The 475,207-nt window shown below is 35.6% G+C and overlaps 3 protein-coding genes, 1 long non-coding RNA gene and 1 pseudogene across 4 annotated transcripts; 4 read left to right on the forward strand and 1 right to left on the reverse strand.

Moving 5' to 3' along the window:
- Nucleotides 1-16,613: 16,613 nt before the first annotated feature.
- Nucleotides 16,614-24,769, forward strand: SNX12 (sorting nexin 12). Its single transcript, XM_074358887.1, has 4 exons — nucleotides 16,614-16,898; nucleotides 21,710-21,805; nucleotides 22,367-22,491; nucleotides 22,903-24,769. Exons 1-4 carry the CDS (start codon nucleotides 16,734-16,736, stop codon nucleotides 23,003-23,005), a joined length of 489 nt encoding a protein of 162 aa, XP_074214988.1. The 5' UTR covers nucleotides 16,614-16,733; the 3' UTR covers nucleotides 23,006-24,769.
- Nucleotides 16,997-21,696, forward strand: LOC141576223 (uncharacterized). The gene is made up of 3 exons (XR_012504535.1): nucleotides 16,997-17,034; nucleotides 17,998-18,065; nucleotides 19,061-21,696. It is a non-coding gene; the product is annotated as an uncharacterized LOC141576223 (long non-coding RNA).
- An 88,050-nt stretch (nucleotides 24,770-112,819) lies between the features above and the next one.
- LOC105083730 (sprouty-related, EVH1 domain-containing protein 2-like) lies at nucleotides 112,820-114,438 on the reverse strand (annotated as a pseudogene).
- A 46,188-nt stretch (nucleotides 114,439-160,626) lies between these two features.
- SLC7A3 (solute carrier family 7 member 3) lies at nucleotides 160,627-165,929 on the forward strand. Its single transcript, XM_010973620.3, has 12 exons — nucleotides 160,627-160,779; nucleotides 161,782-162,185; nucleotides 162,517-162,675; nucleotides 162,866-163,043; nucleotides 163,237-163,349; nucleotides 163,474-163,696; nucleotides 163,871-164,010; nucleotides 164,103-164,205; nucleotides 164,455-164,621; nucleotides 164,792-164,958; nucleotides 165,302-165,410; nucleotides 165,547-165,929. The coding sequence occupies exons 2-12, from the start codon at nucleotides 161,816-161,818 to the stop codon at nucleotides 165,675-165,677; spliced, it is 1,860 nt and encodes a 619-aa protein (XP_010971922.1). The 5' UTR covers nucleotides 160,627-160,779; nucleotides 161,782-161,815; the 3' UTR covers nucleotides 165,678-165,929.
- An 8,030-nt stretch (nucleotides 165,930-173,959) lies between these two features.
- TEX11 (testis expressed 11) lies at nucleotides 173,960-473,417 on the forward strand. The gene is made up of 31 exons (XM_045509206.2): nucleotides 173,960-174,055; nucleotides 174,437-174,568; nucleotides 175,270-175,327; nucleotides 187,099-187,247; nucleotides 201,759-201,843; nucleotides 206,664-206,743; nucleotides 213,345-213,425; nucleotides 213,753-213,872; nucleotides 224,398-224,478; nucleotides 254,780-254,865; nucleotides 276,538-276,592; nucleotides 279,835-279,930; nucleotides 300,692-300,773; nucleotides 303,426-303,504; nucleotides 341,214-341,365; nucleotides 343,535-343,620; nucleotides 347,689-347,826; nucleotides 367,537-367,639; nucleotides 373,656-373,780; nucleotides 379,029-379,114; nucleotides 381,758-381,814; nucleotides 384,443-384,483; nucleotides 385,773-385,859; nucleotides 387,281-387,351; nucleotides 390,742-390,863; nucleotides 402,465-402,532; nucleotides 424,393-424,542; nucleotides 425,662-425,770; nucleotides 426,717-426,837; nucleotides 472,054-472,218; nucleotides 472,888-473,417. Exons 1-31 carry the CDS (start codon nucleotides 173,960-173,962, stop codon nucleotides 472,957-472,959), a joined length of 3,033 nt encoding a protein of 1,010 aa, XP_045365162.2. The 3' UTR covers nucleotides 472,960-473,417.
- The last annotated feature ends 1,790 nt before the right edge of the window (nucleotides 473,418-475,207 follow it).

Raw genomic sequence — 475,207 nt, forward strand, 5'->3', positions numbered from 1 at the left:
GTGGCTTTATTCATTTGAATTGAGATAGACATTTCCCCACTTCTTTCTTACCCTGCCCAGCTCTGAAAAAACACCCCCTTCCACCTAGGGTTTGAATAGGATTTTTGCTAGTAACCACAGAGAAAGACGCAGGGGTTAACAAAAACAACGATGAGCAAGTTCAAGGAATCTCAGAAAACACCACCTCTGCTTGTCCTTGGTCTTCACAGATGTGTATGGAACATACATATTTGTGTAGCCTTCTTCCCTAAGTCCTTCTTTATGTGTTTCCGTGAAAGATTTCTTGTTCTTCTCTTAGAAGCCAGCAGCACCTCCCAACCCTGTCGTTGTTTTTGAAAATATTTTCAGTTAATAAACATTTCGTAAGAGTCTACTTTTCCAGACACCAGGCTACGTGCTTTTACATAAAGTACACCCCAGACTAAAGTCCTCAGATTTAGCCCCAAGTAGATCTGATTTGGCACCACTACTAAGTTCAAGGCAGCTAGTCAGTCCTCTCTGGACCCTGGAAGTCAGCCCGATATAGTGAAAAGAGCACTAGATTGAGTCAGGAGAGCTGAGTCCTTGTCATAGCTCTGTCACTAACTAGATGAACAGTGATAATAATTACCCTACTATTAATAAGTAACACCAATTGACTTTTCATTGTGTCTTAGGCACTGTGCTAAGTGCTTTACACGGATTAGCTGATTTAATGCACATAATAAGCATGTAAATTAAATGCTATTACTATTTTCATTTCACGGAGGAAAATGAGACTTAGAGAGAGGGTAAAGGGACCTACTTAAGGTCCAGAGTTACTAAGTGGTAGAACAGAGTTACAGATCCAGGCAGTCTGACTCCAGAACCTACACAAATCAATTTGCCTCTTTGGCTTTGGTTTCTTCAGTTGTAAAATGGGAATGCGGTTTTAGATGACCTCTACAGTCTCTCCTAGGTCTAAAATCCTACTTTCTGTGATCTTCAATATGGGTACGAGACCCAGATTGCCCTTTTGGCTTGAGACTGCCCTGAGCTCACACTTCACACTCACACAAATTCGGCCCTGGCCCCCGGCAGGAATAAGGTCCACAAAGCCTCATCTCTCAGGTTTCAGGCTCTCTGAACTGACCTTTGAGCTTTCTCATTAACCATTCTTGAAGGCCTCTATGGTTCCAACCTTCGAAAGTCCTACCAGCATGCTATTTACTAGACTTATTACCAGAAGAGTTTCCAATACACAGAAAGATGCTTGTATTTTAAAGTTCCATGAAAAGATGGAACTTTACACACTCTGCTCGTAATTTTGTTCAAAATACATTGAGAAAAAATAGGAAAACATGCCAAAAAGTGTTAACAGTGGTTCTTTTTTCATTTTACTTTCTTATATTTTTCCAATTTACTATGACTGCGTGTAACTTTTAAACTGGGTTGGGGCGGGGAGTGCTTTCTGTTTTGCCTTGTTCTATAAGGGATTTGAGGCACTTTACCAGAAAAAAACAGTACAAATGTCATAAGATTATAGAAGTAGAACATCAGAGGCGTGTAGAGGAAGAAGAAGCTAATGTGCAATGACTGAACATTAAATTAATCTTCTGGGCCGCCCAGGGGAAAGGGGAAAACACAGTAAGTTACACAATTCTTCTTATCAGGAAGAAAGGCACGTGGCAATTCCTCAACGAAAGATAGAGATTTTCGTCACTAAATTCTTTTTTCCCTAACTTGAAAAGACAGGCTACAGCAAACAAATTTTTTTGGAAAAAGCAAAACATTTATTACCCTCATAGAATTTTCATCTTCACGTATAGCTTTCAGTCCTTGTCCACAGATACAAATAATTTTACATGACTGTAATTAGAGTCTCTATACCGTTTTGTCTTTTTTTTAAATGAAGATATCATAAACACATTTTCATATTTAGTCTTCCAGAATTATAATTTTTAACAGCTACATAATGGTTCATTGCTGGCGCTAAATTCCATAAGAAATTTCTCACATGGAATTACCATGAGGGACAATGTCCTTAGTAACAGTTTTAGAATGCCCACAGAAGAGATTTTCATATTACGTTCTTGTAACTGCCCTGGCTAAAAGCCAAGGGTATAACATTAAAGCTGTGCTGCAGGGGCTGAGCTAATATGGTTCAGGCATGTAACCTTCTGGTGCTTGAACTTGACCCAAGGACACAAGTTAAAATGCCACCTAAAGGAATGGATGGATAGAATGTCCCTTACAATATATTCTATAAATATCTCTTCTCGCAGCCTGGTTTTTGACAGGACCCCAGAGGCTGACTACACTTACTCTCTGATGGAGGCCAGAAGTGTGGGTATCTTGCTCTGTTGTCGACTGAGGCAGGCTCCATAGGTTTTGGAAGCCAGATGGACAGGTGGTTGGGTGACAGAGTTAACATTCTGGCTTGAAAGTTGAGAAGCCTGAGCAGTGTTATTGCCTGCATGGAAGTTTACCTCACATCCCCATGGAGGGAGGTGCAGGTGAAGCTAGATTTTTCTTAGGAAGCAGCTTTTAGAAATGAGTTCCACATCACAGGGTCGGTATTTTGGATCTGAACAATTTTCAAAGCCTGTAACCAGTCAGGTGGCCTGGACATAAGAAGGGAAGTCTCGTGAATATGCAAACGGAACCTCTGCTTTTAGGAAATGCACGGTCCGGGTGTGCCTGCCAGTATGAATTAGCTGCAGAATGGGGTTTTAGAGACCAACTGAATCTTGGAGACTGTCACCAAGGACGGTTGAAATTTTTTACATAAATGATGTTGAGCTGTTATTTCTTACTAATTATATACCAGGGCCCATTGCCTCTTAAGAACTATGCCTCATGTGTGATAATACTATGTCAACAGCATAAAGGAGGATTCATCTTTCTATTCAAAAATTTTTTATTGTATTAGCATGACAGCCACAAGACAAAACTTTTTAAAAATAGAGAGGGGAGAAGGTATAGCTCAGTGGTAAAGCACGTGCTTAGCATGCATGAGGTCTTGGGTTCAATCCCCAGTACCTCCATTTAAAAAATGGAAATATATACATAAATAAACCTAATTACCCCCCAAAATAAATAAAAATAGAGAAATAGAAGAAAATAATTATCCACAAACCCACTATCTTAATACAACTGTCATCAGGATTTTGTGTCCTTCCCTTGTTCTCATCAGCACCATATTTTCACATATTTGTATTCATGTTGTGTATATAAACTTGTGTCTTGTTTTAGTAATATTTTCACAATTCACAAGTAATGCATGAATATATTTTTCTTTAAAATTTTAGAACATTACATAAAAATCTAAAAAATCCCTTTGGTCCCTTATCCCATTCACTTTTCCTCCCTCCTTGAAGTTAACACTTATGAGTTTGATGTATATTCTTCCAGACCTTTTAAAAAATACTCTAGACGAGGGGGGAGGGTATAGCTCAGTGGTAGAGTGTGTGCTTAGCATGCACGAGGTCCTGGGTTCAATCCCCAGTACTTCCATTAAATAAGTAAATAACTAACTAATTAACTAAATAAATAAACCTAATTACCTCCTTCCCACACCAAAAAAAAATACTCTTACATAGGAAAAATGTAGCATTGTCTTGTGTGCAATAAATGATTACATTCAGCAACTTGCTTTTTTCACACAAAAATGTTTTTGAGATCTACCCTTATTGATACTTCTAATTCATTCTCTTTAACTTCTCTATTATATTCCATTGAATGAATATGCCACATTTTACTTAGCCATTCGCTAAGAGAATTCTTATCTTTGTGTGTGCGTGTGTGTGGGGGGGGGCAAGAGGGCTAATCAGTCTGCCAAACTGCCTCAGTTTCCCTGGTGTCATTCTGAGCACATCTATGCAAAGAGACAATCTGAAGTAAGAAAAAAAAGTCACTTTACATGCAGATGTAGAGATGCCTGGTCTCCAGATGAGCATCCTGTGAGTCTAGATTCACAGTTCTGTCCAACAGAACTTTCTGTGATGGTGGAAATGTTCTATATCTGCACTGTCCAGTACAGTAGTCATTAGCCACATGTGCCTACGGAGCATTTGAAATGGCCCAGGCAACTGAGGAGCTGAAGGTTTAATTTAATTTAATTTTAATTTGGTCACATATGGCTAGTGGCTACTGTACTGGATGGTGCAAGACTCTAGCATAGGGTAATGGAAGCCACAATCTTTTATTTGTTTTTTTATTTTTTAATTTGCTTATTATTATTTTTGGAAGCCACAATCTTTTATACTACAAATTACATCAGGAGCCCTGAGACAATTATGTCCACTCTCTAAAGGTCAATGGATGATTTTAAGATCACGTATTGATCCCTCTACACATTCTACTTTTAAGGTTAAGTCTCCTTGTTCCTGGTATCCAGATGGGTTAAAAGATGAATTATCACACGGAAAAGACAAGGTTGTTAGAGAGCCTGTTTTTCTGGGAAATGACTATACTCAAACCAAACCAGGTAGAAATTAATTTCTAATCCCAACTCCCTCACTTGACATTTAATAAACTAACCCCCCCCCCCGTCAGTCATCCCATTAACCCAGTAAAACCTTCAAGGATGACAGAAGTAGTATACAAAGTCAACAGAATAATATGAACACCTTACAAAATCAGTCTTGGCTATGAGCAAACGTTGTCCGGTTAGTCGGGTTGTTTGTCATAAATCGGGTTTAGGCGCAGAGAGAACTAATCTACTTTCTTGTTTTCCACAAATGCCTCTGGGACTTCCCGAATCCCCAACCAGATCTCCTTTATCACCCAGAATGTTCCCGACTGTCCCACATAGTCTGCTAAATCTATAGCTCACGTAGATAGGCACGTGGTTATGCAATTTGCTTCCAGTGTAGGCTCCAGAATGTCCAGACCTTGTGTCCAGTTGATCTTCCCTGGCAACATCAGGCAGATATGACGGCACATGTGGGTTGAAGAAATACACAGCCTGCCTCCGGGGAACAGTGAGGCACGAGGCACAAACACACATACTCTTAATACAGATAATAATAAAATAACATGAAAAATATGCTAGCTATGCCTGTGATAAAAATCCATGACCAGCTCTTCTTTTCCATATGGGTGCTGATGTATGAAAGTATGTCTATATGTGTATACCTATCCTCTTGTTTTTCCCTCTCCCCTCCCCCTTCCTGTTCTTTTATGTTTACTTTCTGTGATCTCTTTGCTTAGTCTTTCTCCTTCTGCCTCTGGCAGTTTCCACTGCTGATCCCCTTTCTTCTTTTCCTGAGGCCAGTCCTATAGCATCCTTCAACAAGGTCATGACTTGCACGCACTCAGTTAATCTGTAAGTGGTATTAGGCCATTAAGGTACAAGTTAAAGAGAAAGGAGGCTTAAACACAGTCCTGTTTTACTTGCGATCGTGGTCTGGTGTACCAGGGGACTTCTACCTACCCTGACACTTTGTTTTAAAGTTTTTAAAAAGAAAGTTCCCCCACACTCATTATATAAGAATAATGTGTGTTTATTAAAGACAAATTGTGAAATACAGAAAACAGTTTTTTACAGTAACTGTAATTCCATTACCCAATGAAAACCACAGTTAATAATTTTGCTGTATTTCTTTCCACTGTTATTTTTCCCTTCTACATAGATTAAAAAAAATTGTTTGGGGAGGGGCGGGACTCCCTGTGTGAAGAGGGTGGGGGCTCCATGTGTGAGGAGGGTTGGGGAATCCCTGTGTGAAGAGGGTCTGGGTTCTCCTGTGAGGAAGGTCAGAGGCTCCATGTGTCTGAAGAGGGTCAGTGCTCCATATGTGAGGAAGGTTGGGGTTCTGTGTGCAACCAGGGTCAGAACTCCCTGTGTGAGGAAGGTCGGGGCTCCCTGTGTGAGGAGGGTCGGGGGCTCCCTGTGTGAGGAGGGTCGGGGGCTCCATGTGTGAAGGTCAGTGCTCCGAATGTGAGGAAGATTGGTGTTCTGTATGTGACCAGGGTAAGAGCTAAAAGTGTGAAGAGGGTTGGATTCTGTGTGAAAAGGTTTGGGGTTCAGTGTGTGATCAGGGTCATGATTTCCTGTGTGAGGAGGGTCAGGACCCTATTTGTGGGGAGGGTGGGAGCTCAGTGTGTGACTAGAGTCAGTACCCTCTGCTGTGTGGAGAGGGTCGGGTTCCGTGTGAGAAGGGTCAGCGCTCCCTGTGTGAAGAGGGAAGGGACTCTGTGAAGAAGGTCAGAACTTCCTGTGTGAACAGGGTCAGGAAAAAGAAAATGTTGTTGTAATCACACTGCGCACAGTTTTGTATTTTCCGTTTTGTCTTTCTCCCACTTAACATATAAGGATGTTTTCAAATGATTACACAGGTTCATAAAAATAATGTTAGTGCCTACATAATACTCTTGCATTTGGATGTACCATAGTTTAGTCATTTTCATATCGTTAGTTATTTATCTTGAAGTAGTATTAAATGAGGATTTTCACAAGCATTGATTACCAAGGATCTATGTAAAGCACATATGGATAGTCCCCAAACAGTAATTGCCCATGAAATCACAGGAAAATGACAGTTCAATGAAAGCTGCAGTTTTTCAGAGCACAGTAGATTTCTCCATAAAGTTTAAGAAAGTATAATTGTAGTCAATCTAATAGTAGTGTCAGGACCTCCCCCTCTATGATGACACCTGGCATAATAGAAAAAAAATACTTTGGAATCAGACATTCTTTTCTTTATTCAATAAATATTAATAGAGTGCCTTTTACATGCCAGGGACTGTAAATACACCAATAAGGAAAACACAGTGCTTGCCCTCATGTAACATATAGTCTAGTGGAGTTCACAGGCTATCAAACACATAATTACATCCAGTATGATAAATACTAATATTGGAGAAATATGAGGGGCTATATAGGTGTATCAATGAGGGACACATAACTTGGACTTGGGGGATCAGGAAGGCTTCCTGGAGGAAGTGGCATCTAAGTTTAGTTGTGAGGGATGAGTAGGAGTTAGCAGGCTGAAGATAGGGAGGGGACTAGGGAAGAGACTGTGTGTTCAGACAGAGGGAACAGCAGAATAAAGGCTTACAAGTATGAGAGAGACTCTTATTTTACCTAAAGATGTCTTTATTTTGCCTTCATTATTAAAGAATATTTTTACTGAACATAGAATTCTGGGTTGACAGTGATATTTTCCCAGCAATTTAAAGATGTTTTTCTACTGTCTTCCAGCATCCATAGTTTCTGGGGAGAAGTCCATTGTTATTTGAATCATTATATGTAATGTGCTGTTTTTCTCTGGCTGCTTTAAAGATTTTCTCTTGATCTTTGATTCTCAGCAGTTTGACCATGAAACACGTAGGTGCAGTTTTCTCATATTTATTTTGTTTGAGCTTTGCTGAACTTAAATCTGTAAATGTATGTCCTTCACCAAATTTGTGAAATGTTCAACCATTATTTCTTCCAATAATGTTTCTGATCCCATTCTCTCTTTCCTCTCCTTATGGGATGCTAATCACACATATTTTAGATCTCTGATGTTCTCCTACAGGTCTATAAGGCTTTCTTCATTTTTTTCCCACCACCCCTACTTCTTCAAATTGGATTCTTTTAATTGCCATATCTTCAAGTTCACTCACTCTTTCCTTTGTTGTTTTATTCTGCTATTAAGTCCATCTAGTTATCTTTTTTTTTAATGTCAGTCCATCTAGTTATTTCTTTTAATGTCAGATATTGTGTTTTTCAGTTCTAGAATTACCGTTTAGTTCTTTTTCATGTTTTCTATTTCTCTGCTGAGGCTTTCATTCATTACAAGGGTATTTTTCCCTTTTCATTGAGCATCATCATCTCAGGGTTGGCCTCCATTAATTGTCTTTCCCTTGAGAATGGGTCACATTTTCCTGATTCTTCATATATTGAGTAATTTTAGAGGGTTTCCTGGACATTGTAAAGTCTATGTTGTGGCATCTCTGGATTCTGTTGTATTTCTCTGAAGAGTGAGGATGAATTTGTTTTAGCACTTGATTAGATTCAGACTGGAAACTCTGCCTTGTCTGTGATGGGTGGCAGCTCAAATCTCAGTTCCATTCTTTTAGTCTTAGATAGAAGTTGCTTTCAGCCTGCCCTGTGCATGCATGGTTCAGGATATGTTTTGGGAGGAATTTATACAGATAATTTAGGGGTCCTTTTCTCAGGATCTCTTTCTGATATATTTCCTCATTTTCTGGAGACTGTAGTTTCCCCAGACCCTCTTCTCTGTTCTTCAGGCTATAAAGATGAGGGTTTCTTAATGTAGTTTTAGCAGTGTGGTAGGTGACTGCAGCCTGCCCTCAGGCTAAATCCATAAAAATGGGAAACCTGGTCCATGCTGTTCCCTTATTCCAAGTTCCAATCTCCATCCAATATCTGTCTGCTTTTGTTTACTCTCTGGAGCTTTCAGAGAGTAGCTCCTGCTGTGTGTGTGTCTGTGTGCGTGCACGTGCGTGCGTATTTTGTGTTTGTAGTTGTTACCTGTTGATAGTTTATTCCATCAAACTGAGAATGGAAACTTTAAGAGATTCTCAAATGAGCTTACTTCACATCTTTTGGGGGAAATTATAGCCCTCAACTTCTCTTTTTCACCTTAACATTTCTCTGCATTATTACCCATATTCTCCTCTTGCTTCAGAGAAAAAAAAGGCTAGCTTGTTTACTTTTCCCCAACACCTCCTGTTTTTTAACAGGAACTACAATTCTTCCATCCATTTATTCAGCAAATATGTATTGAGCTAGGCATTATAGGCAAAAAGAGAAAGTAAAATTAACCCTACTTGGGGGGAGGGTATAGCTCAGTGGTAGAGCACATGCCTACCATGCACAAGGTCATGGGTTTGATCTCCAGTAACTCCATCGAAAAAATAAATAAATAATTACTCCCCACAAAAAGAATTTTAAAAAGACATTTCTAAGTTGTCTGCTTTAAGATGGCACCATTAAAAATAAAAAATAAAATAAAATGATACTATTTTTAAAAAGTAGACCTTACTTCACTGAGACCACTCTCTTCAAAGGTCTGGTTTTTTAATCACCAGATCAAATAACCTTATCTCAGTCTTATCCTTTCTAACTTCATTGATCCATCCTCCTTTGACTCTGGTGACCAGCCTCTCCTTAAAACTCTCTTCTTTGTCTTCCAGTTCTCTCACCTCAATGATTCCTCCTCTCATTTCCCAAATAGAAGAATTGTCAGAGACTTTGTCCTTGGCTCCTTTCTTCTCTTGTCCTTGGCAGTTTTACTCAGTTTTAGTGTTTCAACTATCACTTCCATGGCCAAGATTCCCAGGTCTCTATCTTCAGTCCTGACATCTCTCCTGAGATTGAGACTTGAATTGCAGTTGTTTGTCTTCACCTGGTTGTCTACCAATCACATTAAACTGCATGTAGTCAGAATCCAACTTATTATCCAGACCCTGAACCTACTCTTCCTCCTGTGCTTATTTTGGTTAATTCTTGATACTGGAAGCAAATAATTAAATAATAGGTGCATCCAGGGCTGTTGCAAAAGGGATTCTTACATTGGGTGGGAGGTTTGACAATAGGGAAAGCTTTAAAGTCCCTTCCAATTCTGCAATTCCATTATGTTCCCAGCACAGTGCTATCCATTTCCTTTAAGGTACTCAAAATTGAATTGGGGGAGACAACAATTGAGTGATAACTGCTCCTGACTTCAAATGCAATTCAGAGAGAGGAGCTAGTGTGCATTGAAGTAGTAAAAGAAGACTAAGCCAAGTTCTCCAAAAGCAGAAGTTGTGTCCTCTATTTCATTTCTATCCCCACAGAGCCATTCTCTACATACTGTAGGAACTCTATAAAGACTTTCTGAATGATTTTGTAATCATCATTAATGTTTATTGAGTACACATTGAGTGCATAGTTCTTCACTAAATGATGCGGGCGTTAAACAAGATTTGAAGTAGCCTTTTTCAGTCAATCAGTCAACCAACAAATATTTACTGAATGCCTATTATTTACAATACGCCATGCTAGGCATTATGAGGGATGCAAAATGCAAGAGGAATAAGAGTTGCAGTGTCTTCTCTTTGGGAGTTCACAGCATGGTTGGTAAGATGAGACATAAATGCACACAGGCTAATTAAGAATGCGAGTCAGAGCCAATGAACATTACAGACAAGAAGTCTGTAAGAAATCTTGAAAGTACAGATTACTGTAGCCTGGATGGATATGGAGGCTTTATGGAGGAAGTGGGACCTGCACTGAGCTTTGAAGGATGGGCAGAAATTAAATAGGCTTGAAGTTCTCATAGGTATTAAAAAGATAAAAATTCAACACAAAACATTTCTAGTTAAAGGCCAAGCAGATGAAGAAAAACATCCAGGCAGGAGGAGGCAACTTATACCAGAATGTTACTGAGCAGTTGTTAGTGGCATTCTATCCCTTCCCACCATTTTGGTCTTTCTTTCTCTCTTTTTCCTTTCCTAATTTTTCCCCCATCTTACTCCCTTTATGTGACATACGGGGCTAAAAGAATCTTCTCTGGAAGGCAAGTTGAAAACTTGGGCTCCAAAATCAGACTATCTGGGTTCAAATCCTGGCTTTACCACTTATCAGCTGTGTGATTTGGGGCAAGTTGCCTAACTGGCCTGTGTCTCATCAATAAAATGCAGATATAAAAATAGCACTTATGTCATAATGTAATAGAAAAAGACAAATTTGAATCCATATTAGATCTGGTCCTTTGGCTTTAACCCTGTGCCCTGTTTTCTAGGCTTAGTCTTGCTAGCGCTGCATCTTTTGTAAAAGGACATTGCCTATAGCCTGAAATATACCGGAGAGCCTATTCTCAAGGCTCTGACCTTTAAGGATATTAACACTTTTGCACTTATACGAAGATAACAAGTTGCAGAATAGAAAATAACATTTGTTTTGTTGGAGGTTTCACAGGGGTACCATGATCTGACCCACAAAGACAGCTGTAAGAACAAAGAATTCCTACACCAAGAAGTTTGCAACAACCAACTACACACCCCCCACACCTTTTTAGTATAGAAGGAGCCTGTATTCTGACTTGGAGAAGAAGTCTGCCATCGTCTCAGTTTGCCTGCTTTCCTACAAAAGTCCCTATTCTTTGCTCCAACACCTCATCTCCTGATTTATTGGCCTGTCGTGCAGCGAGCAGGAGTTTGGACTCGGTAACAATAAGACTGTTTTGAGGATTAACTGAGTTAAAATATATAAAGTACTTTAGAGAGTGCCTGGCAGATAGTAAGTGTTCCATAAATGTTAGCTTTTATGAAGGGAAGAAGGCTGGCTAATTGCAACATTATTATCTTTCCCAGTCTTATTGTTGCTCGATAATTCATTATATAATTAACAAACACCTGTATGGAAGTTGCAGGTCAGACTCTTGTCAGCTAAAGGGTTCGGTCTTTAGCAACACCTGATAAACATGCATAGACAGACTCTTAGGCCACACCATTTCCCCCTAGATTGCCCTAACCCCTACGCCATCCAGAGATACTTTAGTAAAATAAATACAATTACCAATTTAAGTAGACAAGTTGAGTATTTAAAGAACATTTCATCAACATATGGAGGGAACTGACAACTTTCAGGAGGGATTTAGTTTAAACTAGAGACGATCCCTAGGGAGGTGCCAGGTGAAATTAGCATTAAATGAACTTCAAGGGGAGAAGTCACTAATGGTAGTTGGCAGCTGGATAGGTGTGTGCAGAAAGAGCGGGGCTCCACAGAAAGGCAGGTAAACACTGGATCAGTATTCCCTGGAGAGACTGTATATCATGAGCCCTGCTCTCTGGTTTTCCTCACTGCACTACCTCTTGTACACTCAGACCCTCCCCCTACTCTCTCCCTACAGTTCCAGACCCCCTGTTCTCAAACATCCCAAATTATAGGAGGTCTTGATTTGCCAATTCCTCAAGACAGTCTGAATAGAGACCAGAAAGAAGTTCTTGTCAGTATGGTTGCATATGACTGAACTGGAGATTGTGCAATCTTCTTTGGGAAAAATTTAAGGGCAGGAAGATGGATAGATGTCTGTTTAATTAAGGTACAGTATTGCCTGTGGGCAGGAAGATGAACTAATGAGATTCCTTCCAATTTGAGGATCCTAAATCTCTCTCCCTCATTCCCCTGCCCCCCACTCTGGACTCCTTTTGGCAAAGAATTAACATAGTCAAGGAAACCCAATAGAGAGGAAAATGAACATGGCTCTCACATCAACTTCTGATGTCACCTGTTTGCCAAGAGATTTGACTTGGCTATTTTATTCTTTGTGTGTGTGTGATAATTGAAGTACAGAGGATAACTGTGACTTGCCCAACATCAACTTGGTAACTGTGAAGCTCTGTGCCTCTTATGAAAAGTAAAAAGGTGTGTGTGTGCATGTGTGCGTGTGTGCATGTGCATGTGTGTGTATATGAGCCAGCTGATAATAGCTGTTAATCCCGTTATTATTGCAAAGGATTTAACTAGCTCAGTACTCCTCGCCTCTCCACCCTATCAAATCTTTCTCTTAAAAAAGACTGTACTTACACCTCATTGTGAATTTAACTTTCACAATGCTCCTAGGGCTGTTTGATTTTAAGCCTTTTCCTTTTACTTACCTGTATATTCAACTTCTCACTTTCTATAAAATCATTTCCCCCCAGCTGTTAAATACATTCAAGTCTCTTTTCTCTTTAAACAAACAAACAAATCCTTCTTTGACAATGCATTGCCCTCTAACTACCGCATTCCTTGAATCTTGGGAAAGCTTCTCAAAAGAATAGTCTCTATAAAATGTTTCCACTTCACGTCTGATTCAATTCTTAATCCACTGCAATCAGGGTTCTATTTCCTGCACTCTACCGAAAACTCTCACATTTAGGTAATTGACTAATTGAGTCGACATCTCTCAGACCTTATTTGACCGTTCTCTTGTATTAAACACTGTTAACCACCTACTTGCTCCTTTTGGAAACATTTTTATCCCCCCCCTTCAGATCACGATTGTCTCCTGGTTCTCTTTCTGCCTCTCTGACAACTCCTTCCAGGATTTCCTTCACAAGCTTCTCTTCTTGTGCCTGTCCTTTAATTTTTTTCCCAAATGGAAATAGTTTTATTTTTTCTGATTTAAAAAGGGTATATGTTTATTGTTAAAAATCAGGTCCTGGGGGAGGGCATAGCTCAGTGGTAGAGCGCGTGCTTAGCATGCACAGGGTCCTGGGTTCATTCCCCAGTACCTACACTAAAAAAACAAAAAAACAAGTCCTTCAGAAAATGACAAATTAAAACATAAAACTGAAACCCCACCTCCACACATTTTGATTTATATCCTTCTAATCTTAAAAAATTACATATACTATAATACAAATGGTATCATATTACAATATTTTACCAGCTCCCCCCCCGAATTTTTCATGGGCATTATTCCTTCTCAATGAGTATAGAACATTATTTTAAGTGGATACAGAGGAGAACCCTGGATTTGGCCATTTACGCAAGATACTGAGTTTTATGATCAAAGTGAAATTTTTGACCTACATGATAAGCAATATTTTTAATTAAAAAAAATACGAAAGTACTTGAACAGAAATGAAATGAAAGTAAAAAACAACTCTCCCTGCGGTCCCTGACTCCTGTTCTCCAGTTCTGCTCTCCAGAGAAAACCAGTATTACAAGTTTCTTGAGGTCGAAGATTTTTATTTTTAATACGTACTGCCAATTTGCCTCCCAGAAAGTTTGTATGGACTTATACTCTCATCAACACTGCACGCCTTCACCAATTTTAAAATATTTTGTCCTTGCCTCTTCACGGTTTTCTTTCTACACTGTATGCTGATGATTCCCAAGTCTCTGTTGTATCTCTAGCCCTGATCACACTCTCGAGCTCCAGGCCAGTATTTCCAGCTGCCTCCTGGACATGTGGATGTCCTACCAACACCTCTGATTTACCTAAACTGAACTCATTGTCTTCCCTCCTAAACTTACTTTTCTTTCTGTAATTCCAATTTTGATTGGTGGTACCAGCATCCACCTAGTTACCCAAATTAGAAACCTAGGAGTCATTTTATCTATTTCCTCTCTCTCCCCTAAAATAGTAATAATAGCTAATAGTTAACTGAGCACTTACTATTTGCACAAATTTTATTTGATTTAATTCTCATGAAAACCCCAGAGGTAGCTTTTAGGCTTATTTCCATTTTACAGAGGAGGAAAACTTGTTGGATAACATGCTCAAGATTTTACAACTAGGAAGCAAGGATTTAAACCCAGGCAGCCTAAGTCCATAGCTCACACATTTAAGCCCTATACTATTCTACTGTTAGTGAGCCCAAACTCGCTCTGCTTGCCACACAACAGGCCAATAAATTAAGAGACGAGGTGTTGGGGCGAGGAGTAATGACTTTATTCAGAAAGCCGGCAGACTGAGAAGACGGTAGACTACTGTCCTGGAGAACCATCTTTCCCAAGTTAGAATTCAGGCTCCTTTAATATAAAAAGGGGACGGGGGTTTGCTTGGTTGTTGCAAACTTTTTGGTGTGAGAATTCTTTGTTTTTGGAATCCTTTGTTCTTGCAGCTGTCCACATGGGTCAGATCATGGTGTCCCTGTAAACCTCCAACAAAACAAATGTTATTTTCTATTCTGCAACTTATTATCTTTATATGAATGAAAAAGTATTAATATCCTTAAAGGTCAGAGACTTGAGAAAAGGCTCTCCTGTATATTTCAGGCTATAGGCAACATTCTTTTACAAAAGGTGCAGAATCAGCAAGCCGAAGCCTAGGAAACAGAGCATAGGGTTAAAGTTAAAGGAACAGATCTAACATGGAGTCAGATTTGTTCTTTTCTATTATAGGGCCACCATATCTAATAAGATACAAGTCCTATCTATTTTATTTCCTCAATCTCAGTCTTCTCTATTTTCTTTTCTCCATTCCCACCACCCCCGCCTGATTCCAAGTATTATTGTAGATACTCTTTATCATTACTCACATTCAACTCAAATACATCTTCTATGTTGACTGCAAAATAATCCTCCTAAAACATAAGTCAGATCATCTTTTTTTTCTGTTGAAGATCATTCAGTGGCTCCCTATTGCCTACACCATAAAGCCAAATATCCTTTGCTTAGTATAGAAGGATCATTCTCATCTGCCCATCCCCAGCCAGACTACCTTTCTAAGCACTTCCATTATAAATCTGAATTGAGGATAATTACCTAAAAGTAGCATGCTGCTTCTAATCAGGATGACTTTGCATATGCTATTCCCTCTACAAGAAACTACCTTTCCCAATTTCCACTCCTGTTTGTCCCTTTACATCTTTTCATGTCTGTCAAACGCAGATGTTTCCTCCTCCAGGAAGCCTTCCCTGATTCCTCCAATTATTCATGTCCTATGTGCTGCTTTGAACTTTCACTTATTTTATATTTGTCACATTATGTTAGTTTTATTTACTTGTCTCCCTTTTCAGAATGTTAACTCTTTGAGGGCAGGGACTCTCTTATTGAACTTTAGGTCTCTAGTGTTTAGCATGGTGCCTGACACATAAGTAGTTGTTTAGTAGCTATCAGTTAAATTGAATTGAATAACTTAATTGTGAAATTATAGGGCCTGTACTTGGTTGAAAGAATTTCGGGCATCAATGATATGGGAATTTTTTTTTTTTTTTTGAGCAAAAGGCCAGTGCAAGAATAAAGGATGACCTAAAGGCACCACCTTTTAAAAAATTTAATTTAATTTTTTTATATTTTGGGGGGAGGTAATTAGGTTTACATATTTATTTTTAGAGTAGGTACTGGGTTCAATCCCCAGTGTGTATGCTAAGCATGCACTAAATCGCTGAGCTACATCCCCCGCCCCGCCCCACCTTTAACATGGGCACTACCCCTTTATGTGGGCCATGTGTAAATTAGTCATATAAATATTAGTATTTCTATAGATAGTCTCATGTAGACATACATTCTATCTCCATTGTGAGCTGCAAGCAACCCCAGAGCAGCGCCAAGTAGGGAGTTTTGCAGAGTAGGGTAGAGATACAAGGTATGAAAGAAATGCCCTCAATTTGCTGAGAAATGAAATTAACTGAGTACACCTGAAATTAGCTTTTATGTGGTAACAAGTGGAGGATGAAGATATGCCCGAAGTTTCCTGAAAAGTAAGAATGAGAAATCATCTTTATCCCATCCTCGCTGCTTTCCTGGAACCATAAGTTGTGCTGAGTGCTCAATTGCGTGTGAAATGAATTGAAACTATCAGTGGCACCGGTGGCGGGGCTGCGTTCTACGTTCTTAGTACTATTGTTGGAACCCCACCCTCCGGAGACCACCCTTCTATTTTCGCGCACAACCCAGATTATTCAGGTCACGGGGCTTCGGCCTATCACTGCAGGATCCTAGCTTGCGGGGCAGTGCCCACTGCTGATTGATGCAAGGTGTAAGACAATTTCTTGGTTTGAGGAGCAGCGATTGGCGGATCTCGACTGTAGTGCTTCCCAGGCTACTGAGGAGGTGCGTATTGTTGATGCAGGTTCCCGGGCCGCCACAAACACCGCCCGGAAGTCTGAATGAGGCCTCTTCCGCGCAGGACTTACAGTCGTCAGCGTGGCCGCTACTCAGATTGCCGGGCCCGGGCCGGGGCGGCGTGCGCGTGCGCGTGCGTGCGTGCGTGGGCGCGCGTGCGCGGCGCCGCCGTCTGTGGGTTGGCTGGTGATTTTGCAAGCGGGAGGGGCCGTGCGCGCTCCTGCCTCCGGCTTCTGTCCCCCACCCCCCCTTCCCTGGTCCCGGTCTCTCCTTCGGAAAGATGTCGGACACAGCAGTAGCTGATACTCGGCGCCTTAACTCGAAGCCGCAGGACCTGACCGACGCTTACGGGCCGCCAAGTAACTTCCTGGAGATCGACATCTTTAATCCACAGACGGTGGGCGTGGGCCGCGCGCGCTTCACCACCTATGAGGTTCGCATGCGGGTGAGTCACGGGGTGAGGGAGACAGCTGAGCCAGGACCCGGCGACTGGGCGGGGAGGGAGGGGGCGGGGGGGGCGGGGGGAGGCTGCCCTAGGGAGGACTGCCGGTGCAGAAGACGCTTGAGGGGTCATCTGCGGGGTAGGGGCTTACTAGGTTTGCGGAGAGGTCTGTACACTCGGTTGTGGCCCCAGGCTACAGAAAACTCCTGAGGGGGACATCTGACGGGCGTGAGGGAAAACAAGAACCCATGAGCAAGAAGTGAAGCATGGCTGGATCTGGTGGGGACGATGGAGAGGATTAGAGTGAGGAATTCAAGAAAATAGGAATCAGGACTGTAGCGACAGAAGGAGGAAAGGAAGAGTGGAAGAGGGCTGGGGGATGGAAAGCCCAGGCGATATGTCGCAGGGTCCCATAACTAAACTAGATTGTGTGAAGTCAGTCTGAAGACGGGGGACAGAAAGGCCCGGCTTCTTCCTAATGAGGTCTCCCTGAATGATGGAGTTAAGCAAAGCCTGGATAAAGGGAAGATAGATTCCAGGAAAGGGAGATTGTGGGCTTGGTGGAGCAGAAATAAGGGGAGTCTCCTTGAGACTGAGTGCTTCCCAGACTTGTGCAGAATTGACATCTGAAGGAGAGAAGTGTTTTATGCTTAAGTTTTCACATGTACCACATGCCAAGTCTCACTGGGAAACCTGGCCTTGCATGGGGATTGGTGGATTGTCAAGTTTGCCCTCATCCTTTGCTGAGCCTTTAGATCTGAAGTATCCAGAATGTTTATTTCAATATTTATTGGCTTTCATTTGGGTTTTCTCTATATGAATGGCCATTTGCCCTTTTGGTCGTAGACTAACCTTTTGGATTCATTCTTTTAGCCCCTTGTCCGTAGTTAACTTTAATATATTACATTTCAGGACTGCCCTAGGAGTGGCTTCTAACAGTGTGCACTACAGAGGACTTTATTCTCTAGTTCTTAGTCCACAATGCAAAGAGGGAATGTGGAGATAGAGTACATGGTTTGCAAGTTCTTTTGCCGAGTTGAAGTGGTTACAGGCAAGAAAGTTTGAAGACCATTTTCTAATTTTCCTTATGTTTTCTTCTCAGACTAGAGGGCCAGAATGTTCTCTATGGACAGCATGCTGCTCAAACAGCATTTGAAGACCTAAAAGAGTGTATGTGCTTTCATTTTGGAATGAATGAATTGAATGAGAGTGTGCTCCTCTCTGGGCTTTGAAATCTGATTGAGAAATGATGATCTCCAAATTCCAGATTTGGCAAAGTCCAAACTGAAGAAAGAAAAGTGAATAGCAAAAAAAAAAAAAAGAGAGAGAGAGAGAAAGAGAAACTCATCCACATAAGAACTGTTTGAAATCATCTCTTTGAGGAAGAATGCAAGTTAGAGCCTTTAACATATGACAAAAGCTAGGAACTGTTAGTGGTAGAGAACTTAATTACCTGAGGAAGCCCGGGCGTAAGAACTCTCTGCTGTGGAGTTTTGGAGACATTGTCTTGACAAATTACCCAAGAGCCCCGTAGGGATTATGAATGGAATTGTTCTCTAGTTCAGGCATACTAATAGCAGCGGGCAGTGTTCATCTAGTGCCTACTATGTGCCAGGCATTGAACTAGGTTTTAGTTTCTAAATCCTTACAAAACACCACTTTACAGATAAGAAACTGAGGAGGAATGCAGTTTAAGTAACTTGCCCAAGTACACATAGCTAAGTGATAGGCCTGGGATTTGAACCCAGGTCTGTCAGACTCCAAAGCCCATCACACGCTTTCCACTACACTTTAGTCTCTTTGGCAATGCTTAGTTGCAAAACTTTAGCATGCAGAATTTTTCTACCCACTGAGCTTTTCATCCTTTCCACAATCACTAATTATATGGTGATGATAGGGTTGATGGCAGTTCCTAGTTCTGTGGGTTTGAGTTAATTTGTATTGTTTATGTTAATTTGTATGGCAATATAGGCTTTTGATATTTTTACTTAACTCTGTTTTGGGGAAAACTGGTAAAATAAGTTGGTTTTAAATTGCTATTTTAAGTGCCTAATCATGTTAGGCATTATAGATAGGGAGCATGAGACTCAGAGAATGGGCTTTGGGAGGTAGGTATTGTGTATGGTAGAAGCAGATGGCACTGACTTCTTTTCTTTGTGTAATAGCTCAGGAAAGGATCCCCCTGCTCTGGAAGAAATAAGGATTCTGGAGAGGTGTCCTGGTGACTTCACATGATATGTATGGAACTTTTCAAATGTCAGTTGTCTTGTGGACTTAAATTTTGCTTCTTACGCTCCTTTTCCTTGATTTTTTGTTGATCAGAGCTGAAGGACTCTATGCTGTAGTGCACAATCTTGTCTTCCTCATACAATTTGTAGGTTGGAGCTGGGAGAGTATCCTGGTACATAGTAGCCCCTTCCTTAGATAGCTAGGTGCTGAGATGAAAGGCCATTATTGTCACCATCCTGTGGGGGTAGGGAAAGAATAGTATTTTTGTAAGTCAAAGAAGGAAGTCCACAAAATGGCAGTAGTGGTTTTCACTGTGTCTTGGAAGAATCTACTCAGCATTTTTTTTCTTTTCTTAGGCCCTTCTGTTGGCTTCTGTAAAAGCCTGCTAGTTAAGGTTCTACTGTTTGGGGATCACAGTGTAATGAATTCTGGTGGAAACCTAGAATCACATGATACCGAAGGGCATTTTTTCTTGCATGATTATTTTTATCCCTAGCTTTATTGAGATATAATTGACAGATAATATTATGTAAGTTTAAGGTATACAATGTGATGATTTGATACACATGTATTTCATGCAGGGATCTGAGAATGTTCTCTATAATGGTTTATTTTGAGTAGTTAATACATGCACATGGAACAAAATCAAAAGGTAGAAAAAAGACTATATTTATTGAAAAAAAATCCATGTATAAGTGGACCTGCACGGTTCAAACCTGTATTGTTCAACAGTCACTGTACTGTAAAAACAAAGTCTCCCTCTCTCCCTCTGCCCTCTTTCTGAATAAACAACTGTTTCTACTTTTTAATTTAGTCTCCTAAAGAATAGTTTAGGTAATAAAATACTACTTTACATGTATCTCACTCCACTTCAACATTGACATTCCTTGGACCTTGATCCTCAGTAGAGTTGTATCTAATGTAAGATGACCAGTTATGTGGCTTTTGATGCCCTATACCTAGAACTGGATCCTGAAAAGACATCTTGCAGACTTGAGGACTGACTACGAGGCATGACATAGTGAGGAATGTGAGAAGCTCTAGCATAGCATCCTGGCAGGATGCCCTTTTCCTGCTCTGAGTCAGTTGTAGAGAAAGGAGAGGAACTAACTCCTTTTATTTCCATCTGCTGATTTGAATTTGCTGGAGGGAAATATAGTTAGTATTAATACTTCTGGTTGGCCATTTCCATTTAGAACTTGTAGATCGGAGTGAGGATCAGGGTTTTTTGCTTGTTGGGGTTCATGTTGCCCTTGGAACCTTGGGAAAATTCTCAATGATTAAGATGTGAGAATAAGCTGATTTACATCAGGGAGCACACCAACTTAAACATTGCTATTTCTGCTGCGCTTGCTAGATAAGGAGAGGGTGAACATACATAGGGCCTCTGTTAATCGATTGAGTATTGAGTAACTTGCATAGTCTGCATTTAGGGAAATGGCAGGAGTAGTCATGACTCCTGATTTCAATGAAATTATAGTTTAGTTAGGTAGCAAGACTAACACAATGCATAAAACAATAGTGTGTCAGGCAGTACAAAAGTATAAGTGTCATAAGAGTTCAGAGGAGTGGGAGATCAATAAATTAAGCTGGTGTCAGGAAAGACTTCCTGGATGAAGTGGGACTTGAGCTGGGACTCGTAGAGTGGAGAGGATTTGGACAGGAAAAGCAGAGGAAGCCATGCTTTGGGGGTGCTTATCTCTTGTTCTTTACAGAGAACTTAAATTCACATTTCAGTTGAAAATGTAATACATACAGATGGTAAATTCAAATTTTACAGTGAAAAATGACCCACCCATTCTAGTTGTCTAGTCTTATTCTCCAAAGTCAATCACTATTACCAGTATCTTTTCATAAATATTTTATTCATAAATATACATGTATACACATGTACATATCCCTTTTAAAACTACAAATAGAGACAGGTGATATATACTGTTCTGTACCTTGATTTTTTTTCATTTGTATATATATATTTTTTATTGAAGTATAGGCAGTTTGCAATGTGTCAGTCTGGCATACAGCATTATGCTTCAGTCATCATAAACATACATATATTCATTTTCATATTCTTTTTCACCATAAATTACTACAAGATATTTACATAGTTCCCTATGTACCTTGATTTTAATGCCTAATATCTTTCTATACTGGGTCATATGTATCTTTCACATTCTTTTCATAGTTGTATTCCACTGTATAGGCATACCATAATTTATTTAACCAATGTAAACCAAAATGTAAGGGTTTTCACTGAATTTGATTTGCAGTAATAATAAATGTCCATCAATAGATAATTGGTTAAGTAAATTATGGTATGCCTATACAGTGTATATACATTTTTATGTACAGCTTCAAGTCTCCTTGTAGGATAAATTCTAAGCAGCAAGGGACTTCTGGTCACCACCCGTGACAAGGCTGGATGTGGTAAGGATTGGTATTCACTCGCTGGTGTTTTGAAAGGTTGTAGGACCATGGTCCATAGGAGCTGTTTCTTAAGACCTTTCCAAGTGGTTCTGACAGGCGGCCATCACAGGCTGAACATTACTAACCATCTCTCTTCTCTCATTCTTTATTCCCTGTAGACAAACCTACCTATCTTCAAGCTGAAGGAGTCCTGTGTTCGGCGGCGCTACAGTGACTTTGAGTGGCTGAAAAATGAGCTGGAACGAGATAGTAAGGTATGGCCTTGTGCCCTGTGTGGCAGCCTTGGGAGAGGAGATCTGCATAGGCTGAGAGGGCGTAAGATGGCATAGTCTATAAAACCGCGAAGGCAGTAGAGAGGGTGGACGTACTCTATCTACCAAATCCCAATATATTGGATCGGATATTGAGTATCCAATATATTGAATCCAATATATTGAAACTTGAAAGTGGTAAGTTCAGGAGAAATTTTAAAGAAAAATCATTACTTGACTTAGTGGCTAGTAAAGTCATATAACTTAATTCCTGTAGGTACTACAAATGGGAAGTATGGCTGAATTCTTGGATGGTAGTGAAGAATATTTGGAGTTTATTTCCTTTCTTTTGAGATGGTAAACCTGTCCTCCCACAAAAACTGAGCTGGATTAATTTTTGACCTGAGGCATCCTGACTGTTCTTATGGTCTCAGTTTTTGCAAGTTGCTGGCTATGGCATAGGATGGACCCTATGCCTAATAGGAAATGAAGTATACAGTGCTTTATCATCTCGTCCCCTCTCTGTCCTCTCCCGTGTGACTGATATTTTGTGTCTGCCTGCAGATTGTAGTACCACCACTGCCTGGGAAAGCCTTGAAGCGGCAGCTCCCTTTCCGAGGAGACGAAGGCATCTTTGAGGAATCCTTTATTGAAGAAAGGAGGCAGGGCCTCGAACAGTTTATTAACAAGTAAGCCACGATCCTGGGGATTCCTCTTGCTACTTTTGCCATCTTGATCTTTCTGTATGTTTCATCTCTCTCCTCTTTTGTAATGGGTAATATGACGTGGTGCCGATTGTGTGGTGGGCTAAGTGGACAGTAAAACTCCTTTCCACTGAGCAGAATGCTGATCCTGTCCCTCAGAGCCCGAGAAAGCAGTGCATGTTGGATGTGTGTAGGGATTTCCCTGTGCCTTACCCCTCGGTCCCCTTCCCCTCTACAATGTTAGGGTTGAAGCGGTGCCCTGCTGCTGTCCTCTACTTGCTTGAACCTCAGAGCTGACTTTGTCCTTCTTCCCCTGTTCCATATCCTCACTACCATCCTTCTGCGAATTCTCTCTGATCCCAAATACTGCTGATAACCATCTTGGTCTCTTTATAGAATTGCTGGGCACCCACTGGCTCAGAATGAACGCTGCCTACACATGTTCCTGCAGGAGGAGGCAATTGACAGGAACTACGTCCCTGGGAAGGTGCGCCAGTAGGAGACCCTCTACCACCTGCCCTCTACTTTCCTGCTGAAATGACATTGGTTTTTACACTAAGCCTCTCTCTCTCTTTGATCTGAAGTTGGCTGTGCCCATCCCCTGGCCTGATAGACTGTCTGGCATTGTGTTCCTTGGTACCTGACTATACTGTGGGCACTCTGCTGGGATCCTCTTCTCTGAGGAGAGGTGGGAGACCACAGGCAGATGCCCTTTGCTTGGGGTTGGGGAGTGGGTGGGGGGATTGGACTGGAAGGCAATTTCTTGGGCATTTACCCATGCCAGAAGGCTAACCTTGAGGGGGGCGGGTCTTGTGCTGGGGTGGGGCACTTGGATACATACTGATGCTGCAAGTTCAGGGGATTTTTCTTACTCTTAGGTTTAACCAGGAACGCTGAGCAGGGAAAGACCCTGCCTTTCCTACCTGCATGAACTTTTTTCCTTTTTGGGAAGGTGGCAGAGACCCAAAAGTTCTCCTTGTTTTCTCTAGGCCTGTTCCCAGTTTTCTCAACAGTTTCTTTTGTTACTTTCTCTCTCCCTTGTTGCTTTTCATGGCAGTAATCCTCTTACAGTCTAAGCAGTCTGTTTAGTGGCACAAGGTGTGTGGGTTTTCTGGGCCCATCATCATGGCTGCTTCAGATCAGAAGAAAGCCATAGGGCAGTAAGGGAGCTCCTGTTGCCTACCCCCTCTCCGTTGTGGCTCCCCGCTCTGGCTGTCTTTTCTTGCTCACCAGCGGTGAGTCAGTATGGGCTGAGCAAGCAGTTCTTCCTCCCCCAAGCCCTCACTACTTATGGGTTAACTTTGCAGGTTTGGTGGTGTGAGGGCTGGGGGAAACTCACCACTGCCAGGTAACTCCCTGAAGGGTGGGAGTGGATCATTTTCTAGGTACCTCCCAGTGGTAGGGAAGGACATCACCATTCTCTTCCTTCCATTCTCCCTTCTCCTCATCCCATTTAGTGCTGCCATGGGGCAGAAACACATGAGCAAACCACACAGTTCTGACTTCTCCTAAGCACTTTGAGCTGTTGAATGGGGCTTAGGGGCAAGAGTTGTCACTGCCCTCCCCAGCTTGGTCACAGGGTTAATGAACTGCCTGCACTTGTTTCCCACGGGACTCCAGCATTCTCCCTGGAAGTTGAGCTAGGGACAGCAGCTGGGTATAGATTTCCAAAATCTTAGAGTCTGAAGCAGCTTCTTGAGGCTGGCGACTTTCCTGAGCTTCTGTCTAAGAGGTAGTGGTTTGTTTGCTGGGGCCCGATATCTATCCCAAGTGGTGGGTTGGGAGCAGGTTAACTCTGGTGTTAGGTCAAAAGTGAGGGCTCTTTGCTTAGACTCCCTGTCGTGGGAGGATTGGAGTTCTTTTATATAGGGTCTTGGGGAAAAGGGACAAGACCATGATTGGAGAGATTAGGATTGGAGTTTGACATGAGATTTGGAGTCCATCTAAATGTTAAAGTTCCCTGAGACAGATCAGCTCTCCAGCTGCCGAGCCTGTGCCAGGGGCTGAGCAGCGCCTAGAGAGAGGCTCTGCTCCCTTTCCCATCTCCCCAGTGTTGGTGGTGTTGCTGCCTTTTTCATTTGTATCCTCTGTTACTGATTTTTTTTAAGATTCCTTCTTTCATTGTGCACAAGTTCTGAGAGCCTGAGGCCCCATTTCTGCTGTGTATATATCCTGACTCGGGGCTTTTATTCAGCAAAATATTCATTCTTCTGTCAGACAATGTCATATTCAACTCTGTTCATATTAAACCACTGTGAAGCAAGCCTCTGTTTTCCTGCTTAAGTCGTAAATTTAGTAGTTTTTAGTTTCTCAGATATTCTGGGTATTGTGCAGAAATCATACAACATGGTCAGTGTCCTGAAGTGATAAGTAAGTTTTACATTTAAATTCATTTAAGTTGAAAAAAAGCTGAATCCTAGCTGCCTGTAGCAATATTTACCTATCCTTCTTGCAACATGCAATTGACTTTGTCACAGAAGAAATGTATCTGCTTGCAGGAAGTAGCCATAGGGCTCAGTAACTGTGGTTTGGGTCAGATTTAGCAGATTTGGTTTTTAAGCTTGTGGGTTTGTGCTAATTTGGGCAGAATATATTTATAGTATGTGTGTGTGTGTATGTATATGCATATGCTGTCTGTGTACATAAACACATGTGTGCATGCGCTCATCCTCAAACATACCCACTCACCTACAAACACTGTTTCTTGCAGAGGCTTTTTACCTTAATGGAGACATTTTTCTTTCAGATAGATTTGATGCAGGCAGAAAGGTGAGTGAACTCTGAGAACTTCTGACGATGGATATTTTCACATGACCAACGGGTTCTGAAATGGCTTCATACACAAATGGGGTTTTGGGAAAGGTTTGGAATGAGAGGTCAGTAGGAATCTTGGCATTTGGGAAGTCAGAACTAATTTTAATTGTGTAACTGAGCAGGGAAAGAAGGTATAGAAAGTGATGTGGCCAAAATGTTATGAATTAAGGTGACTTAACAATGATCTTTGAATCTTAAGTAGAAGAGTGGGGGCTGAATTGAAGTTAAGAGGTTTTGGTAGTTCAGGAATTAGATGACTAAAGATATCTGGGGGGATAGAGAAAAATAGCTGTTTCTGTGAGATTAGAGAAAGGAAGAGTAATAAGAGAAATGCAACCTTCATAGGCAGCAGTGTTGAAGAATGAATTAGAGACTAACTCGAAAAAGCAGCTATAAAGTAAAATATTAACAAAATTTTGGACATGTAACATTATTTAACAAATACTAATTAATAGCTACCTGTGTGCCCAGGCTTATGCTAAAAGCTGGGCTGTGGTAGGGTGGGGTGCTCATGGTACAAATAAAATGATTACATTCTCTTTCTTCGTAGACCTTATACTTCTTACACTTTGTTTAGGAGATGTCTATACAAGGCAAAAAAATGCTAGAGACAAAATAGTTCAGAAACATCTAGTTAGTTGTCAGTCTTTTTTACTATTAGGTCTGGTAAATTCCCTCTTTTTGGAGTCAAATGTAACTGTCCTGAAAGAACCCTAGATCCAAGCCCATCAACACTGAGGAGAAGAAGCATACTTTTATAAGGAATTCAAGTTTATGCATGCATCTAGGTCTTTACTACTAATTAATCTCCTTTATCCATATCACAGAAGCAGCTCAACCTTACACTGGGACCCAGGGGACAGAAGCTAACAAAAAATTTTGAACATAGTACCTAGAGCCAAAAGAAGTCTAAATCTTCACATTCTATGATTACACATTCCAAAGATGTCTTATCTACCCTTTGAACCATTCTTTGAGATGAGTTGAGCTAGTGAAGGGTGGGAAAGTTGGACAGCATTCAGGTGTTTCTGGAGTTTTTGTTTGATGAGATATCCTACGTAGGACACTTCTGTCTTCAAATATGTGCTGTAATAATTTAAGTAAAATTACTTTTTTGCTGTAGAAATGCAGACCAGCTGCTCACTGAAATGGGTATTTCTCCCTGTCCTTGAGGACTGTTGTCACTCTTGGTCTTCTCTTCTTAGACACAATAACAGTTCTAATTTTTCTTCACTTGGCTCGTTTTTAACCCTTTTATCTTTGTTATTCTGAAATCTCTCCAAGGTCCTTACATGTCCCTAAGTCACAGAGTCTAAAACTGGACATTAATTATAGCCTGAAGTTTGGGTGGTTGTTAGTCCATTTATACATTGCAGTATTCAAGCTTACTTTTAAAATATAAACACTTTGTGACTAATTTAGCTTATGGTTCTCTGCCACTCCCTTCCCGACCACCCACCGCCCCTTATTCTTCCTTTTTTTGCCCTGCACACATAGAAAATTATTCCCTATTTTACTTTTATTTTCTCACTCCCTCCTGCTTGCCTATCTACCTACCTACCTACCTATCTATCTGTCTATCTATCTTTGCTTTTGAGAACAGAAAACTCATTCCTTACCAAAGAGACAAACTTGGGTAATTATTAACATTATACAGAATAAAAGGTTCTTTAAATCACGGCAGGCTTCCTTTAAATAGGTGCTTCCTATGGTTGTTATAAGTGTTTATATATAGATTGTCAACTACTTGATATAGAAAAACTGAACGTAAAGAATTAAGAGGCACTGCCAATTGAAGATCAATCAGAAATTGGATAAAACAGTAGTTCTCAAGTGAATAATAAAATGCAGTTAGATTCACAGAAGTGTATGCAGTACTTTTCAAGAAAATGTTACTATACCAATTTTTTTTAGTCCAAGTACAGTCAACTTTTGATCCTCTATGCTAGGGGAGGGATATACGTTTTAATTTTGTTATGCATTTTTGTTCTAAAATTTGAATATAGGGATGTCTAATATTCATAAGACTTAAAAACTATTTCCTAGTATGTCATCAGAACGAAGGCTCAGGAAGATCCGAAAAGTGGTAGAAAGAGTCCTAGGCCTGGAATAGAAACCTGGGTTTTGGAGCTGTGCTGTTAGCTGGCTATAGCACCTTAGGCAGATTGCTTCACCGCTCTGGGCCTGTTTTCTCAGCTATAAAACGAGGGGATTTGACTAAATGATATCTGAGGTATCTTAATCTCTACTGTTTATGATTTCCAACCCTTGCCAAGGTTGAGTAAACCCTGGAGATGATGCCACCAAAAAGGTTAAAAGCACAATTTCCCCTGTGTGATGCAGTTAGTTTCCTCTCCCGGAACTGAATGGCTCTTCACTTATCCTGATTAGATTTTGTTTGCTCACATCCTGTTGTGTCAAGTCATTAGTATCCCATTGAAAGTCAGTGTTGGTTTGATTTACAGTTGCCCTAATTTTATTGTAGGTCTTCTAGCTGAAACTTTTAAATGAAATAGTCACCTCATAACTATATGGAGTTATTCCTGTTTAAAATATATAAATTATAACCTTGTTGATCTGATTACAAAAGTGCCTATTTTGTTAAAATGTTTTATTGTGGTGATAAAAGTTCAAAAGTAATTAATGCTAGTTGACAAAATTCAGACAAAACATAAATGTGTAAAAAGTGAGATTTCTCCTTATTCCCTATCTCTACTCCCATTCCTCAAGAACTACTTAATTTGGTATGTGTCTTCCTAGACATTTTTCAATGCACAAAAATATGTATATGAATATATATATTCACAATATACATCTCTGAATACCCACACACTTGTATAGTTTTTAAAAAACAAAGTGGGATATTATGTGTACTATTTTGTGACTTTATCACTTTGTAATATAGTGTGGACTTCCTCTCACATTAGTACATGGAAATTTACCTCATTTTTTAAAATGGCCCCATAACATTTCAAGTGTGGTTGTATCATCATTTAATGATTCACTTATTGATGGAAATTTGTCTCCAGTCATCCACTGTTGTAAGTAATGCTGCATAAAACCTGCTCATATGTTTTATGTATTTCTGTAGGATAGATTTTGAGAGAAGGAACTCCTGAGTCAAAGGATGTGTGCATTTACATTTTGATAGGTACCACTTCTTAAAGAGTACAGTTTAGACTCCCACTTACAGCAAATGAGAATTTGTTTCTTCACAAAAACAATTTGTTTCTCCACAGAAAAACTGCCAAAAGTGGGAAAATATTAAATAGTTCGTAGTTATCCAGAGTATTTGGTGAAAATAGTATTTCTTAGTTTTATTTTGCATTTTCTGGTATATTTAGTTGTAATGATACAACTATCAGGTTAAAAATGTCCCCATACATTTTGGGGGCGGGTATAGCTCCATTGGTAGAGCGCATGCTTAGTATGCACAGGGTCCTGAGTTCAATCCTCAGTACCTGCATTAAGTAAATAAAGCTAATTACCTCCCCCTTCAAAAAAAATTTCCCCACATTTAAATTTAGTTGTTCTAGAAGCAGTATTTAATGCTAATTGAGCATCCATATGCTCATCACTATAAAAAACCCAGCACTCTCAATTAAAGGTCCAGGGTGTTCCTGGTCTTCCCAGACCTGACTTTGGGGGAAAATGGAGCAATTAGCCTATTGGCAATGCAACATTATCGGAGGTGCTCTCAGGACCAGTACTTTTCTCAGGTTGGCACTACTTGAGGCCAACCCCATAGCAGCACTGACAGCTAAGCTACAGACTTATCTGACCTCAGGGCCAACGTCCTTGGAAACTCAGGGAAATATTACTTTGCCTCTTGGGCCACCATCCCTCCAGCTTGGATCTCCTTTTTGGTTCTTTCTCCCAGATACAAACCTTAGATCATAAGCAGGGATGGAACAAGGGCAGTGACGGAGATCGAAATGGCGAATGAAGGACGGAGGAGGCCGATTCACCAGGCTTCGGCTCTTCTGGTTGGCTATCCACACGTCAGTCAGGAATGAACAAGCTTTTACTTGGTCCTCTGTACTAGGAAGCACATACTCTGTTCTGATTGGCTCCTTAGTTGAGGGGTGGGCCATAGGTAGACCTGCTGGTTGGCCGGAATGGAAGACCAATGGGGGCCCAGTGGCGCTGGTTTTGAAAGCAAAGCCTGCCTCAGGGTAGCTGGACGAATCGGCGGCGTTGCCTCGGAGCTCCTTCGGCTTATTTGATAAGTGCCTGCACCCCACAGCCTAGCTACCCTCTTACCCCACCACCGCCCCAGGCCCCGTCACACTTCGGCGTCTCAGTGTCTCTCCGGGTGTGCCGCGCGACTCAGGCTGTAGTCCTCTTGTCTGGCGCTTAGGGAGGCCATGCCTTAGCCTGCAGGTCTCCTTCCACCACCACCACCAGCCCGCAGCTCTTCCTCTGATGTGGGAGTCGGGGACCGGGAATGGGACAAGAGTTCGCGGGCATCAGGGAGAGATTCATGACCGTGGAAGCGGGAGAGGCTGGGCTCTGCGGCCGTGAAGGCCTTCTTTATATTAAGTCCTAGGAAGGGAGCAGGAGGTCCCTGACCCAGAAATTTCCGCCATCTAGGTGGCCACCATCGTTGCAGCCATCCATCCTCTCCGTCTCCTGACTTCACCCCTCGTCGCTCCTTTCTAAACTCAGCTCCATAACCACTGCGGCAAATACATTGGCCCTCAGTCTGGATTCAGAGCCAGTCCCCTTTCTTCCTCAGTATCAGTAGCCTTGACCTCGTTGCTTTATTCCTTTTTCCTAATTATTTTTAATTACACTAGCACATTCTCCTTTAAAAAAAAAAAACCCCAAACTCTGAACATTAAAGTACACGTTGGCCATTACCCACAATCCTAGTCTTCCTCTTCCCAAAAGGTAGCCACTGTCAACAGTTTGGTGTATATCCTGGTAGCCTTCCAGCTCTTTTTTTTTCAAAGGACAATATGTTGTTTTTATTTCTACAGAGAGTATACCAGATTGTACATATCTTGAAAAGTTTTTTCATTCAATGTTTTGGGAACATTTTTATTTCACTACATCCAGATTAACTTCATTTAAAAAAATATGGCATAAAATCCCATAGAATGGCTATTAAATGGTTTATTTAACCATTCCTTATTGATAGACTACTAGATTTTTGCAGTTTTTTGCTTTTACAGACTATGAACATTCCTGAACATGACTTTTTGTCAGTTTCTCTAGGGAAATGGTTCTCAAACTTTTTGATAACAGGACCCCTTTACAAACTCCTAAGAAAATTTGTTTATGTGGGTTTATATCTATCACTATTGAATATATTAGAACTTAAAAGTCAGAATTTAAAAAATTCATTGAAATAACAGTAATAAGCAATAAGCCCATTACATACATGTTAAATACTATTTTTATTTTTTAAATTTTATTTTATTTTATTATTTTTAAAATAAATACTATTTTTAGATGAAAAAAATTTTCCAAAGCAAAAACAAAAAAATTAGCGAGAACAGTGAAATTGTGCTACATGGTTTGCAAGTCTCTTTAATGGGGTAATAGGAAACAACTGGATTCTCATATCTGCTTTTGCATTTGATCTATTATGATATGATATTTTGGTTGAAGTATATCACATAGATATGAAGTATATCACATGAGGATTATTTTAATAGCCTTTTCAGATAATTGTGGATATTTAATACTACATCAATCCCAACAAGTGGTAGTTTCTTAAAGATTACTTTTTTTAAAGACTACTTTTAATGTGTATTTTGAAATGAGATCAGTCAAATTTTCACATTTTGTTACACTAAAATCCATTAGTCTACCTTGTACTTTAATAGATCTTTTACCTGTGCATGATCTTATAACATCATGCATTGACAGTTTGAAAAATACTTGTTTCACTGAATTATGCAGCTCTTTCAAATGTTAACACAGTTCATTATACAGTGTCAAAAATGACATTCATTAATGTCACCACTACTCTCGTCAGAAAAGTCTATAGGTATTGAAAAGCTGCCAAACCTACGGTGGAGGTACAAGTTTTCCAAAATTTTAATTTTTGCTGAAATTTTATCAGCACCAGATACTGTCAGTTGTTTTTCTTGAAGTGACAGGCTCACTTTGTCCACTTTGAGAAAATACTGGCCAAGTACCCAAGTCTGAATAGCCATGGTTTGTCAGTTGCTATTTCAAGAAAAATGGTGTTCCATGAAAAAAGTGATTAGTTCAGTTCACAACTCAGTCTCACAAGTGCTTTTCCTTGGCACAACCCAACTTGAGTATGCAACAGAAGTGCTTTATCTGTATTTCCTGTTTTGTTACACAAAATATTAGAAAGCCCTGGACTCAGCAATGGAGATTTAACAATTTTGGAGGGGAGGTAATTAGACTTATTTATTTAATTTATTTTTTAATGGAGGTACTGGGATTGAACCCAGGGCCTCGTGCATGCTAAGCATGCTCTCTACCACTGAGCTATACCCTCCCCCCTGAGATTTAATAATTTTCACTGCTTCATCAAAGATATTCTTAAGTGTGTGGTGACAAAAAGATAACAGTGACTGCTAGTACAGTTTGGTGCCACTGCATTGATGAGCACTAGGGCACCAGTAGTTTTACCCACCTTTGCTTTTGCACCATCAGTGCAAATGTCAACACAGTGAAAAAAGGCAAATATATCTTAATGCTATTTTGAAAATAGTTTTGAATTTCATAGACCCCCTGAAAGGGTCTGGGGTAACCCCAGGGATCTGTGGACCACCTTTTGAGAACATCTGAACATCTGCTCTATGGCATGTATCTAGAAGTGATATCAAACTATATGCTTAGTAGATATTGCCAGATGCCCCTCCAGTGTGGCCGTACTGGTTTATGCTCCCCCCAGCACGGTGTAAGAGGTCTCATTTCTGCTTACTCTTCCCAACACTGAATATTATCAAACTTTATTTTATTTTTTATGCTTATTTTGTTTATTAAGCCTGATAAGCAGCAGTAATACAAACTTACGAGGAACTATATTTAAAAACCCTGTATGACATCTCTCTAAGCTCACATTCAGAGGTGCCTATTTAGTAACATTTTAAAAAATTTTATTGAGTGATAGTCAGCTTACAATGTTGTGTCAATTTCTGGTGTGCAGCACAATTTTTCAGTCATACATGAATAGACATGTATTCATTTGCATATTCTTTTTCACCATGAGCTACTATAAGATCCTGTATATTTCCCCTGTGCTATACAATATAAACTTGTTTATCTATTCTATATATACCTATCAGTATCTACAAATCTCAAACTGAATATTATCAAACTTTAAATTTGGCCAATATGTCTCAAAAATTTTCTCCTAGAAGAAATAAAAGCAAGAATAAACAAATGGGACCTAATGAAACTTACAAGCTTCTGCACAGCAAAGGAAACCAGAAGTAAAACAAGAAGAAAACCTACGGAATGGGAGAAAATTTTTGCAAGTGAAACCGACAAAGGCTTGATCTCCAGAATATATAAGCAGCTCATACGACTCAATAAGAAAAAAATAAACAACCCAATCCAAAAATGGGCAGAAGACCTAAACAAGCAATTCTCCAAGGAAGATATACAAATGATCAAAAAGCACATGAAAAAATGCTCAATATCACTAATTATCAGAGAAATGCAAATCAAAACTACAATGAGGTATCACCTCACACCAGTCAGAATGGCCGTCATTCAAAAATCCACAAATGACAAATGCTGGAGAGGCTGTGGAGAAAGGGGAACCCTCCTACACTGCTGGTGGGAATGCAGTTTGGTGCAGCCACTATGGAAAACAGTGTGGAGATTCCTCAAAAGACTAGGAATAGACTTACCATATGACCCAGGAATCCCACTCCTGGGCTTGTATCCAGAAGGAAATCTACTTCAGGATGACACCTGCACCCCAATGTTCATAGCAGCACTATTTACAATAGCCAAAACATGGAAACAGCCTAAATGTCCATCAACAGGTGACTGGATAAAGAAGGTGTGGTATATTTATACAATGGAATACTACTCAGCCATAAAAACCGACAACATAATGCCATTTGCAGCAACATGGATACTCCTGGAGAATGTCATTCTAAGTGAAGTAAGCCAGAAAGAGAAAGAAAAATACCATATGAGATCGCTCATATGTGGAATCTAAAAAACAAAAACAAAAACAAAAACAAAAACAAAAACAAAAACAAAAACAAAATCAGAAACAAACAAACAAAAACAAAGCGTAAATACAGGACAGAAATAGACTCACGGACAGAGAATACAGACTTGTGGTTACCAGGGGGGTGGAGGGTGGGAAGGGATAGCCTGGGATTTCAAAATTGTAGAATAGATAAACAAGATTATACTGTATAGCACAGGGAAATATACACAAAATGTTATGGTAACTCACAGAGAAAAAAATGTGACAATGAGTGTGTATATGTCCATGAATGACTGAAAAATTGTGCTGAACACTGGAATTTGACACATTGTAAAATGATTATAAATCAATAAAAAATGTTAAAAAAAAAACTCAGGAAAAAAAGATTTGGCCAATATGTTGGATGGAAAATAGAATCCCATCATTTATTTTTTAACTCTGATAAATAGGCAAGTTGAACATCCATTCATATGTTTATTGGCCATGTGTACTTTTTTCTGTGATATGCCTGGTCATGTCCTTTACCTGGTTTTCTATATTGTCTTTTTCATATCCATAATAAATAAAGAAAATGTTAGTCCTTTGTTTTATATATATCGCAAATGTTCTTTTCCCAGTTGCCTTTTAACTTTATATCTTTTTTGAGTAGAAGTTTAAAATTTTGAGGTCAGATTCATATTTTCTTTTTTAGCTTTTGATTTTTGTGTTTTGTTTAATGAGGTCTTACACATGCCAAGGTCAAACATTCTTCTGTGTTTTCTAACACTTGTGTAGGGGTTTCCGTGTGTTTGATTACATCTTTAATACAGCTAGGATTTATTTTTGTGGATGGTGTGAGTGATCTTTATTTTTTGTTCTTTGTTTTCAAAGGACTGTCTGTCTTGGAACACAGCAGAGAGTAAAGGGACCTTAGGACTGTGAATCTCCAGGGCTCCTCAATTGATGTCTTGTCCATGGTGTTTTCTGACCTCAGTATTTGGCTGCATTCAGTGAGACACCTGATGAACGGGCCACTTCCTGTAAAGAAGGATCCCATTCAGAGTCCAGCATCCCCACACCCTGCTCTCATCTGCTAATCAGTGGGAACTTTCTATATGGTGCTGGCTCGTTCCTGGCCCCCACCCTCATGCTGGGAAGAGGTGTCCTATAGGTGAGCTTAACATGTTCCTAGAGAAGTCCTCATCTGGGTTGACCAAGGAGAAGAGAAGAAACAGACCTAATTCCAGGTATCTTCTGGAGGGTGAGAATGGGAGAGTCACCCAGTCCGTCCAGATAAACAGCCCTTAAGGCAAGATAGAAGAAAAATCTCCAGGTGGTCTCTCTAGACTTACTCTGGAGAAGCGATTCCTTGGATATTTCTTGTCATGATAGGAAGTCCTAAGAGGTTTCTTTGGGCCAACCATCTTTTCCTTAGGATTCAGGCATCCTGGAAGCTCTGTTCCTCCACTTTTTCCTTTTAAAGTGGATGTATTAGTTTCCTATTGCTACTGTAACAAAGTACCACAAACTTAGTGGCTTAAAATGACACAGATTTATTATCTTACAGCTCTAGAAGTCAGAAGTCCAAATAGGTTTTACGGGGCTAAAATAGATGTGTTGGCAGGGCTATGTTCCTTCTGGAGGCTTTAGGGGAGAATCTGTTCCTTGTCTTTTCCAGCTTCTAGAGGATATCAGCATTCCTTGGCTCATGGTCCCCTTCCATCTTCAAAGCCAGCAAGCTCCACTTCAGCTGCTGCTTCTGTCTTTACATCTTCTCTGACTCTCCTGCCTCCCTCGTTCACTTATAAGGACCCTTGTGATTGTGTTGAGGCTACCAGGATAATCTCCCCAGCTTTAACGTAAATCACTTTAACTTAATCACGTCGTCAAAGTCTTTTTTTCCCCTAGTGCCAAGTCTCTTTTGCCACGTAAGGTAAAATATGCACAGGTTCTGGGGATTAGGGCATGGATATCTTTGGGTATGTAGCCTACCACAGTGGGTTATTTCAGCAGAAGGCTATGCTTTTCATTTGATATTGATTCATAGTGGGGAGAGAAGTATCTTTGTCTTAGGCTTAGAGGATTGTCTGCAAAAAAATTTGTAACCCTTCCATAATAATTTTCCAATCATATTCTATGTGCTTTTGGCTGGATTATAGAAGAAGGAGAAGGGAGAAGCTCACAAAGGAGGCTAAGGAATGCGAAGAGTGTAGGAGGAAAGCCAGGAGGATGAGGTGTCATGAAAGCCTTACTGTAAGGAAGGAAGGGAGAGATGGAGGGACGGAGGGAGGGAGGGAGGGAGGAAGGAAGAAAGGGAGAGAGGGAGAGAGGGAGGGAGGGAAGGAGTACTGTATTGAATGCTGCTGAGAACCAAAGTAAGATGAGGAGTGAAAGACATCTGTTAGATTTAGTTACCTTTGCAGTAGCTATTTCCGTGGAGTGATAACAAGTGGGAAGGACATTGAGTACACAGCTCATTTAGGAATTTTCCCCTTTGTCAACTCCCACCCTCTTTTATCATTTCTCTTCTGGATTACTAAAGTAGCTTTCAGAGTGGCCTTTTTGTGTCTACAGCTACTGTCCAATCTGTTTTCTGCACAGCAGCTAGAGTGGTCTTTCTAAAACTGATAGATGACTCCAGTAAGCTTTAAAAATTCCCTAGTGGTGGGGAGGGTATCGATCAGTGGTAGAGCACATGCTTACTATGCAGGAGGTCCTGAGTTCAATCCCCAATACTTCCATTAAACAAACAAACAAACCAACCTAATTACCTCCCCCTCCAAAAAAATTAAAAAATTAAAAAAAATTCCTTATTGTTTTCAGTGTAAAAGCCAAATCCTCTACTCATCTACATAAATTCCATGCTTCAAACCTGGTGAACTACTTCCAGTTCCCAGAGAAAGCTGTGTTCTTTCCTACCTCCATGCCTTCACACATACAATTCCTTCTCCATCTTTTTGTTTCCATTCACATTTTTCTTGGCTAATTTCTGCTCATCTTTCAAGGCTCATTTCAGGCTTTCCTTTCACTTCCTTTTGGAGGTCTTCCTTGGTTTTCCCGGGCTGGAATTAGGTATCCGTGTGTGTTCATAGCACCTGTGCTTTCAGGTGTGCCTCTGTATCCCGACAGCACCTTGTGCCTTTTTTACTACCATACTATATATTTTCTGTAGTTGACCCTTTCTTTTAATTTTTAATAAAAAGCATTTTGATTCTTCAAGTAATACAGGAATATATATTTATTGTTTAAGTCAAACATTTTAGATAGTTCTTCTTTCTGGCTCCCCACTGCAGGTCCCTGTCCCAGAGGAAATCAGTGTTATCGGGTTGGTATTTGTTTTTCCAGATCATCTTCTGTGTATTTAAAAATAGAAATATGTTTGTGCTTTTTTACTCCTATAAGTGATACTCTACATTGTTCCTCAGCTTGCTCAGCAATATACCTGAGAATGAGGTGAATCAATGGTTCTGACATGGGACATGTTGCACGCTGTTCTAGAGAATGCATGTACCCTTTCCCACTCCTCCTTTTTTAGTTATGGTAAAATAAACATAACATAAAATTTACCATTTAACAATTTTTTTCCATTTTTAATTGAAGTTTAATTGATGTACATTATGTTACAGGTGTACAACATACTGATTCACGATTTTTAGAGGTCACATTACATTTATAGTTATTATAAAATGTTGGCTATATACCCGTGTTGTACAATGTATCCTTGCAGCTTATTTATTTTATACATAGTAATTTGTACCTCTTAATCCTCTACCCCTATCTTGCCCCTCCCCGATCCCTCTCCCCAGTGGTCACCACTAGTTTGTTCTCTATATCTGTGAGTCTCTTTCTTTTTTGTTACATTTAATAATTTTTAAGTTCAGTGTCATTAAGTATATTCACGTTGTGTATAACCATCACCACCTCCCATGTGCAGAACTTTTTTCATCTTCCCAAACTAAAATTCCATACCCACTATGCAATAATTCCCCATATCCCCCTCTTCCAAGGCCCTGGCAACCACTGTTCTACTTTATGTCTCTGTAAATTTGACTGTCTAGGCATCTCATATTAGTGTAGTCACAGAGAATTTTTTTGTGACTGATTTATTTCACGTAGCATAATGTCTTCAAGTTTCACCTATGTTGTAGCATGTGTCAGAATTTCCTTCCTTTTTAAGGTTGAATACTATTCCATTGTATGTATATATCACATTTTGTCTATCCATCTGTCTGTTGATAAGCACTTGCATTGCCTCCACATTTTGACTATTGTGAACAATGCTGCTGTGAAAATGGATGTACAAATATCTATTCAAGTCCTTGCTTCTAATTCTTTTGAGTATATACCTAGAAACGGAATTGCTGGATCACATGGCAATTCCCATTTCCCTTTTGATGGACATTTAGATCAATGCTGCTCAAACTCTGTTCCACAGACTGGTGCCAGTCATGAACTATCACTCGTCTACAATGAGGTAAATACAGAAGTTGAGAGTAAGCATTAAAACTTTTGTAGCAATTTGATGTTGCCATGACATCCAAGTGCATGGTCACTTTTCTAGCAATTCTTTTTTTTCTCTACAAAGGTATGAGTTCATAACAGATGGGAAATTTATTTTAAAAACCTGATCCTTTACCACATATAATTTGAGAATCACTGAGAGGTAATTTCTAGTTTTCTGTTTTTTTCCCCCATTAACTCTTTTTGTGGACATATGCAAGTGTTTCTCTAGGGTAGGTAATGAAGAATGGAATTACTGGGTAGACAGGTGTGCACCTTTTACATTTTAATAGTACAAAATTGCTCATCAAAAAGCTGAATATTTCCAACAACAGTATATGAGAGTACCTATTTCCCTATACCTCTGCCAAGACTTGATATGAGTCTTTTAAAACTTTTTAAACTCTGTAAGGCAAAAAGTGATATTTTGGTTTCATAGTCTCTGATTGTTAGTCAATTTATGTATCTTCCTTTCAAGTGTTTATTCATATTTGCACTTCCTCTTCTATTATTTGCTTGTTATATCTTTTGCTTATGTTTCTATTGGGTTGATTTGTGGGAGTTAGAGATATTTTTTGGATATTAATTATCTGTTGTCTATATGTGTTGCAAACATTTCCCCCAATCTAGACTTCTTTTGTATTTATCTATATCTTTAGAATAGAAACTTTAAATTTTTATGTATATATCACCAAATACATCATTCTTTTCCTTTATGGCATTTTGCTTGTTTTGTCTTGCTTAAGAAGGCTGCCCCTACTCCAAGGTTTTAAAGATATTCACTTATATTTTCTTCTCATGTTTCTTCCTCCTTTTTTTAACAGCTGTGTTGAGGTATGATTGATGTACAATAAACTGTGAATACTTAAAGGATATAATCTGGTGGATTTTGACATATGTACACGCCCATTAAACCAGCACCACAATCAAGCTAATGAACATGTCCATCACCCCGCAAAGTCTGCTTATTCCTTTGTTCTCATGCATTTCTGAATGTGTATGTGTTTGTATATAAGTGTGTGCTAAGATTATATATTTTTTCATTTTTTTATTAAGGAATAATTTACATATAGTAAAATTCACCCTTTTTAGTGTACATTTCTGCACGTTTTGACAGATGCATACAAGTGTGTAACAACTACCACAATCAAGATATAGAATAGATCCATCACTTCAAAAAATTCCCCAGTTCCCTTTTATGGTCAGCTCCTCCCTACTTCCTAGTACTCACTCCCTGTTTTCTGTCATAGTTTTGCCTTTTCAAAACTGTCATATAAATGAAATCATACAGTATATGACCTTTAGAGACTGGCTTATTCCAATTCGCACACTACCTTTAAAATATATTCATATTGTTGATGGTATCAGTAGTTTGTTCCTTTTTATTGCTGAGTAGATTCTGATGTATGGATGTACCACAGTTTGTTTTTCCATTCCCCAGTTGAGGGACGTTTGGGTTGTTTCCAGCATTTGATGATTACAAATGCAGTCACTGTAAACATTAGCATCAGGCTTCTGTGAGAACGTTAAGTTTTTATTTCACTTGGGTGAACGCCTAGGAGTGGGATTGCTAGGTTGTATAGTCAGTGTATATTTACCTTTATAAGAAACTGCCAAACTGTTTTCCAAAGTGGTTATACAATTTTGCACTCCTTTCAGTGATATATGAGAGTTCCAGTTACTTCTAGTTCGCCGGCACTTGGTAGTGTCAGTTTTATTTTGTTGTTGTTTTAAAGATGCTCTAACAGGTATGTAATGGTTTTCATTGTGGTTTTAATTTGTATTTTCCTGATGACTTAATGGTGTTGAGCATCTTTGGTATAGTGTGTTCAAATCTTTTGCCCACTTAAAAAATTGGATTATTTGTTTTCTAGTTATTGAGTTTTGAAAGTTCTTATATATTCTGGGTACAGGTCCTTTATCACATACGTGATTTGCAAACATTTCCTCTCAATCTGTAGCTTGTCTTTTCATTCTCTTACCAGTATCTTTTGAAGAGCAGAAGTTCATAATTTTGATGATGTTCAATATATCAATTTTTTCTTTTATGACTCATGCTTTTGATTTCACATCTAAGGAATCTTTGTCTGACATAGGTTGTTTTTGAGTTTGTTTTTTAAGTTTTATTCTTTAAACTGTCTAGAATTTATTTATGTGAATGATGTGAGATATTGCTATAACTTAATTTTTTTCCAAACAGATAGCTAATTGTCCCAATACTATTTATTGACTTTCTCCAATGATTTGAAATGCCAACTTTCTCAAATACCAAATTCCCTTAGACACATGAATCTGTTTCTGGACCTTTTTTTTTGTTGTTGTTGTTGTTGTTCCACTGATGTACTTGTTTGTTCTTATGCCAATGTTAATGTCAATATCAGTATGAAAATTACTACTGTGGCTTTATCGTAAATTTTTATACCTGACAAGGTAAGTTTTCCTTTGTTATTTAAAACATTTCTTGGCTAATCTAGCTCATTTTTCCTTCCACAGGAATTTCTAGAATTGTTCCACAAACGATCTTGTTGAGATTTTAGTCGAGATTAAATTGAATTTTCAGCTTAATCTGGGGAGAGTTTATGTCTTTACATGATTGAGTTTTCCCAGCCAGGGACAAGGTATATCTGTCCATTTATTTAGGTTTTCATTAATGATATGTCTCTTATTTAGGCCTTTTTATGTTTTATACTTTTTGTAATCCTTTGTTTACTTCTCTCTTTTTCTCCTTCATAAACTTTTCAAGTGTGGGAACCTTTTTGTTTTGTCTCTGTATTTATAGTGCCTGGCAGATAGTAGGTTGCTCAATAAATGTTCGATGAACAAGTTACATTACAGTAATTGTTCGAGAATTTGATTACAAACTATAGGCTTTTTCCTGAGGAAAAAAAGCACAAATGTACACAGAATTTTGCATGAAGTTCCAAGGGATACATGGACACTTTCCCTGATGCCCATCCATAAACCTCATGTTAAGTACCCCTCGTCAAAGTGATAGATAAATCCTATAACAGTGGTTGAGGGAAGGATTTTATCTCTACCACAGGGTATCAGGGAAAGCCTCATCAAAAAAAAAAAAAAATCTTTGATCTGAGACTTAAAGAAGGAGTAGGAGTTTCCTGGACTTTCAAAAGTGAGGTAAGGGCATTTAACGCTGAAGGGTCCATTTAACCTGAAAGCCAGTTTGTCCTACAAGTCTCCTTGATCATTTGCCATTTTGTTCTCTCTTCCTTGGGTTTCCTGCTACCCTTCCACACCTTGCCTCACCCCCATTCATCTACTGTTGCCTCTCTTGTCAGTTCTTTGCACTGTGTTTTCTGGAAAACTGATTTCATTGTAAACAAACTCTACTGTAAATTTCCTCCCCCAGTTCTCGTCACTTGCTTTAACTGAAACCTTGCTTATCCCCAAGGGCATGCCTCCCTTATTGCTATGGCTCTTGAGTGAAAGCCTCACATAATTTGTTTAACCAGTGTTCTTACTGATGAACATTTAGGTTGTTTCTAGTTTTTTGGTCTGTTTTTGTTTTGGTTTGGTTTGGTATTTTTTGCTATTATAGGTAATGTCACAATGAACATCCTTACATCTCTGAGTATGTGTGAATGTATTTGTAGGATAGATGTGTGGAATTGGAGCTGCTGAATCAGATGGCATAAGAATTTTAAAATTCGATAAATACTGCCAAATTTTTATCCAGAAAGTTCGTTCTAATGTACATTCTTACCAACCATACCTGACAGTGCCAAATTTTAGACCTCACCAGTATTGGAGAGTTATTTATCTTTTTAAGTCATTTTAGTCATTGGTCATTTTTATTTGTTTCACAGGAGAAGTTATCATCGTTCTCCTTCCCTGCTTTCAGACCATTGCTTTCACCCTTCAGATTAAAAGTTTCTCCTCTGAGGCTCATGCCTTCTGGCAGTGTTACTTTTTATTCCTTCTTGATGTAGTCACTTATTGACTTCTTTTATATCTCCTTTTATATACTCTGAGGATTGGGGCATCTGGCTCTTACTCTCCCCTATACCCAAACTCCTGGTCTTCACCTGCTAGCTGGTCACAGTGCTCTGTGGATGGACTGGCCAAGCAACACTGTAGCTGCAGAGTTGCCTGGCCATCATTTGTGCCCTTCTCCACTCTACTTCTGCAACAGAACCCCTCCACCCGCTTCTGGTCATTTCCCAGAATTACTCTACTGAAAATGTAAAATTCCATCATCTCATTTTCTGTCCTTGACTTTGGACTGTTCCAGCTTTCTCATTACCTTAATCCTTTCAGAATTGCCCTTCAGATCCATAACCCCTCCATTTTCTTTTTCAAAACATGTGTTCTCATTATTTTAAAAGTAATATGTATTATAAAAGATTAGCTTCATAACATATACCTTCAACCTAAAGAATGTAAGTCTCTGGTAATCCTATCACTGAGATAACCACTGATAGGAATTGAGTGTAAGTCTCCCAGAATTTCATCCATACATACACTTTTATATAATTTTTATAATAATGGGCACAAGCTATATTTTATACACCACTCTGCAACTTCCTTTTTGCATACTGTCTTTTGGACATTTTTGTCACTTTATACATATAGCATCAATGCATTCATGTTTTTTAAATTTACCTTTTTTATTGAGGTATAAGTGGACATATAAAATAATAATTTCAGGTATACAGCATAATGATTTGGTATTTGTATATATTGCAAAATGATCACTACAGTAAGTCTAGTTAACATCAATCACTGTACATAGTTACATTTTTTTCTTGTGGTGAGAACTTTTCAGATTTACTCTCTTAGCAATTTTGAGATATGCAATACAGAATTATTAATTATAGTTACCATGCTATACATTACATCCCCATGATTTATTTATTTTTTAACTGGATAGTTGTATCTTTTGACTCCTTTCATCCATTTCACCCCCCATCTCTGGCAACCACCAGTTTGTTCTCTCATATCTGTGAGCTTGGTTTGTTTTGTTTTAGTTTTTGTTTGTTTGTTTGCTACTTTTTAGATTCCACAGGCAAGTGAAGTCATACAGTATTTGTATTTTTCTGTCTGGCTTATTTCCCTTAGCATAATGCCTGCAAGGGCCATCCATGTTGTCACAGATGGCAAGATTTCCTTCTTTTTTGTGGCTGAGCAATATTCTGTTGTATATATTTCCCATATCATCTTTATCCATTTATCCACTGATGGATATTTAAGTTGTTCCCATATCTTGACTATTGTAAATAATGCTGCACTGAACGTGGGAGTGCATATACCTTTTTGAGTTGGTGTTTTCACTTTCTTCATCCTCTCCAGCACTTGGTATGGTCAGCCTTAAATTTTAGCCATTCTGGTGTGTAGTAGTATCTTTTTGTAGTTTTACTATGCATTTCCTTGATAACTAATGATGTCAAGCACTTCTGCATGTGCTTATTGACTATTCATACATATTTCTTTGTGAAGTGTCTATTCAAATATTTTCCCCATTTTCAAATTGGATTGCCTGCCTTTTTAAGAATTTAATGATAAGACTTCTTTTTTGTGGTACTTTTTAATTAAGACTTTATTTTTTTTCAGGAAATGTTTAGGTTCAAAACAAAATTGATGGGAAGGGGCAGAGATTTCCCATATACTCCTTGCGCCCATGCAGACAAATGAAGTTTTTACACCTGTTGCTGGCAGGGAGGTTGGGAAACTAGTACACTCAGGCAGTGCTGGTAGAGGTGGTTCCTTTAGCTCCTATTAAGACTGTGGGGAAGGAGCCTCCTCTTGTACCTACAGGTCTGGTTGCTATGACCACAGACCATCCAGTAAACAAAGATGCCATTTATCTTTCTCCTATATTGTGACTTTCAACACATTCCATATATTTTGACAACATCTCCTAAGATAGGAGTTCTTTATATACTCTGGTTACAAGTTCTTTGTCAGATACATGTTTTGCAAATATTTTCTCCTAGTCTGTCACTTGCTATTCATTTTCTTCATGGTGATTTTTCATGAACAGGTTTTTTTAATTTGGTGAAATCTAATTTATAATTTTTCTTTTATTGCTTTTCTATATTCTTTCTAAGAAAGCTTTGTCTGTCCTCAGGTCTCAAAGATCCTTTCCTGAGTTTTCTTCTAGAAGCTTCATAGTTTTAATAGTTACCTTTTATAATTAGTTCCTGATCCATCTTCCATTTGTTTTCTAAAACTTTCAGCTTTGTTGAGGTATAATTGACATTTAATTAGTTTGTTGTGAATGGTGTGAGTTTAGGGTCGAGCTTTATTTTTCCTATATTGATATCCAGTTATTCCAGCACCATTTGTTGAAAGACTTTTCCTTTCCCCAATTCAATACTGCTTTGTCAAAAATCAAATTACTTTATATGTATAGGGCTTTCTATTCTGTTCCACTGACCTATTTGTCTATTAAATATTATAGCTTTGTAGTAAATCTTAAAATCAAGAATATAGGTCCTCCAATTTTTTTATTCTTTTTTGAGACTGCTTTTGATATTTTAGGTCCTTTGCTTTTCTATGTACATTTAAATTTTTAAATTATTTTTTTGGGGGGAAGAGGTAATTGGGTTTATTTATTTGAGGAGGTACTGGGGATTGAACCCAGGACCTCGTGCATGCTAAGCATGCACTCTACCACTTGAGCTATACCCTCCCCTGTTGCATGTACATTTTAATATCAGCTTGTCTTGCATGCTTTGTCTAAGATGGCGACCTTCCCTGATAGGGGAGGACTGTTCTTGGGTCAAGGGTGTACGACTAGCTGCATTCCCCTGCTAGGACCTCCAGACAAGCTTTCGAGGTCCCTTTGTAGAAGAATGTAGGGTAGTCAAGCTTCCAAAAGTCCAGGCACATTCAAATGAGGTGCTGCATGTGGCAATCTGTCTTTCTTAAGGAAAAAATAAAAATAAAATCGGCTTGTCAATTTCTATTTAAAAACCTGGTAGGATTGTGAATACAATTTTATTAAATCTATAGATGAATTTGGGGAGGTTTTACACCTTAACAATATTGAGTCTTCTAATCTAGGAACATGGTATATCCACTTATTTGGGCCTTTAAAAATTTCTCTTAGGAATGTTTTGTAACTTTCAGTGTAGAAGTTTCTGGATCAGTTTTAATAGATATTATCAAATGCCTTCTGGAAATGTACTAGTTTGTATTATCAACAGTAATATATTTTCTCATACTTTCATCAACACTGCGTTTTATCAACGTTTTTATTCTTTGCCAGTCTCATAGGTTAAATTTATATCTCATGTTTATTGGCATGTCTTTGACTAGTGGTGAGGTTAAACATATTTTCACAAACTGTATTTATTATCTGTATATAATTTTTCATGAATTCCCTGTTCTTGTCCTTTGCCCATTTTTCTGTTGGGGGGGTTCATCATTTTCATGTTGATTTATAATGATTTATAAAAGCTTTTTTTATGTTAGGGAGGTAGGGGTGTGTGTGTGTGTGTGATAAGTAGAGAAGTAAGTAGTGTTGTCTTTACAACATGAAGAAATTGAGGCTGAGAAAAGGTAAGTGACTTTCCCAAGGTCATACAAATAATACATGATAGAGCAAGAATTTGAATCTTGGTCTTTGTGACACAAAATACCATATTCTTTCTGTTACATAAAGGCTATTTTTAGTCTCTTAATAGCTTTTTCAAGTCCTATAAAAAATCATTAAGATTGCTGTCTCCTTGAGGAGGAGATCAAAATGGTGGAGTATGAGGATGCTGAGCTCACCTACCCCCACAAACACATCAGAAATACACCTGCATGTGGAGCAATTCTCACTGAAAACAAACTGGAGAAAGGCAGAAAGACTTTTCTACAACCAAGGCCGTAAAGAAAAATCTACACAAAGTCGGGTAGAAAGGGAGGAGAAGCAGTCTGGTCCGGTTGGGAACTGCGCACTTAGGAGGGGACCCAGGAGATCCTCCCTGGGGAGCGAGCGGTTCCTCTTAGCTGGTTTGAAAACTAGTGGGACTAATAGTGCTGTAAGAAGCCTAGACTCCGCTCCTCAGGAGCATGCACACACTTGCTTACTCCCAAAACAAAGCAGAGGAAGCAGATTGAAACTGCCCGGGACTCAGGCTAGTTTCCCGTGACCACCCCCACATGTGCCGTGGGCACGCCAAATGCCCACCATGGCCCCTCTGGCTCAAGTGCAGCTCTTCGCTAGGGTGAGGGCTGCTGTTGCTGAGGAGAGTGTGCAGTTGTGGGGGACAGAGTTGGCTTGTACCTGGCGCTACATCTGAATGGAGATACAAAAAAAAAAAAATCGTAAGAGAATACTATGAAGAGTTATATGCCAACAAATTGGACAATCTAGAAGAAATGGGTAAATTTCTAAAAACATAATCTTCCAAGACTGAATGGATTAAAGACCTAAATGTAAGACCAGAAACCATAAAACTACAAGAAACAGGTAGAACACTCTTTGACATAAATAGTAGCAATACATCTTTTTTGGATCTGTCTCCTATGGCAGAGGAAACAGAATCAAAATAAACAAATGGGGCCTGATTAAACTTAAGCTTTTGCACAGCAAAGGAAACTGTAGACAAAACAAAAAGACAGCCTACTGAATATGAGAAAGTATTTACAAATGATATGACCCATAAAAGGTTAATAATCCAAAATATATAAACAGCTCATACAACTCAGTACCAAAACAAACAAACAAACAAACAAACCAAATTAAAAAATGGGCAGAAGACTTGAATAGACATTTTTCCAAAGAAGACATTCAGAGAGACAGCAGGCATGTGAAAAGATGCTCAACATCACTAATCAGAGAAATGCAAATCCAAGCTACAATGAGATATCACCTCACACCTGTCAGAATGGCTTTTACCAAAAAGTCTACAAATAACAAATGTTGGCGAGGATGTGGAGAAAAGGGAACCCTTGTACACTGTTGGTGGGAATGTAAATTGGTGCAGCCATCGTGGAAAACAGTATGGAGGTTCCTCAAAAAACTAAAACTAGCACTGTCATGATATCCAAATACAATGAAAACACTAATTTGAAAAGATATATGCACCCCCTGTTCACACCAGCATTATTTACAATAGCCAAGATATGGAAGCAACCTAAGTGTCCATCGACAGATGAATGGATAAAGATGATGTGATATATACACATTCTATATATAATGGAATATTACTTAGCCATAAAAGAATGAAAATTTGCCACTTGCAACAACATGGATGGACTTGGAAGTTAGTGAATTATGCTTAGTGAATTAAGTCAGAGATAGAAAGACAAATACTGTATGGTACCACTTTTATGTGGAATCTTAAAAATAAAAGAAGCAAATGAATATAACAAAACGGAAACAGAACTATAGAGAGCAAACTAGTGGGAGAGGGAAGGGCAGGGGGCAAGAGCAGAGTATGGAATTAAGAGGTACAAACTATTATGTATGAAATAAATAAGCAAGGATATATTATACAGCACAGGGAACATAGCCAATTTCTTAATAACTATAAATGGAGTATAATCTATAGAAATTTTGAATCACTATGTTACATACCTGAAACAAATATAATATTGTAAATCACCTATACTTTAATTTAAAAAAAAGGTTATTGCCTCTTGCTAAAAGCTTTGGTTTTAGAATTTGGCTCCTACTGTTAGTCTTATCAGTACTTTAGAGAACATTTAGTATGTGTCCCTTTTTTAAAAAAAATCATTCAAAGCTTTTAAAAACTTATTACTTTGAAATAATGTCAAACATAAAAGTTGGAAGAATAGTGCAAAGAACTTCCATACACTCTTTACCCAGATTCATAAATTTTTAATGTGTTCCACATTTGCTTATTCTGTCTCCATCTCTCTGTGTATTTTTGAATCACTTTGAGTAATTTGCAGACATAAATTTCTTATACTCCTAAATCCTTAAGCATGTCTTTTCCTAAGAACAGGGACATTCTCTTACAAAACCACAGTGTAATGATCAAAATCAGGAAAATTAACATTGACACAATACTATTACTGTCTGTATTCAGATTTTACCTCTTGTCTCAATAATGTCCTTTATAGCAATTTTTCCCCAGTCCAGATTACAACCCAGTAGTATTTATTGAATTCATTCATCATGTTGCTTTAGTCTCCTTTAATCTGGAATGGTTCCTCAGTCTTTTTTTATTTCATGAAGTAGGCATTTTTGAAGAGTTCAAGCCTGTTATTTTGTAGCATGTCCCTTAGTTTGAGTTTGTCTGATGCTTCCTAATGACTGGCTTCAGGTTATGTATTTTTTAGTAGGAATATTACAGAAGTGATATAGTCTCAGTGCATTACAACAGTAGGTATACAATATCAATTTGCCCTGTGAATGCCCATGTTAAGTTTGATTATTTGGTTAAAGTGGAGTCTGCCAGTTTTCTCCATTGTAAATTTACTAAATTTCCCTTTGTAATTAATATACAGTTTGTAGGGGGATAATTTGAGACTGTATAAATGTCTTGCTCCTCAATAAACTTTCACCCAATAGTTTATAACATTTATTGATGATTCTTACCTGAATCAGTTATTACTATAATGTTTGAAAAATGGTGGCTAGAAGTAAAGAAACAATCCCCTTTAAAATAGCACCCAAAGTAATAAAATACCTAGGAATAAATCTAACCAAGGAGGTGAAAGAATTATACACAGAAAACTATAAACCATTGATGAAGAAAATTAAAGAAGACTTAAAAAAATGGAAAGATATTCCATGCTCTTGGATTGGAAGAATCAATATTGTTAAAATGGTCACACTGCCCAAGGCAATCTACAGATTTAATGCAATCCCTATCCAATTACCCAGGACAGATTTCACAGAACTAGAACAAATCATAATAAAATTTATATGGAAACATCAAAGAACTGGAATTGCCAAAACACTACTGAAGAGAAAGAAAGAGGCTGGAGGAATAACTCTCCCAGACTTCAGACAATACTATAGAGCTACAGTCATCAAGACAGCATGGTATTGGTACAAAAACAGACATATGGACAAATGAAACAGAATAGAGAGCCCAGAAATGAACCCACAAACTTTTGGTCAACTCATCTTCGACAAAGGAGGCAAGAATATACAATGGAATAAAGACAGTCTCTAAATACATCTTTATTTCTGCATTTATTAGTTGGCATTCTACTGCAAAGAAGCACTTTCCCTTTATCCCATGTATTGATTGATTGATTATCAGTATGATACATGGATTCTTATTTTTTGCATGAGTTGTAATGTTTTTATTCTGTAATTATTCTGTTTGATGTTTAAATTGGCCTGGATTTGGCCAGTGGGAGCCCTCTCAAGCTGATTTCTGTGTCCATTTATGTGTCCCCACCGTTCTTTAGCACATCCTTACTTTCTGGGAGAACAAGAATATTTCAGACTTATATTTCCCCTGACATAGCCCTAGCATCAGCTATTTTACCAAGGAGCTTTGGCTCCCTTAAATGAGGAATGATATTTAGAAACCAAGATCTGGGTGCTAGGTATACTTACTGCTACTGGAGTGTCATGACTTTTGGCTTTTTTTTTTTAAGCAGAGAGACCTAGGAATTATCCCAGGCTTTTGAATCTCTCTCAATATCCCCACCAAGTGACTGTCTAGGCCTGTGCTTGAACACTTTATTATTTGAGGAAATCGCTCCAGAGACAGTCTCTTCCATTGTTGGGCAGCTCTAATACTTGACAACCCTTTATATTTGAAAACAGTGGTCATTGGTTTCCTCTACTAAGTCTTGTCTTCTCTATGCTGCCATTATTCTCATGGCAGAATTTTAAGATCTCATCATTCTGGTTATTTTGTTCTGTTCAAACTTCAATTTCTCTCTTTAAATATTGTTATCTAGCATGAAATGTACTATTTCAGGTAATGTTCTGATCACTACAGAGGAGTGGGTCAATGACTTTCTTTGTTCTAGACCCTATGCTGTCACTTGTGCAAGCCAATATTAATTTAGCTTTTTTCTTTTTTTGGCAGTCATGTCAAACACTCTGTTGACTTATGTTGAGCCTATAGTTGACTGAAATCTCTAAGAGTAACTCTTCTGCTGTGTTCATCCATTTGATATTGGCACAGTTGTGTTTTAGGACCCAGTACCAGTCTTTAAGTTGACCTCTTTCTTTTCAGCTTGTTAAATTTAGCCTGTTTCCCCCACTTGTCAAGCTTATTTTGAATCCCGAATGTCATCCAGTTATACTAACTTTCTTTCTAGCTTATCATCTGCAAATTTGATTAGTATGCCATTAGTGTCTCAATAAAGTAATTATTTTAAAATATCAAGAATGGCAGGGTAGAGCTCAAATCTTTTCAGCCTGTCTAGAGACTTTTTCCCACGTTAAAGTCAATCCATCAAATAAGGGTTGCTGCTGTTTGTCTACCTTTAGCTACTGTTGTATATAGGATCTGAGCCATCAGACTTGTCACAGTACACAATATAGATCCGATTTCTAAATTTTTTCATAGGAAGGCTTATTTCTTGTCAAATGAGGGCCTTTCACGTAGTCCAAACATATTCTTGAGTGGAAATTGACCTGATCTTGCTCAATCTGTGTCGTCCTTGGTGCTAGATGCAAAGAGAAGTGTTTCAGGGAGCCAAGACTATTCTACCTTAATCATAGAATCTTCATCGAATCCAAGAAACTTTTAGGGATCATCTAGTTCAAATTTCAAAAATTTGACTGACAAAACCTCCTAATAATGTACCTTTCTCTTTTAATCTGCTAAATCAGTCAACAAGTACTTATACACCTTGTTTAAAAGGGGGAAAGATGCCTTATAGAAAGGTGCTCTCAGAATTGTAGATAAGGATGGGAAAAGGTCATTGTCTTAAAATGATATATAATGGATAAAAGTTGCTATACATTTACAGAATTAACCTACCTTAAGAGAGCTTCTAAGTTTTCTTTTAATGAGACTAGAGTATTTTTCAAGCTTCCATCAAAGACTAGAGTGTAGTCTTTGGAAGAAGAGAATGAAGTGTAATAATGCAAAGAAATCCTAAGTTACTTAACTGCCTTATAACTTTGCCATCCAAGCTAGTGATCTGGAGAATGGTGGTTATCAGCAAGGAGCCTGGAAAGGGGAAGAATGATATTTTGTTTCTTTAGCCTTTCCTGAGGGTTCTTTCTGTTGTTTGTTTTTAACTACATAGACAATATGTGAATACTTCTTGTAAATATTAAAACATTACAGGTAAGAATGAGTTTCTTTTCACCAATTCTCTTGCCCCCAGTTCTGGTTAGGTAGGCTTTTTATAGAAATATCTTGAGTAGAGAAAGGTAGTTTATCAGGCTCTTATAATTTGATGGGTATATATCCTTTGTGGATAAAAACTCCTTTTGTTTTAAAATTGTGCTCACAGATCAACCTTTTAATATATAGTCTGGACTGCTGAATATGCCTGCCGCGCTAGAGGGACTGCCCTGTACAGATGAGTTCTTGAGGTAAATCTGCTTCCCTTTGTAAATTAATACTTTGGCACATAATCCAGCTAATTGTGGGACTGGCTAGTTTGTCTTGCTGACCACTGTACCTTGGACCACTGAGATGTCACAAACATATTGTTTATCTAGGAGACCTTTCTTCTGTAGTCGGCAAGCCTCCTGATCTTAAACAGCTCTTTGACTTATGTATATAGAGTGGGGGATACAAAGAAAGTAAAAAATAAAAAGCTCCATGAGGAGCTTATAGTTTTACTGGGAAGACTAGAGATGCATGTAAGGCCTTTCTTGAAGAAGATAAAACTATGTATTTAATATAACACAGGACAATAGATAGCAAAGTGTTAATTGGACAGCATGGATGAGGACTATACAAATTTATATTCTCCTTCAGTTCCTGTCATCTCTCCTCATTCGTTCACCTTTTATTTCCTTACCTATTTCTTCACCTCCTGCTCTTCAATTCACAGATTTGGCTTTTCTTCTGCCTTTTCTTCTTTCTTTTTTCTTTGGCCTGGAATTGCTGGAAATTAAATATCTGGGGCTATAGGGAATGTGTTATGCTTTGCTTTTTTTAAAATTAGGGTTATCTTATCCATTCCCATGGCTTCAACTGTTTACTATACACTCACTTTACACAAATGTATGTCCAACCGAGACCTCTTTCCTGGGTTTCAGACCCTGTGTATCCATCTGCTTATGTGGATAGGCATCTCAAACTCACCATTTCCCATACTGAGCTTGTTCTTCCCCTCCCTGTCTAAACCTGTTCCTCTTCTTGTGTTCCTTATTGCAGTGAATGGCACCACTATCAACTCAGTTGCCTAAGCCTGAAACCTTCATACCATCCTCCCTCTAGTTACTCTACTATCAAATCCTTTCAGGTCTATTTGCTAAATATCTGTTGAATCCAAATACTTCTCTCTATTCCTACTGCTACTACCCTGGTCCAGCCACCATCACCTCTCACCTGAACTACTGCAACTGTCTCCTAATTCATCTACCTGCTCCTACTCTTTCCTACCCCCAAATCATTCTCCACACTATAGCCAGAGAACACTTTCTAAAACACAACCTTTTAGTGGCTTCCTAGTCCCCTTAAGAGAAAGTCAACAATTCTTTGAGTAGCTTACAAGGCCCTTCATCTTGATCCTGCATCAGCTTCATTTATCAAAACTCCCCATCTCAAGCCCTGTATCTCAGTCATTCTAAACTCCATTTTCCATCTTTGGAGAATGCCATGCTCTCTTCCTCTTGAATCCAAACCTTCACACATTCTAGTCCAATGTATGGTTGTTCCAATTTTAGTGATTCTGCGATTGAGCAGTGAGTGCAGATTGGTGACAGCTTGATCCTTCCATCGTAATGTTCCCTTATTTGTCTTTCTTCTGTTGGTTTTAGCATCCATTGATGATTATTATCTGAATTGGTTATTTCATAAGGGGCTTCAAACTGGTTATTTTTCTAGTTCTATCATTCCTTCTGCATCTATTAGCTGGAATTCTTTTTTTAATTGAAGTACAGTTGATTCACAATGTGGTATTAGTTTCTGGTGTGCAGCATAGTGATTCAGTCATTTATGTGTATGTGTGTATGTGTGTGTATACATTGTTTTTCATTGTAGGTTATTACAAGGTATTAAATATAGTTTCCTGTGCTATACTGTAAGACCTTATTGTTTATCTATTTTACATATAGTATTTTGTATCTGTTAATCCCAAACTCTAATTTATCCCTCCCCTCCTTTCCCCTTTGGTAACTATAAGTTTGTTTTCTATGTGTGTGAGTTTGTTTCTATTTTTTAAATAAATTCATTTGTCTCATTTTTTATATTCCACATATAAATGATATCATGTGATATTTGTCTTTCTCTGTCTCACTTACTTCACTTGGTATGATAATCTCCAGGTCCATCCATGTTGCTGCAAATGGCATTATTTCATTCTTTTTTGTGGCTGAGTTGGAATTCTTTTTTAAAGAATTTTCACTTACCAACTAGGTCTATTTGGTATACTAAAATACAGTTTGTACAAGGTTGGTGAGGTAAATGTCTAATTCTTTAGTGATTATATTTTTTAAAGTTTATTTAAATTAGTGATTTGGAGTTTTGGACAATTTTATCAGAGAAACCATTTATAAGTAGTGGTTATGTTTCCAGAATAGCAGATAAAAGCCTACTTAATACACAGAGTAAATGAAACATTACACATAAGCAATGAAAAATAGAAAATATTTTATAATATTAATTATTAAACAAAAATATATTTTTAAAGTTTAAGTTGAGTGGTAGTACTTGAGAGAAAGGCAGTTTTACTTAGAGGAGGAAGACATAGATGGCTACTTATGGTGATTTGAAGGGATCTTCTGAATACTTTCAAGAGCTCTTAGAGTTTGATGGCACTGATTCTTTTTTTTTTTTAACATTTTTTATTGATTTATAATCATTTTACAATGTTGTGTCAAATTTCAGTGTAGAGCACAATTTTTCAGTTATACATGAACATATATATATTCATTGTCACATTTTCTTCTCTGTGAGTTACCGTAAGATCTTGTGTATATTTCCCTGTGCTATACAGTATAATCTTGTTTATCTATTCTACAATTTTGAAATCCCGTCTATCCCTTCCCACCCTCTGCCCCCTTGGCAACCACAAGTTTGTATTCTATGTCTATGAGTCTGTTTCTGTTTTGTATTTATGCTTTGTTTGTTTGTTTTAGATTCCACATATGAGCGATCTCATATGGTATTTTTCTTTCTCTTTCTGGCTTACTTCACTTAGAATGACATTCTCCAGGAGCATCCATGTTGCTGCAAATGGCGTTATGTTGTTGGTTTTTATGGCTGAGTATTATTCCATTGTATAAAGATACCACATCTTCTTTATCCAGTCATCTGTTGATGGACATTTAGGCTGTTTCCATGTCTTCGATATTGTAAATAATGCTGCTATGAACATTGGGGTGCAGGTGTCATCCTGTAGTAGGGTTGATGGCACTGATTCTTATGTCTAATTTCACTAAGGATTTAAGCTATTTCCATTTCTGTGACTGATATAATACCAACACTTCTCTTACAGTTAGCAACCAGGGCCCAGAATTAGGGCACATTTTGAGCTTACAAATGGAGAGAGGCACATTTTGCCATATTGCCAAGTATTAGAAGGGAGTTTAAAGAGGTGGATGCAAGTGACTGCAACTGAGACCAGAGTGGTAAAAGATAAGAGGAAGGACTTTAATGCTAGAACTTTAAGGTCTAAGGAGGGACCAGGGCCAGGACTAAGGTGAGGCAAATGAGGTGCCTGTAGTACCGATCCTACACTCACTTGACCCTGAGAGTGAGTGCCTCCTTAAATATTGTGCTGTAAGACAGTGACTCTGAGCTCTGTCAGTGGGAAATGGAGCAATGAGAGCCATGGAAGGACTAGGTACAGGAGTTTGAACCTAAGCAAAGACTCTAAGGCTACAGATAAGAATCCAGATGTTATGTGATAGGAGAATGAGGTTCAAAACCAAACTAGACTGAATACTGGAGGTCAAAAGAGGCTTCACAGAGACCTGTGTTGGAATCAGAAAGCTCTTCTCAAGCCAGAAAGGTTTGGGAAGAAGTATGATAACAAAGAAGAAACAGTAGATGTAAAGACATGGAGGTGTGACAGAAGTTTACTGGCTGGAATTTAGGCAGCAGTAAGAGATGAGGTTGGGGACCACATTATGGAGGGCTTTATAGACCATGCTGTAGATTTGAACATTATCTCTGTGGACCTTTGGAAGCTATTAAAAGTTTTATATGCTTGGAAGTTACTGGTCAGATTTGTGCATTTAAAAAATTATTAAATATTTTCAAATATACTCATAAGTAAAGAGAATGTATAATGAACCTTCATATACCCACTAACTACATTCAATAATTATCAAGATTTTGCCAATCTTGGTTCAGCTCTCTCATTTTTTTCTTTCTCTTTCTTTTCAAAAATTTGTTGAAGTATTTGAAAGGCAGTCCCAGACAGCATGTTATTTCACCCCTGTATATTCAATAGGCATGTCTAAAAAGCACAGACATTTCTTATATAACCATGCTGTCATAATACTGTCTTATAAACTTAATAATTTCTTAATAAAATTTAATACCTGGTCTATTATAAAATTTCTCAGATTATCAAAAGATTGTCTAACAGTTGGTTTGTTCATGTAAGGATCCAAACAATGTTCTTATTTTACATTTGATTATTATCTCTTTTTTTACCAGCTTACTGAGGTTTTTATAGACTAAATATGTAACCTCCAAATTCATATATTGAAACCTAAACCCCAGTGTGATGGTATCAGGAGGTGGGGCCTTTGGGAGGTGATTGATCATGAGAACAGAGCCCTCATGAATGGGATTAGTGCCTTTATAAAGGAGACTCCAGAGATATCTCTCGCCCATATGAAGACACAGCGAAAATAGGGTTGTCTATGAAGCAGGAAGCAAGCTCTCACCAGACACTTAATCCACCAGCGCTTTGATCTTGGACTTCCCTACCTCTAGAACTGTGGTAGGGAAAATAAATTTATGTTGTTTATAAGCCACCTAATATATGTTATTTTATTATAGCAGCCTGGATGAACAGACTAAGACAAGGTGTAATTGACAATTAAAACTTGCATCTATTTTCATCAAGTGGTGTTGGGAAAGCTGGACAGCCACATGTAAATCAAAGAAGTTAGACCTTCACACCATACACAAAAATAAACTCAAAATGGCTTAAAAACTTAAACATGACACTATAAAACCCCTAGAAGAGAACACAAGGAAAACATTCTGTGACATTAATCATATCAATGTTTTCTTAGGTCAGTCTCCCAAGGCAAAAGGAATAAAAGCAAAAATAAACGAGTGGGACCTAATCAAACTTAAAAGCTTTTGCAAAGCAAAAGAAACCATCAACAAAATGAAAAGATAACCTATGGAATGGGAGAAAATATTTGCGAGCCATTGCAATCAACAAGAGCTTAATTTCTAAAATACACAATCAGCTCAATATCAAAAAAACCCCATACAACCCAATCAAAAAATGGGCAGAGACCTAAATAGACATTTCTCTAAAGAAAACACACAGATGGTCAACAGGCACATGAAAATATGCTCAACATTGGTAATTATTAGAGAAATAAAAATCAAAAATAGAATGAGGTATCATCTCACACCAGTCAGAATGGCCATCATCAAAAAGTCTACAAATAATAAATGCTGGAGAGGGTGTGGAGAAAAAAGAACCCTTTCAACACTGTTTGTGGGAATGCAAATTAGTACAGCCATTATGGAGAACAGTATGGAGGTTCCTTAAAAAACTAAAAGTAGACTTATCATATGATCCAGCAATCTCACTCCTGGACATATACCCGGAAAAGATGAAAACTTTAACTTGAAAACAAACAAGTACCCCAATGTTCATAGCAGCATTATTTACAATAGTGAAGACATGGAAACAATCTAAATGTCCATCAACAGATAACTGGATAAAGAAGTTGTGGTACACACACACCCACACACACACACACACATATACACACTGGAATATTACTCAGCCATAAAAAAGAATGGAATAATGCCATTTACAGCAACATGGATGGACCTAGAGGTTTTCATACTAAGTAAGTAAGTCAGACAGAGAAAGATAGATATCACATGATATCACTTATATGTGGAATCTAAAAATAATGAGACAAATGAACTTATTCACAAAACAAAAATAGACTCACAGACATAGAAAACAAACTTAGGGTACCAAAGAGGAAGGATGAAGGGAGGGATAAATTAGGAGTTTGGGATTAAGAGATACACACTATTATATATAAAATAGATGAACAACAAGGATTTACTGTATAACACAGGGAACTATATTCAATATCTTATAATAACCTATAATGGAAAAGAATCTGAAAAAGAAAGATATATATAATCTCACTTTGGTGTACACCTGAAACTAACCTGTCATTGTAAATCAACTATACTTCAATTTTAAAAAGTTTTTTTTTTTTTAATGGAGCACCAGCTCTCTTTTAATCTGTTTCCAACTGAAATTTCAATAACTGCATATATTTAAGGTGTAAAACTTGTTAATTTGATACAGGTATACATTGTTAAATTTTTACCACAACCGTGATGGTGAGTAAGGGATAATGGAGGAAATGTTGGTCAAGGGGTACAAAGTTTCAGTTATGCAAGATGGTTGTTATTTCTTAAGTCTCTTGATCTAGAGCAGGCCGCACCTCACTTTTTCTTTTTCAAACCACCGACTTGTTGCAGAAAGTGTGTCAGTTGTCCTATAGAAAATGCCACATTTTGGATTTGTCTGTTTTCTTTCTTATGCTGTCATTTATTCTCTATCTGAAATTTTTCTATAATGGAAGCTAGCTTTAGAGGCTTGATGATACTCAGTTTCAACTACTTTTTTTTTTGTCAAGAATACTTCACAGAGGTTGCTGTGTAATGCACTTTGAATCACATCTGGAGGCACATGTCTTCTACTTTTAATTAACAGGTGACAGCCTGATTCCTTCTTTATGATGTTTTCCATCAACCCTTCATCTAATGATTTAATCTGCTGATGATCATTGGCAGAATTAATTATGTCACTAGAAATTTCAAAATGGTGACTTCCTAATTTTTATCTTCTACATTAATTAGCTGGAATTCTTCTGAAAGTGAACTTTATCGACTCGGGCTATTGGGTTACCTGTACAGAGAGGACAGGACAGTTGCTTAATTCTTTTTTTTTCTTAATTCTTGATCTTGGGCTTGATTGCCAGTTTTTAGAATAAAGAATTGTTGCCCTCTTGCTTTCAATGATATCCAGTGAGTTGTGTGTCTGTTCTCTATCATTATGAACTCGTGTTTTGAAAAACATATTTAATGGGTTTCAATTGATTGCATTCCTTATTGTTGTTAATGAGCAAATTGTCCCACCTTTTGCCAAAATGTTGCTTCCTGTTTCCTTCTCAAACTACTCATTAGATTTCTTTATTTTACTTGATTTCTGGCACAAAGCTTATTTTGTGTATTTCCTGCCACAGACCTGCCATTTATCTAAGGAGCCTTAGTTTATATATATTTGGTGGAGGGGGAGGTAATTAGGTTTACTTATTTATTTTTTAGAGGAGGTACTGGGGATTGAACCCAGTGCCTCATGCATGCTAAGCATGCGTTCTATCACTTGAGCTATACCCTCCCCCACCCTTATATTTTCTTTTTTAACAACAGATTTTATTGAGGTATAATTTACATACCATAAAATTCACATATTTAAAGTGTACATTTCAATGATTTTTAGTAAATTATATAGTTGTGCAACTATGACCACAATCTGACTTTAGAACATTTCTATCAGACTACAAGATCTTTTGTACCCTTTTTCCATCAATCCACTTTCCCACCCCTAGCCCAAGGCAACCACTAATCTACTTTCTGTCTCTGTAGATTTGCCTTTTCTAGCAATTTCATATAAATGGAATCATACACTGTATAACCTTTTGTATCTGGCTGCTTTCACTTAGCATTAGGTTTTTTTTTTAATTGAGATATATTTCACATACCATAAAATTTACCATTTTCAAGTATATAGCTCAGTGGTTTTTAGTATATTCACAAGGTTCTGCAACCATCACTACTGTCTAATTCCAGAACATTTTCATCACTCCAAAAAGAAACTCTGTACCATTTAGCAGTCACTTCCATTCTTCCCTACCTGCCAGCCCCTGGCAACCAACAATATACTTTCTGTCCACTCTTATTTCATGTAAATGGAATCATACAATCATGTCACCTTTTGGTCTGGCTTCTTTCAGTTTAGCATAGTGTTTTCAAGGTTCATCCATGTTATAACATATATCAGTACTTCATTCCTTTTTATGTCTGAATAGTATTCCATTGTATGACTATAACATATATGTTTATCCATTCATCAGCTGATGGATATTTTGGCTTGTTTGGGTCATATGGTAGATAACTCTACATTTAACCTTTTGAGGAACTGTCACACTGTTTTCCAGAGCAGGGTATGAGAGTTCCAGTTTTTCCACATCCTTGCCAACACTTATTGTCCTCTTTTTGATCATAGCCATCCTAGTGAGTGTAGCCACTTTGGAAAACAGTTGGCAGTTCCTCAAAAGGTTAATTTCAGGTTCTTATCCCTACCTACCTCACCTCTGAGGTTGTTGTTGTGACTTGCATAGACTAATTCTGTAGATTCTGTCTCCTCTTCGGTGTGTAGCCCATTGATGTTTCTGCTCTTTTTATTTATAAGTCTGTCATACCTGGGTCAGGATAGCTTAGTGGTCAGTGGATGATTTGTTAGAAATTGTCTCTAAACACCTTGGATGAGTATTGTCTTCCACCTTTTGTTGATGGAATTGTAGGTAGGTTGGGAAGAACAAAGTTAAGGGAGTTTACAAGTCTTCCCTGATTTTTGCTTTCTGCTAGGCCTTCTCATGTCTCCTCTAGGCCTGTGTAAGTCTTCACATTCAGAGAGGGAAACGTAGATAATTAGAACCCTCTCCAGTTCCCTGAGCTTGAGTGCAGCCTTGTACATATGCATAGCCTTGTAGACTACCAGGGATATGAGTGAGCTTATCAAGTCCTACTAGGGCTGTGTCTTGTTTTCTGGATCTCTCTGCTGAACTTTTGGCAGGCCTGCTGTTCTGTTGTGTGCCCCAGCCAATGTCGTAATCTCAGGTAACTGTGATGTTCATTTTCTCTGATCTATTTTTTTTTTTTTTGCTTTATTTTCAACACCCCTGGGCATAGAAATTTTTTTGTGCTCATTCCTAAACAAGTAATTCCCCTCCAGGAGCCAAGTTGTTGGTTTTTATGGCTTGACTTGTTCTGCCCTTGTAAAATCAGCTCCAGTAGAGCTGGGGAGGGGGTGGGAACGTGAACAGCCTCAGGCTAAAACACCATAGATTCCCACCGTTCTTACCCAGGTTCAGTAGGTTTTCTTAAATACTTCTTAATTTATTATTTAATTTTTGACTATTTCCAGAATCCTGCAATGGTTGTTTTTGACAAATTTGTACAGTTATTATCATTGTTTTTTGAGGGGAGACAATTAGCTAAGCCCCTCATTCTGCCATTCTTGAAGTCTTGCTTAATTTATGTTTTAAAAGATCATTCTGATAGCAACTGGAAGATCAACTGGGTGGAGGGTAAACCCAGTGATCAGGAGTATGGGATTTTACTCGTCGTATTTTATGGTTTGTAAACAAGAGTGGAAAATACAAATAGTTGGGTTGATTTGTGGGTGGCGATTGGCAGGATGGGTAATGGTGGAAAATCAAGGGGAGAGGAGAAATTTAGAGTGCTGCTTACTATCATTGAAGTCCCACTGTCCATGGAATCTTTCCCAGGTAGAGAAGGAATGAAGCCCAAAGGGAGATTGAGGCCCTAGAAAATAGGGAAAAGGGTTGATGAATCAACGGCTTTGAAGAAGTTGAAAGGTAAATTCAAGGAGTGTAAGTGTAGGAGAGGTAGCAAAACAAGTAGTTCTGAGTGTGGACTCTGCTTGGTTTTGGAGGTAAAGCCATGCCAGGTGTCACTCCAGAAATGGATGATTGAAATGGGGTTGAGCTGAAGAAACTGGAATATATGTCAAGAAGCTGTGAAGTTTTGATGTTAGATCATCAAGGGGAATAGTGAAGGCTTTCAGGATGAAAAGGGGAAAGGAAAACAGTTGGTACCTTAGTCCTCAGTGAATGTCAGTGAGAGACTAGGAAGCTGACATTTAACATTGAGAGGATGATAAAATTGAGTAGCATAAACTTTGAAGAAAGAAGGGCTGTTGAGGGAAGGTGGCAAAATAATACTTTGGGGATCCAGGGAAGAAGACATGAGAAGATGCTAACCTGATCTTGACTTATGGGGAGGGATGAAAATAGGAAAATTAGCAGCCTCCAATTAGGAACTTTTCAAGAAAAAAGAACTTTGCAAGGCAAACAGAATTTGGGAAACTTGAGTTAAGGAGAGGAGACAGAGGCTGAATGGATGAGCAAGACCAAAAGCAAGAAGATTTTTAAAAATGGTGGATAGTTCATGTTTTTGGTTAAGCATAGGTGTAATTAGGAGTGTGTTAGAAGATAGCATTGGAATCTGTGCAGTCAGTTTGAATCTAGAATATAACTAGAGTTTTTGTTAAAATATTATTAGATGGTACACTAAGGAAATTTTTGAAATTATTTTGTTTAGATCTTAGGGAAATTTTGGAACTGGTCTTGGTAGCTGGGAAGCAATTTGACAGTTTTGGAATACTTTAACTATGACAAATGTGAAATTGCTGTATGTTTGATAACTTATTAATGCCACATTGAAATTGAAGGTGACTATAAATCATGAGTTTGATAGGGATGCATCCAGTAGACTAATGAATTTTGGTCTTTTTATGATTAGAAAATTGGAGCTTTAAAAATGTAATGACCCACAGGGAACTATATTCAATACCTTGTAATAGCCTATAATGAAAAAGAATATGAAAAGGAATATCTCTATCTATATACAACTGAATCACTATTTTATACACCATAAATTACCACAACATTGTAAATCGACTATACTTCAGTTAAAAAAATGTAATGAGTTTTTGGAATAATCTTCTATTCTTCTCCAGAATCATCTGCAATCCACTATATATTGAGTACTGTGTAGGATCTGCTTTTGTGTGAGGGTTTTGATCTCAATTACCCTGACTGACTCTATTTGATATGATTGTGTCTATGTATAAGTAAGAAACATAGAATTGTATGAGAATAGAAAATGTAAGGCAAAAATGAAACTGAATTGAAGATGTAGAGCTCCAGTTATGAAAACCTTAAGAAGATTAACTGCTATGACGGTAATCTGGCACATTTTCAATTCTAGCTACCATTTGTTAAGAACTGAAAGAACATTGAAATAATTGGATACTGAGGTGCATAATTGCTGGCAATGAGATGGAGGAGAGGAGTTGGTTAGCTGGCAAGAAGCCTTATAGCTGTTTTTATATTAATACAGTATATTTGGTATTGGTTGATAATAGCAGAAAATTTATTTATGATTATGCTGGGGACTTATTACATTGACTTCTACAGTATAATAATATGAAAAAGTTTAATGGTTACTCTTATAGATGTAATATTTCTCTTTTTTGTCATTCTAGCAGCCATCAGAAAAGAGATCACAAAAAAGCGATTGCCTGTACAGTCCTCTTCATCATTTGTGACCTGGGATGTTGAGCTCTTGGGCTGTCAAAATTCCAGTTCATGAGGCAATCTGTGTTATTCTGGTTGAGCCAGGTGAGTAGTCCCTATGGACTAATTTCTTGTTCTCTAGAAAAGAACAAGAAAAAAAAAGTAAAGAGGGGAGTATGGAAAAATATAGATATGAATCTTAGGCCCTAGAGGAGAAGTTAAGGCTTGGGCCATAAGCAGCCAAACAGGTGGAGATGACCGTGGGGGTTATGTACAAGTTCACTAGAGTGGTATTCATGGAAAAAACACTGGGAGAACTGAGTCTGTTTTGAGACCTGGCTTGACTTCAAGAATGAAGAAACTTAGATTGAACTGCAATAAAAATACCTATGAAGGCAAGGTTAGATAGGAAGGAAGTATGCTTTGAAGTTAAAATGGATAGAAGTTTAATTGCAATGAAGTGTCTTTTTCTAAAGAAATAGGAGCTGTATAGAGATGATAATCATATTTTAAAGATTTCTTTAATATTTAATAGTTAAGAGAATGAATCCCAGCTCTTTCACTTACTAGCTGTGTAATCATGGGAAAATTAGTTACCTTCTCCAAAGTTCAGTTTCTTTACCTATCAAATAAACTAATGATACTTATACGGTTATTGTAAGAATTAAATGAAAAAAATGAAGTGTATAACATGGCGCCAAACACATACCTAGAGCTGAATATACAGTCACTAATATTAGGCATTGGAAGGGAGAGCTAATGAGATGGAAGTTCAATAATGTGATGAATTATTCTTCACAGATAGGTATGCAATTAGTTATTTCTTGTCAGAACAGTTTGCAGCAAGAAGTTTCAGGGTCAGAACCTCTTGGAGATCAGGCTACAATGGGTGCTAATTAGGCCATTTTGAAGGATGGTAGCTTCCTTTGTTTCCTGAGTTTGTAACAAATTAGGTCTTCTATACACTTTCTTTCCAGAATAGTACTTTTAAAATTAGCATTTTTAGTTAGATTTATCATTACTGTTTTTAATATTTTTGTTTGTTTTACTTGGCTGTTGAATTTTGGGGAAGATGGCAAAATGATGGACAGATCAGGTAGAAAGACCATGCTAGTTGAAAACAGAGATAGTAAGAGTATAAAAGGTAAAGATTTCTTCATAGTTAGTGCAGATCACCTTTTGGATTTAATTCATTAGGTCACTTGTCGGGGTAGATTCTGAAGCAGAATACCTGGAGTTGAAGTGTCACAGGGACTGTAAAACAGAGGTCCTAATGAGGCTCTCTGTCCAGCCTATTCAAGTTAAGGAGAAGGTAGGCTTTTCAGTCTGGATAGGAAAGGACGACGTTAACTGTGCTGTTTTTGGACCTAGTTTTGCTAGGTTTAAAAAGAAGCCATGGAAGAGAAAATATAAAGGTACAGGGTTTTTAAAAATTGAAGTATAGTTGATTTACAGTGTTGTGTTAGTTTTGGGTGTACAGCAAAGTGATTCAGATATAGACACATACACACACACACACACACATGCACTCACACACAATTTTTCAGATTCTTTTCCATCATAGATTATTACAAGGTACTGAATATAATTTCCTGTGCTATAGAGTAGGTCCTTGTTTGTCTGTTTTACATATACTAATGTGTATATGTTAATCCCAAACTCCTAATTTATCCTTCTCCCAACCCCTTTCTCCTTTGGTAACCATGGTTTGTTTTCTATGTCAGGGTACAGGATTTTTTGTTGTTATTTCACATTCTATTTGAAGAGTCCCTGATTTAAAATTTTTTCTCTTTTTAAATAGACTATTTTTTAGAGCAGTTTTATGTTCACAACAAAATTGAGCTCAAAGTACAGAGAGTTGCTATATATGCCCTGACGCCACACATGCACAGCCTCCCCCACAGTCAACATCCTGCACTAGGATGGTGCATTTCTTATAATCAATGAATCTACATTGGTACATCATTATCATCCAAAGTCTGTAGTTTATATTAGGGTTCATTCTTGGTGTTGTATATTCAATAGCTTTTGACAAATACATGATGACATATAGCCACCATTATAGTGTCATACAGAATTTTTCAGCACCCTAAAAATCTTGTGTGTTCTGTCTATTTATCCCTTTCTCCTCCCTAAGCCCTGGCAACCACTAATCTTTTTACTGGTTCTATAGTTTTGACCTGATTTTTAAAAATAGCTTTATTGAAGTAATTCACACACTACATAATTTACCCATTTAAAGTGTACAGTCCAATCGTATAACTCAATATATTGATCTTTTCAAAGAACCAGCTTTTGGTTTCATTGATTTTTCTCTATTGATTCCTATTTTCAGCTTCATTGATTTCTGCTCTAATTCATACTACTTCTTTTCTTCTGCTTACATAAAATTTAATTTGCTCTTCTTTTTCTAGTTTCCTAAGGTGGAAACTTAGATTATTGATTTTTAGATCTTTCTTCCTTTCTAATACATGCATTCAATGCTATGAATTTCCCTCTAAATACTGCTTTTTGAGGTATCCCACACATTTTGATAAGTTATGTTTTCATTTTCATCTAGTCAAATATTTTAAAATTTCTCTTGAGATTTCTCCTTTGACCTATGTGTTGTTTAATCTTCATATATTTTGGGATTTTCCAATTATCTTTCTGTTATTGATTTCTGATTTAATTCCATTGTGCCTTGACAGTAGAAATTGTATGATATCTATTCTTTTAAATTCTGTTCTTTAAATTGTCATGGTATGTTTTATGGCCTAGAATGTGATCTATTCTGATTAGTGTCCCATGTGAGCTTGAGAAGAATGTGTATTCTGCTGTTGTTGAATGAAGTCGTCTATAGAAGTCAATTATATGTAGTTGATCAATGGTATTGTTAAGTTCAACTATATCCTTACTGACTTTGTGACTGTCAGATATGTCCATTTCTGATAGAAGGATCTTGAAGTCTCCAGCCAAGATACTGGATTCATCTATTTCTCTTTGCAATGCTATTAGTTTTTGCCTCACGTAATTTGATGCTCTGTTGCTAGGCGTATACACACTAAGGATTGTTACGTCTTCCTGGAGAAGTGACCCTTTTATCTTTTATCACTATGTAATACTCTTCTTTAAAACTTTTTTGGGGGAGGAGGTCATTATGCCTATTTATTTATTATTGGGATTTTAACTTTTTTTTTGGCAGAAGTACTGGGGATCCAACCCAGGACCTCATGCATGCTAAGCACGTGCTCTACCATTTTACCTATACCCTCCCCGCCTATAATGCTCTTCTTTATCCCTGAAAGCATTCCTTGCTTCAAAGTCTGCTCTGTATGAAATTAATATAGCTAATCCTGCTTTTTTGGGGTGGTGGTTAGTGTTAGCATATAGAATATTTTCTTCCATTCATTTTCTTTTAATCTGTATGTGTCTTTATATTTAAAGTGGGCTTATTGCAGACAACATATAGCTGAGTCTTGACTTTTGATCCACTATGACAATGTCTATCTTTTAATTGGTACATTTAGACCACCAACATTCAAGTGATAATATTTGTTATATTCATTAATGTTTTGTATTTGTTGCTTTGTTCTTTGTTCCTAGTTTTGTCTTCCATTCTTTTTCTGTCTTTTATGTTTTTTCCCACCCTTTTGTGCTTTTAAATGAACATTTATATCATTCTATTTTATCTCCCTTCTTAGTGTATCAATCATATTTTTAATTTTTTTCTTTTTTTAGTGGTTGCCCTAGAGTTTTCAAGACACATTTATAGCTAATCCAAGTCCACTTTTCAAATAACACTACAGTTGACCTTTGAACAACATGGTTTGAGCTGCATGGGTCTACTTATACATGGATTTTTAAACAATAAATATACAGTTGACCCTCCATTTTGTGGGTTTCACATCTATGAATTCAACCAACTGCATATTGAAATTTCCATCTATGGTTGATTGAATCCATGCATGTGAATCCCACAGATGTGGAGAGGCAACTGTACTATGCCATTTTATATAAGGTGCTGGAGCATCCGCAGACTGGGGGCTCCTGGAACCAATCCCCTGTGGTTACCTAGGGACAACTGTATACTACTTCACAGATAGCGTGAGTGCCTTATAATAACAAAATAATCATAATTCCTCCCTCCCATACTCTGTATCATTGCTGTCATTCATTTCACTTGTTAAAAACACACACACACAAGCATATATAATTGAATACACTGTTGGTATTTGAGAAAAATGATGTCTGTTAGATCAGTTTAGATAAGAAAAATTTCTTCTGTTCCTTTTTCTATTTCTTCTCTTTCCAGTATTCCCATTATGCATATATTACACTTTTTTTATTTATTCGCAGTTCTTAAATATTCTATTCTCTCTTTTTTAAAAGTCTTTTTCACTTTGTTTATTTCTGGAAGGTTCTATTGATATATCAAGGTCAGAAATTCCTACCTCAGCTATGTCCAATCTACTAATGAGCCTGTCAAAGGCATCTTAATGTCTGTTACAGTGTTTTTGATCTCTAGCAGTCCTTTTTGATTCTGTCTTAGAATTTCTATCTCTCTGCTTAAATTACTCATCTGTTCTTGCATGTTATCTCCTTTTCCCATTAGAGCCCGTAGCATATTTATCATAGTTGTTTTAAATTCATGGTCTGATAATTCTAGCATCTGGCATGTCTGCGTCTGGTTCTGATGTTTGCTCTGTCACTTCAAACTGTATTTTGCCTTTTGGTATGCCGTGTACTTTTTCGCTGGAATCCAGACATAGTGTATGAGGTAAAAGGAACTCTGGTAAATAGGACTGTAGTAATGTACTGGTGAGATGTGACGGGAAGGGAAATGTTTTATAATCCTGTGATTAAGTGTCATCTTTTAGTGAGACTTACCCCTGAGCTGTGAACTTTATGTGCCTCTCGGTTTTTTCCTGCCCCTCTTAAGTGGTACAGTGTATCTAGATGGGGCAAGAGTTGGGTTTTTCCCTTCCCCCAGGTTGGTTAGGTTCTGATAAGACCCCAATAGATTAGGCTCTGGTAAAATAGTTTCTCTTATGGGTAGACAGAATGGCCTAGCATATTTCAAAATGATTATTTTCCCCTCTTCCTCCTAGAATCCTGAGATTTTTCATCAGTCTTCCCTGTGAAAACCTGGAGGTAAAACTCACAAAAGAGTAGGGGCTCTCTATGACAGGGTCTCCCTGGATTTTTTAATCTCTCAGGCTGTCCACTCTGAGACCCCAGCATTTTATCAATTACAGTTCAGGATTTTCAACCCCAGTACTGTTTCCCACAGAGGTTTCTGCTCATGGGTTTCTGCTCTGGCAAGTTGTGATTCTCTGTATCTGCCTGTTTGTCCCTCTAATTTTGGGGGCAATGTTCTCCTTGTTACCTCACTGACAGATCTAGAAGAGTTGTTGATTTTTCAGTTTGTTCAGCTTTTTACTTGTTAGGATGGAGTAGTGACTTCTCCTTATATGCCAGACTAGAAACTGGAAGTCTCCTTTACCAATTATTAATTGGATTATTTGTTTCGGTATTAAGTTGAAAGAATTTCTATATTTTAGATACAAGTCCCTTAACATATATATGATTTGCAAATATTTTCTTCCATTCTATGAATTGTCTTTCCTCTTTCTTTCTTTCTTTCTTTCTTTTGTTTCTTTCTTTCTCTCTCTCTTTCTTTCTTTTTCTTTCTCTTTCTCTCTCTCTTTCTTTTTCTTCCTCTCTTTCTTTCTGTCTTCCTCTCTTTCTTTCTTTCTTTCTCTCTTTCTTTCTTTCTTCCTCTCTCTCTTTCTTTCTTTCTCTCTCTTTCTTTTTCTTTCTTTCTCTCTCTTTCTCTCTCGCTCTTTCTCTTTCTTCCTCTTTCTTTCTGTCTTCCTCTCTCTTTCTTTCTCTCCTTCTTTCTTTCTCTCTCTTTCTTTCTCTCTCTCTTTCTTTCTTTCTTTCTTTCCCTCTTTCTCTCTCTTTCTTCCTCTCTCTCTTTCTTTCTTTCTTCCTCTCTTTCTTTCTCTCTCTTTCTTTCTTTCCCTCTTTCTCTCTCTTTCTCTCTCTTTCTTCCTCTCTCTCTTTCTTTCTTTCTTCCTCTCTCTCTTTCTTTCTCTCTCTCTCTCTTTCTTTCTTTCTCTCTTTCTTTCTCTCTCTCTTTCTTTCTTTCTCTCTCTCTTTCTTTCTTTCTCTTTCTCTCTTTCTTTCTTTCTTTCCCTCTTTCTCTCTCTTTCTTCCTCTCTCTCTTTCTTTCTTCCTCTCTTTCTTTCTCTTTCTTCCTCTCTCTCTTTCTTTCTCTCTCTCTTTCTTTCTCTCTCTCTCTTTCTTTCTTTCTCTCTTCCTCTCTTTCTTTCTTTTTCTTTTCTTTTCTTTTCTTTTCTTTTCTTTTCTTTTCTTTTCTTTTCTTTTCTTTTCTTTTCTTTTCTTTTCTTTTCTTTTCTTTTCTTTTCTTTTCTTTTCTTTTCTTTTCCCATTACTCCCTGGAAATCTTGTATCTTCTTTCCTCATTGTCCTGGAGAACCTCAATCCTCTCCTTCAAATCTGAGTCATTTCCCTCCCAGATATTTTAACCACTTTCTATTCCAATACATTTTTATGAGCCACTATCTCTTAAACAAGATCTGAGGGCAGGAACTGGGGATTTTTGTCTCTCATGTGTTTGTAAACTTCTTATTTCAGGTTCTGTCACATAACGAGTCATTAAGGTCCTTGGCTTAGGGAGCCTAGATTCTGGACACAGTTGTGTGGCCACTGATTTAGAATGGGTAGGTCTAATACCTCTCATTTTTAATGTTTTACATCATGAAGAATAAAATGCAAATTATTGTCTAAATAAATCATCCTCTGAATTCTCTTCCCCAAGTAAATTTTTGTACTTTAAAAATAGTTTCCCCCCAGTGTTGTCTCTTTATAAGTGTACTTCTGCATCTCAGGTATCTGTGCATCTGCTTTCTCTAAGCAGTTATTCTCATAAGTGTATCTCAGATATGTTTTATATTATCTCTGAGCATTCTAAAATTTGGGTATGTGAGATTACCTTCAAGAATGAAGTTAAATAAGTTGATAGCGTTTGGAGAGATCTTCATAATCCTGGATGTCTTATACTTTAAAACTATAAGAAAATTAATTTAGATGCAGTTTATAGCTATGACCTCTTTATTTCCCTTGTCCAAGCTCTTCAGCCCCTGGTTATATTTGGGCATCTCATTTCTTATCCTTCTGGGATCTGACATGGACTATCATGGATCCTTTTATTGATGGAGAGTCTTTTTACTTTTTTGATATGCCCTTTGAAATACCAAAGTTTAAAATTTGGTTAGTCTGGTATATGTATTTTTTTCTTTGATTACTTGTGTCTTTGGTGTCATACCTAAGAATCCATTGCCCAATTCAAAGTAACAAAGATTTACATTTGTGTTACATTTAGGTCTTTTTTTTTTTTTTTACATTTAGGTCTGATCAATTTGAGTTCATTTAGTATATAATGTGAGATAAGGGTCTAACTTCATCTTTTAAATGTAGCTATCCAGTGTTCCCAGCACCATTCATTGAAAAGACAGTTTTTTTCCCTATTGAATGTACTTGGCACCCTTTTCAGAAGTCAATTGACCACAGATACATGGGTTATTTCTGGACTCTAAATTCTATTCCAGTGATCTACATGTCTGTCTTTATTCCAGACCACACTGTCTTGATTACTGTAGCTATGTTTAGTAAGTTTTGAAATTAGGAAATTTGATTCCTCTAGCTTTGTTTTTGTTTTTTCAACACTGTTTTGACTATTCTGGGTACCTTGAATGTCCATATGAATTTTAGATTCAACTTATAAATTTCTGTGAAGAAAAAAGCTGGAGATTTGATGGGGATTGAATTGAATCTATAGATCAATTTAGGAGTATTGACATTTTAACAATATTATTATGTCTAATATTGTTAAAATATCTAACAATATTATGTCTAATATTGTTAAAATGTCATCCATGAAATGGGATGTCTTTCTACTTATTTAGGTCTTATTCAAGTTCTTTTAATAATGTTTTATAGTTTTCAGAGTATACATTTTACACTTCTTTTGATAAATTTATTCATAATTCTTTTATTCTTTTTAATGCTGTTGTAAATGATATTGTTTCATTAATTTCAGCTTTAGATTGTTCTTTGCAAGTGTATAAAACACCACCAATTTTTGTGTATTTATCACATATTTGGAACCCTGCTGAATTCATTTATTAATTCTAATTATTTTCTAGTGGGTTTCTTAGGATTTTCTATATACAAGACTATGTCATCTACAAATAGAGATGGTTTTACTTCATTTTTTTATAGTCTGGAAGCTTTGTATTTCATTTTTTGCTTAATTGCCCTGGCTATATTCTCCAATACAGTGTTGATTACAAGTGGCAAGAGTAGACACACTTGTCTTGCTGCTGAACTTAGGGAAAAACATTCAGTCTTTCACCATTAACTATTATGTTAACTGTGGGTTTTTCATACACGCCCTTTACCAGGTTGAAGAAGTTCCCTATTTTCCTACTTTATTGAATGTTTTTTTTTTTTATCATGAAGTGTTTTTGAAGTTTGTTGGTTTTCTGTGTCTACTGAGATGATAATGTGGTTTTTGTCCCTTGTTCTATTAATATGGTGTTTTACACTAATTGATTTTTGAGTATTAAACCAACCTTACATTCTTGGGATAAATCCTACTTGGGCATGGTTAATAATCATTTTTATGTATTGCTGGATTCATGTTGCTTTTGTGTGTGTGTTTGTGTGTGTGTGTGTGTGTGTGTGTGTGTGTCTATAGTCGTAAGAGATACTGTAATTTTCTTTTGTTTCTGGTTTTGGTATCAGGGTAATACTGACCTTATAGAATGAGTTGGGAAGTGGTCACCTCTCTTTTATTTTGGGGGGGAGGAGTTTGTAAAGAATTGGTATTAACTCTTCCTTAAATGTTTGGTAGAATTCACTAGTGGAGCCATCTGTTGTCTGGGCTTTACCTTGTGGGAATTGTTTTGATTACCATTTCAACCTTTTTACTTATTTAGATCTATTCAGATTTTCTATTTCTTCTTGAGTAATTTTAGTTATTTTGTGTCTTTCAAGGAATTTGTCTATTTCATCTAGGTTATCTAATTAGTTACCATAGAAGTTTTCATAGTATTCCCTAATAATCTTTTTTATATTTCTAATGTGAGTAATAAAGTCTTCACTTTCATTTCTTTTTTTTAAATTGAAGTACAGTCAGTTTACAATGTTGTGTCAATTTCTAGTGTACAGTATGTTTCAGTCATAAATGTACATACATATATTCCTTTTTATATTTTTTTCATTATAGGTTACTGCAAGATATTGAATGTGGTTCCCTATGCTATACAGTATAAACTTGGTAGAGCACATGCTTAGCCAGTATGAGGTTCTGGGTTCAATCCCCAGTACTTCCATTAAAAAAAAGAAAGAAAGAAAGAAAAAAGATTCACTTTCATTTCTGATTTTAGTAATTTGAGTCTTTTTTCCTCATCAGTCTAGCTAAATATTTGGCAGTTTTGTTGATCTTTTCAAAGAATCAATCTTTTAATTTCATTGATTTTTTCTGTTATTTTTCTAGTCTCTATTTAATTAGTTTATATTCTAATACATATTATTTCCTTTCTTCTGTTTCCTTTAGGATTAGTTTGCTATTTTTTCAGTATATCTACATGTGGGGCAGTTCTCACTGAAGACAAACTGGAGACTGGCAGAAAGGTTCTTCTACAACCAAGGCTGTAAAGAAAGATCTACAGAGAGCCAGTTAGGAAGGGAGGACCTGTGCCCCTAGGAGAGGACGCAGAAAAGGAGGGGGATATCACATCTCGGAGGTCCTCCCTGGGGAGTGAGAGGGTCGAACCACATATTGGGCACCCCAACCTTGGGGTTCGACACTAGGAAGGCAAGTCCCCTTAGCTGGTTTGAAAACCAGTGGGACTTACAGGAGGGCTATAAGAAACCCAGATTCCACTTGTGAAGAGTGGGGACATGATCTCTTACTCCTGGGAACAAGGTAGAGGAAGCAGATTGAAACTGCCTGGGGCTTTGGCAGGTTTCCTGTGACCGTCCCAGGGCACTCCCTAACCCCTCTAGCTCAGGTGCAGCTCCCCGCTAGGATGAAGGCTGCTGCTGCTGAGGAGAGTGCACACTTAGTAGGGAGAGAGCCAGCTCAGAATCAGCATTGCTTCTAAATGGGGCAAGGGCAGCTATTACTGGTTATTCGTGGAGTTGACAGATCAGAAGTGGTCTGGAGCTCTGACTGATGTGCCAGGACTATCCCGCTGTGCACTGGCTCCTGCCGAGTACTCACTCTGGCTTCACCAGCTCCTCCGGCACTACATCTGAATGGGGCAAGGGCAGCCTGACTGGCGCTCACAGAGGCAGCAGTCGGGAGCAGTCTGTAACTCTGACTGATGTGCGAGGACAATCACAGTGTATGCCATGGCCCTCACTGCGGGGAGCCTGGTTTGGCACCTCTTTCTCCAGCACTATTCCTCCCTGGGGTGAAGGTACTCTTGCCAGGAGAAGGGAAAGCACACACTTAGAGGGAAGAGAACCAGCTTGGACCCGGCCCTCAGGACTTCTACTCCAGTTCCTGGGACCCAACCCTGCCCCTGATAGAGCAATGATGGCCACTGAGCATAGGAGAAGCCCTGGCTCTGGCTCTAGCCTCTCCATCTCTAGTCCCACCTCCTACCAAGGTGATAACTGCCAGTACACCCTGGGGGAAGACATGACCCGAGCTCACTTCAGATCTAGCTCTGTAGGAGGGTTCACCCTCTCTAGCATTTATCATTTGTGGACTTTTTAGTGATGGCCATTCTGATTGGTGTGTCTTCTACTTCAAAGAACATACTGGTTATCAAGTGAGGACTTTTCTCTCTGTACTTCCAAGCTGACTAGTGGTGACACCCATCTTTACCTTCTTCAGACTCAGGCTTTCTCATGTAATGCTAACTCTTTCACCTATTTTTTTTTCTTTTTTAAAGTAATGAATTTGCTGGTTTCCCCCAAATGATACATGTTTATTTTAAAAAGTTAAACAGTGAGAGAAGTAGAGAAAAGCATTCTCTATTTTTGTTCTTTTTAAAAAAATTGAAGTAAAGTCGATTAACAATTGTGTTAATTTCTGGGGTACAGCATAGTGATTCATTTATACACACACACATATATATGTTCCTTTTCATATTCTTTTTCATTATAGGTTACTATAAGATATTGAATATAGTTCCCTGTGCTATACAGTAGGACTTTGTTTTTATCTATTTTATATATAGTAGAGAATATCTACAAATCCCAAACTCCCAATTTATCCCTCTCTACCCCCTTCCCTCCCTTGTAACCATAAGTTTGTTTTCTATGTCTGTGATCCAGTCTCTGTTTTGTAAATAAGTTCATTTTTGTCCTTTTTTATTTTTATTTTTAAATAATCCACATATAAGTGATAGCATATAGTATTTTTCTTTCTCTTTCTGGCTTGCTTCACTTAGTATGACTTCATTTAGTATTTTTTACTCTTGATGATCCCCTCCCTGCTTCTCCATGACCTTGCTCAATCAGCTAGCCTCCTCTCTCTTGCATCTTCATTCTCTTCCTCTCCATTCTTCTTCTGCTTCCTTCCTCCTTATCTACAAATATACTCAAAACCCTCAATCCAGGAAGAAATAGCCTGCCTCTTCTCAATGGATTATTTCCTTCTTTCTTTTCACTTTCATTTTTGGGATAAATTTGTCAAGGCACTGGCACGAGGTATCTGAGTTTGTCCTTCCTCATTTCCCATTTTCAGTCTCTTCTCAACAACTGCAAGGTATCGTCTACCTCTCTTACTCTAACAAGGGAGACTTAAAGTAGGTTAATATTGCTGGTTAATTCTCTACTTTGATGAACTTTGGACAACACTGAGAAGTAGCAAGTGGTCAGTGGCTGAAGATGAGGATAAACAGAGGCTAGGACTGCTGGGGACTGCTAACCCTATCGGTGCTGTAGTTTTTTTTTTTAAATTTCTGTTGAAGTGCACTTGATTCACAATGTTAGTTTCAGATGTACAGTAAAGTGATTCAGTTATAAATATACATACATATTTTTTTTCTTTTCATATTCTTTTCCATTATGTTATTATAAAAAATTAAATATATGTAGTTCTCTATGCTATACAGTAGGTCTTTGTTGTTTATCTATTTTATATATAATAATGTGTGTCTGTTAATCCCCAACCCCTAATTTATCTCTCCCTGCCCTCTCCCCTTTAGTCACCATAGTTTGTTTTCTATGTCTGTGAGTCTGTTTTTGGTTTGTAAATAGAATTTGTAACATTTTTAAAGAGTCCATATGTAAATGATATCATATGATATTTGTCTTTCGCTGTTTGACTTACTTCACTCAATATGATAATCTCTAGATCCATCCATGTTGCTGAAATGGCATTATTTCATTTTTATAGCTGAGTAATATTCCATTGTGTGTGTGTGTGTGTGTACCACAACTTCTTTATCCAGTCATCTGTTGATGGACATTTAGGTTGTTTCCATGTCTTGGCTATTGTAAATAGTGCTGCTATGAACATTGGGGTGCATGTATCTTTTTGAATTATCATTTCCTCCAGGTACATGCCTGGCAGTGGGATTGCAGGATCATATGGTAAGTCTAGTTTTAGTTTTTTTTTCTTTTTAAACGTTTTTTTTAATTGAGTTATAGTCATTTTACAATGTTGTGTCAAATTCCAGTGTAGAGCACAATTTTTCATTTATACATGAACATACATGTATTCATTGTCACATTCTTTCTCACTGTGAGCTACCACAAGATCTTGTATATATTTCCCTGGGCTATACAGTATAATCTTGTTTATCTATTCTACATATGCCTGTCATTATCTACAAATTTTGAAATCCCAGTCTATCCCTTCCCACCCCTCTCCCCCTTGGCAACCACAAGTTTGTATTCTATGTCTATGAGTCTGTTTCTGTTCTGTATTTATGTTCTTTTTTTTTTTTTTTTTTTAGATTCCACATATGAGCGATCTCATATGGTATTTTTCTTTCTCTTTCTGGCTTACTTCACTTAGAATGACATTCTCCAGGAACATCCATGTTGCTGCAAATGGCATTGTGTTGTCGGTTTTTATGACTGAATAGTATTCCATTGTATAAATATACCACCACTTCTTTATCCAGTGATGTTGATGGACATTTAGGCTATTTCCATGTCTTGGCTATTGTAAATAGTGCTGCTATGATTATTGGGGTGCATGTGTCTTTTTGAATTATGATTTCCTCCAGGTACATGCCTGGGAGTGGGATTGCAGGATCATACGGTAAGTCTAGTTTTAGTTTTTAAAGGAACCTCCATAGTGTCCTCCATAGTGATTGCAGTACTGTCGATTTTGGGAAAGAGCTCTGTAGGGCTTCAAGTAGTTTTTAAGAAAATATAACAGAGTTGAATTTTAAATGGATAATTATGATGGCTGTGTGGTGGATGGGAATGAAATAGTTAATGATCAAGATCCAAAGCTTGGAGAACAGTGAGGATACAATTGTTATACCATGTACAAGATGTTGAGGGCCTGAACTAGGGCAATTGCAGAGTTGGAGAGGATGGATACTAGAGATCTTTAGAAGAACAGAGTACAACCTTAGTGAGAACTAAGATGTGCATATGTTGGTGGTGGCACTGTTGAATAAGAGAATGACTTCTAGGTTTCTGGCTTGACTTAAGGAGGAAAATGGTACAACCAATTGAGACAAGGAATATAGGAGGAACAAGTTTGGTTGTCAGGGTGACAATATGTTCAGTTTTAAACATATTTAGGGCATTCAAGAAGAAGCAATAATCAGGCAATGGGATAAAAGAATTTGAAGTTCAGGGGAGAGATGAAGACAGGAAGCAGAGATTTAAGAACTATCCACACTTAGCTAATGGGTAAAAGCATAGGAATATATGAAATTGCTTAGGGAGATTATAACAAAAGGAGTAGGCTGAGGTTAGTACCCAAGGGCATGTTTAGAGAATAGATTAAGGAGTAGCCCAGAAAGAAGATTTCTCCCTTTCTTTCTTCCTTCTTTTCTTTTCCTTTCTTTTCTTTTCTATTCTTTTCTTTTCTTCTTTTCTTCCTTTCTTCCTGCCTTCCTTTCTTCCTTTCTTCCTTCCTTTCTTCCTTCCTTCCTTTCTTTCTTCGTTTCTTCCTTTTCTTTTCTTTTCTTTTCTTTTTTCTTCCTTCCTTCCTTCCTTCCTTCCTTCCTTCCTTCCTTCCTTCCTTCCTTCCTTCCTTCCTTCCTTCCTTCCTTCCTGTCTGTCTATCTTTCTTTGTCTTTCTTACACATTCTCTGTGAGAAATCTTATCTGCACCAATGGCTTTAAATACTTTTTTTCAAAATTCAGTTTAGTATTTCTAACTGTGTACGGGACTCTTCTTCCCTGAATATTTCAGACTTAGCATCTAAGACTTAGATTTTTCTCCTCAAATAACATCATCATCATCAACAATAACAGGCCATCCTTTCTGGAGGGGTAGGCATAACTGGAGATGTCATCTCACTATGTATTCTCACTGAGCATCTCTGCACACTTACCCTGTTACATTCTGGGTACTCCTGAGTGGAATACATAGAAATCAAGAGATGGAGATGAACAAAAGGCTGCAAGCTACTCAAAAACCCTCCCACAGAAGGATGGATAAAAGACTAAGGGGTGACTGAACTACATTGTCAGGGCAGTGGAACAGGGACCACAGCCCTGACATCACCATGGAATCTTCTCAAACAGTGTGGCATAAATACAAGGTTTGGAAGTTCATGCAATATGATGCCATTTTTATAAAGCTCTACCCTGACTATATATTCGGTGGGATTCATACATATGTACTATAATTATGAAGGAAAGCAAGGGAATCAACACAATGGCCACAATGCTTCCCTGTGGGGATGGCAAAGGAGTGTGTTTTGGGGAGAGTGGAAAGTGTTGGTGACATTCTCATCCTCAAGGGGAATGGTGGCTTCATGGGTTTTCACCTTATGCTTTATATGTTATATATTCTTATGTATGTACCAAATACTATGCAATTTAAGAAACAAAAAGCCAGCTAGACTTAACAGCCATGTACAGAACACTCCACCCAACAACAGTAGAGTACACATTCTTTTCCAGTGTGTGTGGGGCATTCTCCAGGAGAGATCACATGTTTGGTCACAAAATAAGTCTTAATAAATTAAAAAGATCGAAATCATTAAAAAATAACAAATAATAGTAGGTGATATTTATTGAACACTTACCTCATACCCAGTACTATTCTAAGTGCTTTATGTATTTTAACTTATTTTATTTCTCACCACACCTTGATGAAGTGACATATTATCTCCATTTTTCAGATGAGGAAATTGACACGTGGAAAGGTAAGTAAACTGTCCAAGGTCATGTAGCTAGTAAGTGGCTATGCCTGAATTTAAACCTAAGCTGTCTGGTTCCAGAGCCAATAATTTTTAAAAATTTTTATTGAAGTATAATTGATTTATAATGTTATGTTAGTTTCTGGTGTACAGCATCATGATTTGGTTATACATATATGTGTATATATATATTCTTCAGATTCTTTTCCATTATAAATTATTATAAGAAATTGAATATAGTTTCCTGTGCTATATAGTAGGTCTTTGTTGTTTATCTATTTTAAATATATTAGTGTGTATCTGTTAATCCCAAACTCCCAATTTATCTCTCCCCTCTCCCTTTCCCCTTTGGTAACCGTAAGATTGTTTTCTATGTCTATGAGTCTGTTTCTGTTTCGTAAATAGGTTCATTTGTATAATTTTTTTTCATTCCACAAATAAGTGATATCATATGGTATTTGTTTTTCTGTGTCTGACTTACTTCACTTAGTATGATGATCACTAGTTCCATCCATGTTGCTGCAAGTGGCATTATTTTATCATTTTTTTTATTATTGAGTAGTGTTCCATTGTATAAATATACCACACCTTCTTTATCTAGTCATCTGTCAATGGACATTTAGGTTACTTGCATGTCTTGGCTATTGTAAATAGTGCTGCTATGAACACTGACGTACCAGAGACAATAATCTTAGCTACTGTGCTCTACTACCTTTCTTAAATTTCTTCCTCATCCTGTGTTCTCAGTTTTAGTTAATATCATCATCCTGGTTTTTTAAGCTAGCAAATTCATTGTCATCCTCTTGACTTATCCCTGTTCCTTATCCTGAACATTATACACACTGTTATTTTGCCTTTTCTCTAGCTTCTTTTAAATTTAAACCCTTACCTACTCTTATCAGACTATTACAGTAGTCACACCTTTGGTCTTCCTGCTTCCCATCTTTTTCCCATTCCAGCTTTCTTCTACACTTTGTGATAGTTAGTATCCTCCTGATCATTTCTTTGCTTAAAAGTCTCTGTTAGGACTCCTCAAAAAGTTAAACATAGAATTACCGTATGACTTGGCAGTTCTATCCCTAGGTATATACCAAAGAGAATTGAAAACAGGTTTTTAAATGCAAATTTGTACATGAATGTTCATAACAGCAATATTCATCATAGACAAAAAGTGAAAACAACTCAAATGTACATCAGCTGGTGAATAGATAACCAAAATGTGGTATATCCATACAATGCAATACTATTGAGCAAAAAAAAAAAAAAAAAAAAAAAAGGAAAAAATGAATGAAGTATTGATACATGCTACAACTTGGATGAACTGACTATAATCCTAAGTGAAAGAAGCCAAACTGGAAAAACCTCATATTGTATGATTCCATTTATATGAAATATCTAAAATAGGCAAATTCTTAGGGACAGAAAGCAGATTAGTGATTGCCAGGGGCTTGGTGGGTAAGGGGACAATGGGGAGTGATTGCTGAATAGGCACATGGTTTTTTTTTTTTGAGTGATGATGGGTTCTGGAATTAGATAGTGGTGATGGTTGCACAACAATGTGAATGTGTTGGAAGCCACTGAATTGTACACCTTAATGGTCAAACTGGTGACTTCTATGTTAGGAGAATTTTACCTCGATTAAAAAAAATTGTTATTTCTCTACTTACAGGATAAAGTTCAAATTCTTTAACTTGGCACACAACATCTCTGGTTTAATAATACATATGCACTTCCCTCACAAATTTTCTAAACATACTGAATGTAAAACTTCCCTTTTGTGCCTGTGTCTTTACATATTCTGTTCCCTCTGTTAGAATATTAATATTTTTCTATTCCACCTGGCAAACTTATACTCATTTTAGAAGATCCTGCTAAAATGTTACCTTCATGTGAAGCTTTTCCTAGCTACCGTAGGCACACTTAGTTGCTCTCTGGTCTATATTCCCACAGCACTTTATTTGTATTTCTCCTAGCACTTAGCTTAATTGTTTTGTAACTTGTCAGTTAACATGTGTTTCACATTTAATCAGTGAGTTTTAAACTTTTGGGGAGGTCATAGATGATATAAACTATGAATTCTTTCTAGAAAAATGCACACACATGTATATATTTACACAATTTTCATATAATTTCATGGACTTCATGAACCTCCCAAAGGGCATGTACAGACCCATTCATCTGCATTAGAATCACTGAGAATGCTTGTTTAAAAAGCCAATTCCCAGGTCCCACTCCCAGTTACTGAATCAGGATCTTTGGAGGTGGGCCCCAAAGATTTTGAACAATCCCCCTAGGTGATACTTTTATTCACTAGACTTTGAGAACCACTGTCCTAGGTTAAGGACCCTCACAGTAGACACAGAGTTCTTAAGGGCAAAGAGTAGATCTCATTGATCTTTGAATCTTCTTGATTCTAAAATCTCACAATATAACAGAGAACAGGACAAGGAAGGGATAATTTCCAGCCATGGTGATCAGAAAAGGTAACATTAGGTGATGAGAGGATGATCTGGCCCTTGGCAAATAGGTAGATTTTCAGTAGGCTGAGATGAGGTGGTGGAAAACATTGCAGGCACAGAGATTGGTGGAAGCATGGGAGAGAGGCTAGAAAGTGCAATGTGTATTCATAGAATTGGTAGGATAGTAGGAAATATGGCTGAAGAAGAGGTTTATTTAGTCATTAAATAGGTTTTGCCCTCTTACTATGCACTAGACACTATGTGACACATTGAGAATAAAAATACACATAAGATGTGGCTTTTGCTCTTAAGGAATGAAGACACACTAGTCGTAGGGAGAACATAAATAGAAAGTTAACAACGTAACAGTGGAAAGTGAGATTAGATAATCTTCACAGAGAAGATGATTAAATAGAGATAGAATGAATTACCATTTACTAAGTGCGCAAAGTAAGGAAGGGCATTTCAGGAAGAAATTAAATTGCCCAGGCATGATATGATAAAACAGCATGGCCCATTCTTGTAACATATAATAAACTGGTATAGCAGAGCTATAGGTATAGAATAAGGAATTGACAGAAGATAAAGTTGGATAGGTGAACAAGGGTCAGAGCACAAAAGGGCCTGTATACCAAACTGTGTTGTATAATTGGTAGCCATTGGAGAATTGTGAAGGGGAAAATGAACTGTATTTTAGACAGCTGGTTACAGTGTGAAGAATAGACTGGGAAAGGCCAGAGGGAGAGAGATTAGTTTAGAAGGCTATTGGAATTGTCTCCAGGGAGAAATAAGGTCCTGAACGAAAGAGAGGAAGTGATTGATTTAAAGAGGTATTTCTGAAAAAGAACCAATAGGCCTTTGCTGACTAAGTGAATATGGGGAGAAAGAGAGGAGTTAAGAAGGGCTTAACACCTTTAAATGGCATTAAAATGGCTTAAAGCCTTAACGGGCCCTGGTTTAGGAGCCTAGGTCATTGGTGAGACCTTTAACTAAGAATGGAACTGTTTGCCAAAGCAATGCTGAAGAAAAAGGAAGAGGCTGGAGGAAATAACTCTCCCAGACTTCAGACAATACTATAGAGCTACAGTCATCAAGACAGCATGGTATTGGTTCAAAAACAGACATATAGACCAATGGAACAGAATAGAGAGCCCAGAAATGAACCCACAAACTTTTGGTCAGCTCATCTTCGACAAAGAGAGGCAAGAATATACAATGGAATAAAGACAGTCTCTTCAGCAAATGGTGTTGGGAAAACTGGACAGCAGCATGTCAATCAATGAAGCTAGAACACTCCCTTACACCATACACAAAAATAAACTCAAAATGGATCAAAGACTTAAACATAGGACAAGATACAATAAACCTCCTAGAAGAAAATATAGGCAAAACATTATTTATCTCACATACATCTCAAAAATGTTCTCTTAAGGCAGTCTACCTAAGCAATAGAAATAGAAGCAAGAATAAACAAATGGGACCTAATTAAACTTACAAGCTTCTGCACTGCAAAGGAAACCATAAGTAAAACAAAATGACAACCTACGGAACGGGAGAAAATTTTTGCAAAAGATGAAACCGACAAAGGCTTGATCTCCAGAATATATAAGCAGCTCATACAACTTAATAAGAAAAAAACAAACAACTCAATCCGAAAATGGGCAGAAGACATAAACAAGCAATTTTCCAAGGAAGAAATACAAATGATCAATAGGCACATGAAAAAATGCTCAATATCACTAATTACCAGAGAAATGCAAATCAAAACTACTATGAGGTATAACCTCACACCAGTCAGAATGTCCATCATTCAAAAGTCCACAAATGACAAATGCTGGAGAGGCTGTGGAGAAAAGGGAACCCTTCTACACTGCTGGTGGGAATGCAGTTTGGTGCAGCCACTGTGGAAAACAGTATGGAGATTCCTCAAAAGACTAGGAATAGACTTACCATTTGACCCAGGAATCCCGCTCCTGGGCATATATCCAGAAGGAACCCTACTTCAAAAAGACACCTGCACCTCAATGTTCATAGCAGCACTATTTACAATAGCCAAGACATGGAAATAGCCTAAATGTCCATCGACAGATGACTGGATAAAGAAGAAGTGGTATATTTATACAATGGAATACTATTCAGTCATAAAAAAACAACATAATGCCATTTGCAGCAACATGGATGTCCCTGGAGAATGTCATTCTAAGTGAAGTAAGCCAGAAAGAGAAAGAAAAATACCATATGAGATTGCTCATATGTGGAATCTAAAAAAAGAAAGAAAGAAAGAAAAAAGAACATAAATACAAAACAGAAACAGACTCATAGACATAGAATACAAACTTGTGGTTGCCAAGGGGGAGGTGGGTGGAAAGGGGCAGACTGAGAGTTCGAAATTTGTAGATATTGACAGGTATATGTAGAATAGATAAGCAAGATTATACTGTATAGCCCAGGGAAATATATACAAGATCTTGTGGTAGCTCACAGTGAGAAAGAATGTGACAATGAATATATGTATGTTCATGTATAAATGAAAAATTGTGCTCTACACTGGAAATTGACACAACATTGTAAACTGATTATCACTCAATAAAAAATGTTAAAAAAAGTGCATTTCAATAAAGAGACACAAACATAAAAGATTTCTATAGACACACACACACAAAAGAATGGAACTGTTGTCAGTAAAACAAGTTTGGAGAGTTGGGACTGTGATATAATAATTGCTAGCACTTACTGAGAGCCCTTTATGTGGTAGACACTGTACTAAGTGCTTTATATGTACTTATTCATTTATTTCTCACAACCTTAAATGAGGTATTACTGTAATCCCCATTATTTAATGGAAATTTTTCTATTATCTATTAAAAAAGAATTTTAATTATTTTTTGCTGTTGTTTTCTTTTTTTTAATTGAAGTATAGCTGATTTACAATGTTGTGTTCATTTCTGGTGTACAGCATAATTATTCAGTTATATATGTATACATATATTCCTTTTCAGATTCTTTTCCACTATAGGTTATGACAAGATATTGAATATAGTTCCCTGTGCTATACAGTAAGACCTTGTTGTTTATCTATTTTGTATACAGTAGTTTGTATCTGCTAATCCCAAACTCCTAATTTATCCCTCCCCACTTTCCCCTTTGGTAACCATAAGTTGGTTTTCTATGTCTGTGAGTCTGTTTCTATAAATAAGTTCATTTGTGTCTATTTTAGATTCCATATATAAATGATATCATATGATATTTGTCTTTCTCTGTCTGACTTAACTTAGTATGATAACCTCTAGGTCCACTCTAATCCCCACTTTTATAATATTATTTAAGAAGTGCAAAGAGAATGAGGAGCCAGTAAAGGAGTTTGAGATTATGTTCATTCAATATTATGAATTTAGTTCTTGTTAATTTATATGCTCATCAGTTTGGGAAGGTGTTTATTTGGGTTCCTTATGCCCAGTGCTTTGCTAAGTGCTTTGGAAGCTATCTGTAGTCTGAGATACCTTGTGTTCTCAAGGTTATAGTAATTGAAAAAATTATCACTGAAAAGATGGGACTAGGGTTGTTCATTAAACAAGAGGAGAATTTAGACACAGACAGAGGTAATGGGAAGACGTTCTAAGAAGAGGCAACAGTATGAAGAAAAGGTATGGAGATGGGAATGTACCTGGTGTGATCTAGGAAGAGTGAGGAAGAAATCGGCATAACTGTAGTGGCAGTTACGAATATGAGAGTAACAGGAAATAAGATAATGTATTGGTAGAAGGAGAGCAAATAATGGAAGACTGAAAACCAAGCTGAAGAGTTTTTGACTTGATGCAGCTTAGAGAGCTGTTGAGGTCCCTGAGCAAGAGAGTGGCATGATAAAATCTGTGCTTTAGGAAGATTTTCCCAAGACCTATGTGTAAGATATACTGCGACACAGTACAGGGAGACCAGCTAGGAATCTGTCATCATAATCTGGGTGTGAAGCAATGACATCCTGAATGGTAGTGGTCCCAAAAGCATTCAAAAAGGATGTGTAAATGAGACACATTGTAATGGAATAAATGAGAGATCTGTTTTTGAACTCTATATCGAAAGATGAGGCTGAGACTTTTACCTAAAAAACTGGAAGAATTGTGATACCACTAACAGAAATTGGATATTTGAGAAGGGGAGCCAAGTGTTTGGGTAAATAATCTATTCTAGATTATTAAAAATTCAAAATAGCTGTGGCTTGATATAAGATGCTTATTTTCTGAACTTATTATCTTCCTGAGCTACAATCAGGAACTAGAAAATGTTAGAACTGTATATATATTTTTGTATAACATTTTTTGTATAAATAACATCATTTATTTGTTTACCCAACACCTATTTATTTGTAGTCTGGTGAGATTAGAGTGTGAGAGTTTGTCAGGGTAGAGGTCCAGTTGTAGACAGGCTAGAAATAAAGAAATTCATTAAAGAGGACCTTGCATGATGTACTAAGGAGTTTTGGCTTTATATTGTAAGTAACAGGGAGCCATCAAAAAGCTTTTGAGCCAATAGGGTAACATAATCAGATGTTTTTTCAGCACTAGATTATTAGTTTCTTATCGACAGTGACTCTGTACTATTTATCTTTGAGATAGTCACTGGAGGTTAACATATTGCCTTTTGTTTATTAAACATCTACAGTGGGCCAGGTACTATGTTAAAGGTTTAGGGGTAAGCAATAAACCAACTTACTACTCTCAAACAACAAACAGAAATGCACACAGGATCTATTTTTCTCCATCTCCACCACTACCCACCTAGATGATCATAGTATCACCTGGATTATTGTGATAGCTTAGTCTTCCTGCTTCCACTTTTGCCCTCTATAATTCACTTTTTCAGAGTAGATACAGTGATCTTTTCAAAAGGGTAAAGACTTATGCTTCTGGTCATGATGCAGTAACAAGAACTGGATTTACCCTTTGGCCATAAATAACTAGACAACTAGACAAAATATATGAAACAACAGTTTGGAGAGAGGGAGCCTGGCTGGAGTCTAGCTGTCTCTCTGAGTTTAGAGGCAGAGTTGAGAATTCAGGGAGGCTGAAGTGGCTACAATTTGTAGAGCACACTACCAAAGAGGAGAGACCTGTGCAGAGAGAGAGATAAAGAGAAAGATACAAAGACACAAAGGGAGAAAGAGAAAGAAAGGGAAGAGTATTGCCTCAGTAGTGAGGACCAATTAGCTCTAGACCAAATGTTGCTCTGCTTCTGCCTAACAAAATTTAACAGTAAGCCTTGAAGGGGATTAAACTGTTTCTGAGTAACAAAATATTTAAAGGAGAAGTAAAGAAAAAAATCCAGCACCCAAGAACATAAAATCCACAATGCCTTGTACCCAGTAACAAATAATGAGGTATACAAAGCAGAAAAATATGAGCAAAATCAATCAACAGGGACATTAAAATGGTTAATATGAATATACTCTCTTTGTTCAGTAAGATAAAGGGAAACATCATGTGATCATGTTGAGGAGAGATATGGAGGATATAAAAAGACTAAACTTCTAGAGATGATAAATAAAATGTCTGAGAAAAAGATACTTAATTGGATTAGCAGGTTAGACACTACCAAAGAAAAATTAGTGAACTTGAAGACATAGCAATAGAAACTATCCAAAATGAAACGCACAGAGGAAAAAAATGACTAGAAGAAAAGATTAACAGAGCGTCAGTGTGTTGTGGGACAACTTCCAGTGGTCTGAACTTGGGAGAGATATTAAAAGCAGAGACAGAGATATGCTAGTCTCAATTATAATAGGTGGTATTTGAAGCCATAAGACTGGATGCCATTGCAGAGGGAAAAAATAGAGGGAAAATAGAAGAGGACCAATGACAGAATGTTGGGAGAATGGCTTGTGTCAGTAAGGGATCCCTTTCTAGCAGTGCTTGTTAGAAAGCAGACTCCAGAATCTCTGATTTCAAAATTTGTAGCTGACAAAATTGATGCAATCATTTGGCGAGATTTTGGATAATGAGACAAGAAGAGAATTGAGGATAAGACCTAGAAGAACACAGACATTTAAGAGGGGCAGGGGTGAGGCAGAGAAAATAGAGAAGGAAAACTAAAAGAAGGGTTGGCCAGAGAATTAAGAGAAAGGCTAGGGCTAGCACAAGATGACCACCCAGTCCTTCAGGACAGTACTTCTCAGAGTCTTTTGTCCCACACATCACCATAAAAGAACCTCTGTATATTAGAAGCAGAGACTTCTTTTCTCTTTGAAAGACAAGTATATGTTTACAGCATTCTGTTACATTTCATTTTTCCATTAAAGATATTTATTTATTTATTCATTTTTACTTTTCAAATTGTGAAATATAGAGAATGTTCATATAACATGTATTTACAATTTAACAAATAATTATAAATAAAATAAATTACTGTATAACCACTACTGAGATCAAGAAATAAAATATTAGTGACACTCATATGATATCACTTATATGTGGAATCTTAAAAAAAGGACACAAATGTACTTATCTACAAAACAGAAACAGACTCACAGACATAGAACAAACTTATGGTTACCAGGAGTTAAAGGGGGTGGGAAGGGGTAAATTGGGAATTTGAAAATTGTACCTCTTGGGGAATGATGGAAATGTTAGTTATCTTGATTGTAGTAGTGGTTTCATTTGTGTATACATCTATCAAAATTCGTCAAATTTTGCATCTGAATATGTGTAGTTTACTGTACAGGAACCATACCACAATGAAGGTGTTAAAAATAAAAGTAAAAAAATTTTACTGGCGCTTCAGAAGCTCACTCTATGCTCTCCCCCTCCCCCATCTAATAACTTACAGTAAGTTTTTTTTTAAGTTTTATTTTTTCCCCTAACTTTATTGAGATAGAATTGACATAAAGCACTGTATAGGTTTAAGGTATACAGCATAATGATTTGAATTACATATATTGTGAAATGATTACTACAGTAAGTTCAGTTAATACCTATGCTCTCATATAGATACAAAAAAAAAAAAAGGAAAAAAACATTTTTTTACTTGTGATGAGAACTCTTAGGGTTTACTCTCTTAACTTTCAGATATAACATACAGCAGTGTTAACTACAGTCATCATATGGTACATTTATAACTGGAGGTCTGTATCTTTTGACCACTTTCATCCAATTCCCCCGTCCCCCACCCCCTGCTTCTGGTAACCACAAATCTGGTCTCTTTCTATGAATTTAGTTTTTTGTTTTCTTTAGTTAGATTCCACATATAAGTGATATCATCTGTGTTGCCACGTATAGCAGGATTTTCTTCTTTTTATGGCTGAATGATACTCATATATGGCTGAATTTTATGTGTATATATATATATGTATATGTATATATATACATATACATATATATAAGTTTCATATATATATGTCTCTCACAATTTTTTTATCCATTAATTCGTCGGTAAACACTTAGGTTGTTTCCATATCTTGGCTATTGTAAATAATGGTGCAATGAATATGGGGATGCACATATCTTTTGTTTTTTCAGATATCTTTTTGCGTTAGAATTTTTGTTTTCTTTGGGTATATTCCCAGAAGTGGAATTGCTGGATGATATGGTAGTTCTATTTTTAATTTTTTGAGGAAACTCCATATTGTTTTTCATAGTGGCTGTACCAATTTACATTGACACCAACAGTGCACAAGTGTTCCCTTTTCTCTACATCCTCATCAATACTTGTTATCTCTTGTCTTTTTTGATGATGGCCATTCTAACAGGTGTGAGGTGATATTTCATTGTGGTTTTTTTAATTTGCATTTCCTTAATGCAAAGATGTTGAGCATCTTTTCATGTACCTGTTATCCAGTTGTAGATGTTCTTTGGAAAAATATCTATTTGCCATTTTGAAATTGGATTATTTGGGGTTTTGCTATTGAGTTGTAGGAGTTCTTTATACATTTTTGGCATTAACCCTTTATCGGAAATGAGATTTCAAATATTTTTGCCCATTCCACAGGTTGTCTTTTCACTTTGTTGATGGTTTCTTTTGCTGTACAGAAGCACTTTTTAGTTTGATGAGGTCCCAGTTTATTTTTTATTTTGTTGCTTATACTTTAGGTGTAATTTCCAAAAATTCATTACCAAGACCCATGTCAGGGAGCTTTTTTCCTTGTTTTCGTCTAGGAATTTTATTGTTTCAGGTCTTATATTTAAGTCTTTAATCCATTTCGAGTTAATTTTTGTGAGTGATGTAAGATAGGGATCCAGTGCTGTTTGAACATGCAGGTGTAGATATCTCTTTGACATAGTGAACACTTTTTTATTTTGAAATATTTCAGACTTACAGAAAAGTTGTAAAGGTAGTATATGTAATTACTTTATATTTTCACCTGATTCCCTAATGTAAGTATTTTACCACATATTTTTTTTGCGAGTGTAGATAATTAGGTTTACTTACTTACTTATTTATTTTCGATGGAGGTACTGGGGATTAAACCCAGGACCTTGTGCAGGCAAGGCATTTGCTCTACCACTAAGCTATACCCTCCCCCAATACCATGTTTTCTTTGTCATTTCCCCTTGCTCCCTTCTCCTTCTCCACTTTCTCCTCTTCTCTCCTCCCCTTCTCTCTATTTGTTTCTGAATCACACAAATTGTAGACATAGTGCCCCTCAACCCCTAAATATTTCAAAGTGTTTTCCCTAAAAGTAAGAACATTGTCTTATATAATGATCAAAATAAGTAAATTAACATCAGGGCAATACTACTATCTAATCTACAGACTTTATTCAGATTTTACCAATTATCCCACTAATGTCCTTTATTGCAAAAGAAAAAAAAAGGTTAATTCAAGATATAATCCAGGATAACTGGTGGCATTGAGTTATCATGTCTCTTTTAGTTTCTGTTCTTTAAACTGAGGTGAAATTCACATAACACTGTTTTAAAGTGAACAATCTAGTGGCATTCAGTAAATCCACAGTGCCGTGTAACCACCTCCTCTATCAAATTCCAAAACACTTTCATTACTCCTCAGTAAAACCCTATGTATGTAAAGCAGTGTTTTCCCATTTGTCTTTCTTCCCCCAACCAACACCCAGCCCCTGGCAACCAACAGTCTGCTTTCTGTCTCTGTGGATTTACTTATTCTGGACATTTCATACAAATGGAATCATACAATATGTGACCTTTTGTGTCTAGCTTATTTCACTCAGCATGATGTTTTTCAGTTCATCCACATTGTAGCATGTTTCAGTACTTTGTTCCTTTTTATGGCTGAATAATAATCCATTGTTTGGATATACCACATTTTGTTTCTCCGTTCATCTGTTGATGGACATTTGGATTATTTTCACCTTCTAGCAATTGTGAATAGTGCTGCTATGAACATGTATGTTCAAGGCTTTATTTGAGCACCTGTTTTTAGTTCTTTTGAATATGTACTTGGGAGTGGAGTTGCTGGATCAGGTGGTAATTCTATGTTAAACTTTTTGAGGATCCACTAAATTGAGTTTCTTTTAATCTGGCACAGCTATTAGACTTTGTTTTTCATTCATGACATTGGTATTTTTTTTAGTACAGAATGATTTTGTAGAGTGCCCCTCATTTTGGATTTTTCTGAAATTTCCAATAATTAGATTCAACTATGCATTTTGGATGGGAATACCACAGAATTTGTATTCTTCTCAGTGCATAATATCAGAAGATACATGATACCTCCTTGTTCCATTACTGGTGAATTGAGGTGAAATAAAGTCTGCCAGTTTTCTCCATTGTAAAGTTACTGTTCTTCCCTTTGTAACTAATAAGTGATTTATAGAGGGGTATTTTAAAATGTTTTGTTTCTCATCAGGCTTTTACCCATAGTTTTAGCATTCATTGATGATTTTTGTCTAAAATAATTATTACTATGGTGTCTGCAAAATATTGCACAATAAGGGTTTTGTCCCTTCAGTCTCTGACTTTTATTTCATGCATTATGAATACTATGACTGAGTTTACCTTCTTAAGGAGATACACCTCAATCAGTAGCTAACTATATGCTATCCTAAGGGACACATAGGGATGTAGAGAGGAAAAAAAAGTAACAATTAGCATAGGGGGAAACAGATACATAATATATCTACTAAATGCTTTGGCATTAATGTCACATCACTGTTGTATAGAATCCATTTGGAAATTGCTCAACATTTTTGTACAGTAAGTTTTTAATGATATATCGCACTTACTACACATAAGACGATTACACAGTTGGACATAAGGGAGCATGGTTCTTGGTAATTTTTACTAAAACTCTGAATCCCACTGCATACTGCCGTATGCCACTAATGGTGTATAGCCTACTAGTTGAGAGGGAGATTCAGAGTGATAAGAAGGAGATAATGGTGTCAAAGAAGCTAAGGGACATGAAATTTCTAAGGCAGGAAAGATCAATAATATCAAATGCTGCAGAGGTCAACTACTTAGATTTGGCTTTTCAGAGATAGTTGGTGATCTTATTGAGCATTTTTTTAGAGTGGTATGGTTCAGAAGCCAATTTACAGTGGGTTGAATAGTAAGGTAAAGCACAAGCATAAATGAAATGATGTATATCCTTGTCTACATTAAAATAATAAAAAACTTAAATAATGGAAAAATACCAAAATACAACAAACAAAGTGAAAAATGCCAAACATGAAAAATACTTCTGGTTTTCAGAGATTTCTAGATTTCAAAATTGTAGATAGGGGATTAAGGACCTGTACAACCTCTTTGGAAAGTAATTTGGCACTATATGGTAAAGCTGAAGATGTCTTCAACTTTCAATCAAGTAATTTTACTCCTAGTGCAAAAAGGCTCATATAAGAAAGCTCATTGCAATATTGCTTATAGTAGTGAGAAACTGGAAACACAAATGTCCATTAGTAAGTGAATGGATAAATAAATTGTAGTCTACTTACATGAAGGAATTCTTTACTAAATTAGTTAAAATGAATAAACTACAACTATATATATAAACATGGAAAAATTTTGATATGAAGAAGCAAAAAGGCAATTGTGATATGTGCTTGTGATATGCCATGTATAATATGATACCACTAATATAAAGCTAAACCACCTCAAAACTTAGTCACTTAAAACAACATTTATTTTATTTGCTCAAAATTCTGTGGACAGTTTGGACTGGACTTAGCTGGGCATTTCGTCTGCAGGTCTTGCCTGGGCTCACTCGTGCTGTGGCAGTCAGCTGACCACTAGGTAGGTAGTAGGTACAGCAAACCTACTCCTGGGTATATATCCAAAGGAAATGAAATCAGGATCTGAAAGAGATATCTATACTCTTATGTTACTTGTAGGATTATTCACAGTAGCCAATATATGGAAATAACGTAAGTGTCCATCAACAGATGAATGGATAATGGAGATGGGGTATGTGTATACACACACACACACACACACACACACACACACACACACTGAAATATTATTCAGTCATGATAAAGGTGATCCTGACACCATTTGTAACATTAGGCTAACTGAAATAATCCAGACAAGGAATGACCAATACTGCATGATCTCACTTATATGTGGAATCAAAACAAACAAACAAACAAACAAACAAACAAACAAAAAGGTTGAACTCATAGAAACAGAGAGTAGAATGGTAGTTACTGGGGATTGGGAGGTGAGGAAGATGGAGAGATGTTGGTCAAAGAGTACAAGCCTTCATTTATAAGATGGATAATGCCTGAGAATCCAACATATGGCATGGTGACTATATTAATAATAACATAGTGTATACTTGAAATTTGGTAGGAGAGTAGATCTTAAACATTCTCACCACATAGAAAAAATATAATTATATGAAGTAATGGATGTGTTAATTAACCTGATTGTGGTAATTATTTCACAAAGTATACATTTATCAAATCATCACGTTGTATACTTCAACTATATACAATTTTCTTTGTCAGTCATGTTTCAATAAAGCTAGATAAAAAAGAATAATTTAGTAAGAATATAAAAATGAATATATGTATATTCATGTATGACTGAAGAATTGTGCTGTACACCAGAAATTCACACATTGTAAACTAACTATAACTCAATAAAAAAAGTTTTTTTAAAGAATAATTTAGTAAGATTTCACCTTAAAATAAAAAATCTAAACTGTTCAAACATTTCAAATTAGTTACAAAGCTGTCATTCTACCAAAACAAATCCACCCTCTGGTGACAAATATATAAAACATCAAAGATGCAAAGCCATCTTTTTTAACACAAAAATATTCATATAATGGGTCTCTGAAATATTTCTGTGCTTTATTCTGAAGCTTCCCAAGTTAAAAGACATTTACTCATCTAAGAAGGCAGTTACCATGCCAGTTAAGTGGAGCTATTTACTAGCAGATACTGTTTCTGGAAGGCCGAGAATCTTGTTTGAGATCCTAATAGGGAACACTGAACTCTATATATGATTATGTTAATGATTCCGTAACTTCAAGATGGGAGGATAACTGGGTGAAGTGATATGATGTCTGAGATTTGCTTTAAAATTCTCCAGACAAAAAAGTTTATGCCTAAATACTATAGTTTGAATACATAAATAGGATGTGATCACCTAGATGACTTCCCTGAGTTCACTTTTTGTGTTACCTTTTTTTCCCTCCCTAAAGTCTGCAGTTCCTACCTAAGTTGATCAATTTATTGAGTTTTGAAAATTTAAGATTATATAAATGTATACATGTTGAGATATGTAAATATCTTTGAATAAAATAAATATATGTAGAGTGCTCTGGAGACAAACTTGATGTTCCATAGTAATGTCTTTTGCATTTAAGTTTAAGACATAATACCTGATGGAATTAAGCATTTTTTATATTCATAGGACTAAATAGCTCTTAAGGACCCTTAAAATTAGATCCAATTGGATTTTGGATATTTCATATGGCTTCTTCTGACTCAAGGTCAGAACTTAAAAGGTTCATTCTACTAATATTCCCCTTGAGTCAGAAAATGTCTCCTAACTGCTATCTTGAACACTTTCTATATTCTTCATGATACCAATAAGAGAGTTAATATCAACATGATTAACAAGCTCAACAGTAATGATTAACAGTGCCTAAATTCTTAATTCTGTGATTGTATTTCCTTTTCTTTTATACTGAAAAACTTGATTCTTGAAATAGAACACATCATCGCTACTACATTTATTTGCATCAAATACAAGAAGGTGTTTTAAAAACACACTGTTACCATGATCAATAATGCTACAGAATCAAGTCCAAAAATAAATGAAGAAACATTCCTGATCCTTTCCTCTGTTGATCATTTCAGACAAATTCACTTGGTATATGAAAGGTGATCTTTATTAAACACTACCAAGTTGTTGGCATCCAATGCTTGTAGTTGAATGAATATTGAAGGATACAGCAAGAAGGAAAGCAAGGCAGCAACCAGAAGGCTGCTGCCAGGGAGAGGTTTTGGAATTCATTTATACAGTGCACATTTATTGAGCACTTATAATGTGCTAAACACACTGGGGACACAAAGATTAGTGGGACTTTGTTGCTATCACTATGTCTCTTACAGTCTAATGGAGATGATACTGTGTAAACAGAAATATTACATTCTAGTGTAGTAACCGCCATTACAGAGAGGTGAGCAGAGTGCTATGGGAACATAGAGGGCAGTGCAATCTTTTGTGTGTAATACACATTGTCTGAAACACACTGGTTAAAGATTCAGCTTTTGAAGACCTGTATTTAAATCCCACAATTTACAAGATGAAAACTTATTTAACTCCTCTAAATCTCAGGGGTTTTTTTCTGTAAAATGATGATAATAATACTTACCTCACAGTATTGACTGAGGATTAAAATAAGCTAATGAACATAAATTTCTTAGCAAAACTGCTCAATAAATGATAGCTAGTTTGTATTTCCTGAGAAGACACATACACATTTTTTCCCCTGAGAGTTAGAAGGTTACAGCATGTATAAATACATAGAGGTAAGAGCAGGTATGCGGAGACTGAAATTCTACGTGGCTGAAGATGAAGTGTTAGGTTGAGGCATCAAATCTGTCATTCAGTCATGCTATCAGTATTTATTGTGGACCATCTACATGTCAGACCTATGGAGGATGCTGTAGGGAAGAAAGCAAATTCCCCTTCTCAGACATTCAGGATTTTGTCAGGTGAGAAAGAAACAGAAGGACATTCTAAGAGAGAATACAATTTGTAAAGACATGGAAACATAAAATGGCCTGGTGTGTTTGTGGGATGGTGAGACGCTTCATAGCAGGAGTTGGTAGTGGGGTAGAAAGTGAGGCTTGTAAGGTAGACTGGATCCTAATGTACTAGACCAAGGCATTTGGATTTTATCCTGTAGGCACAGGGAAGTCGAAAGAGTGGGTTTGGTTTGGTTTTGTAAAGATCATTTTGAAAGCAGTGTGGAAGCTGAACTGGTCTGGAGTGGGGAGGGAAAAGGTGAGAGGACTAGTTAGCAGGTATTGTACTAAGTAGTCCAATCTGATATTATAAGGGCGTGAACCCAGATTGTGGCAGTGCAGGCCAGGTTTGACAGAATGATGTTTATGAGGTAGAATCAATAGAGTTGTGTGCTGACTGGTTAAATATGCACAGTTAGAGAGAAGAGGTGGTTAGGGCAAAAGCAAAAGTTTGTAGCTTGGGAACCTGGTTTGTGACTGAGAATGAGACTGTAATTAAGGAATCCAATATATTGTGGCAAATTGGGGCAGCAGAGAACAGAAGTCTAATTTTAGACCAGTGGAGCTTAAGGTACCCTTATAGTCTATAGGTAGAGATGTTTGAAAGTAATTTGGAAAGCTCAAGCAGAAATTTGGGGCTAGTATTAACAATTTGGGGATCTATCGCTGTATATAGATGATAGTTTAAGCTGTGTAAGTAGATGAACTTTTTCCCATGTGGTATGAGAATATAAGAGAGGCAGTATGAATACAAGCCAGTGAATTCAGCAACCAGGAAGCCTTCCTTTATAGTTTCATGGAATCATAGCAGAAGCCAGACTGTAGTGAATTGAGTGAATGGAGAAGAGGAAAGTGGATATAGACTAATCCTTCCAGAAATCTGGCTGTGAATGGAGGGAGGGAGAAAGGATGGGGTTTTGTTATGAGATAAGGTGGATATAGGTGTTTTTAGTTTGTTAAGAGTGGAGAAAGTTAAATATGTCTGTAGGTAGACAAGAGAATAGAGGTGAAAGGGAATAATTGGTAGAGCTGGAGTCTAGAGAGACAGTCTTCCTTATAGAATCTCCTGGTGACCACCACATATAAGTTGGCTTAGATGCTCAGAGTGTGGAACAAAACCAGAGAAGAGGAGGGTGGAGGGTATAGCTCAGTGGTAGAGCCCATGCTTAGCATGCACAAGGACCTGGGTTCAATCCCCAGTACCTCCATTAAATAAATGGATAAATAAACCTAATTACCCCTCAAAACAAAACAAAGCAAAAAACCAGAGAAGAGGAGAGGGGGAGAAAGATGAGAACAAAAACTTGGACTCCTGTTCACAACTTCCTTTTATATTCTAGAGAATACTTATCATAGAGTACAATCAGTCTCTCTCTAAGTCTGATCTATCCTGTTACGTTGTCCTAGAAGATTTTGTTCACTTCCGTGGTTGAAAAGACTACTAGAAAATGCAACTCAGCTCAATTACTATTAAATGAACCATCTCTCTGATAACTTTTTTCTCCAGCTTTATTGAGATATAATTGACATATAACATTATGTAAGTTTAATGTGTAAAATGCATTGATTATATACACATATATTGCAAAACAATTACCAGCCACATAATTACCATTTTTTCTTGTGGTGAGAATATTTAAGATCTACTCTTAGCAACTCTCAAGTATATAATACAGTATTATTAATTATAATCAAAGTGTTGTTCATTAAATACCCAGAAGTTATTGATTTTATAACTGGAAGTATGTACCCTTTGGACACCTCTCCATTTCCTCCACTCCCCAACTGGAAACCACCACTCTGTCCTTTGTTTCTATGAGCTCAGCTTTTTTTTTTTTTTTTGTATATCTATATATTTATTGAAGTATAGTCAGTTTACAGTGTTGTGTCATTTTCTGGTGTACAGCATAAGGCTTCAGTCATACATGAACATACATATATTTGTTTTCATATTCTTTTTCACCATAAATTACTACAAGATATTGACTAGAGTTCCCTGTGCTATACAGTATAAACTTATTGTTTATCTATTATATATATATATAAGTTAGTATCTGCAAATCTCAAACTCCCAATTTATCTCTTCCCATCTCCTTTCCCCACTGGTAAGCATAAATTTGTTTTCTATGACTGTGAGTCTGCTTCTGTTTTGTAAATAAGTTCATTTGTCTTTTTTTAGATTCCACATATAAGTGATATTATATGGTATTTTTCTTCCTCTTTCTGGCTTACTTCACCTAGAATGACATTATCCAGGAACATCCATGTTGCTGCAAATGGCATTATTTTATTCTTTTTATGGCTGAGTAGTATTCCATTGTATAATTATACCACTTCTTCATCCAGTCATCTGTCGATGGACTTTAAGTTGCTTCCATGTCTTGGCTATTGTATATAGTGCTGCTGTGAACATTGGAGTGCCTGTATCTTTTTGAATTAGAGTTCCCTCCAGATATATACCCAGAAGTGGTTTTGCTCGATTATACAGTAAGTTAATTTTTAGTTCTTTGAGGAATCTCCATACTGTGTTCCATAATGGCTGCACCAAACTACCTTCCCACCAGCAGTGTAGAACAGTTCCCTTTTCTCCACACCCTCTCCAGCATTTATTGTTCATGGATTTTGAATGATGGCCATTCTGACTGGTGTGAGGTGATACCTCATTTTAGCTTTGGTTTGCAATTCTCTGATAATTAGCAATATGGAGCATTTTTTCTTTTCTTTTCATTTTACATTTTTATTGAGTAATAGTCATTTTACAATGTTGTGTCAAATTCCAGTGTAGAGCACAATTTTTCAGTTATACATGAACATATATATATTCATTGTCACATTTTTTTTTCGCTATGAGCTACCACAAGATCTTGTATATATTTCCCTGTGCTATACAGTATAATCTTGTTTATCTATTTTGCATTTTAAAATCCCAGTCTGTCCCTTCCCACCCCCTACTCCCTTGGCAACCACAAGTTTGTATTCTATGTCTATGAGTCTGTTTCTGTTTTGTATTTCTGTTTTTTTTTTTTTTTTAGATTCCTCATATGAGCAATCTCATATGGTATTTTTCTTTCTCTTTCTGACTCACTTCACTTAGAATATGGAGCATTTTTTCATGTGCCTATTGGGCATTTGTATGGAGAATTGCTTGTTTAGGTCTTCTGCCCATTTTTGGATTGGGTTGTTTATTTATTTTTTTGTTATTAAGTTATTGAGGTATTTATATATTCTGGAAATTAAGCCCTTGTCAGTCTCATTTCTTGCAAGTATTTTCTCCCATTCCATAGGTTGTCTATTTGTTTTCCTTATGGTTTTCTTTGCTGTGCAAAAGCTTATGAGTTTAATTAGGTCCCATTTGTTTATTTTTGCTCTCATTTCTATTGCCTGGGTAGACTGCCTGGGAGAACATTGCTAAGATTTATGTCAGAGAATGTTTTGCTTAAGTTTTCTTCTAGGAGGTTTATAGTGTCTTATCTTATGTTTAAGTCTTTAAGCCGTTTTGAGTTGATTTTTGTATATGGTGTAAGGGAGTGTTCTAGCTTCATTGTTTTACATGCTGCTGTCCAGTTTTCCCAACACCATTTGCTGAAGAGACTGTCTTTACTCCACTGTATATTCTTGCCTCCTTTGTCGAGTATTAATTGACCATATGTCTGTGGGTTTATTTCTGGGTTCTCTATTCTGTTCCATGGATCCATATGTCTGTTTTTGTACTAATACCATGCTGTTTTGATTACTTTAGCTCTGTAGTATTGCCTGAAGTCTGGGAGGGTTACTCCTCCAGCTTCATTCTTTTTCTTCAGTATTGCTTTGGAAATTCTGGGTCTTTTGTAATTCTGTATAAATTTTAGGATTATTTGTTCTAGTTTGCTGAAAAATGTCCTGGGTAATTTGATAAGAATCACATTAAATCTGTAGATTCCTTTGGTAGTATGGCCATTTTAACAATATTAATTCTTCTAATCCAAGGGCATGGAATATTTTTCCATTTGTTTAATTCATCTTTAATTTCCTTAGTCAATGTTTTGTAGTTCTTCACGTATAAGTCTTTCACTTCTTTGGTCAGATTTATTCCTAAGTATTTTTTAATGCAATTTAAAAAAGGGATTGTTTCTTTACTTTCCTTTTCTGATATTTCATTGTTAGTGTAAAGAAATATAACTGATTTCTGCATGTTAATCTTGTATCCTGCTACCTTGCCTAATCCCTTTATCAGCTCTAATAGTTTTTGTGTGGTGCTTTTCGGATTTTCTATATATGGTATCATGTCATCCGCATATAGTGACAATTTTACCTCTTCTCTTCCAATGTGGATCCCTTTTATTTCTTTTTCTTGTTTGATTGCTATGGCTAGGACTTCTAAGACTATATTGAATAGAAGTGGTGAGAGTGGGCATCCTTGTCTTGTTCTGGATTTTAGTGGGAAGGCTTTCAACTTTTCACCATTGAGAATTATGATGGCTGTAGGTTTGTCATAAATAGGTTTTATAATGTTGAGATATGTTCCCTCTATACCCACTTTGGCGAGAGTTTTTATCATAAATGGGTGTTGAATTTTATCAAATGCTTTTTCTGCATCTATTGAGATGATCATGTGGTTTTTGTCCTTTCTCTTGTTAATGTGGTGTATCACGTTGATTGATTTGCATATGTTGAACCAGCCTTTTGTCCTTGGAATAAACCCAACATGATCATGGTATATAATCTTTTTAATGTGTTGTTGGATTCTGTTTGCTAATATTTTGTTGAGGATTTTTTCATCTATGTTCAGCAATGATACTGGCCTATAGTTTTCTTTTTTGGTAGTGTCTTTGTCTGGCTTTGGTATCACAGTGATGGTGGCTTCACAGAATGAGTTTGGGAGTAGTCCCTAGAACAATTATTTTTAATTCTTTATCAGAATTTATTTTTAATTCTTGGATCTCCATTTCTTTGGGGCTAGTTACTGGAGGCTTACTGTATTCCTTTGGTAGAATTGTGGTTCCTTGATTCTTTGTGATCCCTGTAGACTTTGTATAGGTGCCTGGGCATTTGAAGAAGCAGTTACCTCTTCCAGACTTTATGTACTGTCTTTGGTAAGGGAAGCCTTTCAGCTGGTGGTGGGGACTCTTTGGTCATGCTGTCACCCCAAGTCTAGTGGCATAGGATGCCATGTGTGGGGAATGTAATAGCACTGGGTCCATGAGGGGTGTGAGGTCTCTTTAGCTCAGGCTTCTAGGTTCCACAGCATTGACAATTCTGTGGTCCTTGGTTATCACTGCAGGGGTTCCACTGTGGCTGCAAGGGCTGTTAAGGTCCTCAGCACACCTTCTGGTACTGTAGCTAGGGACCCAGGGCAGGTTGTGGTGGTGACCGGAGCTAGTGGTATGCACACTTTTAGCTACAGGGGTCAGCTGCAGGTGCCTTTGTAGTTACAGGGGCCAGATACAGACACATATGTAATGGTGGGGGCCAGGGCATGCAACAAAGGCTGGGGCCAACTATGGACTCACTGGCAACTGCAGGGGCCCTGGCTATTGGCATGCTCTCCCATGGCTGAATGGTTCCCCCTCCCCCATCTCCAGGTGTGTGCACTGTAGTGGAAGCCAGTGGTGGACATCAGGCCAGCAGCAGTCATGTACACAGGTGGAGGGGCTAGCCCCAAGTGCACACGTAGTAGCTGAGGTCAGCTATGGAGGTCTAAGCTGACCTCTTGCATTGGTGTAGCCACAGAGGCCTGGGCTGGCTCCCAGTGAGTTTTCCAGGCTCTGGTGTTTATGGAGAGAGACTCAGGTGGCTAGCATCAGCAAATGCGAATACCTGCAAGACAAAGATGGTGAAATCTTTATGGGGTCTGCAGTGGCTGGGTTGGCCATTAGTTTCTTCAGTGGTGCAACCTGAGTTTGTCTACAGAGAAGGTCACAGTTCACAGTGCAGTGCAATGCAATGACTGCATTGGTAGCCCTTGTTTTTCTTCCTTATTCCTAGCCATCTCTGTATGTCTTAGTTTTGCTGGTCTGGGTGGAGTAAAACTGAAGTGGGACCTTCATGTGATGCCCCAAAGGCTGAAAGCTAGTCACTCATTCCACTTTTCCTTTCCTGTTGAGGAGACCTCTCTAGATGGGAGGTTCCCTCTTGGTGCTGAGCAATGCTTGCCTGGGGGATGTGATGATGTAGGCAAAATGAAGCTGTCTTTTTTTTTTCTCTCTCTCTTTTTGTGCAGATATGCTCAGGTTTTGTTCTTCTACCGTGTTGCCAAAGTTTCTTAAGTGGACTCCAGAGCTGTTTCTGTTCATGGATAGCTGTTTGATTGTTAATCTTTGTTAGGGGATGGAGGCCAAGGTCTCCTATATTACCGTTTTAATGACGTCCTTGATAAACTTTATTGTTTGGATTTTTCCTATTATAGTAGTTAACATATTTAGTTTAGCAACTTCAAGAAATACAGATAAACAAAAAAGAAAAGAGAACTGGTAACCCTATTCCCCAGAGATAATCAATATTAAGATTTTGGTATATGCTCTTCTGGTCTTTTTTTTTTTTCCTGTGTGTAGTAGCTGTGCATATAGCCAACCTCCATCTAATCACTTCCACAAGTCTTTCATCTGTCAGATTCCAAATGGTCCCAGTACAGTTTCTAAGTACTTATTTGATAAGCCACACGATGCATTATGTTAATGTTATTTCCTCTGGGAATCACCAAGGAGTCCCATTTTCATTTTCCATACATCCTAGATTTGAAAACATATCACTAACCATCTGTTTCAGGGATTCTTTTTTTTTCTTTCTTTCTTGCTCCTGGACATGAATGTCTTATAATTCTCACTGTGAATTGATTAGCATATGGATATTTTCAGGTAAAATGATTAGTGTTATAATGAGTATGGTGGAAGCTAAAAGCTTAGAAAAAGAATTACTCACTGAAATTTTAATAAGAATTGTCATCTAAGAGGTGAGATTAACCATCTGTGGAAGTGATTTACAAGTGTGTTAGTGATAGAAACATAGGAAACAATCTAATTAGTCAAGATGTAACTTTAGAACTGGGAGGTAACTAAAGAAAGCATCTCTGAATGTCACCAGGGAAAATTAATGTGGCCTCATAACAACAGTTTGACATTTTTCTTCTTTTGCTATTTTTTGGTTCAATTTGTATAAACTAGGGATTAGCACTGTTCCTTGAAGATTTGGTAGGAATTACCTATGTACTTTTCCTTGCTAAGACTTTTAAGAGAGAAAATTTTCAATTAATAATATGGTATATTTAGTGGCTATACAAGCTGCTTTTTAAAAACAACCTGTCACTACATTTTTACACTGTCCATTTAATTCAGCTTTCTAATGTACTGTTAAATTATTATTTACAAGATAATTTGTTAAATTATTATTTACAACATAATTATGATTTACAACATATTATTTTCAAAAAACGAAAGCATTTCTGCATTTTTATAGGCTTTTAAGATTACTACAGTATTTCTACGTCTTTTAGGTTTTTTTTTTACAATAGAAAGTGTGTAGAGATATTTCCATGTCCATATGACAGATACGTCTCATTTTTTCTTTTTTTATTATGGTAAAATGTACATAGCCTAAAATTTACCCTTTTAATCATTTTTTCAGTGTATAGTTCAGTGGCATTAAGTACATTCACATTTTTGTATAGCCGTCATCTCTATTCATCTCCAAAACTTTTTTATCATCCCAAACTGAAACTCTGTACCCATTAAACCATAACTCCCTATTCCTCCCTCGACCCCTGGAAACCACCACTAGTCTACTTTCTGTCTCTATCAATTTAACAACCTCACGTAAGTGGAATCATACAACATTCGTCCTTTTGCATCTGGCTTATTTTACTTAGCATAATGTCTTCAAGGTTCACCCATGTTGTAGCATGTATCAGAATTTCCTTCCTTTTTAAGTCTAAATGATAGTCCATTGTATGTATGTACTACATTTTGTCTATCCATTCACCTGTTGATGGTTATTTGTGTTGTTTTCACCTTTTGGCTATTGTAAATAGTGCTGCTATGAACATTGGTATACAAATGTGTGTTCAAACTCCTGTTTTCAGTTCTTTGGGGTATATATCTTGATGTGGGATTGGTGGATCATATGGTAATTCTATGTTTAATTTTTTGTGAAATCTCCATACTGCATCATTTTACATTTCCACCAGCAATATACAAGTGTTCCAGTTTCTCCACATCCTCACTAACACTTGTTATTATCTTTTGATTTTTTAAAATAATAGCCATACTAATATCCTAACGGGTGTGAAGTGGTATCTCACTGTGGTTTTGATTTGCATTTCCCTGATGATTAGTGACATTGAGCATTCTTTTCATGTGCTTGTTGGCCATTTGTATGTCTTCTTTGGAGAAATGTCTATTCAAGTCTTTTGCCCATCTTTAAATTATTTTGTTTTTGTTGTTGATCTCCTTCATTTTTGAAGGATACTTTTACTGAACACATAATTGTAGGCTGGGTTTTTTTTCTTTCAACACTAAATATTTCACTGCACTCTCTTCTTGCTTGCATGGTTTTTGAAGAGAAGTCTAACGTAATTCTTATCCTTGTACCTCTCTAGGTAAGGTGTTTTTAAACATTGACTTCTTTAAAGATCTTGTCGTTGTCTTTGATTTTCTGTAATTTGAATATCATATGCCTATGTGTAGATTTTTTTTTAAAATCCTGCTTGATGTTCTCTGAGGTTCCTGGATCTGTGGTTTGTTATCTGTCACTAATTTTGGAAAATTCTTGGCCATTATTAGTTCAAATATATCCTCTGTTCCTTTCTTTCTTTCTTCTCTTTCTGGTATTCCCATTATGCATTTTTACACTGTTTGCAATTGTCTCACAATTATTGGATATTATGTTCTATCTTTTCCATTTTTTTGTATTCCATTTTTAGAAGTTTTTATTTATATATCTTCAGACTCACTGATTCTTTCCTCTTTTATGGGCTTATCTACTGATATTCTCCATTTCTGTTGTAGTGTTTTTTATTTCTATCATTTTCTTTTGGTTCGTTCTTAGTGTTTCCATCTCTGCTTACATATCCATCTATTCTTGTAGGTTGTCCAGTTTTTCCCATAGAGCCCTTAGCATATAGTTATTTTACATTCCTCTTCTGGTAATTCTAAAGTCTCTGCCATATCTTAGTCTGGTTCTGATGCTTGCTTGCTCTGCCTCTTTATACTGTGTTTTTTGCCTTTTAGTATGCATAGTAATATGTTGTTGAAAGCTAGACATATGATGTGCTGAGTAGAAGGAATGCATAAAAATTGACATTTAGTGTGAGATTGTATGTTTATTTGGCTAGGAGTTTAAGCTGGGTTTACTACCTACTATAGCTGTGTCAGAGGTAAAATTTCCTCTGGTGTCTGGTTTTGTTTTTTTTGTTTGTTTGTTTTTTTGTTTTTTTTTTGGTTTTTTTTTTGGTCTCTCCTGTTATCTTTGAGTTTCCCTGGAGAGTTCTTATTCAATAAGGTCTGAGATGTGCAGTTCTTTCCATTGTAATTCCCTGTTTTTATACCAGAGTCTCACTGATGTGGTGCTATGGTGTCAGAAAATGGAAAGGATTCTATATTCATATTTCCTGGGCTGTGATCTTTGTAAGTGCTTTTAATTCCACAACCCTCCTCCCCTTCTTAGGTGAAACAGAAAGGCTAGAGGGGGCTGGAGTTAAATATTTCTCTTCCTCTAGATCAGCTAGGCTCTGGTAAAACCCAAGGTTGAATCTGATCATCTGCAGTGATGGACTCCAACTTTAGGAATAATGAATACTCAATTTAGAAATGAGATTCCCTATCTTTTTTCACTTTGTTACCTTCCTGAATGAATTTCAGAGTTGGAAGAAGCATTAGAAGTCAATAAGTATAATCCTTGGAGTTTAATCTCTGGAACATAAGCAGCATTTAGTAAATGTTAGCTGTTGTTACTTGTATCTACTAACCAGGTTCCCCTCTCCATGGCTAGCATTAGACACACCCTGACATAGTCTTTTCCTGCTCCATTTCTGCCTAGATGTCATACAGAACTTCCTTTCTATTAATATATCATTTTCCTGCAGGTAGATTACAATATACTTCATTAGGTCATAGCATTCTTTAGTTACATCATACTAACTCATTGTAAATTTAGTACAAATTGATGTAAAAATATTAAGTTCCCAATAGCTAAATGGTCAAAGGACATATTTTGTGAATATATCATCTACTCATTTCTCTAGCAGTCGGGGAATTCAGGGAAGTGTTTTCTACAATATCTTCCCTTAGTGTAGACCCCCTACCACCATATCCTTACCTCCTGGGCAGAGCGCTGACATATGTATCCCTATAGTACTGTATACATACTTCTAGTAAGCATGTATTCTATTTTATTACAGTGTATAGCCTGTGAGTTTCTCAAAAACAAAGACTATATTTTAATTCATCTTTCTATCCCAGATCTTTAGCATGGTTTCAGTTCACAGTAAGAAGGCATTGTTTCCTGAATTACTAACAACTTAAGTTTTGAACATGTTGAGTTTGAGGTGCTGGCAAGGCACACAGTATCTTGCCAAGTAGTTATAAACTTGGCTCTGAAACACAGAGAGGTTCAGGGTAGAAATAAATATTCAGGAGTTATTCATATGAAACTGTGATATTAGTGGGTAAGATTGCTAAAGGAAGAAAAGGCAGAATAAGAAGAAATTCAGAATCACTAGTCCATATACTAAGAAAGACGTCTTACCCTTAGACCCAAGTTCTCAAAGTGTGGACCCTTTGCATAACCTGGTATGCTTATTTAAAATACAGATTCCCAGACCTACGTAATCCATTTCTTGGGTTGGAATCTAGGAATATGCATGATTACAATTCTGTTTTTGTTCATTAAAACTTCCCATGAGTTTATGTGCATTAATGTTTGAGGGAGCCTGCTGTAGAGACTGAATGTAAACAGAATCACCTGGAGGACTCCATTTTCCATATTTTCTATAATAAATGTGTATCTTTTAAAATGATAAACATCTATTAAAATATTAGCTATTAATACGTAGTGAGCTCTTAGGTTCATAGTTTGTATGATGCCAAATACCTTCATTTTTGCCTTTTCTATAGTGAGCCATTCTCTACACTCCAAGCCTTGTCCACACATCTGCCTTATTCTGTCTGGCATTCAGAATCAAGTGGCTAAAGGAAGAAAAGCTTAGTAAGGGGACTTAGGGTCCCTTTTTATCTACTGCTTCTTTATTGGCACCATTTTCCACTCCCCAAACAATAACTAAAACAACAAAAACTAATTGTTAATATAAACCCTTTTATATTAACAGTTTCATGGTAGGTCAATGCTATATTGCCTATTCTTGATTGTAGGGACAGTATCTATGGGGTTTCCCAAGACAAAGAGCCCCTAGAAAGCTGGAAACATCAACCCTTATGCACTTATTCCTTTGTCAAGGTGCTATAACCAAAGACCACACAGAAGTAGTAAAAATAAAGGTTGTATTTAAGAAGAAGGGAAGAACGGGCATATAGCTCCAAGTCTGTTACTTCAGGAACCTGCAACCTTTTTCCAATTCTCTCTGCCTGCTCAGTCAGTATTCCTGTAGGAAGTGGAGCTATAGTCAGGGCTGACCTTAAGTGAGATTGCTTAAGTGTTTTCTGTGTGAGGTTTGTATGATGATAGTCAATCTTAGTTCTCTCTCTCTTTTCTCACGTATATCTCTGTTACCCACCACCACTAACAAATTTTAGAACTACTGCGCTTTATCTAGAAATGAAATACCAATCCAGAGAGCTCCAAATGCCAATATGGAAATGAAACCTCAGCAGAGCAAAGTCCATTCTGTTACTTCCTGCCCAGGGCACTTTTTGCCGATCCCCAAGTTGACTGAGGCCGTAATTCTTGGTGGGTTTAACTCACTGAAGATAGTCAGAAACCAGGTAACAGGGAGGATGTGAAGGAAGGCTTGGTCCACAGAGACTGAAATGACGTGACAGAACACTCAACTTAGTGCCAATTGAGGGCAGGTTGGCCTCACCTTTAACCCTTGTAAACTCTTCTGTTCCCATCCCTGAAACTTTTATGACTCTGGTCTTTGTGTCTTTTTCCAGGTGACCGCAGTGATGTCTAAAAGAAGACAGGAAGCTGTAGTAACATGCAGAGCAGATTTGCTTTTAGGGGATGTTCTCCTTGGCTCCAGATTCCAGACTTCAATCTTTTCATTCAACTTACATTTTATGAGTACTTATTTATGCCAGGTATTTGTTGAGACTTTGAGATAAAAAGTTGGGGAAGATTTAGTCTTTGCCCAGGAAGAGTTCATAGTTTGATTGGGAACACAAAAGCAGGAACAAATAGTTAGCATATTATAAAGCGCAAGAACTAGAATAGATGTGCTATGGGGAACGCTGTCAGAAAAAAGGCCTCAGCCCAACTGGCTTCTGGGCCGGTCCCGGTTGACTCCTACCAGTTTCTGGACCCAATCAGGAAAAAGAAACAGGTGGAGTCTGACAGTTCATACTGCAAAGGCGGCGGAGCTGGAATGAGATAGTGACTTGCCCACCGCCTCCGCAGGCAGCAAGGAAGGCGGAGGCTCGAGGGGCTCAGCGGATGCCTTCACTGCTCCCAGGAGCCATCAGGGGTCTCCTTCATTTCCCTCTCCTGACACCAGAGCTGTTGGAAGATAAGCCAAAGCATATTAAAATTTGGGGAAAATTGAGTAAAAATCAGGTTGAGTTGGGCAGCAGCAAAGTGGAGGTACTTGGGGGCGCTCCACCTACAGGAGCTCTGAGGAGAGACTTTGGTGGAGAAAAGGCAGAGGCAAGGTAAGGAAAATACTGCGTGGCTATCACTGAGAGCCCAGTTGGCTGTTTGTGATTGGTTGTTCCTATTGTTGTGATTTTTGAGCCCTCAAGGCATTTGCAGGCTTAGATTGCTTCTACAGGCCACCATGGCATTAGAGCCACCTCAGTCTATGGGCCCCCTTGTTTAATTAATTTACCAACATATATATAAATATTTATAAATGTATCTTTATTAAGCTAAACATGAGTTCATACTAGTGTCTGCAGTTCATATCCATTACTCTGTGGATTATTTTAGCTTCTTGCCATTGCTGATCTGCACCGTTTCTACACCAACAGTGGGGAAAGTGACTCCCACAGGCCACCACGCAGTTCCTTAATTGTTCAGCTGCAGTACACGCGTATAGTGGTTTCAGAGTTACTAGCCCATACCCTCAGGAGAAACAACTTTATCAACTAGAAAGGCGTGCTTATGTATGGCCCTTTATGCCTCTAATCTTAGACATCACTCAATTACAAAGTTACTTAAGTTTGCGCATTTGCCCCCACCCACTTCAGTAAGGTTCTTTCACATATTTGTAATACAGTTAGATTCTTAGTTCACATTTGGCATTCTGACCTTGTAGCTCTTGACCTCCTAAATGATTTTTTGTTTTGGTCGCACACATTAGGTTTCACTCTTTGTGCTATAAAGTTCTATGGGTTTTGAAAGCCGTGTAAATGTCCACCATTATGGTATCATAGAGAATAATTTCACTGTCCTGAAATATTCCCTCGTGCTTCACCTGTTCAATCCTCCTCCTCTTCCCCCAATTCCTGGAAACCTGTGATATTTTTACTGTCACTATAGTTTGGCCTCTTCTAGAATGTCACATAAATGAAAATATACAGTATGTAATCTTTTCAGACTGATGCCTTTCACATGGAAATACATGTTTATGACTCATCCATGTTTTTGCATAGGTTAGTAACCCATTCCCTTTCATCACTCAATAGTATCCCATTGTTTGGATGTAACGTGGTCTTTTTATCTATTCAATTACTGGAGGACATCTTCGTTGCCTCCGGTTTTTAGTAATTATGAATAAAGCTTCTGTAAACATTCACATCCAAAAAAAAAAAAAAAGGATCCTCACAGAATAAATATTTGAGCTGAATATTGAAGGAAAAGGAGGAGTTTACTAGGTCGAATGAGTGAGCACAGCATGAAGAAGGGCAGAGAGGGATGAAAGAACATGGCATGTTTGAGGGCCATCAGAAAGTTTTCTCTAATTGCAATGGTACACTTATGATGACAAGGATGGAAAGAAAGGATGGGACTAGATCATAAAGACTCATGGAGTTTGGCTTTATCCTTGTAGATCAATGTTTTCCGACTTCACTTACTCATATTCTACCATCTTCATTTTAATTTCTTAAATTTAGGCAATAATATCTTTGAAATCATGAGTTTAATAGATTTTTCTTATGAATAGTAAAATAAAAGTATGCTTAATAAAATAAAAATATATTCAGTTGTTTCCCAAAAGTGGTACACTATAAATGTTTAAAAAGATAATTCTGTGAGTGTTGTATGAGAGAGATTGGGTGGGGGAGTAGAACAGGGGATTATTTTAAGAGCTATTGAAATACTGAGAAATGATGAAGTCCTGACTAAAAAAAGCCTTATTGGCAGGGATGGTAAAGAGGGGAAGGGATTTAAAAGAGATTTAGGAACTAGAATAGACAGGACTAATTAATTAGAGGAAGGTAGGGATATTTACGAACTAAAACCTGGATTTGGTGACTAATTAAGTGGAAGGGTGGAAGATTACAGAAAAGGAAGAGTCTAAGTTAGTTGCAGGTCTCTTGTCTTTCCCTCAAAAATATAATTTGATGAAATTTTCTTTTAAATTATAAATACAATATGTTCTTACTGTAACAAGTGAAATAATTTAAAAAGTACAAGATAATTAAAAATCTCTCCCCTTTCATATCCCCCTCCCCTCCCCTTATAACATTGAGGGTAGCAATTTGTGTAGCTTTTCACATGTTCTTCATGTGTATGTGTTTATGCACACACATGCATAATTTTGATGAGTATTTTTTATACAATGAGGTCATACTGCATATATATATGCATAAATATATATATATATTTATATTTACATTTCCCTGCAACTTGGTTTGCTCAATAATATTTCAGCAGATATGCAGATATACACCTAGGTCAATATATATCAATCTAACTCATGCTTTTAAAATTTATGTTTTGTGGTTTATCTTCTTATATCCTTTTACTTAATCTACCTCTGTCCTTGTGTTTCAAGTGACTTTCTTGTAGACAGCATATACTCAGATTATATTTTTTTAACCCACTCTACCAATCCCTGTCTTTCAATTTGGTATTTTTAGACGATTTTCATTGGAGGTAATCATGCTGTAACAAACTAACATAAGGTGGGTAGCTTAAAGCAATAGAAAATTAATCCCTCACAGTTCTGAAGGCTAGAAGTCTGAAATCAAGATGTTAGCAGGGCTCTGATCCCTCTGAAGCCTCTAGAGGAGGATCCTTCTTTACCTCTTCCAATCTCATTGCCTCACGCATTCCTTGGCTTGTAGCAACGCCACTTCAGTCTCTTCCTTTGTCTTCAAATGGCCCTCTTCCTCTGTGTCTGTGTATATGTGTCATGTGATGACATGTGTTCTCCTTTCTCTGTGTGTCTGTGTCCATATTTCCCTTTTCTTTTTCTTTTTCTTTTTTTTGAGAGAATATGTTTATATTTACATGGTACATTTTAAAGCAATAGCTACATTGGTCATACCTACTAGAAACCATAAAAAAGTTAAGAACTAAAATGTACATCATACACTTGTGTCTGTCTGTCTGTCTGTCTATCTATCTATCTATCTATCTATCCACACATGGATAGATAGATATTTTACACAGAGATTTTAAAAAGGCTTATTATTAAAGAATCAGTACAACAGGGTTTTCAGTGTACAGGTAAAGAATGAATTATGCTTCAAGTACTTTAATTTGTTAATGTGAGCAGTTTGGAGAGAGGGTCAAGGGACACTTCCAAACAGAAAATCCTTTGATTAATGTTTTGTTAACACAGATACAAAAATAAAATCTAAATAATTTCCCTCAGATGGTTGACTTCAGTATGGCAAAGGTGACTGGAAATATACTTACACACTGTTGAGCTGCAGTGTGGCAAGTAGAGAGAGACATATCTACATCAATGTCCCCATGGCTGTCCTTGTGCCCTCAACCTTCACAAATCAAAAAGTACGTGCAGAGTAAAATTCACTAGCATAACTCTTCAAAGGGGTAGAAAAGAAGAAGAGGTAAAGGAAGATAGAAACAGATAATGACCAAGTAGAGAAGACAAACAAAAAGTGGCCAGGGGCCAGGGGAGGGTATAGCTCAAGTGGTAGAATGTATGCTTAGCATACATGAGGTTCTGGATTCAATCGCCAGTATGTCCTCTAGAAACAAATAAACCTAATTACCTCCCTCCCCCCTGCCAAAAAACCCCAAAAAACAAAGACAAAACATAAGCAGCCAGGATATATGTATTCTGACTAAGATAAATAGGAGCACTTGAACTGCGGGTTGTGCTTTATAGAGACTGAAGGCTGGCTGAAAGTTTTCTAGATGTTCTTCAGGCAGGGAAGTGACTCTGTTTTCTTGTATCACTGGATTGACAGCTCTCTGCTCCTTCCCCAAACTAGAAAGCCCGATCCAGTCACTCTATCAAATGAGAATGTCTTCCAAGGAACACATAGGCACACTGGGTATTTATAGTGATGAGCTGATAGAGGAATGCAATGGGCTCTCAGAGGAGCTGAAAACATTCCCATGAAGGTAAGTGTGCTAGCACTTTCGCAGTGGCAGACTGGAGAAAAGTCCCTTTCCTCAAAGACTGATGTCCTGTGTGCAGTAGAGAAGGGATGGGGGAAGTGGGAAGAGAGGGATCAGGCCATGCCCTCAGCTGGCAATTACCACAAGAAGATCCTGATGGGAAGAACAGCCAATGTTGACAAGCCTGTCCCCTGTGGTATCCACAACATTCTGATTGTACTATGCCAGGTACAGGTAATCACTCTTCACTTTTCTTTCTGTGTTAAGATTTGGCTGTTCCTTACAATATATTAGAAAAATACTCTTTTCCAGCTAATTAGGAGCCTCCTACAATATAGCAATGCAACAAGTGGACCCAGCCTATTGGGTCCCATCTCTGCACCCGAAGCGGCAAGTCTGAGTTTGGAGTTGCAGGAGAAAGATGCTTAGGCGTTGGAAGGGTTTTACATATGGCCTTGTTTCTTCCCAAGCACAAATGAAGAATTTGATGACATGAAATTGAGTCCAAAATGAACACAAAAACACAAACCCATGAACAAAATGCAACCCACCACTCTTCAAATTGATGACATTTAAAATTTCCCACAATTAATAGAAAATAGCCAATGAGGGGGAAAAAGTTCCTATAGTTTTATTTACCACAACTTTAGTGTTTCTCAACTGGAACACTGCTTTGTGGTTAAATGCACTATTTGGTTTGCAGAACAATGAGCAAAATTTCTTACTTCATTAGCATTTTCTTCTCATATTGCTACGTTTTTAAAAGTGGTGGTGACACAACTTTAAAAAGTTCTACTTGAGGGGTAACTGAGGAGGCTCAAAGAAACCTGAAATCCCCTTTCTAGCCCTGGTCCCAGAAGTGGCGATGCAGTTTAAAGAATTGTCCTGATTCTCACAAATTAACCTGAAGTAAAGGCTCAATTCTTAGTCATTTTACAAGTGAATGTTTTGCATCAGTGAATAACTGATAGATTTTTTTTTTTTTTGGTAGAGGTGACGGAAGATAATGATGGATTCAAGAGACAAACTGCAGCTTACACGGGATTTGGCTTTATAAAAATTAAAGCGATGTTATTTTATGGTAGAAGCTTGTTTGTTAACTAGCTCACCTCCTATACATAATAACTGACTTTGAAATAATAGGTTAAAATACTTCCGGTCGAGTTTCATCATTCTGACATCCCATTTCCACAGGAATCCGAGGAAGCAATCCGTTGTCAACAGGCAAGCCAAACCAAGAGAAAGGTAGTCTTTGGTGTTCTTGGAAAAACCAGCGACAAAAACCACCAAAAATCAGCAGTTCCAACTGCAGGCAGCTTTGAACTGGAAGAGGTGGGCAGGAAGGGCATGCAATCAACACATGTGTAAGATAGCTTGATTACAGAGTATTCATAGTACATGAGCATTCATGCAGAGGTTCCTTTCCTTAGAAAACTGCATGCGTGCGTGTTTCCAGTGGGGGTGGCACGGGGTGCAGAGTCCACCAGGCAGCTTCCTCAGGCCGGAATGGCACCTCAGGTACCCAGGAGCAGGGGAGAAGATGAGAGCATGTAGGAAACACGTTCCCTTGGGGCTGTGGATGGAGGAGGGGGAGGGAGGGAAACTGAGTCACACAGCTGCTTTGTGCTTCCTTTAGCAGCACCTGCATATCACTCTGCAGTGGTATCAGGCCCAAAGGGGCAGGTAATAGCAAATACAGGGGACCAAGAAAGACAAGTCAATAAGCCATCTACTGGAGGCAAAACTTCTCATCGCTAGTACGGCATGAGCACAGGTCTGTGCAGTCTCCCTCCGGGTCTGACATACAGTGATGGAGTATGCTGTCCGCACCACAAACAGCTCACAAGTTGGATCCAAGTTCTCACGGAGTCAGGCGCATCCTGAAGGTGGCCCCTCTGGTTTTCCTCGTGGTTGAACATGTCCTAGCAATACACACACTGGGAATGCTCTCTGTCCTCCTTCCACTACCAAGATTTGCCCTGGAAGGGCTATGTCCTGATCACACTGCCCTCCCTGCCCCCACCCCCTGCACAGATGCCAAAGTCTGGGTCCACAAAGGGGTAATTGTAGTCATGCTTAGGGATCTCGCCCTTGGCGAAGGGCATGTAGTAGTCTGCGTCCTCCAAGGAATCCAGGTATTTGCTCCTTGCCCGTGCTGGTGGGTAATCCTCGTAGCGTGCCATCCAGATCTTCTCCCTGGGATTGATACACACAGTCTCCTCCTTGTCATCCTCCCAGGAGCTTACCTGGCAGTATGGCCTTGGCATTAGGCTGTTCAAGGTGATACTGGCCTGCGGGGTGTGGGTCATGGAGGTGGCCCAGGGTGTAAATCCTCTGGTACTCAGAGGATAGGGGGAAGGAGATTGTCCAAAGAGTTTGTTCCCTCTTCTGAGACAAAGTAGAAGAACTGACTGCAGCTGTTGTAAAAACATCGTCATCACCATCACTTCATTATGGATGGTGGGAGATGCTGCTGCTGAGCTTTCTGTAAGGTCTTTGATTGCTTTCCTCACTCAAGGCTTTGGACATTAAATCCAAACTTCCTGTTGCCGACCTTCCAATGATGCAAGGTTGGGTTGGCTTTGGTGTAGACCAAGTTCTTTCTTCAATAGCATTCCAATACTACCAGTTTGTCTTTCTGTCATTCACTGTGGATGAGAAAGCCGCTTTGTCCATTGCCATCAGGGTTCATGACCTTACAGATTCCGCTCTCCTTCCTGTGGGAACGATCCCCTACTGGAGTCATATCAGGTCATAACCGCAGCCTTAACATGCACAATATAGCTGTCCTCCTCCTGGTGTTTCTTCAGTCATTTTCCTTTTCAGCTACATGCCTGTCCCGCAGCAGTGGACAGCTTTGCTCCCTTGTCTTCCTGTCTGCTCACCCCCTCCTTCTTCATATCTTTGGAGACCACTTGATTTGGTTGGGGGGAGGAGGGTGGCTAGAGACAAAGGGGCTGCCCCATAAGGCAGAAGGGGAAGAGGGCTACCAGAGTGTGGAGTGCGGGGGCAGGGGCATAGACAAGCTCGGGGTAGAGGTTGGGGGCAATATAATCGCCTGCCCAGGGGTGAAGCACACTGGGGCTGGGGAGTGGGCAGAAGGGAGAAGGGAGAGATTTGGACAGAACAAGTGTGGTGCTGAGCAGCAGGGACTGTGAGAGCAGGAGAGGAGGCCTGGCTGCTGGAAGGGTCTCAGTCTCCAGTTGCCCCAGGGCCAGGCCAGTCATGGTTTTGAGGAAGCAAAGGGAGTCTTACCTATCTAGACTCCACCGATTTACTCCATTTTGGATTCTTACTGCCAACAAGAGGAGCTGCCCTCTTCTTATAAGGACACCAGTCATATTATATTAGGGTCCACCCTAATGACCTCAACTTAACTTGAGTACAACTGCAAAGACACTTGCTGTAGATTGAATGTTCCTGTTCCCCCCAATTTCATATTTGAAACCTAATTTCTAATATGATGGTATTTGGAGGTGAGAGCTTTGGGAGGTGATTAAATCATGCGGGTGGAGCCTTCATGAATGAGGATTAGTGCCCTTTCAAAAGAGGCCCCAGAGAACTCCCTTTGCCCTTTCTGCCATGTGAGAATGCAAGAAAGCAACAGCCTGCAGACTGAAAGAGGGCTCTCACCAGAATTCAACCATGCTGGCACCCTGATCCAAAACTCCCAGCAGCTAGAACTGTAAGAAATAAATTTCTGTTGTTTATAAGCCACCCACTCTGTAGTGCTTTGTTACAGTAGCCTGAACTTAAGACCGCTCTATTTCCAAGTGTCACATTCACAAGTAAGTTGTGTTAGGACTCCAATATATCTTTAGTTTTGTTTTTTGTCTTTTTTTGGGGGGGGAGATAATTAGGTTTTATTGGTTTACTAATTATTTAATGGAGTTACCGCAGATTGAACCCAGGACATCCAGCATGCTAATAAGCATGGGCTCTACCATTGAGCTATACCCTCCCCCCAATATATCTTTTTATGGGATACCTTTCAACCTATGATAGTAATTATTGATGTGTTAAGGCCTGAGTCTGCCATTTTATTATTTCTTCTATGTTTGTTTCCTCTGTGTCCTGCTTTTCTGTTTCTCTTTTCTTGCTTTCCTGTGCTTGCTGGAACATTTTTTTTTTATGTATGTATGTATTTATGTATTTATTTATGTATTTATTATTGAAGTACAGTCAATTACAGTGTGTCTTTCTCTGGTGTACAGCACAATGTCCCAGTCATGCATATACATACATATATTTATTTTCATTTTTTTCCATTAAAGGTTATTACAAGATGCTGAATATAGTTCCCTGTGTTATACAAAAGAAACTTTTTAAAAATCTATTTGTAGACATTCTAGAGAACGTGATGAAAGAGGAACTCTGTGTGAACACATTTTGATTTTGCTGTTTTTTCAAACATCATAAAATCATTCATTTATTTTCTTATATATTGGCTATCTTCTTTATCTAGAATGTAAGCTATATAAGTGCAGAGAACATGGTGTCCAGTTTATTGTAATATTGAACAGTGTCTAGCATATAGTTATCACTCAGCAAAATTCGTTGAATAAACTAAAGTCATATATTTAAAAAATCTATTTTTATATATAGTAGCTAACATTTGTAAATCTCAAACTTCCAAGGTTATCCCCTTCCACCCCCTTTCCCTGGTATCCATAAGATTGTTTACTAAATCTGTGAGTCTGTTTTTGTTTTGTAGATGAGTTCATAGTGTCCCCCTTTTTTTTTCATAGATACCACATAGGGGTGATATCATATGATGTTTTTCTTTCTCTTTTTGGCTTACTTCGCTTAGAATGACAATCTCCAGGTCCATCTATGTTGCTGCAAATGGCATTATTTTATTCTTTTTTATGGTAGAGTAGTATGCCATTGTATAAATATATCACAACTTCTTTATCCAGTTATCTGTCGATGGACATTTAGGTTGCTTCCATGTCTTGGCTATTGTATATAGTGCTGCTATGAACACTGGGGTGCATGTATCCTTTTGCTTTAGAGTTCCCTCAGGATATATACCCAGAAGTGGGATTGTTGGATAATTTGGTAAGTCAATTTTTAGTTTTTTGAGAGATCTCCATGTTTTCCATAATGGCTGCACCAATCTACACTCTTACCAACAGTATAGGAGGGTTCCCTTTTCTCTACACCCTCTCCAGAATTTATCGTTCTTGAACTTTTGGATGATGTCCATTCTGACTGGTGTGAGGTGATACCTCACTGTAGTTTTGATTTGCATTTCTCTGATAATTAGTGATATTGAGCATTTTTTCATATGTCTAGTGACCTTTTGTATGTCTTCATTAGAGAAATACTTTTTTAGGTCTTCTGCCCATTTTTGGATTGGGTTGTTTGTTTTTTTATTATTAAGTTGTGTGAGCTGTTTATATATTCTGGAATTAAGTCTTTGTCAGTCACATCATTTGCAAATATTTTCTCCCATTCTGTTGGTTGTCATTTTGTTTTTCTTATGTTTTCCTTTGCTATGAAAAAGCTTATGAGTTTAATTAAGTCCCATTTGTTTACTTTTACTCTCATTTCATTGCCTGGGTAGACTGCTCTAGGAGAACATTGCTAAGGTTTCTGTCAGAAAATGTTTTGCGTATGTTTTCTTCTATGAGATTTATTGTGTCTTGTCTTATATCTAAGTCTTTAAGCCATTTTGAGTTTATTTTTGTGTATGGTGTGAGGGAGTGTTCTAACTTCATTGATTTACATGCTGCTATCCAGTTTACCCAACACCACTTGCTGAAGAGACTGTCCGTTGTATATTCTTGCCTCCTTTGTTGAAGATTAATTTACCATAGGTCTGTGGATTTATTTCTGGGTTCTTTATGCTGTTCCATTGATCTGTATGTCTGTTTTTATGCCAATACCATGCTGTTTTGATTACTGTAGATCTGTAGTATTGTCTGAAGCCTGGGAGGGTTATTCCTCCAGCTTCGTTCTTTTTCTTCAATATTGCTTTGGCAATTTGGGGTCTTTTGTGATTCCATATAAATCTTAGGATCATTTGTTCAGTTCTGTAAAAAATGTTCTGAGTAATTTGATAGGGATCCCATTAAATCTGTAGATTGCCTTGGGCAGTATAGCCATTTTAACGATATTGATTCTTCCAATCCAAGAGCATGGGATATCTTTCCATTGAACATTTTATTTTATTTATTTATTTTAACATTTTTTATTGAGTAATAGTCATTTTACAATGTTGTGTCAAATTCCAGTGTAGAGCACAATTTTTCAGTTATACACGAATGTACATATATTCATTGTCACATTTTTTTTTTCACTGTGAGGTACCACGAGATCTTGTATATATTTCCCTGGGCTATACAGTATAATCTTGTTTATCTATTCTACATTTTGAAATCCCAGTCTGTCCCTTCCCACCCCCCACCCCCCTGGCAACTGCAAGTTTGTATTCTATGTCTATGAATCTGTTTCTGTTTTGTATTTATGTTTTGTTTCTTTTTTTTTTTTTTAGATTCCACATATGAGTGATCTCATATGGTATTTTTGTTTCTCTTTCTGGCTTACTTTACTTAGAATGACATTCTCCAGGAACATCCATGTTGCTGCAAATGGCGTTATGTTGTCGGTTTTTATGGATGAATAGTATTCCATTGTATAAATATACCATCACTTCTTTATCCAGACGTCTGTCGATGGACATTTAGGCTATTTCCATGTCTTGGCTATTGTAAATAATGCTGCTATGAACATTGGGGTGCAGGTGTCTTTTTGAAGTAGGCTTCCTTCTGGATATATGCCCAGGAGCGGGATTCCTGGGTCACATGGTAAGTCTATTCCTAGTCTTTTGAGAAATCTCCATACTGTTCTCCACAGTGGCTGCACCAAACTGCATTCCCACCAGCAGTGTAGGAGGATTCCCTTTTCTCCACAGTCTCTCCAGCATCTGTCCATTGAACATTTTAAATGATTCTATCTTGATTTATTTATAGTGTTTTTGAGCACACTGGTTTATATAGTTTTCTTAGTTGTTGCTCTAGATATTACAAGGTAAATATGTAACTTATTGCAGTTCACTGATATCGGTGTGTGACTATGTCAAGTGAAGTACAGAGACCTAACTTTCATGTAGATCCCTTTACCATCCCCACTTTAAAAGTATATAATTGTCTTAAGTATTTCCTCTACGTATATTGAGCCACCACATCAAAGCTGTTATAATTTTAGTTATATAATTTAATCTATAATTTAACCATCAAACATGATTTAAGAAACTCATGAGGAGGATAGCATACCACTATTTTTGCCCATTCTGATGTTCTTTTCTAAAGTTTCAGGCCTTCTTTTATCATTTCCTTTCTGTTTAGAGACTTTCCTCTAGCCGTTCTTTAAGGGCAGCTTTGCTAGAAACAAATTCTCTCTGTTTTCCTTTCTGTGAAGGATAGTTTTCCCAGATATGCAATTTGTTGTTGACAGTTTTTTTAAGCTAATCTTTATTTTTTAGAACAGTTTTAGGTTTACAGAAAAATTGAGAAGGTAGTACAAAGAGTTCCCATATACCCCACGTTCAGTTTTCCCTATTGTTAACATCTTACATTAGTACATTAGTATGGTACATTTGTTATAATTAATGAAGCAATATTGATACCTTATTATTGAAGTCCATACTTTATTCAAATTTCCTTAGTTTTTACCTAATGTCCTTTGTCTGTTCCAGAACCAGCCAGGATACCACATTACGTTTAGTCATCATGTCTTCTTAGGCTTCTCTTGGCTGTGATAGTTTCTCAGATTTGTGTTCCTTTGATGACCTTGATCATTTGGGGGAGCACTGGACAGCTATTTTATAGCATATCCTCTACTTGAATTTGTCTGATGCATGATAAAACTGGGGTTATGGCTTTGGGAGAGAAAGACCACAGAGGTAAAGTACCATTTTCATTGCATCATATCGAGGGTACAGACTATCAAAATGACATCACATTTGATGTTCACCTTGAACACCTGGCCGAGGTAGTGTTTGCCATGTTTCTCCACAGTAAATTTCCTCTTCTATCCCCCTTCCCATATTGTACTCTTGGAAGTCACTGCTTTGACCATTGGGAGCTCTTTTAGTTGACTCCTGGGTCCCTTTGACATACCCCTATCATTGGGGTTTTTTTTCTTCCTTTTGAGCACTTTCTTACCTTCTGGCATTACAAGATGTTTTAGGCTCATCTTATGTATTTCCTGCCTTAATCTGACAGTTCTTTTCTTTCTACACTTGAAAAATGTTGTGCCACTATCTTCTGGCCTGCATGGTTTCAGATGAGGAATCTGTTATCATTCAAATTGATGTTCTCTTATAAGTAAAGCATCTTTTCTTTTCAGCTGACTTCAAGATTTTCAGAAGTTTATGATGTGTCTTGGCATGGATTTCTCTGAAACTCATCCTTTCCAATAACTGCATACTATTCTATATGTGGAGATATAATTAAAATATGTGATACAGACGTAGAATTACTAATACAAAAACATACATAAAAAGAATATTTATTGCAGCATTATTGTTGATGGCAAAAAAATTGGGACTAGACTGTAGGGTCAAAGAGAATGTGTCATTAATTGGGGGGAAGTCCTCAGTGCTATGGGTTGAGTGAATCATATTCCTCACTTTATAGCATATTATTATCACTGGCCCATGCAAGATTCCTCCCTTGTTTGTTTGTATATTTTCTTTTAGCCCCATTCCCCAATCCCATGCCCTCTTCACCCTACAGGCAGCCATTCCTTAATGTATATCCTTTTCTTTGAATGTATTCTTATAAAATGCAGTTTGTTATTTTATGTGTGTATTATTTTAATTTACATAAAGCATATTGTGTTAGATAATCCAATGTGTTTTTCTAAATTGAAGTGCAGTCAGTTTACACTGTTGTGTCACTTTCTGGTGTACAGCTTAATCTCTCAGTCATACAGATACATACATATATTCGTTTCAATGGTTTTTTTTTCCACTCAGCATTCTGTTATAAGAGCCACTTCTGTTGCTACCTACATACATCTAAGGTATTCCTTCTAACTTCTGTGTAGTGCTCCAAGGCACTGTCTACCAAATTTTCCCGATCGCTTCTCCAGTGATGGGCAAGCAGATTACATCCAACTTTCTGTTAACACAAACAACAATGTGATAAGTACACTCGTACCTGCACCCTGTGTACCTGTGTGGCAATTTCTTTGGCATATAAGGGGCATCTACATGTTTGATACTTTAATAGATATTGCCAGATTACTTTCCTGAAAGGTTATAGTAAGCCACACTTCTAAGAGCAGTGTATGAGAGTCCCTCCCTGTCTTTCCTAATCTTTACCAAGACTGCGTGTTATCATGCTCATTAATTTTTGCCAGCCTTTGTGAGAAATATTGCACTTATTGCTTTAATTTGCATTTTCCTGGTTACTAGGTAAGATTGGAGATCTTCTCATATGTTTTTGGCAACTTGAATTTCTTCTGTAAACTGCCTTGTTTAGAATTGAATCCTAAATGTGTTGAATTTGAGACATCTAGGAACATCTAGATGACCTGTCTAGAAGGCAATGCAAAATGTGAGCCTGTAGTTCCAAAGAGAACTAAGAGTTGGGAGACAGCAAATTGGGAGCTGACAGTATTATAGCCCAAATCATCTCAATGGGATCTGAATGATTGGGTCATCCTTGAACACAGTATACAGTGAGAAAAGAGCTGAACAGAGCCCCTGCACAGTCAACATTTAAGCAGCTGATAGAGGAGGAGTCAGGAAGAATGCAAGAAGGAAAAGTCACAGAGGAGGAAGAGAAGCAGGAGAGAATGATGCCAGGGAAGCGAAGGGAAGAGAGATTTTTCAAAGAGGAGGCTGTGATCAGCCATATCAAAGGCGACAGAGAGGTCCAGTGAAGTTAGGACTGAAAAGTATCTGTTAAATTTGGCAATTAAGGCACCATTTGTCACCTTAGTGAGTGTAGGTCCAATAATTACACTGAGGGCAGAAACCAGATTAGAGGGGGTCAAGAAGAGACTCACAGCAGTAGGATATAGCTCAAGTGGTAGAGCGCATGCTTAGCATGCATCAGGTCCTGGGTTCAATCCCCAGTACTTCCTGTAAAAAACAAATAAACTTAAATACACACCACTCCCCCACCCCCAAAAAAGAAGAGACTCGCAGGTAAGGAAGCAGATATAGTGAGAAATAGAAGATCCTTTAGAGCAGTTTGGACCCAAAGGGAAGGAGAGAGGGCAACAGTTAGAAGGGTTATAAGGTTTGGGAAGGATTTCATTTGTTTTGAGAAAAGAGACTTGATCATTTGTACAAGCTGAGAGAAGTAAACGTTAGAGAGAAGAGGAAGAGAGTTTATTTTTTTAAATCTCCAAAGTGGAATTTCTGATTTCCGTTCCAAACTTGCTTCCCAAAACTTTCCAATCTCACTCAGTGGCACGAATGTCACTTAGTTGCTCAACCTCCAAACATGGATATGACCCTTGGGTCCTCCCTTTCATCCCTTTCTCTCATTCCACTTCATGAACAAGTGGGAATGCTGGGAGAGCACCTAAATTTTCTAATATTCCAGTCACCTTACCTTGCTCAGTGAAGCCCTTCCAGAGCAGGATGTAGGAGCCGTGCAGGTCAGGGTCAGGAAGAGGGTGAGCTTGCTTTTTCTTTCCTGACCATGTTCAAGGATAGCAGTCAATTTTCAGAACAGAGCAGATGCTAGCCTTAAATAGTTAACTGAGCCTCTTTTTGATTATTAAGAACAAAACATTCGTTTCAATGCTGTGTTTAGAATTAATGATGAGAATATCAGCAAAATAGCACAAGCCGGTGATGTACCTCCTCTTCATAACAGGCATTAATTCTGCTCTTCCTTCCAGTTCTCTGGTAAGGAAGAGAGGATTAGGCCCCTGTCTAATAATGAAAAGGAAGGACATGGATCAGGGCTGAGTGTGAAGGAAATTAGCCTTTTTGAAAATCTACTCTGGGCATTAAAACTCACTAGAGTTAAATCCTTAACAGCAAGGACTGTGTCTGTACCCTCCACACCTGGCACATAGTGCAGGTGCGCAATAAATGTTTTAAGTCAAACTTTTAAGTGACCTCATTTAATCCCCGCAATAACCCTGTGAGGGCAATAATTTTACCCACATTGTATAGATTAGGATACCAAAGCTTAGAGAATTTGATAACTTGCTGATATTCAGACTCACCGTAATGTGCATGTATAAAATGTCTGTGGTGCAGTGCAAATGCAGGTTGATGGTTTGGGGTATGGGGTGAGGCTGTGGCAAAGAGGGTAGCTCTTCTTCTGCACTGACCTGCTTTGGAGCAGGATTTCTCAACCTTGAAATTTGATACCCACAGCTGAGTAAGTACATCTGGAGCAGGGTAAGTACAGCTGGGTAAGATACAGCTGGTGCAGTTGTGGGGGCTGTCCTGTGCACGTAAGATGTTTACCAGTATTTCTGGCCTCTACCCACTAGATGTCAGTAACAGCCTCCCACCCCACCACACAGTGACCATCACAAAGGTTCTCCAGATATTGCCCAGGGTTCCAGTCACCCCTGTGTGAGAACCACTGCTTTAAAGGCCCACAGAATAGGGCTGGTGCAGCCCAGGAGCCTCTTTATACTCAAAGAGAGGGACTCTTCCCAAGTCTTTTCTCCTTCCAAAGTCAGTGGTAGAGAACCTAATATGAACACAAATTGACCGTAGCCAATTCTAAGTCATAGCCCTTTTCTGTGCCCTTTATTCCCCTTCTTCTATGTTGTAGATTTCTGTTTTTCCCTTCCTTGGATCCCCACCCCCACCCCAGCCCTTTCTCCCATTTAGGCTAAAGTTATACTTTGTATGAGAACCGTACCCCATGGGCACTAGACTAGCAGTCGCTCAGAGCATTTTTGATATTTCTGGTAAAATCCGGGCCCTTTCTGCTACCAAACTTTACTCTAGGCTGATTGGCTGTCTCCTCCGTGGTCTCCTTTGTCACATCAAGATGCCAGTCATATTTGTGAGATTCCATCCATTATTAACAAAATGATAGAGGCAGATCCATCTGAATCCAAGGCCCATGCTCTTCCCTTTACCCCAGTGGTTTTCAAACTTTGCCATGGATCAGAATCACTTGGTAGTGAAAATTCCAGATTTTGAAAAAATAAAAACCAACCAAGAGAACAAAAACAAGCTGCCCAGTTACATTTCAACTTGAATATAAGTATGTACTTTTAAAATTTTTTTAATTTATTTTTTTATTTTTTGAACAGTGACAGTTATTTATTTAGGTTTCTTTGTGGAGGGAAGTAATTAGGTTAATTTCTTTATTCTTGAGGTACTGGGGATTGAACCTAGGACCTTGTGCATGCTAAGCATGTGCTCTACCACTGAGCTATACCCTCTCCCCTTAAGTATGTACATTTTAATTTGAATATTGCTAATATTTATAGTAAAAAATTATGTGTTGTTTATCTGAAATTCAAAATTAACTGGACCATTTTGTATTTTATCTGGCAACTTTGCCTAGAGGGCTTATTAAGACACAAATTGCTGGGTCCCACTTCCCAGAGATTCTGATTCTGTAGGTCTGGATGGGGCCTGAGAATTTGCTCATGCTGGTTTGGAGATCACCTTTGGCATATAGGTTAAATGTTGAAGGATAAGAATGTTTCTGTGAAGTTTTCCCTTCTGATCCTCACATCCCACTGAAGAAGGGAGGAAAATGACTAAAACTTAAAGCAGGAATCTACTTCTTTTTAAAGTACTGAACCACTTCGTCAGAAATCCATTTGTGAGATTATATGAATTTTTATTGATATAATAGCCTGCTATGCATTTAAAACTATGAATTTTGAACAGTAATATAAAAAAGCATTGAAAAGTAAGTTTCGGGAATTTTATTCATACCATTTACCAAAGCCTGGTGTTAGTCATTGCTCAATTTTGATGACGTCAATGAGAATGTTTCGTTTTATAAACTGATTCTTGAGAACTATGTGATTATCACAGTTTAAATTTTTCCTTTAATCACTGTTTTCACTAATCGCAAAAGTAATACATGCTCATTAAACTTTAAACAAACAACCTGGAAACTTGTGACTTGGCAAGAAAAATTCTCTATAATCCTAATCCTAAGAGATAAACTGTTAACTATTTGCTGTACATTTATAGAGGTTCTTTGCATAGTGCTGATATGCATAGTTTTATTTTTTAACAAAAATTAAATAATTATGAACACATGGATTTGAATATTTTTGATATCTCAGACTCACCTTGTTCATTTCCTGCCCCAAACCTGGAATCAGCCACTTCTGCAAAAAGCCCTGGTTTCTTTTTTGCGGGAAATGGTATTTCAAGGCCACAGTCTAGATTGTTTCTAAGCCTTTTAAGAGAAAAATGCCTCATGAGTCCACACTGATACTTTATTTCAAAGTCAGGCCTACAGGGTTTTACTGAACTCTTACGTTATATCTGAATCTCCTTTCTTTCAAACTTGAAAATCTCGATTCCCAAAAGTGGAGGGAATAATAGATTATCACATAATTATTCATTTGCTTTATCCCACTAGCATGCACAATTGTCTCAGAACAGCGATAGCAATACCACCACCACCAATATGATTACAATTAAACATGTTTTTTTCTGCATATCACCTTTCCATTTTCCCCCCTTTTGTAGCAATTATATACTATACTCTCTTACTTAGAACCTTCACTGAACCTTAGTTCTACAAGTATGTGTGTGTTTATTATATTTAACGCTTTCTACCAGTCCCTATGCCAATGCCTTTCTAGTTACTTTGGTTAAAGTTGATTCTCTAGTAGCTTCCTCAGGTAGGGGTCACGAGACCAATCTTTTCTGAATGATTGCATGTTGATAATAGTTTGCAGCCTCTGATCTAGAAAGTCAGTGTATTTGTTTGTTAGGGCTGCCATTAATAAAATATCAGAGACTGGGTGACTTAAACAACAGAAATTTATTTTCTCACAGTTCTGGAGGCCAGAAGTCCCAAATCAAGGTGTTGGCAGGTTTGGTTCCTTCTCAGGCCTCTCTCTTTGGCTTGCAGATGGCCAACTTCTCACTATGTCCTTGCACAGTCTTTTCATCGTGTGTGCACATCCCTGGTATCTCTCTGTGTGTCCAAATTTCCTTTTATAAGAACAGTTAGATTGGATTAGGGCCCACCCTTATGGTCCCATTTTACCTTAATCACCTTTGAAAGTCCTGTCTTCAAATATGGGTCACATTCTGAGGTACTGGGCTTCAACATAAGAATACTGGGGGGACACAGATCAGCCTACATCAGTCAGTTTGGCTGGATATAAAATCTTTGGCTCACATTTTCTTTCCATGTATGTCTTGAATATGTAAATTTCTTTTCTTCTGGCATAAGCCATTGCTGTCATTACATCTGATGACTAGTTGATTTCCTTTCCCTTGTTCTCTTTACCTGGATACATGATTTTTTTCCTTTAAAGTCCAGTAACTTTACTATGATATGATCATTTTGGGTTAATTTTCCGTTACACAAATTCCCTTCTTAAATGTTGTTTCAAATCTGTTAAAAGTTACTTCAGGAAAACTTTCTTATAGTTTTCATTATTCATTCTGTTCCATTGCTTTGGTTTTCTTCTATGTATGTTGGATTTTCTTTAACTGTCTTCTAAATATTTTACTTTTTCTCAAATCTTCTTATCTCTTTCTTTTTTCTTTTTGGTTTCAAAAAATTGCCTTCTCTTCATTTTCGTTTTCTCTTATGGTGTTAAGTGTTGAGTTGATTCATTCTTGTGGGCCTTCTAGTTTAGAATTTATTTCTGATCTTTTATTTCCAATTCTCTCCTTAGTTCTATTACCTAACTTTTGAGTTTTTCTAATGCTGATTTATGTTGGTCTTTTGTATCTTGTGTCATTTTCTTAATGTCTTTTTACTCGTTTTAAAATAGTAAGTTACAGTTTTCATGTTTTGTAGTGTTATATATCTGCCATGTTTTGTTGTCAAGGGATGTCATTAGCCTTTATTATTTTTTATTATAATAAATGTAACCTTGATCCTTTTCTGTTGCTCATTTTTACATGAAATGTCTTTTTAAAAAAATTTTACAGGAAGGCTTGATTTAGAGTACATCTTCTAATTTCATGGCTTTTGAGCTCCCTCTTCTGTTACTTTTGTGTAATATTAAAGAGTGCTATCCTGGTGCTGCTCCCCTCACCTCTTTTCATCTGGACCTTCTCTTGCTGCACTGCCTAGTCTTTTTTTTTTAATTGAAGTAGAGCTGATTTACAATGTTGGGTTAATTTCTGGTGTACAGCATAGTGATTCAGTTATATATATATGTATCTATTCCTTTTCAGATTCTTTTTTATTATAGGTTATTACAAGCTATTGAATACAGTTCCCTGTGCTATACAGTAGGACCCTGTTGTTTATCTATTTTATATATATATATATATATGTGAACTGCCTAGTTTTGATTCCCTTCCCAGAAGTTTCTCCTCAGTGTGGGCTTTGTCCTAGAATGGAGCTTTAGCTGGTTAGTTTTGAGAGTTCAAGGGGCTCACACTACTCCAGGCCCAGACTGTTTCAGCCTCCTTAGGTCTTATAACTGCCCTGATATCCGCTTGAGCAAACCCTCTCCCAGTTTTAGCTGCTGTCCTTAAATTGGCCCTCTGAGCTTTTTAATGCGTAACTTTGGGTATTTGGGGATTCCCTGGTCTGTTATATGCCCCAACGCTTCCCTCTGCTTTCTTTTGCGGAAACCCATACATGTCTTAAAGCTGCTGATAATTTGTTCCCTTTCCTCATATTTTGGGGGTCATGGGGTATCTTGTTATCTAGTATTGTTGCAGCTATTGTCCATGGGTTTTGATCTCCTGGGTTCTCTGTTTTTATACAGGAACTTGGGGCAACTGAAAAACTATGCAACCTCACCCCCTTCCAAGAATCATCCTGTCCATTAAGTTTTAATTGCAATTATTACATTTCTCATTTTTATAAGTTTTTAAAAGTTTTAAATAAACTTGAACTATTATTTTCATATAATAAAATACAATAAGATGTACCTATTTTATATGTACAATTTAATGAGTTTTGGCAAATGACTACACCTGTGCAGCCACCACCACCATCAAAAGAGAACATTTTTATCAACCCAGAAGTTTCCCTTGTACTCCTTTCCAGTCAGTCCTCCCCAGGTATGACACCAGGCATAATTTCTTTGCTTCCTGTTATAGTTTTGTCTTTTCCAGAATGGCATATAAATGGAATCAACAGTATGTACTTTTTTTGTGTCTGGCTTCTTTTGCTCAATGTAATGTTTTTGAGATTAGTTCATGTTGTTATCTGTATCAGTAGTTTATTCCTTGTTTTTTTCTGGGGGGGGGGGTAATTAGGTATTTATTCTTAATGGAAGTACTGGGGATTGAGCCAGGACCTTGGCACATCCTAAGCATGCTCTCTACCACTGAGCTATACCTGCCCCCCAAGTTCCTTGTTAATGCTAAGTGTATTCCTTTGTATGGGTATGCTACCATTTATTCATTTATTCTCCTGTCGATGGATTTTTTACTGTTTGACTATTATAGATAAACCTGCTACAAATATTCCTATACTTGTCTTCTGTTGGATATATGCATGAATTTCTGTTGAATGTTCACCTAGGAAGTAGAATTGCTGAGTCACAGAGGAAATGTATGTTTAGCTTTATTAGACACTGCCAAATACTTTTCCAAAGTGGTTATACCAATTTATGCTGCCATTTGTAGTTATCAGTGTTCAGATGGCTCCACACTCTTGTCAAAATTGTTGTTTTCAATATTAAAAAAACAATCTTTCTGGTTAGAGAGAAGTATGCTTTACTAATTTTTGACAGTGAGCTGCTCATTTTCCTTAGGAAGTTATTGGTGGGAATTTTTTGAGGCGTAAGGTAAAAGAACATTCTTTCAGAAAGTTTTTGTGTTTGCTTCTGGTAAGCCCTTAGGGGCAATGATCTGGGACTGTGTAAACTAAATCAAGTTTTCTGACCACCAGGTGGTGTGAATTTGAACTATAAAGTTGAGCAAGGACCAGCTTATTGTTCAGTTTCTCGAGGACATGATTCTCCCCTCTATTAAGTTCAGAGCCAAGGCAACCTTTTTTTCAGTCCCCTGGAGCTGGGGAAGGAGAGCTTGGTGAAGTTACTTTCTAGTTTGTCCTTCCTTAAGGTTGTAGCCCCTTCAGGACCCAGCTAAAAACCCAGGGGTATTGGAGGAGGTTCTTTAGACTCCCCACCTTGGAGTCTAAGAGTTCACAAATATTTTAGCTGACATTCACCAGGTTTTGCAAATGCTCCCAGGGCAAAAGCAACTTCAGTGCATCACATATCTAAACGGGTTCCCTTTTATTTTATCTTATTAATTTCTTTTTATTTTACCAGTTCTTTGATGCTTATTAAAAGGTGCTTTCTGTTTATCCAGTCTCTTAAGTAGTTTTCTGTGGCAGGGTTAGTTCATATACCTAGTCCACCATATAAACAGGAATGGAAATTTTGCTTCATATTTCTGTCATTATTTTCTTGTATAGTTTTTGTTTGTTTTCCCTGGAGTTTCTAATTGCCTTTTATATTTTCTTTTTGAGGAAAGAGGTATCACTTTTTCAAAATATTTTACAGCTTATTAACCTATCCATCACTTGGAATAGATTTCATTCTTAAAAGATATTCTTTCGGTAGTACCCTGGTTTTTTATTCTAAATTGGACTGATTGCTTTCTAGGCCTACTTCACAGTTGTCATGGAGGGGTTTTGTCACTGGATTCATGAGTTAAGTCTACTATTTTTATTTCCCATGTCTTTTTCTTTCTGGGATTTACCCTGGTTTTGTTGAAGTGTATCTTTAAGTAACACGCTAAGAAAGGCTGTGCAGGAGGTATTCTTTTTTTTTTTTTTAACATTTTTTATTGAGTTATAGTCAATTTACAATGTTGTGTCAGTTTCCAGCGTAGAGCACAATTTTTCAGTTATACATGAACATACCTATATTCATTGTCACATTTTTTTTTTTTGCTGTGAGCTACCACAAGATCTTGTATATATTTCCCTGTGCTATACAGTATAATCTCGTTTATCTATTCTGCATATGCCTGTCAGTATCTAACAAATTTTGAACTCCCAGTCTATCCCTTCCCGCCCACCTCCCCCTTAGCAACCACAAGTTTGTATTCTATGTCTGAGCCTGTTTCTGTTTTGTATTTATGTTATTTTTTCTTTCTTTCTTTCTTTTTTTAGATTCCACATATGGGTGATCTTGTATGGTATTTTTCTTTCTCTCTCTGGCTTACTTCACTTAGAATGACATTCTCCAGGGACATCCATGTTGCTGCAAATGGTATTATGTTGTTTTTTATGACTGAATAGTATTCCATTGTATAAATATACCACTTCTTCTTTATCCAGTCTTCTGTTGCTGGACATTTAGGCTGTTTCCATGTCTTGGCTATTGTAAATAGTGCTGCTATGAACATTGGTATGCAGATGTGTTTTTGAAGTAGGGGTCCTTCTGGATATATGCCCAGGAGTGGGATTCCTGGGTCCTATGGTAAGTCTATTCCTAGTCTTTTGAGGAATCTCCATACTGTTTTCCACAGTGGCTGCACCAAACTGCATTCCCACCAGCACTATAGGAGGGTTCCCTTTCTCCACAGCCTCTCCAGCATTTGTCATTTGTGGACTTTTGAATAAAGGCCATTCTGACTGGTATGAGGTGATACCTCATTGTAGTTTTGATTTGCATTTCTCTGGGAATTAGTAACATTGAGCATTTTTTCATGTGCCTATTGATCATTTGTATTTCTTCCTTGGAAAATTGCTTGTTTATGTCTTCTGCCCATTTTCGGATTGAGTTGTTTGTTTTTTTCTTACTAAGTTGTGTGAGCTGCTTATATATTCTGGAGATAAAGCCTTTGTCGGTTTCATCTTTTGTAAAAATTTTCTCCCATTCCGTAGGTTGTCATTTTGTTTTACTTATAGCAGGAGGTATTCTTTTGAGTGTTTACATTTCTGAAAATATCTTTGTACTCATACTTTACTGATGATTTGGCTAGGTTTTAAATTTTAGGTTCAGAATAATTTACCCTCAGAATTTTAGAGTGTTATTCTAGCATCCAGTGTTGTTGATGAGAAACCTGATTTTTGTTTCTTTATGGGTAACCTGCTTTTTCTTTCTGGAAGCATTTACAATTTTTCTGTTTCTTATAGTGTAAAATTATATAGTATCTAAGTATGGCTTTTTTTCCCTTTCGTCTTAGTAGGCCCTTAAAATAACTCTCTTCTCTGAATTATCTGTTTCCTATGGGGTTTATTTTGCTTGCTCGGCTTGGCCTTTATTTTCATAATGCTGTTTTTCTTCATATTTCTGATGATCTTTGATTGCCTCTTCATATTTAAAAAGAAAAGAATAGGTAGTTGATATACTTTACTTCTACTTTATGTATATAGAACCATTTTCTCACTAGCTCTCTCCTCTGAAAATGGATTGAACTAGACGTCTCTATAACTGGTCAGGGCTTGTGCCTAGCAGCCTTCTCTTTAGACTTGGGCCTTAGAGTGGCCTTTAGGCTGGAGGACCCCAAATGCTAGATTAAGAAGAGTTTTCATCTGCTCTGGGGCATCAGCACCTATCCTACTCTTTAGTTTTCTCCAGGTGTTCATTCTATTTCTATTGAGTCCGCATCTTCTTTTCTTTTTTTTTAAATTAATGTATAGTCAGTTACAATGTGTCAATTTCTGGTGCACAGCATAATGTTTCAGTCATACATACACATCCATGTATTCATTTTCATATTCTTTTTCATTATAGGTTACTACAAGATAATGAATGTAGTTCCCTGTGTCTTTTTTTCTTTACATTTCTTTTTTTCTTTCTTTTTTTGCTGGGAGGCAAAGATTGGGTTAACTATGCTGAGTGGAAGGATGATGGGTGGGGAGATCATGGGGAGCCAATGGGGACATTTGTTTCATAGACAGGCTTTCAATTCACCCCCTAGTTTTCAGACTCCCTTCTTATTTTGACCTTGAATACTTGCCAGCTCTGAAATGGGAGCCTTTCTGGGATTCTGCCAGGTACATTGGCTTGTTCTATTCTGTTTCATCAGTTGACACATTTCCAATCTTCCAGAAATTTGTTAAGCCTGTTGGGTTTTTTTTGTTTTTTTTTTACTGTCAGGGACTTATTCTTTTATTACCGTTTTAATGGATGTCAAAAGGGAAGAGATAAGCACATATCTTTAGTCAGACATCTTCAATTAGAACTCTCTTATCTTTATAATGGCTTCATGGTAGACCTTTGTGTGGATGTTAATATAGTTTATTAAATGTCCAATTGATGGACATTTGGGTTCTTTCCAGTTTTTCACTATTCAGACAATGCTGCAGTAGACATCCTTTGTATGTATATCTTTGGGCACCTGTGCAAGTATTTCTGTACAATAAATTCATAGAAGTAAATTTGGTAGATAGTGCCAAATTGTGCTCTTAAAATATTGACATCATGCTCCAACTAGCATTGAATGAAAGTGTCTCCTCCTCACATTCTCAAAACATTATTTAAACACTATTTGTCATTAATCTTTTTCCATCTTTGCCACTCAAATGGGCAGAGGTCTGCTCTCTCATTGCTTTAATTTGTATTTCTTAAATATGAGTGAGGTTGAACTTTTTTTCAGATGCATTAGTCATTAACCAATTTCTTCTGTGAATTGCCTGTTGATGTCCTTTGCTCATGTTATTTGTCTTGTTCAAAATTTTCAAGTTGATTTGTAGGAGTTCTTTTTATATTATGCATCACAATTCTGAGTCTAGGTTTACAAAATTAGTAAGTTTGGGATGTGCAGGGTGAAACAAAATTAATGAAGTTTCTTTTTCTCAGGATTTTAAAAAGACTTTAGTGTGATAATGTACATTGTAAAGAAGTGAATTTACTATGCAACATTTCTTAAACTAATCTGATAACAGAACTATTTTTTTTTCTTAGAGTACCTTGAGGAACTAATTTTGAGGGACCAGTTTGGGAAGTGCTGTCTTATATAGTAACTAAGCTCACTGTCTGTCTTATTCACCATTGTATATCCAACATCTGGTGCCTGGCATGCGCTAAGCTCTAAGTAAATATTTCTTGACTAAATGAATGAATTCATTTGTTAATGCCCTATAAATGAGCATTTTGAACGGGGAGGTAATTCGGTTATTTATTTATTTATTTTTAATGAAGTTATGGAAATTGAACCCAAGATCTCGTGCATGCTAAGCATGCACTTTACTACTGAGCTATACCCTACCCCTGAAAATGAGCATTTTTTTGCGCCTACTAGTATGGTACTCTGATAGGTACTGTTCTTTTTGGGGGGGAGGTTATTTAGGTTTATTTTAATGGAGGTACCAGGGATTGAACCCAGGACCTTGTACATGCTAAGCATGCACTCTACCACTGAACTATACCCTCCCCGCTGATAGGTTCTGTTCAAGATATAGAATTACTGTATTACATCTAATCTGAAACATCATTCACTATAAAATATACCTTTGTTTTATGTACCACTAAGAAAGAAAAAAAATACTGCCAATTAAAATGCAATACTATTTTAGCTTTTATAATTTATATTTTATAATTAATGAGAATGTTCTTTTAAGACTTATTTAGAAATGGAATTTCATTAGATATAACTCGTGTATGTATGTTACAAAGAACACTGAAATGAAATAAATTGGCTAAGGTATTTCTGAAACATCTTCACACTTGGAATCTGACTCTTCTGAACTACTTTTTGCCTCAGTCAACATGTTCTGAATGTTCCACACAATATTGTTCTCTTTGTCATTAAGAACACTGGTGATGCAATATTTCTGGGGGGTGAAAAAAGTGTTCTGCTTTTGTCCCAAGTTTTCTTCCAAGTTGCTGACAACTATTCTGCAAGTTTTGATGCTGGTGCTTTCCTGGTCTTACCAGAAGGTGTCAGGCAATGACAGTTACATCACAACTGCTGCCTGGCCAGCAGCAGTTGTAAGATTCCATTCATTATAAACTGCATCCTAATTTTAGAAATGTTAAAAACATGAAGAAATGTGTGGTTTTGAATCAATGAAATGCTATTAGAGATTATCACTGTGCCCTTCCTGAATTATGCCTTTCTCTTTAGCTAAATTCATTCTTCTCTTTTCCTTCATATCCCGCCTTTTAAAAGAGCAGCCTGTATTTACTGTCTCCATTTCCTCTCCCTTTCATTCAGTCCTTAATCCGCTGCATTCTAGCCCCCATCACTCCAGTAGTGGTCTGTTTTCAGTCTTTGTACAGATTCGTCCACCAGCCAGACAATAGCTTATTTCCTATTTGGAAGGATAACAATAAGAAGGAGTAAATCACAGAATCTTAGAGCTAGAATCTCTTAATTCTGCCCTTTTTTATGTGGCAAACCATCACATATTTGACTATTGTCTGTGGCTCCTTTCCCATCCGCCCATTTTAGGTTCAGTTTATATAAATTCAGTAGTTCTAGCTTCTTCAGCCAGTCCTCATGTGACAAGATTTCCAGAAAACTTCCTATCTGGGTTGCATTGACCCAAACTTACACTGTAGTTGGCAGTGGCCCTCTCCCAATGTGGAGCCCCAGGTGAAATGTACAATGTCCCCAGTGGACCCACAATGACCCAACGGTCCTTTTACTAGCTAGCTTTTGCTCCCATCCCTGGAGATGCTGTTTCAATCCCTCCCTCACCTTTCTTCTCAGGTTGCCTGCTGCATCCCTGTTCCCTCCCATTCTGAAGATGTTCTTGCCTCCCCTTTTTAAAGAAAATTGATACCAGTTCCTCTACTTCAAAATTTAGTGCTCAGCCTTTCCTGTTTACCTCCTTTTGTGAAAACTAATCTTCTGCCTGTGCTCAGAGTCCTCTATCTTCCCAGCTCTACATGGTCCTGGCTTGGCCAATGTTATTCCTTCTCTTTCTTTAAAACCTTTTTATCTTCACAGATTCTTGCCCTCAGCTAGTAAACATGCTTTAGAATCTACTGTATTGTGAGAAATACGCACACTTCATTAATTCTAGACCCAGCTTTAGTTAAATTTATTTTCTTCCTTTTTTCATAGATAAACTTTATTGAACATTTTTATTAATATTTCTTCTTTGGTTCAAAATTCAAAAGTTATAAAAGGCCATACCAGAGGGGGAAGGGTATAGCTCAGTGGTAGAGTGCATGCCTAGCATGCACGAGGTCTTGGGTTCAAATCCCAGTACCACCATTAAAAAAAAAAAACCTAATTACAACCCCCCAAAAACATAAAAATAAAAAATAAAAGGAAAAAATTTCCCTCCCATTCCTAACCCTGTGGGAACCAGGGTTTTCAGTTTCTGTGTATCCATTTGCAGCCAAGCCCTAATGCCTTAAGACATCCATTGTGTGTAAGGAATAAACTTATCACCGGTGCATATAGAATGGCATTAATTAAGTACAGTTTTTGGACAAATTAACAAAATAGTCATACAAGTAATTTTCTATCCGGCTTTAATCTTTGAACCCTGGTTAAGAAAAGCTGTAGAGATGAACTATGTATATACAAGCATTTATGCGCATATATATATTATTTGTCTTCTTTTTTGGAGATGTGGCGCAATCTTGCATATTGTATTGCATCTTTATCCACTTAATCATATGTAATGGAGATCTATATATGTATCTATATCTATTCTTTCAATCTATCACATATATATAGATATAGATGTTTGCATACATTCACAAACCTAAAGTACTCCCTCATTTAAAAAAATTCACCTGTATCTTTAAAAATTAAAAAAAGCTTACACAATGTTGTAACCTGACTATTCTTCAATAAAAAAGCACAAAAAAGCACCAAAACCCAGCTTTATTGAGGTATAATTCACATACTATACAATTCACCTATTTAAATGGGTTTTAGTTTATTCAGAGTTGTACAACCATCACAAGCATCAGTTTTAGAACATTTTTGTCACCTCAGAAAGAAAGCCTCTACCCGTTAGCAGTCATTCCGGATTTCCTCTCAACCTGCCCAGCCCCTGGCAGCCACTAGTCTACTTTCTGTAGCTATAGGTGTGTCTGTTCTAGGTATTTCATATAAATGGAATCATACAGTGTGGTCTTTTGCAACTGGCTTTTTTCACTTAGCATAGCTTTCAAGGTTCATGTTATGGCATGTATCCGTACTTCATTTCTTTATATTGATGAATAATATTCGATTGTATGGACATACTACATTTTATTTTTCCACTCACCAATTGATGGATATTTGTCGGGGTTTTTTTGGCTATTATAAATAATGCTGCTATCAATATTTGTGTACAAATTTTTTTGTGAACATATGTTTTCATTTCTCTTGGGTATATATCTAGGTGTAGATTTGCTGCATCATATAGGAATTCAATGTTTAACCTTTGGAGGAATTGCCAGACTGTTTTCCACAAAGGCTGCACCATTTTACATTCCCACCAGCAGTGCGTGAGGGTCCCAATTAATCTACATCTTCACCAATACTTGTTATTATCTGTCTGTTTGATCATAGCCTAGTGGGTATGAAGTAGTATCTTACTATGGTTTTGACTTGCATTTTCCTAATGGCTAGTGATGTTGAACATCCTTTCATGTTCTTTTTGACTGTTTGCTTATCTTCATTGGAGAAACGTCTACTCAGATCCTTTGCCCATTTTAAAATTGAGTTATTTATCTTATTTTTTACTGTGGGAAATATACATAACATAAAATTTACCATTTTTGCCATTTTAAAGTGTACAGTTTTGAGGCAGTAAGTACATTCATGTTGTTGTGCAACCATCACCACCATCCGTTTCCAGAACTTTTTCATCTTCCCCAGGTGAAACTCTGTACCTAATAATACTAACTCTCCATTCCCACCTCTCCCCGGCCCCTAGAAACCACCATGACTTTCTGTCTCTATGCATTTTACAACTTTAAGAACCTCATATAAATGGAATCACATAATATTTGTTCTTTAGAGATTGACATTTCCTCCAGCATAATGTCTTCAAGGTTCATCTATGTTGTAGCATATGTCAATATTTCCTTCTTTTTTAATTTTTTGTGTGTGCATAATTCAGATTTTATTGCTTATTAATTATGTCATTCCATATAACTTGAAGTAAATAGGCTTTGAGAAAATATACTGGGAGTATTAAACAGATGATGAAATATTGACGAAAACATTCAAATGTTTGACAGAAAGTAGTAAGAGGCACCACTGCCACCCTCACTCCCCAAAATTCATACATTTCCTATAAAAGGGTAAAAATAGTTTATTTGCCTTCTTTTTAAAGGCTGAATAATATTCCATTATATGTATATACCACATTCTATTTATCCATTCATCTGTTAATGGGCACTTGAATTGTTTCACCTTTTGGCTATTGTGAATAATACTGCTATGAACATACATTGTAAGAATAACTGTTCAAGTCCCTATTTTCAGTTCTTTTGGGTATATACTCAGAAGTGGAATTGCTGGATCATATAATAATTCTATGTTTAATTTTTTTTAGGAATCACCAGTTTTCCACAGCAGTTGCACCATTTTACATTCCCACCAGCAATACACAAGGTTTCCAATTTCTCCATATTCTTACTAACACTTGTTATTTTCTGGGTTTTTTAAAATAATAGTTGCCCTAGTGGATGTGAAGTGGTTATCTTTTTATTATTGAATTGTAAGACTTCCTTATGTATTAGATACAAGTCTTCTATCGAATAAATGATTTGCAAATATTTCCCCCTATTTTATGGGTTGTTTTTTCACTTTCTTAATGGTGTCATTTGAAGAGTAAAAGTTTGTTTTTGTTGATGGGTGGGGGGAGGTAATTGTTTCTTTGTTTATTTATTTATTTATTAATGGCAGTACTAAGGATTGAACCCAGGACCTCATACATGCTAAGCACACACTCTACCATAGAACTATACCCTCCCCTCAAAAGTTTTTAATTTTAATGAAATCCAATTTATCTATTATTAATTCTGTTGTTTGTGCTTTTGGTGCCATATCTAAAATCCATTGCTAACTCCAAGATCATAAAGATTTACACCTATGTTTTCTTTTTTTAAACAGTTTTATTAAGATATAATTCACATATGTATCATATAACTCACCCTCTTTAACTGTACAATTCAGTAGTCTCTTTATTCACTGAGACGTACATCTATGTTTTCTTATGAGAGTTTTATATTTTTGGCTTCAACATTTGGGTCTTTGATCCATTCCAAGTTAATTTCTGTATAAGGTGTGAGATAGGAGTCCAAAGTCATTCTTTTGCATGTGGCTACTTAGTTGTCCCAGCACAATTTATTGGAAAGATTATTCTGTCTCCCATTGATTTATCTGTGCAAATCAATTGACCATAAATGTGAAGGTATATTTCTGGACTCTCAATTCTATTCCATTGTGCTGTCTGTCCTTGTGCCGATATCACACTGTCTAGATTACTGTGGCTTTATAGTAAGTTTTGAAATGGGGAAGTGTGAATCTACTAACTTTGTTCTTTTTTCAAGATTACTTTTACTGTTCTGGGCCTCTTGAGTTTCCATATGAGTTTTAGAATCAGCTTGTCAATTTCTGCAAAGAAGCCCACTGGAATTTTGATGAGTATTGCCTTATATCCATAGATCGAGTTGGAGAATATTGCCATCTTAATGTTAAATTTTCTGATCCACGAGCATAGGATGCCTTTCCATTTTTAAAGGTCTACTTCGATGTCTGTAGTATTTTGTAGATTTCTGAGTGTAAGTTTTGTGCTTCCTATGATTTTTTTTTTTTGCAAAGGTAGATTTATTTAGAGAGATACATACTACATAGAGTGTAGGCTGTTCCAAAAGGCAAGAGAAAGGCCACAAGCTGTGGGGGTTGTGTACTCAGGTTAGAGTAGAAGTAGGTACACACTCCATAGACGGAGTGCAGGCCGTCTCCAAAGACGAGAGAGTGAGAAAGGCAACCACGAGGTATGGTGTTGCCGGTTTTTATGGGCTCGGTAGCTTCACATGCCAACAACTGGGAGGACCATTCCAACTACCCTGGGGAAGGGGCTAGGAGTCCCAGGAATTGGGCCACTGCCCACTCTTTGACCTTTTATGGTCAGCTCGAAGCTGTCATGGCATCTGTGACAGTATCATTTACCATGTTAATACTACAGTGAGTGTATAATGAAGCTCAAGATCTACTAGAAGTCAAATCTCCCCAGATCTTGATCCTCAAGGCCTACTGGGAATTGAATCTTCCACCATTTTTGTGTTAAATTGCTGTCATTCCTTGAATGGCTGTGCCCTGCTCCCTTCCCTCCTGTCTCATTCCCCTCTCAGAGATTTTACTCCCATAATTTTATGGGGGTGCAGAGGGGTGATGGCCTGTCTTCCAAAACTACTTCCAGGCTGAGTAGGGGAATTGACCCTGCCTATCAGGGAGTAAAAATCTGTGAATGACTAATCTAGGGGCCCCAGGGGCAGGACAGCCCTTTGTTTTTGTGTCAGAGAGCTGTATGGGCTGGAATCCTCGCATAGCCATCGTCTGATGTGGGACTGTTGTAACTCACTGTTTTCATAACAATAAATCGTTTTAAAGATGAAGCACCTTTGTAACAGCATTCAATTGTCTATGATGACAAAAGACTTAAAAGGCATGGTTAAATACCTATAATTGATAAAGAGAGACTTGTTTACAATTACTAGAATTATGACTGATTATATTTAACTTAACATACTAAAAAATCCTAGTTAATTTAATACCTAAATGCCTCAGTGTTCCTTTAAAGCATCTCAAAGTTACCTGGAGCTACAAAGAACTTTTAGAATTTGTTAAATACTTAAAATCCTGATTATGCATGAAACTCTTTTCTCAGTATTCCTTCTTCACAAACCTTTTACTGAAAACACACATCTTATTTTCCCACTGTATACGGAGATGTTTCCCTTATTATTTTAGTAGCTTTATTTACATATATTATAATTTTAGCCCTTAAAAACCTTAAATCTCTGGCAAAAAAAGAAAAAAACAAAACAAGAAGCAAGGAATTGTGAATTGGTTGTCATATCAGCATTTCCTGATTGGAAATGTATGCTGTAGTTTTTTTCCTAAGAAGGCAAAGGTAGGTAAACTTAGACCTGCCCAGCAATTAATGTGTTAACATTTTATAAATGAAATAATAAGTGAGTTTTCTTTATTTAACTTAATTTCAAGTTTTAAGTTTCAAGCACCAAAATTTGAAGAGACAATTTGGATAGACATTCCCAAAACATGATTATTCTTACAGAGTTTATCCAAAAGCTCTTATTTTGTTTACATTTACTTTTCTTGAAAGTGTTCCTACATGAGTTAGTTTTCTTGTTGACAAATTTGTAACAGATATAATAAAGTCTTATTTGCCCTCTAGTAAGCCTAGATACAACAGAAGTATTATACTTAACATTGATGACTCTAAAGACATGTTTATATTAATTAAACCAAAAAGCTTAAGCTAACTTCAATACCAATACCAGGACTGAATACTTTTTAGATAACATGAACCTGAAATTAATTTTGGCTAGTTTTCCTTGTATTTTTGATTATTTATATAAGCACTTAATTTCCTCTAAGCCAATTAAATAGAGCTCTTTCACCGTTTAATTTTGCCAATATCATACATCTATGACATACATACATACAAAACAGAGACCTTATAGTTTTCATTTCAAAATTTTAGCCGTAAGTCAGATATAACAATGTAAAACCCATTTGTTACAAAAGAGGTTGGATTTAAATTGGGTTTCTGGCAGATAGAACAAATCAAAATTGCCCATCTTGATGGCTAAACCATTTTACTAATATTTATGAAAAAGATACAAAATTTCTATTTGTCCTTAAGAAGTTAAGTTCCAAATTATTTATTCTCCCCTTTTTTGAAATTTGCATTTTAAAAAGATGGTGAGATCAGAGTTCCTGGAGAAGACAAGGTAGAATATTTGTATCTCAAATGCATAGGAAAGCAAGTTTCTCCTAGAAAGACTTTGTTCCCTTAAGGCTAGCACCAAAAATCTTTCCTCAATACTTGTAAGTTTCTTAAGATAAGTAGGAGAGGTTTTGGGAGTGATAAAACGATTGATGGCCTTTGTATAATTTCTGGAGCCACACCTCTGGTCCTGTAAAGACTACATTTGTAAAACAAAGACAGTTTTGTTTTTCCTCACTTAGCTTAGGGGAGAAGGCTTCCCCCCAAAATTTCTATCAGGTTCTGAATATCAGCTATGGTCAGTTTAGTCTGACCACTGGCCTCCCATTTGGCAATCTATTTACAAACACTTTTGAGAATCCTTTTTGGGTTTGAGAAGTTTTTAAATTATGGCTCTTGGTTCGGCTTTTGATCTGAAGAGGCTTTCCTATAGCCTCACGTGTTCCCATTTCTAATGATAGCCTGACAATAGCAGCTCTATCAGGGACCTCAATTTCCCAGACAGAAGGGTTCAGTTGAGAAACAATATGGAGTGGAAGGGAGCCCTCCTCTGGCCTGGGACTGAGGCAGGCTCCTATAGCCAAGAGTATTCATCTTTCTTCGTGAGTGTCTTTCATGTAAGGGTCTCTGAATTGGATTATTGCCTGGAATTTAGTGAGCAAGTCCCTTCCCAACCAAGGGGATGGGGCATTCAGGCACCAGCAGGAACTGATGTGCAAAAGTAAATTTCCTAATAAGTACTTGGTTTGGGGCCTTCTATTGATCCCCATTATTATACAGAATTAGGAGGACAAGGATCCAAGGAAATCGGGCAACACAGAGTAAGTGGCCCCTGTATTTACTAAGAAAATAACTTTTTTGTCTGCCATGTCAAGGGTCGCCCCAGGCTCCTTTGGAAAAGTGACTGGGTGTCTTTGGGAGTACAATTGATTTTTATATATTGATTTTGTACCCTGCAACCCAGGTGAACTCACTTATTAGTTCTATTGGTTTTTAGTAGATTTCCTGGGATTTTTTTATACACAAGATCATGTCATCTGCAAATACAGATTGTTTACTTCTTCCTTTCCAATCTGGATGTATCTTATTTATTTTCTTTGCCCAATTGCTCTGGCTCGAGCTTCCAATGTTGAATATAAGTGGTGAAAATAGACAGTCTTGTCTTGTTCCTGATTATAGGGAGAAAACATTCAGTTTTTCACCATTAAGTATGATGTTACCTGTGGATTTTTTTTTTTTATAGCTCTTGAGAACTGCCTCTCCTATGCTAAATCTCTTAGCGTCTACTCTGGAGATCAGGTCAGGGACAGTGGCCTCTTGGAGTGACACTCCTGTTTTATGAACAGGGCACTGGAAAGGGCTGGTGGGCTCTGGTCTTCTTGGCTTGCCAGTGTGGAACCTCTGCCCACAAGCTAGCTGGGCAAGGGATGCAGTAATTTTGTCCTGCTCCACCTGCGTAAAGCCTCTGTTCTGTGACTGGAGGCTGGATGGAGGAAGGGAGCCCTTGAACTCTTGGCCTCAATCACCAGGAATTTTGCCTCTGCCACTGTAGCTAGAGGTGGTTGAGAAATCCTGGAGGGCTGCTCCTCCTGGGGAGATTCTATAATCCTTAACTGGGACCTGGGAGGAGAGGACATCCTGTTTTCTTGGCCACATCTGCTGGAAGTGGAGCTTCAGGCATGCTGAACTGGGAGGTTGTGGATGATTGCTCAAGTGTCACAGACTCTTATTCTTTTCATTGAGATTTAGATTTTCTTGAATAAATTTTTTTTATTTGCTCTATGCCCTTAGGAAAATTTCCAGAGAGTTGAAATCATTGTGAGTGTGTTTTAAAAAATAATTTTCACTGGATATGGGTGTTTCATTTGGGAGTAGATCTGCAGAGCTCCTCACATTGCCATTGGGAAGTAGAACCTCCTTCATCTTTAAAATAACTACATTGTATTCCATTGAAGAGACCATACTTTATTTAACCAGTCCCATACTGATTGACATTTAGATTATTTAAAATAAAACCAATAAAAATAATGCTGCAATTAATAACCCCTTATATATGCTAATAATGTTCATAAGATAAATTTCAATTGCTGAGTCAAATAGTATGAATATAAACAGCTTTGATAGATGTTGCCAAGTTGTCCTCTGTTAAGGGCTTATACCAGTAATACGAGGGACTATCTATTTCTTCATAGTACTCTGGTCATCATAGTATATTAACAAATTTTTAGTCTTTGCTAGCCTTATTATGTAAAAAATGATTTTAGATATAGTTTTAATTAATATTTTTCCTGTTATGCATGGAGTTAAGAATCTTTTCAAATGCTTATGAGCCATGCATTTCCATTTCTGTGCTCTATATCTTTTGTTCATTTTAGAATTGGAATGATGGTCTTTTTCTTATTGATTTGTAGGAGTTTTTTATATAGTAGGAAAATTAGCCCTTTGCCATATGAATTGCAAATTGTTTCCTTCTGTATGTCCTGTGTTTAAATTTGGTTCTTTTGGGTTTTGTTATTTAGAGTTTCTTTTATTTTGATGTGGTCAAATTTATCAATCTTTTCTTTTTTTATTTTTTGGGGGGGTAATTAGGTTTGTTTGTTTGTTTATTTAAATAGAGGTACCGGGGATTGAACCCAGTACCTTGTCCATGCTAAGCAGGCACTCTACCACCCTTCCTCCTCCCTAGTCAATCTTTTCTTATGTAATTTCTAAGTTTGAGTCATACTTAGAAGGGCATCTCCCCTCCCTGCTCCGAGGAAAAAACTTTTTTTTCTATGGTTCTTCCTAGAACTGTTATGGTTAGTTATGGTTTCATTTTTATATTTAAGGTTTTTTTTTTAACCTATATGGAATTTATTTTGGTGTATTTTGGTGTAAGATGTATCTATGAATCCAACTTATTTATTTCTAGATAGCTACCTATTTGTCTTCAAGGATAAGAATGATGTTTTCTTCATCTCTGATCCTCTAGTGCATAACATAGTTCCCTGCCCATTGTAGGTTGTCTGTAAATGTTGTTTGAACAAACAATATGGATACCCTGCTTCTCTTATAATATTTAGTACCTGCTTTACTGCAGTGGGCATACACTTAAAATAACCTCCAATTTGTCACACCCTGTTTAATCCTGTCCCCTTGAGTGCAGGTAGAACCTGTGACTTGCTTCTAATCCATAGATTATGGCAAAGGTGATGGTAGATGGCTCTCGTGATTACATTAGGTTACTATCATAAGACTCTATCTCAGTAAACTAGAATGAAAGAAAGTCTCCTGCTAGCTTTGAAGAAACAAAGTGCTAGGAAATAAACTGCTCATGGAGAGGGCCATGTAGCAGGGACCTGCCTGTGGCCTCTAGGAGCCGAGAGACTCACTCCCATAACCACAAGCAACTGAATTCTGCCAACAACTACGTGAATTTGGAAGAGCATCTTAAGCTCCAAATGAGAGCCCTACCTTGGCTTATACCTTGATTTTAGTATGCTGGGATCCTAAGCGGAGACCTAGCCAATCTGTGCTAGGACTCTTGACCCACAGAAACTATGAGATAGTAAATGGGATTATTTTAAGCTGTTCAATTTGTGGTAATTTGTTACACAGCAGTAGAAAATGAATATACTCAAATTGTTGACCCATTTAGAGCTTCCAAGTTTTCTTCGTATCATTTGAAGTCAGTTCACTCCACCTTATTCCTTTGAAGTCAAGATTTAAAATTGAATATATGACTTTTAAGTATTTATTACCACTAAATCCCACCTTCTTGGTTTGGAATCAGTGTTCTAGCATGTAGATTATTTGATAGGTTTTATCTCTTCCACAAGTTCTTCCTGGATGGCTTTTCCCTGCCCTCTCCTCTAATACTGTGGCTTGATCTTTCTTTTGAAATTTAACAGCATTATCACACTGCATTGTAATTATCTGCTCACATGCTCATCTTCCCCACTAGACTGTGAACCCCTCAAAGACAGGGACCTTGACTTTTCACATCTTCGTGCAGTGCCTGACATGCAATCAAAGCTCAGTAATTCTTTTTGTTGTATGAATAAAATGAAAGAAGAGGCGATCAATAACAGGAAATGCTTCATAGGACTTAAACAAAAGAGGTCAAAGGAAAATATAATTTGAGGTCTCCATGGAAAATTCAAGCCCCCTCTAAGGTGAATTCTCCCCTTGTTCTCTCACTTAGTGATAGTTGTGATCAAAGGCCTCCCTGTGTCATTGCAGCTTGCGGTGGCCCCTTTCCTGGCCTAGCTGTGCTTGGCAGGTACATTTAGTTCAAGACTAAATTCTGGAAGGCGCCAAGATGGCAAAGTAGAGAGACTCATAGCTTGCCCTCTCTGACAAATACACTAAGAATTACATCTACACACCCACTGAATCACACAGAACACCTACTGAGCTCTGGCAGAGTGTCTATCACTTTGAAATACAGGAGGATTCTCACAAAATCCAATAAACAAGTTCATACTGTATAGCACAGGGAACTATACTCAATATCTTGTAGTAACCCATGGTGAAAAAGAATATGAAAATGAATACATGTATGTTCATGTATGACTGAAGCTGTATTATTATGCTGTACACCAGAAATTGATACAACATTGTAAACTGATTATACTTCAATTATATATGTATGTATATAATATATATACACCAAAAAAAAAAAAAACTATAATTCTGTACCCAATTACAACATGTGTGAGATTTTTCCCCGCAACACCAAGCAGTTCTCAGACACCTGATGGGTTATCATTTAACACAATTTTTTTTTTCTGAGAGTTTTTTTTTAATTAATAGACTTAATTTTTTTAGAGCAGTTTCAGGTTCACAGCAGAATTGAGCAGAAAATACACAGAGTTCACACATAGCCCTCCCCACCCGCACACATATACTCCCCTACTCTCAGCATCCCTCACCAGTGTGGCATATTTGGTACAACTGATGAACCAACATGGACACATTATTATCAACCAAAATCCATAGTTTACATTAGGGTTTACTCTTGATGTACCTTCTAGGGGTTTTGACAAATGCATAATGACATGTAGCCACCACTATAGTATCATACAGAGTAATTTCACTGCCCTAAAAATCCCTTGTGCTCCATCTATTCATTCCTCTCTCCCTCCTTCTCCCCAAACCCCTGGAAACCATGATCTTTTTATTGTTTCTGTAGCTGTGCCTTTTCCAGAATGTCATTTGGTTGGAATCGTACAGTTTGTAGCCTTTTCAGACTGGCTTCTTTCATTTAGTAATATGTCTTTTAAGTTTCTTCCATGTCTTTCATGGCTTGATAGCTCATTTCTTTTTTTTTTTTACTGCACCTATATTTTTAAATTTACATATATGTACTGTTCATTGTTTCTAAGAACATTTAGAGCTTTAGCTTTTTAAACTTACATAGTTATCAAAGGAGTAAAGCCAACCACAAAATAAGAATTAATTCAAAAAGATACATACACCCTGCTATTAACAGCAACGTTATTTATAATTGCCAAGATATGGAAGCATCCTAAGTGCACATCAACAGTTGTCATTCAACACAATTCTGACACTGCATACCTCGAGACAGCATCAGATCCCACAGGTTCAGTCCTGCAAGACTGCCCCTGCTCCAACTTCAGACATCAATTCCTAGTCTCGGTTGTCACCTGTGCTTCTGACCTGCCAGCTATAGAGTGGAAGTTCCAAGAAACCCCTCCTTGGGTTTAATTACTTGCTAGAGTAGTTCACAGAACTCAGAGAAATATTTTACTTACTAGATTACCAGTTTGTTATAAAAGGCTATAACTCAGGAACAGCCAGATGAGATGCATAAGGTAGGAGAAAAAGGCATAGAGATTCCATGACCTCTCTGAGTGAACCACTTTCTCCAAATCTCCCTGTGTTCATCAACACAGAAGCTCTCAGAACCCTGTCTTTTCTGGTTTTTATGGCAGGTTCAGTACATAGACATGGTCGATTCAATCACTGACCACGGGTGATTGATTCACCCTCCAGACCCTTCTCCCCCCAACCCCAGGTCAGAAGGTGGGGGTGGGACTGAAAGTTCCAACCCTCTAATCACATGGTTGGTTCTCCTGGCAACCAGCCCCCATTCTTAGGCGCAGTCTAAAAGTCACTCATTAACGTAACAAAAGACGTTATGTTGATTACTCTCCTCTTTTAGGAAATTCCAAGGATTTTAGGATCTCTGTGCCAGAAAGGAGGTGAAGACCAAATCACAGTATCACAAAGACTCTCCCATGGCAGAAACTAATGGAGCCTGAGTACCTGAGTCACAGGTATAATAGGCTAAATACACTTCGTGGGGTAGGGAATTGTTGCCAGCTCCTCCTCTTTCTCATATGTATACCAGTACTTATTTCCTGCTTTGTGATAGTGAACCCCGAAGATTTGGTTGGGTACAGAATCAAGAAATGACACCCTCTGAGCCTAGTGTATTATTTATGAGACAAGGACATTCTGTGTGTGTGTGTGTGTGTGTGTGTTTTATTAAAGTGTAGTTGGTTTACAATGTCAGTTTCAGGTGTACAGCAAAGCGATTCAGTTATACATATACATACATTTTTTTTTCAGATTCTTTTCCATTATATGTTATTACAGGAAATTGCATATAGTTTACTGTGCTATACAGTAGGTCCTTGTTATTTATGTATTTTATAAATAGCAATGTGTATCTGTTAATCCCAAACTCCTAATTTATCTCTCCGCTGCCTTTTGCCTTTTCCCAGGTTCTTATCAAGGAAACCCGAATATCTTCTCTAATCCAAGGAAGAGCTCAGAGTAATTCTCAGATTTAACAGAGGGGACCAGGGCTAATCCTTACATGTGAAATGTTACTGATGTAAAGAAAACAAATTCACTTAATCGTATTATAATCTGTTTGAAGTTACCAGAAAGTTAGTGTTCTATGAGAAAAATAAAAATAATGGAATCTAAAGTGAGAATTTGTAAGTATATCGCCAGTCTTGATGTTGAGAGCAGACATAAATTTCTTCAGCATATAGTAGAGGAGTTAATCCAACTATTCTTATTTGATGAAAAATATATATAAGAATATCCAATTTCCTATTCATTGAAGCATTATTTATAACTGAAAATTTGAGAACAACATAAATTTACTGTAATAGTTATTTTAGAATACTTCAGAGGGATATTACAGTAGATTTTGAAGAATGTTCTATGGTAAGTGTAATGGTTTACTAGAGCTGCCATAACAAAATATCACAGATTGGGCAGCTTAAGCAATAAAAATTTATTTTCTCATAGTTCTGGAGCCTAGAAGTCCAAAATCAAGATGTTGGCAGGTTTGGTTTCTTCTGAGGCCTCTCTCCTTGGCTTGCAGATGACTACCTTCTCTCTGTGTCCTCTATTGATTTTTTTTTTCAGTGTGCGTCCATCCCTGGTGTCTCTCTGGTCATCCAAATTTCGGTTTTTTTTTCTCTTTGTTTGTGGGGTTGAGGGGTAGGTAATTAAATTTATTTATTTAATGGAAGTACTGAGGATTGAACCCAGGACTTCGTGCATGCTAAGCACCCACTCTACCACTGAGCTATACCCTCCCCTCCCCAAATTTCCTTTTATAAAGCCACCAGTGAGATTGGATTAGGACCCACCTTGATGCCTCATTTTAACTTCATCTCCCCTTTGAAGGCCCTATCTCTAAATAAAGTCACATTCTGAGGTCCTGGGAGTTAGGGCTTCAACATATGAATTTTGAAGGAACTCAGTTCCATACAAGAAGGGGAGTATTTTACAGCATGAATAAGAAAATCAGGATATAGTGTTTAGTGTGACTCTAATTGTATAAATATATGCAGAAAAAGACTGGAAGGAAATACTCAAAAATATTAATAATGGTTTTCTTAAGGCTTGGGAGTTACGAATAATTAAAAATTATTTTCCCTACACATTTCTTTATTTTCCATTTTTTTTTCACAATGAACTTGTATTCTATAATGAAAAAAATGCAAAAAAAATTACATTGAAAATTCAATTTTTCCCTTAATTCTGTGACTAAATCAGCTTACCTTCAAGAACGGAAGATAAGAAGAGATAAGTGTGGCAGAATAATTGGTATCAATTGTTAAATTGTAAGTGGCGTTCTGTTATAAGTCAAGTACTACTGAGGCTGATTATGTTGATTAAATCTCCTTTGAGTAGAATGATTAAAAATAAGTTATTTTGAGGGGAGGGCATAGCTCAGTGGTACAGTGCATGCTTAGCATGCCTGAGGTACTGGGTTCAATCCCAGTAACTCCATTAAAACAAACAAACAAACAAATAAACCTAATTACCAACCCCAGCCAAAAAAAAAAAAAAAAGTTAATGTGAGATTGAGACTGGTAAAAGGTACTTAATAAAAAAAATTTTTAAATGACTTATTTTAGCACAACATTGCAGATCAGCTACACTTCAATTAAAAATTTTTTTTTAAAAAACTGAGTTTGTTTTTATGTGTGAAAGGGGTCAAAAGGTACAAACTTCCAGTTATAAAATGAGTAAGTCATGAGGATGTAATATACAGCATGGTGACTATAGTTAATAATAATGTATTGCATATTTGAAAGTAGGAGAGTGGATTTTGAAAGTTCTCATCACAAGAAAAAAAAATTTGTAACTATTACAGTTACAGATGTTACCTGGACTTATTGGGGTGATCATTTTGTAATACATACAAATATTGTATCATTACATTGTATACCTGAAACTAATGTAATGTCAATTATATACCTCAATTAAAAATTTTTTTAAACTTGTTTTTTTTTAACCCAAAAACCTAGGGATTCATTTCTGGACTGCAATAACACCACCATCCACTACCCTACAGTGAAGCCCTTCTAGAACCTTTCATCTGGTCCCTCCTTTGTCATCTAACTATAAATTTCCATCCTGAGAAGACGTTTAAATTAAAGCATCCATATCATGTACTTTAGACTACATTTTTGTCTTTCTATGGGACCAGGCTATAAGGGATGATAAAGTAGGAACCTTGAATTGCTGTGATCCTCCCTGTTTGCCCAACTATGACATTGTATCTTAACATTTGAGCACACAGCTACCAAGCAACTGTTTCCAGATACCTTTATGACTTCCAGTTTTATGTTTTAGTATATTTATGCCTCCTTATTGCTTCCTTTCTGGGCTCTTCCCACACAGATCACAGCTCAGAAACTTGCATACTTTTTCCCCTTCTCCTGAAGAGCTGGTTCATCCAACTCTAGTATCCACCCTTGGGTGCATTTTCTCTTATCTAGTTCAAAGTTCCTTAGATCATACTGGTCCGTTCCATGAGGCAAACTTGCAGAACCTGTAATTAGGGAGACATAATCTAGATGAAGGGCAACACAGTTCTCATTAGAGAGTTAGCATTCCTAATATTAAGAGTTTATTAAAAAGCTAATAAGTAGGCATATAGATGAGCTACTAGTGGATGGAATCTAATTAAACTTTGAAAAACTTTTTGAGGAGCATTTATTTCAAAGGTAATTAAAAATGAAATATCCTTGTTTTCCTTATAAAGGCCAGCAACTTAGCAAGATACTAGATGCTGGGATTAGAAGAGGAATAAAATGATCTCTGCGTTTGAGAAGGTCTACCTGGTGGTAGGGTAAAAAAATATGAACACATTTTTTTTTTTATGTCAGAAGTGTTATGTGAGCTATATAAACTGAAGAACAAGAGATGAGCATTACCTGAGGAGTAGGAGGAATGACTTCAAAGTGATGTTTGAGATGGGACTTTGTAGTGGATGTTAAGGTTTTAAGGCATCAACACATAATGCTTCCTTTTCCCCCTTCGTAATTTCTAACCAACTGAGAAATAAAAGCACAAGAGATAAGTAAACGGAGATCAAAATGTCAGCATTCTTACCGATGAAACTGTTGAGCGGACATAGCTTTAGATCTGTAGCCAAGTGGGCCTTTTAATTCTCTTTAATTCTCTGCCCTGAATTAGAGAGACTTACTCACCTGGTTGGGCAACCTAGGCCACCCTCACAGAGAGCAAATCAGAATACGCCCTCTCTGCAGGCAGGATGGCTTCAAAAGTAGGGACTCAGGAAGAGCTGAGCCGTACATACCCAGTATCTTCTCTCAAAGTCATTAGTCCCTTCATCAGTTTTCTTCCTAGAGAGGAGTAGTGAGGAAGTGGAAAGAGAAAAGAGGTTCGCTCTCTGCAACAGCAGACATCTGCCTCCCCTGACCTGTGGAGACCCGCCCCTCTGTCACATATAGTTAGTTCTCTTGGGACTGTGTAGAAGAGTTTCACTCGGCTCCTGAGTGCAGAGGTGGCCACATGACCCAGGCTTGACCGTTCATGGTAGCCCATAAGCCTGGGGTGGGCCCAGGTCTCAAGTAGGGTCAGCCGGAGTCCTCAGAGGAGACTGGTATGTGGACAAAGACACTGGGTCTTGAGACTCTTCCTTGGATCAGAAGTTGTAAAGATATACTCTACCTCCAACTCCACCTCCACCTCTAGCTCTAGCTCTCTGTATATCTCACAAGCTGCCACACGTGGGAACCTGCGGCGAGAGACAAACAGAACAACAGGGCCTAGGGAGAGGAAACCTGATGGCATTCTTTGAACCCTGTTCCTAAAAGTGAGACCCGTTCTTGCACTTCCCAGTTGTGTGAGTCAATATATTCCCTTTTTTGTTTAAACTAGTTTAAGTTGAATTTCTGTGTTAAAAAAAAGGCCTGTGTAATACAGCCTTGAAACATGAGTAGGCATTTTTAAGTTAAGGAGGGGAGGCATTTCAGATAAGAGACACAGCAAAGGCAAAAGCCTAGAGGTTTGAAATGCTCAGTTGTGGCTAACATAATGCAAAACTTTTGAAATAATTGAAAATGAAAGGAAACGTCTTATGTAGAACAATGTTGGAAATATCTCTTCCTTATAAAAAAAGTTTAAAGATAAAATACCATATGAGATCGCTCATATGTGGAATCTAAAAAAAAAAAAAAAAGCATAAATACAAAACAGAAACAGACTCATAGACATAGAATATAAACTTGTGGTTGCCAAGGGGGCAGGGGGTGGGAAGGGACAGACTGGGATTTCAAAATTGTAGGCTAGATAAACAAGATTATACTGTATAGCACAGGGAAATATATACAAGATCTTATGGTAGCTCACAGAGAAAAAAATGTGAAAATGAATGTATATATGTTCATGTATAACTGAAAAATTGTGCTCTACACTGGAATTTGACACAACATTGTAAAATGATTATAAATCAATAAAAAATGTGAAAAAAAAGAAATAGAAGAACATTTTGGGTGGGGGAGGTAATTAGGTTTTTATTTATTTATTTTAATTAACGTACTGGGGATTGAACCCAGGACCTCATGCATGCTAGGCACGCAGCTCTACCACCGAGCTATACCCTCTCCCTAGAACATTTTCTTAATGTGGTAAAGGAAATTCCAAACCAACAGTCACCATACTTACTCCCTTGTAAATTGAAAATAAAACAAGGATGCCTGTTATTGCCATAATTATTTAATATTGTCTTGAGTGTTCTGGCTAGTGCAATAAGATCTGAAACAGAAATAAGAGGAATCAATATTTGAAAAGAAGAGACAAAAATATTACTTGCAGATGATGTGGTTACATGCCTAAGTATTCCCCAGATAAGAGAAATATACAAAAATCAGTAGCAATCTTGTACATCATAAATAACCAGTTAGAAAATACAATGAAAGAGATCTCATGCATGATAGTAAGAAGTATACATATAATATTTTAAAATAAACTCAATGAAAGATATGTATGACCCAAGAAAAACTACAAAACTTAATTGAGAAATATAAAATGACTTGAATATAAAGAGACATCTTTTGTTTCTGGATGCAAAAATTAAATATATAAGAATATTCCCTTAAAATGGATTTATGAATTTACTATGATTCCATTCAGAACCTCAATAAATTTTTTTTTGAAACTCAATGCAGTCAGTTCCGCTATAGGCAACCTACACTTTTCTAAAAATCATCCAACTATGAGAAATTGTGCAATAAAAGCCACATGGCTTATGAGTAAGATGGGGTTAGAAGCACAACACTACAGATCTTTGCCAGTGACATAAAAAAGATAGGAAATCAATAAATGTGGTGTCACAGTTTTACACGTGTTAAATGATAAGAAATAAGTGAATACTACAATAAATAATGGCACTTTACCTCGAAAAAGACCTACAGTTTGCTTGTGGAAGTGGGCATTGAATGGCTTTACCCTGTGAATTACTGTGAAGTGGTGGAACGAGAGTTACCTGCAATTTGAAAGTTGTTAACACCCGATGAGGGTGGGTGGGACTCACACACGTGGTGAACTGAGGTAGCTGACTGCAGAGTATGCACGTGAGGTAGCTGTCTGCAGAGTATGCATGTGTCCTTTATGTGTATTCCTGCCTGGCTTGGTTTATCTGGGTGCAGTTTTCTGCATTCATTTACTGTTTCCCACGACAAAATTGCACATAAGTAAAGGTGAAATTCACATTCTGCTCAAATTGTTGCCTGATCTATCAATCGCTTTGGAACAAATTCTCATTTTCCAAACAAGCAAGATAGCAGAAATGACTGTGAAATGACTGTTTCGCTTTGAAAAATAAACTGCTTGGAGTACTTTGTAAAAGGAGCAAGTCTTGCCTTAACAAATGTTAAAATATGGTAAAGCACCCATTATTTAAAATGTGCTGGGAAAAGAAACTAGAAACCACATAAATGTGCATAAATAGGGGGCTGGTTAAATAAATTATGGACCACCCATACTGTGGAACACTAGACAGCCATTTTAAAAAGTGAGGGGGGGCCATGAATACTGATCTGGAAAGCAGTCTGAAATATATTTTTAATAAAAACAAATAAAGAGCAGAAGAACATGTATACTATTTGTGTTTTAAAAGGCTGTATGTGTTTAAATTAAGCATATATTTTCTTGTATAGGCATGGAGTCTAGAAGAAAGCGAAAGAAACTTAACAGTGGGGATATTGCAGTGGGAGGAAATGGATTTTTACTTTCTCTCTCTCTCTCTAACATGTTTTGCTTTTGCAATTTTTTTTAAGCTTTTTTTTTTTATTGAGCTATAGTCAGTTTACAATGTTGTGTCAATTTCCAGTGTAGAGCACAATTTTTCAGTTACACATGAACATACATATATTCATTGTTGCATTCTTTTTTGTTGTGAGCTACCACAGGATCTTGTATATATTTCCCTGGGCTATACAGTATAATTTTGTTTATCTATTCTACATATGCCTGTCAGTATCTACAAACTTCGAACTCCCAGTCTGTCCCTTCCCACCCCGCTCCCCGCTGGCATCTCAGAAAAAAACAAAAACAAAAACACAGATGCTTTTGCAACTTTTAAATTAAAAACTAAATTTAATATACTGGCATAAAAGTAGACATAGACCAATGAAAATAGAAAATCCAAACTATGTGATAATATAATACTACATGATAAAGTAGGCATAATCAGTTAAGAAAAAAATGACTAATGAATTATATTAGGCTGACTGACTTGTATTTGGAGAAAAATTCAAATTATTTATATACATAATATATAACTAGTATTATATCTAATATATATCACATTTCATACACCAAAGTAAATTCCCAATGGATTATAGGGTTAAGTAGAAAAAGTGAGATTTCATGTATAAGAGGATCATTTTAAACTTAAAAAAATTATTATTTTATTTATTTATCTTTTTAAATAAAACCAATTTTATGGCTGGAAGTGACAAATGGGTTAGGAAACTTAGAGACAGTGTTTTTTTTTGATGGAGGAACTGGGGACTGAATCCAGGACCTCCTGTATGCTAAGCACGTGCTCTACCACTGAGCCATTACCCTCCTCCTTAAAGTTTTAATTAAAAAAAATTCAAACCTATGCATAATTTTAGTAGTATAATGAATACCTATCTACTGTTCACCCGGATTCACCAGTTGTCAATATGTGCCAGATTTGTTTTCTCTTTCTCCCTCTACACACACTACTCTCATGTGCATGCACGTGCATACACACATATGCACATAATCTTTGCTGAACTGTTTCTAACACTTCACCTCTAAATACTCAGTGTACATCTCCTAAGAACAAGGACATTCACCTACATAACCTCAATACCATTATCATGCACAAGAAATTAGTATTGATATGCTATCATCATCTAACACATACTCCACATTCAATTTCCCCAATAGCTCCAATAATGTCCTTAATAGCTATTTTTTAAAAAAATATCAAAGTTCCAATTGAGAAATACGTACTTATAATGCCATGTCTTCCCCCCTACCCAGGCACTACACTCCTTGTCCCAATTCTTTTTTAAAATTGAAGTAGTGTTGATTTACAATGTTGTGTTAGTTTCTGGTATACAGTGCAGCGATTCAGTTATACATATATATATTCTTTTCATTTTCTTTTTCATTATAGAGTATTACAACCTATTGAATTTAGTTTCCAGTGCCATACAGTAGAACCTTGTTGTTTGTCTATAATGTCATGTCTCTTTAATCTAAAAGTATCCCCCTGCTTTTTTTTTTTTTTTTCTTTTGTAGACGATCTCACAATCTGGATTGTCTGATTATTTCCTCATGACTAGATTCAGGTGCAAAATTTTTGGCAAAAATATGTCACAGATGATATGTACTTCTCATTACATCACATCTAGAGGATCATAATGTCAATTTGTCCCATTATTTGTGATGCTAAGTTTGATTATTTGGTTATGGTAGTTCCCCCAGATCTCTCCACTGTAAAGGTTCTGTTGTAGGCAGAATTTTAGCCCCCATGACCTTCTCTCCCTGTGAATGCATTACATTACAAGGCAGAATGACTTTGTAAATATAATTAAGGTTACTAATCCTTAATCCAAATTAAAGTTATCAATCCAAAAGGAGGGAGATTGTTTTGGATTACCTCAGTGAGCCCAGTGTAATGACAGGAGCCCTTAAAAGTAGAAGAGGGGAAGTCAGAGAGATTCAAAGCAGAAGGATTTGATGCATTGGGCTTGGAAATGGAGAAGATCACATATTAAGGAAATGGGGACCTCAGTCCTACAACTGTATGGAATGAAATTCTGCCAACGGCTTGAATGAGCTTGGAAGTGAATTATTCCCCGGAGTATCTAAAAAGAAATGCAGATCATTTGATTTTATCCCTGTGAGACCCTCAGCAAAGACTCTAGCCATGCAGTGCTGGACTTCTGACCTATATAAAGTGTGGAATAATAAATTTGTGTTGTTGTAAGCCAATAAATTTGCAGTAATTTGTTATAGCAGAAATAGAAAACGAATATAGTTACCTTTCCCTTTGTCTGAGTCAGTTATTACTTTGGTGTGTACAAAATGGTGAGTTTTGAATTCTAGCATTTCTTATAGATTTATTAGCTGGTACTCTTCTATAAAGAAGAGCTCCCCATTTTAACATATCACTATGAACTTCCGAATTCTCTTAAAATTCAGTGTATTATCTAATACTATTAATGTTCTTTTGAAATCAAGTTTGATAACTTCGAACATAAAATTTCAAAAATTGAACATTCTATGAGTCAGCAAATCCACTGCTAGGTTTATACCCAGTAGGAACATGCATGTGTGTTCAACAAATGATATGTATTAGAATGTTCATAGCAGCACTACTTGTAGTAGCTAAAACCTGGAAACTAACCAAAAGTTGATTAAAAAGGTAGAAGGAATAAATTGTGATATATTCCCACAAAGGAAAACTATACAGCCGAGAATGAATGATCTACACTGATGCACAACAGTATGGATGAATCTCAAAAAGTTAATGTTGAATGAACTTCCCTCAGTCTGGTAAAGGGCATATACAAAACCCCCACAGCTAATATCATAATAAATGGTAAAAACCTTAATGCTTTCATGCTATGATTAGGAATAAGGCAAGGATGTCTATTCTTATCACTTCTACTCAACATCGTACTCGAAGTCTGAACTAGAGCAATTAGGCAAGGAAAAGAAATAAAGGGCAGCCAGGTGGGAAATGAAGAAGTGAAATTATCTCTGTTTGCAGATGACATGATCTTGTATATAGAAAGTCCTAAGGAATCCATTAAAACACTATTAGAACTTCAAAGTTCAACCAGATTGCAAGGTACAAGACCAATATGCAGATATGAATTATATTTATTTATTTTCTTTTTTAAAAATTGAAGTATAGTCATTTTTTATTGAAGTATAGTCACTTTTTAGATTGAAGTATAGTGAACAATTACATTTCTATAGGAGCAATGAACAAACTGAAAACAAAATTAAGGAAAAAATTTCATTTACAATAACATCAAAAAGAATAATATATTTTAGAATATATTTATCAAAAGAAGTACAAAACGTACACTCTAAAAACTACAAAATATTGTTGACAGAAATTAAAGAAGACCTTAAAAAATAGAAAGCATCCCATATTCACAGTTCAGGAGACTTGATATTGTTAAGATGGCAATAATTTCCAAATTGATCTATGGATATAAGGCAATATCCATCAAAATTCCAGCTGTCCTCTTCACAGAAATTGGCAAGCAGGTCCTAAATTTCATATGGAAATTCAGGGTAACAAGAATGGTCAAAAGAATCTTGAAAAAGAAGAACAAAATTAAAGGACTCACATTTCCAATTTCAAAACTTATTACAAAGCTACACTAATCAAGACAGAGTGGGACTGGCATAAGGACATACATACAGATCAATGTAATAGAATTGAGAGTCCAGAAACAAACCTTTACCTTTGTGGTCAATTGATTTCTGACAAGGGTGCCAAAACAATTCAGAGGGGGAAAGAATAGTCTTTGCAACAAATGATATTGAGATACTTGATATCCACAAGCAAAAGAATGAATTTGGACCTCTATCTCACCTTGTACAAAAATTAACTCAAAAATGGGTCAAAGACCTAAATATGAAGTTAAACCGTGAAACTCTTAGAAAAAAACATAGGTCTAAATCTTTGTGACCATGAATTAGGCAGTACTTTCTGACATACAGCATTTAAAGCAGAAGCAATTGAAGAAAAAATAGATAAATCGGACTTTGTCAAAGCTGAAAACTTTTGTGTATCAAAAGACACTATGAAGAAAGTGAAAAGACACCCCATAGATGGGCAAAAGTATTAGCAAATCTCATATCTGATAAGGTCTATTGTCTAGACTGTAGAAAGAATTCTTAAAACTCAACAATAAAAAGACAACCCAATTAAAAATGGACAAAGGATTTGAATAGATTTTTTCCCCCAAAGGAGACAGCCAAATGGCCAATAAGCACATGAGAAGATGCTCAGTATCATTAGTCATTAGGGAAATGCAAATCAAATCCACAATAAAATACCTCTTCACACTTACTAGGATAGCTATGATAAAAAAAGATGGATTACAACAAGTGTTGATAAGAATGTGAAGTAAATGGAACCCTTACACGCTGCTGGTGGGAATATAAAGTGGTGCAGCCTTTGTGGAAAACAGTCTGGCAGTTCCTCAAGGGGTTAAACATAGAGTTACCATGTGACCCAGCAATTCCACTCCTAGTTAAGTACTCAAAAGAATATAGCACATATATCCACAGAAAAACTTGTATACAAATGTCCATAGCAGCATTGTTCATAATAGCAAAAAAAAAAAAGAAAGAAAGAAAAAAGAGAGTACTCAAATGTCCATTGGCTGATTAATGGATAAATAAAATGTGGTATTTCCATATAATAGAACATTACTTGGCAATAAAAAGGAATGAGGTCCATACTTATACATGGTATAAGATGGAAGAACCTTAAAAAATAATATGCTAAATGAAAGAAGCTGAGTCACCAAAGACTGTGTACTATCTTCTTCCATTTTTGTGAAATGTCCAGAATAGGCAAATGGATCGTGGTAAAGTTGGTTTACTATAACATGCCTGATAGCACTATAAATTGATAAAAATCCTTTGGGAAAGCACTGTAACAAGTATCAAAGTTTATAAATATGTTCATTATCTTTGATTCAATAATCCCACTCCTGGGAATGAAGCCTAAGAAAGTAACTCAACTAAATAGAGACGCTGAATTAATGAAGGTGTTTCTTAGAATAAAGGAAAACTGGAAACAACCTGAATAGATATTTAAATGGTTAAATAATGATACATCAGTGCTATGGAATATTATGCAACCACTAACAATGATTATTTTGAATATTAGTAGTAATTTGAAAAATATTTGATCATGGAAAAAAAGAGAATGCAAAATTATATGACAATATAATTTATATATGGACAAAGACCATCACAGAGCTTGCACAGACACAAATAGATGGTTTGTTACAGATTATGGGTCATTGTTTTTGCAGTTTTCCTCAAACTGTTTTCTAATAAAGGCAAACAAAAATTCAATGTTTTGCACCTGGCCATTATACAACAAAGAAGAGATAATGAGGTTGGAGAAAGTTCATAATGTTGGAGGACACCATGCAACTTCTGGAAAAATAAAAGCTGAGGAAAATGTGATTGAATTCAACAAATTCATGAAAGGGATAGATAGGTATATATGAATAGTTGCACAAAATCTTGGAATGCTAGAATTGGAGCAACTCCTGATGCTTCTAATTAATTAGCTGACCAAGTTTTTATTGAATAAGTGAGTGCCTTTTAAGTCCACTGTTAGTGTTAAGTCCATTATTAGCCTGCATGTACTAGGCTGGTCTCTACATGGGCACCTGACTTACTTCATGTCCCAACCCCTTACAAACTAAGAGGCCTTCTTCATATATTCTAGTCTGTACCAATAACTTCTTTCCCTGAATATTTACAACCCCAACTTGTCAGTTGAGCTCATAGTTGAATCAATTACCTAATCTAAGTAACCAAATAAGTATCATACACACTAAAATATTATTCTGAATATGTATCAAGTTTTTATTGAATACTTCCCATGTGCCAGGCAGAAAGAGTTGACTTCATAATCTCATCTAAGCAGCACAATAACCCTGTGAAATGTGTGTATTATATCTAGAAACTGAGGCTCAGATATTACATAATTTGCTCAAGGCCACAGTGTCTGAGATGAGAATTTAACCTAGGTCTAACTTCAAAGACTGCACTCCTAACCCCTATGTAATACTGTTTCAGTTGTATTGTGGGTGTTTTCTTCCCTAACTAGATTTTTAAGAATAGGAGGGCAAGGATTTCTTTTTTTTTTTTTTTCTGTTTCCTTTGTAGTCTCTTCATTTCTATGCTAGTTGCTATATGCATAGTCAGTGCTCGATGAATACTTAAGGAAAGCCAAAACAGAGCTGTAGTAGCTGAAAATACCAGTTACTTCAGAAAAGATTTATATTTTGGACAGATTAATGGGTGACCTATTCATAATGGATTCTTTAAAGGAAACACGGATATTTAGGCCCATCCTTAATCCCCAAGACGTCTTGACGGAAGAAAGCCACACCTTCACAACCCTTGTTGCTCCGTTCTCATTAAGAACTAATCAGGCTGGATGGGGTTATGGGTCTGACACTCACTGTGGTCTTTCTTTGATTGTCCTGCTCCTTTTATGTTTCCCAGAAACTCCTAGCTTAAAAGGGCCTGTCTCCCTGTTTGGCTTTGCTTGCTGCCACACCTCCTTTTCTTGTGCATTTAAATGAGGGATGGTACCTATGGAGGCAGGCATTGAAGTTCAATATGCCAGGTTTATTAGTAAGGTGGTCAACCAGTAATTATGGTGTGATCTCAGGCAAGTTATGCCTCTGTGCCTCAGCTTACCCATCAGTAAAATGGAGTTCAATAATCTCCCTCCTTTAATATTTCAATATTGTCAAAATTTCATATTTACTATTTAGTTTAACATTTATAGGCAGCTGGAGATACCCTATGGAGAAACAGGGGCCTAGAAACCTAGACGGGATTAACTATCTGTGTACAGGTGGTAGTTGAGATCATCTGATTCTCTTGCAGACTGCCTTAGGAAAACGCCCAGTTGAGGGTGAAGGCTGTCCGTAACCGGTATGGTCCTTGGGAAAGATTTCAGGGATGAGGTAACCTCATGTATTAAAGAAAGCTAAGGAAGGATGAGGGTTGAGTTGGAGACTGCCTTGTGCTGTTTTCTCCTCCACCTCTCACTCCTCCCCCACCCCTGCCAATCACTGATTCTGACTATCAAGGCACAAAGGTAGAAAATCCCCTGGGGTCTCAGGACAGGAAGCTTCTTATTGTCCTGCTCTGACGCTAAACGACAAGAATGGGAGAAGGATGCCCTCCCCCTTTCTCGCTCCCTGCCACGCTGGTCTTGCTATTGCAAGTGGGACGCAACCTCAGGCCCCACGCAATCCCTTTTGCAAAGCTGGGGAGAGAGAGAGAAAGAGAAGCAGGGAGGGAGGGAGAGAGAGAAAGGGGTGTGTGTGTGTGTGTGTGTTGTGTAGGGAGGAGGATTGGGGGTGGGATTCCATGACGTTACCGGCTCCGCCTCCCGGTGTATATAAGGGGCGCTTGGCGCGCAACGACCCCAAGCAGCAGCTTTGAAGCCTGAGCCACCGAACTCGGCAGCCCCAACCCAACTCGGCTTAACTCAGCCTCACCGAACCCTATCCGAGACTCTTCGTGCCCTGGGCTTGCAAGAGCTCCCCGGTAAGCCTCGGGGGCCGACACGTGTGTCGGAGGGGGCCAGCGAGGGTCTGGGCATACCTAGGATTCTCTGGCAACCATGGCATGCAGTTGCATCAATGCAGCCGTGACCTGTTGCTGGCGAGACCCCAGCCCTGGGAGCCAAGACTCCCATCTCCACCTCAGCCCTAGACCGTTTCTAGATGGGGGCATAAGAAACTGGGTGCTGAGTCGGGGGGCATAAAGCGAAACCCTTCCTCTTGGGTGCGAGCAATTTCGGGCTGCTCAGGGGCCCCTCTCGGGGCGCGTCTCCAAATCTTTAGATGTCGAAGCCCCGCCTCACTGTTGATGCTAGCAGGTCAGCCTAGCGGGGCGGGAGGAAGTGGGGGAACATTTGCTTACTCCCCAGGGCGACAGCAGCGCCAGTTACACTGTGTGGGCTTGGTGGGGAGGGATGGAATTGAGTCGGTGCTCACTTTTGATCTGTAGCCGAGATCGGTTCCCCCTCCCTCCGGGCGATCTAGGAACCTTGCTTATTCGAAGCCCTGGGGGCGAGCGCCGAAAAGGAATGTGGATGTGGAGTGTGAGAAGGGGGTTCTCCCTGGAGTTGCTGGCCCCTCCTGGGTTGAGTTCCGTTTAATTCCCAAAGAGCCACAAGCCAGGGAACGGACTCAAATGAGCTTCCCTGGCTCCTGGGCTGGGGGTCTAGGATAAACCCCACAGTATCCCCGGCAAAGAAAAGACTAATATTGATTGAGCACCTACTAGGTTCCAGGCCCTGAACTATAGGGAGCTTTCACATGTGTTTCTGAAATTAATCATTTCACAAACCTGTGAGGTATGGTTATTCTTACTTGCATAGGAAGAAACTGAGGTTAGAGAAAAAGTGACTTGCCTTTGTCCCTTCAACATCCTCCTCCCATCCCCCCACAGCTCCTTTACTTGGTGGAGTGGGTATTGTAATTCACTTTTCGAGCTTAGGGATAATGAGCCCTATTGAAGGTCTTTTGTCTTGTTTTTCACCAGATCCTTCCTAGCATCCTCTTCAATTCCAGCTAGAATGCTGTGGCAGGCGCTTTGCAGATTTGGTCAAAAGCTGGTACGCAGACGTACACTGGAGCCAGGCATGGCTGAGACCCGCTTTGCCAGATGCCTGAGCACTCTGGATTTAGTGGCCCTAGGTGTGGGCAGCACATTGGGTGCAGGCGTGTATGTCCTGGCTGGCGAGGTGGCCAAAGATAAAGCAGGACCATCCATTGTGATCTGCTTTTTGGTGGCCGCCCTATCTTCTATGTTGGCTGGGCTGTGCTATGCGGAGTTTGGTGCCCGGGTTCCCCGTTCTGGTTCTGCATATCTCTACAGCTATGTCACTGTGGGTGAACTCTGGGCCTTCACCACTGGCTGGAACCTCATCCTCTCCTATGTCATCGGTGAGATGGTGGGGCATGGGGGAACGACACTGCCCAATGAAGGGGCTTTGAGTCAGGAAATCTGGGTGGAATGGTGAAATGAGGTATTCATCATTCGCAGGACTTAAATATCCGGAAATGCGTGTGTTTGTTGGGGGGGTTGGGAGGGTTGAAGGCGTGGAGAAATTGTTCATTCTACTTACCTCGGTCCTGGTTTCCTTAAATGACTGGTTTTGTTGCTTAAAAGGTAAGAATAGGTGAAAATCCACAGGGGTTCTTGTGAGAGCGGTATGGGGGAGGGAGGAGAGGAGAGAGGAAGTTTGACCCCATGTTTCTCCCTCTACTCCACCAGGTACAGCCAGTGTGGCCCGGGCCTGGAGCTCAGCTTTTGACAACCTGATTGGGAACCACATCTCTCAGACCCTGCAGGGGAGCATCTCGCTGCATGTTCCCCACGTCCTTGCAGAATATCCAGACTTTTTTGCTATGGGCCTTGTGTTGTTGCTCACTGGTGAGGCAAGGGACAGGGACAGTCATGGGGGTGGGGCGAGGAGGCACTAGGCCTGAGAGAGCTTGGTAGAGGTGATAGCGGTGAGAAAGAAAAGAAGGGAAGGAAAGGTCTGCACCTAGAGGAGGGAAACAAAGCTTGGACTGAGGCCTTTTGTTCTTTCTCAAGAGTCCTGATTGCCTCTTTCCCACAGGATTGCTGGCCCTGGGGGCTAGTGAGTCAGCCCTGGTTACCAAAGTGTTCACGGTGGTGAACCTTTTGGTTCTTGGTTTTGTCATCATCTCTGGCTTCATTAAGGGAGATCTGCACAACTGGAAGCTCACAGAAGAGGACTACAAACTGGCCGTGGCCGGACTCAATGACACCTATAGGTTAGGAGATTCAGGAGATGCCGAGTTGGGCACATGATGGGGGGAGCCGCGCTGAGGGATTCTGGACTGGGAGTGGGGAAGAACGGGAGCCTTGGCCTTGAAGACCCAGCTAAGTAGTTAAGCATTAGAGAAAAGGAACAGAGTTGGCTGCACACACCCTTACCTACCTTTTCTATCCCTTCTTTCACTCTAGCTTGGGCCCTCTGGGCTCTGGAGGATTTGTGCCTTTTGGCTTCGAGGGGATTCTTCGAGGAGCTGCTACCTGTTTCTATGCATTTGTCGGTTTCGATTGTATTGCTACCACTGGTAACACAGTCATTTCCTTCACTCCGGGGCTTGGGCACGTGTGTGCCCAGGGTGCGTGTAGGCTGGGGGTGGTAGAGGAGCAAGGTGGCTTCTCTGACTCAGAACCTTGTGCCTCTTCCTGCAGGGGAAGAAGCCCAGAATCCCCAGCGTTCCATCCCCACGGGCATTGTGATTTCACTGTTCGTCTGCTTTTTGGCCTATTTTGGCGTCTCTTCGGCACTCACGCTCATGATGCCTTACTACCAGCTTCAGCCTGAGAGCCCCTTGCCTGAGGCCTTTCTCTATACAGGATGGGCCCCTGCCCGCTACGTTGTAGCTGTTGGATCCCTCTGTGCTCTTTCTACCAGGTCAGTGTCAAATGCCTGTTCTCCTCCGCTGTCAGAGTCTCATGTTATAGCATTCCACACCAGGGAATATCCCTTCGAAGGGTGGTGAAGAGAAGGTGAAGACTCCTTAACCTCAGAGCCTTGAGGAGAGAGATCACGGTCAACTCATGCCAGTCTGGGCACTCTTCTCTCCAGCCTCTTGGGCTCTATGTTCCCCATGCCTCGGGTAATCTACGCAATGGCAGAGGATGGTCTCCTGTTTCGTGTCCTTGCCCGGATCCACACTGGCACACACACCCCCATCGTGGCCACTGTGTTCTCTGGCATCATCGCAGGTGAAAAATCATCTTTGCCCTTCCCCTGTTTTCACCAAACTCCCTTAACTTTATTCTTGCCTTTGCTCACGTTTTCTGCCCATCCATTTCAGCATTCATGGCATTCCTCTTTGAACTCACTGATCTTGTGGACCTCATGTCAATTGGGACCCTGCTTGCTTACTCCCTGGTGGCTATTTGTGTTCTCATCCTCAGGTGAGATTCCCTTCTTCCACAGATTGTGGTTTGGGTTTTTATTCTTAGATGAGGAACAGTGGGGCTCTGCTTCACCTTCCCCCTTTGCCTTCATCATCCCTACTCTCCTGGAGGAATGTGGATCTCCCTCTCTGCCAAAGAGAGCTAGCTGTTCCCCTTAATAGTGACAAGGAAGATGGCGCTGCCTGGGCGAAGATGGTACAGTGGTTCAGGGTTGTTCTTAATACTACCTTCTTACTCTTGCCTCAGGTATCAGCCTGACCAGGAGATGAGGAATGTGGAAGGTGAAGTGGAGTTGCAGGAGGAGAAGATCCCTGAAGCAGAGAAGCTGACCCTTCAGGGACTCTTTTGTCCACTCAACTCCATCCCCACTCCACTCTCTGGCCAAGTTGTCTATGTTTGTTCCTCACTGCTTGGTGAGCAGTGGAATTTTTCTCTTGGGTCAGCATGATGGGGGCAGGGGCAGTGTGTGGCATTTGGAGGAGGAACTAGAGAGGGGCTGACGTTCCTTGGCATGGGATGCCTCGTGTCTTAACGGGTCGGTCTCAAGAGTTGGTTTTGGTGTTTGTCCACTTGACTCTTGAAGCTCTGCTGCTGAGTGTCCTTTGCCTGGTGCTGGCCCAGTGGTCCACTCCACTGCTTTCTGGAGACCCAGTGTGGCTCACAGTGGTCGTGCTGCTCCTGATGCTCATTACTGGGATCACTGGTGTCATCTGGAGACAGCCACAGAGTTCCACTCCCCTTCACTTTAAGGTAATTGACCTCTCTCTTTCCTCCCCCGACCAACCCATCTTGGAAGAATAGGCTCCAGATACCATGCAATCTCGTCCAGATTCTTTAATTGTACAAGAAGGGAAGGATACAGGAGACACTCAGGCCAAAGACATCTTCTCTGACCCTTCTTAGTTCCTTTCCTGTTCCATTTCCCCAAACTGCATATTCCAGGAGTGCCATGTGAGGTGCACGAAATGAGTGGGCAGTGAAATACACAGCCCGAGTAGGAGTCAGACTCTCCCTTTCCTGGCCTGAGTTGGTTCAGTATCTCCTTCTATGTCACCTTGTGGTCTATACAAAGGAGATTTTGCTTTGTTCCCAGGTACCTGCTTTGCCTCTCCTCCCACTAATGAGCATCTTTGTGAATGTTTACCTTATGATGCAGATGACAGCTGGCACCTGGGCCCGATTTGGGGTCTGGATGCTCATTGGTAGGTATCCACTTGGGAAGAGTAGCCCTCTTGTGTGTCCTATCCCAACTGTTTTCCCTCTGGGTCTCGAGTAGGAGACCTGTTAAGCCTTTACAGGTCACTGTCTCCCCACCTGACGACTACCTTTCCCCACCAGGATTTGCCATCTACTTCGGCTATGGGATGCAGCACAGCCTGGAAGAGGTTAAGAGTGACCAACCCTCACTCAAGTCTAGGGCCAAAACTGTAGACTTTGATCTCAGCAGTGCCTGTACACATTCAATTTGACACCATCACACCTGAATGCTGTCTGGTCTCACTGCACAATAGTGGAGAGTACTCCTGACCACACGGAGAGCTAGGCTTCCCATGGGATGATGGTAGCTGAACACTAACAGAGCTCTGTATTTATTGTGGAATTAAGGGTGTGTCTTTGCTGTTTCTTACCTTTTTTTTTTTCACTTGTCTACTTTTTAATTGTATCTCTAGCTGCTTACTGGCTTTTAAAAAATTATTATTAAAAGAAACTAGAAAAAGAAACTATGTCTTGTTCCTTGCTTGCTAGAGATGATATGGTACCTGACTTTTAGTGTGGAGAGCTTCAGAGAATTGTCCTTTGTTTGCTCTGGACACCACAGAAGTATCTGTTATGCCTGTGTGTGCTTCTTGTTGGCAGGGTGTTTGAGTAGGGTGGGGTAAGTAGCCATCAAATCTAGTCACACTTCAGGGAATGATCTTGAGATATGCTTTCCCCTTGCTACACTGAAAGTTATGTTCTGAATAAGTAGACAGCAACACTCGTCTCTGGGATTTGGGGATGGACTCTGATCTCAACACTGGCATTGGTCAGGGCCTACACTGAGACCATTGTCTTCTGTCCCACCCCTACTAATTGGACCAGTCTGAGACTCCTGTGACTGCCTGGACAAAAGAAGTTTTGGCTGGGGTATTTGGTACTGCTAGGAGGAGGGGTGGACAATAGGCGAGGTTTGGTAAAGGACTGTCTAGGTACTGATTGCTACAGAAGTAGTGAGGGAACAGTGGTTAGGGCTCTGCTCAGACCAAAACTTCATTCATCCATTTATTTGACAAAACAGATGGGCTCCTATAAAATGTTAGGCCCTGTGCTGGGTGCTGGGGGTTTAAGCATAAAACATAGTCCCTAAAGGGGGGAGGGATAAATCAGACATTTGGGATTAGCAGATACAAACTACTATATATAACATAGATAAACAACAAGGTCCTACTGTATAGCACAGGGAACTATGTTCAATCTTGTAATTGGCTATAATGAAAAAGAATATGAAAAAAAATGTGTGTACATATATATATGACTAAATCACTATGCTATACACCAGAAACTAACAATACTGTAAATTTACTATGCTTCAAAAAAAAAATAGTCCCTGCCCTCAAGGAACTCACAATCTAGTTGGGGGACAGGCAGTTAAACATGAAACAATGTGATTTGTACCAGGGCAGGGGTAAGTGCTGAGTGCTACAAAAGGACAAAGAACATGCTTGACCTGAGTCTTGGGTAGGTGTTTTTTGAAGTGGACTGAGGGGAGGGCTTGCCTGTCAGTGAACAGTGTGCACAAAGCCATAGAAGTGTGAATAAGCATATTGTATTTGGGGGTATGACATAGTTTTATGTGGCTGGAGGGTAGCATATATGGGGTTGTGGTAAAAGATAACAGACCACACAAATGGTCTTGTATGCCCTACCACGGAATTCAGATATGCTGTCTTCAAATGCTCTGTGTATGTGGAGGGGACGGTGGGGAGGCAGGTTTGTCTCTGAGTAATTCCAAGCAAAACGGATGCTTGGATATGTTGGTCTAGCAGCAAGGAGGAAGGCTTGGAAGAGGGTAGGGGAAGTTAGAACGTGAGATACTAGCTGCCATTTATTGAGTATTATATGCCAGACACTGCATACAATCTTTTAGTTGTTGCAGTAACCCAATGAAGTGGATGTTATGATAATTAGTTTTTACAGATGAGGGAACAGGTTTTGGGTAAGAAATATGCTCTAGGTCACATAACTTGGTTCTGTTTTTATGTTTTTTTTTTCTTTTCTCTTTTTCCCTTCTTAAAGTTTTTTTTTTTGGAGGGAGTGTAATTTGTTTTATTTATTTAATTTTTTTGGTAGGGGGAGGTAATTAGGTCTATTCACTCTTAGAGAAGGTACTGGGGATTTAACCCAGAACCTCATGCATGCTAAGCATGCACTCTACCATTTGAGCTATATACCCTCCCACCTCTAAATTTTTTTTAATGGAGTACTGGTGATTGAATCCAGGATCTTGTGCATGCTAAGCACACACTGTACCACTGAGCTATACCTTCCCCGCAAGGTCACATAACTTAGAATGGTCAGGGCTGGGCTACAAATACAGTTCTGTTTGACACTGCAGCTTGTGCTTTTTAACCACTGTGCAACATTGCTAGTAGTAATTAGTTAGGAGAGCACTGTAGTCATTTGGGCAAAATATTTCAGGGTTTTTGGTCATTTGGATGTAGGAGGTAAGAAAGAAGTGGACGACTTAGATTTCTGAGTGAAAGATCAAATTATTGGCCAAGATGGAGAGCACAAGAAGAGCATATTGGGGAAAAGATGAATTCAGTTCCAGATATACTGAGTATATAAACATATGTGAGATTAGCTTCATATATGTGAAGCTATATGATCATCAATTGGAACTTGGAGCTAGGTTAGAGGTCTAGGCTAGAGTTATAGATTTAGGAATGATCAACTCAGAGGGCAAATGAGTATGTAATAGAAGCTGTGTGTGGGGCTAAAGATTGCAAAATACAAGAAAAAAATTTTGCAGCACAAATTATATAATTTTCTTTATATATAAAGAGCTCTTGCAAATCAAGAGATAAGAGAAAAATGAGTAAAGGATATAGTTTTCACAAAATACAAATACCAGTAAATATAGAAAGAGATACTCAAAGTCATTTATCAAAGAAATGCAAATTAAAACCATGAGCATTCAGTTCTTACTTACAGACTGCTGAAACAAATCTCAATGATGAGGCATTGGCAAAAGTGAGGGTATGAGGGGAGGGTATAGCTCAATGATAGAGTGCGTGCCTAGCATGCACAATGTCCCAGGTTCAATCGCTGGTACCTCCACTAAAAGTAATAAACATAAACCTAATCACCTCCATCCCCCCCAAAATTAAAAAAAAATAGTGAAGGTAAGCAGTCAGTCTTATGTATAATGGGGATATACATTCCTGTAAATTTTGTGGAGGGTAATTTGATAATACAAGAATTAAAAATATATTCCTTTTGATCTGACAATTCCACTTATATGAATTAATTTTCCATATATAAGGATATTTACTGTGACATAATTCATAATAGCATAAAACTTGTAAGCTACTGAATGTGCATCAGCCGGGAACTAAAGTTACAATACATTAATTCAGTGGAATACTTACACAGCCATTAAAAAAATGAGATAGAATTATATGTGCCAAGAGGCATTAAGGAAGGATCTCCAAGATACACTTTAAGTAGAGACAAAATAAAATGGAACAAAAGCCCTACAGAGACTATTTATGTGAAAGTACAAAAGAGGATGCATTTACACATACTTTTTTTTTTCTGGAAAAATTAACCAGAAACCCCTGGTTTCTCTTCTGTGCTTTTTCAGTTTTTTTTTTTTAACCAGGTACAGACACTACTTTGAAAATTCCTTTTATAATCATCATAATGGTAGAAGATTAGGGGAACGCTAACATTTAAGGGATAGCAGAGGAGGACACAGTGCAGGAGACGGAGAATGGATGGCTGAAGAGACAGGAGATTGATGTGGAAGTCTAGGGAGGAAGGAACTTTTTAGGAGCAGTCAACAATGCCAAATGCTACCTAGAGAGCAGAGTTAAATAAGATAAAGACAGAAAGGGTTCATTGGTTTTGTCAGTTAGTAGGTAATTGATCATTTCAAGAGCAGTTTCTGTCAAATGGTTGGGTGGATTGCAGTGGACTGAGTGGAGGGTGAGGAAGTGGACATGGGCTATTGGCAAGCATTTCAGGGCAACAGCTGAAAGGAGTTGAGGAAGATTTTTTTTTTTTAAGACAAGCGATTCTTGTATTTATATGCTTAAAGGAGATTGTCAATGGAGAGAGCAATAAATCCTGGTACTGTTTAAATAAACTGTGAAGGAGGGAGTAGCTCTGTGATTTGATTCCCTAGTCTTTTTTTCATCCAGGGCAATGTTTCTCAGACCTCGGTCAGGTAAATATGACCTTCATGAAGGTTCTCTATTTGTGTAATTCCTGTACTATTGTTCTAAAAATCCTTTTATTAAGCTTAAACATATTTATTTAAAAAAGGAAACATTTTACCACTATCATAAGTGCAAAAGTATTTTCCTAATACACATTAAAACATCCAACTCATTCACTAATTCAAACATCAAGTTCTCTGTCTACATCTTCCCAAAGTTCTCCAGCTCATTTGCTTAAGTAACCACACTGCAACAATTCTTTGACCTCATGAATCCTCCAATTCACTACCCTCCCTCCACCCCCTGCTCCCAGATACACTTTCTTTTTATCTGTTTCCTCCAATCTTTACTTGCCCCTTTCCACTTAAATTTCTGAATTTATTAGCATTGTCACTCTTGCAAATATCTTCACCTCATTAGGCAATACTCCAGCAGACTCCCCACTGCCCCCAGAGGAATCCAAACATCTTCGCCATACTTTCACCGGTGTAGTTCAGGATTGTTGGCAATCACAGAACTGGGCAGGTTAACAGATCATCAACTTCAGCTAGGCCCTCAAACCTGCTGGAAATCCTCCTTCTCTCTCTGATTCCCCTGCTCTCTGAAACAACCGTTTCTTACCTTATTCACACTCTTCAGATCTCTTCCGCCTACTCTCTGCTGTTGACTTTGCCGCATACTTGATTGCAAAAACACATGCCCATCAGATAAAAGCTCCCTCATCTTCCTGTGGATTTTTTTTTTTTTATGAAAATAGCTTCTCTTTTTTCCCCTAATGATAAAAATGTGTTCATTGTAGGACATTGAAAAACTGAAAAGTATAAAGAAGAAAGTACATGTTTTCCCAAATCCCACTACTCAAAGACAAAACATTGTTAACATTTTGGTAAATACTCTTCCAGACATTTTTGTTCAAATATACATACATAATTGTATACCTTTTCTGTAAACTCTTTTCCTTTTCTCCCCCCCCCTTTCTTTTCTTTTCGATTTATATATTAGTGGGATTGGTTGGTCCTGTAGCCACTGATGTCTCTTTCCATTCATACCCAGGTGGAAACCATCCCAATATTTTTTTTAATTGAAATATAGTTGATTTACAATATTTAGTTGTATTAGTTTCAGGTGTACAGCATAGTGATTCAGTTTTGTTGCAGATTATATTCCATTAAAGATAGGGTACAGGTTAGATGGATGGTTTCTAACTAGCAAGATGTGGCCATTGAGTCAACACCTTGTACCGTGGCCCTGAGGCAGTGATTTTGAACTGTGGAGCTGAGTCTCTGGTGAAGGAAAATGGGCAAAGGCACGGTTTTAGGACTTGGATGAAATAGGGGGAGTGGTGTGAGGCCACTGAAAGCAGGAAGTAGTAGTTACTGTAGTTGGGATGTGAAGGACCTAAATTCTGTTGAAACCAGATGGTTGGTGACCATTGAGGTGGAGTGGGGGGGAGCTGAGGTGCTAGCTGGGGCTGCATGAGCATACCAAATGCTGTGAGAGCACTTCCAGATAGGATATAATATACATAGATTACATTCCATATAAGATATTGGGTGTAATTCCCTCTGCTGTATGGTAAATCCTTGTAGCTTATCTATTTCATGTATAGTAGTTTTTAAGTCACTCAAATCTGTATAATTACACCTTTTTGAGCAGTTGGTAACTTTATTGTTTTTTTTAAACTCAACGATAATATGTAGGGATTTCCCTACTTTTATACCTTTAGGTTGTTTTCACGGCAATGTTTTTAAAGGCTGTGTAAGTATTCCACAATATGGTACTAATGTACACTAGGTTGTATAACTAGTCCACATTTAACTATTTAAGAAGTTTACAATGCATCAGTGAACATTTCTGTTAATCTATCTTAACAAAATTTCCCATTTCTTCTTTAGGAATATTCCTAGAAGAGGAATTGTTGGGGAACAGGGTACACACATTTAAGATTTTGATACACATTGCCAAACTGCCCTCCAGATTATTTGCAATAATTTGTACTCCTACCAACAGTGCACAAGAGTGCCTGTTTTGTACATCTTGCCAGTTTGAGGTTCTTGTTATTCTTTTTAACCTTTGCCAATCTGATAAATGAAAAAAAATTTACCTTGCTTTATTTGCATCTCTTTGATTACTGGTGAGGTTGAATATCTTTTCATGTGTTTATTGGCTATTTATATTTCTTCCTGTGTAAATTGTCTGATCATGTCCTTTGCTGATTTGTTTGCTAGAGTATTTGTCTTTAATTTTAATGTTAGATATGCCTTTTATGTTAGATATGCTAACTCTTTATCTGTTACATATGTTGAAAAAATCTTTTTCTAATCTGTGGTTTGTCTTTCAACCTTGCTTATAGTGCCATTCAGAAGGTTTTAATTTTTATGTGGTAAAACTTATCATTATTTTTCCTTTTTGATTCTGGTTTTCAGACCATGTTTAGATCTTGTCTTTGTGTTTACAAAATACTCACCCAAATTTCCTTTAGAAATTTTATGATTCAATTTAATCTCTGATTAATCCAGAATTTATTCTGGTATGTGAATTAAGGCAGGGATCCGGTTTTCTTTTTTAAAATGGCTATCCAGTTGTTTCAATACATTTTCCTGATTAACTCTTTCCCCTACTGATTTGAAACATTTCTATATGTATTTGCATCTGTTTCTGGACTCAATTTTGTTTCATTTTTCTGTCTGCATCAGTACCATACAATTTTATTTACGGTAGTTTTAATATCTGGTAGAACAAGACCCTCTTCCTTACTTCGTTATTACTTTTGTTTTTAGAATTTTCCTGACTATAATTGCATATTTATTCTGAAAGTGTTTTTCTTCTTTTAATAAGGTGCAATGCTACTTTATTAACTGATCTGCATTCTCAGTTGCTTACTCTCTTTTAATCCACTCTATTAATGAGAGTCTTAATAAGCTCTCATTAGAGTCCAAGCTGTTCACCTGCCTATGTACTGCCTATTTCACCATTTCTGCACCAGTTTGTTAAAGGGTAGGAGTGGAAAATCTGGAGTCTATGCTAAGGTAAGGGAAAATAATTTATAGCATGTTGAGTGCCACTTAATGGTATTTTACTACTCACTCTGGCATGTCCTCAATATGCACCTGCTTCTTTTATTATCTCCTTTCCTCTTCTTTCTTTAACTTTTTTTCCGTCTCTTAATTCACACTTGTAACATCTAGGGATGCCATCTAGATCAAACACAAAAACATGGGAGACACCTATACAGCATCCTTTCTGCATATTTTCCTTTATTCACTGGCCCTTTCAATGCAGTGGTGTCAGCTCAGTATGTAGTCCTGACTTTGGAGTCATATTTACAGTCAGTTTTAATCAACAGAGTCATTTGATTCCTGTATGCCTTATACAATCGTGAATAATATAATATCCATTCTACTGAAGACATTATTAATCACTAAGAGTTCTAAGATGCTTGTGAAAAGACCGCTAGAGGCTTGAAAGCTGAGGTCTAATTATCGCCCTGTCTGTTCATCTGTTCATCCACGAACAAAGAAGATATGGTAGAGCCAAGAGCCTGGGTGGGATGATGGAAGTTGGGAGCCCTTAATTGCCAACCACGAAATAGGTAGTGATAATGGGAGCTAACATTTGTTGTGTCTATTATATGCCAACCACTGTTCTAGATGCTTTATGTACATGATTCCAATGAACCAGAAGCCTAGAATTACTTGTATTCCCATCTTACAGATGAGGAAATTGAGGTGCTGAGATTCTAAGAAGCTAGCACCATGTCACACGGTATATAGTGCATGGGGATTCGGTCAGTTAAGGGATATTCTACTGCCCTTTTCCACCAGAATTCTTCCTCTAATTTAGCAATCTTGTGCTGTGAAATGAATACCAAATTGCAGTATTTGAGGAGGAGCCAAAAGAAAAGGATTTAATAGCAATACTTTGTTTCCCCTTTTCTTCTTCACTGTCCTATATGGTCTAGATGCAGAAAATTTTGAAGAGGGAAAGAAATTATTTTTAGAAATCTCATCTTTTCCATGATAAATGACAACTGACTCTGAGACTTTCAGGTCAGCAAGGAACTCTGCTAGTGTTCCCAGATCTGAAGGCACAATCTCTTCTTTTCATTCTGTTAGCCAGCTCCCTCCACATCTGGCTTGAGTGAGGTGCACAAGGCTTGAAAGAGGGGTATGTGAGGGAGGAAGTGGGAGGCTTGTTCATGTTTTGATTTGAGGCATCTCCAAATTTTGAGGCATTATGCCTTAACACTGCTGTCTCTGAGTGGAGATTTCAGTAGAGGCCAGCTCCTTGGTTGCAAGCATCACCCATAGATTTAGCTGGATTCAAACATGTCCACTTATACATTCCACACCATCCCTAAAACCGTTTGTTTAGAGTTGAGTGGGACCCCTGTCCTTGCTGCGAGCCTGCAGGGGAGTCACTGGGTAAGTTTTCTTCTGATTTGACAAAGGCATGGCAGCAGAAATATGTCTTGTAACTACAGGGTCTTTCAGTCTCCTCAACTTCTGATATTTCTGACCTTTGCCACTCTTGAATAATCAGTGGGCAACAATGTTGACTTTCTTTTCCTTCCTTCCTTCCGTCCTCCCTTCCTCCCTCACTTTTCTTTCCTTCAAAGCCCTGCTCTCCTCTTTCCTGTAACCCTCTCCATCTAAACTCTTCCCGCAATAATTGTAGTGTGTTCCAGTATTGCACCGTACTCCCTCACACTCAGTGAGTGATTCTCACCCCAGCCCTCGAACCGCATACCCAGCATTACCCGCCTAGACAGATAGTCAGCACCCCCAGCAAAGGCTCGGCGATAGAGAGTAAAAGCCAGTTGGGCGGGGCTTCTGATCGACGTCATTGTGGGGGAGGAACTTTCCAAGCGTCGTCGACTGGCATTGCGGGCGCGCTTCGCGGAGAGGGCACTGTGCAAGTCGGCGGTGCTGGCTGAGGTGAGTGATTTTCTAAGTAGCAAGGGCTAGAGGAGGTCAGGTACAGGCTAGTTGGGTGGTTTCTAATTAGCAAGAAGATGCGGCCATTAGGTTAACACCTTGTAGAGTGGCCCTGAGGCAATGATTTTGAACTACGGTGCTGACTCTCAGGTGAAGGAAAATGGGCATAAGCAGGCTTTTGGGACTTGGATGAAGTATGGGGAGCGGTGTGGGGCCTCTGAAAGTGGGGAATAGTAGTTATTGTAGTTTTGATGCTAAGGACCTAAATTTGATTGAAGCCAGATGGTTGGTGACCGTTGGGGGAGGGGAGCTGAGGCTCTAGCTGGGTCTGCGAGAGTGGGAAAAAGGGCTGTAAGTGATTGGATGCTTTGAAGGTATGGGGGTGGGGGAGGGGTATTTTGAACCAATTAGGGGGAGGCAGCGAGTACCAGGCAGACCAATCACAGTGTATCCTTGGGCCCTGGTTGCGTGTTGCGGGGCGGATTGTCGGAAGAAAAGAAGGCCTGAAAATTTTCTCCAGGTTCGGTTTGCGTCGCAGGACAGCAGGGCCCTACCCCTCTTTTAAGTACTTTTTCTCGGTTTTAAAATGTTCTCATCATTTTTTCTTTTGAATAAGAAGTAATAGGAAAAATTTGAAAAGAAGTTTATTGAGTAACTGGAGGATAAAGAGCAGAATATTAAAATATTTTCTTGTTTCATAGGCCCGAGCCAGAGACTTAAAAATGGGCGATGTTGGTTTTCGTTTCATGGACTTCAAAGGTATATAACTTTACATGGTAGTAAGGAAAATGTCAAACTGTTTGCTGGCTTATCTAAGATCTTCTAAATGTATTTTGTTTCCTAATTTTATCTCTTCAGATTATCTGTAGCTCCAAGTTCTCTCATTTAGGTACCAGAAAAACAACGTTGATGTTTAAGACTGAAACCCTTTTATAAGCTAGTGTAGGGAAATAGAGCTATTTTCTCAGGATTTTTATGGTGTGCAAAATAACACTGGTTTAATCTGAAATAGAAATCTACTGCTTTAAAAGTACATTTACTGTTTTCCACAGTGGCTAAAAAATTACTGCAAGATCCTGAAGTGCCTTTCCAAAATCATCAGTGAAAAATAAATTATATCCTGTGTAGCTTTAGGTTTGAGTGCATTTTATCGTGTCTTAATTCTTTTGAAATTTGATAATCCGTGTATGATATTTGTGGGAATTCTTGGTAAACAAAAGAAGTTTGACTGAATAGAACACCAGATTCCTCAATTATGCCAGATATGGGAGAGTTTACCATATTTTTTTCTGGGAACATGATTAGACTTGTGGTACGTTCACATTCATATAATAATGAAATATGTTGTAACCAGAGTAGTTACTGATCTATGATTTTTAAAAAGTTTAGATCAATATTTTGTTAATGCTTGTTATTTTAAAACAACAACAACAAAGCCGACTACCACCTACCTTAAGTTTTAATTTAGGATATAGTATCTTAAAGATATAAACAAAGATACAAACTTTCAAGTATTTGGTATTTGAGACCTTGTATTTACATAAATACTTGAAGCACACAGAAAAGGAGAATAATGTAATGAACACCTGTGTAACTACTTACCACTATCTTTTGTTGAATCTGAAGTTTGCCATATGCTTCAGATATTTCATTGTTTCAAAGAACTAAAAGGTTAATGTGCTTGTTTTTCATCTTATAAATTTTTGCATAAATTGTATCATTTTGTATGATTTTTTTCTTGCAACTTGTGTTTTTTTTGCTCAGTATTATGCTTTGGATACTTACTCATATGGATGTTTTAGCTCTAGTTTATTTATTTACATTGCTGATTAGTACCATTATATTGAATATAGGTGTACCACAATTTATTTGTCCAATCTCCTTTGTGTATGAGTGTTTCAAATATTTGCTACTGCAAACAACAGCATTACAACGAACATTGTGTTTTGGAGAGTTTATCAGGAGCTTTCAAACATTTTTGACCATCACCTATGTCAAAGAAATATATTTTATATCACCTCCCAAGATATGCACACTGTATCAAAAGTTTACTGAAATTGTTTTCCTCTTATTACATGCAATACACTGATATTTTCTATTCTATGCTTTTTCATTTAAAAAATGTTGTTTATGACTCACTAAATTAATTTCTTTCTTCAGCACTAGAGGGTAAGGCTCTAGGGCAGTGCTGTTCAGTTGAAACAGTGCAAACATAAATAATTTAATATTTTCTAGTAGCCATATTAAAAAAAAGTTAAACAGATTAAATTAATTTTAACAATACAAATTATTTAGCTTAGTATATTAAAAATGTTATCATTTCAACATGTAATCAATATAAAAATTATTAATGAGATATTTTATATTCTTTTTTTTCCACACAAGGTCTTTGAAGTTGGTATGTATTTTATACTTAAAGCATATCTCATTTTGGACTTCCCACATTTCAAGTACTCAATAGTCACATGTGATTAGTGGCTACCCCATAGTGGCAGTGCTGTTCTGGGCTATACATAGAAGTTGAACTGCTGGGTCAAAGCTATAAGCATCTTTAACTTAACAAATACTGCCACATTGTTGTCCAAAGTAGTTTTTAACAATTTATACTCCCTCTTCCTTTCTCTTTTTCCCATATTCTTGATAGTGTTTGGTATCATGAGACTTAAACATTTTGGCAGGTCTGAAGGGTGGTGTTGTTTTTAATTAGCATTTTATTTTGGGATAATTTTAGATTTACAGAAAAGATACAAAGATAGTGCAGAGAGTTCCCATATACAACCTCAGCCAGTTTCATTTTCCTTAATGTTATCATCTTACATGGGTATTTTAATTTGCATTTCCCTGATAACTAGTGAAGTTAGGTGTATATATATATATATATATGTATATTTAGAATAGAAACGGAGTTTATCGGGTTATGCTGCCATAGACAACAGCAGGCCACACAGAGGAGAGGTGCCTCTGTGAGCTGGTATATTTTTTAATAGATTTATTGGCCATTTGAATTTTCTCGTCTGTGTACATAACCTTTTTAGTCAAGTTTTGTAAAAATGAACCACAAAAAGGCATATGATGACTTAGCTTATTTTCTTCTCAGGGAGAATTGACATACCATCTATCTTTTTGAAACAACAATTCCAATCAATTTCAAGGCCAAGAAGGAATAGAAATTGGTCTAAGTTATACCCACTGGGGCTCAAAAAGTGTAACTCCTTTTCTGCATGTCAGCTCTTCAAATATTTGAAGATACTTATGTCCTCTGGGAAGTCTTTTCAGTTCTTTTAGTCATTCTTCATATTACATGGTTTCTAGTCCTCTCATCATGTTGTGTGCTGTCCTCTGAACATGCTTGTTCTTTTCGTGTTATTCCTTAAAGTATGATACCCAGAATAGAACACAATTCTCTACGTTCGATATAATCAGCTCAGAATAATCTTTCTCTTTAGATTTAAGAGTGATCATCATTCTTTTTAGATACTTATGTAGCTAAGATTGATTTTTTTTCTTTTTTGAGTAGTGGCAGTCACACCACACTAATGAATCATTTTGAGCTTTTGGTCCCTTGTAAGACCCTCAGTCTTTTTTAATACATGCTTCTATTAAGCTGCATCTTGCTGTCATATATTGGTGTGTTTTGTTTTGAGGCTTAAATGCAGGACTTTAGTTCTTTTATGTTAATTTCATTGCTATAACTGGAGATTTAATTTTTGTTCCTGGATATATCTTCTATCTTATTTGTTATCTGTTTTTCTCTCAGCTTCTTTATTCACATCATTGATAAAATTGTTAAATAGGATAGAGCCAAGGACAGAATGTTATGCCATTAAAAATTTCACTTCAGATTGATATCAGTTCATTAAGCAGCATGCTTTGACTATGCTTCTTCAACCTGCCTGATTGCTCTTGTCACCAAAGTCTGGCAACTGTCTTGTTCTATATTTGGCTTTATCCTTAGATTTAGAATTTTGGTTCATCTCTTTGAAGTGCTCTCTGTGTATGTACTTCTGTTACCGACTCCTGTTCTCCTTTTTTCTCTATCTTTGTTGTGATACAACTGATCTATAATATTGTGTAAGTTTAAGGTGTACAGCGATAGTGATTTTATATATGTATATATTGCAAAATGATTACCACAATAAGGTTAGTTAAGACATCCATCACCTCACATAGTTAGCAGGTTTTTAGGAGGAGAATAGGGAAAGTGGGTGAGGGTGGTCAAACGGGACAAACTTCCTGTTCACCTTTGAGGCTGCCATCTTGATATTGAACAAAGTTTCATGCCACACTATGCTATCCTGTTTCTGAGCTACAGCCTCCAGGGATTTCGGCTCTGTAGTACTTTTTTCTTTCTTTCTCTCTCCTCTCCTTCCTTCCTTTTTCTTTTCTTATTTTTCTTTCTTAGAAATTAACTTTATTGAGGTATAATTTACATACAGTAAAATTCACACATTTTAAGTGTATGGGTTGATGCCTTTTTTGGGACAAACGTAACACATATAACCACAATTCCAATCAAGAAATAGAGCATTTTTTCATACCAGAGAATTCTGTCATACCCCTTTGCTGTCAGTCTACTCCCCACCCTCTACCCCAGGCAACCACTGTTCTGATTTCTATCACTGCAGATTAGTTTATAAACGAAATCATTCAGTATGTACTTTCCTTTCCTATAGTGTCTTTCACTAAGCATAATCATTTTGAAAGTCATCCATATTGTTGTATATGTGAGTAGTTAATTCCTTTTTATTGCTTAGTTGCATTCCACTGACTGGATATATCACAGTTTGTTTATTCATTCATCAGTTGATGAACATTTTTGGCTATCATGAATAAAGTTGCTATGAATATTCATGTAAAAGTTTTAAGTAATTTAGGTTTTTATTTCTCTTGGAGGAAAATATCTAGGAGTGGATTTGCTGAGATGTGAAGTGCTTTTGTAATCAGTTTCAACATATTTTCTAGAGTATTTCCTTTCTGGAAGACAGGTTTTGTAAGGCCCAAATTCTTAATTTAAGAAACAATGGCAGCTGGGCTGAGGGGTTTCCTTAAACTGTTCTGCTTGATTCAGAAAGAAAAAATCCCTCATCTTGACAAGTACCCAGGACCATACAAAATAGAAGGCAACTTAACATGGGTATAGCAAAAAGTTGAGTGTTGCTGAAAGAATATCCGTACCAAGATAATAATGTAGCCCAGTTGTCCTTGTCAACATTAAGATTATTTCTTCTTAAAGAATAGCAACTGTTTATTAAGGTTTGGAACTCCCTTTCCTATGTTTAATTTGGAGACAATTCTCCTTTTTCTGGATTTCTAATGTCTTTGTATTTGCTGTTATAAACATTCTTATAGTCTATTAAAATATCCAAGTTTTACTTTATTTTTTTCCGTTAAATCTATGATGACTGTTAGGGCAGTAGATATTAACTAATTTGTATCATCAAATCTTCAGAAGTCGATGACAATATATACTCTAGACCTGCCCTGTTCAATAGAAATATAATGTGAGCTACAAATATAGTTTTAAAATTTCTAGTTGCCACATTTAAAAAGCAGAGAGAAACAGGTACAATTTTTAAATAATAATGATAATTTTGATACTATATTTTTAGCCCTACATACCCAAAATAATATTTCAACATGTAATCAGTATACAAAATTACTGAGATATTTTACATTCTTTTTTCTTACTAAATCTTTGAAATCTGGTGTATTTTTTTTTACAATTATACCCCATCTCAGTTTGGACTAACTACATTTCAAGTGCTCAATAGTCTCATGTGGCTGCCATATTAGACTACAGATCTAGACTAAAACTTTTAGTAGGAAAACTCACTTAAGATAATTAACTTTCATTGAATCTCAAATGCCTTCATTTGAAAGCCTCCCTGAACTTTTCCCCCATTCCTTTAAATGCCACAATAGGATCCCCGGATTAGGAACGGCAGAATTATCAAGAAATGTCCCAAGAGAGGGTCACATAGTTCAGAGTCATGAGCACAGCTTGTATATGGCCAGGGCAGAAATCTCGTTGATGTATTTGTTGGAGCCACCTGGTAAGCACATATTAAGTAGAAGTAATGTAGTTTATGAAATAAAGAGATGGTATAACCAACAGAATTGAACTTTGTTAGTATACCATACAATGTTTCAAGCTCTGACCCCTATGTACCTTTCTAATGGTGTTTCCTGTAACCTTCCTTTACCCTTTTCTCCAGCCATACATAACTGCTTATGGTTATTTGAACCCATTGTGCTTTTCACACCGGTATACTTCTTCGTCTGTTTGGTATGTTGCCTGGCAATCTCTAAGTGATTCCTCAAGACCCACCTCAAGTAGCACCTTAGTGAAGCCTGTCCTTCCATCCCTTAATCTCAACTTTCAAATGGGCAGTTATTCAGTTCTTCCTTTGTGTTCATGTAGCATCTTTCACTCACAGCACTTATTACATTATATTATAAGTTTTTTTCATTTTAATTTATCTTAATAGTGTGATCCACTTGATGACATAGACTGCCTCACTCATCTTTGTATTCCTAGCAAGATGCTTAATATCTGCCTAGTATCAAGCATTCAATAAATGTTTATTGTGTTAAATTTTACAAGGAGAACTGTAGATGTGAGCTGAGCAGAATACTTAATTATCATTAAATGTTTATTGAATGAATGAAGTAACTCTTGTTTATTTCATTCATATTTCCCACAAGGAAAGCAACACTGTCACCAGGGGTGACCCTATATATTTCTGATGATGAGTTGGAAATGCACATGGGCACAGATCAAGTTTTCCTGTGTTATTCCATTCACCATCAAAAGCAATTCATAGGAGTATAGCACAGGGAAATATATGCAAGATCTTGTGGTAGCTCACAGCGAAAAAAAAAGTGACAATGAATATATGTATGTTCATGTATAACTGAAAAAATTGTGCTCTACCCTGGAATTTGACACAACATTGTAAAGTGACTATAACTCAATAAAAAAAATGTAAAAAAAATAAATAAAATAGTTGGTAAAAGAAAAAAAAAAGGGAATTTAGTAGAAGTGAAGCAATGAGAAGTTTGCACTTTGGGGTCATAAAACATCAACCCCCATGTTCCACCAGAAATTCCATTTCATCTCACTACTCCAACCATAGTAAAACTCTATCCATAATAATAATAAAAAAGCAATTCATAGGATAGTTGTTTATGACATTTTGCTTAGCAGTCCTCTAAATAACTAGTGCATTCTGTTAAGAATGGAAAGGCTAAAGATATCTTGTGCGGAAAATTAGCCAGCATTCTTTCGATTTTTATTAAATGTTTGACCTCTTTGCAAGCAAGTTTTATTTTATATGTATTATGTGTCGTTTACAATAGTATAGAGATAAGAAACCACAAAGACAGTTGAATCAACTTAGACTTCTTTCTTCCTTCAAAGACCTCTTTGGTAAGAGTTTCCATAATGTACTCAGCCTAACAAATCTACTTTAGCCTTCCAAGTTGTTATAGTTTACTGCATTCCCAGCCTTTCCACGTGTTGTTTCTAGTCTGATTTAGATGTGAATCTACTGGGCAGGTGTCTTGAATAAGTCTGTCTTCAGTGCCTAGTGCATTGTTAACACTCTATAAACTGAAGTCATAATTAAGTTGTTTAAATAGAAATAGCATTTGGTAACAACAACAAACTGTTAGCTGAATAGAAGATTCTCAGTCAAGAACAGCAAGACTCAGCTACAATGGGTAACAGGATGTAATAAGAATAAAAGAGTAATATATACAGATACTTTGTAAAAATATACAGATGCTTAGGGGTAGGATTGGATGAATTGGCAAGTTGAGTTTGGTTATTGACCTTGCATTTATAGGAGTGTGAAAGAAATAAGATACCAAATTCACTGCAACATTTACACAATGTACATTTGGTTGAGAGGACTGAGTTATGGCTCTTTTGAGATATTCCTCCTAATGGTATAGTTTGTTCAGTGTAAGTATAATTCTACCCTTTAGTCTTTAAAGTTTAGTGCTCTGTATGTGACTGGATGTGCTTCCTTACCGGAATCAGGCTGGAAATTCCTTTTTGGTTAGCATGATATAGTCAGTTCTTGCCTTTTTACCGCTGCACCCCCCCACCCCAGCCCTTAACTCAGGTATTTGCCCTCCAAAATTTTACAGAGCTTTATCTCTTGATGAGCCCAGGCTTAGTTTTGCTCCAGTCCCTAAGCCAGTTCTGTCCAGGGCAAGAAAGAATTGTGCAGTAGGGAAGAGGTTGGTTTGGAATGAAGTCATACTGGCCATCAGATTTGAGATTTAATATGCTAGTGACATACTCTAGGCACCTGTTGAGCTTTGGAACTGTATCATTTCTGATTGTCATGATTTTCATGGCATTAGCCTGCCCTGTATCCTTTCCTAGTTGCTCTCTAGGATCAAGATGCTGCTCAGAACTACAGTACACTGTTGTGAATAATTTTTTTGGAACTATGGTGCATGTAGTTCCATCTGACTTCTGCATTATGATTTGCTGCTTGGATTCTCTTGTGCCATACCCAGTTTGTCAGTTGGATTCTCCTGGAACATTGTATAAGAAAAATGATTATCTCTCTGATCATGGATAGAAAGTATGATTTACAGTGTGATTTTGTCTATCACTAAACCTGTTTGTCTTGAGTTTGCTTGAGTATTTTGCTTTGCCCTTTGACACTGTTTTGGACATTTTGGCTGTCTTCATTCAGACTAACTTCTGCTGGAATAGTTTTTCTTAGCCCACAATCAAAATTTTAGTGTAGCACTCTGAATGATGTTGGCTCATCTCTTCTCTCCCTGCTGTTTTTTAGTTGTCTCAGAGTCTTGGCAAGTCACTTCTTTGAGGCCCTTCCTAGTAGAAATAGTATAGCGCAAAGTACAGGATTTCAAATTAGAAAGCCTGATTTCAAGTCCTAGTTTGCTACTTTCTCTTTGTGTCACCTTTGAGAAGTCACTACACTTTGTTAAATCTTTGTTCCCACATCTTAGAAAATAAAAATATCTCCTTTACAGAGTAGATAGATTAATGAGAGTAGAGTAGGTTAATTAGGGTAGATTAAATGAGAATGCATATGAAAACACATTGAGAGTGTAAAGCCCTATGCAAATGTTAATTTTATTGTCATTTTTGGTTCTTTTCTCACTAAAGAAGTTTCAGATAATTGTGATTTGGAGTAAAATCTTGAAATGACCCTGGCAGGTCTTTGAGCTGCTTTTGCCTTTGAATGACTGGTTGAGTTGATAGAGGTCACAGGAAGAGACTTGGCAGGACTGTTGATAGATTTTTTTCCATGTTGTAACATAAGCTCCCTTCCTCAAGGACAGGGAAGAAGTTTATTTTCTATTATACTGTACCTAGAATGCTGTCTACCTAATCAGAATTAATTGGTACTGATTAACGTGGCTGCCTCAATAGAGTGACTCCCGAGTTTTAACTAGGATGAATCTCATTTAAATTAAATTGACTGAAATCATGTTGTAAATCATAGTTTATTTCAGTAGCCAGGAAGATAATTTAATCGTTTCTTTCAAAATGTACAATCTTGCTTGATATAACCTTAATACAGTATATTGTCTTCACATCTCAGGAATAGGCTGTGTTTACAAAAGTTCTTTGCTGAGCTTCTCCCAGAAGCAAGTCTTCTTCTTCATAGAGTAACTCTCAACCATTCAGCTATGTGATCGCTACTACTTACCAGCTTTGCTGACTGCATTTTATCCTAAAGAAGTACAGTGCTGTCATTGCCTCAGCTGGTGTCAATCAAGTTGCTCAACTGAGTGGCACTGAAAATATGTTTTGAAAGGACCAGAATTATTTTGACAGAGTGAATTATATAAAACATTAAGGGAACATTCACAAATCAAAATTAATGTCTTCACAGTCTCGTATAATATGTAACCAAAAGTTATAATTGATGTTCTACTAAAATATGTTTGTATTTTTTAAAAAAGAAATTCAAATAAAAAGAATTATATTTGGTTTTTGTTTTCTTTTCAAAAACATTTCAAGAAATTGTTTTTAAACAATATTTGGATTTTTAAAAATATCATTTAAAAACTTTCCTAATTATTTTTATTGAGGTATAATTGACATACATTATATTAGTTTCAGGTATAAAACATAATGATTCAATATTTGTGTATATTGCAGAATGATCACAATAAGTCTAGTTAACATCCATCACCAAACATAGTTACAAAAATTTTTTTCTTGTAATGAGAACCTTTAAAATTTATTCTCTTAGCAATTTTCAAATATGCAATATAGTATTAACTGTAGTTGCCATGCTGTACATTAACGTCCCTATGACTTACTTATTTTATAACTGGAAGTTTGTACCTTTTGACTTCCTTTACCCATTTTGTCCATCTTCCATGCCCTGCTTGTGGCAACCACCAACCTGCTCTCTGTATCTATGAACTTGCTTTTCTTTTTTTATTGATTCCACGTATAGTGAGATTATACGGTCAGTGTTTGTCTTTCTCTGGCTGACTTATTTCACTTAGCATAATGCATTCAAGGTCCATCCATGTTGCAAATGGCAAGATTGCACTCTTTTTTACAGCTGAATAACATTCCATTGTATATATTTACCACATTTTCTTTATGCATTCATCCATCGATGGACACTTAGACTCTTTCCATGTCTTGGTTATTGTAAATAAGGCTGTAATGAACATGGGGGTGCATATGTCTTTTCAAGATAGTCTTTGCATTTTCTTCAGATAAGTACCCAGAGTTGGCATTGCTGGATCATATGGTAGTTCTGTTTTTAATTTTTTGAGGAACCTCCTTACAGTTTCCCATTGTGGTTGCACCAATTTACATTGCCACCAGCAGTGCTCAAGTGTCCCCCTTTCTTCACATCCTAGCCAACACTTGTTATCACTTGTCTTTTTTTTAAGGGGGGAGGGGGAAGATAATGAAGTTTATTTATGTATTTGTTTTAATGGAGGTACTGGGGATTGAATCTAGGACTTCATGCATGCTAAGCATGCACTCTACCACTGAGCTATATACTCTCCCCCATCACTTGTCTTTTTGATGATGGCCTTTGTAACGGGTGTGAGGTGATATGTCATTGTGGTTTTGATTTTCATTTCTGTGATGATTAGTGATGTTGAGCATCTTTTCATCTACCTGTTGGCCTTCACTATGTTTTCTTTGGAAAAATGTCTATTCAGATCCCCTGCCCATTTTTAAATTGGATTTTTTTGGCTATTGAGTTATATGATTTCTTTATATATTTTGGATATTAAACCCTTATCAGATATATGATTTGCAAATGTTTTCTTCCATTCTGAACTTTCCTAATTCTGTTATCAATATTATGAGCAAGGCCTGTTTTATACACACACACACACACAAATACATATTTATATATACACACACACATACACCTCTTAGCCTAATACTTACCTAATCTTAGAAGAATCAAAGTATTTAATATTAGTCTTTCCATTAACTAATTTATGGGAGTAAGGAAGCTAGAGGTTTTTCTTTTCATATATATCTTATAACCTGAGGTGTATGAAATATGTATGGTATATTTTCCCTAATACCTCTGATTATGCCATGGGTACTAAAGATTCCATGAACTTTAAAAATATATTTGAATATATTTGAAAATAATTTGTTTTGTAAAGTCTTTATGTGAATCTGTTTTCTGACATTTAACTGAAATTTTTTTCATTTAGCAGATTTATTGCTTATTGTAGCAGGTTAAAAATCTGTTTATTGTAGCAGTTTAAAAATTTTTCTGTAAGTGCTCTGATAGTATTGTTATGAATATTAACAATACTCTTGCTAGTTAATGCTCAGAAACGTTGCAAGAAATTAGAGACATGTGCGTTACAGAGACCTCTATTATATGAGTTTGGAAAAACCTCAATTTTGATAATATGAAAGGCATCAATTTTGGTTCTATATCATGTAAAACCTTTGAGTTTTAAGGAATTCTATGGCCTAGTATGATTCAGCTATATTGAGTCTGGAGCTCAGACTGTTTAGAAAATGGTGACATCATTTGTACAGATTCAATAACTGGTTAATGTTGTCACTAATTAGGCATGTCATTTTTTTCTCACAAAGTAAGATCAGGACTTCAGAGGCAGCATAAGTTAGCTACGTCTGTCCAATGCTTGAAAGTATTAATAGACATTTTAGTTTTATAGTGCACATATCTGTCTCTCTTCAGAATTTCTACATTTTCTGGTTTTGAAGACATTGTTAATTTCAATTTTTATAGTTTTAAGGTGACCTACAATAATATTACTATTTGTGAAATCAATACATTTCACTTTGAGAATGAGTGTTGATGATTGAGATGTAAACAAATGACTCCTAGGGAATACAAATTTTATTTTAAAATTGTTCTTTGCTTTTAACTAAAGGAAACTTTATCTCCAGTTTGGTTTTACTCTAAGGATCATTCAGGTTTCTTCATGCTGTATTCATTTGATGAAAGCTTCAGGAACAGATTTCAAAATGATTTGCTACTTTCAGCCAATGTGTTAGTTCACAGCACTTTTATCATTTATTGTTATTTCAGAAATTACTGAAAATCTGATTGTAAAAGATAATTCACCTGACATACCTGAGGTGATTGATAGACTCTTCACGGACATAGTAAATATCAACAGGGAGTCTATGGCTGACATACAGGATGCTCAGGTTGGTATAAAAATAATTTTGTTTATGGTAAGTTTGATTATTCACCATTTTAATTAATGTGTAAGTAAAATAATGTTCTTCATGATTAACATGAAATCTAAATACATACAAATCAACTTTAATGGCACATTTAGGGAAAATAGTGTTTTAGAAAGCAATGGAAAAATATGTCCTTAAATTTGGTATTTAATATTTAACCTTTCTAGGTTTCAGTTTTCTCTCACCTGTTAAAAGAGGATAATAAAACCCACCTCCCAGTGTTGGTGTGAATAGTAACAAAATAACATATTTAAGTCCTGGGTACATAGTAGTTGACTAAATAAATAATAGTTCTCTTTTTCCTTCCTTTTGCAGCAGAATAAGAAACTACCTGGTAGTGGGGAACTCAATTGAATATATGACATTGAAGATCTGTTACTTAATTTGGAAATTGCCTTGAGGTTCTGAAATACTTTTGGGAATGTTTACCTTGGGCAAATCCTTCCATTTTGGTGACTGCACATATGGAAAGATGAGAAGAAAGATTATTGTAAATATCTCATATGTATGTATATATATGTATATATATATGTATATATGTATGTATATATATATAAAACTTTATATATAATCCACATGCCATAAAATTCACCCATTTCAAGTGTATAATTAAATGATTTTTATTATTTCACAGAGTTGTGCACCCATCACCAGATTTAATTTTAGAACATTCTCATCACCCCAGGAAGAAACCTTGCACCCTTTCACAGACACTCCATTTCCTCCTCTCTCCCCCAGCTCTAGATAACCTCTAAAATGCTTTCTGTCTCTATGGATTTGTCTATTTTGGACATTTTATATAAATGGAACCATACAATATGTGGTCTTTTGGGACTGAATTCTTTCACTTAGCATAATGTTTTCAAGGTTCTTCCATGTTGTAGTGTGTATCTGTACTGCATTACTTTTTATGATTAAATACTTCCATTCTTTGAATATACCACATTTTGTATATCCATTCATCTGTTGTTGAACATTTGGGTTGTTTACACCTTTTGGCTATTATGAGTAATGCTGCTATGAACATTCATGTACACATTATTGTGTTTTTATTTCTTTTAGGTATATACCCAGGAGTGAAATTGCTGGGTCATATGGTAACTCTGTTTAACCTTTGAGGAACTGCCAGATTGTTTTCCAAAGTGACTACCATTTTACATTCCTACCAGCAGTGTATAGAGGGGTCCATTTTTTCCACTCATCACCAATACTTATTATTACCTGCCTTTTTTATTACAGCCATCCTAGTGAATATGAAGTAGTATCTCATGGTGTTTGTTTTAGTTTTAATTGTGGTAAAGTATATATAGCATAAAGTTAACTATTTTTAAATGTTAAATTCAGAGTGTTAAGTGTATTCACATTGTTGTGCAACCAATCTCTAGAACTCTTTTCATCTTACAAAACTGAAGTTCTATACTCATTAAACAACAGCTCCACATTTTCCCTTTCCCCAGACCCTAGCAACCGCCATTCTACTTCTGTCTCTATAAATTTGACTGCTCTTGGTACCTCATATAAGTAGAATCATACAGTATTTGTCTTTATGTGATTGGCATATTTTATTCAGTATAATGTCCTTGGATTCATCCATGTTGTAGCATGTGTCAAAATTCTGTCTTTTTTAAGTCTTCATAATATTCCATTATGTGGTGTATATACATACCACATTTGTTTATTCATCATTCCATAGTAACTTGAGTTGCTTCTGCCTTTTGGCTTTTGTGAATAATGTAGCTGTGACCTTGGGTATAAAAATATCTGTTCAAGTCCTTACTTTCAATTATTTCGGTTATGTACACAAAAGTGGAATTACTGGATCATATGGTAATTCTATTTTTTATTTTTTTGAGGAACCACCATACTGTTTTCATAGTGGATGCACCATTTTATATTCCCATCAACAGTGTACAAGAGTTCCAACTTTTCCACATCCTTACCAACACTCATTATTTCTGTTCGTTTGGTGGTAGTTATTCTAATGAGTGTGAGGTGGGATCTCATTGTGGTTTGATTTGTGTTTCCCTGATGGCTAATGATGTTGAGCATCTTCTCATGTGCTTATTGGTCACTTGCATATTTTCTTTGGAGAAATGTCTATTAAGATCCTTTGCCAATTTTTTAAAACATTTTTTATTGAGTTATAGTCATTTTATAATGTTGTATCAGTTTCCAGTGTAGAGCACAATTTTTCAGTTATACATGAACATACCTATATGCATTGTCACATTTTTTTTTCCGCTGTGAGCTACCACAAGATCTTGTATATATTTCCCTGTGCTATACCGTATAATCTTGTTTATCTATTCTACATATGCCTGTCAATATCTACAAATTTTGAACTCCCAGTCTATCCCTTCCTACCCCCACCCTTGGCAACCACAAGTTTGTATTCTAGGTCTATGAGTCTGTTTCTGTTTTGTATTTATGTTCTTTTTTATTTTCATTCCACATAGGCGCGATCTCATATGGTATTTTTCTTTCTCTTTCTGGCTTACCTCACTTAGAATGACACTCTCCAGGAACATCCATGTTGCTGCAAATGGCATTATGTTGTCAGTTTTTATGGCTGAATAGTATTCCATTGTATAAATATACCAGTTCTTCTTTATCCAGTCATCTGTCGATGGACATTTAGGCTGTTTCCATGTCTTGGCTATTGTAAATAGTGTTGCTATGAACACTGGGCTGCAGGTGTCTTTTTGAAGTAGGGTTCCTTCTGGATATATGCCCAGGAGCGGGATTCCTGGGTCAAATGGTAAGTCTATTCCTAGTCTCTTGAGGAATCTCCATACTGTTTTCCACAGTGGCTGCACCAAACTGCATTCCCACCAGCAGTGTAGGAGGGTTCCCCTTTCTCCACAGCCTCTCCAGCATTTGTCATTTGTGGATTTTTGAATGACGGCCATTCTGACTGGTGTGAGGTGATACCTCATTGTAGTTTTGATTTGCATTTCTCTGGTAATTAGTGATATTGAGCATTTTTTCATGTCCCTATCGATCATTTGTATTTCTTCCTTGGAGAATTGTTTGTTTAGGTCTTCTGCCCATGTTTGGATTAGGTTGTTAATTTTTTTCTTATTAAGTCATATGAGCTACTTATATATTCTGGAGATCAAGCCTTAGTCAGTTTCATCATTAGCAAAAATTTTCTCCCATTCCGTAAGTTGTCGTTTTGTTTTACTTATGGTTTCCTTTGCCATGAAGAAGCTTGTAAGTTTCATTAGGTCCCATTTGTTTCTTCTTGCTTTTATTTCTGTTGCTTAGGTAGACTGCCCTAAGAGCACAGTTTTGAGATGTATGTGAGATAATGTTATACCTATATTTTCTTCTAGGTGGTTTATTGTATCTTGTCTTATGTTTAAGTCTTTGATCCATTTTGAGTTGATTTTTGTGTATGGTGTAAGGGAGTGTTCTAGCTTCATTGATTTACATGTTGCTGTCCAGTTTTCCCAACACCATTTGCTGAAGAGACTGTCTTTATTTCATTGTATATTTTTGCCTCCTTTGTTGAAGATTAGTTGACCAAAATTTTTTGGGTTCATTTCTGGGCTCTCTATTCTGTTCCATGGGTCCATATGTCTGTTTTTGTACTGATACCATGCTGTCTTGATGACTGTAGCTCTATAGTATTGTCTGAAGTCTGGGAGAGTTATTCCTGCAGCCTCTTTCTTTTTCTTGAGTAATGTTTTGGCAATTCTAGGTCTTTTGTGGTTCCATATAAATTTTATTATGATTTGTTCTAGTTCTGTGAAATATGTCCTGGGTAACTTGATAGGGATTGCATTAAATCTGTAGATTGCCTTGGGCAGTCTGATCATTTTAACAATATTGATTCTTCCAATCCAGGAGCATGGGATAGCTTTCCATTTTTTAAAGTTTTCTTTAATTTCCTTAGTCAATGTTTTGTAGTTCTCCATGTTTAAGTCTTTCACTTCCTTGGTCAGATTTATTCCTAGGTATTTTATTACTTTGGGTGCTATTTTAAAGGGGATTGTTTCTTTACTTTCTTTTCCTGTTGATTCATTGTTAGTGTAAAGAAATACAACTGATTTTTGTACGTTAATGTGGTAACCTGCTACCTTGCTGAATTCTTCAATTAGTTCTAGTAGTTTTTGTGTGGACCTTTCAGGGTTTTCTATATATAGTATCATGTCATCTGCAAATAGTGACACTTTTACCTCTTCTTTTCCAATTTGGATCCCTTTTATTTCTCTCTCTTGCCTGATTGCTGTGGCTAGGACACCTAAGACTATGTTGAATAGGAGTGGTGATAGTGGGCAGCCTTGTCTTGTCCCAGATTTTAGTGGGAAGGTTTTGAGGTTTTCATCATTGAGTACTATACTGGCTGTAGGTTTGTCATGTATAGCTTTTATTATGTTGAGAGATGTTCCATCTATGCCCACTTTGGTGAGAGTTTTGATCATAAATGGGTGTTGAATTTTATCAAATGCTTTTTCTGCATCTATTGAGATGATCATGTGGTTTTTGTCCTTTCTCTTGCTGATGTGATGTATTACATTGATTGATTTGCATATGTTGAACCACCCTTGTGTCCCTGGGATGAACCCCACTTGATCATAAATGTATAATCTTTTTTATGTGCTGTTGGATTCAATTTGCTAATATTTTGGTAAGGATTTTTGCATCTATGTTCAGCAGTAATATTGGTCTGTAATTCTCTTTTTTGGTGGTGTCTTTGCCTGGTTTTGGTATCAGGGTGATGATGTCTTCATAGAATGAGTTTGGGAGTATTCCCTCCTTTTCAATCGTCTGAAAGAGTTTGAGAAGGGCTGGTATGAGTTCTTTGTATGTTTGGTAGAATTCCCCAGTGAAGCCTTCCGGTCCTGGACTTTTATTTGCAGGGAGATTTTTTGTTTATCACTTATTCGATTTCATTTCTAGTGATTGGTTTGTTCAAGTGGTCAGTTTCTTCTTGATTCAGTCTTGGTGGACTGTATGTTTCCAGAAACCTGTCCATCTCCTCTAGGTTATCCATTTTGCTTCCATATAGTTTTTCATAATATTCTGATATGATATTATGTATTTCTATGTTATTCATTGTAATTTCTCCGTTTTCCTTTCTTATTTTGCTTATTTGTGCTCTCTCTTTTTTTCTTCTTTGTGAGTTTGGCCAGAGGATTGTCGATTTTATTTACTCTTTCAGAAAACCAGCTTTTGCTTTGATTTATTTTTTTCTGTTGTTTTTTAAATCTCTATTTTATTTATTTCTTCCCTCCCTGATGTTTATTATTTTCTTCCTTCTGCTGCCTCTTAGGGTTTTTTGCTCTTCTTTTTCGAATTGTTTTAGCTGGTGGGTTAGATTGTTTATTTGAGATTGTTCTTCTTTTTTGAGGAAGGCCTGTATTGCTATAAACTTCCCTCTTAGCACTGCTGTTGCTGCATCCCATAAATTTTGTGTGGCTGTATTTTCATTTTCATTTGTCTCAAGGTATTTTTTAATTTCAGCTTTGATTTCATCATTGGACCATTGGTTATTTTAGTAGTATGTTGATTAATCTCCATGCTTTCCTTTTTTTTTCCTCCTTTGTTTTTCTGTAGTTGATTTCTAGTTTCATGGCACTGTGGTCAGTAAAGATACTTAAGATAATTTCTGTTTTCTTAAAATTGTTGAGGCTTCTTTTGTGCCCAAGTACATGATCAGTCCTAGAAAATGTTCCATGTGCACTTGAAAAGAATGTATATTCTACTTCTTGAGAGTGTATGCTCTGAAAATATCTACCATGTCTAATATTTCTTTTATATTGTTTAATTTCTCTGTTGCCTTATTTATTTTCTGTCTAGAAGATCTGTCTAGTGATGTTAATGTGGTGTTAAAATCTCCTACAATGATTGTATTCCCATCAGTATCCCCCTTTATATCTGTTACTAATTGTTTTATGTATTTAGGTGCTCCTCTATTGGGTGCATTTATATTAAGGAGTGTAATATTCTCATCTTTTATTTCTCCTTTAATCATTATAAAATGTCCTTCTTTATCTTTCTTTATGGCCTTTGTTTTAAAGTCTATTTTGTCTGAAATCAGTACTGCTACACCTGCTTTTTTTGCTTTTCCATTTGCATGGACTATCCTTTTCCATCCTTTCACTTTCAATCTATATGTGTCTTTCTCATTAAAGTGGGTCTCTTGTATGCAGCATATTGGAGTTTCTTGCTTTATTATCCAGTCTGACACTCTGTGTCTTTTGATTGGAGCATTTAGTCCATTAACATTTACAGTAATTAATGATAGATGTGTGTTTATTACCATTTTAAACTTATTTTTGCAGTTGATTCGGTATTTCCTCTTTGTTCCTTTCTTCTTCCTTTTGTGGCTTAGTAATTTTCCTTTGTATTAACCTGGATTTTATTTAGTTTTTGTGACTTACTTGTAAATTTTTGGCTTGTGGTTACCCTTTTTTGTAAGTCTATTAACCCATTACTATAACTGTTTATATTAAATAGATAGCAATATAAGCTCAAACCCATCCTACTGAGAACAAAAAATTTAAAAAGGAAAAAAATACTCTAATTTTCTTGCTTCCCTCTCCCACTCTTAATGATTTAGATGTCTTGTTTTACAGTCTGTGTTTATTCTATTTGTAATTCATGGTAGTTATCACCTTTCCAGTTACGAGTTTCTCATTTCTATAGCATCCTGCTTCTTTTCTATTTAGAGTAGACCTGTCAATATTTCTTTTAGCATGGGTTTAGTGTTGCTACACTCTTCTAGTTTTTGCTTGTCTGTGAAATTCTTTATCTCTCCTTCTATTCTAGAGGATAGCCTTGCTGGACAAAGTATCCTAGGCTACATGTTTTTTTTCATTCAGGACTTTGAATATATCTTGCCACTCCCTTCAGGCCTGTAGTGTTTGTGTAGAGAAATCAGCTGAGAGCTTTATGAGGGTTCCCTTGTAACTCACGCTTTGTTTTTCTCTTGCTGCCTTTAGGATCATTTCTTTATCCTTGACTCTGGCCATCTTGATTAGGATATGCTTGGTGTGTGTCTGTTTGGGTTCTTCCTGGTTGGGGCCGTCTGAGCCTCCTGTACTTGGATATCTGATTCCTTTTTAGGTTTGGGAAGTTTTCAGGCATGATTTCTTCCAATACCTTTTCAATCCCCTTTGATCTTTCTTCCCCTTCTAGGATCCATATTATGTGAAGATTGGGACGCTTTATATTATCCCATAGGTCCCTTATGCTATTTTCACTTGTTTTTATTTGTTTATCTTGTAGCTGTTCTGATTGGGTGCTTTCTGTTGTCTTGTCTTTTAGGTCACTAATTCGTTCCTCTACATTATCTAGTCTGTTTTGCACAGCCTTTAGATCATTTCTCATCTTAGCCAATGAGTTTACCAATTCTACTTGGCTCTTCTTTATAGCTTCCATTTCATTTTTGACATATTTTATATCTCTAAACACTGTCTCTTTTAGTTACTTCAGTACTTTGATCACTCCTTTTTTGAAATCTTGATCTAGTAGGCCGTCAATGTCTATTTCATTGATTGTTCTTTCAGGGGATTTCTCTTGCTCTTTTAATTGGGAGTGGTTCCTCTGCTTCTTCATCTTGCTCATATCTCTCTGGCACTGTGGCTTATGGAGTAGCAGGTATCTATTGTGGTCCTTAAGGAATTTATTTATTTATCTAAAGCCTATGCAGGAATAAAACTTAACAAAAAAGAGAGAATTTTAAAAGAAGGGAGAAAACAAAGGTTTGAAAATAGTGTATAATCAATAATAGAACAGCAAGTTGATTCAGAATAGCAATCGAGTTGAGACGTCTTTTAAAAACCTTAAAAAAAGGAGAAAAGATCAAAAAACAATATTTGAAACCTGTGTATAATCAATGACAGGAAATCAAAACCAAGAGAAATAAAAATGAAATGAAGTGGATTTTTAAAAATAATAATAATAAAAATATTTTAAAAGAAAAATTTAAAAGTGATTAAAACTGTAGACATACAATTGTTTAAAAAGTAAAAATTAAAAATGTAATAGAAAATAGAACATATAATAAAAGATAAAGAGAATTTTAAAAGAAGGGAGAAAAAAAGGTTTGAAAACAGTGTATAGTCAATAATAGAAGAGCATGTTGAAGCAGAATAGCAATTGAGTTGAGACATCTTTTAAAAATCTTTAAAAAAAAAGGAGAAAAGGACAAAAAAGATATTTGAAACCTGTGTATAATCAATAATAGGACATCAAAACCAAGAGAAGTAAAAATGAAATGAGGTGGATTTTTGAAAATAATAAAAATATTTTAAAAGAAAAATTTAAAGGGATTAAAACTGGAAGCATATGCAATTGTTTAAAAAGTAAAAATTAAAAAGTTAGTAGAAAATAGAACAGATTAAAAAAAGATGAAAAAAAGGGATGTGTTCTCATGGAGACTGTGCACTCTTAATGATTTTATTGAGAGGTCTTTCTGTCTTCACCCTGTTTCACAAACTCAGCTTGCTGCTTCTAGAGACCCTCTGTTGGTGCCCCTGACTGTGCTGCTCCCAGTGCCTGTCAGCAAGAAGATTGTGCCCCCTCCCCACACTGGGTCAGTTGCCGCGCTCTTGCCAGGAAGGCCGGTGGCCCCCAGCCCTCTCCCGGCGCTGGTCGCTCCGCTGCTCTGTGCAGCTGCCCGCTCCGCCCCGGGTGGGCGCTCCATAGGCGGGCTCGGGGAAGACTGCGGGACAGCCCCATCCCCGCTCCGCGCCAAAACTCAGCTCCCTGTTTGTCTTGGCCACGCAAGTTCTCTGAGGTACCAAGGCAGAAAGATCCTATCTGCCTCCGGCTGTAAACAAGTCTTAATCCTGGGTAGGAGGTTGCGGAGCCCCGGGGTGCGGATTCAGGTCTCGGCCTAGCCCCCGCCCAGGCGCTGCGCACAGGAGGAGATGGTGGCTGTGGCTGCGCCCCGCCTCTCTTCTCACAAGAAGCGCCAGTAATGGCGCCGTGGGTCTGAGGAGACAAAGGCTACGGCGCCCCTCCCCCCAGGGCACACCAGCAGTGTTGCTTTGCTTTTTTTTTTCATAATTTATGGGGGACCCAGGTTGTTGTGCTCTGTATCCCCTCCCAGCCACGGCGCCCAGCCCCCTGCAGTCTCCCGGGGCTGCCTTAGTGCAGCCGCCCCAGTCCTCCGCCCGGCTCAGGCCGCCTGCCCTGGCCCCAGCTGCCGGCTTGCATCTCGGGCTGGGTGTCGCAGGGACCCTTTGTGCCCGTTTAACTTAGTTCTGTTGGTCAAGGGCTGCTCGGTACAGATCCGAGCCTTGGAGGCTCCCCCTCTGTCCCGCTGGCCTCTCCGTTGGAGAGGGGGAGATTCAGCAAAGGAGCGCTATTCCTCCTTTGCTGCTCCCTCCCCGCGGGACTAGTCCTGCACTGTTTTGCTTTTTCTTCTTTCTTTTTTCCTTTTCTCTTACCAGATTCATGGAGTCTTTGTCTTTTGAAGAGGGAGATGTTTGTCTGAGTTCAGCAGGTGCTCTGGTTGGCTGGGTGAGTCCGTGAATGGGAGTTTTGGTGTATTTGTGGGAGAGGGTGAGCTACCAGCCTCCTTCTACTCCGCCATCTTGGCCCCTATCCTTTTGCCAATTTTTAAATTGAGTTGTGTTTTTATTATGAGTAGTAGTTCTTTATATAGTCTAGATATAAGTCACTTATCAGATACATGACTTGCAAAGTATTTTCTCCTTTTCTATGGGTTGTCTTTTCACTTGATTGTATCTTCTGAAGCAAAAAACGTTTAAAAGTTTGATGATGTTCAATTTATAAATTCTTTCTTTTTTTGCTTGTGCTTTTGGTGTGATATCTAAGGAGGTTTTTTCTAACCCAAGGTCATGAAAGCTTATTCTTATATTTTCTTTTGAGAGTTTTATAGTTTTAGTTCTTACCTTTAGGTGTATGATCTATTTTGAGTTTATTTTTGCATATGGTATGAGGAAGGGATTCCATTGCATTCTTCAGCTTGTAGGTATCAAGTTGTCCCAGTATGTGTTTTGAAAAGACTGCTCTTTCTCCATTAAATTTGTGTTAGTGTACTTGTCAAAAATCAGTTGACCTTAAACATGAAAGTTTGTTTCTCGACTCTCATTTCTGTTCTATTAATCTATACATCTGTCCTTATGCCAGTACCATACTCATGATTATTGTAGCTTTGTAGTAAGTTTTGAAATTGGGAAGTGTGAATCCTCCAAGTTTATTCTTGTTTTTCAAGGTTTTTTGGACTAGTCTGGGTCCCTTGAATTTCCACTTGAGTTTTAGAGTCAGCTTTTCATTTTTTGCAAAAAAGCTAGCTGGAATTTTGATGAGTATTACCCAAATCTGTAGATCAGTTTAAAGAGTATTGCCATCTTAACAATATTAAGTCTTATAACCATAAAATAGTATGTCTTTCCATTTATTAAGTTTTCTTTAATTTTTTTCAATGATATTTCTAGTTTTTGGAGTGTAAGTTTTGCACTTTTTTGTTAAATTTATTACTATGTATTTTATTTCTTTTGATGTTATTGTAGATGGAATTGTTTTCTTAATTTAATTTTCAGATTAGTCATTGCTAATGTATAGAAATACAGTTGACTTTTGTGTATTGATTTTGTATCCTGCAGCCTTGTTGATCTTGTTAATTAGTTCTAAAGTTGTTAGTGTATTTTTTTATATGTAAGTCCCTTTTTAGATTATAACCTCTTTTATTGTGTATAGTTATCACTGAAAAGAGATAATGAAGTTCAGGGCAAGAGTCTGGTCTTATTTTGCAAGAAGGTCTGTTTGGTTTTGAAAGTGCCTTGACTTGGTTTTCTTTGTGGAAAGCCTAATCTTCATATTATTTACTTCTATTTGCTGCATATATTTATTATGTTTATCATTACACATTTATATAAACCTAGCACAAATCTTGCCACATATCAGGTGCTCATTACATATTTGCTGAATAAATCTGCCTTTTGTGAATATAAGATATTTATAGTCAGAGTTAATCTTATCCTTTTCTTTCTAACACAGTATGGAAAGTACAAAAATTATTTATAACATATGTAATATAACTTTACATAAAGTTTGAAAATGGAGGGAAAAAATTACCCATAATCACATCACTCCAGTACTCCTACACTCATTTTACTATATTTTCTTTAACAATTTCCATATTTAAAATTTATATAGCTATAATTGTAGTATATGTGTAATATTTTTGGCATAATAAAAAGCAATTTCTTCTCTTTTCTTAACATTTTTATTGTACACATTTTCAAACAGGAAAAAACCAAAGAATTTTGTATTGGACACCAATATAACAGTTACTTAGATTCTACAATTGTTAACATTTTACTATATTTGCTTTATCACATATCCATCACTCTGTCAACCAATCCTATTTTTTGGGTGCATTTCAAAGTGAGTTGCAGAAATCAGTACACTTGACCCCTAAATGCTGTAGCATGCATATCATTAACTAAAATCCAATATTTTATTATAGCTCTTTTTTGAGGTAAAATTTATGTATGTAAAACTTTTTGTACATTCAATTTTGTATCTTTTTTTACCCTACACATAATAAATATTTTCCTATGCAAAATAGTTTCTGTGACCACTATTTATTTGTATTATTTTTTAGATTCCACATATAAGTGGTATCATATAGTATTTGTCTTTCTCTGAGTTACTTCACTAAATATAATATTCTTTAGGTACATCTATGTTGCTGCAAATGGCAATTTTCATTCTTTTATGGCTCAATAATATTCCATTTTATATATATGTACCACATCTTCTTTAGCCAATCATCCGTTGATGGGCATTAGGTTTATTTCCATGTCTAAATAGTGCTGCTATGAACATTGGGGTGCAGCTATCTTTTTGAGTTAGTTTTCTTTTTTTTCTGGTTATAAACCCAGGAGCGGGATTGGTGGATCATATGGTAGTTCTATTTTCAGTTTTTAAAGGAACCTTCTTACTGTTTTCCACAGTGGCTGTACCAATTTACATTCCCACCAATAGTGTAGGAGGGTTCCCCTTTTCCACACCATGTCCAGCATTTATTATTTGTAAACTTTTTCATAATAGCCATTCTGACCAGTGATACCTTACTGTGGTTTTGATTTATATTTCTCTAATAATTAGCAATGTTGAGCATCTTTTCATGTGCTTGTTGTCCATCTGTATGCCTTCTTTGGAAAAATGTCTGTTTAGGTCTCTGCCCATTTTTTGATTGGGTTGTTTGTTTTTTCAATATTGAGTTGCATGAGTAGTTTGTAGATTTTGGAAATTAAGCACTTGTTGATTGCATTATTTGCAAATATTTTCTCCCATTCCATAGGCTGTATTTTCGTTTTGTTGATGGTTTCCTTTGCTGTGCAAAAGCTTTTTAAGTTTGATTAGGTCCCATTTGTTTATTTTTGCTTTTGTTTCTTTTGCCTTGGGAGACTTATCTAAGAAAGTATTGCTATGATTTATGTCTGAGAATGTTTTTCCTATGTTCTCTTCTAGGAGTTTTATGGTGTCATGTTTTATATTTAGGTCTATAAACCATTTTGAGTTTATTTTTGTATATAGTATGAAGGAGTGTTCTAACTTCATTGATTTACATGTAGCTGTCCAGCTTTCCCAACACTGCTTGCTGAAGAGACTGTCTTTTCTCCATTGTATATTCTTTCCTCCTTTGTCATAGAGTAACTGACCGTAGGTGTATGGATTTATTTCTGAGCTTTCTTCTGTTCTCTTGAACTATATGTCTGTTTTTGTGCCAATGTGACCACTATTTTAAATGAGTGAATAATATTCCATCTAGTGAATTTATCATAATTTATCTATGTATTTTTAAAATTGAATTTGATTTGCAATGTTGTATTAGTTTCTGGTGTATATGTTTCTTTATTATTGAATATTTATATTGTTCCTAATTTTTCACTATTGTAAATAATGACATGAAGAACACTATTATTAAGTGCGGAGATTATCCCCTCCACATTTTGGATTGTTTCCAAAGGATAGAGTCTCAGAAAAGCAATTAGTGTGTCAAAAGATATGAACATTTTTGGCTCTTTTTACATATTCTCAAATTGCTTTCCAAAATACCAAAAATGGCAGCTTCTTTAAGCTGTTTTACTCTGAATGTTTATTTTTTACCCTAAATACCATTTGTTCCTCTGGGAAATTTGGAGTCAAATATTAACTCCATGTGCTTTTGATGAAACAAATCAAATAATACATCATGTGAAAGTCATCACTAGGTCAACTGTGGCATAGGGGTACTATATAAGAGAGATGGAGATGAACATGAGAATTAGCTGCAGATTAGTGAAATGACAGCCATGCTAAATAAACAATCTGTTTAAAGGGAAGCTCATCAGAGAAATGTGGAATTGTAGATGAAATAGTACTGGAGAAAATAGTTAAAACTAAAATATAATTGTGCAGCATTACTGTACATAAACTGAGTTTTCTTAATATTTATCTAGTTAGTATTCCTCCTAGTCATATTGCTACCAATATGTTTATTATAAGATCATAGTCACCATAGTATCCTGGGAGATTTAAGCTGGAACTGTGTCATATTGGTCTCAGGCAATAGTACCACCCAGGAACAATTATTGCCTTCAGAGTTCTTGCCAGAAACCAACTTATCCCAAATTACACATTTTATTCTTGAGACCCTATGAGCTCTATTTATTTTTCCATCTAGTTGACTAGTTGCCACTTGATAGGAAGATAAAACCCAAAACAAACAACTAGAATCTTTGCCCCTAGTCCATAGGACAAAGCATAATAAAACAATAGATCTTATTATTTGAATATGTATTCTTTTATTTTTTAAAATTTATTTATTTATTTTTATTTTTGGGGGGAGAGGTACTTTTTTTTACTTACTTATTTTTAATGGAGGTGCTGGGGTTTAAACCTAGGACCTTGTGCATGCTAGGCACGCACTCTACCCCTGAGCTATACCCTTGAATATGTCCCTCCTTGAATATGTATTCTTTATTTAGCACTTTGGTGGACACTATCAGTGCTATATAAATTGAGTAAGATATGATCTTTGATATCAAGGAGCCTAGTTGGAAAATAAGAATAACAGCTAAAACAAAGAAAATACTATATGAAGTAGCATAATTAATTGCTCAGTTATGTGAAACTTAGTGAATATAGGAACTCAAAGAAGAGATCATACTATACTATAGTGCTTGCTGAAAACTTCATGGATGTTCTTGGTGAGGCTGAACTGGATTTGAGTTACATAAAGACAGTGGGAGGAGGTATATCAGGTGAAGCCAACAGGAAGAATAAAGGTACACAGGAATGAACAAGTTGTGTTCATGGGATGGTGGGACAATCATTCTAACGGTAAGTTTTTGGGAGGAAAGGTAAAATGGAACTAGATTTTGGAGTACCTGTAAATGACCCACAGTTGTCACATAAACATGAAACATGGAAGAAAGAAAAATATCATTGGAGATGGACAGTATTTTAACTGGCTAAGAAAATGTTTCTCTTGTCCAGATTGAAGAAATGGCAGTAAACCTGTGGAACTGGGCAGTTACCAAGAGAGTAGATTTCGTTATAACTGAAGAGCAGAAAGCTAAATGTACGTATACATTTTGTGACTCATATTATGAGGGATATACTTATTACATATTAGGTTTTGTTCCTGCAGTTTAAATAATATTTGACAAGTTCTTAGATGGAGATTTGTTAAAAGAAAGCTAAACAAAACAGCCTGTAAGCAGTGGTTTCTCAAGCAAACAGTCTGCCTGTTTTATGATTTTTCAGAGGTTAGCTCCTTATTAATAAAAGTTGAAAACACGACTGCAAGAAATACTCTGGTGGTGAACAACAAATATAATTAAAGGATGGGAAAATGAGAACTTTAAGAAATGTTAAAGGACATGGATTATTTCCCTGGAGAAGAGACGATTAGAATCTTCAGGATTCTGAAGGACCATCAAATAGTAGCTTCCCCTCTCCATTAATAAAATACTGAAAAATATTGCCATGTGAGGAATTTAAATTTAAAAATCTATAAAGAATAGTTTCCTCATAAAGTGGGTTGATGACCATTGAACTGAATTATTGAGAACATGATAGAAGTTTTTTTGTTTTGTTTTGTTTTGTTTTGTTTTTTTTGTGAGAGCAAACAACAAGAATAACAATAGCACAAGAAAGACCCAAAACTAAACTTACCTGCTTGGATGCATTAAATGTGATCCACTGGCTGGCAGAGTTCTAGTGCTTTAGCTAAATGGACAGGGTCTAGCAAGCTGATAGTTACTGATTTCCAACAAGGATAGTGACAGTTAATGTGTTCATGGAAAGTATATTGCCCCATTATAAAGGATACATTCAGGCAACAAACCAAAAGGTGAATCTCTGGAGTGCTTGGTTTTGTAAAGACAAATGTACTTTGTATGCGACAAATAGAATTTATTACTAAATGTTCATTTTTATGAATATAAACCGAACTGTATACAACTGTATACTGTAGGTATAAGGTAATTAATGGTTAATATAGTCAATAATATACTTGCTTATTAGCACGCTCCTCTGTTAGGCTGTTTAGAGAACAGTTCTGTCTCTTTAACTCTCAGATAAATGTTGATATCATTGCTCCTAGGAGCCTTAGATCCTATAGTAGTGAGGTGGGAAGAGTTAGAAATTCATCTGTGGGAGAAACTCAGAAGATAGATGAACTGTACAATGTTAAAATGCGTTACTTTTAAACTCCTCCCATTCTGCATATCAGGGAACATTGCTCTGGGTGTTTCTCACTGCTTGTCAGATAGTGGGAATTTGGTAGATGAAGTGGGAGCTGCAGCCCTAGGATCTTTCCTAATGTACTGACTCTGGATGTAGCTGTTCTTAATCAGATATTTGGGTGCTTATTATGTGCCTAGTACTTTTAAGATACAGTGGAAAACAGGATGTAATGCAGGAACCTCTGATATAAAAGAGTTTTATCCCCCAAATCTGCTGATTGGAAGATGTTTTGTCTCAAAAACAAATTCAGTGTTTCTAGATTATGTTATGTGATGAAAAAAAGTCTTTAAGATTTATTTGCTACAATTTTTTATTTTAGGGAAGAATTATGGAACAATGAAGAGAAATAGGAAAGCCAGAAATAGAAGAATGACTTATAAATTTTAGTGTTAGACCTACTGTATTTGAGGTGACAGTAAGGTTGGAGATGTGAGACTGGGGCTTCTGAGAAAGGTCAGGCTGCCTTTAGATTTGATAGTTATTCACTTGGAGGTGATTGTTGAAGCCACAAGAGTTGTTAAGTTCTCTGAGGGAGAAATTAAAGAGCAGTGGTTCTTAAATATTGGTATAAATGAGAATCACCTGTGGAGCCTTAAAAAATACAGATCCCCAGGCTTCATGATTGGAGATTTTGATTTTCTGAGTTTAGGATGAAACCTGGGTATGTCTATAATTTGAAAAAATTCCTCAGGAATTCTCATGTGCACCAGATTTTAAGAACCAATGGTGTTGACGGAACAAAGTAGTGAGATTTTTACCTTGACTCTTCTAATTAAAGACTGGGAAGAAAAAGAGCAAGGATGGGAGACCGAAAGGAGCAGTTAAAATATTTTAGAGGAGACTCATTACCCACTTATTGAGTACAACTCCTTTATAGGGCTGTCATACCATGTTATGGCAGGCAGTAGGTGAAAGGGACAAGGTAAGACTCCAGAACAAAAATACCAGGCATACGTTATGCTTAAGGATTTAGGAAGGAATGAGTTAAAGCTAAATAAACAATAAAAATAAAGAATTCACAAATGCCAGAGGATGCATATCTATGTGTTGTCTAAAGTCAATTCAAATATCAAGCTGTGGGCACTGATGGAGCAGAGTAAGGCAGATGCAAAGAGTCAGTTAGCAAGCACCTAACCAAGATGTTTATAGTATGGAGGGGCCAAGGACAAGCTGATGAGAAGACAAGGGCAGAGCAATAGCAACAAAGAAAACATCTTTATACTGAAGTAGCATTCTGTCTTGACTTCAGCTGCCTTTGGTTGAAGGGCTTATTGGTGGTAACTATAAATAGGATCAAGAATGCGGGAATAGAGCAAAGTTCTTAGACTAAGACATTTCCCACAGAGGGACACTGCTCAATGCTGAACCAGGGTAGTGTGAGGCCTAGGAAGTAGTGTTTTTCAGAAAAGTTATGATCATTGTGAAATGTTGCTGTGAAGTCGGGAAAGGTAATCTTTGGGAGTGCAGCTTTAGTAAATGGTAAGGATGCAAGACAGATTTCAAGGCCATAAGGAGATGAGGGTAGTAGCAAGAAAATAGGGATAGTACATCATTCAGTTCAAGAAATTTGGCAATGAAAGGAAGAAGAGAAACGAGATGGACGCTAGAAGCATAGTGGGGTTAATTGATTTTTTCAAGAAAGGAAGATGGATATATTTGAAGGTAGAGGGGAAGGAGTAAATTGAGAAGGAGGTACTGAAGATATCTTTGGAGAAGGGAAATAACTGAGAAATCAGGGTCCCTGAGAATACTGAAGAATTAGTAATCTTTGGGAAAAAAGGAAACAGTTTCAAAACTAGAAATGCAAGACAATGTAAATATATGTTCAGAAATTATTTTACTGACAGTTTTTTTCCAGAAACAAATTAACTTTGTTGAGAGATGAATAAATTTTACATTTCATGATGGGTAATGAAAATATGACTACTTCCATTTCTCTGTAATTTAAGCTGGGCACATCTCTTTTTCACTGGACTATTAATAAAAATGGTATTAGCATAGGTAGAATGGCTGCTAAGATAACATTAAGGCAACTAGTTCAGTTATATGTGAAATCATCTTAAAAAATCAGATATGTTTGATAAACATATGTTTTATAGAAGAAACCACATAATTAGAGGTTTCAGTTATTTAAACTTTCTTATTTTCAGGGTAAATGAATTGTATAATTAAGATATCTGTATTTTCTAAGTTATACTTCAAGACCTTTTACCTCATCTACAGAAAATAATATAATTAAGGAGGGAAGGGATAGCTTAAGTGGTAGAGTGCATGCATAGCATGCACAAGGTCCTGGGTTCAATCCCTAAATCTTTTGAAAATAAATAAACAAACAATATCACTAATTGTCAGAGAAATGCAAATCAAAACTACAATGAGGTATCACCTCACACCAGTCAGAATGGCCGTCATTCAAAAATCCACAAATGACAAATGCTGGAGAGGCTGTGGAGAAAGGGGAACCCTCCTACACTGCTGGTGGGAATGCAGTTTGGTGCAGCCACTATGGAAAACAGTATGGAGATTCCTCAAAAGACTAGGAATAGACTTACCATATGACCCAGGAATCCTGCTCCTGGGCATATATCCAGAAGGAGCCCTACTTCAGGATGACACCTGCACCCCAATGTTCATAGCAGGACTATTTACAATAGCCAAAACATGGAAACAGCCTAAATGTCCATCAACAGGTGACTGGATAAAGAAGAGGTGGTATATTTATACAATGGAATACTATTCAGCCATAAAAATTGACAACATAACACCATTTGCAGCAACATGGATGCTCCTGGAGAATGTCATTCTAAGTGAAGTAAGCCAGAAAGAGAAAGAAAAATGCTATATGAGATTGCTCATATGTGGAATCTAAAAAACAACAACAACAAAAAAAGCATAAATACAAAACAGAAATAGACTCACAGACATAAAATACAAACTTGTGGTTGCCAAGGGGGTGGAGGGTGGGAAGGGATAGACGGGATTTTAAAATTGTAGAATAGATAAACAAGATTATACTGTAAAGCACAGGGAAATATTCACAAGATCTTATGGTAGCTCACAGAGAAAAAAATGTGACAATGAATATATGTATGTTCATGTATAACTGAAAAATTGTGCTCTACACTGGAATTTGACAAAACACTGTAAAATGATTATAAATCAATAAAAATGTTTAAAAAAACCAAACAAACCTAATTACTGCCCCTCAAAAATAGTTAAAAAAAAAAGAAAAAATATATTTAGAAAGTTTCACATTTTCGGAGAATAATCTAAAACTATTCTGATCAGAAATTTTGTCAGATGTTGAATAGCTTTTGATTACAATTCTACTTAGAATTATTTTGCTGCCAGCATGATACATACAAGAATATCATGTGGAATTATATATCTTCAGTGAGTCTTTATGATTTAAGACCTGCAGAAATGAAAATTTGAAAATCAGATATCTGTCTGACTGGAGCATTAAGCAAATGATTCATTTGATAATTTTCAGGTCATTTATTTTTGATAATTGATTTTTTAAAAAAGGCTTTACAATTTTTATTTTTAACAACAAACTGGTTTTACTTCACTCCTCTTTTCTCTTTATTGGTGTATATGAAAGGAGAATGAATGTTTTGTGTTTATGGGTGTCTAATTACTGTTTTGCAGTACGGCACGTTGCTTGCAAGTTGGTGCATATGTGTGAAGGCTCAGCTGCTTCAGAAGAAGCTATTCGAAGACAGATTTTTGTAAGTCCTAATTAAATCTAGAGAAAGTGCAGATGCAATGAGATAGTCATTACTACTCTGAAGATGGTTAAAATTAGTGTAAACATGTAAGGGGGTTATATCCTTTAGTGCTGTCCATGTTACCTTTATAATAATTATATCTATTACAATTAAGTTCTCAGAAGTACTATAGTTGTTATTACAGTGATTCAGTGGACTAAATACTGAACTTAAAATTCAGGATTTATGAAAAGTAATGAAAGTAATAAAAAGTAACAGTTTCCTGTTCCATCCTTTCCTACCCCCATCTTACTCCATAGAGGCAAGTTATTTTTTTTTAGTGGAAAATATTTTTCCCAGCGTTTTAAAACAATATTTATTGAAAGCTCAAATGTACACACAAAATAGAAAAAATAGCATGATGCCCCTATTTACCTGTTACTCAGCTAGAGTAATCATCAACTTATGACCGCTCTTGTTTCTTCTAGATTTCCTCCAACAGCAAATGCCCGGCCCCATGGATTATTTTGAAACAAATCCAAAATATATTATTTTGCCCATAAATAATGTATCTAATAAATGTGTCTCTAAAAGATCTTTTTTATTCAATCAAACCCAATACCGATTATCACATCTGATAAAATTTAATAAAGATTTTCTAAAATCATCAAATATCCAGTCTTTCCTCCCCCCAACCCCTCCTGCTTACCCTCCTCACTGTTTTCTCTCTCTAGTTCATTTCTTAGAATCAGGATTAAACAAAGTCCACACCTTGTATTTTGTTAATATGTTCTATAGTTTCCTAAATTCTGGATTCTAACTGCATCCTCATGGTGTCATTTAATATAGTACTCTGTCCTTAGTTTTTCCTGTAAACTGGTAGTTAGATTTGGGAGCTTGATCTAATTCAGGTTCAATTCTGTGAAAAATAATTCGTAAGCAGTCTGGTGTACTTCCATCAGGAGGCACTAATGTCTGCTTATCTCTTTTCTGCTGTGTTAGTGCCCTTTGATGACTATTGTCCCCAGATCCATTATTTCTGTAAGGGTTTGCATATTTTAATTCTTTATTCCTTGTTTATTGGAATAGAGAGAAACTTTCCCTCATCAACTATTTGGTTACCCTGAAGTATATTTTGTATAAGCAAGTCTTGACTCTTCCTTTAACAGTTTTCAGAATAATGAGTTGGCCCTCTAACATCCTTTAATGACGACCAAATAGGTTTTTTAAAAAGGAAAGTATCATTGTGAACTCATGGATTGTAACATATTTAATGACTTTCAATCCATTGTAGTTACTATTTTTATTGAAGCACAGTATCCTATTTTTGGCCAGTAAGAACCTCTTTCAGTGATTCTGAATCCTTTTGGTATGACCCAAGCAGTCTTTAATAGTTTTATTTGATTTCTGATATAAGATATCCAGGCTTATCTTACATAGTTCCTGCCCTAGACCTGAATTCAGCCATTCTTCCAATGAGCCCTGTGGAGAATGTTATTTAGATACTGCAGTCTGAAAGTTACAAGTGCTCATCGCTATTGCAATGGTCATTATTTCTAGACCTTTTTAGTGGACAGAGCTATGAAATTCATATTTTAAAGAGAAAATATCAATATTCATATTGATATTTAGGATTATAGGGTTTTACTTAGCTTCTTGATTTTATATTTGTGTCTTTGGTGCTAAAAATCTTTTTTTGGGGGGAGTAATTTGGTTTATCTGGTTATATATATACATATGTATTTTTAATGGAGGTGCTGGGGATTGAACCCAGGATCTCGTGCATGCTAAGCATGCACTCTACCACTGAGCTATATGCTCCTCTGGTGCTAAAAATCTTGGTGCCTAACATTAATGTAATGAACAACTTGTTTTATCCTAGAAAATATATATTTATAACAGTTTCAGAATATAGCAATATCAATATTATTACTAAGAATTATTTCTAAAAATAGTTTAGGAATTTTTTGTACCTTTTTTCTTAGGCTGTATCCTACTAGAGATGTACAGTCAAAATATTGTTTTAATATTATTAAAATATTGTTTTAAAATTACTTGAAATAATTCCTTTCATAGAGAGTAAATATTTGACTTGATACATAGTTAGGTTTATTAATTACTATTTGCTTTTTTATGTTTTAGTGATTGCTTCTCCCCATTTCGATTGAATTTTGTTTTATAATTGTGTAAGATATTGACATGGTTCTGAAGTAAAATCTACTAAAGGAAGTATATTCAGATAAGTCTAGCTTCTTTTTTTTAACATTTTTTATTGATTTATAATCATTTTACAATGTTGTGTTAAATTCCAGTGTTCAGCACAATTTTTCAGTCATTCATGGACATATACACACTCATTGTCACATTTTTTTCTCTGTGAGTTATCATAACATTATGTATATTTCCCTGTGCTATACAGTATAATCCTGTTTATCTATTCTACAATTTTGAAATCCCAGTCTATCCCTTCCCACCCTCCAACCCCCTGGTAACCACAAGTCTGTATTCTCTGTCTGTGAGTCTATTTCTGTCCTGTATTTATGCTTTGTTTTTGTTTGTTTGTTTGTTTGTTTTTGTTTTTTTTAGATTCCACATATGAGCGATCTCATGTGGTATTTTTCTTTCTCTTTCTGGCTTACTTCACTTAGAATGACATTCTCCAGGAGCATCCATGTTGCTGCAAATGGCATTATGTTGTTGGTTTTTATGGCTGAGTAGTATTCCATTGTATAAATATACCACTTCTTTATCCAGTCACCTTTTGGTGGACATTTAGGCTGTTTCCATGTTTTGGCTATTGTAAATAGTCCTGCTATGAACATTGGGGTGCAGGTGTCATCCTGAAGTAGGGTTCCTTCTGGATACAAGCCCAGGAGTGGGATTCCTGGGTCATATGGTAAGTCTATTCCTAGTCTTTTGAGGAATCTCCATACTGTTTTCCATAGTGGCTGCACCAAACTGCATTCCCACCAGCAGTGTAGGAGGGTTCCCCTTTCTCCACAGCCTCTCCAGCATTTGTCATTTGTGGATTTTTGAATGATGGCCATTCTGACTGGTGTGAGGTGATACCTCATTGTAGTTTTGATTTGCATTTCTCTGATAATTAGTGATATTGAGCATTTTTTCATGTGCCTTTTGATCATTTGTATGTCTTCCTTGGAGAACTGCTTGTTTAGGTCTTCTGCCCATTTTTGGATTGGGTTGTTTATTTTTTTCTTATTGAGTGGTATGAGCTGCTTATATATTCTGGAGATCAAGCCTTTGTCGGTTTCATTTGCAAAAATTTTCTCCCATTCCGTAGGTTGTCTTCTTGTTTTACTTCTGGTTTCCTTTGCTGTGCAGAAGCTTGTAAGTTTCATTAGGTCCCATTTGTTTATTCTTGCTTTTATTTCTTCTAGGCGAAAATTTTTGAAATGTATGTCAGATAATGTTTTGCCTATGTTTTCTTCTAGGAGGTTTATTGTATCTTGTCTTATGTTTAAGTCTTTAATCCATTTTGAGTCGATTTTTGTGTATGGTGTAAGGGAGTGTTCTAGCTTCATTGTTTTACATGCTGCTGTCCAGTTTTCCCAACACCATTTGCTGAAGAGACTGTCTTTATTCCATTGTATATTCTTGCTTCCTTTGTCAAAGATTAGTTAACCAACAGATAAGTCTAGCTTCTATCTCTGTCATCTTCACCCTGTTTCCTCCCTTCCCTTGTAGATAACTATTTTGCTTATTTCATTGTTTTTCCTTTTGGTATGCATGTATGTATGCATTTATTTTATTGAAGTATAGTTAATTTATAATATTATGTTAGTTTCATGTGTACAACATAGTGATTCAATGCTTTTGTAGATTATACTCCATTTAAAGTTATTATAAAATAATGGCTATGTTTCCCTGTGCTGTACATCATATCCTTGTTGCTTATTTATTTTATACATAGTAGTTTGTATCTGTTAATCCCCTTCTCCTATCTTGTCCTTCCTTCCTTCTCTCTCCCCACTGGTAACCACTAGTTTGTTCTCTATATCTGTGAGTCTGTCTCTGTTTTATTATATACTTTTGTTTGTTTTATTTTTTAGATTCCATATATAAATGATAACATAGAGTGTCTTTCTCTCCTTTTGGTTTTTAAACATAAGCAATCACGTATGTATTTGTATCTTCCCCACTCCCAGGGTTCTTAGATAATTGGTAGCATTCCATATAGATACTTCACCTTGGTTTTTTTTTACCCCATTTAACATTATATCCTAGAGATCACTCCATAGCAGTATATAGAGATATTCCTCATTTTTTATAGCTACACAGTATTCAGTTGGTACATGTACCTTATTGTACTCAACCAGCCCTCTTTGATGGACATTTGGGTGCTGCAATGAACTGCCTTGTGTGTATGTCTTTTCCTTTTTTAAGGCTATTACTTGTAACCATTTTTGTTTTTATTTCTCAGGTTTATTTCCATGTATCTTAATCATGTGCTTATATCACTATATTAGTTTGCTAGGGTTTCCATAACAAAATACCTTAGTTTGGGTGGTCTAAACAGTAGAAATTTATTCTCACAATTCTGTCCAAGATCAAGATCCAAGATCAAGGTGTTGGCAGGTTTATTTACTTCTGAGGCCTCTCTCCTTGGCTTGCAGATGGCTGCCTTCTTGCTATGTTCTAATATGGCATTTCCTCTATGTGTGCACATCCCTGGTGTCCTTTTATGTATCCAGATTTCCTCTTATAAGGACACTAGTCAGATTGGATTAGAGCCCACCCTAATGATTTAATTTTAACTTCATCATCTTGTTAAAGGCCCTATCTCCAAATATAGTCACATTCTGATGTACTGGTAATTAGGGCTTCAACATATGAATTTGGGGGATAGAGGCAACACAATTCAGCCTATAATTATATCTTGATGTATCAGCTTTATATATGATCGATTTCTTTTTGCTATGATAGGTGAAGATTTATCTCATGCTATCTATCATTTGTTACCTCCCACTACTCCTTTCAGTTTTTGTTATACTGTTTTCAGTTTATCTGATGGTTATCTTTTAAAACTTTAAATAATAAATTTAAATTTTTATTTCTTTCTCCATCAGTTTTGGAGAGTGTATCTTTACTTTCAACTCTGTGAGTGTATTAGTATCTTTACCATTCTCTCTCCCTTTCATCACCTTTGACCTTCCAACTTCTGTCACCTCTAATATTTGCATTTTTGGCTTTATTGATTTCAAAAAATGAAAACTAAGAGGAGCATTTTATTGATTGTGACCATAATTCTGTGGATAAAAGTGGTATTTCTCTTTATTTTTCCATCTACTAGCTGTCTTAATTCTGTTTCCTCAGGTATTCTGTTTAAGTGTGATGTCCCTACATAGTATTGGTTTCCCTCAAACGTTTGGTGATTCTTGCTCATATTTGATTTCAGATTCCTTGATAGTCTTATGTGAATACTGTGTCGCACTATTTACTATAATCTGAATCCAGTGACAGATGGAGAGGTAGGACCAGAGGTTTTGCATTGACCTTTGCTGTCAGCTATCTGGAACTCTACTTTCCTCTAGTCTAAGTGACTATATTCTTTGTTCCTTCCTGGGGAGGAGGGGAAAAGTTACCTCTTGAGGGGGAAGCCTATTGCCTGTTACTCCTACTGTTCACATCCAGAATGTTTCCACATTTTGCATTTTTGTGCTTTTTAGGTTGTGGGTTTTTGCCTCATTCTATTTGATGTCTATTTTTCAGAGGTTCCTTATAATTTTAGATCAACTGAAAAATGTACCTTATTTTCTAGGACTATTGTTAATGTGAAAATATGTATATATTTTCTTTTATTTCTAGAAAATATATATAAAATCCCAAGAAATAATGTATATATAATATGATATGTATCATAATATTTATTTATATGATATTGCATATATCATTTCTAGGAATTTATAGTATAAAAAATTCATAGTATATTTATATACTATATATAAACTTATAGTATAAAATTTATAGTATATTATAATATATTATATATATATATACATAATTTCTAGGAATTTATAATAGAAGGAGTGGCTGTAGTGTGTGCTTAGTCCTCCATCTTGATTCAGTCCTTGTTTGCTTCCACAGCATTTGTGCATATTACATATCAACTATTTATTTAGATGTCTGTCAGTTATTATATTGTGAGCTTCTTCATGGTTCCTGGTAAGTAAAGGATACATGATAAGCATTTGCTAGATTAATAAAAATTTATTAGAAATATAATTAAATAGAGCCCAGGTGTGTTGGCTTACAGTCTAATGCTTATCATATAACTTTCTTCAAATATGTGAAGCATTAATTTTTTAGAACTTACTCTTCCTATCTAAATTATCCCAAGGTTTTCTTTTAATATTTCCTTATAAGATGTGTTTTCAAGGCTATTAATTTTTTACCATTGCTTTTCTTAAGAACATTTCTCTTAATTTTGGAGTTCCATGTAGAACACAGAACTCTAATAAATGCTGACTATTATGTTTTTGTTTTCTGTGGATTATGCTACTGAATATGGACAGAGGATTATATATTTTCCCCAGTACCATCCTCAACCAGTTTGGAGGAGGGATGAATTTTTAAAAATTATTCTCTAATTTCTTTCTTCCAGATGAATATGAGAACTGGAAAAGGGTGGGTAGATGTTGGAAATGCTATTGTCGCTGATGAATTTTTTCAAGCTGCCATGGCTGTAAGTTACCATTGATTTTTTTTTAGCGGGTGAAACACAGTCATTTTATTTTGCATTTCTTTGATCTCTAATTAGGTTACACTTTTTCATGTTTATTTGTTGCTTTCATTTCTCTTATTTTTGCCTCATTTTGTGATTTACTTATTTTTCTTGAGTTGTACAATAATTTTTTATTATTAAAAACTTTAATCATTTGTCTGTCATAAACATTGCAAATATTTACTCAAATTCACTAATACCTTTTTAAGTGACTACTGATTTTTACTTGTGGCAATTAATAGTTGTGGTTATTCTCATCATTCCATTGTATTGTGGTTTATTTTCTAGGGTCTGGAGCAATTATATGTCAAATTAATGCAGAGAAGCTCCACTGAGGCCCATGCAACTATGCCGAAGATTGCTGTGGAAAGGGACCTTTTTAAAGTGCTTTCTTACCAGGCAGAGTCAGTAGGTATCACACAATGGGGCATTTCTTATATGTAAATGCAAAAGTGATGAGATGTGACCTATTAGAATAAAGTGTCATTAGCCTTTTATAGGATATTATATTTAACCTTTTTAATCTTTTATATCTGAAAGTAACATTACTAATGGTGATTGGTATCTGTTGGGGTGAATGAGATTGAAAAGATTGATAACTAATCATAATTAGTCATCATTTTCAGCCATTGCATGTAATATCTATCATTTATTTATGGCATTGTCCCTACTTGAAACACCTGTCTCTGTTTGTGACTCTCTTACATTCAAACAGTTTACCTAAAATATTTGCCCGAAAAGAGCTTTCACATTTGCAATTATTCTCAGTGGTTTCCTGATGTTTTTAAAAAGTCTGCTGATGTGACTGTTCAAAGTTGTACTTTACCTCTGTTTGACTTGTGGGTTTCCTCCTTTTGTCACCATGCAGTTAGATGTGCATTTTCAGTTGACAAAATGTAAGCTGTGATGACTTTACTGTATATAATTATATAATTCTAAAAATGAAAGAGACGTGAAAAATCTATTTTTATTTTTTAATATCTTCATTGAGATACAATTTATATACTATAAAATTCACACACTTAACATGTACAATTCAGTGGTTTTGGTATATTCACAGACTTGTACAACCTTCACCACAATCTTAAGTTTAAAACATTTTCATTACCCAAAAAGAACCCCTCCCATCCATGAGCAGTCACTCCCTATTCCTCCTGATCCCAGCCCTAGCAACCCTAATCTACTTTCTGTCTTTATAGATTTACCTATTCAGGCCATTTTACATAAATGAAATCATACAACAATTGGTCTTTTGTGATTTGCTTCTTTCACTTAGCATGTTTTCAAGGTTTATCCATGTTGTAGCATATATCAATATTTTTATTACCAAATAATGTTTCACTGTATGGATATACCATGTTTTGTTTATCCATTCATCTGTTGATGAATGTTTGGATTGTTTCCAATTTGGGGCCATTATGAATAATTCTGCTGTGAACATTCATGTACAGATCTTTGTATGCACATGGTTTTATTTCTCTTGGATGTATACCTAGGAATAGAATTGCTGAATAACATGATAACTATGTTTAGCCTTTTGTGAAACATCAGATGGTTTTTCACAATGGATGTACCATTTTACACTCCCACCACTGGTGTATGAGGGTTCCAATTTCTACATATCTAAGAATTTTATAGATTTATAGCGTTTACCTTTAGATCTGTGATCTATTTCAAGGTATGGCATGAAGTGGGGGTCAAACTTCATTCTTTTGCATGTAGCTATCCAGTTGTCCCAGTACCATTTGTTGAAAAGACTATTCTTTTCCCACTGAATGCTTGGAACCATTGTCAAAAATTAATTGATCATAAATGTGAGGGTCTATTTCTGGACTCTTGATTCTATTCCATTGATCTATATGTTTATCCTTATGCCAATGCCACGGTAGCTATTTAATCAGTTTTTAAATCAGGAAATGTGAGTCTTCCAGCTTTGTTGTTTTTCAAGATCATTGAGTACGGTAGCTATTTAATCAGTTTTTAAATCAGGAAATATGAGTCTTCCAGCTTTGTTGTTTTTCAAGATCATTTGAGTATTCTGGGTCTCTTGCATTTCCATATGAATTTTAGGAAAAGTTTGTCAATTTATGCAGCAAAACCAGCTGGGATTTTGATGGGGATAGCATTGAATCTGTAGATCAGTTTGAGGAGTATTGCTATCTTAAAAATGTTAAGTGTCTGATCCATGAATATGGGATGTCTTCACATTTTTTTTAGGTTTTGTTTAATTCCTTCTTATTTTTTAAATAATGAAATTGAGGTTCAGAGAGAGGATGTGAGTTAGTTGAAGATCTATGACCAGAACCAAGATTTTGACTTTTAGCCTAATGCTCCCTACCCTACAAATTAGATTAACTATATAAAAGAGAACACCTTGTGATAATTTTGTCTTGCCTTTTAATGTTAATATCCTTTGTTGGTTACATTAATGCAACTACTGAAAAACTGATATGAAGTCCAGCAGGTCTTGGTCTTATATCTTAACTCTTCTACCAGCTTGCTCTGTGACCTTGGGCTTTCACTTAGCCTCCTTGAACCTATAAAAATCCAAAATTTAAGAGATCAACTCTCTATATAATACATTGTGGAGGGGTATATTTGACTTGATAGTAGTTCATGTGAAAAAGACCTATGTGTTTTATTTATTTTATTTTTTAATTGGAGTATAGTTGATGTACAATATTATATATTTCAGGTGTACAATATAGTGATTCAAAATTTTTAAAGGTTATACTCCATTTATAGTTATTAAAATGTTGGCTATATCCCCTGTGTTGTACAATATATTCTTGTAGCTTATTTTATGCATAATAGTTTGTACCTCTTAATCCCTTACCCCTATATTGCCCCTACCACCTTCCTTCTCCCAACTGGTGACTGCTGGTTTGTTCTGTGTATCTGTGAGTTTGTTTCCTTTTTGTTATATTCATTAGTTTGTTCTATATTTTAGATTCCACATATAAATGATAACATAGAGTATCTTTCTCTTTCTGTTTCACTTAGCATAATACCCTCCAGGTCCATCCATGCTGTTGCAAATGGCAAAATTTCATTCCTTTTTATGTCTGAGTAGTATTCCATTGTATATATACATACCACATCTTTACCCATTCATCTGTTGATGGACACTTAGGTTGCTCCCATACTTTAGCTATTGTAAATAATTCTGTTACAAACATTGGAGTGCATGTATCTTTTTGAATTAGTGGGTTTCTTTTCTTTTTTTTTTTTTGGATATATACCCAGGAGTAGAATTGCTGGGTCATATGGTAGTTCTATTTTTAGTTTTTTGAGAAACCTCCATACTGTTTTCCACAATGATTGCACCAATTTACATTCCTAACCAACAGTGTGCAAGGGTTTCCTTTTCTCCACACCCTTGCCAGCATTTGTTATTTGTGTTCTTTTTTGATAGCCATTCTGACAGGTGTGATACCTCAGTGTGGTTTTAATTTGCATTTCCCTGATGATTAGCAGTGTTGAGCATCTTATTATGTGCCTGTTGGCCATCTACATGTCCTCCTTGGAAAAAATGTCTATTGAGGTCTTCTGCCCATTTTAAATCGGGTTGTTTGTATTTTTGATGTTAAGTTGTATGAGCTTTTTATATATTTTGGATTATTAACCCCTTATTGATCATATCATTTGCAAATACTTTTTAGCATTCTGTATGCTGTATTTTCATTTTGTCAGTGGGTTCCTTTGCTGTGCAAGAGTTTAATCAGGTCCCATTTGTTTATTTTTGCTTCTGTTTCCTTTTGCTTCAAAAAAATATTGCTGTGATTTATGTCAAAGAGTGTTCTTCCCAAAGGAAACCATAAGTAAAACAAAACAACAACCTACGAAATGGGAGAAAATTTTTGCAAATGAAACTGACAAAGGCTTGATCTCCAGAATATATAAGCAGCTCATACGACTCAATAAGAAAAAAATAAACAAACAACCCAATCCAAAAATGGGCAGAAGACCTAAACAAGCAATTCTCGAAGGAAGAAATACAAATGATCAAAAGGCACATGAAAAAATGCTCAATATCACTAATTATCAGAGAAACGCAAATCAAAACTACAATGAGGTATCACCTCACACCAGTCAGAATGGCCATCATTCAAAAATCCACAAATGACAAATGCTGGAGAGGCTGTGGAGAAAGGGGAACCCTCCTACACTGCTGGTGGGAATGCAGTTTGGTGCAGCCACTATGGAAAACAGTATGGAGATTCCTCAAAAGACTAGGAATAGACTTACCATATGACCCAGGAATCCCACTCCTGGGCTTGTATCCAGAAGGAACCCTACTTCAGGATGACACCTGCACCCCAATGTTCATAGCAGGACTATTTACAATAGCCAAAACATGGAAACAGCCTAAATGTCCATCAAAAGGTGACTGGATAAAGAAGAAGTGGTATATTTATACAATGGAATACTACTCAGCCATAAAAACCGACAACATAATGCCATTTGCAGCAACATGGATGCCCCTGGAGAATGTCATTCTAAGTGAAGTAAGCCAGAAAGAGAAAGAAAAATACCATATGAGATTGCTCATACATGGAATCTAAAACAAAACAAAACAACACTTAAATACAAAACAGAAACAGATTCATAGACATAGAATACAAACTTGTGGTTGCCAAGGGGATGGGGGTGGGAGGGTACAGACTGGGATTTCAAAATGTAGAATAGATAAACAAGATTATACTGTATAGCCCAGGAAAATATATACAAGATCTTATGATAGCTCACAGCAAAAAAAAATGTGACAATACATATTTGTATGTTCATGTATAACTGAAAAATTGTGCTGAACACTGGAATTTGACACAACATTGTAAAATGACTATAACTCAATTTAAAAATGTTTAAAAAAAGAGTGTTCTGCCTATGCTTTCCTCTAGGAGTTTTATAGTATCTGGTCTTACATTTAGGTTTTTAATCCATTTTGAGTTTATTTTTGTATATGGTATTAGAGAATGTTCTAATTTCATTCTTTTACATGTAGCTGTTAAGTTTTCCCAGCACCACTTATTGAAGAGACTGTGTTTTCTCTGTTGTATATTCTTGCCCCCTTTGTTGTAGATTAATTGATCATAAGTGTGTGGGTTTTTTCCTGGGCTCTCTATTCTGTTGCATTGATCTATGTGTCTGTTTTGATGTCTATAGCTTTGTAGTACAGACTGAAGTCAGGTAGCATGATTCTTGAGCTTTGTTCTTCTTTCTCAAGCCTGTTTGGCCATTTTGGGTCTTTTGTGTTCCCATACAAATTTTAAAATTATTTGTCCTAGTTCTGTGAAAAATGTCATTGGTATTTTGATAGGGATTGCATTGAATCTGTAGATTACTTTGGGTAGTATGGTTATTTTAACAATATTAATTCTTCCAATCCAAGAACATGGTATATCTTTCCATCTGTTTGTTTCATCTTCATTTTATTTCATCAGTGTCTTGTTGTTTTCTGAGTACAGGTCTTTTACCTCTTTAGGTAGGTTTATTGCTGAGACCTATGTGCTTTAATTGTCCACAGTTTGGTGAAATAAGTTGGACCAAGTTGAGAAGGCCCAAATATATGTCTTTGAAAAATATTTTGATATTTTCCTAAAGGCAATGGAGTGGTTGAAGGTTTTTGGGAATAGTTAAGGTGGCACCAAATGAAAAGTAACCTGGCAGTAGTGCTTAGGGTGGATTGAAAAAGTGAAAAGAATGGAGGCATAATGTAAGCATAAAGTGACTAGAGCCTGGAGTATAGTAGTAGCAATGAGAATGGGAAGAAAGGAGGCAGATAAAGGAAGCAATCATTTGTGCTCAACGAGAAGGACTGAACCACTCAGTCTTTGAAGGCAGGAAAAAGGGGATAATAATTTCACAAACATTTACATTTTGGAGGGGGAATGTAGCAAAAAGTAGTGGAAACAGAAAAGTTGGATGACATGCCAGAGATGAGGAGGACTAGAACAGTGAGTCATATATGAGAAGAAAAGAAAATTTCAGGGAAAAGGGGATGATTAGCAGTGGCTAGTGCTTCAGAAAATGAGATTGGAGAAAAGGCTATTGGACCTAGCATTTAGGAAGATGACAGAGATCCTAGAAAGCAGTTTTAGTAGCAAGGTAAAAGTGGAAGACAAATGGTAGGAGTTTAATGGCTGGGTGGATGATGAGGCAATGGAAGAAGTTAGTATAGTGGGAGGGTCTGTAGGTCAGAAGTATTTTCATAATAATTCTAAGACATTATTGCTTTTTTTAAAACTGTGTTGGCATTTATACTTGTGGTGCAAAAAGAATGGTGGGAAAAACTGCTGACCCTTTAACAGGAATCAAGACAGTGGTATAACGTTTATTTGTAGTCATTGTATTCTTCACTGCTACACACTTGGAGTTAAAAGAATGTCGGTTTTACTTAAAAATGCACTTGGTGAAACAATGAAACTGATTAATTTTTTATTAAATCTTGACCTTTGAGTATCTGGTGTTTTAATATTCTATGTAATGAAAAGGGAAGTACCCATAGAGTACTTCTGCTGTATATCGAAGTGTGATGATTGTCTTGAGGAAAGGCCCTGATGTGATTGGTTTGTGAGCTGAATTAGCTACTTCTGTTTTCACAGAACATCATTTTTACTGGAAAGAATGACTCATAGATAAATTTTGTTAATTTGGACTTGGGTATTTAGCAGACATTTTCATAAAAATGAATGAAGTGAGAATGTAACTTCTAGGAAAGCAACTGACAATATTTGTTGCCAGGGATAAAATTTAAATGTTTAAGTAAAAATTAGAATCTTGGAAAAATTGTACCTCCACCATGAGCTTGACAGCTTCTGGATACTTAGACTTTTCTGATCAAATTACTGGTGATATTAACTAATGTGATAAAAAAAACTTTTATTTGAAATAATTATAGATTCATAGGAAGTTGCAAAAATAGTAGAGAGTTCTAGCATGCATTTCACCTAATTTTCCTCCTGGGTAACATCTTGCATAAATATAGTACATAGTACTTTATAAAACCAGGAAGCTGGTGTTGGTACAATCCATAAACCTTATTCATATTTTACAGGTTTTACATGAGCTTGTGTGTGTCTACTATTCTATACAGTTTTATCACATGGGTAGATTTGGGTAACCACTATCACCACCCAGAAAAGTTCCATCACCACAAAGGTCCCTTGTGCTTCCCTTTGTGGTCATACTCATTCCCCCATCCCCAGTCCCAGGCAACCAATAACCTATTCTCTACCTCTATAATTTTGTCATTTGGGAGTGGTATATAAATGGAATCATATAATATGTAACTTTTTGATAATTGCTTTTTCCACTTAGCCTAATTCCGTTGACATCCATCCGAGTTTTGTGTATCAATAGTTTGTTCTTTATTTGCAAGTAGTATTCTGTGATATGGGTGTACCACAGTTTGTTTAGCCATTCACTATTGAAGGAATTTGGGTTGTTTCCAATTTTTGGCTGTTGCAAGTAAAGTTGGCATGAATAGTTGTGTATAAGTTTTTGTGTGGACGTAAAATTTTATTTCTATCAGATAAATACCCAGGAGTGCAATTGCTGGGTCAAATGGTTAGTGTATGTTTAGTTGTTTATTTTAAAGAAACTGCAAAACTGTTTTCTAGGGTGGCTGTGTCATTTTAATTCCCACCAGCAATATATTAGAGATCCCATTCTCTGCATCCTTGCCAGCGTTTAGTATTGTGACTAATTTATTTTAGCTGTTCTAGTAGATGTGTAGTGATATCTCATTGGTTTTAATTTGCTATGGCTATGATGTTGAACTTTTTTTCATGTACTTATTTGCCATTTGTATATTCTGTTAAGTGAAGTGTCTATTCATGTCTCTTGGCCATTTTCTATTTGGATTGTTTGATTTTTTTTTAATGTTGAATTTTGAGAATTATATATTCTAGATTTGAGTCCTTTGTCAAAAATGTTTTGCAGGTATTTTCTCCTAATCTGTAGCTTGTCTGTTCATTCTTTTAATAGAGTCAGAGAGCAAAAGTAATTTCAATGAAGTCCAATTTTTTTTTCTATTGTAGATTATTCTTTTGGTGTCATGTCTCAAAACTCTTCAGCAAGCCCTAGATCTGAAAGATTTTCTCTTAAAAGTTTTATGGATTTACCTTTTACATTTAAATCTATGATTGATTTTGAGTTAATTTTTGTGTAAGGTGTGAGGTTTAGGTTGAGGTTCCTTCTTTGTTTATGAATATCCAGTTGCTCTAGCACCTTTAGTTGGAAAGACTATCCCTCTACCATTGAATTGCTTTCACACATTTGTCAAATATCAGTTGGCTATACTTATGTGAGCAGATCTATTTCTGGAGTCTCTGTGCTTTCCTTTTTTTTAAATTAAAAAAAAATTTTTTGTGGGAGAGTAATTAGGTTTATTTATTTATTATAATGGAGGTACTGGGGATTGAACCTAGGACCTCCTGCATGCTAAGCACTCACTCTACCACTGAGCTATACCTCTCCCCCCCATGCTTTCCTTTTGATCTATGGGTCTGTCCTTCTTTTAGTACCACACTGTCTTGATTGCTGTAGCTATAAAGTCTTGAAATTGGGTAGAGTGATTCTCTCCATTTTATTATTGTTTCAGAATTGCTTTAGCTATTCTAATTCTTTTTTCTTTACATATAAATTTTAGAATAATATTGTCTACATTTACAAGAAATTTTAACTGGAATTTTGATTGGAATTGTGTTCAGCCTATGTATCAATTTGAGGAAGATTGACGTCTATTATTTTCATTTGTTGTTTGTGCTTAGTTGTCATATTTGAGAAACCATTGCCTAACCCAAGATCATGAAGATTTACTCCTATATTTTAGTGTAAGAATTTAATAGCTTTTAGCTTTTACATTTGTGCCTTTGATCCACTTTGAGTCAGTTTTTCATATGGCATGAGGTAGGTATCCAACTTCATTGTTTTGCATTGGATATCCAGTCCTAGCACCAATTTTTAAAAAAGACTTTTTTACTCATTGAATTGTCTTTGCACCCTTATCAAAAACCAGTTGGCACTAAATGTAAAGATTTATTTCTGGACTCTTAGTTTTATTAAATTAATTTATATGTGTATTCTTATGTCAATACCATACCCTGGACTACTGTAGCTTTGTAGTAATTTTTGAAATAGGAAAGTGTGAGCCCTGTGACTTTGTTTTTCTTTTTCAAAATGATTTTTCCTATTTTGAGTCCCTTAAATTTTTATGAGTCTTAGGATCAGTGTCTCAGTGTCTGCAAAAAAGCCAACTAGAATTTTGATGGGAATTGCATTGAATCTGTAGTTCAATTTGGGGAGCATTACCATCTTAAAGGTTATTAAGTCTTCTGATCTGTGAACATGGGATATCTTTCCATTTATTTGGAACTTCTTTAACTTCTTCAACAATGTTGTATAATTTTAGTGTATAAGTCTTGCAGTTCTTTTGTTGAATTTTTTCCTAATTTGTAATTTTTTGTTGTCAATTTAATGGAATTGATTTCTTAATTTCATTTTTGGTTTACTCATTGTTAGTGAATAGAAATACAATAGATTTTTGTGTGTTGCACTCTGTAACCTGGCTGAACTTGTTTATTAGTTCTAATAGTTTTTGTGTGTGTGTGTGTGTGTGTGTGTGTGTGTGTGTGTGTGTGTGTGTGTATTTCTAGGGATATTCTACATACAGGATCATGCCATTTGAGAATAGAGATAATTTTCTTTAGGAATTATACTTAGGAATAAATTTAACAAAAGAAGTGAAATACTGGTACACTGAAAACTATAAAATATTGTTGAAAGAAATTAAGAAAATCAGAATAATTGGAAAGATATTCTATATTCATGGATTGAAAGACTTAATGTTGTTAAGATGGCAATATTACCTGAAATTGATCTACACATTCAGTTTAATCCCTATCAAAATTCCAACTTCCTTGTTTTTTGCAGATATTAATAAGCTGATCCTAAAATTCATATCGGCATTCATAAGACCCAAAATAGGCAAAAGGATCTTGAAAAAGAACAAAGTTGGAAGACTCACATTTCTTAATTTCAAAACTTACTACAAAATTATAGTATCAAGACAGTGTGCTGCTGGCATGAGACAAACATAGATCAATTGAAAAGAATTGAGAGTCCAGAAAAATACCCCATATTTATGGTCAAATGCCGAAAAGTAAGAACTAAGAATATAAAACTCTTAGAATAAAACATAATCCAAGGTTACAAAGATTTATACCTATATGCCCATTTTTAAATAGGCCTTATCAGCTAAATTCTCAAACAAGCCTCTTCTACAAGTGTCTAAGTAACGTATGATAGATGTTTTCATTCACTTGAGTGTCAGTCATAGAATTGTATAGCTGAAAGGAATCTTAGAGATAATCTAGTACAGTATCATTTTATAGATGAGGAAGCTAAAGCCACAAGAGCATAAGGTTCAGGGTTATAGTAATAAATAATCAAAGTAGCTCTTCTAGCTCTAAGATGGAATTGCACTAAACTGCCTTTTATAGCAGATGTTCACACCAGTTCAGACAATAAGGTTATTGTGAGCCTGTTTTAAGACTTTAAGGCAAAAGACTGCTGTTTAACATAAAAATTCTTTTAGTGTGGAGATAAATATGAGAGCTATTCAAGCTGGGGAAGCATCTATCAGACATGGCATTACATCATAATATAATAAGATTGTACATCAGTTTGGGCATTTCCAGAAAAACTAAATGACTCCCAGTCATTCAGTGTCAACTCTGTGTTACCCAAGATTCTCTGTATTTTGAGCTGGCTATTATGTTTAGCTGGACCAGCTAGTGTTGCTAAGAAAATTAGAAAACAAATTAAGACTTTTTGATGCCAGTTAAAATATATTAAAATTGATTTATATATAAATAGCTTGTTATTTCACTTTAAACAATTGTTGACATATTTTTTTTTGCTTTCCCAGGCAATTGCTCAAGAGGATTTTCAAAGAGCATCTACATGTGTACTGCGCTGTAAAGATATGTTGATGAGAGTCCCCAGAATGGTGAGTGAAATCTCTGCATTTATTCTCCAAGAGTTTGAAAATATGCTATATCAAGTTCTAGGAAGAATCATTACTACTTCATGTCCTCCTTTAGAGATTATATTTGAGATCAGTTCTACTTACTTACTGAGTCTTGAAATACTTTACTTCCTTTGTTTTTTTATTAGAAAAGTTGTTTAAAAAAGTGATATGGGTTGTTTCTTAACATTTCTTTGCTTTCCCTTTTACTGTCAAACCATTTTGATAATATTTCCCCTATATTTCATGCTATGTGATGAAAGAAAGAAAAAATGAGTTTATTTCCCTGCCGACAAAGTCGACAGCAGTTAATCATATCATTGCCATAGTAATTTTCTATATTGGAATTTGGAGGTATGAATGATTTGATAGGATAAATAAAGCCAATTTCCCAGACTGCATCTCATCAGGATTCCAGAGTAGATTTTTAATTTTTCCACTTTACCTCCCTTTTCATTCTTTCGTCCCTGTTTCAGTGCCTATGCCTACTTCAGCCTTTATATCACAGGGAATTGATAACAAAGATACATTTGGATGTTATGGAGAATGTTCCCAGGACTCCATCAATTGTACCTACTTGTGAGATTGGTCTTACTTTTCTAATTCTGTGTTGTAATGTAGAACTTAATTTGGTAAATATTTATATATTGTCAGTATTCCAGTATTATGTGAGGTACTCTTCTAGGCTTTAAAAAAATTTAAAGCAATTTCATATTTACAGAAATGTTGTAAGAATAGTACAAAGAACTTCTGTATACTCTTTGCCCAGAGACCCCATTCAAGTTCCCTAATTCTATTCTTTACAAAGAATGAATTCAATCTAGGATTTCACGTAGTATCTAGTCTCTTTTCTCAGGAATACTTCCTCAATCTTACCTTGAATTTCATGACTTTGACAGTTTTATAGATTACAGAACAGTCACAGTGGTAGAATGTGGCTTAATTTGTTTTTTAAAAGTTGAAAAAATTTTATTCAGATATAATTGACATATAACATAGTGTAAGTTTGAGGTATATGACATGTTGATTTGATACATTTACATATTACAATATTATTACTGTAGTAGCATTAGCAAACACCTTTATTATGTCACATAATTATCACTTTTTGTGTTGAGAACAGTTAAGACCTAGTCTTTTAGCGGTTTTAAAATTTATAATACAGTATTGTTGACCGTAATCATGCTGTTGTACATTAGATCTCCAGAATTTATCTATTAGTTGCAAGTTTGTACCCTTAAACAACATCTCCCCAATTTCCCCACCCTAACCAAATTAGGGTTTGTTCCGAGTTTTCTCATGATTAGACAAGGTTATGAAATTGGGGCCAGAAAGATCAAGGAAGTGATTCTATGCTTTCCTCATGGCTTCCTATTGGGTGGCATACAGAATCAATTTATTCTATTGCTGGTGGTGCTAACTTTGATTAAAATTGTGTCTTCCATGTTTCTCCATTGTAAATTTATGTTTTTCCCTTTGTTATTCATAAGTGTTTTGTGGGGTGATGCTTTGGGACTATGTAAAATCCAGTTTCTCATCCCACTTTCACCATCCAATTGAGATTTCTTGCCTAAATTAGTACTATGATGGTTGACAACTGGCTATTTTTCTAATTCTGTCCTTCTGTATTTACTAGCTGGCATTCTACTGTAATAAATTTTTTATTGTGGTAAAAATAAATATCATAACATTTGCCATTTTAACCATTTTAAAATGTAAAATTCAGTAGCATTAAGTACACTCAGTGTTCAACCATCACCACTATCAATTTTCAAAATTTTTTTGTCACTCTAAATAGAAACTCTGTACCCATTACACAATAACTCCTCATTACCACCTCCCCACAGCACCTGGTAACCTCTAATCTACTTTTTGTCCCTATGAATTTGCTTGCTCTAGATATTTCAGGAAAGTGGAATCATACAATATTTATCCTTTTTTGTTTGGCTTATTTCATTTAGCATTAATATTTTCAAGGCTTATCTGCATTGTAGCATGTATCAGAGCTATATTTCTTTCTATGGCTGAATAATATTTCATTGTATGTATATACCATATACCACATTTTGTTTACCCATTCATCAATTGATGGGTACTTGAGTTATTTCCACCTTTTGGTTATTGTAAACAATGCTGCTGTGAACATTGATGAACAAGTATCTGTTTGAATCCCTGTTTTTAATTCTTTTAGATATACATCTAGGACTAGAATTGGTTGGTAATATGGTAATTTTATTTTTAACTTTCTGAAGAACCACCAAGCTGCTTTCCATAGTGGCTGCACCATTTTACATTCGCATCAGCAATAAATGAAAATTCTAATTTCTCCATATTTTCACCAACACTTGTTACTTTCTGGGCTTTAAAAAAATTATTGTTATCCTAGTAGGTGTGAAGTGGTTTCTCATTGTGCCTTTGATTTACATTTCCCTAATAACTAATGACACTGAGCATCTTTTCATATGCTTATTTTCCATTTGCATATATTTTTTGGAGAAATGTCTATTCAAATCCTTTGCCTCTTTATTTAAACGAGGTTGTTTTTCTTTTGGTTATTGATTTGGAAAAGTTCTTTATATAGTCTGGATATTAAATCTTTATATGATTTGCAAATATTTTTGCCCATTCTGCCATTCTGTGGGTTTTCTTTTTACTCTCTTGATAGTGTCCTTCGATGCACAAAAATTTTTCATTTTGATGAAGTCCCATTTATCTGTTTTTTTCATTCCCTATGCTTTTGGTGTCATGTTTAAGAAACTATGCCCAAATCCAAGGTCATGAAGATTTTCCATTATTGTAGCTTTGTTTTACTGTACATTTGAAATAGGGAACTGTGAGACCTCCAACTTTGTTCTTCTTTTCCAAGATTAATTTGGCTCTTCTTGGTCCCTTGGGAATCTATATGAATTTTAGGATGGGTATTTTTCATTTCCTCAAAAAAGGCTGTTGGGATTTTGATAGGTATGACATTGAATCTATATATCTCTTTGGGTAGTGTTGTCATTTTAACAATACTGTCTTCCAATCCATGAACATGGGATGACTTCCCATTTATTTAAGTCTTTAATTTCTTTAAGCAGTGTTTTATAGTTTTTAGTATACAAGTCTATACCTCATTGATTAAGTTTATTCCTAAGTATCTTATTCTTTTTGATGATATTGTAAATGGAATTGTTTTCTTAATTTCCTTAGTTGATTGTTCATTTCATAGTGTATAGAAATGCAACTGAATTTTGTGTATTGGTTTTGTAACCTGTAACTTTGCTGAATTCACTTATTAGCTCTACATTTTTTTTAAGGTTCTTTAGGATTCTCTACATATAAGATCATGCCACCTGTGAATAGAGATAGTTTTACTTCTTCCTTTCCAATGTGGATGCCTTTTATTTCTTTTTCTTGTTTAATTACTCTGACTAGAACTTCCAGTACTGTGCTGAATAGAGGTGATGAAAACTGGCATTCATGTCTTGTTCTTGATTTTAGAGGGTAAGCTTTCAGTCTTTCAACATGAAGTATGATGTCAACTATGGGTTTTTCATATACAGCTTTTTATCATGTTGAGGAAGTTACCTTCTATTTCTAGTTTGAGTGTTTTTATTGTGAAATGTTGGATTTTGTAAAATGCTTTTTATAGTCAGTTGATATTTTCATGTGTTTTTTGTATAATTTTTGATACAACATATTATTTTATTTTTTGAGAGAAGATTGCATTCATCATGAAGCTTTACTGCTTAATACTTCAGTGTATATTTCTTAAGTATAGAATATTCTCTCCTTTATAAATATGGTACAGTGATCAAATTAAAGGAATTTAACATTCACAAGTTCTTTAATTTACAATCCATATTCTAATTTTGTTAATTGTACTTTATAGCATTTGCTTTTCCCCTCCAGTCCACGATCCAGTTCAGGATTATGCTTTGCATTTAGTTATCCTGTCTATTTAGTATCCTTAGTAATCTGCCTTTTTCTTTCATGAAATTGGCATTTTCAAAACAGCTTTATTGAGATATAGTAAATCACATACATTTAAATTGTACAGTTTGACAAGTTTTGGCATATGTATGCACCGATGAAACCGTCATCACAATCAAGATTATGAACTTTTCACAGTCAAGTTGTAACAATTCTAATAAAACTGAAAAATGAAAAAATTATGACTCTTTCCAGAACCCCCCAAAATTTCCTTTTGTTTTTCCTCTTCCTCATTGTCTGCCCCCTCCATACACAGGCAACACTCACTAGTTTTCTGACTTCATAAAGTTATTTGCATTTTCTTGAATTTTTATGTAAATAGAATCATATCTTATATACTTTTTAAAAACTCTGGCTTCTTTTACTCAGTATACTGATTTTGAGATTCATCCATGTGTTTTTTCATATTAATAATTCTTTTTTAATTGCAGAGTAAGATTCCATTATATGGATATATCACAATTTGTTTATCCATTCACCCCTTGATGGATAATTCAGATTACTTCCAGTTTTTAGCTGTTTTTTAATCTAATACAAATAAAACTGCTCTAAATATTCATGTACAAATTTTTGTGTGGATCTGTTTTTATTTCTCTTGGGTACTCTAGAATAGAATGACTAAGTCATGTGCTAGATGTATGTTTAATTTTGTAAGAAACTACTACAGTGTTTTCCAGAGAGACTGAACCATTTTATACTCCCACCAGCAGCATATGGGAGTGCTGGTTGCTTTGCATCCTTGCCAACACTTGGCATGGTCATTCCTTTTAATTTTAGCCATAAGAGTTGGGATATAGCGGTATCATTGTCCTCTTGTAAGAATTGCATTGTTTTTCTATTTGCTTTCATGATTATTCTTTTGTCTTTAGTTTTTAGCAGTTTGATTATGATGTGTCTGGACATGATTTTTTTTTGGACTTATCCTCCTAGGGATTTGCTGAGCTTCATTTTTTAAAAACAACTTTATTGAGGTATGATTGACAAACCAAAAACTGTACATAATTAATGTATACAATTTGGTGAGCTTAGAGATAAGTATACACCTGAGAATCCACCATAATCTGTGCCATAAACATATTCATCACCTCCAAAAGTTTCTTACCACCCTCTTTACATATTATTATTTTTATAAGAACACAACATAAGATATACACATTTAGAAAAATTTTAAGTATACAATACAGTATTGTTAATTACAGGTAATATGCCATTGGGTGCTCTAGGACTTACTCATCTTGCATAACTGAAACTTTGTACTTTTTGACTAATACCTCCCCCTTTTCTCCTTCTGTCTCTGGAAACCACCATTTTACTTTGTGTCTGTGAGTTGAACTATTTTAGATTACTCCTACAATTTGGATCATGTAATATTTGTCCTTTTTCATCTGACTTTTTTTGTGTAGCATGATGTCCTCCAGGTTCATCCATGTTGTCACAAATGGCAGTTTTTCCTTCCTTTTTATGGCTGAATGATATTCTGCTGTATGCATATACCTTATTTTATTTATCCATTCTTCCATCAATGGATAATTAAGTTGCTTCTGTGTCTTAGCCATTGTGAATAACGCTGCAGTGAACGTGAGAGTGCAAATACTAATTTGAGATTACGATTTCAGTTCCTTTGGCTATATATCCAGAAGTAGAATTGCTGGATCATATGGTCGTTATGTTTTTAATTTTTTTGAAGATCCCACAGTGTTTTCTGTAAAGGCTGTACCAATTTACATTACATTATAAGGATTCCCTTTTCTCCACATCCTTGGTAGCATTTGTTATCTCTTGTCTTTTTCATAGTAGCCATTCTAACAGATGTGAGGTAATATCTCACTGTAATTGTGATTAGCATTTTCCTGATGATTAGTAATGTTGAGTACCTTTTCATGTACCTATTGGCCTAAGTGTCTGAAATACCAATGATTTGAAATTTAGGGGTTTTGTTTATAGTCCTATAGATACTTGATGCTCTGTTCTTTTATTCTCAATCTTCTTTCCTCTCTGTTATTCAGACTGGATATTTTATACTGATCTATTCTCAAGTTTACTGTCTCTTTCCTTTTTCATTTCCATTCTGCTCTAGAGTCCATCCAGTGAGGTGTTGTTTTTTTTTTTTTTTAATTTTACTTATTGTACTTTTCAGTTCAAACATTTCCATTTGGTTCTTTTTATCTTCTATTATAGTGATTAGCAAATTTAGCAAACTTTCTGTAAAGGACAAGATACATTTTTGATTTCATGGATCACATACAGCCTATGTTGCATAATCTTTTTTTCCCCCAATAATCCTTTAAAAATGTAAAAACAATTTTTAGCTCACAGTCTGTGTTGGCCTGCAGGTTATAGTTTGCTGATCTCATTCTGTTTCTTTGCTGAGACTTTCTATTTTTCTGTTTGTTTTGAGAGAGTTCATAATTGCATGTTAAAACACTTTTATAATGGCTGCTTTAAAGTCCTTATTAGGCAATTTCAAATTCTGTCATCTTATTGTCAACTTCTGTTGTTTGTCTTTTTTCATGTAATTGGGATTTTTAAGGGTCTTCATAGATTAATTTTTTATTGTGTCTAGACATTTTTAGTATTATGTTAGGAGCCTCTGGGTCTTATTTAAATTTTATGGAAATGTTGATATTTTTATTTTAGCTGGCAATCAACATGGTTAAATTCACATCATAGTTTTCAAATTGTCTTCTGGAGGCTGTGGTTCCAATATCAGTTTAGTTTTCAAAGCCTTTGCAGTGTTATTCAGATTTGTCCTGCATGTGTAACACTCATTGGTCAGTCTGGTACCTGGTGGATGTCTAAGTCTTTGTCATGCTAATTAGGATCAGATCCATGCTTGCTAAAGTTGTGAGATGAACCCAGGTTTATAAACAACTTGATGGTGTTGCTTTTCTGGACTCCTTTCTCCATCATCTTTCTAGTAGTTTCTGGTTCCCTTGAGCTACCCTTTTCAGTCCTCCAGACAGTAATTGTCCATTTCTATAGTTGAACTGCATCTGGGGTAAACTAATGGGAAGGCAGAGACAGAAAAAAGCAATGGGGATTTTCCCCATTCTCTCAGACTGCAGCCCCCTGAATGGAGAGAAAGGTTTCCCTCCTCAAGGTTTCAATTCTTGTGGTTTCCCCTAGCTGCAGTGCTGTTGACACCATGGAGTTGCCTAGGGACTGAGTCACAAGAGAACGGAGGAAAGAAAAAATAAAAACCAAAACAGAATTTCTGCATTCTCTTTGAGTAACTCAAGCCAGAACTAGAGATGCTTTCTCAGTCTAAAGCACAATGCTCACTGTTTAGTTTCTGGCTGTGCATTAATTTAGGCAAGGATATACCAGAGGAAAAAAATGATAATTTCACTACCAGCTTGATGTTACTTTGAATTCTAGTATTCTTCCCCTATCTGCCTTCTTCTCTTTTCAGAGACCTCGAATAGCTCCATGCAGTCAATTCAGGTTTTATAGTTAACATTCAGTGGGAGAGAAAGGGTGGCATGTACTTATTACATCTTACCCAGAACTGGAACTCTATTTATTTTGATGCTCAACTTTTCCCAGATTTGTCCACTTGGAATTCCTTTAAGCTGACTTCTGTGTCTTTTTAACATATTGCCATCACTTGTGAACACTTCTTTCCTTTCTGGCCCCAGTAAAATGTCCCAGGTTCACCCTGTACTCTCCTGCACAAGCTATGGAATTAGCTCTTTTTCTCTTAGGAGTCTTGATTCCTATCGTTGGAAAATGTTCTTCAGAAGCCATAATCTGGGTACTAGGTGTGCTTACTGCTTTTGGGGTGTCACTGCTCTCAGACTCTCTGAGTAAACACAGCCTACACACACACACACACACACTCTTACACATTTGTTTATATACATATATTTATATATAATGTATTTATAATATATACATATATGTTCACATTAATTTCCATCCATTTTTATCTCTATCTATCTAATCAACTGAAAACCATGATACCTTCAATTCTAGTCTAACACTAAAGTATTCATCTTAGTGTTTTCCCTTTCCCTTTCCATATTTCTAATTCTCTTCTCCTGTAGTGAGGAACATAGCTTCTATTATCCTTAATATATTTGCTTATTTAATCAATACCCTTGCATGTAACCAATCTTCCATCTCCTCTGCCACCTTCTCCCCTCCCTGTTTATTTTCTGATTCTTTATTCTGGGCCTGTTTCTTAGCTGCACACCCTCCTGACCCTGCTGCAACTCCTTATGCTTGGCCATTACTCCATGTAGATGCTGTGTTACCCTACTTGGGCTCTGACTCCCTATGCTCATCCCCTAGGTGGATGAACAATACATTCTTGGATAGTACTAGAATTGTATCTAGGAAACAACTCAATCCTCATAGTCTCTGTACCACTGGAAAATTACAGAACTATACAAATAAATTTCTAAAATCCCTGTAATTCAAGTGGCTACTGTTACAGAGATAAGAAAGTACACAAACACTGGATACTAGGCATGGCTGACTTGATATCAAGATGTCTCTAGTGCTTAGAGAAGGATTTTATGAAATTCTAAAAAACCAAAACCCAAAACACCTACTCTAAAGCAAGTTAAACTTAATTAGCTTCTATTTTAAACTAAATAGTGGGGGCAGAGGGTATAGCTCAGTGGTAGAATGCATGCTTATAAGCATACACAAGGTCCTGGCTTTAATCCCCAGTACCGCCATTAAAAAATGTAAAAAACAAACAAGTAAATAAATAAGCCTAATCAACCCCCCCCCAAAAAAAAACCTTAAAAAATAAAGTAAATGTATGCCATACAACACTTCAAGGAGTGTGACGGAAGTATTGTGAGATCAAATAATGAAATGATTGGAAACAATTGGTTTGGTGTCAAGCTTCTATAGGTACATAGTGAAACACCAACTAACTGGAATATTTGGGACATGATGATATGTTGTTTAACTGAACTTTGTTTTGTTAGACTTAGAAAATTCTATGAATTTAAGCATTTTTAAATAAATGTATATTCTAACCTATCTTGGTAAGTAGAACATAGAGATACTTTCTTTGATATTTGAGACCCTTGTAATTACTCAAAACAAGGTTCATTATGTACAGCATTATAGAAGAAGCTACTTATTAGGGTGAAAATTATTGTCCTCATCTGTAAAATGAGTGCATGACAACAAGGTTTCAGATGTCCCTTCAGTACAAAAATTCCTACGTTTCACTTCTTGATTTAGAGAAGTCTGGGGACAGAGCCCAGAGTGTATGTATCTATGTGTGCATTGTTTTGTAGCAAAAATCTCTCTTACCAGATTGTTTACTTATTTCTTTAACTACTTATCCTCAAAATTTGAAACTTTAATCAGAATTTTATTTTTATTAGTTGATTTGTGTGTTTGGCTTGCTTTTATCTTTCATTTCTATTTTTAGCTTGCTCTAGAATTTATTTTCAGTGTAGAGTTTTATTTCATTGTGAAACTTTCATTTATACAAGGAACATGGCCAATGGGTCTCAAACCCTTTGAAGAAATTAACTCAAGATTCAGCTAGATTTCGTTCCTGCTCTGTAGGGGCACAAAACTTCTAAATGAAGTCTAGGCTGCCTGGACTTTATTACCATGATTTTATTATCTTTTTTTTTAAGCTCCTTCCTTTGAAAAACATAAGGTATAGTTTTTTTCTTAAATAGACTTTATTTTTTTAGAGCAGTTTCAGGTTTACAGCAGAATTGAGCAGAAAATACAGAGTTCCCACATAGCCCTCCCCACCCACACATATATACACCCCTATTCCCTACATCCCTCATCAGTGTGGCATATTTGGTAAAATCGATGAACCAACATGGGCACATTACTATCAACCAAAGTGCATAGTTTACACTAGGGTTCACTCTTGATGTTGTACATTCTATGGGCTTTGACAAATGCATGATATGTAGCCATCAATATAATACATACAGAATAATTTCATCACCCTAAAAAATCCCTTGTGCTCCATCTATTCATCCCTCCCTCTCTCCCTCTTCCCAAACCTCTGGAAACCACGATCTTTTTATTGTTTCCATAGCTGTGCCTTTTCCAGAATGTCATTTGGTTGGAATCGTGCCGTTTGCAGCCTTTTCAGACTGGCTTCTTTCATTTAGTAATATGTCTTTTAAGTTTCTTCCATGTCTTTCATGGCTTGATAGCTCATTTTTTTTTCACTACTCATATATTTTTAAATTTACATATATGTACTCTTCATTATTTATAAGAACGTTTAGAGCTTCAGCTTTTTAAACTTACATAGTTATCAAAGGAATAAAGCCAATCACAAAATAAAAATTAATTCAAAAAGATACATACACCTTGCTATTAACAGCAATCTTATTTATAATTGCCAAGATATGGAAGCATCCTAAGTGCACATCAATAGTTGAATAGATAGACTGGGATTTCAAAATTGTAGAATAGATAAACAAGATTATACTGTATAGCACAGGGAAATATACACAAAATCTTATGGTAGCTCACAGAGAAAAAAATGTGACAATGAATATGTGTATGTTCATGTATAACTGAAAAATTGTGCTCTACACTGGAATTTGACACAACATTGTAAAATGATTATAAATCAATAAAAAATGTTAAAATTAAAAAAAGATAGTTGAATAGATAATGAAGATGCAGCATACATATATGTAATGGAATACAACTCACCCATAAGAGAGAAGGATACTTTGCCATTTGAGGCCCTTCATTCACTTTTTTTTCACTTCAAAAGCCAGAATTTTATAACCAGCATAAACATTTCCATTACATCAAAAAACAACAAAATACCTAAAAATAAACTTAACCAAGGAGGTTACTTATACTCTGAAAACTGAAATGACACAAAGAAATGGAAAGATTTCTTGTGCTCTTGAGTTGGAAGAAATCAACACTATCAAAATGGCCACACTACCCAAAGCATAGATGTAACGCACCCCCCGTCAAAATACTCATGACATTCCTCACAGAACTAGAACAAACAATCCCAAAACTTACAGGGAACCACAAAAGACCCTGAACAACCAAAACAGTCTTTTGTAGGTCTCTTTTTTTTTTCCTTTCTTTTTGTTCTCTTTTCTTATGATTTGATGACTAGAGAAGGTCCTTTATCATTTGTTATAAATCTAGTTTGGTGGTGCTGAATTCTTTTAGCTTTTGTTTATCTGTGAACGTTTTGAGTTCTCCATCAAGTCTGAATGAGAGCCTTGCTGGATAGAGTATTCTTGGTTGTAAGTTTCCCCCTTGCATCACTATAAATATATTATGCCACTCCCTTCTGGCCTGTAGAATTTCTGCTGAAAAATCAGCTGATAACCTTATGGGAGTTCCCTTGTATGTTATTTGTTGCTTTTCTTTCGCTAATTTTAATATTTTCTCCTTATTCTTAATTGTTGTCAATTTGATGACTGTGTGCCTTGGTGTGTTCCTCTTTGGGTTGATCCTGTGTGGTACTCTCTGTGCTCCCTGGACTTGGGTGACTGTTTCCTTTCCCAATTTGGGGAAGTTTTCAGTGATTATCTCTCCAAAAATTTTCTCAGGTCTTTTCTCTCTCTCTTCTCTTTCTGGGACCCCTATAATGCGATATTAGAGCACTTCATGTTGTCCCAGAGTTCTCTTAAACGGTCCTCATTCCTTTTTATTCTTTTTTCTGTTTTCTGTTCTGCAGTAGTGATTTCCACTAATCTGTCTTCTAGCTCACTGATCCGTTCTTCTGCCTCATTTAGTCTATTCTTGGTTCCTTCTAGTGTGCTATTCACTTCAGTGATTTTGTTCTTCAACTCTGGGTTTTCTTTATATTTTCCAATTCTTTGCTAAAAACTTCATTCTGTCCATCTATACTCCTCTTGAGTTCTCTGAACATCTTCACCATCATTACTTTAAACTCTTTCTCAGATAAATTAACTATCTCCTCATCACTTATTTCTTCTTCTGGGATTTTATCTTGTGCCTTGGCCTGGGAGATATTCCTTTGCCGCCTCATATCGTCTATCTTTCTATGTGTTTGTGGATTCCTTCCACAGGCTTTGGGATTGTTGTTTCCTTATTTCTAGTATCTGCCCCTGGTGGATGAGGCTGGACTAGAGGCTTATGCAGGGTTCCTGGCAGGAGGAGCTGGTGCCTGCCCACTGCTGGGTGAAGCTTGGTCCTGGACCTCTGGTGAGTAGGGCTGTGTCTAGAGTCCTTTGTGGCTTAGGAAGTCTGCTGATGGGTGGGGCTGTGTTCCCACCCAGTATGTTACTTGGCCTGAGGCTTCCTTATATAGGCTGTTCGGTGGAGCTAGGTCTTGGTGCTAATGATCCAATCAAGACGTCAGCCTCCAGGAAAGCCCATGTAGGTGAACACTCCCAGAGTGTCCACCATCAGCTTTTATGTCCCCTGGGTAAGCTGTAGCCATCCCCCAAATCCCCTGAAGACACTCCAAATCCAGCAGGCAAGCCAGGCCCAGGTTGCTATGAAATCACTGCCTCTGCCCTTGGACCTAGCGCACATGAGATTCTGTGTATGCTGCCCAAGCGAATGGAGTCTTTGTTTCCCCCAGTTCTGTGAGGCTCTAGGCACCAAGCCCCATGGCCTTTGAAACCAGATGTCCTGGGGTCTCCTTCACTTCCCAATGCCGGAACCGGTGCTAGGGAGCCTGACGTGGGGCTTAGAGCTCTCACTCCTGTGGGAGGGCCTCTGCAACTTTATTCTTCAGCTTGTGGGTCGCCCACCCAGGGGATATGGGGCCCAATTATATCACGAGCACACCTCTCCTACTGTCTTGCTGTGGTTCTCTCTTTATGCTTTCAGTTTCAGAAGATCTTTTTTGCTAGGTTCCATTCTTTTTTTCCTGATGGTTGTTTAGAGTTCAGTTGTGGAATTTTTGTAATCATGAGAAGAGGTGAGCTCGTGGTCCTACTGCTCCGTCATCTTGACCCCATGATTTTATTATCTTTTGCCTATTTAAACTTACCATTTTGTAGCCAAGTATTTGAAACATATATGTTAAGATTTTGTACATCTCTCCTATAATAAAATCTAATCTCATAGCATACAAATGAATTACACCTCTGGAAGTAAGACTGAGTTTTCTTCCTGTTGTGGCTAGTGGGATATGACCCTTTCCACACACTGCTTTGTATGTCTGGGAGAGTGTTAACTCACTTGAGGTTGTCAACTTTGATTCCAAACTCAGAATCATTTGAGACTTAAAAATGACTCATTAAATTTTAAATGAGTTATCTATGCATAGCATATGGAAAACCTGGTCAGACTTGTTTGTGTTCTTGGCTGCAGTGAGGCTCTTTATGTAGCCATTAGAACATTAATGTTTCTGATAAATAGCAACATTTATTTTTAGTTCAGGCTATCATTGTTATTTTTAAATGTATGTAGTTTACTTTTTAAAAAAAATTTTTATTGGTGGGGGAGGTAATTAGGTTTATGTATTTACTATTTTAGTGGAAGTAGTGGAGATTGAACCCAGGACCTTGTGCATGCTAGGCATGCACTCTACCACTGAGCTATACCCTCCTCTCCTGTAGTTTGCTTTTTATGCTTACCTTTTATAGGCACATAGTTTAAGGAGAAAAATATTTCTACAATTCTTGTTACAAAATCACAAGTCCCACACCCTTCCTCTTTTAGTATATTAAAGACTTTAGCTACCATCACTTCTAATTCTAAAACATTTTCATTACCCCAAAGTAAAACCTCATACCATTAGAAACACCAATCTACTTTCTATATCTATGGGTTTAACTTTTTTTTTTTTGGATTTAACTTTTTGTGACTGAATGATATTCCATTGTATGGATGGAATATACCACAATTCTTTATTCATCATTGGTTGATGGACATTTGGATTGTTTCTACCTTTTAACCATTGTGAATATTGCAGTTATGAACATTTGAGTACAAGTATTTGAGTGCCTGTTTTCAATTCTTTAAAAAATTTTTTAAAACTTTTTATACAATTTTAAAGGTTACTTTCCATTTATAGTTATTACAGAACGTTGGTTGTATTCACTGTGTTGTACAATACATCCTTGAATCTATCTTATACCCAATAGTTTGTTCTTCCCACTCCCCTACCTCTATATTGCTCCTCCTTCCCTCCTCACTGGTAACCACTAGTTCCTTCTCTGTATCTGTGAGTCTGCTTCTTTTATGTTATGTTTACTAGTTTGCTGTACTTTTCAGATTTCACATAAAAGTGATGGCATGAGTATTTGTCTTTCTCTATCTGACTTATTTCACTTAGCATAATGCCCTCCAAGTCCATCTATGCTGCTAAAAATGGTAAATTTTCATTCTTTTTTATGGCCAAGTAGTATTCCAATGTGTATATATGTATATACATATATACACACCAAATCTTCTTCATCCATTCATCTGTTGATGGACACTTAGGTTGTTTCCATATCTTGGCAATTGTAAACAATGCTGGTGAACATTGGGGTGAGTGTATCTTTTTGAATTAGTGGTCTTTTTTTTTTTTTGGATTTTTACCCAGGAGTGGAATTGCTGGGTCATAGGATAGTTCTTGTTTTTAGTTTTTTGAGAGACCTCCATACTGTTTTGCATAATGGCTGTACCAATTTACATCCTCACCAGCATTTGTTATTTGTGTTCTTTTTGATGATAGCCATTCTGACAGGTGTAAGGTGATATCTTATTGTGGTTTTGATTTGCATTTCCCTGATTAGTGACGTTGAGCATCTTTTTATGTGCCTGTTGGTTATCTGCATGTCCTCTTTGGAAAACTATCTGTTCAGGTGTTCTGTCCATTTTTAAACCGGGTTTTTTTTTTTTTTTGATATTACATTGTATGTGCTGGTTTTTTTATGTTGGATATTAATCCCTTATTGGTCATATCATTTGCAAATATTTTCTCCCATTCAGTAAGTTGTCTTTTCATTTTACTTATGGTTTCCTTTGCAGTAAAAAAGCTTATAACTTTAATTTGGTCCCATTTGTTAATTTTGGCTTCTGTTTCCTTAACTTTAGGAGATGGATCCAAAAAATACTGCTGCAATTTATGTCAAAGAGTGTTATGCCTATGTTTCCCACTAGGAGTTTTATAGTATCTAGTTTTACATTTAGGATTTTTTAGGGGGGTGGATGGGGGAGGACAATTAGTTTTTTAATTTATTTTTAGAGATAGTACCTGGGGATTGAACCCACGACCCTGTGCATGCTGAGTATGTGCTCTACCACTTGAGCTATATCCTCCATCCTGTTTTCAATTATTTTAAATATATACCTAAGACTGGAATTGCTGGGTCATATGATAATTCTATGTTCAACTTTTTGATGAAATGTCAAATTGTTTTCTACATTGGCTGTATCACTATACATTACTATTGGCAATGTGTGAGGGTTCCAGTTTCTCCATATCCTCACCAATGCTTCTTATTTTCCAATTTTAAAAAATTAAAGCAATCCTAGCGGGTGTTAAGTTATATCTTCTGGTTTTGATTTACATTTCCTTAATGACTGATGATGTTGAACATCTTTCCAGGTACTTGTTCACCATTTGTATGGCCAATTTCTGTTCTTAGGACAAACGTGTGTTCAGGACTCTTTTGCCCATTTTTAAGTTGGATTGCCTTTTGGTGATTGAGTTCTAGTATTTTGGATACTACACCCATATCAGATATGTGCATATGATTTGCAAATATTTTCTTCATTCTCTATGTTTTATATTCACTACCTTGATAGTATACTTTCATGTATAAGTCTTAAATTCTTGTGAAGTCCAATGTATTTACTTTTTCTTCTGTTCCTTGTGCGTTAAGTGTCAGATCTAAGAATCCACTGCCAAATCCAAGGTTACGATAATTTACCCATGTATTTTCCTCTAAGGGTTTTATAACTTTAGCAGTTAAAATGACAAAAATCTTTGACTATTTTTGACTTAATTTTTATCGTGTTAGATAGTGGTACAAATTTATGTAGAAACCCAGTTTATCATTGGTTAAAGAGAGTATTCTTTCTCTGTTGAATGGTTTTGGCACTTTTGTCAAAATAGGTATCAGACTTTATTTCTGTGTTCTCAGTTCTATTCCATTGGTCTGTATGTCTGTCTGTATGTCAGTCCTATAATATTTTCATTATTCTAGCTTTGTTGTACAGTATATCTGAAATATGGATGTTTGAGACTTCCAATTTCCTTTTCAAGATTATTTTGGCTATTCAGGGCCCCTTGCAATTCCATCTAGAGGATTGGCCTTTCCATTTCTGCAAAAAAGGCTGTTGCCTTTTAGAAGGAGATTGCATTGAATCTATAGATCACTTTGGGGAATATTACCATCTTAACGATGTTAATTTTCCCATTCCGTGAATATGAGATGTCCTTACCTTTATTTATGTTTTCTTTAATTTCTTTCAGCAACATTTTATAGTTTTCAGGGTAAAAGTCTTATACCTTCTTGATTAAATTTATTCCTAAGTATTTTATTCTTTTTGATGATGGTGTAAATGGAATTTTTTAAAACATTCCTTTTCAGGTTTTTCATTACTAATATATAGAAACATAACTGATTTTTCTATGTTGATTTTGTATCCTGCAACTTTGCTAAATTCATTTATTGGTTCTAGTAACTGTGTGTGTGTGTATTCCTTAGGTTTTCTATATTTTAACTCATGTCACCTGTGACTAGAAATAGTTTTATGTCTTCCTTTCCAATCTGGATGCTTTTTATTTCTTTTTCTTGTCCAGTACCTCCAGCTAAAACTTCTAGTACAATGTTGAATGAAATTGTAAAGGCAGGCATCCTTGTCTTGATCTTAGGGGGACATTTTTCAGTGTTTTATCATTGATTATGATGTTAGGTGAAGGTTTTTCATAAATATCTTTTATCAGGTTGATAAAGTTCTCTTTTATTTCTAGTTTATTGAGAACTTTTCTCATGAAAGAGTGTTGAGTTATTGTTAAATGCATTTTTTTCAAATCAGTTGAGCTATCACTTTTTTTTTCTTTCATCCTGTTAATGTACTGTGGTACATTGATTTATTTTCTTATGTTGGGTCACCCTTGTATTCCTGGGATAACTTCCAATTAAACATAATATATAAATTAATCCTTTTTGTATATTCGTGGATTCTTTTAGCTAGTATTTTGTTGAGGATTTTACATCTATATTCATAAAGGACATTGTATTTTTCTTATTTTGTGATATTTTTGTCTGTCTTTGTCTGGCTTCGGGGTAATGTTGGCTCCACAGCATGAGTCAGGAAGTGTTTCCTCATACTCTATTTTTCACAAGAGTTTTAGAAAGATTGGTGTTAAATCTTCTTTAATTGATTGGTAGAATTTACCAGTGAATCCATTTGGTCCTGGACTTTTTTCAGAGGAATTTTTTGATTCCCGATTCAATCTCTTGTTATAAATCTGTTCAGATTTTTTATTTCTTCTTGAGTTAGTTTTAGTAGGTTATGTATTTCTGGGAGTTGTCCATCTAGATTATCTTACTTGTTGGCATAGTGTGTTCACAGTAATTTCTTATAATTCTTTTTATTTCTGTATGGTCCATAGAAATGTTTCCACTTTTATTTATGATTTTAGTAATTTGAAACTTCTTTTTTCTCTTAGTTTAGCTCTGTCAATTTTATTGATCTTTCTAATAACAAATGTTTGGTTTCTGTATTTCTATTGGATTTTCTTTTCTCTACTTCATTTATCTCTAATTTTTATTATTTCCTTCCTTCTGCAAACTTTTGGTTTAGTTTGCTCTTCCTTTTCTAGGTTATTGATTTGAGATATTTTTAAATGTAGGTATGTATGGCTATAAGTTTCTTTCTGAGCGTTGCCTTTGCTGAATCCCATAAGTTTTAGTATGCTGTGTTTTTATTTGCATTCATCGATAAGCATTTTCTGGTTTCTTTTGTGATTTCTTCTTTGACCCATTGATTGTTTAAAAATGTGTTGTTTAATTGCCACATACTTGTGAATTTCTCAGTTTTCAAGTTTCATTCCGTTGTGATAGGAAAATATGCTTTGTATGATTTCAGTGTTTTAAAATTTGAGACTTATTCTGTGCCATAGCATATGGTCTACCCTGGAAAATGTTTCATGTGTACCTGAGAAGAGTGTGTATTGTGCTGGTTTTGGATAGAGTGTTCTATATATGTTTATTAAGTCTAGGTTGTTTATAGTATTGTTCAAGTCTTCTATTTCCTTTTTGGTTTTTTGGCTGCTTGTTACACCCATGATAGAAAGTGGGGTGTTGATATCTCCAACTGGAATTGTAGAATTATTTGTCTTTTCAATTGTGTCAATTTTAGTTGCACATGTTTTTGGAGTCTGTTGTTAGCTGTATATGTTTATAATTGTTATATTTTCTTGATAAATTTACTGTTTTATCAATATAACATTCTTCTTTGTCTCTTGTAACATTTTTGACTCAAAGTATGTTTTGTTTGATATATATATAGGTACTCAGCTCTCTTTTGGTTCCTTATTTGCTTAGAATATATTTTTTTAATTTTTTTTTACTTTCAATTTATTTTTGCCTTTGGATATAAACTGAGATTTTGTAACCAGAATATAGTTGGATTATGGTTGTTTTCTTAAAAAATTTATCCAGTCTGCCAATCTCTGCCTTTTAATTGGAGAGTTAAATTGCACGTAAAGTAATTACTGATAAGAAAGGACTTCTGCCATTTTCCTGTTTGTTTTCTATATATGTATATGCCATATTGTTTGTTACTCATTCCCTCCATTACTATCCTTTTTTGTTTAATTGGCTATTATCTTGTGTCCCATTTTGATTTCCTTCTCATATCCTTTTTTATTTATTATTTTTATTTTATTTTATTTTATTGAAGTACTGTCAGTTACAATGTGTCAATTTCTGGTGCACAACACAATGTCCCAATTGTGCATGTACATACATATATTCATTTTCATATTATTTTTCATTAAAGGTTATTACAAGATATTGAACATAGTTCCCAGTGCTATACAGCAGAAACATTTCTAAAAATCTATTTTTATATATAGTGGCTAACATTTGTAAATCTCAAACTCCCAAATTTATCCCTTCCCACACCATTTCCCCAGTAACCATAAGATTGTTTACTGTGTCTACAAGTCTGTTTCTGTTTTGTAGATGAGTTCATAGTGTCCTTTTTTTCTTTCCTTTTTTTTAGACTCCACATATGAGTGATATCATATGGTATTTTTCTTTCTCTTTCTGGCATACTTCACTTAGAATTATGATCTCTAGGTCCATCCATGTTGCTGCAAATGGCATTATTTTAGTCTTTTTTATGGCTGAGTAGTATTCCATTGTATAAATATACCACACCTTCTTTATCCAGTCATCTGTCGATGGAGTTTTAGGTTTCTTCCAAGTCTTAGCTATTGTATATAGTGCTATGAACATTGGGGTGCATGTATCTTTTCGAATTAGAGTTCTCTCCAGATATATACCCAGAAGTAGGATTGCTGGATCATATGGTAAGTCTATTTTTAGTTTTTTGAGAAATCTCCATACTATTTTCCATAATGGCTGTACCAAACTACATTTCCACCAACAGTGTAGGAGGGTTCCCTTTTTCTCCATAGCCTCTCCAGAATTTATCATTCATGGACTTTTGAATGATGGCCATTCTGACTGGTGTGAGGTAATACCTTATTGTAGTTTTGATTTGCATTTCTCTGATAATTAGTGATACTGAACATTTTTTCACGTGCCTGTTGGGCATTCATATGTCTTCATTGGAGAATTGCTTGTTTAGGTCTTCTGCCCTTTTTTGGATTAGGTTTTTTTTTTTTTTTCTTATCAAGTTGTATGAGCTGTTTATGTATTCTGGAAATTAAGCTTTTGACAGTCACATCATTTGCAAAAATTTTCTCCCATTCCATAGGTTGTCCTTTTGTTTTGCTTATGGTTTCTTTTGCTGTGCATAAGCTTATACATTTAATTAGGTCCCATTTGTTTATTTTTGCTTTTATTTCTATTGCCTGGGTAGACTGCCCTAGGAGAAATTGCTAAGATTTATGTCAGAGAATGTTTTGCCTATGTTTTCTTCTAGGAAATTTATCATGTCTTATGTTATATTTAAGTCCTTAAGCCATTTGAGTTTACTTTTGTGTATGGTGTGAGGGAGTGTTCTAACTTCATTGCTATCCAGTTTTCCCAACACCACTTGCTGAAGAGACTGTCTTTTCTCCCTTGTATATTCTTGCCTCCTTTGTTGAAGATTAATTGACCAAAAATGTGTGGGTTTATTTCTGGGCTCTCTATTCTGTTCCATTGATCCATATGTCTGTTTTTGTACCAATACCATGCTGTTTTGATTACTGTAGCTTTGTATTATAGCCTGAAGTCTGGGAGGGTTATTCCTCCAGCTTAGTACTTTTTCTGCAGTATTGATTTGGCAATTCTGGGTCTTTTGTAATTCCATATAATTTTAGGATTGTTTGTTCCAGTTCTGTGAAAAATGTCCTGGGTAATTTGATAGGGATTGCATTAAATCTGTAGATTGCCTTAGGCACTATGTCCATTTTAATGATATTGATTCTTCCAATCCAAGAGCATAGGATATCTTTCCATTTCTTTGAGCCATCTTTAATTTCCTTAATCAGTGTTTTGTAGTTCTCCATGTCTAAGTCTTTCACCTCCTTGGTCAGATTTATTCCTAAGTATTTATTGTTTTGGGTGTGATTTTAAAAGGGATTGTTTCTTTACTTTCTTTTCCTGCTAATTCATTGTTAGTGTAAATAAATGCAACTGTTTTTGTATGTTAATCTTGTATCCCACTATCTTGCCAAATTTTTATCAGCCCTAGTAGTTTTTGTGTGGAGCTTTTAAGAGTTTCTACATATAGTATCATGTCATCCACATATGGTGACAATTTTACCTCTTCTCTTCCTATTTAGATCCCTTTTATATCTTATTCTTGTCTGATTGATGTGGCTAGAACTTCCAAGACTGTGTTGAGTAGAAGTGGTGAGAGTGGGCATCCTTGTCTTGTTCCAGATTTTAGTGGGAAGGCTTACAGTTTTTCACTGTTGAGTATTATGCTGGCTGTAGGTTTGTCATAAATAGCTTTTATTATGTTGAGATATGTCTATGCCCACTTTGATGAGTTTTTATCATAAATGGGTGTTGAATTTTATCAAATGCTTTTTCTGCATCTATTGAGATGTTCATGTGGTTTTTCTCCTTTCTTTTGTTGATGTGGTGTATCACATTGATTGATCTGCATATGTTGAACCATCCTTGTGTCCCTGGGATGAATCCAGCTTGATCATGGTGTATGATCTTTTTTATGTGCTGTTGGATTCTGTTTGCTAATATTTTGTTGAGGGTTTTTGCATCTATGTTCATCAGTGATATTGGCCTATAATTTTCTTTTTTGGTAATGTCTTTGTCTGATTTTGGTATCAGGGTGATGGTGGCTTCATAGAATGAGTTTGGGAGTATTCCCTCCTTTTCAATCTTCTTGAAGAGCTTCAGAAGGACTGGTATGAGTCCTTCTTTGCATGTTTGGTAGAATTCCCCAGTGAAGCCATATGGTCCTTGACTTTTGTTTCAAGGGTTTTTTTTTTTTTTTTTAATTGCTAATTCTATTTCATTTCCAGTGATTGATCTGTTCAAGTGGTCAATTTCTTCTTGATTCAGTCTTGGTGGACTGTATGTTTCCAGAAACTTGTCCATTTCTTTTAGGTTGTCCAGTCTGTTTCCATATAGTTATTCACAGTATTCTCTTATGATATTTTGTATTTCTGTGGTATTGGTTGTAATTTCTCCATTTTCCTTTCTTATTTTGTTTATTTTGTTCTCTCTCTTTTATTCTTGGTGAGCTTGACCAGAGGTTTGTCAATTTTTTTACTCTTTCAAGAAACCAGCTCTTGGTTTGATTGATTTTTGTCTATTTTTTTAGCTCTATTTTATTTATTTCTTCACTAATCTTTATTATTTCCTTCCTTCTGCTGACTTTTTTTTTGTCTTGTTTTTCCAATTCTTTTAGGTGATAAGTTAGGTTGTTTATTTGAGATCGATCTTCTTTTTTGAGGAGGCCTGTATCACTGTGAACTTTCCTCTTAGGACTGCTTTTGCTGCATTCCATAGATTTTGTGTGGTTGTGTTATCATTTTTTTAATTGAAGTGTAGGTGATTTACAATGTCGTGTTAGTTTCTGGTGTACTTATATCATTTTCTACACATGTTTCAGTTACTTTCTTTGTGGTTCCCCTGAAAAATATGTTAACATCATAAGCTTATAAGAATCCAGTTTGAATCAATACCTATTAGCTTCAGTATTATACAAAGTCTGTTTCCTCGGGGACAAGACACTCATAGCAGGAATGCAAGTTGTCATCTTCAAGACTGCCACTGTGCCAGTGAATGGAGTGTGGCAAGGCTAAAATTAAAATTCCACAAAACTCTCCTATTGTATTTGTCATCTTTTCCTTGTTTTGGATTGGTTTTTGTAAACTGCTGACTGTTTTCCAAAGTTCCATCAATTTTTTTCTAACAGTTTTAATATTATTTTTGACAGTATTCCTTTGGAAGGCCAGGCCTTTGTGACAACCTTGTGAGGTAAACATTATTTTCCCCACTTTCCAGATAAGGACTGAGGTAAAAAGGGCTTTAGCAGCTTTTCCAAGGATATGCAGGAAATGATGAAAACTGGATTCAAACTTAGTGTGGCTCCAAAGTCCCTGCTTTTAACCACTATACTATTTTTTCCTCTTGATTAGAAATGAATATTTTCTTGTCTCTAGTGATTTTAAATTTCATGATGATGTGTCTTAGTGTGGATCTTTTTGCATTAATTTTGCTAGACACTTGGAAATCCATTTCAATCTGATAATTCTGTTTTGTTACTTACTCATTTTGTTGATGATTTACTCTTCTATGTTTTCTCCTAGAGTGCCTATTTTTCAGATGTTAGATTTTCTAGATTGATTTCCTAATATTCTTATATTTTCTTACTTATTTTCCATCTCTTTTTAATTTTATTTTACTATTGAGGTGATTTTCTCAATATTGTTTTCCGATCATTCTCATGAATTTTTCATTTTGATACCATGCTTTTAATTTCTAGGAGCTCTTTTTATTTTTCAGCATATTCTGTTTTCATATTATTGTGCTCTTATTTCAGGTTTGCAATATCTTTATTTTTCTCTCTCAGAAGATACTGACAGATTTCTCTCCCCCATTTTTTTTCTCTGCATAATGTCTGTTTTTTCCACAGTTTCTGATGTTTTTTCCTGTGTGTGCATATGTTTGTGTTTGTATATGTTTGTTCTCTGCCTTTCTATTAGATGCTTTCATCAAATGTTTGATTATCACTGAATGCTTATATTTAATAACAAAACACCAAAAATCTCATTGGAAGTTCTTTGTTCCTGGGTCCTCTCTGTAAGGTGATCTGGATGAGATGATTTGTAAGGTTAGCTGTTTGCCGATTTCAGTGTCTGGATCTTTTCTCTTGGGCTGGTCGAATTTCCCATGGGAGTCTCTTCCAATCTACTGCTTAGAGATTCAGTACCAGGCCTCCTGGTTTCTGGGCGTCAAGGAGGAAGAAGTAGACTTGGGTCTTGATAGTCAGTATGTAAATTTTTATTTAATCATTCTCTTTTCAGTATATCATTCATACCCTCCACTGTGTCTCATTTCCCCAAGTTCAGAGACCCTCTGTTTTGCACCCTGAAGTCTGTTCCTAGGATCATGGAAAGACAGTTGCTTGTCTGATGGAGTGAGGAAGGAAACTTGAGGGTCTAACTCCTTTTCAAACAGACTTGCAACCAGTCCTCCTGTTTTCAGCCCCACCTCTAAGATGTACTTGGATTGCCAACTGCTGAGTTTGGAAGTAGGATTTGGCAATATAAATTGGGTTGCTTTTCAGATTTCCCCACTGCTAGCATAGCATTCTGCTTTCTCATATCTACGAAGTCAGCTACTAATTTACCCATCTCTTTTCTATTTTCCAAAATTTTGTTGCTCTTGGTCTGCTGTCATATTGTCCTTATCCTAGTGGGTTTGTGCCTTTAAATTTTTTTCACTTAGTAGCATCAAATATAATAAAATTCTAAGGAGTAAATTTACCCAAGGAGGTGAAAGACTTGTACACTGAAAACTATAAAAAGCTGATGAAAGAAATTAAAGTGGACAGAAATAAATGGAAAGAAATCCCATGTTTATGGATTGGAAGACTCAATATTGTTAAAATATCCATACTACTCAAAGCTATCTACAGACTCAATGCCACCTCTTTCAAAATTCCAATGCATTTTTTTTTTTGCAGAACGGGAAAAGCATCCTAAAATTCATATGGAATCTCGAGGGACCTTGAATAGCCAAAACAATCTTGAAAATGAAGAGTAAATGTGGAGGCCTCACACTTTCTCATTTTAAGGCATATTATGAAGCTACAGTAATCAAAACCTTGTGGTACTGGCATAAAGACAGATACATAGACCAATAAAACAGAATAGAAAGCCCAGAAATAAACCCTTGCATATACGATTAAATCATCTTCAACAAGGGTGCCAAGGCCACTCAGTGGGGAAGCAGCAGTCTCTTCAACAAATGGCGGTGGGAAAACTAGATACCTATATGCAAAAGAGTGAATTTGTGGTCATAACTTAAACCATATACAAAAATTAACTCCAAATGGATCAAAGAACCTAAATGTAAGACCTAAAACTATGACATTCCAAGAAGAAAACCTAGGGGAAAAACTTTATGACATTGGATTTAGCAGTGATAACTTAGATACACACCAAAAACACAGGTAACAAAAGCAAAAATAGACAAAAGGGACTACATAAAACTTAATTCTGTGCATCAAAGGAAACAATCAACAGAGTGAAAAAGCTACCTATAGAATGGGAGAAACTATTTGCAAATCATATAGCTGACAAGGGTTTAATATCCAGAATATCCAAGGAATTTCAACAACAAAAACAACAAAGAACCTGATTTTAAAATGGTCAAAGGACCTGAACAGACATTTTTCAAAAGAAGGTCTACAAATAGCCAGCAAGCCTATGAAAAGATGCAAATATCACTAATCATTGGGTAAATGCAAATCAAAGTCACAATGAAATATTGCTTCATACTCATTAGGATGGCCACTATCCAAACAAAACAGAACAAGAACAGCAGAAAACAACAGATGTTGACAAGGATATGGAGAAATTGGAACCCTTTTATACTGTTGCTGAGAATGTAAAATGATACAGACATTATGGAAAACAATATGATATTTCCTCAGAAAATTAAAAATAGGTTTACCATATAATCCAGTAACCCCATTCTGGGTATATGTCCAGAAGAACTGAAAGCAGATTCTTGAAGAAATATTTGCCCACCTCTGTTCACTATAGCATCTTTCACTATAGCCATGAGATGGAAACAACATAAATGTCCATTGACAGGTGAATGGAAAAAAAAGGTGGTATACACACACGATGGAATATTATTTAGCCTTAAAAAGGAAGGAAATCCTGTCATGCTATAACATGGCTAAGCCTTAAGGGTGCTATGCTAAGTGAAATAAGTCAGTCACAAAAAGCCAAATACTTTATGATTTCACTTATATGAGGTATGTAAAATAGCCAAACTCATAGAAACAAAGTATAATGGTGATTGCCAGGGGTTGGAGGGAGGGACAAATGAAGGGTTATTCTTCAGTGGGTAAAGAGTTTCAGTTTTGCAAGATGAAAAAGTTTTGGAGATCTGTTATACAACAATATGAATATAGTTAACACTACTAAACTGTACACTTATAATGATTATTTTTAAAATGGTAAATTTTGTTATGTACTTTTCACCACAGTTACAAACTTTTTCCCCTTTACTATCATTTTCCTGGGGTGTTAGGAGAGAGCAGAGGTGATTGTGTGTGCTCAATCCGACATCTTTAAGATGAATGCGATGCTGCCTTTTTTGTTTGTTTCCTGTGCTTTTTGTTTCCTGTTTATTTTTCCCCACCTTCTTGTGGGTTAGATGAGCATTTTTAGAATCACATTTTATCTATTTTATTTTTGAGTGCTGTTCTTATAAGGATACCAGTTATATTGGATTTAGGACTCACCCTAATCCAGTATTACCTTATTTTGATTACACTGCAAGGACCGTATTTCCAAATAAGGTAATGCTAACTGGTTCTGGGTGGACATGAATTCTGGAGGGTGGGCATTATTCAAATCAATATAGTCTTTTTTTTAATTAAAAATTTTTTTAATTTATTGAAGCACAGTCAGTTACAATGTGTCAATTTCTTTTGTACAGCACAATGTCTCAGTCATGCATATACATACATTTATTTGGTTTTATATTCTTTTTCATTAAAGGTTATTACAAATATTGAATATAGTTCCCTGTGTTATAGAGAATAAACTTAAAAAAATCTATTTTTATATATAATGGCTAACATTTTCAAATCTCAAACTCCCTAATTTATCCCTTCCCACCCCCTTTCCCCAGTAACCATAAAATTGTTTTCTCTGTCTGCGAGTCTGTTCCTGTTTTGTAGATGAATTCATAGTGTCCTTTTTTTTTTTTTTTTTTTTAGATTCCACATAGGAGTGATATCATATGGTATTTTTCTTTCTCTTTCTGGCTTACTTCAGGTCCATCCATGTTGCTGCAAATGGCGTCATTTTCTTCTCTTTAATGGCTGAGCAGTCTTCCATTGCATGAATATACCACACAACTCAGTATTGTCTTGTTAGCACAAGTCCTTTTACTTTGTTCCTCTTCAACATTGTTTTAGCTGTTTTGGGCCTTTTACTCTTCCATATTCCTTGTAGGGTCAGCTTGTCAAGTTTGGTGAAAAACTGTTGGGCTTTTGATTGAAATGGCATTGGATTTATAATTAATTTGGAGAGCATCACTATCTTTATAATGTTGATTCTTATTCATGGATGTGATATATCCTAATTTATGTAATCTTCTTTAATATTTTCAATATGATTTTATAATTTTCTATGTAAAGATATTTCATATTCAATTGCTATCATATATGATACCTTAAAGTTTATGTTTTTAGTTGTTTGTCATTGGTGTATAAGAATGCAGTTGCTTCTAAATCTTTATTAATTCTAATAATTTTATCTGTTGTTTCTTGGATTATTTGCATTGGCATATTTTTACCATTTCTTTCTTTTGGCTCTGGCTCTGTTGCTATCTGTTTCACATTATAAATTACTAAAGGACAGAGACTTTTCTTTAATATACTTTGTAGAGTAAGTGGACATTGAATTGCATATTGAAACATATGAAAGGAGTCTTTTAGGTGGTATTTAGGGAAGGAAAGCTTTTGGTATCTTGCACAGAGTTTGAGCTGATAAAGGAAAAAGCAAATGTAGAGAGAGGGGAAAGGACTGAATTAGAGGATCAAGGATATGTAACACAAGAGTAATTATTAGTTATGCCTTCATCAGAATGGCGCTACCAATAAAGGACTTTTAAGTTCAGGGATAAGAGTTTGTATTATTTGGAAGGTAGTTGATAGAACTATACTGTTAGGAAACTCATGATTTTGATTCTAAAGGTGAATAAAATTATTTAGTGTGTTTTTGATGGGCTTACGGTTTAAAGAAGACCTGAAAATCTAGGGCAGGAAATGTTATAATGAGGGGAAATGATCAGATAAAGGTTGGAGAAGAGCTAACTGTAGTGTATTCATTCAAAAGGAATTAATGAATTAAATAAACCAGCTCTTTTTTTTTTTTCCGAGACATCCTTCCTATATTCCAAAACTCGATTAGGAATTACTTAAGGCGTTGACTTGAAGGCAGGAGGTAATGCTGTATTGTTGTTTAGAGGCAGCGAAATAAAGTGTTTGGAAAATTGTATCTTAGAGCACAACAAAAAATAACTAATGACCTATTGTTGATTATTACTGAGCTATCTGAGGATTAGAGAAAGCTGAGTAAGGGAGGGATTGGAAGGTAAATGTCTTAAAGCCGTTAAGGAAGAAAGCCAGGCAATTATCATTCAATTATTGCTACACTATTATAATTGAACAAAATGTAAAAAAAAATGATCTTTAAATGTTTAAAAGACAACAAAATCACAGAGAAAGATAACTTGAAACTTGGGACTGAAAAGATAATAGGTTTACTTTTTTTGAATTTTAAGAACCTAATTTACAAAATAATTTGCAGAAAATGAAATTATCTAGTTAATTAAAAATAAAAAGCCTCATATTGAACTCAAAAGTTAGTGATCAGACTCATTTTAGCAGCAGTATTTAATTGAGTTTTTAAAATCATCTATATAGTAGTCTTGGCATTGTAAAGTAGGTATTTGGTTGGATCTGTCATTTCTGGGTCAGTAGATGTAGCAGTGGCTGGAAGTTCTAGAGATACCTTGGATCCTGGAGCTCCCGTAAGCCCTTTTCTGTATGACCAATATACAGTGGATTTTACAGATTCTACCTTCTTTGTGTTGTCTTTTGCCATTGTGTATTGCTTGCAGAATGAGATGCTGGCACTCCATGGAAGGTGAGGAACATATTTTTAAAAGATATATTTGTATAAATCTTAGTACTTAATACCCCATTAGAAATGTTTCATGAGGACAGGGATTTTTGTCTGTTTTGTTCACTGATGTATTTCTAATGCTTAAAGTAGTGTTAATAGATAGGACATGCTTAGTAAATATTTATTATTCAATGTAGAAATGAATGAGTAAATGGATCAGTACTGGTAGTTAAAAGATTTTTTTTTCTGTCATTACAGTGAAGATACACTGCAGGTCTCTTAAAAGATATTTACTATTTTGCAGCTTAGTTGTCATAAGTTTGTTATTATTTTGTATTTTCTCCCTTAAGAAGAGACATTTAATGTAAGTATACTTGAAGGGATTGTGAGGGCAGAGACAAATACTGAGGAAACTGAATAAGGACTCAGTACATTTAAATGTTCATCAAACGTTTTATTTTCTATTTTTCTCTATACAAGTTAGTTGCAAGTCTCTCTGCAATAAGTGGATGTAAGCTGCATTATTCCAATATAGCTAGATAATTGGTGCGGCCCTGTGTGAACCTATGGGATCTGGGGCATGTAATGAGTTAAGCTTTTTCTGCTGAAATGTCAAGAATGCATTTAAATACTTCTGGATTCTTGCCAGGCCCACATTACCAAGACTATTCTTTATTTTAGATTCAAATATACAGTAGGTCTGATGTGCTCAGGCATGCATATTGAACTTCTACTTTCTGAATGTACTCTAATTCAAAGGGAAACTTTTTTGAAGCAAGACAGATCTTTACACATTACTTATGAGTAACTTGCCTCAGATCTTGGGTTCTTAACTGAGGATCTGCTTCTTTAGTATTACTCAGGTAAAACTTATAAAGGACTCCTTTATGTGGGTATAATCAGAATCTGGATAGATGGTTTCTATAAATACTGAGAGAATATTTGAGCAAATTATTAGAATTAAAATTTTTTCTCTTATGCCGTTTCCCAGTATTTTGATGGATGAAAATTAAAACAACCACAAGAATTCAGTTCTTACCTTACGGACTGGAGAAACAAATTTCAATGACAAGGCATTGGCAAAAGTGAGGGTAAGGTGGGAGGGTATAGCTCAAGTGACAGAGCCAATGCTTAGCATACACCAGATCCTAGGTTCAACCCCCAGTACCTCCTCTAAAATTAAATAAATAAGTAAACCTAATTACCACACCCCCCAAAAGAACTGAAAATTCTGTAAGATATGGCATTGATGCTGGGACTGTATCATTGATTAAGTTAATCCATAAGACTATTTTTCTATGGTACCATTCACATACTTGTTTCTACATTCATTTCAGTGGTAATTTATGTAAAGAAAATTTTTATTGTTAAAGAGATCCATTAAATTAATTATTTCTAAGTAAGTCTTATGACTAGATAGTGCTTTGAAATTTAGAATTTTTTAAAATTGTCTTAATTTTTAAAAAATAATTTTTTGCTCCCCTTAGTGGTGATTTTTTTTTTTCTTTGAATGTACTCTCTTTTCTAATGTGATTTACTGGATCTGGCAATGCACAGAGGCATTTTAGCCTGTTCTTTGCTGGGCAATGGTTAGGTTTCCCATTTCTTGTTACAAAAAACCTTTCAAGTTCTATTAGTATGTATTCTGTTACTTTTCCACATGTAACAAATGCCACACCCTGAATATTTTATAACTCCTCTTTATATAAATTGAGAGGTTTTGATAAGGAAAGGTAGGTTATTTTGATGTGCAGAACACTTTAAATATGTCTTAAAGTCTCTGAAATGCTGTAGTTTTTGTTTTTTAATGTTAAGGGAATCATGAATCTGACACACACACACACACATATATATATGTATTTTTTAACATTGTAGGCTGGATCTCTTCACAGTCTCTGTTACAACTTTGGAGTAGAAACCTACCAGAAGAATAAATATGAAGAAAGTTCCTTCTGGCTTAGGTAATGTAAACAAAAATAATGAATATAAATTCAGGATTATTATATAGTTCATTTAATACTTACTGTAGGGTACTTTGGCAATTTAAACATTTCCTGACTTCAAAAGCCAACATGCTAAATTTATTTACTTCTTTAAGATGTATTGTGTATTATTCTTACATGTTTCCAGTTGATAGTAAAATGCATTCTCTTCTTAATATACCATAAGAGCATGTTCTCCGTCCATTCCTTGTTTGTATCTCCATCAAGAATATAGAAATTTTTATTTTTTGCTTTGGTATATATTGCTATATGCCAATCCCAGAGTGTAAGGACAAGTGGATAAATAGTAGGATCAGCTAAAATTATTTAGTCTTAAATGAATTTTGGTATTTTAATATCAGTCAAGTAAGTATATATTTAGCACTTACTATATGCTTAGTGCCATACTAAGATTTGTACTGCTCTGTTGTGTCTGGAAATATCAAGGGAATAGTGCAAAAATATAGCAACTATAGGCAAGAACCCTGTCTTTCTGAATACCTAGACTTAACACAGGTTCTGACATACAGTAGATACTCATTACTGTTTGTTAAATGAATTTGTGAAAATGTATTTTCCTGGAGATGCCACATAAAGTGCTTTGAATATCAAGGGATTATGGAGTAAAATCTATCAAATCAATTCAGTAAATATTTCCCCTCTTTGAATACAGGGTTAATTTTAGTTATTTGGAGATACTCCCAAGGATTGTGTAACTATTGTGAAAATTACATTTGCCATTAGTGAAATGAATACAAATATGATCATTAAGTTTATTGTATTCACAGGCATATATATCTCTAATAAAATATTTATACAAATAACTTTTTTATGGAAAAGACTTTTTAGAGCCCAAAGATTGATCACACTCTATAAAGAACTATGCCTAGGTGGGAGGGTATAGCTCACGTGGTAGCGTGCATGCTTAGCATACACAGGGTCCTGGGTTCAATCCCCAGTACCCCCTCTAAAAATAAGTAAGTAAACCTAATTACCTCCCCCCCCCAAAAAAATTTGAATTAAAAAAAAGAACTGTGCCTGACAGAACAGGCTTATGCAGTTATAAGAAATATACTTATCTCAATTTAGGATGCTTCACATAAGTGGGATATACCTGAATTTTTATTATAAATCACATTTTAATGAATTGAATTATTAAAAATATACCAAAGGAGCTAGCTAGTTTAGCATAGGTTTACAACAGGCTCCCTTTAAATGAACAGACTTTTTATATAGAGTGAATGATGAGTGAGTTCTATTCCAGAATTTGGCAGTATTTAGGGGTAAAGTACTCACAAAGGTTATAGAATCAGCCTATCAAAATATTTGTATGCCAAGAAGACAGGAATGGGAAGGACAAAAAATAAAAGGAAAGAAAAAGGATGCTGTGGTGCCATGGGTGGCTTCTGGAAGCTTAAGACTATGGAGGTGAGCCTGAGGTTTATGCCAAGAGTGAACGTGAATGTCCTGTAGGAATTGGTTATAAGATAAGGCTGAGGCTTGAAGTGGCATGACATGTAGGTTATTTTCATATCTGCCATGGATTGTTGACCTCTTATCCATCATCAACAATTTTTACAAAAGCTTACAGAGGGAAAATATGATGGTGATGGAACATGACTGACATTTATATCATAAGCTAACAATATCAGATTTTTACTGTGTGGTTAGTGGTTATATTTTTAGGACTATAATTTGACCCACAGTCATATTTTTATCAAAGTTTATAGAACAAAAAATGTATAGAGCACTACTATATTTTGACTCTTGTGTTCTTGTTACTAGAATGAGACTGGGACTTCAATTCTGGCCCTAGTTATTATATATTATTTTAATATTTCTGCCAGATTATTTTCCCCTTCTTTTGGGGATATAAAAACAGCTTGGTGAAGTATATTCAAATGCCTTGAAAAAGATTATATTGTAGTGTGTTTATAAAGAGCCAAATAATTATCAATATTATTAACAATAGGAATTTTAATGCAATGGATAGTTTCTCTAGTATTAGATCAACTCTCTAAAAATTTGAGTCATCTATGACAGTGCGAAATTGTTAATATTGTGATACCTACCTTTTAGAACTATTCTACAGCTTAAATACGATGATACATAAATTGTAGAGTGTTCAGTGACTGCTTGGGAAATAGAAACAGCTCAATAAATAGCAGCAGCTGCTGCTCTTGCTAGGCGTTGTGTTTGCTATTTACTGCAAATGGACACTAATTTGGCCACTTCACTAGTTTATTCTAAAATTTATCACAGTGAAATCAAAGGCAGATTACTTGTTGACTTCTCAGGTTAAACTATTATAAAGACAAACACATCTTCTATCATATACTGCCAATCTTTGGGACAATTTTTCTCTGTGCTTTCATTATCCATATGTTGAGAAAACTGTTGGGAGCAGTTGTTGATACAAGCAGGAACGAATAGCTGCTAATTAAGCACCTTTCTCTGTAACTTTCATATTTTTGTGGAGGCCATAGAAAATGAGTCCATAGAAAGTGAGTATACTTTCTGCAGGCTTAATTCTTTTGAGAACAGTGAGTATCTTAAGCTGGAGGTTATATACAATCTGGAAGTACCCATTCAGTCTAAAAAGAAAACCTCCCATTTTTACACAAATGATAAGATATCAAAATTGCTGTAGTGTATTGAAATTTTGTTGGAAGTAGAAGCCTGGAACTTAAAGGGTGGCCATGGGTATTGTTTATAAAGCTCCTTAGTTCTTGTTAACAGATCTCAGTTTAGAACCTTTCTCAGTTTTTGTCTCCCCCCTGCATTTTCTTTTGCTAAGAAGAATTCATAAACAGCTTCTGCTCTCCTTGCTTTCTGCCACCCTCTTTTGATCATGTCCCCTTATTAGAGATTCCACAGATTAAGAAAGGCCACTGTAATTATGAATGAAATTGGGAATCCTTCAGCTTACTTTACTGTGGGCGTCAAGGTGCCTGCCTTAATGTATTCACATGACAGATTCAGTTAGGACTCCATAGAATATAAAATTTCAGATCTTTGGAATAAAAATGCCAGCTTTGGAAATATGTTTAAGAGGTTTGTTGTTGAATAAAATACACTTTTATCTTCTCTTTTTCTTATGTAATTCCTGCTATATTGAGCTCCTCTGTCTGCTTCTCTGGCAGAGGTAAGAATACATAGGTGGGAAGAGACTGTTGATATGGAACTTTCTTCTGCACTCTAGGGGATTGTTAGTGGCCTTTCAGTTGCCCAGGTGGAATTTTAATTTACTGTTTAATCTTTTAAAGTCCTGTCTAATAATTTGGACATATATTATACTGAACTTGGCTTTTTAAAAAAAGGTGTATAGAAATTGCACTGTAACTAATTAGTATTCTACAAGAAGCACTGTAAACCAAATAGAAACAAATCCAACTCAAAAGGCTTTGGATTTACTGCAAAGACTTTACACATTTTTTTTCCTCTGGGAGGAAAATGACCTAATCCCAAAACCTTAGTGATGTTCTTAATTATGGATGATTTTTCCTTGATTTCTAGTAGTTATTTATAATTTACTCAACTGGGTTCCTTGGAGCTACTGGCTGATAAATACTTGGGAGGCTTACTTTTTTCCTTTTGCTCTAAGACTTATTTTCTGATTATGGCAAATTAATTTTAGGGGAGAACAATCAAAATGAAAGGATAATACCCACGGATATAGTAAAAATGATGTTTAAAATTTCTTTACTGATTAAAGAAGTAATATGTGCTAATTATAAAAATTTAGATATCTCAAAAATATGTAATATGAAAAGGAAAAGTCCCCTGTAACCCCACACTCATAGATGCTCAGTATTAACATTTTACTTTGTTCTTTGAAAATTTTTTTCAAAAATAGTTTTTAAAAGCTCTTTTAGTATATTAAATGACAAGAAAAAATATGAGAATCATTGAAATGCATTTGGAAGATTGAAAGAGTTGAGTTTTTTCAAAATGGACTTCAAATAAAGAAGATTAGTGGAATGAAACCAAGCCAAAAACTGTACATAGGAAAATTTCTAATTGGTGATCTCTTTTATGTTAGAGACAGATAAATTGGGAAAATGACAGAAAGCATTTGAATTGGACAGAATCCTGAAGAATTAGATAAAACCCTGAAAGTATTTTGTAAAAAATAATCTAATATTTATCTTAATAAATGAAAATTAAATGACCCTACTTCCTTAATCTACAGGTCAGAGACTAAGTTCTTATAAATTCCTGAAGAGGAGAGTCCTTTGTAGGTTAACAAAAATGAGAATGTTTTTCAACTCTTTGTGTGAGAGCTCTGTGTTGCTTTTCTCCCTTCAGGATTCAAAGAAAACATAATTTCTTCAGCATCCTTCTGAGACCTAAGTTCTCAGTTTATATTTTCTTAAAGAAAACACTCACAGCCTAAACTTACTATTGCTAGATTATTTGGATGTGAATAAATAATTGGGTAGGCAGTATGTTAGAGGAGTAATTTCTGAGCTCCTTTTCTAACACCATTTTTAATTTCTCTGAAACCTGTCTTAGTAGGTAGCTAATGATAGTTGCTTCCTATTAGTTGGGAATAGGTTTTATAGTATCCTCAAGTGCTAAGAGAATTGTGTCTTCCTGTTCTATAAAACTTTTTGTATCTCATGGAATCCAGAGGAGGATTTAGCAAAAATCATAGTGTTGTTTTTCTAAATTCATAGTGTTAAGAGTTAGTGAACACAAATTATGTAATTTCCATGATAGGTTAAAAATATATGTTTACAATAAGGGCAGTATTAATGAGATATTTTAATTTATTAATCTTTAGCCTTTACTATGGTTATATAGGAATATGTATCACCAGAGGTCTTCTAATAAGAACTAAAGGACAATATATAAAATAAACAACAAGGACCTACTGTATAACACAGGAAATTATATTAAATTTCTTGTAATAACATATAATGGAAAAGAATCTGAAAAGAAAAAACATATATGTATGTATATGTATAACTGAATCACTTTGCTGTATTCCTGAAACTAACATTGTAAATCAACTACACTTCAATAAAGTTTTTTTAAAAAAGAAGTAAGGGAAGTAACAAAGGAAATATTCATATATGTATTTACATGCATGAATATTAATGGTTTAGGAAAAGAGCCCAAGGAAAGTTTGTGTCAGTTTTAATTCTACTTAGTATTCATTGCTTTGTTTTCCCTTCTGCTCTCAGCCTGACACCTTGAGAATTTGACAGTAATATCTATAGTCAGGCAGTGTGATCTAGGGAAAGATCACAGAGCTAGCATTAGAAAATCTATTACTAATCAATTATGTGACCTTGGGTCCCTCACTTAAAACTACTATGTGCTGCAATATCCTCAATTGAAAAATTAGTGCACTATTACTTATGTAGGTGACTTGTAATGAAGATAACATAAATAACATAATAGTAGTTTGAAAACTTAAGGTATTATATAATCATAGACTATGATACAATTATTAACTATAAAGATGATCATGTATAAGACATGTTTTAATGGAAAATGGAATGTATTAGCACCATCTTGTGGAAATAGAACAGATTGTATGATAGCAATTTTAATTAGAAGGTAATTTACTACAGATAACTCTTTGGAGCTCTAAGAACTCTTACAGATCATCTAGTTCAGTAATTAAGGAACTGTCTTCTGTGGTACCCTTGAGTTCTATCAGAAGAACTTCAGAATCTCCGTAAAGAGAAGGAGAAGACTTACATTGCTTTAAGATCTCCATCTTGCTTCAAAGAAGTTAGGCTTTAATGAATTTCCTATGTAATATGTTCTTGTAAGATTTTGTTTAAAAAATGATTTGTCTGCTTATGGCTTAAAAATGACTGATATAGATCCTTCATTTTGTATAGTTAAGGAAATGGAAATTTAAAGAGATTAAGAGATTTATACAAGGGAACACAGCTGAAGCACTAGATCTCCAGTCTTAGGAATAGTCTTTCTCTGAAGGTAAATAGTGATGCCCCCCCTCTTTGATTCTTGATTTTAGTAATTTGAGTTTTCTCCTTTTCTTGGTCAGTCTAGTGAAAAATTTGTCAATTTGTTGGATCTTTTCAAAGCACCAATTTTTGGTTTTCTTGATTTTCTCTTTTATTTTTTCAATTATCTATTCATTTATTTCCATTGTAATCCTTATGACTTTTCCCCTCTCTGCTTGCTTTTGGTTTGGTTTGCTCTTTCTTTTTTATTTTCCTAGGTGGAAGGTTGACAACTTTTCATACTGTTATTTCTATCTATAAAATTTCTTCTAACCATTGCTTTAGTTCCATCCCATAAGTTTTGGTATGTTTTGTTTTCCTTTTCATTCATCTAAAGGTATTTTCTAGTTTCCCTTGTGGTTTATTCTTTGACATATTGGTTATTTAGGTGTGTGTTGTTTAATTTCTACATAACTTCTTTTAGTTCTTAATTTCTAATTCCATGTAGGTGAAAAACTTACTTTGTATGAATTCAATCCTATTACATTACCTGAGGCTTTTTAAGGCCTAAAATATGTTCCATTCTGGAGAATGTTCTATGTACACTTGAGAAGAATGTGTAGTCTGCTGTTATTGGGTGAAGGGTGATATAGATGTCTATTAGGTTAGTAGGTTTGTAGTGTTAAGTCTTCTGTATCCTTTTTGATGCTCTGCCTAGTTGTACTATCCATTATTGAAAGTGGGATATTGAAGTCCTCAATTATCATTGTTGAATTATGTATTTCTCCATTCAATTTTGTCAACTTTTGCCTCATGTATTTTGGGGCTCTATTGTTAGGCCCATGTATGTTTATAATTGTTACATCTTCCTGATGAATTAGCCCTTTTATCATTATAAAATATCCTTTATCTCTAGTAACATTTTTTTGTTTGTTTTGAAGTCTATTTTGTCTGATATGAGTATGGCCACTCTAGCATACTTATGGTTCTTATTTACATAATATATCTTTTTCCATCCCTTAACTTTCATCCTCTTTGTATCTTCGTTGTTATTGTTGTTGTTTTAATGGAGGTACTGGGGACTGAGCCCAGGACCTCATACATGCTAAGCATATGCTCTACCAGTGAGTTATTATCCTCTTTGTGTATTTGAATTTAAAGTGTGTCTCTTGTCAACAGCATGTAATTGGATCTTGCTTTTTTAATTTAGTCTGAAAATCTCTGCCATTTGATTGCATTGTTTAATCCATTATACTTAATAATATTATTGAATTTATACCTGACATTTTGCTTTTTGTTTTCTATATATCTAATGACTACTTTTTCCCTCTTTTACTCCTTTACCACCCCCTTTTGTCTCTTTGAAAATTAATGAATTTATTTTTTATTGTGGTAATATATAACATAAAATTTGCTATTTTAATGATTTTAAGTATATAATTCAGTGGCATTAATTACATTCACTTTATTGTGCAACCATCACCACTATTACTTTCTTATCATCCCAAACAGAAACTCTGTAACTTTTAAACATTAGCTCCACCTCTTTCCCTCCCCTCTAGCTCCAGAAAGCTAATCTACTTTCTTTCTCTATGAATTTACCTATTTTAGATATTTCACATAACTGGAATCACACAAAATTGTCTTTTTGTGTCTGGCTTATTTTACTGAGTATATTTTCCAGGTTCATCCATGTTGTAGAATGTATGAATACTTCATTTTTTTAACCAATAATTTATTTTATTGTGGTAAAATATATATAACAAAGTTTACCATTTTAACAATTTTAAGTGTACAATTCAGTGGCATTAAGTACATTCACAGTGTTGTGTAACCATTACCACTCTCCATTTCCAGAATGTTTTCATCATCCCAAACCAATTCTTATGCATTAAACAATACCTCACCACCTCCCACTCCCCTCAGGCCCTGGTAACTTCTATTCTACTTTCTGTCTCTGTGATTTTGCATATTTTAGGTTCCTCATATAGAGTCATATAATATTTGCCCCTTTGTGTTTGGCTTATTTTACTTAACGTAATGTTTTCAAGGTTTACCCACATTATAGCATGTATCAGTATTTCATTGCCTTTTATGGATAAATAATATTCCATTTTATGGATTTACCACATTTTGTTTATCCATCCATCAAGTTACGAACACTTAGGTTTTTCCATCTTTTTTGCTATTGTGAATAATGCTACTATGAATACTGGTATGTAAAAGTATCTGCTTTAGTCCCGGCTTTCAGTTCTTTTGTTTATATACCTAGAAGTGAAATTGCTGAGTTGTAAATGGATATTTTATAGTATACCATTTAAATTTGTTTAACAATTTAAAGATTATATATTCTTTGAGTTATTTTCTTTCTGGTTGTTGTAGGACTTACAATATATACCTTAATTTATTGGATGTTACTTCAGATTTATACTAATTTTATTACAGTAAAATATAAAAACTTAACTTCTATATATCTCCATTTCCTTCTCTCTATTCTTGCTTTTATTATTATACATAGTATGTCTAGATATATTTAAAACTCAACAATACATGGTTACATTTTAAAGACTAGAGATAAAAGAACATAAATATATTTATAGAATTTTAATATATATTAACCTTCTTATTACCAGTTTTGGTTTTTTTTTCATTTATCCCTATAAACTTGAATTACCATTTGGTGTCATTTCCTTACTCTAATTATAACTTCATCCCAACCTGCTTCTTTGTGTTGTTATTGTCAAATATATACATATGTAATGGCCCAACAATAAAATTTTATGGACTTTTGTGTATATGATTTTTAAATAAGAAAAGAAAGGAGAAGAAATATGTAATCTTACTGTCTTTTATAATTATCTACCTAATTATTTTACTAACTCTTTTTTTTCATAATGAATGCAAATTATTATCTAGTGCCACTTGCTTTCAGCCTGGAGACTGTCCTTTTGTATTTCTTGTAAGGCAGATTGGCTAGCAAGAAATTCTCTTTTTCTTTCACTGGGAATGTATTTATTTAGTTTTCATTTTGAAAAGTAATTTTCCTGGATATAGGATTCTTAGTTGACGGTTTTTTTTTTCTCTATAAGCACTTTGAATATGTCATCCCTGCCTTCTGAACCCGAGTCAGCTGTTAATCTTAGTGGCATTCCTTTTTACATGTTGAAACTCTTACTGCTTTCACGACTTTCTATCTTTGACTTTCAATAATTTGGCTGTACTGTGTCTGGGTGTGGATTTTTTTGTGTGTGTTACCTTACTTGTAGACTATTAAACTCCTTGGATATGTAGATTATTGCTTTTTACCAAATTTGGGACATTTTCAACCATTATTTCTTTGAATGTATTTTTATCCCTTTCTCTCATTTCTTTCCTTCTGATATTCCAATTATGCATGTGTTGCTGTGCTTAATGATGTCCCACATTTCTCTGAGGCACTGTTCTTTTTTCCTCACTCTTTTTTGTTTGTTCTTTAGATTTGTATAATCACTATCAATCTATCTTCAAGTTTTATTCTTTTTGCACACTCAGATCTACTGTTGAGTCTCTTCTAGTGAATTTTTCATTTCAGTTATTGTACTTTTCAACTCAAGAATTTCCACTTTTTAAATGATTTCTATCATTTAACTGATATGTTGTTATTCTCTATTTGATGAATCATTGTCAACATACCTTACTTTAATTCTTTAAATATGGTTTCATATAGTTCTTTGAACATATTTCTAATAGCTGCTTTGAAATATTTTTCTACTAAGGATAACTAACATGTGGGACCTCTCAAAGGCAGTTTGTATTTCCTGCTCCTTTTCTTCTGTATGAGTCACATTTTGCTGTTTTATTGAATGTCATGTAATACTTTGTTGAAAACTAGACATTTTGGATAGTATATTGTAGCAAGTTTGGATACCATCCCCCCCTTCTGGAACTTATTGTTCTTTTTATTGTTTGGTCATCTGTTTGGTCACTTGACTGGACTAATACAGTGAAGTCTATGTTTCCCACAGTATGTGACCTCTAATGTCACTGTTAAGAGTTTTTTCTCCTGTTTTTGTCTTTTCATGGCTTTCTTGGGTTCACCCCTGCATCTGGATACATAAGTGCTTTATTGGTCAAAGGTTGCTTTAAGCTCACTTAGCTAGTTAGATTTCCACCCTTTCCTGTAGGATGTGTATTTGTCTTAGAGACTATTTCCCCAGTGCAGTGAATTTATTATTTTGCCCTGTATTCAGCCAGAGGCTAGTAGCTGGTCGATTCTCTCTCTGGTCATGTCTGAGAGGGCAGTCTTGGGGATGTGCACAATCTCCAAGACCCCCCCAGTTTTGAGTGCAATTTGATTTTTTTAAGACATAAATTTCTTTAGAGAAGTTTTAGGTTTACAACAAAATTGAGAGGAAGATACAGAAATTTTGCACATCCCCTTCCCCGACTCATGCATAGCCTTCCTTATAGTCAGTATAACTCACCAGAATGGTACATTTTTTTTTACTAGGGATGAACCTACATTGACACATCATAATCACCTAAGTCCATAGTTTACCTTAGGGTTCACTGTTGCTGTTGTACATTCTACAGGTTTGGACAAATGTATAATTACTGTATCCATCACTACTGCATTTTAGTATCATACAAAATAATTTCACTGCCGTGGAAGTCCTCTAGCTCTGCCCATTCATCTCTCATTCATCTCTCCCTCCCCGCAGTCTCTGTCAACCACTGATCTTTTTAGTCTCCAAAAGTTTGCCTTTTCTGGAATGTCATATATTTGGAATCATACAGTACGTAGATTTTTCAGATTGACTTCTTTCACTTAGTAATATGCATTTAAGGTTTCTCCATGTCTTTTCTTGGCTTAATAGGTCCTTTCTTTTTAGTTCTGAATAATCCATTATCTGGATGTGTCAGTTTATCCATTCACTTATTGAAGGACATCTTGGATGCTTCCAAGTTATGGCAGCTATGAATAAAACTATAAACATCAACGTGCAAGTTTTTCTGTGGACATAAGTTTTCAGTATCTTTAGATAAATACCAAGGAGTATGATTGCTGGATCATATGGTAAGAATATGTTTAGTTTTTATAAAGGAACCACCAAACTGTCTTGCAGAGTGGCTGTGCCATTTTGCATTCCCACCAGCAATGTACAAGAGTTATGATCTCCCACATTCTCACCTAGCATTTGATGTTGTCAGTGTTTTGGATTTTGGCCATTCTAATAGGTGTGTAGTGATATTTCATGATTGTTTTAATTTGCATTCCCCTGGTGACATATGATGTGGAGCATCTTTTCATAGGCTTATTTTTACCATCTGTATTACATTTTTGGTGAGGTATCTGTTAAGAACTTTGGCCTATATTTTTTTATTGAGTTGCAGTCAGTTTACAATGTTGTGTCAATTTCTGGTGTACAGCACAGTTTTTCAGTCATATGTGAATATACATATATTTGTTTTCATATTCTTTTTCACTGTGAGCTACTATAAGATCTTGAATATATTTCCCTGTGCTATACAGTGTAAACTTGTTTATCTATTCTATATATACCTGTCAGTATCTATAAATCTCGAACTCCCTGTCTGTCCCTACCCACCCGCCTCCCCCCTGGCAACCACAAGTTTGTATTCTATGTCTGTGAGTCTGTTTCTGTTTTATATTTAAGTTCATTTGTCTTATTTTTTTTTTTTTTTGATTCCTCATGTGAGTGATATCATATGGTATTTTTCTTTCTCTTTCTGGCTTACTTCACTCAGAATGACAATTTCCAGGGACATCCATGTTGCTGCAAATGGTGTTTTGTTGTCATTATTATGGCTGAATAGTATTCCATTGTATAAATATACCACTTCTTTATCCAGTCATCTGTTGATGGACATTTAGTTTGTTTCCATGTCTTGGCTATTGTAAATAGTGCTGCTATGAACATTGGGGTGCAGGTGTCTTTTTGAAGTAGGGTTCCTTCTGGATATATGCCCAGGAGCGGGATTGTTGGGTCATATAGTAGGTCTATTCCTAGTCTTTTGAGGAATCTCTATACTGTTTTCCTCAATGGCTGCACCAAACTGCATTCCCACCAACAGTGAAAGAGGGTTCCCTTTTCTCCACAGCCTCTCCAGCATTTGTCACTTGTGGATTTTTGAATGATGGCCATTCTGACTGGTGTGAGGTGATACCTCATTGTAGTTTTGATTTGCATTTCTCTGATAATTAGTAATATTGAGCATTTTTTTTCATATTCCTATTGGTCATTCGTATGTGTTCATTGGTCCTGGACTTTTATTTGTAGGGAGTTTTTTTATTGCTAATTCAATTTCATTTCTAGTGATCAGTTTGTTCAAGTGGTCAATTTCTTCTTGATTCAGTCTTGGTGGACTGTATGTTTCCAGAAACTTGTCCATTTTTTCTAGGTTATCCATTTTGTTTCCATATAGTTGTTTATAGTATTCTCATATGCTATTTTATATTTCTGTGGTATTGGTTGTAATTTCTCCATTTTTCCTTTCGTATTTTGTTTATTTGTGCTCTCTCTTTTCTATTCTTCGTGAACTTGGCCAGAGGTTTGTCAATTTTGTTTACTCTTTCAAAAAAAATCAGCTCTTGGTTTGATTGATTTTTCTACTTTGTCCCATTGTAAAGTTGGGTTGTTTGTTTCCTTATTGTTGAATTTTAAGAGTCTTTGTATGTTTTTGCTATCAGTCTTTTATCAGATATGTCCTTTGCAAATATTTTCTCCAAGTCTGTAACTTGCCTTCTAAATCCTTTGATGTTGTCTTTCATAAAGCAGAAATTTTAAATTTTTAGTGAAGTTGAGCTTATCAGTGATTTCTTTCACGGATTGTGTCTTTGGTGTTGTATTTAAAGAGGCATCACCATACCCATGGTAATGTATGTTTTCTCTTGTTATCTTCTAGTAGTTTTATAGTTTTGCACTTTACATTTAGGTTTGTGATGCATTTTGAGTTAATTTTTTAATATTTGTGAAAGATGTAAGATCTGTATCTATTCATTTTTTTGGTATGTGTGGATGTCCATTTGTTCCAGCACCACTTGTTGAATAGAATAACTTCTTTGTTGTATCACCTATGCTCCTTTGTCAAAGATCAGGTGACTGTATTTATGGTGGGCTCTCTATTCTGTTCCACTAATTTATTTGTCTTTTCTTTTGACAATGTTTTGATTTCTGTAATAAGGCACTGTCTTGATAATTGTAGCTTTATAGTAAGTCTTCAAGTCAATTAGCAGCAGCCCTCCATCTTTTCCTTCAATATTGTGTTTGCTCTTTGGTCTTTTGCCTCTTCATAGAAACTTTAGAATCATTTTGTCATTATCTATAATGTAACTTGTTGGGATTTTATTAGATCTATAGATCAAGTTGGGAAGAACTGACATTTTGAAAATATTTTTTCCTACCCATGAACATGGAATATTTCTCAATTTATTTAGTTTTCCTTTGATTTCATTCATTAGAGTTTTATAGTTTTCCTCACACATATTTTATACATAGTTTCCTCACTCATAGTTTTCCTTATACATATTTTGTTAGAGTCATATCTAAGTATTTCAGTTTTGGGATGCTAATGTACATAGTATTTTCATTTTAACTTCAAATTCCATGGGTTCATTACTGGTATATAGGATAGCTATTGACTTTTGAATACTGTGTCCTGAAATCTTTGCTATAATCAGTTATTACTTCCAGGAGCTTTTTTGTTGATTCTTTCTGTTGTTTGTTGATTTTCTATGTAGATGATCATGTAATTTGTGAACAAAGATAGTTTTGTATCTTCTTTCTCTGTGTGCATACCTTGATTTCCCATTTTTGCCTTACTGCATTAGCAAAGACTTCCAACATGAGGTTGCAAAGGAGTTGTGAGAGGGGACATCATTCTGCTCTTATTCCTGAATTACTGGAAAATATTTGGGTTTCTCACCGTTAAGTATGATGTTAGCTGAATGTTATTTGTAGATAGTCTTTGTTAATTTGAGAGAGTTCCTCTCTGTTACTAGTTTAATGAAAGTTGTTTTTTTTTTTTTGGTGGGGAAAGTTTTTTATTTTTTAATCATGAGCAGGTGTTGGAATTTTTCAAATGCTTTTTCTACATTTATTGATATGACCATGAGATTTTTCTTTTTCAGTCTATTAATGTGATGGATTATATTAATTGACTTTTGAATGTTGAACCCTCCTTGCATGTCTGGGATAAATAAATCCCACTTTGTCGTGATATATAATTTTTTGAAATTCCTTTTTGGATTCAGTTTGCTAATATTTTATTTAGGAATTTGTATCTATGTTCATGAAAGATATTGGTCCATACATTTTCTTTTAATGTCTGTCTTATTTGGGTATTAGGGTAATGCTGGCCTCGTAGAATGAGTTAGGAAGTTTTCCTTATGTGTCTGTCCTCTAAAAGAGATTATAGGGAATTTATATAATTTCATCCATAAATGTTTACCAAACATTCCAAAAAACTACTAGAACCCATTAATGAATTCAGAAAAGTTGTAAGATACAAAACTAACATACAGAAGTCTGTTGAATTTTTATACACTGACAATGAACTCTCAGAAGGAGAAATTAAGAAAATAATCCCATTTACAATAACATCAAAAAGAATAAGATATCTAGGAATAAATCTAAGGAAGTAAAAGATATATATATATTTCTAAACTTCTTTTGTTATTTAGAAATATGATTCTTTTACTAATACAAATATATTGTATTATTTCTGAACTTCTAAATTTGTTATATGAGGGAATATTACTCAGCCTTAAAAAAGAATGAAATATTGCCATTTGCAACAACATGGATGGATCTAGAGTATTATGCTAAGTGAAATAAGAAATTTTTTTCTGTTTCTTTCATTTTGTATCCATACGAGATGATGGATGCTCCCTAAATTTATTGTGATAATCATTTCATGATGTATGTAGTGAAATAATTATGCTGTGTACCTTAAACTTATACAGTGCTATATGTCAGATATATCTCAACAAAGCTTAAAGAAAAAATGGTTGATAGAATTTAGCAGTGAACCCATCTGTGCCTGGTACTTTCTATTTTGGAAGGTTATTAATTTTTTATTCAATTTCTTTAATAGATATAGGTCTGTTCAGACTATTTCTTTTCACATGACTTTTGTCTGCTTGTGTCTTTCAAGGAATTGGTTCATTTAATCTAGGTTATCAAATTTGTTAGCATGGAGTTGTTCATAATATTCCTTTTATTACTTTTTACATTTTTGTGGGGTCTATAGTGATAACCCCTGTTTCATTTCCAGTACTAATATTTTGTGTCCTCTCTCTTTTTTTCTTAGCCTGGTTAACAGGCTTATTAATTTTATGAGTTGTTTCAAATAACAGATTTTGGCTTCATTTATTTTCTCTATTGATTTCCTATTTTTAATTTCATTGATTTCTGCTTGCTTTGGATTTAATTTCCTCTTTTTTCTAGTTACTTAAGTTAGAAACTTAGATTATTGATTTTAGATGTGTGCTCTTTTCTAATATATGCATTGAATGCTATAAATTTCCCTCTAAGTGCTGCTTTTGCTGCATCCCACACATTTAGATAAGTTGTGTTTTCATTTTCATTTAGTTTAAAGTATTCAAAAATTTATGCTGAATTTCTCCTTTGACCCATGTGTTATTTAGAGTAGTGTTTAATCTCTACATATTTTTGAATTTTCCAGTTATCTTTTCATTATTGTAGTCTGACAGCAGATATTATATAATTTTCAAACTTCTAAATTTGTTGAAGTATATTTTTGTGGCTCAGAATGTGGTCTGTGTTGGTGAACATTCCATATGAATTTGATAAGAATGGATCTAGCAGTCTATATATTTCAATTATATCCAGTTGATTGATGGTATTATTGAATTCAACTATGTTCTTACTGATTTTGTGCCTACTCTATCTATCCATTTCTGAAAGAGGGATGTTGGGGTCTTCAGTAATAATAGTAGATTCATTTATTTCTCCTTGCTATTCTGTCAGTTTTTGCCTCACATGGTTTGATGCTGTGTTGTTATGCTTATACATGTTAAGATTTGTTGTAGGTTCTTGGAGAATTGACCCCTTAATCATTATGCAATACCCTTCTTTATCCCTGAAAATCTTCCTTGCATTGAAATGTGCTCTATCTGAAATTCATATATCTACTCTTTCTTTCCTGGGATTGTGTTAGCATGGTTTATTTTTCTCCATCCATTTACTTTTAATCTCTCTATGTGTCTTTATATTTAAAGTGGGTTTCTTGTATGCAATATATAGTTCAGGCATTAAAAAAATCTATTCTGACAATCTCTGTCTTTTAATTGATACACTTAGACGATTGAAATTCAAAATGATGATAGATATGGTGAGATTAATGGCTACCGTATTTGTTGCTGCTTTCTAGTTGTTCTTGTTATTTTTTCCCATTGTTGTCTTCTACTTTTCTTCTGCCTTTTGTGGTTTTAGTTGAGTATTTTGTATAATTCCATTTTCTCTCCTTTCTTAGCATATAGGTTATGCTTCGTTTTTAAACTTTTTGAAAATCACTGCCCTAGAGTTTGCAGTATGCAATTATAGCTAATCCAAGTCCACTTTCAAATAACACTATACCACTTCATGAGTAGTTTGAGTACCTTATAATGTGAAAATTCCTCCCTCCACCCCTTGTATCATTGCTGTCTTTTATTTCACTTTACTCTAAACATATATATGTAATGTATGTGATATACAGAAAGTATGTAAATATCCGCACATTACTGAACACATTGTTGCTGTTATTATTTTGAACAAACTGTTACCTGTTAGATCAGTTAAGAGCAAGAAAAGTAAGTTTTTATTTACTTTCACTTATTCCTTCTTCAGTGCTCTTACCTTGTGTACATCCAAGTTTATGACCTATATTATTTTTCTTCTCTCTAAAGAACTTTTACCATTTCTTGCAAGACTAGTCTGTTGGCAACAAATTTCCTCAATTTTTGCTTGTCTGAGAAAGTCTTTATTTCAGTTTTACTTTTGAATGATATTATCACAGGGTACAGAATTCTAGGTTGGTACTGTTTTTCTCTTAATACTTAAAATATTTCACTCCACTCTCTTCTTGCTTGGATGGCTTCTGAGAAGTTGGATATAATTCCTATCTGTACATCTTTTTAGATAAGGTGGTTTTTTTTCCCTCTGGCTTTTTTTAGGGTTTTTCCTTTATCTTTGATTTTCTGTGATTTGGAAATTATATGCCTAGATGTACGGTTTTCTTTTTTTTAATTTGTATTTAACCTGCTTGGTGTTCTCTGAGCTTCCTGGGTCTGTGGTTTGATATTGGACATTAATTTGGGGGAAATTCTCAGTCATTATTTTTGCAAATATGTCCTCTGTTCCTTTCTTTTTTCTTCTGGTATTCCCATTACACTTACATTACACCTTTCGCTGATGTCCCACAGTCCTTTGACAATTCTGTCTTGTTTTTTTTTAATCTTTGTTCTCATTGCTTTTTCTGTTTACAAGGATTCTCTAGCTCATAGATTCTTTCTTCAGCCATGTTAAGTTTATTAAAAAGTCTATTAAAGTCAATCTACATGTTTGTTATAGTGTTTTTTTATCTCTAGCATTTCTTTTTGGTTCTTTCATAGGCTTTCCAGCTCTCTGCTTACATTGCCCATCTGTCTACTTCATCCATTAGAGTCCTTAGCATATTAATTATAGTTATTTTAAATTCCTGGCCTGATAATTCTAACATCACTGCCATGTCTAGTTCTGACGCTTACTCTGTCTCTTCAAATTGTGTTTTTTACTTTTTGGTATACCTTGTAATTTTTTCTTGGTAACTGGACATGATATACTTGGTAAAAGGAACTGCTATAAATAGGCCTTTAGTAATGTGATGGCTAGGTGTGGGGAGAGGGAAAGAATTCTATAGTCCTATGATTAGTTTTCAGTCTTTTGATGAGCCTATGCCTCTGAACTGTGAACTTCACACATGATTCTCAGATTTTTCCTCCACTCTTTGGAGGGTACAGAATGGCTCGAGTAGGCTAGGGTTGAGTATTTCTCTTCCCCAGGTTGGTTAGGCTCCGATAATTCCCCAGGAGGTTAGACTCTGTTTCACTAGTTTCCCCTGAGAGCAGGCCTTGTTAAGAAGAGCAGAGTGCTCTGGGCTATTTCAAAATGGTTCCTTTTCACCTCCTCCTGCCAAAGCCTAAGGGGATTTTTCTCTAATATTGTTACCTGAAAACTGGGTTCACCTCTTGTTGTTGTTGAGCCAAAAGACATAGCCAAGCCAAAGATCAGGAGAAGGAAGGATTCATTATTACTTGTAGCAAGTGAAGAGAACATTGGGATCTTTCTCAAAGCAGTGTCTCCTCGAACAGCAAAATTGAGGAAGTTTTAAATTAAGCGTATCTGCATATTCATTTTTAAATTTTTTATTGAAGTATAGTCAGTTATAATGTGTCAGTTTCTGGTGTACAGCATAATGTCCCAGTCATGCATATATAGACATATATTTGTTTTCATATTTGTTTTCATTAAAGGTTATTACAAGATACTGAGTATAGTTCCCTGTGCTATACAGAAGAAATTTGTTTTTTGCATATTCATGAAGGGGCTTGAGCAGAGGAGATTTCAGGGTAGAATTGGGGCAAAGGTGTACAGAGTCTAGGCTTTAGTTGATTGAAGTCAGGAGGGTCAGCATCATCATTCTATCTTCCACCTGGGTAGGGGCCTTAATTCTTGCAGAGCTCAAAGATACATTATTATGTATATCTCTTGCAGAACTAGGACTCTGCTTTATCACTGCACTATTAGTTGACTGCCTTTTCTCTGTTCCTGCATTCCTTTGTTCCTGTTAGATCGTGGATTATTGAGACCTGTTCAAAGGCAAGCTTTCTAGCGAGGCTTAGATCACAAAATGCCTTAGACCAAGCTGGCTTCTCTCATGTCAAGAAAGTCATTCCTGGTTCTCTTTCTCTGGAGAACCCCTAACCTGTCTGTTTATAATATTTACTGTGGGAATCTAGTTGAGCTCGTGGAGACAAATCTGACAGTCTTATGGGTAGCCTCCCATAACTGTTTCTCCTTGCAGTTTTAACTTTCAGACTTGTCCACACTGAGCCTCCAGCAGTCTGTCAACTGCAGTTCTCAATTTCCTGCCCTGGCGCTGGTTTCCTCGGCAGGTTTTACTTGTGAGTCTCTTTTGTGATAAGCCACAACTCCGTGTATTTGCCTGTCTCTCCAATCTTGGGGGCAGTGATTTTCCTTGTGTCCTCCCCTCGCTTGTGGATCCAAGAGGAGTTGTTTATTTGTAAAAGTCTTTTCGGTTTCTCACTTGTTAGGACGAAGTAGTGACTTCCAAGCTCCTTACATGTGGAACCAAAAACTGGAAGTGTGATTTGATTTTTAAGCTTGGGTTCCTTACCATCACCCCTTTATCAGAGTTGCTTAATTTTCAGTCAGTGTTTGGTTAGAGGTCCTGCTTAAGCCCCTTGACCCATTCAAGCTCAAGGCTCTTTGCTGATGGATCTGTGTATGCCTTGAGGAATGCTTTCTAGCTGCATATTTACCTCTGATTGTTCCTGAGTGGTTGTAGCCTAGATACATGCATAGCCCTCTGTATCCTCAGGGATGAGTGTGACCCTAGGATTGTTCTTCTTGACTGTCTCTTTTCCTGGTTCTCTGTGTTAAACTTCTGGCTGGTTGGCTATTTCACTTGTTGTTACTGTTATCTGTTGTTAAGTTTACCTTGGAGCTACCAGCCCCCTCTTAATTGTTCAGCACCAAGATCTCCATTGTTAATGACTGTGTCCTTAGGCAGGAACCTCTCCTTGCTCTGTTCCAAATAAAGTTAATTCTCTTAGGCAGAAATGCTGAGCTCTTCCTCTTTATTGCCTGCTTCTCCGCTTGGGCAGAAGCTCTGTGCCACACTGCTGGAGTTGAGGCAGGAGCAAGGCAGCTACTCTTGCAGTGATACCCCTACTATATGAGTGGATGATGTGGAGATGGTAGCTCCTAAGCCCCACCATGCTCTTCTGGCTTGGAACCTCTCTGCTCAATGAGCCAGCCTGGGTGAAGGCCATCAAGGTCCCAATATTCTTAAGCTGTTACACCTAGGGTAGAGCCCTTACCCTGGGAGTGAAAACTGAGTGCCTACCCAGAATAGTACTTCTGCAACACAGACTTGGGCAGGATGAGAGGCTGGCAGCCTGCCTCTTCCAGGGTGCAACCATAGCCTAGGAGTCTGGGACCTGGAGGGAGAGGGCATCCCATTTTTTTTTAATTGAAGTATAATTGACTTACATTATTATATCAGTTTCAGGTGTATAGCATGGTGATTTGATGTTTTTGTACATTACAAAACGATCACCATGATAAGTGTAGTTACCATTTGTCACCATACAAAGTTAATATAATATTGTGGACTATATTTCCTTTGCTGTACATTACATCTCTTATTTGTTTTATAACTGGAAGTTTATACCTCTTGATTTCCATCACCTATTTCACTCATCTCCCCACTCAACTCTCGAATTCCCATTTTCTTGACAGCACTCATCTGGAGTAGCTTCTATCACATGGAGCTAGTATGAATAGGAGTGGGTCATGGCTCAAATGCCACAGACTCTCACTGTTCTTACTGAGATTCACTTTTTTAAATAGATTTTTTTCCATTTGCTGTACGCCCTTAGGACAATTTCCAGAGATCTTAAATGGTTGTTTGTTTTAATGATTTTTCCAGGCAAGTGCTTCTTTCACTGGGGAGAGAGGATCCAAGTCTCCTTAATACCACCACTGCAGAAGTTCCATTTTCATTGATTATTTAAAAAACTGGAAGTAGAAAGTTTAATGTACCAATGGAGACCTCTATGAGATAGGGCTTACAATGAGGCCATTAGAATTTAGGCGAGCATTATATCCTTGTTAGCAAGCTGAAAATTCAGTTTGGTGGTTCTGGGTCATTTAGATTTTTTTTAAAGGAGTATTTCAAAGTGATGCCTTCAATTTAGTCCAGCTTACCAAAATTTTACTGACATCCTTCCTTGGAATACCAATTTTATGGTGAGTGATCTTTGTTTTGCTTTTTAAGTTTTAGGTTTTGAAACCCTGAGGCTCATATTAATACGTTATTTGTGGTTATCAGAATGTCCCATAGATAATATGGTTTGGTAATTAAAGCAGAAAACTGAAAGTGAATTTTCTTTTCTCCCCAAATCCTTGCTCTCATTTTCAATACCAATCTAGGAAATATTAGAAATCACTTAACTGCTAAATTGGTTCATTCAGCTGCAAAATTGAACTAATACTGTGCATCACGAGGGTGTTGTGAAGCTTAATAAATATGCAAAGCATTTATTTCCATGAAAACTCCTGAATTTGTTTTATGTAAAAATATATATTTATATTTCTTACACTTAAAAATGTGCCCATTAAGTAAGAGCTTATACACACATGTAAAATATTTTAATATAGTATATATATACCCAATTGGAAAAGAGCAATAAAATAATTACAATGTTGATTTATTGGATATATATCCTGAGGAATTGTGGTTTTCTAAAGTTAGAAAGTATTTTTTATGCAATTGATTTTTGTGTATTAATTGGCTAATAATCTCATAGTGCAAAATAGAAAAGTTGTAATAAAGTATAATTATTCCATGTCTTCTTAGTAATATGTAATTTTGAAAATATATATAATTTGAAATGAATATGTATACATGTAATTTTTTTCCCCTTTTTTAATGATAGCCAAAGCTATGATATTGGGAAGATGGATGAGAGTTCTGTTGAGCCAGAAATGCTGGTAAGGATCATGTTAAATATTATAGAAGTAGGTTGAAGAAACACAGTTCATGTTATTGTAATTAAAATTATAATAGTCTATCCCACCATTTGTGACCAGATTATTTATTAGACACATCATTTCATATCTCAGTGTGTTAGTCTCTATAAAATTGATATACTAATAGAATCTACCCTACAGGTAGATTCTTATACCCATGAGGTAATATATGTAAAGTGCTTAGAATTGTGTTTGGCTATGTAAGTTTTAACTTTTATTACTGCATGTTCAAAAACTCTAGGTTTCCCCTAACCATCCAGTTAGAACATGCTTGGAATGGAAGTTAATTTTAATATTTAATCAAGTAAAATATGATTAAGTAAACAAATCTGATGTAAAACTAATTTAATACATGCCATAGCAAAAAAAATTTTGAATATCTCTGCTTCTTACCATTATTACAGTATATCAATCAATATATCTCCTTAATACCACCATTGCAGAAGTTCCATTTTCATTGATTATTTTAAAAACTAAAAGTAGAAAGTACATATATATTATATATATATAGTACATATATATTATATATATATATATAGAGAGAGAGAGAGAGAGAGGGAGAGAGAGAAATCTGGCATGATAGATGGGGAATAAAAAAGAAGTATAAAATGTGGTCTCTACCCTTAAAAAGCTTATGTTTAAAGGATAAAACTAACACAAGTGAATACAATGGAATATTATTCAGCCATGAAAAGGAAAGAAATTCTGACATATGCTATAACATAGATGAACCTTAAGGACGTTATGTTAAGTGAAGTAAGCCATTCACAAAAAGACAAATACTGTATGATTCCACTTCAGTGAGGTATCTTAGGTGGTCAGATTCATAGAGATGGAAAATAGAACAGTGGTTACAGAGGTTTGGAGGGAGGGGAACATGAGGAGTTATTGTTCAATGGGTATAGGGTTTCAATTTTGTCAGATTAAAACAGTTCTGGAGATGTATGGTGGTGATGGTTGCACAACAATGTGAGTGTAATTAATGCTACTGAACCATACACTTAAAAATGGTTAAAATGGTCAATTTTAGATGTATTTTATCACAATTATAAATAATAAAAAATATATTATGATAGTGCCACATAATGGAATATTATATAGCAATGAGAATAAATAAACTACAATAATCATAACAATATGGATGTTCTCTCATATAATGTTGAATAAACAAAGCAAAATACAAAGTAGTACATACTGTATGATTCTGTAAATGTAAATGCCAAAAGTAGGTAGAACTAATATACAGTGTTAGAAGTCAGAATATTGGTTACCCCGATTTTGAATAGTGTCTGAAAAGAGAAATTAGATGAGAATGATGCTGTTAATATTCTATTCCTCGATTTCTGTGTTGTTAACATACATGTGTTAACTTTGTGAAAATTCAGAATTGTACCACTGAGATTTTTGAACTTTTAAAATGTATTTTAATACTTCAATTAAAATTTCAAAAGTGGCTTACATCACTTAACATAATGTCCTTAAAGAATTTGGGAGAAATAAGTGATGAACTGTGTGGTAGTGACCTGAAGTATGTAGAAAGGCATGCAGAAAAGGGGAATATTAATGTTGACTAGAACAGTTGAAGAAGCCTTCTGGTAGGCGATAGGCCTTGAAAAGCAGATGAGGTTCATACAGGTAAAAGGGAGGGAGAAGAGGATACCAGGCAAGGGATCTAGATGAGAAGATGTCTGGAGGAGGAAATGAGGATGGAAGATAGAATTTACACATGATTGAAATCTAATATTCATATTTCAGTGTATGGAGAAGTAAGATCATGAAGTAGTTTTTCTTTCATGCTAGCAATACTTTATTGTGATGTGACATATATACATACATATATATACATATATTAGTAATATGTAATTGAAAAAATATATAATTTGAAATGAATATGTATACATGTAATATGTATACATGTATGTATATATATACTAAATAGCATGAATCGTAAATGTTTACAGCCTGATGAATTTTAATATATCTGTATAGTCTTGTAACTACCACACAGATCAAGATACAGATATTTCCATTACCTGCGAAAGTTCTTTGACCCCTTTCCAGCTAATAGGCATCCCTACCCCCATGATAAAACCACTATTCTGACTTTTATTGCTGTAGATTATTTTTGACTTTTCTTGAACTTTGTATAAATGGAATCATACAATATGTACTGTTTTATGTCTAGCTTCCTTTGCTTAACATTAATAGTTTTGAGATTCATCCATTTTGTTATATCTTTCTGATTATTTGACCCTTTTACTATTATGAAATAGTTACAGTCTTTCTCAGAGATGCCATATTACTCCATCAGAGTCCTCTCGGGGAGTTTATAAGTTGAGAGTTGCTCCACAATAACAATAATGACATTAAGTACATTATCTCCATCTTAGTTTTTAAATTAAGGAACTCAAAGGTATGACACACTTAATGTCATTTCTATAGATTCACAGGGCTGTAATGTGCTTAACTTTTTTTTTTAAGTTAGAAGGCCACCTTTGCGTGGTCCTACTGTCGTCAATATACTTAGAGGCAGAATCTTTATTGAAACAGGCCTTTTTTCCCCAAAATATGAATGTGTAGTTAAATATGTCTGTTCTGACTAGAATTACTCCCCTTATCAATGTAGACCTGGCTGGAGAAACTGACTTAATTCAGTAATATTTACTAATTTTAAAAATTGGTTGAGTTGGGAGAAATCTCTATAGGAAAGTATATCTATTACTACTGAAATGGTGGTGTATGTGCCCTTGATACAATTGATTAGTCTCAACAAGGCTATAAAGCCTTTGAGAGAGGGATTATGTCTTTCTATTTCTTTCTTTTAATGGAAACCTAATACAATGCTACCTGTACAGTAGGTGGCAAGATGATTATATTAAATATTGCTGTGCCTTAATTTCCTTATTTTTAAAGTGGAGATGATAAAGTACTTTAACACTAAAACACTGTTAAGAAAATAATTATATTAACAGAATTATATTAAAGTTAAATAAGCTATTACTATAAAGTTCTTAGACTGTATTTGATGTGGGTAACATAATGATGAGGCATATCCCAAGACTACGTGGTTGCTTAAGGAAATGTTATTTTATAATGATGACTTATGTTTGAGAAATGCCTGTCACTGTGTGAGTGCTAGTCAGCTGTTGTATTGCAGTTTAACCCTCAGCTGTGTTTTTTTTTTTCTCTATTTTTAATTATAGGCTAAAGTTCTACGGTTATTAGCCACTACTTATTTGGATTGGGACGACAGAGAATATTATGATAAGGCTATCAGTGCTGTAAACCTAGCAAACAAGGTATAAGAAGTTTTACTTTTGAATATTAGCTTAATGAATTTTTAAAGCTTTGATTCACATTTTGAAGTGCAGTTTAGACATTTGCTCCAGTACTCCTATTTTTTTAAATAACGGATTATTACAATCTCTTCTGCAGTGCAGAAAGGAAAAATGAAGTATACATCTTTGACAATAGATATTTTTGAAAAAAATTTTGTTCTGCACAAAACAGAAAGAGTTCTCTGCTGTGAGTTTTTAGGATAAAGAAGGAAATGATATTTGGCAGATAATGGGATTTAGTTTAAAAAACAACATCAGTGGTTCACTTTCAGATAATGCTCATACATACATACCTACATACCTATATACCTACATATGTACATACAAACTTCTATACTGCTGGACAAGAAACATTGAGAAGCTAATGACTTTTAAAAAGAGATTCAGTTAGAATCACTGTGTTTTACTCAATAAGGCAATTAAATAGACTGATATATCGTTAAAAGATTTTTTTCAACAAGGTGGGAAGCATGGACATGAACAGTTCAATTAATCAGAATATTAAATTGCCCAAAGAGACTATTTTCTTGAATTATATTTTCCTGAAATTTATATCATATGGATGGGGTTATTTAATGCAAAAACTTCTTTAATATAAAATTTTTAAATTAAAAATATTAATATACATGAACATTTTAAAAAGTTGCAACCTTTTTTTTTTTGCATTTGCCAAAATGCCAGTCCAAATGAAAAACAGGGTCCAAGACAACTGAGGAGGTTGCATATTAGCTGTGTGGCTTCTTGTCAGCATGTCTCTTTGTTCACTGGATGCAGAAGTTGCAGTTTTTATAACAATAATTGCTCATTTGCATTGCTCTTGACATATGACATTTAATAGCCTAATTATTGATCCTGGATGGAGCTGAATTGGGTTCATTAGGATTTCAGTGGCAATACATACTTTAAAAAGTTTTATTTGTAAATCATTTCAAACTTAGAGAAAAATCGCAAGAATAGGAATAGTTCAGATATTATATATCTGTGTATGTACTTTACCCAGATTCATGGGTTATTACATTTTGTGCATTCTCTCTTGGTCTATATTATTGATGAAATATTATCTATGACATTCATATTATTGAAGGTAATATATGTTGATATATCCTCAATGTAATAATATATATTATATACCCTCAGTAATGAATTTTATAGCATTTTTTTCTCTCCAATATAAGATTAGTCTAGGATCAGGTATTACATTTATGTGACGTCTCTTTGTCTCCTGTAATCTGGAACATTTCTGTAGCCTTTCTTTGACTTTTGTGTCATTGATATTTTGGAAGAATACAGTAGTTCCTCACCTTGTTCTAAATGAAAATTCCTCACTTGAAGCTTATCTGATGCTTCCTCATGATGAGACTCAAGTTATGCATTTGTGACTGGAATAAAAGTGATATTGTGTCCCTTCTAAGGGCATCATATTTGTAGGCCCATGATGTCCATCTGCTTAACATTGGTAATGTTAATATTGATCACCTGTTCAAAAGTGTTAACCTAACATCTTCACTGCATGTTAACCATTTTTCCCTTGCAACAAATAAACACTTTAAAATTATGCATATACTCTGCTTCTCATTAAAATTTTCCTTAAGAATTAGTGTTCTTGCCTGAACCAATATTAATTATAATGGCTGCCAAATGATCATTTTCTAACTTTAGCACTCCCTTTGCATTTACCACTTGGCACTCAGCATTCTACTGTAAGCAAGAACTCTCCCTTCACCCATTTATTTAATATTTATTTATTTATTGACTTATCAGTATGGATTTGTATATTCCTATTTTTCCATTGAGATAATTCATTACTCTTAATTACCTTTAAACAGTTTTATTGAGGTATAATTAACATACAATAAACTGCCCCTATTAATGGGTTTTGACATATGTATATGTCTATGAAACAGTCACCACAATCAGGATAGTGAATATATACATCATTCCTTGAAGTTTCTTCATGCCATTTTTTCACCCCTCTTTCCCTGTCTTTCCTAGGTAACAACTGATCTGCTTTCATAGACTAGTTTGCATTTTCTAGAGGTTTATACAAATAGAATCATAGAGAATGTACTCTAGTTTTGTATGGCTTCTTGCATTTAGCATTCAGCATAATTATTCTGAGATTCATTCATACTGTATGTGTGAATAGTTTATTCCCATTGTTGAGTAATATGTTATTGTCTGGATATACCACATTTGCTTTTAAATCTACCTTATCTTTAATTAATATAGTTACTTTAACTTTCTTTTGAATAGTGTTAACGTGGTGTATCCCATTCTATGTTTTTCCTATTTCTGTCTTTATGTTTAAAGCGCATCTCTCGTAAGCTGCACATAGTTGGGTCTTGATTTTTAAATCCAATCTGACAGTCTCTGCTTTTTAATTAGGGTGTTTAGAATATTTACATTTGATAGGATTATTGATACAGTTAAGTTTAAGTCTATTACCTTGTTATTTTCTGTTTTGCCAGAATGTTCTTTATTCCCCTTTTCTTCTTTTTTTTCCTGCCTTCTTTTGGATTATTTGTTTTTTCAAAATAATTTGGGTCCAATGTAATTTTTATTCCACCCTCTTGAAGAAGTTATACTGAAATATTATGAAAATGTTTGAAAGATTATCTGGAGGAATAAATAGTGAAACTAGCCAGGGAAGTATTGAAAAGGAAGAGTAATCAGAGAGACTTTATCACTTATTATTTGAATAATTTTAAAGATTAAGTTTTATTTCTTTTGTTGGCTTATTAGTTATAACTCTTTGTTTTGTTATTCTTGTGATTTGTTTAGGGCTTATACTATGTATCTTATCTTGGTCTACCTTCACATGTCATAATAGTATACTTCCATATCTCCCAGCCTGACTTTTTTATGCTGTTGTTGTCATGAATTTTCTTTTACGTGTGTTATAAAATCCACAATACCATCTTAATATTTTTGTTTAAATTGTCAATTTTCTTTCAAAAGAGAATAAATAATTAAAAAAACGTATTTATATGTGTGGTTATCATTTCAAGTAATTTTTATTTCTTTGTATACATCCAAATTTCCTTCTGTTATTTTTATTCTGCTTGAAGAACATTGTGTTGCGGTTCTCCAGAGAAACAGAATCAATAAGATATAGATAGATAGATAGATAGACAGAAAGACAGATAGATAGATAGATAGACACGGAGAAGAGGGGAAAAGGAAAGAGAAAAGAGAGATAAAGAGGCTTATAAGGAATTGGCTCATGTAATTATGGAGGCTGCTGAGTCTCAAGATCTGCAGGGTGTGTTGGCAAGATGGAGACTCAGGAGGGCTAATGGTGTGGTTCCAGTCTGAGTCCAAAGTCCTGAGAACCAGGAGAGCCAATCATGTAGTTTCAGTCCAAAGGCTGGCAGGCTTGATACACAAGAAGAGTGAATATCTCAGTTCCAGACTGAAGATGGGGAAAAAGCTGATGTCTAGCTCAACAGCAGTTAGCCAGGAAGAGTTCTCTCTTACTCAGGGGAGGGTTAGCCTTTTTGTTCTGTTCAGGCCTTCAACTCATTGGATGAGGCCTACCCATATTAGTGTAGGCAATCTGCTTAATTCAATCTACTGATTTAAATGTTAATCTCATCCAGAAACACTCTCACAGAAAGACCAGAATGATGTTTGACAAAATATCTGGGTACCCTGTGGAGTCAGGTTGACATATAAAATTAACCATGATAGACATCTTTTAATATTTCTTGTAGTGCTAGTCTATTTGTGATGCCTTATTTCAGCATTTGTTTTTAAATTTTTTTTTTAATTGAGTTATAGTCGGTTTACAGTGCTGTGTCAGTTTCTGGCATACAGCACAATTTTTCAGTCATACATGAATACACATATATTCATTATCATATTCTTTTTCCCTGTGAGCTACCGCAAGATCTTGTATATATTTCCCTGTGCTATAGTGTATAAACTTGTTTATCTATTCTATATATACCTGTCAGTATCTACCAATCTCCCAGTCTGTCCTTTCCCACCCCTTTCCCCTCCGGGTAACCATAAGTTTGTTTTCTATGTCTGTGAGTCTGTTTCTGTTTTATATTTAAGTTCATTTGTCTTCTTCTTCTTTTCTGATTCCACATATGAGTGATATCATATGGTATTTTTCTTTCTCTTTCTGGCTGGCTTCACTCATAATGACATTTCTGCAGGGACATCCATGTTGCTGCAAATGGCATTATGTTGTTGTTTTTTATGGCAGAGTAGTATTCCATTGTATAAATATACCACAACTTCTTTATGCAGTCATCTGTTGATGGACGTCTAGGCTGTTTCCATGTCTTGGCTATTATAAATAGTGCTGAAATGAACACTGGGGTGCAGGTGTCTTTTTGCAGGGTTCTTTTTGGATATATGCACAGGAGTGGTATTACTGGGTCATATGGTAAGTCTATTCCTAGTCTTTTGAGGAATCTCTATACTGTTTTCCTCAATGGCTACACCAAACTGCATTCCCACCAACAGTGAAGGAGGGTTCCCTTTTCTCCACACCCTCTCCAGCATTTGTCATTTGTGGACTTTTGAATGATGGCCATTCTGACTGGTGTGAGGTGATACCTCATTGTAGTTTTGATTTGCATTTCTCTGATAACTAGTGATATTGAGCATTTTTTTTCATATTCCTATTGGTCATTCGTATGTCTTCTTTGGAGAATTGCTTGTTTAGGTCTTCTGCCCATTTTTGGATTGGATTGTTTGTTTTTTTCTTATTAAGTCATATGAGCTGTTTATATATTCTGGAGATTAAGCCTTTGTCAGTTTCATCTTTTGCAAATATTTTCTCCCATTCCGTAGGTTGTCATTTTGTTTTGCTTATGGTTTCCTTTGCTGTGCAAAAGCTTGTAAGTTTAATGAGGTCCCGTTTGTTTATTTTTGCTTTTATTTCTATTACTTGGGTAGACTGACCTAGGAGAACATTGCTGAGATGTATCTGAGATAATATTTTGCCTATATTTTCTTCTAGGAGGTTTATTGTGTCTTGTCTTATGTTTAGGTCTTTAATCCATTTTGAGTTTATTTTTGTGTATGGTGTAAGGGAGTGTTCTAGCTTCATTGATTTACATGCTGCTGTCCAGTTTTCCCAACACCATTTACTGAAGAGACTGTCTTTATTCCATTGTATGTTCTTGCCTCCTTTGTCAAAGATTAATTGACCAAAAGTTTGTGGGTTCATTTCTGGGCTCTCTGTTCTGTTTCATTGATCTGTATGTTTTTGTACCAGTACCATGCTGTTTTGAATAGTGTAGCTCTGTAGTATAGTCTGAAGTCTGGGAGGGTTATTCCTCTAGCATCATTCTTTGACTTCAGTAATGCTTTGGCAATTCTGGATCTTTTGTAATTCTTTATAAATTTTATTATGATTTGTTCTAGTTCTGTGAAATATGTCCTGGCCAATTTGATAGGGATTGCATTCAATCTGTAGATTGCATTGGGCAGTATGACCATTTTAACAATATTGATTCTTCCAATCCTGGAGCATGGGATATCTTTCTATTTTTTTAAGTCTTCTTTAATTTCCTTAATCAATGTTTTGTAGTTCTCCATGTGTAAGTCTTTCACCTCCTTGGTTAGGTTATTCCTAGGTATTTTATTACTTTGGGTGCTGTTGTAAAAGGAATTGTTTCTTTACCTTTTCCTGTTGGTTCCTCATTAGTGTAAAGAAATGCAACTGATTTTTGCACATTAATCTTGTATCCTGCTACCTTGCTGAATTCTTTTATTAGTTCTAGTAGTTTTTGTGTGGGACTTCTTTTAAGATTTTCTATATATAGTATCATGTCATTTGCATATAGTGACAGTTTTTCCTCTTCTTTTCCAATTTGGATCCGTTTTATTTCTCTCTCTTACCTTATTCCTGTGGCTAGGACTTCCAAGACTATGTTGAATAGGAGTGGTGAGAATGGACAACCTAGTCTTGTCCCAGAATTTAGTGGGAAGGTTTTGAGTTTTTCACCATTGAGGACTATGCTGGCTGTAGGTTTGTCATAAATAGCTTTTATTATGTTGAGATATGTTCCCTCTATACTTTTTTTGGTGAGAGTTTTTATCATAAATGTGTGTTGAATTTTATCAGATGCTTTTTCTGCACCTATTGAGATGATCATGTGGTTTTTGTCCTTTCTTTTGTTGATGTCATGTATTACGTTGATTGATTTGCATATGTTGAACCACCGTTGTATCCCTGAGATGAACCCAACTTGATCATGGTGTATCATCTTTTTTATGTGCTGTTCGATTCTGTTTGCTAATATTTTGTTGAGGATTTTTGCATCTATGTTCATCCGTGATGTTGGTTTGTAATTTAGTTTTTCGGTAGTGTCTGCCTGGTTTTGGTATGAGGGTGATGGTGTCTTCATAGAATGAGTTTGGGAGTACTCCCTCCTTTTCAGTCTTCTAGAAGAGTTTGAGAGGGACCGGTATGAGTTCTTCTTTTTATGTTTGGTAGAATCCCTCAGTGAAACCATCTGGCCCTGGACTTTTGTTTGTAGGGAGGTTTTTAAATGCTAATTCGATTTCATTTCTAGTGATTGGCTTGTTCAAGTATTCAATTTCTTCTTGATTCAGTCTTGTTGGGCTGTATGTTTCCAGAAACTTGTCCATTTCTTCTAGGTTGCCCATTTTGTTTACATATAGTTATTCATAGTATTCTCATGTGGTATTTTGTATTTCTGTGATATTGGTTGTAATTTCTCCATTTTCCTTTCTTATTTTGTTTATCTGTGCTCCCTCTTTTCTCTTCTTTGTGAGTTTGGCCAGAGGTTTGTCAATGTTGTTTACTCTTTCAAAAAACCTGCTTTTGGTTTGATTGATTTTTTTCTATTTTTTTAATCTCTATTTTATTTATTTCCTCCCTGATCTTTATTATTTCCTTCTTTCTGCTGACTTTTGGGGTTTTTTTGCTCTTCTTTTTCTAATTCTTTTAGCTGGTAGGTTAGATTCTTTGAGATTGTTCTCGTTTTTTTAGGAGGGCCTGTGTCACTATAAACTTCCTTCTTAGCAGTGCCTTTGCTGCATCCCATAGATTCTATGTGGTTGTTTATTTCAGCATTTATATTTTTGAAAATGTCTTTATTTCACATTATTATTTTTTTAATTATTACTATTTTATTTAGATATAATTGATGTTAGTTTCAGGTTTACAACATAATGATTTGATATTTGTATATATTGTGAAATGATCAGCACAAGTCTAGTTAACATTTATCACCATACATTGTTATAAAATTTTTTCCTGTGATGAAAACTTTTTTTTTCCTTTCTTTTTCTTTGTTTTTAATTGAAGTATAATCAGTTTACAATGTTGCATCAATTTCTGGTGTACAGTCTAATGTTTCAGTCATATATATATATATAATACACACACACACACACATTCTTTTTCATAGTCTTTTTCATTATAGGTTACAAGATATTGAATATAGTTCCCCGTGCTATACAGTAGAATCTTATTGTTTATCTATTTTATATATAGTAGCTAGTATCTAGAAATCTCGAACTCCCAGTTTATCCCTTCCCACCCCCTTTCCCATCCCTGGTAACCATAAGTTTATTTTTTATGTCTGTGAGTCTGTATCTGTTTTGTAAATAAGTTTGTCTTTTTTTTTAGATTCCACATATAAATGATATCATATGGTATTTTTCTTTCTCTTTCTGGCTTACTTCACTTAGAATAACAATCTCCGGTCCATCCATGTTGCTGCAAATGGCATTATTTTATCCTTTTCTATGGATGAGTAGTATTCCATTGTATAAATATACCACAACTTTTTTATCCAGTCCTCTGTTGATGGATATTTAGCTTGTTTCCATGTCTTGGCTATTGTAAATAGTGCTGTTATGAACATTGAGGTGCAGGTGTCTTTTTGAATTAGAATTTCCTCCAGATAGATGCCCAGGAGTGGGATTGCTGAATCATATGGTAAGTCTATTTTTAATTTTTTAGAGAATCTCCATACTGTTTTTTATAATGGTTGCACCAAACTACATTTCCGCCCACAGTGTAGAAGAGTTCCCTGTTCTCCACACCCTCTTTGGCGTTTGTGGACTTTTGAATGATGGCCATTCTGACTGGTATGAGGTGATACCTTATTGTAGTTTTGATTTGCATTTCTCTGGTAATTAGTAATATTGAGCAATTTTTTCATGTGCCTATTGGCCATTTATTTCACATTTTTAAAAAGAAAACTTTTTATTTATAGCATCGATTAATAGGAAGCATTAATGGTTAGGATTCACAAGAAAATTTTAACACCCCCTCCTCCCCGAAAATAGTACAAAGATGTCCCATGTGTCCTTCAACAAGTTTCCTCTAATACCTGCTACAGTATATATCAAAGACAGCAAATTGTCATTGGTACATTGTATGTATATAGTTTTATGTAATTTTATCCTATATGTAGATTCATGTAACTACCACTGTAGTAAGATGTGGAACTATCCCATCACCCCAAAGATTTCCCTCATGCTGCCCCTTTATATTCACATCCATGCCTGCCCCACCTCCACCATCCCTTAGCCCTTGCAAACACTGTTCTCTTCTTCATCTATATAATTTTGTCATTCCAAGAATATTATAAATGGAATCATACAGTTTTTGACCTTCAGGAGATTAGCTTTTTTCACTTATAATGCTCTTGAAATCTATCCAAGTTTTTGTGTGTATGAATAGTTGGTTTCTTTCATTGATGAGTGGTGCATAGTATGGATGGTATCACAGTTTGTTTAACTATTCACCTATTAAAGGAAATATTTTTGGTCATTTTCAGGGTTTGGCTATTACAAATAAAGCTGCTATGAATATTTATGTATAGGGTTTTTGTGTAGATGTAAGTTTTCATTTTCCTGAGATAAATGCCTAGGTGTACAATTGTTGGACTATTTAGTTTTTAGGAAATTTGCCAAACTGTTTACCAGAGTGGCTGTACCATTTTGCATTCCCACTGACAATGTATGAGAGTTCTAGTTTCTTTGCATTCTTGCTGATGTTTATTATTATCCCTGTTTTTATATTTTAGCTGTTCTAATAAGTATGTAGTGGTTTTAATTCATACTTTCCTAGTGGCTAATGATGTTGAACACCTTTGCATGTGCTTCTCTTTGGTGAAATGTCTCTTCATAATTCTTGTCCATTTCATGATTGGATTGTTGACCTTTTACTGTTGGGTTTGAGTTCTTTGTACATTCTAAATAAGTGTTGTTTGTCACATATGTGGATTGCAAATATTTTCTCCCTGTCTGTAGGCTGACTTTTCATCTCCCTAACAGGGTTTGTTTTATGGCCCATGATATAGTATATCTTGGTAAATGTTCTGTGGACACTTGAAATGTGTATTCAGCTCTTTTTGGGTGGAGTGTTGTATAAGTGACAATTACTGTTGACACTGGGGGTTAGGGTTGATGACACCCTGCACAATTGATAATACACGTATAACTTTATAGTGGACCCCTCATATCCATGGTTCCATATCCACAGATCATGTAGTACTGTAGTATTTATTGAAAAAAATCTGTGTTTAAGTGGACCTGCACAATTCAAACGCGTGTTGTTCAAGGGTCAACTATAGATACTGTTAATTGATGACATTTACTTCTTTTGTATCTTTGCTGAGTTTTTGTCTAGTTTTTCTATTAATTTTTGAGTAGGGATGTTGATGTCCCCAACTCTACTTGTGGATATGCTTGTTTCCCCTTTTATTTCTATAAATTTTTACTTCAGATACTTACAGCTCTTTTGTTTATTGCAGATGTATTTAGAGTTACTATTTCTTCATGGTAGATTGAGCCTTTCATCATTCTATAATGTCCTCTGTTCCTGGTAGTTTTTTTCCTCTATAGTCTACTTTATCTGATGTTAGTATAGCCATTCCTCTTTTCTTATTGTTAAATTTTTTGTAACAATAAGAAATTCATTATTTCATAGGATTTACTATCATAACTATTTTAAGTATACAGTTTAGTGGCATTGAGTATGTTCATACTGTGCAACCATCACCACCATCCTTCTCCAGGATTCTTCATCTTGCAAAATGTAAACTTTGTGCCCATTAAATAATAACCCCCTATTCCTCTCTCCTCCAGTTCTTGGAAATCATCATTCGACTTTTAGTATCTATGAATTTGACTAATCTAGATATCTTATAGAAATGAAATAAAATAGTATTTGTTTTTTTGTGACTGGCATATTTCACATAGCATAATGTCCTCAAGGTTCATCTGTGTTATAACTTGTGTCAGAATTTCTTTCTTTTTAAGACTGAATAATATTCCAATGTATGTATATACTGCATTTTGTTTATCTGTTCACTTTTTGATGCACATATGGGTTGTTTTCACGTTTGGCTATTGTGAATAATGCTGCTGTGAATGTGGGTTTATAAATAGCTATTTGTTTTCCTGATTTCATTTTTTGGGGGATATAAATTCAGAAGTAGAACTGCTGAATCATATGATAATTCTATTTTTAATTTTTTTGAGGACCCACCATACTGTTTTCCACAGCAATTGCATTATTTTACATTTCCTCCAACAGTACACAAGGGTTTCAGTTTCTCCACATCCTTGCAAACACTTGTTATTACTATTATTTTTTGATAGTAGACATCCTAATGGGTGTAAGGTATACCATTTGTTTTTGAATGATATTTTTCATGGGTGTAGAATTTGAAATGGAGAGCTTTTTTTCTCTGAGAATTTAAAGATGTTCTCTACAGTTTTCCTGTTGCATTGTTTCTGATGAGAAATATGATGCAATCCTTATTTTTGTTCTTCTTTATGTAACATGTCCTTTTTTCTCTGGCTAAGTTTATTTTCTGCTTATCATTGGTTTTGAGCAATTTGTTGATGATGTACTTTGAAGTAATTTTCTTTGTTTCTTGTGCCTGGGGCTCTTTGAGCTTCTTGGATCTCTGGGATCTTTATGTTTGGAAAGTTCCAGTATTTTTTCAAATTTTTTATTCTGCTTGACCTCCAGGACTCTAATTACTTACGTATTAGGCAGTTTGAAGTTGCCTCACAGTTCATTCATGCTATTTACATTTAAAAAGATTTTCTCTTTTGTGTTTCATTTTGGACTGTTTTGTATTGCTATGACTTTAAGTTCATTAATTTTTATTCTGCAATGTCTAATCTTCTGTTAATCTCTTCTGCAATAAGCTGAATATTTATGTCTACCCCTAATTCATACATTTAAATCTTAATCACCAAGGTGATGATATTAGGAGGTAGAGCCTTTGGGGTGATTACATCATGAAGGCAGAGTCCTGATGATTGGGATTAGTGCCCTTGCATAGGATGCCTGAGAGAGAGAGCTCCCTCACGCCTTTTGCCATGTGAGGTTACAGTGAGAGTCAGCCATTTATGAGGAAGTGGACTCTTACTGAATCTGCTCATGCCATGATTTTGGACCTCCCAGCCTCCAGAACTGTGAGAAATAAATGTTTGTTGTTTATAAGCCACTCAGTTTATACAATTTTTGCTATAGCAGTATGAGTGGACTGATATCATCTCATATAATTTTTCTCTCAGGTTTTGTAATTTTTGTTTCTAGAAGTTTGATTTGGATTATTTTTACATCTTTCAGGTCTCCTCTGTTTAATTTTTTGAACATATGAAATAAAGTTATACTTACTCTTTTAATATCCTTCTTTGCTACTTCTAATGTCTGTGTCATTTTTTGGTCAGTCACAATGGATTATCTCCTCATTATGGATCATGTTTTCCTGCCTCTTTGCAGTCCTCATAGTCTTCCATTGGATGCCAGATGTGAGTTTTACGTTTTTGGGGGCTAGATATTTTTATAAAACATAGATGTTGTAGAGCTTTATTATGGGATGCAGACAAGTTATAGGCATACCTCAGAGATAGTGCAAGTTAGTTCCAGACCACCACAATAAAGTGAGTATCACAATAATGTGAGTCACGTGAATTTTTTGGTTTCCCAGTGCATATGAAAGTTATGTTTACACTATACTGTAGCCTATTAAGTGTATTATAGTGTTATGTCTAAAAAATATAAATACCTTAATTTAAAATTCTTTGTTGCTAAAAAATGCTAACCATTGTCTGAGACTTCAGTGAGTTGTAATCTTTTTGCTTGTGGAATGTCTTACTTTGATGTTGATGGCTGCTGATCAGGGTGGTGGTTGCTGAAGGTTGGGGTGGCTGTGGTCATTTCTTAAAACAGACAAATAAGAAATTTGTCACATCAGTTGACTCTTCCTTTCATGAATGATTTCTTTTTAGTATGCAGTGCTATTTTGATAGCATTTTACCCATAGTAAAACTTCCTTCGAAACTAGAGGCAAACCTTTCAAACCCTGCTGCTGCTTTATTAACTACATTTAATATTCTAAATCCTTTGTTGTCGTTTCAGCAGTCTTCACAGCATCTTCACCATCTTAGGAAACCACTTTGTTTGCTCATCATTAAGAAGAAACTCCTCATTCATTAAAGTTTCAACATGAGATTGCAGCCATTCAGTTCCATCTTCAGGCTCTACTTCTAACTAGTTTTCTTGCTATTTCCACCACATCTTCAGTTACTTCCTCCACTGAAGTCTTGAACCCGTTAAAGTCATCCATGAAGGTTGGAATCAACTTCTTTCAAACCCCTGTTAATGTTGATATTTTGACCTTTCCCCATGAATTACAAGTGTTCATAATGGCATCTAGAATGGTGAATCCTTTCCAAAAGATTTTCAATTTACTTTGCCCAGATCCATCAGAGGAATCACTATCTGTGGCAGCTATAGTGTTAATGAAACAAAATATGTTTCTTAAATAGTAAGACTTAGGAGTTGAAATTGTTCCTTGATCCATAGGCTGCAGAATGGATATTGTGTTAGCAGGCATGAAAACAATATTAATCTTGTACATCTCCATCAGAGTTCTTGGGTGACCAGACGCCTTGTCAATGAGCAGTAATGTTTTGACTCTTTTTTTCTGAGTAGTAGGCCTCAACAGTGGGTTTAAAATATACAGTAGACCATGTTATAAACAGATGTGCTGTTATCCAGGCTTTGTTGTTCCATTTATAGAGCATAGGAAGAGTAGATTTAGCATAATTCTTAACGGCCTTAGGATTTTATGAATGGTAAATGAACCTTGGCATCAATTTAAAATCACCAGGTATATTAGCCCTTTACCTGGAGAGTCAGCCTGTCCTTTGAAGCTTTGAAGCTAGGCATCTCTCTAGCTGTGAAAGTCCTAGATGGCATCTTATTCCATTAGAAGGCTGTTTTGTCTACATTTAAAATCTGTTGTTTACTATAGTCACCTTGATTAATTACCTTGGCTAGATCTTCTGGAAAACTTGCTGCAGCTGTTACATCAGCACTGGCTGCTTCACCTTGCACTCTTATGTTAAAGAGATGGCTTCTCTCCTTAAACCTCATGAACCAACCTCTGTTAGCTTTGAACTTTTCTTCTGCAGCTTCCTCACCTCTTTCAGCCTTCACAGAGTCGAAGAGAGTTGGGGCCTTGCTCTGGATTAGGCTTTGGCTTAAGGGAATCTTGTGCTGGTTTCATCTTCTATCCAGACCACTAAAACTTTCTGTATCAATAATAAGGCTGTTTTGCTTTCTTATCATTCATGTGTTCACTGGAGTAGCACTTTTAATTTCCTTTAAGAACTTCTTTGCATTTACAACTTGGCTGTTTGGCACTGGAGGCCTAGCCTTTAGCTTATCTTGGCTTTTGGCATGCCTTCCTTATTAAGATTAATCATTTCTTGATTTTTATTAAAAGTGAGAGACATGCAACTCTTCTTTTGTAAGAAGTTTTGAAACTCTTTTTGAACACTTTTGAAAGTGTTCTTCATTTGAACACTTAGAGGCCATTGTAGAGTTATTAATTGGCCTAATATCAATATTATTGTGTCTCAGGGAATAGGGAGGCCCAAGAAAAGGGAGAGAGATGGGTTGGGGGGATGGCTAGTTGGTGGAGCAGTCAGAACACATACAACATTTATTGTTTAAGTTCACTGTCTAATATGGGTGCAGTTCATGGCACTCCAAAACAATTACAATAGTAACATCAAAGATCACTGATCACAGACCATAACAAATATAATAACAATGATAATAAATTGAGCTATTGGGAGAATTACCAAAATGTGACACAGAGACACAAACTGAGCAAATGCTGTTGGAAAAATGGCACCAATAAAGTTGCTCAACTCAGAGTTACCACAAACCTTCAATTTGTATAAAACACAATGTCTGAAGCACAATAAAGTGAAGCACAATACAATAAGGTATTCTTATACTTGGAAACAGTTTGATCCTGATGTTAATAGTACCCCTAACTCTTGCTCAGTATGAAATATTTCCTCCAGTGCTTTGTAATTTGAGATTGCTAATTTATCTTTAGTGAGTGTTAATATTTTAGAATCCTCTCCAACCTGGATTGAGGGCATGGCATTACATCTATTTGCTTTATCCAGATGTCTAAGAGATATCACTCTTTTGGCTACTTTTATTTTGATTTTTCAGCTTTACAGTTCTTGGACAACATGAGTAGTATAAATTTGAACTCCATATCTGTGAAGGCAGAGCCTGTTAAAAAAAATTCTCCAGACCAAAAAAAAGAAAAATCATCCAGACAGACATTTCTTTTTGGCCTTATTTGGGGATTTGCCAGAAGACAAACAAACTTCCTATAGCACTAGATAAAAGATTAAAAAAAAAAAACCCAAGCTACTCACCACTCCCAGACAATTTGCTGCTGCTTGTTCTGATGACTCTTTCTGCTTTTGTTTACTTTTCAGAGTCCTCAGGTTGTTGCTTTGTAGATCTTTTTCAGGGTTTTTAGTTGTAATTAGTGGAGGATATAGGTTATAGTTGTCATGCTCCATCTTGGATGGAACTGGAACTGATAGTAGTATTTTAAAAAATCTTTTTTTGAAGGGAAATTAAAATTTGGTAGCCTTATGTTGTTCCACAAAGTTGTTTTTGAAAATTTATTGGTACAGTGAAATTGAAAAAGTCTTGGTTGCTTAAATGGGATACAAGCGAAAAAGGAAAATTAGATGCTATTGGGCTTCATTAAAATTAAAAATTTTGCTTCAAATGAAACCATCAAGAAGTGAAAATACAACCCATGAGATCCTCCCAAAAGAGTGGGAGAAAATATTTGCAAATTTTATATTTGATAAGTGTCTGGTATCTAGGATATATTTTTTAAAAATCTTTACTACTCAATAGTAAGAAGACAAATAACCCAATTAAAAATGATCACAGGATTTAAATAGACATTTCTCCAAAGAAGATATACCATTGGCTGATAATAAGCACATGGAAAGATGCTCAACATCATTAATTATCAGATAAATGCAAATCAGAAGCACAATGAGGAACTACTACACACCCACTAAGATGACTATAATTTCTTAAATGGACTGAATAATTTATTGATGTGAAGTTGGAGTAATTAGAACCTTTATACACTGTTGGCGGGAATGTTAAATGGTACAACCACTTTAGAAAACAGTTTGGCTGTTCCTCAAAAGTTACATGTAAAGTTACCATGAGACCCAGCAATTCCACTCCTGTTATACTTAAGAGATTGAAAACATGTGTCCACATAAAAACTCATGCATGATATTTATAACACCACTGTTTGCAATAGCCAAAAGATGGAAACAGCCAAAATGTTCAACTGATGAACAGCTAAGCAAAATGTGGTATATCCACTGAATAGAATATTATTCAGCTGTAAAAATGAAGTACTGATACATACTACAACATTAATGAACCTTGAAAACATGCCAGTGAAGTAAACCAGCCACAAAAGAACACATATTGTATCATTCCACTTATATGAAATGTCCAAATATATAGGCAAATATATAGAGACATAAAGTAGAATAGTGTTTGCTTTGGGGTCTAGGGCAAGGTGACAGTGGTTGGGGGAATACAGAATGACTCCTAAAGGGTACAAAGTTTCTCTTTGTGGTGATGAGAATGTTCTAAAACTGATAAATAACTTTGTGTATATCCTAAAAACCACTGAGTTGTGTACTTTAAGTGGGTGAACTGTATGGTATGTGAATTATAGCTACTTAAGCTGCTACCCAAAGAAATGTCTTGCAATAGATTTTTTTACCTAAGAAATGATTTTTTTTATGCTGTGCAAAATTTTTTTCACACTTCCACATTTTTTTTGTTGAAGTATAGTTGATTTACAGTGTTTCAGGTCTATAGCAAAGTGATTCAGTTATGCGTGTATGTGTATATATTCTTTTTCAGATTCTTTTCTATTATAGGTTATTATAAGATATTGAATATAATTCCCTGTGCTATACAGTAGATCCTTGTTGTTTATCTGTATTATATGTAGTAGTGTGTGTCTGTTAATCCCAAATTCCAAATTTATCCCTCCCGACCCCTTTCCCCTTTAGTAACTAATTTTGTTTTCTATGTCTGTGAGTCTGTTTCTGTTTTGTAAATAAGTTAATTTGTATCATTTTTTTAAATTCCACATATAAGTGATGTCATATGACATTTGTCTTTCTGTGACTTACTTCACTCAATATGATAATCTCTAAATCCATCCATGTTGCTGCAAATGGCATTATTTCATTCTTTTTTATGGCTGAGTAATATTCCACTGTGTTTATATGTGTACACACACACACACCCCATATCTTCTTTATCCATTCATCTGTCAGTGGACATTTAGGTTGCTTCCATGTCTTGGCTATTGTAAATAGTACTGCTGTGAACATTGGGATGCATATATATGTTTTCAAATTAGAGTTTTTGTGTTTTCCAGATATATGTCCAGGGGTGGGATTGCTGAATCGTATGGTAGGTATATTTTTAGTTTTTTAAATAAGGCTCCATGCTGTTCTCCATAGTGGCTGCACCAGTTTACATTCTCACCAGTACATTCCCCCACTACACCATCCTAGTATAGAAGGATTCCCTTTTCTCCACACCTTCTCCAGCATTTATTATTTGTAGACTTTTTGATGATGGCAGATCTGACTGGTGTGAGGTGATACATCATTGTAGTTTTGATCAGCATTTCTCTAATAATTAGTGATGTTGAATAACTTTTCATATGCCTGTTGGCCATTTGTATGTCTTCTTTGGAGAAATGTCTATTTAGGTCTTCTGCCCATTTTTTACTGGGTTGTTTGTTTTTTGATATTGAGCTATATGAGCTGTTTGTATATTTTGGAAATTAAGCCCTTGTTGGTTGCATTATTTGCAAATATGTTTTCCCATTCCATAGGCTGTCTTTTTGTTTTGTTTATGGTTTCCTTTGCTGTTAAGAGATGATATTTGAAACCTGGAATATGGGGACAATTCCTGAAGGACAGAGTGTAGGAAAAGGAGTATTTAGTTTTAGAGGAGCTGAACCTTAGGAAAAACTCACAGTAAAGGGCTGGGAGGATAAAAGGAACACCTTAAAGCAAGTAAAATACCTACCAGATTGGCAAAAACTTACAAGCCTGGTAATTCCAAGTATTGACAGGGGTGTGCAACACTGGGAATTCTCATCCACAACTGATGTCAGCGTAAAGTGGTATACCACTTTGGAATTGGAAGTATGAGTCCTATTTTTCTATTTTAAGATTTATTCTTTTTCAAGATTGTTTTGGCATTCCTTGCACTTTCATATGAATTATGGGATCTGCTTGTCAATTTCTGCAAAGAAGACAGCTAGGAATTTGATTGCATTGAATCTATAGATCAGTTGAGGGGGGTATTGCTGTCTTAACAATATTAAGTCTTCCAATCCAGGAACATAGGATGCATTTTTATTTATTTAGACCTTCTTTAATTTCTTTCAACAGTGTTTTATAGTTTTCAGTATAGAAGTCTTGCCCTTATTTTGTTAAATCTATTATTATGTATTTTATTCTTTTTGATGCTATTACAAATGGAATTATTTTCTTAACTTCACTTTTGGATTATTAATTGCTAGTATATAGAAATACAGTTGATTTTTAAAAAGTTGATACTGCAACCTTGCTGAACTTATTTTTTGGCTTTAGTAGGTTTTTACTGGATTCTTTAGGATTTTCTATGTACAATATCATGTCCTCTGCAAATAGAGGTAGTTTTACTTCTTCCTTCCAATCTGGTTGTCTTTTATCTCTTTTCCTTTTCTAATTGCTCTACCAAGAATGTCCACTATAAATGTTGAATAGAAGGGGCAAAGCAGACATCCTTGTCTTGTTCCTGATCATAGAGGGAAAGAATTAAGTATTTTACCATTAAGTATGGTGTTAACTGTCACGTTTTTTTTATAGATGCCCTTTGTCAGGTTCAGGAAGTTCCCTTCTATTCCTAATTTTTGAGTGTTTGATATAGCTACTATGGATTATAGTTTGATACTACTCGATAAAGTTGAACTTAACCATATTCAGATACCCAACAACTTCATTCCTAGGTATATACTGTAGAAAAAAGTTCTTGCATTTGTATTCTAGGAAGAGTATACAGAAGGCTGATGCCAGGAATTTTCATAATAGCAATTGTGTTGACTCAGATATCCAAAATAGAATGAGTAAGTAAATAGTGATATAGCCATATAATTGAATACTATACAGTTGTTATTCTCAAACTTTAGTATGCCTAAGTATTAACTAGAGTGATTATTAAAACAGTTTTCTTATTTATTACCTTACTAAACATGTACTAGAATTTATGTTGAAATGAAAATTTTTCATATGCAAATCAATAATAATGATTTTACATAGTTTCCCAAAACAAAACACACACACACTTTTTTTTTTTTTTGCCCTATCCCCAGAGTTTCTGATTTAGTAGGTTTGGAGTGCTGTCTGCATTTCTAACAACTTTCCAGGTGATGTTGATGCAGGTAATACCCTCTGAGGACCATACTATACAGCAGTGAAAACAAATAAATTAGTTTCACATATCAGCATAAGTGATCTTGAAATCATGATATTGAATGAAAGAAGCAAGTCATGGAAGAATTCATACACATTATGATTCTGTTAAAATTATGTTCAAAGGCAGGCAAAATGGAACAATATATTGAGTATCTATAAGGAAGAGTAAAGGAATTACTGTGCAAAAGTCACAGTGGTGTTTACCTCCGTGGGGATGTGAGGAGGGTGCAAATGGTTGAGGGTACATAGGAAGCCTCTAATGTGGTAGTGTTCTGTTTCTTAACCCAGGTGTTGAGGACATGGGGGTTTGTTTTATCATTCTGTAAAATATACATAGATGTTTTATATAATTGTGTATGTGTATGATATACTTCACATTGAAAAAAATGGAGTAGTTATCTTTAGAGCTTGCAAGAGAACCGAACAGTGTAATAATAGACAGGCCAAGGGTAGAAAGAGATTTAAGGGAGGCAGGCTGTTACAGTGGAAAAATTATGGCCTTTAAAGTCAGATCTGAATTCAAATTTCAACTCTACCAGTTACCAGTTGTGTGACTATGGTTACTACATCTAGGCCTCAATTTCCTCATATGCAAAATAGGATTCACAGTACGTGCCCTGAAAATTTGTTGTACCTGAATCCTGTTTTCCAATAACTGGTAAAAAGAAAAATAAAACAAAAATCTAACAGAGAAGAGTGAGAAACAACAGTGAGAAAAGTTACAGAGAAGACAAGGATACTGATGACAGGGAGAAAGCTGATGAATTTAACTGTCATGACTTCTGAAAGTGTAGTTTCAAGAGACAGTAAGGATGGACACTATCGTGCAATGTTTACAGAAGTGAATAGATGATACAATGAAAGCAAAGTGTCCATTATCTGGAGTTGTTTGCTAATAAAATCAAAGAGAAAAACAGAATGTTAATTTGTGTGAGTATAGTAGACCCAAGGAAAACATCCTGTCAAGATCTGGAAGACTTGTACATCTCTGAAGGTAAAAAGAGAATTGAACCCAAGATATATTCCAACTTGCCTGTTAGGAAGGGTGGTAATGCAGTAAATTAAAATTTGCAATCTTAGTTTATTCTTTGTATTGATATCATCCTTATTTGCAAACTCTTTTAATACCAGTGCTTACTTTCCCTAACTTTTCATCCTTAAGACATCTTACACATGAATAGCTAATAATTATTTGCAGAATTTGGAGCTAATGAGTACAATGATCATGTAGAGACTATTTGATGTTGTAGAGAGAAAAGTTCTGTTTTATGGACATAGACTGCACTGTCCACCATAACCAGCTGTTTAAAGATGTACCCTGTCAGGCAAAAGTGGAAGCAGGCAAGAGATCATAGATGCTTTAGGGCTAGCTAACAAGGACTTGGGAAAACCATTCAGAATACATTGTTATTAATAATATATATGATAGGCATATTCTTTAGGAAAGACAATATGTGTTTTATTTCATTAAGCCATTGTTTGAAAGGACCTTAGTTGTTATTAAACTCTCAAAAGAAAACAAGTCTAATTGATATTTGAAGGTTTGCTTACCAAGACAAGAATATGGCCTTACATTCATGCAGTTTAAGTATTGACCTTGCCGTTAAATGCTTGCCACTCAGTGGAAATGTTTACATGTTCTTTTTCTTGTACTGTTTCATTTAGATTGAATAAAATACCAGAAAATATCCTCAGGGTTATACCGGATGTTATGATTTGATCTTTTATAATTTTGATTTCCTTTGATCATGAGTCATCTTACTGTGGTTGAATAAAACAATTACTTGAAAATTGTCTTTAACATTCCACAGTTTTAATATCATTGTGATTTCTTTGTTTAAAATAGGAACATTTAAATCCAGCTGGGCTTTTCTTAAAGGTGAAAATCCTTTTGAAGGGTAGAACAGCTGATGAAGAACTTCTTGAAGGTAAGTAACATCTCTGTGTGTGAAGAGTACACCATTTTGACATTACCATCAATTTGTTGAATACAAGATCTTTCGTAGTATACTAACAATAGGTATAATTTGATGGTGACTGAGAAGGAAATTGATCACATAGGAAAGGGAGAAGATTGTCAGCCAGGAAGAAAAAGAGAAAGAAGAGAGAATAGTAGCAAACAGGTAGTAAAAAAGAGCTGAATAAAAAAGCTATCAGTTTTCTGTTATTCTAGCAGAGAATTACAGCTGCCCAACCATTCTGAAGTTGTCTGCCACAACAAAGAAAGATAACCTAATGATAGAAAAAGCCTTTGTAATGCTGTGCTTTTTTGTATAAACATTGCTGTTTATTTTTTCAAAATTCTCAAGGGTCTAGAATGTACAAATCACAACATAAACATCCTGATGTACAGCTGTGGGTTATTTGGCAAGTTACTCAAGTTTTCTGTGTTTCAGTTTCTTCATCTTTAAAGGAAATATAATAATAATGTCTACCTCATTGTGTTGTTTTGAGATTTCCATGAGAAAAAGTATTGTAAAGTATTTAGCTCCATGCCTGATGCATATAGTTAGTGTGCAATAAGTGTTACCTATTATTGTTGTTATTTCTACTATATAGATGAATTAAGTGAGACAAATATCTCTCTTTGCACACTGGCCCCTTAATAGTATATCACTTATGTTTAGTCATAAAAATAATTTACTCTAAATTTTTAAATGTGTACATGCTTTGCTTTTTTTTTTTTTACTGTATAGAGATATAATTACATTATAAAGCTGCATTATTTTTGTTATATAAAATTATGTTACTATAATAACTGATTATCCAATACATGATAACAATTTATAATGTAGGATAATAATCAGATTTGGAAATTACTCTAAATTTAGTGCCAATGTAGTACTGCTGAAGCTTTCTGTGACTAGAATCTTAAGCAGTAACTAAAAGACCTCTGAAGTTGAAATGTATAGAGGATTCTGCATCTCTTGGTAACAGTATCAGCTCAGTATACACAGGCTGAAAAATAATAGGAACCAGAAAGACAACTCCACTTTTTTTGCACTAGAGGAATAAACAAACCAAATAACCAATTAAAGAAACATCAACCTACTCAAAGTAATATAATATGGGGAGACCAGGGAGATTATTGGAATCACCTAGTTTGAAGTTGATTAATTTTGGACTAGAATTCCCCATTACAGTTTTTTTAATCAAAATGTAGATAAGAAGCAGAGTTTAAAGTGAAATTATTCTTTATTTTCAGGTTGTTTTTACTTTACTCAATCTAGATACTCATGATAGAGTAATGAAGCTGTAATGTCAGATTACAAATTAGGAGACTTCCATGAATTTAAGTTTTCTGTAGTTTAAAATAATAAAATTATCTTATTTTTCATTGTATTAAGAATATGATGAAACTTACTTTTTTATAATCTGTTCATTTCTTTGCTAGGGAAAATACATCACTTTTAGAATGGTCAACCTAACTGCTGGCATTAGAACTTCACTGGTATTTTTTTATAGTAGAAAAAGTAGAAATTAAAAAATATATGATTTTTTATGAAAGAGTAGCACATACTCATTAAGGTAATTTTTGGAAAATACTAAAAATGTCCATAGCCTACCATTCACTGGAATACCAGCTCCTTGACAACAGGGATTTGTGTGTGTTTTTGTCCACTGTTAGATTCCCTGCCCCAAGTACAGTTCCTGGCACAGAGAATTACACTCGTTACTTATTTATTGAATAAATAATTAATCTAAACAGAATCACTTTTAGAAATGTGATTATTTATTTTCAGTTTTTTTCTATCTTAATTTGCTTGTTTTACAGAATTGTGACCATATAGTACAGAGAGCCTTGTTTTCTAATTTTTTACTTACTAATCTTATAACCATTTTTCGTATTAGTGCATATTCATTTTTTCTGTGTTTTATTTCATACTTAACAATTTTAATGGTTACATAGTAGTTTATCACTGCCCTATAGTGGATGCTCAGAGTATATTTCCTTTTTATTGTTATTATAATCTACATTACTTTTTAATATCTTTGTTCATAAACATTTACCCACATTTATGTCAGGCGGCTCTTCAGAAGAACAATTACTGAAGTAAAGGGAATAATAATAATAACAACTGTCATTTATTGAATGCTTACTGAGTGCTAGGTGCTTTGCTATGTAATTTGCACATGTTATCTCATGTAGCTCAATAACCCTGAGATTAGTGATTTATTCCCCATTTTACAGATGCCAAAACTAAGGTGCACAAAAACTGAGTAACTTGCCTATGGCCATACAAGTTGCAAGTGGTTTCAAATACAGATCTGTCTGACTTCAGATCCCAGGCTTTTAACCACTGTGTTCTTAGCATATGCTAAGCATGTAGTATTGCCAAATTGCTTTTCAAAAGGATTGTAGCAGGTTACTTTGTCATCCAGAGAAGTGTTCCTGTTTCATTGTATTCTCTCTAGCATTGGTTATTATTACTATGTAAAAAGACTGGTAAATTGTTAGGCAAGACATGGTATATGGCGAACATTTAGAACATAGATTTTGAACAGAGAGATTGCTAAAGATATCTAAGCTTCCTCAAAAATGAAACTCATATGATTATTTCATTTTTTCTTTTTGTTAGCTGCCATGGAAATACTATATCTTGACATGTCTTTAGACTTCTGTCTGAACATTGCTAAACTGCTGGTGGATCATGAAAGGTACAGGAGAATTGATTTTCTTTTCTCTAAAGACTGATACTTTTCTAAGGTTTTCATTAATATACATTGAATTTTGTATATATATAAAATGTATCTCCGTCTATATTCACAGAGCACAATATTTGCCAATGTGCTGGTCTAATTAGAAGATGAAACTGCTTGCTTAATGATTTAAACATTCCATAGTCAAGTCAGTTATAAAGTTTATCTTGAAAGTTTAAAAAAGAAATAAAATGAAAAAGGAATAAGATAGGGTTTTATAAAGCAGGAATTGACTAGGTTAATCTGCAGTCAAGTGTCATGTGGAACAGGAAGATATGTGCTAGTGTACTTCTGCAAGTGTCATACCTCTCTGGCTCTATCTTCATGGGATCATTAATGTGAAAAAGGACTTTAAAGTACTTACAGACCTCTTAGTGATTCTCAAACTTCAGTGTTCATCAAAATTACTGCAGAATAAGCACTTGAAAATATGTTCAACATCATTACCCATCAGGGAAATGCAAATCAACCACAATGAGAAACCGCTTCATGCCCACTAGGATGGCTATAATCAAAATGATAGATAATAACAGATGTTGACAAAGATGTGGAGAAATTGTAACCCATACACTGCTGGTGGGAATGTAAAATGATGAAGCCACTTTGGAAACAGCCTGTTAGTTCCTCAATACATTAAATAGAGTTACCATACGATCCAGCAGTTCCACTCCTGAGTTAAAGAGGAAACATATGTCCTTATAAACACATATATATGAATGTTCATAGCAGCATTATTTTTAATACTCAAATGTGGAAACAATCAAAATGTCTGTCAACTGATGAATAAATAGATAAAAAAATGTATTATTCTTCTATCATGAAATATTATTTGGCAATAAAAAGAAACAGAGTACTGATACGTATTATAACATGGGTAAACCTTAAAAACATTATGCTAAGTGAAAGAAGTCAGTCACAAAGACCACATATTGTATCATTTCACTTATATATTTCCAGAATAGGTGCATTTATAGAGACAGAAAGTAAATTAGTGATTGCCTAGGGCTTCGAGAGCTTGGGAGAAATGGGGAGTGATTGCTAATGGGTATGGGGTCTCTTTTCGGCATGATGAAAATGTTCTAAAATTGATTGTGTGATGGTTTCACAACTCTGTGAATAAAATAAAAATCATTGAATTGTATACTCTAAATGGATGAATTGTATGCTATGTGAATTATACCTCAGTAGAGCTGTTATAAAAAAATAATCACTATGGAATGTGGTAAAAATAAGAGAGGTCAGGCCCTGCCTTACTGCAATAAGTCTGGACCTCTGTAGTTCATATTAGTTCTCCAGGCAGTTCTGAGAACCACTATTTTATTTAATTTTTAAATTTTTAACTTGAAATATAGTTGATTTATAATATTAGTATCAGATGTACAATATAGTAATTCACAATTTTTAAAGGTTGTACTTCATTTATAGTTACTATAAAATATTGACTATATTCCCCATGTTGTGGTTATCCTTGTAGCTTATTTATTTTATATAGTTGATTGTACCTCTTAATTCTCTACCCCTATTTGCCCTTCCCCCCTTACCTCTCCTCACTGGTAACCACTACTTAGTTCTCTGTATCTGTGAGTCTGTTTCTGTTTTATTATATTCATTCATTTGTTTTAGTTTTTAGATTCCATGTATAAATGATAACATAAAGTGTTTGGCTTTCTTTGTCTCACCTGTTTCACTACACATAATACCCTCTAGGTCCATCCATATTGTTGCAAATGGCAAGAGTTCATTCTTTTTTATGGCCGAGTAATAGTCCATTATCTCTCTCTGTATATATATTATCTATCTATCTAATTGTACACACCACATCTTCTTTACCCATTCATATGTTGATGGGCATTTGGGTTGCTTCCATATCCTGACAATTGTAAATAATGCTGCTATGAACATTGGAGTGCATGTATCTTTTCAAATTAGTGTTTTTATTTTCTTTGGATATGTACCTAGGAGTGGAATTGCTGGATCATATGGTAGTTCTCATGTTAGTTTTCTGAGAAACCTCCATACTGTTTTCCATAGTGGTTGTACCAATTTACATTCTCTCCAACGTTCGTTATTTGTGTTCTTTTTGATGATAGCCATTGTATCAGGTGTGAGATGATAGCTCATTCTGGTTTGATTTGCATTTCTCTGATGATTAGTGATGTTGAGCATCTTTTGGTGTGCCCATTGGCCATCTGAACATATTCTTTGGAAAAATGTCTATTCTAGATTTTCTGCCCTTTAAAAAATTGGGTCCTTGTTTTGTTGATACTGGGTTGGATGAGCTGTTTATATATTTTGGATATTCACCTCTTATTGGTCATTCCATTTGCAAATATTTTCTCCTATTCAGTAGGCTGTCTTTTTGTTTTGTCTGTGGTTTCCTTTGGTATGCAAAAATGTTTACTTAATTGGGTCCCATTTGTTTATTTTTGCTTTGTTTCCTTTGCCTTAGGAGACAGATTGAAAAAAAGTATTACTATGATTTATGTTAGAGTGTTCTGCCTATGTTTTCTTCTAGGAGTTTTATGGTTTCCAGTCTTACATTTAGGTCTTTAATCCATTTTGAGTTTATTTTTGTATAGTGTGTGAAAAATGTTCTAATTTCATCCTTTTACATGTAGCTGTCCAGTTTTCCTAGCACCAATTGTTGAATAGACTGTCTTTTCTCCATTGTATAGTCTTGCCTCATTTGTTGTAGGTTAATTGACCTAGATGCGTGTGTTTATTTCTGGGCTCTCTATTCTATGGCATAGATCTATGTGTCTGTGTTTGTGCCAGTACCATACTGTTTTGATTACTGTAGCTTTGTAAAATAGGCTAAAGTCAGGGAGCATGATACCTTCAGATTTGCTCTTTTCTCTCAAGATTGCTTTGGCTGTTTGTGGTCTTTTGTGTTTCCATATAAATTTTAGGATTTTTTTTTTTTGTTCTAGTTCTGTGAGAAATGTTATAGGTATTTTGATAGGAATTGCACTAAATCTGTAGATTTCTTTGGGTAGTATGGATATTTTAAGAATGCTCCCAGTATTTCAATCACTTAGGAAATTACAAGGATTTTAGGAGCTCTGTTCTGAGGACCGGGGCAGAGACCAACATATATTTTCTATTATCTCACACATACTTTATAAGCTATTATGTTTCAACCTGATTGTTACAGCCTATTTTTTCAGTTCTGATTTTTGTGAACTTTGATTCTATCATACAGTATATTAACTACTCCAGTTTATGTCATCTTCAGATTTCATAGGCATACCACCTGTCTTCATCTAATTCAGACTGGCAAACTTTTTCTTAAGGACAAGATAGTATATATTTTAGATTTGTGGAACACATAGTTCCTGTCACAACTCCTCAACTTGGTTGTTATAGTGCAAAAGCAGCCATAAACAATACATAAATCAATGTGATGGCTGTGTTCCAATAAAACTTTTTTCAAGTTTTTTTTAAATTGTGATAAAATATATATAGCATAAAGTTTGCTGTCTTAACCATTAAGTATATACTTCAGTGTGGTATTAAGTTCATTCATATTCTGCAAACATCACCACAATCCATCTCCAGAACTCTTTTCATCTTGCAAAACAGAAACTCTTTACCCATTAAAGAATAACTTCCTGTTCCCCGCAACCCCATCTCCCAGTCCTTGGCAACCACCATTCTACTTTCTGCCTCTATGAATTTTACTACTCTGGGTACATCATTTAAGTGGAATCACACAGTATTTGTCTTTTTGTGGCTTGACTTATTTCACTTAGCATAATGTCCTCAAGCTTCATCCACGTTATAGCATATGTAAGAATTTTGTTCCTTTTTAAGGCTTAAGAGTATTCCCCTGTATGTATATACCATATTTTGCTTATCCATTCATCCACTGATGGAAGATAAAACTTCCACATTTTAGCTATTGTGAATAATGTGGCTATGAACATGGGTGCAAAAATATTTATTTATTTTGAGTTCTTTTGAGTATATGCCCAGAAATAGAACTGCTGGATAATATGGTAATTCTGTTTTTAATTTTTTGAGGAACTTTTTTACTGTTTTCACAGTGGATGTATTATTTTGCATTCCCACCAACAGTATACAAGAGTTCCAGTTTCTCCACATCTTCACTCACTCTTGTTGTTTTGTTTGTTTGTTTTTTAAATAGTAACCACCCTAATGAGTGTGTGGTGGTATCATGTAGTTTTGATTTGCATTTCCCTAATGACTAGTCACATTAACTATCTTTTATGTCATTTTTGGCCATTTGTATATCTTCTTTGGAGAAATGTCTATTCAAGTCCTCTGCCCATTTCTTAATCAGGATTTTTTGTTTTGTTTTGTTTTTGTTGTTGTTGAGTTTTAGGAGTTCTCTATATATTCTGGATAGTAATCCCTTATCATATATATCATCTGCAAATATTTCTCCCATTCTATGGATTGTCTTTTTCTCTATTGACAATGCCTTCTGATATATAATATTTAAAAATTTTCATAAAATTCAACTTGTGTGTTTTTTCTTTTAGTTCCTGTTCTTTTGGTCTCATATCTAAGAAATTATTAACAAATCCAATGTCATGAAGATTTTCCCCTATGTTTTCTTCTAGGGTTTTTATAGTTTTAGGTCATGGATCTATTTGAATTAATTTTTGTACATGATGTAAGGTAAAGGTCCAACATCTTTCTTTTGCATGTAATATCCAGTTTTCCCAGCATCATTTGTTGAGAAGACTGTCTTTTCCCTCATTGAATGGTCTTGGCACCCTTGTCAATAATCATTTGACCATATATGCGAGAATTTATTTCTGGGTTCTCTATTCTGTTCCATTGCTCTGTATGTCTGTCTTTATGCCAGTCCCACACTGTTCTTCTTATCAATTTTGAAATCAGGTAATGTGAGTCCTCCAGCATTGTTCTTGTTCAGAATTGTTTTGCCTATTTAGAGTCCCTTGAGACCTTGAGATTGCATATGACTTTTAAGATGAATTTTTCTTTTTTTTTTTTAACACTTTTAATCTTTATTTTATTGAAGGACCCAGAGGTATCTCTAGTGAAAGAAAAATGTATTTTCTAATTTTTTTGATTAATTTTTAACACCTTTATTGTGGTATATAGTTCCTGTATAGTAAACTACACATATTTCAGATGTATAGTTTGATGAATTTTGATACATGTATACAGTCATGAAACCAAGATGAATTTTTCTATTTCTGCAAAAAACATCTTTGAGGTTTTGATAAGGATTGCATTAAATCTGTAGATCACTTTGGGTAATGTTGGCATTTTAACAATTTTGTTTTCCAGTCCATGAACATGGAATGTCTTTCTATTTATTTATGTCTTCTCTAATTTTGTTTTGAAATATCTTGTGGATTTTATTGTACAAGTCCTTCACCTCCTTGGTTAAGTTAATTCCTAAGCATTTTTTATACTATTATATATGCGATTGTTTTCTTAATTTCCTTTTCAGATTGTTTATTGTCCACGTATAGAAATGCAACTGATTTTTGCATGTTGACTTTGTATCCTGCTGATTTGCTGAATTCATTTATTAGTTTTAAAAGGTTTTTTGTGGAATCTTCAGGGTTTTCTGCATATAAAATCATAATCATCTATGAACAAAGATAATTTTATTTCTTTCCTTCGAATTTCGATGCCTTTTTTTTCTTTTCCTTGCCTAATTTCTCTGGCTAGGACTTCCAATACTGTGTTTAACAGAAGTGGCTAAAGCAGGCATCCTTGCCTTGTTCCTGATCTTAGAGAAAAAACTTTCAGTCTTTCACCATTGAATATGAGGTTTGCTGTGGATTTTTCACATATGGCTTTTATTATGTTGAGGTCATTTCCTTCTTTTCTTAGCTGGTTGAGTGTTTTTATTATGAAGGGTGTTGAATTTTTCAAAGGATTTTTCTGCATTTGTTGAAATGATCATGTGATTTTTATCCTTCTTTCTGTTAATGTGGTATGTAATATTTACTGATTTTTATATTTTAAACCATTCTTGCATCCTAGGAATAAATCCCACTTGGTCTTGGTGTATGATCTTTTTAATATACTCTTAAATTTGGTTTGCTAGTATTTTGTCATGTATTTTTGCATCTATATTCATCAGTGATATTGGCCTATAGTTTTCTTTTCTTGTAGTGTCTTTCTGTTTTTGTATCATGTATCATGTTTTTGTATTGCTGACCTCATAAAATAAGTATAGAAGTGTTCCTTCCTCTTCAGTTTTTTACAAGAGTTAAAGAAGAATTGGCATTAATTCTTTTTTTTTACATTTTTTGTTGAGTTATAGTCATTTTACAATGTTGTGTCAAATTCCAGTGTAGAGCACAAATTTTCAGTTATACAAGAACATACATATATTCGTTGTCACATTTTTTTTCACTGTGAGCTACCACAAGATCTTGTATATATTTCCCTGGGCTATACAGTATAATCTTGTTTATCTATTCTACATATGCCTTTCAGTATCTACAAATTTTGAATTCCCAGTCTATCCCTTCCCACCCTCCGCCCCACTGGCAACCACAGGTTTGTATTCTATGTCTATGAGTCTGCTTCTGTTTTGTATTTATGTTCTTTTTGTTTTCTTTAAGATTCCACATATGAGCGTTCTCATATTGTATTTTTCTTTCTCTTTCTGGCTTGTTTAAGTATTTGGTAAGATTTTTGAATGAAGCCATCTGATCCTGGGTTTTTCAGTGTTGGGAGGTTTTTTTTGGGGGGGGGGATTGATTACTGCTTCAATCTCTTTACTAGTTATAGGACTGTCAGGTTTTCTATTTAGTTATAGGACTGTCAGGTTTTCTATTTCTTCATGATTCAGATTAGTACACGATATATTTCTAGGAATTCATGCATTTCTTCTAAGTTATCCAATTTGTTAATGTATACATTTTTGTAGTAGTCTCTTATCCTTTTAACATCTGTAGCATCATTTGTAATATCTCCTCTTTCATTTATGGTTTTATTTATTTGAGTCTTCTCTCTTTTTTCCTTAGTTAATCTAGCTAAAAATTTGTCAGTTTTGTTTGTCATTTCAAAAAATCGACTCTTAGTTTCATTGAGTATTTCCTGTTGTTTTTTCTACTCCTATTTCATTTATTTCTCCTCTAATTTTATTATTCCTTCCTTCTGCTAGCACTGAGTTTAGTTCTTCTCTTTCTAATTCCCTAAGTTGTAAAATTAGTTGTTGATTTGAGACTTTTCTTGTTGTAATGTAAACTTTTTTAGCTGTAAATTTCCCCCTTAGCCTGGTTTTTCTGTATCCCATGAGTTTTGGTATGTTGTGTTTTCATTTCTATTCATTCCTGAGTATTTTTCAATTTCTCTTGTGATTTTTCCTTGATTCGTTGGTTGCTTAAATGTCTTGTTTAATTTCTACAAATTCTGAATTTTCCAGAATTCAAGACTGACAAACTTTTTCCCCCACTACTACATTCTAAAGGAATTTGTCACATAGAAAAGAGTTTGCAAATGAGTGGACCATAGGCTGGGTATGACCAGAGATGTGTTGCATCAATTAGTTGGCAACGTTTAGCAATTTCACATAAAAATTTGGATTTTTGACTTCTGAAAAATTGAAAGAAAAATCTGGAAACAGTTGGTCAATATTCCCACTAAGCAATAATCAGTTGGAGCAACCAGCAGTTGTCACCCTGAGATATGGGGCATGTATTCTCCAGTTTGACATATTCCCCACAGTGCCTTATTTTCTCCCATATCCTGTGTGTCAAGTTGTCATTTATCATCTTCTTTGTGTCATTATTCTTATAGAAAATGTAAGAGGAAAATAAATGTTTATAGCAGCCACAACTTTATCAAAAGTGAGAGAATGAAAGCTAGAGTGCAATTCTTTTTCTCAAGAAAATGAGAAAGAATTTCTTTGTGATGGAAATTAAAAAAGAGAGGACTCTGTGTTTAATATGCAAACAAAGTGTGTCTGTGTCAAATGAATACAACTTAATAGTAGATTATGAAATGAAATAAAGTAGAAACTATGGCCAGTATACAAAAAAGCAATGTGGAGAAAACTTACTGAATTCAAGAAAAGGATTGTAACTTCAACCGCATTTATTTTGGAAAGTGAGTAAAACAAGCTATCCTGTTGTGAAATGCAGTTGTATAATTAATATATTAAGGGAAACGATGGCCCAGGCATCAAATCGTTTTGCAGATGACAGGTTTACAAAGCATGGCTATTGAGTGAGGTATAAAATGTATTCTTTTTTTTTTAACATTTTTTATTGATTTATAATCATTTTACAATGTTGTGTCAAATTCCAGTGTTCAGCACAATTTTTCAGTCATTCATGGACATATACACACTCATTGGCACATTTTTTTCTCTGTGAGTTATCATAACATTTTGTGTATATTTCCCTGTGCTATACAGTGTAATCTTGTTTATCTATTCTACAATTTTGAAATCCCAGTCTATCCCTTCCCACCCTCCACCCCCCTGGTAACCACAAGTCTGTATTCTCTGTCTGTGAGTCTATTTCTGTCCTGTATTTATGCTTTGTTTTTGTTTGTTTGTTTGTTTTTGTTTTTGTTTTTTAGATTCCACATATGAGCGATCTCATATGGTATTTTTCTTTCTCTTTCTGGCTTACTTCACTTAGAATGACATTCTCCAGGAGCATCCATGTTGCTGCAAATGGCATTATGTTGTCGGTTTTTATGGCTGAGTAGTATTCCATTGTATAAATATACCACTTCTTCTTTATCCAGTCACCTGTTGATGGACATTTAGGCTGTTTCCATGTCTTGGCTATTGTAAATAATGCTGCTATGAACATTGGGGTGCGGGTATCATCCTGAAGTAGATTTCCTTCTGGATACAAGCCCAGGAGTGGGATTCCTGGGTCATATGGTAAGTCTATTCCTAGTCTTTTGAGGAATCTCCACACTGTTTTCCATAGTGGCTGCACCAAACTTCATTCCCACCAGCAGTGTAGGAGGGTTCCCCTTTCCCCACAGCCTCTCCAGCATTTGTTATTTGTGGATTTTTGAATGACGGCCATTCTGACTGGTGTGAGGTGATACCTCATTGTAGTTTTGATTTGCATTTCTCTGATAATTAGTGATATTGAGCATTTTTTCATGTGCTTTTTGATCATTTGTATTTCTTCCTTCGAGAATTGCTTGTTTAGGTCTTCTGCCCATTTTTGGATTGAGCTGTTTATTTTTTTCTTATTAAGTCGTATGAGCTGCTTATATATTCTGCAGATCAAGCCTTTGTCGGTTTCACTTGCAAAAATTTTCTCCCATTCCGTAGGTTTTCTTCTTGTTTTATTTCTGGTTTCCTTTGCTGTGCAGAAGCTTGTAAGTTTCATTAGGTCCCATTTGTTTATTCTTCCTTTTATTTCTTCTAGGAGAAAATTTTTGAAATGTATTTCAGATAATGTTTTGCCTATGTTTTCCTCTAGGAGGTTTATTGTATCTTGTCTTATGTTTAAGTCTTTAATCCATTTTGAGTTGATTTTTGTATATGGTGTAAGGGAGTGTTCTAGCTTCATTGTTTTACATGCTGCTGTCCAGTTTTCCCAACACCATTTGCTGAAGAGACTGTCTTTATTCCATTGTATATTCTTGCCTCCTTTGTCAAAGATGAGTTGACCAAAAGTTTGTGGGTTCATTTCTGGGCTCTCTATTCTGTTCCATTGGTCTATATGTCTGTTTTGGTACCAATACCATGCTGTCTTGATGACTGTAGCTCTATAGTATTGTCTGAAGTCTGGGAGAGTTATTCCTCCAGCCTCTTTCTTTCTCTTCAGTAATGCTTTGGCAATTCTAGGTCTTTGATGGTTCCCTATAAATTGTATTATGATTTGTTCTAGTTCTGTGAAATATGTCCTGGGTAATTTGATAGGGATTGCATTCAATCTGTAGATTGCCTTGCGCAGTGTGACCATTTTAACAATATTGATTCTTCCAATCCAAGAGCATGGAATATCTTTCCATTTTTTAAAATCTTCTTTAATTTCCTTCATCAGTGGTTTATAGTTTTCTGTGTATAATTCTTTCACCTCCTTGGTTAGATTTATTCCCAGATATTTTATTACTTTGGGTGCTATTTTAAAGGGGATTGTTTCTTTACTTTCTTTTTCTGTTGATTTATCGTTAGTGTAAAGAAATGCAACTGATCTTTTGAACGTTAATTTTGTAACCTGATACCTTGCTGAATTCTTCAGTCAGCTCTAGTAGCTTTTGTGTGGACCTTTTAGGGTTTTCTATATATAGTAACATGTCATCAGCATATAATGACACTTTTACCTCTTCTTTTCCAATTTGGATCCCTTTTATTTCTCTCTCTTGCCTGATTGCTGTGGCTAGGACTTCCAGGACTATGTTGAATAGGAGTGGTGATAGTGGGCATCCTTGTCTTGTCCCAGATTTTAGTGGGAAGCTTTTGAGTTTTTCACCGTTGAGTACTATGCTGGCTGTAGGTTTGTCATATATAGCTTTTATTATGTTGAGATATGTTCCCTCTATACCCACTTTGGCGAGAGTTTTTATCATAAATGGGTGTTGAATTTTATCAAATGCTTTTTCCTGCATCGATTGAGATGATCATGTGGTTTTTGTCCTTTCTCTTGTTGATGTAATGTATTACATTGATTGATTTGCGTATGTTGAACCAGCCTTGTGTCCCTGGGATGAACCCCACTTGGTCATTATAAAATGTATTCTTAAGTTTCAAATGCAAACTAACCAGAAATGTTGTGTGCCATGTTGAAAATATGGATGATAATTTATTGGGCAGGTTGCTTTAAAAGGGTTATTTGTGGTGTTTCTGTTGTAGAGACATATATGTAATAGTGCACAGTAAAGCATATTTATTTGTAATGTCAATGATAATTTTGATAAGACAGAACTTTTGAACATAGTGCAATTTACCAGGAAACACTTTGTACTAAATAGCTGAAAATGAAACATGGACATAGTAATAATTCATGTATACCAGGTAGTCTTTTGTGGCTTCAACAGAGTTTATTGCTTTGTTGGGCGAATTTGATGCACAATACAGTAACTGCCTCTACTTCTGGGAGCTTAGGGGGCTTAGTTGGATGTGATGCTGTCACAGATTGGGTTGCCCTGGAAACAGACTTTAAAGATAGAGGTTAGTGTGCAGATAATTTATTAAGGGATGCTCTCAGAATCAACACCTATGAGGGAAAGGAAAGGAGGCAGGACTCGGTAAAGGGAAGCTGGGCTGATATAAAGTCACCACAAGGCCTCAACCTTACCCCATTCGATGCTCTGAAACTGGGATAGCCCTTCAGAATTGTCCTCAGAGTGAGACAGTCAGGTCTTACAGCCCAGTATTTACTAGTTATTGGATGCCAGCAGTCCTGAGATGGAGGCATAACTTTGGATGAGGTAGCTCTCTTCAGCCTAGATTATTCCTAAAGAACAACCTGGAAATAAATATTTCAGTCCTGAAGAGGAAATCTGGGCGATGCAGTACAGCATTCATGACAGGTGCTAAAGAGATATTTTTGAACTGCTGAAAGAATTCAACTTGTTCATGTCATCCAAGGGAAAAAAAATCCCTGCCTCAGCTCAAAGACTTGACCTCTTTGGTGAATATGACAACCCATATAAATACTCTGTATCTGTCTCTCTACAACTGCAATAAGTAATTACATGAATGTAAATTTTAATTCACATGTTCTTAGTGAAGTCATTTATTTGGTAAACTCATTTGGCAAGAACTAATCTGACTTACTTTTTTATGCTGAAATTGATTTTGGGAGATGGAAGTGATTACTTAAACTACACACTCAAAATTTTAAATATTGAATTTTTAAAAATATGTTATCTGATTTCCAACATTATAATAATGAAAAAAGATTATTTTGTCTTTCTCAATTAATATTACTAATGTGAATAAAGAAATACAAATTGAACTGCAGTATAGTGTGGTACTAAATTCTAATTAGACAACTTTGGAATATCAGGTGTAATGGGCATTTACTGCTTTTGATTAGTCATCACTCATTCATCCCACTTACTTATTGATAACAATACCCAAATTTCCATTTAAATATCTACTTCTTCCCTGTCAGTATGTGTGGACATTGACATATTGGTGTAGGAGAAAGAGTTTCAGTTTTTTGTTTCCAAATCAAGAGAATTATCAATTTCAAAAGGCAAATTTGATAAGTGTTTATATTTTTAGATTTAAAATATACTTCTATTTTTTACCTGTTTGTATTATGTTAGCATATTTGTATCATCATTCAGTTAATAGTAACATTTGATTACATATCTAGCAGTTGCTTTTTTCATATAGTCTTTCACTCATTTATGTTACACACTTCCATCTATAGACAATTATAAGAAGTTGTATTATGTAATGGACAATGAGTTTGATACTAATTCTATAGCAAAAGCAAAAATTATTTTATGTAGAGAAGGTTCCTTTAGTGATAAAAAGCTAAGTATGCAGAACATTAACTGTTAGAAAATAAGTGCAGTTCTCCTAGTGACTGAGTAAGGTAATGTAGTCCAAATGTAGTCTTCTGATGATCCATCTTGATGCAAGAATAACATTTTGAATACACTGATGAGTGAATGGAAATACTGTGTCTCTTAAATGATTTTTTTTAAAAAAATTTACCTTTTACAGTCAAGCTTCATTAGGAGTAAGGGTGCCGACAGTTCAAGGTTATGCACTTATGAGATCCTGTCACATGGTGTTATACAAGGGAGGAACATCTACTTTGGATTTTAGGAAAGCAAAGTAGTTAAATTGTTTCATATTTTGTTACTGTGAATCATTTTCCTGAAATTGTTATATTATATCTGCTCACTCTCTGACTTTATCATTTAAGTAAACTTACCAAAAGACAAAATAAGATTAATTTGACATGCCTTTTCCTCATCAAATCCTTGCTGGTTTACATTAGTTAATCTCAAACTTTAATGTGTATATGATCAGCACATCTTGTTAAAATAGAGATTTTAATTCAGTTGTTCTGGGACGGGGACTGAGATCTGCATTTCTAACAAGCTTCCAAGTGATGCTAATGCTAATGCTGTAGGTCTGTGAACTACACTTCTATTAGCCAGGTTTTGGAATCTACTGCCCCCTTTGTTAAAAAAAACAAGCAAACAAAAAGAATTTTTCCTGTCTCCAGTCTTCATCACCCCTCCAGTTTTCCATAATTTCTTAGAGACTTCTATGAATCCCATCTACAAAATCTCTTAGTCCCTTAAAATTCAAATTCATTTGACCTAGGAGTCCTAAACTCTTTTATAAAACTTTTATAAAAGTTATTATTACTATTGCCTTGCACTGGGTTTTAATTTCTTCTTTTCAAAAATTTTATCGATTTTTTTCCTACAAATGTTCCATGACTATGATGAAAAATTTAAAAGATATAAGATCAAATATAATCTTATTATCCTAACAAGTAATCTGTTTTTAGTTTTTTTCTTTCCTTCAACTTTGTTCCCAGCCTTCTTGTTACATAAGACCTGATGTTGTTTGATTAATATAATAGTTTTTGAGCTCTGTTGAATGTTACAATAAAATGTTTGAGCTTTCTCAATTCTACACATTAAAAGAATTCCTGAAAAGTTCTGTTCAGAGAAAATTTGATATAGTAAATATTATTTTCCCATAGACTTACATTATAAAAAGAAAAATGACTTACCTCCAAAAAATATTTGGCCCCAAGATATAATAATACTTAGTAATGCAGCAAAATTTAAAAATCATATGTTTAAATGAAATTCGTTCTTCTGATGATATAATAAGTACTTGAGTGGGTTGTAGAAATGGCATGCTAGCTGAGATGAGAGATAATTTCCTAAAAATATAGAAAAAGAGGCAGATAGAATATTGAGGACTTCATACTCTCAATACTAATTTCTTCTTGGGACAGATCTAAAATGTATTGTGAGACACTAGGTGGTAAAAGCAATCATCAGCTGGCCCCTGGAATTTAATTTAATCACGCCCACCTGGTTATTCCCATGTACTAGCCACTATTAAAGCTGACTATTGGTAAGATTTTCACCATAGATCTTTCTTCTCCCCTCCTGTTTCAGGTCAAACATCCATATAACATACTTTGTAGGGCATCCATTAGAATTTTTTGTTTTAATAAATACTCTTAATGAGTTTATTGTTAGAAATTATAGTTACAGTCTGTGGGAAATGAAGATGGCACAGAATATATACTCATTTCGTGAATCTGCAGTGTATTTTGTTTGGACAGATTGCTTGTGTTTTTTTCCCCCTGGGGGCATTGGTTTTAGGGTGTTTGAGGTAGGAAGAGGAGTTGAAGGGGTTTTTTAAGGTGGATTGCTTCTTGGAGACAAGAGTTTGATTTTCCGTACCACATTGGATGCATTGCAGTTCATTTTATCAACAAAAATTGTGTCTACTGCAACATGTCTGGGGTCTGGTTGGAGATAAAAAGAAATATAAGAAACAGACATTCCTCTAATGAATTTACAGTCTGCTGCAGTGAGTTAAGCATATATATGCTTAATCAGTCAACTGACAATAAAATGCAAGATATGAGAAATGTATAGTATAGGTGATGTATGTGAATAACACATGAATTTAGAGGAGAGAGTGAAAGATCATTGTGGGTTCTGTTGGTTAGAAAATGCTAAATGGAGGAGATAGAGACTTAGAAATAGGTAAGATTTTCATAGGTGAATGAATAGTAATTCCTGGCAGGAAGAGTAGAGTGATCCAAAATGTTGTGAGCACAAGGCAGGTTTGGGGACTGTAATTTAGTCCAACTTAACATCTTTTATGTAAAGGGCAATATATGCAAGATATAGGGACTTCTTTCAGGGAACTTAGAAGTCTTATTGGAAAGAGGGTATGTGTAAAGATAATAATACAAGACAGCATGTGGAAAAAGGATAACTGATTAATTAGTATAGGAATTCAGAAGAGGCTTAGATCATTGTATACTGGGAACATCAGAAAGTCTTCTTTGAAGGTGAGACTTGAGCTAGGCTTTGAAGAGAGGAGAGGATTTAGGAAAGTGGAAAGGAGAGATAAGGACATATGTAGCAAGTAGATATGGGGACAACATGATCTATTTAGAATATGATGATTAATGAATCAGAGAGTCTGCAGCATGTTTTATATAAAGGGTGTAATGAGATATAAAATTGGAGAAGTAAATTGGAGTCATTTGTGAAAATCCTTGAAAATCAGGTTAAAGGCCTTTTGATATAGGCAAATGGGGTCCCATTCAAGGTTTTCAAATAGGGTGCTAACATGCTAATGACAATAATATGTAAGAATTTTGAAGGGTGAGCTTAGAGGTAAGAAAATCAATTAAGAATCATTGCAAGTAGCTCAAATATGAAATGATAAGAACCTGAACAAGGTTGATAGCAGTGGCAATTAATTCTTTCACATCTGAGTTCCTGTAATGTATGAGTTATTTTATTGCTGGGCATTGAAGATACAGAAATTAAATAATATACAGTCCTTGGTCTCAAAGAGATCATTGCCTAATAGGGAAGAGTAGTTCATAATTATGAAATAAATACAATCCCAGATGATTTTGGTGTTACCAAAGAGGAGCTACTGAATGGATGATTTATAAAGATAAAACTATTACTGTGTACATATTTGGCATTAGAATTATATTGTTTTGAGTTAGTTCACTGTTTCTTGCAGTTTTTGCTTTTTTTAACCATATTAGTAACTAATTTGCCAGTCCCACACTATCTTTAAGACTTATTATTTATGTACATTTTCATATTAAATCCATGAACTATCCCATTAGGTTCTTGCCATAAACTCTACAAATAAGGAATCTTGCTTTCAGAGATTCCAATATAGGAAATGGAAGTGATGGAAGTGAAAGTATGAAAAACAAGAGTTAGGGACTTCAATACCCCACTTTCAGGAATAGAGAGATCATCTACATGAAAAATAACAAGGAAACATTGGACTTGAACCATATTCTAGACCAAGTGGACCTAATAGACATTTATAGAATATTCTGTCCAATAGCAGCAGAACTCACACTTTTCTCAAGTGCACATAGAACATTCTCCAGGATAGATTTTATGAGAGTACACAAAACTAGTCTTAGCAAATTTAAGATTGAAATCATATCAGGTATCTTTTTTAGCCACAATGGTATGAAACTAGAAATCAACAACAATACGAAAGCAGGAAAATCTACAAGTATGTGGAAATTAACAACACACTGCTGAACAACCAGTGGGTCAAAGAAGAAATCAAAAGGGAAATTAAAAATATTTCGAAACAAATGAAAATGGAAACACAACATCCAAAAACCAATGGGATGCTGCAAAAGCAGTTCTCAGAGGGAAGTTTATACCAATAATGTATATATTAAGAAAACAGATCTCAAATAAACAACCTAACTTTTCACCTCAAGGAACTAGAAAAAGAAGAACAAACTAAACCCAGAAGTGGCAGGATGAAAGAAATAACAAAGATCAGAGTGAAAATAAATGAAACAGAGACCAGAAAGACAATAGAAAAGATCAACGAAACTAAGGAGTGGTTTTTTGAAAAGATAAGCTAAATTGACAAAGTTTTAGCTAGACTGAATAAGAAATAAAAGAGAGAAGACCCAAATAAAATTGGAAATGGAAGAGGAGACTTTACACTGAGACTATGATACATAGGACAATAAGACATTACTATAAATAATTACATAAAGCAAGCTACAGGATTCACTTTAATGCCTATCAAAAATCCAGTGACAATTTTCACAGAAATAGAACAAATAATTCTGAAATTTGCATAGAGCTACAAAAAACCCCAAATAGCCAAAGCAATCCTAAGAAAAAAGAACAAAGCTGTAGTGTAATCTCAAATTATACTACCAAGCTCTAGTAATCAAAACAGCAGGGTATTGGCAGAAAAACAGGCACACAGATCAGTGGGACAGAATTGAAAGCCCAGAAATAAACATGCTCATATTTGGACAACTAATTTACAGCAAAAGTGCCAAGAATATAAAATGGAGAAAGTCTCTTCAATAAATGCTGTTGGGAAACCTGGACAGGTACATACAAAAGAATGAAACTAGATTACTATTTTAGACCATACACACAACTTAACTTAAAATGGATTAGACTTGAATGCAAGACCTGAAACCATAAAACTCCTAGAAGAAAACATAGGCAGAAGATTCTTTGACATAGCTCTTGGCAATATCTTTTTGGATATGTCTCCTCAGGCAAGGGAAATAAAAGCAAAAATAAACAAATGGGACTACATGAAACTAAAAAGCTTCTACACAGCAAAGGCAACCATCAACAAAATGAAAAGACAGCCCACTGAATGGGAGAAGATATTTGCAAATCATATATATGATAAGGGATTAATACTCAAAATATGTAAAGAACTCATACAACTCAACAACAACAAAAAACAATCAGGTTTTTTAAATGGGAGGAGGAGCTTAATAGATGTTTTCCCAAAGAACACATACAGATGGTCCATGGGCACATGAAAAGACGTTCAGTATCACTAATATTAGGGAAATGCAAATCAAAACCACATTGAGATATCATTTCATGTCTGTTAGAATAGCCATTATAAAAAATACAAGACATATCAAGTGTTGGAGAGGATACAGAGAAAAAGGAACACTCGTTCACTCTTGGTGGGAATATAATTGGTGCAACCTCTATGGAAAAAGTATGGAGATTCCTCAAAAAATTAAGAATAGAACTACCATATGATTCAGCTATTCCACTTTTGGTAATTTTTCTGAAGAACACAAAAACACTAATTTAAAAAGATATATGCACACCTGTGTTCATTGCAGCATTATTTACAATAGCCCCAACATGGAAACAACATAGGTGTCCATTGATGGCTAAATGGATAAAGAAGATGTAGTATATATGTACAATGAGATACTACTCAGCTATAAAAAAGATGAAATCTTGCCATGTGTGACAACATAGATGGACTTTGAGGGTATTATGCTAAGTAAAATAAATCAGATGGAGAAAGGCAAATAGTGTATGATTTCACTCAGATGCAGTATTAAACAAAATAAAGGAAGAAACAAAACAAAACAAAAGCAAATACATAGATACATAGAACAGATTGGTGGTTACCAGAGGGGAAGGGAGTAGATTATGGTAAAAAGGGTAAAGAGGGTCAATTATTATATGGTTATAAATGGAAACCAGACTTTTGGTGGTGCGCACACTGTAGTGTATACAGAGGTTGAGTTATAATTTGTACACATGAAGCATATAATGTTATGAACCAATGTTACCTCATTTTTAAATAAAACAATAAAATAATTAGGAATAAATTTTACCAAAAAGTGAAAGATATGTACAATGAAAGATACAAGACTTTGATGAAAGAAATTGAAGATAAAAATTAATGTTAAAAAAAATAATAAAAATGATTGTAAAGATATCTCATGTTCATGGAGCAGAAGAATTAATATTGTTAAGATGTCCAACTACCCAAAGTAATCTATAGATTCAATGTAGTCCCTATCAAGATTCCAGGGGCATTTAAAAAATAGAAATAGAGAAAAAAATTGTAACATTTGTATGGAACCACAAAAGACCCCAAATAGCCAAAGCAATCCTTAAAAAGAGGTACAAAGCTGGAGGCACCACACTTCCTGAATTCAAACTCTATTACAAAGCTGTAGTAATCAAGATGATATGGTGCTGGCATAAAAAAGGACACATAGTCCAATGGAACAAAATAGAGAGCCCAGACATAAACCTCTGCATGTACAGTTAACTAATATTTGAAAAGAGAGCCAGGAAAACTCAATGGGGAAAGGATAGTCTTTTCAAGAAATGGTGTTTGGAAAACTGGATAATCCCATGCATAAAAGTGAAATTGGATCCCTGTCTTACACCACTCAAAAATATTAACTTGAAATGGGTTAAAGACTTTAACAGAAGACCTGATATTGTGAAACTCCTAGAATAAAACATAGGAAAGAACCTCCTTGACATTGTTCTTGGCAATGATTTTTTTAATATGACACCCAAAAGACAAGAAACAAAAGCAAAAATCCACAAGTGGGACTACATCAAACAAAATAGCCTCTGCATGGCAAAAGAACAATCAACAAAATGAAAAGGGAGTCTATGGAATGGGGGGAATATTTGTAAATCATATATCTGATAAGGGGTTAATAACCAAAATATATAAAGAACTCATACAATTCAATAGGAAAAAAAACCAATTTGATTTAAAAATAGGTAAACACCCTGAGTATACATTTTTTCCAAATAAGACATGCAAATAACCAACAGGTACATAAAAAGATGTTCAACATCACTAATTATCAGAGGAATGAAAATCAGATCCACAAGGTGACATTACCTCACACTGGTTAGAATGGCTATTATCAAGAAGACAAGAGATAACAAATGTTGGTGAGGATGTGGCGAAAAGGGAACCCTTGTTCACTGTTAATGCGGGTGTAAATTGGTTCAGTCTCCATAGAAAACAGTATGGGGGTTCCTCAAAAATTAAAAATTTAACTTCCAAATTCCACTTCTGGATATATATTCAGAGGAAATGAAAATAGCATATCAAAGCAATATCTGCACTTCCATGTTCATTGCAGCATTATTCACTATAGCCAAGACAAAGAAACAACCTAAGTGTCCATCAATGGATGAATAAAGATGTGAGATTATATTTGTGTATCTACACACACATATGGTGGAATAGTGTTCAGCCACAAGAAAGAAGAAAATCCTGCCATTTGTGACAATAAGGGCATTATGCTAAGTGAGATAAGGATAAGGGAGACAGAGAAAGACAAATATTGTATGAAGTCACTTATATGTGGATTCTAAACAAACTATACTTGTTAAAACAGAGAGTAGAATGTTGGTTACCAGGGGCTATGGGGGTCAAGGAATTGGGGCACTGTTGTTTAATAGTATAAACTTGCAGCTAGTAGGTAAGTAATTCCTGGAGATCTAAATGCACAGTATAGTGATTATAGTCAACGATACTGTATTATAAACTCCAGTGTTGCTGAAAGACTGTACCTTAATTGTTCTCACTACAAAAAGAAATGATAATTATGTGACATGATAGAGGTGTTAGCTAATGCTATGGTGGTAATCATGTTGCAATATATAAATGTATTGAATCAACTCATTATATGCCCTAAGCTTACACAATGTTATAAGTCAATTGTATCTCAATAAAAAAAGACATTATGATTGGTGTGTACATCAAATTGTACATCTGAAATATGTGTAGTTTGCTGAACAGGAATCATACCACAATAAAGGTGTTAAAAAAAGACATTATGAAAGAAGAATTAAGAGGATTTGTAACTGGTTACAGGAGATAGGGCACAGTGAGGCAAAAAAGGGTAGATGATAACAGATGCAAGATGGTACATTGTCCTGGAGGTGGTGTTAGTAAATAATACAGAATGTAAGTATGATAGTATTTGAGCAGTAAAAGAGAATGAAAACTAAGGAAAAAATGGTGATTTTGAATATTGGACTCAGTAGTAACTTTCATCATCTTAATAATAGTTATCATTAACTGAAAACTTACTTTGTGCCAGTTACTTTTCTAAGGGCTTTCAATTAATATAATATTTAACCATTCACAAAGACACTGTGAGGTCGGTACCATTAACATCTTCCACATTATAAAGATGGAGAGGTTAAGAAACTTGCCCAAAGTTATAGAGCTATTCAGTAGTGAAGCGAGGATCTGAACCTAGGTAGGCAAGCTTTAGATTCCTTAATCTTAATTGCAATGTTGTATTGCCTTTCTAGAACAGTGTGAAATAAAAAATAGGAGAAATGCAAGGGATAGTGGGATGTTAGGAAGTAGAGATAGCCATTGTAGATCACCTACCCACTTGAAATATTTGGGAAGTGAATTGGAAAGGAAGAATGAAAATGGCAGAGAGGACAATTGGGAAAATCACTCCCCACTACCACTAGTATAAGAAGAGCTCTGTATGGAGGGAAAGATTCAGAAGGCTAAAGACAGAGGGTAAAATTGAGAAAGTTCAAGCATATGCTTTAAAGTAATATAGAGTCGAAATAGTATAATGGTCAGGAGAAAGAACCAGCTCTAGGATCAGAAGGCCTGGCTTCAAATTCCACCATTCTCCTTACTAGCTCGCAGTTTACTTGTGCCTCAGTTTCCTCATTTCTAGTTTTCTTCTCTGTAACATGAGAGTTATCAGGTTTGCTGTTAGAATTACACAAGATCAAGTATGGAAAGCATGTAGATGATATGCTCTTTAAATGTGAGTTCTTGTGATTATTGAGAGGCAGTATTGCGCCAAGTGGTTATGATTATGACGTTTGGATGTGAAGCCTTATGCCACCATTAAATAGCTGTTTGACCTTGGACAAGTTTTAAATTTCTCTATGCCTCTGTTTCCTCATTTTAAAAATGAAAATATGAATAGTGCCTACTTCAGAAAGTTGCTTTGAACACTAAATGTAAAGTGCTAGAATAATGCCTGATACATTGTGTTATATAAAGTTTGCTTTTATTGTTTTGGGAGCCTTTTAAATATAATAGACAATTGTCTGTTATATGTATTGTAAATATTCTCCCCAGTAGTTGTAGTCATAGTCGTAGTCGTAGTCATAGTCGTAGTAGTAAAAACAGATCCAATGCATAGTAACAAACATTTAAAATATTTGTTTTGTTTTCCACACTTTCTTCCTGGGTCACTTTGTTCATTTCGATGCTTCTCTTTAAGATTGTTTGCTTTCTTCAGATGATTGGTCTCTTCACATGTTCTTGATTCTCTATATTTTTTGAAGAAAAATCTATTTCCAGTAATTGTGTGGCTTCATGCTTTGATATCCCTTGGCAGACTTCCCCCTTGAGTATTATGACTAGCTGCTTGGTTTCTTCACTCTATCATGATTGCATGTGTGGACAGATAAGTTTTCTTTCAGAATGTATGGGTGTTTTAGTTATCTATTGCTGTGGTTTGAATCAGCAGTTGATTATTATCCCACAGTTCTGTGGATTGATTGTGCTCAGCTTGGGTGTTGCTTAGGGTCTCATATGGTTACAGTCAGACAGTGGCTGGTGCTAGAGTCATCTAAACTTTAGATTTTAAACCTTTAGATTCTGCAGGCTTGGCTGGACTGAACATTCACTATGTCTTTTTTTTTTTTTTTTTTCTGTTACATGCTTGTTGCCTAGTTTGAGAATGGCTGGAACAACAAGCCTGGCCAGGTATCTCTCTCTTACTCTATTTGGCCCCTTTATGTGGCTAACTTGGAATTCCTCAAATAATGGTATTCTCAGGGTGGTTGGGCTTCTTACATGATGGTTAGCTTCATCCAAAGAACATGTTCTAAGAACCCAGACAGAAGCTGCAAGGCTCCTTCTTACACTCAGAAGTAAATACGCTGTTAAAGTGAGTCACAAAGGGAGAGAACTACACAAAGGCATGAATACCAGGAAACATAACTCATTGGGAGGCCAACTTTAGAAACTATAATTACAGTGGGCTAGGGACTCTAGCCTCCACCCCCACCTTGATTTGGCAGGTAGACAATGCATTCTCTTGCCAGATGACAATTTTCACTACTGTGCTGATTGATTTTCCTCATCCAGATCATTTTCCTCATGTCTGCAATCTTTTTGTGTCTTATTCTTAAGCTGAGAGGTCCCCACAGATGCCCTTACATCATTTAGAAAGTTGTTTGACAGCAGTAGCCTGGAGTCAAACATCAATGACCTCTACTCCTTGTGCACACAGCAGGGGATTGGATTAATTTCTAAAGTTCCTCTATTACCATCACCAATTGTTTTTATCCACTACTAAATTCTGATTTGGGGGTTTTCCTAGGCATTTTTTGACAGGAGCACCTAGCTACTTACTTCTCTAACAGCCTCCTTTTGTGCTTCTGTTGGGTTTCAGGATTCTCATGCTTTGATTTTCCATCAGTCCGATTGTATTTGCTTTAAATTACAGAAATTCTCCAAAGCTTTTGACCACTGACAGTGTATTTTCCTAGTACCCAGGGTCCATTCAGTATAGAATAATGGTTAATAATGTGGATTCCAGAGTCAGATTATGTGGATTCAAGTCATTGTTACTACACTTTACACATAAGGCTTAACCTTATGCAAGTTGTTTTAATTCTCTATGTTTCTCTTTACTATCCATTAGTAGTATTTAGCTCTCAGGGTTGTCTGAGGAGTAAATGAAATTAATTCATGTAAAATTCCTGGCACATAATAAGCATTCAATATATTTTGGTTATTCTGAAAAAGTATTAGAACTAATATAGTTTGTCATTATAAGTTGAGCCATGTGTCTACAGAGTAAAATGCATGCTCACTATTTTATGTAAGGCTAGTACTCCTAGACATGATTAAGATGCTACATTTAGCTTCTTAAGCAGTTTTATGAGCCTCACTTGTGAACTATGCCTAAGAGTAAATTGCAGGACAATTTTACTAACACTGAGCCCATTTATAGGTGTTGAAGTGATGATTGCTGAAATGCTATTTTCCATGAACAGTGTGTATATGTCAGCAAGAGGCAACATATGGTATATTGGAATGAGTCCCTGCTGCTAACTGAATGACATCAGACAAGTCATTTCACTTCTCAGGGCCTGTGAAAAGCAGAATAATGGCCTCTAAAGAATGCCCACACCCTAATCCCTGGGACTGTGAATATGTTACATTACATGGTGAAAGGGACTGTGCATGTGTAATTAACGTTATTAATCCATTGAATTTAAAATAGATTATCCTGGATTATCTAGGTGGGCCCGATATAATCACATGATCCATTAAAGACAGAAGAGGTATGCAGAAGGTGAAGTCAGCTAGATTGAAAGCACAAGAGTATTCAACACACCATTACTGATTCTGAAGAAAGAGTGAACCATGAGCCAAGAAATGCAGGTGGCCTCTAGGAACTAAGAACAAATCCCAGTCGAAGGCCAGCAAGGAAATGGGACCTCAGTCCTATTACCTTACAGAACTGAATTCTGCCAATAATCTGAATAAGCCTAGAAGCAGATTCTCCTCTAGAGCCTTCATGTAAGAGTCCAGGCCTGCTAGTACCTTGACTTTGGCCTTGTGAGACCCTGAGTACAATTCCCAAACAAGCCTGTCTGGATTTCTGACCTAAAGAATTGTGAAATAATAAATTTGCGGTAATTTGTTACAGCAGCAATATAAAACTAAGATATCCCCATTGCTTCTGTAAATGAGGGGGTAGTAGGAGGCAGGGTGGAAAAAGTTGGAATAAACAAACTTTAAGGTTCCTTCTAGCTCTGAATTCTATGATTGCAGGATTCTCATTCAACTGCTAGGTTTTAAGCTAAAGTCTAACAATCATAAATGGCATGGACACATAACACACACAAAAAACACTTTAAAGGATACATATCAATTTGGCAAAGCTACAGGTTTGGGGGACTCCATAATGACAGATCAACCAGCTTGATATTGAAATTGATTTTATAACTGCAAAGCACATAGTTGCAACCAAAACCAGATTCTTCAGATGTAGTCTAAAATTAGGGTTCAATGAAAACCAGAGTATTCGCACCCTTAAATGGAAAATGATTGTTATTATCAAACCAGAAGATGAGTGGTCTATATGCCTGCTAGCATTATACTCATTTATAGTTCTTAGTCCTTTAAGGAATCAATTATATACTCTATATTTCTAACATATAGCAAATGATATTTTTAGCAAACATACCCTTTGTTTTCTATGAAACTGACTCCAAGAGGAGAAATTCTGATACAACCTGTAAATGAGTACTAAGTACTTCCTTAGGGATCTAACACTGCTTTAGAGCAATCTCCAGGGTTCTCTATGCAAGGTGGCACTGGGTTCATAATGACAATTCTAGCTGGCCTTCTTACTCACCTCTAGCAATTATGCAATACATATATTTAAAATAAGTGTACAATTCAATAAGTTTTGACATACAAATTATATATGTCACACACATACATATATGTACACATGTACGTAAACAATATGTTCATACATGTGTTCTGAACATATGTATTCATAAGGGTTTATATACATATACACACAGGTATGGGTATATGCATATACATATATATATGTGTGTGTATACATGCATGCAGCAAGTTATGACCCCTAAGTCAGGATAATGAACATAGTTATCAACCCCAAAAAGTTCATCATGACCTTTTATAATCCCCCCACCTTCTCCTTCACCAGGCAGCCATAAATCATTTATTAATCACTTAATGTTACTGTAGATTAGGTTGAATTTTCTAGAATTTTTATATGCATGGAATCAGAGTATTTATTCTTTTCAGTCTGGCTTCTTTAACTCAGCATCGTTACCTGAGGTCCAGTCTTATTTTTATGTCTTTCAGTAGTTCATTCCTTTTTTTTCCTGAATAGTCTTCTGTTGTATGGATATTCTACAAATTGTTTAAACATTATTTTGTTGATGGACATTTTGGTTATTTCCAGTGTGGGGCTATAAAGTTGTTATGAACATTCATGTACATGTCTTTACATGGACATATGTTTTCATTTTTCTTAGTAAATATCTAGAAGTGAAATGGCTGGTTTGGATGTTAGATATACGTTTAACTTTTTAACAAATTGCCAGGATGTTTTCCAAAGTAGTTGTAGCATTTTGCATTCCCACCAGCAATGTGTGAAAGTTCCACTTTCTCTATATCCTGGCCCAACTTAGAATGATCAGCCTTTTAAATTGTAATAGGTGTGGAGTTACATCTCATTGTGGCTTTAATTTGCATTTTTATAATGACTAATAATGTTGAACATATTTTCATGTTTATCATCTATGTATCCTTTCTTGTGAGGTGTCTATTTAAATCTTTTGCCCATTAAAAAAATGGGGTTGTTTTCTTAATACTGAGTTAGAAAGTTCTTTATTTGTAAACAAGATCTCTATCAAATAGATAATTTGCAAATATTTTCTGTCAGTCTGTGGCTTGGATTTGCATTCTCTTAACAGAGTTTTTGGAAGAACAGAAGTTTTTAATTTGATGAAGTCTCACTTATCAATTTTATCTCTTATGGATCACATTTTTGGTATCATATCAAGGAAATCTTTGCCTAACCTAGGTCGCAAGTAATTTCCCTAATGTTTTCTATTAGAAATGTTTTTGGTTCTAGGTTTTACATTTAGGTCTGTGATCCATTTGACTTAATTTTTGTACCTCTGTGCATTCTTGGGATAAATCCCAGTTGGTCATGATGTATTATACTTTTTATATATTGTTAAATTTGATTTGGTAAAATTTTATTTAGAATTTTTGCACGTATGTTTATGAGGGACATTGGTTAGTGGTTTTATTTTCTTGTAATTTCTGTATCTGGGTTTTATATTAGAGGAAAATGCTGGCCTTATAGAGTAAGTAGAGAAATAGAATCTCCCTTTCAATTTTCTGAAAGAGTTTATACTAAATTAGTATTATTTCTTCTTCAAGATTTGGTGGAATTAAACAGTGAAACTATCGGGCCTGGAAATTTCTTTGGTGATAAGATTTTAAACTACATACTTAGTTTCTTTAATGGATATAGCACTATTCAGGTTATCTATTTCTTCTTAAGTGAGCTTTGGTAATTTCTGTCTTTTAAGGAATTTGTTTAATTGAAGATGTCAAATATATTGGCAGAAGCTTGTTTATAATATTCCCTAATTAACCTTTTAAGATTTGTAAAAGTCTATAGTGATGTAAGCTCTCTTGTTTTTGATACTGGTAATTTGAGTCTTCTCTCATTTTTACCCTGATCACTCTGAATAGAGGTTTATAAATTATACTGATCTTCCCGAGGAACCAGATTTTGGTTTCCTTGATTACTGCTTTGATATTTATTATTTCTTTATTGTGCTTACTTTGGGTTATATTTACTCTTGTTCCTTAAGGTAGAAGGTGATATCATTGATTTGAGACCTTTCTTTTTTTCTGTAAGAACTTACTGCTATTAATCTTCCATGAAGTATCACTTTAGTAGCATCCCACAAATTTTAAATGTTATTTTCATTTTTATTCATTTCAAAATACATTCAAATTTCCCTTTTTGATTTTCTTATTTAGCCCATGGGTTATTTAGAAATGTGTTATTTATTTTCTAAATATTTGGGCATTTTTCCAAAGCTCTTTCTGTTATTGATTTCTAATTTAATTCCATGTGCTCAGAGAATGTACTTCATATAATTTGAGTTTTTTTGAGTTTTTTTTAATTTGTGTTATAAGACTTGTGTTATAGCCCAGAATATAATCTATTTTAGTGAATGTTCAATGTGCACTTGAGTAGGTGTATTCTGCTGTTGTTGGGTAGATTTTTAAGTATAAGCATAGCTGTAGATTTGTTGTAGATGTTCTTCATCAAGTTGAGAAGGTGGTCCTCTAATCTCACCTTTGTGAGGTTTTTTTTTTTTAAATTATGAATTGGTGTTGAGTTTTGTCAAATACTGTTTCTGTATCAGTTGATATAATCACATGACCTTTCTTCTTTAGTCTGTTAATATTGGTGAATTGCAATGATTATTTTTCAAATATTGAATCTTCCGTGAACCCCTGAAATAAATCTCACTTGGTCATGATGTTACTTTGAATATATTGAGTGAACACTTCCCAACTAATGTTACCAAGACAGTAACAAAATCAGACAAAACCAGTACAAAATAAGAAAACTAAAGACCAATATCCCTCATGAATACAGATGCAAAGATCCTTAACAAAATATTAACAAATAGAAATAAACTGTGGTATCAGTTGTAATGTTTATTATCTCTTTCATGCATAATTTTACTTGGTTCCTCTCTTTTTCTTGGTTAGTCTAGCTAAAGGTTTGTTTATTTTTTCCCATTCTCTAGTTCATCTATTTCTAGTCTAATCTTCATTATTTCCTTTCTTCTGCTAACTTTGAGCTTAGTATTTTTTTTTATTTTTTAGTTCCTTATCATGTAAGGTTAGGTTGCTTATTTGAGATCATTTCTTTTTTCTTGATGTATATGCTTCCCTCTTATCTGCTTTTGTGCATTCCATATGTTGTGCTAAATTGTGTTTGAAAATAGTTGTGGTATATCGTGTTTGTCTCAAGATGTATATTTTTATTTCCTTTTCGATTTCTTCTTTGATCCTTTGGTTTTTAGGAATGTGTTATTTAATTTCCACGTATTTGTTAATTTGATTTTAGCATCAGGGTTATGGTGGCTTCATAGAATGAATGTGGGAATCTTCCCTCCTCTTCAGTCTTTTGGAATAATTTGAAAAGGATTTGTATAATTCTTCTTTATGTGTTTGGTAGAATTCTCCAGTGAAGCCATCTAGTCCTGGACTTTTGTTTTCAGGGAGTTTTTAAATTGCAGATTATATTTTGCTTCTACTGATTGGCCTGCTCAAATTATGTTTCTTCTTGACTCAGCTTTGGCAAGCTGTATGTTTCTAGGAATGTGTTTATTTCTTCTAGATTGTCCAATTTGTTGGCATATAACTTCATAGTATTTTCTTAGGGTTTTCTTTTTTGTGTATTTCTGAGATAAGGATTGTTATTTCTCCTCTTTCATTTCATATTTTGCTTATTTTCATCCTCTCTCGTTTCTTCTGGGTGATCCTGGCTAGAGGTTTGTCTATTTTGTTTATCTTTTCAAAATATCAGCTCTTGGTTTTATTGATCTTTTCTATTATTTCTTTCATCTCTATTTTATTTATTTCCTCTCTGATCTTTACTATTTCCTTCCTTCTGCTGACTTTGTATTTTGTTTGTTCTTTTTCTAGTTCTTTTAGGTGTTAGGTTAGATTGTTTATTTGAGATTTTTCTTGTTTCTTGAGGAAGACCGGTATCACTATGAAATTCCTTCTTAGAATTGCTTTTGCTACACCCCATAGGTTTTGTAAGGTTGTGTTTTTATTACTGTTTGTCTCAAGGTATTTTCTGATATCCTCTTTGATTTCATCGTTTGGCGCATTGGTTTCTTTTTCATTTTTCAGTTTTATTAGGTAGGATTGTTACAATTGCACTACATATACACAATATACTGCATGTAAACACATATATTCAATATACTGCAAATTTTTTTTAGCTTACATGTATGTACTGGTCATTGTTTCTAAGAACAGTTTAGAGCTCTAGCTTTTTAAACTTACATAATTATCAAAGGAGTAAAGCCAACCACAAAATAAGAATCAACAGAGTACAGTACTTCAATCATAAAGGACAGTCAAACTTGCTTACACATACTCAAGAAATCATTTATCTAAGTTATAAATAATAAGTAGTTCATTTGTGTCCTTTTTTTTTAGATTCCACATATAAGTGATACTATATGGCATTCTTCTTTCTCATTCCAGCCCACTTCACTGAGAATGACTATTTCCAGTTCCATCCATGTTGCTGCAAATGACATTATTTTATTCTTTTTTATGGCTGAGTAGTATTCCATTGTACATATATACCACATCTTCTTTATCCAGTCATCTGTTGATAGACATTTGTGTTGTTTCCATGTCTTGGCTATTGTAAATAGTGCTGCTATGAACATTGGGGTGCATGTGTCTTTTTGAATTATATTTTTCTCTGGGTATATGCCCAGGAGTGGGATTGCTGGATCACATGGTAAGTTTATTTTTTGTTTTTTAAGGAATCTCCATACTGTCCTCCATAGTGGCCACACCAAAGTGCACTCCCACCAACAGTGTAGGAAGATTCCCTTTTCTCCACACCCAATCCAGCGTTTATCGTTTGTAGACTTTTTAATGATGGCCATTCTGGCTGGTGTGAGTTTTGATCTGCATTTCTCTGACAGTTAGTGATGCTGAGCATTTTTTCATGTGCCTGTTGGCCATTTGTATGTCTTCGTTGGCAAATTGCTTGTTTAAGTCTTCTGCCCATTTTTGTATTGAGTTGCTTATTTTTTGATATTAAGGTATATGAGCTGTTTGTATATTTTGAAAATTAGTCCTTTGTTGGTCACATCATTTGCAAATATTTTCTCCCATTCTGTAGGTTCTCTTTTTGTTTTGTTGATGGTATCCTTAGCTGTGCAAAGGCTTTTAACATTAATTAGATCCCATTTGTTTATTTTTGCTTTTATTTCCATTACTCCAGGAGCTGGTTCAAAAAATATATTGCTGTAATTTATGTCCAAGAGTGTTCTGCCTGTGTTTTCCTTTAGGAGTTTTATAGTATCTGGTGTTATATTTAAGTCTTTAATCCATTTTGAGTTTATTTTTGTATATGGTATTAGAGAATGTTCTAATTTCAGTCTTTTACAGGTAGCTGTCCAGTTTTCCCAGGACCACTTATTGAAGAGACTGTCTTTTCTCCATTGTATATTCTTGCATCCTTTGTTGTAGATTAATTGACCATAAGTACATGGGTTTATTTCTGGACTTTCTGTCTTGTTCCATTGATCTATGTGTCTGTTTTTGTGCCAGTACCATACTGTTTTGATTACTTTAGCTTTGTAGCATAGTCTGGAGTCAGGGTGCATGATTCTCCCAGCTCTGTTCTTTTTCAAGATTGTTTTCACTATACGGGGTCTTTTGTGTTTCCATACAAATTTTAACTTTTTTTGTTCTAGCTCTGTGAAGAATGTCATTGGTAATTTGATAGGGACTGCATTCAATCTGTATTTTGCCTTGACAGTATGGCCATTTTAACTATATTAATTCTTCCAATCCAAGAACACTCATTGGTTTTTTTAGTAGCATGTTGTTTATTCTGCATGTGGTCAGTTTTTCCCCCCTCTGTGGTTTATTTCTAATTTCGTACCATTGTAGTCAGAAAAGATGCTTGAAATAATTTCTATCTTCTTAAATTTGTTGAGACATGTTTTGTGTCCTAGTTTGTGGTCTGTCCTTGAGAATGTTCTGTGCACATTTGAAAAGAACATGTATTCTGTTTATATATATATATATATATAAAGTCACACTGTTCTATTGTTTAATTTAGGATCTCTGTTGCCTTATTGATTTTCTGTCTGGAAGATCTATTTGTCGATGTCAGAGATGATGTATTAAAATCTCCTACTATAATTGTATTTCTGTCAGTTTCTCCTTTCATGTCTGTTAATAATTGTTTTCTATATTTAGGTACCTATATATTGGGTGCATGTAAGTTAAGAATGTAATACTCTCCTCTTGTCTTGATCCCTTTATCATTATATAGTGTCCTTCTTTTTCTTTCTTTATGGGCTTTGTTGATCTCTTTTTTTTTTTAATTCCATTCAGTCATTCTGTGTCTTTTAATTGGAGAATTTAATTCATTTACATTTAAAATAATTATTTATGGATAAGGACTTCCTATTGCCATTTAAAAAATTGTTTTCTGAGAGTTCTGTATATCCTTTTTTTCCATTCTTCCTCTCTTGCTAACAGTGTATCTCCAAATATGAAAGTATAGGGAAAGGAAAGATAGTGGCATATTCCTGGTGGCAATTCATATAATTGTATTAGATCCTAGTTATCAGTATTTATTTTGTCCATTTCTTTTTAGCATTTGTATAGAGCTCTCATAGATGGAAGAGGAATTGATTAGAAATAATTTTATAGTAACTTGAATTAATGAAAACAATGTGGGAGTTAAACCATTTCCCTTTGAATCACATCTGTCACCATTGTTATTGTTGTGACCCTGAATATTATTTTCAAAAGAAGTCAGTGGAGTACAATGGGAAAATCTCTGAGGTCAACTGAGACAGACCTGGGTTCAAATACTGAGTCAGAATTTTGATTATATAACCTTGAGTCTGTTTTATGTGTTTTATGGCATTTCTAAGCCTTAACTACATTAAGTATAATGTAACATACTTTGCGGTGTTATTATAAAAATTAAATAGATAATATGTATAAGTTGCTTGGCATAGTAGCTGCAACAGAACATAGACTCAATTAATATTTATATTTTCATTACTGACTCTTCTTATGCTGGTATGAAAATGTCTCCTGAAAGCAGAGAAAACATTGTCTTCTTTGCCATAGCAGTGTCTCATATGCCACTAAATATTTCACCTCTGTAATATTAGAAGAAAATTTGGGCTCCACATAGGCAGAATAGTTTTGTTATTTTTTTATTATTTTTTTCCCCAGAATCAATAACAGAAAAGGCCATTTCAAACTTGATAGTTGTGTTTTCAGTCTTATAGATTTCTGCATGATAAATTATTAAATTATTTTATGTCTATCTAGTGTTCTTCTGATATTTGGGTCAGGGTTTTTTTTCATCTTTTTTTAAGTGATGAAAGAGAATACTAGGAGAGAAGGGATGGTAAACATCTAAAAATTAAGCAGAACATCATGCAAAGGCTTCTGATTCAAGATGGTTGACTAGGCATTAAATTGGTAAAAACTGAAGTTTCATTATATCATTTGATAAAATTCAACACCCATTTATGATAAAAACTCTCGCCAAAGTGGGTATAGAGGGAACATATCTCAACATAATAAAAGCTATATATGACAAACCTACAGCCAGCATAGTACTCAACGGTGAAGAACTCAAAAGCTTCCCACTAAAATCTGGGACAAGACAAGGATGCCCACTATCACCACTCCTATTCAACATAGTCCTGGAAGTCCTAGCCACAGCAATCAGGCAAGAGAGAGAAATAAAAGGGATCCAAATTGGAAAAAAAGAGGTAAAAGTGTCACTATATGCCGACGACATGTTACTATATATAGAAAACCCTAAAAGGTCCACACAAAAACTACTAGATCTGATTGAAGAATTCAGCAAGGTAGCAGGTTACAAAATTAACGTTCAAAAATCAGTTGCATTTCTCTACACTAACGATAAATCAACAGAAAAAGAAAGTAAAGAAAAAATCCCCTTTAAAATAGCACCCAAAGTAATAAAATATCTGGGAATAAATCTAACCAAGGAGGTGAAAGAATTATACACAGAAAACTATAAACCACTGATGAAGGAAATTAAAGAAGACTTCCAAAAATGGAAAGATATCCCATGCTCTTGGATTGGAAGAATCAATATTGTTAAAATGGTCACACTGCGCAAGGCAATCTACAGATTTAATGCAATCCCTATCCAATTACCCAGGACATATTTCACAGAACTAGAAAAAATCATAATAAAATTCATATGGAACCGTCAAAGACCTAGAATTGCCAAAGCATTACTGAAGAGAAAGAGGCTGGAGGAATAACTCTCCCAGACTTCAGACAATACTAAAGAGCTACAGTCATCAAGACAGCATGGTATTGGCACAAAAACAGACATATAGACCAATGGAACAGAATAGAGAGCCCAGAAATGAACTCACAAACTTTTGGTCAACTCATCTTTGACAAAGGAGGCAAGAATATACAATGGAATAAAGACAGTCTCTTCAGAAAATGGCATTGGGAAAACTGGACAGCAGCATGTAAATCAATGAAGCTAGAACACTCCCTTACACCATACACAAAAATCAACTCAAAATGGATTAAAGACTTAAACATAAGACAAGATACAATAAACCTCCTAGAGGAAAACATAGGCAAAACATTATCTGACATACATTTCAAAAATTTTCTCCTAGAAGAAATAAAAGCAAGAATAAACAAGTGGGACCTAATGAAACTTACAAGCTTCTGCACAGCAAAGGAAACCATAAGTAAAACAAAAAGACAACCTTCGGAATGGGAGAAAATTTTTGCAAATGAAACCAACAAAGGCTTGATCTCCAGAATATATAAGCAGCTCATACGACTCAATAAGAAAAAAATAAACAAACAACGCAATCCAAAAATGGGCAGAAGACCTAAACAAGCAATTCTCGAAGGAAGAAATACAAATGATCAAAAGGCACATGAAAAAATGCTCAATAAAACTAATTATCAGAGAAACGCAAATCAAAACTACAATGAGGTATCACCTCACACCAGTCAGAATGGCCATCATTCAAAAATCCACAAATGACAAATGCTGGAGAGGCTGTGGAGAAAGGGGAACCCTCCTACACTGCTGGTGGGAATGCAGTTTGGTGCAGCCATGTGGAAAACAGTATGGAGATTCCTCAAAAGACTAGGAATAGACTTACCATATGACCCAGGAATCCCGCTCCTGGGCTTATATCCAGAAGGAACCCTACTTCAGGATGACACCTGCACCCCAATGTTCATAGCAGGACTATTTACAATAGCCAAAACATGGAAACAGCCTAAATGTCCATCAACAGGTGACTGGATAAAGAAGTGTTATATTTATACAATGGAATACTACTCAGCCATAAAAACCGACAACATAACGCCATTTGCAGCAACATGGATGCCCCTGGAGAATGTCATTCTAAGTGAAGTAAGCCAGAAGGAGAAAGAAAAATACTATATGAGATCGCTCATATGTGGAATCTAAAAAACAAAAACAAAAACAAACAAAAAAACAAAGCATAAATACAGGACAGAAATAGACTCATAGACATAGAATACAGACTTGTGGTTGCCAGGAGGGTAGAGGGTGCGAAGGGATAGCCTGGGATTTCAAAATTGTAGAATAGATAAACAAGATTTATACTGTATAGCACAGGGAATCACAGAGGAAAAAATGTGATAATGAGTGTGTATATGTCCATGTATGACTAAAAAACTGTGCTGAACACTAGAATTTGATGCAACATTGCAAAATGATTATAAATCAATAAAAAAATGTTTAAAAAAAGTGTTGCTGATGGGAATTTAAATTTTTATATGCACCCATTGGTTTTTCCAGGTTGCCAGCTTCTCCAGCACCCACTCTTTTGGGGGACAAATTGACAGGATCAAGTATAAAGTGCTCATACTCAGCAGTTTTACTCCTTGGTATTTATATGTGGTACTTCACATGATTACAAAGATATTTGCTGGAATATTGTTTGTGATAATAAAACTCTGAAAGCATCCTGAATATTATTAATAGAGGAATACATAAGAAAAGTAAAGTATCTCTATATTATAAAATAACTATGTAGCAGTTTAAAAGAATAGGGTAAATCTGTATATAATGATCTCTATGACATATTATTGAGATATAAAGAAGCAAAGTATACATAATATGTCAGTTATATATTTTAAAACTATGTTCCTATAGGTATATACATGTATATAAATGCATCAAGAAAAGAATGAAAAGGATACTTACCATACATAGAAGTGTTTACCTGTGAGAAGGTGACTGGGAAAAGGTAGAAGTCCAAGGCAATGTCAGCTTTATGTTTATTATTTTCATTTTTTACTTTAAAAAATTTTAAGTTTTTAATTGTGGTAAAATACACATAGCATAAAATATATCATTTTAACCATTTTAAAGTATAAGTTCATTAGTGTTAAGTACATTCACATTGTTAAGTGTGTTAACAGTTAACGTTCATAGTGTTAAGTATATTCATCAGTCTCTAGAGCTCTTTTCATCTTGCAAAACTGAAGCTCTGTAACCATTAAGCAGCACATCCCTATCCCCCTCTTTCCCAGTCCCTGGCTTACACCATTCTACTTTCTGTCTCCATGAATCTGATTACTCTAGGTACCTCATATTAGTGGAATCATGTCCTCAAGGTTCATCCATGTTGTAGTTATGTCAGAATTTCCTCCGTTTAAAGCTGAATAATATTCCACTCTATATATGTACTATATTTTGTTTATCCATTCATTCATTGGTGAAAACTTGCATTGCTTCCACCTTTTGGCTATTGTGAATAATGCTGCTATGAACATGGGTATGCAGATATCTCTTTAAGACTCTGCTTTCAATTCTTTGGCTATATATCCAGCAGTAGAATTAGTGGATCATAAGGAAATTTTATGGGTTTTTTTTTTTGACAATTGTAGCCATTTATTTGAATGGACTCACCTGTGCCTATCTCCCCAAAATATTTGATTTTTTATGAGACTTTGTGGATTTCACAGTTTTTTCTTTTCTTTTTCTTTTTTTCTTGTAAAGGGATTTAGACTCTTGTAACAGCCTCAACCAAGGTTTCTTCTGTGGAGGAAATTCTGTTTTTAATTTTTTAAAGGAATCTCCATACTGTTTTCCATAGTGGCTACACCATTTTACATTCCCACCAACAGTGCACAAGATTTCTAATTTTTCCGCATCCCCACCAACACTTGTTATTTTTTTTTTTATAGTAGCCATCCTAATGGGTATGAGATAGTATGTCATTATGGTGTTGTTTTGCATTTCCCTAATGATTAGTGATGTCAGGTATCTTTTCATGTGACTGTTGTCATTTGTATATCTTCTTTGGAGAATTGTCTGTTCAAGTCCTGTGCCCATTTTTAAGTCAAGTTTGATTTTTTTGTTGTTGAGTTTTATGTGCATTCTGGATATTAACCTTGTATCAGATACATGATTTGCAAATATTTTCTCCCATTACATAGTTTGCCTTTTTACTCTTTTGATTGTTTTCTTTGATACACAAAATTTTAAAAAGGTTGATGTAGTCCAATTTATTTTTACTTTTGTTACATGTGCTTTTGCTGATTATCAAAGAAATAATTGCCAAGTACAGTGTTGTCAAGATTTTACCCTGTATTTTCTTCAAAGAGCTTTATATTTTAGATCTTCCATTAGGTCTTTGATCCATTTTGAGTTCATTTTTGTGTATGGTCTAAGGTAAAGTTCCAATTTTATTCTTTTGCATGCGGATATCCAGTTGTCTTAGCACCATTTGTTGAAAAGATGGTTTTCCCCCCATTGAATGATCTGGGAACCCTTCTTGAAAATCATTTGACCATATATGTGAGAATTTATTTCTGGGCTCTCTATTCTATTCCATTGGTGGTGTATATGTCTGTCTTTATACCAGTACAACAGTTTTGACTACTGTACCTTTGCAATAAAATAGGAAATTAGGAAGTATGAGTCCTCTAGCTTTGTTCTTCTGTTTCAGGATTGTTTTGGCTCTTCAGGGTGCCTTTAGATTCCATATGAATTTTAGAATAGAGTTTTCCATTTCTGAAAAAAAAATATCATTGGTATATTTATAAGGATTATATTGAATCTGTAGATTACTTTGGGAACATTGACATCTTAACAATATTAAGTTCCGATTCGTGAACTGTTTGTATTTGCAATAGTCATAATCTACTGGTGTATTATTTATATACTGAAGGATAAATAAATTTTTAAAAGGAGTTGTTGGCAGAGGGAACTGGTAAATTTCTTTTTATTATTTCCGTTCCACTGAGATGTAATTGACATTCAGCACTGTATACGTTTGAGCTGTACAGGATAATGACTTGAGAAGGTGATCAAAAATACAAACTTCCAGTTACAAAATAAATAAATACTGGGGATGTAATGTACAACATGATGACTATAGTAAACAGTGCTGTATGGTATATTTGAAAGTTGCTAAGAGAGTAGATCGTAGAAGTTCTCATGACAAGGGACTGGTAAATTTCTAATGTCAGTTCGTGTATCTTCACTGGATTTCATGTTCTGATTTTTATAAATTGGCAACTGTTTTGGAAAAAAAGAATAAATTAGTTATTAGTAGAGAGATGATTGTCTGACTGTAGGTGTTCATAGAAAGAAAATGTTTGTGGCTGAATAAATTAAACAGAAATTGAATTAAATTATTTATTGTTTACAAATAGACTTATTTAGACATGTATTGATATTACCTAAGCTCAGATACAGTTTTATCTTGCCTGTTTTGCTCATACTCAAACTTCTCATTAATTAAAAAAAAACAGCTATTCACACCACTTTAAATTTTGTCTCATTGAACAGAGAATCTGTTGGGTTTCGTTTCCTGAAGATTATCTGTGAACATTTTAAGTCATCTGAAAATATTGGAAAAGCTCAACTGCTCCACATTCACATGCTTTTACAGAAGAAGGAAGAATTGCTTGCCAAGGAGAAGATTGAAAAAATCATTATAGGTTAGTAGGATTTCTACAAGTATTTTAGAAAGATGTTAATATGCATGTAATTCTCAGATAGATGTCAGAACAGTAGTAGATCCTCAGGCCAACAGATTTTTCCTTTTTCTTACTTCTTTTTTTTCTCCTAATACCCTTTAGCTGTAATACTTCACCTGTCCAGATTCCACGTAATTGGCAAGCTAGAATGAAAACTAAGCAAAAATAAAAATAGAGCAACAAAAACAGACAAACTTCTGAGCTAAAAGCTTATGTGTAATGGAAAATTGTGAGGTTAGAAACATAATTTCATGTTTCAGTTTGATCTCAAATTAACTGTATACATTCAGGCAAGTTAATAATATATCTGGATCTTGATTTTTTCCAACTATAAAATGAAGGTTGAGAGCTACATTCCTAGTTTTTAACTTCTTAACTTCAAAAGCAGCAGCATCCTTTTTGATGCGATCTTACATGAACCCTGACCCAAATAAAATAGACTAGAATGGCTCTGGTTGAAGCAGAGATGTAAAGCCAAATCTCAGCATTCCACTAACCCCCCACCTCTCTGTAGAACCCTATACCCTGAAGAACACAGATAGTATAGTCCCTTTCTTAGAAAATACTCACCCCCATCTGTCCTTCCAATTCTACACATATATAAAAGTATAATTGAAATGATAGTCACCAAATGTTAACAATGGAATTTGTTCTGGTGGCAGTTTAGGTGATTTGTTGCTTTCTTTGTATTTTTCTAGATTGCTTGAATTTTTATAATTATGTATCATGTTTTTATAAAAAACAAATTCATTGATTTTTTAAAAAGGAAATCTTTTGACTAGATAATCTCTAAGAGTCTTTTGAACTTCAGATTGTATGAACTGTGTTTTAGTGATGACACCCTTCCTCCATATCCTAAGAATCCAGTTATTTTTAGACCCAATGTTGATAAGCTTGATTATCTGATTTTCCAACCCTCAGCATTTTAATAGTAGCATATTATAAAGGGAAGAAGGGTCTACAGGGAAATATACAGATAACCTGTTCACGTGGGAGGGAAAAAACCTTACAAATTGTATACAACAGTTCCAAATATGTAAAAAAATATAATAATCTGTACTATTTAATAATTACTGAAGGCATCACTGTGATGTATTAACAGTAAAATAGAGTACAGTAGTTGTTAGCGTTGACATTGAATAGTCAAACAAAAGTTAAATTGTGCTTCAGAAAGCTAGAAAGTATGTTTAGAAAAATATAATTCATAAAACATAATTTTTAGAAAAATTAAGAACTTTAAATGATTTAGACTTTTTAAAATAAAAAACAATATTTTATGTTTAATGAAAGTAAACTACCAAGTAACTTGAAAATTTGGTTATGCAGAATAACTAATTTTCTAAGATTACCATTAGCCAAAGTTTTATTATGATATCTAATTATACACTTATGCCTTCAAATTGTTATAATATTTTAAGTAGATACTTTATGTACTACTTACTCTCATGTATTTTTAACTAAGTCATGGAACAAACTATGTCTGCTGACTGGGCTGAGGGGTCAGAGACTCTCAGGGTTCTAATCAAGACTTTTGTGGAAATAGATAGAGCCAAAGTGATGGAAGTGAAGGGGGTATAGAATTCTATTATAGTTTAAACTTTACCTTAGTGTGTGCTAATGCATTTAAACCCTGTAAATGTCTAGACCAGAAACAATCAGACACAAGTTACAATTAAAGTAACAGAGTTTATGTGTAAACGTGGTCTTAAAGTGTTTTACCAAGGCTTTAAGGTATAATTGGCCTTTCTTGTGAATTTGATCTGATCTAGTTAGTACATAATAGTGTAAACATTTCTTATTAATGATTTCTAACATTGCTGTCTGTTCATTCACAATGACATTAAGACACCAGATGATGATCAAATTTGGAACATGGAAAATACATTGAAAAGAGACTAGGCTGTAAAACTATTACAGATGATTGGCGAATTACAGTGACTCTAGCAAACTCTAATTGTATTATATAATCACTTTTGCTAGTAACTCTAAAATTGATGATGAAAACCTGTCTGAATGTGATTGTATTTGTAGCCGTTACTTAAAGATTATAGGTTCTGAATATATTTAGCACTGTTTATTTAATGTAATAGGTCTTGATTATTGTTTTTCGCACTTACTTTTTTTTTCCAGATCACCAAACAGGAAGTCAACTGACAACAGAATTAGTACCCTGTTTACACAACATTCTGTGGAAAAAAGCTGCTGAAAGTTTTGAGGTTTGAGAATAATCTGTTTACATTCTTTATGTTCTTTCTTTACCCCAACAAATGAAGCAGTATGTTCACTATAAAAACCATAGAGCATCAAGTATTTTAATGATCTCTTTCTGCTTAGGAACTATCTATTTATAAAATATTCATAATGTACATTGGACAAAAATTATTTTAAAATACTAAGGTGTGATTCATCCCCATTGGGAGCTTTCAGTGTAGGAAAATGACATCACTGATCTTAAGATACAGGGAAGTAATTTATTTTAACGTGAGGAAAGAGAAAGTCAGAGGGGTTTTGTTTCCTTAAAAAAACTGTCATATGAAACACAGAGGATTTTTAGGGCAGTGAAAAAACTTTGAATGATACTGTAATGATGGATACATATCATTATACATTTGTATAAATCCATAGAATATACAACACCAAGAGTGAACCCTAATGTAAGTTCATCAGTTGTAACAAATGTACCACTCTGGTGGAGGATATTGATAATGGGGGATGTGTTGGGCAGGGGGTATATAGCAAATCTCTGTCCATTACTCTCAATTTTGCTGTGAACTTAACATTGCTCTTTAAAAAAAGCTTTTTAAAAAAGTTGTCATGCAGTAAAAAATGCAAAAATGTGTAATACTTTTTTCTCTTTACAAAACAATCCAGATTTACTGTAGAAAGATTTGAAACTATAGATAAGTTTTTTTTAAGTAAGAATAGTCTTTCATAATCCAATCACTTCAAATGTACTGTTTAAAAAAAAAAAGTTGTAATGGATTTCCACTTCCAACAAAGGTGTAACAGAGACTAGGTTTATGTCTTTGCCTGAACAACACCTTGCTCCCCCCCCCCAAAAAACAAGACAAAATACTTGAAAAAATGGTTTCAAAGACACTGGACGTCAGGCAATGAAGAGTGATCTCTGAGAGACAGGAAATAAACAAGGTGAGCACTGCAGTTTCTATTCCTATGCTACTGCCTTGAATTTCCAGGCTGTAGCATAGGAATAGAAACTGCAGTAGATCCTAGCAGTCTTCCTAATTTGAAGAGATGGAGATGAGAGTCCGGGAAGACTTAGGTAGCTAGAGTCCATAGGGCAGAGTATCAGAGAGAACACAGCACAGAAAGAGAACCCAAGCAATCAGAGAGTCCTCCAGTGTTTAGCAGAGTACTAATCAGGACAATATGAGAAGAAAATACCTAAAGCCAGGGGAATAACTATATAAAAATACTAGAGGAAACACTGTCTGGTACTCACACTGGTCTAGAAATAGAGCCTGTGCATACCAGCCAGACGGGAAAACTTCTAATTCATGGGGCATTAAGTAGAGAACTCAAAAGTGTCTTGTCTCAGTGGTGTGGAATAATTAGTCCTAAACTGAGCACTGTTCCAGACCTACCTGAAAAATCATAAAAGTATGACCTGAAAGGGTCAAATTGATTTTAGGGAATTTAATTGCTTGCCAAGGTAGAGATCAAGAATATTCATCAGAATGCAAAACTATCCAGCCCCCAACAAAGTAAAGTTCACAATATCTGGCATCCAGTAATAAATTACCAAGCATACAAAGAGGCAGGAAAACACAACCTGTAATGAAGAGAAGACGCAACAATTGACACTGACATAGGAGTTAACATTAACAGAGGACATTAAAATAGCTCTTATAATTGTATTCCATATGTTCAAAAAGTTAGAGGCATGGAAGATATAAAAGACCCAAATCAAACTTCTAGAGATGAAAAGTATATCTAGGATGAAAAAGATATTAGGTAGTATATACTACATATTAGAAAAATATATTAGATAATATCAGATTAGACATTGCAGAAGGATGGGATATGTTAATTGATTGTGGTTGTCATTTCACAGTGTGTATGTATATCAAAACACCTTGTTTTACTTATTTTTTTTTAATGGAGGTACTGGGGATTGAACTCAGGACCTTGTGCATACTAAACATGTGCTCTGCCACTGAGCTATATACCTAATCCCTCTGGAATATCTTGTTTTATACCTTAAGGTGCTGCAAAATAGAGTGGTATTCTTATTTTATTTTAGAGGGTCTTTATTTATTTACTGACAAGCAGGTGAAAAATTACTTCAGAATTCCCTTCTCCTATTGAATCTTTTCTTTTCTCTCATTTTCTAGTCCTATAAAATGATATTTTTAACTCCCACTTCCAGCACTGGAGAAGAATGTAATCTTAATTCTAAATAGTCAAAGGCAGTGTTATACCTACTCACGACAGTTGTTTCTAGTTGGAGTGAACTTTACTCCTTTTCGGTACTAATTACTCCTGTTTTTCATTGAAAAATGTGAAGTTTCTTGATAGGGTACAAGGGACTCATCTACCTTACCTTGGTGTGCATGAGCAATCTGAATTTTCTTATTTCAAAAAAAGTTATCCAGGTTATTCCTGTCAGATTTTTTCTAATAGCTTCTTCGCTGAAAAATTTAAAGTGCCTCAAAAGTAAAATACAAAAGGGTAAAGTTAAAATGGGACATACAAAAATGAAAATAGCTGTATTAGCGTGGTAAATTATGGATGTTCTCTTTTAAATTTTTTATCATTGTTGTTTTAATAACTTTTAAATTGTATTTTGAGTTTTCTAGGGTGGTTCACCACTCTCTCAGACTCTTCACCCAACATGTGAAATTTTTTTTCAGTTTTATTGAAGTATAATTGACAAAATTATAATTAAAACTGTACAATGTGATGATTTGATTTGATATACATATACATTGTGAAAACATTCTAACAATAGATTTATTTATTAGCACATCCATTACCTCACATATTTACCTTTTTTTTTTTTGGTGAGAACATTTAAGTTCTGCTGTCTTATCAATTCAATTATACAATCCAGTGTTATCAACCCTAGTCACCACATATACACTGTATATCAAATGTATACATTAGATCCTCAGACCTTTTTCATCTTATAACTGAAAATTTTACCCTTTTACCAAACACTCCTCATTTCCCTACCCTCAAGCCCCTGGCAACCACCATTCTACTCTGTTTCTATGAGTCTGACTTTTCTTTTCTTTCTTTACTTCAGATTCTACATATAAATGATACCATGCAGTATTTGTCTTTCTGTCTGCCTTATTTTCATTTGGCTTAATGTTTTCTATGTTCATCTATGTTGTTGCAAATGGCAGGATTTCTTTTTTTATGGCTAATATTCCATTGTATAAATATACCATGTTTTCTTCATCTGTTTATTAGTCGACAATACTTAGGTTATTTCCATACCTTGGCTATTGTGACTAATGCTGCAATGAACATGGGAGTACAGATATCTCTTTGACATATGATTTCATTTTCTTAGTATATATACTCAAAAGTGGGATTGCTAGACTGTATGATAGTTCTGTTTTTAATTTATTGAGAAACCTCCATGCTGTTTTCCATAGTGGCACTACCAGTTTACATTCCCACCAGCTATGTACAGTTTCCCTTTTCTTCACATCCTCACTAGCATTTATTTGTTATTTCTTGTCTTTTTGATGATAGTCATTATAATAGATATGAGGTTATATTTCATTGTGGTTTTGATTTGTATTTCCCTGATAATTAGTGATGTTGAGTACCTTTTCATGTACCTGTTAGCTATTTGTTTGTCTTCTTTGGAAAAATCTGTCCAGACCCTTTGCCCATTTTTTTAATCAGGCTTTGTTTTTTGTTTTGTTGTTTTGTTTTGTTTTGTTTTCGCTATTGAGTTGTAGGAGTTACTTGTATATTTTGGTTATTAACCCCCTATTGAATATGTGGTTTGTAAATATTTTCTCGGATTTCATAGACTGCCTTTAATTTTGTTGATGGTTTCCATGAAACTTCTAATGTGAGGGAAGAAGAGAGAATATTAATTGCTACTTTATCTATATCTTCTATTGGTCAAAACTGATAATAAAATGCACTTAGCACTCAACTAGAGAGAATGTTGTGTTTTGGTTGCCTAAAAATGCCTAAACAATGCCATTTTTTTTGTTTGGTACTAGAGGTGACTTGGAAACATTAGGATCAAATGTAGAGATATCTCTGTGATTTTGTTATTTCTTTTTAAACTTCAGGTACAAGATTATGCTGATGCCCTACACTGGTACTACTGTTCTCTGAGATTTTATGCATTTGATCAAATGGATCTGGACTTGGCCAAGCTGCAGAGGAACATGGCTTCTTGTTACCTGCTTTTGGAACAAGTTGAGAAGGTTCTTTGATTTATCTGTTTTTCAAAAGCAGCAAATGTTCTCACATGCAGTGGCAGAGAAATGGTTACAGTCGTGTGACTTCTTGGCTGGTAGATTAGGATGTCTGAGAGTTCCTTCATACAGGACAAAGTCAAATTGATATTTTCCCAATTTGCACAGTGTAAACATTAATGAGTGGAACTTCCCAAAAGAAGAGTGAATTTGGGAGCCTATTCATTCCATTACTTACTGTTTATTTTTAGCACCCTGTTCTGAAAGGTAATATATCATTGAAATTCCTGAACAAGGTTATCTGCTACTAACCATCTGCAACATTGTCCTTTGAAGCAGACTACATTTTAAGGTACACATTTTTTTGTTAGACATTCAGTGAGAGCAAATACTTGGATGAAGTGATCAGTCTTTTATTTCATGGGTTATTCCGTGCCTTTTTAACCACTCTAGAAAATGTTCAGCAATTGATTTCTTATGGAGCAAAATTCTAGAATGTAAAAAGATAAAACTTGTTTAAGGATAGAGCCATTTATACTTCCCAAATCAATTGGGGCATTTCTTCCTTTGGGTATCGTATAGTATGCACATAATGGGGGGTGTATTGGCTTGTGGAAAGACAAAAAACAGGAAGGACAAGTATGGACCCAGATAAAATATAGAGGTTTTTTATTGCTTTTCAAGTTTTAATGACAAGTTTAGAGGGAAACAAGTGATTAAAGGCTATAATTCTAGACATTTTCTTTGAAGATTTGTTTACTTTGAAAGGTTGTTTATTTGCCCGATACTTCAGATTTTCCTTCAAAAGAATATTTACCATTTAGTTTGTATGTTATAAATCTACAGTCCTGGAAGAGAGGTTGAAATGTTACTTAATTCATCATATTTCTACACAGGCTAGCATTTAAGTGTTTCTGCAAGATAGTTGACTGTTATTTGCTTAAAGACCTGAAAATAAGATTATCACATAGCTTTTTTTACCTAATTCATTGTATTTCTGCACAGGATACCATTAACTACTTCAGAAAGATAGTTGCCTGCTGCTTACTTAAGGTTCTGTAAAGAAGGTGATCACAAAGCTTTTGTAACTTCCTTAATTTATGTTGATCTGGGAGGTTGGGAAGGACCTGGACCTGGAGCTAGACATGCCAGTTGGGAGGATGGGTGCATCCACAGGTCAGGGAAGGATATCTAATCAGCTAGTCAAGATAGAAAGAACACAGTACAAGATACCGTAGTAGTCTCTGAAGCTACAGTGATGAATAAGTTGCCCTCAACTCATCCAAGATGCTGGCATCAGGGTATCCTAATGGGCAGATTAAGATCATGGCAGTGAGGGAAATATTCCATAAGTGAGGCACACAAGTAATTGGCATCACATAAACATATCAGCAGAGAACAGGTCTTCAATCACAGAGATTTGGACTGTTGCACAAATCTTTGTGTCACTGGGGGTATGTGTGGATAGACTAGAAAGAGCAAGGTAGAACTCCAAACCTAAAGTGACGGGGACATGAGGCTGTTTTTAAGAGTAGGGCTCAGGCATAGGGAGCCGGACTGGAATGAGATTACTGGAAGAAGAATACAAAGTGAATAGATGATACAGTCTTCCAAGACTTGAAGTAGTACTTCTTGAATCTCCTCTAACTACCGTCAAGTTTGGTCCCAGAGCCTAGTATAGAAGTAAGCCTATAACTGGGAGTTCAAATGGTATTAGTAGTGAAGAGGGGAAGAAGAGAGCAGGAAACCAGATAGGTCCTACTATGTATCCTCAGGGTGTGATTATATCATCTGAGGCCAGATTGCCGTTTGATTACTGTTAGTGTATTTCTCCATTCCATCCTTCTGTCTTAAACTTAGCAGACATTGATTTGATACCCTCCATATGTACGGAATACTCTACAATGCACTAAGACAGAAAGGTGAAAAAAATTAACAATTCATCGTATTTTACTATTTTGCTATTCCCACCTAGCCTTGTTAATTTTCATTGTCTGCTTTTTTCACTCTTTCCTTTGAGCTACTTTAGCACTGTTCAGAAAATTTATGAAACTCTGTTTATTGAATCTACTAAAATTTCATGGTTTTCAGATAGGCAGTCAATAAAACTGACTCTTGTTGACTTTCTGTCATACTCCTCACCCATCACCAATCCTTGGTGATTCTAAAATGTTTTCTTATCCTTAAGCCCCTATGCCTTACCCTTCCTTATAGCAGAAAACCTTATCTTGTAATTTTCTGAGCTGTAGCCACTGACATGAACTTCATCAGCTTCCTTCTTCTTTACCCATTCCTTCTTCTCCTTTAGCTCTGAGAAAGAAGTAACTTTCTCTGAGGACCTTTTCTACAAATCTCAACCTTAGCTCTTTAATCTGTCTTTCTCTACTGTTTCTTTCCCTTGTCACTACAATTATTTTTAGGTCTTCTTTATCCAAAAACCTTCCTTCAACCTTGTCACCCTCCCCAAATTACAGTTTGTCCTTCCTTTTATCACCAAACTTTCTAACCTAAAATTACTCCCTATATTTTTTTTAGTATTCTTTCATACAAAAATATTTATTGACTGCATGTCTACTGCATGTTAAGTACTGTCCAAGGCATTGGGAATATAGTAGTGAACAAAATAGACAAAACCCCCTACCCCATGGAGTTTATAGTCTACTAAGAGAGACAGACAATAAAAAAGTAAATTTTATAGTATATTACAGAGGTCAGCAAATTTCCTGTAAAGAACCAGATAGTAAATATTATAGGTTTTCTAGACCATACAGTCTCTGTTACAACTACTCAATTCTGCTGTTGTACCATGAAAGCTGCCATAGACCTTATGTAAACAAATTGGCATGGCTTTGTTCCAATGAAACTTTATATTTAGGAACACTGAAATTTGAATTTCATATAAATTTCTTGTGTCATAAAATATTATTATTTTTTTCAACCTTTCAAAAAACTAAAACCATTCTTAGCTTGATAGATGGTGGGCTGGATATAGCCCAAAGGAAATAGTTTGCTGACTCCTGTTATATTAGATACTGGTAAGTGCTAAGGAGAAAACTAAGCAGGAAAGGGTGGTATTAAGTGTTTTAGAAGAGGAATGAAGTGTTGAAATTTTAGATAGAGTGGCCAGAGAAGGCCTCAGTGAGAAGATAGATTTTTAGTAGAGACCTGAGGAAATGACAGATCTGACTACGTGGATATCTGAAAAAAGAGCATTCCAACAGAGCAAAGTACAAAGGCTTTGAAGGTAGACACATACATGGGGTATTTGAGGAACAGCAAAGAGACTAGTGTGGCTGGAACAGAGGGACTTTTAGGGAAAACAGGAGATGTGATCAGGGAAGTAGTGGGGAAACAGATCATGGAAGAAAGACATTGTAGTTCATTGTAAATATTTATGTCATTAACTCTAAGTGAGATAGGGAGTCAGTTGACGAGGGTTTTGGGCAGAGGAGTGAGAAATCTGACTTGCATTTTAATAAAACTACTCGGCCACTGTGTCGAATAGACTGGGCTGGATGCAAGGGTGGAAGCAGGGAGACCAGTTAGGAGGCCACTGAAATAATCTAGAGAAGTGATAGTGCCATGGATGAGGGTGGAGGAAGTGTGGATGGTTAAGAAGTGGTCAGATTCTAGATAGAATGTAAAAGTAAAGCTGACAGAATTCTCTGACATACCAGATGTAGGACAGGAGAGAAAAAAGAGAAAAGAATGACTCCAAGTTTTTGGCTTCACCACCTGCTCCTCTCTTGATATTTATATCTATGATTCTATAAGCTGATCTTTTGAATATCACTAATGACCTTTTAATCATCAGCTCTAATGATTTTTTTCTCAGTCTTTCTTGTCCTCTGGTCTCTCTATCACAAAGGAATATAATACTGTTAACCACTTTTTCCTTCTGAAAACTTTCTCTTTGGCTTCTATGACATACTCTCTAATCCTATTGCTCTGACTATTCCTTTTCTATTTATGTTACTGGCTAGTCTCTTTTCACCAAATAAATGTTTAGTGAAGGTAGATACTATGTTTATTTCATTCTCCATTTTATCCCATGAATATGCTTGGTACATGATAAGTTTTCAATAAAAATTTGTTGAATGAATTTATTCTTTGGTCTCTTATTTCTACTGTACACTATCCCCTAGGTAATCCACCAACTGTTTTCTTAGCTTCAGCTCTCCATTCCCAAATATATATCTCTAGCTATGATCTCCCTCATAACCCACATCCACTTTTCTACTGTCTTTGGGTATATCAGCTGAAAGACTGATATCTTAGATTCATGGATTCTTTCTTCTTCCCCTATACTCAGTAATGTGCCACATCTGGTCAATTCTACCTCAGCAATACTTTTACCAGCTGTCTCCTCTTCCATTTTTACCTCACCCAGTCCAAGCCCTTGTTACTTCTAAGGCTATTGGAATAACCTTCCAACTGATTATTATATCTTGCTCAGTAATCTTCATTGGCTCCCTGTAAATAAAAACCAAATTCTTTAGACTTAAGGTCCTCCATAGTCTGTAAATAAAACAATCCTATTTTATTTCCTCTACTTGTTTACTGTTTGTCCTCAACTGGAATACCTGCTCTTCTTAACTATGACCTGTATAACTTTTTCTATGCTTCTCCATTGTGAATTACCTCTGCCCTGTATCCCTACCTTTTTCAAAGCCTAGATCCTAATGACCGTCTTAGCTCCCTAAGGAAATTTTTGAGTCTTGGTCTTCCTCTAAGATTTTGTAATACTTCTGTTTATACCTAGGTACTTATGTATTCTAATTGTATTCTAGTTATTTATATACCTGTCTTAGCTCCCTATTAAATTGTCATCTCCTTGAGGATAGGACCATATCTTATCTTTATTTTGTCTGATATCTAGCATAGAGCCTAATGCATAGTAAGTGATGCTCAGTGAGTTAAAAAATAGTCTTAGAGATTCCATAAATACCTGTCAGTCAGTTTCCCTCATATAGGAATTCTATTTGTTCATGCTATTTCTGTCCTTTCTACTATTGAATAATTGGAAATTAAACGTGATCAAAGATCTGTGAGTGCCCTTGATTATCAGAACTGAATAATATTAAGGTATTTTTAAAAAATCACCCCGTTATTCATTTCTCTACCTCAGTTCCTTTCACTTTAATAAGAAATACTGAGTCATAGGTCAGAAGTTAATTTGGGTGGGTCAAAGAAGTTGGAGAATATATTCCTCAGAATTATTAGTAGGTTGTGTTACAGATTCATCAGTTCATGCATTTGGCAGCATCGTTTTGAGATAACAATGCTAAATATAGGTAATGTCTTTAGTTTATTTTCTAAGTTGTATAAATGTAAATTTTAAATTGCCAGTATCTATTGAGTATCTCTAGTATATTTTTACAACACAGTATTAAACTATGTAGTTTCATAGACATCAACTCTGCCTTTGGGGAGTTTATAGCACCGTAGCCCAATACCCTAATTTTATTCTATTATTTTTGAAGACTTTTAAGTGTTTGGTTTGTGAAAGTCACAGGCTTGAATAGACAGACTTGGTATGGGGATAATGAACCTGGGTTACAAAGTAACCAATTTATCACAACTTGATATAATGTGATTTTGCTACAAATTATAATAAAATTTTAATTTTTGTTAAGAGATGGATAATGGATTATTTTGGTGATAGTCTGTAAGTTAATGGTAATACACAACTGAGTACTCTTCAACTCAGTACAGAAATTCCATCCTCAGCTTGCAACTGCAGTTTAGGTATTAGTGTCATTAGTATTACCATAAAGCATAATCTCAAAGCACAGTATAGCAATAAGACTTACAACAGACATAAGATGATACTATTTATAGAATATTTATATGAACTAAAGTGAAGACAGCCATATCTCATGTGCTGGTTTTATATTGGTTCTGTTTATGATATGAAGTTTAAAAAATCATGCCTTTGCATTAAAGGAGTGAAAATGAGCTTGTGATCAGCAGAACTAAACTAATAATGTTCACTAGATGGCACTATGGCCTCTGTTTGTACTATAATAGCTTGTCAATGATTTTGAATTAATTTTGTGATGCTTTGGCAAGTATAGCCTTTCCCACAAATGTATCTGTATGGATGAAAAAGAAAGTTAGCACTTCAGTAAACATCAGATGTAGATCAATTGTGGCTCATTCTTGATGCAGCCATACAATAAAAATACTGTAATTGAGGTTTTGAATCAACAAAGATTTATGGAATACCTAATCTGTGCCTGGTACTATAGAATAAGTAGAAGGCATGACCCTTTCTATAAATAAGCTTAAAATATTATTGTGGAAACAAGATTTTCACATATGAAATGATTAGAAAGTAAAAAGTATGCAGCTGAATATCAAATTGTGTGGTGTACATAGCACATGAATTTAGAATAAGAATATGTCAGTGAGGACCTTTGTGAATATTGATTGAATGCATATATGATCTGAAGCTGAAAAAATGACTAATATATTAGAAGATAGTGTCAAATCTGAAGGTACCTCAATAGGCTGAAATGATGAGCCCATTCTAACAAGATGAAGGCAAATAGGGAATAAGAAAACATCCTGTACTTGGATCCCCAAAGCCAACTGTACAAGAACAGAATAGATGACATGTGGCTTCACAGCAGCACACATGGAACATCTGAGGTTGTTAGTTGACTGTAAGCTCAACATAAGCCAATAATTCTAAGAAAATTCATTGAAATTAAGTTGCATCAATAAAAATATAATATATAGAAGAATGGTAATCACCCTGTATTCTGCTCTGGTTGCAGAATACCTGAAGTATTGTGTTGGACTAGGGGGCAACACTTTTGAAGGAGGAGGTTGACAAACCCTGAAGTGTCAAGGGGAAGGCACTCAGGATGGTGAGAGTACTCAAAACCATCTTATTTGAAGAATAGTTAAAGGAAATTTGGATGTTAAACTAGGAAAATGGAAGATTTAGGAAGAACATAATAGCTCCCTCCTAATATTTGAACGGCTGTCAGGGAGAAAAGAATTAAATTTATTCCATGCATGTTTCCATAGGTAAGACCTACAAGGAGTGAGATTTCAGGTAATCATAAGGAAACTCTGTCCAATGATTAGACATGTCCAAAAACTGAAGTGAATTTTCTTAAGATACCCTCTCCCTGAAGGTATTTAAGTAGAGGCTGAATGACTTGGTGTGAATGTTATAGAGAAGGTTCAAGCATAAGACTTTTTTGATTAAGAGAACTTTGAAGTCTCTTTCAGCCATATTGTTCTAAGTATCAGTATAATATAAAATCTATAGTAGTCAAAGATTTTGTGGAGTTCATAGATTATTAAATTTTTGAACTAAAGAGACCTTTATAAATCATTATTAATTTCTTTAAAAAGTCAAACTTATTGAAGTATAATTTACATTAAAAACACTAATTTTAAACATATCATTAGATAATTTTGACAAACATATACCCCTGTGTATCCAGTATTCCAGTCTAGATATAGAATACTTTCATTACCCTAAAAGAATTCCCTGTGCTCCTTCCCAGTCAATCCACATCTCCACTCCCAGCCCCAGGCAATGACTGATGCACTTTCACACACCCTATGTTTTTCCTAGACTTATAATTTTAGCTTTTGATCCATTTTGAATTAATTTCTATATATGCTGGAAGGTAAGGGTCTGACTTCATTCTTTTGCATTCGGATATCCTGTTTTCCCATCATCATTTGTTGAAAAGACTGTCCTTTTTCCATTGAATGTTCTTGGCACCCTAGTCAGAATATTTGGCCATACATATGAGGGTATGTTTGTAGATTCCTGTTCTATCTCATGGGACTATATGTCTGTCCTCATACCAGTACCACACTGTTTTGATTACTGTAGCTTTGTAGTAAGTTTTGAAATTAGAAAGTGTGAGTATTCCAACTTTGTTCTTCTTTTTCAGGATTTTGGCTACTCAGAGTCCCTTGAGATTACATATGAATTTTAGGATGGATTTTTCTATTTCTGAAAACACCATTGGAATTTTAATAGGGATTGCATTAAATCTATAGATCACTTTAGTTATCTTCATTTCTTTTTTTAATGTTTATCTTGTGGTAAAATATACATAATCTTCATTTCTTCTTAACTTTAAAGTTTTTATTCTTTTTGCCTTCTCTTCTCTTTTGTCATTATTAGCTTTATTTATTTACTCTTCTGTTCTTTTGTTATTCATTTCTGAAATGATTTATTTCATTTCTAATTTTTTCCTGAGCTTGAGTACTTCATTTCTGAATTTTTCTGTTTTATGCTATTTCTTCTTATCTTGTATGATTCTCTTAATGTCTTTTAGCTCATTTTGAAATAGTTGGCTACAGTTTTGACTTGTTTTATGTACACATGTTTCTGGCATGCTTTCATTTTCTGTGGGGTTTTTTAATGCTGTTTATTTTTTTAAAACAACTTTTTAGGGTATTTATCTTGAAACTTCACTATTTCTCATTTTAATGTGAAATTAAACTTTTACAATGAGTTGGGTTTTGGAAAGTGTTACTAACTTTACAGAGTTCCTTTTTCTCAGTGTGTAGTTGTTGGTGATGGTTTTGTTTGTTTGAAGTGCTTAAAAATAAAGCAGTTTGTCATCCCCCCCCGCCTCCTTTTTTTTTTTTGGTGTAGGCTTGCACTATCCAGTATGATAACCACTAGCCACATGTGGCTATGCACATTTAAATTTAAATAAGAGTTCAAAAAATTTAGTTCTTCAGTTGAACGAGTCACATTTCAAATTCTGGATAACCACTGTGGCTAGAGGTTACTGTATTAAATAGCACAAGTATAGAGTATTTCTATCATCACAGAAGTGCTATTGGACAGCACTGGTCTATACCTTTTCTTTCTTTCATCTCTGTTGTCTCAGTCCTATTCAGTTCTGATTGTACTCTCATGTTTCTCCTCATTGTGGAGCCTGTCTTAGAAGAGAGCTTTAGTGGGTCAAGTTTGAGGGTTCATAGGTGCTAGACTGTTCCAACTTCTTTAGTCCATTTATGCTATGAGGCCTTTGTACTCACTCAATAATGGAGAAGGCAAATTCTTCCCCAGTTTGTACTGCTGTTCTTAAATTTCCCCATCAAGCTTCTCTGTGAATTTCTGTTAGCTATTTGGGAGTTCTCCTTTTCTATAGTCCATTAGACACTTAAGCTCCTTTTCTTCTTCATTCTGTACAGATGCTGATATAATATAGATCTAGCAGTTGTTGGTGTTTTGTCACCACCTATTTGTATTTAGTAATTCATGGTGATACATGCCATCCAGTTTTGTTTGAATGTTGTCTATTGGGATTTGGTTTGCCATCTATAAGCTCAGTCTGTTTTCATGTGAGGTTTCAGAGAAATTGGAAAACTATGCTACCACCACCACCACCATATTTCCAGAACCCTGCCATACAGTTTATTTTTGTATTTTATATAGTTACCTTTCTAAACTCTTTTAATAATTAACAATAATTCACTTATGAATTATTTTGTGTTTTATACATATCCACTTATATCAACCGTGAGTAGTGACAGTTTTATTTCTTCCTTTTCATTCTTTATGCCTTGTACATTTCTTGCCTCATTGTGTTGGCTAATGCTTCCAGTATCATGTGGAATAAAACTAGTGTACATGACCTAAAAGGGAAAGTTGCCCCATAAACTGCCATTAAGTGTGATATTTTCTTTAGGGTGTTTTTTTGTTGCTTGGTTTTTAAAATATAAATTTAGGTATTGTATTAGTTTCCTAGGACTGCTGTAACAAAGAGTCACAAACTGGATGGCTTAAAACAACAGAAATTTATTCTTTCAACAGGAATTTATTCCTCTGGGGGTTAGAAGTCCAAAATCAAGGTGTCAGCAAGGCTATGTGCTCTCTGAGGTCTTTGATGGAAGATCATTCTTTGTCTCATTTGCTGAGAGGTTTTCTGTTTTATCAGAATGGTCAAAGGATTTTTTTTCTCCTCTATGTCATTAGTGTACTGATTAGTGGATTTTTCTAGTGTTAAACAAACCTTGCATCCCAGGACAAACACAACTCTGCCATGACATTACTGTTTTTCTATTTTACTACTTTTTGTTCATCCATATTTGTTCAGGATATTTGCATCAGTCTTTTTTTTTTAAATTGAGTTATAGTCAGTTTACAATGTTGTGTCAGTTTCTGGTGTACAGCACAATGCTTCAGTCCATACATGGATATACATATATTCATTTTCATGTTCTTTTTCACCATAAGCTACTACAAGGTATTGAAAATATTTCCCTGTGCTATACAGTATAAACTTGTTTATCTAGTTTATATATACTAGTCAGTATGTGCAAATTTCGAACTCCCAGTTTATTCCTTCCCACCCCACTTCCCCCTGGCAACCACAAGTCTGTATTCTATGTCTGTAAGTCTGTTTCTGTTATATAAGCGTATCAGTCTTAATGAGTGAAATTGAGGTCTAATTTTTCTTTCTCATCATGTCTTTGTTATGTTTTGATATAAAGGTTATGCTAGCCTCAAAAAATAAGTTGCAGAGTATTCCTTTTTTTCCCTATTCTCTAGAAAAGTTTATAGGACTTGAATTATTTGTCTCCTAAAATTTGGTGCTATCTGGAATTTGAGTTTTTGTGGGAAAGTTTTAGACTTGATGAATTAATTAAGTTATAGGACTATTCAGCTATTTCTAGTTCTTGTTTAATCATTTGGTTTTAGTAAATTATATTTTTCTAGAAATGCATTTATGCTGTCTGAATTCTCCACTTTATTGGCATAAAGTTGTTCAAATTCCCTCTGAGTAACTTTTACCCTCCTTCTCTCTTTTTGTTTGTTGTTTGTCTTACCAGTGCTTGGCTCATTTTATTAGTATTTTGAAAGAAGATGTTTTGGCTGTGTACGTCCTTTCTATTTTATGTTTGCTTTATATTTCAGCAATTTCTGCTAGTATCTTTATTGTTCTCTTATTTATACTTTCTTTGGATTTATCTTGCAGTCTTTTTCTAACTTCTCAAGATGAATCCTTAGCTTATTAATTTATTACCCTTCTTAAAATATATTTATTATATAATGTAGTTAATGCATTTCCTCTAAGTGTTCCTTTAGCTGTAGCCCATGATATTTTAAGTAAATTTTTATTGATGAATAACATATAGAGAGAAAAATAACAAAATTGTAAGTGTGTGGCCTAATGAACGATCACAAAGTGAACAAAGTCATGTAGCTAATACCCAGAGAATAATTAGAACATTAACAGCATCCCTGAATTTCACTCATACCCAGTCCACAAGTTTTGATATGTACTATATTTGTTATACCATTGAAAGTATTTTTCAGTTTTCCTATGGTTTTGTCTTTACCCCATGAATTATATAAAATGTTATATCTAAATTTTGAAAAACATGGGAATTTTGTTGACATCGATTTAGTAGTTGATTTCTACTTTAGTTACATTGTAATTGATTTTGGACCTTTGAAGAAGGTTGAGATTTGCTTTATGCCTAGGTGTATGTTCTGTTTAAAAAAAATATTCTGTGTATTCTTGATAGAAATGTGTTCTCTGCAGTTATGGGGAGATAGATTCAGTTGTTTATTTTATTTGAAACTTCTATATCCAAAATCAAATTTTGTGTGATTATCAGTTACTGAGGTGAGATGTTAAAATGTCCTGTTGTAATTATGAATTTGCCCATTTCTCTATCTAATTTTGTCATTTTTGTGTTATATGTCTAAGGCTATGCTTTTCATGCATACAGATTTAGCACTGTAATATATTCTTGTTAATTGCAGTTTTTATTGGTATAAAGTAATCCTCTTTATTTCCAGTATTACTTTTTGCCCTAATGTCATTTCTCTCTGATATTAATATATTCACACTAGCTTTCTTTGGTTAGTATTTTCCAGAAATATCTTCTGTAAAACTTTTACTTTTAACCTTTCTGTTTCCTTATGTTTTAGGTATGTTTTTGTAAACAGCATATAGTTCAATATTTTTAATCCAGTCTGACTGTTTTTGTTTTTTAACTGGAGCACTTCTTACATGTTTAATGTGATGTTGATATATCTGAGTTTAAACCTACATCTTTACTTTGTGCTTTATATTTGTCACTTCCATCCTATTTCTTTTTCTCTCCTTTCTTGTCTTCTTTAGGAATATTTTTTTAATTAATAGACTTTACTTTTAGATTTAGAGAAAAATTGAGTAGAAAGTAGAGAGAGTTCCCATATAACCCTTAAACACTCCCCACATACTAAGTTTCCCCTATTATTAACATCCTGCATTAGTGTGATATATTTGTTAAAACATTGAGCCAATATTGATACTTTATTTTGAACTAAAGTCCATAGATTACATTAGGGTTCACTCTTTGTATTGTACATCCTATGGGTCTTAACAAATGTGTAATGACATCTGTGTACCATTAAGTATCTTACAGAATAGTTTCAGTTCCCCGTGCTTCCCTATTCATCCCTTGCTCCCTCCCACTGAACTCCTGGCAACCACAAATCTTTTTACTGTTGCCATAGTTTTGCTTTTTCCAGAATGTCATATAATTGGAATCATACAGGATGTAGTCTTTTTGTATTTGTTTCTTTCCCCTAGCAATAACCATTTAAGATTTCTCTGTGTCTTTTCATCGCTTGATAGCTCATTTCTTTTATCACCAAATAATATTCATTGTATGGAAGCACTACAGTTTATTTACCCATTCACTTATTGAAGATTTATTGTGATATTGTTTGCATATAATTTTGTATATGTTTAAGGTGTAAGGCCAATTTGATACACATACACGTTGTGAAGTGATTACCACAATAGGGTTAGATACGCATCCATCACTTCATATAATTGCCTTTTTATTGTGGTGAAAAACATTTAAGACCTACTTTCTTAGCAGTATTAGAATATATAATACAGTATGGTTAACTGTATTCACCATGCTATATATTAGATCTCCAGGACCTATTTATAACTGGAAGTTTATGTATTTTGATCATCTGTTCATTTCCTCTATCCCTCAGCCTGTGGCAACCACCATTCTACTCTCTATTTCTATGAGTTTGGCTTTTTTTACATTCCCTGTATAAGTGAGATTGTATAGTATTTGTCTTTCCCTGTCTGACTTATTTCACTTAGCATAACGCCCTCAAGATCCATCCATGTTGCCACAAATGGCAGGGTTTCCTTCTTTTTTATGGAGGAATATTTCATTGTATGTATACCACATTTTCTTTACCCATTCATCTATTGTTTCCATGTCTTGACTTTTGTGAATAGTGCTGCCATGAACATGGGGGTGCAGATATCTCTTCAAGACAGTGATTTCATTTCCTTTGTATATACGCCCAGAAGTGGAATTGCTGAATCATATGGTAGTTCTATTTTTAATTTTTTGAAGAAGCTTCATATTGTTTTCATAGTGGCTGTACCAGTTTACATTCCCACCAACAGTGCGCTAGAGTTCTTTTTTTCTCCACATCCTTCCTAACACTTGTGGTCTCTTGTCCTTTTGATAATAGCTGTGTAAGGTGATATCTCATTGTGGTTTTGATTTGTATTTCCATGATGATTAATGATGTTGAACATCTTTTCATGTATTTGTTGGCCATTTTGATATCTTCTTTGGGAAAATGTCTATCAGGTCCTCTGCCCATTTATTAATCAGATTATTTGTTTTTATGCTATTGAGTTGTGCAAGTTCCTTATGTATTTTGGATAGTAATCCTTTATCAGATTTATGGTTTGCAAATATTTTCTCCCATTCCATAGGTTGCTTCTTCATTTTGTTAATTTTATTGTTGTGCAGAAGCTTTTTAGTTTGATAGAGTCCTACTTGTTTACTTTTGCTTTTGTTGCTTCTGCTTTCAATGTCATATCACAAAGTTATTGTTCCCACCAGCAGTGTAGGAGGGTTCCCCTTTCTCCACAGCCTCTCCAGCATTTGTCATGTGTGGATTTTTGAATGCAGTTTGGTGCAGCCACTGTGGAAAACAGTATGGAGAGTCCTCAAAAGACTAGGAATAGACTTACCGTATGACCCAGGAATCCTGCTTCTGGGCATATATCCAGAAGGAACCCTACTTCAAAAAGACACCTGCACCCCAATGTTCATAGCAGCACTATTTACAATAGCCAAGACATGGAAACAGCCTAAATGTCCATCAACGGATGACTGGATAAAGAAGATGTGGTATATTTATACAATGGAATACTACTCAGCCATAAGAACTGACAACATAACACCATTTACAGCAACATGGATTTTCCTGGAGAATGTCATTCTAAGTGAAGTAAGCCAGAAAGAGAAAGAAAAATACCATATGAGATAGCTCATGTGGAATCTTAAAAAAAAAAAAAAACACAAACAGAGCATAAATACAAAACAGAAATAGACTCATAGACATAGAATACAAACTTGTGGTTGCCAAGGGGGCGGAGGGTGGGAAGGGATAGACTGGGATTTCAAAATTGTAGAATAGATAAACAAGATTATACTGTATAGCACAGGGAAATATATACAAGATCTTATGGTAGCTCACAGAGAAAAAATGTGACAATGAATATATATATGTTCATGTATAAGTGAAAAATTGTGCTCTACACTAGAATTTGACACAACATTGTAAAATGATTATAAATCAATAAAAATGTTTAAAAAAAAAGTTAACGTTAAGACCAATGTCAAGGAGCTTTATCCCTATGTTTTCTTCTAGGAGTTTTTCAGTTTGAGGTCTTACATTTAAGTCTTTAATCTATTTTGAGTTAATTTTTGTGAATGATGTAAGAGAATTTGCATATGAATATCCAGTTTTCCCAATACTATTTATTAAGAAGAATATTTTTTCCCACTGAACTTGGCTCCCTTATCAAATAATTGACCGTATATGCATGGGTTTATTTCTGGGCTCTTGATTCTGTTCCTTTGGTCTATGTGTCTGCTTTTATGCCAGTACCATATTATTTTGATTGCTATAGCTTTGTAATATAGCTTGAAATCAGGAATCATGATGCCTCTGTCTTTCTTCTTTCTCAAGCTCGGCTATTTGGGTCATTTGTAGTTCCACAGAAATTTCAAGATGGTTTTTATATTTCTGTAAAATATGTCATTGGAATTCTGGTAGGTTTTGAATTGAATCTGTAGATATCTTTGGAGAGATGGACATTTTAACAATATTAATTCTTCTGATCTATGATGGGTATTTTTCCATGTATAGATGTCTTCTTCAGTTTATTTTATCGATGTCTTATAGTTTTAAGTATACAGAAATTTCACCTCCTTGGTTAAATTTGTTTCTTTAAATTAATTGTTTTCAAGGCTATTATAAATGGGATTATTTTCTGTATTTCTCTCTCAGATATTTCATTGTTAGTATATTGAAACATAACTGATTTTTGTATGTTGATTTTCTGTCCTGCGACTTTACTGAATTTATTTGTTCTAACAGTATTTTTGGTGGAGTCTTTAGGGTTTTCTATATATAATATTATACCATCTGAAAACAGAGTCAGTTTTCCTTTTTCCTTTCCAATTTGGGTGCCTTTTATTTCTTTTTCTTGCCTAATTGCTGTGGTTAGGACTTTCAGTACTATATTGAATAGAAGTGTTGAGAATGAGTATCCATGTCTTGTTCCTGAGTTTAGAGGAAAACCTTTCAGCATTTCACTGTTGAGTATGTTGTTAGTTGTAGATTTGTCATTCTGCCTTTATTACATTCAAGTATAGTCCTGTTATACCCAATTTTTGGAGATCTTTTATTATGAAAGAGTGTTGAATTTTGTCAATGCTTTTTCTACATCTGTTCAAAATCATAGGACTTTTTTATCTTTCATTATATTAAGGTGGTATATTATATTTATTAATTTGTGTATATTGAATCATCTTTGCATCCCAGAAATAAATCCCACTTAATCATGGTGTATGATCCTTTTAATGAGCTGTTGAATTCTGTTTGCTCATATTTTATTGAGAATTTTTACATCTATATTCATCAGGGATATTGGTCTGTTGGTTTTTTTTTTTCTTGTGGTATCCTTATCTGGCTTTGGTATCAGGGTACTGCTGACCTCATAATATGAGTTTTGGAGTGTTCCCTCTTCAATTGGAAAAGTTTAAGAAGGATTGGCATTAATTCTTCTTCAAATGTTTGTATAATTCACCACTGAAACCATCTGATCCTTGGCTTTTCTCTATTGGAGAGGTTTTGATTATTGAGCCAATCTTCTTACTCGTTATTTGCTCAGATTTTCTGTCTTAGTAGATTGTCTGTTTAACTCTTGGTTTCATTGATTTTTTTTCTATTGTCTTTCTAGTCTTTATTTCATTGATTTCTGCTCTAATCTTTATTATTTCCCTCTTTGGCTAAATTTGGGTTTAGTTTTTCCTTCATTTTCTAATTCCTTGAGGAGTAAAATTAGGTTGTTTATTTGAGATCTTTTCTTAATGTAGGCATTTATTGCTATAAACCTTCTTCTTTTAGAACTATTTTGGCTGCATTCCATAAGTTTTTATCTGTTATATTATCATTTGGGGTGAGGTCTCAAAATACTTTCCAATTTCCTTTTGCTTTCTTCTTTGATCTGTTGGTAATTCAGGAGTGTGCTGTTTAACTTCTGTACATTTATGAAGTTTTCATTTTTCTTTCTGTTTTTTTTCTAGTTTCATGCCATTGTGGTTGGAAAAAAATACTTGATATGATTTCAGACTTCTTAAATTTGTTGACTTCCTTTCTGGCACAACATAATGATTTATCCTAGAATATATTCTGTGTCTGTGAGAGGAATATATATTCTGGTGCTGTTGGATGGAATGTTCTGTATGTATCTGTTAGGTCAATTTTGTCTATAGTGTTATTTAGGTCCACTGTTTATTAATTTTCTTTCTGGATGATCTATTCATTGTTGAAAGTGGGGTATTGAAGTCCTCTATTGTTATTTATTTCTATTACTCCCTTCAGTTTGGTTAATACTTGCTTTAAATATTTAGGTGCTCTAATGTTGAATATGTATATATTTACAATTGTTATATCCTCTTGATGAATTGGCTGCTTTATCACTATATAGTTACCTTCTTTGTCTCCTGTGACCAATTTTGACTAACGTCTATTTTATCTGATAAGTATAGCCACTCTTGCTCTTTTGGTTACCATTTGCATAGGCTATCTTTTTTCATCCCTTTACTTTCAGCCTATGTGTCTCCTTAAAGCTAGTCTCTTGTAAGTAGCACATTTGTTGGATCTTGTTTTGTTTTTGTTTTTTAGCCATTCAGCCACTTTGTGTCTTTGATTTGGTAGTTTACTTCATTTCTTTTTAAAGTAATATTGATAGAGAAGGACTTACTATTCCCTTTTTAACTGTCTGAGTTTTTAGTTCTTTTGTTCCTTTCTTCCTGTCTTGCTGTCTTCCTTTTTAATTTATTTTTTGTAATGCTATGTCTTAATTCATTTATCATATATATGTCTTGTAAATACTATTGTGTGACTTGCCTTTTTATTCTCTTAACAGTGTCTTTCACAGAGCAGAATTTTCTAATTTTAATGAAGTCCAGTTTGTTTCTTTCATGGATGTTGCTTTCAGTGTTATGTTTAACAAGTTATCACTAAACCAAAGGTAACATAGATTTTGTCTTATGTTACCTGTAAGAGTTCTATAGTTTGGGGTTTTACATCTAGGTTTGTGATAATTTTGGAGTTAATTTTCGTGAAATGTTTAAAATGTGTGCCCAGATTTTTTTTTTTTTTTGCGCGTGGATGTCCAGTTGTTCCAGTGCCATTTGTTAAAAAGACTCTCCTAATTTCTTTTACTTCCTGGTTTCCCCTGTCTACTAGTGTGGAAATTATTTACTGTTTATATTCTTTTAGAGGTTGTCGTAAAAAAAAGTCTGCCATGTTTGTAATCTGTCTGTGCTGAACTTTTGCTGATTTATTCTGTCTTATCTTTCAGTTCACTAATTTTCCCTTCACCTGCTTATAATTTGCTATTAAGTCTATCATTTCCCCCAAAAAAGTCTATCCATTATGTTTCCATTTGGATTATTGTATTTTTCATTTCAAGCATTTCCTTTGTTTCAAATCAGCAAAGTCACATTTTACAGTTTCTATTTCTTACAAGCTTCTGTGATATTAAAAGAATTTAACAACTGATATGGCTTGGGCAATAGTCAATCAGAATGGATACTGTTAGAATTGGAGAGAAAGAAGGGAGAGAGAGACAGTTCAATGGGAGACACAGGTTTGTTTTGAGAAACCTGCAGAGTGGTCTCCAGTTAGGCTAGAGCCCGCGCTCGTGTACAGACTTTGAGAGAAACCTGCAGACGGGATCTCTGGTTGGACTGGAGCCTACTCTCTGTGTACAGACTTTGTTATTTTACGCGTGGGGTTTGGAGCCGATTGGTGGGTTCTTAGCAAATGAGAAGTACTGAGAGGTAAGTTTTGATTGGTGGGTATACTGAAAGTGAAAGGGGCTGTCTGAAAGAGAGAGGGGCATGGATGAACTTTTCCGCCATAGTTCTCACTCAGGTCCGGGGAGGCAGAAGTTGTTATGCAGATAAGGTATGATGAAGGGTAAATGCTGATTGGTGGGTTTTGCAGAAGGCAGAAGTTGTTACTTGTGGTCAGCTTGGCTTGTCTAAAATAGCCGTGGATCAGTGAAATGGAGTTTGGTCGTGTCTATCAGACTAGCTAGAAACAACTACTTTAACTGTATCAATATGTTCTATTGAATATCAACATATATATATATATATAGTATATATATATATATACACATATATATACACACACATACACACACACAGTTTTTGAGCATATCTTTTATTTCTCTAAACTTCGAAAACATAGATTTTTTTAGGCAGTTTTTGATAATTTTCATATTTGCATCCTGAGAATCTGTTTCTGCTATTTGTCGTTTCTGCTGATTCTCACTTAAGGTGCCTTGTTCCTATTGTGCTTGATTTTTTTATGTTTCTACTGAAGATTCTTGAAAAATTATTTAGGGAGTATTTTGAAGCCTAAGATGAAGGTGCCTTCCCCCAGAGAGGATTTACATTTGCTTCTTCAGTTTGGGACCAATGAAAACTAAATTCATAACTTGACATATTTTGGCTTCCCATATAATATAATTTGGGGCTGTAAATACATGAGAAAGTCTGTTTGTGTTATGCCTCAGGGATTGGTTCTCCCTACCCCATTTTGCTGCATTCTTCTCAGAACCGAGGTAACTTTCTTTGCAGTCCCCTGGGGATGTGGGTAAAAGTGAGTTTACTTCTGGTTTGCCGTTAGCTAAGAATATGATCCATTGAGTCTTGATATCTGTTTTCCTGACTTAGTAAGGTACATTAAAACTGTAGTTAACATTTGCCTAGATTTACACATACCCACCAGAAAAAAATGACTTGAATTCTCTACTTACTTCTCTGGGACCTCACTTTTCCTTAGATATTGCTTGGTAATTGCTTTGCTAATCAGTTGCTTTTGGAATTAAAAAAATATAATAATTATCCAACATTTTTGGTTGTTTTTAGTAAGAGGGTTGGTTTGACATATATAATGTGCCCTATTTTCAGAAGCAGAACTCACTGTTCCTGTAGCATTTTAAGAGAGCAGTTCTTTAAAGATTTTTCTTAGATTCATATCCTTTCATTATGAGTATCCCTCAGCCATTGTGACTATCTTATTAGTATTAGTAAAATATGATAAGGTCTTCTTTGTATCTATTATAAAAGGGATCCAATATTTTTTTTCAGGCTAAAGAGGCAGTGAAAGAAGCTGAACGATATGATCCTACAAATATTTTCACTCAATTTTATATATTCAAGATTGCAATCCTAGAGAGAAACTCTGAGAAAGGTAGAAATGTTATTTATGAGTTAAATTTGACTGTTAACACAAAGAATAAATAATCCTCTTTGACCATAATAGAAAAAATTGTTTTTAAGACAATGGAGTTGAATATATATTCTAGCCTTCCTGTGTAAGATGGTACAACCATGCAAAAAGAAACTATGGAAAGTTGCATCAAGAATAAAAGAACAGGGGCTAACTACCGAAGGAGTAGGAACTAGGCAGATGTGGGACAAGAACTGAGGGAATGTCTTGTCAGTGTATACTTTTTCGTATTTTCTGTAATTTGAACCAACCTGTTAAAAATTAAGTTTAAAAAGCTTTGGGGACAAGAGGAAATTATACTGCAATCAGTTAAGAATTATCTTTAGAGAATGGAAGTCTCCAGGATACCTTTTGATTGTTTTCACTTATGTGGGAGGTCATTGGTGAGAGATTTGGCCCTGAAACGGAATTTATCTCCACAAAGTTAACAGTGTTGCAGTTGCTTACATGAACCTTATTCCATTAGTGCTGTGTCCTTTCCATTAAGTTAAGCATGGTTTCCTAGCTAGTGTGTCTGCGCACACATATATCTTAACTTGGTTACAGATATGCCTATTGTGTGTTATTATTCCTGTTCAGCCTTCTGGGTAGGTGAGCAAATCTGGGTTGCCCTTTGTGAAGGGCACAAGTTGAGAAATTGAGAAGCTTGGGTTAATAAGATTCAAAGAGAATTTATACTAATACAATTAAGCAACTATTTATAAATATCTACTGTATGTGCAGTGGACTCTGTTATTCACTTCATAACAAAAAGAAAGAGGATTTATTCTGTTTTGAGAAAGAAATGTTCCAGGGTAGTAAAGTATGCCTGTATGTTAATTAAGAAGTATTAAATTGGAATCAGCTCTTTATCAAGGTTAATATTGCTGTCATGTCAGTCATCAATGTTTTCATTATAGATATCTAGGCATTTGTTTTACTTGACATATTATGCTGAAGGATAAAAGAACCTGAACCACAACTTTTGCCAGCAAAATGGCAAAAGCCCCTCACACAACGAGATTTCCTATTAAACCTTTTCTTTTAACACTATTAGAATAAAATTATTTTACTTTTTAAACATAGCATGAGCTCAATCTTTTTATTTCTTCCCCAGTTATCTGTGACCATTTTTAGTCATGTTTATTGAAGATACATACAATAAAATTTACTGTTGCCTAGTGTTACCCTTCCCCCCAGTAACCGTAAGTTTGTTTTCTATGTCTGTATGTCTGTTTCTGTTTTGTAAATAAGTTTGTTTCTCTTTTTTTTTTTAGATTCCGGATATAAGTGATATCATATGGTTATTTTTCTTTCTCTTTCTGGCTTACTTCACTTAGAATGACAGTCTCTAGTTCCATCCATGCTGCTGCAAATGGCATTATTTTATTCTTTTTATGGCTGAGTAGTAGTCCATTGTACAAATATACCGCAACTTCCTTATCTAGTCATCTAGGGGGTTTTTTGTTTTTTGTTTTTTGTTTTCTGGTCATCTGTTGATGGACATTTAGGTTGTTTCCATGTCTTGGCTATTGTAAATAGTGCTGCTATGAACATTGGAGTGCATGTATTTTTTTGAATTAAGGTTCCCTCTAGATATATGCCCACAAGTGGGATTGCTGGATCTTTATCTTTTCTGTTCTCCTACTTACTTTGAATTTGATTTGCTCTTCTTTTTTTTAGTTTCCAAAGGTGAAAGCTGAGGTCATTAATTTAAGACCTATATTCTAGTCTCATAAACAGATAATGCTGTAAATTAGCTTCTAAGTACTGCTTTAGTGACAATTGACAAATTTTGATATATTGTGTTTTCATTTTAATTCAGTTCAAAATACTTTGTAATATGACTTTTGAGTCCAGTTTAAATAAACCTGTGGGTTATTTAGAAATATGCTATGTATTTTCCAAATATGTGCAGATTTCCAGAGAACTTTTTTATTAATTTAATTTAGTTCTATTTTAGTCAAAGATCATAACTTTGTATAACTTAAATCTTTCAAAATATGTTGGGGCTTGTTATGTTGCCCATAATAGTGTCTTTCTTGGTAAATGTTCCATGTGCACATGAGAAGAATGTGTGTCTTGCTGGTGTAGGGTCAAATGTTCTATTAATGTCAGGTCAAGTTGATTAATGGTGTTAAACATCCTAGCTGATTTTCTGTCTACTTATTCTGTCAACTATTGAGAGAAGTTGAAATCTTTGACTGTAATTGTGGATTTGTTCATTTCTCCTTGCAGTTTTATCAGTTTTTGCTTCTTGTATTTTCTAATTTTTTTATTGGATGCATAAACATTTAGGATTGTTGTGTCCTCATAATGAATCGAATCCTATACTGTGATGAAATAATCTTCTGTCACTGGTAATGTTCTTTGCTCTGAAATCTATTTTGTCTGATATTAATATAGCCACTCCAGCTTTCTTAGTATATATTATCCCATCCATTTTCTTTTAGCCAATTTTGGCTTTATATTTAAAGTATGTTTCTTGTAGGTATCTTACAGTTGGAAGTTGCTTTCTTTAATCCAGTCTGACTATCTCTGCCTTTTAACTAGATCATCTAGACCATTTATATTTTAACGTGATTATTGATATAGCTAGATTTAAATTTAGTATCTTGTTATTTGTCTTCTATTTGTCCTATATTTTTTTCTTCAATTTTATTAGGTAGAATTGTTACAGTTTGACTGCACATATACAATGTTTTGCATGTAAATACATGTACACAATATACTGCATATACTTTTAAATTTTACATATATGTGCTTTTCATTGTTTCTAAGACTGTTTAGAGCTTTAGCTTTTTAAACTTGCATAGTTATCAAAGGAATAAAGCCAACCACAAAATAATAAATAACTCAAAAAGATACATACACCCCGCTATTAACAGCAACATTGTTTATAATTGCCAAGATATGGAAGCATCATAAGTGCACATCAATAGATGAATGGATAAAGAAGATGCAGCATATATATGTAAGGGAATACAACGCACCTATAAGAAAGAGGGATATTTTGCAATTTACAGCCCTTCATTCACTTTTTTTTTCACTTAAAAAACTAGAATTGTATAATTGGCATAAACGTTTCCATTGCATCAAAAAGAACAAAACACCTAGAAATAAACTTAACCAAGGAGGTTACCTATACTCTGAAAACTGATAAACACTGATGAAGGAAACCAAAGATGATACAAAGAAATGGAAAGATATCTTGTGCTCTTGGATTAGAAGAATCAACATTATCACAATGGCTGTACTACCCAAAGCAATCTACAGATCCAGTGTAACCCCTGTACTCACAACATTTTTCACAGAACTAGAACAAACGGTTCCAAAATTCATATGGAACCATAAAAGACCCCAAACTGCCAAAGCAATCTTTTCTAGATCTTTTTTTCTCTTTCTTCTTTTTGTTCTCTTTTCTTATGGTTTGATGACTAGAGAAATTCTTTTAACATTTGTTGTAAAGCTAGTTTGATGGTGCAGAATTCTTTTAGCTTTTGTTTATCTGTGAAGTTTTTGATTTCTCCATCAAGTCTGAATGAGAGCCTTGCTGGATAGAATATTCTTGGTTGTAAGTTCCCCCTTGCATCACTTTAAATTTGTCGTGCCACTCCCTCCTGGCCTGTAGAGTTTCTGCTGAAAAATCAGCTGATAACCTTATGAAAGTTCCCTTGTATGTTATTTGTTGCTTTTCTCTTGCTAATTTTAATATTTTCTCCTTATCCTCAATTGTTGTCAATTTGATGACTATGTGCCTTGGTGTGTTCCTATTTGGGTTGATCCTTTGTGAAACTCCCTGCACTTCCTGGACTTGGGTGACTGTTTCCTTTCCCAAGTTGGGTAAGTTTTTGGTTATTATCTTTTCAAAAATTTTGTCAAGTCTTTTCTCTCTTCTCTTTCTGAGACCCCTATAATGCAAATATTAGTGTGCTTCATGTTGTCCCAGAGTTCTCTTAAAGTATCCTCATTTCTTTTCATTCTTTTTCTTTTTTCTGTTCTGCACTAATGATTTCCACTAATCTGTCTTCTAGTTCATTGGTCCATTCTTCTGCCTCATTTAGTCTATTCTTGGTTCTTTCTAGTGTGTTATTCATTTCAGTGATTTTATTCTTCAACTCTGTTTGGGTATTCTTTATATTTTCGAACTCTTTGCTAAAAATTTCTCTCTGTGCGTCTATACTCCTCTTGAGTTCTCTGAACATCTTGGCCACCATTACTTTAAACTCTTTCTCAGATATATTGCCTATCTCCTCATCACTTATTTCTTCTGGGATTTTATCTTGTGCCTTGGCCTGGGAGATATTCCTCTGCCGCCTCATATTGTTTATCTTTCTATTTGTATTTTTAGGTAGCTTTAGTTACATTTCTCAACCTTGGAGAGGTGGCCCTCTGTGGGAGATGTCCTATGCGTCCCAGCAGTACACACCTCTCTTGTCATCCAAGGGCTAGAGTCCAGCCTGTCCTAATGTAGAGTCTGGCCTGTGTTTGTGGATTCCTTCCACAAGCTTTGGGATTGTTGTTTTCTTATTTCTGGTATTGGTCTCCTGGTGGATGAGACTGGACTAGAGGCTTATGCAGGTTTCCCGGCAGGAGGAGCCAGTGCCTGCCCACTGCTGGTTGAAACTTGGTCCTGGACCTCTGGTGGGTAGGGCCTTGTCTAGAGGCCTTTGTGGCTTAGGAAGTCTGCTGATGGGTGGGGCTGTGTTCCCACCCAGTATGTTGTCTGGTCTGAGGCTTCCCAGCCCTTAAGCCTATAGGCTGTAGGGTGGGGCCAGGTCTTGGTGCTGATAATCCAATTAAGATGTCAGCCTACAGGAAAGCTCTTGTAGATTAACACTCCAGAAATGTCCACGACCAGCTTTTATGTCCCCTAGGTGAGCTGCAGCCATCTCTTACATCCCCAGGAGACTCTCCAAAACCAGGTTCCTATTAAATCACTGCCTCTGTTTTTGGACCTAGCACACTCAAGATTCTATGTAGGGTTCCAAAGAGAGTGAATCTGTTTCCCTAAGTCCCATGGGGCTCCTGGAGTTAAGCCCCACTGGCCTTCAAAACCAGATTTCCTGGGTCTCCTCCCCTCCCAGTGCCACAACCCCAGGCTGGGGAAACTGACATGGGGCTTAGAGCTCTCACTCCTGTGGGTGGGCCTCTGCAACTTAATTATCCTTGAGCTTGTGGGTCGCCAACCTGGGGGGTATGGGGCCCAATTATATCATGAGCACTTCCCTCCTACCATCCTGCTGTGGTTCCTCTTTATGTTTCCAGTTGAAGATGATCTTCTTTGCTAAGTTCTAGTCTTTTTTCATTGGTTGTCTAGCAGTCAGTTGTGGTTTCATTATAGTCATGAGGAGAGCTCGTGGTCCTACCACTCCACCATCTTGACTGGACTATTTTTCCTATCTTTGTTCTTTGTTGCCGTTTTTCTTTTTTCTGCTTTCTTTTGGATTAATTGGATTTTTATGATTAAATTTATCTCATTCTTTGGCTTATTAGCTGTAGCTTTTTGTTTTATTTTAATTGTTACTGAAGGTCTGAATACATATATTTAACTTATCATGGTCTACCTTTAAGACATTTAGTGGAATATAATACCACCATTTATTTTTTTAACTTTTTTTGTATTATATTCCATTTTATGGATGTACCAAATTGTATTTAGTCCATCCATTATTGATAGAATTTAACTTTATTCCATATTTGACTCTTATAAAAATTGCTTCATGAGCATATTTGTCTGTTTTTATTCACTTTTGCAGATACATCCATGGAATAAATTCAGAGGTGAAATGTTCTGTTAGGCATTTTTCTGAGGTTCAATTCCTCCTTGACAGTCTAGCAATTTAGATGACTTCATGAAAATTAATTAATATTAGTACTCTTGAAATGAATTCCAAAGTATTGTGATATAATTAACTATGGGTAAAATTAACTATAATTAACTATAGATTGCTATTATCTTTGATAACATTTTTTAAATTGTTTCCTTGTTTTTCAGCTTTGCAAGCAATTACTGCTTTAGAGAATTTATTAACAGCTAAAGAACAAGAAGAGAATGACATACTTACAGATAAAGGTTCAACTGTCATGCTCCTCAGTTTAGCTGCCCAGTTTGCTCTAGAGGTAATCCTTATGTACCTTTCTATGAAATTTTTATCTCTTTTCTATTTTCAGAGACAATGGGATCATCATCAGTTAGGCACAGGAGAGGGCATTTTTACCCTCTATTTTGCCTCAGAGTTTCACACCAAGCTTTGTTGCAGAATTGCTTTATTTCTCTTCATTTCTTTATGATGTAGAGTAAATAAAAACAAAATGAAGTAATATATTTGTGCTTAAAATTGTAAAAAATAAACATAGCAAAACATTAATTTTTAAAAGAAACTCAAGATTTAAAATGCTACCTCATAAAAAAAATTTTTTTAATTAAAAAAATCTAAAAAATTTTTTAAAATGCTGCACCATGCCCCACAAAATAGTTATCTATTTGGAAACTTATCTTTCTCATCAGTTTGCAAAAAACAGTTTAAATCTTTATGGACCTTTTTAGTTCATAACCACAAAACAACTTTAGAAGTAATAAATACATGTACCTCCTTCTTTTCCTTGCAGAATTCTGGTCTTAGTAATATATAGGATTAGGAAAAGCATGTGGCAACTGTGGAGCTCTTGGACTGCATGATAGAATGGGTTTGAGAACTCTGCCACTTAAGTGCTTAACTTCTTTGACTCTTAATTTCACCGTCTGTAAAATAAAGATAATACCTACCTACAGGATTGTTGTAAAAATTAACTGAGAAGACGGCTGAAAATGTGATTTGTAATCTATGAAACTTGGTCTACAAGTATAGTGTTTCTGTTCTTATTAACAACATGCACTCTAACCACAGCTATCTCTTCTACTTTATTTCATATTACTCCCCTGTATCATCATCATAGTGGTATAAGCCGCCATTACATTAGGCACAGGATCTAGAATAGTGGAGACATAAGCCTTTTATCACTCCAACCAAACACAGTGTCTCTCAAATGGGACAGTCACATTCCTTTTTCCATGTCTTGTTTATACCACCCCATCTTTTAACAAATGTTCTTATTTAAATGCTGCTTTTTCAAAGTTCAACCTAAGGTTTCCCTCCACTGTAGAGACTTCCCAAATGAATTCTAATCCTCAGTGCTCTCTTCCTACTCTGAATTGCAGTAACTTTTAATTTGTATGCTACTTATTTGGTCTTTATCATGTATACTGCCTTGTATTGCTAATGCATAGCTTGTCTGTCCAACTTGACTTATAAAATCCTTGAGGGCCGAATTTCTAGTACCTAGCCCAATATCTTGCCCAAAGTAGTTGCTGAATAGAGTTTGAGTGATGTGTGTTTTGATGTTAATAAGTAGGGTAATAGAACTCCTGGAGGAGGAAGTATATTTGGCACATAAGATACAAGGTGTGCAGAATGATAAGGAAGAGGAAATGAGAGAAATTTGGTAGTGGATAACCCAAAGGCAAATATCTTTTTAAAGGAAAGTTTGCAAATTTATGTTTGATAAGGAAAGCAGAAAAAAGCCAGTGGAAGAATTATGGAACTATATTTCTGAAATATTTCTGAGAAGGAAAGTGGTTTTAAAAGAGAGGAAAGAGTCAAGAAAAAAAATCCTCAGGTAGTTTGGATTAGAAGATGGAAAGAAGGATGGATGAACCAAACTCAGAAATATGTCTACAAAAGAAGAAGTTTTCACTAACTACAATTGCTTTACAAAAGGCATTGCAAGTGCTAGTGAGAATATTTCATTCAGCAAATATTTATTGAGCACCTACTATGTGCCAGGCACTGTTCTAGGCTCTTTTAAACAGTGATATGCCTTCCTAGAGCTTATATTCAAGTAGTAGGAGGAAAGATAATAAAAGCATAATAAAAATAAGAAATTACATAATATTTTAGAAGTTGATAGGTAATACAGGAAAAAATGGAGCAGCATAAAAAGGATCAGGTGTGGGAGTGGGCTGGGATTGGTGTGAGTTATTGTTTTAAATAGGATGGTTAGGATAAGTCTCATCAAGGAGATGACATGTTTGCAAAGACTTGAAGTTGGTGAAGGAGCTAGTCCTGTAGATATATGGGGGAAGTGAAGAAGAGTATTCCAGGCCCTGAGGTTGGTCCCACAAGTAGCAAGGAAGCTGGTATGGCTAAAGTAGAGTAAATAAAGGGTGGGATTAGTGAGAGATGAAGTCAGAGAGGTAATGGAGAGTCTGGATTATGTAGATCCTTACAGGCCAGTGAAAGGACTTTGACTTTCACTTTTGAAATGAGCAACCATTAGAGGGTTTTTAGCAGAGCAGTGACATGATTTGATTTTCATTTTAACAGAAATAACTCTGGGTATTGTATTGAGAATGGACCATAAGAGAGCCAAGGTGGAAGCAATGAGACCTGTTAAGAAATTTTTGAAGTAATACAGGGAAAGGATTATGGTGACTCAGATAAGGGAGATAACAATGGAGGTGAATGATAACGGAATTTACTGCCAGATTGGATGAAGGGTATAAGAGAAAAATATTGGGTCATTAAGTGGAGTTTCCAAAAACTGAACTAGGAAAGGTTGCAAATAGAGCAGGTTTAGGGGGAAAATCAGGAGTTCAGTTTGGACATGATGCATTGATAAATAGGGATCTGAGTAGTAATTTGGATATATGACTCTGGAGTTGGGAAAGTCTGGGCTGAAGAGAAAAGTTTAATAAGAGTCATTAATAAATAGATGGTATATAAAGCTATGAGACTTGATTGCCATTAGCAAGGGATTGAGTATATATGGAGTAGAGAAAAGGATCAGAGACTGAGCCTGGAACCTTCAAACATTAATGGTTTGGAGAAAGGAAGAGGAACTAGCAAAGGAGATTGAAAGGGAGCAACCCATGAGGTAGGAGAAAACAAGGGTGATGTGGTAACTTGAAAGCCAAATGTATTTCAAGGAAGAAAATTTAATCAACTATGTTGAATGTTGCTGATAGATCAGAAAAAATGAGGACTAAGAATTGACCATTGGCATTTATAATATGGAGGTCATTGGTGAGCTTGACTGGAGCAGTTTTTGTAGAGATAGGACAAACGCCTGATTAGAGTAGGCTCAAGAAAGAACTGAAGGAAAGGAATTAGATACAATAAGTATAGACAGTTCTTTAGAAGAATTTGCTACAAAGGGGAGAAAAGAAATTGGGCAGTAGTTGGTGAGAGAAGATTAAGAGGTTTGTTTACTTGAATTGGGATTAATGAGAATGTTTATATACCGATCAGAATGATCCAGCAGGACAACAAAAGTTGACAATGTGAGAGAGAAAAAAAGAATTGTTAGAATAATATCATTAAACAGGCAAGAGGTGGTGAATGCAAGTGTATAAGTTTAGGGATTGGCTTTAGGAAGGAATGTGGATAGTTCATTTATGAGAGCAGTTGAGAAGACAGAGTATGTGGTGTGGTCCCCGGTGTGTGAGTAGATGTGGTAGTAGAAATCTGTAGAAGTTCTCTTCCTGAGTGCTTCAATTTTCTCAGTGAAGTAGGAAACAAGGTCATCACCTGAGTGTGAGAATAGGAGAGGAGGTGCTGTAAGGTTGAGAAAAGAAGGTGTCAGTTAAGCATCCAGAAAATCAAGAAAGTGAATAACAAGGGTAATGTGATATGCTTGCCTTGTAGCATTAAAGTCCATTTGAAGAAGTTTTAAAATAAAGCAAATAGTTGTATGGGTTTTTATCCTGCCACTTTCAGCTACATGGATGAAGGCAGGAAAGTCACTGGAAAGTTGAATTAACCAGACTTGTGGTTTTTCCAGATGAATACAATGAAGTAGAAGAGGGTCCGGAAAATCAAGGAACAAGGAAATGGTTATAATTAATCCCCATGGGATTTAAATTGACTACAGAGTAAAGGCAAGACATCACAGGGATGAGGGCCAGTGAAAAATTAGTAGTCTCAATGCATAGAAGATCTTAATGCAGTTGAAGGGTTACTGGAGTGATAGAGGGAGTGAAATAGAAAGGCAGGAAATGGTGGTCAGAAAGTAGAATACATGAAACAGAACAGGGTGCAGGACTAGGGTAAGGGAGTGAGGCACCTGGAACTGGCCCTTGTACAACCCTGAGAATGAGTGCCTCCTTAAATTTTGTACCCTAGGAGCCTCACTTGCATCACCTGACTCACCCAGTCCCAGCCCTGACTGAGAGTATGGAAGAGCTGTAATTATTAGTAATGGCAGTGTCCAGTGAATGACTGTGCTAGTGAATGGCTAAGGTAACTGGGAGCATGGAATTTAAGGAAATAAAAGACTAGGCTATTAGGAGGATCATCTGTCTGTATACTGAAAATGCCAAAACTTAACACTGGAGTAGCATTTGGAAAAAATAACTGTGAACAGTAGATAAATCATCAAGAAATAAGAAGAAATGGTCTGAAGGGGAAAGGGTATACCTCAAGCGGTAGAGCGCATACTTAGCATGCACAAGGTCCTGAGTTCAATCCCCAGTACCTCCTCTAAAATCAAACAAACAAACAAACAAACAAACAAACCTAATTACCACCCTCATCCTGAGGGAAAAAAAGAAAAAAGAAAAGAAAAGAAAAGAAAAGAAATGGCCTGAGAGCTGGTAGTTCACCATAACAATGAGGGATAGTGGGCAATATAGTCTGATAACAGGAAATTCAAAGCTGGTGATTTTAGGGAAGAAGAAGAGAGAATAATTTTTAAAACAGCAATGAAGAGCAAAAATGAGGCCTACTTCATCTCTAGGTCTAGGGGTAGAAGGGAGATGAGAGAAAAACAGCCACTACTTGAGAGGGCTTCGATAGAAGCAGTATCCTTGGAGAAACGTAGATTTCCATTAGATGAAGAATGTGGAGGGAACTTTCCAAGAAGAGGCTGCTCATAGAGGAGATTTTGCTGATAATGGACTGAATTTCAGAAAGCATAGTGGAAGGGTTGGAGGAGTTGGGGAGAAATGATAAAAGAGGACAAAAGGGATTTACAGAGCCTTATGTGAATTAGGGTGCTAGAAATGAGAGTGACCTCAGAGTCTGGGGTTCTTTTGGTTACTACTGATAAACAGGCACAATAAGATTAGTCCTAGTGAATTCAAGGTAATGTTGGCAAGTATGTGAGTGTTTATGGATTTCTGAGAGGAATGGGTTTCTGAGGTCAACATGAACCTGTTCTGTTTTTGTCAATGAGGTGTATTTTCATTCTACCATCTTGTGGTTAACTCCTTTGAGAGCACAAAATGAACAAGTTTAGATTTTTTTCTTGCCCTTAATGGACAGGAATATAGACAACATTTTGTAAGTATCACTTTGAGGTATAACTTACGTATTATATTTGTCCTTTTTAGAATGAACAGCAAATTGTGGCAGGAAAAGCTTTGGAATATTTAGCTCAATATTCAGAAGACCCACAACAAGTTCTTACAGCTTTAAAGTAAGTAATCCACATCCCATAAATGTGAAAGGATTTCATTTATTCATCTTACTCTTGGTTTGTAAACTTTGCGAAAATAGTGCTGATGGGATCAGGCTGAGTCAATGTCTACAATATTATCGGGGGTTTTTTCCACCTTTATTGAGATACAATTGACAAATGATGTTGTGTAAGTTAAGGAATACAACCTGGTGATCTGACACACATTTATATTGTGACATGGTTAGCACAATAAGACATCCACACTTTACAAAATTATACATTGTGCGTGATGAGGACATTTAAGATTTACTCTCTTAGCAACTTTCAAGTATATCATACAGTATTATTAACTATAGTCACCATGCTGTACATTAGATCTCCATCTTATAACTGGAAGTTTATCCCATTCGACCAACATCTCCCTGTTTTTTCCACCCACAGGCCCTGGCAATCACCATTCTACCGTATGCAAATGGCTTTCTTTTTTCTTTTTTAAAGATATTCCATATATAAGTGAGATATTACAGTATTTGTCCTTGTCTGTCTGACTTATTTCACTTAGCACAGTGCCTTCAATCCATGTTGTCACAAAAGGTAGGATTAGTTTCTTTTGTATGGTTGAATAATATGCTAGTGTGTGTGTGTGTGTGTGTGTGTGTGTGTATGTGTACACATACTACATTTTCTTTATTCATTCCTCTACTGATGGACACTTAGGTTGTTTCCATGTCTTGGCTATTGTGAATAATGCTGCAATGAACCTGGGGGGTGCAGGTATCTCTTCGAGATAGTGACCTCCTTTTCTTTATATATATACCCAGAAGTGGGATTTCTGGGTTGTATGGCAGTTCTGTTTTAAATTTTTGAGGTACCTCCATGCTGTTTTCCACAGTGGCCGTACCAATGTGCATTCCTATGAGCAGTGCACTAAGGCTCCCTTTTCTCTGTATCTTTGCCAACACTTATTATCTCTTGTCTTTTTGATAATAGCCACTGTAACATGTGTGAGGTGATATCTCACTGTGGTTTTGATTTGCGTTTCCCTGATGATTAGTGATATTGAGCACCTTTTCATGTATCTGTTGGCCATTTGGATATCTTCTTTAGAAAAATGTCTACTCAGGTCCTCTGCCTATTTTTTAATCAGATTATTTGTTTTTTGCTTTTGAGTTGTAGGAGTTCCTTAAATATTATGGATATTAACCCCTTATAAGATATATTGTTTACAAGTATTTTTCCCCATTCCATAGGTTGCCTTTTTTTTTGTTTTTGATAGTTCCCTTTGCTGTGAAGAATCTTTTTACTTTGATGTAGCCCCACTTGTTTATTTTTGCTTTTATTGCTTGTGTATTGGATGTTGTATCCAAAAAAATCATTGTCAAGGAGCTATTCCCCTGTGCTTTCTTCTAAGAGTTTTATGGTTTCAGGTTTTATACTTAAGTCTTTAATCCATTTTGAGTTAGTTTTTCTGAGTAAGTATAAGACAGAGGTCCAGTTTCATTATTTTGTATATGGATATCCAGTTTTCCCAGCACCACTTATTGAAAAGACTGTCTTTCCCCCAGATATTCTTGGCTCCCTTATCAAATATAAATTGAAGGTGTATATGGGTTTATTTCTGGGCCCTATTCTAGTTCATTGGTCTGTTTTTATGCCAGTACCATGCTGTTTTGATTGCTATAGCTTTGTAGTATAGTTTGAAATCAAGAAATGTGATGGCTCTAGCTTTGTTCTTCTTTCTCAAGTTTGCTTTGGCTGTTTGAGGTCTGTGGTGGTTCCATATAAATTTTAAGATTTTTTTCCTATTTCTGTGAAAAATGTCATTGGAAATTTGGTAGGGATGCTTAAAGTAAAAAAAAGATATCAATTGAACCTAATCTTTCCCTTTTGCTCTTTCTATGAAGGAAAATCGTTTATTGAAGGGGAACTTTTACACACAATAGTGAGATATAGAGGAGGGTGAGGTTACAATATAACTCCTAATGATATGGCTGAGAATGTGCCAGTGGGAAAAATTGGAAACCAGAAGCGTTCTTTGTTAATTCTTCTGTTGGTCAATGACACTTGAGGTCACACTTCTGAAGGGAAATGGAGTCAAAGAAGGAGTCTTGAGTATAAGAAGGAGTCTTGAGATACTTACATACCTTTCAGTGAGATAAATATCTAAAATCATTCAGGATAGATGATTTTTTAAAAAAGATTTTTAGGATTTGAAACTTTACAAATTACCTTATTTTGTCAGTTTGTTATTATGCTGCCAGATCCCTTCAAAAAATACTCATCCTAGTTTATGTGGAACACAAAAGTCAGTTCCGGGTTCCCTTATAGAAAGAAAAATATACAAACTTGTATACTATACTTGATGTTCCAGCAGGTGACTTGGGCAATGATATAAACTGCGGAACTATTTCAGAATTTGTCATAAGCAACTCTTTTGTTTTAAAATTATTTATTAAATAATTCTTCCAAAGTTACAAAATTGGTATGTTTTCATTGCAATCATTAAGACATACAAAGATCTATAAATAAAATAATTAACCTCCTCCTTACCCTCTCTTTTCTGACTTCTGCCTCCTGGGGTAATCAAGATTAATAACTTGGTATATATTCTTTCACATATTTCTTCCTAAGTATCACTTTTTATATTACTTTATCATACAGGTATCTATTTCGTCTTGTTCTTCCAAACATTCCTCAAATACCAGAATCTGAAAATAAGTAAGTTATAGTTCAACATAAATGATGTATTCGCCATTAGAAAAAAATATTAACAACTTTCGCTAGAAACCTTTTATTGAGAGATGTATAGTATAATGGGTAAGGTCAGTATAGGCTCTGGGGCCAGTCTTCCTGAGTTCATATTTTGGCTCTGCCACTTATTACATGTGTAACCGGGGCTTCTGTTTCCCCATCTGTAAAATAGGAATAATAATAGTACCTACCTTATGCGGTTGCTGTGATGACTCAATGAATAAATACATATAAAGCACTTAGAAGAGTGTCAGGCACTTACCACACCCTCAATAATGTTAGCTATGATTTCATTATGATATTGCTTCTGTTTCCCCTTTCCTAACAGGAGACTTAAATATAGACATATCTCCTACTTTCTCACAGAAACACATAACCTGGTTGGCTTCTTGATTTTGATTCTGTATCAGCTCAGCTGGGAGTATTCAGATATGTTTCTGCTCACAGATTCTATGGCTTAAGATAACAAGAACTTAATTTGTGGAAGAATTGGGTCACCAATTTTTCATTCACAAAATTCACTTGCTCCTAATGATTTGAAAGAAAACTCTATTCAAAGTCTTGATTAGGGATAACTTTTAGAGAAATATCACCATCTCTATTTTCTCTGCTTGGACAAAAACTCTGTAATCGTGTATCATTACTTTGTATTTGCTTTGTATATTTGTACCTGGAGGCAATATATTTTTTAGTTAAATCTTTGGAAACTATCTCAGGCTGAGATAATATTGGATTAATGACATAACTTTTTTTCATAATACAAATTTTCCCCAAACACATATGATAAGTTTTGCCCCTTCTGTACAGGTGCTATGAATCCATTATGAAGATATTCACTAACTTCTGGTTTACCTTAAGCAATAACAACTTATTTAACTTCTCTAAGCTTTATTTTCTTTATCTATTAAATAAAAGAAGCTCAACTGGATAATATCTAAAGTTCTGTTCTGTTTTAAAACTCTCATGGTTTTCAGTTAGCAGGATCTACCTAAGTATTAAAACTTGTATGCTAAAATTTTTGAAAGCAATTTGTCTCTTAAATAGACTGTACATCCCTTTTCATGTCCTCAATCTTATTTATACTATTTATTTGCATTAATGGACCCTTCCTAGACTATTTTATATAGTCACTGAATTAAATAGTGAAGAAGTCAACTTTAGCTCAGCTTTAAATTCAGATTAATAAAATTTACTGTGAACAATTACTTTATATAAAGCAATGTTTAATATTTATCCCTAAGAAAGCTGCTACTTTTCCCGAAGCACAGTCTTTATTATATAATACTAGACATTCTCATGATAAGGCCAGTCTTATGGTATGCTCTACCCTACTTCCTATAAACTTCCTTAGTTGAGATTGCCAATATTTCCGTATTCATTCCTTTGTTTATGCATAATGGGATGTTTTTCTCTGTTAAAATTTATATACCCCCTAAAGAAGCTTGACAAAGGGTCAAGAAACCTGGGTAGTAGAATTGGTATTGTCATTTATTTCGTGGCCTTAGACAAATCATTCCCTGTTTCCAGATCTGTTTCCTCATCTGTAAAATGAAGGGTCTGGTCAAGTGGTTTTAAAACTATTCCTTAAGACTCTGGAAATTCTGGGCACTTCCTCAGGGACTTCTAGGAAACTGAGGCTCTAGGCCTCTACCCACCACTGGTTCAACCAGAGCAGCTGCACTTTTATCTCTTCTTGTATATTAGGCTTTTATAACATTTTATTTGAAACACAGGTTCCAGTTACCCCTTTTGAAAAAAAAGCTTTAGAATCACAAAGATCACTACCTGGTCTCAGATTCTGTGACCCTGTATTATAAAACCTTATCAGTCATCTGTTGATGGACTAGATAAAGAAGATGTGGTATAATTTATACAATGGAATACTATTCAGCCACAAAAATGCCATTTGCAGCAACATGTATGTTCCTGGAGAATGCCATTCTAAATGAAGTAAGCCAGAAAGAGAAAGAAAAATACCATATGAGATCGCTCATATGTGGAATTTAAAAAAAAAGAAACAAAAACAAAACAAAACATAAATACGAAACAGAAACAGACTCACAGACACGGAATACAAACTTGTGGTTGCCAAGGTGGTGGAGGGGTGGGAAGGGACAGACTGGGATTTCAAAATGTAGAATAGATAAACAAGATTATACTGTATAGCACAGGGAAATATATACAAGATCTTATGGTAGCTCTCAGTGAAAAAAAATGTGACAATGAATATATATATATGTTCATGTATAACTGAAAAATTATGTTCTACACTGGAATTTGACACAACATTGTAAAATGACTTTAACTCAATAAAAAAAAATGTTAAAAAAATGTATCAGTCATTGAAATCCTTTGCTCAAGAGTAGGTGTAGAAGGGGAAGAGAGAAATAATATGAGGACACTGGGGATGAGAAACAGTATCCTGTAGTGGGGATAAACAGTGTTGAAATGATAGTTTGGAGCTTTGAATGACAAACTTCACAATTTTGCATTCTCCTTGAGCTGCTCTCAGGCACAAATAAAAGTCTCTTTTTAGTACTTTTCTGTAGTAAAGCTTTGGAACAGTAGGAAAACACTCTTTTCTTTATTTTTTAGAAAGAAAGAAATGAATAGACTTTTGACTTGCTTGAATACAGGTAAATATCTCCTTAGTTATTTTTATCCCTTCATCTTGCCTCTTCTATTAAATTCTGCAAGTACACTGAGCACACTGGCTCAGGCTTCATGCTTTTTTATTAACGTTTGCCACTGCAGTCTACCTGGTTTCTTTATTTACAATCAGAGAAAAGTTTGTCTTCACGGTCTCAGTTTTTAATTTAATTTAAAAAACTGATTTCAGTTTATAATTTAATTTAAAAAACTGATTTCAGTTTTTAATTCCAATTTGTTTTAAAGACATTTCCTTCCTTCCTTCCTTCCTTCCTTCCTTCCTTCCTTCCTTCCTTCCTTCCCTCCTTCCCTCCTCCCCTCCCTCCCTCCTTTCCACCTTTATTGCCACTTGGTCCTAACCTAGGAATTGAAAGGTGAAAAAGGATCAAGTCAAATAAAAATATTCTGAACCCTGCTAATTTTCATATTATCTGAATCAAATTCAGATTGTTTATTCTGTTATTTTGAATCTGTCATCTATCCATCCAGGTCTGTGTCATCTCCTCTATCTACTAAAATTCTTCCTTGTCTAACCTCCTAGCTATATCGCATTCCTTTTTCCAACTCCATGCTTTCTTTTGTAGTGTGCCTTTTGCCTAGTAGGTCTTCCTATTTCTACTGCCCACGTACCTATTTTCTTATGCATAAAACACACCAAAAAGCCCATGTCTTAGAAATTCTATTCCATTTATTGCAGTAGTTCAATTTTATATATCAAATACCTGTCAACAGGGTGTTAAATGTAGTAAAGTGGTTTAGAAACCAAAGCTTTTCAAGAGAAAAGGTTTTCTGGTTGGCATTCTTATCTCTCAGAAGGGCACATGGGTATGTAATAAATGCTTTCTGATAATGACAACACATTCTGGTTCTGTGCTGTGCTTTGCTTTGCTGTGGGAGTTCAGTAAATATTATGCCAACCTATTAATACTCTTCCAATTCTCAGTCTCCATTACAGTTTTTCAAATGATTATTCCTATTCTTTATTTCGTTACACGTAAATCATATCTTTCTACCTCAGGTGGTGAATGATTACTCTAATTAAAATTATAAACCTCTCCAAAGATGTGTTTGTTCCCCAAAGTTTGTGTTAACAGCTCCTTGGAGGTTGGTAATGCTTTTTGTCATTTTAATTACTTTTGGTATGCACCCATGCACACACATAAAAAAGAACTTTCTAAATTCAGACTCATGTTTGACTGTTTTTAAAGCAGGATTAACAACTTTGCTACAGTATAAAATAAAAGACCTCAATATCAAATTTTCCTATTTGATACAGCACTCCTGAAACTTGCTCAGTATTTTGATGGAGAACTCCTGACTTCAGATTCAAGGACTAATGAAGCTCATTGGTTTCGAAAAATAGGTAAAAGGAAATTCTGTGGCTATGGGAACATAGTGAGGTGGTAGAATCAGGCAGATGTGGGTTCAAATTCTGTCTCTTTCATTTGTATCTCTGGGTACAAGGATAACGTGCTTAATCTCATTTTCATTATTTCTAAAACAGGAACAATTATACATACTTCATAGGGCTATTAAGGGTTTTAAATGAAACAGTATATGTACCTGAGACATAGTAGGTACTTACTAAATATTAATTTTCTTCCTTTTCTATGGAAATGGATCTAAGAATAAAATGATGAATTAAACTGCGAATTCCCAAGGTTATGCTCCTAAACTTGGTGTAGAATGCCCAGTTTACCTCTAAATGTGATTCACCAAAAATAAACTACATGCAACAATATGAATGAATCTCACAAAAATAATGGGCAAAAGAAGCCAGACATTTGAGTATATACAGCATGGTTTCATTTATATATAGTAAAACAAAAACAAAAACAGGCAAAACTAATTTATGGTGTTAGAACTCAGGATAGTAGTTACCATTGAAAAGAGTTGTACTTTAAGAGGGTTGGTGGGGTTACTTCTGTGTTTCTGTTAACAATCAAATTCTTTCTTGATCTGGATTGGTTACGTGGATATATATACTTTGGGAAAATTCAAGCTGTACAATTATGAGTTGGGTAATTTATATAGGTTCTATTTCAATAAAAATGTTTACGAAAATGTGGAAGCAGTTTGTTACTACAGTAATAAGAAGCAAGAGCTTTATTAAGCAGCAATGTCACAAAGTAAACTGGTTCTAATGGACCTTTTTCTGCTTTATGGGGTTTACTGGGGCTCTAATCTAGGAGTATAGGGGGTAGATATTAGCAGTCTGCTTCTAGGAAACTTATGCAAATAATAGAAAATAAACATTTAAACTATAGAGTTAATGATTTTGACATTTTGGAAGTTTGAAAAGTTATTTTCCAATTTTGATTTTGATTTTCCAAGGTAAAGATCATGCTGAAAATGTTGCCTAATGGGGGCTTCCACTGCTCTATGAAAGATGTGACTCTTCCCATCAGTTTTCCTCAAACTTTGATTCTAGTGTATCTGTTCTTTCCTGAATTTTAACTTTCTTTCACCAGTTGAAATTGGTGAACTCCTCGATGTGATCATTTTTTAGATGGATTTTTGCCAACTAAGATTTATTGTATGTCCTCAATTTAAAAAAATTCATCACTGCCTTCATTGGTCATTGTCCTAGAATTGAAGATTAGAAGTGATACAAGTCTCTAAGTTTACCTGGAAAAAATTTCTTTGAAAACCTAATGTTAGCTTTTTTAACCCCTGAGAAACCCTTCATTAGTATGTTAATTAATGACGTAGGTAGTAGAGATTATAATGATACAGATTAAATAGTAGATTTTAATAATTCTATTATTTCATGTTAACTTTCAGCTTGGAACCTAGCTGTGCAATGTGACAAAGACCCAGTGACAATGAGAGAGTTTTTCATACTTTCTTATAAGGTAAGTCTCTTCTAACAAGTATCTCATATATGAACCACAACAAGGATAAGGCCACTATGGCTATAGTCAAGGGGTTAGTATAAAGTGAGGTTGGCTTTTAATCTAGGAACTTTTAATATATATTTAAGCAGGAATGGCCTAAGGAGAACTTGATACCCATAGGGTATAATATGAGAACATGAGGCAGTTCTACTCATACCAAAATACCACACACAACCATTATGGAGCCTAAAGTTCTACCATAAGAGACTTATTCCTTTGCTTTGAAGGAATTTCAGTCTCCCAGAGTCTTATATCAAAATATAACTATCTTTAGGAGAGAATACTCTAAGAAATTGTCAATTACCAAAACATTAGGAAGGGTTATCGTTGTAAGGCTGTAGGAATATAGAATAGGTATCCAGGGACAACTGGAGGTTAAAAGGATGCTAAGAAGCTTGGACCTACTTTATAATTTTTCCAAGAGCAAGTTCTGTGTGTAAGGATTTGTGAGCTTATTTTGCAATTATAAGCATTTTAAAATAGTTGTTAGCCTCAAAGGTAGAGGTTAAATGCCAGAAAGAAAAGCAAGTATTGATGAGAGAATGAAGGAGAAGGGGTAAAGAATATCCCTCATACACATTCAATAGTACACAGTCTGATATGATGAGATAGATTAAATGTCAAGAGTTTTAGAACTGGAAAAAACTACAGAGATAATCTAGCATAACTCTCATCTTATGTATGAATTACCTGAGATATAGAGAGAATGCTATTACTTAAATGATGCTGATGATTATTATCATTAAATATTTGGGGAGATTAAGATATAATCTTTGAAAGTTTGGATATAGTGAAAAAATGCTCAGTATTACTAATTATCAGAGAAATGCAAATCAAAACTACAGTGAGGTATCACCTCTCCACCAGTCAGGGACATCATTCAAAAGTCCACAACCGATAAATGCTGGAGAGGGTGTGGAGAAAAGGGAACCTTCCTACTCTGTTGGTGAGAATGTAGTTTGGTGCAGCCATTATGGAAAACAATGTGGAGATTAGACTTACCATATGATCCAGCAATCCCACTCTTAGGCATATATCTAGAGGAAACTCTAATTAGAAAAGATACATGCACCCCAAAGTTCATAGCAGTACTATTTACCATAGCCAAGACATGGAAACAATCTAAATGTGCATCGACAGATGACTGGATAAAGAAATTGTGATATGGTTATACAATGGAATACTACTCAGCCATAAAAAAGAATAAAATAATGCCATTTGCAGCAACGTGGATGGACCTGGAGATCGTCATTCTAAATGAAGTAAGCCAGAAAGAGAAAGAAAAATATCATATAACATCACTCGTATGTGGAATCTAAAAAAATGAATTTATTTACAAAACAGAAACAGACTCACAGACACAGTAAATAAACTTATATTTACCAGACAGGATAGGGGGTGGGAAGGGATAAATTGGGAGTTCCAGATTTACAGATACTAGCTACCATATATAAAATAGATAAACAACAAGTTTCCTCTGTATAGCACAGGAAACTATATTCAATATCTTGTAGTAACCTATAATGAAAAAGAATATGAAAAGGAATATATGTATATATATGTATGACTGAAACATTATGCTGTGCACCAGAAATTGACACAACATTGTAATCTGACTATACTTCAATCAATCAATCAGTAAGTATCAGTTCAGCTAAAATATTTTTGTTTTAATTAATATGAAACATTTGTTCAAATATTAAATGTTAAAGTTACATGCACTTTTAATGTTTGCTGGGATGATTCATCTGTGAAACCATATGTGCCTGATGAATTGGGAGAGTGGGTAGGAAGCTTTTTAACTTTCTTTCCCCATGGTAACTGGCCTCCTTAAATTTTCTATCTTGTTTGGGGTAATTTTTGGTATTTATTATTTCTTGAAAATTATCAATTTTATCCACATATATGGATATTGGTAGAGAACTAAGCAAATTTTAATAACTACTGTGTGTGTAATTATGTCCCCATTCTCTTATTTTATACACTTTTTCTTTCTTTCTTTAAAAAATTATGGAATAAAAGAATTAGACCACTGTGTAATAATAGGAATGTTTACTAGCTATTTCTTTTTAAATTTTTTTTTTAATTTTTTGTTATTTTTTATTTTTTTTTATTTTGGCAGTGGAGGGGGTAGGTAATTAGATTTATTTATTTTTTGAGGAGGTACTGGGGATTGAACCACTTAAGCCATAATCGCCCCACCTTATTTTTTCTTTTTAGATAATTAAATTTATTTATTTTTTGTTTTTTTATAACATTTTTTATTGATTTATAATCATTTTACAATGTTGTGTCAAATTCCAGTGTTCAGCACAATTTTTCAGTCATTCATGGACATATACACACTCATTGTCACATTTTTTTCTCTCTGAGTTATCATAACATTTTGTGTATATTTCCCTGTGCTATACAGTGTAACCTTGTTTATTCTACAATTTTGAAATCCCAGTCTATCCCTTCCCACCCTCCACCCCCCTGGCAACCACAAGTCTGTATTCTCTGTCTATTTATTTTTTGTTTTAATGGAGGTACTGGAGATTGAACCCAGGACCTCATGCATGCTAGGTGTGCGCTCTACCACTGAGCTATACCTTCCCCGCTAGCTATTGAGTTGAACTAAAAACTACCTGAAGCATAATTCCTTTGACTTATAAGATAATAGTTACATTTACATATAATGTAATTGCTTACCAACATCTTTTAATAAAAATGCTCTTTTTGATCAGAAAAGAGAGAAAGTTTAGATATAATTGCCAGTTTAATTCGGTGAAATAAATTAGTGTTAGTTTTGACATTTGTGATTGCACTAGTAGGATTCCATGTTAGAATTCTAAGTAGCCCAGAGTTTTATTGTAGTAGAAAGCTGGGAGTTTTTTCTAAAGCTGAAGGAAAAGGTTTAATGATGAGGTTATACCTAATGTCTGTCAAGATTTGACACTGTCTTTTTCACCATGACAATATATGTACTGATTTTGGCTCTTTTCAGTGCAAAGGGGAAATCTATTTGCCAGGGAGAAAATCACTTAGAAATTACCACGTAAGCCAAGAGGTAAATCACTAGATAGAAATACAGAGCCAAATGACAGGACTTGTCACTGGGAAAGATAGGGAAATTGTGAAGAAATGAAGCTTCTTAATCTCTAGAAATGTGCTAAAAAACAATGGAAAGTAATATAAAATTAAAACCATAAATCAGTTTGATAGTCCGTATCATTTTTAAGGAGAGATGTGCTTTTCCAGCTGAATTTTCTCATTCAGACAGGATGTTGCTGATTTTCATTCTGATTGTTTTGTGTTCACCTGGCAGAATTCTTACTATTCATTGATGTTCTGGTTATTTCTTATCAGCTGTCCCAGTTTTGTCCTTCTGATCAAGTAATTCTGATTGCACAGAAAACGTGTTTACTTATGGCAGCTGCAGTTGATCTAGAGCAAGGGAGAAAAGCTTCAACAACTTTTGAACAGGTAATGTGCAACCTTCAATGAAAACATAAGTGTTCAGTGTGCTGTTTGTTATGCTTGCCTTCCCTGATGCAGTAGTTTTTGATTATCTTTAGAGAATCCTTTCTTCCACTCTAGCAGCATCTTGATTTCAAAGATGTGTGATGGCTAATTCCTTCCTAAGGAAAAGTCACATTTGGCTTGGCTTCTTCTTTTAAATATTCATTATCTCTTCTTTGAAAATGCCCCATTCCCATTGACCACTCTTTCCAAATCTGTTTTTAAATATTCTTTATCTTCATCATCTCCCTGTGATCATATGTAGTCTATAGGAATGTTTTCTCTATTTCTGTTTCCTTTCACACATTCTCTAAGGAATAACTCATCTGCTTCCACAGCTCTGATAGCCATCTGAAATTATTTAGTTGGCTTGTTTTTCTTCACTCAATTGCCTTTGCTTTCTTTGGCCCACATCCTTAAATATTTTATCATTAAGTCAGTTTTATCAACAAGAAGACAGAATTCCTACCTTTGCCTGAATTCCACTCTCAGTTTAAACCTTCCCCCTTTTAGGAGATACCAACATCAACATCTCACTCTCCGGTATACCAGAATATTGGTTTTTCTTTAGTTCTTTACCTTCCTTCTTTCAAGCTGAGAAAATTGCCACCAAGTTGCACCACTAGCATTTTTGTGTGATTTTAAGATATATATCTCTCTGATTTTCCCTCTTACCCAAAGAAAACTTCCCAATTTCCCACACTTACCAGCTTCTTTTCTTTCTAATTGGTATAAAATCTTTCATGCTGCTTATTCTCTTCCTATTGTTAATCTCTTCTTTCATATGATTCTTCAAATCTGGAACAAACTCTCACCAGATTTTTGCCAACATAATTTCCTTCCTTTTTCTTCCCTTTCTGAGTTCAACTCAAAAAAATTCGAGTATCAAGCACTCTGTTAGGTACTGGGGATAAAGAAGACATTCCTTGTCCTGAGGAGTAAAGGGGACTCTTTTTAGAAACCTTTCCATGTAAAAGAAGATGGAAAAACAAGAATCTATGTGCCTCAGAGCAAAACCAAAACCAACCAGTTTGCTTCTTAACAAGTAAGGGTAATATAATTTTATTCTCAATAAAGCCTTTTGCTTTACTAAAAAATAGTAATAACATATTGTTTTTGCATAATGCTTTTAACTTTTTTAAAGTTCCCTTTTAAGTTGGTAGTCCTGACTTTGTTAAATGTATCTCAGTGAACAGAGATCAAATTGATATGAGGGAAATTTTACAAACTCTTAAGTACAGTCCTTAATTATTTTGTTCATTTCTAACACTGTTCTTTTTTTTTTTAAATGTGTTCTGTCTCTTGCACACCCTTATGTTTCCTAAGAACTCTCTAAACTAGTAACCCTTTTATAATCTTCTTTGCTTTTGAAAGGATATATATTTAGATAATTGGAAATGCACTTTTGCCTTTCTCCATCTTAGTCTGGTCCCTATGAATTAGGCTGTGGTGCTCTGTCTCTCTAATGAAGACTTGTTGGATTCTATTATTTACATCTGTTCCTTTTTCTCTAAATCCTCATCAGTTGGAGTATTTCCAAATATGTGTATGATGAAGCAGTATAGACAGACTTCATATTCCTATCAACATTGTCTCTAGTCTTCAGAGTATAAGTTAGAGGAAGTAAGGAGTGCTTTAAAATATATGTAGTAATCACAACTTATCAAGGAACCACATCTTTTTCCTAGTGGAGGATTGGATAAAATACTACTAACTGGGCAAATCAGGCCCAAGCCTATTTTTCTAAGCCTGAAAGAAAGTTAAGAGTAGTTTTTATATTTGTACAGGACTGTATATGAAAATAAAGAAAAATATGTGAAAGACTTCGTGTAGCTAGCAAAACCTAAAATATTTGTTGTCTGGCCTTTTACAAAAACATACTCTGACCCCTGTCCAAGATTATTTTTTAACAGACTTATGAGGTATAATTTACATAGCTTATAGTTCACCCATTTTAAATTATACATTTTAATGATTTTTAGAATATTCACAGTTGTACAACTATCAACACAATCTAATTTTAGAACATTTTCATCATTCTAGAAAGAACCCCCATATCCATTAGCAGTCATTCCCCATCCATACCACCAGCCCTAGGCAACCACTAATCTACTTTCTCTCTCAATAGATGTGCCTATTCTGGATATTTCATATAAATGTCATCATACAATTTATAGTCTTTTCTGATGGGGTCCTTTTTTGGTAATTTTTCAATAATATTTTGAAGGTCCATCCATATTACAAAATGTGTCAGTAATTCATTCCTTTTTATGGCTGAATAATACTACATTGTATGAATATACCACATTTTGTTTATTTATTCATCCATTGATAGATACTGGTTTTTTTCCAGTTTTCAGCTATTATGAATAATGCTGTGACAAAATTTCATGTACAAATTTTGTATGGATGTGTTTTCATTTCTGTTGAATATATACCTAGGAGGGGAACTACTGGGTCATGTGGTAACTCTGTGTTTAATCATTTGAGGAATTGCCAGACTATTTTCCAAAGCAGCTGTATCATTTTACATTTCCACCAGTACTGGATGAGGGTTCCACTTTCTTCACTTCCTTGCCACCACTGGCTATTATGTCCTTTGGATTATGGCCATCCTAGTTGAATATGAAATACTGTCTCATTTCCCTGATTACTAATGATATCATGACTGATGGCTAATGACAAAAGTTGTTGAGCATCTTTTCATGTGCTCATTTGCCATTTATGTATCTTCTTTGGAAAATGTCTATTCAGATTTTTTCCGATTTTAATAGGGTTATTTGCCTTTTTATTACTGAGTTCTATTAGTTCTTTATATAGTCTTGATATACATGAACTGTTATCAGATACAATTTGCAGTTATTCTCTCCCATTATGTAGTTTGCCTTTTCCCTTTCTTGCTAGTGCCCTTTGACTCACAAACATTTTTAATTTTGATGCTGCCCATTTTATTTATTTATGTTGTTATTTGTGCTTTTGGTGTCATGTCTAAGGCCATTGCCTAATCCAAGGTCATGAAGTTTCACCCCTGTGTTTTCTTCTAAGAGTTTTTATATTTTTAGTTCTTACATTTAGGTCTATGATCCATGTTGAGTTAAATTTTGTGTATGGTATGAGATAGTGGTCCTTCTTTATTTGTTTGCATTTAAATATCCAGTTGTCCTAAGACCATTTCTTGTGCTGTTTTTTTTTTACTGTGTTTTCAGTGGAGAAGTACATCATCTGTTTAAAGTTACAAGGAGTACAGATACTATAAAACAAAGCAAACTCCAGTCATGAGACACTATGTACATCATGTGAAAACAACAATCTGATCTCCAGGTTATGAAAACTAGAATTAAAAAGTCACTACACAGAAAAGGTCCAAGTTTCCAGCTTGGCAAAACTTGAGTACAGTTACATGAGATGTTTAATAAACTGAATCCTTTCCCCAGTGTATAAACAAAATGACAAGACTAAATCTGTGCCTGGCAATTTCAATCTAACTCTGAAGCTACACAAAACACACAGACACCTTGTATGCTTCACCTGGTAGTTTGACCATCTTTTTTTCTTAGGTGGTGAGAAGAGGGCAAGGTGACTGTGTGGAGCAAAGGTGTGGGAAGTAGAAACAGTGTGAACTAAACATTCTAAAGTATGGTGAAAAGAAAGCTTCAATTAATGCATCGCCTAAGGGGGAAAAGACTATGCTCCAAATTTGGAAAATTAATTTAGAAGGATAGGGGAAGTCTTTAAGTAACCTCACTTTAACATGAATAATGTATGTGTGACAGAAGGGAGCACAATGGAGGATTCATAAAGCATGCTCATCAGGAAAAAATGTTGGGTCTGCTTTGTCCAGATTAAGAAAAAATAGCTAAGTTTATCAACATCGGCATCCCTTATATTTTGTAAAGATGAATGCTCTGTTGCTTAATTATGAGGAATTATTTCTTTAAAGAAAGGAGTTCTTAAGCTATTGACAGATAAAATGAAAAAGGAGTAGGGAGCTAACTAGGTGTCAAGTGCTTGCTAGAAATGATTTTAAAATGTTTCTACATGTAAAATTTACTGACAAATTTTGGTCAACCGTTTAAAAATAAAATTTAGTTTAAAATTCTTGGAGAAAATGCCTTTTGCCCACATATTTAAAATTGAAAATCAACTTTACTATAGACAAGATTACTGTGGAGTGTACAAAATTCTGCATATTTAGAGATCAACTGGCCATTCAAGATAGATATCATGTTTCACAGGCATTATTTTAGTCACCATACAGTTTCAGCCATGGGACCAAAATTTAGTGTTCTGTGCCATGTGGCCACAGGGTCACTGGTTTCACATCATGGCTTATGAAAATACTGGCATTTTGTTTTTTGTAAAGTAAGTCCTACTTTATGCAAGCAAAAAGGGAGAAAGGAAAAGAAGGGGGAAGGAGCAAAAAGCTTTGTTTCAAAGAAAATAGATTGAAGGCTAAAGAATATGGAGCTTTAATAAGCTCAAAGGAAAATATTTGCTGGCTGATCTCTGATTTGTATGCACTCTAAACAATTCTATAAATAAAACCAATATCATTTCTTAATCATGACCCCATCAAAAAAAAAGTATCTCCTAATTATCCTTTCAATGTCAAATATATACGCTAGAGTTGAAGTTTCGTTTTTAAGGGTACAGCTACCTCATAGAGACTGAACTAGATGTACTCTTATCCTTTCTCTGAAGTATAACAGTACACCACTGCACAATAGCATCCAATTTTTTTAAATAATGCATCCAATTTGAAGACTAATGGTAGAGGAAATTCTTCAGGAGAAAATGAAAATCCATCAAGCTGAAAATCTAAAACTAGTTCTACTTTCTAATAAAAATATATAAAAGTGCATCATCAGAATAAGGAATTCTTATGCCAGTTTGTGTTGCAAATTTTCCAAACAATGTATCAAGCATAAACCCACTCCAGATATCAATTATGGATACAAATAGAACTTGAGGGGTTTTTTTAAGGCACTAATTTTTTTAAATAGTTAATGCAACTGTTGCTAACACGATAATAGTACTCTTGGCTTCACATACTAACCTGGACTTCCGATCAAGTGCTGCTTAGCTCAGTAAGGGAGGTCACAAAAAAAACCTAAATCCATTTTCAGTCATGTCTAGTCTTGTACCCTCCATTCTCCTTTTTTAGCATTTGAAGACAACAGGTTGAGTTGGCAGATGCTGTTTATGGACCCCTGAGGTTGTTTTTACTGATTCAATCTCAGTTTTATTGAATTCTTGATAACAGGAATAGGATTTGCAGGGAGAGCAGGGGTATCAGAAAGGTCTGTACTGGATGTTTTCTGAGAGGCCAACAGAGAAGTCGTCTGAATGGTTTCTGATTGAGTTGTATTTGTCTCTGTATCAAGTTGTTCCTTTGTTTCTGTTTTATCATGTCCACTCAAAGCAAGACAGTTAGCATCTTCACTTGTTTCATCCTCTTCTGTTTTGGTTTTCTTGGGACTCTTCTTTATGAGGTGAGAATGTTCTCTTGACTACTACTGTAGAATTACGTATCTTTGCTGCTGCATTTCCTGAAGATCTTGGTGGTGGGTTTACCAGACATGTTGAAGAAACCCAACACCATTTTTTGAAGACTCTTTTTTCCCCTTTGAATTATTTTGGCACCCTTACTGAAAATCAATTGACTATAAATGAGAAGGTTTATTTCTAGCACCTCAATTTTATTCCATTGATGTCTATATCTGTCCTTGTGACAATACTATTGATTACTGTAGCTTTGTAGTAAGTTTTGAAATAGAGATATGTTAGTCCTCTAACTTTGTTCTTCTTTTTCAAGAATGTTTTGACTATTCTGGGTCCCTTGAATTTCCATATGAATGTTAGCAGCAACTTGTCAACTTCTGCAAAAGAAGCCATCTGGGATTTTGATAGGGATAGCACTGAATGTGTAGATCAGTTTGGAGAGTATTGCAATCTTAATAATATTGTCTTTTAACCCATGAACATGGGCTATCTTTCCATCTATTTAGGGCTTTAATTTTTTTCAAAAATATTTTGTACTTTTCAGAGTATAAATTTTTTTACTTCTTTCTTTTTATAGTCTATTCACATTTTCTATTTCTCTTTGAGTCAGTTTCAGTAGTTTATGTTTCTAGAAATGTTGCCTTTACAATCTAAGTTATCTAATTTGTTGGTTTACATTGTTCATAGTATTCCCTTATAATCATCCTTCTTATTTCTGTAAGATTGGTAATGATGCCTCCTCTTTCACTCCCAATTTTATTTATTTGTGTCTTCTCTTTTTTCTGCTTGGTCAGTGTATGCAAAGGTTTATCGATTTTGTTGATCTTTTTCAAGAACCAACTTTTGTTTTTATTTTTTTCTACTATATTTCTAGTCTCTATCTTATTCATTCTCATTCTAGTCTTTATTATTTTCTCCCTTCTGATTGCTTAGGGTTTAGTTTGCTGTTCTTTTTCCAGTTTCTTGAGGTTAAGTTTAGGTTATTGATTTGAGAGATCTCTTTTTGTAATATCAGCTTTTACAGCTATAAATTTTCCTCTAAGCACCGTGTCTTAGCCTGTTTGAGACACTGTAACTAAAATATCGCAAACTGGGTAGCTTATAAAGAACAGGAATTTATTTCTCACAGTTATGGATGCTGCATGTCCAAGATCAAGGTGTTAGCATGGTCATATCTGGTAAGGGCCCTCTTCCTGATTCATAGCTGACACCCTCTCACTGTGTCCTCACATGGTGGAATGGGCTAGGGATCTCCCTGGAGCCTCTTTTACAAGACATGAATCCCATTCACAAGGGCTCCAACTTCATGACTTTGGTACATCCCAAAGGCTTCGCCTACTAATACCTTCACTTTTGGGGCTTAAGATTTCAATATATGAATCTGGGGGGCACACATTCAAGCTACATCATTCCATCCCTGGATCCCAAAAATTCATGCCCTTCTCTCATATAAAATGCATTCATTCTACCCCAATAGCCCCCAAAATCTTAACTCATTCCAGCATTGACTCAGAAGTCTAAGTCTAAAGTCTCACCTAAATATCTTCTAAACCAGATATGGGTAAGACTCAAGGCAGATTGCTCTCCAGCAGTGAACCTATGAAATCAAACAAGTTATATGTTTCCAAATTACAATGGTGCAACAGGTATAGGATAGACATTCCTATTCCAAAAGGAAGAAATAGAAGGGGAAAAAAAGGAGTAACAGGGCCCAGGTAAGCCTAAAATCTAATGGAGAAAACAACATTAAACTGCAAGGCTTGAAAACAATCCTCCTTGTCTTGGTGCCTCACATTTTGAACCCACTGGGGCTGAGGTTGGGCCTTCAAGCCTCTAGACTCCATCTGCATGGCTCTGCTAAGTGCAGTCTATGCTGTAGCTCTCAAGGTTAGGTTCAGGCTGGAATCCCACAAGATGGCTCTATGGGTCTGCGGTGGAAGGCTCTGCTGGGCATTGCCCTACTGGGGCTTTTCTGCAGTGGCCTCTCCCCTACAGAGGTTCTTTGCCCAGGCCCTGAGGGACTCTGAGGCATCTTTTGAAATCAAGGAGGGGCAGCAACACCTCCAGTTATTGTACTCTGCATACTAGGGAGAAGGCACCAAGCTGATGCCTTCAAGGGGTTTGCAACCTGTGCCTTCTGGAGGGGCAACCACAACCACCCATGCTGCACTTGGGACAGCTGAGGAGAGTGGTGCCAGAATTTGAAGAGCAGAGCCTAGGAGGTGAGAGCGCTGGGCAGCAGTGGGCCCCTCTTTTGAAATTCTTCTGCCCTCCAGGCCCTTGCACACTAGGCCTGTGGTGGGAGATCCAGCCCCAAAGATCTCTCATCTGCTTTTGGGGGTCATTTCATTCTTCCTTTGCCTTGGACAGTAGGTCCTGGCTTCTGTTTAGATGGCTGACTAATCTCCCTGTTGTCTTAATGAATAGCTCTTAGTTTCTGTTGAGATAATCCATCCACAGCAACCTACTTATCAAATTCAGCCACACCTTTGGGGTTCTCTCCCTATCAGGCTTTCTAATTTCTTTAAATATTGATGGGCTGAGAATTTTCCAGATTTTGAAATTCTGCTTAATTTTTGATTAACAATTCCACCTCTAAATCATTTCTCTCTTCTCACATTTTATTATAAGCATTCAAGAGAAACCAAGTCACTTCTTCAGCACTTTGCTTAGAAATTTCTTAAACCAAATATCAATTTCATCACTCATAAAGTGTTTACCTTCTATAATACACTGGATGGGAGAAGGCAGAGCTCAGTGGTAGAGTGCATACACATGTGCGATGTCCTGGATTCAATCCCCAGTACCTCCATTAAACAAACAAACCTAATTACCTACCCCCCACCAAAATAATAAAATACTAGGAACATAAACACAATTCACCCAAGCTCTTTGCCACTTTTTAACATGGTTGACCTTTCCTCTAGTTTCCAATGTTCCTCATTCCCATCCAAGACCTCATCAGAATGACCATTGCTGTCCATGTTTCTACCAACATTCTGTTCACAGCCACTTAGATATTCTCTAAGAAGATTGAGGCTTTATCTACAGCTCTCCTCTCCTCTTTCTTGGTCATCAAGAGAATTTCCCTGAACAGTACATTCACAGCAATTTAGACTTTCTAGCATGCACCTCCAAACTCTTCTAGACTCTATCCATTATTCAGTTCCAAAGCTGCTTCCATATTTTGGGGTATTTGTTATAGCAGCACCCCACTCTCAGTACCAATTTTCTGTCTTAGTCTGTTCAAGCTGCAATAACAAAACATAATAGACTAGGTAGCTTATAAAGAACAGAAATTTATTTCTCACAGTTCTGGAGACTAGAAGTCCAAGATCAAGGTGCCAGCATGGTTGGATTTTCTGGTGAGGGCTCTCTTCCTTGTTCACAGCTACCTTCTTGCTGTATCCTCACATGGTTGGAAAGGGCTGGGGATCTCTTTGAAACTTCTTATAAAGGGTGCAAATCTCACATATGAGGGCTCCACCCTTATGACTTTAGTATCTATCAAAGGCCTCACCTACTAATACCTTCACCTTTGGGGCTTTGATTTTAACATATGAATTTGGGGCACACATTAAAATCATAGCACACAGCTTGAGCAGCATCCCATAAGGTTTCTTTTCCTTTTTGTTCATCTCAAAATATTTTCTAATTTTCATTGTGATTTCTTCTTTGAATCATTTATATAGGAATCTGTTGTTTAATATCCACGTGTTTGTTTCTTAAATTCTATTCTCTTATGATTTCTAATCTTATCCCACTGTGGACAGAATACATACTTTGTGTGACTTCACGTTATTTTAAATTTATTTGAAGCTTGTGTTGTGTCCTAACATATGGTGTGTCCTGGATAAAGTACCATGTATGCTTGAGAAGAATGTATTTTTTTCCTTGGGTTGATGAAATGGTCTATGGATATCTGTTAGGTATTAGAAAAAACTATGTATAGTTTTATACAATTTTTTTTTAGAACAGTTAAGAGGAGAAAGAAGAAATACATATTTATACTCTTTTATAGTTACATAGTTACTTTTGCATAGTGTACTCTGTGTTTTCATTTGGATTCAAATTACTGTCTGTTATCACTTTCTTTCAGCCTGAAAGCATTTTTTACAAAATGGTTCTGCTAGCACAAAGATTCTCTCAGCTTTTGTTTTTCTTGGAATTGTTTTTATTTCTTTTTTTGCTTTCAGTTCTGAAAGATTATTTTGCTGGATATTAGATCCTTGGTTGATCAGTATTTTCTTTTATCACATTAAATATGTTATCCCACTGCCTTTTTTAAAATCAAGAGTCTATTTCCTGACATTGTCATTGTAACTTCCTTCGTTAAGCATGATTTCCTTTAGTTGTTTGAACATATTTAAAATAGCTGCTTTGAAATCTGTGTCTTCTAAGTTTCAACATTGGACCTTTTAAAAGTCACTTCCTATTGCCTACTTTGTTCTTGCATGTGTCATAGTTTACTGTTTCTTTGCATATCTTATAATTTTTTGTTGAAAACTGGACATTTTGCACAATATATTGGCACGTCTTTGGATACCAATTGCCCCCTCTGGGATTTGTTGTTAATATTTGCTTAATTATTAGTTTAGTGACTTGGCTGGGCTAGTTAAATGAAATCTATTTCCCCCAGCTGTGTAGTAGGATACAGCTTCTAATATCACTCCTCAGAGATCACAGTCTTCTCCTTTGCAATCACTCTGACCCTTCCCCCCAAAGAAGAGGAAAGTAGTTTTAGCAGAGTTATTTTTGATTCTCTCTTTCTGTGATCTCCTGGTTATTTCTGATTGGTCTTCTTCTACTGGTATCACACACAGATGTAAGTCTTGACTAATTGCTAGGTGAGTGCTCCATGTATGTGTGTGTGTTTGAAAATGCTCTTTGGCATAAATTACTCCACTGTCTGATCCAATTAAAGTAAGACCCCTTTAAAGGGGTAGGGATCCTAGCTTTCTCTTCCCCTGGTTTTCTCTGTAAACAACTAGCCAGTCTACTGTTTTGCTTGTCAATATTGAGTTACCAACCTCCTCTCAATTGCTCACACCAAAATCTTCATTTTTCAATAGTGCCATAAAATTCCCCATGCCCTGTTCCAGTTAGTCTGTCCCCTTAGGGTGAGCTACAGAGCTCACACTTCTAATGACCTACCTCTCCTCCTAAGCAGAAACTCTATACCACTGTTTTGGAGCTAGAGGCAGGGACAGTGGCCCATTTGTATCAGAGTGACAACTCAGCTTTCTGAGTCAGGGTCTGGGCAGAAGTTGTAGTTCCTAGCATTCTTAGTTTACCTCCCCCAGCATGGAAACTCTATCCTATAAACAAGCTAAGGTAAATGCAATTGAGACTCAGTATTCTCAATTTGCTATGCCTGGTATAGCACTGGGTAGAAGAGCAGTCCAGGCTTCTCAGGTGTACTTGTTTATAATAGAGCTTCTGCAATACAGATCTTGGAGAGGAGGGTGAGAAGTGCTGGCAGCTTGCCTCTTCTGGCCATACCTAGCCTGGAAGCTGAGAGTAGAGTGAGCCCCATCTTCTTCTGGCCACACCCACCTAAAAGTACACTTACATCACAGTGAGCTAGGGGCAGGTGGTGAGCAGATCACGGCTTACCTGCCACAAGTACTCACTGTTCTTACTGAGACTTAGTAGTTTCCTGGAATAGATGTTTCCCCATTTGCTATATACTCTAGGGCAATTCTCTGATGTTACGTGATTATGTTTGTAATTTTCACCAATTATGGTAGTTTTGCTGGGGAGAGGATTTGTGGATGTCCTCACTCCATTGTTCTGGAAGTGCTTTTTCTTCTGTCCTAGATTATTAAAGAAATTGATAATACTTAAGATTTTCTATTTAATCTTCAATTTCCTGGAACATTAAGGAAAAGTAAAAATAAAAGCCAGTATTTATATATAAATTCTAAAATACTTAGTTTATGCTGTTGTTTTTCTGTTATTTATTTTTAACTGTTTTTAATGAAAATGATATAAAATTATTTTTATTTGCTTTAAGTTTTGTTTGGTTGAGACTAATTTTCTCATTTCATTGTTACCAAATAGACCAGGTTACTGAATCGTGCACTTCAGCAGATCCATAAATGTAGAGACATCTGGAATCTCCTGAAAGAAACAGGTATGGTGAAACTGGGAGTTTGGTAACACAGTTATAAAGGGGGTTTCAAATCTTAATAACCTAGTCTTTTATCACCAGAAATTTGTACCACTGCAATACTTGATAACCAGTTGAATGGTTCTTTAGAACTGATTTTTCCCTACTGTATGTCTGTATTTTAACTCTTTGGCACACTACTTGGAATAAGAATATTTTTTACCTTGCTTTTTATGGAAGTATAGTATTGAGTATAAAAATAGGATCATCATTGTTTAATGTGACATTATTGCTCTTAGGTCACTAGATTTAATATCTAATTTAATCAAGTTTTAACTCTGACTAAATATAAGGTACAAAGTCTTCCAAACCACAACCACAATATAAGATTCTATTAACATTTTATTATGAAATAATCAAAATAGTAGGAAACCTTTTGAAGTTATATAGTAGCTTGCTTCTGTTTTCTCATTGAGGATGGTATTGGCTTTTAGCTTTAAATAGACTTTTTTAGATTGTATCCATCTGTTTTCTGTTTTAGTTAGAAGTTTTTTTAAAAAAATCAGTAAATATTGAATTGAATTACATGCTTTTTCAGCTTCTAGAGACAATCATATGGTTTTTCTGTATTGAATTATAATAATCATAAATTTCTCAAAATTAAGTCATTGTTGCATTTCTGGAGTAAACCCTATTTGGTCATGGTGTATTATTATTTTTAAAATGTTGATGAATTTGGTTTCCTAATATTTAGAAATTATTGGTTTATCATTTTGTGTGTTACATGTGTGATATCTTTGGTGGATTCTGATATCAAACTATAAGAATTATAAGAACATAAACATATAAATTTTAATTTACCTCTCTCAATCTGTGGCAGGCATTTAAAGGAATAAAAACAACAAAAAGAAAGGACAGAGAATACCTAAATAACATCATTAGTATGGAAGATTTAATAGAACTATACTCTATAGCCTGAAAATAGAAAACTCATTTTCTTTTCATGTGCCCTTTGAACATTTACAAATTTGACCACAAGAGAAATCTGAATAAATTCCAAGACACAGAAATAAAACAGACATTATTTGATTGTAATGCAATAAAACCAGAAATTAATAATGTAATCAGGAAACAAAACCCTTGACCACTTGGACATTAAAAAAAAAAACAGTAACTACAGAGTATCTGGAGAATAATGATAATGATAATACTTTATAACAGAATCTAAAGTGCTAAAGCAATACTGAGTAAAATTTATATCTTCAATGGTTTTTATTTAAAAAGTATGTCAGACAGATGACTGGGTAAAGTTGTTTATATATATATATATATGTATATATATATATGTATATATATAATGGAATACTACTCAGCCATTAAAAAAGAATAAACTAATGCCATTTCCAGCATAGATGGACTTAAAGATTTTCATACTAAATGAAGTAAGCCAGAAAAAGAAAAATACCATGTGATATCACTCATATGTGGAATCTGAAAAAATGACACAAATTAACTTATTAAAATGACACAAATGAACGTATTTACAAAACAGAAACAGACTCAAACATAGAAAACAAACTTGTGGTTCGGAGGGAAAGGGTGGGGTGGAGGGATAAATTGGGAGTTCAGGATTTGCAGATACACACTACTGTATATAAAATAGATAACCAACAAGGGATAAAAGATAAACAAATTCTACTGAATAGCACAGGGAACTATATTCAATATTTTGTAATAATGTATAATGAAAACAAATATGAAAAGGAATATGTATATGTGTGTATAACTGAAACACTATGCTTTACACTACAAATTAAGACAACATTATAAACCAACTATACTTCAATTAAAAAAAGGATAGAAATCAAGGATTTTCAACATAAATAAGCTGCAAGGATATTTTGTACAACACAGGGAATATAGCCAATATTTTATAATAACTATAAGTGGAGCTTAACCTTTAAAAATTGTCAATCACTATATACACCTGTAACATATAACATTGTATATCAACTATACTTCAGTATAAAAAAGACATTAAAAAATGAAAAGTATGTCAGAATGCTAGCTGACAAATCCATTTCTTCTTTCTAGGAACACAGCTAGACTCTCTTTTATAGATATATCTATATCTATCTATCTGTCTATCTATCTATCTACATCATTAGTGACTTGCAAATTAAAATGAGATATCACTACACACCTATTAAAATAGCAAAAATCCAAAACAGTAACAAGACCAAATGATGGTGAGTATGTGGAGCAATGGGAATTCTTATTCATTGCTGACAGGAATGCAAAGTGGTACAGACGCTTTGGAATACAGCTTGACAGTTTCTTACAAAACTAAACATACTCTTGCTATACAATCCTGCAAATTGTGCTCCCTGATATTTATCCAAATAAATTGAAGCCTTATGTCTATGCAGAGACCTGCACATGAATATTTATAGCAGCTTTATTCACAATTGCTAAAACTTGGATAGAACCAAGATGTCCTTCAGTAGGTGATTGTATAAATAAACATGACATGTCCAAACAATGAAATACTACTCAGATAAGAAGAATGAGCTATTAAGCCATGAAAAGACATGAAGGAAACTAAATGCATATTACTAAGTGAAAGAAGCCAATTCGAAAAGGCTACATACTATATGTTTCCAACTATATGATATTCCAGAAAAGACAAAACTATGGAGACAATAAAAGGATCATCAGTTGCCAGGGTTGAGTTGTGGAGGGAGGGATGGATAGAAGACAGAAAATTTTTAGGGCAGTGAAACTCTTCTGTATGGTACTACATTGGTTATTATACATCTGTCAAAATCCATGAAATGTACACCACCAAGAGTGAACCCCAATGTAAACTATGGAATTTGGGTGAAAATGATGTCTCAGTAGATTCATTGATTGTAACATATATACCACTATGGTACAGAATGTCTGTAGTGGGAAGATGTGTACCATGGGGAATAGGGTGTATGTGGGAACACTCTGCACTTTCCACTCAGTTTTGCTGTGAACCTAAAACTGCTTTAAAAGAATGGCTATTATCAAAAAGACAACAGATAAGCGCTGGGGAGGATGTGGAGAAAAGGGAACCCTGTGTACTGTTGATGGGAGTGTAAATTGGTACAGCCACTGTGGAAAATGGTGTGGAGTTTCCTCAAAAATTTTAAAATAGAACCCAACGTAAGATCTAGAAATTCCATTTCTCTGAATATAGCTGAAAGAAATGAAATCATTATTGTGAAGAGATATCTGCAGTCCCATGTTCATCACAGCATTATTCACAATAGTCAAGACATGGAAATAATCTAAGTATTGAGTGAAGGATGAATGGATAAAGAAAATGTGATACACACACACCCACACACACACACACACACAATGGAATATTCAGCTTTAGAAAAGAAGGAAATTCTGTCATTTACATCAGCATGGATAACCTGGAAGATATTATGCTAAGTGAAATAAGACAGACAGAGAACAAATATACTGTATGATCTAACTTATATATGGAATCTAAAAATAACCAATCTCACCAAAACAGAGAGTAGATTGTTGGTTGCCAGGGGTAGGGTTGGGGAAGAATGGGTGATGGTGGTGAAAGGGTACAAACTTCTGGTTATAAGATGAATAAGTTTTGGAGGACCTAAAATAAACCATGGTGACTATAGTTAACAATACTGGATTGTATACTGCAAAGTTGCCAAGAGAGTCAGTCTTTTTTTGTAAGTTATTTTTTCACTTTTTATTACAATTCTACATTCATTTTATAAATAATATTATGCACTAATTTTTTTCCAGCAAGTAGCCTTTTTCTTTCCTACTTTGATATGGCATTGGCATTAACTAGGTAACTTCATCAAATGGAAATGAGTAGCTTCATAATTCCTATATTCCTGAACAGATTATATATCTGGGAAGTTATTTTTTCTGAAGTATTTTTGAATGATTCATATAACTCTTTTTACCAAAAAATATTGAATTATCTGGCTTCATTTTGCTCTTATTTTTAATATCATCACTCCTGATACCTTTAAGTCAGTATTTGCTTGATCATTATTATTAAATGAATTTTGTATTTTATGTTTTATGTTTGTTTTAAAGAGCATATTTTTAAATTTTGTGTGCATATGTACATTTGTCTGTTTTAATGTGGATTTTAATTCTCAGTCTTTTCAGGATAACTCCAAGAGAGTAAATCTTAAAAGTTCTCACCACACACACACACACACACACACAAATACAATGTGAAGTGATGGATGTGTTAACTAACCTTATTGTGGTAATCATTTCATAATACATACATGTATCAAATCATGACACTATACACCTAAAACTTACATAATGTTATATGTCAAACATATCTCAAAGAAGCTGGAGAAATATCCAGCAATATATAAGAAGAATTATATGTCAAAAAAAAGACCATTGGGTACACCTCCAAGAACGATGGATTATAAAATGTTATTAAAATGGATTTTACTTTAAAGTAAAAAAAAATATTAATTAAAGGCAAATGTAGCAGAAAAGACTAAAATTTCTTAGTGTTGACAATTCTGTGTCAGTTTTTCTGGAACATAGTATGCTTTTTTCAATTTGTAAATTCAAGTATTTCTTTAATAGACTTTATTCTTTTAGAGCAGTTTCAGGTTCACAACAGAATTGAGCAGAAAATACAGAGTTCACACATAGCCCTCCCCACCCACACATATATACTCCCCTACCCTCAACATCCCTCATCAGTGTGGCATATTTGGTACAACCAATGAACCAACATGAGTACATTATTATCAACCAAAGTCCATAGTTTACATTAGGGTTCACTCTTGATGTTGTACATTCTGTGGGTTTTGACAAATGCATAATGACATGTAGCCAACACTATAATATCATATAGGGTAATTTCATTGCTCTAAAAATCCCTTGTACTCCATCTATTCACTCCTCCCTGCCTCCCTCTCCCGAAACTCCTGGAAACCATGATCTTTTAATTGTTTCTGTAGCTGTGCCTTTTCCAGAATGTCATTTGGTTGGAATTGTACAGTTTGTAGCCTTTTTAGACTGACTTCTTTTGTTCAGTAATATGTCTTTTAAATTTCTTCCATGTCTTTCATGGCTTGATAGGTAATTTTTTTACCATACATATATTTTCTAATTTACATATATGTGCTGTTCATTGTTTCTAAGAATGTTTAGAGCTTTAGCTTTTATTTTATTTTTATTGAAGTATAGTTGTTTTACCAGAGAGCTTTAGCTTTTTAAACTTACATAGTTATCGAAGGAATAAAGCCAACCACAAAATAAGAATTAATTCAAAATGATACATACACCCCACTATTAACAGTAACATTATTTATAATTGCCAAGATACGGAAGCATCCTAAGTGCACATCAATAATTGAATAGATAATGGAAGATGCAATATATATATATATGGAATGGAATGCAACTCACCCATAACAAAGAAGGATATTTTGCCATTTGTGGCCCTTCATTCACTTTTTTTTCACTTCAAAAACCAGAATTTTATAACTGGCAGAGACATTTCCATTACATCAAAAACAACAAAATACCTAGAAATAAACTTAGCCAAGGAGGTTACTTATACTCTGAAAACTGAAATGACACAAAGAAATGTAAAGATTTCTTGTGCTCTTGGATTTGAAGAACTGTCAACACTATCAAAATGGCCACACTACCCAAAGCAATCCACAGATCCAATGCAACCCCCATCAAAATACTCACGACATTCCTCACAGAACTAGAACAAACAATTCCAAAATTTATAAGGAACCACAAAAGACCCTGAACAGCCAAAGCAATCTTTCGTAGGTCTCTTTTTTTTTCCCCTCTCTTCTTTTTGTTCTCTTTTCTTATGGTTTCATGACTAGAGAAAGTCCTTTAACATTTGTTGTAAAGCTGGTTTGTTGGTGCCAAAACCTTTTTAGCTTTTATTTATCTGTGAAGCTTTTGATTTCTCCATCAAGTCTGAACGAGAGCCTTGCTGTATAAAATATTCTTGGTTGTAAGTTTCCCCCTTGCATCTCTTTAAATATATTGTGCCACTCCCTTCTGGCCTGTAGTGTTTCTGCTGAAAAATCAGCTGATAACCTTATGGGAGTTCCCTTGTATGTTATTCATTGCTTTTCTCTTGCTGATTTTAATGTTTTCTCCTTATCTTTAATTGTTGTCAGTTTGATGACTATATGCCTTGGTTTGTTCCTCTTTGGGTTGATTCTGTGTGGTACTCTCTGTGCATCCAGGACTTGAGTGACTGTTTCCTTTCCCAAGGTGGGTAAGTTTTCAGTTATTATCTCTCCAAAATTTTTCTCAGGTCCTTTCTCTCTTCTCTTTCTGGGACCCCTATAATGCGAATATTAGAACGCTTCATGTTGTCCCATAGTTCTCTTAAACTATCCTCATTTCTTTTTATTCTTTTTTTCTGTTCTGAAGTAGTGATTTCCACTAATCGATCTTCTAGCTCACTGATCCATTCTTCTGCCTCATTTAATCTACCCTTGATTCCTTCTAATGTATTGTTCATTTTAGTGATTTTATTCTTCAACTCTGTTTGGGTATTCTTTATATTTTCCAACTCTTTGCTAAAAACTTCACTCTGTGTATCTGTACTCCTCTTGAGTTCTCTGAACATCTTGGCCATCATTACTTTAACCTCTTTCTCAGATAAATTAGCTATCTCCTCATCACTTATTTCATCTTCTAGGATTTTATCTTGTGCCTTGGCCTGGGAGATATTCCTTTGCCGCTTCATATTGTCTGTCTGTCTATGCGTTTGTGGATTCCGTCCACAGGCTTTGGGATTATTGTTTTATTTCTAGTATCTGCCCCTGGTGGATGAGGCTGGACTAGAGGCTTATGCAGGTTTCCTGGCAGGAGGAGACAGTGCCTGGCCACTGCTGGGTGAAGCTTTTTCCTGGAACTCTGGTGAGTAGGGCTGTGTCTAGAGTCCTTTGTGGCTTAGGAAGTCTGCTGATGGATGTGGCTGTGTTCCCACCCAGTATGTTATTTGGCCTAAGGCTTCCCTACAGGCTGTTGGGTGGGGCTAGGTCTTGGTGCTAATGATCCAATCAAGATGTCAGCCTCCAGGAAAGCTCATGTAGATGAACACTCCTGGAATGTCCATCACCAGCTTTTATGTCCCCTGAGTGAACCACAGCTATCTCCCACGTCCCCAGGAGACCCTCCAAATCCAGCAGGCAGGTCTGGCCCAGGTTTCTATGAAATCACTGCCTCTGCCTTTGGACCTAGCACACGTGAGTTTCCATGTACACTTCTCAAGTGAATGGAGTCTCCGTTTCCCCCAGTCCCATGAGGCTCTCAGAGCCAAGCACCCCTGGCCTTCAGAACCAGATGTCCTAGGGTCTCCTTCTCTTCCCAATGCTGGGACCCCAGCTGGGGATCCTGATATGAGGCTTAGAGCTCTCACTCCTGTGGAAGGGCCTCTGTGATTTAACAAATCTTCAGCTTATGGGTCGCCCACCCAGGGGGTATAGGGCCCAATTATATCATGAGCACGCCCCTCCTACCATCCTGCTGTGGTTCCCTCTTTATGTTTCCAGTTGCAGAAGATCTTTTTTGCTAGGTTCTAGTCTTTCTTTGATTTTTTTTTTAGCATTCAGTTGTGATTTTGTTATAGACGCGAGGAGAGGCAAGCTTGTTGTCCTACCACTCCACCATCTTGACTAGAACTCCCTTTGTTGACCAATTTTTAATTAACATTAATTCACAGTGGATTCATCTCAAATTAATTCAATCAGTAAATATATCTATATTTTCCATTTAATTTCTAATATGGTAAATATCAATAGTTATAACCCACATATGAAAAATCTCTTTGGACATCCTTGATCATTTTTTCAGAGTACAAAGTGGTCCTGAGAACAAAGTTTGAGAACCAATGCTTTAGGAGTAAACTACCTTTTCCTTTAAAAACAAAGGCACATATCCATTTGACACTATTGCTCGGAACGTAATCTCAACTTCTTGTTTTAATTCTAACTTTTAACCAAAATAATTTTTTATTTCAAAGAGAATACAGAGGGGTATAATTAAGAACAGTCTCACCCACAAGCAATAGAGCAGGCTAGCAGAGTTCAGGAACACATATAGCACAGCTTTCTGTGGCCATACCCATCCCAATAAAGAAGAAAAATGAACACATTGATTAACATTACCCAAAGATATTGCCTCTATAGCATATAAAGATAAGAAGCAATAGTATATAAACTTAAAACTGTGTTTAGTAATCAATGTTTAAATATTCAATTTTACTTAAAAGTTATCTTGGTATCTAATGATTATCCATTTATCAACTCAATATCAGTCCAACATTTTAGGTTAACTAAATACCTTGGAAATTATCTTAAATCTAACATACCACAAAACATAGTTACTGATGAAATAAAAAGTTTGTCAGAACAATAATTCAATTTTAGTTGAACATAATTTATATTTTTCATAATCTTGAATGTCATGTATGAGTAATATATAACATTATCTAATCAGTAAACTTGTATACATTTAGGAAAAACAGACCCAGGTTAAATAAAATGTATGCTAGTTTTTTACTTTCACAAATAAATCACCAGAAAGATCTTTCTTTTCAGCCAAAATTATTAAGCTAATCTCATTGGCCAAAGATTTACCTTAACTTTGGATTATTAAAATATTTATGCACAACATTGTAAACTGACTAAACCTCAATAAAAAAATTTTTTTAATTGAAAGCAAAAAAAAAAAGAAAATGAGAAAAAGTTTATGAATTAGCTGAATTTCCTTATAAATATACTTTTAGTTTAGCACATGTGAAATATTAGAAGTTCAGTTTCCTTTTTTGGAAATTTGAAGAATATTTGTATATAAGTGCTTATTTATGTCTATAAACCAATTAGAACACAGATCTTTTAATATAGAAGATTTTATAATCTAATTTATGAATTCCTGCCAGAGATAGGAAAACATTTCCCACTCATTCAATGTGAGGTCAAAGCCTTTTTCAATTATTGACACAGATGCAGACATATAGAGATCTCCTGGATCCAAATCTAGAATTTCATCTACAGGTCAAGAGTAAACACAAAAACTCACCAGTCCAGATATCATAGTGTTGTTCATCCCAGCAGGCATGAAATAATTGATTAATTTGAGCTTAAAAACAACAAAAAAGACTAACAAATTAAATTGTCTGTTGTTTCTTACCCAGAGACTACATAATCCATTAATCCTTTTACAGAGATCACCAAATGGTCAGACCATAAAGCCACATTTCCAGTCATTGCTGCCACCAAGTGGGAATAACTTATTGGCTATACACAAACCAGAAGCAAAAAAATAAAGTCAATAGAAAAGAAAAAAGGGATTCATCAAAGTTTTATTGGTACTTGGGGTTCAAGGGATCCAGAAAAGATGAGGTTAAGTAGTCTATGAGTTGCACTTCTCTGGCAACACAATTTACCTTGTTCTCTCAAGTGTATTCATTGGGCATTTTGGAGGATAATTTTTTAAAGATATAGCCACGACTTTTGTATAAATATAGAATGGACATGTGTTAAAGATTTTCCTTAACTCGTTAACTGATAAGAAAACATGATGTTAGAACCAATTTCAATTTCCATTTCACTTTGCTTGCTTATCTCTTATTTTCTGTATCCCTTACTGTTTATTCAGTGCTGTCTCTTTTTTGCTGCTTCCATTTATACCTTTATTTCTGTGATGGTTTTATTTTTAATTCCCATTTCCTTCTTTATCTCTAAAATGGCTCATATTTTGTTTCCTTTTGTCCACCAGCTCTTCCCTGTCCACTTTATATTTTTATTTTATAGTGATGATTACTTAATTAATATTATAAAATTCATGCTGACATGTTTGTTCAGTTTTCATCTGCTTTATGGCAGCATTTCTCTGGTGAGAATTCTCCACCTACCATTCTTTTTTCTCATTCTTCTCATCCCATTTTCATGTAGCATCTTATACTGTGCTATATTTTGGAGAATTTGTCTTTTTTTAAATTTTGTTTTATTGTGGTAAGAACGCTTAACGTGAGGTCCACTCTCTTAACAAAGTTTTAAGTGTAACATATAGTATTGTTTACTATAAGTACAGTGTTGTACAGTATATCTCTAGAATTTGTTCTTGTTTAACTGTAATTTTATGCCTGTTGATTAGCAACTCTCCATTTCCCCTCCTGGCAACTACCATTCCACTTTTTGAGTCTGTGAATTTTAGACTATTTTAGATACCTCGTATAATGCAGTATTTCTCCTTCTGTGACTGACTTATTTTACTTAGGGTAATGTTTTCAGGTTTCATCCATGTTGTCACATGTTGCAGAATATCCTTTTTTAAGACTGAATAGTATTCCCATCATATGTATAAATTACATTTTCTTTATCTATTCATCCCTCAGTGGACCTTTAGTTTGTTTCTATCATTTGGTTATTGTGAATAGGACTACAATAAAACAAAATGGCTTAGTATTTGCATATAATCTACACATATCTGCCTATATACTTTAATCATCTAGATTACTTATAATACCTAATACAAAGTAAATACTATGTAAATAGCTGTAAATACAACATAAATGCTATGGAAATAGTTGCCACCACATGGCAAATTCAAGTTTTGCTTTTTGGAACTTTTTGGAATTCTTTTTTGTTTGTTTTTAATATTTTCAATCCATGGTTAGTTGAATCTGCAGATGTGGAACCTGCCAGTACGGAGGGCTGACTGTAAGCATGCATACATATGGATGCATGTATCATATATAAAGCCTTGGAATGATACAGACCAAACTCAACATTTGCTACCTCTTTGGACAGGATTTAGTGAGTTTGGGAGACTTTTATTTTTTTATTTTAATTTTGTATTGTTTGAATTTTTCAATGAACATGTAGTACTTTAATAATAGAATGAAAATACATTTAGAAAAAAATGAATCTAACTTGTTAAAGGTTTATATTTTTTTTTTCTGTTTTTTTTTATATATTTCTTAAGATTGGGTATTTCCAATGAAATAATGCCTAAAATTATGAGCCCAGCCCGTGAGTAATATAAACAAATCATTAAGCTACTAGCTGTAAATAGACAAATTGAGGAAAAGTGCAAAGCTGGTGAATCATAAATTCCTGGGGGGAAATGGGAAAACACCAACCTTTAAAAAAAATCTATTCCAAATCAAAGTTAATTAAGAATTGTACAAACAGTGACTGAAATCTTAGTGCTATGGGAATTGGCTTTTATAAAAGGATTAACCTTGATGTGCCATTATGTTAGTAACCTAAAGGAAAGCAGCTTTACCACATTCATTCTACAAAGTCCTTATTAAAATCCTAGAGGATACTAGGTATGGTGGGAACATAAAGAAATAACTATTTCTGTCCTTAAGAAATTTGCAGTGAAGAAAGGAGATCAGAAACATAATCTATTACACATATACAAGGCTAAATGAAATAACTTCACTAGTAGAAATATAGAGAAATCATTTTTCTTCACAGGGAAGAAAAATGATCCATTCCATAAAGTAATATTTGAACTTACTCTTGAAGAATGAGTACATTTTAATGGTTAGAAAGGAAGTAAAAGGCATTAAAAATGGTGGGACCTGAATAAACAAAAGCCAGGAGTACAAGAGACATTGTCGGTTTTGGAATTGTCTCTTATTCAGGGGTTATATAGTGGGAGGTCAGGCTGAAAGTAACGTGATTTGTGGTGTACGCCTTTTCAACAGTAAATCAGGCCTTAATCCAGGCTCACCTAGAACACTGTAATCACTTCCCAGATATTTTCTCTGCTTTCACTATTGCCCCTCTATAAATCCAATACCCACACAGCAACCAAAGTATCATAAGCCAGATCATGTCAGTCTTCTTGTACTTCTCATTTACTTGTACTTAAAATAAAATCCAAAGTTCTTACCATGATCTACAAGGCCATAGATTATCTGTCCCTTGTTTCCTCTCTGACCTAATCTCCCATCACTCTGCCTCAGCTCACCATAATCTAGTTCTACTATATTTTAACCATACCTTATACTTTCTTGCTTCTGGGCCTTTGTATTTGCGTTCCTTTTGCCTAGAACACTTCTCCTGGATATTCATGTGGCTTATTCCTCAATATCCTCTGCTCAAATGTCACCCCTTCAGAGAAGTCTTTCATGACCATACCCTTCCTGAAATGACAGCTTTTGTCACTATCTACCCCCTTAATCTGTAGTTTTTCTTTACAACACATATCACTACTTGGTATTATATTATATATTGTATTTCAGTTTTATTCCCAACTAGAATCTAATTTCCCTGCAGGCAGAGAAGTTGTCTGTCTTGCTCATTCTTTATTCCTACCTCCTAAAACTCTATTTGGCATATACTAGGGCTTAATTAATATTTACTAAATGAAATGCTGCTATGGCGCCAGAAATTCTATTATTAGAGAGTCATTCATTAGAGTATTAGAGCATTTTGGTCTTTGAGAGCCCTCTTTGCAAAGATCCCTGGGAGAGCTTACAATTTGTCATTATCAGCTTATACTTTGGGAGAGAAACACTTAGAAAAATCCCTTAATAAAGATTCAACTTGGGATAGAGGTACAGGGCAGAGAAAGGCAGGTTAGGTTTTTAGAAAAAGAAAAAGGAGATTTAAAGGGAAGTAGGGATTTACCAAAGATGATTATGATTTTATTTTATGATGCTTATAATTTTGAAGACATTCCAAACCTTTCTAACACAAAGCAACTCCACAGCTTCTGAATCTATCTTTCTGGGTCCTTTGAGGATCTCCATTTAAGAATGTAACTTTTGGATGTTGTTAGGAAGTTACTCTCTATGTGATGAGTCATTAAATGTTAGCGCTAAAAGTGAAGCTATTTATTTTGTAATTTGAGTAAATTTTTATCTCAAAAACATGAAAATGGAGAAAACGCTTTAGTTGTTTTTATAAGTCATTGTAAGGAAGAATTTCACTTACCTCCAGTGCTATAATTTTGACTCTGGTATAAAGTATTCATCAGGTGTCATTATCAAAAGTGTTAGTGGTTATAGCAAACAGGGCACACCTACAGAGATCTTTAAAACAAGACCTAGCAAGGGTCCCCTACAAGCAAAGAGGCAGTTCAGCTGGCAGGGCAGAGAATTGTCTATATTTTTATATATTACATATTTATATATTATGGTCTCCTATGTCCAGAACTGGAAGGGTCATTCTAATTTATCCAAATGCAGTAGATAAAATCTACCATTTCTCAAGGTTCATGTTGGAATTAGAAATAATTTTTATCTATTAAGTTGTACATACCAAAACTAGGATTAAATGTTTGTTCCTTCAACAGGCAGTCTTTGCTTGATCCATCCATGGGCTTAATAACTAGCAGTCAGTCATGGGTTGCTTTTGGCTCAGAGATTAGTTCTCAATGGATAAGAATTTTCAGAGATGAGTTTTGAGATTTGCCAAGACAAAAGACAACTGGAGCTGATCTTCAGGCACATTAAACAAAATGACAAAGCTTAAGTTGGTTTTCTGGTGTACATTTTGGGCCAGGATGTAGGCCACCAAAATAGGAGAAACTCATTGTAGTGTTTTTCCCCCAAAGGAAATAATCAGTTATCTGGAGATACCCAAGTATCTCTGATAGAAGTTGCTCCTAAAAATCTTCACTTTTGGCAGCATTTCACTTGAATTATGTCTCACAGGCAGCATAAGCTTACCTTAATAATACAAAGCAAAGCCCTAATGGCAGTGAGTAGGGACTTTGATTACAGGGCTGTGGAGCCAGTGAAGAAATTTAGTAGGGGGTCACAGGTTCAGGAGATAGGTTTGGTATAGTTCCCAGATACTTATGGTGGTATATACTATTTCTCTTCTAAGGTACCTGACCTAATTAAGAATGTCATCTAAGTCTCCCTGTTCCTAACATGTTTCCTTTTGTACACTGTGGTTTTCTTTTATAAAAATACAGATGTGAGTCCAGAAATTTTTCTGTACAATTATCTTGACACTGTGACTTATGATCAGAGGAAGGTGTGTACCATAGTTCACCTACAAGCATTCATTATTGATTTATACAAAACTTCCCAAGCTTTAAACTTTACTTCACCTGTAATTTATATATGTGTGTGTGTGTATAAAATGATAACACCTATAAACTATAGACTGCACATTTTTTTTCAGGTGCACTTGTAACATTTACCAATATACATCATATACTGAGCCAAAAAGCAAGTCTTGACAAGTTTCAAAGGATTGAAATCATACAAAGAATGTTCTCTGGACAAAGTAGAATTAAATTAGAAATTAACAACAGAAAGATGATTAGAATACCCCCATTTTTGAAAATCTAAAAGAAACACTTGAAATAACCCATTGGCCAAAGAAGAAATCAAAATGAACATTATGGAATATATTGAATTTAACAAAAATGGAAAATATGACATGAAAACTGGTGAGATAGAACTAAAATAAGTGAAAATATATAGCTTTAAATGTGCACATATTAGAAAAGATGAAGGGTTCAAAATCAATGATCTAAGCTTCCAAATCGAATTTAAAGAAAGCACAGCAAATTAAACCCAAATAAAGAAGATGGAAGAACATTACAAAGATAGCAGAAAACAATGAAATAGAAAACAGAAAATCAAGATTACCACAATTGCTACATTCCAAACAAAATGGATTTTAAAAAAACCACAAATTAATAATACCGATAATTTAAAACTAGATATTACTACAAAATTTTCAGACATTAGTAAGACAATAAAATGACATTGTGAATAACCTTATGCCAATAAATTTGACAATTTTGACAAAATGGACAAACTTTTAAAAAGATATACCTGTGAAAATTAGCACAAAGAGAATCTAAATAGTCCTCTTTAGACTATTTTAATAGCCCTATACCTCTTAAAGAAATTTAACTTTAATACCTTCCCACAAGTGATTTTACTGGTATAAATTGTTCTGAACATATAAGGAAGAAATAATAGCAACACTGTAAAAATACATCTTATAGAAAATAAAGAGGTAACACATTGATTTTATGAGGCCAGCATGACTCTGGTGACAAAACTTGACAAGGACATTTCAAGAAAAGAAAAATACAGGTCAGTATCTTAAATGATAGGTGCAAAAATCTTAAACAAAATTTTAGAAAATTGAACTCGGCAGTCTATGAAAAGGATAATACATGATAATCAAGTAAAGAATTCAACATTTTAAAAAATTATACACACACACGAAATGGTTTTCTATATCTGTGTTTTCTTAAAGTTTTAAAGATAAATGAATTTGGCTTTGCAATCATGTATTACCTATTCAAACATTAAAATAGCATTTTAAAAATAAAAAAAAGATAAATATATTGGTATGGGTGCTGGATACAGGTCAGTACACAAAAATTAATTGTATTTCTGTGTACTAGCAAGAAATAATTGGAAAATGAACTCTTATTTGGAAAATGAACTTTTAAACAATAATTTTTAATAGCATCAAAATCCATCAAATGCCTAGTAATCAATCTAATGCAAAATGCAGAAGACCCATACACTGAAAACTATAAAACACTGAAACATTGCTGAGAGAACTTTTAAAGACCTAAATAAATGAAGCTGTAAACCATGTTCTTGGACTGGAAAACTCAATATTGTTAACATGTCAATTTTCCCAATTTGATCTGTAGATCCAAGACAATCCTAATCAAAATCCCAGCTGATTTGTTTCTGGAAATTGTCAAGATGATATTGAAATTTCTATAAAGATGCAAAGGATGATCTTCAAAAAGATGAACAGAGTTTGAGGACTTACACCACAGAATACAGAGTCTAAAATAGAGTCCAGAAATAAACTCACACATGTTCATTTTGTTTATGGCAAAAGTGTGTGCCCAGTGCTATTCAGTGGTGGAAAGTGGGTTTTTTTCCCCCACAATTAATGGTTCTGTTACAGAACCTTGATCCCTCCCTCACACTATACAGAAATACTGATTTGAGATGGATTGTAGTGAAAGGTACAACAATAAGGTTTCTAAAAAGAAACATAGGATAAAATCTTCATGACCTTGGAGACACAAAAAATTACCAACTATAAAAGACAATATTGATAAAGTGGTTTTCATTACAATTGAGAACTTCAGTTTGTCAGAATATACCATTGAGATAAGACAAGCCATAGACAGGGGAAGAAGATATGTCATTACATAAGCTTGATTAATTCCAGAATATATAAAGAACTCTTAAAACTCAACAATAAAAGACAACCCAATAAAAAATGGGCAAAAGAATTGACCAGGTACTTCACAAAACATGATATACAAATGGTCGATAAGCAAAGGAAAAGATGTTCAGTATCACTACTCATCAGAGAATGTAAATTAAGAGCACAATGAGAGATGACTGCACACCCATGGAAATGGCTAAAATTAAGATACCAAGTATGAGTGAAGATGGGAAGTAACTGGAGCTCTGATACATTGCTGGTAGAAATGTAAATTGGCACAATCACTTTGGAAAACTGTTTGGTAGTATCTGCTAAAACCAAACATTCTATCCTAGCAATGACCCAGCAATCCCACTCCTATATATATATATATTTTTTATAAATATATATACAAAAATTATATATGTGTGTGTGTGTGTGTGTATATATATATATATATATATATTTTAGTAAAGGTAGATTTATTTAGAGAGATACGTACTGCATAGAGTGTAAGGCAAGAGAAAGGCAAGGAAAGAGTTGTGGGAGTTGGGTGCTCAGGTTAAAGTAAAATTAGGTATACATTCCATAGAGTGTGGGCTGTCTCCAAAGCGGAGGGAGCAAAAAAGGGCCCCACTCCTAGATATATACTCAGGTGAAATGAGTATGTCTGTTTACCATAGTATGTACAAAAGGTTCGAGATAGCTCTATATAAGAGCTAAAGATTTGAAACAACCCGAGTGACCATCAACAGAAGGATGGATTAAATAAATCGTGATGTATTCCTATAGTGGAATACTACAAAGCAATAAAAGGAATGTACTTATGACACACAAAAACATAGATGAATACCACAGACATTATCATGAGCAAGAGAAGTCAGGCACAAAGGAATGTTACAGAGTATAAAAATCATTTTTGAAAACAACTTTTATTGAGATATAATTCACATGCCATAAAATTCACACATTGAAGTATATCACTCAGTGGATTTTAGTATATTCATAGATATGTGCAACCACAATCAATAGCCAATTTTAGAATATTTTACCACCTCAAAAAGAAACTCTGTATCCATTAGCTATCATACCCTCATCCTCACATTGCCCCCCACCTCCCAGGAGCCTAAGCAACCACTAGTATACTTTGTGTCTCTATTAATTTTCGTATTTTGGACATTTCAGATAAATGGAATCATATAATACATGGACTTTTGTGACTGGCTTCTTTCACTAATTTTCTTTACTTCAGATGTCTTTGTCTGGTTTTGGTATCATAGTAATACTGGCCTCATAGCATTGGTGTCACAGAACATACTTTTTATTATTTTATACTTTGCAATTTATCGAGGTTTGTTTATGACCTAGCATGTGGTCTATCCTGGAGAAACTTCTGTGTGCACTTGAGAATAATGTATATTCTGCTGCTATTGAGTGTTCTGTAGAGGTCCAGGAGGTCTAGTTGGTTTACAGTGTTTTCAAGACTTATATTTCCTTCTTGATCATCTGTCTAGTTGTTCTAAGTATAATTCATTTTAATGAAGTTAAAGAATATCCAACTATATAAATAATTGTATTAAATATAAATATTCTAAATCAGAGATCAGGAGACTTTTCTCAAAGAGTCAATAGTAAATATTTTAGGCTAGCAGGCCATATGACCTCAGGTACAATGGCTCAGCTCTGCCATTGTAGCAGGAAAACAGACATAGGTAATATTTAAACAGATGGACATGATTATATTCCCATAAAACTTTATTTGCCAAATAAGCAGCCAGCCCATAGATTGTAGTTTACTCACCCCTGTTCTAAACACATCAACCAAAAGATCAAGAATGTCAGACTAGATTAAAAAAAATCAAGACTCAGCTACATGCTGTCTATAAGAAACCCACTTAAATAAGAAGACATAGATAGGTTAAAAATAAAAGGAACTGGAAAAGGTACACTATGCAAATGCTAATCAAAGGAAAGCTGGAATGTCTATGTTAATATCAGATAAAACACTTTAAAGCAGGGAATATTACTAAGGATAAAGAGGGACATAATGAAAAAGCAGTCAATTAAACATGACAACATAACTATACTAAATCTGTAATGTACCTAACAACAGAGCTTCAAAATACATGAAGCAAAAACTGTTAGAACTGAAAGGAGGAGTAGACAAATCCATACTACAATTGGAGACTTCAATACTCCTCTCTCAGTAATCAACAGAATGTAAGTCAACAGATACTCAATAGGTATATAGAAGACATAAATAAAACTATCAATCAACTAGATCTAATTGACATTTATAGAATGCTCTACCCAACAACACCAAAATACATATTTTTTTCAAATGCATATGAAACATTCACCATAGACCATATTCTGAACTATAAAACAAACCTGAACATTTTTTAAAGTATTAAAATCATACAAAGTATTTTCTCTTACCATAATGGACTTAAATGATAAATCTATAATACAAACTATCTGTAAAATCCCCAAATCTTTAGAAATTAAGCAACATACTTCTAGTTGGTATAGAGGGAACATATCTCAACATAATAAAGGCCATTTATGACAAACTCTCAGCTAACATCATACTCAATGGTGAAGAACTAAAAGCCTTTCTTCTAAGATCAGGAACAAGAAAAGGATGCCCTCTCTTGCCACTTCTATTTAACATAGTATTGGAAGTTCTAGCCACAGCAATCAAGCAAGAAAAAGAAATAAAATGCAACCACATTGGAAGAGAAGAAGTGAAACGCACTATTTGCAGATGACATGATACTATATATCATGATTCTAAAGTCTCCACAAAAAATACTATTACAACTAATAAATGAATTTAGTAAAGCTACAGGATACAAGATTAATATGCAGAAATCTGTTGCTTTTCTATACACTAATAATGAACTATCAGAGGAAGCAAGAAAACAATCCCATTTAAAATCACATCAAAAAGAATAAAATACCCAGGAATAAGCTTAACCAAGGAGGTGAAAGACCTATACTATGAAAACTATAAAACATTGATGAAGGAATTTGAAAATGATAAAAGAAATGGAAAGATACCCCCATTCTTGGATTGGAAGAATTATTGTTAAAATGTCCACACTACCCAAAGCAAGCTACAGATTTAAGACCTAAATGTCCATCAACAAATAAATAAAGAAGATGTGGTATACACACACACACACACACATAATTGGATATTACTCAGCCATAAAAAAAGAATGAAATAATGCCATTTGCAGCAACGTGGATGGACCTAGAGAATATTATGTTTAGTGAAGTAAGTCAGACTGAGAAAGAGGAATACTATGTTATCACATATATGTGGAATCTAAAAAATGAAACAAACCAATATATATAACAAAACAGAAACAGATTTACAGATATAAAGAACAAACTGGTGGCTACCAATAGAGATAGTGAAGAGGAAGGGACAAGACAGGCATATGGAATTAAGAGGTACAAGCTACTGTGTATAAAATAGATAAGCAACAAGGATATATTATACAGCACAGTGAAATATAGCCATTGTCTTGTAATAACTTTAAGTTGAGTATAATCTATAAAAATACTAAGTCACTATGTTGTACACCTGAAACTAATATAATATTGTAAATCAACTATACTTCAATTAAAAAAAAATACTTGAATGGGTCAAAGAGAAATTCACAAGGGAAATTAGGAATAGTTAGAATGTAATTAAAATGAAACACAGCATATAAGAATTTGGAGGATACAGCTAAACCAGTGTTTAGACAAAAATTTGTAGAATCAAATGCTTCTGTTAGAAAAAGAAATCTTAAATAAGCCCCCACCTTAAGAAACTAGGGAAAAAATAGCAAATTGAGCCAACTCAAATAGAACAAAGGGAATAATGTAAGAGCAGAAGTCAATAAGATTTAAAACAGAAAACAGTAGATAAAATCAGTGAAACCAAAAGCTGTGTTCTTGTTTGAAAAGACCAATGCAACTGAGAAACCTCTAGCTAGGCAGATCAAGACACAAATTAACAATGTCAGGAATGAAAGAGGCAACATCACTATAGACCCTACAGACATTAAAAAGAGATAATAAGGGAATATTATAAACAACTTTATGCCCATGAATTTGAAGACTTAGAAGAGATGGACAAACTCCTTGAAAGTCAAACTAGCAAACTTCCCACAAGAAGAAACAGGTAACCTGAACTGTCCTATGTCCATTGAATTCATAGTTAGAAATCTCCTAGTAAATCTCCACTGGGGAATTCTACCAAATATTTAAAGAAGATGTAATACAAATTCTATATAAACTCTTTCAGAAAGAAGAGGAGGACAAACTTCCCAGCTCATTTTACGAGATCAGTATTACCCTAAAACCAATACTATATAAAATATAAGAAAACTATGGACCAATATTCCTCATGAAAATAGATGCAGAAATACTCAATAAAATATTAGCAATTTTAAGTAAATAAAATATGAAAAAAAGATAATAGATTATAACCAAGTGAGGTTTTAGCCTAGGTTCAGCATTGTAAACTCAATTAATTCACCATATCAACAGATTCACTATTCAACATCCATTTGTGATAGAAGCTGTCAGCAAACCAGGAATAGTAGGGAAGTTCTTCAACCTTATAAAGGGAATCTACAAAAATAAAACCTACAGCTAATGTCATTTTTAATGATGAAAGAATTCCCCCTCTAAGGGCAGGAACAAGTCAAGGATGTCTACTCTCACTACTCCTGGTCATCATCATCCTGGGTTCCTAGCCAAAGCAATAAGGGAAGGAAAAGAATGGAAAAAGACATATAGGGTGAAAAAGATGAAATAAAACTATCTGTTTGCAGATGACATGATTCTTTATATAGGAAGTCCCAAAGAATCAACAAAATGTTACTGGGACTAATAAATGAATTTAGCAAGTTGCAGGATACAAGGTTAATATTCATAAGCTGATTATAGTCCTGTGTGCTAGCACTGAAGTTCAATAACAGATAGGGACAATCAATAGTGATAGAAGTCAAAATAACTGTTAACTCTGCAAATGTGGCATTGACTGGAAAGGAGCACAAATGTTGAAAGTGTTCTATATCGTGATCTGGGTAGTAGTTAACATGGGTTTAAACATATATAAAATTAATTAAGGTGTTTTCAGATTAATGCACTTCACTTAGTTTATTGTATGTATGCTCCACCTCCAAACTTTTTAAAAAGTTGGGTCTAACAGGGGTGAATGGAAACCATCTCACATAGTATGGTATATGCCACCTGACAGAAGATTCTGCCTATAGTGATAACCAAGAAATATTGTTGACTAATTGAAACAAAAACCACAGTTGGTTTATACTGCACTGTATCTTCTGGTTAACTCAGTCATTAAAGTAAGGCAGGTAAAAATTGGATTTGAATTAGATAGCAGCAAGACTTTTTCGGCCATTTAGGAACATGGCAATAATTTCAGGAAATGTTGGCAATGCTAGTGAGTGCATTTCAGGGTGTGAAAGTATTGGTGAGTTCATAGATTTTAAAATATAAATGATCTACCTACAGGAACTGGGATATCCTTCAAATTATAAGTAAAATTAATTTTATTCAATAAGAAAATCTTCCCAGGAGAGAAATTAGAATAGGAGAGAATAATGAAGTGCAATCACAAAAGATGTTGCATTTTTGCCTCTTTCTTAGGGGACTTCTCAGATGATCCATGTGAGACATTGCTTCTGCTGTATGAGTTTGAAGTCAAAGCCAAATTGAATGATCCATTACTGGACAGCTTCCTGGAATCAGTGTGGGGACTGCCTCATTTAGAAAGTAAAACATTGGAAACAATCGCATGTAAGAGCTATATTTATGTTTTTGGAAAGCTGGTACCCATTTAAATCACACTACTTTTTTCTTTCTTCTTTCTCTTCTCTCTTTCCTCTGGGTGGGAAGCAATGTTTCCTCATAACACTTTGTTTCTCCTTCCCTAGTGGCATTCTTGAACTATTTTGTATTATAATCATTTGTGCATTTATCTTTTCCTTTATATGAGATTATAAGCTCCTAGGGTCATGAACAATAATTACTTATATTTGTTGTACTTACAAACCCTAGTGAAATGCATTGCTCATAATAGGTGCTCAAAGTTATTCTATGTGTGGAATTGAATAATATAGCTACATAATAGGGGTAGCTCAAGCTTCAGAAGTAGATAATCAATTCCTTCACTAATCAAAGGTGATGCAATCTTAGCCATTTATTAACATGTATAGAGAAATACTGGTGATTTTTTTAAACACAATTGCCACCTTCAAATTTTTCATTGGGCTATATAAAGGTATTAGGTAGCCCAGGTGCACAAGAGTCACATTTGCCTTTCCTTGTCTTGCCAAGACAGACTTCCTAGGGAAATGGAGCTGGTGGTGTATACCTTATAGACATGCGATGGCGACCACTGTTCCTTGTATAATGGAACTCCAATTATAGAGGCCTGGTAAATGCATTTAGGAGTTTTTATCTCAGATACTCTCATGTCAAGTGTTTCCTGTTTTTAGTATTAGACAAAAACAATGTATTGTAATATAAATCTGTTTTTGAATAGTAACCTTTTACTGACCTGCTTTCTGTTTCCTTCTTAGTGTGCCCCTCCTTGACTCTGGTTCATAAGATTATTGCTTCACCTGTATGACTATGCACAGGGTCACAGAAACAGTAGGTTCTCTGTTGATGTTTGCTGACAAAAAGGTATAACCTAGAGATCCTACCATGTTACTCTGCCCAGAATGTAGAAGCTATCTCTGAAAACCACCACTGATTCATCATTTTATAAAATTCATTTTTGTTTTTTTCTGCTTGTTTTTGTGTAAACTGTTTCAGGTCAGTTTCATTAGAGAAAGCAAGTTGTAGCCTGGGATCAAAACTGTGATGGATGAGATTATGGTGTTCACAGTCTTTTTGCTTCCCTTTCTATAGCATTAGCAATGGAAATGCCTGCATACTATCCTTCTATTGCTCTAAAGGCCTTGAAAAAAGCTTTATTGCTCCACAAAAAGAAAGAATCAATTGATGTTTTGAAATACAGGTTAGTAAATATAATTCAACACTGAACCCCAGCTTTTGGAAAGCCAAAAGTGCTTTAGTCAATGTCCCATAATCATACTCAACTGGCTCAACTTAAAAGATGATTGGGACACTCCTGTAATTCCTAGACTAAAACGCCCTCAGAACAGCTCCATATTTAGAGTTGTATTAAAGGCAAGGTCAAGGAGTTTGGTTTTCCTGAAGGAGAAAAAGATGGGGAAGGTTGCTTCTTTGTGTGAGTCTATCTATATAATAAAATTACTAATTACCTTTCTTCATTTCATTACTAAATACACCAAATGTACAGAAAAGCACAGAGATTAATATAACAAACACCAATGTATCCACCACTCAAATTTAACAAATGTTAACATTTTGCTAAATTTGCCTCATATTTTTTTTCTAAGCATTTTTCTTTGAGGACCAGTAAGTGCTGTACATAATATAAAATAGTATTTATTGGAGATTTTATGTTCTATATGCCTAGACATGGGGGAAAAATAGATATTGTGTGATTTTTCTCTGGAAAACTTCATTACAGTCTTCTTTTTCTGAGACATAAGAGACAGTTCTCCTGGAATTATTCCCAATTTAAATCCCAGTTCCCTTCCCCATTTAAGGATATAACAAGATGCTTTAAAGTGCCTGTAGATTAAACCAGCTCATAAAATATAGTAAATAGCCACAACTCCTTAGTGCAAGCAACTAAAAAAAAAAGAAAAAACAAGTGAAAGACAACCATAGGCATAATAAAAGGAAAGATTGGTCAACCCCTTTTATATCTTCAAAAATCTGTCTTCTGAGCTTGGAGGCCAGATAAAATTGAAAGGAGAACAGAAGTGTTTTGAAGCTCTTTGTCTGGGATATGATCCAGATTTTACTTATCTTAGCCATGAAGTCAATGATTTCTTTCCTTATGGGATGAGTTTTCTCTTTTTAATTTTCAGCAAGTGTGTGCGCAGCTTGGTTAACCTCTTAGTGCCAGATGGAGCGCCAAGTGCAGTATTCCATCCCCTGGAAGAAGTTTGGGGCTATTTTGAAGATGCTCTGGGCCTTATTAGCCGCACAGTAAGTCAAACAGTGATACTTAACTTCAAGCCAATTTTAGAGAACTGCATTGTCTTATGTATTAGAAATTACATAGAATAATGCTTTTTGATATGAGTTTTAGGGTAAATAAATGCATATTAAAATGTAGTTACACACTGTAAAATTCCCTGGGTTTCTGAAATGTAAATAGTTAAAAGTAAAAAATTTCTAATACAGATATACTGCAGATTAGGTCAAAAGAGCAGTACCACCTGGCATTTTGAATTATTTTGTATTTTCAAAACCTGGTAAAATTATTATTTCCCTGTGATGATACTAACCCTTTGAAAAAGTTTATTGTTATTCCTGTCATTTCTCAGAGGCAGGTGATAGAGTAGAAGAATCACTGAAAGATCTGTATTTTAGTCTTTCTGCTGATTTTTTAAATTTTCAGTGCAAGTTTATTCAGTAATTTTAAAATTAACTTTATTAAGATGTAATTTGCATACTATAAAATTCATTAATTGTGTATAACTCTGATTTTTAGTAAATTTATAGTTATGCAACTGTCACCATAATCTAGTTTTAGAATATTTCCATTACCTACAAATGTTTCTAGCCATTTGCAGTCAATTCCTGCTCCCATTTTCAGACCCAAGCAACCACTGATCTTCTTTCTATCTCTATAGATTTTCTCTTTCTAGACACTTCATATAAGTAGCATCATATACTATGTGACCTCTTGTGTCTGGCTTCTTTCTATTTAGCTGACTATTTGTGAGGTTCGCCCATGCTGTAGCATGTATCAGTATTTCGTTCCTTTCTATTGCTGAATAAATGAATATTATTATATTCTAATGAATGGATATATCACATTTTGTTTATCCACTCACTAGTTGGTAAACATTTGAATTGTTTCCACTTTTTGGCTACTACAAATAATGCTGCTATGAACAATTATGTACAAGTCTTTGTGTGGACATGTTTTTCAATTCTCTTGAGTACATGAACCAATGGGTCATGTGGTAATCTATATTTAACTTTTTGAGGAACTGTGATCTGTTTTCCAAAGTGGCTGCACCATTTTACATTCCTACCAGCAGTGTATCAGGGTCCCAATTTCTCCACATCTTCATCAGCACTTGTTATTGTCCATCTGTTGTATTATAGCCATCCTAGTGGGTATGTAATGGTAGCTCATTGTGGTTTTGATTTGAATTCCCTTGATAGCGAACACTTGATCATTTTTTCATGTATTTATTGACCATTTGTATATCTTCTTTGGAAAGATTTAATTCTTTTCCCAATTTTTAACTTGGATTCTCAGTGAGTTACATGAGTTCCTTATATATTCTAGATACAAATTCTTTATCAAATATATGATTTGTAAATACTTTCTTCCAGTCTCTGGCTTGTCTTTTCATTTTCTTAATGGCATCATTTAGAAAGCAAAAGTTCTGAATTTTGATGAAGTCCAACTTATCATTTTTTTCTTTTATGGGTCATGTTTTTAATCTTGATAAGAAATCTTTGCCTATTCCAAATTTGCAAAAGATTTTCTTCTGTGTATTCTTGTAGCTTTTATACTTTTATCTCTTATATATAGGTTTGTGATTCATTGTGAGTTAATTTTTGTTTATGGTGTGTGAGATGAGAGTCTGAATGGTTTCTTATTTGTTTTTGCATATGGATATTTCTCCTTTGCTGTTTGACTTCAGTTTTCTCATTTGTAAAATGGAAATAATACCTACTCTGACTTCCAAGCTGAGGTTTTAAGGATCAGTTGAAATAATAATATGTGTTGTAAGCTTTTAACAGCTCATACACATGTAAGGTAGTATTGTTATTATAAGGGAGCTATAAAATATTAAGAAGGTTAAATGGCTTGTTTAAAGTAGTACAAAAAAATCATTATTTGAGTCCATCTTAATATCCAAGGATTCTAACTTTGCTCAACTGTTTCTTTATATTCAAATATCTGCAAACCACAACAGATGGTAGAACAATATAGCAGGGTGACAACCTGGTACAAACTAGCATCAACTTACAGAAACCTAGAATTCTGGAGCTATGTAATTATGGCCTGTGTGAATTTAAGTTTAAAAAAATTTTTTTAAATTGAACATTTTGGAGATATATATATATATTTCTTAACTTTCTTTTGGGAAGAAGAGAAAATTCAATTTCTAAGCCATGAGCCTCATCTGGACCTTCAGATGTGTTTGCCATAGTAACGAATACAAACTAAAATTAAATTGTACTATAAATTCAAATTGATCAATTTCCATAGTCTCCATATAAGGCCAAAACTGCTCTGAGCATTTTGGTTTTGCCACTTTTATTCTGTCTAATATATTACTGTTCCATCTCTCTGGCTCTTGCATTGCCTGTTAAATAGGTTAATGTTTTTCTAATTTTTCACGAGCCTCTCATCCATTATTGTTCATCCCCTTAAACATGATGGAATAGTTAGCTTTTTTATGCAGAGATTAATTTAATAACCCTCTTGGCTCTTTATTTAGCGTTCTGTTGCTTTTTCCTGTTTGATTGAATGTGCTATGTATACCTTTTGTTTTAAATGCTGGGGGAAAAATTCTGCCCTTGTTTGACTTTTTTAATGACCAGTTTCTCATTCATTATTTATTAAGCAGGTAACCTTTATTAAATGCCTCCATACAGTGGCAAAGTGGCTACTGCACAAATGTAAAATCTCAAACTTTACAGTATCATGCTTTACATTTTAGAAAGCATTCTTACATCCATTATTTCATTCAACAACCCCCTCCAGCAATTCTATGAGGTAGACAATGTTGGTATTATCCTTGATTTAAAATAAGGAAATTTTTAGGATTCAGAAAGTCAAGTTTCCAATTTGCCAAAGTTCACATGACTAATGAATGAGAGTCAGAACTAGAACTTCTGACCTCAATTCCAGGGCTCTTTCCACCATCTTCTTTACCTGCACTTGCTAGGAATTTTTGTTCAAACAAGAGGCTCAAATTGGTATTTAGTTTTTAAATAAATTACCAAATTGTTTTCCAAAGTGGCTGTAACATTTTACATTCTTGCCAACAATCTATTAGTTATACAGTATCTTTGTGTCCTTGTCAGCATTTGGTGATACTAATTTTTTAGCAGCCATTCTGATAGGTAAGTTCACGATACATCATTGTGGTTTTAATTTGCATTTCCCTACTGGCTAATGGTGCTGACTGACTATCTTTTCATGTGCTTATTTGCCATCTGCATATCCTCTCTGGTGACGTGTGTGTTCATCTTCTTCTCCATTTTGCAATTGAATTGTTTTGTTTTGTGTACTGTTCAGTTTTGGGAGTTCTTTATATATTCTAGATACTAGTCAGATATGTGGTTAGAAAATATTTTCTTTAGTCTGTAGCTTGTCCCTTCATCAGCTTAACAAGGTCTTTCCCAGAAGAGAAGTTTTTAATTTTGTCCAGTTTATCAGTTTCCTCTTATGGATCATGCTCTTGGTGTGTCAAGTCTATTGTAGAACTTTTTGCCTAGTCCTATATGCCACAGATTTTCTCCTTTTCTTTTTTTAAAGTTTTACACGTTTTTTCTTTATTTAAGTACAGTTAATTTACAATGTTGTGTTTGTTTCTGGTATACAGCATAGTGATTCAGTCAGATGTATATTCTTTTTCATATTCTTTTTCATTATAGGCAATTACAAGATATTGAATATAGTTCCCTGTGCTATACAGTAGGACTTTGTTGTTCATCTATTTTCTATATAGTAGCTTGTATCTGCTAAACCTAAACTTCTAATTTATCCCTTCTCCTTTCCCCTTTGGTGACCATAAGTTTGTTTTCTATGTCTGTGAGTCTGTTCTTCTTTTGTAAATAAATTCATTTGTCTCATATTTTTAGATTCCACATATAAATCATATCATGTGATATTTGTCTTTCTCTGTCTGACTTACTTCACTTAGTATGATAATTTCTAGGTCCATCTATGTTGTGGCAAGTGGCATTCTTTCATTCTTTTTTATGGCTGAGTAGTATTCCATAGCATATATATACCACAGCTTCTTTATCCAATCACGTGCCAATTTAGGTAGCTTTTATGTCTTGGCTATTATAAATAGTGCTGCTATGAACATTGGGGTGCATGTATCTTTTCAAATTGGCATTTCCTCTGGATATATGCCCAGCAGTGGGATTGCTAGGTAATATGGTATCTCTATTTTTAGTTTTTTAAGGAATCTCCATACTGTTCTCCATAGTGGCTGTGCAAAATTACATTCCCATCAACAGTGTAGGAGGGTTCCCTTTTCTCCACACCCTCTCCAGCATTTGTTACTTGTAGACTTTTTAATGATGGCCATTCTGACCAATGTGAGGTAATACCTCATTGTAGTTTTAATTTGCATTTCTCTGATAATTAGCGTTATTAAGCATCTTTTCATGTACCTGTTGGCCATCTGGATGTCTTCTTTGGAGAAATGTCTGTTTAGGTCTTCTGCCCATTTTTTGATTTGGTTGTTTTTTTGTTACTGGGTTCTGTGAACTGTTTGTATACTCTGGAAGTTTAGCCCTTGTCAGTTGCATTGCTTGCAAATATTTTCTTCCAGTCTGTAGGTTGTCTTTTGATTTTGTATATAGTTTCCTTTGCTGAGCAAAAGCTTATAAGTTTAATTAGGTCCCATTTGTTTATTTTTGCTTTTATTTATATTGCCTTGGTAGACTGACCTAGAAAAACACTGCTACAATTTCTGTCAGAGAATATTTTGCCTGTGTTCTCTTCTAGAAGATTTTTGCTGTCCTATCTTATATTTACATCTTTAAGCCATTTTGAGTTTATTTCTGTGTATGGTTTGAGGGAATATTCTAACTTCATTGATTTACATGCAGCTGTCCAGTTTTCTTTACTTTCTTTTCCTGTTGATTTATCGTTAGTGTAAAGAAATGCAACTGATAACGTTAAGCTTGTAACCTGCTACCTTGCTGAATTCTTCGATTAGTTCTAGTAGTTTTTGTGTGGACCTTTTAGGGTTTTCTATATATAGTATCATGTCGTTGGCATATAGTGACACTTTTACCTCTTCTTTTCCAGTTTGGATCCCTTTTATTTCTCTCTCTTGCCTGATTGCTGTGGCTAGGACTTCCAAGACTATGTTGAATAGGAGTGGTGATAGTGGGCAGCCTTGTCTTGTCCCAGATTTTAGTGGGAAGCTTTTGAGCTTTTCACCGTTGAGTACTATGCTGGCTGTAGGTTTGCCATATATAGCTTTTATAATGTTGAGAGATGTTCCCTCTATACCTACTTTGGTGAGAGTTTTTATCATAAATGGGTGTTGAATTTTATCAAATGCTTTTTTTGCATCTATTGAGATGATCATGTGGTTTTTGTCCTTTCTCTTGCTGATGTGATGTATTACATTGATTGATTTGCATATGTTGAACCACCCTTGTGTCCCTGGGATGAACCCCCCTTGATCATGATGTATAATCTTTTTTATGTGCTGTTGGCTTCTATTTGCTAATATTTTGGTAAGGATTTTTGCATCTATGTTCAGCAGTGATATTGGTCTGTAATTCTCCTTTTTGGTGGTGTCTTTGCCTGGTTTTGGTATCAGGGTGATGGTGGCTTCACAGAATGAGTTTGGGAGTAGTCTCTCCTTTTCAGTCTTCTGGAAGAGTTTGAGAAGGACTGGTATGAGTTCTTCTTTGTATGTTTGGTAGAATTCCCCGGTGAAGCTGTCTGGTCCTGGACTTTTATTTGTAGGGAGTTTTTTTTTTATTGCTAATTCAATTTCATTTCTAGTGATCAGTTTGTTCAAGTGGTCAGTTTCTTCTTGATTCAGTCTTGGTGGACTGTATGTTTCCAGAAACTTGTCCATCTCCTCTAGGTTATCCACTTTGGTTCCATATAGTTTTTCATAATATTCTCATATGATATTCTGTATTTCTATGTTATTTGTTGTAATTTCTACATTTTCCTTTCTTATTTTGCTTATTTGTGCTCTCTCTTTTTTCTTCTTTGTGAGTTTGGCCAGAGGTTTGCCAATTGTATTTACTTTTTCAAAAAAACAGCTTTGGGTTTGATTGATTTCTCTCTTTTTTTAAAAAAAAAATCTCTATTTTATTTATTTCCTCCCTGATCTTTATTATTTCCTTTCTTCTGCTGACTTTTGGGGTTTTTTTGCTCTTCTTTTTCTAGTTCTTTTAGCTGGTGGGTTAGATTATTTATTTGAGCTGTTCTTTTTTGAGGAAGGCCTGTATTGCTATAAATTTCCCTCTTAGCACTGCCTTTGCTGCATCCCATAAATTTTGTGTGGTTGTGTTTTCATTTTCATTTGTCTCAAGGTTTTTTTTAATTTTGACTTTGATTTCATCATTGACCCATTGGTTTTTTAATAGTGTGTTGTTTAATCTCCATGCTTTCATTTTTTTTTCTCCTTTATTTCTCTGTAGTTGATCTCTAGTTTCATGGCACTGTGGTCAGTAAAGATGCTTGAGATAATTTCTATCTCCTTAAAATTGTTGAGGCCTCTTTTGTGCCCAAGTACATGATCAATCCTAGAAAATGTTCCATGTGCACTTGAGAAGAATGTATATCCTATTTTGGAGAGGGGTGTAATGCTCTGAAAATATCCACCAAATCTAATTTTTCTATTGTATCATTTAATTTCTCTGTTGCCTTATTTATTTTCTGTCTGGAAGATCTGTCCAGTGATGTTAATGCAGTGTTAAAATCTCTGACAATGATTGTATTCCCATCAGTTTCCCCCTTTATCTCTGTTAGTAACTGTTTTATGTACTTAGGTATTCCTATATTTGGTGTATATATATTAATGAGTGTAATATCCTCATCTTGTATTACTCCTTCAATCATTATAAAATGTCCTTTATCTTTCTTTATGGCCTTTGTTTTAAAGTCTATTTTGTATGAAATCAGTATTGCTACACCTGCTTTTTTGGCTTTTCCATTTGCGTGGAATATCCTTTTCTATCCTTTCACTCTCAATGTATATGTGTACTTCTCCCTAAAGTGGGTCTCTTGTATGCAGCATATTGAAGGTTCTTGCTTTATTATCCAGTCTGACACTCTATGTCTTTTGATTGGAGCATTTAGTCCATTAACATTTACAGTAATTAATGACAGATGTGTGTTTATTGCCATTTTGAACTTATTTTTGCAGTTGATTTGGTATTTCCTCTTTGTTCCTTTCTTCTTCCTTTTGTGGTTTGGTAATTTTCCTTTGTATTATCTTGGATTTTATTTAGTTTTTGTGACTCACTTGCAAATTTTTGGCTTGTGGTTACCCTTTTTTGTAAGTCTATTAACCCATTACTATAACTGTTTGTATTAAACAGATAGTAATATAAGCTCAAACCCATCCTACTGAGAACAAAAAATTTAAAAAAGAAAAAAAAAATCTGTATTTTCTTGCTTCCCTCTCCCACTCTTAATGATTTAGATGTGTTCTTTTACAATTTCATGGTTATTCTATTTGTATTTCATGGTAGTTATCACCTTTCCGGGTATGAGTTTCTCATTTCTATAGCATCCTGCTTCTTTTCTATTTAGAGTAGATCTGTCAGTATTTCTTTTAGCATGGGTTTAGTGTTGCTAAACTCTTCTAGTTTTTGCTTGCCTGTGAAGTTCTTTATCTCTCCTTCTATTCTAAAGAGTAACCTTGCTGGGTAAAGTATCCTAGGCTGCATTTTTTTTTCATGCAGGACTTTGAATATATCTTGCTACTCCCTTCTGGCCTGTCGTGTTTGTGTAGAGAAATCAGCTGAAAGCCTTATGGGGGTTCCCTTGTAACTTACTCTTTGTTTTTCTCTTGCTGCCTTTAGGATTATTTCTTTATCCTTGACTTGGCCATCTTGATTAGGATATATCTTGGTGTGAGTCTGTTTGGGTTCTTCCTGTTTGGACCCTCTGAGCTTCCTGTACTTGGATATCTGATTCCTTCTTTAGGTTTGGGAAGTTTTCAGTCATGATTTCTTCAAACACCTTTTCAATCCCCTTGGTTCTTTCTTCCCCTTCTGGAACCCCTATTATGCATAGATTGGCACACTTTATATTATCACATAGGTCCCTTATATTGTTTTCATTGGTTTTTATTTGGTTTTTTCTCAGCTGTTCTGATTGGGTGTTTTCTGTTGTCCAGGCTTCTAGGTCACTTATTCGTTCCTCTGCGTTATCTAGCCTGCTTTGTACAGCCTTTAGATTGGCTCTCATCTCAGCAAATGAATTTGCCATTTCTACTTGGCTCTTCTTTATAGCTTCAGTTTCATTTTTGACACATTTTATATCTCTAAACACTATTTCTTTTAATTCCTTCAGTACTTTGGTCACTCCTTGTTTGAAATCTTGATCTACTAGGCCATCAATGTCTATTTCATTGATGGTTCTTTCAGGGGATTTCTCTTGCTCTTTTAACTGGGAGTGGCTCCTCTGCTTCTTCATCTTGCTCATGTCTCTCTGGCACTGTGGCTTATGGAGTATCAGTTATCTATTGTGGTCCTTAAGGAGTTTATTTGTCTATTTAAAGCCTATGCAGGAATAAAACTTTAAAAAAAGAATTTTAAAAGAAGGGAGAAAAAAAAGGTCTGAAAACAGTGTATAATCAATAATAGAAGAGCAAATTGAAGCAGAATAACAATTGAGTTGAGACATTTCTTAAAAACCTTTAAAAAAAAAAAAAGGAGAAAAGAACCAAAACAATTTGAAACCTGTGTATAATCAATAACAGGAGATCAAAACCAAGAGAAATAAAAATGAAATGAGGTGGATTTTTTTGAAAAAATAATAATAATATTTTAAACAAAAAATTAAGGGATTAAACTATAGACATATACAATTGTTTAAAAAGTAAAAATTAAAAAGGTAATAGAAAATAGAACAGATTAAAAAAAAGATTTTAAAAAAGGACGGGGGGGTGTTCTCATGGAGACTGTGCACTCTTAATGATTTTATGAAGTGGTCTGTCTGTCTTCGCCCTGATTCAGCTTGCTGCTTCCAGAGGCCATCCGTTGGCATCTCTGGTCTGTGCTGCTCTCAGTGCCTGTAGGCAAGCAGATTGTGCCCCCTCCCAACACTGTGGTCAGGTTCTGTGCTAAAAAATACAATTGATTTTTGTATGTTTATCTTGTATCCCACAACCTTGCTGAACTCACTCACTTCAGGGATTTTTTTGAAGATTTGTTAAGATTTTCTATGTAAACTACCATGTCATTTGCAAATAGGGACAGTTTTATTTCTTCCATTCCAATCTATATGCCTTCTCTTTTCTTTTCTTGCCTTATTACCCAGACTAGAACTTTCAGCACCATGTTAAATAAGAGGGATGAGAGTGGATAATGTTTCCTTGTTCACTATCCCAGGGGAATACTTTCATTCTTTTACCATTAAGTATAATGTTAGCCATAAGATTTTTGTAAAGGCTCTTTATCAAGTTGAGGAAGTGTTCACCCATTCCTTTTTTTTTTCCTGAGAGTTTCTATTATGAATGAGTATTGAATTTCCTCATATACTTTTCCTATATCAATTCATATAATCGATTTCTCTTCTTTAACCTGTTAATATAGTGGATTATATTGACTAATTTCAAATACTGAACTAGCATTGCTTTCTTGGAATAAACCCCACATGGTCATGGTGTATAATTCTTTTCATATATTGCTAAATTCTCTTTTCTAGTATATTGTAAATGTTTTTAATCTATATTCATGAGGGATATTGGGTGGTAGTTTTTTTTTCCCTTACAGTCTGGTTTTGATATCATGGTAATACTAGCTTCATAAAATAAAATGGGATGTGTTCTCCTCATCTATATTGTTGGAAAATATTGTGCAGAACTTGTCAGTTCTTTTCTTAATGTTTAGTAGAATTCTGCAGTGAAACTAACTGGGCCTGAAGATTTTTTTTCAAGAGTTTTAAATTACAAATTCCATTTCCTTAACAGTTATAGAGCTATTTAAATCATCTTTTTTATATTAAGTGAGTTGTGTTAATTTGTGTTTTTCAATGAAGTGATCCATTTCATCTCAGTTGTCACATTTATGTATATAGAGTTCTTTGTATTATTATTCCCTTATTAGTCTTTTGATTTGTGCAGGGTCTGTAGTGATATCCACTGTTTCATTTGTGATGTTGATAATTTACATCTTCCCTTTTTTCTCCTGGTCATTCTTGGCAGGAGTTAGTAAATTCCATCTTTTCAAAGAACCAGCTTCTCCATTGATTTTCTCTGTTGCCTTTGTGCTTTCAGTTTCACTGATTTCTGCTCTTATCTTTATTATTTACTCCATTCTGCTTGCTTTGCATTTAGTTTACTCTTATTTTTTTAGGTTCTTGAGATGGTAACTTAGATTATCAATTTGATACTTTTCCTCTTTTCTAACGTATTCGTTTAGTGCTGTAAATTTCCCTCACGGTACTGCTTCAGCTCTAGCCCACAAACATGGCTATGTCGTATGTTTATTTTTCCATACTTCAATGCATTTTTTATTTCCCTTGAGACTTCTTCTTTGACTCATAGTTTACGTAGAAGTTGTTGTTTAGTTTCTAAGTTTTTACAGATTTTCCTATTATCTTTCTGTTATCAAATTAGTTTTATTCCATTATGGTCAGAGAACACAGCTTCTATAATTTCAGTTATTTAAATTTATTGAGATTTATTTTATGGCCTGGGATATGATCTATCTTATTAAATGTTCCATGGGTACTTGAAAAGAATATATATTCTGCTGTCATTGGGAGGAGCATTGTATAAATGTTGATTAGATCTCATTGGTTGATGGTGTTGCCGAGTTCTTGTATATTCATGTAGGAAAACGATTTTCTGACTAGTTGTTCTACTACTGGTTGAGCAGGCATGTTTAAGTCTTTATAACTGTGGAATTATCTAGCTCTCTTTTTACTCCTATTGGTTTTGTTTCATGTATTTTGTGACTGTTATTGGATACATACACTTTTATGACTGCTATGTCTTCTTTGTGGATTGACCCTTTTATCATTATATAATGTCCGTCTGTGTCTTGAGTAATTTTCTTTGCTCTTAAGTCTAAAATTACTAATATTAATATTGCCACTCCTGCTATCCTTTGATTAATGTTTACAAAATATATCTATTTCCATCCTTTTACTTTCAAGCTGCCTATAATGTTATATTTGAAGTGAATTTCCTGTAGACAGCATATAGACAAAACACTTTTAATCCACTTTGCCAATCTCTCTTTTTAAAAAAAATTTATTTTTATTATATTAAAAGTTTCAGGTGTACATTATAATTAAACATTGGTATACACTACAAAGTGATCACCCTAAAATGTCTAATTACCATCTGTCACCATACAAATGTCCCCCTTCACCCTTTTTGCCTACTTCCCAGCTCCCTTCCCCTTGGGTAACCACCAAATCTAGTCTCTGTATCTATGTGTTTGTTTTCAGTTTGTTTTGTTGTTAATTTGTTTTGTTTTTGTTTTTTAGATTCTTTATATGAGTAAAATCATAGCATATTTGTCTTTTTTCTTCTGACTTATTTCACTTAGCATAATATCCTCAGTCTACGTTATCACAAATGGCAAGATTTCATTCTTTCTTATGGCCAAGTAGCATTCTGTTGTATATATATATATATATACCACAGCTTCTTTTTCTATTCATCCATTGAGGAACACTTTGGTTTTCCCATATTTTTGGTATTGTAAATAATGCTGCAATGAACCCAGAGGTGCATATATCTTTTTGAATTAGTGTTTCATATTCTTCAGATAAATACCCAAAAGTGGAATAGCTGGATCATATGGTAATTCTATTCTATATTTTTTAGGACTCTCCATACTGTTCTCCATATGGCTGCACAGTTTACACTCCAACCAACAGTACAGGAGTTCCCTTTTCTCTAAGTGCTCTCCAACATTTGTTACTTCTTATCTTTTTGATAATGGCCACTCTAACAGGTGTGAAGTGATATCTCATTGTAATTTTGATTTCCATTTCCCTACTAATTAATGATGTTAAGCATCTTTTCATATGCCTCTTGGGCATCTGTATGTATTCTTTGGAAAAATGTCTACTCAGGTCCTCTGCCCATTTTTTAATCAATTGTTCATTTTTTTGTTGTTGAGTTGTATGGGTACTTTATATATTTTGGACATTAACCCCTTATCAGACATGTGGTTTGAAAATATCTTGTCCAATTTAGTAGGTTGCCTTTTTGTTTTCATGATGATTCCCTTCACTATGCAGAAGCTTTTTAGTTTGTTGTAGTCCCAATTGTTTATCTTTCCTTTTGTTTTCATTGCCTTTGGAGAATGATCCACAAAATCATCACTAAGACTGATGTCAGTGAGATTACTGCCTATGTCTTCTTCTAGGACTTTTGTGGTTTGGGGTCTTACATTCAAGTCTTTAATGCATTTTAAGTTAATTTTTGTGTATAGTGTATAGTGGTCTAGTTTCATTCTTTTGCATGTGATTGTCCAGGTTTTCCCAACACCATTTATTGAAAAAAACTGTCCTTTTGCCATTGTATGTTCTTTGTTCCTTTGTTGTAAATTAATTGTCCATGTGTGACATTATTACCGGGCTCACAAATCTGTTCCATTGATCTGTCTGTCTTTTTGTGCCAGTACCATAACATTTTAATTACTATCAGCTTCATAGTATAGTTTGAAATCAAGGAGTGTGATACCTCCAGCTTTGTTCTACTTCCTCAAGGATGTTTTGCTATTCAGGATCTTTTATGGTTCCATAAAATTTTTAGAGTTTTTTGTTCTAGTTCTGTCAGATATGCCATTGGGATTTTGATTGGGATAGCATTGAATCTGATGATTGCTTTGGGTTCTATGGACATTTAACAATATTAATTCTTCCAGTATATGAGCATGGAATAGCTTTCCATTTATGTCTTCAATTTCTTTCATCAGTATCTTATTCTTTTTGATACAAATGTAAATGTGATTGTTTTCTTAATTTCTCAGTATATTTATGTTGTATCTTGTGAATTTACTGAGTGCATTCATTCCAACAGTTTTTTGATGCAGTCTTTAGAGTTTTATATATATATATCTGATATATGTAGTATCATGTCATCTGAAAATAGTGTCAGTTTTATTTCTTTCTTTCTGATTTGAATGAGGATGCCTTTTATTTCTTTTTCTTGCCTAATTTCTCTGGTTAGAACTTCCAATATTATGTTCAATAAAAGTGGTGACAGTGGGCATTTTTGCCTTAATCCTGATCTTAGAGGAAAAGCTTTTAGCTTTTCACCATTGAGTATGATATTAGATATGGGTTTGTCGATATATGGCCTTTATTAGGTTTAGGTACATTCCCTCTATACCCACTTTCTTGAGAGTTTTCATCATAAGTAGATGTTGAATGTTATCAAATACTTTTTCTGCATCTATTGAGATGATAATATGATTTTTATCCTTCATTTTGTTAATGTGATATGTCACATTGATTGGATAAGTTCCACTTGATCTTGGTATATGATTTTTTAATGAATTGTTGACTTTGGTTTGCTACTGTTTTGCTGAGGATTTTTGCATCTAAGTTCATCAAAGACATTGGCTTGTAATTTTGTTTTCTTGTGGTGTCCTCATCTAGTTATACTGTTAGGGTAATGCTGGCCTTGTAAAATGTGTTTGAAAGTGTTCCCTCCTCTTCAGTTTTTTGGTAGAGTTTGACAAGATACATATGAAATCTTATATAAATTTTTTGACTTTTTGAAAGAATTCACCAGGGAAGCCATATAAAGCCATATCATCCTGGACTTTTGCTTACTGGGAGGTGTTAGATTACTGATTCAATCTCCATACTAATAATTGGTCTATTCAGATTTTCTGTTTCTTCATATTTCAGTCTTAGGAGACTGTATGCGTCTAGGAATTTGTCCATTTCTTCTAGGCTGTCCAGTTTGTTGGTGTATAATGGCTCATAATTTTCTCTAATGATCCTTTGTTTTTCAGTCATATTAATTGTAACTTTTCATTTCTTATTTTATCTGTTTAAGCCCTCTTTCTCTTAACTTTGTTAATCTAGCTAAAGGTTTATCCATTTTGTTTATCTACTCAAAGAACCAGCTCTTAGTTTCATTGATCTATTCCATTGTCTTCTTCAATTATGTTGCATTTAATTCTGCTCTGATCTTTATTATTTCCTTTTTTCTGCTAATGTTAGGCTTTGTTTGCTCTTCTTTTTCTATTTTCTCTAGGTGTAAATTCAGTTTGCTTATTTGAGATTTCTCTTGTTTCTTGAGATGGACCTTTATTGCTATGAACTTTCCTCTTAGAACAGCTTTTCATGCATCCTATAGGTTTCATATGTCATATTTCTGTTTTAATTTGTCTCTTGGTACATATTGACTTCCCCCTTTGATTCTTTTTTTTAATTGAAGTGTAGTCAGTTTACAATGTTGTGTCAATTTCTGGTGTACAGCATAATACTTCAGTCATACATATAAGTACATATATTCATTCTCATATTCTTTTTCATTATAGGTTACTACAAAATGCTGAATATAGTTCCCTGTGCTATACAGTATAAACTTGTTGTTTATCTATTTTATATATAGTAGTTAGTACCTAAAAATCTTGAACTCCCAATTTATCCCATCCCACCTCACTGTAGTAATGATAAGATTGTTTTCTGTGTCTGTGAATCTATTTCTGTTTTGTAAATAAGTTCATTTGTGTTTTTTAGTTCCATATAGAAGAGATATTAGATGGTATTTTTCCTTCTCTTTCTGGCTTACTTCACTTAGAATGACAATCTCCATCCATGTTGCTGCAAATGATATTATTTTATTCTTTATTATGGCTGAGTAGTATTCCATGGTATAAATATACCACAACTTCTTTATCCAGTCATCTATTGGTGGACATTTAGGTTGTTTCCATGTCTTGGCTATTGTAAGTAGTGCTGCTGTGAACATTGGGGTGCAGGTGTCTTTTCAAATTGGCATTTCCTCTGGATGTGTGCCCAGGAGTAGGATTGCTGGAGCCTATGATAAGTCTATTTTTAGTTTTTTGAGGAATCTCCACATTGTTTTCCATAACAGCTGCACCAAACTACATTCTCACCAAAAGTGTAGGAGGGCTCCCTTTTCTCCACACCCTCTCCAGCATTTATCGTTTGTGGAATTTTTAATGATGGTCATTCTGACTGGTGAGAGGTGATAACCTCATTGTAATTTTGATTTGCATTTCTCCGATAATTAGCGATATTGAGCATTTTTCCATGTGCCTATTGGTCATTTGTATGTCTTCACTGGAGAATTGCTTGTTTAGGTCTTCTGCCCAATTTTGGATTTGGTTTTTTTTTATTATTAAGTTATTTTATTATTGAGCTACTTATATATTTTGAAAATTAAGCCCTTGTCAGTCCCATATTTTGCCAATATTTGTCCCATTCTGTAGGTTGTCTTTATGTTTTATTTATGGTTTACTTTGCTGTGCAAAAGCTTATAAGTTTAATTAGGTCCCATTTGTTTATTTTTGCACTTATTTCTATTGCCTGGGTAGACTGCCCTAGGAGAATATTGCTAAGATTTATGTCAGAGAATGTTTTGCCTATGTTTTCTTCTAAGAGGTTTATAGTGTCTTGTCTTATGTTTAAGTCTTTAAGCCATTTTGAGTTTATTTTTGTGTATGGTGTGAGGGAGTGTTCTAGCTTCATTGATTTACATGCTACTGTCCAGTTTTCCCAACACCATTTGCTGAAGAGATTGTCTTTACTCCATTGTATGTTCTTGCCTTCTTTGTCAAAGATTAATTGGCCAGAAGTCTGTGGGTTATTTATGGGCTCTCTATTCTGTTCCATTGATCCATATGTCTGTTTTTGTACCAATACCATGCTGTTTTGATTACTGTAGCTCTTTAGTATTGTCTAAAGTCTGGGAGAGTGATTCCTGCAGCTACATTCTTTGTCTTCAGTATTGCTTTGGCAATTCAGGGTCTTTTGTAATTCCATATAAATTTTAGGATTATTTGTTCTAGTACTGTGGAAAATGTCCTGGGTAATTTGATAGGGATCACGTTAAATCTGTAGATTGCCTTGGGCAGTATGGTCATTTTAACAATAGGGATTCTTCCAATCCAAGAGCATGGGATATCTTTTCATTTCTTTAAGTCATCTTTATTTTCCTTAATCAGTGTTTTGTAGTCCTCCATGTATAAGTCTTTCACCTCCTTTGTCAGATTTATTCCTATGTACTTTATTGTTTTGGATGCGATTTAGGGATTGTTTCTTACTTTCTTTTTCTGATATTTCATTGTGTAGATAAATGCAGCTGATTTCTGTATGTTAATCTTGTATCCTGCTACCTTGCTAAATACTTTTATCAGCTCTAGTAGTTTTTGTGTGGAGCCTTTAGGGTTTTCTGTATTTAGTATTTTGTCATCTGCATATAGTGACAGTTTTATCTCTTCTCTTCCAATTTGGATTCCTTTTATTTCTTTTTCTTGTCTAATTGCTATGGCTAGGAATTCCATTAATATATTGAATAGAAATGGTATGAATGGGCATCCTTGTCTTGTTCCAGATTTTAGAAGGAAGGTTTTCAACTTTTTGCCATTGAGTATTATGCTGGCTATAGGTTTGTCATAAATAGCTTTTATTATGTTGAGATATGTTCCCTCTATACCCACTTTGGTTCCCTCTATACCCACTTTTGGTGGCTTCATAGAATGAGTTTGGAGGATTCCCCCCTCTTCAGTCTTTTGGAAGAGTTTGAAAAGGGTTGGTATGAGCTCTTGTTTGTATGTTTGATCGAATTCCCCAGTGAAGCCGTCTGGTCCTGGACTACTGTTTGCAGGTAAATTTTTTTATTCCTGATTCTATTTCACCTCTAGTGATTGGTCAGTTCAAATGATCTATTTCTTCTTGATTCAATTTTGGTGGACTGTATGTTTCTAGAAACTTGTCCATTTCTTCTAGGTTGTCTGATTTAGTGCCATATAGTTCATAGTATTCTCTTATAATTTTTCTATATTTCTGTGATATTGGTTTTAATTTACCCATTTTCCTTTCTTATTTTGTTTATTTATATCCTCTCTCTTTTCTTCTTGGTGAGCCTGGCCAGAGGTTTGTCAATTTTGTTTATTGTTTCAAAAAAACGATCTCGTGGTTTGATTTTTTTCTATTGTTTTTTAAATCTCTATTTTATTTATTTCCTCCCTGATCTTTATTACTTCTTTCCTTATGCTGACTTTGGGTTTTGTTTGTTCTTCTTTTTCTAATTCTTTTAGGTGGTAGATTAGGTTGTTTACTTGAGATTGTTCTTGTTTTTTGAGGAAAGTCTGTAAAGTTCCCTCTTTGGACTGCTTTTGCTGCATCCCATAGATTTTACGTGGTTGTGTTTTCATTGTCGTTTGTCTCAAAATATTTTTTAATTTCTTCTTGGATTTCATCGTTCACCCATTGGTTTTTTAGTAGCATGTTGTTTACTCTCCATGCAGTCATTTTTTCCCCATTTGTTTTTCTGTGGTTGATTTCTAGTTTCATACCATTATGGTCAGAAATGATGCTTGAAAAAATTTCTATCCACTTAAATTTGTTGAGGCTTCTTTTGTGCTCGAGTACGTGGTCTATCCTAGAGAATGTTCCATGAGCATTTGAAAAGAATCTATGTTCTGTTTCTTGGAGATATAATATTCTAAAAATATCAACCAAGTCCAGCTGTTCTATTGTGTCATTTAGTCTCTTCATTGCCTTATTGTTTTACTGTCTGGAAGACTTGTCGAATGATGTTAGTGGAGTGTTAAAGTCTCCTACTATTATTGTATTCCCATCAATTTCTCCCTTTATGTCTGTCAGTATTTTTTTTAAATATATTTAGGTGCTCCTATTTTGGGTGCATATATGTTAACAAGTGCAATATCTTCATCTTGTATTGCTCCATTGATCATTATATAGTGTCTTTCTTTATCTTTCTTTATGGCCTTTGGTTTCAAGTCTATTTTGTCTGGTATGAGTATTGGTACTCCCACTTTCTTGTCATTTCCATTTGCGTGAAATATCTTTTTCCATCCTCTCACTTTCAATCTATGTGTGTCCTTCACTCTAAAGTGGGTCTCTTGTAGGCAGCATATTGTATGCTCTTGTTTTATTATCCAATATGCCACACTGTGTCTTTTGATTGGAGCATTTAGTCTATTGACATTTACAGTAATTATTGAGAGATGTGTGTTTATTGCCATTTTGAACTTCGTTTTCAGGTTGATTTGGTATTTCTTCTTTGTTCCTTTCTTTTCCTTTTTGTTTTTAGTATTGTGGTATGATAATTTTCTTTTGTATTAGCTTGGCTTCTTTTGCGATTTTTTTGTGACTATTGTATGCTTTTGGTTTGTGGTTTTTCAAGTATGTTAACCCACTACTATATCTGTCTGCTTTAGACTGGTAGTCATGCAGGCTCAAACACATCCTAAAAAGAACAAAGAAAAAAAAAGAGAAAAAAAATCTATATTTCCTTGCTCCCTTCTCCCACCTTTTATGATTTTGGTATCTTTTTCTTTCACACCTTCATGTTTGTTCTTTTGCAATTCATTGTAGTTACCGCATTTCCAACTATGGTTTTCACATTTCTATAGCTTCCTGCTCCTTTTCTATTTAGAGTAGACTTTTCAATATTTCTTTTAGGATAGGTTTAGTATTGCTTAATTCTTTTAGTTTTTCATTGTCTGTGAAATTCTTTCTCTCTCCTTCTATTCTAAAAGATAGTCTTGCCAGATAGAGTATCCTAGGTTGCAGCTTTTTCTCATTCAGGGCCATGAATGTATCTTGCCACTCCCTTCTGGCCAGCAGTGTTTGTGTAGAGAAATCAGCTGAAAGCCTTATGGGGGGGTTCCCCTGTAACTTACTCTTTGTTTTTCTCTTGCTGCCTTTAGAATCATTTCTTTAACTTTGGCCATCTTAATTATAATATGTCTTGGTCTATTTGGGTTCTCCTTGTTTGGGACCCTCTATGCTTCCTGTACTTGGACATCTGTTTCCTTCTTTAGGTTTGCAAAGTTTTCTGTCATGATTTTGTCAAATACCTTTTCAATCCCCTTTTCTCTTTCTTCTACTTCTGGGACCCCTATAACATGTAGGTTGGCATGCTTTATATTATGCCATAGTCCCTTATACTGCTTTCATTGGTTTTTACTTGCTTTTGTATCTGCTGTTCTGATTAGGTGACTTCTGTTATCCTGTCTTCTAAGTCACTTATTTGTTCCTCTGCATTATATAGTCTGCTTTTGACTGCCTTTAGCTTGGCTCTTATCTCAGCAATTGAGTCTTCTGTTTTAAATTGGCTCCTCTTTATAGTTTCTATTTCCTTTTCGTAGTATTCTGTGTCTCTATTCATAGTCTCTGTTATTTCCTTCAGTGCGTTTTATCAACTTTTTGAAGTCATGATCTAGTAGACTCAAGGTCTGTCTCATTGTTCATTCTTTTAGGGGACTTCTCTTGTTCTTTTAATTAGAAGTGGTTCCTCTGCTTCTTCATTTCTTATACTTAACATTTCTCTAGTTATATGGATTTAGGAGTATCAGTTATCTGCTGTGGTCTTGAAGGGCTATTTTTTTTAATTGAAAGTGGGAGCATAAAAATAAAATAAAATAAAAAATAAAGGAGCATTCCTGTGTAGATTGTGTGTCTAATAGTTTTGTTGTGAGGGCTGTTCTTAGTATGGATGGTTGCCATGTCTTTCTTCCATGTGTGTTGGCTATTAACCCTTTGATTGATGGTGTGGTTGGTTTTGTGGTGATCAGAGCCTGCCCTGATTGTTGTTGTTGAGCGGGGTCCCCTTTTTTGTTCTGTGGTTGCCACAGCCCTGACAGGGGCTGGGTCCACTTCTCTGTTGCTGGAACAGAGGCTTCTAGACCCATTTCTGAGCTGTGGTGTGTGGTGGTTTGGTTGGAGTGCTTCAGCTGGGAAGAACAGTCATTGAGTATACCTCTGCAAAAGATGCCCACTGGGCAGTGCCCTCTGTGGTGTTGTCTGTCACTTGTTATGCAGGTTTACAAAGTACTCTGTTGATGCTGCCCTTGTCCCTGCCTTAGCTGTGGGTATGTAAGCCACCCACTCTGGTGTCCCCCAGGTTCTATGCCCACAGCACCACCAGTGCAGATCTGCCAATATCAGGCACTAGGACCTGCTCTAGTGAGCATGTGGTCATACACCTGAATCTTTGGTGCACCACAGTGTCAGAACAAACCCTAGCCCCACATCTGCATATGCTATGGTATGCCAGAACTCTGCTTGCTGACTGTTCACCCCGGAGGCATGGTTCCAAAGATGCACCAGCAGAGCAAGTCCACTACCTCTGCCTAGCATTGTAAATAAATCTCAGTCTCACCAGTAAATTTGCAGGGCCCCTGTGTATGGATTCAGGTTTCATCTCCACCCCCCACCCCAGAGCTACAAAGCACCCATGTGATGGCTGTGACCGAGCCCCACCTTTCTTCTTGTGAAAACACAACAACAATGGAGTCAAGTGGAGACAGCAGCTATGGGGAAGCTGCATTGTGCCCCTGCCCCCATGTGCACCAGCAGTGGTTCTTTTTTATGGGTCCCTGGCTATTCTGTTCCGCAGACACTCTCAACCAGAGCTCACACCACCCTCCAGTCCCCTGAGGCTGCCTCTGTGCATTGGGCCCCAGCCCACTCCCCAGGACTCATCACTGATCTCCAGCAGCAGTCCTGGCCCATCCCTGCTGGCTCGTGTCTAGGGCTGGGGATCACAGGGACCCTCCATGCCAGTTTCTCTTAGCTCTGATTGCTAAGCAGCAGCCACTTTCTCCTCCAAGCCTTAGATGCTCCACCTCTGTCCCCACTGACCTCCTGGCTGGAGAGGGGCTGTCCCAGCATGAGGGTGCCTTTCTTCCTTTGCTCCACCCTGTGGGACCAGTCCTGCCCTGATTTCCTTTTTGTTTTCTTTTTTCCTTTTTTTCTCCTACTGGTTTTGTGAGGAATCCTCTTGTATTTCAAAGTGAGAGACACTCTACCAAAGTTGAGTAGGTGTTCTGTGCGATTCATTATGTCTGTAGATGTAATTCTTAGTGTATTTGTGTGAGAAAGTGAGCTATGAGTCCCTCCACTCTGCCATATTGGCACTCTCTCTCCCCTTTGATTCTTCAATAACCAGTTGGTTGTTTAGTAGCATGTTGTTTAATCTCCAAGTTTTTGTGGTTTTGCAGTCTCCAGTTTTCTTCTTGTAATTGATTTTGAGTTCCATGCCATTGTCGTCATAAAAGATGCTTGATATGATTTCAATCTTCATAAATTTATTGAGACTTGTTTTTGGCCTAACATCCTGGAGAATGTTCCATGTGCACTTGAGAATATGTGTTCTGCTGCTTTTTGGATGAAGTGTTCTACATATTTCTGTTAAGTCCATTGGCTTAATGTGTCATTTAAAGCTGATGTTTTCTTATTGATTTTCTGTCTGGATGATCTATCCATTGCTGTAAGTAGGGTGTTAAATTTTCCTACTAATATTGGATTGCTTTCAATTTCTCCCTTTAGGTCCATTAATATTTGCTTTATATATTTTGGTGCTCCTAAGTTGGGTGCACATATATTTATAAATGTTATGTATCTTCTTGCTGGATTGACCCCTTTATCATTATGTAGTGCCCTTCTTTTTCTTTTATTATAGTCTTTGTTTTGAAGTCTATTTTGTCTGATATCAGTATAGCTACACTGCTTTTCTTTTGGTTTTCATTTGCATGGAATATCTTCTTCCATCTCTTCACATTGACTGTGTATGCTCTTACTTCTGAAGTGAGTCTCTTCTAGGCAGCATATAGACAGTTCTTGTTTTTTTATCCATCCAGCCCCTGTATGTCTTTTGATTGGTTAACTTTCTCCACTTGCATTTACAGTAATTATTGATAGATATGAGCTTTCTGCCATTTTGTTCATTGTTTTCTGGTTGCATTTGTAGTTCCTCTCTGTTCCTTTCTTCTCTTTCTCTCTTCCTTTGTGGTTTGCTGGCTTTATCTTTAGTGTTTGGTTTGGATTCCTTTCTGATTTTCTTTTGTGTATTTGCTATAATTTTTTTTCTTTGTGGTTACCATGAGATTAACAATAACATCCTATGAATATAGCAGTCTCTTTTAAGTTGATAGTAAGTTAACTTTGAACACATTCCAAAGCTTCACATTTTTGCTCCTTCCCTTCCCCCAAGTTTTATATTTTGATGACACATTTTATGTCTTTTTATCTTATTCTTTCCTTAACAAATTATAATTTAAATTTTTCTACTTTTCTCTTTTGACCTTCATATTTTCTTCATAGGTGATAATAATGCCTGCACTATATATTTACCTTTTCCAGTGAGATTTTTATGTTTTCTTTTTTCTTTAATTACTTTTATTAAATCATACATTTTCTTACTATTAATTACTACCTTTTCTTTGTTAATCTTATTTTTTATTGAAGTGTAGTTGGTTTACAATGTTAGTCTCAGGTTTAAAGCAAAGTGATTCAGTTATAGGTATACATAAACATATATATATATTTTGATTCTTTTCCATTATAACTTATTACAAGAAAGTGAATATAGTTCCCTGTGCTATACAGTAGGTCCTTGCTATTTATCTATTTTATATATAGTACTATATATCTGTTAATCCCAAACTCCTAATTTATCCCTCCCCACCCCTTTTCCCCTTTGGTAACCATAGTTTGTTTTCTATGTCTGTGAGTCTAATTCTGGTTTATAAGTAAAATTTGTATCTTTTCTTTAGGTTAGCACATATAAGTGATATCATATGATATTTGTCTTTCTCTGACTTACTTCACTTAATATGGTAATTTCTAGGTTCATCCATGATGCAGCAAATGGCATTATTTCATTCTCTTTATGGCTGAGTAATAATTCCATTGTATATATACACCACATCTTCTTTATCCAGTCATCTGTTAATGGACATTTAGGTTGTTTCCATATCTTGGCTATTGTAAGTAGTGCTGCTATGAACATTGGGGTGCATGTGTCTTCAAATTATACTTGTGTATAAATATATGTATGTATATGTATGACTGAAACATTGTGCTGTACACCAGAAATTGACAAATTGTAAACTGACTATACTTCAATAAAAAAGAATGCAAATAAAAAATTATAATTTTCTCCAGGTATATGCCCAGGCGTAGGATTGCTGGATTACAAGGTAAGTCTATTTTTAGTTTTTTAAGGAACCTCCATACTTTCCTCTAAGGAGATCCCCCAAGTTACATTCCCACCAACAGTGTAGAAGGGTTCCTTTTTCTCCATACCTTCTCCAGTATTTATTATTTGTAGATTTTTAAATGATGGCTATTCTGACTGGTATGATGTGATACTTCATTGTGGCTTTGATTTGCATTTCTCTAATAATCAGTGATACTGAGCATCTTTTCATGTGCCTATTGGCCACTTGTATGTCTTCTTTGGAGAAAAGTCTGTTCAGGTCTTCTGCCCATTTTTGATCAGGTTGCTTGTTTGTTTTGTTTTGTTTTCTGTTTTGTTGTTGTTGTTGTTGTTGTTGTTGTTTGGTATTAATCTGTATGACCTATTTATATATTTTGGAAATTTGTCCCTTGTTGGTTGCATCATTTGCAAATATTTTCTCCCATTCTGTAGAGTGTCTTTTCATTTTGTTTATGGTTTCCTTTGCTGTGCAAAAGCTTTTACGTTTAATTAGGTCCCATTTGTTTATTTTTACTTTTATTTTCATTACTCTAGGAGCTGGTTCAAAAGAAATATTGCTGTGATTTATGTCAAAGAGTATTTAGCCTATGTTTTCCTCTAGGAGTTTTATAATATCCAGTCTTACATTTAGATTTTTAATCCATTTTGAATTTATTATGTATGTGGTATTAAAGGATGTTCTTTTTTTGTTGGTGTAGACTTTTTATTATTGAAGTATAGTCAGTTTACAATGTTGTGTCAGTTTCTGGTCTACAGCTTAATGTTTCAGTCATACATATACATACATATATTCCTTTTCATATTATTTTCCATTATAGATTACTAAAAGATATTGTATATAGTTCCTTGTGCTATACAGTAGAAACTTATTATCTATTTTATATATAGTAGTTAGTATCTGCAAATCTCAAACTCCCAATATTCTAATTTCATTGTTTTACATGTAGCTGTCCAGTTTTTCCAACACTGCTGACTGAAGAGACTGTCTTTTCTCCATTGTATATTCTTGCTTCCTTTGCTGTATATTAATCGAACATAGTGCGTCAGTTATTTCTGGACTTTCTATCTTGTTCTATTGATTTATGTGTCTGTTTTTGTACCAGTACCAAACTGTTTTGATTACTGTAACTTTGTAGTATAGTCTGAAGTCAGGGAGTGTGACTCCCCGAGGTCTGTTCTTCTTTCTCAAAGTTGTACTGGCTATTCAGGGTCTTTTGTGTTTCCATACAAACTAACATTTTTTTGTTGCACTTCTGTGAAAAATGTCATTGGTAATTTGATAGGGATTGCATTGAATCTGTATGTTGCCTTGGGTAGTATGGCCATATTAACAATAGTGATTCTTCCAATCTAAGTACATGGTATATCTTTCCATCTGTTTGTGTTGTCTTCAATTTCTTGCATCAGTATCTTACAGTTTTTGGAGTACCCATCCTTTGCCTCCTTAGGTAAGATTATTCCTGGGTATTTTATTCTTTTTGATGAGATGGTAAATAGGATTGTTTCCTTAATTTATTTTTCTGATATTTCATTGTTGGTGTATAGAAAAGCAACTGATTTTTGTATACTAATTTTATATCCTGCAACTTTACTGAATTAATTGATGAGCTCTAGTAGTTTTCTGGTAGTGTTGTTAGGCTTTTCTATGTATAGTGTCATGTCATTTGCAAACAGGGACAGTTCTACTTCTTTTCCAATCTGGATTACTTTTATTGCTTTTCCTTCTCTGATTGCTGTGGCTTGGACTTCCAAAATTATGTTGAATAAAAGTGGTAAGAGTGAGCATCCTTGTCTTGTTCCTGATCTTAGAGGAAATGCTTTCAGCTTTTCACCACTGAGTATGATGTTAGCTGTGAGTTTGTCATACATGGCCTTTATTATGTTGAGGTATGTTCCCTCTATGACCACTTTCTGGAGAGTTTTTATCATAAATGGATGTTGAATTTTATCAAAAGCTTTTTTCTGTATCTATTGAAATGGTCATATGGTTTGTATTATTCAATTTTTTAATGTGGTGTATCACACTGATTGATTTGTGGATATTAAAAAATCCTTGCATGCCTGGGATAAATCCCACTTGATCAGTTGTATGTTCCTTTTAATGTGTTGTTGGAGTTAATTTGCTAGTATTTTGTTCAAGATTTTTGTGTCTATATTCATAAGTGATATTGGCCTGCAATTTTCATTTTTATGGTATCTTTGGTTTTGGTATCAGTGTTGTGGTGGCCTCAGAATGAGTTTGGAAATGTTCTTTCTTCTGCAACTTTTTGAAATAGTTTCAGGAGGATAGGCATTAACTCTTCTCTAAATGTCTGGTAGAATTTGCCTGTGAAGCCATCTGGTCCTGGACTTTTATTTGTTGGGAGTTTTTAAATTACTGATTCAATTTTAGTGCTGGTAATTGGTTTCTTAAATTTTCTATTTCTTCCTGGTTTAGTCTTGGCAAATCATACCTTTCTAAGAAATTGTTCATTTCTTTTAGGTTGTCCATTTTGTTGCCATATAGTTGTTCACAGTAGCCTCTTATGATCCTTTGTATTTGTGTGGTGTCAGTTGTAACTTCTCCTTGCATCCCTGGGATAAATTAATTTCTGATTTTATTAATTGTGGCCCACTCCCTTTTTTTCTTGATGAGTCTGGCTAAAGGTTTATCACTTTTTTTTAATCTTTTCAAGGAACTAACTTTTAGTTTCATTCACCTTTTCTATTGTTTTTAGTCTCTATTTCATTTATTTCTGCCCTAATGTTTATGATTTCTTTCCTTCTACTAACTTTGAGTTTTGTTTGTTCTTCTTTCTCTAAATGCTTTAGTTGTAAGGTTAGGTTGTTTATTTGAGATTGTTCTTGTTTCCTGAAGTAAGCTTGTAGTGCTATAAACTTCCCTCTTGGAACTGCTTTTGCTGCACCTCAGAGGTTCTGGATTGTCGTGTTTTTGTTTTCATTTGTCTCCAAGAATCTTCTTTTATTTCCTCTTTGATTTATTCAATGATCCACTGGTATTTTAGTAGTATTTTGTTTAGCCTCCACCTGTTTGTGGGTTTTGCAATTTTTTCTCTTGTAGTTGATTTCTAATCTCATAGCATTGTGGTTAGAAAAGATGCTCAATATAATTTCAGTTTTCTCTAAATTTACGAAGATTTGCTTTGCGGGCTAGCATGTGATCTATCCTGGAGAATGTTGCCTTTCCTTCTCAGCTTAGAGAAGTTTCTTTAACATTTCTTATAAGGCTGTCTTAGTGATGATGAACTCCTAAAGGAGTCAAGCTTTTGCTTATCTGTAAAACTCTTAATTATGCCTTCAATTCTGAATGATATCCTTGCTGGGTAGAGAATGCATGGTTGGAAGTTTTTTCTTTTCAGCACTTTGAATACACCATACCCCTCCCTTCTGACCTGTAAATTTTCTTCTGAAAAATATGCTGATAGTCTTATGGGGTTTCCCTGGTATGTAATAAGTTGTTTTTCTCTTCCTGCTTTTAAGGGTCTCTCTTTATCCTTAACTTTTACCATTTTAATTCTAATATATGTTGGTGTGATTTTCTTTGGGTTCATCTTATTTGGGACTCTCTGGGCTTCCTGGACCTGGATATCTGTTTCCTTCTGCAAATGAGGGACGTTTTCAGCCACGATGTCTTCAAATAATTTTTCTGACCTCTTTTCTCTCTCTTCTCCTTCTGGAATCCTTATAACGTGAATGTTATTCCTCTTGATTTTGTCTCAGAGGTCTCTTAAAGTATCTTCATTTTTTAAAAATTCTCTTTTCATTTTACTGCTCTTCCTGGGTGATTTCCATTTCTTTGTCTTTCAGCTTGCTGATTTGTTATTCTACTTCATCCAGTCTGGTTTTAAACCCATCAATGCATTTTTTCAGCTCAGTTATAACTTCTGTTTGGTTCTTATATTTTCTCTTCCAGTATTCTTCTGAGTTTGATGAGCATCTTTTTAACCATTACTTTGAATATTTTATAAGGTAGGTTGCTTGTGTCCATTTCATTATGGTCTTTTTCTGGCAATTTGTCTTGTTCTTTGGTTTGGAACATATTCCTCTGTCTCTTTATTTTGTCTCACTCTCTATGTTTGACTGTATATATTGGGTGAAACAGTTACCTCTCCCGGTCTTGAAGGAGGGTTCTTGTGTAGCAGATGATCCATGGGATCTGGAAGTACAGTCTTCCCTGGACACCAGAGCCAGGCACTCAAGAGGTGTACTTTGTGTGGGATGTGGTGAGTCCACAGCTGCTGCATGGGGAGGATGAAGCACAGTGTGTGTGCTCACCCCTTCAGTTGTGGCACAGCTGCTGTATGAAAGGATGGGGATGGGGCACCTGCCTGGCCTGGTTGCAGTATAAATTTTTGCATGGGGTGGTCTGGGCTTGGGGTGCTTTCTTGGCACAGTTGTAGGGAGGTTACTGCACAGGTGGTCAGGACACAAGGCACTTACCTGGTCTGATTGCATTGCAACTGCTGCATTAGGAGAGTGGGACTTAGTGCTCTTGCCTAGCTCGGGTGTGGTGCAGCTGTTGAGTGAGCTGGGCAGGGGCTTGGAGTGCTCACCAGCCAGGTTGTCGTGCAGAGTGTGCAGAACATAACCAATAGTGTCAGCAGCACCAAAAATTGTACCTGTCAGCTCTGCCACCAGCAAGTTAGGATAAGATTGCAACAAAAATGCTGCTAGCCAGTGCTTCCATCCCTGGGGAAAGTCCCAGCAGGTTCCTGCCTCTCCAGCAGCCACTTCAAGATTAGTAAGTGGGTCTCCCTTGCTTATGGTTTAGGCCCTCTCAAACTTGCTTTTGCTCTGAATCTCAGTGCAAATGGGACTGTGCGTAAGCCATTTAAGAGCAAGTTCTTTGTTCCCCACAGTTCTCTGGTTCTCCTGAACTTAAACCCCATTGATTTTCAAAACCAGACATCTTGGGGACAGTTGTTCTGGTGCTGAAACCAAGAATTAGGGTGCCTGATGTGAGGTTTAATCCTTTCACTCCTCAAGGAAAAGTTCCATATTTTGGTATCCCTCCTGACTGTGAGCCACTGCTCTCAGAGTGGTATCCCAGGCAAGACCAAGTCTCTGCCTCTCCTACCTATCTCACTGCATCTCTATTATCTTTTGTTTGTGGGGATGCTGTTCATCTAGTCTTAGTTCCTTTTCAGAGGAAAATTATTCCATATGTAGCTGTAAGTTTGTTGTGTCTATGGGAGGAAGTGTGTTCGTGGTCTTACTATTGCTGCCATTTTGAACGTCTCACTTCAATCCCTTTTTTTAAATTCAGGTATAGTTGATTTACAGTATTGTGCTAGTTTCAGATGTACAGCATAGTGATTCAGTTTTATATTTTTGGGATTATTTTCCATTACAGGTTCTTACAAGATATTGAATATAGTTCCCTGTGCTATACAATAAATCCTTGTTGCTTATCTATTTAATGTATAGTACTTCATATCCGTTAATCCCAAATTCTAATTATTCCTCCCTCCTCCATTTCCCCTTTGGTAACTGTAAATTTGTTTTCTATATCTGTGTATCTGTTTCTGTTTTGTATATAGATTCAATTGTATTATTTTTAGATACACATATAAGAGATATCATATATTTTTCATCCTCTGGCTTATTTCACTTGGTATGATATTCTCTAGCTCCATCTGTGTTGCAGCAAATGGCAATATTTCATTCTTTTTTATGGCTGAGTTATATTCTATTGTGTATATATACCACCTCTTCTTAAACCAGTCATCTGTTGATGGATATTTGAGTTGTTTCCATATCTTGGCTATTGTAAATATGCTGCTATGAACATTGGGGTACATGCATCTTTTCTAATTAGAGCTTTCTTTTCTCTGGATATATGCCAAGGAATGGGATTCCTCAATCATATGGTAAGTCTAGTTTTAGTTTTTTAAGGAACCTCCATACTGTTCTCCATAGTGGCTGCACCAGTTTACATTCCCACTAACAGTGTAGGAGGGTCCCTTTTCTCCACACCCTCTCCAGCATTTGTTATTTGTAGACATTGTAAGGATGGCCATTCTTACTGGTGTCAGGTGATACCTCATTGTAGCTTTGATTTGCATTTCTCTGATAATTAGCAATACTGAGCACCTTTTCATGTGCCTATTGCCCATCTGGATATCTTCTTTGGAGAAATATCTGTTTAGGTCTTCTGCCCATTTTTGCCATTGGGTTGTTTGGTTTCTTTGTTATTGAATTGCGTGAGCTGTTTGTATATTCTATGTTAAGCCCTTGTCATATTGCATTGTTTGCAAATATTTTCTCTCAATCAGTAGGTTGTCTTTTCATTTTGTTTATTGTTTCCTTTGATGTGCAAAAGCTTTTAAGTTTGATTAACTCCCATTTGTTTATTTTTGCTTTTATTTCTTTTGCCTTGGGAGACTGATCTAAGAAAATGTTGCTATGATTTATGTCCAAGAATGTTTTGCCTATGTTCTCTTCTAGCGGTTTTTTTTTACATTTTTTTTTTTTACTGAGTTATAGTCATTTTAAAATGTTGTGTCAAATTCCAATGTAGAGCACAATTTTTCAGTTATACATGAACATACATATATTCATTGTCACATTTTTTTTTCTCTGTGAGCTACCACAAGATCTTGTTTATATTTCCCAGGGCTATACAGTATAATCTTGTTTATCTATTATACATATGCCTGTCAGTATCTTCAAATTTTGAAATCCCAGTCTGTCCCTTCTAACCTCCTGCCCCCCTGGCGACCACAAGTTTGTATTCTATGTCTGTAAGTCTGTTTCTGTTTTGTATTTATGTTCTTTTTTTTTTTTTTTTTAGATTCCACATATGAGCGATCTCATATGGTATTTTTCTTTCTCTTTCTGACTTACTTCACTTAGAATGACATTCTCCAGGGACATCCATGTCGCTGCAACTGGCATTTTGTTGTTGTTTTTATGGCTGAATAGTATTCCATTGTATAAATATACCACATCTTCTTTATCCAGTCACCTGTTGATGGACATTTAGGCTGTTTCCATGTCTTGGCTATTGTAAATAGTGCTGCTATGACCATTGGGCTGCAGGTGTCTTTTTGAAGTAGGGTTCCTTCTGGATATATGCCCAGGAGCAGGATTACTGGGTCATATGGTAAGTCTATTCCTAGTCTTTTGAGGAATCTCCATACTGTTTTCCACAGTGGCTGCACCAAACTGCATTCCCACCAGCAGTACAGGAGGGTTCCCCTTTCTCCACAGCCTCTCCAGCATTTGTCCTTTGTGGACTTTTGAATGATGGCCATTCTGACTGGTGTGAGGTGATACCTCATCGTAGTTTTGATTTGCATTTCTCTGATAATTAGTGATGTTGAGCATTTTTTCATGTGCCTATTGGTCATTTGGATTTCTTCCTTGGAGAATTGCTTGTTTAGGTCTTCTACCCATTTTTGGATTGGGTTGTTTGTTTTTTTCTTATTGAGTCGTATGAGCTGCTTATATATTCTGGAGATCAAGCCTTTGTCAGTTTCATTGTTTGCAAAAATTTTCTCCCATTCCATAGGTTGTCATTTTGTTTTACTTATGGTTTCCATTGCTGTGCAGAAGCTTGTAAGTTTAATTAGGTCCCATTTGTTTATTCTTGCTTTTATTTCTATTGCTTGGGTAGACTGCTCTAGGAGAACATTATTGAGATGTATGTGAGATAATGTTTTGTCTATGTTTTCTTCTAGGAGGTTTATTGTATCTTGTCTTATGTTTAAGTCTTTGATCCATTTTGAGTTGATTTTTGTGTATGGTGTAAGGAAGTGTTCTAGCTTCATTGATTTACACGATGCTGTCCAGTTTTCCCAACACCATTTGCTGAAGAGACTGTCTATATTCCATTGTATGTTCTTGCCTCCTTTGTCAAAGATTAGTTGACCAAAAGTTTGTGGCTTCATTTCTGGGCTCTCTGTTCTGTTCCATGGGTCCATATGTCTGTTTTTGTACCAATACCATGCTGTCTTGATGACTGTAGCTCTATAGTACTGTCTGAAGTCTGAGGGAGTTATTCCTCCAGCCTCTTTCTTTCTCTTCAGTAATACTTTGGCAATTCTAGGTCTTTTGTGGTTCCATATAAATTTTATTATGATTTGTTCTAGTTCTGTGAAATATGTCCTGGGTAATTTGATAGGGATTGCATTAAATCTGTAGATTGACTTGGGCAGTATGACCATTTTAACAATATTGATTCTTCCAATCCAGGAAAATGGGATATCTTTCCATTTTTTAAGTCTTCTTTAATTTCCTTAATCATTGTTTTATAGTTCTCCGTGTATAAGTCTTTCACCTCCTTGGTTAGATTCATTCCTAGGTATTTTATTACTTTGGGTGCTATTTTAAAGGGATTGTTTCTTTACTTTCTTTTCCTGTTGATTCATCATTAGTGTAAAGAAATGCAACTGATTTTTGAACGTTAATGTGGTAACCTGCTACCTTGCTGAATTCTTCGATTAGTTCTAGTAGTTTTTGTGTGGACCTTTTTAGGGTTTTCTATATATAGTATCATGTCATCTGCATATAGTGACACTTTTACCTCTTCTTTTCCAATTTGGATCCCTTTTATTTCTCTCTCTTGCCTGATTGCTGTGGCTAGGACTTCCAAGACTATGTTGAATAGGAGTGGTGATAGTGGGCAGCCTTGTCTTGTCCCAGATTTTAGTGGGAAGCTTTTGAGTTTTTCACTGTTGAGTACTATGCTGGCTGTAGGTTTGTTATATATAGCTTTTATTATGTTGAGAGATGTTCCCTCTATACCTACTTTGGTGAGAGCTTTGATCGTAAATGGGTGTTGAATTTTATCAAATGCTTTTTCTGCATCTATTGAGATGATCATGTGGTTTTTGTCCTTTCTCTTGTTGATGCGATGTATTACATTGATTGATTTGCATGTGTTGAACCACCCTTGTGTCCCTGGGATGAACCCCCCTTGATCATGATGTATAATCTTTTTTATGTGCTGTTGGATTCTATTTGCTAATATTTTGGTAAGGATTTTTGCATCTATGTTCAGCAGTGATATTGGTCTGTAATTTTCTTTTTTGGCAGTGTCTTTGCCTGGTTTTGATATCAGGGTGATGGTGGCTTCACAGAATGAGTTTGGGAGTATTACCTCCTTTTCAATCTTCTGGAAGAGTTTGAGAAGGACTGGTATGAGTTCTTTGTATGTTTGGTAGAATTCCCCAGTGAAGCTGCCTAGTCCTGGACTTTTATTTGTAGGGAGGTTTTTTTATTATTGCTAATTCAATTTCATTTCTAGTGATCAGTTTGTTCAAGTGGTCAGTTTCTTCTTGATTCAGTCTTGGTGGACTGTATGTTTCCAGAAACTTGTCCATCTCCTCTAGGTTATCCACTTTGGTTCCATATAGTTTTTCATAATATTCTCATATGATATTCTGTATTTCTATGTTATTTGTTGTAATTTCTCCATTTTCCATTCTTATTTTGCATTTGTGCTCTCTCTTTTTTCTTCTTTGTGAGTTTGGCCAGAGGTTTGTCGATTGTATTTACTTTTTCAAAAAAAACAGCTTTTGGTTTGATTGATTTCTTTCTTTTTTAAAAAGATCTCTATTTTATTTCCTCCCTGATCTTTTATTATTTCCTTCCTTCTGCTGACTTTTCGTATTTTTCACTCTTCTTTTTGTAATTCTTTTAATTGGTGGGTTAGGTAGTTTATTTGAGATTGTTCTTTTTTGAGGAAGGCCTGTATCACTATAAACTTCCCTCTTAGCACTGCCTTTGCTATGCTGTTCTAGGTTTTTATGATGTCATGCTTATATTTAGGTCCTTAAACCATTTTAAGTTTATTTTTGTATATGGTGTGAGAGGGTTCTAATTTCATTGATTCCCATGTGGCTGTCCTGCTTTCCCAACACCACTTGCTAAAGAGACTGTCTTTTCTCCATTGGATATCCTTGCTTCCTTTGTCATAGATATATTGACCGTAGGTTTGTGGGTTTATTTCTGGGATCTCTGTTCTGTTCCATTAATCCATATGTCTATTTTTGTACCAATACCATATGCTGTTTTGATTACTGTTACTTTGTAGTATTGTCTGAAGTCTTGGAAGATTATGACTCTACCTTTGTTCTTTTTCCTTAGGATTGCTTTTGCAGCTCTGGGTCTTTTGTGGTTCCATATAAATTTAGAATTATTTGTTCTGGTTCTGAAAAATGTCTGGGTATTTTGAGAGGGATTGCATTTAATAGATTGCTTTTGGTAGTGTGGCCATTTTAACAATATTAATTCTTCCAGTCCAAGAGCATGGGATATCTTTCCATTTATTTAAATCATCTTGAAGTTCCCTTTATCAGTGTTTTATAGTTTTCAGCATATAGGTCTTTCACCTCCTTGGTTAAGTTTATTCCTAAGTATTTTATTTTTCTGATGTGATTTTAAATGGCATTCTTTTTTTAATTTCTGTTTCTGATATTTCATTGTTAGTGTAAAGAAATGCAACAGACTTCTGTATATTGATCTTGTATCCTGCTACATTGCTAAATTCATTTATTAGTTCTAATAATTTTGGGGTAGAGTCTTTAGGGTTCTCTATATAGAGTATCATGTCATCTGCAAACAGTGACAGTTTTACCTCTTCTCCTCCAATTTGATCCCTTTTATTTCTTTTTCTTATCTGATTGCTGTGGCTAAGACTGCCAATACTATGTTGAATAGAAGCGATGAGTCCTTGTCTTGTTCCTGAATTTAGTAGGAAGGCTTTCAGCTTTTCACTGTTGAGTATTATGTTGGCTGTGGGTTTCTCATAAATGGCTTTTATTATGTTAAGATATGTTCCCTCTATACTCATTTTTGTGAGAGTTTTTTTATCATGAATGGATGTTGAATTTTATCAAATGCTATTTTTACATCTATTGAGATGATCATGTGGTTTCTTGTTAATGTGGTTTATCATACTGATTGATTTGCGTATGTTGAACCACCCTTGTGACCTTGGAATGAAGCCAACTTGATCATGGTGTATGATCCTTTTTATGTATTACTGAATTTCGTTTGCTAATATTTTGTTGAGGATTTTTGCATCTTTATTCATCAGAGATATTGGCCTCTCATTTTCTTTTTTCATAGTGTCTTGGTCTAGCTTTGGTATCAGGGTGATGGTGGCTTCATAGAATGAATTTGGGAGTATTCCCTCCTTTTCAATCTTTTGAAATAGTTTGAAAAGGATAGGTATAAGTAGGATAGGTATAAATTCTTTGTATGTTTGGTAGAATTCCCCAGTGAAGCCATCCAGTTCTGGACTTTGTTTGCAGGGAATTTTTTTTTTTTTATTACAGATTCTATACCACTTCTAGTGATCAGTCTTAAACAGAAAATTATCTGTTTCTTCTTGACTCAGTTTTGGCAGGCTGTATGTTTCTAGAAACTTGTCCATTTCTAGATTCTCCAATTTGTTGGCATATAACTGTCTATAATATTCTCTTATGATTTTTTGTATTTCTGTGGTATTGGTTGTTATTTCTCCTCTTTCATTCCTTATTTTGTTTGTTTGGGTCCTCTCTCTTTTCTTCCTGGTGAGCCTGGCTAGAGGTTTGTTGATTTTATCTTTTCAAAAAACCAGCTCTTGGTTTTATTGATCTTTTCTATTTATTTTTTAATCTCTATTTTATTTATTTCATCTCTGACCTTTATTATTTCCATCTTTCTGATGACATTGGGTTTTGTTCTTCTTTCTTGTAATTCTTTTATGTGGTAAGTTAGGTTGTTTGTTTCATTTTTTTTCCCTAAATCTAGTGACCTACCACCTTTAGTTCTTCTCCTGATCTTAAGTACCAGAATTACTAAAGAAAGCACAGAACTATCCAGATTTGGGGCAGTACAAATTCATGCTATTAAGCTTCAAATGGGTTCTTGTCACTGCTCAGAAATCTTTTCATTACTGTCAACATTTTTGCAAATTTAAGTAAGATGACTGTTTCAAGTGTTTTCTACTCTAATATTAAAGCCCTTTCTACTCATAAAAACTTAGACCTACTACTTCATGATGACCAAATTAGATGATCTTATCATATTTTTAAAATTTTATTATTTTTATTTATTTGGGGGCTTGGTAATTAGCTTTACTTATTTATTTATTTTAATGGAGGTACTGGGGATTGAACCCAGGACCTTGTGATGATAAGCACACACTCTATGACTGATCATACCCTCCTCCTTATCGTTTATTTTTAATTGAGAAGATTAAGGGCATCAAAAGTATGAGATTCCTCATTGGTCCATGTCTCAGCCATAACATTCTTCCATTGTACCTATTTACTCATCTCAACTTTTTTCTCAGAAGAAGAAGTATTTCCTCAACATTATACTGTCAGTTCAATCTCCTTCTACCTCCTGGAGCACCTTACTACCTCTCCATAATTTTCAGTCTCTGTCTTTCCTTCACATATCTTTCCTTTTTATTCTCAAATAGACGTAGGTCTCTAATAATTAGAAAAATATACCATGTTACTGAATGAGAAGGCTTAATAATATAAAGGAGTCACGTTCCCTATAAATTCAATCACAATAAGTCTCATTAGGATTTTTAAAGTGAAACTTGACATGGTAATTCTAAAATTCTTCCTCTAAAGAAAATAAGCCATAACAGCCAATACATCTTTGAAAAAGAACAAGCTAGGACTTGCCCTATCAAACATAAAAACTATAAAGTGTTAATAATTTTTAAAGTGTGATATCAGTTCAAACAAAAACACAAATAGTAATAGAAGAGGATAAGGTTCAGAAAGACTCACATATTTAAGAATTTAGTATGCAATGAAGGATGTACATCCAGTCACTAAGGGGAAGCGTGGTCTATTTTAAATGGCATTAGGGCAATTTAAAAAGTAAAATGCTTACCTTTAAATTGAACAGCATTATAATACAGTGGTCAAGAGCACAGGCTTTGGAACCAGACTGGCACTTCAAATTCTAACTAGACCACTTATTAGTTCTATGACCTTTGTCATATTACTTAACTCTTTATGCCTCTATCTACTCATCTGCAAAATAAAGGTAATGATAGTACCTACTGTATAGTATTATTGGTGGTATTAAATAAGTTAATATATGTAAAGTACTTAGAGCAGTGTCCAGCATATAGTAAGTAGTAAGTAGTAGTAGTATTTTTTACCTCATGCATGCATAAAAATAAAGTCAGAAAGAAAGAGAGAAAGACAGAAAGAGGAAAGAAAGAAAGAAAGAAAGAAAGAAAGAAAAGAAAGAAATCCATCAATCAATCAATCAATCAATCTAGATGGATAAAAGAGCCAAACATATAAACCAAATCTATAAAAGTATTAGGAGAAAGTATAGGAAAACAATTTGTTTAATTACAGGGTGGAAAGGACCCATCCAGAAGCAGTTACAAGGAAAAAAATAGATTTAGTTACATAAATTAATAACTGACCCAAGAAAGCACAGAAAATTTTAAAATAAACCACCGACTTGGATAAATATTTTAACATATTTAAATTAAAAATCAATAAGAAAAATATTACCAGCATTGGGGAAAATAGGCAAAAGTTATGACTAGGCAAGCTGCAAGAGACATACAGTTGGCTAATAAACAGGTACTAAAGTTGTTTAACCACACAGTCAAGGAAATCTATGTAAACAAAAAAATATATATTTTCTGTCAAAACATCAGGTGAAAACATCTAGAGAGATTTTCACCAAATCAGAGGGTATGCTTGGGATGATATTAAAAATATACAGTGTAACCAGTCAAAGGAGCAAACAACCAAAAGTGAGTGTCCTGGCTTCTAGTCTTATCTGTGCCACAAACATATTGTGTGACTCTAGGCAGACTGTCCCGCCTCTCTTGGCCTCAGTTTTCTTATCAATAAAATGAGGTTTCTAGAGACTTTCACTTCTGGAATGGCAGCATCAGAGACTGGTAAGACCTGCTGCCCAGCAGAACAGCCGCAACTGAGGGAAATTGTTTAAAAAAACAACCATTTAAAGTCTCTGGAAATTGTCCTAAGAGCATACAGAAAATGAAGAAAGATCTATTCAAAAACCTACTCAGTCTTGGTAAGAAACTTGAGCATCTGTAGCACCTGAGCCATGACCCACTCCCTCCCTGTTCCTCCCCAAGATTAGCATAATGGAAGCTCCATTCCAGATAACTATGTCCAAGAAAACAATGCTCCCACTCTCCTCAGCTCCCAGCAAGGGATATGGTATCCCACAAAGAATAGCAGGCTGCCAACACCTTAAGCCACAAGTTACAAAGCCTAAATTCCTGGCAAGTATGGTCAAGAGAGTGAGCCTCCCTTCCTTCACAGAGTCTCTGCTCCTAGGGCAGGTTATCGACCTCAGGCAAGCAGACCAAGAATATTGGAGCCCTGGTTTCCTTTGCCCCAGCTAACTCTTAGGGCAGAGGTTCCACACCCAACGAGGCAAGCCAAGAAGACCAGAAACTACTACTCTTCCCAGTACTCAAAAGAAAAGGGGGTCCACTGTCCCCTCCCCACAAAGCTCTGGAGCAGAGGCTCAGGGATTTTTCCCAAGGGGAAAGGCAATCCATAAGAACAGAGCACTTGAACCCTCTCTCCAAAGGCATTGATGCGTGGGAGAAGTTCAAGCCAAAGAGTGCTCTTGAAAACAATGGAGATTTTAGTGGTAAGAAGTTAAGAGGAGGATAGTAGCTCTAACAAGTAACTCACAGACCAGCTGTATTACCATAGAGAGCCATGGAAAGAGACAGCTCAGAAGAGCCTTATTGGGATCAGAGCAAACCTCAAAGACTTGCATCAAAGACCGCCCCTGTAAAGTGGTCTGAATGTAATTGGTTCAGACTGTAGAGCAATTACACCCCCAGGCATTGTTGAAAACAATAGAGCAATCATCATGTGGAGCCTAACAGCTGGATGTGATACAAGCAGTCAGCCAGCTTAATAGAGACATCAGACAAAGTCCAAGAGAGCCCTACTAAACACTCATCCCAGGGTGACTATTACACATAACCAAGTCTGTGTCCTTTGAGAAACAGCATAAGAAGCTTCACATGTGACAGAAATAGACTTTACTAAAATAGTCCAGTTGCATTACTAAACAAATAAATATACAAACAACAGCAAAAACAAGTTGGAGAGAATCAGACTCTAGAGTTGCTACCTAAAATGTTCCTAATATATTACCTAAAATGTTCAGTTTTCAACAACAACAAAAACTATGAGACATGCAAAGAAACAAGAAAGTGTGACCCATACACAGGGGAAAAAAAGCAAGCAACACAAACTCTGTGACAGGATCCAGATGTCAGATGTCAAAGTAACCACTACAAATATGTTCAAAAAACTAAAGGAAGCCATACTAAAAGAAGTAAAGGAAGGTGACAATGTCTCATCAAATAGAGAATATCAACAGAGAAATAGAATTTTTTTAAGAACCATATGAAAAAATCTGGAGGTGAAAAGTACAATCAGTGAAATTAAAAATTCACTAGAGGGGCTCAACAGTAGTTCTGCTTAACTGGCAGAACCCAACTGTTTCAGATCAGCAGATTTGAAGATACATTGATAGATTATGCAACCTGAAGATAAGGGAGAAAAAAGAGTAAAAAAAAAAAAAAAACAGTGCCTTAAAGAAAAGTAGAACTTCACTAAATACACCAACACATAATGGGAATATCAAGGATGGGAGAGAAAAGAATAGGAAAAATAATTTGAAGAAATAATGGCTGAAAACTCCCAAATTTGATGAAAAATATTAATCTATACATCCAAGGTCGTCACCGAATTCCAAGTAAACTACACAAAGTGGTCCACACACAGAAACATAATACTAAAAGTGCTGAAAGCCAGCTACAGACTTACCAGTTACAAAGGAACACAAATAAGATTAATAGCTGACTTCTCACCCAGAAACAATGGAGGCCAGAAAGCAGTGGCATACTCAAAATTATGGGGGAAAAACAACAGCCAAGAATCCTATAACCAGCAAAATTATCTTTCAAAAATGAAGTCAATACCAGGTAAAGAAAAACAGAGAATTTGTTTCTAGCTGACCTGCCTACAAAAAAATACTGAAGGAAATTCTTTAGGTTGAAAGCAAGTCACCCCAGATAATAATTTAAATCCAAACTAACAAACAAAAAGCACCAGTAATTATGTAATTATATAAGACAGTATAAATGCATATTTATTTTCCTTCCTTCTCTATATCCTTTAAAGTGCAAATGTACAAAACACATTATAAAATTGTTTCATTGGGCTTTTATCATATAAAAATGTAATATAAAAACAATAGCACAAAGAAGGCAGGTGGGAACTGGTTTTGGAGTAATGAATGACACTAGCGAATAACTCTAAGCCATGGGAAGAAATGAAGAGAATCAGAAATGGTACATAAGAAAGTTATAACAAGCTATAAATATATACTATCATTCTTTACTTCTGTTAGCTTCTTTGAAACATATAAAATTATATAAAGTAATTATAACTATTATTGTTGACTTGTCTATTTCAAAACTTACCATGAACAGTAGCAATCAAGACAGTGTGGTACTGACATAAGTATAGACAAATAGATCAATGAACTAGAATTAAGAGTCCAGAAACAAACCCTCACATGTATGGTCAATTGATTTTTGACATGGTTGTGAAGACTATTCAGTGTGAAAAAAAAAATACTCTTTGTAACAATGGTTCTGGTACAAGTGGGTAGCCACATGGAAAAGAATGAAGTTTGGACTGCTACCTCCTACTATATACAAAAATTACCTCAAAATGGATCAAAGACCTAAAATGAAAGAGCCAAAATTATAAAACTATAATCATATATAAACAAAAATGATAAAACTCTTAGAAGCATAGTCTTAAGTCTTTGTAACGCTGGATTAGGTGGTGTTTTCTTAGATGTGACACCAAGAGCACAAGCAATAAAATAAAAAGTGAATAAACTAGATATCAGCAAAATTAAAACTTTTCTACAAAGGACACCATCAAGGAAGTGAAAAGACAACCCACAGAATGGCAATAAATGTTGGAAATTATGTATCTGTTAAGGAACTTGTACTTAGAATATTTAAGGAGCTCTTACAACTTAATAATATAAAGACAACTAAAATTTTTTAATGGGCAAAGGATCTGAATAGACATTTCTCCAAAGAAGATATTCAAATGACCAAGCATATGGAAAGATTCTTGACATCATTAGTCATCAGATAGGCAAATCAAAGCACAATGATCTACCACTTGACACCCACTGAGATGGCTATAATCAAAAAGACAGATAATAACAACTATTGGAAGAGATATAGAGGAATTGGTACCATTATACACTATGTTACTATAAAATGGTACAGCTGCTCTGGAAAAGTCTGGCAGTTCCTTAGAAGGTTAATCATAGAGTGACTTAGCAGTTTCACTTCTAAGTATATACCCATAAGAAATGAAGATAAATGCCAAACAAAGGCTTATACACAAATGTTCATAGCAGCATTATTCGTAATAGTCAGAAATGGGAACAACCCAAATGCATATCATCTGATGAATGGATAAACAAAACGTGGTATTTCCATACAATGGAATATTAATTGGCCATAAAAAGGAATGAAGTATTGACACTTGCCACCACATGGGTGGTCCTTGAAAACATAATGCTAAGTGAAAGATGCCAATCATAAAAGACTATATCCTGTGTGACTCTAGGTGTTTATCTGAAATGTCCAGAATAGGCCAATATATAAAAAACAGAAATTAGATGACTGGTTGCCCAGGGTTCGGGGCACGACTTGGGGGAAATGGGGACTGACTGCTAATAGGCATGGGGTTTCCTTTTAGGGGGATGAAAATTTTCCAATATTGATTGTGGTGATGGTGGCAGAACTCTGTGAATATACTAAAAAATATTGAATTTTACATTTTAAGTAAGTAAATTGTGTGATATGTGAATTATATCTCAATAAAGCTGATGTACACAATTGTCACTTCAGGAACCCTGAGGAGAGTCTAAAAAGACAGGCTTTTGTTTCCCAAAACACCTACAGTTTTCTTAGAGATATGTATGACTGCTGTATATATTAAGATGTTGAGGACAGAGAAGACTGGATTCAAATATGAGCCCCAGAAAGTCGTAAGAGCAAACACTCCTATTTGCCGGTGTTGATTTGTATTTTACGTGGGCAAGCCTGTGTGTCACTTTGGGGTGAGTAGCTGCACGGATGCATTTCTGTATTGAAGATTAGTGATTCTCCTGAGCAGCTCTGGACATGAGGGCAGCAAATGCAAATGAAAATAAAACTCCTCCAGTGTTCACCAACTCATTGAATGGCTCCATCATCCTTCCAGTTGCCCAAGCCAGACATCTAGGAGTCACCCTCAACTCCTCCCTCACCCCCATTTCTAACATATCACTAAGTCCTCTAGTTGTACCTCCTCCATATCACATACTCGTGTACTTCTTCCCATCTTCCACCATCACCAACCTAGGTCAAGTTGTCATCTCTTACCTCAGCTACTGCAGGGACCTTTTAGCTGGTCTCCTTGCATCTCATGTTTTCTTCATCTTTCTCCATCCAGCAACCAGAGTGATCTTTTAAATTTTTAGATATGTGTGATCTTGTTTAATCTTCTTTAGTCTCCCATTGCTCTTAAAGAACAAAATCCTGAATGTGGCCTACAAGGCCCTCCTTACCTGTCTGTCCTCATCTTGAGCCACTCTTCCCCTCACTCTCTGCACTGCTAGCCCCACTGTACTCTGCAAGGCCACTAATTACCACCTCCTAGACAAATCTGATGGCCTTTCTTTACCCCGGACTTCATTATTGACCACTGCCTCCTTATTGAAATTCTCCTTTCTTTTGTCCTTTATTTTGTCACCACTCCTCTGTATTGTCTTTTCCCTCTTACCACCCAGTTATGAACATTTCCAATATTCTCTCATCTTTCCTTCTCTGTATTCTATACTGTGTCCTTTAAGTGGGTTGGTATAGTTTAGCTACTACCTGAGTTCCAGTCCGTATCTGCAACAGCCTACATGATATCTTCAAAGTTACCTCAATTGCAACAAGATTAAAATAGAACTTATCATTTATCTTGATCCCTTGTCGCCAGGAATATTTCCTTGCAATTTTTTCTTTCAGTGGTATCAGCAATCTCTAGGCCACTCAAACTATGTACTCTAGAGCCATTTTTAATTGACCTATTTTCCATTCCCCTATCAAGTCAGTTACCAAGTTATACTGATTCTTCCTTTAGAATGTTTCTTCCATCTTTCCATTTCCATCACCGCTATTCTAGTTCTGACCCTCATCACTTCATTGGCAGACTCTCACAACTCCACTTAAACAGGTCTCATTGTGTGTGTTTTCTCACACTCAGGTCTGTTCTAAACACCACTGGCATTTCAATCTTACTAAAACTCCAATTCATCATATCACTTTCCTTCTCAAAAAGTTTCAGTGACTTCTCATTGCCAACAGAATCAATTCCAAAACCTGTGGCCTGTTATGTAAAACCCTTAACACCCCAGCCTCATATTTCACAAATTATATTCCACAAGCTATTAGCAAACAATCTATGTACGATGTATTAAACAAAGTTACATGGTTCCTTTGCTGTAAAATGTTCTAAAACTTTCAGTGAACTAATGTGCATTATAACACTCCATGAGGGTGTATATAGAATGCAGCATTTCCAAAATGTATTTGACTAAAGAACCCTATTTTTATATACCATCTGTTAACATTTTTCATGACACTAATGTTCTGAGGAAAAGCATCTAGGAAGCGCTTAGATCGCCCCATCCTACATTTCCAGTCCTATTTCCCTACATAAATTGTCTGCTTAGGCCAAATGACTATTATCATCTCCCTGAGACATGCTCGGGATCAGGCACAATCCAAGCCTTTATTGATTCTGTTCTGCCCACATGGAATGCCCTTCTCTTTCTCTGTATATATTTTTATTTTTCACTGAGATACAATTCATATCTTAAAATTCACAATTTTAAAATATACAATTCAGTGATTTTTAGTATATTCACAGAATTCTGCAACCACCACCAGTATCCAATTCCAGAACTTTTTCATCACTCCAAAGAGAAACCCCCATGACCATTAGCAGTCATTCCCCACCTCCCTCTCCCCCCGCCCCTGGCAACCACCAGTCCGCTCTCTGTCTCTGTGGATTTGTCTATTCTGGACATTTCATATAACCTCTCTATAGCTCGATCCTGCTTATCTACCCTAAGGCCATGTCTGTTTGTTCAGTCATTTGTTCATTCATTCAGTTAGAATCACAACGTGGTCAAGTACCGTGTCAGGCTGTGAATATGCAAAGGTAGAGGACATTCTGCCTTCAAGGAACTCCCAGCCTCCCAGCCTAGTGGAGGAGACAGACAGTATAGTGTTGTTAGTGCTGTTGTGGTGCTGTGAACAAACTGCCATGGCAACAAAGCGATGCCGATAATAAAGTGTGGAGAGTCAGGGAACTCCTGACTGAGGAGGTCGCCTTTGACTGGATATTGATTCACTTGTTCATTCATTCATTCATTCATTCAGCAAATAGCTATTGTGCCCTTATTACATGCCAGGCACAGTGTTGGACTCTGAGGCTACAAAGATGAACAAGAAGAATTCCCTGCACCTCAAGGAGCTCAGCCTGGAGGAGGAGATAAATATATACTGTTTGAAAACAATGTGATATAAGTTGTATTAGAGTAATGTAAAGCTTGCTATAGGAACAGAGGGAAAGGAATAACTAACTCTGCTTGTGAATTGGAAGAAAAAGCAGTTTACCAAGTGGACAAGGATTGGGGGAGTGGGCCAGGTGGCATTTCAAGCAGGGACTAGACCTGTGACTGTGCCAGCCTAATGCTCGTTTCTTTGACTCAGCTAGAGCATCTAATGCCTGTGTCACTCTGACCAGCCCTTAACCACATATGTGGTGTGGTCTTCTATATATGAGGATGCCTTGCCTCCCCAGAGGCATTGTGTGTCATTTAGGATAAGGGCTTTGTCTTGTCCCTCTTAGTGCCCTCATTCTCATAGTGTTTTATGAATAGTAATTTTTCATAGAACCAAATGAGTACAAGTACAGCTGGAACAACAGCATCGATGCCCTCAAGAACATGCTGCCCAGGTCTTCTGTCACATTTCCCCCTTCAAGGGCGGAGGCCTCCTGTGCAGATGAAGGGCTTTAACATGGAATGAACACATGAGTGCTCCCTTTGTGGTCCATCTCCAATACAAGAACTGCAGAAGTAGCTAATTAGACTAATCCTTTTTGCTATTGCAAAATCTTGTGATCAGCTATGTTAAAAGACAAAGGGACCATCTTAGAAATGTGCCCTTTGTTCATAGCAAGTAGATACTGTCAACACTAAAGATTAATATTTTTTTAAATTACAATCAGTTGACTTCAAGTAAAACAGATTACCCTCCATAATCAGCTTTTGCCTTTAAAGCAAAACTGGGGTTTCCTGGAGAATGGAGTCTGCCTCAAGACTGTAATATAGAAATTCTGCCTGAGTTTCCAGCCTGCTGGCCTGCCCTATAGACTTGAGACTCAAGATTACATCAAGTCTACCTGAATTTACAGCCTGCTTGCCTGCCCTACAGATCTCAAACTTGCCAGCCCCCACACTGAGTCAGCCAGTTCCTTAAAATAGATCTCTCTCTGTGTATGCAAAAAATAAAGATTAATATAATTTCTATCCCAAACACAGACTGATATGGGTCAAGGAACTTAAGAGACTCAGTAAAACTGCTTCTTGACAAACTTCTCTGAAAATTAGAGGTAGGTATTGGGGAGATAATTGACTGAGGATAGCACGAGGGGAAGCCCCACAGGATACAGGTTTTTCTTCTGCTTCAGAGAGACCAGGACTTGGTCCAAGAGGCCTCACTGCTTTTTCAGTTGATTTGTCGCTTCATGAGGTTTTGCTGTATAGAGAATTCTACAGCTGTCAGACCTTCAAGGTGCTCCCCTCCTACTCTCCAGGAGCAGAATTGCCTGTGGAGGCTGTGTCTCCTTGCTTGGTGTTGGCAAAACGCCCACTGTTTAAGAATAATGGGATGCAGCCCTGATACAGGCCGCACTACGCTGATTGTGACGGTAATAACTATAAACCCACTGTTCTTGGATTTCAGGAAGGCTACCCAGAAACAGAGATTCTCTGGCTGATGATCAAGTCCTGGAATACTGGAATATTTATGTACAACAGGAGCAAGTATGTATCTGCTGAAAGATGGTGTGAACTAGCACTGCGTTTCCTTGACCACCTTGGCTCCCTCAAGACAATCTATGAAACTCAGGTGAGGAAGGAGACGGCTAGGGATGGACGGCCTGACTCAGGGGGCAGAGAGGTTCTATCTGGCGCTTAGTCAGAACACAACCCTACCTTCCTTGGCTGAGAAAGGAGCTTGACCATTGTTCCTCTCGGTGGTCCCAGAGAACTGCAAGAGGAAGGGGACTGTAAACGGTAATTTCTTTAGAGTGAAAACCAGGAAGGATGGAGAACAAGGGCGAACTTAGGAATAGCAAATGGAATCTAATTAAGAGGAATGCCAAGAGTGAGCTCTGGAAAGATGCATCACTGTCAATGCCAATGCAGGAGGGACTGGCCCCTGTGCAAACAATGACTGTTTAAAAAGTATTTTCTCCAGGAACTTATTCTGAGTTGCAGGCTTCTGGGCCATTAGCTAACCAGGAGAGGCTTGATGGAGAAAAAGTCTTCTTATCAAATAAGAGCAAAGGATCGTTTATGTTTTAAGTACCCCTTATAATAGCTGCCTGTCTCCCGTCAGTGGACCCAGTGGGAAGGGGTCCCTTTTCCCCAACAGAGTAGTGCGCTTTCACCCCACAGTGGCGCCTCAGGTCGCAGAAGGTAAAGGTGAGGCTCTCATGCCATCACCCGTGGGTCTGGGAAGCTTTCCTGCATTTCCTTTTCTCTCAGGAAATTGATTTGCTATTCTCTTTCCCAGATGAATGTTCTGTATAGTGAGCTTGCAGAAGCAGTAGATAAAAAAAAGGGCTCACTTCTTCATGAAGAGTGAGATCTGCTGGAACAAAGGATGTTAACCCGGCAAGCTATGGCAACTTGAAGATGCATGGTTCTGAGATGTTGAATATTTAAATTCTTCTCAAACTTGATCTTGAGCTTTTGTTTCTGTTTTCTCCTGCCCCATTTTCACTTTGTTAAATGAAATTTTCTAAAATAAAAACATTTTGACCTTTACTACTGTGACCAGCTCATTTCTGGGGGATAGATGATTTTTCCAAAATGCTAAGGAATATATATATATATAGTCCACATGAGAGCAAGATGATTCATGCCCATGTGAACAAAAGGGACTGTTCATCCCAGTCCAACACAGGTTGTATCTAATTCGAGAAGTGCTCAAATTCCCAATACACGAAGATAACAGCACCACAGACACTTCCTCAGAAGGACCTCAGCATTGATCAGTCTCGAACTCCTTCTCTGACGTCCTCAAGAACTGACTGTCCAGTCTCTGTCAGAACATGTCCTATGACAGGCAACATCCGAGGCAACGCAGTCCGCCTTTTTGGCTCTCTAATGGGTAAAAAGCCCTTCCTCGTACTGAACAGAAGTTTGTTTGCCTCTAACAAGTCTGCTTTCTCTGTACCCCCATCCCCCTGGCTTTTTCATTTCCCCGTTAAACAGCCTCAGACCCCTCAGCTGCTCCGCATGTGATGTAATCACCCACCTTCCCAGAGCCAAAGCCCATGTTCCAGTGAGATCTGACCCACACAGAGTCCAGCAGCCTCATTCAGATTATATTGGTTTTTTTTCCCCGGATGATTTGTATTAGCATTTTTAAACTTTTGATTATGAAAGTTTCATACTTACATAAAAGGTGCAAGTAAGCACAAAGAATTGTCACACACCCTTTACCCAGATTCCCGATTTGTTAACATTTTACCAAATTGCCTTATCATTCTCATTGTTTCTTTCTGAATCATTTGAGATTAATTTGCAGACTTCTTGCTCCATTACCCCTTAATACCTCAGTATGTATTTTCTAAAAACAAGGATACTACTCTCCTACATGACCACAGTACAACCATCAAAATTAGAAAATTAACAATGATACAATTCTTCCATCTAATCCACAGACCCCCCCATCTGAATTTCATTGATTGTCCTAATAAAGGCCTTCATAAGTTCAAGAGCATAAGTTGCATTTAGTTGTCATATCTCTTTCATCTCCTGCAAACCAAAACAGTTGCTGAGTCTTGCCTGATCTTTCATAACCTTGACATTTCTGAAGAGTACACGCTACTTTGCAGCATGAACCTCAACTTGGGTGTGTCTAGTGTTTCTTAATGATTAGATTCAATTTATGTGTTTTGGGTTGGCACACCGCGAAAGGGATGTATTCTTCTCAGTGCATCATACCAACAGACACACAATGTTAGTTTGTCCTATTGATGGCTAAAGTTAAGACAGTGATTAGTCATCGATAAGAATTATGAAGTATTTTGTGGAAGATACTTTGAGAACAAATATCCTGTTCCTCATTAAACTTCCACTCACAAGATTTAACATCCATTGATGATTCTTGCCTGAATCCATTTCTACTGTGATGGTTGCTAAATGTTGGGGTTTTTTTTCCTATTTCCATCATTTCCTCTTCATTTATTAGTTGGTGTTTGTTAGGTAGACCATGTTCTTCTCCCCTACTTAATTTATTCATGTTTTTAAAGTATGCTTTAGTATAAACTAATGGGTTTCTATCTCAGTTAATGAATTATCAGCCACTATTTGGGGGGGTTTAGGTTTATTTATTTATTTTAATGGAGGTACTGGGGATTGAACCCATGACCTCATGCATGCTAAGCATGCGCTCTACAACTTGAGCTATACTCATCCCCATGAGTTATCATCCACTATTATCACTATTTTGCTGCTCAAAGCTGGCTCCTGTGTCCTTTTGACATGTCCCCATCATTCTTTGAACACTTCCTTACTTTGAGACACAAAATGATGCTCCAGGCTCACCTTGCAATTCCCTTGCCCCTGCACTGGAATCAGTAATTTCTCCGAGGATCCCTCATTCCTTTTAATGGAGGACAGTAGTTAAGTCCCAAAATCTGGGTGCTGGGTGTCCTTGTTATTACTGGGGTGCCATTTTCTCTAGGTCCTCTCAGTGGACAAAGCGAGGAAATAAATGTATGGATATGTATATACATATATGTACATCTGTGTATATATAAAACCAAGTTCATACTGATACCTCCATTTTCAATCCAACACTAGTTTATTCTAGCCTTCCACCC

Source organism: Camelus bactrianus, chromosome X (assembly GCF_048773025.1).
Source record: "Camelus bactrianus isolate YW-2024 breed Bactrian camel chromosome X, ASM4877302v1, whole genome shotgun sequence".
Taxonomy (NCBI): domain Eukaryota; kingdom Metazoa; phylum Chordata; class Mammalia; order Artiodactyla; family Camelidae; genus Camelus; species Camelus bactrianus.

Excerpts from the sequence above, each read along its gene's own strand:
- SNX12 (XM_074358887.1), top strand. The coding sequence starts at position 16,734 with ATGTCGGACACAGCAGTAGCTGATACTCGGCGCCTTAACTCGAAGCCG. Across the intron at positions 16,899-21,709 it reads CCTATGAGGTTCGCATGCGG|ACAAACCTACCTATCTTCAA; the intron begins GTGAGTCACGGG and ends TATTCCCTGTAG. Across the intron at positions 21,806-22,366 it reads AGCTGGAACGAGATAGTAAG|ATTGTAGTACCACCACTGCC; the intron begins GTATGGCCTTGT and ends GTCTGCCTGCAG.
- SLC7A3 (XM_010973620.3), top strand. The coding sequence starts at position 161,816 with ATGCTGTGGCAGGCGCTTTGCAGATTTGGTCAAAAGCTGGTACGCAGA. Across the intron at positions 163,697-163,870 it reads CTCTGTGCTCTTTCTACCAG|CCTCTTGGGCTCTATGTTCC; the intron begins GTCAGTGTCAAA and ends TCTTCTCTCCAG. Across the intron at positions 165,411-165,546 it reads TGGGGTCTGGATGCTCATTG|GATTTGCCATCTACTTCGGC; the intron begins GTAGGTATCCAC and ends TTTCCCCACCAG.
- TEX11 (XM_045509206.2), top strand. The coding sequence starts at position 173,960 with ATGTCCACTTATACATTCCACACCATCCCTAAAACCGTTTGTTTAGAG. Across the intron at positions 343,621-347,688 it reads AAGCTGCTGAAAGTTTTGAG|GTACAAGATTATGCTGATGC; the intron begins GTTTGAGAATAA and ends TTTAAACTTCAG. Across the intron at positions 425,771-426,716 it reads ATTGATGTTTTGAAATACAG|CAAGTGTGTGCGCAGCTTGG; the intron begins GTTAGTAAATAT and ends TTTAATTTTCAG.